General features: G+C 46.0%; 2 protein-coding genes and 1 long non-coding RNA gene across 8 annotated transcripts; 2 read left to right on the forward strand and 1 right to left on the reverse strand.

The window, feature by feature from the left end:
- The first annotated feature begins 21,320 nt into the window (after positions 1-21,320).
- LOC140421024 (centrin-2) lies at positions 21,321-63,951 on the forward strand. Of its 2 annotated transcripts, none has more exons than XM_072505316.1 (5): positions 21,321-21,452; positions 35,237-35,395; positions 36,012-36,140; positions 49,212-49,349; positions 59,095-63,951. In XM_072505316.1, exons 1-5 carry the CDS (start codon positions 21,360-21,362, stop codon positions 59,182-59,184), a joined length of 609 nt encoding a protein of 202 aa, XP_072361417.1. In that variant the 5' UTR covers positions 21,321-21,359; the 3' UTR covers positions 59,185-63,951. The 2 variants fall into 2 exon arrangements, with proteins under 2 accessions (XP_072361417.1, XP_072361418.1); XM_072505317.1 differs by lacking the exon at positions 21,321-21,452 and adding an exon at positions 22,584-22,603.
- A 19,545-nt stretch (positions 63,952-83,496) lies between these two features.
- Positions 83,497-431,270, reverse strand: LOC140421025 (ecto-NOX disulfide-thiol exchanger 2-like). Of its 3 annotated transcripts, XM_072505318.1 has the most exons (17): positions 431,137-431,270; positions 391,965-392,043; positions 307,037-307,124; positions 236,232-236,375; positions 197,093-197,224; positions 186,703-186,858; positions 164,988-165,194; positions 163,598-163,831; positions 152,891-153,103; positions 146,827-146,933; positions 143,521-143,635; positions 115,704-115,879; positions 113,981-114,088; positions 104,366-104,416; positions 100,891-100,996; positions 92,833-92,918; positions 83,497-87,211 (listed from the first exon to the last, which is right to left on the reverse strand). In XM_072505318.1, the coding sequence occupies exons 3-17, from the start codon at positions 307,074-307,076 to the stop codon at positions 87,074-87,076; spliced, it is 2,013 nt and encodes a 670-aa protein (XP_072361419.1). In that variant the 5' UTR covers positions 307,077-307,124; positions 391,965-392,043; positions 431,137-431,270; the 3' UTR covers positions 83,497-87,073. The 3 variants fall into 3 exon arrangements, with proteins under 3 accessions (XP_072361419.1, XP_072361421.1, XP_072361420.1); XM_072505320.1 differs by lacking the exon at positions 236,232-236,375; XM_072505319.1 differs by lacking the exons at positions 307,037-307,124; positions 391,965-392,043; positions 431,137-431,270 and adding an exon at positions 289,750-289,885.
- Positions 431,271-431,295: 25 nt separating this feature from the next.
- On the forward strand, positions 431,296-452,620 carry LOC140421026 (uncharacterized). Of its 3 annotated transcripts, XR_011946653.1 has the most exons (6): positions 431,296-431,629; positions 433,999-434,143; positions 445,934-446,082; positions 446,228-446,338; positions 448,913-448,962; positions 451,963-452,620. It is a non-coding gene; the product is annotated as an uncharacterized lncRNA (long non-coding RNA). The 3 variants fall into 3 exon arrangements; XR_011946652.1 differs by lacking the exon at positions 445,934-446,082; XR_011946654.1 differs by lacking the exons at positions 433,999-434,143; positions 445,934-446,082.
- Positions 452,621-457,562: the final 4,942 nt, after the last annotated feature.

Below are 457,562 nucleotides of genomic sequence, written 5' to 3' on the forward strand. Positions count from 1 at the left end.
TTCGAAGTTGGTACAGATTGGTAGCTAGGAGTGCCTATCTCGTAGCGAGCATTGAAGTAAGACTTACTAGATATCAGCGATGGCTGGATCGGTCACTGTCAAGGGTTGGTTCGCGTTGCTGAGTGACCCGGTCCAGAAGAGAAGCAGAGGGCCGATTTGAACTTGGGCTTGATTCTTATAGTCCCCAGGGGCCTCCCACCTTTCGGGGCGGACCCTGTACCTGGTTCCAAGTGATTGGATTTTCTCAATGCTGGAGCGGTTCCCTGGTCGATGGGCGTTCTTGAGGTGGTCGTTCACCTCCCATTGTGTAGGCTTCCGCTGGTGCCACGGAGTCTGGTTTGGCTTTATGGGTCTAAATGTTGCCTCGTTGTTCCCGGGGATTGCTCATTAATGCAGATGGCTGGTGTTTTGTTATGCTGATGGTTGCTGGTATCGATCTTGTCTGGCCTTTCCAGAGGTAAATACACACACAACCTGCAGCTGCCCGTTTGTGTCCTGTTGGCTGACTTTCCATCAGCCTTTTGCCGTTCGCCATTTTAAATCGGGAGTTAGCCATTCTAAATCGGGAGTTCGCCATTTTACCTGGCTACACTCCCACATTATCAGACTTTTAATTCTGTTTCTCCCCAAGAGAAGTTACTCCTGTTTCTCCACATCATGAGCATTTTAGTTCTGTTTCTCATCAGGAACAAAGAACAGTACAGCACAGGAACAGGCCCTTTCGCACACCAAGCCTGCGCTGATCCAGATTCCTTATTAAGACCGATTACTAATTGCCCAACCATTCTGTATCCCACCATTCCCCACCCGATCGTGTGTCTATCAAGATACATCGTAACGGACTTCCGGTTGCGGTTATGCGGAGCTAAGTTGCACGTTCGGCAGCTCCCGCCAGAAACTGACTTTTGGCTCTTTTGAGGGGCCCCGCGGCATTTGTTCGACGGTTCCCAGTGTGGGAAGATGACAGTACGATTTCTCCGGCACTGTATGGATTGGACAGGAGTGGAGCGGTGAAAAAAAGTAATTCTGGTGCAGCGAAAAGTGCGAGGGAGGAAAGCCAAGATGGCGGCGGGTGGAGACCAGGCAGCGTGGGCACAGTGGGCGCAAGAGCAGCAGGAGTTTCTTCAAGCGCTGCTTCACGGTATTGAAAGCAGAGCTGCTGGAGTCCGATGAAGAAGCTTCGATCAACAAGCTGGTCGAGACCCAGAAGGCCCAAGGGCGGCGATCCGGGAGGTGCGACAGAAGGCCTCGGAGAATGAGGACGAGATATTGGGCCTGGCGGTGAAGGTGGAGGCGCACGAGGCGCTGCATAAGAAATGGCAGGAGAAGTTTGAGGACATGGAGAATCGGTCGAGGAGGAAGAATCTGCCGATTCTGGGTCTCCCGGAGGGAGTGGAGGGGTCGGATGCTGAACACGTTGATGGGCGTGGGTGCCTTCCCGAGGCCCCTGGAGCTGGATGGGGCCCCACCGAGTCCTGGCGAGGAGGCCCAAGTCTAACGAGCCGCCGCGGGCGGTATTGGTGCGGTTCCACCGCTTGGTGGACAGGGTGTGTGTCCTAAGATGGGCAAAAAGGAGCGGAGCAGCAGGGTGGGAGAATGCAGAGGTCCGTGTATATCAGGACTGGAGGGCGGAGACGGCCAAGAAGAGAGCCGGGTACGATCAGGCTAAGGCGGTTCTGCATCGGAAGGGGGTGAAATTCGGGATGTTGCAGCCGGCGCGACTGTGGGTCACGTTTAAGGACGGCACCATTACTTTGAGACGCCGGAGGAGGCGTGGACCTTTATTCAGGCCGAAAAGTTTGGACACGGACTGAGGGTCAGTTGTGAGGGGAGGTCACAGGGGGCTACTGTGGTTACTGTGCTTTGGGGATGTTCTATTCTGTTCTGTATTGTTTCCTGGGTGATGGGTGGGGTAGGGTGAATTGGTTCGAAGTGGGGGTTTTGTGAGAGTGTGGGCGGCGGTGGTTGGAAGGGCGGGCCTCCGTTGGGGGGGGGGGAGGAGATGGGAAGCCCGAGGTGGGGGAGCTGGATTAGGGTGCAAAAGGGAGATGCGCCAGAGAGGCGGGGCCGGTCTGATGCAAAGCGCGGCTTTTTCCCGCACTAGGGAAGGAAGGGGGCAGGGCCGGGTGGGGAAGGGCGGTGCGGAGAGGAGCGCCCGCCTGATGGACAGTGGGGGGGGGGGGGGGGGGGGGGGGAGAGAGAGAGAGATACTACCACACTGGTGGGTCGATGGAGTGGCGGGAGTGGCCGGGGTCAAGCTGGAGTCAGCTGACTTACGGGAGTGCTATGGGGGGAGCAACGAAGCTAGGGGGTGTCCCTAGCTGGGGGGGTGCTGGGTTGCTGCTGCATTGGCCAAGGGTGAGTTGGAGCTCGGAGAGTCGGGGCGGGGGTCTGCCGCTGGGGGGGGCACGTGGCTGGCCTAGAAAAGGGGATGGCTAATTGGCGGGGGGGGGGGGGGCCTGATCCGGCTGATAACTTGGAATGTGAGAGGCCTGAACGGGCCGGTCAAGAGGGCCCGTGTGTTCGCGCACCTGAAGGAACTGAAGGCAGATGTGGTTATGCTCCAGGAGATGCATTTGAGGATGGCAGATCAGGTAAGGCTGAGAAAGGGGTGGTAGGGCAGGTTTTCCACTCGGGGTTGGACGCAAAGAATCGAGGGGTGGCAATTTTGGTGGGGAAGCGGGTGTCGTTTGAGGCGCTGAACATCGTGGCAGACAATGGAGGTAGGTATGTGATGGTGAGTGGTAAGCTGCAGGGGGTGCGGGTGGTATTAGTGAATGTATATGCCCGAATTGGACAATGCCGGATTTATGCGGCGCATGTTGGGCCGGAAAGCCTACTCCCAGATAGACTTCTTCGTTATGAGCAAGGCACTAATTCCGAGGGTGGAGGGCACGGAGAATTCGGCCATAGCCATCTCAGACCATGCCCCGCATTGGGTGGAGCTGGAGCTAGGGGAGGAGAGGGACCAGCGCCCACTGTGGCGCTGGATGTGGGCTTGCTGGCGGATGAGGAGGTGAAGCGGGTGGATCCGGGGCTGGGGAGTATGCAGACAGGGAAGGCACCTGGGCCAGATGGGTTCCCGGTGGAATTTTACCGGAAGTACATGGACCTGCTGGGCCCTCTATTAGTGAGGACTTTCAATGAGGCGAGGGAGGGGGGGAGCTGACGATGTCCAGGGCAATGGTCTTGAAGCGGGACAAGGACCCATTACAGTGTGGGTCGTATTGGCCTATCTCTCTCCTCAACATGGACGTGAAGCTGTTTGCGAAGGTGTTGGCTACCAGAATTGAGGACTGTGTCCTAGGGTGATTCACGAGGACCAGACGAGTTTTGTTAAGGGAAGGCAGCTGAATACCAATGTGCGGAGGCTCCCTTAACGTAATCATGATGCTTACAGTGGAGGGGAAGGCGGAGATAGTGGCGGCAATGGACGCGGAGAAGGCCTTCGATAGGGTGGAGTGGGGGTACCTCTGGAAGTGTTGAGGAGGTTTGGGTTCGGGGTGGGGTTCATTAGTTGGGTTAGGCTACTTTACGAAGCCCCGGCGGCGAGTGTGGCCACGAATCGGAGGAGGTCCGGATACTTTCGGCTGTACCGGGGACGAGGCATGGGTGCCCCCTATCCCCTTTGCTATTTGCATTGGCAATTGAGCCTTTGGCTATGGCTCTAAGGAGTCCAGGAACTGGAGGGGGCTGGTCCGGGGGGAGGGGGGGGGGGGGGAGAAACACCAGGTATCGTCGTATGCCGATGACCTGTTACTGTATGTGGCGGACCTAGTGGGGGGTATGCCGGAGGTGATGCGGATCCTCAGGGAGTTTGGGGACTTTTTCCGGGTATAAGCTCAACGTGGGGAAGAGTGAGCTCTTCGTGGTACACCCAGGGGATCAGGGAAGGGGGATAGACGAGCTTCCACTGAAGAGGGGCGGAAAGGAGTTTTCGGTATCTGGGGAATCAGGTGGCCAGGTGCTGGGGGGCCCTACACAAGCTCAACTTGATGAGGCTGGTGGAGCAGATGGAGGAGGAGTTTAACAGGTGGGATATGCTGCCACTCTCCTTGGCGGGTAGGGTACAGTCGGTGAAGATGACGGTGCTCCTGAGGTTCCTTTTTATATTCCAGTGCCTCCCCATCCTGATCCTGAGGCTTTTTTAAGCGGGTCAGTAGAAGCATCATGGGATTCGTGTGGGCGAAAAAGACCCCGAGGGTGAGAAGGGTGTTTCTGGAGCGGAGTAGGGACAGAGGAGGCTTAGCGTTACCTAATTTGTGTGGGTATTACTGGGCTGCCAATGTGGTGATGATATGCAAGTGGGGTAATGGAGGGGGAGGGGGCGGCGTGGAAGAGGCTGGAGATGGCATCCTGCGTGGGCACGAGTCTGGGAGCACTTGTGACAGCACATCTGCCGCTCCTGCCGACTAGGTACACACGAGTCCGGTGTGGCGGCGACTTTGAAAATTTGGGGGCAGTGGAGGCGCCACAGGGGTGAGGTAGAGGCTTCGGTTTGGTCCCCGAATCCGGGAGAACCATCGGTTTGTCCCGGGGAGAATGGATGGCGGGGTTCCTGAGCTGGCACAGGGCAGGAATTAGAAGGATGGGGGACCTGTGTTTAGATGGGACGTTTGCGAGCTTTGGGGCGCTGGAGGAAAAATACGGCTTCCCCCGGAAATGCCTTCAGGTACATGCAGGTAAGGGTGTTTTCAAGACGGCAGATGAGGGAGTTTCCGCTGCTTCCAGCACTCAGGATCTAGGATAGGGTGCTCTCGGGGGTGTGGGTTGGAGAGGACAGGATCTCGGCGATCTACCAGGAGATGCAGGAGGAGGAGGAGACCTCGGTGGAGCAGCTAAAGGGTAAATGGGAGGAGGAGCTTGGGGAGGAGATAGACGAGAGTACGTGGGCGGACGCTCTGGGTTGGGTTAATTCTTCCTCCTCTTGCGCCAGGCTTAGCCTGATACAATTTAAGGTTCTTCACAGAGCGCATATGACAGGGGCGAGGCTGAGCTGGTTCTTTGGGGTGGAAGACAGGTGTGGGAGGTGCTCGGGGAGCCCAGCAAATCATACCCATATGTTCTGGACGTGCCTGGCGCTGGATGGGTTCTGGAGGGGTATTGCGAGGACGATGTCTAAGGTGGTGAACACCCAGGTTAAGCAGAGCTGGGGTTTAGCACTATTTGGGGTATCGGACGAGCCGGGAGTGCAGGAGGCGAAAGAGGCCGGTATTCTGGCCTTTGGGTCCCTGGTAGCCCGGCGGAGGATTCTGCTACAATGGAAGGATGCGAGGCCCCAGAGCGTGGAAGCCTGCATCAGCAACATGGCAGGGTTCATTATATCGGAGAGGGTAAAATTTGCCTTGAGAGGGTCTGTGCAAGGGTTCTTCAGGCGGTGGCAACCGTTCCCAGACTTTCTAGCATGGCGTTAGGAGGTGGTCAGCAGCAGCAACCCGGGGGGGGGGGGGGGTACTTTGTGTTTTCTACTGTGTTTATTATTGGTTAATGGGGGGTTTGTATATTGGGGGAATTCGTGATGTAGTTGTAAGATGTTAATTTATGTGTTCTTTTTTTTCTGCAAGGGGGGGGGTTTGTTGAAAATATGTAAAAATTTGAATATAACATTTTTCTTTAAAAAAAAGATACATCGTAAACGTGCTACAACAGACACACCTAAAGGTTACAGACCAGACGAGATTGAGGAAGGGGTGGGTCGGCCAAGTGTTCCACTCAGGACTGGACTCAAAGACCAGGGGGTTAGAGATCTTGATCAGCAAACGAGTGGCATTTGAGGCAGGGAGAATCGTGTCAGACAAGGGGGATAGGTACATAATGGTGAGTGGGAAGCTGGAGTGGGTGCGGGTGGTACTTGTGAACATATATGCCCCGAATTGGGATGACATGGAATTTATGAGGCGGGTTCCAGGTAAGGGGCGAAATTCTCACCCAACGGCGCGAAGTCCGCCGACTGGCGCCAAAAACGGCGCCAATCAGACGGGCATCGCGCCGGCCCAAAGGTGCGGAATGCTCCGCATCTTTGGGGGCCGAGCCCCAACATTGAAGGGCTAGGCCGATGCCGGAGGAATTTCCGCCCCGCCAGCTGGCGGAAATGGCGTTTGGTGCCCCGCCAGCTGGCGCGGAAATGCGGCACATGCGCGGGAGCGTCAGCGGCCGCCGACAGTTTCCCGCGCATGCGCAGTGGGGAGAGTCTCTTCTGCCTCCGCCATGGTGGAGGCCGTTGCGGAGGCGGAAGGGAAAGAGTGCCCCCACGGCACAGGCCCGCCCGCGGATCGGTGGGCCCCGATCGCGGGCCAGGCCACCGTGGGGGCACCCCCCGGGGTCAGATCGCCCCGCGCCCCCCCAGGACCCCGGAGCCCGCCCACGCCGCCTGGTCCCACCGGTAAATACCAGCTTTGATTTACGCCGGCGGGACAGGAAATTTCTGGGCGGGACTTCAGCCCATCCGGGCCGGAGAATTGAGCGGGGGGTCCCGCCAACCGGCGGGGCCCCGATTCCCCCCCCCGCCGAATATCCGGTACCGGAGACTTCGGCGGGGGCGGGATTCACCCGCTGGGGGGTCGGAGAATGACGCCCAAGATCCCAGACTTAGGGCGAGATTCTCCGACCCCCCGCCAGGTGGGAGAATCGCCGGGGGCCTGGCGTGAATCCCGCCCTCGCCGGTTGCCGAATTCTCCATGACCGGATATTCGGCGGGGGTGGGAATCGCGCCGCGCCAGTTGGCGGGCCACCCCCCCGCGATTCTCCGGCCTGTATGGGCCGAAGTCCCGCCGCTAAAATGCTTGTCCCGCCGGCGTAAATTAAACCACCTACCTTACCGGCGGGACAAGGCGGCGCGGGGTCCCAGGAGGTGCTCCCACGGTGGCCTGGCCCGCGATCGGGGCCCACCGATCTGCGGGCGGGCCTGTGCCGTGGGGGCACTCTTTCCCTTTCGCCTCCGCCACGGTCTCCACCGTGGCGGAGGCGGAAGAGACTCTCTCCACTGCGCATGCGCGGGAATGCCGTCAGCGGCCGCTAACGCTCCCGCGCATGCACCCCCCGGAGATGTCATTTACGCGACAGCTGGCGGGGCACCAAAGGCCTTTTCCGCCAGCTGGCGGGGCAGAAATTCGTCTGGCGCCGACCTAGCCCCTTAAGGTTGGGGCTAGGCCCCCAAAGATGCGGAGCATTCCGCATCTTTGGGGCGGCGCGATGCCCGACTGATTTGCGCCGTTTTGGGCGCCAGTCGGCGGACATCGTGCCGTTTCCGGTGAATTTCGCCCTTAGAGTCACATGACCTGATCATGGGCGGAGACTTCAATACAGTCATTAATCTGGAATTGGACCGGTCAAAATCCAGGACAGGGAGGAGGCCGGCTGCAGCAAAGGAATTGAAGGGTTTTGTGGAACAGATGGGTAGACCCATGGAGGTTTGCACGGCCGAGGACAAAGGACCAGCTCAGGAAAAGAGAGGCGGCTAGGGAGATAGGTAAAGTAAAGAGTAGAGATGGTAATAATGTCCTGGATCCAGCGGGGGTAAACGAGGTGTTTAAGGACTTCTATAGTAAATTATATGAGTCGGAACCCCTGGCTGGGGTGGAGGGGATGAGGCAGTTTTTGGATCAGTTGAGGTTCTCGAGGGTAGATGAGGACCTGGTGGAAGGGTTGGGAGCCCCAATTGAGATTGAGGAAATAATCAAGGGGTGGAGGGCATGCAGTCGGGCAAGGCCCCTGACGGCTACCCGGTGGAATTCTATGAGAAGTTTTCAGAGATATTGAGCCCACTGCTGGTGAGGACATTTAACGAAGCAAGAGAGAAGGGAGTCCTCCCCCCAACAATGTCGCAGGCCTCGATTTCATTGATCCTGAAACGGGAGAAGGATCCAGAGCAATACGGGTCATACAGACAGATTTCTCGACTGAATGTAGATGCCAAACTGCTGTCTAAGATACTGGCCACGAGGGAAAAGGACTGTGTCCCGGGGGTGATAGGGGAAGACCAGACGGGATTTGTTAAATGCAGGCAACTCAAGGCCAATGTTCGAAGGCTTCTAAATGTTATTATGATGCCCTCAGAAGGAGAGAAGGCGGAGGTGGTAGTGATGGATGTGGAGAAGGCTTTTGATCGGGTGGAGTGGAATTACCTGTGGGAGGCGCTGGGAAGGTTTTGGTTTGGTGAGGGATTATTGACTGGGTGCGGTTGCTCTATGAGGCACCAGCAGCCAGTGTGCGTACGAACCGGCTGAGGTCGGGATATTTTAAACTACTACGAGGGTCGAGGCATGGGTGCCCCCTCTCCCCGTTACTGTTTGCTCTGGCCATAGAGCCATTGGCCATGGCGTTAAGAGCCTCTAGGAACTGGAAAGGGCTGGTTCGGGGAGGGGGGGGGGGGTGGAGCACCGTGTCTCGCTCTACACAGATGACGTGCTCTTGTACATTTCGGACCAGTTGGAGAGGATGGGGGAAGTAATGCAAATCTTGGGGGAATTTGTCAAATTTTCGGTCTATAAATTGAACATGGGGAAAAGCGAGATGTTTGCGATCCAGGCAAGAGGACAGGAGAAGAGACTGGGAGAGCTGCCGCTTGGAATGGCAGGGAAGAGCTTTCGATATCTTGGAATCCAGGTGGCCCGGGAATGGGAGGTACTGCACAAGTTAAACCTATCCCAGTTGGTAGAACAAACGGAAGGGGATTTTAAGAGATGGGACATGCTCCTGCTATCACTGGCTGGGAGGGTACAGACCGTGAAAATGACACCACATTCCGGCGCCTGTTCGGGGAGGCTGTTACGGGAATTGAACCGTGCTGCTAGCCTGCCTTGGACTGCATTCAAAGCTAGCGATTTAGCCCTGTGCTAAACAACCCCTGTTAAATGTTAGTCAATACAATTAGATGGGGGGATAATTGACCAAAAGATATAGTTATGTTTCAAATGTCAAGATGGGGTGTTATTGAAAATATGGAAAGATGTGTCATTTGAAACATGGAAGTCTGGCAATATCTGGTCTGAGAGAAACATGAGAGAATACAGGGCGAGATCCCACAAAGGGTTAACAGCAGCTGCCAGGAAAGGATTGTAAAATGCAGATATCCTTGGTCAAACAGGCTTAGCAAACAAGACAAATAGGATTTTGAATGAAGCCAAAAACAATGGTTCACACCTTAATTGAAAGTAACTATCTTAGTAAACATCTGGAAAAGCATGGATGAGGTTCAGTTGAATTTGGTGAGAATTCTAGGTGTGAAAATTTGCTAATACCAGGTAAATTAAAGAAAACTGGAGACTATCAGTCTACGAGAAACATAATTTAAAGCCAAAATCAAAGTCACAATTATGAGCTGAAGACACAATTGGAAAATAAAACTATAGCAATTACAAGAATTAAAAGTAACACCTCCTGAAGTCAAAGCATTTTGAACATCACAAAGGACACAATGTAATCAGATCTATGAGATGAGGTTATGTCAAAATGAATACTCAGTTGGATTAGAATGTTTAGATTAAAGATACTTTTTACAATCAAAGAGAATCAAGAGTTACTTTTGTAGCCACCTAAAATGGCTGATTCCCGATTAATTTGGCCAAAACCCGATATAAAATGGCTAACCGAAAAGGCTGATGGGAAAAGCAGCCAACAGGGCACAAACGGACAGTGCAGACAGAATAGCGTATTCGGCTCTGGGGAAGTCGGCCCAGATCGATACCTGCGACCATTAACAGCACATCAACCCAGACATCTGCAGTTTAATCGGCTATCCCCAGGAACAATTGCAACATATTAGCAATTGAATGCCGGGCCAGACCTCTCGGCGCCAGCAGTGGCCGAGACAAAGACAGGTGAACGACCACCCCCCGATCAAGGAATCGCCCCATTATTGGAGCATATCGAACCCAGTGATTGGGAACAAGTCCAATCACTTGGGACTCAGATTCAAGGTCCGCCCCGAGAAACGGGAAACCCCTGGGCCCTATAAAAATAGGGGCCAAGTTCAGATCAACCCTTCTCTCCCTTCTTCTCCTGCTCGCAACCTTCGCAAGAACCATCGACCAGCAACCGTAAGTTTGACTCCAGCGATCGCTACCCGATAGAGACTCCTAGCCATCGATCCGTATCAGCCTTTTGAATCTTGCAGGCCAGACCCAATTCGATAAGCCATTCGTTTCCCTGACTTGGTGGGCCATTCCCAAAAGTTAAGTATTGGCCAGTAGTGGTAGGTAGTGATATAGAAAGTAGGATTATTGTGTAAGTATTTATTGCTGTACTTAATAAATGACCGTTGATTCAATCTTACTAAGTGGTGTGCTGTCTTATTAATCATAACTCGAGCTTGAACCACATGGCGGTATCAGAAAGATACCTGGCGACTCGTGAGCAAAGGACATAATTAGAGCTAATAAAACTAAGGCTAATAAGAGCAACAAATTGGCGACTCCGCCGGGACCCGATATAGAAGTGGAAAACCACTCCGGGAGAACCCCAGAAATTTGAATAGAATCCAATTGGAAACAAAAACAAAAAAAAACCACAAGTGTTCAAGCGGTTCTGGTTAATAATTCACAATTCGGAAGTGTGTGTATGCATGCGTAACTAACAGGGTTATAAGGTAAAACTCATAAGATTTTGTTGCGTCAAAACTGTCGGAAGTCGGTATTTTCGGAAATTAGCGCAAGCCGTACTCGCATCTACAACATCACCTTAGCCCCCTGTTCCAAATTCGATCAAAGCAAGCAGATAAGAGAGATGGCCATGCAGGCAATGCAACGCCTCATGAATCCAGAAGAATTTGCGGTTGCAGCGACCAGCAGCAGTAGAGTGGGACAGTGTCCCATTTGGGAGGAGGAGATTCGGAAATATCTCAAGGACAAAGGATGGCCCATGTGGGATGATTTCTGCAATAATGACGACTCAGGTCCCGGAAGTATAGGGCATACTTGGTGGGAGAACATGAGTGAAATCCATAAGAAGAGCTTAGCAAAAGCGCGCAAGCCGATGGCAATTGTGTCCTGTCTGGCACAATTGCGAGGCACAGAGGAGGTTGTCAGGATGCTCCGGAAAGAAATAGAAGGCATACATCGTATGAGTAAAATCGATGTATGCGAGGTTGAGAAAGAGTTCCTGGAATTGGAAAAGGAAGTTAGCGGCAAAGGACGAAGAGGTGGCTGACGCCAAACGGGGTCACCAGTCTTGTCTGGCGCATTTGAGTAGCTTCCAGTCCCAGTATGAGAAGGCTTATCAGGACACGCAGTGTGCAGTCCTGGTAAAGAAAGAGACAGAGAAGCAGGTGGAGACACTACAGAAGCAATGTAGTGATCTCAAGGCAGCCTTGAGAGCGCTCCACGCTGCAACCACGGAACAAAGGCAGAGTACCATAGAAACCTTTGGGGAAAGTTTAGAACAGGAAGACGGCCCTGAGTGGGAAGAATTGCAGGAGACAGCGCAGAGATATGTTCAGGGAACATGTGCGCAGGGAAAGCCCAAAGGAAGAACGCACCCCCACACAGCAGGTAGTTCAGGCTCCCATGAACCCTGTAACAACCCACCGCACAGCCACAGCAGACGAGGCGGAATTCCTATATTCCACCCCCCTCACAGTGGCCCAATTACGGGACGCGTGTGCGAAAATCACACCGTTCCTCCCCGCTTCAGACCCACACCATTTCTTTGCCACCGTCAAACACCAGGCGACCTTGTACGGCCTGGATGAGAAAGAGCAGGTAAAGCTCATGGTCTTAAGCCTAGACCCATCGGTAGCAGCAGCCCTTCCCGACCCACAGAACGTAGGAGGAGGCACCCTTGCAGAAATGCATACCGCGATCCTGGATGCGATCGGGTATAACCGGGGTGACCCCATAGATGGCCTAAATAAGTGCAGACAGAAGAAGTCTGAACACCCCACAGCGTTCACAGGACGCTTGTGGATTCACTTTGAAGCCGTTTTCGGAAACGTAGACTGTGCCCATTTGTCCGCAGACAATATGGCCAAATGGACCCGCACCCGTATCTCCCATGCCACGGAAGCAGGACAGAATGCCTGTAGTAATTATGACCCCTCGGAGGAGGCTCATAATGAGAAGTGGGTGGTAAAAAGATTGTCCCGCGTTTGGGAACAGTCTGCTCACAATAAACCCGCCTCTAAAACCCCCGAGGAAAAACAAGCCGCCGCAGACGTGCAGGCAGTAAGAACCACTCTCCACAACCCCGCCTGGGTAAACGAGGGAAAGAGCAGCCCCCCAGCAAAACCGCAAGAATGCTACAACTGCGGACAGTTGGGACATTTTGCCAAAGAATGCAATGCCCCTAAAAAACCACAGCGAGCCCAACAGACAGACACTCTCACTAAGAAAAAGGCAGAGCCCATTCATAGCGTTAGCGCCCGGTCGGATCAGCCAGACTTGACCGGACCGGACTGACGGTGTACAGGCTCCCCCAGTTGGGTCTGCGATACCCTTTGGGATAGGTCAGGACGACCCGTAGTCGCAGCGAAAATTCGAGGACAGCCGATCGAGCTTCTCTGGGACACAGGAGGGTCCCGCACCACCTGAAATTCCTCCACCCTTGGGAAGGACACGTGGCCCACTACAGCCACTATCACCCTCAGCGGCTTCACAGGTCACTCACAACAGGGACACATCACAGCCCCTGTGCCCATCCAAATCGGAACCGTTAACACAAAACACCCCGTAGTCTTAGTCGACCTGCCCCAAACAGCAGAACACATTTTGGGAATCGACTTCATGAATTCCCACCACCTCTCTTTCGATCCAGTCAACCAGTATGGCTGGAAGATGGCGAAATCCGATAGAGCCCCCGCAACGCTCAACATTGGGGACTATATGAACAAAATTAGCGCAGTAGGCGAATTTTGGTTCAACCCCACCACACTCAGCACGGACCGACAGGTTAGGGCAGTCCTGCAAAAAAACAGGGCAGCATTCGCGACCCACAAGCACGACTGTGGACGGATGACTGGCTCCGTACAAATAACAGGACCGGACCCTAGATCCCAAAAGCAGTACGGATTCCCCCAAGAAGCAGAGTGAGAAATCCTAAAGGTTATAGAAAGCTTATTAGAGCAGGGCGTCCTAAGATCGGTAGCCTCAACTAATAATGCCCCGATTTGGCCAGTAAGAAAGCCCGACGGATCATGGCGCTTGATTATCGGGAACTCAATAAAGTCACCCCCGCAGCAGCCCCCGCCATTGCAACAAGTCCTGAGACCATGCTCAAACAGGGACTCCATGCCCGATATTTCACAGTTTAGGACGTCAGTAATGGATTCTGGTCCATTCCATTGGCAAAGGCGTGCCAGTATAAATTTGCCTTCACTTTCCGAGTGCAGCAATACACGTGGACATGCCTGCCACAAGGTTTCCCCAACTCCCCCTCCATTTTCCACCGACAGCTGGCAAATGGACTCGCAAAGTTTTCTCGCCCCGAATGTCTGGTACAGTATGTAGATGATCTACTACTGCAGACAGACACAAAGGAAGAGCACATTGAGCTTCTGTCCGAACTCCTGGAATTATTACATTCCATTGGATGTAAAGTAAACCCCAAAAAGGCCCAGATATTGGAAGACAAAGTGGTATATTTGGGTACTATTATCACACACGGCAAACGCGAGATCGAGCACAAAAGAATTGACTCGATCGCTAAATTGCCCCTTCCCCAAAACGTTTCAGCCCTCCGGTCGTTTTTAGGACTGGTTGGCTACTGCCGAAACCACATTGACGGTTTCGCCAGCAAGGCAGCGCCCCTCTCAGACCTCTTAAAGAAAGGAGCCCCCTGGGAGTGGCTTCCGCAGCATACGGATGCTGTGGAATCATTAAAACAGGCACTCATAGCCGCCCCCGCACTACAAGTTCCAGACCCGCTTTCCCCTTACGCAATAGAGGTAGCGACCACAGACCGCACCCTTTCAGCCGTGCTCCTGCAGGAACGGCATGACCAGCTAAGACCCGTGGCTTATGCCTCCCGAATTTTAGATGCTGTGGAGCAGGGATTCTCAGCCTGTGAGAGGCACCTGCTCGCAGTTTTCTGGGCAGTCCAGTACTTTTCATACATTACCGGACTGAACCCCATCACCATTTTGACCGAGCACACCCCCACCCAACTTTTACTAGACGGACGACTTAAAGACGGTACCGTCAGCCAAATCCGCGCTGCTAGGTGGACCCTTCTCTTACAAGGACGGGACATCACAGTCAAACGGACAAAGACTCACACATACTTAGCGGACAATTTACAGTACCCTGGATCCCCCCATGAGTGTGAAATCATCTCACCCCACCATAATACAGGCCCCTTCATAGCCAAAACACCACCCAGAAAACTAGCCGCTCCATCTCAGAGCCCCCCTCACCCGGACACGTGTGATCCCATTAGGATCTATGTGGATGGATCTTCCACAGTCCTGGATGGGCAACGCATAACAGGTTGTGGGATTTATGTGGAGGACGCGCAGGGACGCGCCCTCGAGGAAATCGCATTAAAATTACCCGGACACTTAGGCGCGCAGGCAGCAGAGCTTGCGGCCATCGCCTACATTGTAGAGCACCTAGATTCCTTCCAGCACAGCAGACATATATTCAGACAGCCTATACGTCTGCAACAGCCTCACCGAATTTCTGCCCCTCTGGGAAACAAGAGGATTTGTTTCCGCGGATGGGAAACCCCTCCCCTCAGCCCCATTACTCCGCCATATTTTGCAAAAAGCCAAGGACAGGACTTTTGGCATTATAAAAGTCCGCAGCCACCATCGTTCCTCCCCCCCATAAAATGTAAAAGCCGACGCACTGGCTAAGGCAGGATCCAGACATGGGTACTTTTGGAAGCCCCCCGAAAGCGCCCCAGTGAGTGCGCCAGTGAGTGCAGTTCAGGTCACGCAGACTAGGATCGAAGATCTAGTAGAGGCCCAGAAGCAGGATAGCGCTCTCACTGAGATCGTGAAAGGGAAGTTTCCAGCCTCATACGAGAGGTACAGAAATACGATGACCACACATGACGGTGTGGTGTTAAAGGACACCCTTTATGTAGTTCCTGAGCAGGATAGGAACCAATTAATCTGTTTATTCCATGATGGTCATGGACACCAGGGAATCGATCCCACCACAGCCCACCTCAAACAGCTTTGTTGGTGGCCAAGTCTCAAGGAAGATGTATCCCATTACATTGAGAATTGCCTCATCTGCGCACAGAACAACCCAGATAGATATGCCAAAAAGGCACAACTCAGCCACACCCGACCCGTTAACGGCCCCTGGACTAACCTCCAGATCGATTTTATAGGTCCATTGTCCCCTTGCAGGAATGGCTATAAATATGTTCTGGTGGTCATAGACACTTTTACAAAGTGGGTGGAAGCATTTCCAGCCCGCACCAACACCGCGAAAATCACAGCCAAAATCCTAACCCACCACATCTTTACAAGATGGGGACTCCCCCGCAGTATTGAATCGGACCAAGGTTCTCACTTTAGGGGACGGGTCATGCAGAACGTCCTCACAATATTTGGCATAACCCAAAAATTTCACATTGCGTACCACCCACACTCGAGTGGTATAGTGGAGTGCATGAATCGGACCCTAAAAACCACCCTCCGATAAATGGTCCAGCAAAACAACACCACTTGGGATTCTGTCCTCCCCTTTGCGCTGATGTTTTTGCGTAACACTGTTTCCACCTCCACAGGTTACACCCCACACACCCTCATGACCGGACGCCCCATGAAAGGGACAGAGTACTCGTTAGGTTTAGACCTGACCAGCCCTGAAGTTACGGCCCTCACCCACGAGAAAGCCGTTGAGCAATTAGTTGCGAATGTAAAAACGGCTGAGTTAGCAGCCGCTGTTAAACTGGGCACCAAAAGAAAACAGAGCAAGGCCTGTTTTGATAAGGCAGTACATGCAACGGAGTATGATATAGGACAACAAGTGATGTTGTCTGTGTATAACCCCAGCACACTTCTGTCTCCAAAATACTCAGGTCCGTACTCCATTACGGATAAAGTAAGCCCATCGGTATATAAAATCAAATACCCAAATGGTAAAACTGCGTGGTTTCACATAAACCAGTTAAAGGCTTATGGAGCCCAGTCAAACCACGCCCACCACATCATGCTGGATGCAGCAGACCACACCCCGCCCACAGCCAACGTAACCAGACCAGCCCCCACCACGTCCAGCCCAGACACGGACTCGCCCCCGACTCCACCCCCAAAATCTACACTCCGCCCCGGAACGCCAACAGACTGCAGCAGCAGAGACAGCGACTGTGACTCTGACGATAGCCACAGCACGCCTCCCTACTATTCCCATACAACCGGACCCACACCCAGCGACTCCGATTTCGACTCCAGTGATCCCTTCATGATCACTTTACTAAACAAACCACACCACCAACCACCGAACCACACGGACGACCCCGACTTTGTCCCCACACAACTCGACGAAACTCATTGGCACCGCGACAACTCCTACAGACTCGTCCGCAACGACGAAAGCAACCCCAACTCACACCACACAGCCCTCTCAACATTAATTCACTCCAGAGTTTGGCACCCGGGAGAAGGGGACGACTTCGAGTCGGACCCCCAATCCGCCAACCCCTTTTCGACCCTGTTCGCAACAGAGAACTGAGGTGTCCACATGATGATTTAAAGGAGACACTTGGGAAAAGTGTTGTCCTTCCTGATGGAACCTGCAGGATGTTCTATGTTGTTCGTATGTTTTGTTTAAGTGTTGTTCGTCCCACAGGAGAATGTTTCTCACTGTCACACACCCATTCACCTGAAACGTTTGAGCTCTTTCCCACAGACACCCGCCGCGGCCAGACGCTTGTTCAGCGGTACCAACTTGTCCACAGATACCTGGTCAACAGACCAGACGCTCGTTCAATGGAACTAACTTGTCCACAGATACCCGGTCAACAGACCAGACGCTTGTTCAGCGGAACTAGCTTATCTGCAGATACCTGGTCAGCAGACCACACGCCCGTTCAGAGAAACTAGCTTCTCGTCAGACGCCCGTTCTGATTTGAGGGTAGAATCACAGCAGCAACCACACCATGATGACTACATTTTTGCCCATTCTTGTCGGTTGCTCAGGCAGTGGAGAAAAGGCGTGAGACCCGCCCTGCCTGGGGACCCCTCCCCCCCCCCCCCCCCCCCCCCCCCCCGTTGGTCAAACACGCTCGGGTAGGGGAGATACGGCATTGGTAGCCGTCCTATCCGGGGACTCCGTCCAACTCTTACCCGTCTCGGCCCATACACACCTCATTTGACATTTTCATTTCAAAAAGTTTTTTTTTTTGGCGACCTTTAGGTTGCTGCCATATGCTATTTACATCCTAGAACATTGGGATGGTAAAACAGCACTGGTCCCTCACTGGGAAGTGTGCCGTGTCCTAAAATTTGTTTTGAAAAAAAAATGAGGGAGTCACGCATAGTGACCAATTATAAGGGTATAATTGGCCCCAGAAAGGACAGACACACTAACATACCGGATATTATACCAAGGTAGTTACAGATACTATGCTTGCTTTACAGAACTCCAGAAGCTCCAGGACCGGAGAAAACAGAGAACACAAAGAAAGACAAAGAAAGAGGACAGCCATGAGGACTTTGTTCATCGTGCTCAACATCTTCTTTATGGACCTCTGATTGCGCGGGAACGCGGACCCCATTACTCCAAACCCCCCTGCCGTTAATGTTTCACTGCCTCTCAGTACCCAAAGCCCAGTCACCAGCGACACTGCATCTTCCTGGTGTGATAGGTTCATAACCTGGTACTCCATGTCTTATGTAATCGAAGCACTATTAGCGTTGGCGATACTCTGCTGTGCAGTGCAGACTATGCGCCTCCGCAAATGGAGAAGGAGAGCGTACCGCGCTCGAACCCCGGTATATCGGATCCGATCCCCTATATTTGGGTATGACCAGACCCCCGACCCCCGCGACCTATAATACAATAATAAAGAACACGCACTTGCGTTTTTCTGTAAATAAAAAAATGTACAAAACACCCATAAACAAAAAAATGTATGATCCTGAGCTTGACTGCCAAGCCAGGAAAGAGTATATTGAATGTTATGATTGTTGTTGTATGTTTTAGGAAGTTGGATAATGCAATGTTTGGTGAGTATAGTGTATTTAGGTAAAATTAGAGGTTCCAAGTTTTTATTTTGTAGATGCATGCCCCTGCCTGACCTAGCGCCCTTAGAATTGTTTAGGTAAAATGTTTGTGCATAGCTAGGGTCAGAGTAGTGGCCATGTAGGAGGTGTCCCCCCCGGTCAGGGAACGGAAAGGACAAAATTTAGGTGATCCTTCACGCTTCGCGTTAGGATCACAAGTAGGGAATGTAGCCACCTAAAATGGCTGATTCCCGATTAATTTGGCCAAAACCCGAGATAAAATGGCTAACCGAAAAGGCTGATGGGAAAAGCAGCCAACAGGCACAAACGGACAGCTGCAGACAGAATAGCGTATTCGGCTCTGGGGAAGTCGGCCCAGATCGATACCTGCGACCATTAGCAGCACATCAACCCAGACATCTGCAGTTTAATCGGCTATCCCCGGGAACAATTGCAACAATTGCCGGGCCAGACCTCTCGGCGGCAGCAGTGGCCGAGACAAAGACAGGTGAACGACCACCCCCCAATCAAGGAATCGCCCCATTATTGGAGCATATCGAACCCAGTGATTGGGAACGAGTCCCATCACTTGGGACTCAGGGTCAAGGTCCGCCCCGAGAGGCGGGAAGCCCATGGGCCCTACAAAAATAGGGGCCAAGTTCAGATCGACCCTTCTCTCCCTTCGTCTCCTGCTCGCAACCTTCGCAAGAACCATCGACCAGCAACCATAAGTTTGACTCCAACGATCGCTACCCGATAGAGACTCCTAGCCATCGACCCGTATCAGCCTTTTGAATCCCGCAGGCCAGACCCAATTCGATAAGCCATTCGTTTCCCTGACCTGGTGGGCCATTCCCAAAAGTTAAGTATTGGCCAGTAGTGGTAGGTAGTGATATAGAAAGTAGGATTCTTGTGTAAGTATTTATTGCTGTACATAATAAATGATCGTTGATTCAATCTTACTAAGTGGTGTCCTGTCTTATTAATCATAACTCGAGCTTGAACCACGTGGTGGTATCAGAAAGATACCTGGCGACTCGTGAGCAAAGGTGACATAATTAGAGCTAATAAAACTAAGGCTAATAAGAGCAACACTTTACAATAAAGTCATAAAAACTAGATAACTGTTAGAAAAATATATAAACCCGAAGAAAGGGGACGGCCAGCAGAGCCAGCTCTCATAGCTCGGTACATGGGAAAGATAGGACACAGCAACCGAGCTCATCAGCAAATACATCTAAAGAAGACCAGATTTTAAAAAGATTGATTGTCAAGTTGGGCCTGAAGGTCCCTTCAACCAACCAGAAGGATCCAGAAGCAAGATCTTTTTACTTTTCTGTAAAGACAGTGATTGCATCTTTTAAAAAGAAAAAAATATATATATAATAATAAAATAACTTAAAAGTTTTAACCTGAAACAGTGGTTATTAGCCTACTTTACTTAGCAACGCAGGACCCAGGATATCAATGCTACTGAGGGGTAAGTAGGTAAAATTCTTCGATGAAGGTATGGGTTATACCGGGGGATAACTTGAAAATATAGTTTGACCTGAATAGCACCCACTGAAGCCTGTATCGGAGTCGGGGAGTGAGAATTCCTGTTCACCATTTAGAATATCGACCATTTTTTGGGTGTGGGGGAATTCTAAGAATAGTGTTGAGTTTTTAACTTCAACTATCAACATTCTATTTCAAAAAACCCTCTTGGACACACATCCCCAAGCTCTATCATGCTTTGCCCCCCCCCCCCCCCCCCCCTCCCCCTCTGTACAGCAGGGCCAGGCATGGTGCCATCGCCCTCATCACTATCTAAAAGGGCATTCTTATTAGAGAGGAGCACAACCACAGGGGACTCCTCTCTGCCTGTCTCGTCTAGCGGTCACCTATCTATCTTCCTGTACCTTGGTTGTGACCACCTCTATCTATGATGCTTTCCGCCATTTGGTTGCTTCTTAGTATCTCCAGCTGCTGTTCAAACCGATCAGTCAGCAAGTGCAGCTGAATTCACTTCCCGCAGATGTAATTCTCAGGGATGTTGTCAGCATTCATGACTGACCACATGTTGTAGGCCGAACACCAAGCCCCACCAACTGTCATGACTAACCCTGTTAAATATTAAAGTACTTTAATAAAATAAAAACACTCACGATGTGTACTCACCAATCAGCTGCCTTCTTAAATCCAGGTTAAAGTCCAACAGGTTTGTTTCGATGTCACTAGCTTTCGGAGCGCTGCTCCTTCCTCAGGTGAATGAAGAGGTCTGTGTCCAAGAATGAAGAGGGACAGACCTCTTCATTCACCTGAGGAAGGAGCAGCGCTCCGAAAGCTAGTGACATCGAAACAAACCTGTTGGACTTTAACCTGGTGTTGTAAGACTTCGTACTGTGCTCACCCCAGTCCAGCGCCGGCATCTCCACATCATTCTTAAATCCACACTTAGAAGAGTGTCCCTTGCAGGTCTGGTGCTCTCCTAAAGTACCGTCTCTCTCCCTCTTGTTTGAGGAGGAAGGGGGGGGGATGGAAATACTACAGCAATGTAATGTTTGGGGCTGTTCTGTTCTTTGGCAGAGATCCTCAGTCCCCTTCCAAGTTGTGGTGATTTCTCCCAGGATGCTTTCAGTACCACCCTCTAGTGAATGTTGTTGCTCTTGTTGAATGAAAATTGTCCTGATGTTGAGAAATAGTGAAAATTATCCTGATGTGGAGAAACAGGGTTAAAATTATCCTGATGGTGTGGTTTCCCCACAGCATCAGGAGAGTTTTTAACCCCATTTCTCCACATCAGGAGAGTTTTAATCCTGTTTCCCAACAGCATCAGGAGAGTTTTAACCTTGTTTCTCCACAGCATCAGGCGAGTTTTAACCTTGTTTCTCCACAGCATCAGGAGAGTTTTAACCTTGTTTCTCCACAGCATCAGGAGAGTTTTAACCTTGTTTCTCCACAGCATCAGGAGAGTTTTAACTCTTCCCCCAAAATCTCAACCCTGGCTTTTCCAGCACTTTCTCTCCAATTTGACTTTCCACCACGAGCTCGACGTTAAGTATTCATGTCGCGTCACAGCCCGGACCAATCGGGTGGCGTGTGGAGCTGCTCGCCAATCCACGCCGTCTGCAGGCGGGAGCTGCGACCTGATTGGCGGGAAGGCTGTTAGAGCCCGCCCACAGGTGAGGGTGATGGACGGCTGACCGCCCACGTGGGGTAGGCGGGGGGGATATGCCGGGTTGTGATTGGCGGAAGGGCGGTTGTTATGGTGCGGAGCGCCTTGGCAATGCGGCAGCTCGGGTACGCCAAAGCTGCGCTCTCTCACACACCGTCCGGAGCCTGCGAAATGGCCGCCAAGGTGAGTGGGAGGCGTTTTCTGATCCTACGCTCGGGCCAGCAAGGCACAGTATTGCCGGAAAGGCCGGAGAGCCCCTGATAACGGCAGGTGAATAGCGAGAGAAAGGGGGGGAAGAATTGGATGGGGGATGCGGCGGCCCGGGCCCGGGCGGGGGCGGGGGCGGGGGCGGGGGCGGGGGGTAATTTTTGGCCTGCACATCATTAAGAAAAGACAAGATAGGGTGATGAATGTCGATAGTTAGATTCTGTTTAATATTCTAACTAAAGGGGGTTGGGCGTGCTGTTGATCCTCGCCAGCCACCAAACATGTTCTGCTTGAATGGACAGGATTTATGTATAGTCATAATTTAGTTTCCTTTTGAATCATCCCACATAACCTGATGAAGGTTAGAACCACTATTAATTATGTTGCCATTAGAAGCACGGTTTACCGACGGAAGCATAGTCACTGCTGTCTCGCTGCGCTATCTGAACTTGAAATGGTAACTAGTCCATCCACTCCCTGACATTGCTTGAAGGAAGAGCGACGACACCGTACCTGAGAATGCTCTACCTTGAATCATCACCCATCTGAAAGAGCAAACGGTAATGCATCTCATCCGAAAGCTTGCGACGTCTCGAAAAATCCCATTAGTCGCATTGACCTTTTTGCAACAGGTGGCTGGGAATCGGACTAGACTAGACTGTTCCAAAATCTAATATTAATATTGGTCATTTGGAATTAATCATAAGCACAATAGTATATTTGTTCTCTACATTAATGAGACAAAATATTATACCATTGAATGTCCAGGATTCAATTATGCAACAAGAATCGTTATTTTTTTCATGTTGCAACCTGACACTGATGGTCCTTCACAATTAATGCTGTTACTTAGGCGATGTGAGTACACAAACATAACATCTACTCAGTTGAAGTTCCGGATGGCTGCTAATAATTCCATCTGCATTTGCAGTAACCTGATATAAATTTTTTGTCTGACTAGAGTATGCAAAAAAAATATTAAAAATTAGTAATATAAAAACAATATAATAAGAGTTTCTATCTGTATTTTAAATAGGAAAAGAATAACTAAAACTAGTTTTGACCCTACTGACGGAGTCTGAGGAATTAATAATGGAAAACAGGGAAATGGCAGAGGTGTTGAACAGGTATTTTGTGTCTGTATTTACTGTCAAAGACTTGGAAAACTTCCCAAAGATATGTGAAAATCAAGAGGTGAAAGGGAGGAACAAACTTAAAACATTTCTCACCACCAGGTAAAGGTGCTGGGAAAACTATTAGATTTAAAGGCTAACCAGTCCCCAGGACCAGATGGCTTGCATACAAGATCTTAGAGGCATTGGTTATAATCTTTCAACATTTCTTAGAAGGATCCTGGAAGGGGCCTAGCAGGTTGGAAAATAGCAAATAGAGAACCTTTATTCAAAACGGAGACAGAAAGCAGAAAACTGTAGGTCAGTTAGGAAATTTGCTAGAATCTGTAATTAAGGAAGTTATAGCTGGATACTTTGAAAATCATAATGGACAGAGTCAACATGGGTTTGTGAAACAGAAATTGCATTTAACTAATTTATTAGTTTTTCTGAGGAACTAACAAGCAGGGTGGATAAAACAGCAACTCTGGATATGGTGTACTTGGATTTCCTAAAAACATTTGGTAGGGTGCCACAAGGTATTTCACAAGGTAAGGTCTCATGATGTATGGATTTGCATATTAACATAGATAAAGGATTGCTGATAGGAAGCAGACATGGGTCTCTTTCAGGTTGGTAGGCTGTAATTAGCGGGTATCAGCACTGATGCCTCAACTATTTTAAGTCTATATCAATGAAAGGAACTTATGTATGATGGTGACAATGTGAATTTGTTTCCCTTCAGTCCGGATGAAATAATCAATCGAACACCAAGTTTATTTTCGTACGTTTATTCTCGGCCGGAGCTACACCACTGTATCTCGGAGAGCTACAACAGCAAGCCGAAGTTAATACATCCAACAGCAGTTTATATACATTTTATGACACTGTTTCATTTCTGAGAACAGCCCCCTGGCATTCTGTTGCTTTCAGTCTTAGCTAGAGTTATCTTTCAAGTTAATACATCCCCAAGGCCGTTACTGCAATTTGTCTGGTTCAAAAGCAGAAGTGATTACACAGCTTGCTACAAAAGCCTGTCTTGACATTGCAGCACACAAAGCTCTATCTAACGTTTTATTTTCCCATAAAGTTTTATTCCATCTTGAGCCAAACTCTCAACATTAACCAGTGATACCAAGATAGGTAGAAAAGTAAGTTGCCAAGAAGCGATAGAAAATCTGCAAAGATATATAGATAGGTTAAGTGAGTGGGCAAAAGATTGACGTATGGAGTATTATGAGGGAAAATGTGAACTTTCACTTGGGCAAGAAGAATAGAAAAGCAGTATACTATTTAAATGGTGAAAGACTGCAGAACCTGGTGGTACAGAGGGATCTGGGTGTCCTAGTCTGTGAATCACAAAAAGATAGTATGCAGGTACAGCATATGATTAGGAAGGCAAATAGAATGTTGGTGTTTATTGTAACGGAAATGTAATACAATAGTAGTGAAATTTTACCGCGGCTGTACACGTCTGGAGTACTGTGCACAGTTTTGGTCTCTTTATAGGAAACTAACATAACTGCTTTAGAAGTAGTTCAGTGAAGCTTCATGTGACTCATTCCTGGGGTGAAGACCTTTTTATGAAGAAAATTTGAACAAGCTGGGCCTATACCCATTGGAGTTTAGAACAATGAGAGGTGATCTTATTGAAACAAACAAGATCCTAAGGGAACTTGATAGGGTAGATACTGAGCAGATGTTTTCTCTTGTGGGGTGACTAGACCTAGAGGACACTGTTTAAACCAAAAGTATCTCCCTTTTAAGACCGAGTTGAGGAGAAATATTTTCTCTCGAGGTTAATGGCAGAGCAGGCTAAAAGGCGTACAACTGATCCTAAATCCTATCTTCACCTGAAGCCTATGCCAATAAAGATCTTGGTCTGAGCCAATGCACCTCACCTGCTTTTGCATTCATCCAGCTAAAAGTGAGGAAGAAATGCCTGATAAGGAAACAGATTTGGGGTAATCCTCAAGAAATGGTTAGAGAATCTGCATTCTTCTCTCTAGGTTCTAGAATAACCATTAAATAGGGAAAGGTTTTAACCAGCAGATTCTCCCATACTCCATACTTACCAAAAGTCATTTGGTAGTTCAGAACTTAGGGTATTGCTGAAAAGAGGCACTTTCTCTTGCGCTGACCAGGACAATCGCAGAATACCAATGTCAGAGGAAACAGCAACTTTATACTGTATGAGAAGAAAGTGCTATATGGTTGGCAGGTGGAAACTGATTGGTAGAGGTGTTGCTGTGGAAAATGCACCAGTTAATGGTGACTGATAGTTAAATGCCAAGCATAATTTGAAAATATAAACCAGGTAGCTTGATTGATTGGTCCAATCATTGCCCTGAGGAATGATCCAGCATGGAAACATAGGAATCAGCCAAGTGAAGCTTCTCTGAACTGCTTCTAATGCATTTGTATCCTTTCTTAAATAAGGAGACCAAAACTGTACACAGTGCTAATGTCCTGTTCAAATGGCACCACCGCTACCTCAAGTTCCCTTCCTCGCTGCACACCATCCTGACTTGGAAATATATCGACGTTCCTTCACTGTCGCTGGGTCAGAACCCTGGAACTCCCTGTCTAATAGCATTGTGGATGCACCTACACCATATGGAATGCAGCAGTTCAAGAAAGCAGCCCTTCACCGCCTTCTTAAGGCACTTGGGGGTGGACAATATAAACTCTGGCCCAGCCAACGATGTCCACATTCCTTGAAATAATTTTTTAAAGCATAATTTCCATTTCCCTTGCAATAAACAACATTCCATTTGCCTTCCTAATCACGTTCTGTACCTGCATGCTAACATTTTGTGATTCATGCACCTTTTGAAGTAACCATACCTACAGAACAAACTCTTAGCAAATTATTTAAAAGTTTCATATCACCCTGTCATCAACAGACAGCTGTCCAAATTGAGAATCTCAAAACATGCAGCAATAATCCGAGTAATTGCATTGCAACGTGCCGTACAGCACAGGAAAATAGAGTTTGTTTGAGTTTCCCTATATTAACTGGGGATCAGTGGGCTTAAGTTCTTTTCTTTTTTTCATTCATGAAATTTGGGAGCTGCTGGCAAGATCAGCATTTGTTACCCTATTCCTTGAGACGGTGGTAGACCTTTTTGAAATGCTGCAGTTTGCAATGAAGGTACTGTCCTAATTGTTCAGGATTCTGACTCCGTGACCAAGCAGGAGCAGCAATATATTTCTGAGTTGGGTCAGTATGTGATTTGTTTGGAACTTGCAGGTGGTCATGTTTCCATGCACTTATTCTTCTATTTGGTAGAGTTTGTGATGCTGGAAGGTGCAGTTGAAGAAGCCTTGATTTTGTTTTTTATTCATATGGCTGGACAAGTAGTTATAGTTTGATGTCAAAATTATTAATTCATTCCAGGAGATGCCTTCATGAGTTGCTAGAGTGAATCTTGTAGATCAGGGTTTTTCATACTGTAGGTTGCGACCCCTGGGTGGGTGTCAGGAGGGTCGCAGAGTGATCGGTTGCCCCGTTCCCGCGGTGGTGCCGATTGCGAGAAAAGTACCCAACAGCCGCTACTGGCTTTTACATCAAGGATGGCGGCTGCTGTCGCCTTTTTAAATGGAAATGTGTGAAGTCTTCTGGCCAGAAGCGGCAGCAGAGAGCAGGTCACGTGCCCTGCGCACACACTTGACGTCAAGCGCCATCCACATACGTGCTTTTGGTACAAAATCACGGAGCAGAGTTACTTCCATTTTTCAGCTGCTGGCAAGCAAGGTAAGTAAACTGTGGAGGTAAATGGTGTTCTTGACAGTAAGAGATGGCCAGAGACTCAATTAGACTGTTTATCTATTTGACATGATCTCACAACAGAATCTTCTGGAGAAAGCCGCTCTGGAGAGTCCAGGGCAGGACAGAGCAGTGCTTGTGTTAACTTTGTACAGAGCTCCAGGGACTGAGAGGGTGTTTCTGGAGCATGGGAGGGCTGGCGCTGCCGAATCTGTGCGGCTACTATTGGGCAGCCAACGTGCCGATGATCCGTAAGTGGGTAATAGAGGGAGAGGGGGCGGCATGGAAGAAGTTGGAGATGGCGTCCTGCAGGGGCACGAGCCTGAGTGCGCTGGTGACGGCACCGCTGCCGCTCTCGCTGACCAGGTACACCATGAGTCTGGTGGTGGTGGCAATGTTGAAGATCTGAGGGCAGTGGAGACGGCATAGGGGCGAGGTGGGAGCCTCGGTTTGGTCCCCGATTCGGGAGAACCATCGGTTCGTCCCGGGAACGATGGATGGGGGGTTTCGGAGCTGGCATCGGGCAGGGATCAGAAGAATGGGGGACCTGTTTATAGATGGGGGGTTTGTGAGCCTAGGGGCGCTGGAGGAGAAGTTTGGGCTACCCCCGGGAAATGCGTTCAGGTATATGCAAGTGAGGGCGTTTGTGAGGCGGCAGGTGAGGAAATTCCCGTTGCTCCTGGCACAGGGGACCCAGGACAGGGTGATTTCGGGTGTATGGGTCGGAGAAGGCAAGGTTTCGGCGATCTATCAAGAGATGAAAGTAGAGGAGGAGGTTTTCGGTAGAGGAGCTAAAGGGCAAGTGGGAGGAGGAGCTTGGGGAGGAGATTGATGAGGGTCTGTGGGCTGATGCCCTGAGTAGGGTTAACTCCTCTTCCTCGTGCGCCAGGCTCAGCCTAATACAATTCAAGGTTACTCTCAGAGCGCATATGACACGGGCGAGGTTGAGTAGGTTCTTTGGGGTAGAGGACAGATGTGGGAGGTGCTCGGGAAGCCCGGCGAATTACGTCCACATGTTCTGGTCGTGCCCGGCACTGGAGGGGTTTCGCGAGGACTATGCCCAAGGTGGTGAAAGTCCAGGACAAGCCGAGTTCGGGGTTGGCACAATTTGGGATAACGGACGAGCCGGGAGTGCAGGAGGCGAAAGAGGCCGGTATCCTGGCCTTTGCGTCCCTGGTAGCCCGGGCGGAGGATCTTGCTATTATGGAAGGACGCGAAGCCCCCCAGTGTGGAAGCCTGGATAATTGACATGGCAGGGTTCATTAAGTTGGAGAGGATAAAGTTTGCCTTGAGAGGGTCTGTGCAGGGGTTCTTCAGGCGGTGGCAACCGTTCCTAGACTATCTCGCGGAGCGCTAGGAGGAGGTCAGCAGCAGCAGCAACCCAGGGGGGGGATTCCCCAAGGGTACTTTTGAATGTTATATGGGGGGGTTAATACATGTGGGAGAAACCCAATGTATCAGTAGTTTATTATTTTTGATTGTGATGTTTGTGTTCTTTTTGTTATGGGGGGGGGGGGTGTTTGTTATAAAAATGTTGTTGGAAAAATTTGAATAAACATATTTTTTTTTAAAAAGAGCTCCAGGGACTCTAAATAACAGCCTACAAAGCAGTATAAAGATGATTTCTTGAGGTGTGGTTTTGTCAATTGTGCCAAATCCAAATGCCCATCTGTGTTACATGCAGGGAAATACTGGAAAATGAGATTTTGAAAGCGAGGTGGTGGGTGCAAAATCCATTTTGAGGTTGAGACTTCAGATTCAGTTATTAACTTAGAGCTGACTCCAAATTAGAAGACTATGCTGTTGTAGCTGACCTGCATGACCACATTAAAAACATGCAAAAAGCCCATGAGGCATCAGCATTCTGGTATAGCATCTCCCATGCTGAGTATAAAACACATTTTGTTGCTATTGCCCTGCACGACGACCTCCGTATGCAAGATTGGATATTCCGTTTTACATAAAGATAAAGACAGCACAAAGGATCTGGCTGAAGTCTGCACCTGATTTGCGTATTGCCCTCTCCTCCTTTGAACCTGATTCAAGTGTGGTCGTGAGGACCAAGCTGGCTCCACTTTCACATTAAAGATCAGCGAACGTGCCATGGGTCACAAAGGTTGGCTGGAGTGGGTCCCTGGAGAAAAAGTTTTTATAACTCATCTGCAGGATAGTACAGCTTTGATCTAATCAATAGTTGATGGATTGTTCAGCTCTGGTTATAGCACATTGCTTCCACTGCTTTACCTGCATGTTACTCTTGTCATGCTGAACCCAGGTTTGTTCCTTGCTTGCTGGTAATAGTAGAGTGAAGAGTTTGCTGGGTCATAATGGGTTTAATTACAATTCTGCTGTTGCTGGCTCACCGTACCTACTGGAAGCCCAGTTTTGAGCTGCCATATAGTTCTGAATTTTTCCCATTTAGCACGGTGGAAGTGCCAAACAACACTATGGAGAGGGTCGTCAGTGTGAAGATGGAACTTCACTTCCGCAAGCCCTGTGTGGTGTTCACAGCTATCAGTGCTGTCATGGACAGATGCATCTGCGACAGACAGAAGCCAAGTAGCTCTTTCTTCCCTCTTGTTGGTCCTCTCCCCTCCCAATCTGGCAGCTGTGTTGCTACCTGGGACAGTAGTCGTGCTATTGAGTCACCTTGGTAACAGATATTGAAGACCCCCAGAGCACCCATGCTGCTATCAGTGGTTTTCCCAAGTTCAACATGGAGCAACAATCCAAGTGGATATACTACATCCTATAGATGTAGTATATCTGGACTTCCAGGAAGCATTTGATAAGGTGCCGCACCTTGAGATCACATGGCATTTTTGATCATTTATTAGCTTAGGGAGAAGACTGACTAACCGCCAGAAGGCAGAGAGTCGGGCTAAATTAGTCTTTTTCTGGTTCTGGTAGGCAAAATGTAACTAATGGGGTGCTACATTGCTCGGTCCCCCGGGTCCCAACTATTTACAATATACATTAATGATGTGGGGATAGAAGGTACTATAGCTACATTTGCAGATTACACTAAAATACGTGGGATAGATGCGGAAATACAAAATTTACAGATGGATTAGGTGAGTGGTCCAAAATTTGGCAGATGGAGTTTAACACAGATAAGTGAGAGGTTATCCATTTTGGTCAGGGAAAATGGAATGGCAAATTAAATGGAGAGAAACTTCACGGAGTGCTTCCGTGCAGAGGGATCTGGGCATCCTCGTACATGAAACTCAGAAAACTAGTATGCAGGTACAGCAGGTAATAAGGAAGGCAAATGGAATTTTGGCCTTTCTAGCTATAGGAATCATGTATAAAAGTAGGGAAGTGTTACTGCAACTGTACAAGGCATTGGTGAGACCGCACCTGGAGTACTGTGTACAGTTTTGGGTCCCCTTATTTGAAGAGGGATATAATTGCGTTAGAGGCAGTTCAGCGGAAGTTAATTAGATTGATTCCAGAGTTGAGGGGTTTTGTCTTATGAAGGGAGATTGAGCAGCTTAGGCCTATACTCACTCAAGTTTAGGAGAATGTGAGGAGATCTAATTAAGGTATATAAGATGATAAAAGGTATTGACAAAGTAGACGTAGAGCTTCTTGTGGGGCAGTCTAGAGTGAGAGATCATAATTTTGGGATGAGGGGTAGCAGATTTAAAACTGAGATGAGGAGAAATTACTTCTCTCAAAAGGTTGTGAATCTATGGAATTCGCTACCCCAGAGTGCAGTGGATGCCAGGATTTTGAGTAAATTTAAGGAGGAGATAGACAGATTTTAAATTCGTAATGGGTTGAAGGGTTATGGAGAACGGGCAGGAAAGTGGAGTTGAGAACCGAGAGGAGATCAGCCATGATCATACTGAATTGCGGACTGGGCCTGAGTGGCTGAATTGCCTACTTCCAGTTCTTATGAAGGAGTACTAATTAATTAGCTGAGGCAGGGAAGTAGGTAGTAATACAGAGGCTTCCATGCCCAGGATGCCATGAGATTTCCTGCGGTCCAGAGTCGATGGTGAGCATTTTTGGAGCCATTCCCTCCTGATTGTATATCACTATTCTACCACCCTATCGGTTGGGGAGGATATATCCAAGGATGAGGGTGGAGTCTGGAATGTTGACTAAAATTGGGGATTCTGAGAGTGTTACTATTTGATACCAGTTAGCACTGAGGACTATGAAACGTTGACTGAGCTGCCTTTGTCATGTCCTGCCTAGGTCAGTGTTGGGTGGACATTCCTTCTGATGAGCGGCAAGGAAGCACAGTGGTTAGCACTGTTGCTTCAGATCGCCATAATTCCAGGTTCGATTCCTGGCTTGGGTCACTCTCTGTGTGGAGTCTGCACGTTCTCCCCGTGTCTGCGTGGGTCCGAGTGCTCTGGCTTCCTCCCACAAGTCCCAAAAGACTTGTTGTTAGGTAATCTGGACATTCTGAATTCTCCCTCCGTGTACCCGAACAGGCGCCGGAATGTGGCGACAAGGGGCTTTTCACAGTAACTTCAATGCAGTGTTAATATAAGCCTACTTATGACGATAAAGATTATTATTATAGCAGTTTCACACAACTGTGTGTCTGCTAGCCATTTCAGAGGACATTTGAGTCAACCACATGACTGTAGGCCTGGAGTCCTACACAGGTCAGACTGGGTAAGGATGCCAGATTTCCTTTCCTAAAGGGAATTAGTGAAACAAATGATTTTTTTAATAACAATCCAATAGTTTCACGGTGCCCATTACTTATACCAGCTTTTTATTCCAGATTTAATTTAATTTAATTTCCCTACCTGCTGTGGTATGATTTGAACTTGCGTCTCTAGATTGTCTCAGGATTACGAACATAAGCACTATGCTACAATATCCTTAATATCCTCTAGTTTAGGAAATAATATCTACCTCATTCCCTCTACTTCCCCTCATCCACGCCTCCCAACTCCCTTTCCTGTTACTAGCCAGAATTATCCTTATGGCAAAAGGGGTAGATTTGGCCGTATGGCTGAAGAGTGTTAATATCCTATAGCATTCAGTCAACAGCAAGTTACGGGACGGTAACTGCTGTAAGTGGAGCAGCACTCCTCCATGAGTCACTGCCTGTGGGCGAAGCAATTCGTGTTGACTGTGACGTCTCCATGGGAAAACAACTAAAAACACACGAAGTGTGAAGTGAATTATTTTGGTAGGAAAAATTAGGAGAGGCAATATGAATTAATGGGACAATTTGAAAGGGATTGCAAGAACAGGGACAGCTGGACATTTATGTACACAAATCTTTGAAAGCGAGGGATAAATTGAGAAAGTTGTTAAAATATACAGGATCGTTGACTTTATAAATAGAGACGTATGGTACAAAAACAAGGAAACTAGACCTTGGAGCAGAGCAGGTTAAGATATGTGATAGAGGTATTCAAAATCATAAATGATTTTGATAAGAGTAAATGGGAAAATCTTTCCAATCACAGAAGAAGCAGTAATTAGGTCATGAATGTCAGAATAACCCGAGGTGACATGAGGGGAAAAAATTACACATTGTGTTGTCATGAGCTGGAATATACGGTCTGAAAGAGTGGGGGAAGCAGATTTAATAACTATTTTCAAAAAGGGAACTGGTAAATAATTAAAAGGGAAATAAATTACAAGGCGATGGGGAAAGAGCAGGGGAGTGGTACCAATCGGATAGTTTTACCATTGAGTTGAATGGTCTGTGCTGTATCATTCGATAGCTACATCAGCAAGGTACGAGGGACTGTCTAGCGCTCATGAAACGACACCCTAGCAAAGAGACACAACTTAATGAGAACTGGGGTAGGGTGTGGAATTGGCCGAGACAGTTAACAAGGTGTAGAGAGGTTGGGGAATGCTTCCAGGCCCATCCAGCTGATCCCTTCCAGAGGGGAAACAGAAAAACAATTGTATATTCTGTCTGCTTCCTCTGTGAACTGAGGAGTATATGGGGTAAGTGCTTCATCATATTACCTTTTCCAGGTATGTTTATGCATGTTCTATATTTTGAGAAGCATTGTTCTGTACCTGAATAATTGGACTGGATGTCACATTGAATTTTTGTTTTGAAAATGCCGAAAAGAACATAACCCCTTGCCCAAGCCACTGACTGCATCCCTTTTTTTTTTATAAATGTTTTATTGAAATTTTTTTCCCAAACAACAATTTTTCCCCTCTTACAAAGCAAACACAACAATAACAATACAGAAATTTTAAACAATACACAAGTAACAAAACCCCTTTATCTTTGACCTAAACTAACCCCCCCCCCCCCCCCCCCGGGTTGCTGCTGCTGGTCATCTGTCTTCCCTCTAACGTTCCCCTAGGTAGTCGAGAAATGGCTGCCACCGCCTGGTGAACCCTTGAGCCGATCCTCTCAGGGCAAACTTTATCTGCTCCAGTTTAATGAACCCCGCCATATCATTTACCCAGGCCTCCAGTCTGGGGGGTTTCGCCTCCTTCCACATGAGTAGGATCCTGCGCCGGGCTACTAGGGACGCAAAGGCCACAACGTCGGCCTCTTTCGCCTCCTGCACTCCCGGCTCTTCCGCAACTCCAAATAGAGCTAACCCCCAGCCTGGTTTGACCCGGGCCTTCACCACCCGCAAAATCACTCCCGTCACTCCCTTCCAATACCCTTCCAGTGCCGGGCATGCCCAAAACATATGTGCGTGGTTTGCCGGGCTCCCGCCACACCTCCCACATTTGTCCTCCACTCCAAAGAACCTGCTCAATCTTGCTCCTGTTATGTGTGCTCTATGTAGCACCTTAAATTGAATCCGGCTAAGCCTGGCGCATGAGGAAGAGGAATTTACCCTGCTTAGGGCATCAGCCCACATACCCTCCTCTATCTCCTCCCCTAGTTCTTCTTCCCACTTTCCTTTTAGTTCGCCCACCGACTCCTCCCCCTCTTCCCTCATCTCTCGGTAAATCTCTGACACCTTGCCCTCTCCGACCCACACCCCTGAAAGCACCCTGTCCTGTATCCCCTGTGTCGGGAGCAACGGAAATTCCCTCACCTGTTGTCTAGTAAATGCCCTCACCTGCATATATCTCGAGAAATTTCCCCGGGGCAACTTATACTTTTCCTCCAATGCTCCCAAGCTCGCAAAAGTCCCATCTATAAATAAATCTCCCACCCTCCTAATTCCCAACTGGAACCAGCTCTGAAATCCTCCATCCATTCTTCCTGGGGCGAACCTATGGTTGTTCCTGATTGGGGACCCCACCAGGGCTCCCCGCACCCCTCTCTGTCGCCTCCACTGTCCCCAGATATTCAATGTTGCCGCCACCACCGGGTTTGTGGTAAACTTTTTAGGTGAGATCGGTAGCGGCGCCGTCACCAGCGCCTCTAAACTCGTCCCTTTACAGGACTTTCTCTCCAGTCTTTCCCACGCCGCTCCCTCACCCTCCATCATCCATTTACGTATCATTGCCACATTGGCGGCCCAATAGTAATCACCCAAGTTCGGTAGTGCCAATCCTCCTCTGTCCCTACTACGCTGAAGGAACCCCCTCCTTACTCTCGGAACTTTCCCTGCCCACACGAAGCTCGTGATGCTCCTGTCTATTTTATTAAAAAAGGTCTTAGTGATTAGTATAGGGAGACATTGAAATACAAATAAGAACCTCGGGAGGACCATCATCTTAATTGCTTGCACCCTGCCCGCCAGCGATAGAGGCTGCATGTCCCACCTCTTGAAGTCCTCCTCCATTTGTTCTACCAACCGTGTCAGATTAAGTCTGTGCAAGGTTCCCCAGCTCCTAGCGATCTGAATCCCCAGGTATCGGAAGTTTCTTTCCACTTTCCTTAGAGGCAAGCCTTCTATCTCTCTACTCTGGTCCCCTGGATGTATCACAAATAATTCACTCTTCCCCATGTTCAGCCTATACCCCGAGAAATCCCCGAACCCCCTCAAAATTCGCATAACCTCTATCATTCCCCCCGCTGGGTCCGACACGTATAACAATAGGTCATCCGCATATAACGAGACTCGGTGTTCTTCTCCCCCTCTAATCACCCCTCTCCATTTCCTGGAGTCTCTCAACGCCATGGCCAGAGGTTCAATTGCCAACGCGAACAACAATGGAGACAGCGGGCATCCCTGTCTTGTTCCCCTATATAGTCGGAAATACTCCGATCTATGTCGACCTGTAACTACGCTTGCCGTTGGAGCCCCATAAAGAAGTCTAACCCAGCTAATAAACCCGTTCCCAAACCCAAACCTCCTTAACACTTCCCATAAATACTCCCACTCCACCCTATCAAATGCCTTCTCTGCGTCCATTGCCGCCACTATCTCTGCCTCCCCCTCCACTGGGGGCATCATTATCACCCCTAATAGTCGTCGCACGTTAACATTCAGCCCTAATAGTCGTCGCACGTTAACATTCAGTGCATCCCTTTTCTTAACCACTGTCTGAGATTGAATCACACTGTACACCCCCTTCATGTCCTGTTCAACCCCGAGTTAAGATTCTGACTCCATGTTCTCTCCACAATGACCATCTACTTTTACTAATCTCAGCCCATCAGCGACTAAAATTCTCATTCCTGCACTTGCCATCTCCAGATTTAGCTATTCTGATCTATTCCTGGTCAGCCTGCCCATTTTCCACCCTCGCATTTGAGTTCATCCAAAACTTTGTTTCTGGATTCCTAGCCCAGACCCCTCCCCACTTCTTTTTTAAGACCTTTCTTACTTAAACTTTTAGTTTTTACTGTGTTTTTGGTCACCCCTGTATCTTTCTGTAGCTCGACACCCATTTTTCCATTCTTTGTCATTGCTACCTTGGATGTTGCATGTAAAGGAACATGCTTCTATTCAAAAGTATTGATGAGATATTCAGTATATTTTTAATTAAAACAAAACTATTGTTTCCCAATGTTGCAGACCTCTGCCTATAAAAAGACATCTTTGAGTGCAACAGCACAGAGGAAGAAACCTGGACCAAAACCAGAAATTACCGAAGAACAAAAGCAGGAAATCCGAGAAGCATTTGACCTGTTTGACACAGATGGGGCTGGATCTATTGATGTCAAAGAATTAAAGGTATTGGCTGCTCTAGTGGTTAAACTGTATTTAATCTTTTTTTAGGATATTGATGTTTCTTGAAAGATAATCTCAATGCAACTAGACATCCCAGTGCTCGTACCTATAGGCAGGTCATTTTTGTGTACTGCTGAACTGAATGTCTCACATAACATCAGCCGTGTAACTGTAATAACCCCAGCAGAGGTCAGGCTAGACAATAAAGGTTATTTCTTAACAGAATTAAAGCCACAGCCATGGTGTACAACGCTCTAGTCCCAGCCCGGGACCGTAGGGAACTTCCAGTCCGGATCTGGGTCACAGTACTTAAGGTCCCATGAGCGAGCCTCCGCCCGCTCAATTATGGGAACTCGTACTCCACGAACCCCATGGCGAGGTCAGTCGACGATTCCCCTGTGGTCTTTGTGGGGGTAATAATAGTAACATTACCAGCTCTCCTACTCTTGGTTGACACAAATGAATCATGTGGCTTCCAGGTTCCTGATAAGTAAGAGATGTTTTAAATTTCAATTTGTTAATTGAATGCACTTGGCTAGAGAAGCCCTATCAGTCATTGATCTCAACAATCAATTGACCATGACCAGTATATTGATTTTCAATTTAATTCCTTTTTCAGGTGGCAATGAGAGCTTTGGGATTTGAACCCAAGAAAGAAGAAATAAAGAAGATGATTGGAGAAATTGATAAGGAAGGCACTGGGAAGATCGACTTTAATGAATTTTTGGTTGTGATTACGCAAAAGATGGTAAAATCTTTTTAGTTTCCTGTAAATTTCAATGTTTCAATTTAATTTTTTTTTAAGAAAGTATTTTATTGAGGCAGTTATTATTGTAACAACTTTTAAACATCAAATTTCAATAAAAACAAAACCACAATAATATACCCAACAAACCCCCCCCCGCCCCCTGCAGCCCACCCCCCATGTCGCTAACCCACACCCCTGACTGGGGGCTCTGAGTCCCTCCGCCCTAGTAAGATCCGTCTCTGGGCCACCAGGGACAAAGGCCAGGACATCTGCCTCTCTCGCCCCCTGGGCTCCTGGATTTTCCGACATACCGAAGATCGCCACCTCTGGACTTGGCACCGCCCTCATTTGTAATACCTCTGACATGACGTCAGCGAACCCCTGCCAGAAACTCCTCCGCCTTGGACATGCCCATAATATATGGACATGGTTCGCAGGACTCGCTTGCACAGCGCCCACACCTATCCTCCAACTCGTCAAAGAACCTGCTCAAACAGGCCACAGTCATGTGTGCTCTGTGGACCACCTTAAACCGTATCAGGCTGCACCTGGAGCACGACGGGGACGCATTAACTCTCCTCAGGGCCTCCTCCCATAACCCAGCCTCCAACTCCCCACCCAGCTCTTCTTCCCACTTTCTCTTCACCTCCCCTATCGAGGCCCTCTCCCTCTCCATCAGCTACCTTCCCCTCTCCTACTCCTGTTCTCGACACCACCTTCTCCTGTAGCCCCTGGGCGGCAGGTACGGGAAGGTCGAAACCTGCCTCCGCACAAAATTCCTCACCTGCAGGTACCGGAACCCATTCCCCCTGGCAACTCAAACTGTTCCTCCAGCCTCTGGGGAAACCCTCATCAATAAAGAGATCCCCAAAACTCTAGCATCCCCCCGCCCCCCCGGAGAGAACTGGTGATTTTCACATATCGGCGCCCACACCGATGCCCCCTCTAGATCCCATGTGCTGCCTCCACTGTCCCCGTACCCTCAGGGCTACCACTACTACCGGGCTTGTGGAGTACCGAGCCGGCGAGAATGGCAGAGGTGTTGTCAATAAAATAATGTCCCCAAACTACTTCCGGTTGCGGCGATGACCAGCTAAGCCGCATGTTTCGGCGGCTCCAGCTCGAATGGACCTTCGGGCTCTTTTAAGAGCCCCAATGGGGAATTTTTTCGGGACAAATCCCGGTGTGGGGTGAGACAACAGGGAGGTCCCCCCCCCCCCCCCCCCAACGAAAAAGAAAAATATCGGCGGCGGCGGCCAGATCGCGAAGAATCCTCGAGGACAGGGGCAGAAGAAAAAAGGAGCAAGATGGCGGCGGAGAGAGCCCAGGTGACATGGGGGCCGGGCCAAGACGAATTTTTGAGACGGTGTGTGGAGCTGCTTAAGAAGGAGGTGCTGGCCCCGATGCTACAGGCAATTGAGGGGCTTAAGGAGGCACAAAAGCCCCAGGAGATGGAGCTCCGCGTGGTGGAGCAGAAGGTGACGGACAACGAAGACGAGATCCTGGGCCTGGCGGTCAAAACGCAGACGCACGAGGCGCTCCACAAAAAGTGCATTTAAAGGATTGAAGCCCTAGAAAATAGAGCACGGAGAAAGAACCTTCGGATCCTGGGTCTCCCCGAGGGAGTGGAAGGAGCGGACGGTGGGGCTTACGTGAGCATGATGCTACGCTCGCTAATGGGAGCTGAGGCCCCCTCGGTCCCCTTGGAAGTGGAAGGGGCTCATCAGGTCCCTGCGAGGAGACCAAAGGCGGGAGAACCACCTAGGGCGACGATCGTGCGATTTCATCGCTTCAATGACAGAGAGGTGGTTCTGAGATGGGCCAAAAAGGTACGAAGTAGTAGATGGGAGAATGCGGTGGTACCGGTGTACCAGGATTGGAGTGCGGAGGTGGCGAGAAGGAGGGCGAGTTTTAATCGAGCCAAGGAGGTGCTACACAAGAAGAAGGTAAAGTTCGGGATGCTGCAGCAGGCGCGACTGTGGGTCACTCACCAGGAGAGGCATCACTACTTCGAAACGGCAGAAGCATGGACCTTCATTAAAAACGAGAAACTGGATCAGAACTGAGGGACTGATGTTAGAGGGGAAATGACAATGCCGATGTATTTGGGGAGGGGGGGACACTAAGAAATGTGGGCGCCGGTGGGGGGGGGAAGAAGAGACATAGGCGGGGGATGGGGAATGGGAGTGGGGCGGCAGAGGGAGCTGCGCCACAAGGGGCGGGACAACTATAGAGAACACTGGGTTTACTGGTCTTGTTCCCGCGCCAGAAAGATGATGGCGGGAAGATAGGCGCAAGGTAGATGGGAGTTCCCCACACGGGGGTGGGGGGGGGTGTCAAGGAGAGAGCGGGAGAAGCCGGGGTCAGTTGAAGTCGGCTGACTTTCGGAAGCAATATGGGGGAGCAATCATGCTAGATGGGGATCTAGTGGAGGGGGGGAGGATAACTGGGTTGCTGCTGCAGAAATCAAAGAGGAACTGGTAAAAGAAAGGGTGGTCGGGGCGGGAATGCGCCGCCTGGGGAACGGGTGGGTGCGCGGAACCGGGACGTGGGACTGGCCTAGAGAGGGTGATGGCTAGTCGACACGGGAGGGGGGCAGACAGCCCCCCAGTTCGGCTGATCACGTGGAGCGTGAGAGGCCTAAATGGGCCGATTAAGAGGGCCCGAGTGTTCGCGCACTTGAAAGGACTGCGGGCAGACGTGGCTATGCTTTAGGAGACGCACCTGAAGGTGGCGGACCAAGTTAGGTTAAGGAAAGGATGGGTGGGACAGGTTTACCACTCAGGGCTGGATGCAAAGAACAGAGGGGTGGCCATACTGGTGGGGAAACGGGTGTCATTCGAAGCTAGGAACATTGTAGCAGACAGCGGAGGCAGATATGTGATGGTGAGTGGCAGACTGGAGGGAATGGAGGTCGTGTTGGTTAACGTATATGCCCCGAATTGGGATGATGCGGGATTTATGAAGCGGATGCTGGGACGTATCCCGGACCTGGAGGTAGGAAACCTGATAATTGGGGGGACTTCAACACCGTGTTGGACCCAGGGTTAGATAGATCTAGATCTAGGACCGGAAGAAGGCCGGCAGCGGCCAAGGTGCTTAGGGGGTTTATGGACCAAATGGGGGGAGTGGATCCGTGGCGATTTGTTAGGCCGAAGGCCAAAGAGTTCTCCTTCTCCCATGTTCACAAGGTGTATTCCCGGATAGATTTCTTTGTTTTGGGAAGGTCACTGATCTCGAGGGTGGAAGGAACTGAGTACTCGGCCATAGCTGTTTCAGATCATGCCCCACACTGGGTGGACCTGGAACTAGGGGAGGAGAGGGAGCAGCGTTCACTCTGGCGACTGGATGTGGGATTACTGGCGGATGAGGGAGTCTGCGGAAGGGTGCGGGGATGTATCAAAGAACAAAGAACAAAGAAATGTACAGCACAGGAACCGGCCCTTCGGCCCTCCAAGCCCGTGCCGACCATGCTGCCCGACTAAACTACAATCTTCTACACTTCCTGGGTCCGTATCCCTCTATTCCCATCCTATTCATGTATTTGTCAAGATGCCCCTTAAATGTCACTATCGTCCCTGCTTCCACCACCTCCTCCGGTAGCGAGTTCCAGGCACCCACTACCCTCTGCATAAAAAACTTGCCTCGTACATCTACTCTAAACCTTGCCCCTCTCACCTTAAACCTATGCCCCCTAGTAATTGACCCCTCTACCCTGGGGAAAAGCCTCTGACTATCCACTCTGTCTATGCCCCTCATAATTTTGTATACCTCTATCAGGTCTCCCCTCAACCTCCTTCGTTCCAGTGAGAACAAACCGAGTTTATTCAACCGCTTCTCATAGCTAATGCCCTCCGTGCCAGGCAACATTCTGGTAAATCTCTTCTGCACCCTCTCTAAAGCCTCCACATCCTTCTGGTAGTGTGGCGACCAGAATTGAACACTATACTCCAAGTGTGGCCTAACTAAGGTTCTATACAGCTGCAACATGACTTGCCAATTCTTATAATCAATGCCCCGGCCAATGAAGGCAAGCATGCCGTATGCCTTCTTGACTACCTTCTCCACCTGTGTTGCCCCTTTCAATGACCTGTGGACCTGTACTCCTAGATCTCTTTGACTTTCAATACTCTTGAGGGTTCTACCATTCACTGTATATTCCCTACCTGCATTAGACCTTCCAAAATGCATTACCTCACATTTGTCCAGATTAAACTCCATCTGCCATCTCTCCGCCCAAGTCTCCAAACAATCTAAATCCTGCTGTATCCTCCGACAGTCCTCATCGCTATCCGCAATTCCACCAACCTTTGTGTCGTCTGCAAACTTACTAATCAGACCAGTTACATTTTCCTCCCAAATCATTTATATATACTACAAAGAGCAAAGGTCCCAGCACTGATCACTGTGGAACACCACTGGTCACAGCCCTCCAATTAGAAAAGCATCCTTCCATTGCTACTCTCTGCCTTCTATGGCCTAGCCAGTTCTGTATCCACCTTGCCAGCTCACCCCTGATCCCGTGTGACTTCACCTTTTGTACTAGTCTACCATGAGGGACCTTGTCAAAGGCCTTACTGAAGTCCATATAGACAACATCCACTGCCCTACCTGCATCAATCATCTTAGTGACCTCCTCGAAAAACTCTATCAAGTTAGTGAGACACGACCTCCCCTTCACAAAACCGTGCTGCCTCTCACTAATACGTCCATTTGCTTCCAAATGGGAGTAGATCCTGTCTCGAAGAATTCTCTCCAGTAATTTCCCTACCACTGAAGTAAGGCTCACCGGCCTGTAGTTCCCTGGATTATCCTTGCTTCCCTTCTTAAACAGAGGAACAACATTGGCTATTCTCCAGTCCTCCCGGGACATCCCCTGAAGACAGCGAGGATCCAAAGATTTCTGTCAAGGCCTCAGCAATTTCCTCTCCAGCCTCCTTCAGTATTCTGGGGTAGATCCCATCAGGCCCTGGGGACTTATCTACCTTAATATTTTTTAAGACACCCAACACCTCGTCTTTTTGGATCTCAATGTGACCCAGGCTATCTACACACCCTTCTCCAGACTCAACATCTACCAATTTCTTCTCTTTGGTGAATACTGATGCAAAGTATTCATTTAGTACCTCGCCCATTTCCTCTGGCTCCACACATAGATTCCCTTGCCTATCCTTCAGTGGGCCAACCCTTTCCCTGGCTACCCTCTTGCTTTTTATGTACGTGTAAAAAGCCTTGGGATTTTCCTTAACCCTATTTGCCAATGACTTTTCGTGACCCCTTCTAGCCCTCCTGACTCCTTGCTTAAGTTCCTTCCTACTTTCCTTATATTCCACGCAGGCTTCGTCTGTTCCCAGCCTTTTAGCCCTGACAAATGCCTCCTTTTTCTTTTTGACGAGGCCTACAATATCTCTTGTCATCCAAGGTTCCCAAAAATTGCCGTATTTATCCTTCCTCACAGGAACATGCCGGTCCTGAATTCCTTTCAATTGCCACTTGAAAGCCTCCCACATGTCAGATGTTGATTTGCCCTCAAACATCCGCCCCCAATCTATGTTCTTCAGTTCCCGCCTAATATTGTTATAATTAGCCTTCCCCCCAATTTAGCACATTCATCCTAGGACCACTCTTATCCTTGTCCACCAGTACTTTAAAACTTACTGAATTGTGGTCACTGTTACCGAAATGCTCCCCTACTGAAACATCTACCACCTGGCCGGGCTCATTCCCCAATACCAGGTCCAGTACCGCCCCTTCCCTAGTTGGACTGTCTACATATTGTTTTAAGAAGCCCTCCTGGATGCTCCTTACAAACTCCGCCTCGTCTAAACTCCTCTATGGATACCTGGAGGCCAATGACGACGGGGAGGTCCGAGTGGGAGTAGTATGGGAAGCACTAAAGGCGGTGGTCAGAGGAGAGCTGATCTCCATCAGGGCCCACAAGGGGAAAATAGAGGCCAAGGAAAGGGAAAGACTACTGGGGGAGATTTTGAGGGTAGATAAAGAATACGCGGAGGCCCCGGAGGAAGGACTATACAGGGAGAGGCGACGACTCCAGACGGAGTTCGACCTGTTGACCACAAGGAGGGCGGAGGCACAGTGGAGGAAGGCACAGGGATGAGATATGAATATGGGGAAAAGGCAAGTCGCCTGTTGGCCCATCAGCTGCGAAAGAGGACAGCGGCGAGGGAGATCGGGGGAATTAGGGATGAAAAGGGAGCTACGGTGCGGAGAGCAGGGAAGATAAACGAGGTGTTTAAGACCTTTTACGAGAGACTCTTTAGGTCCCAACCCCCGGAGGGAAAAGAGGAGATGCGGCAGTTTTTGGACCAATTAAGGTTCCCGAGGGTGGAGGAGCAGGAGGTGGAAGGCCTGGGGGCGTCGATTGGGGTGGACGAGGTTACCAAGGGGCTGGGGAACATGCAGGCAGGGAAGGCCCCGGGACCAGATGGGTTCCCGGTGGAATTTTATAGAAAATATGTGGACTTGTTGGCCCCACTGCTGGTAAGGACCTTTAACGAGGCCAGAGAAGGGGGGATCCTACCCCCGACAATGTCGGAGGTGACGATATCGCTAATCTTGAAGCGGGATAAAGATCCGCTGCAGTGCGGGTCCTATAGGCCTATCTCACTGCTAAATGTGGACGCCAAGTTGCTAGCAAAGGTGCTAGCAACGAGGATAGAGGATTGTGTCCCGGGGGTGGTGCACGAAGACCAGACAGGGTTCGTAAAGGGGAGACAACTAAATGTCAACGTGCGACGGCTATTAGGGGTGATAATGATGCCCCCAGTAGAGGGGGAGGCAGAGATAGTGGCGGCAATGGATGCAGAGAAGGCATTTGATAGGGTGGAGTGGGAGTATCTATGGGAGGTGCTGAGGAGGTTCGGGTTCGGGGACGGGTTTGTCAGCTGGATTAAACTCCTCTATGGGGCCCCAACGGCAAGTGTGGTCACAGGTCGGCAAAGGTCGGAGTATTTTCGACTATACAGGGGAACAAGACAGGGATGCCCGTTGTCCCCATTACTGTTCGCGTTGGCAATTGAACCACTGGCCATAGCGCTGAGAGACTCCAGAAAATGGAGAGGGGTTATTAGAGGGGGAGAGGAACACCGAGTGTCACTCTACGCGGATGACCTACTGCTGTATGTGACGGACCCAGTGGGGGGATGACAGAGGTCATGCAGATATTGAGGGAGTTTGGAGATTTCTCGGGATATAGGCTTAACATGGGAAAGAGTGAGCTTTTTGTGATACACCCTGGGGACCAGAGTAGAGGGATAGATGGCCTACCGCTAAGGAGAGTGGAAAGAAACTTCCGATACCTGGGGATTCAGATAGCCAGGAGCTGGGGAACCTTACACAGACTTAATCTGACACGACTGGTGGAACAAATGGAAGAGGATTTCAAAAGGTGGGACATGCAGCCGCTGTCACTGGCGGGCAGAGTGCAGGCAATTAAGATGATGGTCCTCCCGAGGTTCCTATTTGTGTTCCAATGTCTCCCTATACTGATCACCAAGGCCTTTAAAAAATTTTTTTTAAAAAATAGATCGGAGCATCACGAGCTTCATGTGGGCAGGGAAGGTCCCGAGAGTAAGGAGGGGGTTCCTACAACTTAGTAGAGACAGAGGGGGACTGGCGTTGCCGAATTTGGGTGACTACTACTGGGCCGCCAATGTGGCGATGATTCGTAAATGGATGATAGAGGGAGAGGGAGCGGCATGGAAAAGATTGGAGATGAAGTCCTGTAAAGGGACGAGTTTAAAAGCGCTGGTGACGGCACCACTACCGCTCTCTCCAAAAATATTTACCACGAACCCAGTGGTGGCAGCAACATTAAGTATCTGGGGGCAATGGAGGCGACAGAGCGGTGTGCTGGGAGCCTCGGTGTGGTCCCCGATCAGGAACAACCATAGGTTTGCCCCAGGGAGGCTGGTTGGAGGATTCCAGAGCTGGCACTGGGTAGGAATCAGGAGAGTGGGAGATTTATTTATAGACTGGACGTTTGCGAGCTTGGGAGCGCTTGAGGAAAAGTATAAGCTGCCCCGGGGAAATTTCTTTAGATATATGCAGGTGAGAGCGTTCACGAAACAACTGGTGAGGGAATTTCCGCTGCTCCCGACACGAGGGATCCAGGACAGGGTGCTTTCGGGGGTGTGGGTCGGGGAGGGCAAAGTGTCAGAGATATACCGGGAGATGAGAGAAGAGGGGGAGGAGTTGGTGGGCGAACTAAAAGGAAAGTGGGAAGAAGAGCTCGGGGAGGAGATTGAGGAGGGTTTGTGGGCTGATGCCCTAAGCAGGGTAAATTCCTCTTCCTCGTGTGCCAGGCTTAGCCTGATCCAATTTAAGGTGCTGCATAGAGCACACCTAACGGGAGCGAGGTTGAGCAGGTTCTTCGGAGTGGAGGACAAGTGTGGGAGGTGCGGGGGAAGCCCGGCGAACCACACACATGTTTTGGTTGTGTCCGGCAGTGGAGGGGTATTGGAGGGGAGTGACGGGACTGATCTCGAAGGTGGTGAAGGTCCGGGTCAAGCCAGGCTGGGGGTTAGCTTTATTTGGAGTTGCGGATGAGCCGGGAGTGCAGGAGGCGAAAGAGGCCGATGTCGTGGCTTTTGCGTCCCTAGTAGCCCGGCGTAGGATTTTACTCATGTGGAAGGAAGCGAAACCCCCCGGACTGGAGGCCTGGATAAACGATATGGCGGGGTTCATAAAACTGGAGCAGATGAAGTTTGCGCTGAGAGGATCGGCTCAAGGGTTCACCAGGCGGTGGCAACCGTTCCTCGACTACCTAGCGGAACGTTAGAGGGAAGATAGATGACCAGCAGCAGGAACCCAGGGGGAGAGGGGGCGGGGGGAGTATTACTTTGTGTCATTTGGTTAGTTTACCATGTTAGTTACACAATGTTAGATTGCAGTTATCATGTTACTTGTATTTTTATTTCTTTGATTTGTAAGGGAAAAAATTGTGTTTGAAAACTTTAATAAAATATATTAAAAAAAAAAAATAATGGCCCCAAACTCGTGACGCCCCCGCTCCAACTGCACCTTTTTCACCCGCGGGGCTTTTACGTGCCCTGCCGAATACCAAGGGCATTGTGGATAGCATAATTGCTTCACAGCTCCAGGGTCCCAGGTTCGATTCCGGCTTGGGTCACTGTCTGTGTGGAGTCTGCACATCCTCCCCGTGTGTGCGTGGGTTTCCTCCGGGTGCTCCGGTTTCCTCCCACAGTCCAAAGATGTGCAGGTTAGGTGGATTGGCCATGCTAAATTGCCCTTGGTGTCCAAAATTGCCCTTTGTGTTGGGTGGGGTTACTGGGTTGTGGGGATAGGGTGGAGTTGTTGACCTTGGGTAGGGTGCTCTTTCCAAGAGTCGGTGCAGACTCGATGGGCCGAATGGCCTCCTTCTGCACTGTAAATTCTATGATCTCTTTATTCACCTTTTTGAAGCATGCTTTGCAAGTAAAGATTTGAGAGACTCTGGAAAACAAACAACAACCTCAGGAGAACCGTTATTTTAACCTACTGTACCCTCCCCACCATGACAACGGGAGCGCATCCCACTTCCAAAAATCCCCCTCAGCTGCTCTACCAGCTGCCCCAAATTCAGTTTATGCAGCTGCGCCCACTCCCGCGCCACCTGGATACCCAAATATCAAAAGCTCCCTCCCACCACCTTGAACGGCATCTCACCCAGTCTCTTCTGCCTCACCGGCCGAATTCCAGATGGCGCCGGAGCGAGGCGACTTCTTGCAAGCTGTGCCCAGCATACCCTCTAATTCTATCTTTTACTCTCGTTCTATGCTTCTAAAACATCATTAATGGACCTACCTCGTATTAAGTTGATCTTTGTCTGCACCTTGCTATAACTGTAACATTATATTCTGCAATCTTCCCTTCCCTATGTACGGTATGCATTGTTTGTACAGCATGCAAGAAACAATACTTTTCACTGTATACTAATACATGTGACAATAATACATCAAATCAAAATCAAAAAATTCACCCAGCGGATCCGATATGTACAGCAGCAGATTGCCTGCGTAGAGCGAGAACCTGTGTTCCACCCCCCTGCCAGACCCTCAACGCTCTCCATGCCAATGCCAACGGATCTATAGCCAAGGCAAACAACTGTGGCGAAAGTGGGCATCCCTGTCTTGTCTCCCGGTGTAACCTGAAGTAGTCCGATCTCGCCCGATTCGTCCGCACACTCGCCACCAGTGCTTGGTATAGCAACCCGGACCCAATCCACAAACCCCTGCCCAAACTGTCCCAGGACCTCCTACAAGTATTCCCACTCCACCCGATCACAGGCCTTCACTGCGTCCATCACCACCTCGTGCCCCTCTGGAGGCGTCATGATTACATTAAGCAACCTCCTAATATTGGTCGCCAAATACCACCCCTTAACGAATCCTGTCTGGTCCTCCCCAATTACCCCTGGGACGCAATCCTCGATTCTTGTGTCCAGGATCTTTGCCAACAGTTTGGCATCCAGATTTAACAGGGAGATCAGCATATATGACCCACATTTTTCCGGGTCTTATCCCGTTTTGAAATGAGGGGAGCAGTGACTGTGACAACATCGGGGGGAGCACTCCCAGATCCTTGGCTTCATTGACTGCCCTTGCCAGCAGCCGTCCCAACACCCCCGAGAACTTTTTGTAGAATTCCACCGGGTACCCGTCCTGTCCCGGGGTCTTAGCCGATTGCATCGCCTCCAACCCCTCCACTACTTCTACAAGCCCGATTGGGGCCCCCAAACCCTTCATCAACTCCTCGTCCACCTTCGAAAACTCCAACCCTCACAGAAACCTCCTCATCCCCTCCTCCCTGGCTGGGGGTTCCGAATTATACAATTTATTATAAAACACTCCATTCACTCCCGCCGGGTCCAAGACTGTGTTCCCTCCCTTGCCTTCACTTTCCCAATTTCTCTCGCCGCCTCCTACTTCCTCAACTGATGCGCGAACATCTTGCTCGCTTTCTCCCCATACTCGTATACTGCCCCTTTCCCCCTTTGCAGCTGCCCTACGGCCTTACCAGTGGTTACCAACCCAAATTCCATTTGCATTCTCTGGCGTTCCTTTAGCAGCCCGTCCTGCGGGGTCTCTGCATATCTCCGGTCCACCCGCAGAATTTCCTCCACTAGACTTTCTATTTCCACCTGCTCCGCCTTTTCCTAATGCACCCAAATCGAAATGAATTCCCCCTGACCACTGGTTTCAGTGCCTTCTAAACTGTTCCTGCCGAAACCTCCCCCCGAGTCATTAATCTACACATACCCCCGTATGGCCCTCCTCACCCGCTCGCACACCGCCTCTGCTAACAATTCCACATCCAGCCTCCATTGCGGGCGCTGCCCCCCCCCCCCCCCCCCCCCCCCCCCTTACTCACTTGTAAATCTACCCAGTGCGGGGCATAGTCCGACACCGCTACTGCCGAATACTCAAAATCCACCACTCCTGCCAACAACGTCATATCTAGCACAAAAATCTATTCGGGAGTACACCTTGTGTACATGGGAGTAAAATGTTTGTACAGGGCTGCCTTGACCTTGTTGAAACTCACCATCCTCTTGGCCAACTCTGCACCCAGGTCCTGGTATATTTGAATTTCATTGCCCTCCCAGGTGTAGCACCTCATCTGCCTGGCCCACCTCACAATCTGCTCCTTGTCCAGGAACCGATATAGCCGCACCACCATTGCCCTCAGTGGCTCTCTCCCCTGGGGCTTCCTCATTAGCGCCCTGTGCGCTCGATCCACCTCCACACCCTCTCCAGCACCCTCCCCGCATACGTACCAGTATCAGCTCCTTCACTCCCCTCTGGCAGGCCAATGATGCTAATACTCTGCCTGCGTAACCAGTTCTCTAGGTCCTAGACCTTCTCCTGGAGCTGCTTCTGCTGATCGCGCATCAGCACCATCTCCGCTGCCATCGAGGCAAACTGCTCCTCGTGTTCCCCACCACCTCCTCCTCCATCTTCTGGATCGCCTGACCCTGGACCGCCAGCCTCTTCTCAATGCGGTCGACCACCGCCTTAATCAATTCCATCGCCCAAGCCAGGTCCTCCAAACTCTCCTTCCGTTGATGGGTGAACTTCTCATTCAAGAAGCTCACCAGCTGCTCCGTCAACCACTGAGCCGGCAGGTGGCTCCTTGCCCCTCCACCATCTCCACGTGCATCGCAGGTGCCGCACCAGTTCCAAACGACTGATTTCCCTTTCCCCTCCGCTCCATACACCAGAGGGTAAATCTTTTCCTCTCACTCTCCTGCACCTTTATTCAGCCTCACATCCACTTGTTAGCCGGGGAAAAGATCCGAAAAAACTGCCACGAGTGGGAGCCACCAAATGTGCAACCACTCACTCCACCATGGAAGTGAAAACCACTGAAGTCAAAAGATGGTAATTTTTAAAGCAAAAATGACTTGTATTATTTTCTTTACGAAATTAAGCTGAACATCTGGGGGTAAGTTCTCCGTTTGGGAGACTATGGGCAGGATTCTCCGGCGACGTTGAAACCGTGTTCGGCGATCAGCCGGAGAATCCCCGTTTGCGCCGAAATTGGGGGCGGCGCTGATTTTGCAACGCTCCGCCCCCTCAAACGGCGTACTCTCACGCCGTCGGGACCGCCTCACCCGATGCTCCGCCCCCGATGGGCTGAGTTCCTGACGGTGTGCAATACTTGTCCTTTTTATTTTTGTGAACCTGACGTGGTGGCTCTGGACTGAGTCCGCAGCCACTACAGACAAAAGATTTGTGGAAAGAAGTTTGCATATGCAATGGCCGATTAACCCTACTCCACTGCAGCCTTCACCAAGTAATTAACCATTTTATATCATAGAGCAGAAATGTCAAGTTGCTGTAATTGTGCAGGGTTTGGTATGATGTTAACCTTCATTTATTAGAAAGCAACATTTTGAAGTGCAGTTGAGCTTTGTTTTATCTGCTGCTAATCCCATTTTGACCAGGTTCTTGGTTGTGTGGCGATGCATGGAAAGCTTATCTGATGTTTGGAAATTATTTTAATAACAAACTTGTAAATGGAATCTTTGCATTTGGCTGCTTTATTCAGGCTGAGAAAGATACAAAGGAGGAAATTCTGAAAGCCTTTAGGCTGTTTGATGATGACGAAACTGGACGAATCTCATTCAAAAATCTGAAGCGTGTTGCAAAGGAACTTGGAGAAAATCTCACAGATGAAGAGTTGCAGGTGAGCTTGTTGCATATTTTATAGAAGAAAGGACTTCATTTATATAGCACTTTTCACAACCTCCAAGTAACTTTTACTTAATGTAATGAATTGATTGTATATACAGTCACTTTTTTATTTGGGCAAAAGCAGCAGCCAATTTGCACACTGCAAAAAACATGAGATTAACAACTTGTTGATCTGTTTCAGAGATGTTGGGATGAATGATGACCAGTACATATGGAGACGTGTTCAGGCACAGGGGGTTCTTGGTTTAATGTCTCATCCAAAAGATTGATTTAAACATTTAAATTTATCTTTAGGGGTTTGAAGCATTTCAGTTTCTGAAATGTTGATGCAGAATGGTCACCCACCAGAAACATTGGGCGCGATCTAACCGAATTGCAACAGAGTTCCATGTTGAGCACGTTTAGCCGGGTGTTTCCCGGCGCTTGCAGCATCGAGAGAGACTTTGTTGCAATCCGGGGCCTCAGCGGGGAATGCCCACACGAGGCTGCATTTAGTCCCGTGCAGGAGGAGGCCGAGATGCCGATCTCTCGATCTGCGCCCTTCCCGCAGGTCAGTTGGAGACACTTGTTGGCTTATCCCAGAAGGAGAAATCCAGGTTCTGCAGGGTACTGAACGGACTGTGCTATTTCCTTTTTAGTTGCTATTTCTGCTAACCCATGCTTCCAGTAACAGTGAGAGAGAGAGATAAAAAATTTGAATGCCTCAGCAGGGGTCACTGGCTCTTCTTGCGATTCAATTGAAAAGAATTCAGAGTCTAGTTTTGGGCACCTTTGGCAGGGTGTTTCATGATGGCCGCTGGGCGAGATTGCGGCCTGTATTGAATTACACTTCGTGCCAAAATTGAGCCCCCACGAGTTTCTCATCATTACTGGCTCCCTCTCCATCTGATTCACCCGACTCGTGCCTCAGCAGCTCGCTGCTAACAAGGGGGAGCTGTTTTTAAATGCTCCCTCACCACTCATTCCCTGTCAACACAAGCATGGCAGTGCACAGACCTGCCATTCTGTCCTATGGAGACCCCCAGGGCCCTACATGCACTGTCGGGGAGGTGGGACTGCTGGTGGTCAACTGGAGCCTGCCACCAAGGAGACAACAGCGGTTTCCATTGCTTCTGAGTTACCCCTCCTGACAGCAGTGCATTTCGAGTTGAACATTCGGGGAGTGGAACACCTTCCTGCAATGAAGGGCATTCCCTGATGTCCCAGTGCACACAAAGTAACATACCATCAATTGCTTCCTGGAAGAGGAGCATTCTGTGATGGCGGAGAATCCTACAGCCCAGGCATCTTGGTGGACTGGTCCAGCTCAAATTTAATAAAGTCTGATGCCCGGGCAGACAGGTCATCCATGACCCTCACAGATGCACTTGGAAACATAGGAATTAGGAGCAGAAGTAGGCAATTCAGCCCATCCAGCCTGCTTCGCCATTCAATCAGATCATGGCTGATTTTGTCCTGATTTGCACTCCCATGTTAGCTATGCAACTTTATGCATGGTGAGGACTGTGAGCGGCGACCCGATAGTGGTGTCCCTGAGCTGGGCCCGCCAAAGTGCAATTCAGCAACTCTCTCTCGCTCGCGCACTCTCTCTCTTTTCTCTTTTCTCTTTTCTCTTTTCTCTTTTCTCTTTTCCTCTTTTCTCTTTTCTCTTTTCTCTTTTCTCTTTTCTCTTTTCTCTTTTCTCTTTTCTCTTTTCTCTTTTTCCCTCTTTTCTCTTCTCTCTTTTCTCTTCTCTCTTTTCTCTTTTCTCTTTTCTCTTCTCTCTCCTTCTCTCACTCTCTCTCTCTTTTCTCTTCTCTCTCTCTCTCTCTCTCTTTTCTCTTCTCTCTCTCTCTCTCTCTCTCTCTTTTCTCTTCTCTCTCTCTCTCTCTCTCTCTTTTCCTCTTCTCTCTCTCTCTTCTCTTCTCCTCTCTCTCTCTCTCTCTCTCTCTCTTTTCTCTTCTCTCTCTCTCTCCTTTCACCTCTCTCTCTTTTCTCTTCTCTCTCTCTCTCTCTCTCTTTTCTCTTCTCTCTCTCTCTCCTTTCACCTCTCTCTCTTTTCTCTTCTCTCTCTTTTTTCTCTCTCTCTCTCTCTCTCTCTCTCTCTCTCTCTCTCTCTCTCTCTCTCTCTCTCTCTCTCTCTCTCTCTCTCTCTCTCTCTCTCTCTCTCTCTCTCTCTCTCTCTCTCTCTCTCTCTCTCTCTCTCTCTCTCTCTCTCTCTCCTCCCCCCCCCACACACACACACACACACACACACACACACACACAGAACCCCTAAATAAGGAGACTGGAAGCTAGGGAGCAGTCTAGATAGGCAGCGGGGGGGAAAAAAATCACTGCTTTAACACTCACCTGGGTAACACACCTGCTTGCTCTTGATTTTACTAGGCTGTGATTGACAGCTTGAACACAGCTCCGCTGTCAGCACTGTTCCATACATTTTCCTTTACAGTGGAGTAACTCTGAAGTGGTCTAACCGCAATGTTTATAAACACCAAGCTTTGAATGACCACTTCAAACAGAGCTTCAAAATCACTCAACGGTGAGGGCAGGTGAATTTTTAATTCTGTATGAATTGGGGTCTCTTTGGGGTGGGGGGGCTCGGGGAATATGGTGCCTGTCCCGCTATGATGATGCAAATGGGTCTCAACGACCCATTTGCATCCTCCCGCTGGCATGGAGCGATAATCTCGACCCCGATGCCAGCGGGGGCTGGAGCATTGAAACGGTACCTTTTCTTCACGACGCAGAATTCTCTGCCTCATCGGTAACTCTGCTACCAGCAGCGCGAGGTGGATAATTCAGGCCTTGGTCTGTAGAACTAGATTTTGCTTGGCACTTTATGTTGAAAACTTCCAATCTATTTTTTTTTTTTAATGTATTTTATTACAAACCTGTATCAAAACAGGTTACAGTGAATAAGCACCCCCGGGGAAAAATACTTCCCAACAATCAACTATACAGTTGATACAGATTTTTCCCCTTTTTCATTCCCCCCCCCCCCGGAGCGACGAACAGCCCCTCAAACACGGTCACAAAGCCCCCTGAAGAGCCCTTAACTCGTACTTTAACTCGCACAGGTCACCCAACCAAGCCACTACCCCCAGTGGCGATGCCAACCGCCAGTCCAGCACAATTTGCCACCGTGCAATCAGAGATGTGAAGGCCATGATATCGGCCTTCCTCCTCTCCATGAGCCATGGCTTCCCTGAAACCCCAAATATCCCCACCAAAGGGTCCGGGTCCACCTCCTCCACTATCTTTGCTAAGACCGTGAACACCACCGCCCAGAATCTTCCCAATTTCTTCGCATCCCCAAAACATGTTTGCGGATTCGCTCACCCACACCCCTCACACTTATCTGCTACCCCATGAAAGAACCCACTCATTCTTGCCCGAGTCATATGCACCCTGTGCACCACCTTAAACTATATCAGGCTCATCCTTGCACAAGAGGAGATCCCGTTTACTCTACGCAGTGCCTCACTCCATACTCCCCAATTGATCTCCGCTCCCAACTCCGCTTCCCATTTCTCCTTGATCTTCACCACCCACTCGTCTCATTGCTCCCCCAGCCCCTTATATATATCCCCAATTCTTCCCTCCCCTTCCACATCCAGAAGCAGCAGTTGCTCCAGCAGGGTGTATCCCGGAAACCTAGGGAACCCCCTCCAGACCTTTCGCGCAAAGTCCCTAACCTGCAGATACCTGAACTCACTCCCCCTCGACAGCTCCAACCTCTCTCCCTTAGCTCCTCCAGACTGGCGAACCCTTCCTCCAAATACAGTCTAAAATGCCTCCTCAACTGATTCCATATCTTCACCGTGGACTGCACCAACCGGGCTCCCTGAATACCTACTAGGAGTCATTGGCAACGCTGCCGTCACTATAGCCCTCAAACTGGACCCCTTACAAATTCCTCCTCCACCCTAACCCACTCTACGCCTTCTCCTTCCCACCACCTCCGCACCTTGTCCACATTCGCCGCCCAATAATAATGAAGCAAGTTTGCAATGCCAACCCCCCCCCTTTTACCTCTGTAGCAGGGTGCTCCCCACCCTCAGCACCTTCCCCGCCCATACAAAGTCAGAAAAAGGGCCTTTGGTATAAAGATCAGAAGAGCTTGAAAGATAAACAAGAACCTTGGTAGAATATTCATTTTCACCACTTGGGACCCAACGTTAAGTGCAGTGCATCCCATCTCTTAAGATCCTTCCTAGCCTCTTCCACCAGCTTCGTTAAGCATAATTTCTGGAGCCCCATCCATTCCCTCGCTACCTGAATCCCCCCAAATACCTAAACCTATCCCTTACTACCGTAAATGGCATCCCCCTAAATTAGCCCGCTGTGCCAGCTCATTCACTGGGAATACCTCTCTTTTCCCTACATCAGCTTGAACCCCGAGAACCCTCCAAACCTCCCCAGCAGGCCCATAATCCTACCGATATACTCCAACGGATCCGAAACATACAGGAAGAGGTCATCGGCATAGAGTGACACCCGGTGCTCCCTCTGTCCCCTCATATCCCCTGCCAACTCTGCTGACCCCCTGAGAGCCATGAGCAATGAATCTATGGCCAACGCAAACATCAGAGGTGACAGCGGGGCATCCCTGCCTCGTACCCCTGTGTAAATCAAAGCTTTGTGAGTTCATATCATTCGTCCTCGCCCTCGCCCTTGATGCCACATACAGCAACCGCACCCATGCCACAAATCTCAGCCCAAACCGAAACATTACCAAAACCTCGAACAAGTACCGCCACTACACCTGATCAAATGCCTTCTCCGTGTCCAAGGACATCACCAACTCCGGCACCAGAGCCCCCGACAGATTCATCACCACATTCAACAGCCGTCTTATGTTACTCGCGTACTGCCTGCCCTTCACGAAGCCTGTTTGATCTTCTGCAACCACCCCCAGGGACACACTCCTCCACCCTCCCTGCCAACAACCTAGCCAATGCTTTCACATCCGTTTCAATAGTGATATGGGCCTGTATGATCCATATTTCACCGGGTCCTTCCCCTTTTTTGGGATTAGTGTGATTACTGCGTGAGTCATCGTCTCTGGCAACTCCCCCTTCTCCAGTGCTTCATTAAACGTCCCCAACAGATGTGGTGCCAGGTCCATCGCAAATTCCTTATAAAATTCTGCCGGGTACCCATCCGGTCCAGGGGCCTTCCCGACTTCATACCCCTGATACTATCCAGCACCTCCCTCAGCCCCAGGGGCTCCTCCAGCGCCTGTCCCGTTGCTTCTTCCACCTGAGGAAATTCCAGCTCATCCAGAAACCGCACCCCATTGCCCCCCTCCTCTCTCCCGGGTCTGCCTCATAAAGTCTCTGGTAGTACTCCCTAAATACCTCATTTTATCTTCCCTGGCTCTGAAACCACATCTCCAGCCCCAGTCTGTATCTTCAATATTTCCCTGGATGCAGCCTGCCTCTGCAGCTGGTGTGCCAGCATGCGGCTCATATTGCACACCCCTTGCCCTACGCAGTTGCCTGACTGGCCTCCCTTTTGTCAGCCTGTCATGCTGCCCCTGCATCTTTTTCCTCCTCTCCAATCCCTCCAGGGTGGGCACCCTTGAATATTCCCTGTCCACCTCCATTATCTTGCTCACGAGACAGTCATGTTCCTCCCTCCTTTCCCTATCCGCATGAGCCTTAAACAAAATAATTTCCCTCCCGGACCACTGCCTTCAGTGCTTCCCAAAAAATGGCCGCCGACACATCCCATTCTGATTTGGACTCCACATACTCCTTAATCGCCGCCCGCACCTTACCACAAAACCTCATTCCGCCAACAACCCCTAGTCAAACCTCCACCCCGCCTCTGCTCTCGTCTCGATCTAAACTGAATCTCCCAACCAGTGGGGCGCTTGGTCCGAGATAACTATCCCAGCATACTCTGCCCCCTCCACCCCAACCAAAATCTCCCGACTCACTACAAAGTAATCAATCCTCGAATACACCTTAGACGTGTGAAAAGAAGGAATACTCCCTTCCCCCTGGGTTCTGAAAGCGCCATGGATGCACCATACCCATAAACCCTGTTGCTAACTTTTGCCTTCGTTTAATTTCTCTGTTTTATCACATTTGCTCTTGAGTCGCCAGGTATCTTTATGATACCGCCACGTGGTTCAAGTCCGAGTAATGATCAATAATCCAATACGCCGATTAGTAAGATTTAAATCCAAGCATATTTATTATACACAGTAATCACTACTCGTGTATAAATTCTATGTCTAAGCTACTTCTACGACTAACAGGCCAATACTTAACTTGGAACTGGCCCACCAGGTCAGGGAAACGAATGGCCTTTCGTTCGGGTTCTGAGCCTGCGGATTCGAAGTTGGTACAGATTGGTAGCTAGGAGCGCCTATCTCGTAGCGAGCGTTGAAGTAAGACTTACTGGCGGCTGGACCGGTCACTGTCAAGGGTTGGTTCGCGTGCTGAGTGACCTGGTCAAGAAGAACTATTTGAACTTGGGCTTGATTCTTATAGTCCCCAGGGCTTCCCGCCTTTCGGGGCGGACCCTGTACCTGGTTCCAAGTGATTGAACTTTGTCCCAATCACTTGGTTCGATTTTCCTCCAATGCTGGAGCAGTTCCCTGATCGATGGGTGGTCCTGAGGTGGTCGTTCACCTCTCCCATTGTGTAGGCTTCTGCTGGCGCCAAAGAGTCTGGTTTTGCTTTATGTGTCTAAATGTTGCTCATTGTTCCCGGGGATTGCTCATTAATATGCAAATGGATGGTGTTTTGTTATGCTGATGGTTGCTGGTATCGAACTTGTCTGGCCTTTCCAGAGGTAAATACACACTCTACCTGCAGCTGCTCGTTTGTGTCCTGTTGGCTGACTTTCCCATCAGCCTTTGCCGTTCGCCATTTTAAATCGGGAGTTAGCCATTTAACTGGCTACAACCCCCACCAGCTCCCTTGCCATTCGTACCCTACCCATCGACCTGGGGCTCGACCTATCCTCTGCTCTAGGACACAGTTAAATCTCCTCCCATTATCAACTGATACGTGGCCAAATCCGGGATTGCTGCCAGCAACCCCCTTATAAAACCCACATCATCCCAATTTGGGGCGTACACATTTACCAACACCACCCTTCCAATTACATGTCTCCCTCCCAGATCCCTCACTTCCTTCCCACTCACGAATCCCATTTTTTTGCTCATTAAAATCGCCACCCCCCTCGATTTCAAATCAAACTCGGAGTGAAAAACCTGCCTGACTCACCCCTTCCTTAACCTAACCTGGTCCTTGAAAACTTCCAATCTAGAAGTAGTGCGATTTCCTTCTTGATATCTTTGATCTTTCACGACTATTGATTAATTAACTCCTGATTTCCAAGTCTGTCAACATCTACAAGGCACAAGTCAGGTGTGTGATGGGATACTCTCCACATTCCAAATCCATGCATCTCCAACACTCAGGAAGTTTGACATGATCCAGGATAAGCAACCTGTTTGATTGGTGTCCCATCCACCACCTGTGACATTTAGAAGCGCAGTTGAGCTTTGTTTTGTCCACTGCTAATCCCATTTTGACCTTGGAGTTATCTGGCTCTGCCAGTCCTGGCGGCTCCCCCTTGCCTGCACCATGGTGGCGACGTCTTCAGCAATGGTACAGTGTATCTGGGCATGCTCTGCAGTGCCTCAGCAATGTGCACCTGTGCCTGGGACATGTCCCTCAGCGACTAGGCCATAATGTCAAGGCTCTCAGCCATGGGCATCACAGACTGAGCCATGCCTCTGGTACCACCACTCCAGACACTGACGGCGTGCTCCGGGTTTTACATTGCGATCACCACCCGAGTAGTGATGGTCTCGGTGACACTGGCTTCACAATCTCCGGCGCCTGCATATTTTGGGACACCTCCACTCGGCCTCGCAGTCACTGAGTGTTGCTGACGCCCCCTCCTGAATGTTACAGCTGTGTCCAGTTATCTGCCTCCGCTCTGTCCAGAGGCTTGGCATCTGGCTGGGACCCAGCTGAGTGCTGGGATCCAGCAGACCTCTGACTGCTGTCCCCCATGCATGTTCCCACCTCCACCTAAGGGGAAAGAGTGGGTGAACTGACGGACAAAGCCTCAACCTATGGGAATCTGGTGAGGTTGAAGGCCTCCCTGATCCTCCGGGCATGCCAGATACTTGCCGCCACATGACCCCCATCCTCCTGAGAGTCCTCCCGGGGCTCTCCTTCCACCAGCTCCTTTTCAGACGAGGCCTATGTCCCTCATCCTCCAGCATGTCACCCTGCTGCTGTGCCAGGTTATGGAGGACTCGGCTGACTACCACAAAGTGAGAGACCCTCTTGAGGGGTGTACTGCAGGGCACCAACAAAGCGGTCCAGGTATCGGAACTGCATTTTGAGCAGTCCAATGCACCGCTCAATGACCGCACGGGTGGAAGCATAGGTATTGTTATATCGGGTCAACGCCTCGGCCTCCGGCATCCACACTGGCGCCACCAATCAGAACCTCCAGAATCAACCAGTCATCCTGGGGTGGTCGTGCAAGATGAGGATCGCAGTGCCCCAGGATGCAGCTGTCATGCACACTCTCTGAGAAGCGTGCACACACGTGCATGATCCGGAGGTGCTGGTCACACACTCTGAGTGGGACTCCTTCCTGTTAATGAAGGGCACTCCCTGATGTCCCAGTGCATGCAAAGTGACAGACCATCAATTGCTTCCTGGAAGTGGGGCATCCCATCAATGGCGGAGAATCCTACAGCCCAGGCATCTTGATGGACTGGTCCAGCTCAAATTTGATGTCTGATGCCCGGGCAGACAGGTCATCCATGACCTCATGGATACATTTGAGAACATAGGAATTAGAAGCAGGCAATTCAGCCCCTCCAGCCTGCTTTGCCATTCAATCAGATTATGGCTGATCTCTTCCTGGTCTCGGATCCACCTTCATACCTGGTCCCCATATCCCTTTAACCCTCAGCTTGCCAGTGCAGGAAGATTGCCTGGGGATCAGGGCTCCAGTTTTAAAGGCAGACCTGACCTTTTGACCCTTCCAGTGACCCACTGCAGCCTCTGGACCCTTCTACTTCACCCACCTTACCTCTTCCAGGGCCCTCGAGTTCCCCCTCACTCCACCTCTTAAGGGCACGGCATTCTGGGCCCGACCCCTGGCATGGGCAACTTGGCACCCTGGCAGTGCCAGGCTGTGCTCTGGTGGCAGTCAAGGTAGCATGCTGGCAGTGCCAAGGTCTCGGGTGCCAGTGGAGTGCCAGGATACCAACCTGCTCGGAGCCTAAACACTCTAGGGATCCAATGGCTTGCGTGACGAGAACCCCCCTCCCCCAGATGCCGTTACGATTGACCCAATTGTTTGTGTGGAACAATACTAAACTACGCATAGTCGAGGCATTGCTAGGGAGGTCGTTGTTTCCCGGACGCTGGGAGATCCGGCGCAGACTATTTAAATGAGTTACTGATCTGGATCTCGATCAGCAAGGGTGTGATGCAGATTGCAACGTCTCGTGAGACATCTCAAGCATCACAAATCTCGTGAAGAGGCTTCGCGTGAGATTCAACGGCCTCCTGTTGACACCAAGTCGGGCGTGACGTGGCAGGTAAATGCCGCTCAGTGGTTTAATTTAGTTTTCCAACTTCTTTCTTTCTATCCTGACACCAACAATCTTTGCTTTCAATTTTATATTTAAATTGCAACGAAGCAAATTGCAACAAAGAATTTGTTTAAATATTGTTTTTGATCTCCCTGTCCATATTCAGGAAATGATTGATGAAGCAGATCGAGATGGAGATGGGGAAGTGAATGAACAAGAGTTCCTCCGAATCATGAAAAAGACAAGTTTATATTAATTTACAGTTTTACACAATCACTGGTGTTTCATTCTTTTGCTCTGCACATGCTTACTGAACAACGAGTGGATAAAGGCAGCTGTAACCTGATGATGAATGTGCAAGAGAATACTTAATGGCTTTCCATTGCATACAAGAGGAGACAGGTTAATTAAGTAAATTGTGTTTTTACCTCTTGAGGAAAATACATCATTGACAATTACATTTATAGGACTGAGATGTAAAAGTGATATTAAAAAGATGTATTTTGTTTTTATTTGTATCGGTTATAAATATGGCGCCTTAATACCATTCATTGCCTTTTTGTGAAGCAGCTTTGACTAATCCAAGACTTCAGTTGCCATGAAGAACCCTGTTGGTATTGTTCAAATTTCTAAGCGTGTTTAGTATACTTTAACTTTTCAATGAGCTGGTTTAGATTTCTAGCTCTGGAGTCCATTTATACTCTACCTATTTGAGGAAGTTGGATAAAGATGTAGGAACACTTACTCATTTGGAAGCTGCACAGGGGCCTATAAGGGAAAACATTTAGAATATATGCGTTTTACAACTCCAGTTGGATGAAATCATTATGTCAAAGAACCTTCTGCAAGCGAGTTGAAATTAAATGAAATGAAATAAAAATCACTTATTGTCTGTCACAAGTAGGCTTCAAATTAAGTTACTGTGAAAAGCCCCTAGTCACCACATTCCGGCACCTATTCAGGGAGGCTGGAACGGGAATTGCCAGTAACAAAACTGAAAACGGCTAAGCAAGTGATATAACTAAAGAGCATCATTTTAATCCCCAAAACAAGTGCATTTGGGTCAGGTGAGAACTGAAAATGTGAAAATTTTCAAGCATAGCAGCCCAATTCACTGAGAATCTGCACACTTCTGGCTTTAATGGAGGCAGTGACCAAACCGCTGGCAGAATGTGGGTCAGTCAGGAGAAGCTTTTCAGGTGGCTGTATGCCTCTAATTTTACAAGCTTTTTATTTTTAACCCTTGTTGGTGCCTCAGGAAATCCAGCAGGTATAAGGTAGGCAGGGCAGATCCATCAGGTAAATGCATTATGCATTTACAGCACTTTTGTTTTCTGACTGGAGAAGGAGGAATGTTTCCACCAGACCCAACAAGCTTACCTGCTTCCAGCTCCACATTATTAATTCACCCCAATCTGTGCACATACCCCTGCCCAACTCTTCCCCAACATTGATCTTTCCACCCCCCCCCCCCCCCCCCCCCCCCCCCCCATCCCAACCTGATCACGGTTTCTCCCTCGCCCCCCAACTCCTAGGTAGGGGCTCGTGCTACACGTTTTCCAACCCATCAGCCAGTCAACCTGTCAATTCTGAGGAGCCAGATGGGCATTTCTTAAAGGGTTGAAAATGGATGTGACATCCTGAGTAAGGGCTGTCCTTGCCTTGCATGTTCCGCCATCCTCTCTTTCCAGGAACAAGGAGATGCAAGTCCTAATTGCCTCAAAATGGAGATGATCAGTGACCCCCTCCCCCGTAACCGCTGAATCTTCAACTTTTTTAGTCTGCAACAGCCACTTATGCCCATGGTCTACTCAGCTGCCTTGTGAGCTTACAGGCAAGCCACAACAACCGGTAGCATCTTCTCCTGTGAGTACCCATTTCCAGTTTAGATGTTCCAAGGTGCATTGCAGACATTACTCCACATATGGTTGAATTAGACTCCTTGTGAACAATGTACCTGGGACTGCCGATTCCTCAGACAATTGATGCTGTGCCTCACACAATATTATTTTCATTATTAGCATCAAGTTCTGATCTCTGTTCTGTGGAGGAAAGCTCAGAGGGAAGTTACTCTTTTCAACTGTCCTGAACATCACTGGTTGTTCCTGCTCACTTGCATTATGAGAGTCATCAGGTTTGCATATCCATGTAACTGGTCTGATATGCTGGGATCTGCGCTGGTATTCTTGATTTGCTTTTGCTCTCTTCCTGGCATTTTGCACTCCCTGCCAGGGGTGTGTACAGTGATGAGTGGCTTTCAGGAATACAAAGAACCAATGGATACAGTGCATATGGTGAGGGTGAAAATTAAGCATAAGAAGCGAGAATGATCTGGTGTTATTTCACATTGTGTAATAAGAGTGGGTAGACTGAATATCGTCAGATGAAAAGAGGCTTGGGGTTACTGGCAGTAATGGAAAGGGCCAAGAAAGTGGGGTTGTGAGGGGAGGTTCATCGGCTAGCGCTGATGGAAGTGATGTGAATGTGTTGAATGCTCTGAATAGAACAGGATTGCAAGCTTTGGTGAAATATTGCTGCCAGCTGACCTAATAGGGTTCAGTGAAGCATTTACAGCACTGTAACCATGGCTTCAACGTCACACTCCTGCTACTGACTTTGGGTGGACCATCCCTCTCTCTCTGACATTCTTTTCCACTGTCAAGATTCTTCTAAACTTCTGCCTTGATTGTGTTGCACTGAGCCTTTCGGTATTACAAATGCTTCATGTGCCCCATTGTCACCACTCACCGTGGTGAAGGCATGAAACCCTCTCTTCCTCATTATCCATTTCATACTCCTAACATGCTCCAATACCATCTCTGGGTTAATAGGAGGGCCAGGAGTGCTGTTTTATCCAAAGCTAACATGGGCAGCATCAATGACCATATTAAAATGGTGGGAACTACAGTAATTTTAATAACCTCCTTAGTCATGAAAACTAGCTTCTACAGTCATTTTACTTGAGACATGAATCTGGGCAAACTCCATTTAATCAGGATGCATTAACACAGTACAAATGAGATAACATTCCTAAATAACAATCTCCAATTTACAGGCCAGGTTTACAAAAAGTATCTTTAATTCAATTGAATGCTTTCCAGCATTATAGAAGGCTTGAAACTGAGGGTTTGTAATGGTGTGAAAAATGATTTGTCCAGTGTACTAAGAACACACAGAAATAACTTGCATTTAAGTAGTGCCTTTCACAACTCTCAATGTCCCAAAGTCCTTTATTGCCAATAGAGTACATCTGAAGTGTGGTCACTGTTGTAATGCAGAAATCTAATCCTACATTAAAAAAGATCATCCTAACTAGGCTAATAAGATGCATCATTCCAACTTGTGTATCTCAATGTTATTAATGTCTCACCCAAGCCCTCCAGGTTTATCAAATATCTTTCAGAAATTTTAGTTGGAAATATCCAATCATGTTGTGGTTCATAATGAGCACTGTAAACTCTCTACCCATGGTTTGAATCTTGTTCTGAGCAAATCGAGGTTGAATTGTTCAAATCTATGTTTTGTCACAGGCTTACTTTTAATACTTAAAGAAGATTACTGCCCTATCATGAGATTGTAAGATTTGTGAATGTCTTCCCTTGTTAGCAAGCTTACCTTATTTAATTCCGTATTCAGATCAGTCAATTATAAGATAAAGTCCATTGTTCTAACCAAAAATCATGTGATTTTGATTTATCTTGAGAAATCAGTGCCAAAATGCTATATGCCATTTTGTCAACTATCTATTGAAATGAAGCATCAGCTTGTTGATGATCAGTGCTTCAGCTTTTTATAAAGATTAATACTGAAGACAATTTACACAGCACTACTGTATTGGTAACCATTGAAATGAAAAGTATTTTGGAATTGTTTTGTTTCAAGCTGGTAGCCTTGATATTTAGCCTCTGCCCCACACTTTTTTATTTTAACATAATTATTGGTGTTTAGAGGTTGAGTTCATGATGGAGGATGCTACATTATGTACAGCTGGTATAGTCTTCCTGCTGCTTTGGATACGCATAATTCAACAAAGCTCCTCTCTATTAGCCCCTTGGTGATCTCATCTAGTTTCTCTTGCTTTGCATGCATTTACATTCCATGTACCTACTTAGGTTTGTTGGTTGCCTTATCTTAAAGAACCACATGCATAGTCAAAATGGAGTGAATGGGGCAGCATGGTGGCGCAGTGATTAACACTGCTACCTCACGGCGCCAAGGACCGGGTTCGATCCCGGCCCTGGGTCACTGTGGAGTTTGCACATTCTCCCCATGTCTGCATGGGCCTCACTGCCACAACCAAAGATGTGCAGGGTTAGTGGATTGGCCACGCTAAATTGCCCCTTAATTGGAAAAATAAAAACATTTACAAAAAAAAATTGACTGAATGAAAGCAAGGTTATTATGCAATGACGCAAATATATTAAAGGGTCATTATCTGAGGTCTTGTTCTGTTATTGGATGATGGCAATTTTACTGAAGGCTGAAATTACATTCAAAGAATGAAGATGATACCATTGATAGGAAATTTCCTACTACACCATGATGTTAGAGAAAGAGAAAATCTGTATTGCATTCAGCTAAGAACAGTGCACTTATTCATCCTAAGTTGGGTGTACACTTTGTATTAAATGTCATTATTTAATTTGTTAAGGATCGAGAACATTTATAGCTTTCCAATTATGCTTTTTGTTCTCCTTACAATATTTTGATGCAAGAAGGTTGTTAAAATTATAAGCTAAATTATTATTACAAAACTATTGTATAATAATGTCCGGCAATTTAGAATTTTCACTTCAACATCTATTTTTCATCTTTTAACTTGCATGTTTAAGCACCTTTTTTTAAAAGGCAAGTACTGTACTTGTAAAAGTCATTTGTGTGTTCTGTAGCCAGAAGCATTAAATTAGTACAACCATCATTGGTTTAATTTTGGAGAATTCCCTATAGTGGTTGCTTTATTCTTTTGTAGATGTATTGTGATAGTACAGAAAACTCCACAATAAACTCCAAATAATCTTACAAAGATAGTGCTTAGAGTCATGAATAAAAGTATTGCAACACCCAGCTTAAAAAAAAATTAAAAAGACAACTGAAAAGAACTGTTAAATCACAAAAGTAAATGGATGATGCAAATGATTGCAGTTCAGATGATCCCATTACGAGGAGATATCCATGAACGATTGGTATTCTGAGTTCCCCAACAGTGGCGTAGTGGCACATTTTGAGGAGCAGGAGCTCTTAAGAAAACGGTTGACCATCTCTTTTCTACTACTACTTTGTTCTCCGATGTCTTTATTTGGCACCAAAAATCACTAAACTATGCTTTTTCAGTGAAAAAATATTAGTGCTGGTAGGAGGTAGGAATTTTATTTTGGATAGTTTGGTATTTCAATTCACTAGTCTTTAGCATAGCTACATTTTCATTATGAAACAGTTTAATTATATAATTCAAATATAATAAAAACACGAATTACAGAAAACTTAATTTACTCCTGACTGAGAAGTAGTATATAGAAGGCACACTGTTTTTCTTGATTTATATTTCTAACCTAGACCTGGATGTGCCAGGCACAATATCAAAATTTGCAAATGATGCAAGACTTGGAAGTATTATGAACTATGAGGAGGATGGTGATAGACTTCAAGAGGATATAGACAGGCTGGTGGAGTTTAATGTGCAGAAGTATGAGATGATACATTTTAGTCAGAAGAACAAGGAGAGAGGCAGAATGGTGGCACAGTGGTTAGCACTGCTGCCTCACACCGGCAGAGCCCCGGGTTCGATCCTGGCCCCATGTCATTGTGTGTGGAGTTTGCACATTCTCCTCATGTCTGCGTGGGTCCCACCCCCACAACCCAAAGATGTGCAGGGTACGTGGATTGGCTGTGCTAAATTGCCCCTTAATTGGAAAAAAATTAATTTGGCACTCTAAATTTATTTTAAAAAAAAGAAAGGTGACATAAAATAAAACGTACAATTCTAAAGACATGCAGGAGTAAAGAGACCTGGGTGGCTATGTGAATAAATCATTGAAGGTGGCAAGGCAGGTTGGAAAGCAGTGAATAAATTATACTGAATCCTGGGTTTTATAAATAGGGTCAGAAGTAAGTTCTGGACCTTCATAAAACACTGATTGAGCCTCAACGGGAAGAATGTGAAGGTTTTAGAAAGGATGCAGGAAAGATTTACGAGATGGTTCCGAGGATGACTTCAGCAATGTGGATAGATTGGTGAAGCGGAGGCTGTTCTCCTTGGAGAAGAGAAGGTTGAGGGGAGATTTCTTTGATGTAAACAAAATCAAGAAGGGTCTGTCTAAAATAAATGGAGAGGAACTGTTCCCATCGGCAGAAGGTCGATAATCCTAAAATGATTAACAAAAGAGCCAGAAGCGACATGAGGAAAAAGACCTCTTTATGCAACAAGTGGTTTGGACCTGGAATGCAGTGAGAGCGTGTGGCAGAGATGGATTCAATTGTGATTTTTAAAAAGGGAACCAGGCAATTATCTCGAATATTTTACAGGGCTTCGTTGGAAATTGGAGAAGTGAAACAACCTGAGTTGCTGTTGCAGAGAGCTGCCACAGACAATGGGCTGAATGGATTCCTATGATTCTAGTATAGATACATTCAAAGAACTTGATAAACACATGAGGAAGAATGAAAGTTACCTGGATAGTGTGATCAAGAAGGGTGCAAGGAGTCTTGTTTGGAACATAAACACTAACATAGATAAGGTGGGCCAAATGGCCTGTTTCTGTGCTCTAAGTTCCATGTGAAATGAAAATCGCTTATTGTCACAAGTAGGCTTCAAATTAAGTTACTGTGAAAAGCCCCTAGTCACCACATTCCGGCACCTGTTCAGGGAGGCTGGTACAGGAATTGAACCGTGCTGCTGGCCTACCTTGTCTGCTTTCAAAGCCAGCGATTTAGCCCTGTGCTAATAAAGCTGCCAGCAGGAATACAAACACCACGTACTTTTGCAAAACAGGTAAATTTAAAGGTCTGATTGAAATTGACAAGCCTAAGAGATGGTAAATGGATATCATTGGGGGGGGGGGGGGGGGGGGTCAGATTTGTTTTTGGCATGGAGCTGTCGTTGGAGGGTGTCAGTCTGGGCTGTCTAGTAGAGGGGGGTCAGGAGTGTGGTCAGACCTTGGGGTTGGTGGGTGGGGCTTGGGTTGGACCTCGGACGGGGGGGGGGGTGGGGGGGGGGGGGGGGAGGTTGTGCCTGCTGGGTGAAGTGTCCAGTCATGAGACACAGGCTGGGGGTTGCTGAGGAGTCTCATGTGGGTTGAGGAGGTGGGGAATATTGTGGTAGGAGGAGTTCCGTCAGGGCCGGGAGGTGTGGGGAGTCGGTCTGGATCTTTACAATTGTTAACCAGAATTTACAAGAGGTTTCTCTGGGAGCTCTGGTTTCCTCCCACAATCCAAAGATAGGCAAGTTAGGTAGATTTGCCAGACTAAATTGCCCCTTAGTGTTTGGTGATATGCATCACTGTAAATACACAAAGGGTTAATGCAAATACACTAAGACTATGTAAACACTAGAGGGAGCACCAGAGACGTCATGACATGCAGACATACAGCTAATGAACACATAGAATAGGACACGACCAAAGGGCAGTCAAGACACCCAGAGGTGACACTACCATAAGGGGGCAACCCATATAAAAGGACAGGGCTTACATGCTCTTTCTCTTTCCACAGGTGACACTCAGAGAGAAGGACAGAGGCAGATCAGAAGCATCATACCCACCCCATGGCTGAGAGCAGACTGGTTAGTTAGACTGAGTTACTATAGCAAGATTAACAGGGGAGTTGAACTCAAGTAGGAGAATTGTTAACTGTTCAATAAATGTGTTAAACCTATCTCCAAATCTGAACCTACCTTTGTCAGAGCATACATCAAGGAAGCAGCCTGTGCTACATGAAGAAGCATAATACAAGTGTCCAAAGGTTAGGAAGGGTTACAGAGATAGCGTGGGGGAGTGGGCCTGGGTTGAGGTGCTCTTTTGGAGAGTCGATGCAGACCCTAAGGGCCAAATGGCTTCTTTCTGCACTGTAGGGATTCTATGATTCTAACTTTTTCTGAGTTAAGTATTGATAGAACCATCCAAAGTTTGCGATTGGCATCACATTTTCTGATGGCTCACACTGCAGGGCAATTGTCCACAGGAAGTTTGCACTTCTGGCTATCTGTGACATTCCGAGATCGATTCCTTAGTGCATCTTTGGGTTACAGCCCCAATCTGATGCTGGGGAGCTTGGAAGTTATGGTCCATTGTGCTTGCATACTTAACTAAAGTTATTAAACATTTTTCAATAAAGTCATTTTAAGGTAACAATTAGGTCTGAATCTAATGACTTGTATCGGTCTTCTGAGATCTTGGAAAAAAATAGCTCACTAGGGGGAAAGGGCTGGGAGTGGGACTAATTGGATAGTTCTTTCAAAGAGCTGACTCGGGTCTGATGGGCTGACTGATTTCCTTCTGAGTTGCATGATCCTGGGCTATGAAGGCAACAACGAAGAACGCATGGATTGGATGTCTGTAGATCTACAACTGTCTTTAATCCCAAACAGATAGCAACTTTTCACTCAACTGAATCGCAATGACCCTATTTGCAAATTATATTAAGAACTTGGATGAAGTGATCCAAGGGCTGGAATTCTCAGTTTGGGGGGGGGGGGGGGGGGATGAAGTTCTCCCACCAGAGATGAATTGTCACTGATCAGCATAAATCCAGAGGCAATTCCCTGTCCCTTGCCATTCAAATTCATGCACATTTATGCATGACAGTGTGGTGGGAAGGCAAATGATTAGGATTTACTAACAACAATCTATTAGGCCATTTAGCAATTATTCTTGGGAATTTTTGAATTTGTATTGTGTAGTACAGTAAAGGACAATTTTATAAAGATATCAGCTAAAAGCTGACGTGGCACCATTTGCAGTAAGGATAAGGGTCAGGCAACATATTCCAGTTCAACTGGTTCTCAATGACCTTAACAGCTTGTTCTTAAGACACAATCTACAAGTAGTCAGCATAAAGGTTAACAACATCTATCAGGTCTGGCACCAAGTTGGGAGGAATCCATTGAAAAGTGAAGGTTGGATAAAAGTAGGTAACACTCTGCCTGGGTGTACATATGTAACTTACTTACTGTAAAGTGTAAAACATATGATCAAATGTAAATAATATTCTTGCTTACGTGACCAGCAGTGTACAAATGTCACTTGATTTCTTGCATTGGGCAGAATAGCTCTGGAGGTCTTTCTCTTAAGTTGTGCCCCCAATATGTTGGTCAATAAATGATTGTTTTGTGCCTGAGACTCCTCCGATTATTTCGTGGAAAAGAGAAAAACCACAACAACTAGGATTGTGAGGGAATCCCTCGCGAATCCTGCTATTGGGCCGCAATTTAGAGCTGGCAGCTCGGCAGTGGGGTCCAGCAGCTGGGTCCCTAACCCCCAGCACAGGATTTTCTGGGTCCACCCCACAGTACAAGGGTGATGACCCACCAGAGGCCCCCATTACTGGAAATCGCCCAGAAGAGAACCCCCCTCCCCCCTCCCATTAAGTGAGACCCCTATAAGAGAGACTCCTGCCAGGAGGCTCCCATTACCGAGACCCCTGCATGGAAGCTGGAGAGCAGTCTATAGAGAGACAGTGGAAAAAAGATCACTGCTTTAAAACTCACCTGTGCAACAAACCTACTGGCACAAGCAGAGGAAGCAACACCCGTCAATTCCTGGAAAGAGAAAATTACATCAGCTGGGCTTAACCTCCCCTCAGATTTTTGATTTGCAAGGCTTTCATTCATATCAATGGGAAATTGATTTACTTGCCTGTGATTGACAGCTCCCACGCACAGCCAGCTGTCTGGATTGTTTAATCGTATTTCCTTTCTTACTTCAGTGGATTTTAAGTCGTCAGCTGTGAAATAAACATCTAGCTATGATTGACAGAACTTGGACCACATTTGTCTTTGGCCTAGCCCCAAAACAAATATCGCAAGGAGGCCTCCTGATTTTTTAGACCTTTTGGAAATGTGACTGTTCCTTGAGGATTGGGCGGCGGGTGGGGGGCGCAAGAGGCCTGTAGCGAGTGATCACTAATGTATTAAAATGAGCTTCCCGGGCACCCTCTACTGGAGAGGGGGGTGGAAATTCAAAAACCCAGTCACACCAGACAGAATTGCGTGGTTCAATTCTCTCCGGATTTTGAGCTTGCTGAGTTTTTCACGAGCGGGGAGTGCGGGCTCATAATCACCCCATACTTTTCTCTTTTATCAGTGTGTTCTCCCAGTCTGCGGCTTTCTCACTAGAACCAGCCAAAGGAACAGATGCATTGTCAATAACTCTTTGGTCTTTAAAACCATTGGAGCCGAAGGTCACCTTCTGGTCGACTTTAAGGTGTCTTATTCACTACATTGCAAAGTGAGCAGTTTGTTTAATTGAAATGTAGTGAGCATTCCATTCTATACACTGAGCTCGCTTTAAACTTCCCAGATACCTCGCTGTCAAGTTTTTTTCTTTAACTTCCTGGATGCGTTGCTGCTGCTTATTTTATCCTGTTCAACAATAAAGCCTTAAGTAATCTTCCCACACAAGATGTTATCTACTTCTATTCATAAATGGAGGGGGAACAAATGAGTTGGAAATTATTGAGTGCCGTATTTTGTCTTCGATTAAATTGCAAGCAGCAGGAGCTTCCAATTCTTTGCAAGTAATTATATAAGTAGGAAATGTTGGCAGATTATTTTTCTGCACCACAGGCATCTGGATGATAATTCAATTAAAAACCTAAATGATAAACTGTGATCGTCAGGTTGTCTAATGTGACTGAATAGCTGTGGACCGTCATGAAGACCACCAGAGGGCACTCTTGCTGTTACACTGCACTCTTCATGGTGTATGTATATAGTATTATGGCTAATATTTATTTTCATGGGGTTAAGGTGCCATCCTATCTACACTCACATGCTGTGCAGTCATGATAAATTGAATACGCATTCAAAGGAATTTTGTTCTTAAACTTGGCGTAGTTACCAAAAGAATTAGCCAGTAGAAATGTTGGAAATGGTAACCTCGGGAGAGCGAGGTTTAGGTGAATGCAGAGCCTTGTGGGTATGGTTACTACTACCAGTTTCTGAGCATGTTATTAGACACTTCAAACATGAAAAGCAAGAATCGAAAGTCTGATTTTAAAAATAGAAGTTTTTCCCCCCATTCACCCTTACAGCTCTCAAAACATTAAATAATTAAAAATGTTTCAATTGATGTTAGCCACCAGTAAAGCTTAAAGCCCTGATGCCACACCCAACCGTTTCTCCGCTGTTTCACGGTAATGAAAGCTGGAAACTCGACATGTGGGGTTACAATGAAGAAAACCAGCTGTGCAATAAATTGCAGTCTGCAGCATCAACTGGGCCATGTACCAGAAGGACCCCCCCCCCCCCCCCCCTCACACACACACACTCACACACACAGCTTTGAGGTGATGGCACTGAAAACAGAGCAAAGTATTTTGAGATAAAATTTCAATCAGGCACTGTTTTGCCTCACTGTTTAATAATATTATTTCACCCGCTGGATTAACAATGAATGGGTCGCGCACAATTGAGTCTCACATGACTCAATTTGTACTGGTCGTCATGGTTGGTCCATTGCAGAAATTGAAGTTGGTGACTGCCTTTTAAGACTGCCTTTTTGGTTTAGGGAGGAAAATATATTCAGAGCAAGGAGATAAACATGAAGCAAGTCAGATTAAAACTTAAATCTTCACATCCTAACTATACTTTATTGAAGAACTTGTGACCAAAGAACATAGTAAAATTATTCACTTGCTGTGTCAAATTCTAAATCTTGTTTCTTTACCTCTCCCATCAGATAATGGGAGAAATTCTCCGTTCAGGAGACTAAGGGCTGGATTCTCCGTTTCAGAGACTAAGAGCTGACACCGGGACTGAATCGTGGGAATTCTACGATGACGATGGGGGTGCGACTGCCTGAGCAATTTGGACATGCAAATGGGCCAGCCCATGCGCCACGTGGAAGTAGTGCGATCCCAACAGACTCCGGCATCGAATTCACTGCAGTCGGCATTGGCACTGGAGAGCCTGACAAGCTGGAGCTGCATATAAGCTCCAATCCCACACACACTCATTCCAGCAAAGAGGATGCTACCCCAGAGAGCAGCCCTGAGATTCATCGATGCAGAGCTGGAGATATTGCTGGATGTTGAGGAGGAAAGGTGGGACACCCTGTTCCCAAGGGTGCGATGTAGGCTGCCACCCGCCATCATTAACCGGGCCTGGGCGCAGGTGGCAGAGGCCTTAAGCGCTGTGGACCCCACTGCCAGGACAGGGCAGCCGTGCTGGAAGAAGCCGCAAGACCCCCTCAGTTTGGCCAGGGTCATCACCACCGTGTCCACAGCACCATCCCTGTCACACGTCACCCCACCCTTGCACCACCAACACCCACACTGCCCACCATGGCTGGGTGCCCTGCACACACAGGCCATCAGCCGCACACCCTCCTCATCATGGCAGAGCAGAGGGCATTGGACCTGGTCGACAGGGTGGGAAAGCGGCAGTTGCCGAGGCTAAGATCACAACCAAGTGAGCCTCCAATGCGTTGTGACGACCCTATGGCAAGTGAGTCACCCCTCCTCCCACAACATGCCCACCATTATCTAACCATGCGTCTTGTCTTTGATTTTGTAGGATCACCTCCCAACGAGGCAGGACCGGCTGGTAACCACCACCTCCAGCTGCAATCCTGCGACCTACCGGCGACGGGGCGGGACTGTTCGGGGTTCGAACCCCCACTCCCCCATGGAGCACACGGCTGGAGATGACACCGTTTTCTCGTCACTGGTTTCACCTACATCCTCTACCATCCCAGATACATTCTCTCGGTTGGGCACGATAGTGAAGAAGTTCCTGCGACACTATCTGGTGCGCACCACACACATGCAACGGTACATGTGAAAGATAGGATTTTTGATTATTTAGAAAAACATAGTTTGATTAAAGATAGTCAGCATGGCTTTGTGAGGGGCAGGTCAAGCCTCACAAGCCTCATTGAATTCTTTGAGGATGTGACGAGACACATTGATGAAGGTCAGGCAGTGGATGTGGTGTATATGGATTTCAGTAAGGCATTTGATAAGGTTCCCCATGGTAGGCTCATTTGAAAGTTAGGGGGCATGGGATACAGGGACATTTGGCTGTCTGGATACAGAATGGATACAGGCACATTTGGCTGTCTGGATACAGAATTGGCTGGCTGAAAGAAGACAGCGAGTGTTGTGGATGGAAAGTATTCCGCCTGGAGGTCGGTGACCAGTGGTGTCCCGCAAGGATCTGTTCTGGGACCTCTGTTCTTTGTGGTTTTTATAAATGACTTGAATGAAAATGAAATGAAAATCGCTTATTGTCACGAGTAGGCTTCAATTAAGTTACTGTGAAAAGCCCCTAGTCGCCACATTCAGGCACCTGTTCGGGGAGGCTTATACAGGAATTGAACCGTGCTGCTGGCCTGCCTTGGTCTGCTTTAAAAGCCAGCGATTTAGCCCAGTGAGCTAAATTAGCCCCTGAGGAAGTGGGTTAATAAGTTTGCCGATGCCACAAAGGTTGGGGGAGTTGTAGATAGTGTTGAGGGTTGTTGCAGGTTACAACAGGACATTGACAGGATGCAGAGCTGGGCTGAGAAGTGGCAGATGGAGTTCAACCTTGATAAATGTGAAGTGATTCATTTTGGAAGGTCGAATTTGAATGCTGAATACAGGGCTAAAGGCAGGATTCTTGAAAGTGTGGAGGAACAGAGAGATCTTGGGGTCCATGTACATAGATCCCTCAAAGTTGCCACCCAGGTTGATAGGGCTATTAAGAAAGCGTATGGTGTGTTGGCTTTCATGAACAGGAGGATTGAGTTTAAGAGCCGCGAGGTTTTGCTGCAGCTTTATAAAACTCTAGTTAGAACACACTTGGAATATTGTGTCCAGTTCTGGTCGCCTCATTATAGGAAGGATGTGGATGCTTTGGAGAGGGTGCAGAGGAGATTTACCAGGATGTTGCCTGGACTGGAGGGCACGTCTTATGAAGAAAGGTTGAGGGAGCTAGGGTTTTTTGTACTGGAGCGAAGAAGGCAGAGAGGTGACTTGACAGAGGTGTACAAGGTGATGAGAGGCATGGATAGAGCGGCTAGCCAGGGTGGAAATGGCTGTCACGAGGGGACATAATTTTAAGGTGATTGGAGGAAGGTAAAGGGGAGATGTCAGAGGTAGGTTCTTTACACAGAGAGTGGTGGGTGCGTGGAATGCACTGCCAGCAGAGGTGGTGGAGTCAAAGTCATTCGGGACAGTTAAGCGACTCTTAGACAGGCACATGGACAGCAGTAAATTGAAGGGGTGTAGGTTAGGTTGAGAATGGAGGGTGGGAGAGAGAATGGAGGGAGCGAGAGAGAGAAAGAATGGGAGGGAAAGAGAGAATGGCGGGAGGGAGAGAGAAAGAATGGAGGAGGGAGAGAGAATGGAAGCAGGGAGAGAAAGAATGGAGGGAGGGAGAGAGAATGGAGTGAGGGAAAGAGAGAATGGAGGGAGCGAGAGAGAGAAAGAATGGGGGGAAGAGAGAGAGGATGAAGGGAGGGGAAAAAAAAAAGATCTTAAGGGATACAGGAGCAAGTCATTATTTAATGGTGAGAGATAAGGAGATATGTAGTTTGAAAGGGGTATTGCCAGAAAAGGTGGTAATATGTGGAATTAGTGGTGAAAGCAGTAGTGTGCCACTATGTAAGGTAAGGTTAGACAGTCCGGTGAGAAGTGGTGGTAGGGGTAATAGAAAAATTACCTTTTTCATGGGTACAATTTATCCTAGGTTATGATATAGCTGGATCACAGGTGAGAGTGCAGCCTACTGTTGAAAAATCAGTGGAAAGTCAAACCATTGAGATGTTGCAAGACGTATGTCCTGAAGTGTTTCCTGATTGTGTGGTAACAAGATCACAAAGGCAGAAGTTGAAACAGGATGAAGAGAACTTGAGGTGTACCGATAGGGAGGCTGAGGTTCAGTTGTCAGAAACCATGTTTGATCAGATCATAGAATTTACAGTGCAGAAGGGGGCCATTCAGCCCATCGAGTCTGCAAAGGCCCTTGGAAAGAGCACCCTACCGAAGCCCAAACCTCCACCCGCGTAACCCAATCCAACCTTTTAGGACACTAAAGGCAATTTAGCATGGCCAAGCCACCTAACCTGCACACCTTTGGACTGTGGAAGGGAACCGGACACCCGGAGGAAACCCACGCAGACACGGGGAGAAAGTGCGAACTCCGCACAGACAGTGACCAAATCCGGGAACCGAACTTGGGACCCTGGAACTGTGAAGCAACTGTGCTAACCACTATGCTGCCATCCCCCCCTTATGGCTGGCAAAGAACAAGGTGGAGAGGAAACCCACGCAGACACGGGGAGAAAGTGCGAACTCCGCACAGACAGTGACCAAATCCGGGAATCGAACTTGGGACCCTGGAACTGTGAAGCAACTGTGCTAACCACTATGCTGCCATGCCCCCCCCTTATGGCTGGCAAAGAACAAGGTGGATATCTTTAGTTCCAGCAAGTTGGTTCAATTACAGCAGAAAGATTCAGAGATAAAGATGTTGTAGCAGAAAGCATATACGGAATTAGAACCAGAGTGTATACCAGAGCGTTATTCCATTAATTTTTTTCTTTCTTATAAATTTAGTGTACCCAATTCATTTTTTCCAATTAAGGGGCAATTTAGCGTGGCCAATCCATCTAGCCTGCACATCTTTGGGTTGTGGGGGCGAAACCCACGCAAACACCGGGAGAATGTGCAAACTCCACACAGACACTGACCCAGAGCCGGGATCGAACATGGGACCTCGGCGCCGTGAGGCTGCAGGGCTAACCCACTAAGCCACCATGCTATGTTATTCCATTAATAGGCAAAACAGTGCAATCAGGATCAATTGTTTGCTCTGGAAAATGAGCTTTTATTATTTCATAGACAACACAAGCTGCTGAAAATCATACACAACTCTTGAGCAAGTGAAAATGGATACAAAGTAAAACATGTTGTAATCTATCAATGTCCATCATTGAGAATATATTTTAATGTTCTGCTGTCTGGCACTGTCTTGCTTATTATTTAATGCCACAACATTGTATTTCAAGCAACTGGTTTACCTGTCACATCTTGACCTTAAAGTTTCCCACAGTATCTTCATGTACTCTCAGGCATCTTTGGGTTATTGCTATCTTCATAAAGTGAAGAGAGTTTAACTTGCAAACCTATTTAAATTTCTCTGAATTTGTTCTATTTCAAAGTTGTTGCATTGATTTCTTGCATGACAAACTTGGAATTGATAGTTTTTAAGATATATATTTTGAAAGCTAATTTATGAGCACTCCTTCAACCGTAAGTTTGTGGGAAAGAATTCTGTATTCTAATCATGTGGACATTTGTTTTATAACTCAGCCCTCTTTAACTTTATAAATGACTTTCCACCTTTTCTATCTGAACATGAAATATAACTTTAATTTCCTACTCCTCGACAATATGTGGATTGATTTAATTGGTTTGTGATGTGGAGCGACGCCAACAGTGCAGGTTGAGTTCCTGTACCGGGTGAGGTTATTATGAAGTCCCCATCTTCTCAACCTTCACACTCGTCTGAGGTGTAGTGACCCTCAGGTTAAATCACCTGCTGTCAGCTCTCACAGGGGAGAGCAGCCTATGGTCCTCGGGGACTGGAGCAACATTTGCATTTATTTATCCAAGGAAGAGTAAACTGTCTGTGCAGGGATCCACCCAGTAGAATGGCACAGTGCTTAGCACAGCTGTCTCACAGTGCCAGGGATCTGGGTTCGATTCTGATCTCGGATAAGTGTCTGTGGAGTTTACACATTCTCCCAGTTTCTGTGTGGGTTTCCAACGGATGCTCCAGTTTCCTCCCGCAGCCCAAAGATGTGCAGGTTAGGTGAATTCACCATGATAAATTGCCCCTTAGTGTCCAAAGGTTAGGTGGGATTCCGGGGATGGGGCGGAGAAATGGGCCTTGGAGAGGTGCTCATTCAGAGATGAAGATTCGATGGGCCGAATGGCCCCCTTCTGCACTGTAGGAATTATATCATTGAGAATGATGTTTGCAGCATACCTGACTATAATTCCGTAAGTTGTAAGGTACTCGTGGATAAGGAGAAGAGTAGTCCTCAGGTGAAGGTGCTAAATTGGGGTATGGCTATTTACAACAATATTAGGCAAGAACTAAAGAATTTAGATTGAGGGCGGCTGTTTGAGGGTAAATCAACATCAGTCATGGGGGACTCTTTCAAATGTCAGTTGATTAGAATTCACTGTGAAGATGAAGGATAAGTATGGCAAGTTTCAGGAACCTTGGATAACAAGGGATATTGTGAGCCTAGTCAAAACGGAAAAGGAAGCATTCATGAGGGCTGGAAGGCTGAGAACAGACAAAGCCCTTGAAGGTAGGAAGGAACTTAAGCAAGGTCATGAAAAGTCCTTCGCAAACAGGATTAAAGAGAATCCTAAGGCTTTTTATAGGTACATTAAGAGCAAGAGGGTAGCCAGAGAAAGTGTTGGCCCACTCAAGTAGAGAGGATGGAATCTATGCATGGAGTCAGAGGAAATGGGCAAGGTATCAAATGATTTCTTTGCACTAGTATTCATCAAAGAGAAGGACTTGGTGAATGATGAATCTAGGGAAGGGTGCGTAGGTCATGTAGATATCAAAAACGCAGAGGTCAGTGGTAGGGAAATTATTGGAAAAGATTCTTAGGGACAGGATTTACTCACATTTGGAAACAAATGGATTTATTAGCGATAAGCAGCATGGTTTTGTGAAGGAGAGGTCGTGTCTCACTAACTCAAGTTTTTTGAGGAAGTGACGAAGATGATTGATGAAGGAAGGGCAGTGTATGTTGTCTACATGGACTTCAGTAAGGCCTTTGACAAGGTCCCTCATGGCAGACTGGTACAAAAGGTGAAGTCACATGGGATCAGAGGTGATCTGGCAAGAAGGATAAAAAACTGCCTCGGTCTTAGTAGACAGAGGATAGCAGTCAAAGAGTGCTTTTCTGAATGGAAGATTGTGACCAGTGGTGTTCCGCAGGGATCAGTGCTGGGACTTTTGCTGTTCGCAGTTTATATAAATGATTTGGAAGAAAATGTAGCTGGTCTGATTAGTACGTTTGCAGGCGACAGAAAGATTGGTGGAGTTGCCGATAGTGAAGAGGATTGTCAGAGGCTTCAGCAGGATGTAAATCATTTGGAGACTTTGGTGGAGAGATGGCAGATGGAATTTAATCTGGACAAATGTGAGGTAATGCATTTTGCAAGGTCTAATACCAGTGGGAATTATACAGTAAATGGCAGAACCCTCAGGAGTATTGACAGGCAGAGAGACCTGACATACAGGTCCACAGATCACTGAAAGTGGCAACACAGGTGGAGAAGGTGGTCAAGAAGGCATACGGCATGCTTGACCTCATCAGTCGGGGCATTGAGTATAAAAATTGGCAAGTCATGCTGCAGCTGTACAGAACCTGGATTAGGCCACATCTGGAATATTGCATACAATTCTGGTCGTCACACTACCAGAAGGATGTGGAGGCTTTGGAGAGGGAACAGAACAGGTATACCAGGATGTTGCCTGGTATGGAGGGCATTAGCTATGAGGAGAGGTTGGATAAACTCAGATTATTTTCATTGGAACAACAGAGGTTGAAGGGTGACTTGCAAGAATGCAAGGTGATCTTATTAAAACATAAGATTCTGAAGGCACTTGACAGGGTAGATGCTGAGAGGAAGTTTCCCCTTGTGCGGGAATCTAGAACAAGGGGGCACAGTTTTAATGCAGTCTCCCATTTAAGACAGGGATAAGGAGGAATTTCTTTTCTCCGAGGTAGTTTTTGGAATTTTCTCCCCCAGCAATGAGTGGAGGCTAGACCATTGAATTCTGAAATGTTCAAGGCGGAAGATAGATTTCTGATTGACAAAGGAATCAAGGGTTATGGGGACAGGCAGCTAAGTGAAGTTAAGGTCACAATCAGATGACATGCTTTAAAAAATTTTTTTTTTAATACATGAATAAAACAGTAAAACAAAACAATAAACAAACCACCGGGGACTTCTGCCCCTTGCAACACGACCCTTCCCCCCCCCCCCCCATACCCAACAACTAACGGTGGCCAACTCTTTAAAGTACAGGATAAACGGCTGCCATTTCCCGTAGAAACCCTCCAAAAGTTCCTCATCTCTTCCACCCTCTTTTCCTCCCTTCCCCGAAACTTAGCATCCAGCCTCGCCGGCTCAAACAAGTGGTTCGCACAGATCGGCACCAGCTTCGATACCGCCTAATTTAAAGTGCTGCCGAAATTGTCTCCATATCAATATGGAGACCACCACCGGGTTCACTGAATACTTACCTGGAGAAAACGGCAGCGAGGCTGTCTGGACACTGGCCTTTAGGTGCCTTGTATAACAAGTGAACCCACGGTACAAATTTAGACCCTATCCCAAATTGTTCCAACACCTCAAACAAATACCCCCATTCTACCCTATCAAAGACCTTCTCTGTATCCAATGCCACAATAACCTCCTGCTCTCTTCCTTCTGCTAGGGACATAACCACCTGTAAAAGCCACCTCACATTCGACAACCATCGCCCCTTCATTTTTAAAATTAAAAAAAATAAAAATTTAGTGTACCTAATTCATTTTTTTTCCAATTAAGGGGCAATTTAGCATGTTCAATCCACCTACCCTGCACATCTTTGGGTTGTGGGGACGAAACCCACGCAAACACGGGGAGAATGTGCAAACTCCACACGGACAGTGAGCTAGAGCCGGGATCGAACCTCGGCGCTGTGAGGCAGCAGGGCTAACCCACTGTGCCACCGTGCTGCCCCGCCGCCCCTTCATAAGCCCCATCTGATCTTCCCCAATAACCTGAGGGAGACACTCCTCCAGCCTCAGTGCTAAAACCTTAGCCATTTCCATCGTGAGGGAATCTCCCCTCCATCCCCCATATTTCTAAAATCAGAACCCACCCAAGATGGCAACCAGCTCCACCCTCCTGATAGGACAAAGACCATCCGTCACTGTCAGCACTCTTACCCCCCAACCCCCCCCAACCCATACGTCCACCAGCCACTTCCACTCCCCTCCATCATCCCCCCCCCCACCACCACCACCATTCACACCTTCAGGCTCATCCCCCTCAGCGGCCCCAATGCGGACTAAACGGCGCCCTGGTGAGGTCTCCCGGGTGTGGCCGGTGAATCTGGGGCTCCGGGAGAATCCGGTGAATGCATATTTAAATGAGCCTAATGATTCATTTAAATATGCCTACCTGGATCTCGCCAAGCGAGAGCGAAATCCAGATCATGATGTCTCGCGAGATTCAACTGCTTCGTCCCAACACCAAGTTGGGCACGACGGGGCCATTGAATCGCGGCCATTGTTTTTGGCCCCATCAAGAAGTCTGTGTCCTTTGCACCTCTCTCCCAGATTACTTGCTTAAGCGATACCGAATAGCTCACAAGATGCGATATGGCGACTTTAATTGCTGCCTCCTCCAAAACCTTCCTTGGAATGCGGCTGCCTCCTCCAAAACCTGCCTTGGAATGCCACTATCGGCATTTATGGACTTCCCACCTGCATTTCGGCCTGACAGCAGGAAGGAGATCCAGGAATGGAAATCTCTTATCTTTTGTATTCTCATGAAATTACTTATGAAATATAGTCATTGTTGTAGTGCAGGCAAATGAAGCAGCCAAAATTCACAAAGTTTCTATTGGTAGCTCAAGTGACCAGAGTAATTGATTTTTTTGGTGCTATTGGTTGTTGCAACATCCTAGAGATTTATTAGTCCCATCAGCATGTGCATTGAAGATTGTTGCTCTTACCCCAATCTGCTTTGTTATTGTAGGCTCACAACCAGACACTTCCTCTTCCCATTTCCCCCTCCAAGAAACTAATTTATTGGAAAATTTCCATACATGTTCCCAAATTATCAAATAGTACTTTATATCCACACAGATGCAGGACCAATGTGCCAGAAATTAGTCCACATGATTAGGAACCTAGCCATGCATATGCACTTGGTCTATCTTTTACAAGTTAAATTTATTGTTTAACAGCAATGCATCACGAACAGTTGATGACTTAGTTGTTTTGCATTTAATTAGCTCTGCAGTTTTATATTTTAACCAATTTAACTGACAAAACCAAATTTTGAGACCGCAATCTGCTCAACTGAAGTAAGCCATTAGGGAAGCTTTTATCACATTGAGACAATTTACAGGTTTAAGATAATCATTCAACCATCTGATTAATCTATGCTATGTCTGCTCATTTTATTTAAAATTACTTTATGGTGTCCCAAATTAAAACAAATACCCTTTTAGATCAATTATTTGAATTAACCCCATCATTGAAAGGGCCACTGCAGGTTTAACAATTGCAAGGCCCCTGTCACATCTATTGAAAATCAGTGCGTCTTGGAAATGACTATAGTTGAGTTCTGTGCTAGCTTGACAGCACTCATCAGTAGTTCAGTGTTTTGAGCATATACTATAAGTTCTAGTACAGAGAGTGATGAATTCTCAGAAGCATCAATCTACCGAAGGGACACTAAACTAATAACCCATCTGCCTGTTTAAGTGACTATTAAAAATATGGCTCGCAGGAGGAGAAGTACGGGCTCCCCCCGGGGAACACCTTCAGGTACTTACAGGAAGATCTCGGAAACTTACCAGGTGATGCAGGAGGAAGAGGCCTCGGTGGAGGAGTTGAAAGGTAAGTGGGAGGAGGAGTTGGGAGAGGAGATTGAGGAAGGGACGTGGGCAGATGCCCTGGGGAGGGTGAATTCTTCCTCTTCGTGCGCGAGGCTCAGCCTTATACAGTTTAAGGTGCTGCACAGGGCACACATGACCGGGACAAGGATGAGCCGGTTCTTTGGGGGTGAGGACAGGTGTGTTAGGTGTTCAGGGAGCCCAGCAAATCACACCCATATGTTCTGGGCATGCCCAGCGCTGGAGGAATTTTGGAAGGGCATAGCGAGGACGGTGTCGAGGGTGATATGATCCAGGGTCAGACCGGGCTGGGGGATCGCAATATTTGGGGTGGCAGAGGAGCCGGGAGTGCAGGAGGCGAAAGAGGCTGTAATTCTGGCCTTTGCGTCCCTGGTAGCCCGGCGAAGGATTCTCCTTCAGTGGAAAGATGAGAGGCCCCCCAAGCATGGAATCCTGGATCAGCAATATGGCAGGGTTCATTAAATTGGAGGGTGAAATTCGCCTTGAGAGGGTCGGTACAAGGGTTCTTTTGGCAGTAGCAACCGTTCTTAGACTTTCTGGCAGAACGATAGACATTGGTCAATGGCAGCAGCAGCTCGGGGGGGGGGGGGGGGGGGTTACTTTATATTTGTTTATGTTATTTACACTGGAGGGTCTGAGGGGGTGTATACACCTGTTGTGTTAAGTCGGGGTGTTAATGTTAATTTATTATTTATGTACAGGGGGGAGGGGTTTGGGGGATTGCTTTTTTAGATTGTGTTTTGTGCTTAACTCTGTTGGGTTCTTTTTTCTTTCTCATTTTGTTATTGATATTTTATGAAAACCTTTAATAAACATTATTTAAAATTTTTTAAAAATGCCTCGCAAACTAGCAGGGTTGATTTTCAGAAAGGCAAGACCAGATGGATCCTAAGGTCTTTTCATCTGAACTAATCTTGTCAGTGAATCACTGGAGGAGGAAATTTTCTCTGTGCACCATGAATGCCTATTATCAATACAGTTTAGAACCATCCCAGCTCTACTGCGAGGTTTGTGGTAAGCTTGATACCAGAGAGTTAAACAGGAACTAAAATAAAATCAGAAATGTTGGAAATACTTAATCCTTCCCTTTTGTCCTTCCCAACTCCCTTTCGTTGTTTAAAACCTTCCACTTTTCTAGCTTTTCCCAGTTCTGATTAACGATCATTGACCTGAAATACTTAACTGTCTTGCTGCCTGGCTGGATAAGTATTTCTAGTATTTTCTGTTCTTATTTGACATTTTGAGCATCTGGACTCTTTTGCTTTTGTATTAGTTAAATAGAGGTCTTGTGGCGCAGCAGGTAACGCCCCTGCCTCTGGCTTCAAGTCTAAATTGATGGTCAAGGAAGGTGCGTTCATAATATGGCCGAACAGGCCGAGTATCAACTTATCAATCCTTCCAACATACGCCAATAGCAGGCGGCAAGAGCAGGAGAGATACAATATAGGTGTATTTTTAAAATTTGTTCACAGGATGTGGGTGTGTAATTGCCATTGAGAATGTGGTGGTGAGATGCCTTCTTGAACCGCTGCAGTTCATGTGATGCACTTACAGTGCTGTTAGGAACGTTGCAGGATTTTGATCCAGCAACAGTGAAAAAACAGCAATATAGTTCCAAGTTAGGATGGTTTGTGGCTTGGAGGGAAACTTGCAGATGGTGATGTTTTCATGCACCTGCTGCCCTTGTCCTTCTAGGTAGTAGAAGTCGTGGGTTTGTAACGTGCCATCATAGGTGCCATAGCAAGTTGCTGTAGTGCATCGTGTGGATGGTACACACTCCCGCGACTGTGTGTTGGTGGTGGAGCAAGTGAATGCTAAGGTGGTACCTGGGGTGTCAATTAAGTGGGCTGGTTTGTCCTGGATGGTGTCGGAGTGTGTTATTGGAGCTACACTCATCAAGGCACGTGGAGAGTATTCCATCATTCTCCTGACTTGTGCCTTGTAGGTGGTGGATAAGCTTTAGCTAGTCAAGGGGGGGGGGGGGGGGGAAAGAGAAGAGTTACTTGCTGCAGGATTCCTAGTGTCTGACCTGCTCTTGTAGTCACGGTATTTATATGCCTGATCCAGTCCGTTTCTGGTCAATGGTAATTCTAGGATGTTGACTGGGGGAGATTCAGTGATGCTAATGCCATTGAATACCAAGGGGAGATGGTTACATTTGTTTTTATTGGACATGGACAACACCTGGCACCTGCGTGGCCACTTATCAGCTAAAGCCTGAATGTTGTCAGGTCTTGCTGCATATATGGACATGGACTGCTTCATGGATGCTGTCACAGCAACTCTGGCTCCTTTGGGTAGCAGTTGGTTGGATGACCGGTGTTGATGAGATTGACAGCAACAGCACGGGTTCAATGTTCCTTGCCCTAACCATTTTGGGGGTCATGGCACTATGGGTTGGATCTGCCTTCAGGCAGAGAACTCAGAAAAAGGAGTATTGATTGGATTTCTGAAAGCAAAAATCAGTTTTTAGTAAGGAACCCACTTTTCAATCAAATGCAAAACAAATATCAGCCATTTAAATAATTTCTTTATAAAACATTTTAGAAATCTATTCTAATAAATCACAAAACAAGACTGAAGTACAACTTGCTAATCCTTAGAACATATTGCAAAATGATAGAGCACTCAGATATACAATCCCTCTCCCTGCTTAAAACTTTGTAGAACTGTCTAGGAACAAAGCATATCCAGTCAGCCAAGTTAGGTTTTATTCCATGGGCATTAATGATAATTTTATTTTCTTCTCACATACAAGGTGTTCCAAAAATGAACAGGAGTTCTCCAAAATATTAGTAATCATTTTCTGTTGTACAATTTTTGCAGTTGTAAAAGATCTGTAAATTGATGTTATTTAGGACACTTTAGAAACAGCAATCGATGAATAACATCAGTTCTCAACTGTAAACTTTAGATAAATCTCAGTTGTGGAATTTCATCAAAAAGAGGTTCATTAACAGATATAAATTGTGAAACGATTTGGTTCAGAAAAGTGAATACAATAGGCATTAAGAAAATTGTTTTATTCAGCTCACTTGTTAATTAAAAAAGCTTCCCTATAATTTTCTCCCCTTTCTTGAAGGCGAAGAGCCCTGCTAATGGGTTTTCAAATCGGTGGTGTCATCAAAGTGGCCACTTTTCAAAAATAGAATCATTAGCATTTCATGGTCTCAAAATGTCTGAAGCGCTTTCGGCCAATTAACTTTTGAACTGTATTATCCAAGAGGTGTTGTGAGAATGTAGGTAATTCCAGGAACTGAATTGCACACTGAAAAGTTCCATGACAGCAAGGTAATCTGTTTTTGCTAGTGAACTTAAAAAAAAAAAAAAATTTCATAATAAAACATTTCAATCCACCTACCCTACACATCTTTGCGTTGTGGGGGTGAGACCCATGCAGACAAGGGGAGAATGTGCAAACTCCATATGGACAGTGACCTGGGGCTGGGATCGATTCCAGGTCCTTGGCATTGTGAGGCAGCAGTGCTAACCACTGCACCACCGTGCTGCCCCTTTGCTAGTGACCTTTTTGAGGAATAAATATGGTCCTGAAACATGAAGCTGGAGAACAAATGGTGGCAAACCATTTAATGCCTGGCACACAAAAGCAAAGCGCACTTCCATTTTTTTATGTTTAAAAAGATGGCCGACACATTTGAGAGGAATCATGATGTGAGAGAGAAGCAAATTAAGGGGCAGGTTGGGACCAGGTAATTAGAGTGAGAGGAGGCTTGTGGGAGGAGGAATGTGAACACCGACATAAACCACTTGGGACAGTCAATCAGTCTTCTCCTGTGTTCTAATTTTTATGTAATTCTTTGTAATTCCATACACGTTTCAGTGAAAGCAACTAGGCAGCAATCAGGATCAGGCCAAATAGGCTTCTCTATGATATGGGCTGAGATCAACCAATACATCAGACACCAGGATTGAAGCTGAAACCTCATTAGCCTGTATAGTTCAGTATCAGACCATATCTGAATATCAAAGAACTTCAAGCTGTTCATTTACCAGATATTTTCAATTCTCTTTTCTTAATTTTCACTTTGCACAGCTAAGTAATGCATATGCAGATAATCATTGCATGGGTTACTAGTCCCTCAGGTAGTTCACAGTGGTCAAGATGTTACAAATCTAGGGATCATTTGTGCCCACAGAATAAATAGAGCTTCTTACTGGAAGTTATAAGCTCCAGATATTATTGTGTGCTAAACCTCAGCACTCATTAATTATGAGCTTACAGCACAAACAATATTGGCAACTCACCATCACCATATGGTAACAGGCCATGTAAACTAGCACTTTGTTAATTCTGACCTAAATAATATAGCTTGGGCCAATTAAAAAAGACACATTAAAACTTTAACAAGCATCAGTGAGCATATCAGGCTTATTTGAACCCATAGAACAGCAGCAACAGAATGCTGTCCATCACATCACACAGGTGGTCTAAACCATAAAACAGCACAAATAATTCTCAGCTTTTTTTCATTGTGACTAACAGTAGGTGTTACTGTTCATGTTCTTCGCCATGGTGACACAAAAACAAGTAAATTATCAAGTATTAAAGCTTTGTAAAAAATAATTTCTCTAAAAATACAACTTTTATCAATGCAGTGTAGCTTAACCTGTACAAACTAGATATATTGTCTGAAATGTACTGCTAGATTGATTCCAGAGATATAAAGGAATTAAAGGGATATTTCCTTTTTTACCCAGATTTTGATGTAAATCATTTTTTTCACAAAACCGAATCAGTTTAAACATATAGCACTTCTGACCTGAATATATGTTAACAATCTTGACATTTCTTCTTTTCAAACTCAAGTACTAGCACATTATGCCCCAATTTTGATTTATAAACACTGAGAATGAATCATCCTTCCCATGCTACATTTTGTCTCTTCAGTAAGGTGCATGTTGCTAACATTAATCCCTAGAAATAGCAGAGCATGCAAACTGGTGCTCCCCACTTGCCACAGATGATCAGGTAATAGAAAAATCCAGTTGTTTTTCTTTTTGCAGCCTTTTATGTAATAAAACTTCAACTTATCTGAAACCCTGCTACTTCTGGACGAAAGAATGGTTTGAAATGAGGTTATCTCTGCTACATGCTGCTCGAACATATTTACTCAGCTGTAGACAAAGATGGATTTGCAGATTTCCCAAATTGCTTTATAGGCATTCTTTCCCATGTGATATGGAACTAAGCTGCATAAACCAAGAATATGCCAAGCTCCATCGAATTAGCGGATTTCAGCTCAGTCAGTTATGGGTGCATTGACCTTCGTCTCTAAACTAAGAAATGGAAAAACCGGCAAGGTTCCCACTCAGCATTCAGTGAGTCCTATTCAAAGTGCACTTGTGTGGATGTTACAAAGGAACAAAAATCAAGCTCAGTTCCGATACACAGACCACATTCAAATAGCCTGTCGTAACTCACTATCCAAATTTACACAAAGAATTGCCACTTAAGTGAGGGCACTGTGGAACTGCTAACATCCATGGAACAACTACCTACTTTGCATGACCACTTTTAGGAAAGCGAGATGAGAAAATGGGAATGAATAAACAATCTGCATGCATGTCCTTCAGACACTGGAACTGAGCCATTGCACAAAATAAATAAAATCAGTAGTTTCTCAGCAAATGTTTTTTTTGTGAAGGGTATGTATATGTATGCGGTGGGGGGGGGGGGGGGGGGCACGGGAATGGGGGGGAAAAGAGTGTGCATAGGTACTATAATTGTTACTGCTTTTTGATTCCCACTTGCATTTCATTAAGGTAGGAGAAATTGGACCATTTAAAGCTTTTACAGATGTGTTAGGAATTTGAAAAACAAACTCTGTTATGATCAAAAAATGAAAACAAATGTTTTGGTACATGTACTGTATTTATAATATTAAGCTGGATTGGAGGAGGAATACAGTGGTCTCACGTTAAGTATGGGATAAAGGATGCTTCATATATAAATTGTTGCTTTTTTATTTGGCCCTCAGTAATAACTTGTCTCATACTACTTCTTCAGCCGTGGAAGTACATCAACTATAATTGAATGGCACAATTTATTACCCAAGATTTGGGGGTTTGATAAACACAAAGTTGTTCTTTAAGCCCGTTTCCAGGGCAGCCCATATTCAACAAGCCTGAGGATTTCTAAATGTTTAATGGGTAATTGAAATCAATCTTTCAAAAACAAATCTGGCATCTACTTCAGTACAAAAAGGTACTGTGGGGTACGGAGTAGTCCCGTGATCTTGTGCCAATTGTCACTAAGTTACTAGTTCGGGAGGGCCTTGATTCCATCGAAGCCATTAAATTTCCACCGTTTTTCCAAACTTGCGCCAACTCCAGTTATCTCCTGTTGGAACACATGTTGTAGCCTTGTCAGGAGGCCTTCTATTTCACTGGGAGAGATCTGCACAGAGAACAGACAGTAACAATAATTGTTTGTTTCCAGGGTCATGAATGGGTGATCATATTCTCTCAATAAAAATGACAAAGCATAAAGCATACAGTGTGATGTAGAGGCTCCACAAATTTGAGACTCTAAGAATTCATGAATTAAATAAAATAATGGTTTGAGATCTTCACCGACTAATTTTATATTGAATCTTTATATATACAGTCTGAGGAGACTTTCATCCCATCAGACTAACAGTGCCTTGCACTCCACAACTCACATACCACCTTGTGCTGGCACCTTCCTTCACATATCTGTTCTAAGGTGCTCCAATGCTACTTTCTCTTTTGTAGGCTTATCCCAAATGTTCTAGCTAAGTTCTTTATTTGTCACACCCAATTTTTAAAAAAAGTATCCCTGATGATCTACATGAAAAGTAGTCATAAAATTCTCCAGAGTTCATGAGCAACATCATTGAGATCTATTAGTGCTAAGAAATAATTGAATTTGTGACATCTTACAGACAGGGCAGTAAGCATTAATACATATTGAAAGACAACATTAGTAAAACAAGTCCAATGTAATGCAATACCAACAGGGTAATTAGCAGAAACAAATGTCTTGAATTTTCAGAAATATTTCTAAAGCTACACATGTTTTCGGCCCATTCAATGGGGCGGCATGGTGGCGCAGTGGTTAGCACTGCTGCCTCACAGCACCAGGGACCTAGGTTCAATTCCGACCTTATCTGACGGGGGTATGCGGCTTCCTTCCCGACAGGGAATCAGGTACCGGGTTCAACTAGAAATACGGTGCAACCGACTCGCAGCGTCGAAGTGGTAGAGGTATTGAGCCTCACTGACCGTGTGGAGTCTGCACGTTCTCCCAGTGTCTGTGTGCATTTCCTCTGGGTGCTCCGGTTTACCCCCACAGTCAAAAGATGTGCAAGTTAGGTGGATTGGCCATGCTAAATTGCCCCTCAGTGTTCAGGGATGTGCAGGTTAGATGGGGTTACAGGGATGGGACGATGGGGGCTAAGTAGGGTTATCTTTCAGAGGGTCGTTGCAGACTCGATGGGCCTAATGGCTTCCTTCTGAACTGTTTTGATTCTAAGATGAAGGAGATGCTGGAGAAAACTCCTCTGCTTTGAGTACCCTGTTTCTGCATGAAGCACTCCCATATCAAGTACTGCTTGAACCACAAGGCGATTCAATCTTTAATTGAACCTGCCCCATAGACTCAGAAAATTATCAGTGTGATATTTCCCAAATCAACCATATATTTTTTTAAATTTAGAGTACCCAATTCTTTTTTTTTCCAATTAAGGGGCAATTTAGCATGGCCAATCCACCTAACCTGCACATCTTTGGGTTGTGGGGGTGAAACCCACGCAGACATGGGGAGGATGCGCAAACTCCACACGGACAGTGACCCAGGGCCGGGATTCAATCCCGGGTCGTCAATCCCGGGTCGTCAGCGCAGCAGTCCCAGAGCTAACCACTGTGCCACATGCCGCTCCAAATCAGCCATCTTTCAAGATGCCTTTTGTTATAACCCCCATGAGAGCCATGGGGATGATCCAATTAATCTCCCTGTGAGCCTCGTGGAGTATGAGCTCCCCCGCAAGGGGATAGAGGCCCCATAGCGGGATTGTTAATTCATAACCATAAAAGCTGTCCCAGGTAGGAGCACAGTTGCATGGCTGTCCCGACAGAGATTGGGACTTTTACTTGTAAATACTTTTCTTTTGAAATAAACCTTATTTTGGCGATTTTTTCCAGACTCCTCCATGGCTACTAAATTGGCGACGAGGATACAGCTGAACTACAGTCGGCGCTGCTAACCATTTGGAGCACAGCCAGCTCTCTTCACAAAGGAATAAGGTTTGCACCATTTTGAAAATGTCGCTCTTTGGCAGACTCTATGCATTCGATATGGGTATAGAGGACTTGGCTCAGTACGCCGAGCTTGTATGCTATTTCTTTTAAGGCAAACACTATCGTTGGGGGTGATCGGCAGATGGTAATTCTTCTGACTGCCTCTGGGACACCCACTTTCAGCATTATAAAGAGCCTGGCGTACCCCCCGCTCCCAGACATACAAAGAGCTAGTGGCACTCATGACAAACCACTATGACCTCAAGCTTTTGGGTTATCGGACAGAGGCACAGATTTAATATGGCCGAGAGGACTCCAGAGGAGTCTGTTATCAAGTTTTTGGCGCGATTGAACAAATTGGCGTAAGTAATATGGTGACCCAGTGAAAATTTCTGGTCAAGCCTTTGCTGGATCTAAAGGCCGTCGCGATTTCCCTCTCATGGGCGAGTGCAAAGAAGGGAGTCCAGGAACTGCAGGGGATGTCAGGGATAGAGGTCCAGTATAGGACATCCTCGTGAACAGCCCCTAGGACTGGGACACCCCCGCAATCCCATCCTGGCCCGAGAACCGTCGGGACCAGGCCTACAGGTCAAGGCCAAGGCCAACTAGAGCCACGCAGGACACCTCCCTCCGGCGGAATCAACGGAGGAGGATCCAAGGCGGTGGGACATTTGTGGCTGCCAAAACCACTGGGAAAAGAAACAACAGGTCAGCCAGCAAACTCGCTGCCCAACCCAAGGGAGGTGCCAGCCCAGGCCCACCACTGATGATGAGGAGTTGATGATGCATTATATTGCTACACCACAAGTTGCCCCCCTCAGGATTACTGTCCATGTGAGCAGCCACCCGAGAGAGATGGGGTTGGACACGAGGGCAGCAGTTTCGGTAATAGGGAGGTAGACCTTTGAGAAAATCAGGGTTGGAGTTCAACAGCTGGGTTTGTGGGACACCGAGGCAAAGCTTGTGACTAGCGACGAGGGACCCCCTGGTCATTGCTTATGACTATGACCCTGGTTACTTACGCGGAGCAGCCCGTAAGGCTGCCTTTTATAATAGTGAGGGGCCCCGGGTACAGTCTACTGGCTGTGACTGGTTACAACACCTCCAGCTGAACAGGTAAAGGTCTTCTGGATGGGCACCAGGGGTTTTTAAGAAGTCTTGGGGAAGTGCCCAGAAGTCTTGCAGGAGGTCCTGGGCAAAATTAAGGGGACCTTAGTCAAGATATATGTGGAGCCTCAGGCCCAGTCAAAGTACTTCCAGGCCCACCTAGTTCCTTATGCGCTGCTGGCAAAAATCGAGGATGATATCAGCTGGTTGGAAGTCCTCGGTATCATCCGGACGGGACATTTTGCAGATTGGGCGGTGCCGGTAGTCCCGGTACGATAACTTGACAAAACTGCACGCCTGTGTGGAGATTATAAGTTGGCTGTAAACAAGGCCGCCTGTCTGGACAGGTACCCAATGCCGTGGATAGAAGACCTATACGCGATGCTAGATGGGGGTCATTCCTTTCCCAAGCTTGACATGAGCCACGCCTACTTCCAGCTGGAGCTGAAAGCCGATTCCAGGCATTATGTAACCATTAATACTCACAGGGGCCTCGATGAATACACGAGGCTACCATTTGGACCGTCGTCGGTGTGCACAATAGTTCAGCACATTATGGAGAACATCCTGAGAGGCTACCGCATGTGGTGGTCTACTTGGATGACGTTCTGATCACTGGAGCCACGGAAAGGGAGCATCTGAGCAACCTGGAGGAAGTACTCCACCAGATTTCCAAGATGGGGTCCGCCTCAAAAGGTGAAAGTGCGTTTTCTACGCCAAGGAAGTTACACACTTGAGGTATCCTGTGGATTGGGATGGACTACACCCGGTTGAGGAGAAGTTGCGGGAGATAAAGCAATCCCGGAAAACGCAATAGTGTTACGGTCTTAGATTTCGTAAACTACTATGGGAAATTGATTCCTGGCTAGTGACCATCGTCGACGCACTACATGCATTGCTGCAGAAGCACCAACAATAGGCCTGGCTAGAGTAAAGCAGCAGTTAACATCGTCAGGATTATTGATACATTACAACCCCTCCAAGCCCCTCGCCCTACGGCATCGAAGCTGCATTCTCCCAACCCATTGCCGATGGGAAGGAAAGGCCGTAGCATTCGCATCAAGGACTTTGGCCGCTGCGGCGCGCAATTATGCCCACATCGAAAAAGGGTTGGCCATTGTATTCATGGTGAAGAGGTTTCATCAGTATGTGTATGGGCATTGGTTCACCATTGTGATGGACCACAAGCCGTTGCTAGGGCTTTTAAAGAGGACAAGGAAATCCCGCCAATAGTATCCATCCAAATACAACGGCGGGCCCTGTTGCTAACAGCGTAAGAGTACACCTTTGATAATTGCTCAGGCACACAAACTGTGAATGCACACACACAGAGCAGGCCCCCGCTGCCAACACGCACCTCCTCCCCCGCGCCCCCCATCTCCACCGAGAGCTGAAGACATTTCGACACTTAGCTTTATTGACACCTTTCTGGTTACAACCACTGATACACGACTGGATGCAAAAGGATTCGGTATTGGTGAAAGTGTGCCATAGCCATATTTCCTTACACAGGGGGCCAGCAAGGGAAGCTGCATGAGAAACTACAGGCCTTTGACGCAGGTGAAGAAGATGCAGGAGCTCAGCATGGAAGATGGCATCCTCCTGTGCGGAGCTTGCGTCATGGTCCCAAGCAGGCCATTCTCCAGGATCTGCACAACAGGGGTGTTGAAAATGAAGATGCTGGCCCCCAGCTGTGTGTGGTGGCCTGGATGGCGCGACTGAGCGACCGGCCCAAAAATACACTAGTAGCAGCAGAAGCTCTCGCCAGCCGCCCAGCGACATCCATGGAAATGGCCAGGATTGTTTGGGTGCACCTACATGCCTATTTTGCCAGGCCTTTTCAACGGTCCATGTTTTTACCAGTTGTAGACACCCATTCTAAGTTACTGCAGGTGCATCAGATGTCGTCCACACGTTGCAGACTATGGTTAATTTCTGCATGTTGATAGAAAAATGCAATCAAAAACCACCAGAGACATTTGAAGTACACGGTGTACAAAACCTCATATTTTAATTGTAATTGTATTTTAGTTGAGGCAGCAGAGATCATTAATCTCCATGCATGCCATCTACTGAATAGCATCGACATTCATTGTGACATACGGTAGCTGTAAATTATAAAGAAAAGCTGCTCCACAGTAAGAAATTTTATATACAAGAGGTCACCTGACTTATTAAGCCAATATTACTGGTAACTGTCTCACTGGAGCTATTTGCTATAATCCACTTTCCCTCAAACTGTGCAGATCACTGAGTACTAAAATACATGACAGCAGGTAAGTCCCCAAAGTGCGTCTTAATTCATTCAATATAAGGCATTTTTGATAAATGCATTATATTGTGATTTCAACCGTATGTCACACCTTTGTTGTAATAATTATTTATTTCTAAAAATGGTTTTCTGATTGTCATCAGTATAAATTAGGCTGCTTATGGTGTTAGGAGAGAATTTCATAGTTTTGCAGAATAATGACAAAGCAGAAACTTGCTTTACATGAAGCCAACTAATGACCTTTGGTATATAATCTGACCAAAAATGTTTAGTGCATTGAGAATGAATGTAACATTCACAGAAAATAGCAGGAATAACGGTTCTGGGTTTCTAGGAGGTTCATGCAAATAATGTACATCAAGGCAGCATTTCAAATTTACCTTGGCATCCATTCGCTGTAGGTAAGAACATATGTAATCTATGCTGGCTCCAAATGGGTGGACGTGGAGAAAAGTCGAAATTATACCTGCAATTAAAAAAAAAAAATCACACTTTTTTTTAGGGCGAAAGGTTAAAAGATGTAAACAACCACTGTTTCCATAAAATTCTGGTACAGACAAGGAAAGGTGCACCACGATTCAATGCTGTCACTTAGAAAGACCGTGGGCATGATTTAACGGAAATTAAGAGAACTAAAGAAATTTGGCATGTCCACACTGACTCTTACCAACTTTTTCAGATGCACCATAGAAAGAATCCTATCTGGCTGCATCACAGCCTGGTATGGCAACTGCTCGGCCCAAGACCGCAAAAAACTTCAGAGTTGTGGTCACAGCCCAGTACATCACACAAACCTGTGTCCCATCCATTGAGTCTATCTACACCTCCTGCTGCCTGGGGAAAGCAGGCAGCATAATCAAAGACCCCTCACACCCAGGTATTCACTCTTCCAACCCGCTGGCCAGACTGGTTCCTCAGTAATCGGGTTGCCATATCTCATGGGCAGTGTCAACCCCCTGCACACATGGGCACTATTCCACAACCCTCAAGTGAGGGGTTGCTGAGATCCTCCCCTTTTCAGGCCCACTCACGCTCCCTTTTGGGGCCCCTACATTTCACCCCCCCAAACTTCCAGAGGCCCCTTCATACCTGTCCTTCACCCCCCACTCCCTCCTTTCATTGGCCTGTCCCCCTTTGGACCGGACACTCGGAAGGAAGTGCCACCCTATCAATTGGGCACCCTGGCACTGTCAGGGTGGCAATGCCAAGGTTCCAGCCTGGCAATTTCACCTTGGTACTGCCAAAGTGCTCAGGGGAGGGCCAGGGTGCCATCCTGCCCTATGCCTGACCACCCAGGAGCCTCCAATGGCCTGGAAGACATCCTAGGTCCGCCTGGTCCACATTTATGTGGCTGAACGGTGCCCAGCTGGGGTTTCCTCAGCAAGGCCGATACATGCCCGGTGGCCGTCTGATTCAGCGAAGGCAGAGCTATGTCAGATTCTAAGCCAACTTAACTCAGATCGTGGATCTCGCGAGGCGTAACGGCCGTCGGGAATCCCGGGGGAGGCCTTCTCTGAATTTACCGGCCATGACCCTCTCCAATTCTAGCAGGACGTGGCTGGTAATCACGCCTCACGTATCTAAGTTAGCGCTGCTTGAAATCAGAATACTATTGGTTATTTTATAAGGGTTTGGGCAGCCAAGTGGTTTTGGTTGAGTTCAAATTGAAGTCATGATGACCTGTTACATTGAATTCAGTAAATCTATTAACATGCGGAAAACCACCAGAAGATTGTGAAAAGCAGCTGAATCATTGTAAAAAAACTCAACTGGTTCAGTGATGTCTTTCAATGAAGGGACACTGCCAACCTACCCTGGCCAACGTGCAACCTCCAGCCCCACATTATGAGCTTGACTCAACATGCCTCAAGGGCAGCTAGAGATGGACAATATTGTCATGCTCATGAATATTATGTTCATGTAACCTACATCCAACAGTAAATATATTAAAACAAATTACATTGTCCAGCATATATAATACAGGGAAAATCAACAAATTGAATAAATGACACAAAGAATACTCAATCTGATGGAAAGACTGGTCAATATTAACTCTAGTAAACATTCTTACTGTCACACAATCAAACAGGCATCATCTTGAAACTAACTCAGGTGTCATAAAACTGGTCGAGGTTAGGCATTTACATTTGGTGTCAGAAGACAGTTTGTTAAAGTCAGATCCAGTTCCATTTCCAGTATCAATGGGATAATAAACAGATTACAGAATCTGCTGGCTCTTCTATTTATTCACTTTTTAAAAGTAGATTTATCCCAGCCCTCTAACGATTCAGTGGATTAATGCCTCCCAAACCCCTGACTTCTACCACATAGAAGGATAAGGGCATTAAGTTCATGGAACATCACTACCACTTCTAAGCTCACCATCCTGGCTTTGAAATATATTGCTGTTCCTTTTGTTTTCATTGGTTAAGAATCCTGGTATTCCTTCAACAGCACTGTGGGGGTTTTCCTCACGTGGATTAGGAACAGAGGAATAGGAGTACCCATTCAACCCATCAATCCTGCTCTGCCAATCATTACCATCATGGTCGATCATACACACCAATGCCATTTTCCCCACACTATACCCACATCTCTATGCTGTGGCGGATCTACTACGAAACTAATGAAGCTTAAGCTTCAGGGCCCCTAATCCCGGAGGAGCGCCAGGAGCGACTTTAGTCCACATTGCTTAAAAATTTTGAGTCTACTGTATGAGAAGGGGTTTTAAAATAATAATATTAATAATATAGTGTAATTCAATACAAAATAATAGTTAAAATAAAAATTTAAAGGTTATTAAAGTATCATGTAGGCAAGCCGTAAACAAAAAAAAAAACGTTCAAATTAAGGATGTTTCATTCCAAATATATTTAATATAAAATAATTATAAATAATTTAAAACACTATTAACATTTATGCCAGAAATACAAACAGTAGATGACGTGTCGTAACAAAAAAGGGGAGCCGTTGAAAAGGCAATCACAATGCTAACGTGAATTTTTAACGTGATAGCACTCGTGATAGTGATCTAGACAAGAATATTTTTCAATAAAGTGTTCATAAGGATACAATATTTTAATTACCCCTACTCAAAAATAAATGTTATATTTAGAAAAGTAAGGTAAGTAATAATGGTGAAATAGTGTTAGATTAGCCTAAGCCTATTGTTTTTATGAAGAGGTGAACAAAGGTAGGCTACGACTGCATAGCCTAGGCTATTACTATATTACAAGTATTTATGAAAAAGCAATAAAAGGGTGAATTTGTGTTAAATTACAGATGTTTATTATGAAACGTGTTCAAATAATGGTAAAATTGTGTTACATTACCTTAGCCTATGAGTTTTGGTGGCCTAGTCTTGCCTAACAGTCTAGCCTAGCGTAGGCAACCTTGATCATAGCCTAGTTTTGCCTATTTAGCTTATTTATTATAAATCTTTAAAAATGGCGCTTTACTTTCTGAGAAGGGTTTTTTTTAAAAAAACTTTCTCAGAAAGTAGACGCAATTTTTTTTGTTTCAAAGCATGCAACAATAGTCGCACGACTCAAATTGATTAATTTTTTGTTGTATATATTTCAACAATCCCAAAGTTTGAGAGTCAGTAGCACAGATGTTGTAAAGGTGGAGTGTCGCGGTAAGTTGGCTGTTCTGCTGTGATTCGGAGAAAGTGCTGCAAGCACTCTTTAAAAACATTAACAGGTACGCAGACTATGTACCATGTGCAGCCCATTCACTTAACAGTGTCTACTGTACCTGAAGTTGTTGACTATTTTGGCATTTTGCAGGAGCTGTATGTTTTCTTTTCTGGATCTCCACGAAGATGGGGGATTTTAAACACACAGGGCAATCTACATTTTTCTCTAAAGAGCTTAAGTGTAACTAGATGGTCTGCACATTATGAAGCAGTCCGGGCAATTAAAAATGGATATATGGGCATTTTACAAACTCTGAAACATATTTTTGAAGACTCAGAAGAGAAGCCTGAATGTAAACGAGATGCAAAGAATTTATACCACAAGTTGGTAAAGCTGGAATATGCTATTTTAACAGTCGTTTGGGAATAAGTGCTGGAGCGTTTCAACAAAACAAGTAAGAAACTCCAAACCCCTGGTTTTGATGTATTTGAAGGTCATCTTCGGCTATCAGCTTTACTTTCATTTGTTAAAGAACTCAGAGAAAGTTCAGCTGATAGGATTGCACACTATGAATCAGAAGCAAAAGGTTTGTGTGAAGATATCACCTCAAGTTAATCTGATGCTTCCAAACGCATTGCTGCAAGGAAATTTTCAGATGGAAGAAGTGGTATTGCTTCGTTGAGAGGAGCTCACAAATTTAGGATAGAAGTTCTGTATCAACTCTATCACTGCTTGACAATCCAGTTACGCAAGAGGATTGACCCATATGAGCAGACTACGAAAAGGTTCAAGTTCCTCTCAGAATTGTTCACCAATTCTGAAATTGATGAGGACAGTATTAAACTTATATCGTATTACAAAGATGATATTGACCACAAATTCGGAAACGAGTGTTATCAGTTCAAAGAATATTTGCACCTTAGGAAATCCCAGAACACAAAAGAAAACACGCCATCTAAAATGCAATGCGCAGAAGTTCTTCAGCTTATTTGTGAGCAACACCTAATTGAAGTGTTCCCCAATATTACTACTGCGCTTAAGCTGTATTTGGCAATGCCTATCACGAGCTGTGAAGCAGAAAGGAATTTTTCAAAGCTATCCTTTATAAAGAACAAATTTCAGTCTACCATGACTGAAGAGCGCTTAAATTCTTTCTGCATATTGTCTCTAGAAAATGACATTGCAAGGAAGCTCTCATATGACAAAACTGTACGTGAATATGTTGCTAGAAAAAACAGAAAAAGAGTATTTTGTAAAATGTGCTTCATGTAGTATGCATTCTCATAGGTGTTTAAGATAAAAGATTAGGGGCGTGGTCTCTTGAGAGTGGGCAGGGCTTAGGGGCATGGTCTGAGGAGTAGGCGTGGTCTCTTGAAAGGGGTGGGGTCTCTATAGGGGCGTGGCAAAGTAGAGGTGGATTGGCCATGATATATTGCCCTTACTGTCCAAAATTGCCCTTAGTGTTGGGTGGGGTTACTGGGTTATGGGGATAGGGTGGAGGTGTTGACCTTGGGTAGGGTGCTCGTTCCAAGAGCTGGTGCAGACTCGATGGGCCGAATGGACTCCTTCTGCCCTGTAAATTCTATGACTGTGGTCTTTTCTATGTTTTATTTCATCATTCTATGATGCATCATGCATGTATATAACATTTCCCTAATTTTCATCCCCCCTTAACTCGAAAACTATAAGGCATAGGAATTTTTTATTCACTCCAGTGACTTTGACATGTGAGATAATCCAGTACAGCAATTTGAATCAAAATCTGAGATGTAGTGGTTATATTTTTAAAGAATTTGTGGTGATCTGTCGTGGAACAACCCCATTGAAGAAGATAACAGTGGTTACCCAGACCTCATTGCTGGTTGCGAAGGGACCCCCATAACAGTTCAAGCTTCAGGGCCCCAAAAATGTAGATCCGCCACTGTCTCTATGTCAGCGGCATTTAGAAAGCTGTCAATTGCAGTTCACGAAGGTCCACACCATGTTTTCTCAAAGACAATAGGGATAGAGAATAAATGTTGGCCTTGCCAGAGATGTCCACACCCATGAATAAATTAAGCCAAAGAGTGAAGATATGGATTTCAGCTCTGGGTTGGTATTGGGCTGGATTCTCCGCCACCCGCTGCCGGTTGCGGGGTTTCCGATGCGGTGGAGAATTGGGCGTTGTGAAGAAAACAGGATCGGCATCTGCACACGGACAGTGACCCGGGGCCGGGATCGTACCTGGGACCTCGGCGCCATGAGGCAGCAAGACTAACCCACTGTGCCACTGCCCTCAATTTAAAGAAAATCTCATGTCAGTTACTCTGTTTACTCACCGGTCTCTGGAACTCCTCTCTCCCTGAAGACTCATCAGTCAGTTCTCTCCCTTGTAGCCTCAGCTGCCAGTTTCACCTTCTCCCAGTTCCACCTAACTCCCTATTTCCACCTACTCCAAATGCACTCTCACTCAGCTAAAGCAGCACTCACATGGATGCACCATCTGTAGTTAACTAAGGAAGTCAAGGATGGTACCAAATTGAAAGAGAATGTATACAATGCTGCAAAAATTAGCTCCACGATTGGGAAAAAAATAGAAACCAGTAAAGGATGACTAAAAAATAAATAAAGATTGGAGTATTAAGGAAAACTGGGAAAAAAAATAGAAAAACAGACAGTAAAAAGTTTCTACCTAAAAAGAAAAATACCAGCAGTGGTATAGGTTGCTTAGTGGGTGAGACTGGGTATTAATCATGGGAAACAAGGAAATGGCAGATTTTCAACATTTATTTTGGATCTATCTTCCTAGCTAAATACATAATAAATACAAAAAATAATAGGAAAGCAGGGGGCAAAGGGAGATGGAAACTTCAAACCATCATGATTACTTGAGAAAAAGTACCAAGAAAACTAATGGGACTAAAAGCTGACATGTCTTCTGGGTCTGATGACCTTCATTCTGCATCCAATTAAGGGGCAATTCAGCGTGGCCAATTCACCTACCCTGCAAATCTTTGGGTTGTGAGGGCAAAACCCATGCAAACACGGGGAGAATGGCAAACTACACATGGACAGTGACCCAGAGCCGGGGTCGAACCTGGGACCTCGGCGCTGTGAGGCAGCAGTGCTAACCACGCATCCTAGGATCTTAAAGAAAGTTGCTGGAGAGATGGTGGACACAATTCTCCCAAAAAAATAACTAAGTGTCATTTTGGGCAGATTTGGCGGGCTGATTCCTGCTGGGCGTTTGGGTGCAATCCAGACAGGTATTCACCCATACTTAAGTCATCTTTTTGGAGTTTGAGGAGTTTCCACTGGAATTTTTAAAAAAATCATTTACGGGCTGTGGGTGTGGCTGGTTAGGCCAGCAGTTATTGCCCATCCCTAGTTGCCCTTCAGAAGGTGGTGGTGAGCTGCCTCTTGAACCGCTGCAGCCCTAACACTGCTGTTAGGGAGGAAATTCCAGAATGTTGCCCCAGCGACAGCGAAGGAGCGGCGGTATATTTCCAAGTCAGGGTGGCAACTGTTCCCGTACCAGCCTCCCCAAACAGGCGCCGGAATATGGTGACTAGGGGCTTTTCACAGTAACTTCATTTGAAGCCTACTTGTGACAATAAGCGATTTTCATTTCAAGTGATTTGGGAAGGGAACCTCCAGGTGGTGGGGTTCCCAGGTATCTGCTGCACTTGTCCTTCTAGATGATAATGGTTGTGGGTTTGGAAGGTGTTGTCTAAGGAACGTTGGTGAGATACTGCAGTGCATCTTGTAGATGGTACACATGGCTGCAACTGTTCGTCGGCGGTGGAAGGTTTGAATATTTGTGCAAGGGGGAGCAATCAGTATTCCTCCATGTTGAATACCACTTGGGAGGAAGCATGGAGGGTGACAAGGGTGCAGAATATGCTCTGGGTGGGGGACTTCAATGCAATCACCAAGAGTGGCTCGGTAGTACCACCACAGACCAAGCTGACCGGGTCCTAAAGGACATTGTTGCTAGACTGGGACTGCAGCAGGTGGTGAGGGAACCAACAAGACGGAAAAACATACTTGATCTCATCCTCACCAATCTGCCTTCTGCAACCTATATCTTTAACTCAAGCAAAAGCAATGGCCTGTATCTTTAAATCAAGCAGGAAGAATCCAGAAGGCATCGGTGTGACTCAGTTTGAATGACTTGGCTGGAGGCCAATGAATTGGCCAAATGTCTACGTCCCTGCCTGGTGGCCAGTGGTGATGTTTCTCAGTGACACAACACTGGAGTTTGTTTCACTTTCAACTCTGCAAGCTGGATGAAAGAATCTGACCAACTCATTGCTGGAATATCCAGTTCATTCTCACCAAAAGGCCACTGTGAAAATCTGATAATACTCTCTCTCCAAAAAGAAGGCTGATGTCAAGCAGAATCCAGAATTTGATAACTCTCTCTCTCTCTGCAAAAGAGAGGCTGATGTGTAAGCATAGTCCAGAATCTGATAATACTCTCTAAGAACAAGCTGATGTGAAGCCAGCGGCCTCTTCTGGAAAAGCTCCGAGTGAGATATACTGCTGAGCTGCAAAGATCGTTATATGCTGTTTTCCAGAGACGGTTGCAATCTTCCAAAATTCCCTAGATTCTGGAAGATCCAAATATATTGGAAAACCACAAATGTAACACCACCATTCCAGAAAGAATGCAAGAAACTATTGACCAGTTAGTCTAATATCTGTCACTGGGAAAACTGCTAGAATCCACTTTCAAGAAGGTAGTAACAGGACATCTAGAAAAACACAAACACTTATAAATGGATAAAATTCTTGTGCTGCACTGGTACTGTCTCTTACCCACAAGTAGTACTTCCCGCTCTGATCGGACAGGCCCTGTGATGACCTTGTCCAACTCTCCATCCTTCTCTTGACTGGAACTCAGTATTATACAATCTCTGTTGTTCTGTGGTAGAGCGAAACAGAAGTCATTAAACATTACTTAGCTGACATTAAAACAGTTTGTAGTTCTACATGAATCTATAAAAACAAAGTCCAATTGCCTATTAATCAGTCTACCATTGGTAAGTATTATCAGCTTCTGTCATTTATGTCATGAACTAACTATGGCCTTAACAGATCCAAAGTTGTAGATCATACTGCAACTAACCTGTCAAACCAGTCATCCAGTACAATTGTGATCCCGATAATTTTGGAAACTTGGAAAGTGTGCCATTAGAAGATAAAGCAACTGGAATAACAGCCTATACTTCACAGGCCATCAGTAAAGGCTAGTCGAAACCTAGAAGCTCCCAATAATAGCACCAAAATGAGGTAACAGATTGAAACCTGTCCTGTCTTTCCACAATCAAATGCACATTGAAACTCGTGCATTTCCAGCACTTTCTACAGTCTATTTTTGTCAAAGAATTAGATTGAGAGTCAACATGGTTTGTTTCTTGCTTCCGGTTCATAGTTTGGAATATCATGGTTGAAATAGTGGATACTTATGGACTTTAGCAAAGGATTTAGCTTACAGTAATTAATGACCCCAGTATGAGGCTTATAACAATGCAAGTCACTTCAAAATGAAGGTGACTGTGACACATAAGCATGAGTTATAGGGTCACACCGGCTGTTCACACCGGCGGACAGGTTTCCCGGCGACAAGGAAAAATGAAAATCACTTATTGTCACAAGTAGGCTTCAAATGAAGTTACTGGGAAAAGCCCCTAGTCGCCACATTCCGGCGCCTGTTCGGGGAGGCTGGTACGGGGATTGAACCGTACTGCTGGCCTGCCTTGGTCTGCTTTAAAAGCCAGCGATTTAGCCCACTGTGCTAAACCAGCCCCTAGGGTTGCAGTCTGCACTGTCAGTGGGACTGACTTCACTGAATAACGTGTTATGGAACATAATAACATAGAATCACAGAATTTACAGAGCAGGAGGCCATTCGGCCCATCGTGTCTGCACCGGCTCTTTGAAAGAGCACTCTACCTAAGCCCACACCTCCACCCTATCCCCATAACCCAGTAACCCCACCCAACACTAAGGGCAATTTTGGACACTAAGCGCAATTTAGCATGGCCAATCCACCTAACCTGCACATCTTTGGACTGTGGGAGGAAACCGGAGCACCCGGAGGAAACCCACGCACACACGTGCAGACTCCACACAGACAGTGACCCAAGCCGGGAATTGAACCTGGGACCCTGGAGCTGTGAAGCAATTGTGCTAACCACCATGCTACCGTGCTGCCCATGTATTGTGCATCTGTTGCTTCCATTCATAGATTCGTTAGTTCTTTTGGGATAATACTTTGGTTTGTTGTTCACAATCTGTTGATGAAAGAGAGCAGTGTAACACTTCCTGGAGGATTTTCAACCTGACAACCTTTAGTTAAATTTGATCAGATTCCAAACGGATGTCACAATTCATTAGTCTGTTTCAGGATATTTCAAAATCTTTCTTCAAACCCCCTTGCTGTCCTTTTTCCTGACTAGCCCTTTTTCCTGACTAGCCCATGAATTTGATGGGTTGCAGCATTTTTGTGACTGTTAATTAACTTTAATAAAAGATTGTATACATATTTGATGGTGTTATTCCAGTTGTTCTATCTTCTAATGGCACACTTACCAAGTTTTCAAAATTATCGCAATCACAAATGTACTGGATGACTGGTTTGACAGGTTAGTTGCAGCATGACCTACAACTTTGGATCTGTTAAGGCCATGGTTAGTTCATGACAGAAATACTACCAAGCAAAATTGGTCAATACCTTGTAGCTTCAAAATAAGTGAGTACCGCATTCATCAATAAAAATAAAAGCACACCAACATTTTGCCTTAGTGTAGTTTTAAATTCCTTTCTTCTATGGTTCAAAATTGTACACCAATAATTGTGCTGGAACTTTTTGTTACATTATCCTCAATAGCTTTGAAAATAACCAATAAAAGCTAGTGGGCTTGTCTTAAGTTGCAACGAACAATGTGCTGGATGAAATTATTAGTCCATCATACATTCATGGAGATGTCTGATTATGTTAATTATCTTATTTAATTAACTGGACTTGCCCAGGAGTAACATTGCCTACTAGTAACAATGAAGATCTTGGTGATACCAATAAATTGTAGATACAAGTTATTGTTCTACGTCTTCTTTCTGACCTTCCATGAAGGTCATGTTGATTCTGCTGTAATTTGCTTCAAAACTTCTGCAAGGTTTGTCAAAAGATTATTTATCATTTGATTGAGCATCTTCCCTGCTCAGGAGAATGTGGTAATTACCATAGTCAAATGCTTTTTTCTTTTTCCACTTATTACTGGTAATAACTAAAACTTTGTGAATCACCATTGTGCTTGCACACTGTTGCAGTCATCTTATTGAGCCCTGGTACTCTATTGCTTTTTTGTTTGATACATGATTTTTCACACATTCTCAACTGTAGGTGGTTCATCAATTTTCTTTTCCTTATTGGCAGCACGGTGGCACAGAGGTTAACACTGCTACAACACAGCTCCAAGGATTTGGATTCAATTCCGACCTTGCGTGACTGTGTGGACTTTGCACATTCTCCCAGTGTATGCTCCGGTTTCCTCCCACAGTCCAAAGATGTGCAGGTTAGGTGGATTAGCCAAGCTAAATTGCCCCTTAGTGTGCAAAGAAAAGTTAGGTGGGCATAGGGCCTGGGGTTCTCCTTTGAAGGGTTGGTGCAAACTCAATGGGTTGAATGGCCTCCTTCTGCACTGTAGGGATTCTATGATTTGTCAAGCCAGGCCCATTGGGGGAGGGGAAAAAAAATCTCAAAACAATTAGGGAAGAAAAATTTCTCTATGCCCTCTTTTGATGATGAAGACTAGTCTATGAGGCTACTGGATTTCACAACTCTGGTTGGAAAACCACTGCATGTATTAATAATAGTTGTGAAACGTACTTCATTCCTCGTTGTAACATGTGCTTATGCATTCTTGTGCTGAACGCCTGGTTTAATTTTAATCTTTTCTATTCAATTGGATATGTTACGTTATCTATTTTGTCCCATATAAAAACTGAAACTGTGCTCTTCAATTTTGCTCATAACTGACTTCTGATTAACATCAGGCCCCTTTGATAGTGTTTTCAAGGTAATTAGAATTGAACTTAGTATTCAAAGTACAACTTTCAGATTGTTATGTATTTTCAAACTATTTTGTGGAACTTGGGACCGTTCGTCAACAGCTGCAAATTAATTTGCATCGAGAAAGTTAACATCCAGTGGATTGCTTCCGAAATGAATAAATGTGAATTGTAACATTTAGCAAACTAAAGGATCTTTTTAAATAAAAAAGGCACTCACATTTCCCTGGTTATCGCTCTCCTCCATATCTTGTCTACCTGCACTCTCCTCCTAAATTGAAATAGCACAATTCATTTGACAGACTGAGAAAATAACACGGTCATGTTTTGCAATTTACTCCCATGTAATATTACAAATTTCTGATTGTTTCCATGTGGCTAGCCAACATGTGGCTGATATGCTTTTATGTATAGTCTGGCAAAATTACTTGCTACTCAGAGAGTGGTTGGGGTGTGGAACGCACTCCCAGCTATGGTACTGGAGTCGGACACTTTAGGAACTTTCAAGCGGTTATTGGATAGGCATATTGAGTTCACTAGAATGATTGGGAGTAGGTTGATTTGATCTTAGTTTCAGACTAGTTCGGCACAACATCGTGGGCCGAAGGGCCTGTACTGTGCTGTACAGTTCTATGTTCTATGTTTCCGACAGGGGGAATTTCCACAAACAAGCTCATTTCCAAGCCGCCTGGGTAGGAAACAATGAATTTCCAGACAAATAAACCACACTTTACAGCAGACTCAATTGTATGACAGCAGGAACATTGGAAGTAAAATTCAATATTAACTGCTGTTAAGGTAGTCTGCTGTTAAACAGAGTTGCATCTTCATGACAAATATTGTAATTTTAATTTAAGACAAAAATCCAGAGAAATAAGATATTGATAATTTGGCCGTGGACATAGCAAAACAAATTGTATTTACACCAGTACTGGAGAAAGTGGGAGTTTTACCATTGGGATGGTCTTCACCTGAAGTGCTGGGACCATTGTTCTGGTGAGTCACATAACTAGAGTGGGAGAGAGATGTTAAACTAGGGGGCACGGTGGTTTGCACTCCTGCCTCACAACGCTGAGGGCCCGGGTTCGAACCTGGCCCCGGGTAACCGTCCCTGTGGAGTGTGCACATTCTTCCCGTGTCTGAGTGGGTCTCACCCCCCCTACACAAGAAGATGTGCAGGCTAGGTGGATTGGCCACGCTAAATTGCTCCTTAATTGGATTTTAAAAAAACTTGAGCACTGAAAATTTGAAAAAATGTTTTTTTTAAAAAAAGTGGTGTTAAACTAAATAGTGGGGGGATTAAGCGATTAAGTGATAGGAGATGTGATAAACTAAAGGGAGAGGAGAAGATAAGCGAGTAAGGCAGCAATATAGGTAATGAGACAGGGTACTGAGAAAATGATTCAAGTCCCAGGTCCACTTTATCCTGGGGTCTTAAAAGAAGTGGCTGTTGAGATGCATCGATTCTAATTTTCCAAAGTTCTTTAGATTCAGGAAAGGTTGCATTAGATTGGAAAATAGTGAATGCAACTTCCCTAATCAATAAAGGAGGGAGACACTAAGCAGGAAACTATAGGCCAGTTAGTACAACTTCTCTCATAGGGAGAATGCTGGAACCTATTATTAAGGAGGTTATGTCAGAATTTAGCACAACTTAATGCAATCAGGCAGAGTCAACATGGTTATATGAAATGGAAATCGGGTTTGGCTAATTTACTAGAGTTCTTTGAGCAAGTAACTGCTGTCTATGCTTAAAGTAAAAAAATTGCACCAAGCACACTCCTGCACATTATTATGCAAAACTTTCCTCCACTAAAGAGCATTAATAGAGCAGGTGGGTTTTACAAAAATCTGGTACACTTGTGGTCACCAGTTCCAGAATTTTAAACGAGTTTAATTCATTGAATTTAAATTCTCTAGCTGAGTGATGGGATTTAAAATCTTATCTTCCAGATCATTAATCCAGGTCTCTGGATTACAAATCCTGTAACAGAGCATATACTTCTATACCCTATGTAGCAAAGGTTTAATGTTGGGCAATATTCAGTTGCCAACCCAGTTAACAGGTACAATTATTCTCAATATGTGCTCACTGCATTCTGCTTTCAACATACAGGATTTTTGTAGCTGTCTTCACTTAAAACAGTCAACAGTATTACTTAGTTTCTATTGCATCATCATATGACGTTTACGCACCTTTTGCATGGAGAAAGCAGGTACAGAAAGTGTACACCACGCATGCGCAGTGCAGAGAAAAGCACACCTCGCACGTGCCGAGTGTGTGGTGTGCAAAAAGTCGCAGTCGACTGAAAACTGGTTCCAGATCAACAGCTGAACACAATCAACATTTTGGGCACTTCTGCAGCATGCAATTATTAGGAAGGTAAATGGAATGTTGTAATTTATTGCAAGGGGAATGGAATATAAAAGTGGGGAAGTTTTGCTACAGATGCACAGGGCATTGCTGAGACCACATCAGGAGTGCTGTGTACAGTTTTTGTCTCCTTATTTAAGAGGAGACATGTTTGCATTAAAAGCGGTGCACAGAAGCTTGACTAAACTAATTTCTGGGAGTAAGGGGTTATCTTAAGGGGATAGATTGGACAGGTGGGCCTGTATCCATTTGAATTTAGAAGAATGAGATGTAATCTTATTGAAACAAAATATCCTGAGGGAATTTGACAAGAACAATGCTGGAAGGATGTCTCCCTTTATGGGACAGATTAAACTAGGGGATCTCAGTTTGAAAATGAAGGGCTTTCCATTTAAAACAGGGATGAGGGGAATATTGTTTTTCCTCACGGGTGCCAGTCTGTGGAATTCTCCTCTCCAGGGAAGTGTTGAAGTGGAGTATTTGAATATTTTAAAGGTCGAGTTAAAGGGAGTCAAAGGGTGTTTGTGGCAGACAACACCGGCCACAATCAGTTCAGCCACAATCTTTTTAAATGATAGCATGCTTGAGGGGCTGAATGACCTACTCCTGCTCCTAATTTGCATGTTTGTATGAATGCAATATTAAAATTTGTTGATGATACTAAAGTAAGGAGTTTGGCAAACAGCAAGGACTATAAATGACTTCAGAAGGACACAGAGTGAATAGGCAGATGGTAAATCTAACTGAATGTGGGTTAGCCAGAGATAATGAGCTCGACTCAGCCAAATGGGAAAAAAGTACCATAGCGAGCATTTTTAGCCATGTGTTTCCCGGTGCTCGCAGCGGCGAGACCCACATGGATATTCAACCCCACACACGTTGTGTGTCAGGGGCTGGTTTATCGCTGGCTTTTAAAGTAGACCAAGGCAGGCCAGCAGGACAGTTCAATTCCCGTACGAGCCTCCCCGAACAGGCACCGGAATGTGGCGACTAGGGGCTTTTCACAGTAACTTCATTTGAAGCCTACTTGTGACAATAAGCGATTTTCATTTCATTTCATTGTACAAGAGCCTCAGCTGGGAACGGCCGGCCGAGGGGACACAGCCCCATTTTGTACACTGGAGATCTCCACTCTCTGAAACCCCCGAGTGTAGCGAGAGATCGAGTCGCCATTTTAAAATGGTACCCCGATCTGAGGCCCCCGAAGCGATCGTTGACCTACCCTGCCCCCCCCTAACTGCCCCAGTCCGATCGCGCATGCAAAAAATGTCAGTTTGACACCTTGGCAGTCAACCTGACACCCTGGCAGATCCCATGCCAACTGGCAATGCCACCTGGACACCTTAGCAGTGGCAGGTTGGCACCCAGCTGGCACTGCCAGGGTGCCAGGCTGGCACCAGTAGTGCCAGGGCACCACCCTGCACAAGGGGAATGCAGCTGGGGACCTCCGATCCCCAGGGAGACCCCCACGATTGTTGTTCCGTCTAGTCCCCGTTTGTGGGGACCAGCGCTGAACGGCGTTTGCTAATTTCTCCGAATCAAAGGGGATGAATCCGAAAGCCTCAGGTACCTCAGGAGTCTGCACATTAGAGTGAGAAGAACTGTCTCGCTCCAATATACAGATTTGCCAAAGGTGATCTCACCCATTGTGGACAGGATTTACATTGCAGTCGTGTTGGATCTCGCAAGGCGTTGCGACCTGGGTAGATCCCGGAAACAGAGTCTCCCGGCTTTTGCCCATGCTGCACTGCGGTGAGCTTCTTTTTGGGCGGATCCAATACAGTTTGGAAGGAAAGCAAAGGTTTGGAGTATGGAACAATACTGAAAAACAAATGATCCAGGGATTCAAATATATAAATTTTTCAAAGTGCAGTTTTTAGAACCCGAGCAAATGCACCAACAGCATTTTAGATTTTATATGTAGGAACATAAAATATAAGTCCAGAAGTAATTATAAATTTGTGCAGGGCAATCTTAGGGAACAGTTCAGTTAGAACAAGTCATATTTTGGGGCACTTTATTATAGAAAGGACATGAGCACAAGAGGATAGACTAGGGATTTGAAACTATAATTAAAAGGACAGGCACAAGGTACTGGTGCTACTTTGAGTGGGAGAGAATTACGTGCAGATTTAATAAAGGAAACTATCTGTAACATTCCATTTGTCTACATTCTCAGTTCAAAAGCTGATGGCCACATACAATTATTGTAGGTGATATATGACAAAATCATTCTCATCGAAATAAAAACTCTTCTGTCCTTTTTATTTTATTTCTGCAGCTATACTTCATCTTGCAGGATGACCTATACAATTGCTATAAACTAACTTTATTACTGACACATTTTCAGCATACGAACACACAACAGCAAGGTATTTGCAGCTTTGTTACAATTTTCTCTTACATGTGCTATCTGACCGTCGAACCCCAGGTCAGGTGATCACATGTAGTACAGAGTATACCGTACCGTATTTAATACTGGAGTCCATTACCACAATCACCGTATTATCATGACAAACTTAAGGTGGACTTTATCTTCATTTAGAAATCATTTGATTCTGTACGTGGTGGTGAAAGCTAGGCTTAGCAATCTTTAAACTTTAGTTATTTGTTGAGTCAAACTATAAGTAATTACCAATAGCCCATGAGATTGAATGCTTAACTTACCTGTAAAGTCTTATGACTTAGATTAGGATTACCTGTTATTTGCTTACAGCCATTACAAGACTGGGGTGCAATTCACCCAAAAAATGACTAAAGGTGCGATCGGGTATATTTGGGACTTCAGCGGGGGCTGCTGCTGTGGCTGGGGGTGTGTGTGCAGTGAGTGTTGGACGGCACCCTGAGAGATGGCATGGAATGTGAGGGGGGGGGGGGGAAGCCATGGGGGACTGGAGGGTGCTGGGTTGAAGGTCATTGCTGATTGACTGTCCCTCAACCTTGTCAATTACTTACAGATGTTACACAGGATGGATGATATCATGGGCCCCACAGAGGCTGCCCTCACAGTGCTGCTGGCAGGCCAAATGGCCAGAACCTGGAGAAGGCAGAGGCAGCAGCATCGACAGGCTAGAGGTGGCAGCCCATGTACAGGGCCCTGCCCACACACTGAGGACCCGGCAGCTCAGCAGGCCAGGAAGGGACCCAGAGTGGAGACCGGCGACAGCCCAAGGTGTACAGGCGTCGCTGTTCAGTCAAACAGATGATGGACAGTATGTGGCGTAGGAGATGATGCGGCACCTGTGCTATGTCCTTGTGGACTTGGCACCACATGGAGGAGGATATCCACTCCCGGTAGCCATCAAGGTCATCGCAGCCCTGAACATTCATGCCTCATGTTCATTCCAGGGCTCGAGCGGGGACTTGTGTGGCATCTCCCAACCAACAACCCACAAGTGCATCTGTGAAGTCACGGATGCCCTGTTTGCCCGAGCAGCCAACTATATAAACTTTGACATGGATCTAGCCCAACAGATGCTCGGGTAGCAAGATTCTCCGCCATCACCAGGATGCCCCAAGTCCATTGGGTAATAGATGGCATGCATGTTGCCTTGTACGCACGTGGGTGCCAGGGAGCACCCTACATCAACATGAAAGGAGTTCCACTCCCTGAATGTCCAACTTGTGTCCGCCCACATGAAGATTATGGATGGTGCTCACGCTTCCCAGGGAGTATGCATGACAGATACATCCTGGGACACTCAGAAATCCTTGGCATCTTCGAGGGACACCTCAGGATGGTCGGTTGGCTCTTGGCTGCTTAGGACCTGGCTAATGATGCCAGTACAGAGGCCGGTGGCCGATGTGGGGACCCGATATAATGAGGCCGGGCTGTCATTGAGCGGTGCATTGGACTGCTCAGCAATGCAGTTCCGATGTCTTGTCCACTCTGGTGGTGCACTGCAGTGCATCCCGCCTGCTTTGTGGTGGTCTGCTGTGCCCTCCACAACCTGGCACAGGTTGCTTGCCTTGTGGTGGTCAGCTGTGTTCTCCTCAATCTGGCACAGCAGCTGTGTGACGTGCTGGAGGTGGAGGAACATATGCCCACCAAGGAGTAGGAACCAGACCAGGAGGACTGGAGGACGAGCCCAGAGAGGACCCGCAAGACCAGTTGGCAAATGGAGGACAGGCAGCACCAGTAAGGGTTCGGCATGCCCAGAGGGCCAGGGAGGCCTTCATTCTCACTCGCTTCACATAGGACGTGGATAAGTCTGTCATCTAAACCAGTACCCCACCTCATCTGTTCCTCCATCCCCCACCCGGCTTTACTTAACCCCAATCGCCCTGGTCCACCCACCCAGGGTCTGTGTTACATCACTCCAGGGTGTTGGGCTTGTGTTGGCACCGTCAGCGGGTCCATATCAACGGAAGGAAGATGATGATAGTCCACTGTGAGCTGGGCACTGGTGCTCCTCACTATGTCACAGTCTGTCTCTCAAGTGCACGATCGCACCTATCACCTGCACGTGGTATGCCTTGGGTAGGGGGGGGGGGGGGGGGGGGGTTGCAGATCAAGGACCACTGTGCCCAGGGAGGCTAAGGCAGGGAGTTTGAGGCTTCACATGCCTCAGGTGCAACGTGCTTTATTGTTGTACAACAGTGATCCTACTCCAAACCACCGATGGTGCTGCTCCCTTCCACCCCCTTTCCCGTGCTGCTCCCACACTCTTCCCACCTCCCTCCCCACCCCAGTGCCCTTTCAGTGATCCTCTATCTACTTGGCCCTTCGTTCTCTGCACTATGCCCAGGTCTTTCCCGAGGATGCACATCAGCGGTGGAGGCAGCCAGCTGCTTACCGTGTCTCTTGATGCCCCTAGTGGGTATCCTCTGGGGGCCCTGGAGCCAGAGGGCTCTAGCCCACTCGCTGGCGGAACATTCCCTGCCGTGCCATCTCGTTCCGGATGCTGAATCCATGACATGCCAGCGCCTCGGCAATGCCCTCCCGAGACTGAGACATGCTCCGCAGTGCCTCAGAAAGGTCCACCTGCGACAGGGACACATCCCCAAGTGACTGGGACATGCTGCCGAGGCACTCAACCATGGCCATCACTGACTGGAAAACTCCTTGGACACCACCGCTCATGGTGTTGACGTCGTGCTCCAGGCTCTTCACTGCGGTTGCCGCCTTAGCTAGGTTGGCCTCGGTGCCACGCATTGTCGGCTCCATCTCTTGAGCTCTCCACCTTTGGGAGCCCTCCAATTGGCTGTGGACTGCTGGAGTGTCGCTAACATGTCCAAAGATGTGCAGGTTAGGTGGATTGGCCATGATAAATTGCCCCTTAGTGCAAAATTGCCCTTATTGTTGGGTGGGGTTACTGGGTTACGGGGATAGGGTGGAGGTGTTGACCTTGGGTAGGGTGCTCTTTCCAAGAGCCGGTGCAGACTCGATGGACCGAATGGCCTCCTTCTGCACTGTAGCGTCTATGATTCATCAACATCGCCCTCTGAAACTCACGGCCACACCCTATTGACTGCATCAGCTCTGGGTAAACCTGGTCCAGACTCAGTATTTGACTGGGAACCAGCTGTGTCTTGGGATCCAGCACAGCTGAAACTGCTGTCTCGCCTGGATGCTCCATGTTTCCAACGGATGTGCATCAGCAACTGTGTGGAGTTGACCAGAGTGTGGCCCCAGAATCCTGTCCACTGTATTTGCCCACCGAGGTGCCGCGACTATTACAGTGACATCCTCGGTGTTCTCCTCCTTAGTGTTCTCTTGGGAGGTATACATTGGGAAGTGGGGGGGGGGGGGGGGGGGGGGGGGAAGAGGAGACAGAGAGAGACAGAGAGAGAGAGAGCGCGAGAGAGAGAGAGAGAGAGAGAGAGAGAGAGAGAGAGAGAGAGAAAAAGAGAGAGGGAGAGAGAAAACCACCCTGAATGGGCTGGCACCATTAAATGGAGGTCGTGTGGGAGAATGGACATGTGGTCAGTGAGGAGGGGATCAACATGCTGACATGTACAACTCACATGTGACTGGTCCTCTGGCTGGGGCCGATAGTTATCCACCTCTGCACGCAGGCCAATCTCAATGAAGGTGACCGATCTGTCCCCGGCCATCCCTGCAACCTCCAGGGCCCGTCCCTTGAATGGAGTAAGGACTCGGATGTACGGCACTCCTGTCTGGGCCCTCTCCCGTCTGTTATGGGCCAGCTTCTCATGCAGGGAGACATAGGACATTGTGAGCTGCACGCATCGTGCATTGGGATGCTGTGTGAGATTACCTCTGTGGCATTGGTTTAAGTGCTGCTCTCCTTCATTAGCAGGGGGGCTGTTGAGCATGGTCCCGGCGAATCAGCCAGCGGGACAATCATTTGCAACATGAAGCCCCTGGGGCATCATCAAGTGAACCAATTAACATTTGATACCAGTGACGACCTTGCCAGGTCGTCCATCGGGAAGCTCGAGGCTTTTCGAAACTTTTCCGTTAAGTCGTCCACATAGTCATATTGTTCAGGCATGGGGTGTTACGCACCGGTAAATCCCACACACAGAATTTCCCTTTAATGAGAATGGCCCACTCAGGTCCTGTCCCTTGGCAGTGCCAACCTGGTACCAAGTCAATGCCAACCTGGCAGTACCAGGTTATTGCCAACCTGGCAGTACCAGGTTAGCACCACCAGTGTGCCTGGATGCCAGATCATCCGGGAGCTCCAATGGCATCTGAGCCCCCTCCCCAGAGTGGCCATCATACCGGACCTCGGCTAATGGAGACCAGTATTATTCGGCGCCTGGGTGAATCCTCATTGGTGTGGCTGGTGACTCCCGGGAGCCAGGGGACTCATTTAAATGTTATTTTCTGGATCACAAGGGCATGATCCAAATCGAGCCTCTGTCTGGCGTGAAGCTCGTTTTGGGCCTCTTCTGGGATGCCCGTGGCGGCATGGGATCAGCACTGGACGCAACGCAGTGAAAAAACTGTGCCCTCGTTTCCTTTTTGGGGTTGTGGGAAAGGGTCAAATGCAGAAAGCCTGAGATAAATAAAGAATAAAAGAGTCATTCTATTTCGGAGCGAATTGGTCCACAGCACACAGCCTCCACTAGCTCAGAGAAGTGAAATGCTCCATATTTATGAGCTGGTTAGGGGGAAGAAAGTGAGAATGAAAAAAGATCAACCTATTTCCATTAAAGCCTTTGCTGGTGAGGGAAGTCAACAACCAAGATTCATGTAAATGTATTGAAATTTGACTTCTAACAGTTATAAGATTCTATCACATGCACATTAATTGTTTATCTAAGAACCACAAAGTCAAAGATGATAAAAATACTCATTATAGCTGTCTAGATGGACTGCAGTGTGGGTTCGAAGGTTTTAACTAAACAATAAAAACAGATTCTTCTTTGGTTATCAGAGTCCTACTTAAATAAGGCCAAGGAGCAAAAACTGAAAGAATTAATTTTGATCGATATGCTCAAAAACAGGAACCACTTGGAAGTTTGCTGATGCAGTTCCCATGCTCTCACCTTTCCTTTAAGAGTCTCCAATAATAGCTCCGCTTTCTGTTTATCTTCCTTTGCCTTCTGGAATTCAGATTCTTTCTTCTTGCAATCTTCTCGCAAATTCAGAAGTTGCTGTTAATAATGAGGGAACAACAGAGCAAATTCACCAAAGTAAACCACATTCTGTTCTTCACCAATACATATCTTTTTTTTTAATAATCTCTTCTTTTACGTAGCCAGAGGATGATACTTATAAAATTGTTGATTATAATGCCTATTGCACAAGTAAAGGTTGCATTAGTGATGGGCAAGTAAGGTACCACCTTTAATGCCAGCAAGTTTTTATTTGCATCACAGTACTGCAGAATCCTTAGGTTACCCAACTAATATTGGTGGTATTCTGTGCTTTAGGCCCTGTTCCTTCAAGATAAATCAGTTGCTATAACTGGCTCTGAATGGTGATTCACAGTTAAGATATTCAGGTCAGGCTGCAATCTTGCATGCATTCCCAAAGTAACAGGCCAGATCAATGCAGCAAGTATAAAGTGGTGTGATAATCATGGTTAATTCAGATGACAGTCGCAAACAGGGATTTCCATTTCCACTGTGGAGCAAGTGCCAGTTCTTGAACAGCAGAAATGAAATCATGTGCCAAGGTGAAGCCAGTCAAACAAGTAGCTGCTTGTTTGCAAAACTGCATCGTCACAATGTGTTGCATGCAGATCAGAATCTTTACAGGGCAGAAGGAAGCTATTAAGCCCATTGCATCTGTGCTGGCTCGCTGAATGAACATTCTACCTTATCCCACTCCCCTTCCTTATCCTGGTAATCTTGCACATTCTCTCTTTTCAGATAGCAATCCAATTACCCAGTGGAAATCTTGATTGACCCAAACCTGCCTCCACCACCCTTTCAGGAAGTTTGTTCCAGATTCCAGCCACCCTCTGGGTTAAAAGTCGTTCTTCACATCACTTCTATTCCTTTTGCCCATTATTTTGAATTTGTGTCTCTAGTTCTTGATGTAAAGGTTTCACACTACCCTGCCTATACCCCTCAGAATCTTCTATCAGCCTTCTTTTCTCCAAGGAAAACAGCCCCAATCTCTCCTATCTATCCTCATAGCTACAGTTCTCTAACCCTGGAATCATTCTTGTGAATCACCTCTGTACTCTCTGCAATGCCTTCACATCCTTCCTCAAGTATGTCACCCAAAGCTGGACGCAGGCCTAACTAGTATCTTATACAATTTCAACATGACCTTCTTCCTCTTGTACTCAATGCCCCTATTAATAAAACCTAGGATACCATATGTTTTATTAACTGCTCTCTCAACCTGATCTGCCACCTTTAATGACTTGCGTACATATACACTGAGGTCCCTTTGTTCCTGCATCTCCTTTAGAGAGTTTCCCCCTTTATTTTATATGGAATAAATTGAAATCAGTTAAATATAAAATTTTAATGTCTTGGAATATAACAGTCTTCTGCAGGATATATTCAATTTTTATAGGCTGCTAGGAAAGTGAGATGACGATATTAGCTGGAATAATTAGACAACCACTCTACATGAACACCCTGGTGACAGCTTTGTTTACTTCGAATGCTTTCACAGGCTACATTACATCACAGGCTATGTGTCCCTGCATGAGAAGCTGGCCCATAACAGACGGGGGAGGGCCCAGACAGGAGTGCCGTACATCAGAGTGTACCTGCACTTCTACAATAATTATAAAAGAGACATCAGTACCTGCTGCATCCCCTGCAATGCCTGTTGCAGTAGTTTTAGCTGTTCTTCCTTTGTGGTCTCTTCTTCTGTTTGGTAGAGCTTACCCTGCTCTTGTTTTAGTAAATCTACCTCGTTTCTGTAGGCATCCAACTGCCAACGGAGGCTGTCATTCTCTTGTTTAAGTGCTTCAGCCTGAGCTATAATGGTGGTAAAAGAAAAATATTTAAAACCAAATTCTTAAATACAGTGGTATGGGGATTTCACATATTTTCCACCCAAATATCAGTGAAATCTGGACAAATTGATTGAAAGAGCATAAAACATTGTGGAATTTAAAACATAAAATGTCGATAACCATTTATACTCTGATGTTTTCATAGGGAATCAAAGGTCAATTTTAAAGCCGTCACCGTTGAGAATCTGGCCAGGTCTTCAGCTCACTTCACAGCGCCGAGGAACGGGGTTTGATCCCAGCCCCAGGTCACGTTTGTGTGGAGTTTGCACATTCTCCCAATGCTTGCATGGGTCTCACCCCACAACTCAAAGATGTGCAGGCTAGGTGGATTGACCATGTATTTTTATTAAAACAGTAAACAAATATATACAAGGCCAAACGGTACTCTTTTATTACGCTCCTGTATTATCTTTGATTACACTTGTGTGTGTGTTTTGGTATACATACGGAGTGTAATATGTATTACTCAAACCTTGGTTACGGATGAGGTCTTCTGAATCTCGATGAAGAAGACTCGAACACGTCCAGTAGTATCAAAAGGTTTATTGAGTAACTATAATAATAATTGTGTGAGTTCTTTACTTTAACATTGATACTAGTGATAAGGTTAACAAGATCTGACTACAGTAACTATGTGCAACTACACTAACCATCTGAGCTAATCTGATACACCTGTCCTGGTCACAGTACATCCAAAAGAGAGAGACCCAATGTGGTGTCTTTTATACCCCTGTTGGTCCAGCCCTCTAGTGATCATCTAGTGCTACTGATTACACATTAACTCCTTATGTACATGCACTACATCCCCTTTTTTTCTTGTGTTACATATTTTCTGTATGTTGTAAAGAAAATCGAACAAACATAATGGATGCAGTTTGCAAATGCACTACATAAAATCAATGAAGTAATCAGTCAAATGTTAATACATCTTGTCTTTTAGGTTTTTTTTTTCGTTTGCTTGAAACAGGTAGATAAATGATGATATGTACAAGTTGTGATGATATTGATGATTATACAAAGCCAATTAATATTTAGGAGTCCAATCTTAATTAAATAATTTATGAGTGCAAACTTTATGAATTTATTCGGTTGAGTTGCTTTCTTCTTCTGTTGTTGAAGTGGTGATGTTAATGTTGTCATTTATTTGTGAACGTCGTCAGTGTTCTTGTTTTTAAGTCACTAACAAGTCATCATGAGGTGTTCGAATGGTTGAATCACTTTGTTGCCTGATTTTGACCTTTTTTTTCTATGTTTGTGGTAGCGATTCTGTTTTACATCTTTCTTCTCTGACCTGGACTTTTTCCTGTGATTGCGGTATTGATTCTGTATGTCATCTGCCTTGAAAACTGGTTTGCTTGTTTGTTGTGGGGCAGATATGAATTCGCGAGATTCGTTGTCATGCTATGGTATGTTTGTACTCGTCATTGTTTTGAACTGTGCTGTTACATTGTCCTTCATGTGCAAAGTTGTACCATGTCGTACAAGTTGTTGTTTCATTGCTGTTTGTCGTTTCTGTCTTTGTTGTTTCCATTGTTGTTCTTGTTGTTTTTGTCGTGCTTGTTATTTCTGTTTTTGTTGTTTTCGTCATGTTTGTTGTTTCTGTTGTTGTCTTTGTTGTGCTTCTTGTTGTTTTTGTTGTTGCTGCTGTTGTTCTTGTTTCTGTTGTGCTTCTTGTGGTTTTTGTTGTTCTTGTTGCAGTCAATGACTGTTCCGTGTGGATAATTTGAGTAATTCTCAAAGTTATTGGTGTCAATGCCCTTTGTGGTATCTGATGTTTCATTGAGCGTTTCTTCTTGAGGATTGTGAGAATGGTCTCATGTTGCATTGATCTTGGTGACATCAGTCATCTGTGTTTGATTTAATTCCTCTTTGCTTCTTTGGTGCTCCTCTTCTGGAGTCATTTCTAGTTCACTTGAATCATCATTGATTTCTTGGTGCTCCTCTTTTGGAGTCATTTCAGGTTCATTTGAATCATCTTTGGTTGCTTCGTTCTCCTCTTCTGGAGTCAAAATCTTCAAGATTTCATTTTCTGGTGGGTAGCTTAGAGTAGATGAGGTTTTAATTGATGTGGTCTCACTGAACTCGAGTAGTTTTACTTGGATCGTTGAGTGTTTCTGTACAGACGAGCGGAGATCTGTCAGTCTCGTTGTGATCTCGCACATTTTGTATGTCGATTGTGATCACATTGTCACTATTCTCACATACAATGGGTAGACATTCATTGTCTTCTTGTTGATTAAATGAGCTGGTGGACTTGCATTGTCTTTTTGTTGTTCACGTGAGCTTGGTAGACTTTCATAGTCTGCTTCTGGTTGCTCAGATAAGGTGGATAGACCTTCATAGTCTTCTTCATGCACGGTTGGCGCTCTGGAGTCTTAATTGCTTCCATTCTGGAGTCTGTCAACGAGTTCTCTGTGGAGGTTTGTGTCGCTCTTTCTGTGGAGTCTTTCATCGCTCTCTGTGTGGAGTAGTGCAGTGTTCTCTCTTTGGAGTCAATCTGTGCTCTCACAACAGAGTCATTCTGTGGTCTGTGTGGCGTTGTTTTCTTCTTGGCTGATTGACAGGTTACATAGATGATTTGGAGTTGGGGACCAAGTGCAATGTGGCAAAGTTTGCAGACAACACTAAGATTAGTGGTAAAGCAAAAATTGCAGAGGATACCGGAAGTCTGCAGAAGGATTTGGATAGGTTAGGTGAATGGGCTAGGGTCTGGCAGATGGAATTCAATGTTGCCAAGTGTGAGGCTATCCATTTTGGGAGGAATAACAGCAGAATGGATTATTATTTAAACGGTAAGATGTTAAAACATGCTGCTGTGCAGAGGGACCTGGGTGTGCTGGTGCACGAGTCGCAAAAAGTTGGTGTGCAGGTGCAACAGGTGATTAAGAAGGCTAATCGAGTTTTGTCTTTCATTGCTAGAGGGATGGAGTTCAAGACTAGGGAGGTTATGCTGCAATTGTATAAGGTGTTGGTGAGGCCACATCTGGAGTATTGTGTTCAGTTTTGTCTCCTTACCTGAGAAAGGACATATTGGCACTGGAGGGAGTGCAGAGGAGATTCACTAGGTTGATCCCAGAGTTGAGGGGATTAGATTATGACGAGAGGTTGAGTAGACTTGGGACTGTACTCATTGGAGTTTAGAAGGATGCGGGGGGATCTTATTGAAACATATAAAATTATGAAGGGAATAGATAGGATAGATGTGGGCAGGTTGTTTCCACTGGTCGGGGAAAGCAGAACTAGGGGGCATAGCCTCAAAATAAGGGGAAGTAGATTTAGGACCGAGTTTAGGAGGAACTTCTTCACCCAAAGGGTTGTGAATCTCTGGAATTCCTTGCCCAGAGAAGCAGTTGAGGCTCCTTCTTTAAACGTTTTTAAGAAAAAGATAGATACCTTTCTAAAGAATAAAGGGATTCGGGGATATGGTGTACGGGCCGGAGAGTGGAGCTGAGTCCACAAAGATCAGCCATGATCTCATTAAATGGCGGAGCAGGCTCGAGGGGCCAGATGGCCTACTCCTGTTCCTAGTTCTTATGTTCTTATGTCATCCAATGTTTCAACGATCTGCCATTCCATCATGGTATTTCTACCATGAGTAGAGTCGTCTTGAGCTTTTCAACCGTGTTGCTGATGCTATGATCATCGTATCCGAACAACTCAGCCATGTCTGAGTAGTATTCTTCAATATACAAATCATCTCTTTTTGTTTCGGATTTGTTATTGTGCTCTTCATGTTCAACAAGCAAATCATGTTCTTTGGTTTCGGATTTGTCATTGTGCTCTTCACTTTGGGTGGTGCAAACTGCTTGTTCCAGGGTGCTGCGGAGGTTATTTTCAACTGCTGGTAGAAGTTCAGGCATTGTTCTGTCTTTCGAGGTAAAACAATTGGGTTCTGTACTGTTGAAACTCTGTTAAAAAAATTTCGGGCATTTCCCCTTCAAGTGGGCATGGTCCGGGTCTTCTGACGTCATGACGCTCGTGATGTCATGATGCTCGTGACGTCATGGTAGAAACTGATTGCGCTGCCGCTCAGAACTTCCATCTTCTTAAGTTTCAACCCTGCCTCTGCGTGAGGATTTGCGCCATTTTTACGGATTTTGTTTTCTAGATACTGATTCTTTGTTTGTAAAGACTCAAAGGATTGATTTTGTGTTTGTTCATAAGCAAGGCATTTTTGTATAGCGATTTCTAGAGTTAGATACTTTTTTTGTGAAAGTTCTTCCCTCAAATTTTTATCAGGTAGTCCTGAAATTAATTGCAACATTACCATTGAGTCTCTGAAATCAAACTACCACTGTGTTAATATGTTTCTGTTCTTATCGTTACAGGAATTTGTTTTGTCGTTCAACATTTCCCCGTTCCTTGTTATGGTAAAACCTTGTTGTTATGTCGCACCCGACATCGCCCCTTGTATATAGTTTAGCCCCATGTACATGCTGTAAATATTGCACACACACACATTTAGCTACACTCAGGACACATCTCTATTTATTTATTTTTAAAAATATATTTTATTCAAGATTTTTTGGCCAAACATAACAGTATAGTTTTTCTTTTAAACAACAATAAAGCAATATAAATAACAGTGGCCAGTTTTAAACAAGTAAATAAATAATATATAAACAAAAACAAAAACTAAATGGCAACTGCCTTATCAAAAATAGTTACTCTCCAAAGATACAATCCAACAGTCCAATATACATTACCTATAACAAATGCCTATACATATACAATGACATCCCGGAGAGCCCACCCGGATCCTCCCCGCCCCCCCCCCCCCCCCTCCCCCCTGGGTTGCTGCTGTTGTCTTCTTTCTTTTCCCTTCCCTCTATCGTTCTGTGAGGTAGTTGACGAACGGTTGCCACCGCCTGGTGAACCCTTGAGCCGAACCCCTTAATACGAATTTGATCCGTTCTAACTTTATAAACCCTGCCATGTCGTTTATCCAGGTCTCCACGCCCGGGGGCTTGGCTTCCTTCCACATGAGCAATATCCTGCGCCGGGCTACTCGGGACGCAAAGGCCAAAACATCAGCCTCTCTCGCCTTCTGTACTCCCGGCTCTTCTGCAACCCCGAATATAGCTAACCCCCAGCTCGGCTCGACCCGGACCCCCGCCACCTTCGAAAGCACCTTCGCCACCCCCACCCAAAGCCCATGTAGTGCCGGACATGACCAAAACATGTGGGTGTGGTTCGCTGGGCTTCTCGAGCATCTCCCACACCTACCCTCTACCCCGAAAAATTTACTGAGCCGCCCTCCAGTCATATGCGCCCTGTGTAGAACCTTGAATTGTTTATCAGGCTTAGCCTGGCACACGAGGACGATGAGTTTACCCTACGTAGGGCATCAGCACATAGCCCCTCTTCGATCTCTTCCCCCAACTCTTCCTCCCATTTCCCTTTCAGCTCCTCTGTCATGATCTCCCCCTCGTCCCTCATTTCCCTATATATATCCAACACCCTACCATCCCCCACCCATGTCTCTGAGATCACTCTATCTTGCACCTCCTGCGTCGGAAGCTGCGGGAATTCCCTCACCTGTTGCCTCACAAACGCCCTCAGTTGCATATACCTAAACGCATTCCCTTGGGGCAACCCATACTTTTCCGTCAGCGCTCCCATACTTGCAAACGTCCCATCCAAGAACAGATCTCTCAGTTGTGTTACCCCAGCTCTTTGCCATACTCCAAATCCCCCATCCATTCTCCCCGGAACAAACCTATGGTTATTTCTTATCGGGGACCGCACCGAGGCTCCTGTTCCTCCCCTATGCCGTCTCCACTGCCCCCAAATTTTAGTGTCACAACCACCACCGGGCTTGTGGTGTATTTCTTCGGTGAGAACGGCAATGGTGCCGTCACCATTGCTTGTAGGCTGGTCCCCTTGCAGGACGCCCTCTCCAATCTCTTCCACGCCGCTCCCTCCCCTTCTCCCATCCACTTACACACCATTGAAATATTGGCGGCCCAGTAGTAATCGTTTAGGCTCGGTAGTGCCAGCCCCCCCCCCCTATCTCTACTACGCTGCAAGAACCCCCTCGTCACTCTCGGGGTCTTCCCGGCCCACACAAAACTCATAATACTTTTCTCGATTCTCTTAAAAAAAGCCTTCGTGACCATCACCGGGAGGCACTGAAACACAACGAGGAATCTCGGGAGAACCACCATTTTAACCACCTGCAGGGTACCCTCCCTGCCAGTGACAGGGACACCATGTCCCATCTCTTGAAATCCTCCTCCATCTGTTCCACCAATCGTGTTAAATTAAGCCGGTGTAAGGTTCCCCAATTCTTGGCTATCTGAATCCCCAAGTACCGGAAGTCTCTTGTTACCTTCCTCAGCGGTAAATCCTCTATTTCCCTGCTCTGCTCCCCCGGATGCACCACAGACAACTCACTTTTCCCCATGTTCAATTTATACCCCGAAAAATCCCCAAACTCCCCAAGTATCCGCATTATCTCTGGCATCCCCTCCACCGGGTCCGCAACATACAACAACAAATCATCCACATACAAAGATACCCGGTGTTCTTCTCCTCCCCTGAACACTCCCCTCCACTTCCTGGAACCCCTCAGTGCTACGGCCAGGGGCTCAATCACCAGTGCAAACAATAACGGAGACAGGGGACACCCCTGCCTCGTCCCTCTATAAAGCCGGAAATAATCAGACCCCCGTCCTTTCGTAACCACACTCGCCATCGGTGCCCTATACAGCAACTGTACCCATCCAATATACCCATCTCCAAAGCCAAATCTCCTCAGCACCTCCCACAGATAATCCCACTCCACTCTATCAAATGCTTTCTCGGCATCCATTGCCACCACTATCTCCGCTTCCCCCTCTGGTGGGGGCATCATCATTACCCCTAGCAACCTCCGTATGTTCGTGTTCAGCTGTCTCCCCTTCACAAACCCAGTTTGTTCCGCATGAACCACCCCCGGAACACAGTCCTCTATCCTCGTCGCCATCACCTTGGCCAGAATCTTAGCATCCACGTTTAAGAGGGAAATGGGCCTATAGGACCCGCATTGCAGCGGGTCTTTTTCCTTCTTTAGGAGGAGCGATATCATTGCTTCTGACATAGTCGGGGGCAGCTGCCCCCTTTCCCTAGCCTCATTAAAGGTTCCCGTCAGAAGCGGGGCCAGCAAGTGCATATACTTCCTATAAAATTCCACCGGGAATCAGTCTGGTCCCGGGGCCTTCCCCGCCTGCATGCTCCCAATCCCTTTCATTACCTCCTCCATCTCAATCTGTGCTCCCAGTCCCGCCCTCTCCTGCTCCTCCACCTTAGGGAATTCCAGCTGATCCAGAAAGCACATCATTCTCTCCTTCCCTTCCGGGGGCTGAGCTTTATATAATCTTTCGTAGAATGCCTTGTACACCCCATTCACTCTCTCCGCTCCCCGCTCCATCTCTCCCTCCTCATCTCTCACCCCACCTATCTCCCTCGCTGCTCCCCTCTTCCTCAGTTGGTGGGCCAGCAACCGGCTCGCCTTCTCTCCATATTCGTACTGTACACCCTGTGCCCTCCTCCATTGTGCCTCTGCATTATCCGTAGTCAACAAGTCAAATTCTACATGTAGCCTTTGCCTTGCCCTGTACAGTCCCTCCTCCAGTGCCTCCGCATATTGTCTGTCCACCCTCAAAAGTTCTTTCAGCAACCGCTCCCTTTCCCTACCCTCCTGCTTTCCTTTATGTGCCCTGATAGATATCAGCTCCCCTCTAACCACCGCCTTCAACGCCTCCCAGACCACTCCCACCTGAACCTCCCCATTATCATTGAATTCCAAGTACCTTTCAATACACCCCCTCACCCTTAAACACACCCCCTCATCTGCCAATAATCCCATGTCCATTCTCCAGGGTGGGTGCTGTTCTTTTTCCTCCCCTATCTCCAGGTCCACCCAATGTGGAGCGTGGTAAGAGATAGCTATAGCCGTATACTCCGTCCCTGTCACCTTCGGAATCAATGCCCTTCCCAAAACAAAAAAGTCTATCCGTGAATATACTTTATGGACATAGGAGAAAAACGAGAACTCCTTACTCCTAGGCCTGCTAAATCTCCAGGGGTCTACTCCTCCCAACAGCTCCATAAAGTCCTTAAGCACCCTAGCTGCAGCCGGCCTCCTCCCGGTCCTGGACCTCTATCTGTCCAGCCCTGGGTCGAGCACCGTATTAAAGTCTCCCCCCATTACCAACTTTCCCGCCTCTAGGTCCGGGATACGTCCCAAACATACGCCTCATAAAATTGGCATCATCCCAGTTCGGGGCATATACGTTCACTAGAACCACCACCTCCCCTTGCAATCTGCCACTCACCATCACGTATCTACCCCCACTATCCGCCACTATGGTCTTTGCCTCAAACAGTACCCGTTTCCCCACTAATATAGCCACCCCCCTGTTCTTTGCATCTAACCCCGAATGAAACAACTGCCCCACCCATCCTTTGTGTAGTCTGACCTGGTCTATCAGTTTCAAATGCGTCTCCTGCAACATAACCACATCTGCCTTTAGTTTCTTTAGGTGTGCGAGTACCCGTGCCCTTTTAATCAGTCCGTTCAGCCCTCTCACATTCCACGTGATCAGCCAGGTTGGGGGGCTCTTTACCCCCCCCCCCCTTGTCGACTAGCCATCCCCTTTTTTAATCCAGCTCCTCACCCGGTTCCCACGTAGCCGTATCTCCCCCCGACGGCGCCCTCCCGCCTCGACCACCCCACCCCGTACCAGCTCCCCCTTCTCCCCAGCAGCAGCAACCCAGTTAACCCCCCCCCCCCCTGCTCGATCCCTTTCTAGCATAATTGCACCCCCCATGTTGCTCCCAGAAGTCAGCAAACTCTGGCTGACCTCGGCTTCCCCCCGTGACCTCGGCCCCCACTGTGAGAGGCCCCCTCCTTCCTGCTTCCCTGTTCCTACCATGATTACCATAACACGGGAACAAAGCCCGCGTTTCCCACTTGGCCCCGCCCCTAATGGCCGGCACCCACAGTTCTTCATCCTCCCTCCCCCCCCTCCCCCACAACGTGGGGAAGAGAGAAAAGTTACAGGGTCGCAAGATTAACAACTTAAAAGATCATCCCTTCACCCTTTTTCACCCCCATTCACCCCACGTAATCACCCCACCACTTTGTCCCAAACGTTCTTTTTCTTTTTCTGGCCCGCCTATTCCAGCTTCTCCTCCACAATAAATGTCCACGCCTCTTCTGCCGTCTCAAAGTAGTGGTGCTTCCCTTGGTGTGTGACCCACAGTCTTGCCGGCTGCAACATTCCAAATTTGACCTTCCTTTTGTGAAGCACCGCCTTAGCCAGATTAAAACTAGCCCTCCTTCTCGCCACCTCCGCACTCCAATCTTGATATACACGGATCACCGCGTTCTCCCACCTACTGCTCCGAGTTTTCTTCGCCCATCTAAGGACCATCTCTCTGTCATTACAGCGGAGAAATCTCACCACTATGGCTCGAGGTATTTCTCCAGCCCTCGGTCTTCGCGCCATAACTCGATAAGCTCCCTCCACCTCCAACGGGCCCGTCGGGGCCTCCGATCCCATTAACGAGTGAAGCATCGTGCTCACACATGCCCCGACGTCCGCCCCTTCTGCGCCTTCGGGAAGACCAAGAATCCTTAAATTCTTCCTCCTCGCATTATTCTCCAGCACCTCCAGCCTTTCCACACACCTTTTGTGTTGTGCCTCGTGCATCTCTGTCTTCACCACCAGGCCCTGTATTTCATCTTCATTTTCAGCGGCCTTTGCCTTAACGACCCGAAGCTCCTGCTCCTGGGTCTTTTGCTCCTCCTTTAGCCCTTCAATCGCCTGTAATATCGGGGCCAGCAGCTCCTTCTTCATCTCCTTTTTTAGTTCTTCCACACAGCGCCGCAGGAACTCTTGTTGGTCAGGGCCCCATACTAAACGGCCACCTTCCGACGCCATCTTGCTTTGTGCTTGCCTTTGTGCTTGCCTTCCTTGCCGCTGCTCTAGAGGATCCTCCGCCATCCGGCCGCTTTCCTCTCCTTTTTCCATCCGTGTCCAGGGGGGATTCCCTTCTGGTTTACCGCACAGTGTTTTTAGCCGTTAAAATTGCCGTTGGGGCTCCTATTAAGAGCCCAAAAGTCCGTTCCACCGGGAGCTGCCGAAACGTGCGACTTAGCTGGTCATCGCCGCACCCGGAAGTCCCCACATCTCTATTTATGACCACGTAGGCACATGTTCTTGTAAAAAAGGGGGGGGGGATGTCATGATATTCAGGTAATCATCATAGCACTTCACATACATACATACTGATGGACAGATCAACGGACCAATCAACACACACAACACGACAGCCAATCACAGGCAAGAGCATACACAGTACAAAACAGGGAACACGACACTTCCTGGGCACTCGAGCAGGAGATGGCTCAGGGCACAGAGCTCATTACAAGCCACTCAGGCATCCACCATGTGCTGAGTGCCACTACAAGATAGAATTAGGAATAGGTCCACAGAATCAAGGGTCATGATCGAACCTCAGTAAACAGTTTACCAGTGTAAATAGATGTTTGAAATAAAACTGCATTGTACCATTCGCAACCGTTTTGGTTCGTCTGTGTAGCAGAGTACCCAACACTTCACTCCCCACTTGCCTGGATGAGTGCAGCTCCAACAACACTCAAGAAGCTCGACACCATCCAGGACAAACCAGTCCACTTTATTGCTCCTCCTTCCACAAACATTCAAACCCTCCACCACCAGCGAACAGTGGCAGCCTTATATACGATCTACAAGACGCACTGCAGTAACTCACCAAGGTTCCTTAGACAGCACCTACCAAACCCACAACCACAACCATCTAGGAGGACAAGAGCAGCAGATACTTGGAACCCCACCACCTGGAGGTTCCCCTCCAAGTCACTCACCATCCTGACTTGGAAATAGATCATAGTTCCTTCGCTGTCACTGGGACAAAATCCTGGAACTCCCTCTCTAACAGCACAGTGGGTGTACCTACACCTGAAGGATTGCTGCGGTTCAAGAATGGCACCTTCTAAAGTGCAACTAAGGATGGGCAATAAATGCTGGCCTAACTAGCAACACCCACATCCCGCAAATTAATTTAACATTAGCCTTGCCAAAATCTAGAATCTAGTAACTATGCGAAGTTGTTAAAATTTGATTTAATCATATTATGATTGTGATATAAATGTCCTCCTCCTATTAGATTGAGTAACTCTGCCTGCCTTATTATTCATTACTAAATCTAGTATGACCCGTCTTCTCGCTGGTTCTGGAACATCTTGATCCAGAAAGTATCTTGAATGCATTCAAGAAATTCATCACCTCTGTGACTCGAGATACTCTGCTCTTTTCGTATGAAAATTGAAGTCTCTTATTGAAACTTCGCTTTTGTTACAAGCTTCTCCAATCTCTGAATTAATACATTCTGCCACTTCATTACTGTTATTAGCAGGCTTGGAGACACTCGCATTTCTTTGAAGTGCTTTCCTATTCTCAGCCTAAGAATCTCCATTGATTGCTTTCTATATCTTCTCTTTCTAATGCTGTAATAATGTTTCTCAAATTTCCTGTTTTTGTTTCAGAATTCCAGTGTCTGCTATTCAATTTGCTAACTGATTTTTGGTAATAAAGTTTCCCAGCCCCCAAAAATCATGGCAAATGGTGGCTGCAAGTTTTAGACTTAGAGAACCAAGTTCATCTGTGATGGAAATTTACACTTTGATGCAAACGTTTGGCTCATTCCAACAAAAATAACCGAGTATTCAAAGTTCTCAGTTTAAGATCCCGTTGATAAACATGGTAAGGTGCTGCAACTCAGAGAGGTTAAAAGTCTAAAACTTGGGAAAACCTGTGTGTGTGTGGGGGGGGGGGGGGGGGGGGGGGGGAAGGCATAACTGTATTCATATAATTAGAGGGCTTTGCAAATAGCATTCCAAGATTACTGATTACTGCTCATTTTGCTGGTAAATGGTTACCATAGTAACACAAGCTACAATTATCTGTGCGTAATGATGATTTGTTATAAGTCGGTCAGAGTGGATTGAAGAAATCAGTGTGTAAGCTGACAGTGTAGAATAAATTGAAACCTTCTGGGAGAAAAGCTATTTTGCAGGCTCCATTAAGCCGATTGTCGATAGGTTTATTCATCAACAAGATGTCCTTGTATGTGAAACACTTAAGAATAACTGCAAGAATATCTGTCAGGGCATTTCCAGATGCTGAAAAGATGAACTGCTGAGCATTAGCCAAGGCATCATTCAGCTGAGGAGAAATGCCAGATGGGAAACAATTAAACTGTTTCAGGATGCAAATGAAATCAAAGCAGTGACATACATGCCCAACACTTTATGTTGTAGTGATCTGTAATTCATCGCATTGCTTCCAGTCAATATACATCTTCACATTTATTTAACCCACTCAAATATCAATTCATTGACTGTCACAAAATTATTTTTCCATGTTGCAAAACAATATTTTCGCTGTTTCAAAATTTATATATTCTCCCGAAGTAAAATAGACTCAGGGAACTAATTCCTTTTCTCAGTCCAATGTTTCCCTTCCTTTTCTTTTCTGAAAACGCTATTTGGCTCTGGGGACTGTTCCATGACTACAGTTAAACCTCAAATCTCATCCATAGAATCCTTATAGTCAGAAGGAGGCTATTCGTCACATCAAGTTTGCACCGACGCTCCGATAGAGCATCTTATTCCCTTGCCCTATCCCTGCACATTGATCGTGGCCAATCCACTGCACGTCTTTGGACTGTGGGAGGAAACTGGAGCAGCCAGAGTAAACACGGGGAAAACGTGAAAACTCCACCCAGTCACATGAGGCCAGAATTGAAACCGGGTCCCTGGCTTGGTGAGGCAGCAGTGCTAACCATTGTGGTGCACAAACTGGGCATTCTTCAAATGTGAGCCAGACAGCAAAGGAAAGAATTTCTGCTCATGTTCAATTGGTGAAAATTGTGCCCCTTTTCCATCCAAACTACTTTTGTATATTCATCACAAAAGAGGGTGATTCTCCGGCCACATTGCACCCAGCTCAAATCCTGCAATGTCGGGAGAGCCCTGAAACGGGATTTGCGTCAGGTGCCAAACAGTTTCCGATGTTATTGGCCGGCTCCAGCTGGCATGATCAGGAAAGGATGAGATATCATCACAGGTAATCTGCATTTATTGTAATCTTATTAGTGAGATTAAAGTCAAATGCAGCACCCCTCCACCTCTCTCCCCAAGCGGGAAACCATCCAGGCACAAATCACTACGACTCCTTAAACCCAGGGACCATGTGCCATGGGCTTAGAGGGGGAGCAAGAAGTTGAATGCCTCTCTCCACTTACCTCCAGGCAGCACAGGGGCACAGCAGCCACTAGCCAGATGCCATGGGGGAAAGGAGGTCCTTCAAGGGAGCCGAGGGCTCGGATTGGGCTGGAGGGGCCAGGTCATGGGTCTCACCTGGGATGGGGGGTGTAGCCACCTAAAATGGCTGATTCCCGATTAGAGTGGTCAAACCCCGATCTAAAATGGCAAACGAAAGAGGCTGATGGGAAAGTCAGCCAACAGGACTCAAACGGACAGCTGCAGGTAAAACAGTGTATTCGGCTCTGGGGAAGTCAGCCCAGACCGATACCTGCAGCCATCAACATCACAACAACCCAGCCATCTGCATATTAAGCAGCCATCCCCGTGAACAATTGCTACACATTAGCAACATAAAGCCGGTCCAGACCTTTCGGCGCCAGCAGGGGCTGACACAAAGGAAGGTAGACGATCACCCCCGATCAAGGAATCGCCCCATTATTGGAGCATATCGAACCAAGTGATTGGGTCCACCCCGAGGCCCCTGGGAACTATAAGAATAGGGGCCAAGTTCAGATCGACCCGTCTCTTCCTGCTCGCAACCTTTGAGACCCTTCGACAAAGAAAACAGTAAGTCTTACTCCAGCGATCGCTACCAGATAGGCGCTCCTGACTATCGACTTGTACCAGCTTTGAATCCCGCAGGCCCAGACCCAATTCGATAGACCATTTGTTTCCCTGACCTGATGGGCCATCTCCAAAGTTAAGTATTGGCCTTTAGTGGTAGGTAGTAGTCTAGAAGTAGGATTATTGTATAAGTATTTATTGCTGTATATAATAAATGATCGTTGATTTAACCTTTACAAAGACGTGTGCTGCATTATTAATCATTACTTGGGCTTGAACCACGTGGCGGTATCAGAAAGATACCTGGCGACTCGTGAGCAAAGGTGACAGAATTAGAGCTAATAAAATTAAGGCTAATAAGAGCAACAGGGTCGCTTTGGGTCTGTGAAACCTTGAAATCGGCTTTCTTTTTTTTTAATAAACAATTTTATTGAGGTATTTTTGGCATAGAAAACAATGACATTGTATAGCACCATACAAAAGGAAAAGCAACTAACACATAGTGCAATCCACAACTCCAATTGCGCAAGGACCTGCCTAAACCACCCCCTCCTCTACACTACCCTAACCTCGCCCTCCCCTCGCCTCGCCCCCCACCCCCCCTCCGGGTGAACCCCGATAGTGAACCTCTCAAGGCGAACTTAACCTTTCCTAGACCGAGAAAGCTCGCCATGTCCGATAGCCATGCTTCGGTCTTCGGGGGGGCTTTGAGTCCCTCCATGCCAACAGTATTCTTCGCCGGGCTACCAGGGAAGCAAAGACCAAGACATCGGCCTCCTTCTCCTCCTGGACTCCCGGGTCCTCCGACACCCCAAAGATTGCCACCTCAGGACTCATTTCCACCCCAATTTTCAAAACCCGGGACATGATGTCCGCGAATCCCTGCCAGTACCCAGAGTCTAGGGCACGACCAGAACATGTGCACGTGATTAGCCGGCCCACCGGCGCATCTGGCTCACTTGTCCTCCAGCCCGAAGAATTTACTCATCCGGGCCACCATCATGTGGGCTCGGTGCACAACCTTAAACTGGATCAGGCTGAGCCTGGCACATGCTGTGGTCATGTTTACTCTGCCCAAATACCGTCCTCCATCTCCCCCCGAGCTCCTCTTCCCACTTAAGCTTCAGGTCATCAGTCTGTGTATCCTCTGCTCCCATTAGCTCTTTGTAAATATCTGAGACTCTACCCTCACCTACCTCTCCCCTAGAAACTACCCTGTCCTGCCTCCCCTTTGGCGGGAGGCGTGGGAAGGACGGCACCAGTCTGCGCACAAAATCCTGCACCTGTAAGTATCTAAAGTCATTCCCTCCCGCCAGCCCAAACTTCTCCTACAACGCCCTCATGCTCGGAAAGCTCCCTTCCAGGAACAGATCACCCATCCTCACAATCCCCAGCCTCTGCCACAGTCGATACCCACCGTCCATGGTCCCCGGGGCAAATCGGTGATTGCCGCAGATTGGGGTCCCCACCGATGCTCTCACTTCTCCTATGAAATCGGCTTTCTTTCATGTTGAACACCCCATAACAGGGCAAAGAACTGAAATCCGCTCAGGACAGATCCATTTTGCAGCTTATTTCTTGCAGAAGCATTTCACTGCCCTTGAGGTTTCAACAGGCACTGTGGTTTCAATGTTGCAGTGTGCCTTCTTTTATCCCTTTGTTGTTTACATTGAATTTCACACACTATTGCCTTTTCATTGACAGCTGAAGGCGACATCAAAGGAGGGATTAGCTTTGTTTGTTATTATAGCACTGCATGGTCCATCGATTCCGAAGTACTTCCCAGCAAGACCAGGTGTTCTCTCCATGGTCCATAATGGATTTTTTTTCTACTCTGAAGTGCTACCTAGAAAGGGCAGGTACTCTGTTTGACAGCAATTTTTTAGACTGGATCTTTTTCAACCTTTAACGTCTGAAAAGCATGCCTGCAATGAAGGTATTTTCCACAATAGAAACAGCTGGCATCACTCAGACATCAAAGGCAAGGGTTCCTCAACAAGGGCCTTCTCACAGCCATTGTTGAATTCTCGAGATAGGCATGATATTCATGCTGGAGCGTTCGGAGGCCTTGGTAACTTGGGTGGTCAGGAACATGGCTCGACAGTGCCCTGGCAAAACCAAAAAGGGAGTCAGGGGCAGTGCCAGGTGAGAAGGGACAGGGAGTCTTTGCCAGCAAGAAAGGGAGGGGCTGTAGGTTCATTCTGAGATTGGGACGCACTTTTAAAACAGTGCCCCGATCTTGGAGGACCCAGCCTTGCCTGTGTCTTCGGATCCCACACATCACATTTTCAACGTGATCATCCCTTGCTCCAAAAAGTGACTTAGGAGTGGTAAAATCGCGTGGGGATATGTGCCGGAACAGCCGATGTGATTCACACTGATTTTCTCATCTGAATTGACAAGTAATTTTGGGTGAGAATTCTGCCCACAATCTCCTATGAACCAGCATCACTGGCTGGTGTTTTAAATTGTGATTAAAAATAAAATTCACGGAGTGTGGACATCGTTGGCATTTATTGCCCATCTCCAATTTCACGGAAGGTGTTGGTGCGCCGCCTTCTTTAACTGGTGCAGTCCATGTGGTATAGTTGCACCCACAGTGTTGTTTGGAAGGGAGTTCAGGATTTTGACCCAGTGACAGTGAAGGAACAGCGATATATTTACAAGTTTTGATGGTGTGGCTTGGAGGGAATTTGCAGGTGGTGGAATTCCCATGCATCTGCTGTCCTTGTCCTTCTAGGTGTTAGAGATTGCAGGTTTGGAAGATGTTGTTGAAGGAGCCTTGGGGAGTTGCTGCAGTATATCTTGGAGATGGTACACACTGCTGCCGCTGTACACTGTGATGCAGGGAGTGAATGTTGAAGGAGGTGAATGGAGCACCAATCAGGTCAGCTGCTTTGTCCTGGATGCTGTCAAGTTTCTCCAGTGTTGTTGGAGCTGCACTTATCCAAGCAAGTGGAGAGTGTTCCATCACACTCCTGACTTGTGGGCCAGGCTTCGGGGTGTCAGGAGGTCAGTTACTTGATGCAGAATTTCCAGCCTCTTGTAGCAAACAATTATATGGTTGATCCAGTTCAGTTCCTGGTCAACAATAACCACCAGGCTGTTGATAGTGGGGGGGGGAATTCAGTGATGGCAATGCCATTGAATATCAAAGGAAGATGGTTAGCTTCTCTTTTGTTGGAGTTGGCCAATGCCTGGTACTTGTGTTGTTACTTGCCACTTATCAGCCAAACCCTGAATGTTGCCCAGGTCCTGCTGCATATGTATAGCCATCTTAGATGGCCACCTGCAAAGGACCATGGGAATTATGGACAACCCAGGACTCAGACACACTCAGAGCTTGCGTGTATATTTGCAACCCAGATAGCTAGACGCGATCAAAACCCCCACTCGTTTGCATTCTAATAGCCCGTTTCCCCAGAACAGGACTGTACTCGGGTAACTGATACAGATGCAGACTAACTGGCGCCACTCCCTTTGCTAAGAAAGCCCAAACAACCAATGACCGCTCAGGACACGCACAGCCATCAAGGCACCCGACCCTTTATTGGCCAAAATCGAAGGCAGTGATCGAAGACTGTTGAATTATTGGGTCCAAAGCTAAGGACCGCCCCAAAGAGCGCGAAATCCCAGAGGGATAAAAAGAGACACAGCCATGTGTTCGGTCTCTCTTGGCTCCGGCCTACGCCTAAAACCAAGTGTAGCATTACGACCAGAAGACAGGTTCAAGACCAACGATCGCTACCAGACAGATGAGCCCAGCAGAAACGAAGCCACTTCTTCTGCCCAGCCACGCAAGATCCAAACAAAGGCCTTGTTCATCTGCAAAGAGCCAGTTGTCCTGAAGTTAAGTATAGGTTATTGTAGTTGTTAGGTGTAGTTTAACTTGTAGTGTTTTATGTTGCATGTCAAAGTAATCCTTGTGTGTAAATAAACTATCTTTGAACTTGAACTGACTAACTGGTTGTTTGGTTTTTTGATCGATATCCGGTAAAGCCTTGTGGTGGTATCATTTGATACATGGCGACTCCGAAAAGCAATATCATTAATAACTGCCATATCTAGTTAATTTGGCAACATTATTGGTGCCGATTGGTGGGATAGTATTCCATTCATTAAAAAGAGCAACATTATTGGTGACTCCGGTGCCGATTCGCAACATATGGACACAGACTACTTTAGTATCTGAGGAATCACGAATGGTGCTGAACATGGTGCAATCATCAGTGAACATCCCCACTTGTGACCTTTTGATGGTGAAGCAGCTGACGATGGTTGGGACCTAGGACACTACCCTGAGGAACTCCTGCAGCAATGTCCCAGACTGAGATGATTGATCTCGAACAACCACACCCATCCTCTTTTGTGCTATGTATGACTCCAACCAGTGGAGATAGATAGGTGGGCGGGGGGGAACCTAATTCCTATTGACTCTAGAATTCCATGATGCCACCTTGATGTCAGGGACATTCACTCTCGCCTCATGTGTTCAGCACTTTAGTCCATGTTTAGACCAAACTGCAATGAAGTCAGGGGCGGAGTCGTCCTGGCAGAACCCAAATTGAGAGTCAAATGAGCAAGTTTTGCTATGTGCCACTTGACAGCACAATTTTTTTTAAATGTTGCTTTTGAAATCTTCTTTTGACACATTTAAGAGTAGTAACTTGGTGCAGTTTGATTAATAATAGGTTTGATTAAAACACTTTGCATTTCAATCAGTCTTAATCCACCACCATAGTCGCCATAGTCGCAGATGACATAAGCTGCTTTCCTCTTTGGGAGGGAGAGCTGACTTAACTTGATTTAACTTGAGTATCACCACACCTTAGGCGAGAGGCAAGGTTGAGAAGGCAGGGCCTTCATGAATAAACTCAGCGGGTACAGGGATTGAACCCGCGCTGTTGGCCTTGCTTTGCATCACAAACTAGCTGTCCAGTTAACTGAGCTAAACTGGCTCTGGGTATACCCAACATGAACAAAGAAACGTACAGCACAGGAACAGGCCCTACGACTCCCCAAGCTAGCGCTGACCATGCTGCCCGTCTAACCTAAAAGCTTCTACACTTCTGGTCCGTATCCCTTTATTTCCATCCTATTTATGTATTTGCCGACGCCCCTTGAATATCATCATCGTACCCGCTTCCACCACCTCCTCTGGCAATGTGTTCCTGGCACCCAGTACCCTCTGTGTAAAAAGTCTTGCCTCGCACATCTCCTTTAAACTTTGCCCCTCGGCACCTTAAACCTATGTCCCCTAGTAATTAACTCTCCCACCCTGGGAAAAAGTTGATGATCTACTTTGTTCATGACCCTCATAGTTGTGTGGACTTCTATCAAGTCACCCCTCAGTCGTTCCAGTGAGAACAAACAGAGTTTATCCAACCTCTCCTCATAGCTAATGCTCTCCATCTTGGAAAACCTCTTCCCTAACATCTCCAAAGCCTCCACATCCTTCTGGGACTGTGACAACCAGAATTAATTAATAATAATAATAGCTTATTGTCACAAGTAAGCTTCAATGAAGTTACTGTGAAAAGCCCCTAATTGCCATATTCCGGCACCTGTTGACCCTTTGTCAAAGCTAAAAGACATAGAAAGCGGGAAATATTTATACTGTGGGGTGAGAGAATGAAAGGTGAGTCATAGCCACAGAAACCAAGGGAACAGAGTGCTAATAGCCACAGAAACCAAGGGAACAGAGTGCTAATAACCACAGAAACGAGGGGAAAGAGTGCTAATAACCACAGAAACCAAGGGAACAGAGTGCTAATGGCAGTGCCAGAGAGAACAAAAGGGGTGAAAGGCCAAACAGCACAGAAAGTAAAATCAGAGGGTAAATTGTGACAGAGTAGATGTGGGGGGAGGGGAAGGGGAAGTAAAGGGGAGAAAAGGTAAGGACAGGTGGATAAGATAGGGGGGTATATATAAAGTAAGACAGGAAAGAAAGAAATGGGAAAAGACAGTTAAAATGAAATGGGATGAAAACAAAGGGGTTGAGGTGGGTTAGAGCTAATCATCTGAAGTTGTTGACGTCGATGCTGAGACTGAAAGGCTGTAGCGTGCCTAACGGAAGATGAGATGTTCCTCCTCCAGTCTGCATTGAGCTCACTGGAACTTTGCAGCACGCCAAGGACAGACATATGGGCATGGGAGGAGGGTCTTGTGATAAAATGGCAAGCAACAGGAAGGTCAGGATCCTGAATGAGCACAGACCGAAGGTGCTCAGCAAAGCGATCACCCAGTCTGCGTTTGGTCTCTCTGAAAGAGGAGACCACATTGGGAGCAGCGAATGCAATAGACCAAATTGGAAGAGGTGCAAGTGAAACGCTGCTTAACCTGGAATGAGTGTTTTGGGCCTGGGATGTTAAGCATGGAAGAGGTAAAGGGGCAGGTGTTACACCTTCTGTGATTGCATGGGTGATGGGAAAGGTATTGGGTATGGTGGAGGATTGGACTAGATTATCTCGGAGGATACGGTCTCTGCAGAATGCTGGCAGAGGGAGTGAAAAGATGTATTTGGTGGTGGCATCACCATGGAGTTGGCAAAAATGGCAGAGGATTATGATTTGCATACGGAGGCTGGTGGGGTGAGATGTGAGGAGGGAGACTCTATCCTTGTTCTGGGAGGGAGCGAGGGTAGTGCTGCGGGAGATGGACCGCACACTGTTGAGGGCCCTGTCAACAACTGTTGGTGGGAAATCATGGTTGAGGAAGAAGGAACACATTTTCAAAGAACCATTTTGGAAACAATGGAACAAATGCGACGGAGGTAAAGGAGCTGAGAGAAAGTGATGGAGTCCTTACGGGGTGTAGGGTGCAAAGAGCTGTAGTCCAGATGGCAGGTTCTATACAGCTGCAGCATGAGTTGCCAATTTATATACTCAATGCCCCGCCAATGAAGGTAAGCATGCCGTATGCCTTATTGACTACCTTCTCCACCTGCGTTGCCACTTTCAGTATTCTGTGGACCTGTACATCCAGGTCCCTCTGCCTGTCAATACTCTTAAGGGTTCTGCCATTTAGTGTATATTTCCCACTTATTAGACCTTCCAAAATGCATTACCTCACATTTGTCCAGATTAAATTCCAACCGATCTATATCCTGCTGTATCCTCTGACAATACTCATCACTATCTACAATTCCACCAACCTTTGTGTCATCCGCAAGCTTACTAATCAGACCATTTACATTTTCCTCCAAATCATTTATCTATATGACAAACAGCAAAGGTGCAGCACTGATCCCTGCGGAACACCATTAGTCACAGCCTTCTATTCAGATAAGCACCCTTCCACTGCTACCCTCTGTCTTCTATGACCGAGCCGGTTCTGTATCCATCTTGCTAGCTCACCTAGGATTCCATGTGACTTCACCTTCTGTATCAGTCTGCCATGAGAGACCTTGTCAAAGGCCTTACTGAAGTCCATGTAGATAACATCCACTGCCCTACCATCATCAAACATCTTTGTCACTTCCTCAAAAAACTCGATGAAGTTAGAGAGACATGACCTCCTCTTCACAAAACCATGCTGCCTCTCGTGAATATGTCCACTTGCTTCCAAATGGGAGTAAATCCTGCCTCGAAGAATCCTCTTCAATAATTTCCCTACCACTGACAAGGCACACCAGCCTGTAATTTCCTGGATTATCCTTGCTCCCCTTCTTAAACAAAGGAACAGCATTAGCTATTCGGCAGTCGTCTGGGACATCACTATAGCAGTGAGGTTACAAAGATTTCTGTCAAGACTCCAGCAATTTCCTCCTTTATCTTCCTCAGTATTCTGGGGTAGATCTGATCAGGCCCTGGGGACGTATCTACCTTAATGTGTTTCAAGACGCCCAACACCTCCTCCTTTTTGATCTCAATGTGACCCAGACTATCTACACACCCTTACCCAGACTCATCATCCACCAAGTCCTTGAAACAAATGCACTTCAGTCCTACTGTGTTCAGCATCATCATTGAGCCAAATACCATCTTTACCTAAAATCCGCATGTGACTTTCTGGCAGGAATCCGTGAACAGCAATAAGATAGGACCATGGTCAATTTCCCTCCATTGTTTTTTGCAACCAGGGCTTCTGATACCATTACCTATAACTGAGATCACCTAACTCAGCACAGAGTAGAGATTCAACTAGGCCCAACACACACTGAACAACACAACCATAAATTGAGCCATGAGAATCTCATAACTAATTATCTATTGTTTTGTTAATTATACCTGTTCATTCTTATATTTGCTTTCGAAAATCAGAACACTACCAGTATTACTTCACTAATTGAATACAAAGACACATTTGTAAATTTGTCAGGGTAATATAGGTCAGGGTTGTATCTGGAAAAGGTGGCCTGGTCCGGTGACCAGAAAGACAGGTGCAACCCCATCACGGTGGGTCACGGGTTCTGACTGGATTTTATGATCTTTGTGCAATGAATTGCCAGTAGGCAGGGCTTGTGGTCTTTTAAGGGATGAGGTTCCCCATCAGCGACAGCTACAAGATGCCCATACGGCCCTTAAAGGACAGTGGGCAGGTTATTCGCCACCTTCTCCAGCATTGGTTAAATGCCAGCAGCAGCAGGGTGACTGGCATGCCGTCCCCTGCCGTCGACCCAATTTTAAATCCATCACGCCTGGGGCCCTGTAAAATCCAGGCCAGTATTACAAATGGATCCAAAAAAAATTAAATGTGTGGGCAGAAGCCCCAGATCTCCATATCAATATCATCTTTAACGCACACTGAGGGACAATCAATTTGTCTTGACTTTTTATTCGCAAAGGCCACAGGGGATATGCTATAAAAAGTTTCACAACTGCATTTATGAGTATATTTTTTCCATTATAAATTTCTACGTCCATATTTATAATAGGAACAGCGTGTATAAGCTCATCATGCTATAATTATTTTCAATCCCAGCGATGGCACTACAGCACCACTATGAGTGGAAGGCATAAATGCCTTGCTCGAATTATTGTAATAGCCTCCTTGTCAGTGAAGGCATAATTTTGTTTAAATGCAACATTTGATTTTGATTCCCTTTTACAGGAAACTGACTAGTATTTTATCGATGGAAAATCTATCATATACCCTTCAACTAATTTTGGATATACTGGAATTTTGATAGAATATGATTTACATATTGTAAAGATACTTTGCAGGATTTAGTGCTAATGTTTTCTCTTACAGAAGACAGGAGAATTTGATCTGTGTGGTCCAGCTCTTTACTGCATATATCTAGGAAACTTGGCAATGCATTGAAGGAAATGGATAAAGAGGTAGGGTGAAGGGATGAAAGGGGCAAGAAGAGTTTTCTGGCACATGCCATAATCTGTAGCATTGCCATGGAGTTAGCTCTGTATCTGTAGTTCAGTGCCTAGGAACGGAAGAACACCTTCCTAATCCAGCAGGCTATTTTTCATTCACTGATGGCATTTGATTTTTTTTTAATGCAACTTGATTTTTTTATGCAACTGCCATCTTAATCCACTGAAATATATTTTTGAAGTTGTCCAAACAATTTGATTTTCTTTCAGTATTTTGCAAATGGATCTGGTTATTTTTAAATAATATTTAAAAAAATATACATGCTCCACATTGAAGGCAATAAACAAATGTATGCAGTAGGTCTTCCATCATATTAGGAAGTAAAGCCAACCATATCAACCACAATGTGAAAGCACTCAGATCAAAAGAAAAATAGCGAATGCCAGAAATCTGAACTAAGATAGAACATTCTTGAAAGACATCAAAGATAGCTTTTTTATAATTCATGTGATTTGGGTTCTTACTTTGTTGTAAATAAAATGGAGTTGGATATCGGAGGTCAGGTTTCTCTTTGATAAGCTAACTGGGTGAAACAAATTGAAGTATTTGAAGGTGCTGCACACATTTGCATGGACAATGTAATCATAGCACAATATATCCAAGAAGGGAGCCATTTGGCCAATCGTACTTGTGCTATCTTAATATCCATCAAATAAATCCTGCTCCCTGCTCTTTCCCTTAGCGTAGTAAATTTTTCATTTCCAGGTATTTATTCAATTCCCTTTGAAAGTTATTATTCAATCTACTCCCACCACCATTACAGGCAGCGCAATCCAGATCATAAATTATGTAAAACTGCTTCCTGATGTTGCCTTTGGTTCTTCTACCAACTACCTTAAATGTGGGTCTTTGGGCTGACCCTTCTGCCACTGGCAAAAAAGTTCAACTTTTTAAAACTTTATTCAACCAAAACAGCTCCAAGATTTTGAGCACATATCAAAGCTACCTTCTGTGCTCCATGATGTGGAGATGCCGGCTTTGGACTGGGGTGGGCACACTAAGAAGTCTTACAACATCAGTTTGAAGTCCAACAGGTTTATTTGGAATCACTAGCTTTCGGAACATCAGGTGAATAAAGAGGTGGGTTCCACAAACACATATATAGACAAAGTCAATGATGTAAGATGATGCTTTGAATGCGAGTCTTTGCAGGTAATTAAGTCTTTACAGATCCAGACAGTGCGACTGGAGAGACGGATAATCACAGGTTAAAGAGGTGTGAATTGTCCTGGCTTGAGACAATTCCGTTGGATAGCGGGATGGTTCTCGGTGCCTGCTACCCCGCTAAACATGCCATTCAGCGGACTGAAAGGTGCCCAGTACTGCAACAACAATAGGTGCATCTCCCTGCTGAGCACTGTGGGAGAAGTGGGCCATGTTGCCCACTTCAGAACTGGAAGATCCACAACTGATATGATCTCAGCCCAGCAGCTTCAAGAGAAATGCCATGTTCAGACCACCATATAGCACCTTCATCAATATCACCAAAGCATTCGACGGAGCGGAAGTGGTCCATTGAAGCTGTTCGGAAAAACTGGTTGCCCTCCCAAGTTGTGTGATCTTCTCTTTCCAAGACAACATGATGGATAAGATCAGCTATGATAAATTATCAGAATATTTTGAGATCAGCAGTGGGGTCAAACAGGGTTGCATTCTGCCATGCCATTCTTTGACATATTTTCTTTGTTGTCTTCATATGCCTTTGGTCATCTACAGAGGGTGTCTACTTAGTTATCAGAAGCAATGGAATGCTTGGTTATAATTTTCCTTCCGTGATCCTGGGGTACAAAAGTTAACACTGGAGACTAAATAACGTAGCGCCAATCAGAGATTAAATTGGGATCTCCCTGATCTCTATGGCTTAATGCAGCCATAGGTGTTGTTTTTAACAACTGTGCATTCAGGCAAATTAGCGAATGGATTTTAGTGTGGATAATTATAGAGTAATGCTTGCAGGTAATTTTACAGTAAGTAATTTTATCGAATGTTCTTACCTGTGGTTCGTCAGATCTTTCAGGAGTTGGTATGGACAGAATCCATGATGGAGCATATGTATATGAAACAAACCAGCTCAATGGATCAAAAGACCCTTCTTATTCCATTTGTTGCACAAATAATGGTCAAGAACTTTAGCCATGTAGCAGCACTGGTAAAGGCCCAAAAAAGGTGTTGTGCAGTGCCCCTGCAATTGGTGAATCTTTCACTGTGCTTTACTGGTGTGCTGCTTGCTGCTCTCTCGCAAATTACTGACTCAATTCAAATGAGGCCCATGATGCAATATTGGGGATTGCTCAGACCTCGCCATTCAGACAGAGAGAATATTCTCTGTGGCTGAATTTTCAAGCTAAAAATCTTTAACTTAATATATCGTAGGCAAGCTATAGAGATACACACTATTAAAACACTGCATGCTATATTCCCCCAAAAAAGAAATCATGCTTAAAAGCTTGCAACAAAGGAATATTTTTTTTTCCAATTTTGGGAGCTACAACTTAAAAAAAAAAAACTGGTAATGTGAAAAGCAGGACTGGATATCAACAGAAGAAACAACAAAACAAATGACGTGGTAACATCATATCTTCTAGAAAATCTTACTTTATATACAAGACATTGTTTTGAAATGCGGTTGCTAAGTAGACAAACAAGGACAATCATTTTGCATTAGAGCAAGGAGATGACTGACCATTTAATCTGCTTTTGGTCACTTGAAGGGAAATAATGCTTATGAGGACACATATTAGTGCGCCGAGTCTTTAACCACCATCTAGACCATTGGACTGGGACTGGACCCACAATCTTGTAACTCAACTGTGGAAGTGCTATCATTGTTCCAATCTGACATCAGTTATCTCTTCCAAGTGCAATGGTCCAAGGCTTCATAATAAACTTATTTTCATGGAAATTAAAGTTGACGAATAGTGCAATTATCATAGACTTAGGATCATTTTGATTGGATATGCATGCAACCATAGAATGGTATATTACAGAAAGAAGTTATTCAGCTTAGAGTCTGTGCCACTCTTTAAAAGAATAGTCCAGTTAACCTCACTCCCCCATTCACTAAATATTGTTCTTCTTGAATTTATCCAATCTTCTTCTGAAGGCTATTTTCCATATGCATCATTCTGTCAGGCAGTGCATTTCAAATCATAACGTAAAAAAGCTTTTCTTAATGTCACGCCTTGAGAGGTATTTTGCCAATCACTTTAATCTGTGCCTTTTTATCGACTCTTCAGCCATTGGAAACAGTTTCTCTTTATCAAAATGTTTCAATGATTTTAAATGCCTCATCAAATCTCCTCCTTGCATTCTCTGTTCTAATGAGAAGCAACTTCACCTTCTCCAGTCTATCCAAGTAACTGTATTCCTTAGCACTGGAATCACGGCAGTAAATTTCTTTTGTATCCATTCTGTAAAGAGTGGTGCTTGGAATTGGACACACATCTATAGCTAGAGTTAAACTAGTATTTTATATAGGTTTAGCATACCTTCCTGCCTATAGTACTGAACTCCTCTTTTTATAAACCTCAGGATCCCATATTCTTCATTTACCGCTTTGTTACCTTGTCTTGTCACGTTCAATGATTTGTGCACAAATGTACCCAGGACTCTTTTTCGTACCCGCTTTAAAAGTGTACCATTTGTCTTGTACTGTCTCTCCTCAGTCTTCCTACCAAAATGCATCACTTCAAACGTCTCTGCACTGAATTGCCTCTGTCACTCGTCCAGCTATTCCACCAACCTATGCTCTCGATGTCTGTTCCCATCTTTCTTACTATTTACAAAAATTCCAGGATTTGTCACATCTGCAAATTCGAAATTGTGCCCTGTACGAAGTCCAAGGTATCAAGGAATATTGAAAGCGCTGGTCTTAGTACTGAATAAAGGAAAAATTCACTGTAATTTCCCTCTACTCTGAAATCCAGCCATTGCCATAATTTTGTTTTCTTTGCTCAATTTTATAACCAGGCTGCAACTGCTCCCAATATGGGGACTTAGCTCTGGAATTTGATCCCTAAACCCCTGCGCCCAACTCTCCTTCTTTAAGATCCTCCTAAAAACCTCCCCTTTCACCAAGCTTGAGACCATCCATCCTAATATCATCTTTTTTTGGCTCAGTGTCATTTTTTGTCTGCTTACAGTCCCTGAAGTGTTTTGAAGATGAAATATAAATACAATTTGTTGCTAAATGTACTCTTCACGATCTTTAATACTGAGGTATGACTGCACTGTTCGCGTAATGAACACAAGAACACAATGATTAGGAGGACTAGGCCTTTCAGCATCTGCCTGAATTTTAAAAACTGAGCTACAATTATGTTAGAATTTTACATTATTTCTGCAGCTCATACCTGCTTCATCTGTTATTTTGTTCTCTGGCATTTCTTCCATATCATCATCAGACATCTCCATTTCTTCTTCACGTCGAATGCCCATGAGTTCATCATTATGGATGTTACGAATTTCCTGAGAATGTGGATAGAAGCTTTTGGTTGATTTCACAAGGAGTACTTCACAAGCAAAACTGGTTGGTATACCACTGACCTATACCTGCCACTTTGTGTGTTTTCTGTAAATTTACAGAGAACTAAGGGTCCAATTTTCAAAATGTTTGCTACTTTGGAAAACAATACCCAGATTATATATTTCAAACCTGAAAAATGTAGATCAAAATTTGTGACGATTAAAGAAAAACGATTAAAGAAAGTGACAGTGTTAACACAGACCACAAACATTCATATGATCAGGTTGTAATGTAAAACATTTTAAAATGTAGATGTGTATGATGATTGTTAACAGCTAAATGATTATGTAAAAATCATTTAGGTTACTCAAAATTCTGTGTGTTTAACAGCACAGTGATTTCATAATACTTCTCGCCAAGATATTTTAAGGTTGGTAAACTTCAGTCTCTTTAAAGAAACAGGTGTCAGATTCTTAGAATCTTTTATATAATTAATACAGTTTTGTTAATCAGCAAAGCATAATAAAAGAACAAACCATTAAGAAACTGTTCTTTGTTCCGCCTTTTGAATGAGATATATGATATACCATAATGAGCAGCTACTTAAACTCACTTGACTTTTTTGCCCCTAAAGGGTACAAATTCAGCTGTTCTTCATTACTCTAATTTTACATATAAATTTAGTTTGTGTGCAGTCCTTCGGCAGTTGTGCTTTACTCCTTAGGGATAGGCGGACAATCTGCTTACCACACACTCCTTTGGTCAAGAAACCTGGTACACCCTACATCTTCCTAAAGATGCCTCTGAACTTCTGCAGATTACACATGTTATTGAAAATAAGCTTACCTTTGATGTACAGGTCATTTTAGAGGAACACAGGTTGATAGCCCCAGAATTAAATGGAACAAAGCAAACCTTACTTTAAAACAATATGGCCACTTTTATGCATTGTAAATTATGCATTTGAGAAATTCCACAATTTGTACTCACCAATTTTCTAGTGCGGATGGGAAGAGCTGTCTACGATGGCATTAATTAATTAATTTTCATAGATGAAGATGTGTCTACTTTACTGAGACAGTTTATGGAGATAATATTGACAAGTAAAGACAGATACAGTAAGTCCTCGCTTTAGGTTTTCCCTGCTTTAACTCTTATTTTAAAGTTCTGAGGACTGAAATTCCCGATTTATGTCTTCACTTAAGATCTTGCATCGCTTTGCGTTGTTGTCGCATGGCATTGCTCTGTGCTGTTTTGTTTAATTTCACATCGCCATTTTGTGCTGTTTCGCAAAAGGATCCTGTGACCTTATTAACACGATTCTGAATTGAGTGCAAGGAGAGACATTGATTGCACTCGAAGGGCGTAGGATTTCCTTCCCCAAAAACTCTGAAACAAACTTTTCCAAGAATACCTAAATGAATAAAGCTTTTTTGTAAATAAGACATTGAAGCCTGGGCTACTCATTTCTGTAAAGAAAAGGCCAATCGCTTGATTCTGAAAACTAATTTTAATTTGGAGTCCCAGGTGTGCCTGCTGTGGAGCTGTACATCAGATGAGGCAGTGAGGCCATTGTATTTTATTGTCTTTGAGAGTGAGGCACAGCATTTGTTACTGTACAGTAAAATTGCTTTCCTTGCCACAGGATTTGTTTGGATGATAAATACAGCGTGTAATACTTATATTCAAGGAGCCTGGCTCTGCAATTTTCTGATTAATTTTGGAGCCCCAAGTCTGGCCTTTCTTGATCCCTGCAGCATGTGAGGCAGAGAGGCCATTTTAAAGCGAGTAAGAGAGGCAGCATTAAGGTCTAATCCCTCAAAGCCACTGCCACAGAAACACTTTAAGAATGCCCTCAAAGCATCCCTGAAGGGATCAAACATCTGCACCGACTTATGGTGACCGACCAAAATGGGAGAAGGTTCATTTCGAAAGGAACCAAATGCACAGACTTCTTCAGGAACATGCAAAGCAGGCAAAGTCAAGGTGTGGAAAAGGTGCAAAATTCTCCAAACAGTAATAATTGAACCCATTGAACTGTAGTGGAAGCAAGTCATCCCCAAACACAAGGTGCTGCCGAAGGAGAGACTGATACGAGTTATCTCATTTGAATTTATACAGTACTTCTTTTATAGTTAGTGAATTATTTTAGTTTTCAAGTTATTACAGATAGGAATGCACTGTATTACACAATCCAGTATTTCAACTTGTGCAGAGGTTCTTTTGGACATTTCTCACCGGAAAAAACAAATTTCTGTTTTAATATAATTTTGTATGGGAACCTACAATTCACTTAACATTATTGCACCACCTACAATTCACTTAAGGTTATTTCACTTAAAGTTGCAATGTTTAGGAATGCTACTACAACTAAGTGAGAACTTACTGTATTGCTTAATGTGAAGTATGACAAAGAATGTTTGTGAACATATACCATACCATCTCCAACCACTTAACTGTGGATCTGTCATTATGACATCTGGTAAATAGTCTGAAGAAACTTACCTTAATTGTTATAATCCCCCTGAACATAAGTGTGCTTTTAATTCAATGTGACTGTATTTAAAATGATGCAAATTAATCTTGGGGTTCTTTACTCTCTCTCTCTCTCTCTCTCTCTCTCGAGTCTTGTATTACTCCAAATGAAAACACTAATTTTAAAAGAACAGCATTTTGGAGGCATGGTGGCACAGTGAGTTAGGACCTTTAGAACATGGGATTGTCTGTACTACTGAGGCACAAGTCTCCTCTCTTTACTAGTTGTAAGGGTTGCTTGTGCAATATAACTAGGCAGTTTAAATGCTGTTTCTCGAGGTCTCAAACCAACATAAACTGAATATTAAATATTATACTGACAATTTCACTGAGAAAGTAGGGACAGGAAAAAGGGAATTCACAATGGACAATGTTGATCCAAGGTAGATGAAATTGTTGAAGTAAAAGTAGAAGATATTTTATACTGCATTGGTTATGCTACAATTGATCTTGGGAGTACATGATGTTAGAAAAGGCTAACAAAAGTGGAAAAGATTTTCCATTCCCTAGTAGACATTTGTGAGTTGGACAAGTAAAAAAATTACTAAACACCTCCCAACAATAATGCCAGATTCACTTCTAACTGCAAGCATTTTTATTGACACTTTTATTGAAACTGTATATTCACAAAAGTTAAGTGAATAAAAAATACACCAACCTCTGCTTGTTTTCGCCACATATGTAGATTCTTGCGCTGAGCTTTTGAGAAATGGTCCCACGCCTTTTGCTTGGAGGAAGAGTGGAAAACGGAGACAATCTGCTCAACTTTGATGAACAAGGAAGTCAAACAACCCAGTTTATGGTCCAACCAGGCATTTATTGAGGAGTAGAGAAGTAAAAGAGGAAGGGAGTCAGGCAGGCAAGCAGGCTACCGTTCTGTGCAGTTCTGTGATCAGTGTAAAGTGACCCCCAACTAGTACTTACTTCGAATGATTTTGTAGTGTGTACCTTCCTCAGGTTCATTGCCCATTTCTTATAACTATGAATATATTATATAATATATATATATATATATATAAAATATATATATATATATAATATATATATACTTATTTCCATTCCTAAATAAATTAGATATCATTAAAAAGATTCAAACCTATATATATTTCCTCTTTCAAGAGTCCCGTCTTTGGAGTTGTTCGAATTAATCCACAGGAGACAGACATGGGTCTTTCTGAGACTGCGGGCTCATGTACATTTTTAAAACACAGACTGGATAGTCTGACAAAAGGCAAAAATTACTATTTAAATAGAAGAATATCAGTTGGAATCATTGATCGTAATCACATTGTAGATTATCACAACATTCTTATAACTTTAGTTAAACAAAGTTTAATTGGTCTTTTTGTTGTATATATTATTCTACTTAATTTGCAAAAACATTTGTGCTTAGATCCCACAATTTGAGTTTGAGGATTTTTTTGCGAAAATCATAAGGAATTTCCCCAAAGGTGAACACACATTTATTGCTGGTAAAAACAGAGACAAGATAACTAAACGCATGGGAGAAATTATGGATTTTTAAGGAGACTTGAAAAGCAGCAGAGAAGTAGGATGTGAAAGAGGTTTATGGGGAGTTTCAGGGAGAAGAGCCAAGATAGCTGAACCCTCACCATTGATGAATCAGAAGGGAAGCAGTGAAGTGTACAGGAGGCCAAAGTTGGAAAACTGAAGAGCACAGGTTGGCATAGCATTGCAATGGTATGAGGAGTGGTGAGGACATGGAGAAATCTGTGAACAGAGGTTTGAGATCCGACTGGAAACATCTGATTTAAGCTAGGTGTATATATTGTGCTTGCCAAATTACAAATTTATAATAAGACGTACAAGATAAATGTATGATATGATTTGTCAAAGAGGAAGGAAGTGGAAATGGACGGTACAAAATACAAACATCAAGGAAGAATTGGACAGATCTTTCCGTGAGCAAGCAATTGACAGGTGTTTAATTTAGGGAACAGTCAGATGGATCTCTTAATCTTTTCTGGTCATATACTTCCTATGTTGTGAGATCAAATGGCCTTTCACAAGGATCAAACGCCTAATTCCACCATAACTTTAACCAAACTTAGATATCACTTCAGTACAGATAAACAACTTCAAATTGCCTGTGATTAGTGCAATCAGAATTATTAGTTGTAGGTCAATATGAACACACATCAAGAAATTAATAAACATTTCATGTAATGACAAACCTTGGGCGAGAGGGTGGAAGAATCGCTGGGGGCTGGCGTGAATCCCGCCCCCGCCGGTTGCTGAATTCTCCGGCACCGGATATTCGGCGGGGGGCAGGAATCGCGCCGCGCCGGTTGGCGGGCCACCCCCCGGCGATTCTCCGGCCCAGATGGGCCGACGTTACGCTGCTGGAATGCCTGTCCCGCCGGCGTGGATTGAACCACCTCTCTTACCGGCGGGACAAGGCGATGCGGGCGGGCTCCGGGATCCTGGGGGGGGCGCGGGGCGATCTGGCCCCGGGAGGTGCCCCCCACGGTGGCCTGGTCCGCGATCGGGGCCCACCGATCCACGGGCGGGCCTGTGCCGTGGGGGCACTCTTTTCCTTCCGCCTTCGCCATGGTCTCCACCATGGCGGAGGCGGAAGAGACCCCCTCCACTGCGCATGCGCGGGGATGCCGTGAGCGGCCGCTGACGCTCCCGCGCATGCGCTGCCCGGCAAGGTCAGTTTCGCGGCAGCTGGCAGGGCACCAAAGGCCTTTCCCGCCAGCTGGCGGGGCGGAAATCAGTCCGGCGCGGGCCTAGCCCCTCAAGGTTAGGGCTCGGCCGCTCAAGATGCGGAGGATTCCGCACCTTTGGGGCGGCGCGATGCAGGACTGATTCGCGCCGTTTGGCGGACATCGCGCCGATTGTGGAGAATTCCGTCCCTTATGTCTAATGGTGAAAATTTCATCTTTGCGGAATTCCTATGTTTTCAGATTGTCTGCATTTTCAGTGTTTCAGAATTCACACGGAGTTGCACATTTTTTTATTTTACAAGTAGATTGGTATTCAGAGAAGTATGGGAGATGTGGGGGACAGCTATTCTCTTGGGTGAGAAATTACATATATAAAAGAGGAACCTTAAAGGTACAGGGTGAGGAGAGGGGATTACCATTCTTACATGCAGAAACATCAAAATTTGTGTAGAATTATGACATAAAAATTTGAATGCACTGAAGTTTAAATCTGGAACTAAGCTAATCTTGCATTTAAAACCAAATGAAGCTGTGAAAGAGAAATCAGTGGTATGGAAAACCACTTAACAGTTTTGACAGCACTTTTGCAGCCTGTTCAATATTTGATTGCACTTTGCAAACTCTATCATTGTTCTATGGCCAAAACAACATTTGGAACGTTTTCTCCTCACGAAGTATTGCACTTACAACTATTTATTTCTGTTTCCTGTTTGCAACACATTGTTGCTCCCTTCTGTATTGTGCTATTACCTGACTAAAACATAGGATGTTATATAGATGCACTTACTACATTTAGAACATCTCTGAATTGTTCCAGAATGTTTGTGTAACAAGTTTAATTTGTCTCGATGGTAACAGTTATTTATAGTACTTCAATATAGCTTTGGCTAACAATGAACTATTCAGCTGATTTGTCTAGAAAAAGGAGGCTAACAATTAAGGTTATTTTATTCCAAGTTTCTTGTAACTTAAGTTTACCACTAAGTAGCCATTACGGATGGATTCCTGCACAATAAACTATTTACATTTTTCCTCTTAACATGTTCACCCTAAATTGCCTGATCTATCCACAAATTACCCTCAGGGTGCAATGGTACATATATTTATTAGATTTAATTCCTGTCATTTTTAATTTCCCACTATTCTTATGCATCAACAACTGGAAGGCACAAAAACAAACTGCACCCTTCACTGTATTAAAGTTGCAATTAGATAACTTTATTATTTTTGCCCTCATGTCTGCAGCCAACAGGGATTTCTAAATATGCTTGTTCAAGAGTTTAAGCAGTTATTTGAGCTACAGAAAGTGTGGCAGTCTTTAAGAGCCTTGGCAGTCTATTCATCCTACTAAGTAAACGAGTGCTTGACTCAACTTGTGCTATTCTATTTGTTAGAAATATCTAAACTTGCAGCACACGTTGCTCCTATCCTTCCTTTTTCCTAAGGAATCTAGAATTTACTTCTTTGCTGATTTTGATATCACATGCATTCAGGGTTGACTGGTGTGTATGAAGTCAACATTATAGCAACTCAATTCAAGGATGTTCGATGCTATCAACTTTTGGGCAAGCCTCCAGGATTGAGGATTATGTTCTGGACGTTATTGGGGAGGACCAGACGGGGTTTGTTAGGGGCAGGCAGTTGGTGGTCAATGCAAGAAGGCTGTTAAATGTGATCATGATGCCTCCGGAAGGTAGGGAGGTGGAGGTAGTGATTGCAATGGATGCAGAAAAGGCTTTTGATCGGGTAGAATGGGACTATCTGTGGGAGGTACTGGGATGGTTCGGATTTGGGCGGGGCTTTATTGACTGGGTCAGGTTGCTGTATCAGGCTCCTGTGGCAGGTGTACAGACGAATAGGACTACATCGGACTATTTTAGACTGCACTGGGGGACGAGACAGGGATGCCCCCTCTCCCCACTGTTGTTTGCGCTGGCTATAGAGTCGTTGGCAATTGCTCTGGAGAGCATCGAGGGGCTGGAGCGGAGCACAGAGTCTCGCTCTATGCAGATGACCTGCTTCTGTACGTTTCAGACCCAATAGAGGGGATGGAAGAAATCATGAAGACTCTAGAGGAATTTGGCCTGTTTTTGGGGTCTAAGCTTAATACGGGAAAGAGTAAGATGTTTGTGGTCCAGGCGAGGGGACAGGAGAGGCGCCTGGGAGAGCTGCAGTAGGTTAGTAAAGGGAAGCTTTAGGTACCTAGGTATCCAAATGGCGCGGGAATGGGACCGGCTGCAGAGATTGAATCTGGCCCGGCTGGTGGACAAAATGAAGGACGATTTTCGGAGATGGGACGCGCTTCCGTTGTCTCTAGCTGGGAAGGTGCAAAAGGTAAAGATGACGGTCCTCCTGAGATTCCTATTTGTATTTCGGTTTCCCCATTCTTATTCCGCAGTCCTTTTTTAAGCAGGTCAACAGAGTGATCATGGGCTTTGTCTGGACGGGCAAGACCCGCGAGTAAGGAAGGTAATGCTTTTCGGAGTCGGGGAGAGGGCGGGCTGGCGCTGCCAAATTTTAGCAATTATTACTGGGCAGCTAATATAGCCATGATCAGGAAGTGGGTGGTGGGGGAGGGGTCAGCATGGGTGCGCATGGAGGCGGCTTCATGTAAGAGCACCAGTTTGGGGCCGTTGGTAACTGCGCCTCTACCATTCCGGCCGGCACAGTACTCCACCAGTCCACTGGTGGGGCCAGTGGAGGCGTCATGTGGGACCAGTGGGAGCATCGGTTTGGGCCCCAATCTGTGATAATCACCGGTTTGCCATGGGAAATATGGATGGGGGGTGCCGGATATGGCGGAGAGCAGGGATTGAGAGGATGGGGGATATGTTTATAGCATATGTTTTATGGAGCTTTCTGAGTTTGAGGGCGTTGGAGGAGAAGTTTGGGTTGGCGAGGAGAAACAAATTCAGGTATCTGCAGGTGCGGGACTTCCTACGTAAACAGTTGTCAACCTTCCCACTCCTACCGCTAAGGGGGGATTCAGGACAGGGTAATTTCCAAAGGGTGGGTAGGAGCAGGGAGCATCTCTGACATTTACAAGGAACTTACGGGGTCAGAGGAGACGCAGACCGAGGAGCTGAAGCGCAAGTGGGAGGAGGAGCCGGGAGGTGAGATAGAGGATGGTCTATGGGCGGACGCGTTGAGTAGAGTCAACGTGTCCGCAACATGTGCCAGGCTCAGCCTGATACAATTTAAGGTTGTTCACCGGGCTCACATGACAGTGGCCCAGATGAGCAGATTCTTTGGGGTGGAGGACATGTGCGCAAAATGTGTGGGAGCACCGGCGGACCATGTCCACATGTTTTGGACATGTCCAAAGCTTAGGGGATTTTGGCTGGAGTTTGCAGACGTCATGCCCACAGTGTTAAAAACAAGGGTGGCGCTGAGTCCAGAGGTGGCGATTTTCGGGGTGTCAGAAGACCCGGGAGTCCAGGAGGAGAAAGAGGCAGACGTTCTGGCCTTTGCTTTCCTGGTAGCCCAGAGACGGATACTATTAGCATGGAGTGACTCAAAGCCCCCGAAGTCGGAGACCTGGCTATCGGACATGGCTAGCTTTCTCCGTTTGGAGAAAATCAAGTTCGCCTTGAGAGGATCACTGTTAGGGTTCATCCGGAGGTGGCAATCGTTCGTTGACTTCTTTGCGGAAAATTAATCGTCAGCAGACAGGGGGGGGGGGGATTAGTTTTGATTAGAGTAGGGGGTTAATAAGCGTGGGACCTGTACGAAAGCTTTTGCACTATGTTTATGGTTTCATATATATTGTTTATTTTGGTGTTGTTACTATACCGAAAATACCTCAATAAAATGTTTATTAAAAAAAAAACTTTTGGTCAAACATTAATTTCCATTTCATGTATTAGCACATTTTTTGATGTGCACCATATGTTTTAGCCACACTTGCCTTGTTCTAGAAACAATTCTGCATATTTAATTAAATTGAACAAAAAGAAAATGCATGAATGATAAAAGATGGAAAGTGCTCATGCTTTCTATGATGAAATTTTAAAGAATGAAGTTGTTACTCACACTGAACCAGAATCCCTGAGAGAGCATTCTTAAACTTCTCTTTGGCTTCCTCCACTTCTTTTTGATGTAGAATCTTTTCATTCATAAGTCTTCGAATATGGCTGTTAGCTGACTGGATCATGGAGTAGAAGATGTTTGCTGATCGACGGTTCACTTCACCTCGTTCTAGCCAGGTATAAAGGGTCTGAACAGCTTCAGTGAATTTTGAATCATCTACAAGAGATTGATAAAATAAATCAAATAAAAGGCAAGAATATGAAGAAACTATGATTAATTTTTCAAAAGCAATCTGAACAGAATACTTGCTGCAAAGTGCTCGCCATCCTTTATTTGAATTGGTATTGGATTATTTCAAAACAAATCTTTTCTAAACATTTGCTCTCAGGATATGGGCAACACTGGCAAGGGTTCATTCATAAAGTCTCCGAGGTGTTGATGGGTTATATTTTGCTTAGTAGTTGCGATTATCAAATGGCTTGATATGACACAGTCAACTTCGCTGTGTGGAACTGAAGTCATGTGTAGGCCAGAGTGGGGTTGTCATGTGCTGTTTCTATGGAATACGTTATTCTCATATTAGCACTCAAATAGAGAGATTTATTGAATTTTATGTCACAACTTGTCACACATAGTTACAAACTAGTCACACTGCGGTATCTCTTTGGTCTGGGAGTGCATTGGCTAGTCAGTTTTGAAGACATTGTCACCCTTCATACTGATGCCTTTCTTGTATTGATGTCTATCAGAATTGTAAATGCACAAAGGTTGCTGCGTTCTTACTTGCTATCTAGGTCATTTCCCTTAATTAAGGTTAAATAACTGTTTCATCTCTTATTCCATAATCCATGGGCGGAATCTTACCAGAATTTGGCAAAGTGTCAGGCTGACTGAAAACTGGCGTGCAACTCCCCAGTTGCACAGATCAATTTTTTCTCCAAATATTGAGATTATGAGAGAAAACAAAAATGAATGGGTGTGGTTTATGCCAACACTCTGGCGGGGCCTCACCCCCATCTCGAATTCTTTTAGCGATTGAGATTGAAGCTTCTGCTACTTCCAGTGATGTTTAATCTGCTCTTGTTGTGGACTCGATCATAATTAATGCCTGCTTTAAATTTTTTTAAATTCATTTTACGGGATGTGGGTGTCGCTGGCTGGACCTGCATTTATTATCCATCCTTAACTGCCCTCCATTTCAGAGGGCATTTGAGAATCAACTACATTTCTGTGGATCTGGAATCACATATAGCCTAATAGTGTTGTTACTATTGCAATGACCCATTTATAATCAGTAGGGTAAAACTACCCTGTTTCACGATGGTCTAAACCCAGCTTACGCTCCCTACTAGTGGGTGAACAATCGAACGCTTGGTGAAGTCTGCTTCACAATGAAAGGAAGGCCATCCTTAGACCAGATAAGGATGGCAGATCTCCTTCCCTAAAGGACATTAGTGAACCAGATGGGTTTTTACAATAATCGGTAATGACTTCTTGGTCAACATTAGACTTTGAATTCCAGATATTTATTTAATTCAAATTTCGGCATCTGCACTGGTGGGACTTGAACCCGGGTGCTGATCTTGCCCTGGGTCTCTGGATTACTAGTCCAGTGACAATACCACAACCAACGCCATTAAATTCTTTAACGTGACAAATTGCCAAATGAAAGCCAGCATTAATTATGTGGGTTAGCTGGGCAGCATGGTGGCGGTGAGTAGCACTGCTGCCTTACGGTGCCGAGGTCCCAGGTTCGATCCTGGCTCTGGGTCACTGTTGATGTGGAGTTTGCACATTCTCCCAGTGTTTGCGTGGGTTTCACCCCCACAACCCAAAGATGTGCACGCTAGGTGGATTGACCACGCTAAATTGCTCCTTAATTGGAAAAAATGAATTGGGTACTCTAAATTTTTTATTTTTTAAAAATTATGTGGGTTAGACTATTCATTATTTTTCTCTGATCGCCCATTACCAGTGGACCTAAAGGTACTGGGTTTCTGCTCCAGAGATTTTTTGTTGCTTAGAACATTGTTACAATGTGAAGTCATCGTAGACATCCAATCTCTCTGGGGAATATCACCATTCCCCAGTCTCTCTCACCATATCTCTCCTGCTGGGGAATATCACCATTCCCCAGTCTCTCTCACCATATCTCTCCTGCTGGGGAATATCACCATTCCCCAGCAGGACAACCTGAGAGCCCTTTGTTTCTTTTTTGAACAGCAGTTCAATCAATCCCCATCCACCACCACTAACAGCCTCACATTGAGCAACTTTACTTTGACTTCAATACAAAATCAATCTTACTGATTGGTGTCAGAAGTGGGAACCAAAGTGGTTGGGGTGTTACTGGCTTGAAATTTGAAAAGCAACAGTTTTAGGTTATAGTTAAACACATGTGGACAAGTTAAGTGAAGCTGGAGTCACAAATGGAAATGGTAACAGACAACTGATACAGTCTGACTGAGAAAACAGGTGCACCTTGAGCAAGAGATATCTTGGGAGTCATAGAAAAGTAGTGTGATGGGGATAACCTCTGGGTGCTCCGGTTTCCTCCTACAGTCCAAAGATGTGCAGGATAGGTGGATTGGCCATGCTAAATTGCCCTTAGTGTCCAAACAGGTGGGGTTACTGGGATAGGGTGGAGGTGTGGGCTTAAGTAGGGTACTCTTTCCAAGGACCAGTGCAGTCTTGTTGGACCGAATGGCCTCCTTCTGCACTGTAAATTCTGTGATTCTATGATTCAAAATACCGCAGATGCTGGAAGTCTGAATTTTTTTATAAAGGGAAATATTGTAAAAAGGTGAGCAAGTCAGACAGCATCGGGGAGAGACAAATGGAATTAACGTTTCAGGTGGATGATCTTTCATGAAAATTGTTTCTCTTTCCGCAGATGATGGCTGACCTGCTGAGTATCTTCAACATTTTCTGTTTTTATTTCTTATTGGCTCTACTCATTTCCTACAAATAAAAGATGTTGGTATGGAAACCCATGTGGTCCTGTCTTTTATTAGTTCAGTTCCAAATGCCGCCCTGCACCATTTTTTCCCTGGTGTATTGATGACTTATAGTGCAGTTTCTTGATTCCACCCTGAACTGGAAAATGTAATCAATTTTTTTTTCAATTTCATTCCCAATTTCCACCCTTTCCTCATCTTCACATTTCTGACTCTTCTTTTCCCTTTCCCAACCTCTCGGTTTCCAACTCTGGCTGTTGACCAGTATCCACTAAATGTCTACAGGTGCCCACAGTGACCTTGACTACACTTCCCATAACGATTGTTTCTTGTATCCATTGTATTCATTCTAAAAATGCTACCATTCCCATAGCAGTTGTTTTCCGTTCTCCTGAACCAAGACTGCCCTCCACCATGGCTGACAGGACTATTGTATCTGAACTATTTTCCACAATTCTGCTTTCACTTTTTCTCTTCCTTCCCAAAACCATTAGGTTCCCCCCTTGACTTTACCTTCCTTCCCACCAACCTCCACATTGAATAGATCATCCTCGATCATTTCTGCTGTTTCCCTTAACCGACAGGTGTAGGAGGGTGGGGTGCCTTGTCTCGCAGGGCAATATTTCTTCTACTGACTTGTGCACCCAGGTGCGAGGAATACCCTGATGCTGGAGAAGAGCCCGCAGCACTTCATACAAAAGAAGCTAGATAAGCATGGCATCCTCACATTGAGCCCATCAATCTGACCTCTGGAATCTTGTGATACAGCAGAGAATTATTATTAGAAGGGAGAAGCCCGGGACTTCCGGGTGCGGCTATGCAGAGCTAGGTCGCATATTCGGTAGCTCCCGCTTGGAACGGACCTTTGGGCTCTTTTACAGGGCCCCCACGGCATTTGTTTGACATTTCCCGGTGTGGCAAGAAGACTGCAGCATTCCCCTGACAGTGTCCCCCAGGAGTGTTATGTCTTTTGGCTGCCAGACCCGGCAGAAACAGTAAAGGATTTGGCTTTGGCTGCAGGTTTAGACAAGGGCCTCTTCCAGCATGCAGGCGGGGGAAGGGCAAGCTTAAAGCTGCAATCTGACTTGACTCTATCAAAGGTGAATTCTAGCAGCAGAGGGAACAACTGTGAAAGGATCTACCAGGGCCATTGAAGAAGCAGGGACGAGGCTTCCGGTGGCGGCCATGGAGGAGTAGGTCGCGCATTCGGCAGCTCCCGTCTGGAACTGGCTTTTTCAGGAGTTTCCATAGACTTTTTAAACGGACCAGAAGTGTAACGGCCAAAGGAGCAGCACTGGAGCAACGGGTGAAGCAAGGGAAAGAAAACAAAATGGCGGCAGCCAGGGACAAAGGGGAGCTGCAGGAGTTCATCAAGCGCCGCTTCGAGGAGCAGCGCGAGGAGATGCGCAAGGAGATGTTGGCGCCTATCCTTTCGGCAATTGAAGGACTCGGGATCACCCAGAAGGTCCACGAAGCTAAGATCCAGGAGGTACAGAAAAGAGTCAGTCAGAACGAGGACGAGCTCGTGGGCCTGGCGGTGAGAGTGGAGCAGAACGAGGCGCTACACAAGAGGTGGGCGGGAAGACTCGAAGACCTGGAGAACAGGTCGAGGAGAAAGAATCTGCGAATCCTGGGTCTCCCTGAGGGAGTGGAGGGGGCTGATGCAGGGGCATACGCGAGCACGATGCTCGAGGCGATGATGGGCACGAAGGCTCCTTCGAGGCCGCTGGAGTTGGACGGGGCACATTGGGTGCTGGAGCCCCAGGCAACTGAGCCGCCAAGGGCGATGGTGGTGAGGTTCCACTGGTTCACGGACAGAGAGTGGGTCCTGAGATGGGCCAAGAAGGAGCGGAGCAGTAAGTGGGACAATGCAGAGATCCGAATATACCCGGACTGGAGCATGGAGGTTGCAAAGCGGAGAGCGGGTTTCAACCGGGCCAAAGCGGCGTTGGACCGGAAAGAAGTGAAATTCGGAATGCTGCAGCCAGTGCAACTGTGGGTCACATACAAGGGCCAACACTATTACTTCGAAACGCCTGAAGAGGCGTGGACCTTTGTACAAGCCGAAAAGTTGGACTCTAACTGAGGGTTTGTGAGGGTAGGGGGGATGTGTGAGGGTAGGGGGGATGTTTGAGGTTTGATGTGTGATGGTTGTTGTATATAGGGGGTCAATCACGTGCAGGAAATGTTACATGGGCTGGGGGAGAGAGACAAGGCCGCGACAGGAGCTGCGCCAGAGGGGGCGGAGCGGGCTTTGGAAAGGCGGGAATGGGAACAAAGGAATGCATATGGATTGGGAGACTCCCACGCGGGGAGGTCAATGGGACAGCTGACTTACGGGAGTGACATGTGGGGAGCAAAAAAGCTAGACAGGGGTCTAGCGGGGGGGAGGGGGGAAAGGGTTGCTGCTGCACTGGCCGAAAGGGAATGGGACACAGACGAGGTGGTCGGGACGGGGATCCCCCCTCTGGGGGACTGGAGGGTGAGGGAGGCGTGGACACGGGACTGGCCCAGAAAAGGAGATGGCTAGTCGGTGGGGCGTGGGGGGGGAGTGAGAGCCCCTCCAATCCGGCTGATAACGTGGAATGAGGGGCCTGAATGGGCCGGTGAAGAGGGCTCGAGTGTTCGCGCACTTAAAGGGACTGAAGGCGGACGTGGCCATGCTCCAAGAGACACACCTGAAGGTGGCGGACCCGGTCAGGCGAAGAAAGGGATGGGTAGGACAGGTATTCCACTCGGGACTGGACGCGAAGAATAGAGGGGTGGCAATATTGGTGGGAAAGCGGGTGTCATTTGAGGCTAAGACTATTGTAGCGGACAATGGAGGGCGATATGTAATGGTGAGCGGTAGGCTGCAAGGGATGTGGGTGGTGTTGGCAAACGTATACGCCCCGAACTGGGATGATGCAGGATTCATGAAGCGCATGTTGGGGCGCATTCCGGACCTGGAGATAGGAGGCCTGATAATGGGAGGGGACTTCAATACAGTGTTAGATCCAGCACTAGACCGCTCCAAATCAAGGACTGGAAAGAGGCCAGCGGCGGCCAAGGTACTTAGGGGGTTTATGGATCAGATGGGGGGAGTGGACCCATGGCGGTCTGCAAGGCCGCAGACCAGGGAATTTTCTTACTTCTCCCATGTACACAAAGCCTACTCCCGGATAGATTTCTTTGTTCTGGGTAGGGCGCTCATTCCGAGGGTGGAGGGGACAGAGTATTCGGCTATAGCCATTTCGGACCATGCCCCACACGGTGGAACTGGAGCTGGGAGAGGAGAGGGACCAACGCCCGTTGTGGCGGCTGGATGGGGGACTGCTGGCGGACGAGGTGGTGTGTGGGAAGGTGAAGGGGTGTATTGAAAGGTACTTGGAGGCCAATGACAACGGGGAGGTGCGGGTGGGGGTGGTATGGGAGGCGTTGAAGGCGGTGATCAGGGGAGAGCTAATTTCCATTAGGGCTCATAGGGAGAAGACAGAGGGTATGGAAAGGGAAAGGTTAGTGGTGGAGATTTTGAGGGTGGACAGGAGATATGCAGAGGCCCCGGAGGAAAGATTACTTGGGGAAAGACGACGGCTCCAGACGGAGTTTGACCTGTTGACCACAGGGAAGGCGGAGGCACAGTGGAGGAAAGCGCAGGGGGCGACCTACGAGTATGGGGAAAAGGCTAGTCGGATGCTGGCACACCAGCTCCGTAAGAGGATGGCAGCGAGGGAAATAGGGGGAGTCAAAGCTGGAAGGGGAGCCACGGTTCAGAGTGCGACGAAAATAAACGAGGTATTCAAGGCCTTTTATGAAGAGCTGTACAGATCCCAGCCCCCAGCGGGGGAAGAGGGGATGAGACGATTCCTAGATCAGCTGAGATTCCCGAGGGTGGAGGAGCAAGAGGTGGCTGGTTTGGGGGCACCAATTGGGTTGGAGGAGCTGAGCAAGGGTTTGGGGAGCATGCAGGCGGGGAAGGCCTCGGGACCGGACGGATTCCCGGTGGAGTTCTACAGGAAGTACGCAGACCTGTTGGCCCCGCTACTGGTGAGGACCTTTAATGAGGCAAGAGAGGAGGGGACCCTGCCACCGACAATGTCGGAAGCGACAATTTCTTTGATCCTAAAGCGGGACAAGGACCCACTGCAATGTGGATCGTACAGGCCGATTTCGCTCCTCAATGTGGATGCAAAGTTGCTGGCAAAAGTGCTGGCCACGAGGATCGAGGACTGTGTCCCGGGGGTAATCCACGAGGACCAGGCGGGATTTGTAAAGGGCAGGCAACTAAACACCAATGTGCGGAGGCTCTTAAACGTGATAATGATGCCATCGGAGGAGGGAGAGGCGGAGATAGTGGCAGCTATGGACGCGGAGAAGGCCTTTGACCGAGTAGAGTGGGAGTACCTCTGGGAGGTGCTGCGCAGGTTTGGGTTCGGGGTAGGGTTTATCAATTGGGTTAAGCTCCTTTATAGAGCCCCGATGGCAAGTGTAGTGATGAACCGGCGGCGGTCGGAATACTTTCGACTGTACCGAGGGATGAGGCAGGGGTGCCCCCTGTCCCCCGTTGTCCGCATTGGCGATCGAACCATTGGCCATGTCATTGAGGGAGTCTAATAAATGGAAGGGGGTGGTCCGAGGGGGGAGAAGAGCATCGGGTGTCGCTATATGCGGATGAACTGTTGCTGTACGTGGCGGATCCAATGGAGGGGATGGTGGAGGTCATGCAGACTCTAAGGGAGTTTGGGGAGTTTTCGGGCTATAAGCTCAATGTAGGGAAGAGTGAGCTCTTTGTATTACAGGTGGGGGACCAAGAAAGAGGGATAGGGGACCTACCGCTGAGGAGGGCGGAGGGGAGCTTTCGGTATCTGGGGATCCAGATAGCCAGGAGTTGGGGGACCCTACATAAACTGAATCTGACGAGGTTGGTGGAGCAAATGGAGGAGGATTTCAAAAGATGGGACATGTTACTGCTCTCGCTGGCGGGTAGAGTGCAGTCGGTCAAAATGGTGGTCCTTCCGAGGTTTCTGTTTGTGTTTCAGTGCCTTCCCATCGTGATCACTAAGGCCTTTTTTAAGAGAGTAGGCAGGAGTATTATGGGGTTTGTGTGGGCGAATAAGATCCCGAGAGTGAGGAGAGGGTTCCTGGAACGCAGTAGGGACCGAGGAGGGTTGGCGCTGCCAAACCTGGGGAACTACTACTGGGCAGCAAATGTGGCGATGATCCGCAAGTGGGTTATGGGGGGAGAGGGGGCAGCATGGAAGAGGATGGAGATGGCGTCCTGCAAAGGAACGAGCCTGGGTCGTTGGTGACGGCACCGCTGCCGCTCTCGCCGACAAAGTATACCAGGAGCCCGGTGGTGGCGGCAACGCTAAGGATCTGGGGCCAGTGGAGACGGCACTGGGTTGCAATGGGAGCATCGGTGTGGTCCCCGATGCTCCCACTGCATCAGGGGTAACCACCGGTTTGTCCCGGGGAAGATGGACAGGGGGTTCCAGAGCTGGCATCGGGCGGGGATTGGAAGAATGGGGGACCTGTTCATCGACGGGACATTTGCAAGCCTAGGGGCACTGGAGGAGAAGTTCGAGTTACCCCCGGGAAATGCCTTTAGATATATGCAGGTGAGGGCTTTTGTGAGGAGACAGGTGAGGGAATTCCCGTTGCTCCCGGCACAAGAAATTCAAGATAGGGTGATCTCGGGTGTACGGGTCGGGGAGGGCAAGGTGTCGGAAATACACCAGGAGTTGAAAGAAGAGGGGGAAGCGCTGGTAGAAGAGTTGAAGGGTAAATGGGAGGAGGAGCTGGGGGAGGAGATCGAGGAATGTCTGTGGGCTGATGCCCTAGGTAGGGTTAATTCCTCCTCCTCGTGTGCCAGGCTCAGCCTGATGCAATTTAAGGTGGTCCACAGAGCGCACTTGACGGGGGCGAGGTTGAGTAGGTTCTTTGGGGTAGAGGACAGATGTGGAAGGTGCTCAGGGAGCCCGGCAAACCATGTCCATATGTTTTGGTCATGCCCGGCACTGGAGGGGTTCTGGAGAGGAGTGGCGGGAGCACTATCTCAGGTGGTGAAAGTCCGGGTCAAGCCAAGCTGGGGGCTAGCAATATTTGGAGTAGTGGACGAACCGGGAGTGCAGGAGGCGAAAGAGGCCGGCATTCTGGTCTTTGCGTCCCTAGTAGCCCGGCGAAGGATCTTGCTAATGTGGAAGGAGGCGAAGCCCCCCAGCCTGGAGGCCTGGATAAATGATATGGCTGGGTTCATAAAGTTGGAGAGGATTAAGTTCGCCTTGAGAGGGTCTATGCAGGGTTTTACTGCCTGGGAGGGTGGATGAGCAAGAGATAACATGAAGGGTTGGGGAAACTGGCACGTACGGGTGAGGGCCAGTGTACAAAGCTGTGTAAATATATCATTTTGCCATGTATATATCTTGCTCTGCGTGATTTCTCGTTTTCTTTTGTTACGCGGGGGGGTGGTTGTTGTTTGTAAGGGAGAAAAATTGTGTTAAAAAACTTTAATAAATATTTTTTTTTTAAAAAGGGAGAAGCCCTTTGAAAGCATTACAAATCAGGGGCGGGATTCTCCGACCCCCCCCGGACTGGAATCGTGTTGCGCCAGTCGGGGACCGTTGGCAGCGCCCCCCCCCCGGCGATTCTCCGTGATGGGGCCGAGTGGGCGCTAGTTTTCGGCCAGTCCCGCCGGCTTATATTACACCAGCTCCGTACCGGCAGGACCTGGCTCTGCGGGCGGCCTGCAGAGTCCTCGGAGGGGTGGGGGGATCTGGCCCCGGGGGGGGGGGGCAGGGGGGGGGGGGGGCAGGGTGGCCTGGCCTGCGATATGGGCCCACCGATCCACGGGCGGGCCTGTGCTGTGGGGGCACTCTTTCTCTCAGCGCCGACCGGTGTAGCGGTCCGCCATGGCCAGCATGGTTAAGAACCCCCCTGCGCATGTGCTGGAATGACGCCAGTACACGCTGGCGCTCCTGTGCATGCACCAACTCGCGCTGGTTGGCGCGGTGCCAAGCCCTTCGCCGCCAGCTGGTGAGGCGCCAACTCCGCCGACTCCGGCCGAGCCCTTGACGGTCGGGGGATTCCGCACCTTCCGGGCGGCCTCACACCGGAGTGGTTCACGCCACTTCTCGGCGCCGGTACAGCCCACCCCGCCGGTTAGGGGAGAATCCCGTCCCAGGTGACAACCTTGATCTTGTCGACAGCACATTTGACATGCTCCTGTAATATGATGCTGTGGTCATTTTGCACATCCTCCCTGCATTCCCTGTTTTCATCTACACAGGCTGCAAGAACTTTGTACCTGCTGGACAAATGCGAGGACTGAGACTCCTATCTTTTCAATCCCTATACTTGTCTCACTTGTAGTGCCTGCGCTTTGAAAACTGCGCTTTGAAAACTGCTGTTTCGGTACCCTCTCACAGGGAAATAGATGAAACAGGCACATCCAAAAGGCGATTATCAAAGGAAGTTTCTGTGGATCTGTTTCTCGATATCTGCCCTGTGTTTGCGAAGAAAGGTTAGGTCATCAGTGGAACAATCAGTAAAAATACTGATTTTTTCCCCCCCCTTTTTCTAGCACTTTACTTATAATTTATTATTGTTGGTAGACATGTGCAAAAAGAAAAAAAGTGTGACTGGCATTTGTTAGGTACAAAACTTTTACATATAGCTAGATGTGAGAATGTTCCTATTTTGAAAACCCTAATAAAATGGTGCTCTCAGAAGCTTTAAGCTAAGGGCAAAAACTAATTGTGCGGGACTTTAAAATTACCTTTCAGCTTTTCTGACAGCATAGCACTTTCATGTTCTGAATAATGCACTATTGGTGGAGGTGAAGGTAGTCGAAATCTTTCTTCTGCTACTCTTCGACGATGGCGTTCCTCTCTTGCCATCATACGTTGAGTACATTCCCAATCATATAGATCATCTCTAGCTTGAGCAAAGTCAACGTGAAGGCGGCCTGAATCCTTCTTATCTGTACTAGAGCCTATTCTTATTCGATAACCTGTTAAGGCACAAAAGCATACAAAATACCATGACATGGAAATGCAAATGGATTGAAAGACTACAGAACATGCCACCTTCAGCAACTAGAAATTATAGCAACTTGCTAGAAAAATTCTTAGAAAGTTTTCTTTTTTTCAACCCGAATCCCTCTTTCTGGAAATTTTCCTTGGACCAAATTCAATAGTATTTGATAACAGTGTTGAAATTAGGAAGACTATGAACCTGATTGACTGCTTCAACAGAAATGAAAATTCAGGGCTGCGATTCTCTGGTCCGGCGCCAGAATGCCGGCGCCAAAACGGGAGTACTTTACTCCGGCGCCGGTTCAGAGACCCGATTCTCGGGTCCTGGGGGGGCCAGCATGCTGCTCCAGTTGCCGGTCCCGGTGTTGACCTGGCATCGCATGTGCAGTTGGGCTGGCGCCAACTAGCGAATGCGCAGTGGCCTTCTTCCCCGCGCCTGCCCCGACGCCAAATGGCGCAGGGATCCAGGAGCCGGCGCGGAGGAAAGGAGGCCTTCCGACAGAGAGGCTGGCGCGCCGATTGGTGGGCCCCGATCGCGGACCAGGCCACTACAGAGGCCCTCCCAGGGGTTGGACCCCCACAGACCGCCCCCGGACCCTTCAACCCCGAGGTCCCGCCGGCCCAGAGCATGTTAGAACGGCGGCGGCGGGACTTGGATTTTTTCGGACGGCCGCTCGGCGCATCTGGGCCAGAGAATAGCGGCGCTGACGGAGAATCGCCGCTACGGCCGTTTGCGCGATTCTCCGTGCGGCCCAGCGCCATGCCCGTCCGCCCGTTTTATCACGGGCGGGAGAATGGTGTCCCGGCGTCGGGGCACGATTCGCGTGGCCCCCCGCCGATTCTCCGGCCCGGCGGGGGGGGCGGAGAATCGTGCCCCAGATTCTACAAGTGACAATTAGATGCCAGGTCTAACCACTTGTTCATCAGTATTAGGGAAAGAAAGATTTTAGTTAATCAGAATAATATTTTGACTTTTAAAATCTATGCTCCTCGTTTAAACTCCATTATGAAATAATAGGTTCATAGTCTTCAGCACTTATGATTATATAAGGCAAAATTAAGTGAATATATGAAAAAACAGCATTTTAGAACCTAACAAAAAAAATTGTTTAAGATAGAATAAAATATTACCTGACAAAAAGAGAGCTTTGTCTATCATGTATTCATCCGAAAACCGAATATGACAAAAGTTTTTCTTGCTTTTACGAATGGCTGTGATTTCACCACACTGTCCAAAAATGTCAGTGATCAAGTCTTCTGAACCATTCTCTGGTAAACCACTAACAAAGACAGTTTTGCATCCCGGAGGCCTTTCTCGCATAGCAGGAGGTGGAAGATCTAAAGAAAAATAGGATCAAGAGTTAAAACTATTGGAAATAAACACAATCATATAAAGCCAAAACAATTTCACACATCAAAATTGCTCTCTTCATTGATTGCAGTCTTCAATGCTTTACCAAGAAGATTGCTGGTTTTAAAATATTTCAGTTGCATGACACTATTTCTTTGTCCCTAACTAGTTTTACACCGATGCTCGCTGGTCATGATTGTATTGTTGTACTGAATAAAAGTTTAATTGTATGTTTCAATCTTAGCTTTGAGTCTACAATTCCACGGGTCAATGTAAACAGTTATATGCTGATGCGCTCAGTGGTACAGAGTTCTAATAAATGGAGGGCACCTAAAGAGTGTAAAGTTGTGAATGATCAGGAAGTGGAGTGAGCACTTGTAACTTGGATGTGGTTCAAAAACATGCATAAAAATAAAGTCTCCTCTGACACTTGCCAAGGTCTTGTTATAAATGGAATGTATTGAAAAGGGAATGTAAAGTTAGGGATTTGGTTAGGGAATGTATTGCTACTTTTTGCTTCCAATACTTGTGCTTCATTTCAGATTGTGACAGTTAAATATTAAAATTCTGTTCAGTGTTTCAGTGCAAGTTGTAAAAATAAGTTAACAGTAGATATAAGTAGCATACACTAAAATATGACAGGGCAGTGTGTTGGGACTGCAGTATAGGAGTTTGTGGATAGCATGAATGTTAAGAAGCAGAATGTGGGATAATTCAACAATTATGATCTTTTTCTTTTATTGAGAAAGCACCCTATAAAATCGCTCCATAAAGCACAGGGCAGAACCTGGTGAGGTTTACACTCACGCACAATAAGTGGTCCGGCAATAAGCAGGATACTGATGACTAAGATCTGGGACTGCTCCACTATAATCGACTTCCAAGGACTCAGTATCCCTAGAGTGCAGGAGGAGGCCATTCGGCCCATCGGGCCTGCACCTACCCTTCGAAAGAGCACTCTACCAATGTCCACTCACCCATCCACCCTATCCCGGTAACCCCATAATCTAACCCGCACATCCCTGGACACTCAGGGGCAATTTATCTTGGCCAATCCACCTAACTCATAAATGTTTGGACTGTGGGAGGAAACCGGAGCACCCGGAGGAAACCCCGCCGACACGGGGAAAACAAATTCCCACAGTAACCCAAGGCCAGAATTGAACCTGGGTAACTGGCGCGGTGAGGCAGCAGAGCTATCCACTGTGCCACCGTGCCGACCACTGGCACTAGGTATAGGATTGAACCTTAGTTTCCTAGTGGGGAGGGTGTGGGATGGAAGAGTAAGAATCCAGTTTCCAGTTATTATAGTCTATGTGGTGACCAACAACACAAGAAAGAGTAAGCAAGAGATCCTGTTTGGAGAATGCAAAGAGTCAAATTAAAGGACCTCAAGAGTTATTATTTCCTGAGCCACAGGCAAATTGGCGTGCAATAAACTGATTGGGAAGTAAGCAAAGAGTTCAAGGAGCTTTATGAAAAGTTGGGTTCCATTTCATGGGACACTGGCACTCTTAATTGGACGAGAAGCAACTACATTATTGGGATAGGTCCCACCTGAACTGTGCTGGGCCGAGGATTCCATTACAAAGGATAAATATGGAAGTTATGAGAACTTTAAACCAAACGTGAGTATATAAAAGATAGTAGAAATAATATTTCTAAAACAAAGGTAGGAGAGTAGTGTAATCATCAGAAATTGTGTGTTACAGATAAAGGGAAAACCAGAAGATGCCAACTAATTAAATAACGAGTGAAAGACGAATGTGCCAGCAGTGTCATAGGCACAACCATCTTCAGATGCTTCGTCAATGAACATCCGTCCTGATAAGATGGTTGCTGCTGCTTGCTCAATGTTCAGCACAATTCATGATTCCTCAGGTACTGAAGCAGTCCATATCCATAAGCAGCAAGACCTGGACAATATCCAGGCTTCGGTTTACAAGTGGCAGGTAACATTCACATCACACAAGTGCCAGGCAATGACCATCTCCAACAAGAGAGAATAAAACTATCATCCTTGACATTGAATGACATTTCCATTGCTGAATCCCCATTACCAACACCCTGGGGGTTACCATTTACCAGAAACTGAAGTGGACTAAATATTGTGGCTACAAGAGCAGGGTAGGTGGGGTTCCCGGGATAGGGTGGAGGTGTGGGGATATGGTGGAGGCATTGGCTTAGGTAGAGTGCTCTTTCAAAGGGCCGGTGCAGAGTCGATGGGCTGAATGGCCTCCTTCTGCACTGTAAATTCTATGATTCTATGAAGAGCAGGTCAGAGGCTAAGAATCCTGTGCAAAGTAACTCATCTCCTGACTCCCCAAAGCCTGGCCACCATCTACAAGGCACAAGTCAGGAGTGTGATGGAATACTCTCCACTTGCCTGGACGAGTACAGTTCCAACAATACTCAACAAGTTTGACACCATCCAGGACACAGCAGCCCACATGATTGGCACAACATCCACAAGGGGAGGCAGTGGTGCAGCAGTATTGTTACTGGACTAATAATCCAGAGACCCAGAGTAATTGCTCTGGGGACCTGGGTTGGAATCCCACCATGGCAGATGGTGAAATTGGAATTCAACAAAATATATGTATATTGAAAAGTCTAATGATGACCATGAAACCATTGTCGATTGCTGTAAAAAACCATCTGATTCACTAATGTATTTTCGGGAAGGAAATCTGTTCACCTTAGCTGTCTGGCTTCCATGAGACTCCAGATCCGTCACAATGTAATTGACTCTTAATTACCCTCAGGGATGGGCGATAAATGCTGGCCTAACCACCGCCACTCACATCTCATAAACACATTTTTAAAAAACACAGGTGTGAGGTTTGTCTTAGCATTACCTACACAAAGTCAGAGGGTGAAATTCAGCAGACTGAAGTTAAAGCCTGCTGTCGGGCGTGTTTAGCGGGGTGTTTCTCGGCAGCTGCAGTACTGAAAAACATCCTGCTATCCAACGGCACGGTGCCATTTTTATTTGACCTCGAGGGGAGATTTCCAGATCGGGGCAGTATTTTGTCCCGCAACGTTGATCTTCTGCTCCCCCCGACAGCTTTATTTACCTCTCCAGCACCCCCCCCTCCCCCTCCCAACCTTGGGGATGCCCCTGGAAAACCCTCCCGGGGGGGGGGGGGGGGGGGGGGGGGGGGGAAAGAGAGAGAGGAAAGAGAAGATCCCTGCCATTTTCTAAACCCAAATGACAAGGATTTCCCCTTTTTTCCCTCATGTTCACCAAGTGTACTCAGCATTGACTTTTTCATTTTAGGTGGGGCTCTCCTCGCATTGGCGGCTGAATACTCAGCAATTGTAATCTGACCATGCCCCACACTGTGTTCATCTGCTGCTGGAGTCTGGCCCCTCCCAATGCCCACCGTGGAGATGTGATACTACTTTGCTGAGTAACTTCATTTGAAGCCTACTTGTGACAATAAGCGATTTCCTCTTCTTCTTCCACCTCTATAGACGACTAAATCAAATTATTAGGTCCGACTCAATCTCCCCTCCCACGTAATGGGAGGCTCTTAAGGCCATCCTTAGTGGGGTAATTATTTCTGATAGCACACATGTGCTAAAGGTAAAGAAGTTGGAACAGAAGAAGCTGGTGGACTTCATTTTAGAGGTAGGTCACCAGTTCTCACTCGATCCCACTCCAGTACTATATACAAGCAGACAAAATTTGCAGACTCAGTTTGAATTAAGGCTGTACGTCAACTACATTGCTCCATGGGTACTGACAGGCGATCACTGAATAGCCATTAGGTGTGGTAACCTTGTCCCAATTTTACCCTCTCCAGCTGGGGAACTGGACTAACTGTAGCAACCAATTATTGGCAGTCTGAAATCAACTAAGCATTATGGGAACTTCCAAGTCAGGACCTTATGGCTTAGCATGATCATGTTTAATTTGCTCACTAAATCAGGCAGTTTCACAAGTATTTATTCCAACATTTTTCTAACATGAAGCCTAATAATTCTCAAACTAATTGCATTTAAGCAATCGCTTTCATTTAATTAATGGAACATTTTTCAATCTTTTCACAAAATGTATTTTATATTTTGGAACAGGTTCCATTTACTGAATTAGTAAGACATTCTTAAGTGATCCTTAGAACTTATTTTATTTCTCAGAATGATCAAAATATTAAAATTAAAACTCTACATTTTTCTTAAGAAACTGCAATTTGAACCAACATCTGGCCCAAACTGGAGTCTGACCAATTGAGCCATATAGATATATAATAACCAATGAAGAATAAAATCATATGGTTGGGAAGCCAAACACCAATGCAAGTTGGTCAAAAATGTCCAAATACAATAAAAAGGTACGTCTGCTTCAGATTCCTCAGGACAGATAGGGTATAGGTTAGTTGAAATGAACAATAATGTATTTCTTCAGCTGGTAACACATCCCAATCTCATCAGAAAATATCTAATTCCATTTTCTATAGTCTTGATTAGAGTAACTTCTGAGGAGTGAAATTGCCAAATTAGTGCCATGTTTGATGAAAATAATTTTTATTAGTGTCACAAGTAGGCTTACATTACACTGCAATGAAGTTACTGTGTGATGCACGATCAATGACCACTAAAGCAAGGTTGTAGTCCAACTGAAGGCTTTAATAAGCTAGATGTTTCCCCCAGCAGCTCAGGTACAGAATGAAGGCTGCTGGGGCGGCACAGGTTCTTATACCCCGCCTAGCAGGGCGGAGCTACCATACATCCTAACCAATAGAAAGCATACAGTTTCCACCAATGGTGCTCTAGCCTATCAGGTACCATAATACCTATAATACCACATTCAGCCCGTTAAAAAAAAAAAAAGAGTCCGGCGGGGGTGGTGGCCTGATACTACAAACATGGCAACATGGTAGAATTAGTTATGGAGGTACCGTAATACCTCCGTACAGTGTTTTGTAACTATTTACAATTCTGATAGGTATGTACATTTGATGGTTTACATTTACAGTTTACAATTTAAAATGGAGCAATCAGTTTACAGTTTACAGTCTACAATTTAAAATGAAGCAATCAGTCGATCGGGGGCCCTGGTCGTCCTCTGTGACAGATCACAGTTTCTCACATATACCAATTTCCATGAAATTATAATGCTAAAGATTTCCTTCATGTACTTGCTGACAAGGAACAGTGTTACCATACCGTTGTTATGGGTCTGGGTTTACAGAACCCCAAAGTGTTTCATGGAGTTCAACCGACCCACAACTTTTAATAGATTGTGGTGTGGGAAGCACACGGCGTACTTTCCAGGTGTGATACAGCAATTATGGACAAATGAATTTTAAAACAAAACAATGTTTATTCTATGAACTCAATTTAACCTTTAAAAAACAAACATTGAATATCTTAACACCCTCTTCACCCATCTTCAAAGATAACCCCAAAAGACTACAACACTAAATAATCCTTCAAACGTCCTTTAAACATCCAAAAGACTTCAACCTTCAAAAACAGACATGAGGTTACATTCAATATATTTATAGTCTTTGGATTTGCAGACATCAACAGACCAGCTCTGTTTCTTCCTGCAGCTCTCAGCAAAACACACAGACACTCCCAGCATTCTCCTCAAACTGAAACCAAAAGCAGAAGTGAGCTCAGCTCCCCCACCCTCTGACATCATTTCAGTAATATGATCAGCTCCATTTCTTAAAGGTACATTGCTTAAATATCCATTTCCTAAAGGTACTCTCATATGACACCAGTATGGAACCCTGGCTCAAAAGACTGTGGGCTGAATTCAACCAAATAATTTCTTAAGTGCCATTTTGGGCGAGTTTGGTGGGGTTTCCTCTGTATTTTTGGGTGAGATCCACACTGGTATTTATCCAGAGAGTCATTTTTTTGGCCTTGGGGAGTTTTCCCCCGGTCCAGCCCACACTTTTCAGCATTGGGGAATCATATAATCACGACAGTGCAGGAGACCATTTGGCCCATCGAGTCTGCACCAACCCTCTGAAAGAGCACCCCACCCATGGGCATGTTGCTTGGCACTGGTATAATGGTTCTTCTTTTGGTTCTCCAGCTTCTTCTTTGGCACCGGTATAATGGTGGTCTTCTTGAAGCAGGTGGGGACCTCAGAACAGAGTAGGATGTCTGGGAACACATTTGCCAGCTGGTCTGCGCTGGATTGGAGTGCACAACCAGGGACCCTGTCAGGAACCATTGCCTTCTGAGGATTCAACTTTGGAACCTGTGACGGTGGGTATGGGTGTGGCCAGGACTGCTGGGGCAGTTGACAACTGTTTGATGGTTTCCTGCTCGAACCGAGCATAGAATACATTGAGTTCATCGGGGAGGGATGCGCATCTGCCAGAGGTTCTGCTCTGCTTCGCTTTGTAGCCCATTATGTTGTTTAAGCCTTGCCACAACTGACGAGAGTCCGTGACATTAGTCTGTGACACTAGTTTGGTCTTATACTGTCTCTTGGCATCCCTGATGACTTTGCGGAGGAGGTCGTACCTGGATTTCTTGTATAGGTCAGGGTCGCCTGACTTGAACGCCTCAGACCTGGCCTTCAGTAGGGAGTCAATCTCCCGATTAAGCCATGCTTTCCAGCTGGGAAACGTATGCACTACTTTCTACACATTCCACACAGTCTTCTACACATTTGCCGATAAAGTCTGTGATGGTGGTGGCATACTGGTTTAGGTTGGTCGCTGAATTCTTGAATATGGACCAGTCCACTGACTCCAGGCAGTCACGTGGGAGCATTTCTGTTGCCTCGGACCAGCACTGCACGACCTTCTCAACCAAATTCTCCCACTTAAGTTTCTGCTTGTATGCCAGGAGAAGGAGCACCGTCTTATGGTCCGATTTTCCGAAGTGCGGTCGGGCGAATGGATCGATAGGCGCTCTTGATTTTTGTGTAGCAGTGGTCAAGAGTGTTGGTGCCCCGAGTGGGACAGGAGATGTGTTGATGGAATTTTGGCAGTATACTCTTGAGGTTGGCCTGGTTGAAGTCTCTGACCATGATGAACAAGGCCTCTGGTGCCACACTGCCCTGCCCCTGACAAGCCAGGAGCCTCCCAGGTGCCATTAAGCCTGGGCCATGTTTGTGTGGAGCAGTACTCGGTCAAGGCCTCGTTGGGGAGGCTGTTAGTACCCAGGAGCTCAGAGAATCAAAGGAACACATATTCAAATTAACCTAATGGCTCATTTAAATATGCTCATCTGGATCTCACCCAGCACGGGCGTGATCCAGCTTGTGATGTCTCACAAGGTACGTTGAATCTTGCGGGACATTTTGAGCGTCGCGGCGACATCAAGTCAGGTTCGATGAAGCTAGTAAATCACGAGCTGTAATGTTTAGACAGAGTCACAGGACTGCTAATTAGTTTCAAGAAAAAATGTTTTTATTAAATATGAAGAAATTGGATGATACAATAACCCTTTACTCCCCCGTTAGTTTAACAATTACACACAGTTTCAGGATTAACATGGATTACAAAGTACATCTTAATATACAATGGTCTCATTAACACAAGCCCCTTTTAAGCACACAAGTTGACTGTGGGAAAATATACTTTCCACTCTGAACCCTGGGTGACTGTGGATGTCTCATCAGAATCGCCCCAAATGATTGTCACGTGAGAGTTACCAAACAAAATCCAGACCAGGTTTTCCAAATGACAGTTTTAAACAAAGCTTCTGCTCCATTTTTAACAGAAATCCAGTTCCTGGGTTTTACACCAATCCTTCCAAATTTCTTTGTCTTGACTGCTGTGCAAACGGCTCATAATTGCTTTAACTCGCAATTCCCAGACTATATTAAAGTGGCATCAGATGTTTAATTTACCTTTGAAGGCTGCTGCCCCACTTTAAATCTGGTGACTGCAATTGTCACTTTAACTTGGAACACTTTGTTTACTCTTCCTTGAATTCTTCTGAACAATACCTTGGCTTCTGTTCACTTAACTCTAATTGTCTTAAACATTCTTTCTGTCCCATGTTTCTGGTTATCTGGATTGTAACTTGTACTTTAGGAAGTCTGCCTCTTTGCAGCTCCTGTACTGTCCAGTCTTTCTTCTGCAAAGTTGAGAGATGTTCACTCCCCGATGTCCTGTCTCCAAACGTCAACAAATTCAGCTAAAACTAAAACTTAAACTTAAAAGCTTCTTTTATCCTTACAAAAACCTCCAGTTGCTGCTAGTTCTATTTATTATTCACGCTGCAACCCCCTCTAAACACAATAGAATCACAGTTGGAATTAAAATCAACCCCCACACATATAAACAAACACCCTTGTCCAGCATGAATCTAACTCTAGATTTTACCCTTCCAGGCACAGAAACATTAAATTAAAACACTTAATTCCTAATTTTTACCAATACAAATATAAATCTCAACACAACCTTTGTTTTCGAAACAATAGTAATTTTCACTACGCAGTTTTGGAAGAAATTTTTAAATCTTATATTCATTGCATCAGCAATCACTTCCTCAAACCTGCTCAACCTTTTCTCATAAGATAATCTCTTCTTCCCAGGAATCAGCTGAGTGGATCTTCTTTGAACTGATTCTAAAGCAATTATATCTGGTTTTAAGTAAGGAGAACAAAATCGTATGCCAAAAGGCCCTGTGCAGCTGCAGAAACACTTCTCTACTATTGCAATAAATGGCAGCATTCCATTTGCCTTCCTAATCACTTGTTGCATCTACATATCAACTCGCTTGAGCTTTCCTGTAATTCAGGAGAGTCATAATTGGTTTATTCTGCTGTGCTTCCATCCTGCTGTTTAAGGCAGTTTTCATTTCTTCATGCAGCTGAATGGTTACAGATTGCTTTTGCGTTCGATCTTGAAGGAAAATCAAATTGATCTTTCAACTGCTTAGTCTCTCGCTGCTTCCCTCAGATTGAGAAACAGCGTGGAGATAGGCAGACCCAGCGAGTTAAAACAGCAGGGAAAGTGAGAGCAGCTTCAGTGTGAGGAACAGCGTGGAGAGAGGCGGAACCAGCGAGTTAGAACAGCAGGGGAAGGCAGAGCAGCTTCAGAGTGAGGAACAGCGTGGAGAGAGGCAGAACCAGCGAGTTAGAACAGCAGGGGAAGGCAGAGCAGCTTCAGAGTGAGGAACAGTGTGGAGAGAGGCGGAGCCAGCGAGTTAGAACAGCAGGGGAAGGGGTTCCAGGAAGTGGAGGGGAGTACTTGGGGGGGGGGGGGGGGGGGGAAGAGAAGAACACCGGGCGGGTATCTCTGTATGCGGATGATTTGTTGCTATATGTGGCGGACCCGGCGTAGGGGATGCCAGAGATAATGCGGATACTTGGGGAGTTTGGGGATTTTTCAGGGTATAAACTGAACATGGGGAAAAGTGAGTTATTTGTGGTGCATCCGGGGGAGCAGAGCAGAGAGATAGAGGATTTACTGTTGAGGAAGGTAACAAGGGACTTCCGGTACCTGGGGATCCAGATAGCCAAGAATTGGGGTACATTACATAGGCTCAATTTAACACGGTTGGTGGAACAGATGGAGGAGGATTTCAAGAGATGGGACATGGTGTCCCTGTCATTGGCAGGTAGGGTGCAGGCGGTTAAAATGGTGGTCCTCCCGAGATTCCTTTTTGTGTTCCAGTGCCTCCCGGTGGTGATCACGAAGGCTTTTTTCAAAAGAATTGAGAAGAGCATTATGAGTTTTGTGTGGGCTGGGAAGACACCGAGAGTGAGGCGGGGATTCTTGCAGCGTAGTAGGGACAGGGGGGGGCTGGCACTACCGAGCCTAAGTGAGTACTACTGGGCCGCCAATGTTTCAATGGTGTGTAAGTGGATGGGAGAAGGGGAGGGAGCGGCGTGGAAGAGATTGGAGAGGGCGTCCTGCAGGGGGACTAGCCTGCAAGCAATGGTGACGGCACCGTTGCCGTTCTCACCAAAGAAATACTCCACAAGCCCGGTGGTGGTGGCTACATTGAAAATTTGGGGGCAGTGGAGACGGCATAGGGGAGGGACGGGAGCTTCGGTGCGGTCCCCGATAAGAAACAATCATAGGTTCGTTCCGGGGAGAATGGATGGGGGATTTGGAGCATGGCAAAGAGCTGGGGTAGTACAACTAAGAGATCTATTTGTAGATGGGATGTTTGCGAGTCTGACGGAGAAATATGGGTTGCCCCAAGGGAATGCATTTCGGTATATGCAAGTGAGGGCTTTTGCGAGGCAACAGGTGAGGGAATTCCCGCAGCTCCCGACGCAGGAAGTGCAGGATAGAGTGATCTCAGAGACATGGGTGGGGGACGGTAAGGTGGCGGACATATACAGGGAGATGAGGGAAGAGGGGGAGATCATGGTAGATGAGCTGAAAGGGAAATGGGAAGAAGAACTGGGGGAGGAGATTGAGGAGGGGCTGTGGGCTGATGCCCTACGTAGGGTAAACTCATCGTCCTGGTGTGCCAGGCTAAGCCTGATACAATTTAAGGTGTTACACAGGGCGCATATGACTGGAGCACGGCTTCGTAAATTTTTTGGGGTAGAGGATAGGTGTGCGAGATGCTTGAGAGGCCCAGTGAATCACATCCACATGTTTTGGTCATGCCCGGCACTACAGGGGTTCTGGGTGGGGGTGGCAAAGGTGCTTTCGAAGGCGGTGGGGGTCCAGGTCGAACCAAGCTGGGGGTTGGCTATATTTGGGGTTGCAGAAGAGCCGGGAGAGCAGGAGGCGAGAGAGGCTGACGTGTTGGCCTTTGCGTCCCTTGTAGCCCGGCGCAGGATATTGTTAATGTGGAAGGAAGCCAAACCCCTGGGTGTAGAGACCCGGATAAACGATATGGCAGGGTTTATAAAGTTAGAACGGATTAAGTTTGTGTTAAGGGGTTCGGGCTCAGGATTCACCAGGCGGTGGCAACCGTTCGTCGACTACCTCACAGAAAGGTAGAGGGAATGGAAAAGAAGTAGACAACAGCAGCAACCCGGGGGGGGGGGGGGGGGGGAAGGAATCGGACGGACTCTCAGGGATGTTATTGTATATGTATAGGTATTTGGTATATGTAATTGTATATTGGAATGTTGGATTGTATTTTTGGAGAGTATTTATCTTGGACAAGGCAGTTGCCATTTAGTTTTGTTTTTTTTGTTTTTGTTTATATATTACTTATTTGTTTAAAACTGGCCACGGTTATTTATATTGCTTTATTGTTGTGTAAAAGAAACACTACGTATTGTTATGTTTGGCCAAAAAACTTGAATAAAATATATATATTTTTTAAAAACAGCAGGGGAAGGCAGAGCAGCTTCAGAGTGAGGAACAGCGTGGAGAGAGGCGGAACCAGCGAGTTAAAACAGCAGGGGAAGGCAGAGCAGCTTCAGAGTGAGGAACAGCGTGGAGAGAGGTGGAAGCAGCGAGTTAGAACAGCAGGGGAAGGGAGAGCAGCATCAGAGTGAGGAACAGCGTGGAGAGAGGCGGAAGCAGCGAGTTAGAACAGCAGGGAAAGGGAGAGCAGCATCAGAGTGAGGAACAGCGTGGAGAGAGGCGGAAGCAGTGAGTTAGAACCGCAGGGGAAGGGAGAGCAGCATCAGAGTGAGGAACAGAGTGGACAGAGGCGGAGCCAGCGAGTTAGAACAGCGGGGGAAGGGAGAGCCGCTTCAGAGTGAGGAACAGCGTGGAGAGAGGCGGAACCAGCGAGTTAAAACAGCAGGGGCTGGGGGCAGCACGGTGGTACAGTGGCTAGCATTGCTGCCTATGGCGCTGAGGACCTGGGTTCGAATTCCGGCTCTGGGTCACTGTCTGTGTGGAGTTTGCACATTCTCCCAGTGTCTGCATGGGTTTTGTTCCCACAACTCAAAAGGATGTGCAGGACAGGTGGATCGGCCACGCTAAATTGCCCCTTAATTGATAAAAAATATTGGGTACTCTGAATTTAAAAAAAAAAACTGTTGGGGAAGGCAGAGCAGCTTCAGAGTGAGGAACAGCGTGGAGAGAGGCGGAACCAGCGAGTTAGAACAGCAGGGGAAGGAGAGAGCAGCTTCAGAGTGAGGAACAGCGTGGAGAGAGGCGGAACCAGCGAGTTAGAACAGCAGGGGAAGGAGAGCAGCTTCAGAGTGAGGAACAGCGTGGAGAGAGGTTGAACCAGCAAGTTAAAAAATCAGGGGAAGGAGAGAGCAGCTTCAGAGTGAGGAACAGCGTGGAGAGAGGCGGAACCAGCGAGTTAGAACAGCAGGGGAAGGAGAGAGCAGCTTCAGAGTGAGGAAAAGCGTGGAGAGAGGCGGAAGCAGCCAGTCAAAACAGCAGGGGAAGGCAGAGCAGCTGCAGAGTGAGGAACAGCGTGGAGAGAGGCGGAAGCAGCGAGTTAGAACAGCAGGGGAAGGCAGAGCAGCTGCAGAGTAAGGAACAGCGTGGAGAGAGGCGGAACCAGCGAGTTAGAACAGCAGGGGAAGGCAGAGCAGCTTCAGAGTGAGGAACAGCATAGAGAGAGGCAAAACCAGCCAGATAAAACAGCAGGGAAAGGAGAGAGCAGCTTCAAGGTGAGAAACAGCGTGGAGCGAGACGGAACCAGCCAGTTAAAACAGCGGTGGAAGGAGAGAGCAGCTTCAGAGTGAGGAACTGCGTGGAGAGAGGCGGAAGCAGCGAATTAGAACAGCAGGGGAAGGAGAGAGCAGCTTCAGAGTGAGGAACAGCGTGGAGAGAGGCGGAAGCAGCGAGTTAGAACGGCAGCGGAAGGAGAGCAGCTTCAGAGTGAGAAACAGCGTGGAGAGAGGCGGAACCAGCGAGTTAGAACAGCAGGGGAAGGCAGAGCAACTGCAGAGTGAGGAACAGCGTGGAGAGAGGCAGAACCAGCGAGTTAGAACAGCAGGGGAAGGAGAGCAGCTTCAGAGTGAGAAACAGCGTGGAGAGAGGCGGAACCAGCGAGTTAGAACAGCAGGGGAAGGCAGAGCAGCTGCAGAGTGAGGAACAGTGTGGAGAGAGGCGGAACCAGCGAGTTAGAACAGCAGGGGAAGGGAGAGCAGCTGCAGAGTGAGGAACAGCGTGGAGAGAGGCAGAACCAGCGAGTTAGAACAGCAGGGGAAGGAGAGAGCAGCTTCAGAGTGAGGAACAGCGTGGAGCGAGGCGGAACCAGCGAGTTAGAACAGCAGGGGAAGGAGAGAGCAGCTTCAGAGTGAGGAAAAGCGTGGAAAGAGGCGGAAGCAGCGAGTTAGAACAGCAGGGGAAGGCAGAGCAGCTGCAGAGTGAGGAACAGCATAGAGAGAGGCAGAACCAGCGAGTTAGAACAGCAGGGGAAGGCAGAGCAGCTTCAGAGTGACAAACAGCGTGGAGAGAGGCGGAAGCAGCCAGTCATAACAGCAGGGAAAGGGAGAGCAGCTTCAGAGTGAGGAACTGCGTGGAGAGAGGCGGAAGCAGCGAGTTAGAACAGCAGGGGAAGGAGAGCGCAGCTTCAGAGTGAGGAACAGCATAGAGAGAGGCAGAACCAGTGAGTTAGAACAGCAGGGGAAGGAGAGAGCAGCTTCAGAGTGAGGAACAGCGTGGAGAGAGGCAGAACCAGCCAGATAAAACAGCAGGGAAAGGGAGAGCAGCTTCAGGGTGAGAAACAGCGTGGAGAGAAGCGGAACTAGCGAGTTAGAACAGCAGGGGAAGGCAGAGCAGCTTCAGAGTGACAAACAGCGTGGAGAGAGGCGGAACCAGCCAGATAAAACAGCAGGGAAAGGGAGAGCAGCTTCAGAGTGAGGAACTGCGTGGAGAGAGGCAGAACCAGCGAGTTAGAACAGCAGGGGAAGGATAGAGCAGCTTGAGAGTGAGGAACAGCGTGGAGAGAGGCGGAAGCAGCCAGTCAAAACAGCAGGGGAAGGCAGAGCAGCTGCAGAGTGAGGAACAGCGTGGAGAGGCGGAAGCAGCGAGTTAGAACAGCAGGGGAAGGCAGAGCAGCTTCAGAGTGAGAAACAGCGTGGAGAGAGGCAGAACCAGCTAGATAAAACAGCAGGGAAAGGGAGAGCAGCTTCAGAGTGAGGAACTGCGTGGAGAGAGGCAGAACCAGCGAGTTAGAACAATGGGGAAGGGAGAGCAGCTGCAGAGTGAGGAACAGCGTGGAGAGAGGCGGAAGCAGCGAGTTAGAACAGCAGGGGAAGGAGAGAGCAGCTTCAGAGTGAGGGACAGCATAGAGAGAGGCAGAACCAGCGAGTTAGAACAGCAGGGGAAGGAGAGAGCAGCTTCAGAGTGAGGAACAGCGTGGAGAGAGGCGGAGCCAGCGAGTTAGAACAGCAGTGGAAGGCAGAGCAGCTGCAGAGTGAGAAACAGCATAGAGAGAGGCAGAACCAGCGGGTTAGAACAGCAGGGGAAGGAGAGAGCAGCTTCAGAGTGAGGAACAGCGTGGAGAGAGGCAGAACCAGCGAGTTAGAACAGCAGGAGAAGGAGAGAGCAGCTTCAGAGTGAGGAACAGCGTAGAGAGAGGCGGAACCAGCCAGATAAAACAGCAGGGAAAGGGAGAGCAGCTTCAGAGTGAGGAACTGCGTGGAGAGAGGCAGAACCAGCGAGTTAGAACAGCAGGGGAAGGGAGAGCAGCTGCAGAGTGAGGAACAGCGTGGAGAGAGGCGGAAGCAGCGAGTTAGAACAGCAGGGGAAGGAGAGAGCAGCTTCAGAGTGAGGGACAGCATAGAGAGAGGCAGAACCAGCGAGTTAGAACAGCAGGGGAAGGAGAGAGCAGCTTCAGAGTGAGGAACAGCGTGGAGAGAGGCGGAGCCAGCGAGTTAGAACAGCAGTGGAAGGCAGAGCAGCTGCAGAGTGAGAAACAGCATAGAGAGAGGCAGAACCAGCGAGTTAGAACAGCAGGGGAAGGAGAGAGCAGCTTCAGAGTGAGGAACAGCGTGGAGAGAGGCAGAACCAGCGAGTTAGAACAGCAGGGGAAGGAGAGAGCAGCTTCAGAGTGAGGAACAGCGTAGAGAGAGGCGGAACCAGCCAGATAAAACAGCAGGGAAAGGGAGAGCAGCTTCAGAGTGAGGAACTGCGTGGAGAGAGGCAGAACCAGCGAGTTAGAACAGCAGGGGAAGGGAGAGCAGCTGCAGAGTGAGGAACAGCGTGGAGAGAGGCGGAACCAGCGAGTTAGAACAGCAGGGGAAGGAGAGAGCAGCTTCAGAGTGAGGAACAACGTGGAGAGAGGCAGAACCAGCGAGTTAGAACAGCAGGGGAAGGAGAGAGCAGCTTCAGAGTGAGGAACAGCATAGAGAGAGGCGGAACCAGCCAGATAAAACAGCAGGGAAAGGGAGAGCAGCTTCAGAGTGAGGAACTGCGTGGAGAGAGGCAGAACCAGCGAGTTAGAACAGCAGGGAAAGGGAGAGCAGCTTCAGAGTGAGGAACTGCGTGGAGAGAGGCAGAACCAGCGAGTTAGAACAGCAGGGGAAGGATAGAGCAGCTTGAGAGTGAGGAACAGCGTGGAGAGAGGCGGAAGCAGCCAGTCAAAACAGCAGGGGAAGGCAGAGCAGCTGCAGAGTGAGGAACAGCGTGGAGAGAGGCGGAAGCAGCGAGTTAGAACAGCAGGGGAAGGAGAGAGCAGCTTCAGAGTGAGGGACAGCATAGAGAGAGGCAGAACCAGCGAGTTAGAACAGCAGGGGAAGGGAGAGCAGCTGCAGAGTGAGGAACAGCGTGGAGAGAGGCGGAACCAGCGAGTTAGAACAGCAGGGGAAGGCAGAGCAGCTGCAGAGTGAGGAACAGCGTGGAGAGAGGCGGAACCAGCGAGTTAGAACAGCAGGGGAAGGCAGAGCAGCTTCAGGGTGAGGAACAACTGGATAAGGTAGGGCTGGGGGGAGGAGCTCACCATAAACAGAGTGGGAAAAGCAATGAGTGACATCGCAGGAAAACGGTAGGTTCATTGGCTGGTTAGTAACTGCTAATTTGCAATATCTATTCTAAGTTGCTTTCTGATTAACGGTTAAAATGGAGAAATATATGAGAGGCTGTATAAGGCTCAACCCCCGGAAGGGAAGGAGGGAATGATGCACTTCCTGGATCAGCTGGAATTCCCGAATGTGGAGGAGCAGGAGAGGACAGGATTGGGGGCACAGATTGAGGTGGAGGAGGTGGTAAAAGGGATTGGGAGCATGCAGGCAGGGAAGGCCCCGGGACCAGATGGGTTCCCGGTGGAATTTTATAGGAAATACATGGACCTACTAGCCCCGCTTCTGACGAGAACCTTTAACGAGGCCAGGGAAAGGGGGACGTTGCCCCCGACGACATCGTTGCTCCTGAAGAGGGACAAAGACCCGCTGCAGTGCGGGTCTTACAGGCCTATCTCCCTTCTGAATGTAGATGCCAAGCTCTTGGCCAAGGTGATGGCGACGAGGATCGAGGATTATGTTCCAGGGGTGGTTCACGAGGATCAAACTGGGTTTGTTAAGGGGAGACAGTTGAACACTAATATACGGAGGCTGCTAGGTGTGATGATGATGTCCCCGCCGGAGGGAGAGGCGGAGATAGTGGTGGCGATGGACGCTGAGAAAGCATTTGATAGAGTGGAGTGGGATTACCTGTGGGAACTGTTGAGGAGATTTGGATTTGGAGAGGGGTTTATTGGGTGGGTTCAGCTTTTATATAGGGTCCCGGTGGCAAGTGTGATCACAAACAGGCAGAGATCTGACTACTTCCGTCTATATAGAGGGACAGGACAGGGGTGTCCCCTGTCCCCGATACTGTTTGCGTTGGCAATTGAGCCACTGGCCATAGCGCTGAGGGGCTCTAGGAAGTGGAGGGGAGTACTTAGGGGAGGAGAAGAGCACCGGGTGTCATTATACGCGGATGATTTGTTGTTCTATGTCGCGGACCCAGTGGAGGGGATGCCCGAGATAATGCAGACACTCAGGGAGTTTGGGGAATTTTCGGGATATCAACTGAATATGGGGAAGAGTGAGCTGTTTGTGATGCACCCTGGGGAACAGAGCAGGGGAATAGATGATTTGCCGCTGAGGAGAGTAACAAGGGATTTTCGGTACCTAGGGATCCAGATAGCCAGGACCTGGGGAACCTTGCATAAGCTTAATTTAGGAAGATTGGTGGAGCAGATGGAAGAGGATTTTAGGAGATGGGACATGGTGCCCCTGTCACTGGCGGGCAGGGTGCAGGCGGTCAAAATGGTGGTCCTTCCGCGATTTCTTTTTGTGTTCCAGTGCCTACCTGTGATGATTACCAAGGCTTTTTTCAAAAAAGTGGATAAGAGCGTTATGAGCTTTGTGTGGGCTGGGAAGACCCCAAGAGTGAAGAGGGGGTTTCTGCAGCGTAGCAGGGATAGGGGGGGACTGGCACTGCCGAGCTTAAGTGACTATTATTGGGCCGCCAATATATCAATGGTATGCAAGTGGATGGTGGAAGGGGAGGGAGCGGCGTGGAAAAGACTAGAGATGGCGTCCTGTGGGGGAACCTGCCTGCAAGCATTAGCGACGGCGCCTTTACCGTTCTCCCCGAAAAAGTACACCACAAGTCCAGTGGTGGTGGCAACACTGAAAATTTGGGGGCAGTGGAGATGGCATAAGGGAGTGACGGGTGCCTCGGGGAGGTCCCCGATAAGGAACAACCATAGGTTTGTCCCGGGGAAGATTTAAAGTCTGGCAGAGAGCAGGGATTGTGCAATTGAGGGATTTGTTCCTAGACGGGACGTTTGCGAGTCTGGGAGCACTGACGGAAAAATATGGGTTGCCACCGGGGAATGCATTTCGGTATATGCAACTGAGGGCTTTTGCGAGGCAACAGGTGAGGGAATTTCTGCAGCTCCCGGCGCAAGAGATTCAGGACAGGGTGATTTTGGGGGCATGGGTGGGGGATGGTAGGGTGTCAGATGTATACAGGGAAATGAGAGACGAGGGGGAGATCATGGTGGATGAGCTGAAGGGAAAATGTGAAGAGGAGCTGGGGGAAGATATCGAAGAGGGGCTGTGGGCAGATGCCCTAAGTAGGGTAAACTCTTCGTCCTCATGCGCCAGGCTCAGCCTGATACAATTCAAGGTTCTACACAGGGCGCATATGACTGGAGAAAGGTTAAGTAGATTTTTTGGAGTGGAAGACAGGTGCGGGAGATGCGCGGGAAGCCCAGCGAACCACACCCACATGTTTTGGTCACGCCCGGCACTACAGGGGTTCTGGGTGGGGGTGGCAAATGTGCTTTCGAAGGTGGTGGGGGTCCGGGTTGAGCCAGGCTGGGGGTTGGCTATATTCGGGGTTGCAGAAGAGCCGGGAGTGCAGGAGGCGAGAGAGGCTGATGTTTTGGCCTTTGCGTCCCTAGTAGCCCGGCGAAGGATATTGCTTATGTGGAAGGAAGCTAAGCCCCCGGGCGTGGAGGCCTGGATAAACGACATGGCAGGGTTTATAAAATTGGAGCGGATAAAGTACGCACTAAGAGGTTCGGCTCAAGGGTTCACCAGGCGGTGGCAACCGTTCCTTGACTATCTCGCAGAATAAGGGAAACGGAGAAGGTAGCAGCAGCAACCCGGGGGGGGGAGGGGAGGGCCCACGCGGGCCCTCAGGGGTTTCCTATAGTTGTTTGTATATTAGTTATTTATACTGGCGTGTGGGACTTTATTGTCTTGGAGAGTTATTTTGTTGTTGGCAGGTGCCGTTTAGTTAATATATAATTTATTTGTTAAAAAAAAAGGTCATTATTATTTATATTGTTTTAAAGTTGTAAAAAGGGGAAAATCCTGTACTGTTCTTGTTTGACCGAAAAAAAATTTGAATAAAATATATTTAAACTTTAAAAAATTTTTTTATTTTTTTATAAATGGAGAAATATTTCACAGATTAAAAACAAGACCAGTCAGAAATTAAAAAAACAAATAGAAACTAATTAAATAAAACAGAGATGCAGGCTAGGCGATGTGATGAGCCTGCACATTGTTGGAGCTGGTGGACCCCATTGTGGTTCCTAGCAAACTCATCTGTAGCAGCTGTTGGCTCAGGGAGGGGGAAGAATTACCTGGACACTGTTTCAGGAGTCAGTCACACCCTTGGAATAACTACCTTGAAATTGGCTAGTGGTCAGGGACAGAAGGGTGTGACCTGAAGCAGGAAGAGGGATTCAAGAGGTAGCAGGGTGCAGGAGTCTCAGCCCTTGTCCTTCAGGTTTGAGATTCTTCGTCGTTGATCACCATGGTACTATCGTTGATGGTCCTCACCATCGATCCCACCGCTGCCAACCATGTTATGATACGAGTTCTTTAGACGTCTCAATAATGGGGTCTTGAGATGACCGTTTATGAACATGAACCGTTTATTGGTAATCCTCAACTATTTACAGATCCCAGGTTACTGTCTTGCCTGATTCTGAACCCTGCAAGCAGGCTGCTTCTAGAGTGTTCTCTCCAGACTGTTCTCCCAGAGTTAATGAATTTAATCCTCTTTATTGTCACAAGTAGGCATTCATTAACATTGCAATGAAGCTACTGTGAAAAGCCCCTAGTAGCCACATTTCGACGCCTGTTCGGGTACACAGAGGGAGAATTCAGAATGTCCAATTCACCTAACAGCACCTCTTTTGGGACTTGTGGGAGGAAACCTATGGGGACAACGTACAGATTCCACACAGACAGTGACCCAAGCCGGGAATCGAACCTGGGACCCTGGAGCTGTGAAGCAACAGTGCTACTATTACCATGTGAGTTTATACATCATCCAACGGGAGGTGCTATTTTGCAATCTCACGCTAACACTTGCTCTGCTGAGCATCTTTACATTACAATAGCATGCAGGCACATACAACATCATATAACACACACCACCCTTATTTTTCTAGCTTGTTATCTTTCTGAAATATCAAATACACTTGAATATTTAGGTCCCATCCTTGGTCACCTTGCAACCACATCTTGGAAATACCTTTTGGGTCATAAATATTTATTTTTATTTGAGTTACTGTTATTAAATCTACCCTTACCTCATTTAGAGTGGAAGTCAAAACTTCAACTCCTTAAGGGTCTCAGAGCTTTTGCACAATGCACAGTGAGAGTGGGCAGTACATGCATTTTTTAAAAAGCTATTTGGGCTGAGAAGCGGCCCAGTGTGCCTGAGCATGAACAAATGCATAAAAACCCAAGACAGGTCTGGGAGCAGACCACCATTGAGGAGTGGATGGGGAGAGGATCCAACAGATGATTCACAGGGAGGGGACAGGATCAGAAAAAGATCCCAGTTCACCAAGAGAGAGAAGCAGGCTCCAAGCAGGAAAAAGGCAGTGGGGAGCAGACTTTGAATGAAGAAGGCAGCCAAAGATTGATGACTCCGTCCTGGGGGCTGCTGGGGAAAAGCAGTACTGTTCGGCTTACTGTGGTCCAAGAGCTGAAGCTGTGCCTGTGAGTTGGTGCTCGAGTACAGATTCTGGAATCCAGCGGAATGGAATGTCAAGAGATGAGACTGAAATCCTGCATGGTGGGCATCTGCTGTCTGAGCTGGGGCAACTTCTGAAGAGAATTTCCAGCTTAGATCTTCAAAAGATGAGCCAGAGTTTCAATGAGATTGGTTGACTCTGTTACCGATGTCTGGGGAAGATGTTGAGAAATCCATGGACTCTGTCTTGGTTTATCTGCCAATTATTGCACAGGGTGGTTTGTTCAACCATAGTTGGCTTGTTAATTCGCATACACTCAATCAAGGCATGTATTAGGTTTAAGATAGATATTGTAAATTGTTTCATCTTTCTGACCCTGTATAGTACAATTTATTTTTGTTTATTCAAAAGCCATGTTGTCTTGTGGCTTTATTCACTGAGCAAGTGTCTTAAATCTCAAACTTTAAACAAAATGTTATTTGTCTCTAACTGTTCTCTGTTCAAGGATCATATGAACAACCAATTGAGCCATTTTGCTACAAACGCTGCTTATATTCAGATCCAGAGCTTTCTTTCTGCCTTTTCGCCATTTACTGCGCACTTACATTTATAGTCTGTTCCTCTTGCCGCACTTTGGTTACCATTACCCATGTTGCTACTGTGATCTTGCCTTGTCCTTTCTCGTGAAATGACCACATCTCCCCTCACATTATCTATCCTCGGCCCACTGTTTGGATTAAAATCCTTTTTAACCGCTCTTGCCACACGATAAGAGAAAAGTATTGGAACACTGGTCCCATTACAGTTAAAATGAAGGCCATTCCAGTGATTTGGCTCTTATTTTCCCCAGTACTGATGCCAATGGCACATGAATCAAAACCCAGGTTGCTCAAAACATACCAGAATGTTTCCAATATGTGTCAACATCAACTGAAGTTTTGATGACCTTAAGTAACTGGATTACCAAATGTCAGAAATGTCCCCAATTCAAAGCTCTAGACAAATGTCACTTGGTAGTCTCAGCTCATTTCTTTAACATTTTTCAGAAAATATATTTGTACAAGGGAAGAAGGAAAGTTCTAACTGGCTGAATTAGCCTAGGAGATGAAAAAGTGGACATTCCTATTAGCAATGCACTGAAGCCTTTTGCTGCTCCATCCTTTAGCTGTGATTGGCTAAATGTTCTTACAAAATAACTAAACATTTCCAATAAACAATTTGTTACTCTCTTGTTTTTTATGTACTTACTTGGATTTGGAGGAAAAAGTGTGCAGCTTTTACAATGGATGATCTCCTTGATGACAAGCATGTCTGGATGAATTCCAGGTGGGACAATGCCCAGTCCAGGCATAATTGGGTTCATTGGTGCCATTCCAGTCATCATGCGAAGGCTTCGGTCAAACTCTGCAAAGAAAGATACAGAAATGAAAACCATAGAACCCGACAGTGCAGAAGGAGGCCAGTCGGCCCATCAATCTGCACCAACCCTCTGAAAGAGCATCCTATTTAGGACCAATCCCACACCCTATCCCTGTAACCCCACCTAGGGGCAATTTCGCGTATTCAATGCACCTAACCTGCACATTTTTGTACTGTGGGAGGAAACTGGAGCACCGGAGGAAATCCACACAGAGACAAGGAGAAAGTTCAAACTCCACACAGACAGTCATCTAAGGCCGGAATTGAACCCAGGTCCCTGGCGCTGTGAAGCAGCAGTGCTAACCACTTTGCCACTGTGCCATTCCTTTGATAGAAAGTTACAGTACAGAAGGAGGCCATTCTGCCCAACTTGACCACACCAACCCACAGAGACCCAGGTGTCCCTTCTAATCCCACCTTCCTACACCCAGTCCTTAGCCTTGTATCTTACAGCCCTTAAGGTCTAGATCAAGGTACTTTTAAAAAGAGATTCGGGTCTCTGCCTCCACCACAAAATTGGGCAGTGAATTCCAGACTCCCACTACCCTCTGCGTAAAAAAGTTCTTCCTCATGACCTCTCTACACCTTCTGCCACTTATCTTGAATCTATGCCCCCGGTTCAAGAATTCTTCAGCAAGGGAAACAATTTTATCTTGTCCACTCCATCTCTTCCCCTCATAATTTTGTACACTTCAATTAAGTCACCCCTCAGCTTTCTTTGTTCCAAGGCGAATAACCCCAACCTATCCAATCTCTCCTCATAGCTACACTTTTCAAGTCCTGGCAACATTCTTGTAAACCTCCTCTGCACTCTCTCCAGAACAATGACGTCCTTCCTGTAATGTGGTGACCAGAACGGCACACAATACTCCAGTTGCGGCTTCATGTTTAATAACCATCACTTGCACTTTGATAGGTCAAATTTCTATTGGTCTTTCTTCAGCATTCATTTGTATGTTTAAAGTCAAAATCTTTGTCCTCAAGTACAAACTAATACTCATCCTTTTTTTTCCTACAGTCCTATCTTCTTCACTTCTGATGCTGACCTAATTGATTCTCTTTCTGCTCTGCCTGCAATCCTAATTCCTAATGATGTGGGCATTTATCCAATAGTGAGCATAATATGAATGGGTTCACCATTGTGTTTGAAAAGAAAAAGAGCTAAACAGCTTAAATGCTACATTTATGTTAAATTGACTTCAATATTGAGATTAGCCACAGTAAACTGGAAAAATCTCTGAATGGGCAAAACAACAGATGTTGAGTGGAAGAAATTCAAAAAAATAAGTGGTTATACAGAAGAGATTTATGCCTTAAGGGGCAAGAGCTCGACTTGTCAAAAAGCCATGGCCAATTAAAAAGGTAACATAACATGAAAGTTTTTAAAAAGCATGTTAGAAAAAGCATAACACACGTAATTGAGCACAGTAACAAGTCTGACAACACCAGGTTAACAGGTTTGTTTGGAGTCACTGGGCGCTATTCTCCGATGCCGCGCCGGTTGGGAGAATCGGCAGGCGCGCCATTTTTCCACGCGACGCCGGTCCGACGCCCTCCCGCAATTCACCCAAGCAGCGAGATCAGCCCCGTCGAGTTCTGCGCGGCGCAGGCCGGAGAATCGCCCGAGACACCCAAAATGGCGATTCTCCGCTTCCCCCGTTATTCTCTGGCCCGGATGGGCTGAAGTCCCGACGTCGTGACCCCAGTTCACGCCTTCACCGTTCACACCTGGGACATAAACTCGTCAGCCAGTCGTTCTGGCTGACGCTGAGCAGTGAGGAGGTGAACGGACAGTTCCGGAGCTCCTGCAGACCGGGTCGGCTTACCAGAGAATGCTGCGGCCAACGGAGGGGTGGGGTGAGGGAGTGTGTGGAGGTGGGAGGGGGGTGAGCGAGGGAGTGAAGGTGGGAGGGGGGGGGGGTGAGTGAGGGAGTGGAGGTGGGAAGGGGGTGAGGGAGGGAGTGGAGGTGGGGGGGGGGGGGGGTGAGGGAGGGAGTGGAGGTGGGAGGGGTGGTGAGGGAGAGTGTGGAGGGTGTCGTCCATTCGCTGATGCCACATGCGGGCCACCTTGATATGGCAGGACGGTGACAAGGATACGGCCGCAGGTTGTCGTGTGGCTGATGGGCACAGGCGACTGGCTCACTGGTGAGGAGGACGGTGTGAACTGACCGTTGGACGCAGACAGTGACCAGGTGTTAGGCTGGCTGCATATCTGCAGCGCGACCAGGCCACCGGGGCACACAGGTATCCCATGCAACCGGGCTGGCGAGGTGTGGAAGAACCTCCGTGTAACATGTCGTTTCTCTGCCCCCCACCACCCTCCTGCAGGTCACCATATATGCCAACCACACAGCGATGTTCACTGCCGTGGTTGGAGTCACAGCTCTGCAGGTGGCCATCCAGCAGCATAGACTCAGATGGGCCACAGTGGCTGCAGATGCAGCGGTTGCTGCTGCAGCAGAGGGGATGGCCGCGGAGTGGCCCGTCGTCGACACGCAGGTCGCAGGCGCTCCGACCCGGAATGTCCAGGGGGACGCCGAGGGGAACATTGACCCCCCGACGGCGAGGAATGCACAGGAAGCGGGTACTGATATCGAAGTGCTTGGGGGGGGGGGGGGGGGGGGGGGGGGAGGAGGGAGGGGAGGAGGAGGAGCAGGAGCCACTGCTGGTGGTGCCAGGGCGCCACAGGTTCTGGAACAAGTTGGCGAATGGCCTTCACTTTGTGGAAGCCCTCCTTTGACCCTCGGATGGCGAATTTGATTTTCTCCAGGTGGATAAATTCTGACAGGTTTGCCAGCCAGTCTGCAGCTGTGGGCGGTGCTGCTGATCGCCAGCCGAGCAGGGTTCTTCAATGGTCTATTAGGGAAGCAAAGGCAAGCCCTCTGGCTGGTTCAATAGCCCAAAGACTGCCACTTTCAGGCTTGGCTTGAACCTCACCCTCTGAATCTGCATGGGCAGGGATGCAACTACTTGCTCCATACAAGTAGATGATGAGGGATCAGTGCAATTGTGGCACAACTCTGGACTATGGAACCCTTCATATCAACCAGGCTAAGATCTGCTGCAGGAGGTACCTCGTTTCCCCACTCAGCATCTCAAGAGGCCGTTGAATGGATAGCCAAATTAGATATCCCATTATAAGACTTAGCCATTATATGAAAGGAATAAGTTCAGGAACTTGGTGAGAGTATTGAAGCTGCCTTAACTATAATCTGCCAAATTACTCTCAATTCTGGAACTGCTCTTTTAGACGGGAAAATTACAGATGTCACTCTACTAAAGGTGACAGAGGGAAACAAGGAATTATAGACCAGTTATCTTAAAATATGCTGTCAGGAAATTACTCAAATCCACAGTTAAGGACGATGTGACTGAACACGTTGAAAATTTCAGTTGATCAAAGAGCCAGCATTGATTTGTGAAGGATGGGGCATGTCTGGAAACTTGACTGAATTTTTTGAAGAAGTGACTGAAGTCCTGGACAGCAGAATGTCTATGGATGTTCTGTATATGAATTTGCAGAGATAACTGATGTCTCATGCAAGGGAATCTTAGCTAAAGTTGCAGCTCAAGGAATTAAAGATAAGTTACTGATCTGCTTAGGAAACTGGATGAACAGCAAGAGGATAGTTAATGAACAGGTACTCTAATTAGCAGGATGTGGCTAAGGTCATCGAATTGGCAGGATGTGACTAAGGTCATCCCAAAAGAATCTGTGCAGAAGCCTCAATTATTCACATTTACTAACTTAGATGATGGAGTAGAAAGACACAGATCCAAATTTGCCAATGACACAAAAGGTGGCATTATTAGCAGTGGTAGTGAAAGTACAATATTACCAAGAAATATTAACAAATTAAGTGAATGGGCAAAAATGTGTCAAATGGATGTTCAGGTGCACAGATGTAATCCACTTTGAGCTTAAGAAGAATAAATGCAAGATGCAGCAAACAGTGGAGGTCCCGAGACACTTTGGCATCCATATACATAGAAGAACATGTAATGTTTTGTTTCTCTTTAAGGGACCCATTTTAAGCCAGCCTAGTTTCTTGCAATGCAGCAATGTCCACACTGAGGCATGTAACGTTTCTGTTGAGTTATCTTGCGTGTTTCAACCACCCGCAGAAGGTCGTCAATAAGGCCATGATGCATGGTCCTTATGTTCCAGCTTATGATGAAAAATCTAGTATCTTTTTTGTTGAGTTTGTTTTGCTTGGTGCATAGATTATCGACCCTCCTATCGAGAGATGACTGGCTCTTTAACGTCCAAGCACTCATTGAAGCAAGTAAGGTAAGGTGGAACAACAGCAAACTGACTGGATTGCTCAACTTTGGGCAGGCGGTAGCTATCCAATGAGACACTGTGATCTCTCCCACCATTGGAAGTAACTCCAGGCACTCTTATGCCAATCGAACACAATAACCAATAATTATGGTTTCCTCAATTGTGCCAACTTTAAACCATGAAAATATATATTTAAATAAAGCATACCAGTATATTTATTAACACCTTTAGGAATCTACTTCTTCAGTTCTCCTTTTCCAAGAATATTGATCAATAATCTAGTACCCTTGGAAATTTCTTGTCTCCATATTCTGTGAACATTTATTAATCTGACCTCAGACTATCACAAACAATTTGATGTATTTTGGTTTCTTTTAGAATCAGAAAGGAGAGTTACAATTTTGGCAGTTAATTCTTCACTTCAAGGCTTCCATGTTTACAATATAAAAAACAAACAAAAGTACATTGGCAAATTTAGCAAAGAAAGATGAAATTAAGAGTTGATTTAAATGGAAAATGTGACTGTAATCAAGCAACTTGATTCCAAATGGGTGACTTGTGTTCCAATCTGAGCCGGTTGAATCAGAGTCTGTACAATTGCCAATTTTATCAGTAATCGTAAAATGGAAAACTGTTCAGAGGATTCATCTCTTTTTGTTGCTTGTGCTTACTGTTGACTAGTAAGGAAACAATGGGCTGGATTCTTCTGTCCCACCTGTTGCAAGAATGCCACGGTGCGGGACGCGGACAATGGAGAAGCCCATTGACCTCAGGCGGGATTCTCCAGTCGCTGGGCGGGCAAGGTTGGAGAATCCCGCCCAATATTGATATTGTCTGTGTATATAGGTTTTTCAACTGAGCACTACATTAAACATTGTTCATGGCAGGAGAAGGTCTTTGCTCTATTTTGTCATCCGCATGATTCACTTGTTGCATTTTTAAAAACCCGGAATCCCATTTGTCGATGAGAACTTGTTCTGTTCCTTCTTGAGACTGACTGAGCTTTCTTTTTCATAGTAAACATGTCAAAGATTACAAAAGGGTTGTTTTTCTATAAAGGGAGAGACAGAGCTCTGGGTTTCTTTTTGCATTTTATCCAGATTTTACTTTTCTTCCTCAACATGATGCCGCCACTCCTTCCCCCAACATCTCATGATAGAAACAATGCTCGATTCAGGATGAACCTTTTAGTGTTTAATTTTTCCCTTTGTGAAAATGAGAATTCAATTTCAGTGATGTCATAATCAGCATTGTTAACTCTTGAATACTTTGTTTTGTTCAAATCAAATCAGTCACAATAGTATGGGAAATATCTGCAGAGAATAACTGAGATAACTGAGATAGCAATGCCTTTTAAACATTGGATAAAAGCAAATTACTGTGGATGCTGGAATCTGAAACCAAAGAGAAAATGCTGGAAAATCTCAGCAGGTCTGGCAGCATCTGTCGGGAGAGAAAAGAGCTAACGTTTCGAGTCCAGATGACCCTTTGTAAAAGCTATGGCCTCTTTTAAACATGTCTCTTTTACAAGGGTGTGCATTTATTATGATTAGAAATCCACTTAGAGTCAGCACAAAGGTTTTCTACAAAGATTCACTACAAGACACTTTGCGTATTTATGCCAATTGGAGGAGTTGTTACGTTGAAATAAATAAGATATTCTTGATAAAAGTCACCAAGATAAAAGAACCACAATCTGATACAAGATCAAAAGCATAATTTGAATACTGAAGTTAAGGAGGGAAACAATTCAGACCCTACCTCGCCATACCGTATTAAGTTTACAGGTGGGAGTATGGCAATGACACTGCAAACACTACCATATTGAAGCTGGCAAGATAGTATTGATAAAGATGTCAGCCTTGATTCAGTGGCAGCATACCGACTTCCAAGTCAGAAGGCATATGTTCAAACTCTGTTCCAGAGACTTGAGCATATAACCCAAGATGAGATTTCAGTGCAACACTAAGGGAGGTGTTGCCTTTTTAATGAGGTGTTGAGCCATCTTTGTATGTTCTCTCAGGTGTGCACTAAGTACCCCATGGTATCTTCCTAAAATGAGAAGGGGAGCTCTCTTGGTTCTCTGGCCAACATTTATTCCTCAATTAACATCACTAAAACAGATCATCTGTTCATTACAGCTTTTGGAACCTTGCTGTGTGCAAAATTGGCTGCAGCATTTCTCCACATTTCAAGTGATTAGTTTTAGTAGCCAGCATGTGAAACCAAGGAATGCATTTTTCAGCCTGGGCTATTTGCTAGTGGTTTGCCCGGGGAAGTCCCTAGGAAGTTAATGTGCTTTTGCAGCCTGTAGAGATAATGGGCGTGATCCACCCAAATGGGAAGAGAGTCCCATAGCGCAATTAGCCAGGTGTTTCCCACACACCCCGCTATCTAACGCCTGTCCGAGTAGTTCAGAGGCTTCAGCTGGGAATGCGCAGCCAAGGCTGCACTTTGCCTCTTTCCTTGCACAGAGCAGCTCCACTCGCTTGAACTCTTCAGTGCAGGGGGAAATCGGGATGCCATTTAAAAGTGCCGTGCTGATCTTGAGCTCCCAACATGACCCCCGAAACCCCCAAGCCCCAACTCACGTATAAGGGTATCCTTGGCCACCCCCCACCCCCCGCGCAGGGCACCTCCCAGCCCGATTACCACTGCATGCAAAGTGCCAGCTTGGCACCATGGCATAGCCAGGGTGCTACCCTGTCCAGAGGGCAAAATCCTAGGCGACCCCCAAAAGTGCAGTTCCGTCTGGTCCCCATTTGTGGAGACCAGTGCAGGAGGTCTCCAAGGCTAGGTCCCAGGCCTTGGTTAGATCTTGGGAACGCATATTAGAATGAGACCAATATGCTGATTTGCCAGAAAGTGATCGGGTCCACAATGGGCAGGATTCTCATCTCGAGATCGCATCAGATCTCACGAGGTGAGCCGGGTAGATCCCGGAAGCGGAAACTCCCGGCGTCCATGAGCCACACTGCACTGCTTTTCGAGAGCAGCACAAATGGTAGATGTCGCCCAATTTGTTTTCAGCTGGACGAGATGAGGTAATTTCTGGGTGGAGGTCAGAAAGGCAGTGAGTTTGGAGAGTTTTTGACAGAGAGATGAGCAACGTTCTGATCTGCCTGACTCTAGCCCATAATTCTTTCCAAGGCGGATAATTAAAATAAAGGGTAATAATATTTTAAAGTAGAGCAATCTTGTCTGAAGACAAGGAAGAGGCTGAAATAACCTAGTTGAAGCAGTTATTTGAAGACATGCAGCCAACGTCTGAAGGTGTTCCAACCGGAGCCAAATCTGTTTTATAAAGCAAGTATTTTTCTATGCCCTGCTACTTGTAAACTGGATTAAGAGCGGTATGTTTCTTTTCTTGTTGTTCAATGGGAAATTGTATAGTTGTGTTAAGGAGTAATTGTACACTGTTCTTTTCAGGTGCAAAGTTAAAAGTTTAATATTACATTCATAATAAAGTTTTAACTTAGAAATACCAAAGCCCTATTTTTTCATGCAATCACTTCTGGAGCAAATAATTATTTCCGTACAGTCTTAAAATGAACTAAAATGTTGTTGTTTCAGTCCAGTATCCTAGTCAGTATTGGGGTCTGGTCTGGGATCATAATAAATGCATATAAAAAAGGAGAAAATGCTGGAAATACTCATGCTTGGCAGTATTTGTGGAGAGAGAAACAGAATTAACATTTCAGGTTGATGACTTTCATGTTAGTGATGTTGAGAAAGCCATTCAGGAAAGTGGAAAAATTTAATTTGTGGGACCAATAGGAGTATTCGAATGGACCTTACAAGGGAAGCGGTCTTCCTGTTGATTCCCTTTATTTTTTGACGTAATCATTTTGATCCATGAATGCTTTTTTAAAAAAAAATTTAAAGTACCCAATACATTTTGTTTTCCAATTAAGGGGCAATTTAGCATGGCCAATCCACCTACTCTGCACATCTTTGGGTTGTGGGGGTGAGACCCACACAGACACGTAGAGGATGTGCATACACCACACGCACGGTGACCCAGGGTCGGGACCGAACATGGGTTTTCGCCGCCGTGAGGCAACAGTGGTAACCACTGCACCACCTTGCCGCCCTTATCCATGGATGCTTAATGGACATGTATCTTTATCAAGCAGCAGAGAGAATGAGAAATTCAAAAAGTTGCAGCATTGTATATGGCGCTAGTTTTCGAGCAGCAGAACTCTGACATTGTGGCTCCCTGGATCAATTGGTTAGCTGGTGGCCAATGAATTGCCCAAAAGGCCAGGGGCGGGATTCTCTAACCCCATGGCAGAGTGTCCACTGCGTCGTAAACGCCTTCGCGGTTTAAGACGGCGTGAACGGACCGAGCCGAGGACTAATTCTGGCCCCTACAGGGGACCAGCACGGCACTGGAGTGGTTCACGCCGCTTCAGCTGCCGATTCCGGCGCAAACTGTGCGCCGCGGGATCCGCGCATGCGCAGCGGCGCCGACGCGCACATGCGCAGTGGCCTCCTACAACGCGCCAGCTCCGACGCAACATGAAGCCCAGGGGCCGGCGTAGGAAAGGAGGCCCCCACCCAGAGAGGCCGGCCCGTCGGCCAGGCCACATCGGAGGCCCCTCCGGGGTCGGACCCCCCAATAGGCCGCCCCCCCGACCCTTCAACGCCGAGTTCCCGGCGGCTGAGAGCATCTGTGGAAGGCGCCGGCAGGACTCGCCGTTTTTACGACGGCCGCTCGGCCCAACCCGGGCGGAGAATCAGCGGGCCGGATGCGTAGAGCGGCCCCTGACAGGCGCCGCGTCAACCACGTCGGCGTGGTTGAATCGCGTGCTGGCATCGGGGCGGCGTGGCGCGATTCGCGCCGGTCGCGGGGATTCTCCGGCCCTGTCCCGTGCTGAGAGAATCCCGCCCCATATTCTGCCCAATAGCATTTGAGTGACTGGGACCTACTCGAGTGGGATGATTTGCAGAGAGCCAAGGAAAGCAGAGTTAGGTCCTGGATACTCAAGGAAGAAAGGGTTGCGAGTGCCTGCTCTCTCCCTCTCCAGAAATGTTGTGAGCTGCTGAATTTCTGAAACTGCAGAGACCTGAATGAATCTACAGTGAAAACCATTACAGTCTGAAGACAGAGACCTTGGCCTGAAAGTCAAATTTGAAGGAAGGTGTTTAAAGACAAACATCTGAAACAAAGACTCTTTATCCTTTTACTTATTATTTTCACCCCTCTTCCCCACTGTGTTTGTATGGCTTGTGTTTGTGTGTGGAGGGTGGTGAGAAGTTAAAGTGGGGGGTTAGGAAATAGTCAACCAGTTGTATTTGCTGCATATTTCATTATAGTTCTTGTGATAAATAAAAAGTAATTGTGATAAAATTTACAAACCTGGTGACTGCAATTGTTGGGCCGCCAAGGGCCATAGACTTTGGGTAATTTTCTAAGAATTATTGGCTAATTCAATTGTGTTGCGACTCCGGGTCAAGTGGGCCTGCAACTAACTGCACCCTAGCCCAAGGTGTCATTGCACCACCTAGACACCTACTTACACCTTCTGCTAGGCAGTCCTGACGCCTGAAAGGTGATAGAAAGTGGACCAGTGCAATTTAATGAAAGCTGCCAGTAAATACACCAGGGCCTGAAAAAGTGCTACTGTTTTGCATTTAGCTCACCCAGTCCACCCATAAACCACTTTATTAAACCTGACCACCAGGTGTTTCTGAAATGAATCAATGGTCAACTGAAACAGATTTATTACTATTATCAATAACAAAAAATATTTATCCCTCAAAGGTTGCTTCCAACTGATGGATGGTCAAAGTTCAGAATTAAACTCATAGCATCTAAATTTGAAAACTGGACAACTTCCTCAGGGCAACAGTATCCAGCATTGATCAACATATTTGGGAGAGGCAGGAGAAGGGTTCTGTAAGATGACAGAATCAAAGAAGCAAGTATACCTGACATAAGCGGCTGTCCAGTCATTCCCATTGGTCCCATTCCCAGGTTGTTCATGGCTGTTCCCCAGGCTGTAGAGTCCGATAATGGCATTCCTAGTGGGCTGTGGTCTAAGGCTAGGTTTTTGAAACCATCTGTTACAAATGAAGAATAGAAACAATGTTACAAATTCATAAAGTGTAATTGTTCATAAACTAATTTAGATTTCTGCCCAAACAAAAACTAACAAGGGTCTTTATCTTAATTTTTCAACTATTTGAATAAACAATACTGTTTTATTAAAATTATCCCAATTGTAGTACCTCAGCTGCCACCCCAGCTGAGATTTGTGAACGCAACACAGGCCAGAGACAAAGTGTGGGACCTTCCAAACCTGCATAACTAAGGTGCACATCGTCATATGCATTTGAGCTCAGCCACCAGAGAAGCAATTGACACTTTCTTCCAAGCTCCAGATGGGAAATAAATTTGCAAATGAATCTCAGACCATTTAGGACTATAAAAAAGGCAGAATTGGTCCATGAAATTAAATAAAACACAATATTTTGGATTAAATGTGGAGGTTACAAAGGGGCATAACTATAAGGTTCAGTCGGACACTTTAGGAACTTTCAAGTGGTTATTGGATAGGCACATGGGGTACACTAGAATGACAGGGAGTGGGATAGCTTGATCTTGGTTTCGGACAAGGCTCAGCACAACATCGAGGGCTGAAGGGCCTGTTCTGTGCTGTACTGTTCTATGTCTCTGTGGTGTAAAGACTGATGAATTCCAACTGTCAAATTCATGTGAATGTGCTACAAAAAAAACTTGTCAGTGATACCAGACTTGGTGGTATGTCAAACATTCAGGATGATATCAACAAACTGGAACAGGACATAGTTAGACTATGGGCAGACTTGAAGGAGAAAGAATTTAATACAGAAAAGTGCGAAAGTGATGCAGGTATTCCAGATCATCACAGATTTAGACAAATACAAACTGTTCCCATTAGTTGATGATGAAAAGATTAGGGGACACAGATTTAAGGTGTTGGGCAAGACATGCATGAGAAAGAACTTCGCAATGCAGCAAGTAGTTATGACATGGAACTCGCTGCCAATTGAGGGTGGTGGAAGCCGAGGCTATCAATAATTATTTCAAAAGAAAATTGGATAGGTCCTGGAGGGAAATAAACCTGCAGGGCTACTGGGATTGATGGGGGAAATGCAACTAATGAGTTGCTCTGCAGCAAGCCAGGGATGGACTCAATGGGCCCAATTGTCTCCTTTGGTGCTATAATGACTATACGTGCAACAAATAACCATTCATTCCAAGGAAGTAGCTGGCCTTCTTGTATCAGCTTCCTTCAGCCATGCATCTGATTTTGAAAACTCAGTTAATAATAATAATCGGTTATTGTCGTAAGTAGGCTACAATGAAGTTCTGTGAAAAGCCCTAGTCGCCACATTCCGGCACCTGTTCAAGGAGGCTGGTATGGGAGTTGAACCCGCACTTCTGCCTTGTTCTGCATTACAAGCCAACTGTTCAGCCCACTGTGCTAAACCAGGCCTTCAAGTAGTCAAAGTTGTGTTCTGCTGGTATGTGGTATCAGTCAATAACATGAAGCAACACCAATGCATTGTCTTCTACATTTCTATTTTAAATAAAGTAGAATGAAACATCAATATTTAAAATAAAAGTTGGTTGCGAGTCTGAGAAAGTTTCAAAGAAGATGGTCCTCAGAGGTGTAGTAAACCATCAGGGTAAAGCTCATTCAATGGCAAGTGATTAGAGGACATTCAGTTTTCTTGCAATCTGAGTGGGGAGCTTGATGACCGCACTTTAACCCTAATTTCTAAAACTTGCATTTCCTGTGGGCACAGCTTTCCACTAGGATCAGCAAGATTTGGTATTTATGTCACATGTTCAAAAATACTATGCCAATGTAGCCTAATCAACAGGGTATAAGGAGCCAATTTGCAACAAATGGAGGGGCTGCAATTAAAATAATGCTTCACCAACTGCCCCGCATCAGCCATTATGAAACAAGAGATAACAACACACCACTAAGTCCATAGGAATCTATGTTACAGCATTTAGAGCAAATGACTTTGAAGATAAAGACAACAATTCAACAACCTATATGCAATAGGTATTTAGATTTTCAAATGAACATTTTCTCAAATTTTTGCCATTGACGACAATGGTTAGTATTTATAACCTTGACAAAATTTTACACTTACACATACCAATAGATTCCTTAACACGAATAAGGGCCCAATTCCAGGTTACTGAGAATTTGATTCTCTCTCAACAAAGTCTGGAAACCTATGTTCCAGACAATGACATTTTAATTATTGCTGTAAAAGGCTTTGAAGTCGAAGCTTTTTAACTTGCACTCATCAGGACAAATGCAAGAGTGCCAAATTTCACAGAAAGCAACAGTTTAAGCTGCATTAGAAAAGGTGCCGATTAGTTGGCAAGTTGACTCTGGTTGGCCGAGGCATTGACATGGACAATGCATCAGTGAACTATTATTCCTTCATACTTTTCCTTTGCACATTTGATTGCAAGGATAAGCAGCTTTGTTTTGTACAGCTCTTTCAGCAGTGTAAATGGTGCCTCAAATGCATTATTACACTAGCTAACTGTTTTCATTGAATGTGTAACTCTTATAACACATGCACACACCTCCTTCCTCTTGAAATTCTAATGGAACAACGCGCTACCTTTAAAGAGAAGTGATTCAGGTATAATCGAGGAACATTATTATAAGGGGGAAAAGATGATCCCAGAATGATAAAGAAGATAGAAAGTGTTATGACCACAGCTGATAGTAATGCTGAGCAGGCCAGACAAAATCACAACTGAGTGCATTAAATAATAGATTGTTCCACATAATTCCGCTGGATATCCTGAGTAATTCCTGCCAACCCACAAACCCCCTCCCTGTTCTCTGTCCTGCACCACATGCCACTACCATCCCTTCCTCACCTAATTGACAGCAGGAAGTGGACTTTTTTTTTAAGTGACTGAGGATATTAATATTAAACAACTGCCTAGTACTTAATTGGGTTTTACCACCACACAATAACAAATCCCTCTTGTATTTGAATTCAGGGCTTGTATTTTTAACAAAGGTTTTCCAAGGATACCATAGGCTGAATTTTCCGTTGATGGGATGCTCGGTTTTGCCAGCAGCCTGGTGGTTTCCCGAAGGTGTGGGGCTGCCCCACAATGGGAAACCCCATGCGCGGCGGGACGGAGAACCCAGCCCCATGTTTGCTGCTCACACATCTGTATCTATTCAAGCATAGTGACACCAGTTTTGTGGTTAGCTGTTGGGTTCTACGCAAATCTAGCTTCTAGATAGAATCTAACTATTCTTTATATAGTGTTGTGTAGCCACCCGAGTTGGCCAAGGCCCGATTTAAAATGGCGAACGGCAAAGGCTGAAGGGAAATTCGGCCAACACAGGCAGAAACCAGCAGGTGCAAGTTTGCTGTGTATTAAACTCTGCAAAAGGCCCAGACAGCATCGATACTAGCAGCCATCTGCATAATAATGTAGCAACTATCTACATACTAATAAGCAATCCCCGGGAACAATAGCAGCATTTGGGACAAACAAAACTAAGCCAGACTCCCCGGCGCCAGCAGGAGCCAACACAAAATACGTTAACGGACACCTCAAGACCGCCCATCGATCAGGGAACTGCTCCAGTATTGGAGAAATCGAACCAAGCGATTGGAACAAAGTCCAATCACCTAGAACCAGGTACAGGGTCCGCCCCGAAAGGCGGGAAGCCCCTGGGGACTATAAAGTTAAGCCCCCAAGTTCAAATCGTTCTTCTTGACCGGGTCACTCAGCAACGCGAACCAACATTGACCGTGACCGGTTCAACTGCCGCCGAGAGATCGTAAGTCTTAAGTCAACGCTCGCTATGAGATAGGCGCTCCTAGCTAGCAATCCGTACCAACTTCGAATCCCGCAGACTCAGAATCCGAACGAAAGGCCATTTGTTCCCCTGACCTGGTGGGCCAGTCCGAAGCTAAGTACAGGCCTGTTAGTTGTAGAAGTAGCTTAGACGTAGAATTTGTGCATGAGTAGCGATTACTGTGTATAATAAATGTGCTTTGATTTACATCTTACTAATCGGTGTATTGAGTTATTGGTCATTACTCGAACTTGAACCTCGTGGCGGTATCATAAAGATACCTGGCAACTCAAAAGCAAAGGTTATAAAACAGAGCCAAGTGAACCAACCAAAAGTTAGCAACAGTTGCAAAAATAATTGTTTACTACTGATTTGCCTTTTGGCCTGTAGCTGAGCATTTTGCTACTGATACACATTTATTTCTTCAGTACACTACTGCTTTCATTTTCAACTATTGTTCCTCTTTTGGTTCCTTGTTTACATGCTAATATTTTTTTAAGTGCAGTGAATTGCATCTCCTCCATCGATTAACCCAGTTATTGGAAAGATCTAAATCCTTTTCAATGTGAAAACGTTATTCATTATGTGCCTTTCTTCCAATTTTGATAACATTTCTTTTCATTGCTCTCTTATCCCAGCCAGTAATCTATTAAAGTTTTGTTGTTTGTATACATCATGTGAATTATTACACCTTTCAAAGGTGTCTGACTTGACAGCATTGCATAGCTATCCATATGGCGGAAGATTGGTTTTAAAGGCATTCCTTAATATTGATGTCTTTAATGATCTATATATTTGCAATCTGTCTCCTTGAACTTGCTTGTGTCAACTGTAATGAATATTATAATAGGAGTGACGGTTAAGATTTGAGAGGTTGACAGGTGTGTTCCATTTATCCATTGGGTGAAAAAAGTATGTTCTATTTTCAACTGAGTTTGTAAAACAATGCTATAATAATAAAAATCTTTATTAGTGTCACAAGTAGGCTTACATTAACACTGCCATGAAGCTACTGTGAAAATCCCCTGGTCGCCACATTCCAATGCCTGTTCGGGTACACAGAGGGAGAATTCAGAATGTCCAATTCACCTAACAAGCACGTCTTCTGGGACTTGTGGGAGGAAACCGGACCACCCGCAGGAAACCCACGCAGACACAGGGAGAACGTGCAGACTCCACATAGGCAGTGCCCTAAACCGGCAGTGACAGGAACCGGAGACCCTGGCGTTGTGAAGCAACAGTGCTAACCACTGTGCTACCATGCGAATAAAATATAAGTAAAGTAATTAGATTTCCACCATGACAAAGTGGACTGAATAATTCTCAGTGAAAGAGTCTGTCCTGTGACTGCACTGATAGCTACCTTTGGCCTCTGAGACAGGCAGTACTCACATCTATGTCATTCATCCATGATGTGATCTCAATGAGAAACTAGTGCTCTCCATACCTTAGACATTGTTGAATCTTGACCAATGTTAAATCCATGTTAGAACAAATCAACTGTAGATGATCAGAATCCATGCCATAGGTTTACCTGTCAAAATTACTTAACTCTAAGCCTCTGCAGAATTTCAAACATTATTCAGTTTAATAAGACTTACTTCAACCAATGCTCGTCAATCGTGCAGAATTCAACAACTTCCCTCTTGCTTTCAACTGCAGTAAATCACAGGGGCACCTGAAATTGTCCTGTGCCAGAAGACCCTTTTAAATTAGTGATTTTAATCTCTTTCCGGGTCACTGCCTGCGATTTTGTGCATCAGACATCCCACCCTCTACCTCGGAAAATGAGTATTTTAAATTTTGCATTCCAGTGTGAAGTATTTTTGAAAATCCATGCTCTGCAGTAAATGTCATCATTGTCTGTTGTAACAATTGAAACATGAAAGGATTCTATTTATTTCAATTATTGGATACATTTCTACATGCACTTTAAAAAAAATCCTGTCTGAACTGACAATAATAATCTCTTATTGTCACAAGTACGCTTCAGTGAAGTTACTGTGAAAAGCCCCTAGAAATAAGTAAGTACGATTTGATAGCCATAATGAAATCATGGCTGTAGGAGGACATTGATTGGGACCTCAATATTGAAGGGGACAGGAACTTCCAAAAGGACAGGAAGTGAGGAAAAGGTGAAGGGGTGCCTCTGTTAGTTAGACGGTATTAGCACAATACAGAACAGAGGGAGGACCGAAGTTCACGGTACCAGGATGAGAAACAGTTTGGATAGTGATGAGAAGCGGTAAAAGCAAGAAATAAATCGCTTGTGGGTGTTGGGTACACTTCCCCTAACAGCAGCTACATAGAAGGGTAGAGCAAGGAATAATTGGAGCTTGTCAGAAAGGTCCAGTGATAGTCACGGGAGATTTTAAACATAGGCTGGAAAGGTCAGATAGTCAAAGATGCCGAGATGAGGAGTTAATTGAATGTTCTTGGGATAGTTTCTTAAAACGGCATGTTCTGGAGCCAACCAGGGAGCAAGCTTTAATCGACCTGGTATTGTGCAACCAAATGGAGTAATCAATGATCTCATAGTGAAGGTGCTGCTAGGTAGCAATAACCATAACGAGTGAATTTTACATTCCGTTTGAGGGAGAGGGGAGTAGGTTTGGGATCTTTTATTTTAAAAATGCAAAAGCATTTCATTGTGCAAAGTCAGGTGGCAGGTCAGAAGATTGGACATAATATAAGGAAAGGCAAAGGATGACTAAAAGATTAATAAGGAGGGAAAATTTGAAGTAAAATAGAAACCAATCAGGAATATAAAAACAGATAGTAAGAGCTCTTATAAATATATAAAGAAGAAAACAGTTGACAAAGTGAGCATTGGTCCGATAGAAAGCGAGTCTAGAGAATTGATAATGAAAAACAAGGCGATGCCAGATGAATTGAACAGGTATTTTGTATCAGCCATCTAACACAACTAACTTCCACAGCCCACTACCCCAAATCACCTGCCTCGACCCCTTAGCTAAGTCCCTGACCAAACCTCCATCCCCAACCACGGAACTACCCCCCCACCCCAATCAACCGACTACCCTCCCGATCCCCCCCATACCACCTACCCTCCCACCCCTCTTGATCCTCCCTACATTCTGACTTCCCCCAACCCTCCCACCATCACGCCCTGACGACCCAACTCACCACCTATGATCCTATCAACGCCAGCCATTAACCACCATAACCCTCACCACCCACTTACCTTCTCTCCTGTCAAGTGGCTGGGACCTTTAAACTTAACGCAGCTACTGCCATTAAAAGGGGCATGGCTTCACTCGTCCCATTGTGCTGCACTGCACAGAAGGGTACCGTGGAGGAACAATGTTGAACATTTCTCAACAGCTCCTGGTCAGAATTCCATGCAAGAAATGTGCAGCTCCAGAATAAGGCAAGTAAAACAAAGCGGAGTTGCAATCCAATGATAATTGCTAGTCAATGGGAGATTCAGACCAATGACCTGATTGTAAATGACAGAAATTCAAAATTTGCAGAAGAGACACGAAACCTGGGAACTCTATGAATTGTGAGAGGGATAATGATAGATGTTAAGAAGATATGAACATGAGCCCTATCTTTTTTTTGTTTCTTTCAATTTGAATTATGTTTTCTCTTTTATTGCTGAAAAAGAGGCAAGCTGTTGAAACTTTTGCCTTGAACCTAGTGGAGTGGTGCAGCGACAACAATCTCTCCCTCAATGCCAGCAAAACTAAAGAGCTGGTCATTGATTTCAGGAAGCAAAGTACTGTACACAGTCCTGTCAATGGGGTTCAATTCCCCACTGGGTCACTGTCTGTGCAGAGTCTGCACATTCTTCCCGTGTCTGCATGGATTTTCTCCGGGTGCTCTGGTTTCCTCCCACAGTCCAAAGACGTGCAGGTTAGGTGGATTGGCCATAATAAATTGCCCTTAGTGTCCAAAAAGGTTAGGAGGGGTTATTGAGTTACGGGGATAGGGTGGAAGTGAGGGCTTAAATGGGCCGGTGCAGACGCGATGGGCCGAATGGCCTCCTTCTGCACTATAAGCGATTTTCATTTCCATTTTCAAGTTCTATGTTCTATCAATGTGTAATACAAACAAAAAGTGCTGAATTGTAAGATTATTAGGTTACTAACCCGAATACTAATAGTTATAATCTAACTATTAGAAACTAATATCTAACTTTATTCGGAAATGGTCTTGGTAGTATTGTAGTTAAAAACCTTAGAAATAAGGTAAAGTATAATCAAAATAGCAGGACCATACAGAAGTTGTCAAGTTTTTAAAATCTTATTTGCAGCAAAAGCTGAGACCTGAAGCTGCCCAAGAACGGTTTGTGTGAGATAAATACAAGAATGTAATGTAGATGTCTTTCCTCGAAGCAATGTGGCCATGGGATGTAAAGGCCTTAAGAAACAATGTTAAATACAAAGGGCATTGTGTAATTATACAAGGTTAGCAACAGACACATGAACTATTGATTGGTCAAGAACAACATGTTCAACCATGGGGCTGAACATGATTGGGGAGAGGGAGGAGTAGGACAAGAGCCAGGCTTAAAGAGGGTCTCCCACTCATTCATTTGATGGAGAAAGTGGAGAAAACTACAGACAAGAGAACAAAATAAGAACAAGAGAAAGAACAAAAAAAAAAAGTATGAAGATCAAAATCTGCAAGAAGAGAACTCATTGTGTACACCCCATTCAATCAGAATACGGGAAGTATATAGCTTGCAATAGACTATAAATCATTGCGCATATTGCTCGGTTAACCTGAAAATGTAATAAATTTGTTCTGACTTCCTCATTAAAGTAGTCTACGTCTGAACTTTGTGAATTTGTCCCATAACAAATACCCCAAAAACAAACATGATTAAATACAATTTTAAGTAAAGACTCAAGCTAGCAAAATATCAGGCTGCTATTGGAATACGTAGGTATCCGTTTGATGATGGTCCAATACCTGGCTGTTACCATCTTTTAATTCATTCATGAGATGTGGACATCATGGTCTGGCTCAGCATTTACTGCCCATTCCCAATTGCCCTCAAACTGAGTAGCGTGCTAGTCCATTTCAGAGGGCAACTAAGAGTCAACCATTGTTGTGGCTCTGAAGTCACATGTAGGCCAACCCAAATAAGGATGACAGATTTCCTTCCCTAAAGGACATTAAGCGAACCAGATGGTGGGTTTTTATGACAATCAACAATAGACCCTTAACTCCAGATTTTTTTAAATTTAATTCAAATTTCACTATCTGCCATGGTGGGATTTAAACACAAGTTCCTGAAGCATTACACTGGATTATTGGTCCAGTGACAATAGCTGTACGCTGCCACCATTCTAGCATCAAAGCAAATGTCAACAACAGACACTCTATCCAGCTTCATTTTAAAAAAAATCAATGCAACTAGGTTCACATGAAGGACTCTTTAGATAAAATAGCGAATATACTCAGGAGTTTAGCAGTTTAACGTAATTTATTGTGTGCAGCACCAGAAGAATAATTGAATTTCTGCATTGTAACCTTGATCAACTGATTTGATAATGTCATAAACAACATGCAAAGTTTAAGTCAGTTTATAAATATGGAGTCAGATAAAGAATAAAACATTTGAAAGTACTGTATGTGGTATAAATTACAATGCATAAAAGTGAATTCTATAATTTCGAAGGCACACTATGAAAATGATAGTCCCATCAATGTGAAGGGACAAAGCAGAAAGGTTCTGAAGGTTTGTATCCATGTATTTCCCTAACAGAAGTGGGAAGCTAAGGACTACATCAATTATTTTGTCTCATTTATTCTGCACAACCCTGTTTTTAAATTCAGCTCAGGTGGAGGTTAATCCCATTTACACATCTGCCATCTGTCTCTTGCTGGAGTTTACAATTTGACTGCGCCATTTTCTACATTCCTTTGAGACATTTATCAGGTAACCATGTTATTGTGACAATATGTGTTTCTGATAACTGTGGCAAGGTTGTCAGGTCAACACTTTAGCTGGTCTATTTCTACTGCGGAATCTGCGAGTTTCCAGTTTTATTACCAATATCAAAATCTCAATGTGCGATCATCTTTCTGTGCAAAATCTACTGCAGAGCAGAGACTGTCGGAGTGTGAAGAACAGACCATATAACAGACCACTGACAGCTCGGTATTAGTTAAAACAAATTTTTCTCTTCCAGCATGCTTCCTTATTTTCAGAATTAAAAACACAGATCCTAAAAATACAAAAAAGTCTTGCTGGGAGGCTTCACAGTATAGATGTCTTAAGCAGAGAATCAAAATGTTTTAACAGGGGCCAGCAGTTGCTGGTTCAGGCTCTGCGCTCCTCAGTTGGGGAATGGTAGAATTGTGGAAATGTCACTGGACCAGTAATCCAGAGACCAGACTCATGCACTGGACAAGTTCCCACAACAGCAGCTGGGGAATTCAAGTTTAATTAATAAACCTGGAATAAAATTGGTAGCTTCATGAATAACATTGACTTGGGTACCGGAAATGACAACCGCAAACTCAGCCCTGTCGACCCCGCAAGTCCTTCTTACTAACATCTGGGGGTTTGTGCTAAAATTGGGAGAGCTGTCCGACAGACTAGTCTGCCAGTCATACTCACAGAATCATACCTTATAGATAATGTCCCAGACCCCACCATATCCAATCCTAGGCATGTTCTGTCCTGCCAGCAACACAGACCCAGCAGGAGAATTTTACTCAACCACAATCTGTAATCTCATGTCAAAACACATCTTCCACTTCAACATTACCACCAAGCCAGGAGATCAACCTTAGTTTGATGAAGAATGCAGAAGAGAATGCCACGGGGTTGGGGTGTCCCGAGAGTTCTCAACATACATTTGAACCCCACAATGTCTCATGGCATCAGGCCAATGTTGGGCAAGGAACCCACCTAAACTGACGAATCAGCACTCCTCCATGTTGAACTTCACTTGCAAGAAGCACGGGGGGGGGGGGCAGCTAGGGCACAGAATGGACTCTGGAGAGGAGACTTCAATGTCCCAAGAGTGACAATTAGCACAACTAATGTAAGTCTACTTGTGACAATAATAAAGATTATTATTATTATTATTACAGACCAAGCAGGCAGAGTCCTAAAGGACATAGATGCTACATTGGGTCTGTGGCAGGTAGTGAGTGAACCACCAAGAGGGAAGATCATACTTGACTTCATTCTCACCAACCACCCTGCCGTAAATGCATCTGTCCATGACAGTATCAGTAGGAGTGACCACTGCACAGTCCTTGTGGAGACGAAGTCCCGTCTTCACACTGAAGATATCATTACGATCCCAGTTGATGCTATAACTGGAAGGAAAGATTCCAGAATGGAACCCTAGCTCAAAAGACCGTAATTTTATTTTTAGGAAATGCAGAGGAACACAGTCACAGGACTGCTAATTAGTTTTAATAAGAAAAAAATGATTAATCATGAAAAAATGGGTTATGACACAATACTCCTTTATTCCCCTCTTATCTTAAAAGATACACACTGCTTTTAAGATTAACATGGATTATAAAATACATTTTAAGCTCCAATGACCTTACTAACACTCAGTAATGTCCCTTTAAGCACACATATTGGCTGTGGTCAAATACACATTTTGCTCTGAACTCGATAGTGTCTGTGGATTTCCCCTCCAAATTCCTCCAGATGATTGTCACATGAGACTTTCCAAATTCCACTCCCAGAAATATGCTTTAAAATATTTTCTCACAATGCTAATTAAAATTAGCAGTTGGCATTCCAAAATCCAGTTCAGGTTTTTCGAATGACATTTTAAACAAGGCTTCTACTTCACTTTTAACAGCAAATCCCATCCAGGAGTTCATCTTTAGGATGTATTTGTCTTGACTGCTGTACAAATTGTTCACAATTGCTTTAATGCTCGATTCCCAGACTGTATTAGAATGGCATCATACTTTTGATTTACCTCTGAAGTTTGCTTTCCCCCTCTAAATCTGGTAACTGCAATTGTCTCTTTTACTCAGAACACTTTTTAAAAAGTTTTGCGCGAATTCTTCTGAATGATACCTTGGTCTCTGTTCTCTTAACTTCGGTCGTCTCAAGACATTTGTCCTGTCCCAATTCCCTGGTTATCTGGACTGTAACTGGTTCCTGAGGAAGCTTGCACCTTTGCAACTCCCTTGTCCTGTCCAGCTTCTCCTGGTAGAGTTGAGAGATATTCACTGCTGGTATCCTGTCTCCAACTACAATATATTAAATGTTTTCCTACCTTACAAGAGCCTGCAGTTTTCTAAGCAACCACTGCTAATACTATTTAATCTTCATACTGTAGCCTTGAAGCACAATAGAATCCCATTGGAATTTAAACACCTCCCCTCATATACATGCGTCAACATTCCAGGCACAGAAACTTTAAATTAAACACACTTAAACACCTTATTTTTAATGTCTAACAATACAAATATAACACAGCTAAAATGTAATATTTGTGCATTAACATTTCATTTCTTCGCTTGTCAAAATCTCTTTTAGCTGTTTCAAGATGTTGTTAAGATATTTCTTATGTTCATATAAAATAGTATAGTACACTTGCTTCATTTGTTCTTTTAACTTTGTGATCTTGTTGTTCCTCCCAGTCCCATTTCAAATGAGTTATTTCAGTTCTGTTTGAGCCATGTTGATCACTTCCTCTCCCTGAAGTTTAATAGTAAGAAGTCTTACAACACCTAGTGATTCCAAATAAACCTGTTGGACTTTAACCTGGTGTTGTAAGACTTCTTACTGTGCCCACCCCAGTCCAACGCCGGCATCTCCACGTCATGAAGTTCATACCAACCTTTCAACTTTTTTGCACAATTTCTGAGCTATGTCAGCCCAGTTCTCAGCAGAGTTTGAATGGTATCGGCAAACTGTTCACCTGTTTTTCTTTCAACTGCTACATCTGTGTCGTATCACTGACAAGCATTTTTAAACCAGGGCCTCTGGTCATTGACTCAAAGATCACTTTGCAATTTCAGTACTTCTGGTTGATGATTTGTAAATTCCAATTTTGCAGGTACTTCAGTTGTTTTCTTATTGCCCAATACTGATTTTGACACATCAGTTATATTACTTGGATCAATTCTTTGCTAAACTGGATTACTGCTCAACAATCAATTTTTATTCATAACAACAACTTTTGAATTGCAACACTCCATACCAACCATCTTAATTCCTCCATTTTGCTCTTAAGTTCAAAAATCTCACTGTTATTTTCATGACAAAGTTCTTTTTTCTTTTTTTTTTTTAAAGACAATTTTATTGAGGTATTTTTGGCATATAAAACAATGACATTGTATAGTACTGTACAAAAGAAAAAGCAAGTAAAGCATAGTACGAACCACAACTCCGTTCTCGCAAGGACCTGCCTAAACCACTCCCTACTTTACACTACCCTAGCCCCCCCCCCACCACCCGCTGACGATTAATTCTCCGCGAAGAAGTCAATCAATGGCTGCCATCTCCGGGCGAACCCCGATAGTGAACCTCTCAAGGCGACCGTAACCTTTTCTAGACCGAGAAAGCTCGCCATGCCCGATAGCCATGCTTCGGTCTTCGGGGGCTTTGAGTCCCTCCATGCCAACAGTATTCGTAGCCGGGCTACCAGGGAAGCAAAGGCCAAGATGTCGGCCTCCTTATCCTCCTGGACTCCCGGGTCCTCCGACACCCCAAAGATTGCCACCTCAGGACTCATTACTACCCCAATTGTCAAAACACGGGACATGATGTCCGCGAATCCCTGCCAGTACCCCGAGTCTAGGGCACGACCAGAACATGTGCACGTGATTAGCCGGCCCACCGGCGCATCTGGCTCACTTGTCCTCCAGCCCGAAGAATTTACTCATCCGGGCCACCGTCAGGTGGGCCCGATGCACGACCTTAAACTGGATCAGACTGAGCCTGGCGCATGTTGCCGTCGTGTTTACTCTACCCAGAGCTTCTGCCCAAATACCGTCCTCCATCTCCCCCCCCCCCCCCCCCCACCCCCCCAAGCTCCTCCTCCCACTTAAGCTTCAGGTCCTCAGTCTGTGTATCCTCTGCTCCCATTAGCTCTTTGTAAATATCTGAGACTCTATCCTCACCTACCTCTCCCCTAGAAACTACCCTGTCCTGCCTCCCCTTTGGCGGGAGGCGTGGGAAGTACGGCACCAGTCTGCGCACGAAATCCCGCACCTGTAAATATCTAAAGTCATTCCCTCCCGCCAGCCCAAATTTCTCCTCCCTTCCAGGAACAGATCACCCACCCTCGCAAACCCCGCCCTCCGCCAGTCGATAGCCACTGTCCATGTTCCCCGGGGAAAATTGGTGATTGCCGCAGATTGGGGTCCACACCAATGCTCTCACGTCCCCTATATGCCTCCTTCACTGGCCCCAGATCCGCAGAGCCGCCACCGCTATAGGACTGGTGGAGTACCGCGCCGGCGGGACCGGCAGGGGCGCCGTAACCAGGGCTGCCAAACTGGTGCCCCTGCACGAAGCAACCTCCACCCGCTCCCAAACCAACCCCGTGCCCACCGTCCATTTCCTCATCATTGCTATGTTGGCCGCCCAGTAGTAGTTGCTAAAGTTCGGCAACGCCAGACCCCCCTCCTCTCTGTTCCTTGCGAGCATCACCTTCCTCACCCGCGGGGACTTCCCCACCCAGATAATTCCCAGGATAATTTTATGCAGCCTCTTAAAGAAGGACCTCGGGATGAAAATGGGGAGACACTGAAATATGAACAAGAATCTCGGGAGAATCATCATCTTAACAGTCTGCACCCTCCCCGCTAGTGACAGCGGGAGCGCATCCCAACTCCGAACCTCGTCCCGCACTCATTCCACCAATCGGGACAGGTTGAGCTTATGCAACCTGTTCCAGTCCCGTGGCACCTGTATCCCCAAGTATCTAAAGCTTTCTCCTACCAGCCTGAACAGCAATCCCTTCAGCCTACTCTCCTGTCCCATCACCTGAATTACGAACATCTCGCTCTTAGCCATGTTCAATTTATATCCTGAGAACCGGCCAAATTCCCTCAGGATTTCCATACCGTCCATCCCCGCCATTGGGTCTGACACGTATAACAGCAGGTCATCCGCGTATAACGAGACTTTGTGTTCCACTCCCCCCCCGGACCAGCCCTTTCCAGTCCCTTGATGCTCTCAGAGCAATTGCCAGTGGCTCTATAGCCAGCGCGAACAGCAGTGGGGAGAGGGGGCAACCCTGTCTTGTCCCGCGGTGCAGTCTGAAGTAATCTGATGTTGTCCTATTCGTCCTTACACTAGCCTCTGGGGCCTAATATAACAGCCTAACCCAGTCAATGAACCCCTCCCCGAACCCAAACCGTCCCAGCACCTCCACAGATAGTCCCACTTGACCCGGTCAAAAGCCTTTGCCGCATCCATAGCTACCACTATCTCTGCCTTCCTGCTCTCCGGGGGCATCATGATCACATTAGGCAGCCTTCTTAGATTGGCCGCCAGTTGCCTATCCTTTACAAACCCGATTTGGTCCTCCGCAATTACGTCCGGTACACAGTCCTCAATTCTAGTCGCCAAGATCTTGGCCAGTAACTTAGCGCCTGCGTTGATCAAGGAGATCGGCCTGTAAGATCCACAAACCTCCGGGTCTTTATCCCGTTTCAGAATAAGCGAAATAGTGGCCTGCAACATCGTCGGGGGTAGAACCCCTCTGTCTCTTGCCTCGTTGAAAACCCTGACCAGCACCGGCCCCACTATCTCGGCAAACGCTTTATAAAACTCCACCGGATACCCACCCGGCCCCGGGGCTTTATCCGACTGCATGACCTTCAGGCCCCTCAATACCTCTTCGTTCCTAACCAAGGCCCCCAGTCCATCTACCAACCCCCTACCTACTCTTGGGAAGGTCAGTCCGTCCAGATATCGCCTCATCCCCTCTGGTCCCCTGGGGGGTTCCGAAGTGTACAGCTTATTATAAAAGTCCCAAAACACCTTGTTCAGCCCTGCTGGGTCCCCCACCAAATTTCCCTCCTCATCAGCTATCCTTCCTATCTCCTTAGCCGCTTCTCTCTTCCTTAGTTGTTGCATGAGCATTCTGCTGGCCTTCTCTCCATGCTCATATATCGCTCCTTTTGCCTTTCTAAGCTGCTCTACAGCCTTGCCTGTGGTCAGCGCCCCAAACTTGGCCTACAGCCTCTGTTGTTTCCTGAGTAACTGGCCTCGGGGACTCAGCGTATCTCCTGTCCGTCCGTAAAATTTCCTGAACCAGTCGTTCCGTTTCTGCCCTATCTGTCCTGTCCCTATGAGCCCGGATTGACATCAGCTCCCCTCCCACCACTGCCTTAAGTGCCTTCCAGTGCACTGCTGCTGAGACTTCTCCGGTATCATTTACCTGCAGGTAATTCTGCATGCATTTCCTGAGTCTCTCACACACCGCCTCGTCCGCAAGCAATCCAACTTCCAACCTCCATTGTGGGCGCTGAAAGCTATCCTTACAAATCCGTAGGTCTACCCAGTGCAGAGCATGGTCCGATATGGTAATTGCCGAATATTCTGCCCCCACCATCCCAGCAAGCAAGTCCCTACTCATGACAAAGAAATCAATTCGGGAATACACTTTATGGACGTGGGAGTAATACGAAAACTCCCTCGCCGACGGCCGGCTAAATGTCCACGGGTCAGCTCCCCCCATTTGCTCCATGACCCCCTCAGTTCCTTTGCCATCGCTGGCAACCTGCCCGTTTTTGAAGGCGACTGATCCAGGCTCAGGTCCAGGACTGTGTTAAAATCCCCACTCATAATCAGTTTGCGTGAGTCCAAGTCAGGGATCTCCCCTAGCAACGTCCTGATAAAATCCACATCGTCCCAATTAGGGGCATACACACTGACCAAGACTACTCTCACCCTTTCGAGCTTACCCTTAACCATAATAAATCTGCCGCCCCCATCTGCAACTGTACCCTCCGCCTCAAATTGAACCCTTTTATTAATCAGGATCGCAACACCACTAGCCTTAGTGTCGAGCTCCGAATGAAAGACCTGACTAACCCAGCCCTTCCTTAACCTAACCTGGTCTGCCACTTTCAGGTGCGACTCCTGCAGCATGACTATGTCCGCATTCAGAACCCACAAATGCGCGAACACATTCACTGGCCCGTTTAGCCCTCAAACATTCCAGGTGATCAGCCTGGTTGGGGGGCACTTCGCCTCCCCCCTTTGCCGATCAGCCATCCCCTTTCCTTGGCCAGCCCTCCAGCCATGTGTCGCGCTTCATCTGGCCCGCCTCCTGGCCGGCTCCACCCATGACCTCCCCACTGTTGCCATGTCCAGTTTCCATCTTCATCAGCAAATCAACTTCCTCCCCCTAATAACACCACCCTACCACCTAACCCCTGCTCTAGTCTAACTAAATGATCCCCCCCCACCCCCCCCCCCCCCCAAACCTGGCTTCCGTTGACTAGCCCACCCAGCTGCCTGGTGGCTCCCAGCTTCGGCGCCAGCGCGTCCATACGACATCCCCAAACCAGCCCTGCTTAAGCACATACTCTATACAAGTCAAAGACATCTCCAACAATAGTGCAATTTAAATCAAACAGATAAAGATAAGTAGTACCAGGCACTCTCAGCCCGTCTCCTCCACACACAGAAGATGGCAAAAAAAATTCCCCTGAAACCCCCATCATAAACACACCTTTTTAACTATTTTCTTTTTTATTCTCCCCCTACCAAACCGCCAACCAAACAAGAAACCCAAAAAGGAAACATTCAAGGAAAACCACGAAAAAGAACAAGAAAAACACATCGCAACAGAATACATCAACCTAGAAAGGGCGAAAAAACAAAAAGAACGGACCCACGCATGCAGGCATCTCTCAAAGCAAGAGAGAGACAAAATAGACTTAAAAGTTCTACCATTAGTCCAAGAGTCCTCAGCTCACAGCCACCTCTTGCTTATTAACAAAGTCCATCGCCTCCTCGGGTTCCTCGAAATAGTGGTGTTGGCTCTCATATGTAACCCACAGTCGTGCCGGAAAAAGCAGCCCAAATTTCACCTTGTTCTTATACAGAAACTCCTTCACCTGCCTGTAGCCTCCTCTCCTCCTGGCCACCTCAGTGCTCAGGTCTTGGTAAACACGCAGGGTGCTATTGTCCCAGGTACAGCTTTGTGTGCCCATTGCAGAACCCGCTCCTTGTCCAGGTACCTGTGGAACCGGACCACCATCACTCGTGCGGGGCCCCCTCATCTGCACTCTGTGTGCCCTGTCCACCTCCGGCGGGCGAGGGAACACCTTGTTCCCCAGCAGCTTCTGGAGCATATCTGCCACATACGCGGCAGCATCCAGCCCCTCAGCCCCCTCCGGGAGGCCAACAATTCTTACATTCTACCATCGAGATCTGTTGTCCAGGTCCTCCAGCCTTTCCAGGAGCATTTTTTGCTGATCCCTAAACGTCCAATCTCCACGTCCGCCACCGTTTGAAAGTCGGCCTGCTCCTCCACCATCTTCTCCAGCTTCTGGAGCTTCTCAGCCTGATCATCCAGCTTTTTTTCCAAACGATCCATCGACTTCTGGAGCGACTCCAAATTATCGTGCTTCAGAGCTAAGAAACCCTCCTGCATGGCATGTAGCAGCTGTTCCATTGTAGGCTGGGCAGTCAGTGTCTTGCTCTGGACACCGGCCATATTGGTCCCTCTCACAGCCTCCACCGTGACCTTGTCTGACCACTTCTTCTGCTGTTTTCGGTCCCTCCCGCTTCTTAACTCCATACAACTCTGTATGGGTTCAGTGCCTGAGTACTATTGCTTTCCAGTTCCGCACTCAAAAGCGCAAAGAAGTCGGGGAAACGGTCCAAAAGTCTGACTGAAACGGGAGCCACCAAATGTGCGACCTACTCCCTCATAGTTACCACCGGAAGTCTTCATGACAAAAGTTCTAACAGTTTGTTAGTTTGGCTTTGTTATTCTGCATTCAACCAATTATTCTGATTTACCAGAACCTCAGGCTGGATTCTCCGCTGTCGGGATGCTCCGTTATGTCGGCAGCCCGGGGGCTTCCTGACGGCGTGGGACTGCCCCACAATGGGGAACCCCATTGACCAGCCGACGAAACGGAGAATCCCGCCGGAGTGCTGAACCAGAAATCTGGAGCGGTGGGATGGAGAATCCAGCCCCTCGTTGTCTTGTCCAAGGTATTCTTCAAAATATTTCATAAATATGCTTGAAGTTCAACATATTTTCACTGAAGATTAACCTCTGCTAAATTTGTTTTTTCAAGTTCATCCTTTAGACAGTTTAAATCCTCAGCCAAATCTTCCATTTTTCCTGACTGATTCTCAATTGTTCTCATCAGTTCTTTTTTTCATTTGCAAATCCTTCTTTTGTACATGGAAGTTGATTTTCTGTGTTAATCAGGTTTCTTTCAATTGCTTTTCATCTGCAATGCATTTCTATTTCTCCACACGGTAGTTTCCAAAGGTATGTTAAGAGCACCACGATCACCAACCTGTTGCAATATAGTTGTTATCACATTGCAGTCTCCACAAGGCAAACATTATCTCGGGTGAAATTTTGATAATCCAATAGATAATGTAGGAATAATTCCCACACAACAATTCCATTTATAAAATTACTTCTGAAATTAACTTTACGCAAAGAAACAGGTTGATTCATTCCATTAATTTCCCTTTCTAATATATTGTCCTTTATAAAACATCCTGGAATAGGAATTGTATCAACACCTACATCAATACTAGATCTGCTCCTGTGCCTCTTCTGCATACAATGATACCCGGTGTTCTTCTCCTCCCCTGAGTACTCCCCTCCACTTCCTGGAGCCCCTCAGTGCTATGGCCAGGGGCTCAATTACCAATGCAAACAGTAACGGAGAAAGGGGACACCCCTGTCTCGTCCCTCTATAAAGACGAAGAGTTTACCCTATGGAGGGCATCTGCCCACAGCCCCTCTTCGATCTCTTCCCCCAGCTCTTCCTCCCATTTTCCCTTCAGCTCATCCACCATGTTCTCCCCCTCGTCTCTCATTTCCCTGTACATAATTGACACCGTACCATCCCCCACCCATGTCCCCGAGATCACTCTATCCTGAATCTCCTGCTTCGGGAGCTGCGGGAACTCCCTCACCTGTTGCCTCGCAAAAGCCCACAGTTGCATGTATCGAAATCATTCCCTTGGGGCAACCCATATTTTTCCGTCTGCGTTCCCAGACTCGCAAACGTCCCGTCCAAGAACAGATCCCTCAGTTGCACAATCCCTGCTCTCTGCCATGCTCCAAATCCCCCAGCTATTCTCCCCAGGACAAACCTATGATTATTTCTTATCGGGGACCGCACCGAGGCTCCCATCGTTCCCCGATGCCGTCTCCACTGCCCCCAAATTTTCAGTGTGCTACCACCACTGGACTTGTGGTGTATTTCTTCGGGGAGAACGGCAGCGGTGCCGTCACCAATGCTTGTAGGCTGGTTCCTTTGCAGGACGCCATCTCCAATCTCTTCCACGTCGCTCCCTCCCCTTCTCCCATCCACTTACACACCATTGAAATATTGGCGGCCCAATACTACTCACTTAAGCTCGGTAGTGCCAGTCCCCCCCTCTCCCTGCTACGCTGCAAGAACCCCCTCCTCACTCTCGGGGTCTTCCCAGCCCACACAAAACTCATAACGCTTTTCTCGATCTTCTTGAAAAAAGCCTTCGTGACCATCACCGGGAGGCACTGAAACACAAAAAGGAATCTCGGGAGGACTACCATTTTGACCGCCTGCACCCTCCCCACCAGTGACAGGGGCACCAGGTCCCATCTCTTAAAATCCTCCTCCATCTGTTCCACCAATCGTTTTAAATAAAGCCTATGTAAAGTTCCCCAACTCCTGGCTATCTGGATCCCCAAGTACCGGAAATCCCTTGTTACCCTCCTCAGTGGTAAATCCTCTATTCCCCTGCTCTGCTCCCCCGAATGTACCACAAACAACTCACTCTTCCCCATGTTCAATTTGTACCCCGAGAATTCCCCAAACTCCCCGAGCGTCTGCATTATCTCAGGCATCCCCTCCACCGGGTCCATACAGCAGTAAATCATCTGCATACAATGATACCCGGTGTTCTTCTCCTCCCCTGAGTACTCCCCTCCACTTCCTGGAGCCCCTCAGTGCTATGGCCAGGGGCTCAATTACCAATGCAAACAATAACGGAGACAGGGGACACCCCTGACTCGTCCCTCTATAAAGACGGAAGTAGTCAGACCTCTGCCTGTTCGTGATCACACTTGCCACCGGGGCCCTATATAGCAGCTGTACCCATCCAATGAACCCTTCACAAAAACCAAATCTCCTCAACACTTCCCACAGGTCGTCCCACTTGACCCTGTCAAATGCTTTCTTGGCATCCATCGCCACCACTATCTCCGCCTCCCCCTCTGGTGGGGGCATCATCATCACCCCTAGCAGCCTCCGTATGTTCGTATTCAGCTGTCTCCCCTTAACGAACCCAGTTTGATCCTCATGGACCACTCCCGGGACACAATCCTCTATCCTTGTCGCCATTACCTTGGCCAGGAGCTTAGCATCTACATTCAAAAGGGAAATGGGCCTGTAGGACCCACACTGCAGCGGGTCTTTATACTTCTTCAAAAGTAACGATATTGTCGCCTCCGACATAGTCGGGGGCAACTTCCCCCTTTCCCTGGCCTCATTAAAGGTTCTCGTCAAAAGCGGGGCCAGTAGGTCCATATATTTCCTATAAAATTCCACCGGGAACCCATCCGGTCCCGGGGCCTTCCCTGCCTGCATGCTCCCAATCCCCTTTACCACCTCCTCCACATCAATCTGTGCTCCCAGTCCCGCCCTCTCCTGCTCCTCCACCTTCGGGAATTCCAGCTGATCCAGGAAATGCATCATTCCCCCCTTCTCTTCCGGGGGCTGAGCCTTATACAACCTCTCATAGAATGTCTTAAACACCCCATTCACTCTCTCCGCTCCTCATTCCATCTCTCCCTCCTCAACCCTCACCCCACCTATCTCCCTCGCCGCTCCCCTCTTCCTCAGTTGTTGGGCCAGTAACCGGCTCGCCTTCTCTCCATACTCATACTGTACTCCCTGTGCCCTCCTCCACTGTGCTTCTGCCTTGCCCGTGGTCAGCAGGTCAAATTCCATATGTATCCTTTGTCTTTCCCTGTACAGTCCCTCCTCCGGTGCCTCTGCATATTGCCTGTCCACCCTCAGAAGTTCTCTCAGCAATCGCTCCCTTTCTTTACTCTCTTGCTTCCCTTTATGTGCCCTTATGGATATCAGTTCCCCTCTGACCACCGCCTTCAACGCCTCCCAGACCACTCCCACCTGAACCTCTCCATTGTCATTAAGCTCCAAGTACCTTTCGATACACCCCCTCACCCTTAGACATATCCCCTCATCCGCCAACAGGCCCATATCCATTCTCCAGAGTGGGTGCTGTTCCTTTTCCTCTCCCACCTCCAGATCTACCCAGTGTGGAGCGTGGTCCGAGATGGCTATGGCCGTGTACTCCGTCCCTGTCACCTTCGGAATCAGTGCCCTTCCCAGGACAAAAAAGTCTATCCGTGAATATACCTTGTGAGCATGGGAGAAGAATGAGAACTCCTTACTCCTAGGTCTGATAAATCTCCAAGGGTCTACTCCTCCCATCTGCTCCCTGAAGTCCTTAAGCACCTTGGCCGCTGCCGGCCTCCTCCCGGTCCTGGACCTCGACCGGTCCAGCCCTGGATCAAGCACTGAAATCTCCCTCCATTACTAACTTTCCCGCCTCCAGGTCCGGGATACGCCCCAACATACGCCTCATGAAGTTTGCATCATCCCAGTTCGGGGCGTACACGTTCACCAGAACCACCGCCTCCCCTTGCAGTCTGCCACTCACCATCACGTATCTACCCCCACTGTCCGCCACTATGGTCTTTGCCTCAAACAGTACCCGTTTCCCCACTAAAATAGCCACCCCCCTATTCTTTGCATCCAAACCCGAATGAACCACCTGTCCCACCCATCCTTTACGTAGTCTGACCTGATCTGTCAATTTCAGGTGCGTCTCCTGCAACATAACCACATCTGCCTTTAATTTCTTTAGGTGTGCGAGCACCCGTGCCCTTTTAATTGGCCCATTCAGCCCTCTCACGTTCCACGTGATCAGCCGGGTTGGGGGGCTCTTTACCTTACACCCCCCGCCCCCTTGTCGACTAGTCATTCCCTTTTTTTTCCCAGCTCCTCACCCGGTTCCCACGTACCCGTATATCCCACCGACGGTGCCCTCCCGCCTCGGCCACCCCGCCCCATAACAGCTCCCCCTTCCCCTTAGCAGCAGCAACCCAGTTAGCTCCCTCCCTCCCCCCTCCGCCAGATCCCCCTCTAGCGTAATTACACCCCCCATGTTGCTCCCAGAAGTCAGCGAACTCTGGCTGAACTCGGCTTCCCCGTTTGCCCTCGGCCTCTCACTGTGCGAGGCCCCCACCTTCCTGCGTCCCTGTTCCCGCCATAATTACCATATATCCTGCCGCTATCCTCTCCTTTTCCCATCAATATCCGGGGGGATTCCCTTCTATTTCACCGCAGAGTGATTTTGGCCGTTTAAAATTGCCGTTGGGGCTCTTATCAAGAGCCCAAAAGTCCCTTCCAACGGGAGCTGCCGAAACGTGCGACTTAGCTGGTCATCGCCGCACCCGGAAGTCTCCCCTTCATCATTTTGAAGACATCGATTAAATCATCCCTCAATCTTCGAAGCACAAGGAAACACAGAACATATTTATGCCCATATAACCCTTTATAACCCTGGTATCAGTCTTCCCGGTATCCCTTCGAAGACCAATATATTGTTCTTTAGGTTCAATGCCCAAAACTGAACAGAGTACTTTTATCAAAATGCTGAAAATCTTGGCCGGGATTCTCCTTTCCGGGGACTAAGTCCCCACGCCGGCGGGAAAACCGGCACCAACGACACCGGCGTCAACGGACCCGAAGGTGAGGAATTCTCACCTGTCTCAGGGGCTCGGTGGACGGCGGAGGGGTTGGCGCCGGCCGTTCCAGCTGGCGCCGAAGGGACTGCGCGAGTTTGCGCATGTGCCAAAGGGCCGGCATGATCTCGTGTATGCGCAGACCGGCCGGCGTATTTTGGCGCATGCGCAGGGGGGTTCTCTTCTCTGCATTGGCCATGGCGGAGCCCATGCGGATCGGGGCCAGAGCAGAAGGAAGGAGTGCCCCCATGGCACAGGCCCACCCGCAGATGGGTGGGCCCCGATCGCGGGCCAGGCCACTGTGGGGGCCCCCCCCTGGGATCGGATCGCCCCCGCCCGAAAAATGGCTCCAGAGAACACGGCAGCCTGTGTCGGGGCGGGATTTGTGCCTCCCCCCGGGGATTCTCCGACCCGGCGGGGATCGGAGAATCCCGCCCCCAGTAATGTATATAGTTCAACCATCAATAGATAAGGAGTAACATTCTAAGAGTCTTTTTGATTATTCTTTCACACATATTCACTAACGTTTAGTGATTCGTGCACATGCACACTCAAATCTCTTTGCTCATCCATGCACGTTTCTCATCAAGTGCCTTCCTTGAATTCAGAGTGATTCTTTCACATTGAACTTTATTTGCAACAGTTTTCCGACTCACGCATTCTGTCTATGTCCCTTTGTCACTTGCTTGAGACACTTGCATACACAAACCATTATTCCTACATTCAAGTCATTGATAAATTGATGAAAAACCAATGCCCCTGGGGAACACACTTGTCACATCCCACCACTGATCCAGTCTCCCACCTAATTTCCAATCCATGCGACATGGTTATCTTTAAAACCACTACTGTCTCTCACCCTGGCTGTACTCCCAAAAAAACTATTTAGCCATTCACCGGCAAATCTGGGATGAACCACAGAAAGAACATTGAACTCTCATCTGCTAAAACGATTATTTCAGGATCACCCTGTAATGTAAACACTACAAATTGTCTTCAATTCTTCTCCCCAGCGCCTCCGCCCTCAGCTCCAACACAAAACATTAAACTGCTGACCATCCAACTTTTCCTACTGACAGCTGATATAGCTAATGGTTCCCTCTGCTTTATGTCTGTTATCATCACACCTCTCCTCCAAAAATCAACTCTTTACCTCACCATTCTTGTAAACTACTGCTCCAGCTCCAATTTCACTTTCCTCGCCAAGGTTATCTGAGGAAAGTTTGCAAAACCTCACAAATCCATGCCTATTTCCCCTGAACTCCCATGTTTGAACCTGTCCAATCAGATTACCAACCCTGCTATAGTACAAAAAAGGCTCTTATCAAAATCTCAAATAACATTCTGTGAGATTAGGCAAAGGTAAACTATCCTTCCTCATTCTTTTCTCCTGATCTGCAGCCTTTGATGCAACTGACCACATCATTCTTCTCCAACACCTAGCCACCATTGTCCAGCTGGGTGGGAATGTTCTCACCTACTTCCATAACTGGTTATTTAATAGTAGTCAAAATATCACTTTTCATGGTTTTCTTTCTTCTCCCTCACCATTCTCTTTGGTGTCCCCCAGGGACCTATCCGTAAAACCCCCCTCGGATTTCTCTGATAATATTCACAATAATTATAGCCTTAGCATCCTTTGCAAGTTTCTTTTTGTATTTCTTATTGCAGGTCTTTCTCCTTCCTTGAATGTTTTTCTTCATAGCTCTTCCATTCTGCTAGGTTTTCACTTTTCTTTGCAACTGTTGATTTTAATTTGAAAGGATACAGTCCTCTGGATTTCCATGATTTACAAAAATATTGCAAACTATCAGATTTTTCTTTAAAAGATACAAACCCGAAGTGTGTTGAGGGAATACAAATTATTTCACTGCACTGCGGCATATGCAGTTTAAAATATCAAATGTGCCATGTTACATTTGTTAATTGTATCCTTGTTTGACAATTGTCCCGCTGGTACTTAATACTCCAGCAGTGTAACCTATCAATGCTGCTTATTGGCCACAGTGGAAAATGCTAACTACTTGAATATGGCAAAGCAACCTTAACACTAACATTGTCATTTTCCACTTGGTACAGAAATTAGAGATATCCTCTTTACATCATGGTTATCATTCATCTAATGCAAAAACAAAAAGGTTGACCTTGTGGGGTATTACCGGAAAGGACTGGGGAAAAAAATAAATAAATAAAAACAAAGCCTATAGCTGCCTTTTCTAAAACTGTTCTAATATATTCAAACTACTTTAGTCCACTGGAATACATGTTCTTAGCTTCTTGAATGATCCAGTTAATTAGGAACAGCAGTATATTACATATTCATAAAGATTTTAAAAATGTTAGCAGCTCAGCACCTACAGATTGTCATTTCAACCGTAGACACCCCTGCAGTGAATACTGTTCTACTCCTGGTCGCTTTAGTGAGATCTGGGATTGTACTCTCTGATGAGATAAAGCTGCACTTTTGCACAGAGGGATTATTATTGCATCAGCTGAATTTTCAGAAATGGAGCGAATAAATGCCGAAGGTTAGATAGAAAAGAAAAGATTAAAAATCTGACAACTTGCATTGATAAAATGCTGTTAAATGCAGGAAGAAATCCAGAGTTGACTTTTACCTACCAGCAGATCTCCTGTGCAAACAAAGAACAAAGAAATGTACAGCACAGGAACAGGCCTTGCGGCCCTCCAAGCCCGTGCCGTCCATGCTGCCCGATTAAACTACAATCTTCTACACTTCCTGGGTCCGTATCCCTCTATTACCATCCTATTCATGTATTTGTTAAGATGCCTCTTAAATGTCACTATTGTCCCTGCTTCCACCACCTCCTCCAGTAGCGAGTTCCAGGCACCCACTACCCTCTGCATAAAATATTTGCCTCGTACATCTACTCTAAACCTTGCCCCTCTCACCTTAAACCTATGCCCCCGAGTAATTGACCCCTCTACTCCGGGGAAAAGCCTCTGACTATCCACTCTGTCTATGCCCCTCATAATTTTGTAGACCTCAATCAGGTCTCCGCTCAACCTCCTTCGTTCCCGTGAGAACAAACCGAGTTTATTCAACCGCTCCTCATAGCTAATGCCCTCCATACCAGGCGACATTCTGGTAAATCTCTTCTGCACCCTCTCTAAAGCCTCCACATCCTTCTGGTAGTGTGGCGACCAGAATTGAACACTATACTCTAAGTGTGGCCTAACTAAGGTTCTATACAGCTGCAACATGACTTGCCAATTCTTATACTCAATGCCCAGGCCAATGAAGGCAAGCATGCCGTATGCCTTCTTGACTACCTTCTCCACCTGTGTTGCCCCTTTCAGTGACCTGTGGACCTGTACTCCTAGATCTCTTTGACTTTCAATACTCTTGAGGGTTCTACCATTCACTGTATATTCCCTACCTGCATTAGACCTTCCAAACTGCATTACCTCACATTTGTCCAGATTAAACTCCATCTGCCATCTCTCCGCCCAAGTCTCCAAACAATCTAAATCCTGCTGTATCCTCTGACAGTCCTCATCGCTATCCGCACTTCCACCAATCTTTGTGTCGTCTGCAAACTTACTAATCAGACCAGTTACATTTTCCTCCAAATCATTTATATATACTACAAACAGCAAAGGTCCCAGCACTGATCCCTGTGGAACACCACTGGTCACAGCCCTCCAATTAGGAAAGCATCCTTCCATTGCTACTCTCTGCCTTCTATGACCTAGCCAGTTCTGTATCCACCTTGCCAGCTCACCCCTGATCCCGTGTGACTTCACCTTTTGTACTAGTCTACCATGAGGGACCTTGTCAAAGGCCTTACTAAAGTCCATATAGACAACATCCACTGCCCTACCTGCATCAATCATCTTAGTGACCTCCTCGAAAAACTCTATCAAGTTAGTGAGACACGACCTCCCCTTCACAAAACCATGCTGCCCCTCACTAATACGTCCATTTGCTTCCAAATGGGAGCACATCCTGTCTCGAAGAATTCTCTCCAGTAATTTCCCTACCACTGAAGTAAGGCTCACCGGCCTGTAGTTCCCTGGATTATCCTTGCTACCCTTCTTAAACAGAGGAACAACATTGGCTATTCTCCAGTCCTCCGGGACATCCCCTGAAGACAGTGAGGATCCAAAGATTTCTGTCAAGGCCTCAGCAATTTCCTCTCCAGCCTCCTTCAGTATTCTGGGGTAGATCCCATCAGGCCCTGGGGACTTATCTACCTTAATATTTTTTAAGACACCCAACACCTCGTCTTTTTGGATCTCAATGTGACCCAGGCTATCTACACACCCTTCTCCAGACTCAACATCTACCAATTTCTTCTCTTTGGTGAATACTGATGCAAAGTATTCATTTAGTACCTCGACCATTTCCTCTGGCTCCACACATAGATTCCCTTGCCTATCCTTCAGTGGGTCAACCCTTTCCCTGGCTACCCTCTTGCTTTTTATGTACGTGTAAAAAGCCTTGGGATTTTCCTTAACCCTATTTGCCAATGACCTTTCGTGACCCCTTCTAGCCCTCCTGACTCCTTGCTTAAGTTCCTTCCTACTTTCCTTATATTCCACACAGGCTTCGTCTGTTCCCAGCCTTTTAGCCCTGACAAATGCCTCCTTTTTCTTTTTGACGAGGCCTACAATATCTCTCGTCATCCAAGGTTCCCAAAAATTGCCGTATTTATCCTTCTTCCTCACAGGAACATGCCGGTCCTGAATTCCTTTCAACTGACACTTGAAAGCCTCCCACATGTCAGATGTTGATTTGCCCGCAAACATCCGCCCCCAATCTATGTTCTTCAGTTCCTGCCTAATATTGTTATAATTAGCCTTCCCCCAATTTAGCACATTCATCCTAGGACCACTCTTATCCTTGTCCACCAGCACATTAAAACTTATTGAATTGTGGTCACTGTTCCCGAAATGCTCCCCTACTGAAACATCCCACCACCTGGCCGGGCTCATTCCCCTATACCAGGTCCAGTACCGCCCCTTGCCTAGTTGGACTGTCTACATATTGTTTTAGAAGCCCTCCTGGATGCTCCTTACAAACTCCGCCCCGTCTAAGCCCCTGGCACTAAGTGAGTCCCAGTCAATATTGGGGAAGTTGAAGTCTCCCATCACCACAACCCTGTTGTTTTTACTCTTTTCCAAAATCTGTCTACCTATCTGCTCCTCTATCTCCCGCTGGCTGTTAGGAGGCCTGTAGTAAACCCCCAACATTGTGACTGCACCCTTCTTATTCCTGATCTCTACCCATATAGCCTCACTGCCCTCTGAGGTGTCCTCCCGCAGTACAGCTGTGATATTCTCCCTAACCAGTAGTGCAACTCCGCCACCCCTTTTACATCCCCCTCTATCCCGCCTGAAACATCTAAATCCTGGAACATTTAGCTGCCAATTCTGCCCTTCCCTCAACCAGGTCTCTGTAATGGCAACAACATCATAGTTCCAAGTACTAATCCAAGCTCTAAGTTCATCTGCCTTACCCGTAATACTTCTTGCATTAAAACATATGCACTTCAGGCCATCAGACCCGCTGTGTTAAGCAACTTCTCCCTGTCTGCTCTGCCTCAGAGCCCCACTGACCCTATTCCCTAGTTCTCCCTCAATGCTCTCACCTTCTGACCTATTGCTCCCGTGCCCACCCCCCTGCCATACTCGTTTAAACCCTCCCGTGTGACACTAGCAAACCTCGCAGCCAGGATATTTATGCCTCTCCAGTTTAGATGCAACCCGTCCTTCTTATATAGGTCACACCTGCCCCGGAAGAGCTCCCAGTGGTCCAGATAACGGAAACCCTCCCTCTTACACCAGCTGTTTAGCCACATGTTTAGCTGCTCTATCTTCCTATTTCTAGCCTCACTGGCACATGGCACAGGGAGCAATTATTCACATTGAGTTGGAACGGTGTTGGTCAAGTAATCATTCCAGGTATACTGATTTATCAGAACGGAGATGGCACTGAGATCTTGGAACTCTTTGCAGAACTGCTTTCTGTGGTTGGCAACATTTTGAAGCGATCCCATGATCTAAAGAGAAAGACTTGAGGGTAGCTGGGGCTGGGCTGGCCCTTGGGGTGAGGTTTGACAGCACTGCAGATTTAAGTCTCAGACTCTTAATGATTCCTTTAATTCTTTTAAATTGGAATCAGTTGGTCTAAGAGTAAGCTGCAGTGTGGGATTACACTGGGCCACAACCTCCTGGGAGTGGCAATCAGAATCAGATTGCCTCTCCGACTCAACCCACTTAGCTGCACCAAATTTCTTCTGGGCCTCACTCGGCCAGCCTTGTGACTCAGGCTAGGCGATATTGAGCAGTGCACCCCTGGGATCCAGCATCGAATCTGAGAGAGTTGGAGTGAAGGAAAACATTCTCACTTTTTTACTGCACTAGCTACCATAAAGCAGGTAGGTTTAAAGTTTCGACTGAAAATGACAGGCCAGGGAGAAGGCAAGTGTCTAAGCCAAGTGGGTAGGATTTGGGAGGGGACCCGTGCAGGGATTGGTCTGGGTGTTTAAATAGTTACCCAGAACCACAGAATCTCTAAAGTTCAGGAGGCCACTCAGCCCCATCAAGTCTGCAATGGCACTCTGAAAGAGCATCCTACCTAATCCCCACCCCTATTCCTGTAACCCCACCTAACCTACGTATCCCTGGACACTAAGGGACAATTTTATCATGGGCAATCCACCTAACCTGCACATCTTTGGACTGTGGGAGGAAACCTGAGCACCCAGAGGAAACCCATGTAGACACTTGTAGAAAGTGCAAACTCCACACAAACAGGCACCTCAGGCTGGAATCGAACCCTGGTCCCTTGCGTTGTGAGGCAGCAGTGCTAACCATTGCGCCACCGTGTCGCACAATTTAGAAGAGGTTTTATTTGTGGCGGAACTGACGTAATTTGCGATTTAATTGCATTTTCAGATGGTTCCCAGCACAACTGCCCAAGGGAGGTTTACGCTTATGGACAAGTGCCATTCAAATGCTTACTCCCAAATCTGACACTCGGGAGCCCAGAGGTTACGGCCACCAGTCGGTTTATGGAGCTAAACACCAGTGCCAAATGATCAATTTCTGTGCTGCAAAATTGAGTAAATCAAGCTAAGTCTGAGCAGAGGACACAGACTAATCGAATAGTTGAGGGTTATTCACCCTCCCATAGCCATGCGGTCGGCATGCAATCATTGCTTTAAATGACAGCCTTACTTTAAAAAAAAATAGTAATCCATAATTTCCCCAACTTGAACATAAATGAGAAGGAAGCAACTTTCATAATCTGCAATAATTTTATTTCTACCTAGTCTACCTGGGAGCAGCCCATATGGAAGTGAGCAAGCGAATCTCATTAGAGTAGAATAAGCTTCACGTGCATGCTTTGTGGTACAGAACTAGTCCAGGTTCAGTGCTATTGAAGAGCTAATGAAATGTTGCAATTTTTATTATTTTTGTATTTTATATGGGTTTATTAAATTAAATTTAACATTTAAATGGCAATATTTAATTTAATAAACTAGATTCATAGATTATACCAAAGCCATATGCTTTGACAAAGCAATCATTCGTCAACCATTCAGAAATCCGCAAGGAAGGTGTTTCAACCATGGCTAACAAGAGAAATCAAGTATTGGATCAGATCAAAGGAAGAAGCGTATAAAGTTGCCAAAAAAATGGTAAACCCGAGGATTCAAAGCATTTTAGACTCTGCTCACAAGTATCAAGAAAAAGATTAAAGAGAAAATTGAATACGAGTGTAAACTAGAAAGAAACAAAAAGGACTGTAAAGGCTTCTATAATAATGTAAAAATGAAAAGATTAGCATGTTACGGCACGGTAGCTCAGTGGTTAGCAATCATGCTTCACAGCTCCAGGGTCCCTGGTTCGATTCCCGGCTTGGGTCACTGTCTGCGCGGCGTCTGTACATTTTCCCCGTGTCCGCGTGGGTTTCCTCCGGGTGCTCCGGTTTCCTCCCACAGTCCAATGATGTGCAGGCAACTTAAATTGCCCTTCGTGTCCAAAAAGGTTAAGTGGGGTTACTGGGTTACAGGAATAGGGTGGAGGTGTGGGCTTAAATAGGGTGCTCTTTCCAAGGGTTGGTGCAGACTCGATGGACCAAATGACCTCCTTCTGCACTGTAAATTCTATGATTCTATGAAATGTGGGCCCATTACAAGCAGTCAGGAGAATTTATAATGGGGAATAAGGAAATGGCAGAGAAACTAAACAAATATTTGTGGCCGTCTTTACAGAAAAACTACTTGAAAACCTCCCAGAAATAATGATGAATCAAGGGACGAATATAAATGAGGTACTGCAAGATATCAAGATTAGTAAAAAAGAGTACTCGAGAAATAATTGGATCTTAAGATAGATAATTCACCTGGACGTGATCATCTACATCCTAGCGTGTTGAAAGGGGTGGCTGTAGAGGTCGTGGATGATTTGGAGGTCATCTTTCAGATTTTTATAGACTCTGAAATGGTTTCTGTAGATTGGAAGGGCAAATGGAACCCCACTACTTAAGAATGGAGGGACAGAGGAAATGGGGAACTACAGATCTGTTAGCCTGACATTAGTAGGGAAAATGATAGAATCATTATATAATAAAGGGTGTGAGAACAGGACACTTATAAAATAATGGTAGGATTGGAAAGAATCAACGTGGATCCATGAAAGGGAAATCATGTTTGACAAACATGTTGGGAGTTTTTTTTTGTTGAGGATGTAACTAGCAGAATATATAAGGGGGAACTGGGAGATGTGGTATATTTAGATTTTCAGAACGATCCCATACCAGAGCTTAGTAAACAAAATTAGAGCATATGGAATTGGGGTGGGGGCAGTGAAATATACTGACATGGATTGAGAACTAGTTGATGGATGGAAAACAGGGTAAGAATAATTGGGTTCTTTGCAGGTTGGCAGGCTGTGGTTAGTAGAGTACCACAAGGATCAGTGCTTGGGCCCCAGCTATTCACAATCTATATCAAAGATTAAGCTATAATAAGAAAAATACTGCAGATGCTGGAATCTGAAACAAGAACGGATAATGCTGAAAAAACTCAGCATGACTGGCAGCATCTGTTGGGAGAGAAAACGGAGTTAACCTTTCAAGTCATGGCTGGGTCTTTGAGAGATTGTGTAAAAGCACAAAAACATTCCAGACAAAGGAACCCTGGAGCGGATCGGAGAGAAATTCTTGTTTGAAAGGAAAGTTGGAAAACCTGGAGATGGATCATTGCCTTTGAGAGTGAAGTTTGGAAACATTCGTTTGACAATGCTTTGGGGAGAATTGGAGGAGAAATCAATGGAAGATCAATTGAGTGGCATCTGCCACTTGGTTTCAAAGTGGGGTATTGTCTGACGACAGTCAGCCTGTTGGGCTACAGGAATCTGTGTTTAGTGAAAAAATTATAGTGTAAGATATATTGTATAACCTGTGTTATCTTCCAAAACAATGTATATTTGTGAAGATAAGGGAGAGTGAAGGAGTATTGTATTATAGTCAAACCTTTCATGTTTAATTATTTTTCTTTTGTTGTTAGAAGCTGATTGGAATCGTGTGATTTTGATCTTCCACTTTTTCTAAAGAAAAACAAAAGTTACGATCACAGTATTCCATTCTGTGATCTTCCGGGCCAATTATATCAACTGGCATCACAACATCTGAATGTTAAAAGAACAAGAGAACCACATCATTTCCATGAGCATATGACAGCTACAAGGATGATTGGTGGCTAAGCATAATTGCATAATATTGTGAGTATAAAAGGTTCCATCAGAGGCAGCGAGGGATTGCTTCATGAACCTCAAGTTCTGATTATGATAAGTCCCTAAAAACTTCATGGTGAGTTTATACCCAACATTTCTCGCTCAACAAGCTCCCAAACTCACTAGATCACCAGCAAAGAAATTCCTCTGCAGGAGAAATGGTGGGAACATTTTCATCCAGCCAACTCGAGAGAGATACTGGCAGAGACCGGGAAAGAAGTTGCCTGTTCAAATATTTGCTTATAGCACATACATGGAGTGGGGATTCCTCATGTAAAACAGAAAAGCTAAACACAGAATGATATTCTTTTCCGCAGCATTATCTATGATTGACGAGCAGGATGTCCAACTTCCAGCACAGAACTGAAATTTTACTTGTTACAAAGCTCCATGCTTAATTAAGCCCTTCATTGACAAAAACATTGATCTGCTGGTAGCAGAGTGGGCATTTCTCTTCATAAAAAGGCAGCGCTATGAGCTTTCTCAACAGGGGTGACTAGGCTGACACTTGCTTAACCTTCCAGCAGCATTCTTCCATTTGCTCTATTGAGACTTGCACAAGTTGATTGAATAAGGATAGTAGGAGGAGCAGTTGTATGTCAGCAAGGTATATCTCTGCTGTCAGCAATACACTTTATCGTGTTTTTTAATCCGCCAGCCAGTTTTTTGAGAAATGAACACTTGCCAATAATATTGTTCAATTGATCTCACTTAACGGACTCTGTGCTGATACTAGTCAACAGGAAGGAGAGACATCAATGCTTGGTCAGCCTATCTCAGATTAAATGGCTGTTGCAGGCTACAAAGGCTCAGCCTCAAGATGAAGCACCTGCTTCTACATGTCTCCCTAATTAAATTATGCTCATGGCAGAGGTCCAATAAGCAGGAAATTCTTAAACACCCTCAGCAAAAGGGAAAGGGAGTGGGAGGGAGGAATGGGGGTCATGCCAGAGGAAGAGCAGGTAGGGGTGGTGGGCATGAAGAGGGTGGGGACTTGTGGATGTGGAGGAAGAGCATGAGGGAAAGTTTCCATACCATGTATCATCTGACTTACATGATTATTCACATTTATGCAAAAGTCTGTGATGCTAGAATAGTTTCCCAGTTTTGTGTGTTAGCTAGAGGTCATGTGGAGCAGCAGGAAATCCTTTTCTCTGCTCTAAATTTGCCACTACTATATACTTCACTGTGCAGCAGAGTAATTTGGTGGCATTTTATCCATTCTTAAAATTGGATATTTAAACTACATTTGAAGACCCATCTCCTTCACCATATTTATTCTTTTTCCATCTCCATGGGGCTTTGAAAGTAACTTTCAAGTTGATTTAATTTTGCATTGGAAGTTTAACTCCAGTATTTTCTATGCAACTTCATCTATATTTTCTATTTTGACATTTATTTTTCTCTCTATGACTTGTTCTTGGCCAAACAGATCTTTTCACACCCAGCCCACAGGCTGGAATCTTGCCAGTCTGCTCTTCTTCCAATCCGGCTCTATAGTAAAACTGGCAGGTTTGTCACAAGCACGTCACCTTTTGCTCAGGCTGGGCCGATCACAAACTATCTGAAGCATTATTGCCCCCATAGTGAAGTATGTTTCTGCACTGCTCTGCCACTGAAAGTTGGCCCATAAAACATTTCTCCCCATTCTAAATAATGTTTGAGATCAATTTTTAAGGTGGCCTTTTGCTCTTTTGGCATTTCGCATTTTGAAAGCTCCATTAACTTTGTGGAGATCAACCTCAGTGCCTCAAGGGAAGGCCTCAAATGTTAATTGGCCTATACATTGCACTTTGTGTTGACTCCCTTAAGTTAAACACCCCAGGTCATCAACTAGAGATATATAAAGGCTTCTCCAATTACAATACTTAGTTTTGGGTATTTATATTATTTTCTGCACAATTGTCTTCTCACAAAAGTAACATAACATCAAACTGTGAGCAGATTTACTGGTGACAGAAATTTGCTGCAATCAGAATGTAACGTGAAGTTGGTATTAGATGATCCAATGCACTTTCAAATTCTCCATCATGAAATCAATGAAAATTTTTGTCCCGGATCACATGGCATTTATAGCTTAATTTTCAAGGATCAGAAACCTCTGCAAACAGTCAGACCAAATAGTAAAAAGAAGCAAAGCTTTCAGCCCAAATAATATTTAGGTATTAATGAAGAACAGATCCTCCTTCTCCTGTAGCGTGTTGGCAACCATGGACTTCCATTGGTTGGTCCGTGATAGTTTAAAAAAAAAATCTTTTTATTCTCCACATTTTCAAATAAACAAGAAAAAAAACAAAAATAAGCACGATGACAATCCCCCAGAAACAACAAGCTCCTTAATATACAATCCAAAACATCCATTTGTGCATTCCAGGTATCCATTTGTGCATTCCAGGTAAAGTTAACAAAACAGTAAATGCAATCCCGCCCCATCCCCCCCACAATATTCAATGGCAACCTATTCCTGAAAGTGTATAATAAACAGTCCCCATGAACTGGAGAGCCCCTCCTTCATCCCCCTCAGCTCAAATTTCACCTTCTCAAGGGTCAGAAATTCAAGTAGGTTCCCCCTGCCAAACCGAGGCACAGGGTAGAGAGAAGCTGACCTCCACCCCAACAGGACCCACCTCTGGACAATCAGTGAGGCGAAGGCTAAAACATCTGACCCCGCACCCGCCTGCAGCTCGGGCCGGTCCGCACCCTGAAAATGGCCGCTAAGGGTCCCGGTTCCAAGTCCACAAGATGTTGCTAAAGACCTCCCTCCAATACCTCTCCAGCTTCGGACAGGACCAAAACATATGCACATGGTTTGCGGGCCCCCTCCCACACTGCTCACAGACATCCTCCGCTCCCTCGAAGATTCGGCTCATCCTCGTGCGCCCTATATACGGCCTTTATAAACGGTTTGCAACAGAGTTGGCCCAGTATCTCCTGGAGAGGGTCTCTGACTCCTTGGCATGGGAGAGTTACCTGCCATGCTGACTCAGGCATTTATTCTGTTAATCCCCAAGAAAGAAAAGGACCCGGTTGAGTGTGGGTAATGTCATGATATTCAGATGAACATCACAGCACATACATACACACACACATAATGATGGACAGATCAACGGACCAATCAACACACAAAACACGACAGCCAATCACGGACAAGAGCATACACAGTACAAAGCAGGGAACACGACACTTCCTGAGGACTCGAGCAGGAAAGGGCTCAGGGCACAGACCTCATTGCCAGCCACTCAGAGGTTCACCATGTGCTTAATACCAGAGTTTAATATGTTAATAGTTCATTGAAATAAAACTGCGTTGTACCATTCGCAACCGTGTTGGTAGGTCTGTGTATCAGAGTACCCAACACATCAGGTCATAGAGGCCCAGCCTCACTTCCGGTGGCGGCTATGAAGGAGTAGGTCGCACATTTGGTGGCTCCCGCTCGGGTCGGACCTTTGTCCTCGATTTTCCGTCGGATCTGATTCGGAAAATTGATGGTGGATGCAATTGTGAAGAGGAATCCTACATCAGTGCATGGAGAGGCGGACCAGGAGTGATCGTAAAGGAGGAAATAGGCGAATAGAGAAGGTTTGGGCTGAGGCTGCAGCGGGAGAAAGCATGGCGGACGACCGGAGTCCTGGCTCGACGACCCAGCGGTCGACGGAGCAGCTGAGGCAGTTCATACAGGAGGACTTCGCCAAGCAGAAACAGGAATGCTCGGACCCGATTAAGGAATCGATTGCGCGGCTGGAACTCAGACTGGATGCTCAAGATCGGGCGATCCAGAAAGTGGAGAAGGCACTGATTGAGCAGGAGGAACACCAAGCTGCAGTGGAGTTGGAGATGGGGATGTTGAGAGACCAACAGAAAAGGCTCCAGGTGAAGGTGGAGCTCTAGAGAACACGTAGTCAGGAGAAGAGCAGGGTTCAACCAAATAAAGTCAACCCTTTTCAAGAAGAAGGTCAAGTTTGGGCTGCTGTATCCGGCCCGTCTTTGGGTCACTCATGAGGAGCAACAATTCTACTTTGAGTCGCCCGAGGAAGCGATGGACTTCTCAAAAGGAAAGGGCTGGTAGCGGACTGAGGTGTTTGAACTGAACATTGCTACAGCGTTCATGTTAAAAAAGTTTTTTGTTTTTGGATGTTATCTGTAATGCTTTCTATATTGATTTGGGGCCTGCGGCTGAGCTATGTGAGTTAAAGTTTACATTTGCACTGATGGGGGATGGAGGTGTGAATTTTAGATGTTGGATCTTCTTATTGATTTTCTTTGTGTTTCTTTCGGGCAATTGGTTTGGAATTGCTTTTGTTTGCATATGTGTGTCCGAGCCCGGGGGGGGGGGGGGGGGGGCAATAGGTGGGAAAATGTCTGGCGCCATTGGTGAGGGCCACCAACCTAGATGGGCGGGCTAGCTCGGAAGCGTAGTGGGGGGTGAGCAGATGTTATGCTTGTTGAAGGGGATGGTTTGCAGAGTGCTGTTACTGGGGGGGGGGAAATGTTCTGCTGACGGGGGAGGGACTTTTTCTGTGGGACAATAGTGAGGTCGGGGATGGAGGCTGCTTGGGGCGGGCCTGCGGATGCGTGGGGGCGGGCCTGCGGATGCGTGGGGCGCAGGCTGGAGACTGGCCCAAGAATGGTGATGGCTGATCGGCAGGGGGAGGGGTACGAGAAGCCTCCCAACCAGGCTGATCACATGGAACGTGAGGGCTAAATGAGCCGGTTAAGAGGGCACACGTGTTCGCGCATTTGAGGGGACTGAAGGCATACGTAGCAATGTTGCAGGAGACGCACCTTAAGAGTAACTGACCAGGTCAGATTAAGGAAGGGATGGATGGGTCGGACAGGTTTTCCACTCGGGCCTGGACTCTAAGACTAGAGGGGTCGCGATCCTGATCAACAAGCAAGTGTCATTGGAGGCGGGAAGAATAGTTGCAGATGTGGGAGGTCGGCACATCATGGTTGGTGGGAAGCTGGAAGGACTGGCGGTGGTGCTCGTGAATGTTTATGTGCCAAACTGGGATGATGTGGAGTTCATAAGGCGGATGTTGGGGAAGATCCAGGACCTGGATTTGCATAAGTTGGTCATACTGGGGGGGAGGGGGGTGCTTCAACACAGTCATTGACTCAGGGCTAGACCGGTCTAGCTCAAGGACAGGCAGGGTGTCAGCAATGGCAAAGGAGCTAAAGGGCTTTATGGAGCAGATGGGGGGGGGGGGGGAGCAGGATGGAGAATTTTGTTCCTTGTTTATGGCACCATGCTGTGCACAAATTAGCTGCTGCACTCAGCTGCTTAATATAAGCTTAGTTCAAAAATAATAAATAAGCTGTGAAGCCTATTCACAAATTCTGAAGACCTGATAAAGTATAGAAATTAGAGTTATTTTCTTCCCTCTTGCATAATCTTTACTACAGGTTTAAAGCAATAACAAACAGTACATAAAGATAATTTGATGATCTATACATTTTCTGCATAACTTGACGTGAAGCAGGAATTGAAAGAATAGCTTTCCTTACCTGCAGCTATATTATTCCGCCTCCTTTTCTTGATTGGATCGTTAAAACGATCAATGGAACAGTCTGACATCAATGGACCATTCGAACTATCGAATTGAATTGGTTCATCGTTGTTTGCAGGGTCGTAGGGCATCTGGCCAAGCCCTGTTGAAGTCAAAGAATAAGGGCAGAACATTAGCCTCGGTTTCCAGAGAACTAATTAACGAGCGGTCAATTGGTACAATTGAGTCAATGGCCATGATTCTACGTTTGGGAGACCACTTCAAACAGAGTTAAGTGCTGTCAGTTTCTAGCTGACCACTTCAAAAGTCACTGAACTGTGAAGGAAGATGGACTTCCGGTGGCGTTTGCGAGTGGGTCGGCCGCATCGAGTGGAGCTCCCGCCGGTGGCCACTATTTGCAGTGCTTTCGGGGGTTTCCCCGATTCTTCGCCCCCCCCCCCCGATTCTTCGCTCTCTTCCCCCCCCCCCCCGATTATTATCGGCCTTTGGGGTCGTCCCAGGCATCAAGCGGGGCCGGTTTGAAAACCGGCAAGGAACCCCGCGCGGGTGTCGGGCGGCTGGTGCTGAGGCGCGGGCCCAGAGGTTGGAGCAGCGGGGGCGGAGCCAAACGGAGATCGAGGCTGTAGGCCCGAAACCAGGGCGCAATGTAGGTGAGATGTCCCACATCTGGTGCCTCCCGCCTAGAATGTTATAAGACTGAAGTCCGGTCCCAGGGAAATCCTGGAGGAATACAAAAAAAGAAGAGAAAGAAGTTTTCAAGAAACTTGGTGAAAGTTTTTTTTCCCTCTTTTTTTGAAGGAAGAATTTTTTGTTTTTCTATAATAAAAAAAAAGATTGAAGAAGGAAAGAAGGGTGAAAAAAAAGAGGATGCGAAAAGCAGCATCAAGGAAGTGGGAAACGTGGGCTCGCCATTGAAAGAGAGGACGAGCAAAAGTGCTGACAAGATGGCGGATGCCGGACCGCATGGTGGGACCGCACTACTTACGGTGGAGAAGATGACCGAGGTGATGGCGGTGGAGCTGGAAAAACAGTTTGCGAGGCACGTGGAGGCTTTGAGGAGGGAGATAGTGGTCCCATTGAAGTCATTGGTGGAGGAGGCAATCGCCCCGGTGAGGGTAGCTGTGGCAAAGACATCGGCCGAGGTGAGAGAGCAGGGCGAGAAGATGAAGGAAGTTGAGGAGGCCATGTCGCAGCACAGTGACCACTTCACCTCGATGGGGGAACGAGCTGCGGAGGGTGGTGGAAGTCAACAGAGGCCTCCAAGCAAAGCTCGAGGACTTGGAGAATCGCTCGAGGCGGCACAATCTGAGAATTGTGGGCATGTCCGAAGGGACAGAGGGCCCAAGGCCAACAGAGTACTTCGCTAAGTAGTTGGCGGATTGATGGGGGAGGGTGAGAACCCCTCCCGGTACAAGCTGGATCAAGCTCACCGGTCATTAAGGCCGAAGCCCAAAGTGAATGCGCCGCCTAGAGCAGTAATTATCTGCTTCCATAAGTACTGCATGAATGAGAAGGTGTGAAGCTGGGCGAAGCAGAAGCGCGAGTGCAGTGGGATGGTGCTGGAGTTCGGACCTACCAGGACTTGACGGTGGAGTTGGCAAAAAGACGAGCGGCGTTCGGGCGAGTGAAGGCGGCATTGTACAAAAAGGTGGTGCGATTTGGTATGGTATACCTGGCGAAGCTGAGGGTGACGTATGATGCCAAAACTTTTATTTCGAGACAGCGGAGGCGGCTGAGGCGTTCGTGAGGGCAGAAGGCTTGGGACAGGCGTGAGGAGCGGAGCTGGAAGAGAGACTGTCGATTGTGATTGGGGAGCTGGAAAATGTATAAATGCTATAACTTTCTTTTTTACTGACGTGTATCGTAATTTACTTCTCTTCACATTGTTACAGAGTTCAAGTTACTGTTGGGTTGATTGGGATTTTGTGTTGCGACGGTTATATCTTATTTTAGTGAATTGTATGGGTTGGATTGTTGTTTTCGTTTTTTCTTTCTCTGGGACTGGGTGGGAGGGGATGATAAACCTTGGTGGGGGGAGCCACCCGTGCTAGCTAACTAAAGTCGGCTAGTGAACGGAGGTGCGGTGAGGGGAGGGCTGTGGACATTGCAGCCTGGTTAGCAGGTTTTGATGGGCCTATGAGGGGGGGGGGTTGATTGATGCTGGGAGATGATTTATGGAGAGGAAATGTAGGGGGGTTTTTGTGAGGGGGGGGGGTTTGATGCAATAATGGATAGGGGCGGGTCAGGCTCATGGGGCAGGGCCTGGTGGTATGATGATGGTGGATAAGAAGGGTGGGGAGGGTGAGAGACCCCCAGTTAGGATAGTCACGTGGAACGTGAGGTGGTTAGGAGGTCCGCTCAAGAGGTCAAGGGTGCTTGCGCATCTTAAAAGTTTGAAAGCCGATGGAGTAATGCTGCTAGTATGGCACGGGAGCAATAGGTCAGAAGGTGAGAGCATTGAGGAAGAACGAGGGAATAGGGCCAGTGTGGCTCTGAGGCAGAGCAGACAGGGAGACGTTGCTGAACACAGCGGGTCTGGTGGCCTGAAGTGCATATGTTTTCATGCAAAAAGTATGACGGGTAAGGCAGATGAACTTAGAGCTTGGATTAGTACTTGGAACTATGATGTTGTTGCCATTACAGAGACCTGATTGAGGGAAGGGCAGGATTGGCAGCTAAACGTTCCAGGATTTAGATGTTTCAGGCGGGATAGAGGGGGATGTAAAAGGGGTGGCGGAGTTGCGCTACTGGTTAGGAAGAATATCACAGCTGTACTACGGGAGGACCCTCAGAGGGCAGTGAGGCTATATAGTTCATAGTATTTACAGTGCAGAATACAGGCCTCCCAACAGCCAGCGGGAGATAGAGGAGCAGATAGGTAGACAGATTTTGGAAATGAGTAAAAACAACAGGGTTGTGGTGATGGGAGACTTCAACTTCCCCAATATTGACTGGGACTCACTTAGTGCCAGGGGCTTAGATGGGGCGGAGTTTGTAAGGAGCATCCAGGAGGGCTTCTTAAAACAATATGTAGACGAGTGGGACTTCCGGGTGCGGCGATGACCAGCTGAGTCGCACGTTTCGGCAGCTCCCTGTGAAACGGACTTTTGGGCTCTTGATAGGAGCCCCAACGGCAATTTTGACGGCTAAAAACACTGTGCGGTAAACCAGAAGGGAATCCCCCCTGGATACGGATGGAAAAAGGAGGAGAGAGTGGCCAGATTGCAGTGGATCCTTTAGAACAGCGGCAAGGAAGGCAAGCAAAAACCAAGATGGCGTCGGAAGGTGGCAGTTTAACATGGGGCCCTGAACAACAAGAGTTCTTGAAATGCTGTGTGGAAGAGATAAAAAAGGAAATGAAGAAAGAGCTGTTGGCCCCGATACTACAGGCGATCGAAGGGCTAAAGGAGGAACAAAAGACCCAGGAGCGGGAGCTTCGGGTCGTGAAGGCAAAGGCAGCCGAGAATGAGGACGATATACAGGGCCTGGTGGTGAAGACGGAGACGCAGGAGGCACATCAGAAACGATGTGTGGAAAGGTTGGAGGCACTGGAAAACAACGCAAGGAGGAACAACCTGAGGATTCTTGGTCTTCCTGAAGGTGTGGAGGGAGCGGACGTCGGGGCATATGTGAGCACGATGCTGCACTCGTTAATGGGAGCGGAGGCCCCGGCGGGTCCGTTGGAGGTGGAGGGAGCATACCGAGTGATGGCGCGAGGACCGAGAGCAGGAGAAATTCCCAGAGCCATAGTGGTGAGATTCCTCCGTTTTAAGGATAGAGAAATGGTCCTTAGATGGGCAAAGAAAACTCGGAGCAGTAAATGGGAGAAAGCGGTGATCCGCGTTTATCAAGACTGGAGTGCGGAGGTGGCGAGAAGGAGGGCGAGCTTTAATCGGGCCAAGGCGGTGCTTCATAAAAAGAAGATAAAATTTGGAATGCTGCAACCGGCAAGACTGTGGGTCACATATCGAGGGAGGCACCACTACTTTGAGACGGCGGATGAAGCGTGGACTTTTATTGTGGAAGAAAAACTGGAATGAGCGGGTTATTAAAAAGAACGTTCGAACAAAGTGGTGGGGCGCATGTGGGGGGCAAAGAGGGTTTTTATGTACTAATCCTGCGATGTGGTAACTTTTCTCTCTCCCACAGGTGGTGATGGGGGGAGGAGGGGAGGTGGAGGAGATGGGGCGTTGGCCATTGGGGGCAGGGCCAAGGGAGAAGCGCGGGCTTGGTTCCCGCGCTATGATAATCATGGCGGGAATAGAGAAGCAGGAAGGAGGGGGCGTTGCACGGTGCGAGCCGAGGTCACGGGGGGAAGCCGAGGTCAGCCAGAGTTTGCTGACTTCTGGGAGCAACACGGGGGGAGTAATTTCGCTAGCGGGGGATCTAGCGGGGGGTGGGGGGGGGGGGGGGGGGGGGAGGGGGGAATTACTGGGTTGCTGCTGCTGGGGAGAGGGGGGAGCTGGTATGGGAGAGGATGGGCGGGGGGGGGGGGGGCACCGCCTGGGGGAGATACAGCTGCGTGGGAACTGGGTGAGGAGCTGGAAAAAGGTGATGGCTAATCGACAAGGGGGGGGGGGTAGGAAGCCCCCCAACTCGGCTGATCACGTGGAACGTGAGAGGGCTGAACGGGCCGATAAAGAGGGCACGGGTACTCGCACACCTTAAGAAACTTATGGCAGATGTGGTTATGTTACAGGAAACGCACCTGAAACTGATAGACCAGGTTAGGCTACACAAAGGATGGGTGGGGCAGGTGTTCCATTCGGGGCTAGATGCGAAAAACAGGGGGGTGGCTATATTAGTGGGGAAGCGGGTAATGTTCGAGGCAAAGACTATAGTGGCGGATAACGGGGGCAGATACGTGATGGTGAGTGGCAAACTACAGGGGGAGACGGTGGTTTTGGTAAACGTATATGCCCCGAACTGGGATGATGCCAATTTTATGAGGTGGCTGCTAGGACGCATTCCGGACCTAGAGATGGGAAAGCTGATAATGGGGGGAGATTTTAATACGGTGTTGGAACCAGGGCTGGATAGGTCGAAGTCCAGGACTGGAAGGAGGCCGGCAGCAGCCAAGGTGCTTAAAGATTTTATGGAGCAGATGGGAGGTGTAGACCCGTGGAGATTTAGCAGACCTAGGAGTAAGGAGTTCTCGTTTTTCTCCTATGTCCATAAAGTCTACTCGCGAATAGACTTTTTTGTGCTGGGTAGGGCATTGATCCCGAAGGTGAGGGGAATGGAGTATACGGCTATAGCCATTTCGGATCACGCTCCACACTGGGTGGACTTGGAGATAGGGGAGGAAACAGGAGGGCGCCCACCCTGGAGAATGGACATGGGACTAATGGCAGATGAGGGGGTGTGTCTAAGGGTGAGGGGGTGCATTGAAAAGTACTTGGAACTCAATGATAATGGGGAGGTCCAGGTGGGAGTGGTCTGGGAGGCGTTGAAGGCGGTGGTTAGAGGGGAGCTGATATCAATAAGGGCACATAAAGGGAAGCAGGAGAGTAAGGAACGGGAGCGGTTGCTGCAAGAACTTTTGAGGGTGGACAGACAATATGCGGAAGCACCGGAGGAGGGACTGTACAGGGAAAGGCAAAGGCTACATGTAGAATTTGACTTGCTGACTACAGGCACTGCAGAGGCACAATGGAGGAAGGCACAGGGTGTACAGTACAAATATGGGGAGAAGGCGAGCAGGTTGCTGGCACACCAATTGAGGAAAAGGGGAGCAGCGAGGGAAATAGGGGGAGTGAGGGATGAGGAAGGAGAGATGGAGCGGGGAGCGGAGAGAGTGAATGGAGTGTTCAAGACATTTTATAAAAAATTATATGAAGCTCAACCCCCGGATGGGAGGGAGAGAATGATGGGCTTCTTGGATCGGCTGGAATTTCCCAAGGTGGAAGAGCAGGAAAGGGTGGGACTGGGAGCACAGATCGAGGTAGAAGAAGTGGTGAAAGGAATTAGGAGCATGCAGGCGGGAAAGGCCCCGGGACCGGATGGATTCCCAGTCGAATTCTATAGAAAATATGTGGACTTGCTCGCCCCGGTACTGACGAGGACCTTTAATGAGGCAAAGGAAAGGGGACAACTGCCCCCGACTATGTCTGAAGCAACGATATCGCTTCTCTTAAAGAAGGAAAAGGACCCGCTACAATGCGGGTCCTATAGACCTATTTCCCTCCTAAATGTAGATGCCAAGGTCCTGGCCAAGGTAATGGCAATGAGAATAGAGGAATGTGTCCCGGGGGTGGGTTTGTGAAGGGGAGACAGCTGAACACGAATATACGGAGGTTGTTAGGGGTAATGATGATGGCCCCACCAGAGGGAGAAACGGAGATAGTAGTGGCGATGGATGCCGAGAAAGCATTTGATAGAGTGGAGTGGGATTATTTGTGGGAGGTGTTGAGGAGATTTGGTTTTGGAGAGGGGTATGTTAGATGGGTGCAGCTGTTGTATAGGGCCCCAGTGGCGAGCGTGGTCACGAATGGACGGGGATCTGCATATTTTCTGCTCCATAGAGGAACAAGGCAGGGATGCCCTCTGTCCCCATTATTGTTTGCACTGGCGATTGAGCCCCTGGCGATAGCGTTGAGGGGTTCCAAGAAGTGGAGGGGAGTACTTAGGGGAGGAGAAGAGCACCGGGTATCTTTGTATGTGGACGATTTGCTACTATACGTGGCGGACCCGGCGGAGGGGATGCCAGAAATAATGCGGATACTTGGGGAGATTGGGGATTTTTCAGGGTATAAATTGAACATGGGGAAAAGTGAGTTGTTTGTGGTGCATCCAGGGGAGCAGAGTAGAGAAATAGAGGACCTACCGCTGAGGAAGGTAACAAGGGACTTTCGTTACCTGGGGATCCAGATAGCTAAGAATTGGGGCACATTGCATAGGTTAAATTTAACGCGGTTGGTGGAACAGATGGAGGAGGATTTCAAGAGATGGGATATGGTATCCCTGTCAATGGCAGGGAGGGTGCAGGCGGTTAAGATGGTGGTCCTCCCGAGATTCCTCTTTGTGTTTCAGTGCCTCCCGGTGGTGATCACGAAGGCTTTTTTTTTTTAAAAAAGGATTGAAAAGAGCATCATGGGTTTTGTGTGGGCCGGGAAGACCCCGAGAGTGAGGAAGGGATTCTTACAGCGTAGCAGGGATAGGGGGGGGCTGGCACTACCGAGCCCAAGTGAGTATTATTGGGCCGCTAATATTTCAATGGTGAGTAAGTGGATGGGAGAGGAGGAGGGAGCGGCGTGGAAGAGATTAGAGAGGGCGTCCTGTAGGGGGACTAGCCTACAGGCTATGGTGACAGCCCCATTGCCGTTCTCACCGAGGAACTACACCACAAGCCCGGTGGTGGTGGCTACACTGAAGATTTGGGGACAGTGGAGACGGCATAGGGGAAAGACTGGAGCCTTGGGGGGGTCCCCGATAAGAAACAACCATAGGTTTGCCCCGGGGGGAATGGATGGGGGATATGGAATGTGGCAAAGAGCAGGAATAACGCAACTGAAAGATCTGTTTGTGGATGGGAAGTTCGCGAGTCTGGGAGCGCTGACCGAGAAATATGGGTTGCCCCAAGGGAATGCATTCAGGTATATGCAACTGAGGGCTTTTGCGAGGCAACAGGTGAGGGAATTCCCGCAGCTCCCGACACAAGAGGTGCAGGACAGAGTGATCTCAAAGACATGGGTGGGGGATGGTAAGGTGTCATATATATATATATAGGGAAATGAGGGACGAAGGGGAGACTATGGTAGATGAACTAAAAGGGAAATGGGAAGAAGAGCTGGGGGAGGAGATCGAGGAGGGGCTGTGGGCAGATGCCCTAAGCAGGGTAAACTCGTCGTCCTCGTGTGCCAGGCTAAGCCTGATTCAGTTTAAGGTATTACACAGGGCACATATGACTGGAGCACGGCTCAGTAAATTTTTTGGGGTGGAGGATAGGTGTGCGAGGTGCTCGAGAAGCCCAGCGAATCATACCCATATGTTTTGGTCATGCCCGGCACTACAGAGGTTTTGGATGGGGGTGACAAAGGTGCTTTCAAAAGTAGTAGGAGTCCAGGTCGAACCAAGCTGGGGGTTGGCTATATTTGGGGTTGCACAAGAGCCGGGAGTGCAGGAGGCGAGAGAGGCCGATGTTTTGGCCTTTGCGTCCCTAGTAGCCCGGCGAAGGATATTGCTAATGTGGAAAGAAGCCAAGCCCCCGGGGGTGGAGACCTGGATAAATGACATGGCGGGGTTTATAAAGCTAGAGCGGATTAAGTTCGTCCTAAGGGGGTCGGCTCAAGGGTTCACCAGGCGGTGGCAACCGTTCGTCGAATACCTCGCAGAAAGATAGACGGAATGGGAAAAAGAAGGCAGCAGCAGCAGCCCAGGATCGGGGGTGGGGTGGGGGGGGGGGGGGGAAGGAACCAGAAGGACTCTCAGGGTTGTTAATATATACTGTATAGTATGTATAGGTCGTTGCTACAGATAATTATATATTGGACTGTTAAATTATATTTTTGGAGAGTGTTACTTGTGACAAGGCAGTTGCCAATTAGGGCTAGTTTTCATTTTTGTTATTTATTATTTATTCATTTTTTGTTTATAAAATAGGTCATTGTTATTTGTGTTGTTATAATATTGTGTAAAGGATGCACAATGTACTGTGTTGGTTGACCAAAAATTTTCAATAAAATATTTAATAAAAAAAAACAATATGTAGACAGTCCAACTAAGGAAGGGGTTGTACTGGACCTGGTTATGGGAAAATAGCCCGGCCAGGTGGTAGAAGTTCAGTAGGGGAGCATTTCGGGAACAGTGACCACAATTCAGTAAGTTTTAAAGTGCTGGTGGACAAGGATAAGAGTGGTCCTAGGATGAATGTGCTAAATTGGGGGAAGGCTAATTATAACAATATTAGGCGGGAACTGAAGAACCTAGATTGGAGGCGGATGTTTGAGGGTAAATCAACATCTGACATGTGGGAGGCTTTCAAGTGTCAGTTGAAAAGAATTCAGGACCGGCATGTTCCTGTGAGGAAGAAGGATAAATACAGCAATCTTCGGGTACCTTGGATAACAAGAGATATTGTCGGCCTCGTCAAAAAGAAAAAGGAGGCATTTGTCAGGGCTAAAAGGCTGGGAACAGACGAAGCCTGTGTGGAATACAAGGAAAGTAGGAAGGAACTTAGCAAGGAATCAGGAGGGCTAGAAGGGGTCACGAAAAGTCATTGGCAAATAGGGTTAAGGAAAATCCCAAGGCTTTTTACACGTACATAAAAAGCAAGAGGGTAGCCAGGGAAAGGGTTGGCCCACTGAAGGACAGGGGAGGGAATCTATGTGTGGAGTCAGAAGAAATGGGCGAGGTACTAAATGAATACTTTGCATCAGTATTCACCAAAGAGAAGGAATTGGTGGATGTTGAGTCTGGAGAAGGGTGTGTAGATAGCCTGGGTCACATTGAGATCCAAAAAGACGAGGTGTTGGGCATCTTGAAAAATATTACAGTAGATTATGTCCCCAGGGCTTGATGGGATCTACCCCAGAATACTGAAGGAGGCTAGAGAGGAGATTGCTGAGGCCTTGACAGAAATCTTTGGATCCTCACTGTCTTCAGGTGATGTCCCGGAGGAATGGAGAATAGCCAATGTTGTTCCTTTGTTTAAGAAGGGTAGGAAGGATAATCGAGGTAACTACAGGCTGGTGAGCCTTATGTCAGTGGTAGGGAAATTACTGGAGAGAATTCTGCGAGACAGGATCTACTCCCATTTGGAAGCAAATGGACGTATTAGTGAGAGGCAGCATGGTTTTGTGAAGGGGAGGTCGTGTCTCACTAACTTGATAGAGTTTTTCGAAGAGGTCACAAAGATGATTGATGCAGGTAGGGCAGAGGATGTTGTCCGTATGGACTTCAGTAAGGCCTTTGACAAGGTCCCTCATGGTAGACTAGAGCAAAAGGTGAAGTCACACAGGATCAGGGGTGAGCTGGCAAAGGTGGATACAGAACTGGCTAGGTCATAGAAGGCAGAGAGTAGCAATGGAAGGATGCTTTTCTAATTGGAGGGCTGTGACTAGTGGTGTTCCGCAGGGATCAGTGCTGGGACCTTTGCTGCTTGTAGTATATATAAATGATTTGGAGGAAAATGTAACTGGTCTGATTAGTAAGTTTGCAGACACACAAAGGTTGGTGGAATTGTGGATAGCGATGAGGACTGTCAGAGGAAACAGCAGGATTTAGATTGTTTGGAGACTTGGGCGGAGAGATGGCAGATGGAGTTTAATCTGGACAAATGTGAGGTAATGCATTTTGGAAGGTCGAATGCAGGTAGGGAATATACAGTGAATGGTAGAACCCTCAAGAGTATTGAAAGTCAGAGAGATCTAGGTGTACAGGTCCACAGGTCACTGAAAGGGGCAACACAGGTGGAGAAGGTAGTCAAGAAGGCATACGGCATGCTTGCCTTCATTGGCCGGGGCATTGAGTATAAGAATTGGCAAGTCATGTTGCAGCTGTATAGAACCTTAGTTAGGCCACACTTGGAGTATAGTGTTCAATTCTGGTCGCCACACTACCAGAAGGATGTGGAGGCTTTAGAGAGGGTGCAGAGATTTACCAGAATGTTGCCTGGTATGGAGGGTATTAGCTATGAGGAGCGGTTGAATAAACTCGGTTTGTTCTCACTGGAATGACGGAGGCTGAGGGGCGACCTGATAGAGGTCTACAAAATTATGAGGGGCATAGACAGAGTGGATAGTCAGAGGCTTTTCCCCAGGGTAGAGGGGTCAATTACTAGGGGGCATAGGTTTAAGGTGCGAGGGGCAAGGTTTAGAGTAGATGTACGAGGCAAGTTATTTTTACACAGAGGGTAGTGGGTGCCTGGAACTCGCTGCCGGAGGAGGTGGTGGAAGCAGGGACGATAGTGACATTTAAGGAGCATCTTGACAAATACATGAATAGGATGGGAATAGAGGGATACAGACCCAGGAAGTGTAGATGATTGTAGTTTAGTCGGGCAGCATGGTCGGCACGGGCCTGAGGGCCGTAGGGCCTGTTTCTGTGCTGTACTTTTCTTTGTTCTTTGCAGGAGACTCACTTCAGGGTGAAGTACAAGGTGAGACTTAAAAAGGGCTGGGTTAGTCAGGTGTTTCATCTGGATTTGACGGAAGGGCTCGCGGGGTAGCGGTAATGGTCAGCAAAAGAGTACGCTTCCAGATGGAGAAGGTGGTGGCAGATCAGGTGGGTAGATATGTGATTGTGACAGGGGAGCTGGAGGGGAGGTTAGTGGCGCTGTTAAATGTATACGGTCCCAATTGGGACAATGTGGGATTCACAAAGAAGGTGTTTGGGGCCATCCCCGACTTGGACACACACAAGCTGATAGTGGAGGGGGACTGGAACTTGGTGCAGGAGCCAAGGTTGGACAGATCACGGCCGCGCTCGCTGGTCCCATCAGGGGGGGGCACAGGCGTTGGCTGGGCTAATGGTGGAAATGGGAGAGGTGGACCCTTGGAGGTTTCTGCACCCGAGGGAACAGGAGTACTCGTTTTTCTCAGCAGTCCATAAGGTATACTCGCGGATCGACTTTTTCGTGGTGGGGAAGGCTTTGCTGGCTGGGGTTAAGGGGTCGGAATACTCGGCAATTGCAGTGTCAGATCATGCTCCGCATTGGGTGGATATGGTACTGAAGAAGGGGGTAGCGCAGAGGCCAGGGTGGAAATTAGATGTGGGGGACCAAGTGTTCTGTGACAAAATTGAAAAGCTAATTGAGGAACATGTAGGTTTCAACTGTACGGATGAGGTGTCGAAGGCAGTTGTCTGGGAGGCTCTAAAGGCGGTGGTGAGGGGCGAGGTGATTTTGTTTAAGGCCAGGGTGGACAAAGAGGAGAGGTTGGAGCGGCAGAGGGTAATAGAGGAGATGTTGGAGGTAGATAGGAGTTATGCAGACGATGGGGACCCAGTGAAGCTGGAAAAGAGGAAGGAGCTACAGGCGAGCTTCGACCAACTGTCCACCAGGAAGGCGGTGCGCCACCTGAGACGAGCAAGGGGTGCAGTTTACGAACATAGAGATAAGGCGGGGCATGTTAGCAGGTCAGCTTCGGAGGGAGGCAGCGGTAAGGGAAATTGTTCAGGTGAGGGATAGGGCAGGGAAGTAGGTGGTGGCTCCGGATCTGATTAACAAGGTTTTTGAGGAATTTTATGAGAGGTTGTACAGGTCAGAGCCACCTGGGGGAGACCGTGAGATGCCGGAATTTCTAGATGGGTTGGAGTACCCAAGGTTAGGGAGGGGGACAGGGCTACATTAGAAGGAGCGATAGTGGAGCAGGAAATAAAGGATGCGATTGGGAGGATGCAGTCGGGAAAGGTGGCAGTGCCGGTTGGGTTTCCAGTGGAATATTATAAAAAATTCAAGGAAAAGCTGGCACCCCTGATGGTGGGGATGTTTGAGGAGGCGATAGGGAAGGGGATGTTGCCACAAACTTTGGGGGAGGTATTGATTTCCCTGTTGCTAAAAAAAGATAAGGATCCGACAGAGTGTGGTTCGTATAGGCCCATATCACTTCTGAATGTGGACGCAAAAGTATTGGCGAAGGTACTGGCGGGTAGGCTGGAGGAGAGCCTCCCGAAGATGATAGGTGAAGATCAGACGGCGTTCGTGAGAGGGAGGCAGCTCTTTTCAAACGTTAGAAGGGTATTGGACGTCGTTATGGCACCGGCAGAGGGGAAGGAAACAGAGGTGGTTGTGGCATCAGACGCTGAGAAGGCAGTTGACCGGGTAGAATGGGCAGTTCTGGAGCGGTTGGGATTGGACCAAGATTTGTGAACTGGGTAAAGCTACTATATAAGGAGCCGAGGGCGAGTGTTCGCACAAACAACATCAGCTCGAGATACCATTCTCTCCACCGTGCGTCTAGGCAGGGATGCCCTATGTCCCCACCTGCTGTTTGCCATCGCATTAAGAGGTTAGGTGGTAAGGAAAGGAATAGTGGGGGGGGGGGGGAAGAGAGAGATAGAGAATAGGATGTCCGTATATGCCGATGACTTGCTGTTATACGTATCGGAACCGAGTGTGTCGATAGGGGGAAATATTGGAGCTGCTTCGAGTGTTTGGGTCTTTCTCGGGGTACAAACTAAGAGTGAGTATTTTGTGGTGTCTCGGTCGGGGGTAGGGGCAGGGCTGGGGGGCTGCCATTCCGTAGGGCAGGGATTCACTTTAGGTACCTGGGGGTGCAGGTTGCCCGGGAGTTGGGGGGGGGGGGGGGGGGGGGGGGGGCTCTGCTTGTACAACATTTCTAGTTTGGTGGGGAGAGTGAAAGACAATCTGGCAAGGTGGGATGTTCTCCCTCTGTCACTGGCGGGTCAGGTACAGGCGGTTAAAATGAACGTGTTGCCGCGATTTCTGTTTATTTTTCAATGCCTGATGATTTTCCTGCCAAAGGCTTTTTTCAGAGAGATTGAGGGAAGGATTACCTCGTTCATATGGGGAGGGAAGGTGGCCAGAGTTAGAAAAGTGCTGCTACAGAGGGGAAGGCAGGCAGGGGTTTTGGGTCTTCCGAACCTGATGTATTACTACTGGGCGGCGAATGTGGAGAAGGTGCGGAGCTGGGTCAGAGGGGTTGATTCCCAGTGGGTCAGAATGGAGGAGAGTTTGTGCAGGGGGTCGAGATTGAAAGCACTAACAACTGCGCCGCTCCAGATAGCCCCGGGGAAATACTCAGGGAGTCTGGTAATAATAGCTTCATTGACACTTTGGAGGCAGTTTCGCCAATACTTCGGGTTGGGGGCAGGGTCAAAGGAAATGCCAATTCGGGGGAACCACAGATTGGAGCCAGGGAGGTCGGATGGAAATTTTCAGAAATGGGAGGAAAAGGGGATTAAGACACAAAGATTTGTTTCTTAGGTGTCGGTTTGCAGGATTGAAGGAGCTGGAAGCGAAGTATGGGCTGGAGCAGGGGGAAATGTTTAGATGCGTACAGGTTCGAGATTTTGCCAGAAAGGAGATACAGAGCTTCCCGGTGGAGCCGGCCCCCACATTGCTGGAGGAGGTGCTGACGACAGGGGGACTGGAGAAGGGGGTAGTGTCAGCGGTTTACGGAACTATTTTGGAAGAGGAGAAGGCACCACTGGAAGCAAAGTGGGAGGAAGAATTGGGAGAGGATATGGAGATGGGGTTCTGGTGTGAGGTGTGCCGGAGAGTGAATGCCTCCATCTCGTACGCGAGGTTGGGGCTGATGCAGCTGAAGCTAGTATACAGAGCAGACTTCACGAGGATGAGGATGAGCCGATTCTTTGAAGGAGCAGAAGATGTGTGTGAACGCCAGGCCCCCGGGAGGCCATATTCGGGGTGTCGGACCAGCCAGGGTTGGAAACGGGTGCGGAGGCAGATGTTGTAGCCTTCGCCTCGTTGATCGCCCGAAGGCAGATCCTGATAGGTTGGCGAGCAACCTCTCCACCCTGTGCCCTGGCGTGGCGGGGGGACCTGTTGGAATTCTTGACTCTTGAGAAGGTTAAGTTTGAACTGAGGGGAAGGATAGAGTGCTTCTACAATTCATGGGCATTATTCATTATGCACCTTCAAGAACTAGATAACATCGAACATTAGTTGGGGCGTGTGGGTGGGCGGTTTGGAGGGCTGTGTGTGTTAATGGCAACTATGGGTGATCCCTAATTCCTTTTTGTCATTTGTTTGTGTGAACATGTGGGTTAATGTTTGGGGTTTGGTGGGAGGATGGGATTGTTGTTATCGATATGGGGATTGACATATTTGTTATTGATTATTGTTTATTGTTGGTGGGTGTAAATTTAGGAGAAAATGTGAGAAAGTAGGAGAATAAAAATATTTTTTTTTAAACTGTGAAGGAAGATGATTGGAAAACACTTAATTCAGTTTGAAGTGGTCCAGGACCAGCACGGTAGCACAGTGGGTAGCACTGTTGCTTTTCAGCACCAGGGTCCCAGGTTCGATTCCCGGTTTGGGTTGCTGTCTGTGCGGAATCTGCATGTTCTCCCTGTGTGTGCGTGGGTTTCCTCCGGGTGCTCCTGTTTCCCCACACAAGTCCTGAAAGACTTGCTGTTAGGTAATTTGGACATTCTAAATTCTCCCTCCGTGTACTCGAACAGGTGCCGGAATGTGGCGACTAGGGGCTTTTCACAGTAACTTCACTGTCGTGTTAATGTAATCCTACTTGTGACAATAAAGATGCTTGATGTTTATAAACATTATAGTTACTCAACCATGGAGGGTGATGAATGGAACAATGCTGACAGCTAGGGGTGTGTGGAAGCTGTCAATCAATATCAATGAGAAATGAATGAGTGGCTTGCAGATCAAAGATCTGAAGGGGTATAAACACAGCTGACTGGGTTTCTCTTTCCAGAAATTGACAGGTGCTACCTCCTGTGCCTGAGCCAGCAGGTGTGTTGCATGGGTGAGTGTTAAAGCAGTCATGTTTTTTCACTGCCTCCTTCTGGACTGCTCTCCAGCTTTCAGGCAGGGGTCTCTATTCTGGGGGACTTCCTGACAGGGATCTCTTCTGGAGGGTCTCATTATTTAATGGAGGTTTCCTTATTTAAGGGGTCTCTGTGGGAGGGGTCTCATTATTTAAGCATCCTTGTGGGAGGGGGGTCTCCTTATTTAAGGGGACTCTGTGGGAGGGGTCTCATTATTTAAGGGGTCCTTGTGGGAGAGGTCTCCTTATTTAGGGGGTCTCTGTGGGGGTGGTCAGGTCTTGCATTGTGGGGGATTGGGAGGGTGGACCTCCGATGGACTTTGTGGGCAAGTCCCTTAGAGAGTTACCCCCTTGGCCCACTGCACGGTCCACTATGTCAGGACCAGTAGTAATTCTCAACCAAGTGGTTCCCGGTCCAGAGGACCGAAGAATCACGCGGGCTCGGAGAATATGGTGCCCGGCCCCGTAGGTGGATGCAAATGAGTCTTAATGAACCTCGATCTTCACACCAGTGGGAGGCCGGAGCATCGAAAACGGATTGGCGTCGTTTTCTCCCCGAAGCTGGATTCTCGGCCCCATTGGTAACTCTGCTACCAGTGGCGCAAGGTGGATAATCCAGCCCAACATGTATCGGGCCATCAGGAAGAATGCTTATGGGCACAGAAGGAAATAATTAAGTCCACTATGTTTGTGCTCTTTGAAAAGTTGTCCTTAGTTTGACAATTCAAATGGGAAAGACTGGACAGATTCAGCTTTTCTATGTTATTCTGCTTAGTTAGAATATTGAAACCTTATTTATTTTCCACAAAGAAAACAGCATAATTGAAACTTTAGAGGACACCCCTATTTTATCAATGTTTTTTTTCATAGGATACAATCTTGTTAAAATGAACATTTAATAAATTATTTGCAATTTTCTCATGTCACCTGTTACGTTAGAATCCAAGAAAGCTTCAGTAGCAATATTAACCATACTTATGAACAATATTTTTATATGGCACTCCAAGAGTCAAATCATTATAAGGAACTGAGGGGAGTTTTTATTTTGCATTTTTATTATTAATGCATCATCTTTAAAAACACTCTTGGATAGTGTCTAAGCTAATGAATCAAATTTTGTTCACAGCAAACAATTTGATTGGGTAGCTTTGAAAAATTTAACAAGAGGTAAATCTAGCACACATGTCTGTGCTTGGTTCTTACTGATAACCACACAATTACAATCCCATAATAAATGTGTTACAAAACATCAAGTACATTATATAATAATTGAAGTGAACATTTTACTTAATTTCTATACTTGACAACTCTATTTGGTGTGCTGTAGTCAAACTCATGTTGCTTCCAACCACAGCAGGGCAAGTAAAACCTTAGATAGTCCAAAAGGATAGCTGGATCCTGTGATTCAGTCCTGTAGATTTTTTCCTCAAGGGATGACTACAATGAACTTCTTCATTGATCTCGTATCCTGGAACACCATTCTCTTAACTCAAGATTTCAGGTTTCCCTACCCCTGCTGCATTATGGATCAGTGTAAGGCAGGGTTTCAGTTCCCTTTCCCATATCTGTAACAGACATGTTCTGTTATCTCTCAGGGCGGTACGGTGGTGCGGTGGTTAGCACTGCTGTCTCACAGCGCCTACAACCCGGGTTTGATCCCGACCCCGGGTCACTGTCCATGTGGAGTTTGCACATTCTCCGAGTGTCTGCGTGGGCCTCACCCCCGCAACCCAAAGATGTGCAGGGTAGGTGGATTGGCCATGCTAAAATTGCCCCTTAATTGGAAAAGAAAAATTTGGTCCATTAAATTGAAAAAAACAAGAGAGAAAGTTTGCACCATTTGTTTTGCTTTCACTTCGTTTTAAAATTGAAGACCTTTCAGGTGCGGTATCGGAAACTTTTTCCTCCAATTATTTGCCTCATGAATGAGAAAGGTTTACAAATTCCAATATCACACAAAATGGCTAAAAATAATTAGCTTCCATATTTGGCTTTGTTATCCCTGTTAACAGGAAAGAAATGAAGGTAAGTCAATTAAGTTGACAATCAATATGTACATAATATAAATAGGAAGGCCATAAGCTACCCATTGAAGTCAGCTCAACATTCAGCATTGATCTCTAAAAAATAGCATATGGAGACTTTATTATACAAATAAAAACAATGATATTGTCAGCAGTAGTTGCAAACAGTCCCTCTGGAGACTGGAGAGTTCCTAAGCATGATGAAAATTCTGGTCTAAAAAGCTTCAGGACAATCCACTACAGTCAAGTTGCTGTGAGAACCTGGCTGAGGCACCAGGAAAGACTCCAGACCTTACAAGAAACCTTACCAGATAGGTAGTGAGAGAGAAGGCAGCTCTCAGTTCTGCTCGCAGTAGTTGGTTTTAGAAGGCTAAAGGGAAAACATCTCTCAGCCTTGCAAAAAGTAGTCATACCATGGAGTAATGGTTAAGAAAACAGACGAAACCTAAAGAACAGTTAATTAAAATGGGTTATGGTTCATAAGCCAAGTTTCTCTCTGAGATTTGGTTTTCTCAGCAATTAACATCTACCATGGCTATAACAGAGGTTACAATCTAACAGCAAGGTTATTTATAGAAGTGAAGCCACAAATTTATATTGGGACAAAGTATTTAGTTAAACAAATTGAGAAATGAAGAGAAGTTTTCAATGGAACAGAGGAAACTGGGAACTAGAACAGATTCCTGTTCTGTAAAATCCCAAGAGTTGAAAAGGCATTGGATCGTGATAGGCCAGAAAGATATCTGCAGTCACGGTAAGGTTTGACTACAGTTTGGGAAACATTATTTAAAATAATTGTGGAAATTGGAGTTTGTGTAAAAGCCTTTAAAACAAAGGAAATCTGAAGGGAGAGATGTGAAACCTGAAAGTGAAACCTTGATGGAAGCAGCAGAGGGAAAGCATAATTTAAAAAGAAAATTTGAGAGAGTGACTTTTGAAATCACTCGTGTGGAAGTCGGAGTTCAGTGAGACAAGGTGGCTCATGGTATTAGAATCATCTGGGGGGATCTTTGAGGAGGAATCTACAGACATTTACTCGGGTTCAGAGAGGTCTATGTCTTACCAGTCATTCTTACGTACTGGAAAGGGACTTGTGTTGAGGAGACAATTATAATTTAAGATGTACTCCGTGATCCACGTTAATCTTAAAATCTGTGCAATTGTTAAGATAAGGGGAAAGCAAAGGAGTATTGCACCATAATCCATTTTTTAAATGTTTAATAACTGTTCTTTTTCTTGTTGTTAAAACTAATTAGTGGTCTTTTGAGCCAGGGTTGCATTCTGGGATCTTCCCATCAGTTATAACACCAACTGAGATTGTAATAAACCAAATACATTAAACTGATCAACATTATGAAACAATTAGCAATGATCCATATCAGCTGCACCAAGATCCATTAGCTCCTCAAAGCTATTTTGTTGAACTTTTTTTTCTAATTTATGAATTTACGGTTTAATGATAATAAATGAAAAAGACTATTGTGTATTAAACATCAAGATAAAGTAACGAAGGGTTATAATAAATTATAATGAACATACATGATTAGGTTGCAAGTTAAAAAAGACAGATCAATAGCAGTTTTGCAGTTCAATTAAGCTGCCTCTGATTAACAACATCCTGTCATCTGATAATAAATGTTATTGCTGCAAGATAACAAGTGTTAAGTGGCAAATTGGAGTTAATGACAGAAGAACAAAATACAATTGACCTGTCAATTCTCACTTACAACCTGGTCATGTATGCTCTCACCACTTAATTATAGGCTTTTACATTTCTTTTGTCTTGAATTCCAGTAATGTATGACACTCGTTTTTCACTTTTTAAAATCATTAAACTCCAAACTCATAACTAAAAAAATTCTAAAGATTTAATAAGGCTTTTCTTTTACTCCTTTGTGAATCATTTTTAAAAAATGTTATTCAAAAATTCTTGTTTATACCAGACAAAATATTCAAACTATTCAAACAAACTTTTCATTATTACAAAGATATCCCCGACACTGGTGAGATTACTGGGTTATGGTGATAGGGTGGAGATGTGGGCTTAAGGGTGCTCTTTCCAAGGGCCGGTGCAGACTCGATGGAAATGGCCTCGTTCTGCACTGTAAATTCTATGACAACCCCACCCATCCTCACCCAATTTTGTACCCAGATTAACCCTACAACCCCTCTGGAGTTCGCCCTCCACCCCTCCCCACCACAAAGTAAACCTGACTATATTGACCAAACCCCTGCTCCCCCCCAACAGCTGACGGTTACCAGCTCCTTAAAAGAGATAATGAAAGGCTGCCACCTTGACTAAAGCCCATCCAACAACCCCCTCATGGCATATACGATCCTCTCCAGGTGCAAAAATTCCACAAGGTCCCCTAACCAAGCAGAAGCCAAGGTGCCGGAGACCTCCACCCGAGCATTACTTAGCCTCTGGGTATTAGAAAGGAGAAGGCCAAGACATCTGACTTCTTCCACTCCTACAGCCACAAAAGTGGCCACCATACAGTTGATAAGTCAGCTGGGCTAGAGGGCAGCTAGGGAGTGTGGCTAGGGGGTGAACTTAGTGATCCTAAGTTTACAGCGGGCTGTCAGCGGCATGCGCAGCTGCCTTTCCGGCTGTGGCAATGGTATTCCGTGTCCGACCGTCCACCCCAAACCCATAGCGCACCTCGCCCGGCTGTGGCAGAAGCCCCCAGCAGCACAACTGTCAGCAATCTATGGCAATGTTGGACACTTTCCACACCCCCTGTCTCCCTAAGCAGCCACAACGCCAATTTCACGATTTTTAAAAGCACAAGTGAACCGCGCCGTCAGGAACTCGGCCCATCTGAGGCAGAGCATCGCGGTCAGGCCCGCTAACGATATGCAAACTTTGTCTACTGTACGTGCTTTCCGGACCACATTGACACCGCTGATTCTTAACTTCCTCTGGAGTGTCGAAACAATGATCTCAGTCTCTGAAGGTAACACAAAGATGAGCCGGGTGCACCATCCCAAAATGCACATTGTTCTTGTAGAGGGCCACCTTAGCCTTATTAAATGCCACGCACCTTTATTTGAACTCTGCCTAGATATGCTGATATATTCTGATGGAGTGCCCTCCCATCTACACTCTTGATTGTCTTTTGCCCATCTCAGGAACCGCTCCTTACCGAAGTATATCTATGGAACAGGACAATAATCGCCCATGGTGGCTCCCCCAATCTCGGCTTCTGTTTCAGCAATCATGGGCCCCGTCCAACTCAGGAGAGGTCGAAAAGACCCCACCAACTTCCCAAACATCTTTAGACACATAATCAGTGGCGTTTGTATCTCGCAAGCCATCCGGCAGCCCAACAATGCTTAAATGTTGTCATCAACCTGCTCTGGTCTTCTGCTCCTCCACCAACAACACCATCTCTGCCTCCAAAGAAACAATCTGATCGCTGAGATCACTGAACACATACTTACATCACCTGCTTAACTGTCGTCCCCATATATCCATTCGGCAATCCAACCTGTCCAAGGTCGCAAGAATTGGCGCCACGGCCCTCTCAATCGCCTCCGCAACAACTTGTCACTGTTCCCGAAATCAACTGACAAGAAGTCCACCAACTTTTCAGTCATCCACTGAGGGAGCAATCATGCCACAAAGACCTTGCCATTCCGAATCAGGCGAAGATCCCTTACCCGACTTATGCCTTGCAGTACACCCCCCTCCCCCACCCCCAGGCATCATTTAACAGGAGGGATCTAATTCTGTCCAACAGTACCAACTGTGTACCAATTTCTTCCCAAAAATCAGGCCGAAAGGGCCAAAAAACCAAATCCTCAGGTGGGAGCCACCTCATGTGCGACTGCCATGCCCGACTCGGTATGCGAGGAAAGCCGGTAAATCCCGCGTGAGGCCTCCCGAACAAGATTTCGCAACGGCATCTTGATACGGATTCCACCCATTGAGGTCGGGACACAGATTTGCATATTTAAGTGAGCAATTAGTCTCATTAGTCTCACTTGAATATGCCTACGTTGAATCTACTCAGCGCCCGGGACCTAACAGCCTCGCCTCGGAGACCCCGAGCAGGCACCGTTTAGCACTGGTTTTCATAAACGTAGACCAAGCGTACCAGCACTTGGAGGGTCTCCAAGACGATTGAGGGTCCCTGAGCGGTCGTGCTCTGGGCAGGGTAGTACTCTAGCACCCTCAATGCTTTGCAGGCACCATGGCACTTCCAGAGCAGCCTGGAACTCACATGTGGCATCATGGACTCGGCCTGGGGGTGCCCTGCTCTTATGAGGTGGAGTGCAGACGGATTTGGATTTGGAATTTGTTTATTGCTATGTGTACCGAGGTACAGCGAAAAGTATTTGTCTGCGAGCAGCTCAACAGATCATTAAGTATATGAAAAGAAAAGAAAAGAAAATACATAATAGGGCAACACACGGTACACAATGTAACTACATAACACCGGCATCGGGTGAAGCATACAGGGGTGTAGTGTTAATCAGGTCAGTCCATAAGATGGTCGTTCAGTGTTCGTGTGTGTTCTCAGACTTTTGTACCTCCTGCCCGATGGAAGAAGTTGGAAGAGTGAGTAAGCCGGGTGGGAGGGGTCTTTGATTATGCTGCCCACTTTCCCCAGACAGCGGGAGGTGTAGATGGAGTCAATGGCTCGATGACCTCCTTATTGTTGTGTTGGGGCACTGGGGGGCGGGATCCCCGGAGGCCACAGTGGTGGGTCGAGGAATCCAATGGTGAGTAGATCCCATTAGTGCAGGAAAAGGCTCTAAGTGTGTCCTTGTGTGGCGTTCCTCAGAGGCCCAGAAATGAAGCAGCGTTTTGTTTAATAGCAGGGTAGTTCTCAGCTCTGCCAGTACCAGGAAACACCTGGCTAAATACGCTTGAGATGCTTCATTTCTATTAAATCGCATCCTTAAGAGACAATTTTCACTTCCACCTCAGTGCTTTTCTTGAAATATAATTTTGTTTCCATGCAAGTATCTTGCCTACATTATGGAATTAAGCTTAACAAGTCTTCTGCTATCAAATATTGAAATTCTGGAAATACACTAAATCTTAATTTATGGCATATTCTATTTTCTTGTATTTTGGTAGGAGATATGCCTGCTACCTGGAATGGAATTTAAAATCAGTACATTGTGATACAATTCAGTAACTGTTGCTTTTAAACTGTAGAGCCCTCATTTCCTCAGGTCAACTTTCTTCCTTGCTCTCCAAGCGGCAGTCTTATAGGATAAATTCCATATTTCCCTATAAGCAAACTACAAATGTTGTCATTTCATAGTCAGAGTAGAAGGTGTAACACATCACAGAAGCAGAATTTGAGTGAGGGCATTAACAAGTGGAAACAGTAAGGAATAGTCCTAATAAACCAAACCGTGCCCTTACAATTACTTTAAAAAGAGTTTCTAATCCATAATAGATCTTTCTTTTGTTGTGGTTGAATTTCTGTGGTGTGTTACTTGCATCTTTATAGTGAAACAAACAAACTACTGCTGAAATTTGGATATTTCCAGATGATCATTATTTGTTTCCAACATTCGTAAGAGAAACTGCAACAAATGAAAACAGAAAAATAAAATACAAATTCACTGATAGAACACAAAATGCTCCGACTGATGATCCAACACCCAGTGTTTGCTTTCGGGAATGATTTATACACTATTTGCATCAGGCAAAATGCTACAATTTGATAACAGCATGCACTTTCGCAGGATTTCTCAAAGTGCGGATCACGACCCGCAGGTGGGTATCGGGAGGGTCACAGAGTGGTCGTGGAGGCCTCGATTGTGGAAGAAGGGCCCAACAGCTGGTACTGGCTTTTACATCGACAATGGTGGCTGCAAACGCCTTTTAAATGAAAATAAATGAGGCTAAGTGGAGTCTTCTGGCCAGAAGTGGCAGCAGAGAGCAGGTCACGCGCCCTGCACGCACTTGAGTGACCTCCAGGTATGTGTTTTTGGTCCCAAATCATGAAGCAGCGTTGCTTCCATTTTGGGGCTATTGGCAAGCAAGGCAACTGAACTGTGAAGATGATGGTTTTCTAAAAAGTAAGAGATGGCTAGAGACTCAAATAGGCTGTTTACCTATTGGGCAGGATCTCACACAGAATCTCTCGCAGAGGCGCTCTTGACAATCCAGGGAAAGCAGAACAGTGCTAGTGTTTGCTCTGTACAGATCTCCAGGGCCATGGGTAAACAGCCTACGAAAAAGAAACTTAACTTGGGGGAAAAATCAGTATAACGATGTTTTCTTGAGGTATGGTTTTGCCAATTGTGCCAATGAAAATAAGGATGCAAAGCCCCTTATTATATTCGGGGAAGTACTGGCAAATGAGTAGAGAAATGTCAGATTTTGAAAGAAGTAGTGGGTGAAAAATTCCTTTTGAGGTTGAGACCCCAGGGTCAGTTATTAACTGAGAGCTGACTCCAAATGAAAAGATGACGCCGCTGTAGCTGACCTGCAATACCACATTAAAAACATGCCAAAAGCCTATGAGGCTGTCAGCATTCTGGTGTAGCATTTCCCAGGAATATTGCGGAGTACAACACGCATTTTGTTGCTCATGTCCTTCAGGACGACCTACACGTGTGAGGTTGGATTTTATGTCTTCATAAAGATGAAGCCGGCATAAAGGAACTGGCTGAAGTCTGCACCTGATATGCGCATTGCCCTCTCCTTTGAACATGTTTCTAGTGAGACCCTAAGACCAAGCAGGCTCCCCTTTCAAATTAAAGCTGGCGAATGCCTGTGTGTCGTGAAGGTTGGACGCATGTGTCACGAAGGACAGATGGCGTGTGTCAGGAAGGTGAGTCAGTTGGCAAAAGTGGATCCCGGGAAAAAAAAAGTTTTTAAAATACTGCACTATTGTACTGTTAAAATACCAACAAGCAGTTAACTATATATTTCTTGACTTGCGGGTACGGCGATGACCAGCTAAGTCGCACGTTTCGGCAGCTCCCGGTGGAATGGACTTTTGGGCTCTTAATAGGAGCCCCAACGGCAATTTTAACGGCTAAAAACACTGTGCGGTAAACCAGAAGGGAATCCCCCCTGGACACGGATGGAAAAAGGAGAGGAAAGTGGCCAGATTGCGGTGGATCCTCTAGAGCAGCGGCCAGGAAGGCAGGCACAAAGCAAGATGGCGTCAGAAGGAGGCAGTTTAATATGGGGCCCTGACCAACAAGAGTTCCTGCGGCGCTGCGTGGAAGAACTTAAAAAAGAGATGAAGAAGGAGCTGTTGGCCCCGATATTACAGGCGATTGAAGGGCTAAAGGAGGAGCAAAAGACCCAGGAGCTTCGGGTTGTGAAGGCAAAGGCTGCTGAGAATGAGGACGAAATACAGGGCCTGGTGGTGAAGACAGAGATGCACGAGGCACAACACAAAAGGTGTGTGGAAAGGCTGGAGGTGCTGGAGAATAATGCGAGGAGGAAGAATTTAAGGATTCCCGAAGGTGCAGAAGGGGCGGACGTGGGGGCATATGTGAGCACGATGCTGCACTCGTTAATGGGATCGGAGACCCCAACGAGCCCGTTGGAGGTGGAGGGAGCTTATCGAGTTATGGCGCGAAGACAGAGGGCTGGAGAAATTCCTCGAGCCATAGTGGTGAGATTTCTCCGACATAAAGACAGAGAGATGGTCCTCAGATGGGCAAAGAAAACTCGGAGCAGTAGGTGGGAGAACGCGGTGATCCACGTATATCAAGATTGGAGTGCGGGGGGGGGGGGGGGGGTTTAGTTTAGGTCAAAGATAAAGGGGTTTTGTTACTTGTGTATTGTTTAAAATTTCTGTATTGTTATTGTTGCGTTTGCTTTGTAAGAGGGGAAAAATTGTTGTTTGGGAAAAAATTTTCAATAAAACATTTATAAAAAAAAGATTGGAGTGCGGAGGTGGCGAGAAGGAGGGCAAGCTTTAATCGGGCCAAGGCAGTGCAGCACAAAAGGAAGGTTAAATTTGGAATGCTGCAGCCGGCAAGACTGTGGGTCACACATCAAGGGAAACACCACTACTTTGAAACGGCAGAAGAGGAGTGGACATTTATTGTCGAGGAGAAACTGGAATTAGCGGACTAGAAAAAGAACGTTTGGGACAAAGTGGTGGGGTGATTACATGGGGTGAAGGGGGGAGAAAAGGGGGAAGAGATGATTTCCCAAGTTGTTAATCCTGCGATCCTGTAACTTTTCTCTCTTCCCCATGTCGTGGGGGAGGGGGGGGAGGGAGGATGAGGAGCTGGGGGCGCCGGCCATTGGGGGCGGGGCCAAATGGGAAGTGTGGGCTTTGTTCCCGCGCTATGGTAATTATGGCGGGAACAGGGAAACAGGAAGGAGGGGGCCTCGCACAGTGGTAGCCGAGGTCACGGGGGGAAGCCGAGGTCGGCCAGAGTTTGCTGACTTCTGGGAGCAACATGGGGGGTGCAATCACGCTAGTGAGGGATCTATCGGGGGGGTGGGGGCGGGGGTGTTAACTGGGTTGCTGCTGCTGGGGAGAAGGGGGAGCTGGTATGGGGTGGGGTGGTCGGGGCAGGAGGGCGCCGTCGGGGGGAGATACAGCTACGTGGGAACCGGGTGAGGAGCTGGATTGAAAAAGGGGATGGCTAGTCGACAAGGGGGGGGGGGGGTAAAGAGCCCCCCAACCCAGTTGATCACGTGGAATGTGAGAGGGCTGAACGGGCCGATTAAGAGGGCACGGGTACTCGCACACCTAAAGAAACTTAAGGCAGATGTGGTCATGCTGCAGGAGACGCACCTGAAACTGATAGACCAGGTCAGACTGCGCAAAGGATGGGTGGCACAGGTGTTTCATTCGGGGCTAGACGCAAAAAAGAGGGGGGTGGCTATACTAGTGGGGAAGCGGGTAATGTTTGAGGCAAAGACCATAGTGGCGGATAGTGGGGGCAGATACGTGATGGTGAGTGGCAGATTGCAAGGGGAGGCGGTGGTCTTAGTGAACGTATATGCCCCGAACTGGGACGATGCCAATTTTATGAGGCGTATGTTAGGACGCATCCCGGACCTAGAGGCGGGAAAGTTGGTAATGGGGGGAGATTTTAATACGGTGCTGGACTCAGGGCTGGACAGATCGAGGTCTAGGACCGGAAGGAGGCCTGCTGCAGCTAGGGTGCTCAAGGACTTTGTGGAACAGATGGGAGGAGTAGACCCCTGGAGAGTAGACCTAGGAGTAAGGAGTTTTCGTTTTTCTCCTATGTCCACAAAGTTTATTCACGGATAGACTTTTTTGTTTTGGGAAGGGCACTGATCCCGAAGGTGACGGGGACGGAGTACACGGCTACAGCTATTTCGGATCACGCTCCACATTGGGTGGACCTGGAGATAGGGGAGGAAAAAGAACAGCACCCACCCTGGAGAATGGACATGGGATTATTGGCAGATGAGGGGGTGTGTTTAAGGGTGAGGGGATGTATTGAAAGGTACTTGGAATTCAATGATAATGGGGAGGTTCAGGTGGGAGTGGTCTGGGAGGCGCTGAAGGCAGTGGTTAGAGGGGAGCTGATATCTATCAGGGCACATAAAGGAAAGCAGGAGGGTAGGGAAAGGGAGCGGTTGTTGAAAGAACTTTTGAGGGTGGACAGACAATATGCGGAGGCACCGGAGGAGGGACTGTACAGGGAAAGGCAAAGGCTACATGTAGAATTTGACTTGTTGACTACGGGTAATGCAGAGGCACAATGGAGGAAGGCACAGGGTGTACAGTACGAATATGGGGAGAAGGCGAGCAGGTTGCTGGCCCACCAACTGAGGAAAAGGGGAGCAGCGAGGGAGATAGGGGGGTGAGAGATGAGGAGGGAGAGATGGAGCGGGGAGCGGAGAGAGTGAATGGAGTGTTCAAGGCATTTTATGAAAGATTATATGAAGCTCAGCCCCCGGAAGGGAAGGAGAGAATGATGTGCTTTCTGGATCAGCTGGAATTTCCTAAGGTGGAGGAGCAGGAGAGGGCGGGACTGGGAGCACAGATTGAGACGGAGGAAGTAGTGAAAGGGATTGGGAGCATGCAGGCGGGGAAGGCCCCGGGACCAGACGGATTCCCGGTGGAATTTTATAGGAAGTATATGGACTTGCTGGCCCCGCTACTGACGAGAACCTTTAATGAGGCTAGGGAAAGGGGGTAGCTGCCCCCGACTATGTCAGAGGTAACGATATCGTTCCTCCTAAAGAAGGAAAAAGACCCGCTGCAATGCGGGTCCTATAGGCCCATTTCCCTCCTGAATGTGGATGCTAAGATTCTGGCCAAGGTAATGGCAACGAGGATAGAGGATTGTGTCCCGGGGGTGGTTCATGTGGACTAAACTGGGTTTGTGAAGGGGAGACAGCTGAACACAAATATACGGAGGCTGCTAGGGGTAATGATGATGCCCCCAACCAGAGGGGGAAGCGGAGATAGTGGTGGCGATGGATGCCGAGAAAGCATTTGATAGAGTGGAGTGGGATTATTTGTGGGAGGTGCTGCGGAGATTTGGTTTTGGAGATGGGTATATCAGATGGGTACAGTTGCTGTATAGGGCCCCGGTGGCGAGCGTGGTCACGAATGGACGGGGGTCTGAGTATTTTCGGCTCCATAGAGGGACGAGGCAGGGATGTCCTCTGTCCCCGTTATTGTTTGCACTGGCGATTGAGCCCCTGGCCATAGCATTGAGGGGTTCCAGGAAGTGGAGGGGAGTACACAGGGGAGGAGAAGAACACCGGGTATCTCTGTATGCGGATGATTTGTTGTAATATGTGGCGGACCCGGCGGAGGGGATGCCAGAGATAATGCGGATACTTGGGGAGTTTGGGGACTTTTCAGGGCATAAATTGAACATGGGGAAAAGTGAGTTGTTCGTGGTGCATCCAGGGGAGAAGAGCAGAGAAATAGAGGATTTACCGTTGAGGAAGGTAACAAGGGACTTCCGGTACTTGGGGATCCAGATAGCCAAGAATTGGGGTACATTACACAGGCTTAATTTAACGCGGTTGGTGGAACAGATGGAGGAGGACTTTAAGAGATGGGACATGGTGTCCCTGTCACTGGCAGGTAGGGTGCAGGCGGTTAAAATGGTGGTCCTCCCGAGATTCCTTTTTGTGTTTCAGTGCCACCCGGTGGTGGTCACGAAGGCTTTTTTCAAAAGAATCGAGAAGAGTATGATGAGTTTTGTGTGGGCCGGGAAGACCCCGAGAGTGAGGAGCGGATTTTTGCAGCGTAGTAGGGACAGGGGGGGCTGGCACTACCGAGCCTAAGTGAGTACTACTGGGATGCCAATATTTCTATGGTGTGTAAGTGGATGGGAGAAGGGGAGGGAGCGGCGTGGAAGAGATTGGAGGGCGTCCTGCAGGGGGACTAGCCTACAAGCAATGGTGACGGCACCGTTGCCGTTCTCACCGAAGAAATACACCACAAGCCCGGTGGTGGTGGTGGAGACGGCAATGAAAGACGGGAGCCTCGGTGCGGTCCCCGATAAGAAATAACCATAGGTTTGTTCCGGGGAGAATGGATGGGGGATTTGGAGCATGGCAAAGAGCAGGGGTAGCACAATTGAGAGATCTGTTCGTAGATGGGACGTTTGCGAGTCTGGGAGCGCTGACGGAAAAATATGGGTTGCCCCAAGGGAATGCATTTCGGTATATGCAACTGAAGGCTTTTGCGAGGCAACAGGTGAGGGAATTCCCGCAGCTCCCGACGCAGGAGGTGCAGGATAGAGTGATCTCAGAGATATGGGTGGGGGATGGTAAGGTGTCACACATATATAGGAAAATGAGGGACGAGGGGGAGATCATGGTAGATGAGCTGAAAGGGAAATGGGAAGAAGAGCTGGGGGAGGAGATTGAGGAGGGGCTGTGGGCTAATGCCCTACGTAGGGTAAACTCATAGTCCTCGTGTGCCAGGCTAAGCCTGATACAATTTAAGGTGTTACACAGGGCGCATATGACTGGAGCACGGCTCAGTAAATTTTTGGGGGTAGAGGATAGGTGTGTGAGATGCTCGAGAAAGCCCAGCAAATCACACCCACATGTTCTGGTCATGCCCGGCACTACAGGGGTTCTGGGTGGGGGTGGCAAAGGTGCTTTCGAAGGTGGTGGGGGTCCGGGTCGAACCAAGCTGGGGGTTGGCTATATTCGGGGTTGCAGAAGAGCCGGGAGTACAGGAGGCGAGAGAGGCTGATGTTTTGGCCTTTGCGTCCCTAGTAGCCCGGTGCAGGATATTGCTTATGTGGAAGGAAGCCAAGCCCCCGGGTGTGGAGACCTGGATAAACGACATGGCAGGGTTTATAAAGTTAGAACGGATTTGTATTAAGGGGTTCGCTCAAGGGTTCACCAGGCGGTGGCAACCGTTCGTCGACTACCTCACAGAAAGATAGAGGGAATGGAAAAGAAGAAGACAACAGCAGCAACCCAGGGGGGAGGGGGGGGGGGGGGGGGGGGGGGAAGAGGAACCGGATGGACTCTCAGGGATGTCATTGTATATGTATAGACATTTGTTATAGGTAATGTATATTGGACTGTTGGATTGTATCTTTGAAGAGTATCTATTTTTGACAAGGCAGTTGCCATTTAGTTTTGTTTTTGTTTATATATTATTTATTTATTTAAAACTGGCCACTGTTATTTATATTGCTTTATTGGTGTTTAAAAGAAACACTATGTACTGTTATGTTTGGCCAAAAAAATCTTGAATAAAATATATTTTTAAAAAAACTATATATTTCTTTAAATCATATGAGAAATTCATTTCTGTAAAACCAAGAGCGATGCAATGTTCTGGGACCAAGTCTGCGCCAGATTTCAGAGCTTGCTAGTTTACGGATGTGGGCGGGGAGGTGGAATACATAATTATGAAGAAATAACATTTGTAAAGGCAGATCGGGCCAAGTATATTCAAGTGGGGTCAAGGAATGCTCAGGTCACTTGGAGCTCAGGAAAAGATCAGTGCGTGAAGCTGATATCTAGTCTGGCGTGCCACCACAGCAACGCAACACCTTGTTGAATTATCCCAGTAAGTTATTTGATTCCTGAATAACAATTAAAATTCATCATGGCAGCTTATCAAAATGCCCAGTTTTCGACAACTCTGGTTTTCAGATAGCTGGATTTGAGACACAGTGCCTGCAGGAGTAATTTTCAATTTCTAACTTTCAAGCTTTAGCCTTGATATAGTGATAGCACACTTGCCAGAGTCAGAAGGTTGTTAGTTTAACCCTGCTTCAGGAACCCATATATCTAATCTAGGCTGACACTTCTGTATGGTATTGGAGAATGTTGCATTGTCAGAGATGCTGCTTTTGGATAAGGTGTTAAACAAAATACCCCACAGCTAGATTCCAAAAATAAAAGTAATTCTCCTCGTGTCCTGGACAATATTTATCCCTTAACACAAACCCCATCAGAATAGATTATCTGGTTATTTAACTCTGCTCTTCATAAGACATTGCTCTGAACAAATGGGCTGCCACATGCACTGACAGTGATGATTACAATTCAAAAGCAATTTGGGAGGTTGAGGATATGAAAGGTGCCTTAAATGCAAATTCGCTCCTAATACTGCAACATGTGCCATGCTCTTGATGTAATGTTATTGTTTATCTAAATTGCACTGCACAAATTGCAACTTTAAGTGCTTCCATGATTAATCCAGATGTCATGTTAGTATAAACCATTTGTGCCCAGTGTACATACATATATTCGGAATTGTGTTCCACTGTAATTTGACACAACTATCTTATGCACCACCAAACAAACACTACTGAATGAGGCGAGTGAAGGTCAGTAGCAAAACCCTCCAGCTGTTCCAAGGATTGAGTAGCACTGAATAAAAAACTATACATGGTTGAGTGGATACAAGGAACACATTTGAAAGCACTGGACACAAAGAGAATTGAAGGGTCATAGTCAGCTCACATTAACAATCACAAAGTTCAAGCTATTGAGTTGAAGGAAAGTACTTCATTGTGCTTTAAAGTATAAACTTTACTCACATTCTTCTGCAACTACTTTCTTCTTTCATTCGAAGAAATATACTATTGAAATTTGACAAATAAGGCGCCATCATTCCTCCTCCCCCAGATTACCTGGTGGAGATAACAAAAAAATAATTGGGGGGTGGGGAGGGGGAAAAGAGATTTTCCACACCCTCCACAGCGTGTTTCCTGCTGGCAGGATGTGGTCCGCCATTGGCCAGTGGTGGGACCTTCTGGTCCTCTTGCTGTCAATGGATTTCCTATTGAACCCACTTGTAGGCACAGGAAAACCCAGGTGGGAGTTCGCTGTCGGGGGAACCAGAAGATTGCACTGGTGAGAATGGCCAGAAAATCCCAATATTTTTAAATTTCACTGTGGTATACTGTGAAACAGGCATGTGTGTATGTGTATATGGGTGTGACTAATTTAATTAAACTGAAGATTCTCAGAATTCAAGTTTACAAACATCAAAAAGAGATTTTATGTGAAAGCAGGTATTTTGAAGTGAGATGAGCAGGACTAAGATGCCCAGCGAGCAACATGAATGGACATTTGCATTTGGAAGATGAGGACGGTGGCTTGTATTAACAATTTGTATTTCAAAAGAAAAATGTACAATTGGCCAAAATCGTAACTCGATAAAGCAAAGTATTACCAAAATGATCTGTATATTCTGGGAAAAGGAAAGTCCAAAGGAATGTAAAAATAGATTTAAACATTAAAGAGGAATAACATATTTACAGAAAGATTAAATACTTTATAGGTAGGTGTGGCCATGAGATCCTGAAGAGCGTATGTGCTGAAGATGAGCATTTGGGGCCGCTTTAGCTTAGTGGACTAGACAGTTGGTTTGTGATGCAGAGCAAGGCCAACAGAATGGGTTAAATTCCCGTCACCACTGAGGTTATTCATTAAGGCCCTGCCTTCTCAACCATGCCCTTCGCCTGAGGTGTGGTGATCCTCCGGTAAAGTCACCACCAGTCAGCTCTCCCCCTCAAAGCAGCCGATGGTCATCTGGGACTATGGTGATTTTACGTTACATGTGCTGAAACAGACCTGTGAAGAAAGCAGCTTGCAGCCAGCCTCAGAGAAGACAAGTGTTGTGTCTGCAAGGTTTTGATACAAGTTTTGGTTTTCCAATATAGAATGAAAGACCTACAGTAAAATGCACAATAATATCTGATTGAAGGTTTCCTTCTTACCTCACTTAGACAGCTGCAAATATCTCGTTTACTTCAAGCTACCTTGCAGAAAGGCAGAAGTCAAACCAACTATTGATGGTTCTACCTAAACTGGTATCATACGAGACATTTTGATCCTCCACTATCTCTAAATTGTCTGAGTGCTGAAATAGCCTCCAAAAAAATATCGAGAAGACAGAAGCCATCGTCTTTGGTCCCAGACACACATTTTGTTCCCTTACCACTGACTCCAATCCTCGCCCTGGCAACAATCTGAGTTTGAACCAGACTGAATAAAGTTCACAACCTTGGCATTATAGTTGAACCCAAGATGAGCTTCCTACCAATCTATCTGCACCATTACTAAGACCCCCCTAATTGCATATCTATATCATGGTCTGACTACATACCCTTGCCTCAGTTTACCTGCTCATCCATGCCTTTGTTACCTCTTGACTTGACTGTGCCATTGCACTCCTGGCTGGCCACCTTAGTCCTACCCTCAGCAAACCTGAGGGCATTTAAACTATGCTGCCTGTGACCTAATCTGCACCAAGTCCCACTCACTCACTAACCTGGTGCTGGTTCATCTGCAGTGGTGGCAGGACAAACAACAACTCGATTTTAAAATTCTCATCCGTTTTCAAATGCCTGCATGGCCTCACCCTTCCCTGCTGGTAACCTCCCACCACCTTCAAAATTTCTGCATTCTGCTAATTCTGATTTCTCTATTTTAATACCTCTGCCATTGGCAGCAATGGTTCTCAGCTTTGGAATTCCTTCTCTTTGACTTTGGTTCGGATCATTTGGAATACTGCGTACAGTTCTGGTCGCCACATTACCAAAAGGATGTAGATGCTTTGGAGAAGGTGCAGAGGAGGTTGTTGGCTGGATATTGCTTGGTATGGAGGGCGCTAGCTATGAAGAGAGAACAAAAAACAAAGAAATGTACTGCACAGGAACAGGCCCTTCGACCATGCTGCCCGACTAAACTACAATCTTCTACACTTCCTGGGTCCGTATCCCTCTATTCCATCCTTTTCATGTATTTGTCAAGATGCCCCTTAAATGTCACTATCATCCCTGCTTCCACCACCTCCTCCGGTAGCGAGTTCCAGGCACCCACTACCCTCTGCGTAAAAAACTTGCCTCGTACATCTACTCTAAACCTTGCCCCTCTCACCTTAAACCTATGCCCTCTAGTAATTGACCCCTCTAGCCCGGGGAAAAGCCTCTGACTATCCACTCTGTCTATGCCCCTCATAATTTTGTAGACCTCTATCAGGTCGCCCCTCAACCTCCTTCATGCCAGTGAGAACAAACCGAGTTTATTCAACCGCTCCTCATAGCTAGTGCCCTCCATACCAGGCAACATTCTGGTAAATCTCTTCTGCACCCTCTCTAAAGCCTCCACATCCTTCTGGTAGTGTGGCAACCAGAATTGAACACTATACTCCAAGTGTGGCCTAACTAAGGTTCTATACAGCTGCAACATGACTTGCCAATTCTTATACTCAATGCCCCGGCCAATGAAGGCAAGCATGCCGTATGCCTTCTTGGCTACCTTCTCCACCTGTGTTGCCCCTTTCAGTGACCTGTGGACCTGTACTCCTAGATCTCTTTGACTTTCAATACTCTTGACCATTCACTTTGTATTCCCTACCTGCATTCGACCTTCCAAAATGCATTACCTCACATTTGTCCGGATTAAACTCCATCTGCCACCTCTCCGCCCAAGTCTCCAAACAATCTAAATCCTGCTGTATCCTCTGACAGTCCTCATCGCTATCGGCACTTCTACCAATCTTTGTGTCGTCTGCAAACTTACTAATCAGACCAGTTACATTTTCCCCCAAATCATTTATATATACTACAAACAGCAAAGGTCCCAGCACTGATCCCTGCGGAACACCACTGGTCACAGCCCTCCAATTAGAAAAGCATCCTTCCATTGCTACTCTCTGCCTTCTATGACCTAGCCAGTTCTGTATCCACCTTGCCAGTTCAACCCTGATCCCGTGTGACTTCACCTTTTGTACTAGTCTACCATGAGGGACCTTGTCAAAGGCCTTACTGAAGTCCATGTAGACAACATGCAGTGCCCTACCTGCATCAATCATCTTAGTGACCTCCTCGAAAAACTCTATCAAGTTAGTGAGACACGACCTCCCCTTCACAAAACCATGCTGCCTCTCACTAATACATCCATTTGCTTCCAAATGGGAGTAGATCCTGTCTCGAAGAATTCTCTCCAGTAATTTCCCTACCACTGAAGTAAGGCTCACCGGTCTGTAGTTCCCTGGATTATCCTTGCTACCCTTCTTAAACAGAGGAACAACATTGGCTATTCCCCAGTCCTCCGGGACATCACCTGAAGACAGTGAGGATCCAAAGATTTCTGTCAAGGCCTCAGCAATTTCCTCTCCAGCCTCCTTCAGTATTCTGGGGTAGATCCCATCAGGCCCTGGGGACTTATCTGCCTTAATATTTTTTAAGACACCCAACACCTCGTCTTTTTGGATCTCAATGTGACCCAGGCTATCTACACACCCTTCTCCAGACTCAACATCTACCAATTTCTTCTCTTTGGTGAATACTGATGCAAAGTATTCATTTAGTACCTCGCCCATTTCCTCTGGCTCCACACAAAGATTCCCTTGCCTATCCTTCGGTGGGCCAACCCTTTCCCTGGCTACCCTCTTGCTTTTTATGTACGTGTAAAAAGCCTTGGGATTTTCCTTAACCCTATTTGCCAATGACTTTTCGTGACCCCTTCTAGCCCTCCTGACTTGAGGATGAGTAGATTAGGATTATTTTCATTAGAAAGACGGAGGTTGAGGGGGGACCTCATTGAGGTCTACATAATCATGAGAGGTATAGACAGGGTGGATAGCAAGAAGCTTTTTCCCCCAGAGTGGGGGACTCAATTACTAGGGGTCACGAGTTCAAGGTGAGAGGGGAAAAGTTTTAGGGAGATATACGTGGAAAGTTCTTTACGCAGAGGGTGGTGGGTGCCTGGAACGCATTGCCGGCAAAGGTGGTAGAGGCGGGCACGATAGCGTCATTTAAGATGTATCTAGACAGATGCATGAATGGGCAGGGAGCAGAGGGATACAGATCCTTAGAAAATAGGCCACAGTTTTAGATAGAGGATCTGGATCGGCACAGGCTTGGAGGGCCGAAGGGCCTGTTCCTGTGCTGTAATTTTTCTTTGTTCTTTGTTCTTCTTTGTTCTCTCAATCTCTATACCTCTCTTTCCTCAAACTACTTCTTAAAACCTATCTTTTTGATGAAGAATTTGGTCTTCTGGCCTAATATCTCCTGATATGGCACAGCGGCAAATTTGGTTCTATTCACATTTGTAAAACACCTTTGGACAATATGTTACATTAAAGGCATGATACATAAAGACAATTTTTTTTAGTTGTTTCTTGTGAACATCTGATGCATTTAATTCTGGCTGTTCATGACATGAGCTCTATGCCAAAGAGATCAAATGTGGTTCAGATCATTTCATTGCTGATCAACTGTGGTCTGCCCTGAACTTCGCGCCATTTACTAATACTTTAGGTCATTATGCCACTCCTGCTTTGACCTTTTGGCCCTTGACTTTCTACACTGTTCCAACGAAGCTGAGCACAAGCTCTAGGAATAACACCTTATCTTTGCGTTAGTTAGCAGCGCTCTGGCCTTAATAATGTCGACCCTAACCTCAGACCTGAATTACAGATCCCATTTCCACTCTGTAGAATGGGTGTACCAGCATTTCATGGAATGGGGTAGATGTGGCTGATGGGGATCCTGCATCAATAAACTAGCAAAGAGGTTTGCATTCTTGGTGTTGGCCTGCCTTTTTCATCCACCAGACTGAAACCTGCTCCTGAAACCTTCCCTCTACACTTAGCTATCTTGGTTTCATAACGTACACATTGAATCTCATATACATTTTTTATTTCTCTAATTTGTCTGACCTCACCTCCTTTTGTGTTGTGCTTCCATCATGTCTGTCAATTAACCATCACCTGTTCGCCAACTAATTGAAGGCCATTTTTTTGTGTGCGTGTTCTCTTTTCCTCACAACCCTCACTCCACTCATCTTTTCTTTCCTCTGATAATTTCATGCTAGCTGTAATATCTTCTAGTTAATAACAGTTGTATCTAAAATGTTTCCCTTTCTCCACAGGTGCTGCCATTTCTGCTGAGTATTTGAGTTTTTTTTGTGTAGAATTGGTACTCAGCCGATTTTAGTTAAGTGAACCTTCAGCAAGCTCATGCGCCTTAACCTAGGGTGCTGAGGCCATCTGTACTATACTGCCAGTATCATAGCAAAGATCGGCCTTCCCAGCGTTAAGTCTATGACCTTTACTCAATGGACAGAAGGCAGAGAATGGGGATAAAGGGGTCTTTTTCAGGATGGCAGCCGGTGACTAGTGGTGTATCTCAGGGGTCGGTGCTGGGACCACAATGTTTCACAATATACATTAACGATCTGGAAGGAGGAACTGAAGGCACTGTTGCCAAGTTTGCAGATGATACAGAGATCTGTAGAGAGACAGATAGTCTTGAGGAAGCAGGGGGGCTACGGAAAGATTTGTACAGACTAGGAGAGTGGGTAAAGAAGTGGCAGATGGAATACAATGTGGAAAAGTGTAAGGTTATGCACTTTGGAAGGATGAATGGAGGCACAGACTATTTTCTAAAAGGGGAAATGCTTAGGAAATCAGAAGCACAAAGGGACTTGGGAGTCCGTGTTTATCATTCTCTTAAGGTTAACGTGCAGGTTCAGTCGGCAGTTAGGAAGGCAAATGCAATGTTAGCATTCATGTCGAGAGGGCTAGAATACAAGACCAGGGATGTACTTCGGAGGCTGTACAAGGCTCTGGTCAGACCCTATTTGGAGTAGTGTGAGCAGTTTTGGGTCCCGAATCGAAGGATGTGCTGGCCTAGGAAAGAGTCCAGAGGAGGTTCACACCAATGATCCCTGGAATGAAGAGCTTGTCGTATGAGGAACGGTTGAGGACTCTGGGTCTGTACTCGTTGGAGTTTAGAAGGATGGGGGGGGGGGGGGGGTGTTCTTATTGAAACTTGCAGGATACTGCGAGCCCTGGATAGAGTGGACAAGAAGAGGATGTTTCCACTAGTAGGAAAATCTAGAACAAGAGGGCACAATCTCAGGCTAAAGGGACAATCCTTTAAAACTGAGATGAGGAGGAATTTCTTCAGCCAGAGGGTGGTGAATCTCTGGAACTCTTTGACGTAGAAGGTTGTGGAGGCCAAGTCACTGAGTATCTTTAAGACAGAGATAGATAGGTTCTTGATTAATAAGGGAATCAGGGGTTATGGGGATAAGGCAGGAGAATGGGGATGAGAAAAATACCAGCTATGATTGAATGGCGGAGCAGACTCAATGGGATGAGTGGCCCAATTCTGCTCCTATGTCTTCCGGTCTTATGACACACTTGTTGAGTTTTTCGGCAGACTACTGAGACTTTCCTTGACTGTCAACACCAGAAGTTAATCCATTATCCTAATGTTGAGAATAGCAGAAGGTCCCTAAATTTCAGCCAATGTAATTTTAGGACATATTTCAGCAACCCCTTATCCTAGGTAATCAGATTTATTAAAAGGGTCAGCAATAATATTTCCGATGCTCGAGATGCTATTAAGAATCTGCCTGAAAATATCTTGAGCAGCGGGTTCTACGACTGAACCAAATTCTTGGCTACAACACCATAGCCAATATGCTTCTGTTGGTCATAAGAACTGAAGAGTTATTACCAAAATATTGCTACACCTAGACATGAGAAGTGCAACCCTACTGCAGCCCACCCATCCTAAAATGCCCACCCTTCACAATGATCTGTTGCTTTTTAATAATTATTTAAGCAAGGAATTAAAAACGCTTGAGGTTGTGAAATGTCTTTTAAATAACTGGATTAATGTGTGAAATTGTATCCTGAATGCCTTGGATTTAGCAACACATAGGTCAGGGTACAGCTGTTTAATTAAATAGTTACCAGGAACAACATGGTAATGAAATATGCTACTCAGATCCATAGCAAAAGCTTGCCAAAGCTCAGTACGGACTCAAAATAGCTTCAAGTACATCAACTACTCTTATGGTATGACAACTTACTTTGTAGATAGTATGGGCACAATAGTTTAACGGCTGTAGTACTGGCTTGGCAATCCAGAAGTTGGGAGTTCCCAAGTTGCACAACTTGATTCAATAAATTTGGTTATTTTTGCTTCCAACCTTCAAATTGCAGTCATGAAAATTGCTGTATTGTTATAAAATCAATCAATTCACTCATGCATCAAACTGCAAAAACACTCATCAGGTTAGGCAGCAGCTATGGAGAAATAAAGGTCAGTCTTTCAACACTTCAGGCAAGTATTTCTAGCTATTTCGGTTTATGGTTTCAAATTTCAAGCATCTGGAGCAGTTTGATTTTAGCTCACTAATGTCCTTCAGGGAAAAAAACCTACCACTCTGGCCCAACCTACGTGTGACTCCAATTCCACATTACAAGGCTGATTCTTAATGACCTTTAAATTGACTTAGCAAGTCACATGATTGTGAAAGCGTTTGTTATCACCATTTTCTCAGGGCAACTACGAATGCGAACCCCAAGAAGAATTAAAGAAAGGTGAATAATTAGGCAGGCTTTGATCAGCCTGTAGCAGCTGTGGTTGACAGTATTGACATTGGTCATGTTAAAATTTATTTAACTTGAAAGTTTATTTTTCCAAAATATTTGTTTCCGATCAAGGACTCTTGTTCAAATTGCTGGAACCATGATCCAGTAGTAGCACAGTGAGAAGATAACAATCCGATTTTATCACAATTTTTCCAGGGATAAGGATTTGCAAATGGGAGGCTTGGCGAAGGAATTTAATTTGGTGGCATGCCAGGGTATCGGGAAACAAGACTTGGATAGTCAAAAGGCAAAAGTCTTGAGACTGGCTCTGAACGCAGCAAGTCCAGTGTCTTACTGATGGAGGCGAGAAACTCTGATTGAAGTCTTAAGGGAAAAGGAAAACAAAGGATACATGAACAATGGAAAATCTGAAAGATAAAATGAGATGGAATCCTGGAAGAAGCAAGCCACGAAAGGAGAACACGCCACAAACTATGAAAAGAGAACAAACTGAAATTACCTAAAAAATGAAAGAGCATTTAGAGTTTGAATGACAAGGAATTAAGAGAAAGTATATAGTTAAATTTTATAAAAAGCAAGAAAACAAAAGACAGGGTAGAGTCTTACCTTAAGAGAAACGTTCAGAAGCAACAAAATTAAAAGCAAAATTACTGAATAATAAATAATAAACAAGATCAAAAAGAAAACATGAGCTCTAATCAAAGTGCTAGTAAGTGGTCTTCAAGATGGAGGTAATGGGGCTGGAAGCTGAGGTTAAATAGGGTACATAGAATTTCATAGAATTTACAGTGCAGAAGGAGGCCATTCGGCCCATCGAGTCTGCACCGGCTCTTGGAAAGAGCACCCTACCAAAGGTCAACACCTCCGCCCTATCCCCATAACCCAGTAACCCCACCCAACACTAAGGGCAATTTATCATGGCCAATCCACCTAACCCGCACATCTTTGGACTGTGGGAGGAAACCGGAGCACCCGGAGGAAACCCACGCACACACGGGGAGGATGTGCAGACTCCGCACAGACAGTGACCCAAGCCGGAATCAAACCTGGGACCCTGGAGCTGTGAAGCAATTGTGCTATCCACAAGGCTACCGTGCTGCCCATAGATTTCAAAGGTCAGTTCAGCCCTTGATCATGGTTAGAAAGGAATCAATGAAAAAGTATAGACTTTGTAATGGGGCCAAAGACAATCGGCAGGATTCTCCCCCCCCGCCGCACCACATTTCTGCCCAGACCGGCTGGCGGGATTCTCCGTTACGCCGGCCAGTCAATGGTGTTTCCCATTGTGGGGCAGCCCCACGCCGTCAGGAAACCCCTGGGCGCCGGCATAACGGAGAATCATGCCGGCGGAGAATCCCGCCCAATAGCTTTGGTCTTCCCAAAGAAGTCATAGCACAGGGAAGGATTAAAGGTTGGTGGTGAAGAGGTACAGCTACTATGACCATACATGATGCAAAAGCTCTGGATGATGCCATCAAGGAAAAGCACAGGAGACACCCACTTACAGAACTTTGAAGTTCTCCAGAGCTAACAATGCAAAAGCAGTTGCAAAGTCATTGCTGGAGATATTCTGGCTATGGTTGAATATGGAAGAGTAAAACCATGTAAAGACAGTTCTACTGGATAATGAAAGGGCGTTATCAGATTACAAAAACTCAGGAGGCCCGAGAAGGTAAATCCAAAAGAAGTTTATTTTGACAACAAAAGTAAAGGCCGCAACGCAGCTGAGAGTCCGAAGGTTCCAATCGAGACTACCACTCTTGCCGGTCGCAGTGCGCTTTTAGGAGGTGATTTTTTAAATCAGCCCCAGCTGATGGGCCTAGCGGGGCAGCTCGTACTCCACAAGGCCCATGGGGAAAATCAATTGGCATGCGCCAGTAGGTCTCGTGGAGGGTGAGTACACAGATGATCATGTGACTGACTGCATCAACTGCTGCAGAAGTCATAGAGGGATAATTTGTTGAATTAAGATAGTAAATGACCGGCCATCTGGAAGAGGCCAGAAGTGAAGCAGTCTTTGGGGTGTGGGCCACTCTCAAATCACTATTTAGCTGTGGAGATTGCTTAGTGCAGTGTTTTTACAACTTGTTTTCCTGGGAACCCTTTTTATCAACCGTCCAACCTTCCGGACCCATGTCGCCGCCGACCGTTGTGACCCATGCCGGCCGACCGTCGCGATCCACCATTTTCGCTGACCTTTAATGCGACAGGTGAGCTGGCTTGGTCCTCACGATCTCACTTGCTTTGTCAGTCAATTTTACATTTCTGTATGGGTAGTTCATGAGGGGTCCTGGAGCTCAGACCACCACTGCTTTGTCCTGTTACGGACTCTCCTGAAGAGCTCACACCACCACTGCTTTGTCCTGCTGTGGATTTTCCTGAGCCAGTCTCTGCAGCAGGTTTAGTTGAGAGATCCTGGCCTGCTTACATCTCTGGCCCTCTCTTACTTAGTACAAAACAATCCATTTGTTTCAGTCCTTTTGCTTGTTTGCTGCTGACAAAATGGAGGAATCACAATCGCGCCCAGAGCACGTGACATCAGTGTTCGGGGCACGTGACCTGTTCTCTGCCGTCGCTTCAGGCAGAAAGACTGCATTGAATTTGAAAAAAGAGGTAGTGTTTCTTGCTGGACTCCGGGCATGCGCACTAATGAGCGTGAACGCATGCGCAGCGTGCCCGCATTCTGAAACCTGCTCACGGACCTCATTTTTAAAGCCGATTGCAACTGGGATTTTTAAAAGCCGCTAACATGGCTGTTGCACATTAATTCCTGCGATTGGGAACAGTGCGATGGATGGCTCCACAACCCTCCCGCGACACACCTGTGGGTCGCGACCCCGACTTAGAAAATGTTTGGCTTAGAATCAACAGCAAAAAAAGTCCAGGCCTTGACACCAATGGGTAAGGGACTACACAAGAGGGAGAATAGAATAGAAATGCAGTTGGTGGTTAGAGGTACCTTAGACTGGCATTTCTGTAACTTCCATTAAATCCTGGATATAGTGTTGCCTCCCCGGTAATTGGGTAAAGGATCACCCGATTTACTCACTCTTCCAAGTTTTTCCATCAGGCAGGAGATGCAAAAGTCTGAGAACACGCAGGAACAGATTCACAACCAGCTTCTTCCCCGCTGTTACCAGACTCCTAAACGACCCTCTTATGGAATAACCTGATCAATATTACACCCTGTATGCTTCACCCAATGCCGGTGTCTATGTATTTACATTGTGGAGCTTGTGTTGCCCTATTATGTATTTTCTTTTTTTTTTTTTAAAGTAAATTTAGTGTACCCAATTAATTTTTTCCAGCTAAGGGGCAATTTAACGTGGCCAATTCACCTAGCCTGCACATCTTTGGATTGTGGGGGTGAAACCCACGCAAACACGGGGAGAATGTGCAAACTCCACACGGACAGTGACCCAGAGCCGGGATCGAACCTGGGACCTTGGCGCCGTGAGGCTGCAGGGCTAACCCACTGCGCCACCATGCTGCCCCCATTTTCTTTTCTTTTAATGTAATAAATGATCTGGTTGAGCTGCTCACAGCAAAATACTTTTCACTGTACCTCGGTACACCTGACAATAAACAAATCCAATCCAAGATATCATGTAGTGGATGAAGAATGGGGAAAATAGTGAGCTAGAAATTGTGATTCACGTCAGTACCAATGACATGCCGACGGCAGGATTGAAGATTGCAGTCCAACTGTCTCAAGTATTATGGAAGTTTAAAAAGTAGGACTTCAAAGGTTGTAAACTCAGGATGAGGTCCAGTACACCTAGATTCTTGGGCATGAGTCACCTGGTCAAAGGGACAGGTTACACCTCAAAAGGACTGGGATCAACATCATGGGTAAGTTGACTAGTGTGATTGGGAAAGGTTTAAACATAATTAGCAGAGTCTTTGATAGCATTGGAGAAAATAGTACCATGTAATATAGGAGCAGACTAAGAAGGAAGGCATGAAACACAATGATAGGTTTAGAATGCAGATAAGACTTCCGGTTGCGGCTATGCCTAGGTAGGTCGCACGTTCGGCAGCTCCCGCCGGGAACGGACTTTTGGGCTATCTAGAGGGGGCTCCAACGGCAATTGTTCGACGCCTTCTAGTGTGGGAAGGTGACAGCAAGGTCCCCCCGACATTATATGGACTGGACCAGGAGTGGAGCGGTGAAAAAAGTGATCTTGGAGCAGCGAAAAGTGAGAGGGAGAAAAAGCAAGATGGCGGCGGGTGGAGACCAAGCAGCATGGGCGCAGTGGTCGCAGGAGCAGCAGGGGTTTCTTAGACGCTACTTTGAGGCATATAGGGCGCACTTAATGAGGGCAAGGATGAACCGATTGTTTGAGGGGGTGGAGGATAGTTGGGAGCGGTGTTGGAGGGGCCCAGCCAATTACGTCCATATGTTTAACCCAATGTTTAAAAACATCCTTGTTCTGATTGACAGCTGCTGGCCATTTCAAAATACGAAATGCTTTCTGTAGTTAGAAAAGAGGAAGTGAAAACACTTTGCATTTTTATACCACCAGAAATACCAACCAACTCTTTCCCTTCTGACCATCTCTGGAATCCTATTAATAAAATCATCTGTACATAACATCTGGTAGCACACTAAGAATTCAATCAATTTGTGTACTCCATGAAGTCTGATGATCAGTAGATTCAGCTGGATAAATAATACACATTAAAGAGGAAGGAATATTACGTGAAGGACAAGGCTCAAGTCTGGTTGTTCTTTAAAAAGGTCAATTTTTTGATGGCATGAAAATCCTCAAGTAAGGTGTCTAACGATTTTATTTTTTGAGTAAATAATTAGCACAAAAGTGAGTAAGCAAATTAAATCAAATAGAAAATGTGTGAAATTGCATGAAAACTATTAGCCATTTTACAAAACCTGAGAACCTTCCAGCACAGGAAGACGACAATTGGCCCATTTTGCAAATACATAATGCTTATATAAAATATAATGGGCAATATGGTTTGCAGTATTCATATATTTATGTCAACTCACTTGCTGATATAAAATGACAACTGAAATGTGATTTAAAATGAGATCAGCAAAATTTGTAACTCTATTCTGTTAGGAACAAATGTCTTTAACCTTAATATTAGCCAATTGTAAACCCAACCTCCCCATAATACTTTGTTGATCAATTTCACTTGGTATTTATTTGGAATATTAAAAAAAGCAATTCAACAAAACATAACATCCTTATGTTAAGCTCAATGTTCAAATAGGCAAGCTTCCAGATTTCGCATCTAAAGAACGGTTGAAATTTAATGTCAACATTATCTGCAATATATTATTCTATTGTTGCACTTCACTTTGGTGGCCAGTAAGTGAGAATTCAACATTTATTAATGCTCAAATTTCAGGGGAGGCATGGTGGTGCTGTGGTTAGCACTGCTGCATCATGGCGCCAAGGACCTGGGTTCGACTTTAAGTTTAAGATTTAAGATCTCAAAAATTGCCGAACACATTTTAGGTGCAGAAGGACCTAATAACTTTGTTTCCTAATAATAATTTTGAAATTCGTAAAGGGCTACAAAAATGGTCATGTGATAGGAGCCCCCTGAGTGTGGGCAGAGCACAAGCATGGAGTAGCTGCCCAGTTGGTAAATAATTATTGGTCACAAGTGCGTTTGTCAGTGTTTATGAACCCAGCATGTCTACATGGTGTCAGGAATTGGCAATATGGCATAAGGTCTTCATGCACTGACTGGCCTGACTTCGACAAAAACATTGCAGACAGTTGGGGAAAGTTTTAAGTGGTGTATTTACTGTGGTGCTGCATTACCTGACAAATCAAAAAAGGGGCCAAGCTTATACCTTACTAAATTAGCGAGCCCGGAGCCTGACGAGAAGTTTGAGTCATTTGTTTTCCAAACAGAGAGGGAGAAAGAGGACCCAGAAATAATTATAAAAGTTTCAGTATATTTGTCACCTGGTAAAAAATACTCGACACGTACTTGTTTAATTCAACACACCAGCAGGCAGCACAGTGGCTCAGTGGTTGGCACTATTGCCTCACGGCACCGGGGACCCAGGTTCGATCCTAGCCCCGTGTCACTGCCGTGGACATAGAACATACAGTGCAGAAGGAGGCCATTCAACCCATCGAGTCTGCACCGCCCCACTTAAGCCCTCACATCCACCCTATCCTCATAACCCAATAACCCCTCATAACCTTTTTGGTCTCTAAGGGCAATTTTATCATGGCCAATGCACCTAACCTGCACGTCTTTGGACTGTGGGAGGAAACCCACGCAGACACGGGGAGAACGTGCAGACTCCACACAGACAGCGACCCAGTGGGGAATTGAACCTGGGACCCTGGCACTGTGAAGCGACAGTGCTATCCACTTGTGCTACCGTGTTGTCCATAAGTCCATGGAGTTGGCACATTCGCCCCGTCTGCGTGGGTCTCACCCGCACAACCCAAAGATGTGCAGGGTTATGTGGAATGGCCATGCTAAATTGCCCCTTAATTGGAAAAATTAAAAAATAATAATTCAGCACACCAAATGCAGATAAATCAATAAATTTTATATGGTAACGTTGAAAATATTTGTGAATAAATGTGCATTTGCCACCTTTACTGATGCGTTAGTGAGGTACCGAATAGTCTGCAGGGACCACACCATCCAAGACTTCATCGACAAGAGGAGGCAAGCTCTCCGCACCTGACGAAAATGACATGACCAGCAAGGCAAAGAGGAGGGATCATCAATCAGCAAAGGTGGAGGTACAAAGAAGAACTAGGTAAATCAAGAACTAATGGTGAACTGAGAAAGCTAGAGAGCTGCAACTTCTTGCTGACAAGCACAGCACCCAGCTTCTTCAGTGCAATATGTGGACCAACACCCTGCGGAATAAGTATGTAACCCCCTTGAGAGACCGAGGAAACATCAGCCTCAGATCGAGAGAAGGAACTTCTAAACCAAGATACAATCATAGATGAGACGCTGTTTGAGGAAATGCCTCAATACCCATAGAAACGATCTTAGACTTCTGCCATTAAACACTTGGAGTGGAAAATATGCAGGAGTGGATGGGGTTCCAGCACAAATGTGGGAGAAGGTTTACCCCTGAACTCCATCAGCTGTTCCTTACAATCTGGGACAAAGAAGAAATTCCTGCTGAACTCAGGGATGCTGTCATCGTCACCATCTTCAAGAAAGGCGACAAAGCAGAATTTGAGGAAATCCCCCAATTCCCCATTAAAAATTACCTTGGACTCCCACCAAGCGTGGACGTGGTCGAAGCCACTGTTTAGTCGAAGCCACTTGGAAACGCCGCAGCAGCACTTAAAGTGCAAAAATCAGCTTCCATATGCTTCTCACCATTACTGGCTGTCTCAACGTCTAATTCGTCAGAGTGGCCCCTCAGCTTCCCTCTGCTAACAAGAGGGAGCTGCTTATAAACGCTCCCTCACAGTCACTTCAAGTCAACATACAAGCATGGCAGCACGCAAACCTGCTCCTCGCTTTGGGGATGCCGACCTGGCAGGCTTCTCTACCACTGTGAATGAGAGGCAGAGGCAGGGCATCCTGTTCCCCCGAGAGTTGGAGAGCCAGCAGCTGGGTCAGCAATGCCACTTGGGAGGCAGTGGCAGTCAGTGTGGGCAGCATGATCAGGAGTTCTGCCATCCAAAGTTGGAAGGAGACCAACAACTTCCACCGAGCTGCAAGGTAGGTTACCACCTCTCACCTAGCATCACTTCTGCCTGTTAGCTCAAATTCCCAAATCACCCTCCCCCCTCACAAATCACTGGCTGACACCTTGCTCTCCCCATATCTGATTTTCCTACTATTTCCTCAGCAACCCTTGGCATCAAGCAACACAACCCCTTCATATCCAGGTGGGTTCCCACACATGGTATATGGTATACTTGCCTTTCTTAGCCATGACATAGAGTTTAAAGGAAGGAAGCTATGCTGGAACTGTATAAAACCTTGCTATAGATCTCTCTGACCCATTACACGTTCGGCTCACAATGCCCTCTCTTTGTTCCTACAGGAGAAGATAGCGGGAAAGGGCCAAGATGGGGGTGGAATGCGAGAGATCTCAGCCCTTACCCTGCCCGATTAGGAACGGGCCATGGAACTAGCGGGGTTGCCCTAGGGGAGAGCAATCAACGACAGCGAAGTTGGCTAGCGCCACAGAGGTGAGGATCCACTGCCCTTCACCCAGATGAGCTGTCTCAAGTGAGTTGTTCACGTCAGACAAAACTACCCTTCCCTCTCACTGACCACATGTCCATTGTCTCACAGGGTCACCATCTGATGAGGCCAGGATATCCGGAGCAGTTTCCCTTCACCTGGTATCAGTGTCAGCCAGTGATTTGTGGGGGTGGGGGGGGGTTGGGAATTTGAATATGAGGTAACAGGAAGAGATGCTCGGTGAGAGGTGGTAACTTATCTTGCAGCTCGGTGGAAGTGGTTGGTCTCCTTTCAACATTGGATGGCGGTACTCCTGACTATGCTGCCCACATTAGTGCCAAAAATGAGCACTTAAGGCAGCAGAGCAGGTAGATACAATGGTTGAGAAGGTATATGGTATACTTGCCTTTCTTAGCCATGACATAGAGTTTAAAGGAAGGAAGCTATGCTGGAACTGTATAAAACCTTGGTTAGGCCACTTGCGTGCAGTTCTGGAATCCACATTTTAGGGGGATGTGATAGCACTGGAAAGAGCGCAGAAGAGATTTACCGAGATGTTGCCTGGGCTGGAGAGTTTTAGTTATGAAAAGAGAGATTGGACAGCCTGGAGTTGTTTTCCTTGGAACAGGACCACAGGTGGCATGATTGAGATGTATAAAATTGAGGGGCATTGATAGACAGGAAGAATCTTTTCCCCTTATTAATAATAATAATAATAGCTTATTGTCACAAGTAGGGTTCAATGAAGTTACTGCGAAATGCCCCTAGTCGCCACATTCTGGCGCCTGTTCGGGGAGGCTGGTATGGGAATTGAACCAACGCTGCTGCCTTGTTCTGCATTACAAGCCAGCTATTTAGCCCAGTGTGCTAAACCAACCCCTTGGTGGAGGGATTAATGACCAGGGGGCATAGATTTAAACTAAGGGCCAGGAGGTTTAGACGGGATGTGAGGAAATACTTTTTTAACCGAGGGTGGTGAGAGTTTGGAACTCTCTGCCTGCAAGGGTGGTGGAGGCAGAGGTCCTCATAACATTGGGCGGCACGGTAACACAGTGGTTAGCACTGTCGCTTCACAGCTCCAGGGTCCCAGATTCGATTCCCGACTTGGGTCACTGTCTGTGCGGAGTCTGCACATTCTCCCAGTGTCTGCGTGGGTTTCCTCCGGGTGCTCTGGTTTCCTCCCAAAAACCTGTCCAAAGATGTGCAGGTTAGGTGGATTGGCCATGCTAAATTGCCCTTAGTGTTCAAAAAGGTTAGGTGGGACTACGGGGATAGGGTGGAAGTGTGGGCTTAATGCTCTTTCCAAGGGGCAATGGTGCAGGCTCGACGGGCCTAATGGCCTGCTTACTGCACTGTAAATTCTATGATTCAAAGTATTTAGATATGCACTTGCAATCGCAAGGCATACAAAGCTATAGGCCTATTGCTGGAAAATGAGATTAGAATAGTTAGGTGGTTGTTTTTTTTTTTTAAAAAACTTATTTTATTCCAAAAATTCAACTCAAATCACTAATATTTTTAACCCCCCCCCCCCCACCCCCTTTGCACAAATTTTGTCCCTATCATGACTGGTACAGGCTTGGATGGCTAAAAGGCCTGTTCCTGTGCTGTATTGTTCTTTGTTGCGTGCCTATGTCCAGGATCAGTCCCAGCAACCCCTTCACAATCCCCACATCGTCACTTGCTCCATGTAAACTTATAGCCCCTTGAAAAAAGACAAAAGCACACAATCCAAAAAAAAAAAAACCACACTTTGGTCCCCCACATTACGTCAGCAGACCTCTGCTGATCCAGCTCCCCCATATCCCGTCGACATTCAGTTCTCCACCAATTTATGGTCTCGTATGAAGTCATTGCCCTCTTCTGGCATTTCAAAATAGTACTCCCGACCGACGGAAATTACCCACAGTGTTGCGTGTACAGTACCCCGAACTGAATCGGTCTGTGATGTAACACCGTCTTGGGCATGTTAAATCCAGCTCTGCACCAATATCTTAGTAAATTCGGACCAGATTCCCCTCCGAATCGGAGTTCTGCTTCTCCCTGGCCCACCGCAGGATCTTTTCCTTCTCCACAAATTTGTGGAGCCTCACAATCACCGCTGCAGTGGCTCCTCTGCTCTTGGCTTTTCCCTTCGGGGCCTGTGCGCCCTGTCCACCTCTGGGGCCTTGTCAAGCACCCCCTCCACCACAAGCCCCTCCAGCATCCACAAAACATATTTTGTGGCACTTATACCTTCCTCACCCTCCAGCAGGCCGACGATACATAGATGAAATGAAAAATGAAATGAAATGAAAATCACTTGTCACAAGTAGACTTCAAATGAAGTTACTGTGAAAAGTCCCTAGTCGCCACATTCCTGCGCCTGTTCGGGGAGGCTGGTATGGGAATTGAACCCGCGCTGCTAGCCTGCTTTAAAAGCCAGCTAGTTAGCCCTGTGCTAAACCAGCCCCTGCCACCTGGACCTGTTCTCCTAGTCCTCTACCTTTGCCCTCAGCGACTTGCAATGGTTCCCCAGGATCTCCACCTCCGTCTCCAATGACACCACCTGATCACGATGATCGGACACTATCTTCTCCATCTCCCGTATCTGCGATCCCTGTGCCTCGAGCCATTTCTCCATCGATCTTTTTACGGGTGCTACTGCTCCCTCAATAACCTTCGACCAGTCCTTGTGCATCTCCTTTCTTTGCTGGCGGAATTCTTCTCTGATAAGCACCATCAACTGCTCCATCTGGGGCTTCCTATTTGTGGCGACCATTCCCCCTCCTCCATTTTCACAATTGTTGCGGCGTCACAGGTCTCCGCCAGTTCCTCGGCCAGGTCTTTAACTGTTTTTGCCAGTCACCAGTAGACATGCAACTGGAGGGGGGGGGGGGGGGGGGGGGGGGGGGGGAGGGGGGGGGAGAAGTACCTTCTCCTCACACCTTCTGCTGCTCGTACCTGCTGAAACTACCCTCCTTGCGGGTAAAAAGAGCTCAAACCAACGCCTTTGAGCTGGAGCTGCTCTTTGTGTGACCACTCACTCCATGGTCGCCACCGGAAATAGGTGGTTGTTTTTGACTGGTGCTGAATGTTAATTTTGAGTTTTAGTTTCCCAACAACCAAATTACAAACGATAAATATTGTATTTATGCAACAAAGGTGCCAATGGTAAACATTTAGAAAAATTAAGCAATGCATTTGAAACAGGTGGTGAAAATGAATTTGACCGACAATCAAGTTGAGGTCAACTATAGCAACTCTGGTCTTTTCAGGCTCTCAAACAATCCAACATTTCTGGTATTCTTCAAAGCTCAGCAAATATTAGTTGGATTTCCACGATGATTTGTAATGGGCGCAGCATGATGTATCTTCAGCAAGTAGAGTTATGCTAATAATAAAAAATAAACTGTCTTATTATGTGCATGGATTGGGGGAAAAGGACTATTTTGCCTGAAAAGTTACTCCTTCTGATTCATAACCCCTTTAAACAGATTCTAACTCTTGGTAACGATTATTCTTTGCAAATACAGAACTTACTTTCCATACACATTAGCTTTTACAAGCTTCATACAAGTTAATTAGATAAAGTAACTCCGCTGAAATGCAACTCTGCTGAAATGCCAAGAAACACATTAATCTAATGGAAATACAATACCAGCATACCCAAGTCACTCTAAACATTAACAGACAAATTTCATGCTTTGTGAAAACAATTATGCTTTTCTATTAACCAAAGTGAATAACCTTACACTTCCCCACATTATACTGAATCTGCCAAACTGTTGCCCACTCATTTATCATCTGTCACTTGTGTTCTCCTCGCATCTTAGATTTCTATCTAGCTTTGTATTGTCAGCAAACCTAAATACTTTGTTCTCAGTCTCTTCATCCAAATCATTAATATAGCTTGCAAATAGATGAGGCCCCAGCACTGATTCTTGCGGCACTCCATTAGTCACAGCCTACCATCTTGAAAATGCCCATTTATGTCTACTCTTTGCTTTCTGTCCATTAACCAATCCTCTATTTATGCTGACATATTAACCCCTAACTCCATTATCTCATATTTTGTGTTAAACTTTGGCATGACACCCTATCTAGTGCCCTTTGGAAATCCAGGTATACTACATTTGCTGGTTCCCCTTTATTTACCTTACAAGTTATATCCTCAAAAAGCTTCAATAAATTTGTCAAACACAATTTATTTCCAGAAAACCATGGTGATCTTGTCTAATCATACTATGATTTTCTAAGTGCATTGTTGAAACTTCCTGAATAGATTCCAGCACTTGCCCAAAACTGATGTCAGGCTAACTGATCAATAGTTTCCTGTTTTCTCTCTCTCTCCTTTCTTGAATAGTGGTATTACATTTTAGTAGAATATGGTGTGAAACAATCAGGTGCATAATTAATGAGGCCGGGACTGGAAGATTTGACAGGTTTGCCCGCCAGTCGCCGCAGTGAGAAACATTCCATGTTCCTGTATCCACCACGGCACTTAGTCTCAAAGTAGGAGAATTCTGCCCAATATTTTTCATGTCTCTGCAATTCCTCTTTCCCCAGAATAATTTCTCTTGTCTCTGCTCCTAAGGGACAAAATGCCACTGAACTGGTAATCCAGAAACCAAGGCCAATGTGGGACATGGGTTCAAATCCCACCATGGCAGCTGGTGGATTTGGAAATCAGTTAAATCTGGAATATAAAGCTAGTCTCAGTAATAGTGACCATAAAAACCCATCTGGTTCACTAATGTCCTTTGGGGAAGCAAGTCTGCTGACTTTACTTGGTCTGGCCTACACGTAGTTGACTCTTAACTGCCCTTTGAAATTGCCCATCAAGTCACTCTGTTCAAGGGCCATGAGGGTTGGGCAACAAATGCTGGCCTTCCTGGTGATACCCACATCCCATGAAATAATAAATAAAGCTACTCTTTTCTTTAATATTTTGTAAAAGCTTTTTATGTTTAATTTCTACCAATTGCAGAAAATTGTAGAACCAGAATCACAAGCTGTCTGAATGGTTTCAAAGATTTTATTTGCATGAAGCCTCAACATTCCTCAACATCATGGTGTTGAGGATTATCACAAAATACCAAGCACAATATATATTACATTACAATTCTGGCAAAGAATCAAACATTTTCAGTCAGAAAAATCTACAACCTCAAAAAGAAAGGGTGTCGAAAACCATGTTTATATTAAGAGGTTTGAGCACATTACACGATGTATACATTTGTACAATAGTCTTTTCTGGATACCTTCATTTCCTACCTATTAATAACAATACTGTGGTCGATGGGCAACTCTGTACAATTCACAGCCTGATAAAACGACAGGAGGATTCAAGTGACTAAATGCTGGCCAGGAATACAAGACATCTCTGTGGCCCTTTCAAATACAGCATTCAAAAATGACACATAATTAACCCTCATACTTTAAAATACATGTGTTCTGCATTAGTTCAAACTACGCTGCAACCTCCCTGCAGTGTATTCTATCCTTCAAAAGGCTATGGTAATGACAATCCATTCCTGCACAGTACGGGCATCTTGACAAATAAAAATCCAATCTAGAAGTCCGCGAACAGCGTAATTAATAAAGATTCTCTGCAATGCATAATGAAGTGCAGTCCTTTTTCAAAATCAGCATGCAATGATAAAGTTCAATCATTCCTCGTCATTTAATTACACATAATATTCAGTAGCTACTCTAACAAAAATCTATTAGTCATGAATCCCCGTTAACCTTCAGAGCAAAGCTGGGGGCTAAAAATAACAACCGGCAAACAATGTTACATCATCTTGTAATTATTCTGTAAAAACACTAGATTGAGTAAAGCCAAAACAAAAGATAATGGATCAAGAAGCATGGAGACTGAAATTCTTAGACTGTAGAATTATCAATTGCTTCTACCAGGTCTCAAAAATATTGATAGTTTCAAGCAAAGGTTTAAAATAAAAAGCACAAAGGTTCTTCAAATCAACAAATCTGCCTATTTGTCTCTCTGCATCTTTAGCTTGGAATCCTTTCGACATTCAGACAGCGTTCCACTGGAATATCATCGGCAAACTAGAAAGCATACATATTGAAACAGTATCTGAAGCATAAATCAAAAGGGTTTAAATTACCTGCATATTGTACAAGGAACATTCCCAACCTCTTCTTAATGTCTAGAATGTGTTATCTGTTCCATAGGCTGGGAAAAGGAGCTGCCACAGCGAAGCTCTGTTTTTATGCTCTTAAATTTCTCAACACCACGCAAGCAACAGAACGAACTGCAATCACAGGCAAGGAAGAGATCCTACTAATAAAACCACACAAAAGGGAAGCAATGGAAATTACAGGAACCTTCAGGACACAGGCTAGAATTGGCTCTTCTGATCCAGTGCTGCATGTGTCATCATCTGTCTTTAGTGAGTGACAGTTAAGAGCTGACTTGTTCAGGGGAAGGGAAGGGCAGGTGGGAAAGCAATTAGCACTATGCTCATCTGTGAATTCATAAGGGATTTCATACATCAATGCCTTGAGAAGCAGTACACAGACTGCAAATCAGGAGCTCATGATGTGTGCCTGCAAAGAGCTTCTCCAAACGGAACACAGCCTGCTGAGCTGCTATCCAACGAGAGAGTGGTAAAGCAAAACAAGTTGGATAAACACAGTCTGCATTTCATTGCTCAAGGATGATTGATACCGCCTTTGGAATCCACACCAACCAAGAACCCACAACAACCTTAACATTGAATCAAAGTGCTTTCAGTCAAGGAAGACATATTGCAGAATTACTTTGGGTTCTATATCCAAAGATAGATTTTTTTTAAAAACTGATACGGTAATTGGTAAATCGCAACTTTAAAATATTGCATCAGCTAATGGATTTCAGCTATACAACAGCTTATTTGTCTTCTTAAGGATACAGTATGAGCCTTTGTTTTTACTTTACAGGAATAATTTCAAATACTGTGACTGAATAATTGTTCACGCTTCTTGGGATTCTAACAAAATAATAATCTAAGGAAACAAGATTCTTGAAATGAGAATGGAAGTACAAATAAAAACAAGTAAAGACTAGTTGTGTAACTGCGAAGCGTATTACACATTCAGGTTGTAATACAGCAATACCAAAAAGCACTATAAATGTTTTTATTAACCACATCCTGAAAGTGATGGCATCTAAACTATTTCAGAACACACTGAAGCAGTTGACGGGTAACTTTTAATTTGAAGGTTGCAGGCTTGAGTACCATGACATAATTATTACTCAAACTTCATTGCCTACATCAGTTATGTCATACCAGTCATCAATATGGATTACAGATGGAATTGCCGATATTATTGTGAGGAAAAATACAAACTCGTTATACTTAAACTGTAGCATCTGCTGGCTAATCATGAAGCTGAATTGGCAGCTGTTATACTCAATTCAGCAGCCTTGGCTTAATGGATTGGAGAAGGGGTGGGAAATTACTCTAAATAAAAATGCATTATAAAAAATGACAATTGATCGTTCCAAGAAATATATTCGAAGATATTTCCATATTATCATTAAAATTTATTGTGCAAAAATTAGGAATAAATATGGGGTTTCACCCAAATTTAAAAATGTCAGTTTGGGGATAACTTTTGCTAAAATTCAAATCTTCAGTTTACCAAGTACCCTTTAAATGACTGGAACTCAACGTCTGTAAGAATAGCTGTTGTTCTAAAGTAGAATGTGACAACTATTATATTTCAACAGATCGGAGGACAAAAAAACCCAAAAGAAAACACGAGGCAGGTTTGCTTAAAAGTTACTAGCCACCTTACTAAGAAATTATTTCTTGATTTACAACCATTTTCAGAAGTATTTCAGAAATCAAATGCAATCTAAAAAAAATCATGAGCATTACCAATAAATACATTTTATTAATACTGGAGAGATACTTCAATGCACCAGCACCACCAGCAGTGCAATTTGGCTTCAACAGTCTCGCTGGATATTTATTGTGCTACAACAGGGCAGAGCTAGTAGAAATGCATCATTAAAGGCTCCTCCAACAGCATAATTAATGATTTTAAAACATGTGCCATGCTTCATTTCATGCTGCAACTTCTGAGGCTACTCAGTCGTACTAGCTCCCCGTCTTTCTTGAAGACAGGAAAATAAAAGAGCATGGTCCAGAGATTATTCACAACACTGTCATCCAAAATTATTTTTGTAGCTTCAGCAACAAATCCAAAATACACAATTTGGTCAAACATAGGAAGCAATTACAGACACAAGAAATTTGGTCTCTTCATTGGCAGCCTTCCAACTATGTGAGATGCAATTAATCTCTTGGTGACAGGATAGTGACATGGTGGTGATGGCTGAGGAGACTAATCCATGAGAGGCAGTTTCTGCCATAAGTGCTGCATTTGAGTGGCTATTAAATATCATTGCGGGGCACAGTTATCAAGCTGAATAATTAAATTCCTTCACCTAATTTTTCACCTGCCTAACACGGCTTCATTTATTACTCCATTTAAAGAGGAACAACAACAGAAGAAGCCAGTTAGCTCACTGAACTTGTTCCACCATTTTTGCCTTTTGTTTAAATTTCAATTCCCAATTTGGATAACTCAGTATGGATCGGTCTTCAAATCAATACAATTTTCAGAGATACAAAATATCAGCTCCATCAGATTCCCCTCCCTTTTATTTTCCCCCTTGGGACATTTCAATATTAGTGCATCCAGATCAGAATGGAAGCAAAGGGAAGGAGAAATAAATCCAACCTTTAGTATTCAAGATAGTGCTCCAATATGCTGTGACCATCTTTTCCATAACTGCAGAAATCAACATCGCCCAACGCTCATGCAACCAGGTACAGATAAACAGGTGACACCCTTTTTAAGGGTCTTAGGAACAATGGGGTTTCGGGGTGGTCATCCCAGCCCATGATCAGGGTTAGGATCCATGGCCGACAGTAGAATCAATTAACTTTTGTTCTAACCTGCACATCTTTGGACTGTGGGAGGAAACCGGAGCACCGGGAGGAAACCCACACAGACCCGGGGAGAAAGTACAAACTACACAAAGACAGTCACCCAAGGCTGGAATTAAACTTGGGATCCTGGAGCTGTGAGGCAGCAGTGCTAACCACTGTGCCACCCATGATCTGGTGATGCAGAAGATCCAAAATTTCAAAGGGCAATAGTTGTTTACAAGGAGAGGATCCTTCGAAAAATGGACTTGACTCTCCAGTTTTAAGCACACATAAGAAGGCAATGAGAAACAATGGGAAATGTATTCTATTCTCTAGTCATATCTTTCTTTGAATTTGAAAATGGCAGGCTCTTAAAAGCATAAGAGGATAGTCCAAGACTTTGAGGAATGGAGAAATAAGCATAGAATAATTGCCCTGGCATGTTAACTACTATGCTCTTTAACTCTCCGATTAAAATATTGGTTTTGATCCAACGTCACAAAATACTTTTGAGGAAAGTAAATTTAGAGTAAAACCTGCCATTGCACCATTCAGAAAGGTTGAATATTGTGGAATTTCATATAAACATACTTGAGTTAAGAGGGTGTTTTTACATGCCATTTCTCCATCTTCAATTTACCAAACAAGTGGTACTCTAATCATTATACATGTCAAAATGCTCAGATCTAACTCAAATTACAAAGCCACTTCAATCACTTTTCACTATGTACTTGCTTCATTTGCTGCCAGAAACACGTTAACACCAGTTATAATGCAGTTGTGAATGTTGCTAACAATACAAAGGCAACTCTCCCAGGTTTAACATGATAAATTTTACATTACTAAGTGACGGAGAGTGTCATACTGCACATTAAACATCAGTTGAGAAAACACAAGGATGTGTTCCAAATACTGATGTCATACCCAGCACCGGCATGTCATATTCTGAACTTCAAGCTAATTTTATTATTTTTTTAAAAACTGGACAAATTGGGAATTGAAATTTAAGCAAAAGGCAAAAATGGTGGAGCAAGTTCAGTGCAGTAAGCTAAATGGCTTCTTCTGTTGTTGTTCCTCTTTAGGTGGAGTATAGATGGCCACCCAGGGTCACCTGACCCTGACCTTCCAATTGCTTGCCATGTTAACACAAGCCGCTACCTACATGTCAAAGGGGGCACAAGTTCAAGATGAGGTGAGGATAGGCTCAGTGGAGATGTGCGGGGGATGTTTTTTTTTTTTTTTTTTTTACACAGAGGGTGGTGGTGAGGAATTGAACAAACAAATATGATATAAAATAGTTAGTTCAAATATTAGTTACAGTAATGTGGATGTGATCAGTCTAATAGTAGTGAGTTCACAGACAAAGGATCTCAGAAAGCATGGCAAGGAAGGGGGAGGGGTGTCTGGTGGATGATGGGAAAAGGATGCTGGGTAACAAGAGGCCCAGAGTTAAGGAATGCGAAGTGAGCCAACCAGGATGTATGGCCAGGTCAGGAGGTGTATAGGATGACGTATGGGAATCTTGTATGTGAAACTTGATGCCATTTGAATGTATTTGCAGAGATCTCTTTGTATCCAACCTCACTCGGTTCCTAGGGTTTCAGAAGACACAACTTGTGTGTTCTCAGGCTCATTATGAAGCGAGTCAGACTTGCAAGTTGGTTAAAAATAAATAATACTATACCTACAAACCCATCTCGGGTTTTATTGAGGCCAGACTGACAGGTAAAGAAATTAATGTTTTGTCAGTGGTGGCCTGGAATGCACTGCCAAGTGAGGTGGTTGAGGCAGATACGTTAGCGACCTTTAAGACTTATCTGGATAGGTACATGAACAGATGGGGTATAGAGGATTTAGGATTTAGGCGTTGGTCTGGATAAGACTCGTGATCGGCGCAGACTTGGAGGGCCGAAGAGCCTGTTCCTGTGCTGTTTTGTTCTTTGTTTGTTCTTTATCTGTCCTTGGCCTGCTGCAATGTTCCAGCAAAGTTCAACGCAAACTTGAGGAACAGCATCTCATCTTCCGGTTAGGTACGTTACAGCCTTCCGGTCTCAACATCAAATTCAACAACTTCAGATTATTAGCTCTACCCCACCTCGACCCCTTTGTTTTCATTCCATTTCATTTCAACTGTCTTTTACATTTTGCTTCCTTCTAGTCTTTCTTTATTTATATATTCCCCCCCCCTATCTTATCCCCCTCTCTTTACCTTTTCTCCCCTTCACTTTGCCCCCTACATCTGTCACAGCTTATCCTCTGATTTTAGTTTCTCTGCTGTTTGGTCTTTCACACCTCTGGGGACTGCCATTAGCGCTCTTTTCCCTTGGTTTCTGTGACTATGACTCACCTTTCATTCCCTCACACCACAGTATGAATATTTCCCACTTTCTAGGTCTTTTAGCTTCGACAAAGGGTGACGTGGACTCAAAACGTTAGCTCTTTTCTCTCCCTACAGATGCTGCCAGACCTGCTGAGATTTTCCACCATTTTTTCTTTTGGTTTCAAATTCCAGCATCCGCAGTAATTTGCTTTTTATCACCCGACTTCTTTTGCGGTTTAGAACTAATTCCTTGTCTTAAGAGGTGGAGATACCGGCGTTGGATTGGGGTGGGCACAGTAAGAAGTCTTACAACACCAGGTTAAAGTCCAACAGATTTGTTTGGAAGCACTAGCTTTTGGAGCACAACTCCTTCAGGTGAGTGAAGAGGTGGGTTCCACAAACTTATACATAGACTAAGTCAATGATGCAAGATGATACTTTGAATGCGAGTCTTTGAAGGTAATTAAGTCTTTACAGATCCAGCTGGAGAGAGGGATAATCACAGGTTAAAGATGTGTGAATTGTCTCAAGGCAGGACAGTTGGTAGGATTTTGTAAGCCCAGGCCAGATGGTAAGGGGTGAATGTAATGAGACATGAATCCAAGGTCCCGGTTGAGACCATACTCATCAGAGAGATTAGATTAACAGAGAATTAACACTGCAGAAGGAGGCCATTTGGCCCATCGGGTCTGCACCGGCTCTTGGAAAGAGCACCCGACCCAAGGTCAACACCTTCACCCGAGCCCCATAACCCAGTAACCCCACCCAACACTAAGGGCAATTTTGGACACTAAGTATTCAGCTACAAGAACCCCACAATCTGTTGTGAGCTCTGTGCTTTCAAAGACCCTCACTTCAACATTAAATCATCAAATCCATTCAAAAGACCAAAAACCTGCCATGAGGGAGACCAGGGATCATAAATCAGAGACTGTGCAACTCTAATCTGTAAAAGTGGATGCGTGCGGAACTTTTGCTATCAGTTTCTGCTCGGCGATTCTGCTTTGTCGCACATCCTGAAGGCCACCTTGTGTATATGGAGGGTTTGTCCATAGGGGATGGTTTCTTTACTGTGTTTAGGGTGAAGCTGGAGAAATGGAGCATCGTGAGGTTATCCGTGGGCTTGCGGTAAAGCAAAGTGCTGAGGTGACCATCCTTGATGGAGATGCAACCGATTCTGGAGAGTAGTCCATGGTGAGTCTGATGGTGGGATGGCACATACTGATGTCATTGTGTAGTCATGTCAGTGATTTTTTGCCGTGGGTCCAAAGGAAAAAAATGTCAACCATGTATCTGGTGTACAGCGCCAGTTGAAGGTCCTGTGCGGTGAGCAGGTCTTGATCGAACTTGTGCACGAAGATGTTGGCGTATTGAGGTGAGAATTTGGTCCCCATGGTTGTTCCGTGTGTCTGGATGAAGAACTTGTTGTCGAAGGTGAAGACGTTGTGATCCAGGATGAAGTGGATGAGTTGTAGAATTACGTCTGGAGATTGGAAGTTGTTGGCGTTGAATACTGAGGCTGCTGCAGCAATGCCGTCATCATGGGGGATGCTGGTGTAGAGCTCAGAGACGTCCATTGTGATGAGAAATGTTCCTGGTTCAACTGGTGTATGGGTGTCGAGTTTCTATAAGAAGTGCGTTGTGTTGTGACAGAAGATGGAGGTTCCTTGTACAATGGATTTCAAGATGCCCTCGATGTCGCCAGAGAGGTTCTCACGTAGGGTCCCATTGCCTGATGTGTGGACCTTGTGTATTTTCGGGAGGCAGTAGAGATCACCAACGCAGTGAGTACGTGGGATGAGAGCACGTAGCGTGCTTTGAAGGTCTGGATCCAAGGTCTTGATTAGTCTGTTGAGTTGGCAGGTGTGTTCTTTGGTCGGATCTGCGGGTAACTGTCTGTAGTGTTCCTGGTTGTTGAGTTGTCAGTGCACTTGTTTGCAGTAGTCCGTTCTGTTCTGTTCAGTAACCCACCTCTTCACTCACCTGATGAAGGAGCTGCGCTCTGAAAGCTAGTGACGCCAAACAAATCTGTTGGACTCTAACCTAGTGTTGTAACACTTCTTCTTGTCTCAAGAGGGAATCAAAGAACATTCCAGACTGATGAGTCACACCCTTTCCTGAAGCCAATCCAATGGGTTTTACTTGATTTGAATGGGTTTTTGTAAAATAAAGATACTGATTGCCTTAAACGCTCAGGTGTTAACCCACAACACAGGATGTGGAAACTTTTGAAAAGCCACGTGGAGACGGCCATGTTTTCTTTGTTTTAAAAAATCAGCTGAGAGAGGAGTGTAGGCAGTTCCACAAAAGCCATCAGAAGCATCAATTTGGTCGGTCTGTGAACCAGATTTGGAAGCATGCTGCGAGACATCAGACTGCTAGAAAAAGTAACCTGACCCAGTTTAAAGTTCACAGAGAACTAACCTCGTACTCAGAGAGAGATTATTAGAGAATTTACAGTGCAGGAGGCCATTCGGCCCATCGAGTCTGCACCGGCTCTTGGAAAGAGCACCCTACCCAAGGTCAACACCTTCACTCTATCCCCATAGCCCAGTAACCCCACCCAACACTAAGGGCAATTTTGGACACTAAGTATTCAGCTACAAGAACCCAACAATCTGCTGTGAGCTCTGTGCTTTCAAAGACCCTCACTTCAACATTAAATCATCAAATCCATTCAAAAGACCAAAAATCTGCCATGAGGGAGACCAGGAATCATAAATCAGAGACTGTGCAACTCTAATCTGTAAAAGTGGATGACCTTTATCTGTACCCATTCTTTTAAATGTGTGGGTGCATTGAATGAGACATTGAATGTGACGTCACATTTAATTTGTAATAAGTGTGAGAGAATAAATTAGCCTTATAAATTGGAATAGATACTCCAAGGGCAAGAAAACTCGAACCTCTCTCCATTCATACTGATCACAGGCAGTAAGAGAATACAAAATCTGTCTGTGACACTAAAACACTTCGCACTATTGTGGCAAAAGCATGCTCATATCAATAATGTTTCTCTGTAAACTGGCAGCAGATACAGGGAAGGAAACAATAAAGCAAACTTATCCTGCAACCGATTTGAATGAGAAAATACAGCTGCTTTGCTACAATATTCTCCTTTCATCGACTTCTTTGGGAAAAATTGCGTTTTTCTTGCATAGATTCAAACATGACTCTCGGCACAACTAAAGACTCCAAAGCATTCTCCCTGGTTTCCTGCCTAATATCTATCTTTCAACTTTCATCATGTAACACAACATTGTTTCTGGGATCTTGCTCTGCAAAAATTGGCCACTGTGTTTTCTGCATTACAGCACTAACTGCACTTCAAAAGAACTTCATTAAGCATAAAACTTTGGGACATGCTTATGTTATTCTCCAAGTCTGAATGAAGACTGAAGATTTACAGTTAACACAAGCTCTTTATTCAAAGGGTTTGTTCTACTTCCAGAGCTCAACTAGATGTAAAACAGTCAAGAGGTATGACCAGTGAAACTAAGGTAAACTGCCTATGCTGAGCTGTGTCTGTGTGCTGCTGCTCCCTAGCTCTGTGCTTCTCAAAGAGGTGGATCCTACCTTGGGCTCAACCCTTTATACCCGTCTCTGATGCTGCCCTCTAGTGGTGCTGTGACTGTTACATCTGTGCTGCAGTCCCTGGTGTATGTGCAGATGTATGTAGAGATGTACAGATCACTACAATGCTATCTTTCTAAAGTTTGAAAACCAGCTTTTATGGCACCAGATGGGCATTTTCCATGAAGAACATAAGTAATAGGAGCAAAAGTAGGCTGTTCAGCCATTTATGCCCGTTCAGGCATTCAATACGATCCTGGCCTCCACTTTGTTCCCATTGCTCTAGATTCCTTTGGATATCAAAAATGTATGTTATTGTCTCACTATACTCAGGTAGAGAACAACCCTCAAAGAAATTTCTACTCAACTGTCTTAAATGGGAGACCATTTATTTTGAAATGATGTCCCTTAGTTCTAAATTCACCAAGAGGAGAACCTTCTCTAAACTCCTTCCAATGCAAGGATATCCCTCCTTTAAATACAACCAAAACTGGACAAAACACTCGAGGTGTGGTCTCACCAATGCCCTGTACATTTGTAGCAAGACTTGCCAGCTTGTACACCATCCTCCTTGCAATAAAGGTCAACATTATTTTGCCTTCCTAATTAAATGCTCTACCTGAATGCTAATTTTTTTCTGTTTTGTGTACGAGGACACACAGATTCCCCTGCAGTGCAGAATTCTGTAATCTCTCTCCATTTAAATAATATTCTGCTTCATTATTCTTCTTGCCAAAGTGGCCGACCTCATATTTTTCCGCATGATGCTCCATCTGCCAATTCTTTGCCCACTCACTTAACCGATCTGTATCGCTTTTCAGATTTTATCCCCTCTAGAAAACAAGCCAAGAGTTGGTTTGCTTTTTTATATGGTTTTGCTAACATATGGCACAAATTTTAGTTATTGATAAGTTTATGCACCTTACTACCTGCGCCAAACTCATGCGCAAACCTACTCATTGATACACATTCTGTATAGTATAGCGCACCACTGAAGGTAGCTATTCAGCTCCTCATGTTTGTGCACATTAACATATAGACAAAAGCACATTTTGTTCTCTTTGCGCTATTTTGGGTGGAATTTTGTTCCTCTACCCCATCATACTTACACCTTCCAAATAAGTGACCTCATTACACTTAACACTAAAATGTACTACCTCACATTTATTTGTGTTGAAGTTCACTGTAAATTATTTGTCCATTTTGTAAATTTATTAATGTTCTGTAATTTGCTGCAGTCCTCTTCCATATTGACTGCTCCCCCAAATTTAGCATTATCCGCAAATTTATAAATTGTGCTTGCGCTTTGATTCCAGAGTATTAATACAAATTATGATCTGCAATGGTTTCCGCACTATTCGCGTGTAACACCACATCCCATCTTCTTCCATTTTGAGTACCAAGCCTTTTTTCCCCACTCGATGTGTTCTGTCTCAAAGACAGCCTGAAGTCAATTTTGCCACTTGTCCTGGATTTCATATTCACTGACCTTATTCCATAGACCATAGAACTTAGTGCAGAAGGAGGCCATTTGGCCCATCGAGTCTGCACCAGCTCTTGGAAAGAGCACCCTACCAAAGGTCCGCACCTCCACCCTATCCCCATAACCCAGTAACCCCACCCAACACTAAGGACAATTTTAGACACTAACGGCAATTTATCATGGCCAATTCACCTAACCTGCATATCTTTGGACTGTGGGAGGAAACCGTCGCACCCGGAGGAAACCCATGCACACACGGGGAGGATGTACAGACTCCGCACAGACAGTGACCCAAGCCGGAATCGAACTGGGACCCTGGAGCTGTGAAACAATTGTGCTATCCACAATGCTACCGTTCTGCCCCACGGCAACCTATTCATCAGCCTATTATGGGGCATCTTATCGAAAGCCCTTTCAAAATCCAGATAAGTTACATTGACTACATTACCATTAATGCCTCAAAATTCAACAAGGTCGGTCAAGCAACATTTTGAAATCCATGCTGACTTGGCTGGCTTCACAAAGCAACCTGATCAGCAGAATTGAACAGTGCATGCTGATCCCACAATGCGGTCCATGTGAACACACATTCTCAAAGAGTAAGCAATATTTTATATAATCAAAATGTGATTTAATTATAACAAGGAATTATAAGTTCAGATAAAACAATCCCATATCGAACTGAGGAATCACAATCTTTTTGAAAGGCAGTGGGACCATTTTTAACATTAGGTATGAACAACTTGCAAAAGAAAGATGACTCTGCAAAGTAAACAAGTGGCCCGAGTTAACTTGTGACATAAGTGATGATAGAAAGTTGAGAGCATGAAAAAAAATTAAAAGCTAGTCCATAGCTTTGCACAGAGGAGTGATAATTGTGAGCCTGATTTCGCCAGCGAGAACGGCGACACAGACAGAAAGTCCGTAGAGAATAGAGACATGCAATTCTCTCCGGAGAGAAATCGGGATACGCGATTCTCTCTGGAAAGATTGCTTTTCCCTGTTTTTCTCCTCACCAGAAATATCATGAGGTTCATGCCCACAAATAGCGAGAACCTCATTCTAATGCATTTGAATACATTTTAATATGACTATGTAGCCCCAACCCCCACATGATCCCTCTCACTGAATTATCAAACATTCCATCATGTTGGCGAGATTCACAACAGCATTTAAAAATCAGGTTTGGCAAGGAGATCACTCTGGGGTTGCAAAGTTAAATATAGCCTGAGGGGAGAGGGACATACATGTCCGGCAGTGCCACAGGTTTGCACTGCCAACACAAAATAAAAAATAAAAAGTTACGATCCATCAAGCCGGATTCTACTCTGGGACCCAACTGTCCAGTAGTAACATGAGTTGGGTTCATAATAGCACACAATAAATTAGAAAACATTGTTTATTTTATCACTCTGCTGTCCTCCGTTATGAATGCAGGGCTTTATAAGAATTCTTTATCTGAAAATGAAACAGAACGTTTGGGTTGGGGTGGGGTAGGGGGGTGGGGTGACCGTACTGAACCTCTGCCTGAAGGCAGGCCACGTGATTTGGTTGTCAAGGAAATTAAACCCAAACCTACTACTGAAAATCAAGTGAACATTTTCAGACTTTGACAGAAAAGAGACAGTAGCTTCCTGGAGACATAGAGAGAGAGAGAGAGGGAGAGAGAAAATGCCACTTCTGTGAAAGGCACGGAAAGACGGTGTTTGGGTTAGCAGCCATGCAAGGTGGTGGTGAGAGCTGGTTTTCTGCTCGAAAACACGATGTCAGAGCAGAGAGGACTTTGAAAATAAGGATAAAGGAGTGGCTAAAGTGGACCTGGCAGTTGGTTCTGAAGTGCTCAGGCTGAATGGGATGATTATCAAAGGGCACTGAAAATTTAACATGATGTGACAGGTGATCCTGTAGGAAAACTGGCAGTATCTTGGGACTGGGTCTTGCAATATTGTATAGCTGCCATTTTGGCCAGAAGTGTAATGCACAGCAAAAGGAGTTCCAAGACCTATTTTGATTGTGCTAGTTAATTTTCTTTAGTTCAGCGTATTAATTGCCTGTTAAGTAATGTTCGATTTATGTTGGCTTTAGTTAATTTGTTACAGTAAAAGTCATAAAATGTGAAATCTTGTCAATGAATATATCTATCTGTAACTGGGAAGTTCATCTTTTCTTTAAAGTTATTGGTATGTACGGCAATTGTGACACTGCATAGTGCTTCTTTTCTTAGGTGCCACTTTGTGTCTGTCTCACCTGCTTCTCACTCACTAGAGATTTAACTTTTTCATCGATGCTTGTAAATCTTTTTCTTCTCTCCTGTTGGATAGGTAGATGGTGGGAAAGGTATTTGCCACTGCTATTTTTAAGAAAGCATATAGGGGATAATAGCTTTTAGTGCCAACCTTGCCATCTCCTCTCCCACTCTTCCTTTGCCCTTCTGGCAACCATTGTATCAGAGGTAGGAAAGACTCATAAGACCTGTCTTTTTGTTTTTCTTCTCCTCCCTTCCCCTCCTCTGGATTTCCCTAAAACTGGTTAACTTTTCCAGTCTGATGAAAGGCCATTACTGGAAATGATCCATTTCCCTCTCCACAGATATTGCCCGACTATCTGAGCATTTCCAGCTTTTCAGAATTCAAACTTCCAGGGCATTTTGCTTTATATTAGTGTTTAATTCGCTACCATCTTTCCTTCAGGAATGCTTTCTGTTCTCACTCCATCCCAGGGCCATAATAAGGGTTTCCCTGTCCTCAACTTCCAAATTTCAATGGGTCAGCCTCTGCCAAGTCCATCAACTGCAGCGTGATGCCATCACTAAATGCATTATCTCTCCGCTCTCAGGGGTCTGAAGTGATTGTCCCTCCAGCATCCCAACTTTTCACCCCATGGCATCTCCCCGTGTAAGCGTATGAGATGCAATGTCTGCTTTCACTTCCTCCCTTCCCACAATCCAGGATCTCAACAATGATTTACTTGTGCTTATTAAAATTTAGTATACTATACCCGTTGCCCACGATTTGATCTTCTGTATGTCGGGGAGACACACGAACAAAGGAACAAGTGGCAGGTGTAGGCCATTTGGTCCATCGAGCTTGCTCTGCCATTCAATAAAATGATGGTTGTCCTGATTGTAGCTCCACATTCAGTATAACCGTGCTATCGGTTGACTCCCTTGTTATTCAAAAATCTATCTACCTATGCTTAAAAAATATTCAACAACCATGCCTCTGTAGAAGCCAGCTATTTTCTAACACACCTGATAGGTAAAATAGATAGAAATGATAGGTAAAAGATAGCTATTTAGCATTAAGCCCCATGTCTATTAAATACCCATTTTAAAACTCACTCATAACCTCAGGTCATTTCAAAACACATATTCAGCATAATTCATTTCAAAACATAGCTTCAAAAGAACACAGAAACAGCATAATTCATTATAGATTAAAACAGCATTCTTATTCAGCTAACAAATACATTTGTAAGATATATGACACTAACCAGACCAAGGACAAGGCAGCTCCATGACAACAACACAGCAATGGTACAGTAACCTAAAGGAGCCACTGTCCTAACAGTCAAGTCAGCAAGAATCCAGTTCAAGCCGTTTGCGATAACGGCACCAAATTGCATTCCATAACACATATAAGAATTCATTTATGAAACATTTCAAGTTAATGTTGCACATTAAAGACACACAGCTAACCGTCAAATCAAACTTATTTGATTCTAACCCAAACCAATTAGGTTTACATAGGGGTGTAGATAGATGGCTAAAGACTATACTATGATTTAGTATAACCATGTTAGATCGTACGGCCATTTTTCATTCATGAATCATCTATACTTTGATCTAACTTACTCGCTGTCTCTCCATCTTTCATACTTTCACTTTCCAACTCTGACTCTTGAAGTAAATGCAAGCTGTTTTGCCATAAGCAAGAAAATAATTTCTGTATTATTCAAAAGTTATATTGTCTACAAATTGCTTCTCTTTGAGTCCTTTTGCTAGCTGGACTTATTAGAGAATAAGATTTAAGTGATTCTCAATGGAGTCAATAAAACAATTCTTATTTGCACCCGAGAAGTGTTAACTCAAATTTCTACTGAGTTTCAGTGTTCGCAAGTGCCACTAGATCCGCATGGTAGATCTCTACAACCTCCAACCACTCTCTGGTGAAAAGAGTTCCAAAGATTCATGTACCTCATAGAAATAAATCTTCTCCTCTCAGTCTTAAATGGAGGACATTTTGGATGGATGTGATTTCACCAAAATACTTCGAAGTGTGGTAACGAGCGAGAAATGCTGCGAACTTCCCAACACTTGACCTGCGAGGCCATCATCGCTATAAAACGTTAATTGGTTCATTTAACGAGGTCCCACAGGATTCGATGCAAATCATGGTTCGCCTGCTGATTAAAGGGACTGCATTCGCCAGCCTCCTGCTAACAAGTGACAGCAACACTTAAAACTTTCCTGCACAACCAAATCCATTCAGCTCGCAGCCATGCCTCCAAGGAGACCAACCCCACAGTTTGGTGACACTGACATGGAAAGACTGCTGGATGCAGTGGAGGCGAGAAGTGAGGTCCTGTTCCCCGAGGGCCCAGAAGGGTCAGCCACAGGGCAGCCAGAGCCACCTGGGACTAAGTGTCAGCGGTCGAAAACTTGGGGAGCATGACGAGGAGGATTGGTACCCAGTGCTGCAAGACGGCCAATGACCTCCACTGGGCCTCATGGGTGGTTTAGCACTGGACCCCCTCCCCACCTTCCCAAGAATGCACCTGGTACAGCCCCCACCCAGCTCCGTTCTGTGACCCGGTCCATCCATGACGAGCAGTGCTACCCATGCCACCCCATCCCCCTCATACTAAACACCCCCGTAAGCCTCAGTCCCCATCCCACCCCATTACTCCATATTCCCCCATTCCTCCCCATCCTCCCCCATACGGCCCATCGCCCCCCTCCACCGAAAACCACCCCCGCGATGAAAGATGCGTGCAGCTCACGATGCCTCCTCTGTAGCCCCACAGGAGAAGCTGGCCCACAACAGGCGAGAGGGGGCCCAGACGGGCAGCGGGGTGCTGGACATATGAGTCTTCACCCCCTATGAAGAATGGGCCCTGGACGTTACTGGGGTGGCCGAGGCTAGATCGTGAACCAACATAACCAGCGCAGCGCAGAGATGAGGATTCACCAGCCCCCACCTAGATGACCTGTCACACGTGAGTTGTTATTGCCTTACAGACTGACCTATCCCTCCCACTGACCATGTCCATTCTCTCGCAGGATCCTCATCAAACGCTGCCCGGCCGCCCGGGGTGGTCTCTCCCCTCTTCCCCCCCCCCCCCCCCCCCCCCCCCGCATCCCATGAGAACACATCGGAGAGCTCCGAGGACACCACCTTGTCCCCATCCCAGCTGTCACCGCCACCCTTCCCCTGCGCAGAGACTCATACCTCGGTAGGTGAATATAGTAGACAGGCACTTTCCGATGAGCACCACACAGCTGGATCACAGGACCCAGTTGGGTCCCTGGCATATGCTGAGCCTCTGGACCATGCTATCTTGAAGCTGATGCTAGGATGCAGCCATGAAATTCAAATGGGGATGTCACCGACACGCCAGCCGGTCCACAGCTGCATGGAGGAATCCCAGAGGCTACTGACGCAGGAGATGCTGGCAATGCGCAGCACTGAGGCAAACACTGCTATGGTAGCGAACGCAGTGGAGACACTGGTGCACAATGTCAGCAGCATGATTGGAGGTGTCCAAGGCTCAGTCGGTGACGGACATGGTTGATCTCCTCAACAGCATGATCCAGTAGCTGAGGAATATGACCTAGTACCAGGCGGTCCTTGATGAGGCGCAGTGAAGCATGTCCCAGTCTCAAGTTGGCATAGCCAAGGTGCACCAGAGCATGTCCCGGTCACTGGAGGACGTCTCCCAGTCACGGAGGAGTATCGCCAAGGGTGTCAGCACCATGCTGCAGACATTAGGGAGCAGCCAGTGCTGACAGAGCCAGATGATGCAGGGCAGCCGGGGCGTATTACAACTGCCCTCTGTCACAAGGTGAACCCCAGAGCACTATGTGGCCCCTCCGTCCCAAGGTGAACCCCAGACCTCTATGCAGCACCGACCAAGATGGGGCGCTGGGTGCCAACACGGAGCCACCCTACAGAGTGGGGCCATCAGCCCCCCACCCCCCTGAAAATGGTGCAGCTCGAAGTGAGCATCTGAACAGGGTGGCATGACAGCGCATGTGCTGCAGTAAATCACACCCATCAACTCCCTTGGCTGAAAACACATCAACTTCCCAGGGACTCCCCCCTCGTCAAACATCTTTGCATTCGTCCAGACTTTTGCAATGGTCAATTTCAACTCTGGCTTCTAAAAGCTTTCTGGTCTTGCAAAACAAGATTATTTTAAAAACATGACTACTGCAGTCAAGCACACCGAGGCTTTTAACCCTTAAATGTCTATAATCCAATATATCTAATATCCTGCATTTGTCACATTACTCAGATCTTTCTGTTGTTTCTTTCTTTGTCTTATTACCTTTTTCCTTGCAAAATCACCCTTTTTGCCATTTGACCACTCTTACCTTCCACCCGATCATAGATCTTCCCTTTTGATTTTCGACTTCTGTCCCTTCCCCCATCTTTCCCTGACTTTGTTTACTTCAAACCTGTCATCTCACTAACATCTTCCAGTTCTATTGAAAGGTCATCGATCCGAAGCATCAACTGCTTCTTTTTTCAGAGGGATACTATCCACCGAGTATTTCCAGCATTTTGAGTTTTTATTTCAGACTTCCAGCAAACAGGGAACTTTTACAGTAACTTCATTGCAGTGTTAATGTAAGCCTATTTGTGACACTATTGAAGATTATATTATTATCTGCATATTGTGCTTATAACATACAGCATTGTGTTAAACAGAGCGCTTCCATGTTAAAGTCCATTTTCAATGTTAAATGTTAATTTATAAAAGCATCACTTAATCATAATACATGAAATAAAGATTGATTGGGAAGTGCATGTTATTTGCAAAGTTTTCTGTGCAGCCTAATCTGCATGTACTGAGCAATGAAAGATATTTACCAGGTATTCGGCGGCACCTATCGTCAAAAAATTGTTCCATTGATAATTCAAGTGGTCTCCTCTTTTCAGACAATTATCAATGAGTTTCCTGTTTAAAAGAAAAACAAATCAATCAATAAAATTCATAGTTTGAAGATACATGTTGGAATGCATCTTTTCTAATTCTCAAAGTTGCATTTTGTAAATTATCAATTTACCTATTTTACACAAATTTTGAAATTTCCTCTCATATACTATTATTTTGGCAATAGATTATGGGCCACTATGTTCCCGATTAATAATAATAATCATACACTTTTTAACCTACCAAAAACCATTCATAATCCTGAACAGCTCAGTTAGGTTACCCTTCAGCTGTGGTTAATAAAACAATCCCCAAACTCATTTGTCGAGGTTTGTAGAAGAGTGTATTGTAAAGCAATGGTAAATGGTGAGCAGAGCTATGGTGAGAGTTTCAATTTCAGAAATACAGAAGCTCAAAATCAGCTGCATGGATTTTAAAAATTCCATCACCTTCAATATTGTTAATATTTGATGCATAGTATATATCTTCAGCAATACGAAGGGTCTTTACAGTGTATTGATCAGTTGTTTAAATTGCTGGTCAGAGCAGCTCACCTGCAGTTTAAACAGCTTTGTCACATCTCTTTCTTCCTGGAGGAATAATTTTGATTGTCCAAATTGCGAATAGAAAAATTCATTTTCAACTGAGAGTTAGGCAGACATACAAAAGATAACGAGTTCAGATTATAACGTTAGAATCTGAACATTTGTGAACGGGTTACATTAAAACAAATTAATTTCAAATATTAAGGCACAAGAGCTGCTGTGATGTTTATGATTTTTTTGGTTCTGGTACCTGGTTTAATAAAGTTTTTTTAATTAAAAATGTTTGTTCAATTCTTCAATTTTGATGATAAGAATGCATACCTGAAACAATTATATATTGGTTATCTTCACAAATTATGTTTCTTCATTTTCAGTATTTCCTTCTTTGTGCTGAAGTGGTTCAAGAAGATTGTGCAACTCAGCCGTGGAATCAGCTGACAATGGGCAAAATAATAATGGGAATATTTGAGGAAGACACCAGGTCCGCAGAAGGTTTGGGAATGCCAGGCAAAGATGCTGGGCGGAATTCTCCCTTCTGGGGACTAAGTCCCCGCGCCCGCTGGAAAACAGGCGGGAATCACTCCGGACTTTTTCCTAGAAAGTCCGGGGTGATTCTCCGTTTTCAAGGGAGCTAGCAGGACCCCGGCGTACGTCTCGCAGCTCCGGCTGCCGGTGGGGCCCTGCAGTTATGCCCGCATAAGCGCGCACGGCCCCCGCGCAACATGGCGGTGCCCTACAGGGATCTGGCGCAGAGGAACATAGCAGCCACACACCCCCCCCCCCCCCCCAACCGATCGCGGGCCTGGCCACCGTGGAGGCCACCCCCCCGATCCCCCAACCAGGATGGTTCCAGCAGCCAGAACGCCGAGGCCCCGCCGGGTGTGACCACATGTGAACCACGCCGGCGGGACTTGGCGGAACTCAGCGGGTATTCGGCCTGCCGAGCGCTGAGAATCGCCCCCAACCTGCACCTCGTTGATCACGCACGTGCGACTGGCGGCGATTCTCCGGTCGGCGGTGAATCACGTGCCAGTATGGGAGCCTATTTTGGGTAATTCTCCGCCCCAGCACCGAGCACAATTTCGGCGGTGGGTCGGAGAATCCCGTCCGCTGTGTAGGTTGAGAACTGATGGTTCTAATGGGATCAATGGCAATTTGAGTCCCTTTTTTTAAGGATCTCATTTTCACAAAGGTGCACGGCAGAATGCTTCCAGCATTCCCAAACCCAAAAATGATCCTTTCAGGATGTAATTAACTTGGACGATTTCCCTTTGAAGTCAAAATATGAAATGACAGTTTTCCATCCTTGCATTAGTTTTTTTTAGTCCAGCAAAGGCCCCTCCACACTTATTAGTCCTCAAAGACATGGGAAGGTAGTGGGCATGTTACTCGATTAACAATCCAGAGATGAGAGATCAAATATTGGCACAATGCATTGCGAAACCGAATTTAATAAACTTACATTTTTTTTGGTGCTAGATCACAATGTCAAAGTTAATAAAATCGTCACCGGAAAAGAAAATTGTTGGTTTAAATATTTTACCATATAATCCAGGCTTATACTCCAGCACAGCACTTCGGGAACACTGCAGAGTATTGAAGTGTCAGCTTTCCAGTGAGACATTAAACTGAGGCCCCATTTCAAATAAGAGCAGGGGCATTCTCCCAGGTTCCCTGGCCAATACTTTATTATTAATAATAATAATAGTAACAACTTATTGTCACAAGTAGGCTTCAATTAAGTTACTGTGAAAAGCCCCGAGTCGCTACATTCCGGCACCTGTTCGGGGAGGCTGGTTTGGGAATTGAACCCGTGTTGCTGGCATTGTTCTGCATTACAAGCCAGCTGTTTAGCCCATTGTGCTAACCAGCACAAACAACGTTTTTCAATGCATCATGCACAAGTGTCCACCACTGCCCCGCTCTCCCGATGATGGCGCCCCACTCTCCCAACCCCTTCACCCCCCCCGATACACTTCCCTTCCACCCCCTCATACCCCCTAACTTTCTTTAAAAAAAAATTTTATTCTCCTCCATTTTCACATTTTCTCCCACATTTACATCCATCAACGATAAACAATAATCAGCAAGATATGTCAGTCCCCATAATAACAACAACGATCCCATCTACCCACCAACCCCCAAACCACAACCCGCATATTTACATAAACAAATGACAAAAATAAATCAGGGATTACCCGTAGTCACCCTTAATCTTACACAGCTCCCACCCCCCCACCCCAGGTCTCCAGCTCCTCCCGTCCACTGCCTCTTGTAAAGCTCCTCCCCCTACGCTAGGTTCCTTCCCCCTCAACGTTCCACCCCGGCTAGACCACTCGGACCCTGTTCTGCCAGGCTCCGATGGCCGCAGCCCCTCCCCCACCTCACTCCCGTTCACTGGCCAGCACACACCGGCCAGCGTGGAGGCCACCTTCCCACTTGCCCGGCCCCAGGAAAGCCCAAAGATCCCCTTTTAGCACACAAACCCCACCTATCCACCTACACCCCAAAGAACTCTCATTTCGAGTGAAAGTCCCGTCCCTTCCCTCGTCCAAATGTATACCACCTTGGCTCCTTTAATCTCTACACCCGCGCGCAGTGATACAAAAAAGAAGAAAATAGTCATGAGGTTACATCGGCACATGGCCATTCCTCAGTTTGTCAGTTCTGCCACAGTCCTTCTGCTTTCGCAAACTCTTCCACTGCTTCCGCCGTTCCAAAATAAAAGTCCCTGAGCTTGTAAGTCACCCTCAGCTTCGCTGGATATACAATGCCACACCGCACCTTGCTAATGTACAGTGCCCTCTTCACCCAGTTGAAGGCAGCCCGCCTCCTTGCCAGCTCCACCGTAAAGTCCTGGTATACACGTATACCAGCTCCAGCCCACTGCACCACCTGCTTCTGCTTGGCCCAGCTCAGGACCTTCTCCTTCACCCTGTACCTACGGAAGCACAGAGTCACTGCCCTTGGCGGCTCACTCGCCTTTGGTACAGGCCTCCACGACCGATGAGCTCGATCCAGTTCATATCGGGAGGGGTCCTCCCCCTCCCCCAGTAGTTTTGCCTCGCATCGCGGCAAAATACTCAGTCGGCTTTGGTACTTCAACTCCTTCGGGCAGCCCCACAATCCTCAAGTTCTGTCGCCTGGATCTATTTTCCAGGTCTTCCATTTTTCCTCGCAGATCCTTGTTAGTATCCATCACCTTCCGCATCTCTTTCCCCATCGAGGCAAGTTGATCACCGTGCTGCAATAACGTCTTCTCCACTTCCTTCAGTGCCTCCCCTTGCTCTCGCACCTCCGCCACTGCGCTCGTCACTTCCGTCCTCACCGGGGAAACCGCCTCCTCCACCAGCACACTCAAAGCCTCCCTCATCTCCTTCCTCACCGTCTCCATGCATTTTGCAATCTGCGCCAACTGCTTTTCAAATTCCGCAGCCATCACCTTGGTTATTTCTTCAGCCATAAGCAGTGCGGCCTTCCCTGGTGCTCCAGCCTCCATTTTTCCTGGTGACCCCGTGATGACCTTTCCACTCCCCGACGGACCTCCAGCTGGTTTTTTTTCGGCCGTTTTTCTGCTCACCCTCGACATTTTTCTTTGGGGTTTTTTTCCCTCCTGTGTCTTCTCAGTGCCTCCTCCGTGCCTTCTCCCTTCTTCTGCCGCCTCCGCGGTCCCTGGGACCGGGCTTAAAGCCCCAAAATTGCCGTTCCCGAGAGGGGGCTCTCCATTGTGCGGCCGCCTCCCACCCGCCGTCACCGGAAGTCCCCCCATACACCCTAACTAAACCACTCTCTCTTTCCCCACCCCCCCCGCTCCAGTGCTCTCGCAGTGATCCTCGAGTTGCTTAGCGTTCCTTGGTCTACTGCTGCGGCTAGGTGTTTCCCCAGGATGCACATCTGAGGTGGTGGCAGCCTGCTGCTTAACACGTCCAGGCGCCTTTGATGCCCCTGGCGGGCATACTATGGGGACTCTGGGGCCAGAGGGCCCCGGCGTACTTGCCAGCACCACATGCATAGCCGTGTCACCCTGTTGCGGGTGCTGAATGCGAGACCCGGCGTCGTCAGTGGGGTAGAACTTAGGGGAGCTGGTGGCCACCGTCGCCAATCCATAGGGTGGGGCCAGGTTGGCACCCAGCACCCCATCTTGGTCAGTGCCCATAGGGCCCTGGGGTTCACCTCAGGATGGAGGGACAGCTGGACTGGGCCCCAGCTGCCCTGCATCATCTGCCCCTGCCAGCCCTGACGGCTCCCCAATGTCTTCACCATGGTGTCGACGCCCTCGGCGATGCTCTTCAGTGACTGGGACATACTCTGCAGAGCCTCAGCAATGCCCACCAGCAACTGGGACAAGCTCTGCAGCACCTCCGCAATTTCCATCTGAGACTGGGACATGTCCTGCGGTGCTTCATCAAGGTCCACTGGTGCTGGTTCACGTCCCCCAGTGAGACGGACATTTTGCCAAGGCTCTCAGCCATGGCTGTCGCTGACTGAGCCACGCCATGTACACCTCCACTAATGCTGATGTCATGTGCACCAGGCTCTCCACTGCAGTTGCCACCCCAGAAATGTTGGCCTCGGTGCCACGCATTGCCGGCCCCATCTCCAGCGTCCATAGCCTCTGGGACTCCTCCAATCAGTTTTGGATCTGCTGGAGTGTTGCTGACATCCCTCTCTGAATATCATGGCCGCACCCCAATGTCTGCATCAGCTCCGGGTTAACCTGGCCCAGAGGCTCAGCATCTGACTGGGACCCAGCAGGCAAGGTATGGAGGGGTCGCGTGGACAGCCCAGGGCACGGAGCTGGGCAGTGCCAAACACATTCCCATAATAATAATAATCTTTATTGTCACAAGGCGGCTTAGATTAACACTGCAATGAAGTTATTGCGGAAAGCCCCTAGTTGGCACATTCCGGTGCCTGTTCAGGTACACGGAGGGAGAATTCAAATGTCCAAATTACTTAACAGCACTTCTTTCGGGGCTTGAGGGAGGAAGCCAGAGCGCCCGGTGGAAACGCAAGCAGACACGGGGAGAACGTGAAGACTCCGCCCAGACAGTGCCCAAAGGTGGGAATCGAAGCTGGGACCCTGGCGCTGTGAAGCAACAGTGCTAACCACTGTGCTTACATGCCGCTGGAGGGGGGGGGGTTCTGGGGTCAACTCACCCGTGTGGCCACTCGTGTAGGTCATTGACCTTCTTGCGGCTCTTGGTGCTGGTCCTCCTGGTGACCCTGCCTGAACTGATGGCCACTGCCACCAAGGCTGCACTGGCTGTCCTATGGCTTACCCTCCAGGACCCTCGGGGGAACAGCACATTCCTCTTGGCCTCGAGGAGCCTCCGCAGGTCTACATCCCCGAATCGTGGGGCTGGTCGTCTCGGCGCCATGGCTGCGAGCTTCGTGGAGTTGGCTGTGCAGGAGCAGTTTATGGGCTGCCCTACCTTGTTAGCGGGGGGCTGGCAAGTGCGATCCTGGCGAATCTGCTGCCGAGCCATGATTTGCAGCGTGAAGCTTCCTTAAGTGCACCAATTAATGTTGGATTGTGGTGACGGTTTTGCCAGGCCAAGTGTCAGGAAGCTCACAGCAGTTCCCGCTCGCTACCGCAGTTAGAAATATTTTCACTAAATCGCACCCTATGTTTTTGAAATTAGAGAATTAGAATTCAAAAACTGTTAATTACTACATATGAAAGACAAAACCAGTTTAGTTTTGGTGATAACAAATTTAATTCGAAAATCTTTATCAACACTGTCTGCACCACAAACATTCTTATGTTTAGTCTGTCCAAAGAAACACTGCCGTTTTTGCTTCACCATTTCTGTCATTTGTAAGCAGTAAACCACAAATAGTCCAATAAGCCTCTTGTTTTAAATACTCAACTTGTACAGGACCAGGTCAATAACCACTAGTGCCAAGAAAATGCACAGCTTGAAAAAAAAGCTTTTACAAGCTCCACTTATATTTTACAGATTGAAGGACTTTGTGAAACAAATGCATTTTATTGCTTGAATTTACTCATTTTCATGATGCACATTGCATGGAAAAGAAATAGATTAAGTTTCTTTAATCATTCATTACTTAATGACAAGCAACAGCTTTGAGCGTTCTTTGCTTCAATGGCAGAATGAAAATCAATGAGAAGTTTATGCGAATGGTTCTAGCTGGAATTCCTGCTGCTTTCAATATCTTACGATACAGGGTGAAGCTTCATTTTCTATTCATTTAAAAGGGAATGGCTACAATCTTATTCTCCATTTGTTAAAGCTTTTTAAAACGAGAGAACCAAAACATGGAATATTTTAGCCAAATTTCATATCATGCAACAAAAGAGAATGAAATCCGACGGATTGTGGAAAAAAAAGACAAGCACATTGTAACATTGATCCCTGGTTAGTATCCAATATCCCAGCAACATTACTCCTGCAGTTAACATAAACAAGGAGGAGCAGAAGTAATGACTAAATACAAAAACAAAATAACAAAACTAGAACTAGCGTAAGTATCACTGAAATTTCTAAACGCGAGCCTCACCTGCACTATTCTAAAGGTGAGATCTGATTTGAAATTGATAATTCACCTGCATTCAAGTTTAAAATAAGAGATTTTCAATGAATAAATCTGTACCGTGAAGGAATTTTATAGTTTCATTACTTTTATTAATGATGTCTCTAATAATTAGAAACTACATAGGGCTATTCAAGTAAATAATTGTCAAAGATATAATGAAACAACGGGTCCTGATGGAGTCCCCGGTCGCGCACTCAGATCCTGCATGGACTAACTGGAGGGTGTGTTTGCAGACATCTTTAACCTTTGCCTACTCTGTTCCGAGGTTCCCACCTGCTTTAAGATGACCACTATCATACCGCACCAGGCTGCATGCCTCAATGACTACTGACCGGTGGCCCTGACACAGGGGCTGTTTAGCATAGGGCTACAGGGGCTGTTTAGCACAGGGCTAAGTTGCTGGCTTTGAAAGCAGACCAAGGCAGGCCAGCAGCACGGTTCAATTCCCGTACCAGCCTCTCCGAACAGGCGCCGGAATCTGGCGACTAGGGGCTTTTCACAGTGACTTCATTTGAAACATACTTGTGACAATAAGCATTTCATTTTCATTTCATTTCATCTATTATTATGAAATGCTTCGAGAGGTTAGACATGAGACACATCAACTCCAACCTTTCTGATTGCCTTTATCCACTACAATTTGCCTACCACCACAACCAGTCCATAGCAGATGCCATCTCCCTGGACCTATACTCAGCTCTGGAGCATCTCGACAGCAAGAACACATACATCAGACTCCTGTTCATTGACTACAGCTCTGCCTTCAACACCATAACCCCAGTCACGTTCATATCCAAACTCCAAAATGTGGATCCTCGACCTCCTGACCCATAGACCACAATAAGCAAGGATAAACAACAAACAGCTCCTTCATGTTAGTCCTCAATACCGGGGCCCCGCAAGGTTGTGTACTTAGCCCCCTACTGTACACTCTATACACACACGACATGTGGCGGAATTCAGCTCCAACTCCATCTAAGTTTGCTGATGATACAACCATAGGGAGTCTGAACTCAAACAACGATGAGTCAGAATACAGGAAGGAGATGACGAACCTAGTGGAGTGGTGCAATGACAACATTTTCTCCCTCAATGTTTGCAAAACTAAGGAGCTGGACATCAACTTCAGGAAGCGAAGTATCGTACATGCTCCTGTCTGAATCAATGGTGCCGAGGTGGAGATAATAATAATATAATAATAACCTTTTATTGTCACAAGTATGAAGTTGCTGTGATAAGCCCCTAGTCGCCACATTCTGGCCCCTGTTCGGGTAAGCTGGTACGGGAATTGAACCGGACTGCTGGCCTTGTTCTGCATCACAAACCAGGTGTCTAGCCCACTGAGCTAAACCAGTCAAGGATGGTTGGCAGCTTCAAATTCTGAAGTGTAAACATCAAAAACAACCGGTCCTGGTTCCCCCACGTCAATACTATGACCAAACGCCTTTACTTCCTCAGAAAATTAAGGAAATTCGGCATGTCCATAATTTTCATAGATGCATCATAGGAAGCATCCTATCTGGCTGCATCACAGTTTGGTATGGTAACTACTTGGCCCCAAACCGTAAGAAACTACAGAGAGTCATGAACACAGCAGTCCATCACGTGAGCCCGCCTCCCATTCATTGACTCTGCCTACACCTCCCGCTGCCTTAGGAAAGCGGGTAGCATAATCTAAGACCTCTCCCACCTGGGTTATTCATTCTTCCAACTTCTTCCATCGGGCAGAAGATAGAAAAGTTTGAGAACACTTACTAACAGGTTCAAAAACTTCTTCCCAGCTGTTACCAGACTCCTGAGTGGCCCATTATGGACTGAACTGATCTTTCTACGCATCTTCTTTACAGTTGTAGCACTGTATTCTGTATGCTGCACCCGATGTCTAGGTTTATGTATTTGTGCTGTGTATTTATAGTATGTTCTATGTATTCATGTATGGAGCGATCCGACTGTACTGTACTCAGAACAATACTTTTCACTGCACCTCGGTACACGTGACAATAAATTTAAATCTATTGCGTTGTTGTCCTGTCACACAGCATAGCAAGGATAACGATAATTCTAAGCAAGTAAATGCTGTCAGCTCTAGTCCAACCAAAATCCTCTAAAAGTCTTTTCTGATTAATAAAACTATCTTATTTTGATGTACTGTTGGTATATCATTACACTGCCATTGCATTTTGCAAGTTTTTAGTCTTCTTCAGCGCTCTTACAGGTCTTTCAAGAAGGCAACAAGTGAGCTAATAAATGACCCATTTTACTATTTCATAGAGCTTGCTTATTTCATGGGCTCTTAGAATCATGGAATCACTACAGTGCAGAAGGAAGTCATTCGGCCAATCAAGTCTGCACCACGCCTCTGAAAGAGCCCCCATGCCCCCACCCATCCCCATAACCCCACAGTTATATTTGTTAGCCAAGTTGCATTTTATTATTAAAATTAAAGAAAAAGATATAAAAGTTTAGTTTTGAATTATGGTGCTTCACACAAGAAATAAGTTGATGCATGATGAATGAACGGCAATTATTGCAATTATACTTGAATACTGAAATATACAGACGTAGAACAGTGGTTAGCACTGTTGCATCACAGCGCCAGGATCCCAGATTCGATTCCCGGCTTGGGTCACTCTCTGTGCGGAGTCTGCACGTTCTCCCTGTGGCTGCGTGGGTTTCCTCAGGGTGCTCCAGTTTCCTTCCACAAGTCTGAAAGACGTGCGGTTAGGTGAGAATTGGACATTTTGAATTCTCCCTCTGTGTACCCGAACAGGCGCCGGAATGTGGTGACTAGGGGCTTTTCACAGTAATTTCATTGCAGTGTTAATGTAAGCCTACTTGTGACAATAAAGATTATTAATAACTTTTTGGACATTAGGGGAAATTTAGCATGGACAATCCAGCTAACCTGCACATCTTTGGACTGTGAGAGGAAACGAGAGCACCCGAAGGAAACCCACGTGGACAGGTGGAGAACGTGCAGACTCCGTACAGTGACCCAAGACTGGAATTGAACCCGGGTCCTTGGCGGTGTGAGGCAGCAGTGCTAACCACTGAGGGCTTCATTAGCAAGCTGCCTATTCCATATCCAGATAATTTTTAGTTTCTGATAAAGGTGGGATTAGCATTCGACAATACAAAATGATAAGAAAAATCAAAATCGACAGTCCTAGAAATTCCCTTCCTTTCGGAGTACATTGTAACTTCTCCAATCTGGAACTTGAGTTTTGGAATTCTCTAGATTGTAGAATGACTAACCACAAGTGCGAGAACAGGAAAATATCATAAATGTATTATTTATCCAGAGGAAATTAGCACCTCTGGGCAATTGTTGTGCAAACCCTTTCCTGGAAATCTCATTACATTTCACTCCCAAAAGTACTGGTCTAAAATTATGTTGATGATGAAGCGGGTACAGATGATTCCATATACTGCTTTATTTCCCCAATAGTTGGAAAGAGTGAAGAAAAAAGTGACTGATCATCAACAGAAAGAGCAGACATTGTGAGTCCTGTGTTCTCCTAGTATGCTCGTTGATGAGATTGAGCTTGGTGGTACTAATGATGTGTGCACAGCTTTTATGAACTTCATCAAACATTTGCTGCATTGTCATTTGCTTCATGTATTTTGACTGCTCCTTATTAATTTCTCTTGGATTTTGAGCACAAGCAGTATATCTTGCTGGTTTATAAAACTTTGTCGCTTTAGAAAACAAATGATGTGGAAGACCAAATTTATCCCTTTTTCCATGACAATCCTTTTGTCAGGAATATTGGGTCATAACTTCCGGGCTTCCCAGCATCGGATTTGGGAGTACCCCAAAGGTGTGCTGAGGAAGTTCTCTCCGAGGTTTCAAGGTAAAGGTTTGCACAACAATTGCCTAGATGTGTTATCTTCCTCTGGTCAATTGCCCTGCACTGGGAACCATCCCAAAATGCTATTTAAATTGCTAAATTTGGACGTTTCTGCTAGGTTACTCAGAAAAAGTTTAAAAAATTAAAACCTCTTCGAACTTCTGGGTAACTATGCTAAAGACCCAGACCAACGTCCACAGGACTATCCCCCCTCCCCCCCCATCTCTCTCCCACACAGATCCCCAACACTCCAAACTCCCCCAACCTGATTCCGATCACCCCCATGGGCCCAAACTGAGCTGACCCCTCAACCTCTGAGACACTTTTCCCACATCTCCCCCGATTACTCCCTGCCACGATAATCTCCAACACCCTGACCCCTTCCAAATTTCAGCGCAAAGCAGATCACAGGAAGCGGATTCATCTATAGCAGTCAATTCTTCAGCACTTGCTACTATTGAGAACTACTACTATTGTTCCAATGGGCGGCATGGGCCAGCTAGGCTGATGGGCCTGATTCCATGCTGTAAACATCTATGACTCTATGAGAAAGGAAAATCTGGGCTAATGCCTGGCTTATTTGTTCTTCATTACAAATCGCCTTCTTAAATCCCTCTCCCTGCCAAACATCTAACGTTTCTCTGCTGTCTTGAATTTTTCTTTGGCAAGTCTGCTATCTTCCCTCATGCCCCCCTCATTTCACCCTCGCGATGCACCATCTGCTCTCACCAAACTGCTGACCCCACCCAACTTCCTTTCTTCGCCCATATTAGCTGATTTAGTTAAAAGCTTCTCAGCTACTGTCCCCCTCCTCTTTAATACTGCCACCATACCACGCTTAAAAACCCAATCTTGACCAACCCACTGCCATCGCTACCATCCCATATCCAGTGTTGTTAAAGACATCACTTTTCAAATCCACATTACCTTTCCCCACAACTCTTTCCACCTCTGTCACAGTACAGAAACAACCTTCAAAGTCACATATATTCTGCACAACTTGGCCCAGGTTAAATTATCCCCAACTCATCCTTCTCAATCAGTCTTCAGATTTTGACCATATCATCCTCTTCCAACAGCCAGCCTCCTTTGTTACCAGGTTCCTTTGACCTATCCAGAGAATAACCAGCAATGGCTTCTCTTCCTACTCTCATTTCCTCTGGAGTCTCCCAACGGTCAATCCATGGCCCCCACCTGCTTATTGGTATTTATCTGCTGCTCCTTAGCAACACCATCCAAAAATATGTCAAATTTTACATAAACGTGGACAACACCCAGCTCAACTTACCATCCCCTCTCTTGATCCCTCCTTGATCAGAATTATCAACATTGCTCGTCTGACATCTTGTGCTGAATGTCCTCCAACTAAATATTGTGAAGACTATTCCCTAACCAGTGACTCTTATTTATTTCCCGAGGAACACAGGAAATAGAAGGAGTAAGCCATTTGGCTCATTGAGCCTGCTCCGTCATTCAGCTAGATCCTGGCTGATTTTCGACCTCAATGCCATTTTCCCACACAATCCCCACATCACTTGATATCTTTAATATTCAGAAATCTATTAAACATCTGAGCCAGTACAGCCCTCTTGGGTAGAGAATTCAATAGATTTACCACCATCTTAATGGAGAAATTTCTCTTCATATCAGATCAAAATGGCTCACCTCTAATTCTGGTTCTACAGCCCTCAGCCAGTGGAAACATTGTCATGCACCTGTCAAGCCCTGAAGAATTTTGTCTGCTTCAATAAGATAATCACTTTCTTCTAAACTCTGGAGAAAATAGGCCCAGCCCCCTCAGTCTCTCATAGGGCCACCCTGCCGTTCCAGGAATCTGACTCGTGAACCTCCCTCTATTGCAAGCCTTTCTTTCCTTAGGCAAGGGGACTAAAACTGTATTCAACACTTCATTTTAAAAAAATAATTTAGAGTGCCCAATTATTTTTTCTCCAATAAGGGGCAATTTAGCGTGGACAATCCACACCTTTGGGTTGTGGGGTTGAAAGTATTCAACACTTCAAGCGCGGTCTCACCAAGGTGCTACACAATTGCAGCAAGACTTTCTTACTCCTGTATTCAAATCCACTTGCAATAAGGCCAATGAAGCATTTGCCTTCCTAATTGCTTTCTGCACCTGCAGGCTAGCTTTCAATGACTCATGAACAAGGACACCTAGGTCCCCTTGGACATCAAAACCTTCCAATCTCTCACTATTTAAAAAATATTCTGCATTTCTGTGTTTCCTATCGAAGTGGGCAACTTCACATTTTTCCACATTATATTCCATCCACCATGTTCTTGTCCACTCGCTTAGCTGGTCTAAATCTCCTTGAAGTCTATTTGCATCTCACAACTAATATTCCCACTGAGTTTTGTGTTATTCACAAAGATGTAAATAACACATTTGGTCCTACATCCAATCAGTATATAGTTTGTAAATTTCTATGGCCCTAGTACTCATCCTTGCGGCACCCCACTAGTCACAGCCTGAACACCTGAGAATGATCTGTTCTTTGTTACATTGTTTTCTGTCCGTTAACCAATTCTCAATCCATACCAGTCTAGTACATCCAATACCATGTGCTTTAATTTTGCTTACTAACCGCCTGTGTGGGACTTTATTGAAAGCCCTCTGAAAATTCAAATACACATCCGCGACCCATTTCCCCCTCATCTATTCTTCCAGTTACATCCTCAAAAAACATACGCAGTAGCAACACGTGTGGTATTCACCACGAACAGGATGCTGCCATCAAACAAAAAATACATTTTGCCTGGGGCAGCACAAGTGGATAGCACTGTGGCTTCACAGCACCAGGGTCCCAGGTTCGATTCCCCGCTGGGTCACTGTCTGTGCGGAGTCTGCACGTTCTCCCTGTGTCTGCATGGGTTTTCTCCCACAGTCAAAAGACGTGCAGGTTAGGTGGATTGGCCATGATAAATTGCCCTTAATGACCAAAAGCTTAGATGGGGTTATTGGGTTACAGGGATAGAGTGGAAGTGAGGGCTTAAATGGGTCGGTGCAGACTCGATGTTCTATGTTCTATCACCCAAGTAAGTAATTAATTTTATTGTGATGTTCAGTATGCAGACCATACACCCGGAGACCGGCTGTTCATATCAACCAGCATGTCATTTTCACTGTTCTGATCATATCAACCAGCATGTCCCTTTCACTGTTCACAATAGATAAGGTATAAACTGTATTCTTCCAGTCCCAGCTTGCAAAATTCAAAGCACAATGTCTAACATTAGATGTGGCGCAATTGAACAACATTTTATAAATAATACCCAGTGTGCTAAGAATTACGCTGAGGATCATCAGTTGGGCTTGTAGTGTGGCATATATTAATGCACAGAGCCCTGTTCTTTGCAAACAGAAAGAACATGTACACACATTGCGCCTGCTTTAGCTAAGTGACAGCTACTTATTAGTTCATTACTTAGGATAATGCCTTAACCAATCGGAGTCAAGCTGCCTGGTTTAAATTTCAAACAACGTTGGCAGTTAACTGGCAGTCACCATCAACTGATGCATTCTCCATGGTAGCGCCTCCACCAATCGGAGTCCACTGGTCAACCAACCAGCACCCTTTTGTCATACGGTATAAATTTGATTACCCTTACATTGTATTCTTGCAAATGTCCTGCAAATGTCCATATCTGTACAAAACAACACTTTGACAAATGTCCCGTTTTGTCAGCGACACTCAAGTTCGTTACGACCAAACGACTAATTATCACATCTTTTATAATAGATTCTAGCATTTTCCCTACTTCTGATGTCAGGCTAGCAGGTCTACAGTGCCCCATTTTCTCCCTTCCTTCTTTTTTAAACAGTGGAGTTACTTTTGCTAACTTCCAATCTGCAGAATGTATAGAATTTAGAAGATGGCCACCAATGCATCTACTGTCTCTACAACATTTGTTTCAACACTCTAGAATCAAGTTCATCAGATCCAGGGGGTTTATCAACTTTCAGTCCCATTAATTTCTCCAGTGCTACTTTCTTTGTAAACTAATTTCTTTCAGTTCCTCATTCTCACTAGTCCCCTGGTTCCTTAGTAATTTTGAGAGGTTCTTTGTACCTTCCTCCATTAAGGCAGACACAAAGTATTTGCTTAGTTTCTCTGCCAATATCCTTATTCACTATTATAAACTGTCCTGTCTCCGCCTATCGTGGGCCAAAATTCGTCTTTGCTAATCCTTTCCTTTTTACATATCTAAAGAAGTTTTTATAATCTGTTTTAATGTTTCTCTCTTGTTTTCTTTCATATTCTATTTTCCCTTTCTTTATCAGTTTCTCAGCCCTTCTGTGTTAAATTTTAAAATGCTCCGAATGTTTGAGGGTAAATCAACATCTGGCATGTGGGAGGCTTTCAAATGTCAGTTGAAAGGAATTCGGGACCGGCATGTTCCTGTGAGGAAGAAGAATAAATACGGCAAATTTCAGGAACCTTGGATAACGAGCGATATTGTAGGCCTCGACAAAAAGAAATAGGATGCATTTGTCAGGTCGCGAAGGCTGGGAACGAAGAGGCCTACATGGAATATAAGGAAAGTAGGAAGGAACTTAAGCAAGGAATCAGGAGGGCTAAAAAGAGTCACGAAAGTCATTGGCAAATAGGGTTAAGGAAAATCCCAAGGCTTTTTACACGTACATAAAAAGCAAGAGGGTAGCCAGGGAAAGGGTTGGCCCACTGAAGGACAGGGGAGGGAATCTATGTGTGGAGTCAGAAGAAATGGGCGAGGTACTAAATGGATACTTTGCATCAGTATTCACCAAAGAGAAGGAATTGGTGGATGTTGAGTCTGGAGAAGGGTGTATAGATAGCCTGGGTCACATTGAGATCCAAAAAGAAGACGTGTTGGGCGTCTTGACAAATATTAAGGTAGATAAGTCCCCAGGGCCTGATGGGATCTACCCCAGAATACTGAAGGAGGCAACAGAGGAAATTGCTGAGGCTTGTACAGAAATCTTTGGATCCTCACTGTCTTCTGGTAATGTCCTGATGGACTGGAGAATAGCCAATGTTGTTCCTTTGTTTAAGAAGGGTAGCAAAGATAATCCAGGCTACAGGCCAGTGTGCCTTTCGTCAGTGTCAGGGAATTTACTGGAGAGAATTCTTTGAGACAGGATCTACTCCCATTTAGAAGCAAGTGGACATATTAGCGAGAGGCAGCACGGTTTTGTGAAGGGGAGGTTGTGTCTCACTAACTTGATAAGAGTTTTTCGAGGAGGTCACAAAAATGATTGATGTAGGTAAGGCAGTGGATGTTGTCTATATGGACTTCAGTAAGGCCTTTGACAAGGTCCCTCATGGCAGACTGGTACAAAAGGTGAAGTTACATGGGATCAGAGGTGAGCTGGCAATATGGATACAGAACTGGCTAGGTCATAGAAGGCAGAGAGTAGCAATGGAAGGGTGCTTTTCTGATTGGAGGGCTGTGACTAGTGGTGTTCCGCAGGGATCAGTGCTGGGACCTTTGCTGTTCGTAGTACATATAAATGATGCTGCCATGGGGGGGGGGGGGGGGGGGGGGGGGGGGGGGCGCAGAGCTATATGGGTGCAGTTGACGACACCCTGCATCTGGCCCATCTAATCCTGATCCAAGAGGTCATACATGTAGGCCCTCGCCAATAGTGCATTTGTGACCTTCCTTATGCACTTGTGCACAGTATGTCTGGGAGATACCATATTGGTTACTGGTGCAGCCTTGAAATGAGCTGTTGGCATAAACGTTCAGAGTGCCAGTAACTTTGATGGGCACAGGCAATGTGTGACCTCCCATGACCGATGGGGGGGGGGGGCTCACTAATGACATCTTGATGTATTTAAATGAGGTTCCTTCCGCAAGGATTCTCATTGCGTCACTGACGAGAGACCAGGAAAATCAGGAAACATGATAATAATTTAATAATCTTTATCGTCACAAGTAGGCATACATTAATACTGCAATGAAGTTACTGTGAAAAGCCCCTAGGCAGCACATTCCTCTGCCTGTTAGGGAGAATTCAGAATGTCCAATTCACCTAACAGCAAGTCTTTCAGGACTTGTGGGAGGAAACCGGAGCACCAATAACTGATTCTCGCAGTATTTTCAATTGCCGTTCTCACTGACGGATAACATGGGCAGAAAATCACCCCTAGGTGATGTTATTAAAGAGTTTGACCTGGATTTGCATCCAAAAGAGCAGGCGAACACCCAGTCCAGAGGTCTGCTCCCATATCTGGCAGAAACTATTTTCGCAAGTGGGATTGGGGGGGGGGGGGGGGGGGGGGGGGGGGGGGAGATGAAAGGGAAGTGACTTGATTTGAGCGGTTTCAATAGCTGTGTGTTGACATAACTAAGTGTTATCATTGTAGTATTATTAATGCTTGACTGCTTTCCACAAGTTATCATTACAATGAAGGACCATAAGTTTACTATTTTACAACTCAGACATTATTAAAGAATTAGCTGACTTTGATGCGAGGTTATGACAGAAACATAGAATCCCTACAGAGAGGTACAGTTTGATTAGGAATAGTCAGCATGGTTTTGTCAGAGGGAGGTCATGCGTAACAAATTTGATAGAATCTTTTGAGCACGTGACCAAGTGCGTACATGAGAACAGTGTAGTTCATAGAATCCTAGAATTTACAGTGCAAAACGAGGCCATTCGGCCCATCGGGTCTGCATTGACCCCTGGAAAGAGCACCCTACTTAAGCCCACACCTCCACCCTATCCCCGTAACCCCACTTAACCATTTTTGGACACGAAGGGCAATTTAGCATGACTAATCCACTTAACCTGCACATCTTTGAACTGTGGGAGGAAACTGGAGCACCCGGAGGAAACCCATGCAGACATGAGGAGTACGTGCAGACTCCGCAGACAGTGACCCTAGTCGGGAATCGAAGCTGGGACCCTGGAGCGGTGAAGCAACTGTGCTAACCACTGTGCTACCCGCAGTTGATGTAGTTTACATGGATTTCAGCCAAGCATTTGGCAAGGTCCCACATGGGAGACTTATAAAGAAGCCAAATGCACATGGGATACAGGGGAACCTGATGTGGTGGATTCAAAGCTGGATGAGCTGTAGGAGACAGAGGGTGATGACAGATGGCTGCTTTAGTGATTGGAATTCAGTGTCCAGTGGGGTACCACAGGGACCTGTGCTGGGTTCCCTATTATTCGTCATTTATATAAATGACTTAGATGACTATGTGGGAGGTAGGATCAGTAAGCTTGCAAATGACAAAGATAGGCTGGGTAGTTAACAGTGAGGTTGAGAGTCTTGGGTTCCTGGAAGATAGACTGGATGGTCAAATGGGCAGAAAAGTGGTAGATGGAATTTAATCTTGAAAATGTGAGGTGTTGCACTTTGGAAGGAGCAATTTGACAAGTAAATATTCAATAAATGGCACCACACTGGGAGGTCCTGAGGAACAAAGAGATGGTTTAGATTATTCGCATTAGCCAAAAAGTTGAAAATTGAGTTAAAAGCACAGAGAAAGCAGACAGAATTGAGGTAATAGGGATTGGAAGAAGCAAAATTAAATCTCGATAGCAATTCATCGGAGTTGGCTAGGATTCAGTTGCTTGAAATAGAAAAAGAAATGAGAGAGCTCACTTTGAAAAAAAGAAAATAAATTGAAATGTGAAAGATTGGGTTGGAGTTCCAAATAAAGAAATAACCTGGGCATCATGAACTGGCTCGAGAACAGCTGAGGGTATGGGTGAAAAAAAGTCCAGTAGTTTGGATGAGGAAACTATTTCCATTTCAAGCTGTGATATAACAAAGTGTTTGTCTATTTTCTAAATTTACTGAAGATAGAGTTGAAAGAAATTGAATCTAATTTGAAAAGGTGGCTACAAAGCTGAAGTGGCCAAAGGCCTCATTGTCTCTAATATTGCAAAGTACTTTGGCCTGTAACACTATGGATGTTTACTTTAGCCTTTCAGAATAAAGATTTACAGACCTGGTGCGGACACACCATTGGAAATCCTTCTGCACCGTAACAATGGTGTGATTTTTTTTTTTTGTGGTCACGAGGAAGTTAAAACTGCAGCTCTTCATGTTTATGAGCTTCACTGAAGCACATCAGTTGACATTGCAGGCTTTAAAGAAAAGCCCAAGTGAAACATTTGTAGAATTTGTAGAATGGGGATAGGGGACTTCCGGGTGCGGCGATGACCAGCTAAGTCGCACGTTTCGGCAGCTCCCGGTGGAACGGACTTTTGGGCTCTTGATAGGAGTCCCAACGGCAATTTTAACGGCTAAAAACACCGTGCGGTAAACCAGAAGGGTGTTCCCCCTGGACACGGATGGAAAAAGGAGAGGAAAGTGGCCGGATTGCAGCGGATCCTTTGGAACAACGGCAAGGAAGGCAAGCAGAAACTAAGATGGCGTCGGAAGGTGGCAGTTTCATATGGGGCCCTGAACAACAAGAGTTCTTGAAACGCTGCGTGGAGGAGATAAAAAAGGAAATGAAGAAAGAGTTGTTGGCCCCGATATTACAGGCGATTGAAGGGCTGAAAGAGGAACAAAAGACCCAGGAGCAGGAGCTTCGGGTCGTGAAGGCGAAAGCAGCAGAGAATGAGAACGATATACAGGGCCTGGTGGTGAAGTCGGAGATACAGGAGGCACACCAGAAACGATGTGTGGAGAGGTTGGAGGCACTGGAAAACAACGCAAGGAGGAACAACTTGAGGATTCTTGGCCTTCCTGAAGGTGTGGAGGGGGCGGACGTCGGGGCATATGTGAGCACGATGCTGCACTCGTTAATGGGAGCGGAGGCCCCGACGGGTCCGTTGGAGGTGGAGGGAGCATACCGAGTTATGGTGCGAGGATCGAGAGCAGGAGAAACTCCCAGAGCCATAGTGGTGAGATTCCTCCGTTTTAAGGATAGAGAAATGGTCCTTAGATGGGCGAAGAAAACTCGGTGCAGTAAATGGGAGAACGCGGTGATCCGCGTTTATCAAGATTGGAGTGCGGAGGTGGCGAGAAGGAGGGCGAGCTTTAATCGGGCCAAAGCGGTACTTCACAAAAGGAAGATAAAATTTGGAATGCTGCAACCGGCAAGACTGTGGGTCACATATCAAGGGAGGCACCACTACTTTGAGACGGCGGATGAAGCGTGGACTTTTATTGTAGAAGAAAAATTGGAATGAGTGGATTATGAAAATGAACGTTTGGACAAAGTGGTGGGGCGAATGGGGGGGGGGGCGAAGAGGGGTTTTATGTTTTAATCCTGCGGTATGGTAACTTTTCTTTCTCCCACAGGGGGTGATGGGGGGAGGTGGGGAGGGAGAGGAGATGGGGCGTTGGCCATGGGAGGCGGGGCCGAGGGAGAGGCGCGGGCTTGGTTCCCGCGCTATGATAATTATGGCGGGAATAGAGAAGCAGGAAGGAGGGGGCGTCGCACGGTGCGAGCCGTGATCACGGGGGGAAGCCGAGGTCAGCCAGAGTTTGCTGACTTCTGGGAGCAACATGGGGGGAGTAATTACGCTAGCGGGGGGTCTAGCGGGGGGGGTGGGAGGGGGGAATTACTGGGTTGCTGCTGCTGGGGAAAGGGGGGAGTGGGTACGGGAAAGGATGGGCGGGGGGGCACCGCCTGGGAGAGATACAGCTGCGTGGGAACTGGGTGAGAAGCTGGAAAAAGATGATGGCTAACCGGCAAGGGGGGTGGGGGGGGGGGGGGGGGGGGGGGGGGGGGGGGGGGTGGGAAGCCCCCCAACTCGGCTGATCACGTGGAACGTGAGAGGGCTTAACGGGCCGATAAAGAGGGCACGAGTACTCGCACACCTTAAGAAACTTAAAGCAGATGTGGTTATGTTACAGGAAACGCACCTGAAACTGATAGACCAGGTTAGGCTGCGCAAAGGATGGGTGGGGCAGGTGTTCCATTCGGGGCTGGATGCGAAAAACAGGGGGGTGGCTATATTAGTGGGGAAGCGGGTAATGTTCGAGGCAAAGACTATAGTGGCGGATAACGGGGGCAGATACGTGATGGTGAGTGGCAAATTACAGGGAGAGATGGTGGTTTTGGTAAACGTGTATGCCCCGAACTGGGACGATGCCAACTTTATGAGGCGAATGCTAGGACGCATCCCGGACCTAGAGACGGGAAAGCTGATAATAGGGGGAGACTTTAACACGGTGTTGGAACCAAGGCTGGATAGGTCGAAGTCCAGGACTGGTAGGAGGCCGGCAGCAGCCAAGGTGCTTAAGGATTTTATGGAGCAGATGGGAGGGGTGGACCCGTGGAGATTCAGTAGACCTAGGAGTAAGGAGTTCTCGTTTTTCTCCTATGTCCATAAAGTCTATTCACGCATAGACTTTTTTGTGTTGGGTAGGGCATTGATCCCGAGGGTGAGGGGAACGGAATATACGGCTATAGCTATTTCGGATCATGCCCCACACTGGGTTGACTTGGAGATAGGGGAGGAAACAAGAGGGCGCCCACCCTGGAGAATGGACATGGGACTAATGGCAGATGAGGGGGTGTGCCTAAGGGTGAGGGGATGCATTGAAAAGTACTTGGAACTCAATGACAATGGGGAGGTTCAGGTGGGAGTGGTCTGGGAGGCGTTGAAGGCGGTGGTGAGGGGGGAGCTGATATCAATAAGGACACATAAAGGGAAGCAGGAGAGTAAGGAATGGGAGCGGTTGCTGCAAGAACTTTTGAGGGTGGACAGACAATATGCAGAAGCACCGGAGGAGGGACTGTACAGGGAAAGGCAAAGGCTGCATGTGGAATTTGACTTGCTGACTACAGGCACTGCAGAGGCACAATGGAGGAAGGCGCAGGGTGTACAGTATGAATATGGAGAGAAGGCGAGCAGATTGCTGGCACACCAATTGAGGAAAAGGGGAGCAGCGAGGGAAATAGGGGGAGTGAGGGACGAGGAAGGAGAGACGGAGCGGGGAGCGGAGAGAGTGAATGAAGTGTTCAAGACATTTTATAAAAAATTGTATGAAGCTCAACCCCCGGATGGGAGGGAGAGAATGATGGATTTTTTGGATCGGCTGGAAATTCCCAAGGTGGAAGAGCAGGAAAGGGTGGGACTGGGAGCACAGATCACGGTAGAAGAAGTGGTGAAAGGAATTAGGAACATGCAGACGGGAAAGGCCCCGGGACCGGACGGATTCCCAGTTGAATTTTACAGAAAATATTTGGACTTGCTCGCCCCGCTACTGACGAGGACCTTTAACGAGGCAAAGGAAAGGGGACAACTGCCCCCGACTATGTCAGAAGCAACGATATCGCTTCTCTTAAAGAAGGAAAAGGATCCGCTACAATGCGGGTCCTACAGACCAATTTCCCTCCTAAATGTGGATGCCAAGGTCCTGGCCAAGGTAATGGCAATGAGAATAGAGGAATGTGTCCCGGGGGTGGTTCATGAGGACCAAACTGGGTTTGTGAAGGGGAGACAGCTGAACACGAATATACGGAGGCTGTTAGGGGTAATGATGATGGCCCCACCAGAGGGTGAAACGGAGATAGTAGTGGCGATGGATGCCGAGAAAGCATTTGATAGAGTGGAATGGGATTATCTGTGGGAGGTGATGAGGAGATTTGGTTTTGGAGAGGGGTATGTTAGATGGGTGCAGCTGTTATATAGGGCCCCAGTGGCGAGTGTGGTCACGAATGGACGGGGATCGGCATATTTTCGGCTCCATAGAGGGACAAGGCAGGGATGTCCTCTGTCCCCATTACTGTTTGCACTGGCGATTGAGCCCCTGGCGATAGCGCTGAGAGGTTCCAAGGGATGGAGGGGAATACTTAGGGGAGGAGAAGAACACCGGGTATCTTTATATGCGGATGATCTGCTACTATATGTGGCGGATCCAGCGGAGGGGATGCCAGAAATAATGCGGATACTTGGGGAGTTTGGGGATTTTTCAGGGTATAAATTGAACATGGGAAAGAGTGAGCTGTTTGTGGTGCATCCAGGGGAGCAGAGTAGAGAAATAGAAGACCTACCGTTGAGGAAGGTAACAAGAGACTTTCGTTACCTGGGGATCCAGATAGCTACGAATTGGGGCTCATTGCACAGGCTAAATTTGACGCGGTTGGTGGAACAGATGGAGGAAGATTTCAAGAGATGGGATATGGTAGCATTGTCAATGGCAGGGAGGGTGCAGGCGGTTAAGATGGTGGTCCTCCCGAGATTCCTCTTTGTGTTTCAGTGCCTCCCGGTGGTGATCACGAAGGCTTTTTTCAAAAGGATAGAAAAGAGTATCATGGGTTTTGTTTGGGCCGGGAAGACTCCGAGAGTGAGGAAGGGATTCTTACAGCGTAGTAGGGATAGGGGGGGGCTGGCACTACCGAGCCTAAGTGAGTATTATTGGGCCGCTAATATTTCAATGGTGAGTAAGTGGATGGGAGAGGAGGGAGGAGCGGCGTGGAAGAGATTAGAGAGGGTGTCCTGTAGGGGGACCAGCCTGCAGGCTATGGTGACAGCCCCATTGCCGTTCTCACCAAGGAACTATACCACGAGTCCGGTGGTGGTAGCTACACTGAAGATTTGGGGACAGTGGAGACGACATAGGGGAAAGACCGGAGCATTGGGGGGGTCACCGATAAGAAACAACCATAGGTTTGCCCCGGGGGGAATGGATGGGGGATATGGAATGTGGCAAAGAGCAGGAATAACGCAATTGAAAGATCTATTTGTGGATGGGAAGTTTGCGAGTCTGGGAGCGCTGACCGAGAAGTATGGGTTGCCCCAAGGGAATGCATTCAGGTACATGCAATTGAGGGCTTTTGCAAGGCAACAGGTGGGGGAATTCCCGCAGCTCCCGACACAAGAGGTGCAGGACAGAGTCATCTCAAAGAAATGGGTGGGGGATGGTAAGGTGTCGGATATATATAGGGAAATGAGGGACGAAGGGGAGACTATGGTGGACGAACTAAAAGGGAAATGGGAAGAAGAGCTAGGGGAGGAGATCGAGGAGGGGCTGTGGGCAGATGCCCTAAACAGGGTAAACTCGTCGTCCTCGTGCGCCAGGCTAAGCCTGATTCAGTTTAAGGTATTACACAGGGCACATATGACTGGAACACGACTCAGTAAATTTTTTGGGGTGGAGGATAGGTGTGTGAGGTGCTCGAGAAGCCCAGCGAATCATACCCATATGTTTTGGTCATGCCCGGCACTACAGGGGTTTTGGATGGGGGTGACAAAGGTGCTTTCGAAAGTAGTAGGAGTCCGGGTCGAACCAGGCTGGGGGTTGGCTATATTTGGGGTTGCACAGGGGCCGGGAGTGCGGGAGGCGAGAGAGGCCGATGTTTTGGCCTTTGCGTCCCTGGTAGCCCGGCGCGGGATATTGCTAATGTGGAAAGAAGCCAAGCCCCCGGGGGTGGAGACCTGGATAAATGATATGGCGGGGTTCATAAAGTTAGAGCGGATTAAGTTCGTCCTAAGGGGGTCGGGTCAAGGGTTCACCAGGCGGTGGCAACCGTTCGTCGAATATCTTGCGGAAAGATAGATGGGGGAAAAAGAAGGCAGCAGCAGCAGTCCAGGACTTGGGGGGGGTGGGGGGGGGGGTGGCCTGAGACAAGGCAGTTGCCAATTAGGGCTAGTTTTTATTTTTGTTATTTAATATTTATTTATTTGTTTGTTGTTGTTTTTTTTTTCTTGTTTAAATAAAAAAGGTCATTATTATCTGTATTGTTATAATGTTGTGTAAAGGATGCACAATGTACTGTGTTTGTTGACCAAAAATTTTCAATAAAATATTTATTAAAAAAAAAAGAATGGGGATAGGGTGGAGGTGTTGAACTTGGGTAGGGTGCTCTTTCCAAGAGCCGGTGCAGACTCGACGGGCCGAATGGCCTCCTTCTGCACTGTAAATTCTATGAATTCTATGAGAATTTGGTAGAGAGAAAGAAATGTTTGAGACTGCTGGTTTTCACAACACCAACACCAAACCTATTCGAGTATTGCCAACTGTAACTGTTTCTCCGGCACCCAAATGTATATCTACCTCCCCAGTCTCCAACCCCCCTCTCCCCAACCCCCCACAAACAGTTGCCTACTTATGTGTTGTAAATAATTTTGCCAGTTGTACAGAGTTGCTGCTGTTGAACTGGTGCACAATACCCTACCAGTTATTCTATTTTATTTTTAATTTCTTTTTTATTATTACTTTTTTTTTGGTATGTTTGAGTGTGCCCTTCTCTTCTATATATGTATATATTATATATAGATTATATATTTCTTATTCTGTGTACATAACGGTAAATATACTGTTCAAAAACCCAATAAAAAACATTTATTTAAAAAAAGAGACTGCTGGTTTTGATCACTGAAGTTGGAACAAAATCCTGAGAGTGTTACGGAGTTAGTGACACTGGAAAAAATTCAATACAGCATCCCAAACGTTTAGGTCACATGTGGAAGACCATAAGATTTCTAAGGTACAGGAAGCCAAGGTTCTGGCAGATGGGTATGAACTATCCCTTAGGCAGCTAGCGGACAATGTATCTCCATTTGTAAACCTACAGGGAAGCTGGAGGAACAAAATAAGGTCAAGTTGTAGGTAGAAGTTGTTCTCGTCAACAGAAATGAGAGCATAGAGGATAAAAGTGATGTGAAGAAACCAATATGCTTTAATTACCATAAGATATGGTATTTTGAAGCTCACTGTTGGAAGCGGAATGCTAAACAGGTGGCAGTAATAGGAATGCTTCAGGAGTCTTCAGAAAAGACAGTACAAGAAAAGGGAACAGATATTAAAACAGTGACACTGGCACAAGAATTTCCACAGAGAAAGCTGCACCAGAAAGTAAAACCTGTGAGAAACCCATTGCATCAATATGTATTTACAGTAGGAATAGATGGAACTGAAAGGAATATATAAAGGGATTTATGTTGGAAGGGAAAGTCACTCTAGTTTTGTCGAAGAAAGAGCCCAGAGAGGTACTGGTTCAACTCAGAGTTTTTTTATTGGCAATGCAATGGAACTTTCTTCAGAGAGTTTGCTGTTTGAGAATATTTTCCTATGGAGTGTTGATGCGAAAGACTATGCCGTACCCATTGACCAAAACAAATTTAAATTCTGTTCTGATGAAGGGGCCTTGTGATGAAGGGGCCCAAAATTACCAATTATAAATGTGGACTTGATATTGGAAAATGTTTTGGTGGGCAGTATGGTTTTTTCACAGCCTGGGATGGAGAGTCATAGTTCCAAAGTTGTTCCTGTGAATAAAACTCCTTCCATAAGTGAAATCCAGTTATCAAAAGAACTGATCCAAGTAACAATACTGATGTGAGTAATGGACATTCCAGGAGCAACAGAAGTGCCGACAGAATTATCAAGTAATTTTCATCAGAAAGGATAGAGGCTGCAAAGAAAGGTCAGTGACAGTGGACATCGAATTACAGGTGCTTTCCAGTGATGAGACACAGGGCCAGAAAGCAGCCAGAATCCAGACAATTCGCAAAAGACCACTCAAAATTCAGAGGATTGGGTGATATGGTTCGAGAATTGTGTGGAAGTATTGGAATGAAAAGTAGAAGTCTAGAATGAGGAAGCAGTTGATGTTGTTGGGAAAGAATTAATGGGATCGTTAGAATGGGATCAGGAGAAACTGCAGGATCTTTAAGATGTTCAAACCAAACAGGAATAATAATAATAATACCAAACCCTTTTGTGTGAACATAAATAAATCTCAATAGCATCCCTGAAGCAGCTGAGAGATTTTGATCAGAGGAGAAATGAGTTATTGGCACACAATGAGGTCATTGTGACCTCATATCTCAAAATGAGATTTTAAGAGTTCGTAAAATGAGTTAAAACACAGAATCACACGTACAGCTAACAAAAAGGATGACAATTGGGATGTGGACTAACCATATTTCGCCAAGTTAAATAACAGGCACAGGGGAAAATGCAGATTTGGAGTTATGATTATATGATGTTTATCCTTTTTGTTACTTGCACTGACATTTGTTTTAGTTAAATCTTTGAAATTTTATAATACAATATGGGCAGCACGGTAGCATTGTGGATAGCACAATTGCTTCACAGCTCCAGGGTCCCAGGTTCGATTCCCTGCTTGGGTCACTGTCTGTGCGGAGTCTGAACATCCTCCCCGTGTGTGCGTGGGTTTCCTCCGGGTGCTCCGGTTTCCTCCCACAGTCCAAAGATGTGCAGGTTAGGTGGATTGGCCATGATAAATTGTCCTTAGTGTCCAAAATTGCCCTTAGTGTTGGGTGGGGTTACTGGGTTATGGGAATAGGGTGGAGGTGTTGACCTTGGGTGGGGTGCTCTTTCTAAGAGCCGGTGCAGACTCGATGGGCCGAATGGCCTCCTTCTGCACTGTAAATTCTATGATAATGGGTGATAACTTTGGTTCCCCAGCTTCGGATTTCGGGGGTACTCCAATGATTTGCTGGGGAATTCTTCTTGGAGGTTCCATCTAAGAGTTTATTCGGCAATTGCCCAGAAGGGCAAAATTCCCCTGGACATTTTCCTGGGCTGGGAATCATCCAACAACACATTTTAATGGGTGATGTTGCATGGTTCTGCCAGTTTTACATCAATAGTTTATCTGAAAGAGTTAGAAGGAAAAAAAGCACTCCTTGTTCACGCATTGGGGGAGCTCCCCTTGTGCACATATTTGGGTGGGTTCCTTGGTTTTGTATCGGAGATCGGGGTGCCCTTTACAAAGTGAGCCCGATCTCCAGATTCCCGGCTGTCGGCTTTTTCCCGCTCCGCCGGCATGATGGCATGGGCCACACCTCCACACCTTGTTCTATACAGGGTGCCGGATGATCTGGAGGGAAAACCCGGCTGTACACGCTGGTTTTCTTGCCTCAATCAACACAGAATATAAAATTACGCCCGGGGAGCTGTATTTAAGTCTTAATCCAAAAGGATTGTCTTAACTCAAAAGGAACACTATGATTTAAATTCTAATGTGGTGAATTTACAGTACTATATCTGTACAGTTAGGAAAGGTAGCTTAAAGGGATTTATATTTGTATTGGTAAACATGAGAAATAATTAGGAATAAACGTTAACTCTAACGCTACTCATCTTTTAATCCTTTTTTTAAACTCCCAATGTACAACCCATAATTATTTGATCCTGATGTGTATAATCTGTGCTGTTCCTGGAAGATCCTGGCTAACGTTTGGTCATGGGGGGCCGAGTGAAGTCAAGAAAATCCTTGTTTGATTGAGGTGGTTGGAGGTGACCGGGTGGGGCCCAGTTCGCATGGCAGTTTCGCTTGTGAGTGGATCTTTGCATCGGTGATGGCTTTGGCGTCAAGGTAATTACTGCCACTGTGAGTGAACTTGTGGACACCGGTCTTGACTCCCCTGCCCAGATTACTGGTGTTCACACTGAATATCCTGAAGAAAATAGAAGCAAAGAAGTGAATCTGGTCAGTCGATAGGGCAGTTTCCTGAGTGAGGGTTCACCTTCAGTCCTTGGAAATTCTGCTGCATGGTATGTCAAACATCCTGGTTGATTTGGGGAGGTAGGGCTGGAGAAGGAATGTGCTTGCGCCTGGTCTCCCGAGGGAAGCTGGGGATGGATTCCCGGCCAAATGGTTGCCAGGCTTTTGCAATCTTGGTTGGAAGGCTCAGCGTTTCGAGTTTGATAGGGCACATTGTATCCAGTCTCCTGAGGCCCGGGATCAGTCACAGATTCCCACCATTGGTTTTACGTTGTTTTGTCCTCGGTGTTTGTAGAGAAGAGCTGGAGTTGGCCAGATGCGACTGGTCTGCACCGTCCGCCGGGGCTTCGGTGAAACTCTGGATGGATCCTGGATGATGCTCAACGATCCTGTCATAGCTTTGGCCTTTCCAAGCTCCATGGATGGTTATATTATCCTGCAGTTCATCATTAATCCTGAACTTTATTCCCTTATGATTATGCTTCTGATTTTATCTTATGGGCTTTTATCCTGGCAAGGGTATCCTGACAAGGGTGTATGATATATGAGCACTGAGACATGTGTCGCCTGTTGGCTGTGAAAACCATGCTGAATTGGTTGCATGACATGAGGGCTATGAAGTATCAACCTTTTTTTTAAAAACTGTGCTGCAATCCTTGCTTTTACACGGAGTACATTTTTTGGTGCCGTTCACTTTATAGATAAAATGAGTAGCGCCATAGCAGAGAAGCAGATAGGTGGTTTGGTATAGAGGCGATTGTATGGCCTAAAACACCTGGTGGTGTCGTGTTTTGCTTTTGTAATTTTAGGATGAAGGAATCCTTGCTCGTCTCCTATGAATGTACAGACGGATCATATATCCTGTTAGCACCTCTGGTGCTGTTGGAGTAGGGGTAAATATGTACCGGTGCACACCCAGGCGTGGTCAGTTAATCCTTGGACATTTAATCTTTGGGTTGGTCCATAGTTACTTGGCTTGGTCCATATTTACTTGGCTGCATGGGTAATGACAGTGGTTACTTAATTACTTAGCTCATGGAAGGTACAGTGGGTATATCATCCTGTTGTTAGGGTTTCTTTGGTGAGGGGAAATAAATGACTTTCTGTGGTAGTGAATTCCACAGATTCACTCATTCTCCTGGGTGAAGAAATATCTCCTCACCTCAGTCCCAAAAGGTTTACCTCTGATCCTCAAACTATGGCCCCTATTTCTGGACTCCCCCACCATCGGGAGCATTGTTTCTGAATTTACCCAGTCTAATCCTGTTAGAATTTTATAAGTTTCTAGGAGAACCTCACTCTCTTCTAAACACCAATGAATATAATCCTAACCGACTTAGTCTCTCCTCATATGACAGTCCCTCCATCCCAGAAATCAGCCTGTTAAACCTTTAAACCTTCACTGCACTCCCTCCATAGCAAGAACATCCTTCCGCAGATAAGGATATCAAAACTGCACACAATATTCCAGGTGTGGCCTCATAATGGTCTGCACAATTGCAATAAAACATCCCTATTCCTTTACTCAAATCCTCTTGCGCTGAAGGCCAATACCATTGACCTACTTTACTACCTGCACGGTTCCTTTCAGCGACTGATGCACAAGGACATCAACGACCTCACTATCTACCTGGATAATGAATTCTATCATATCATAGTCACTCATCCCCAAGGATTCTTTCACAACTAGACTGCCAACTAATCCTTTCTCATTGCACAACATCCAGTCCAAGATGGCCTGATCCATTGTTGGTTCTTCAACATACTGGTCCAGAAAACCGTATACATTCCAGAAATTGCGCCTCTATTGTACTGTGACTAATTTGACTCACCCAATCTATATGCTGGATAAAGTCACCCATGATCACAGAAGTTCCTTTATCACGTACATCTCCGATTTCCCAACATTACCACTGCAGTTTGGTAGCTTGTATACCATCCCTATGAATATTTTTTTGCCCCTTGGTGTTTCTTAACTCTACCCATACAGATTCCGCATCACCTGTGCTAATATTTTTCCTCAATATTGTATCAATATTTTCTTTAACCAACAATGCAATTCCTCCACTTTTTTCTTTCTGTCTGGTCTTCCTAAGAACTGAATAGCCCTCAATGTATAGTGCCCATCCTTGGACACCTTGGAGCCATGTCTCCATAATCCCAATCATATCATACCCTTTTTATGTCCATCTGCGCAACTAATTCATCCATTTTATTTCAAAGCATTATCCTGTTTCTTATAAGTTATGCTGTTCTGTTCCTGGTATCCTTTTTGCAAAAGTGTACATTGTTGGACGGTGTCTGACGTCTATTAGCTGATCCCGGTGTTCCTCTCTTTCTCTGGAGTTTCCGTTCTGTGCCTGGGTAGGAGAGGTACACCTGATATTTAATTCTGGAGGATTTCCCTTATCTTGTCGAGAGAAGAGTTGTATCCCTTCCCAAGGTGCCCTGTTAATGGGGGTCTGGATCGATTTTCTTCTCCTCGTCGGTGGGGTTTCCTTGGTGGAAAGTGGTTTCAGTTTTATGGTGATGGCAGGGCCTGAATGGCACCTCTGATTTGGCTGGAGAGGAGTGATGTCTGTTGTATAGCGAGTCATGGCATGGTGCATGAATCCTTGGCTAACTGGCTCCTGTACGCGAGAGTGCACACAGACAAGCCACATCTTGTACCAATGGTGGTATCCTGTTGTTCCCCTTTTTCTGAGGTATCCTTTCACTGTTTGGAGGTCTTGGGAGGCTGTGTTAGGGTCCAATTGGCTGTATTTCACCCCATAAGGGATATTGTGTAGCTTTCTCTTTGTTGCCCTGTGGAGGAGAGCATGCACCATAGTGGGATGTACTTGTGGCTTAATCCTGTTATCCTGAGATCCCCCACTTTTTTGGGGGTATTCTTTCATTATCCATTTGAAAGGAGACGCCGCCTACAACAATTACAATGGTTGATAATCATAGAATTTTACAGTGCAGAAGGAGGCCATTCGGCCCATCGAGTCTGCACCAGCTCTTGGAAAGAGCACCCTACCCAAGGTTAACACCTCCACCCTATCCCCATAACCCAGTAACCCCACCCAACACTAAGGGCAATTTTGGACACTAAAGGCAATTTATCATGGCCAATCCACCTAACATGCACATCTTTGGACTGTGGGAGGAAACCGGAGAACCCGGAGGAAACCCACGCACACACGGGGAGGATGTGCAGACTCCGCACAGTGACCCAAGCCGGAATCGAACCTGGGACCCTGGAGCTGTGAAGCAATTGTGCTATCCACAATGCTACCGTGCTGCCCGTAATCTGAACCAATCGTATGAATGTTTGCTGGTCTTTATGTATATGTGGAATAATGATTACCCTGTACTGTACTAGATTTGGGGGATTTGTTGCATCTTGTGGTTAAATGTAAAATACCCCTTTCGAACTAACGTCTTCGCTAATTTTTATTTTGGGTTCAAGAATTATTAACTGTCTCCTGCAAAGGTAAGGCAGGTCTTGTTTCTGAGAAAAAGCATTATAATGTGTCATTGGTGCATGCCCAAACAGGGCACGAAAATCTCATCACAGATTTTCTTTGGCTGTATGAGCAATCACTATACATGAAGCTGTGCACCATTTTACCACATTTTCACGGCTTTATCCTCTTCTCCCCATCCTCTAGCGTATCCATTCACTGTTTTTCCTTATATAAACGGAGGCACCAAGTGCAATGATTAAGCTGAAGCAACTATGCTGTTTAGCAACTGGGCTCTTATAAGCTACAGAAGCTTTTAAGTTTTAGTTTAGCTAATTTGATTGCAGTTGGGGACAGAACACTGAGAAGTGAACAGCTCTCAACTCTGCCAGGAGAAGCTGGACAGGTCAAGGAACTTGGAAAGATGCAAGCTTACAAGGAATAAGATATAATCCAGATAACCAGGGAATGCGGACATAAAAAATGTCTTAAGACGACTGATGTTAAGAGAACAGAAACCAAGGTATTATTCAGAAGAATTCAAGGAAGACTAAACAAAGTGTTCTGAGTTAGAGACAATTGCAGTAAATAGATTTAAAGTGGGACAGCAGAGATATATGGCATGTTTGATGTCATTTTAATACAATTTAAGAATTGAGAGTTAAAGCAATTGTGAACAGTATGTACATAAGTCAAGACATAGAAATCCTAAAGGGATTGGTGTAAAATCCTGGACTGTATCCACTGTTAAAAGTGGAGTGAAAGCTCGGTTTAAAAGTAATTTGTAAAACTTGACTGAATTTCAGCAAGCAAACCACTAAGGAACAGCATTATTGTGAGAGAAGACTTTAATGAGTGTTTATGGGAGTGGAGTTTGGAAACCCTCATGTGACAATCATCTGGGGGAATTCTGAAGAGAAGACCACAGACACCAACTTGGGTTCAGAGTGGATAGTGTGTATTTGACCACAGCTAATCTGTGATCTTAAAGGGATCTTGTGTTAATAGGACCACTGTAGTTTAAGATTTACTTTATAATACATGTTAATCTTAAACTCGGAGTGTATTCATTGAACTAAGCGGGGAGAAAAAGGAATATTGTATGATAATCCAACTTTTCACGTTTAATTAATGTTTTTTCCTTGTTAAAACTAGTTAGTGGTTCTGTGACTCTGTTCCTCCACGTTTTATTTTTAAAAAGTAAAATTTACAGTCTTTTGAGCCAAGGTTCCATTTTGTGATCTGCACATCCAGTTGAAACATCAACTGGGATCGTAATAGCACAAACACCCAAATCAATTGAACATTAAAACATTCAGTCCCACTAAATTGAAAAGCTGGCTGTATGACAAGTTACTGTGATAGCTATTGATGTCTGATTACAATTCAAGTCCGGCCAAGATAAATCTCTGAACATGGAAGTGAAACTGTCAGAATAAAGGCATGCCAATGACCATTAATTTATCAAACTTGCCCAAGTTTGGCAAATCCTTGCGTTGAGATTATGTGAATTATTCATCATTCCTGCGGTTTGAGACCAGAATTGCACTTCGAAAATTTTAGCAGCAACTATATTTTGTTCAGCAAAACAGAAATATCAGAGCTGGGTCATACGCATATGATGCTATTGTGATATTCACCTAAAGAAATTTATGAATGAGGAATGCTAAAATAGCAGTCTAAGTTTGAGAAATTTTAAAATCAACTCAAAAAACATACTTATGAAACTCATTTCTATCACTTCCTTGCCTCCTAATGACAAAAAAAAAGACATTCAAAGATTGATAGTATAAAAAAAAGTTTTATAGGGCAGCACGGTGGCACAGTGGGTTAGCCCTGTTGCCTCACGGCACCGAGGTCCCAGGTTCGCTCCCGGCTCTGGGCCACTGTCTGTGTGGCGTTTGCACATTTTCCCCGTGTTTGCATGGATTTTGCCGTAACAACCCAAAAGATGGGCAGGCTAGGTGGATTGGCTACGCTAAATTGCCCCTTAATTGGAAAAAAATGAATTGGATACTCTTTTAAAAAAAGAAATCTACCTCTCAGAAGTTATATTCTTCATTTTTAAATCTTAACCAATTACTATTTACAGACAACATTCTCATGATCCTCATGAATGGATTAACATTTAGTCATTTAACAACAACCTCAAAGCAGTTGCCAAAATACTTCACCTGTAAAAACTTTCAACAAGATCAAGAAAGTGTTTTTATGATTTCAAATCCACCAATGACTTTATCAAAAAGTACCGGTGTTGTTACTCCATTTTTGAAACTAAGTGTGATGGTGGGTCGCTCCAGTAGCTCCTTACCTGTTGGCCAGAATGGCGGAATACCGTGCCAGATTCTACACTTGGATCCTCTTTAATTATGCACAGGTGAGTTCCCCTCCGAATCACCTGGTAGGCGGGCAGCTAGTTTCCCTGCCAGTCAGCTGGTGGATTCGTAGGTTCTGCCACCATATTTAAATACCAGTCCAGCACACTCCATTCTCTCCAGCTCGTCTTTACCAGGCCATGCAGGATGTGGGAAAAGGCTAGCAGCCTCCAACCACCCCCCTCTCCCCCGAGCCCATCAACTGTAAGGCACCCATGCCCCACTTAAACTTCTACCCACCCCATCTAGAGTCTCTTTGACCCCCTTGTTTTGTGGTCTTTTCATGCAGTCCTGTTGGGGTTCAGCTTCCTTCCCTTGGGTCTTCCCTCTGTCTTCTTCATGCACCTATTTGCCTCTGTACAACATAGTGAACCCTCGCAAACCCCTCACCACCACCACAGTCCTTCTACATTGCCCTCCCTTGGCTTTGTCCCTCCCTTGGCTTTGTCCCAGTCAAACTTGACCTTTCTAGTGGTGGCTGCATGTGTTCTGCAGTATATTGCTATCCAGATATACACTGTTGCGTGGCACCAGGGGGAAGGAGACCCCTGCACTTCCCAACCCCAGGAGTTGAACTGATCTGACAGAAGGGTTCATGGGTCCAGCAACACAGTGCTCTCCATGAAGAGCAATTTGGCAAGGTGATGGAGGGTCTGCCCCAGCAGAATGGTGTACAGCACATCAGAAGCAGTGCAGTACTAACCTTAAGTCTCTTGCAAACTGAGGATTGCCTTGTGCACGCCACTCTTTAGCAATTGGGTTTTAGATCAATGTAATTTTGCGTTGGCGTGACGCAAGATTGGAAGGCCTGATGGGACACTGACAGATAGCATTTTTAACGAGCATTTGAGATTTAAATGACATTCATGCCGCCAGCCAGCAGGAAGGCTGACCAGCCACTGTTCAAATTGCAACATGATTTTCTGCCAGCGGGTTTCCGAATATTCGGCGAGATTTCCTGCTCTCACCCCACCAAACCATGGGCGGGTCTAGACAATTACGCCGAGTGTGTGTGCCATGTGTGGAATTACCCTCTGTTGCAAAACAATCATCTACAGTGGTTTACATTATAAACAATGCTTCGTGATTTTTTTATAAGATATAAAATCACATTGGTAACTGGATGTACTAAATCAAAAGACTAATGTGTTAAAGTGCACTTCCTGGGCAGAGGCACCAGCATAATTAATGTTATAAATACCAAATGTGTTTTAATATCTGCAGCAAGTATCAATAAGCAAATATACGTTCTCAAGTTAAAAAACATACAAACCTTTCATAACCTTTGAAACATACTCAAAGCATGGTGGAACGTGGCCAACTGACTTGACCACATTTCTTGGGGAAGGCAGATCCATACTGAATCAGACAGAAACCGCCTGTTTAGTAGAAATATCCTGTATCAGCAGCCCCCAGACTATCGGCATGAATACAAACAATGGAACCAACTAACAAAATTAAGAAATGATGTGGAGATGCCGGCGTTGGACTGGGGTGAGCACAGTAAGACGTCTTACAACACCAGGTTAAAGTCCAACAGGTTTGTTTCGATGTCACTAGCTTTCGGAGCGCTGCTCCTTCCTCAGGTGAATGAAGAGGTATGTTCCAGAAACATATATATAGACAAATTCAAAGATGCCAGACAATGCTTGGAATGCGAGCATTAGCAGGTGATTAAATCTTTACAGATCCAGAGATGGGGTAACCCCAGGTTAAAGAGGTGTGAATTGTGTCAAGCCAGGACAGTTGGTAGGATTTTGCAGGTCAGATGGTGGGGGATGAATGTAATGCGACATGAATCCCAGGTCCCGGTTGAGGCTATAACTTGGCTATAAGCTTCTGCTCGGCGATTCTGCGTTGTCGCGCGTCCTGAAGGCCGCCTTGGAGAACGCTTACCCGGAGATCAGAGGCTGAATGCCCTTGACTGCTGAAGTGTTCCCCGACTGGAAGGGAACATTCCTGCCTGGTGATTGTCGCGCGATGTCCGTTCATTCGTTGTCGCAGCGTCTGCATGGTCTCGCCAATGTACCACCCTTCGGGACATCCTTTCCTGCAGCGTATGAGGTAGACAACGTTGGCCGAGTCGCACGAGTATGTACCGCGTACCTGGTGGGTGGTGTTCTCACGTGTAATGGTGGCATCCATGTCGATGATCTGGCACGTCTTGCAGAGATTGCCATGGCAGGGTTGTGTGGTGTCGTGGTCACTGTTGTGAAGGCTGGGTAGTTTGCTGCAAACAATGGTTTGTTTGAGGTTGCGCGGTTGTTTGAAGGCAAGTAGTGGGGGTGTGGGGATGACCGTGGCAAGATGTTCATCTTCATCGATGACGTGTTGAAGGCTGTGAAGAAAATGGCGTAGTTTCTCCGCTCCGGGAAAGTACTGGACGACGAAGGGTATTCTGTCGGTTGTGTCCCATGTTTGTCTTCTGAGGAGGTCGGTGCGGTTTTTTGCTGTGGCGCGTTGGAACTGTCGATCGATGAGTCGAGCTCCATATCCCGTTCGTACGAGGGCATCGTTCAATGTCTGTTACGCCCCTCCTCGTCTGAGCAGATCCTGTGTATACGGAGAGCTTGTCCATAGGGGATGGCTTCTTTAATGTGTTTAGGGTGGAAGCTGGAGAAGTGAAGCATCGTGAGGTTATCCGTGGGTTTGCGGTAAAGCGAAGTGCTGAGGTGACCGTCCTTGATGGAAAAGAGTGTGTCCAAGAATGCAACTGATTTTGGCGAGTAGTCCATGGTGAGTCTGATGGTTGGATGGAACATATTGATGTCATCGTGTAGTCGTTTCAGTGATTCTTCGCCGTGGGTCCAAAGGAAAGAAATGTCATCGATGTATCTGGTGTATAACATTGGTTGAAGGTTCTGTGCGGTGAGTAGGTCTTGTTCAAACTTGTGCATGAAGATGTTGGCGTATTGGGGTGCGAATTTGGTCCCCATGACTGTTCCGTGCGTCTGGATGAAGAACTTGTTGTCGAAGGTGAAGACGTTGTGATCCAGAATGAAGCGGATGAGTTGCAGAATTGCATCTGGAGATTGGCAGTTGTCGGTGTTGAGTACTGAGGCGGTTGCAGCAATGCCGTCGTCATGGGGGGTGCTGGTGTAGAGTGCCGAGACGTCCATTGTGACGAGGAATGTTCCTGGTTCAACTGGTCCATGGGTGCTGAGTTTCTGTAGGAAATCCGTCGTGCCGCGACAGAAGCTGGGCGTACCTTGTACGATGGGTTTCAAGATGCCCTCGATGTAGCCAGAGAGGTTCTCACACAGGGTCCCATTGCCTGAAACGATAGGACGGCCTGGTGTGTTGGCCTTGTGTATTTTCGGGAGGCAGTAGAGATCTCCAATGCGGGGAGTACGTGGGATGAGACTACGTAGGGTGCTCTGAAGATCTGGATCCAAGGTCTTGATCAGTCTGTTAAGTTGGCGAATGTGTTCCTTGGTCAGATCTGCGGGTAACTGTCTGTAGTGTTCTTGGTTGTTCAGTTGTCGGTATACTTCTTTGCAGTAGTCCGTTCTGTTCAGTATGACAGTGGCCCCTCCTTTGTCTGCTGGTTTGATGACGATGCTGCGGTTGGTCTTGAGAGTGCGGATGGCATTGCGTTGTGCTTGGGTGACGTTCGGGGCTGTCTTGTGAATGCGACTGATGAATCTGGCATTGACGTGACTCCTGACGGCTTGAGCATACATGCAGAGTCTAGGGCAGTGGCCTTCCGGAGGGGTCCAATTCAACTCTTTCCTCTTCGGTTGCCGCACCGCCGATCTCTCGGTCTGCTGTTCCGGTTCATTGGTAGTCTGCTTGGGTTCGCTGTTGGCCTCTTGGGGTCTGTGGAAGAATTCCCATGGCAATCTCTGTAAGATGTGCCAGATCATCGACATGGATACCACCATTATACGTGAGAACACCACCCACCAGGTACGCGGTACATACTCGTGCGACTCGGCCAACGTTGTCTACCGCATACGCTGCAGGAAAGGATGTCCCGAAGCGTGGTACATTGGCGAGACCATGCAGACGCTGCGACAACGAATGAACGGACATCTCGCGACAATCACCAGGCAGGAATGTTCCCTTCCAGTCGGGGAACACTTCAGCAGTCAAGGGCATTCAGCCCCTGATCTCCGGTAAGCGTTCTCCAAGGCGGCCTTCAGGACGCGCGACAACGCAGAATCGCCGAGCAGAAGCTTATAGCCAAGTTCCGCACACATGAGTGCGGCCTCAACCGGGACCTGGGATTCATGTCGCATTACATTCATCCCCCACCACCTGGCCTGCAAAATCCTACCAACTGTCCTGGCTTGACACAATTCACACCTCTTTAACCTGGGGTTACCCCATCTCTGGATCTGTAAAGATTTAATCACCTGCTAATGCTCGCATTCCAAGCATTGTCTGGCATCTTTGAATCTGTCTATATATATGTTTCTGGAACATACCTCTTCATTCACCTGAGGAAGGAGCAGCGCTCCGAAAGCTAGTGACATCGAAACAAACCTGTTGGACTTTAACCTGGTGTTGTAAGACTTCTTAAAGTTAAGAAAGGAAGTCTCCAGCTTGTGAGGTATTGTAAAGACCCAGGACGGTTGCTAAGGCATCTGGATAACATCATTAAGAAACTTCTGCCTGTCCACGAGCTGATCTGCAGCCCCAGCATGTTTAACAAGTAATTTCATTGGATCTGTACAAATCTATAATCTGTACCATTGGATCGTGCCCAGCCAAGGTGGGCTGAGTAACTGTTTGAAAATGTATACATGTTTATGATTTGCCCTTGTTCAGTGAAGGAGCGCATGTTGTACCCAGCTTTTTGCTTCCCACCAGCGTAATTAATAAACTGATTGACTTTTGGAGCAAACCCGGAGCAGACCCGAGTGTCGAATGATTCTTTCAGATTGTCACAAAATTCACTCTCAAATTAAGACATTAAGTAGCAAAGCGATACAGACCAGGAAGGTTGTGAGCTTCAATTTCCTTACTGAGCAAAGTCAGTTGAGCTCAATTAAAAGAAATGCAGTAGGGCAGCTACAATTGCTCTTACGTAAAGCCAACAATGGGAAAATCAATCACTATCCAGCAGCAACCTCCGAGATCATGCCTGTTTGAATGCCTGGTGAGAGAAAATTCTCCCTGGCAGTGATGCTTTCTATAAATGCTGACACAGTCTCAAAGCTAAAAAAAAAATACTGCAAGATACCAGTGATTGTTTATTGGCAAAACAGAACTGCTTGCTATAAAAATCAGATTTTATTTCAATTATCAAGGTCAAATTCACTTGTGAAAATATGTCAGCAAGTGCTAAAATGTTGCCTGTGTGTCATGTGTGTAATTGTTAATATTTTAACTCTCTCATGGGATGTGGACGCCAAGGACTAGGTCAGCAGTTATGGCTCATCCCTAGTTGCCCGCACAAAAACTGCCTTTTTGAACTACTGCAGTCCACATGCTGTAGGTACACCCACAGTGGTGTGAGGAAAGGAGTTCCAGGATTGTAATGCAGCGACAAGAGAAGGAACAGTGATGCCGGTCCAAGTCAGGATGGTATGTGACTTGAAAGGGAACTTGCAGAATATTAATTTGTTTTCATGTAAACAAAAATGATGAAAATCTCAAACATTATTTAAGGACTTACATGAACTAGGAGTAGTAGCTGAATAAATCAAATGCTATAAACCAGAGGCTCCGATTTTCACTTCTCTTGTAATAGACTATTCTTATATCTAAATTGTCAGACTCTGTACCAGAGATGTGCTGGGAAATAACTGAGTTTAGAAAAAAACCCTATCAGCCTCGCCGCACCCGGCTCAGGAGGCGACGAGGCCGGTAAGTCTCACGAAGAGACCTTTCGTATTTACCAGCCTTGTCACACCTAGTGAGATCTCGATCTGAATCACGTCTCCCAGGTGATTGGGGGACCCTGGGTGGTTGGACTCTGGGCAGGGTGGTACGCTGGCACCCCCTGTTGCCACATAGGCACCATGACACTGACATCCTGGCACTCTGGAAGTGCCATCCAGCACTATCCAACCTCCTCCCCCCAAACAAAATCATTAAAGTCCGCATGAGCCCCCCCCCCCCGCCCCACGGCCAAGGGATGAGGGGGGGGGGGGGAGGAAGAATTGTAAAGCGGGAGCCCTAAAGGTGGGGGGGGGGGGCCCTCTGCGACCCATTGCAGGGTCTCCGAGGGGAGGTTGTTAGATCCCAGCGTGGATAACTGCTCACTTGAATATCCAAATCTGGGTCCTGCCCTCAATGGGCGGGATCCAGATCAAAATCTCGCAAGGCATGACAAGGCCGGTAAACGCGAGAGGCTGCTCATGGATTTACCGACCTCATCATGTCCCGAGTCGGGCGCGGCAAGGCCAATAGATCGCACCCAAGGTTTCTTCTAAACCAATTATTTCCCAGCACATCTCTGTGGTACAGAGTCTGACATCCATCCTCGAGAGGCATCACCCCGCTCACCCCCCAATGAGCATACCCCATTATGGTCTCGCCGAGGTTAGAGCTCCCACTTTTCAATCCCCTTTTTCAGGCTTCCGCAACATTCATGATGCCCCTTCATACCGCCCACCCTTCATACATCCCCCTTTCATGGGCATAGCCTCCGGGCCCCGCCCATTGCCACTGCCAACCTGGCCCAGTCCTTGACCATCCGGGGGACTAGAATGGCCTCTGAGACCACCGAAGTGGACACCATGCTTAACCGCTGTCCAGGTGAGGCCTCGCCGGTGACTCCCGGGAGACAGAAGACTGTGGCTTCAAACTGGCCGTGCATATTTAAATGAGCCATCTGGAACACGCCTGGTGAGGGTATGATCCAGATCGCACCACTTGAAGCAGGTCAGGTGACTCACGCACAGTTCGCCGCCAGCGCGAAGCCCATTTTGGGCCTGTCTTGCGATACTCTCGCCGCAACGGGATCAGTGCTGGGTGCAACATGGTGGAAATATCACGTCCATTGTGTTGGATTGGGAGTAATGAAAGATCAAAATAAAGACAGAAAATGCTGCAAAGCATTCAGCAGGTCAAACTGCAAGTATGCAGAGGAGAAAGTCTGAATAACTTTGCAGGGCTCGAACAAAAGATTATGAAGTTCATTTGTTTTCCAACATGGAGACCAAGATAAAAATTCCAAGTGGGGTTCAACTGAGGTTTGATACAAGTTTAAAATAATTTCTTTGCTCTTCAGTTCTATCTCTCTGGAAATTAAGTGTAGCGCTTTACGGTCTTACCCTGCGCCGCTACTGTTGGTGGTTTATTGATATGTACTCGGAGGTCAATGTGCATCTCTGCCCCATTCAGATTCCACCAAGCAGTATGTGGCCTCTTTATTCTTCCTACCGAAATGCACCACTTTATTTTGAAATTAACTCAACAATTATATGCACATTCTACAAACTTAAAGTCCAATAAAACAGCAGGCAAACAAGAGTTATTCCATTTGAATAAATCAAACAAATTTATGCAACTGATTCACATGAGCAGAAAGTTTGCAACACTTTCCGTCTGATCAGTACTGAGTAGACAAAGCTAATCAGCGAAGCATAGAAGCCCTTGCACTTCAATTAATAACTGAATTAGCATTGGAAACAAACAAACAACAATCAGCCTGAGAGAATCCCATCCCTCAGCTGAGTAAAATGACAAGTTGTGCAAGAGGAAAGTATACAAGAGACACTCCAAGCCAACTTTGACACTAAAGGGAAAGGACTACACAGCAATTAGAATCCCACAAATCCCAGATGTTCAAAGTGGTGTGCTCATCTGAAGATGCCAGAAAAGCAGATCAGTCTGCTTTCGTGATTGCTCACAGCAGCACCAGGCACCTAACAGTGATAGATAGTCTGTGGAGGAAATTGCTTAGAGTAGGAAACTGCTTATGAATTAGAAAGTCTATAACTGTTGGGGGACTAGTAAAAAGGGAAAACATTTAGCTAAATATTTACAGAGGTCATATTGTACCCAATTTGGGTACAATCAGGAACTTTTTTTTCTCTAAACACAGTTATGTTTGACCTGCTCAATACTTCCAGCACTTCGCTTCTATTTCATATTTCTGGCATCTGCAGTATCTCCACTTTTGTGTTGCATCTCTGGCTAATCATACAAATCTTTCTCCGAACCAACAAAATCACAGTAGTGATCCAGTAACTCGAGCGATAGCTTCATAAAAGGAGAACATAATCTTGTAAAGAAAAAGGGCCTGTATATTTTGCAAACTATGTGCAATATGGATAGATTACGATCATGAGATCACCCCCTTTATTTGACTGCTTGCGGTAAAGTTCTGTATCTTAACCAACTTCCAAAGCTGTTCAAAAAAATTCTTCCTGTGCATTACCGGTATTCTTCCCTGTTTGAGGAAAACACAATCTAATGTGCTTTTCAAGTTTCATAAGTCTATTTTCAATTATGTACACAGAAACCTACCGGTCAAACAACTAAGCTTAAAACAAAACTGGAATACATAAGTTATGAGTGGTCGACTAGTTCTTCTTGCAGGTTTTTGAAGTGGGAAATCGCAGAAAATAGTGCTTTATCTCCTGGAAAGAAATCAACTTTAGACTGATCTCAGAGATCTGTAAATACCCGCCCTAAAACAGAGCCATGCTATTTATATCAATGCGATCTAGTACACCAAGCTACATTTTGGATTTCATTGCGCTCATTGGTTAAGGAGGATAGCTACTGAGGTTCCTGTTTCTACAAGGCAGATTGTGGTGTTGATTACAATAACATTTTTAAAAATCATCAACATACTGGGAGAACAAAGTGTCACATCTGGCTAAATTGCAATAAAGAATGTTCACAAACATTTAATTCGAGCTCTGCTTATCCATGTGTAAATTTCCATAATGAACCTTTAAAAAGACAACAATTTTCTTCTTATTTACATAAGCCTTTTCAGTTCACATACCCAAAATGGGCAGACAAAACATTTCATTTTTCATTTCATTTCCCGAATCTCCACGGATCAACCCCTCCCCCATGTGCTCCATGAACCAACAGAGGTCCTCAACCGTAGCTGATACCTTCCCAGACCTAGAACTCAACCGGTCCAGTCTTGGATCAAGAACCATGTTGAAATCTCCCCCCATAATCAGTCGATGCGAATCTAGGCTCGGAATCTTCTCCAGTACCAGTCTCAAATTCCACGTCATCCCAGTTCGGGGCATATATATTCACCATCACCACAGCCATTCCCTCCAGTTTCCCACTAACCATAACATATCTACCCCCCTGGGGTCCACCTCAAGATTCCTCACCTCGAATACCACCGATTAACCAAAATTGGCACACCCCTATTTTGACGTCTAACCCCGAATGGAACACGTCCAACCCACCCCTTCCTTAGCTTAATCTGATCCCCCACCTTCAAATGTGTCTCCTGCAACATGGCCACATCTGCCTTCAGTTGCCTCAAGTGCGCGAACGGTCCCTTTTGACTGGCCCATTCAGTCCACGTAACCAGTCTAGTCGGGGGCACCCCACCACCTCCCCTGCCGTTTAGCCATACCCTCTCCGAGACTAGTCTTCAGCCCATGCCCGGGGGGGGGGGGGGGGGGGGGAGGAGGAGGGGGGGGGGGGAGGAGGAGGAGTGGGGGGGAGGGGGGAGGGGGGGGGAGGAGGGAGGGAGGGAGGAGGAGGAGGGGGAGGAGGGGGAGGAGGAGGGGGGAGGAGGAGGGGGAGGGAGAGGGGGGGTAGGGGTATAGAGGGGGGGAGGGGTATGGAGGGGGGAGGGAAGGGGAGCGGGAGGAGGGGGTGAGGGAGGGGGTGGCTGCGATGGACGCGGAGGAGGCCTTTTGACAGGGTGGAGTGGGAGTATCTGTGGGAGGCGCTAGGCAGGTTTGGATTTGGGAAGGGATTTATAGGCTGGGTCAAACTGCTGTATCAGGCCCCTGTAGCGAGTGGGGTCAGCGCCCTCTCTGGCGACTGGATGTGGGGCTACTGGCGGACGAAGAGGTGTGCGGGCGGATAAGGAGGAGTATTGAGAATTATGTGGGAGCGAATGACACAGGAGGTGACGGCGGCAGTGCTTTGGGAGCTCTGAAGGCGGTCATTAGGGGAGACCGGCTACGGTTAGAATATTTCAGGCTGCATCGGGGGACGAGACAGGGGTGTCCCCTGTCCCCGTTGCTGTTTGCCCTGGCAATTGAGCCGTTGGCCATTGCGCTCAGGACTTCGGGGATTGGAGGGGACCGTTGCCGGAGGGGAGGAGCACCGGATCTCCCTCTATGCGGATGACCTGCTGTTGTATATTTCGGACCCTTTAGAGGGGATGGGGAGGTCATGCGGATCCTGGGGGACTTCGGGAGGTTTTTGGGGTATAAGTTGAACGTGGGGAAGAGTGAGCTGTTCATGGTCCACGGAACGGGCCAGGAGGAGAGACTGAGGGAGCTCCCGCTCAGGATAGTGGAGAGGAGCTTTCGGTACTTGGCGATAGAAGTGGCCAGGAACTGGGATGCCCTGCACAGGCTCAACTTAACCCGGCTAGTGGAGCAGATGGAGGGAGAGTTTAAAAGGTGGGATATGCTCCCACTTTCCTTGACAGGACGGGTGCAGACTGTGAAGATGACGGTTCTCCCCAGGTTCCTCTTCGTATTTCAGTGCCTCCCCATTTTCATCCCCAAGTCCTTCTTTAAGCGAGTGAATAGGATTGTGACGGGATTTGTGGGCGAATAAAACCCCGTAAAGTCAAAAGGGTATTCTTGGAGCATAGCCGGGGGGGGGGGGGGGGGGGGGGCAATTATTACTGGGCGGCCAATGTGGCCATGATCAGGAAATGGATGATGGAGGGGGCGGTGGCTTGGGGGCAGTTGGAGGCGGCGTTGTGTAGAGCCACCAGTTTAGGGGCACTTGTTACAGCTCCGCTGCCATTCTTGACGGCGCAATACACCACTAGTCCAGTGGTGACGGCGGCACTGAGGGCAGTGGAGGAGACACAGGGAAGAGGAGGGGGCCTCGGTGTGGACCCCGATACGGAATAACCACAGATTTGCTCTGGGTAAGTTGGATGGGGGATACCAAGGCTGGTATAGGGCAGGTATTAGGAGGATGGGGGACCTGTTTATAGACGGGACTTTCCCTAGCATGCAGGCGCTGGAAGAGAAGTTCGGCCTACCCCCGGGGAATGCGTTCAGGTACCTCCAGGTTCGGGACTTTCTTAGAAAACAGGTAGGGATATTTCCGCTGCTGCCCCTGCGTAGGATCCAGGACAGGGTGGTTTCTGGCATCTGGGTAGGGGAGGGGAAGGTGTCGGACATATATCAGGAGCTGCAGGAGGTGGAGGAAGCCTCAGTGGAGGAGTTGAAGGGCAAGTGGGAGGAGGAGCTGGATGAGGGCCTGTGGGCCGACGCCATGGGCAGGGTGAACTCCTCCTCATCATGTGCCAGGCTCAGTTTAATTCAGTTTAAGGTGGTGCATCGGGTGCATATAACGGCGGCTAGAATGAGTACGTTTTTTGGGGAGGAGGACAGGTGCCCGAGATGTGCAGGGAGTCCGGCGAACCATGCCCATATGTTTTGGGCATGCCCGGCGCTTAAAGAATTCTGGCAGGGGTTTGCGAGGGTGATGTCTAGGATTTTGGACACTCGGGTGAAGGCGAGTCCAACAGTAGCGATATCTGGGGTGTCGGGAGGATCCGGGAGTGCAGGACGCGAAAGAGGCCGAGGTACTGGCCTTTGCCTCCCTGTTAGCCCGAAGACGGATCTTGCTAATGTGGAGGGACTCAAAACCCCCGGGTGTGGCGACCTGGGTTAGCGATATGGCGGGGTTCCTCGGCCTGGAGCGAATAAAGTTCGCCTTGAGAGGGTTCTTGATGGGGTTCTCCCAGCGGTGGCAACCGTTCCTTGACTTTCTAGGGGAGCAGTAAGTGTCAGCAGCATCCTGGGGGGGGGGGGGGGGGGGGGGGGGGGTTCAGGTGGGGGTACTGTTGATATAATGTGAGTTGGGCATGGAGACAAAACCCACCTTGTTCTGTTTTTTAAAAAAAAATTCTGTTGTGCAAGTAGTTTCACTGTAAGCTTTGGGATATGTTTATTGTTATTTTTTATTACTATCTGTATTTCTATTTTTGTTATGTAAAAACGCTCATTGGAAAACTTTAATAAAACATTTACTAAAAAAAGAAATGGGTGTTTATAAATGGGTGTGTATCTAAATATCTGTAGTGAGAGTAACTTTAAGAAATGGGTGTTTTATTACTGCAGTGATGTCAGAGTGTGGGTGGAGCTGGGCTGTCTGTTAGCTTTTTACTTTCGTTTTAGGCTGTTTGCTGCAAGGTGTGTTTTAGTTTCGTTTTCAGAGCTGGATAGCTGCAGTCACAGCCAGAAGGTGTATTAAGAGTCTCCCTCTGTAATCTGAAGAATGTAAATCGATCCTTTGGGGATTTAAAAATAATAACTGCTCGCAGTAGTGACTTTAACCTGATGTGCTTCTGTTTAAAGGTTTTTTTTTTAAAAAAGTATTCTGGATGTTAAAAGGACAGCTTACGGATTACTTAGTGTTGTATTCTTTGGGGGTTGTATTTGAATTAATGGTTGCTAAGATGTTCACTGTTTGTTTTGAAAAGGTTAACTTGAATTCATAGAATAAACATTGTTTTGCTTAAAAAAATACTTTTCCATTTCTGCTGTACCACACCTGTAGAGTGGGCCATGTGCTCCCCATACCACAATCTATTAAAAGTTGTGGGTCAGGTGAACTGCATGATACACTTTGGGGTTCTCTAAACCCTGGCCCATAACACAGGGCTGAAAATCTTGAATGTGATCCACTCCGCTCCGTCTCCAGCATGATGCTTTTACGGTTTGGCATGCTTGTGACTACTGTGTTTTATCTTCAACAGGTGGGCAATAATTTTCAGGAGCACCCAATCATGTTGCTGACTCCTCTACAATCGTCATTAAGCCAAGTTTGTTCATATGACTAGATGGTGATGGAAGAGTGAGGGATATGCCAGGTTACAGGGATTACAGACTGGATGGAGTGGAATCCAAGGAACTTCTAGTTCCCTTATGGAAGTACACATCCTTTAGGCCAACAACAAAGCGAATGCTTGGGCAATTTGAAAATCTGACCATCTTGAACTTATCTGCTTTTAGGAATTGATTTAGGAATAAATGTTACTCATACAATCTCTTTTGTCGATATCCTCCAAATTTGCGTTATAAGTAAAAGGAGAATATCCAATAATTTAGTGATGCAAGACCAGAGGTGGCATGGATTAATGGAGAAGGCCCAATACCAGCTTTTCCACCTGTTCCCCGAAAATTGAATTTCAAAATTTGATCCTAATAATTGCTGTTTTAGCTTCCATGGCTGTGGTAATAAATTCAATCTTCTGATCTGTGCAATATGATGAATTCATTGGATTATGCTAACTTGCCCTAGTAGGAGTTACCTCTTTCTGCAGAACAGCAGCCTGAAGTCATATTTGAATAGGGGCTGGTTTAGCACAGGGCTAAAGAGCTGGCTTTTAAAGCAGACCAAGGCAGGCCAGCAGCACGGTTCAATTCCCGTACAAGCCTCCCCGAACAGGTGCCGGAATGTGGTGACTAAGGGTTTTTCACAGTAACTTCATTTGAAGCCTACTTGTGACAATGAGCGATTTTCATTTCATTTCATCGAAAGCTGCAACTAACTTTGAGATACACCCCAATGTGCGACAGCTACATGGAGTATCCTTGGATATTATAGCCTCAACTGAACACAAATTCCAAATACACCAATGTTGGTTGATTCAAAATTAATAGTTTCAAAATCCTTACATCACAGGTGCACCACCGTCTCCTTGAGCAACAGTACAGCCGCTCTACATTCAATACTGACCTCCTAGGCATAACTGAGCTTAATCTCATCTGAACAACTTCTTAATTCCTCCAGGTAAGAGATGCCAATCAATATAGGAACCACGCTTAAGTCCTCTGCTTCTCAGGCCCCTTCCCAGCCTCATGCCTTTGTTTCATAAGTAACTACATTGGTAGCACTTTCTGCCTTCACTCTTCTGGGAATTTAAAAGTGAACTAAGTTTCCAATTTTCACCCACACCTCATTTATACTTGTGTATCTATTCCCTTCTCTCTCCATTTCTAACACAGGGTTTTGCAAAGATTATTCTTGAAAAAAATAAGGTACTAACACCCAGAATTATGCACATTCCTATGCCACCTCCTCAAAGACCATCATCATTATCTGTGGTAAACTCTGGTGTTGAAAGTGGAGTTTAAATTTTATTTTCGTCTTCTGGATTCCCTGCATTAAAAAAAAGATTAACTTTTCAAGGCTGTGATCCAAGCAAAGTTCTGTGATTTAAAATGGGATGGCCAAATAAATAGAGCACGTGTTGTTAATTAGTTTGATTCACTACCTCTTCTGAAAATATCCATTTAAAATCAACCCACAGGAGGAAGAGAAGAGAGAGAGAAAAGAAATATTCAAGCGCTCATAAATATGCTCAAATTGAACAAAGCCCAAATTTATAAATGTACAGGATCCATTTTATACCACACATATCCTAAGTGAATTGCTCAGACTCCAGGATATCCAAATGAAAACTAAAATACAATTGCAATATTTCTTGAAGTATTTTGTTGCCTGCATTTTAAAGACCCACAATATTTGATACATGCCTGGTCTCATGAGCAGACCTATGCTAAATAGTAATTTCCTGGCAGTAGCTATGAACACAGTCTCAGACAGCAGGTGCAACAGTTTTTCTTCCAAGTTTTTCTTATTATAGCTGATGTCCATTTCATTCTGGGTTGAACCCAACTGTACCCAAAACTAATACAAATTGTCTGAAATTAAAATGAAAGATGATCGAGCAGCATTGCCATTCTTCATTCCAATGACTTGCCTGATTTCACCCATTCTCATGGGGTACGTGTCTGCAATTTGACACCGAGCCAACCATGATTTCAATTTCTCCACCCTACAGCTACAAATAAGGTTTGGAAGTTTCAAACCCCAAAATTCCAGATCATGACAGCTACAGCCATTGAGCAAATATGCAGAATAAAATCATGTAATGTAAATCATATTCTGGAATTTGGCCACGGTACTGATATTTAGGGCAAACTCATACAAAATGAGTTCCTACCCCAGAGATACCAAACATTTCAGAGATTTTGAACGAGAGATAAATTATTATAATTTCAAGGACTGTGAATATAGCTCATAACAGAATTTAAACTATTGCGGTTTCATAGTACATTGAAAGGGTAGATTGTTTTTATTAATATGAATGGGACAGATATATTTTTGGGCATCCTTTACAAAATATTATTCAAAAAAGAGAAAATGTTCAACATTACATTCTCTTCATTCAATTGCTGAACCAAAAGATGGCAACAAGTCACAGGATTCTCAAGTTGGCCATAGTTCCTGGAAATTTCCAACAGCAGTTACAGGACAAAAGCTCAACCCTCATCCTTGTAGAACCTCGCACTTCTCAATATATGGACACATTACAATCAACAAAACGAGGGTCCAACAGATGGTTCATCCCCCCTAGCCTGGTCCTACAAAAATGGGAAAACTATCATTCAACCTACAGACACACTAAAATCCGCCATTTATACATTAGATTCATAGAATTTACAGTGCAGGCCATTTGGCCCATCGAGTCTACACCGGCCCTTAAAAAGAACACCCTACTGAAGCCCACGTATCTATCCAATCCCCGTAACCCATAACCCCCACGTATCATTTTTTGGATACCAAGGGCAACTTAGCATGGCCAATCCACCTAACCCGCACATCTTTGGGCTGTGGGAGGAAACCGGAGCATCCGGAGGAAACCCAAGTAGACAAGGATAGAACTTGCAGACTCCGCACAGTGACCCAGCCGGGAATTGAACCTGGGACCCTGGAGCTGTGAAGCAACTGTGCTAACCTCTATGCTACCTTTATCTCCTACATTAAGCAATGGATTTTGACCAAAGGCACAGAAACTGCTCATCAGCCTGCAACTGACTCATTAGTGGGCAACATCACATGACCTAACTTTCTGGCCATTGGAAATTTTTAATATTACATTTCCAAACTTACAACTCAATCTGTTTTTTAAATTCAAGGCTGCAAACCAGCCGACATCAAGTCTGAATCGCCTCAGAGTCTGTTTCTCGGACGATTTGTGCCATCGCATACAAAGTCTCTGTACATCAATCCCATTTCGCTGCATCACAACAACTTGGAATTCGGCAAAATCCTGCTTGAGCTAGCTGAACTATATCTTCTGTGAAGGAAATCTCCCTGGACTCTGACTTTCTCATCTTCAAGTTATTCACCTTAAAAAAAAGAGGGCAGCAGCAGCAGCCCAGGATCGGGGGGGGGGGGAGGAACCAGAAGGACTCTCAGGGTTGTTAATATATACTGTATAATATGTATAGGTCGTTGCGACAGATAATTATATATTGGACTGTTAAATTATATTTTTGGAGAGTGTTACTTGTGATAAGGTAGTTGCCAATTAGGGTTAGTTTTCATTTTTGTTATTTATTATTTATTCATTTTTTGTTTATAAAATAGGTCATTGTTATTTGTGTTGTTATAATATTGTGTAAAGGATGCACAATGTACTGTGTTGGTTGATCAAAAATTTTCAATAAAATATTTATAAAAAAAAAAGTTATTCACCTTGTGAAATGTCCTCTTTCCTATCTTCTTATATGCTTGTGTGCATATCAAGTTGCAACCATTCTCCAGGTTTTAATGAGTGAATAAACTATATTTCTGATTTAACCTGAAGAGTTTGCTGCGAGTCACTTTAAAAATTGACCTCACAATCATGGTGGCAGTGTTTAGCACTGCTGCGTCACAGCTCCAGGGTCCCAGGTTTAATTCCGGCCTCGGGTGACTGTCTGTGTGGAGTTTTACTTTCTCCGGGTGCTCCGGTTTCCTCCCACAGTCCAAAGATGTGCAGGTTAGATGGATTGGTCATGCTAAATTGCATCCAAAAGGTTAGGCGGAGTTAGAGTGAAGGCATGGGCTTGAGTAGGGTGCTCTTTCCAAGGCCGGTGCAGACCCGATGGACCGAATGGCCTCCTTCTGCACTGTAAATTCTATGAGTATAATCAGAAGGTTTGGGGAGACACCACAGCCTATTTCAAAAATTAAAAACACTTCTAGTTACAGACAGCACAAAAATAAAGGAGGTCAGTTTTGTCTCCCTCCCGTGTCTATAACACAGCCAAGATTTATAAAGATGACTGAAACATTTCCTCATCCTGCAAAGTTAAGTATAACCAAATACTGTGATTTTCCCTCAAAATATGGCATTTCATGAAATAAATAAGTTAGCTTGGGCTGAATTCTCCGCTGCCCAACACTGACAGCGAGAATCGCGATCAGGCGGAGAATATCAGGTGTAGCAAAACTGGGAATTTGCTCCCAGTGCTGATTCCGATGCGATGCTCCGGTTCCCCACTGGCGGTGGCAGTGAGGTTCGTACCTCATGCTAGCAGCCCAATACAATCTGGTATTTGTATGGATTTGAATAAGATTACACGGTCAGATACCACATGTTCCACCCTCCACGGGTGTGAATTGGTGCCAGTATTTACAAGCGGGGCTTGGGTGCCATGGCAGTTGAGGGGGAGTGAGAAGGTAAGAAAACTCTTGAAACGTGTCATACTGCTGGACGGTGGCTGACTGGACTAAAGACAGTAGTGGAGAACAACTTGGTGCCAAGTCCGTGCACTTGGGGTGATCCCTTGGGATCGGGGTGGCCTGGCTCAGGCCACCATTGCAGCAATGTGTTATTTAAATGCATCCCTTTGGTGCAATGTACAGGCCCTTAGTTGTGTAAAATCAGCAGGATGGCAAACAGAAAAAGTGTGTCACAAATAATTGCTTTTGTGAGGGGAGATACGAGAGATTACTTTTAAGTTTAAGGGCTATTAAACCTACATTTCTGTAGCCTTTCCTCAGTGGGTTAAGTGCTTGCATCTACATCAGACTGATGGGTATGGGTTTACCTCCACATCTAGGCTAACACCCCAGTGGAATGGGAATGTGTGGTGAGTGGAGCATTTATAAGCAGCTCTAACTCATCAGTCTCTTCAACACAAATTCTGGCCCCAGTTTAATCTAATATGATATATAATGTTTATTAGTGTCACAAGCAGGCTTACATTAACGCTACAATTAAGTTACTGTGAAAATTCCCTCGTTGCCACATTACAGTGCCAGTTCGGGTACACTGAGGGAGAATTGAGAATGTCCAACTCAACTAACAAACACGTCTTTCAGGACTTGTGGGAGGAAACCGGAGTACCCAGAGGAAACCCGCGCAAACACAGGGAGAACGTGCAGACTCCGCCTGTGACCAAGCCGGGAATCGAACACAGATCCATGGTGCTGTGAAACAACAGTGCTAGCCACTGTGCAACAATGAATTTGACGCCAGCAGGGCTGGGAATTGCTTGCAATTCATGTTGGCAGAGTTCCAGCCCATTTGTATCAACTGAATTTTGTTCACAGTGCCTCCAGCAGAAACCCAAATTGCACGCGATTCAATTCCGACAGGAACACTTAGTAACCCTAACAGAGAATCTAGCCTATTTTGTTTCTTTTTACAAGTTCACAGGCCATGAAGTGGGCTTTGAGTCACAAGTTTATTAACAACACCTTTATTAACAACTCCTAACAATGTACATATATATATATATATATATATATATATATATAATGGAGGATACAGGTATGAACCCATCCTAGATCTTTACACATCTCACGACTGATTCTGGATCTGGGTCATGTGCCTTCTTACATCACTGTGTGGGTGGTCCTGCACTCAGTGCCATATTCATATAGACTGGACAAACCACATTAGCAATAATATTGTGATGGATGAATTCCTGGAGCGTTCAGGACTTTTTTGAACCAGTATGCTGAGGAACCAATTAGGGAACAGGCTTTCTGAGATTTAATATTGTGCAATGAGAAGGGACTTATTAATAATCTTGTTTTGTGGGGTCCTTTAGAGAAGAGCGACCATAACATGATGGAATACCTCATTAGGATAGAAAGCAAAGTAGTCGAATCTGAAACTAGGGTCCCAAATCAAAACAAAGGAAACTACAAAGGTTGTTTGTACTAGGGGTGAGTTGGCTGCGATGAGTAATTTCATTGAAAGACACGGCGGTGGACAGGCAATAGCTGATATTTAGGAACAAATACATGCAACAGTTAAGTCCACTTCTGGTGCAAAAACAACAGCCAAATTGCACAACCATGGCTAACAAAATAAATTAAGGCTAGTATTAGATCCAAATGGGAATTATATAAAGATGTTGAAAAACTAGCAAGGATTGGGAGCAGTTTTAGAAGTCAGCGAAGGCAAACCAAGAGATTGATTAGAAGAGGAAAAAGAGAGTAGGACAGTAAACTTGCAAAGAACATAAAAAGGGCTGTAAAAGCTTCTACAAGCATGTAGAAAGAAAAAGATTAGTGAAGACAAATGTAGGTCTCATATAGTCTGAAACGGGAGAGTCGATAATGGAAAACAAGGAAGAGGCAGAGCAATTAAGCAACTACTTTAGTCCCGTCTTCATGGAAGTTGACACAAATAACTTCCCAAAAATGCTAGCGAAACAAGGGTCTAGTGAAGAGAAACTGAAGAAAATTAGTACTAGTAAAAAAAAAAAGTCCTGAAAAATTAACAGGACTAAAAGCTGATTCCCCAGGAGGTGGCCATGAAAATAGTGGATGCGTTGGTTGTCTTCTCCAAAATTCTGTAGATTCTGGAACATTCCCAGCAGATTGGAGAATGGCAAATGTAACTCCACCATTTAAGAAAACAGAGAATGCAGACCAGTTAGTCTACCATCAGTGGTAGGGAAAATGCTAGAGCCTATTAAAAAGGATGTGACACCAGGAAACTTAGAAAATATCAATTGGATTAGATAATGTCAACATGACTTATGAAAGAGAAATCATAATTGACAAACCTACTGGAGATTTAGCAGACATACCCAGTAGAATATGTAAGGGAGAACCTGTGGATGTGATATATTTGTAGTTTTAGAAAGCTTTTGAGAAAGTTCGATGCAAGAAGTCAGTGCAAAATTAAACCCCATGAGGTTGCAAAATGGTTAGCAGGCAGGAAACAGAATAGGAACAAATAATAATAATAATAATAATAATAGCTTATTGTCCCAAGTAGGCTTCAATGAAGTTACTGTGAAAAGCCCCTAGTTGCCACATTCCGGCGCCTGTTCGGGGAGGCTGGTACGGGAAGAGTCTTTTTCAGAGTGCCGAGCGGTGATGAGTGGCGTACCGCAGGGATCAATGCTTGGGCCCCAACTATCCACAATACGCATCAACAATTTGGTTGAGGGAACCAAATGGAATATTTCCAAGTTTGCTGACAACAAAAAAACTAGGTTGAATTGAGTGGCAAGGAGGAAGTAAAGAGGCTTCAAGGTGATTTAACCAAAATGAGTGTGTGGGCAAATACATGGCAGATGCAGTATAACACAGTTAAGCTTGAAGTTATCCACTTAGATACGAAAAACAGAATAGCAGAGTATTAGTTAAATGGTGATAGATTAAAAGGGACCTGGGTGTCCTTGTACCAGTCATTAAAAGCAAACATGCAGATACAGCAAGAAGTTAGGAATGCAAATGGTATATTGGGCTTTGTTGCAAAAGGATTTGAGTACAGGAACAAGGATGTCTCGCGATAGAAGTATAGGATCTTGGTGAGCCCACATCTTGAATAGTGTGTGCAAATTTGGTCTCCTTACCCAAGAAAAGATATACTTGACATAGAGGGAGTGCAGCGAAGGTTCACCAGACTGATGCCTGGGATGATAGAATTGTCATACGAGGAGAAATTGGGTCGGCAAGGCCTGTATTCACTGGAGTATAGCAAAATGAAAGTGGATCTCATTGAAACAAGGGATCTCATTGAAACATAAAATTCAGACAGGGCTGGACAAACTGGACGCAGGGATGATGTTTCCCCTGGCTGGGGGATCTAGAACAAGGGGGTCATAGCCTCAGGATACTGGGTAGGCCATTTAGGGCTGAGGTGAAGAGAAATTTCTTCACTCAAAATTCTCTACCACACAAGGCTCTGACGGTCAAGTCATGTATTTAAGAAAGAAATAGATTTCTAGACACTAATGACATTAAGGTATGGGGAGAGAGCTGGTGCTTGGTGCTAAAATAGAGGATCAGCCATGATCATATTGAATGGTGTAGCAGGTTTAATCTGCCCCATGACCTAGTCCTGCTCCTATTTTCTATGTCTCTCAGTTTCACCATGTGTCAGGCCTTACTATTACACAGGTCACAATATCAACCCGGTAATTTTCATGTTAGCAGAAACTGAAATGCATTTTCATTACTCAAAAGTACTGTTCTGTACTATACTATGGCTCATAGTTCATTCCATGGCCATATTTATTCAAGAATATGACAAACTATTATATTGGACGGGATTCTCCAGTCTAGTCTGTTGCAGGCGAGAACGGAAAATTTGGTGGTCTAGCTAAAACTCCATTCACTTTCAGCGATACCAGAAAGTCCGAGCTGCGAACGAGGACAGAAGATTTTGGCCAATGTGTATTGTTGGTAAAAACTCATCTCAAAGGGAACAGTTTCCCCAAACATTTGCATACAGGATTGGCCATCCATTACCAGAAGGTAGACAATTTAAATGTTGGCTATGCAATTATTTTTGCACAGATTACAAAGACTCATCAGCAATGTGTAGCCATTTGAGAGATATCCAACACCTTAAGTGTGGATACATCTCTTTGATTGTTGGTGTTTGGTGGGAGGCATTTTCAAGGATTACCCGGGGTACAAGATATCACAGGCAGTAATTAAGCATGGAGTCACTAGTCTGGTCAAGTTGTTTGTATTTCAATGTTCAGGGCCACCATAGCCTGACCAATTAGCTAGCATGTATGTTTTGTTAATTTTGTACTAATGGCTGAATTTTACAAAAGGGGCAATGGCCTTGTTCACTTCAACTCAGTAAAAGTAAAGGTGAGCACACCTCACCATTGCCAACTCACCCCACAGCCATTTTGTTAATTAGCTTGAAGCGAGTCTTCCAATCCCAGTGAGTAAGTTCCGCCACTAAGAACTGCAGGTCAATCAAATGGCTGGCAGCTCTGTCTCAGTAGTGGGACCAGGAGCAGTGGCCACTGGTGGTGTAGCAGCCAGCCCCAAAAGAAGAAAAGCCATGGAGCATGGACTTGCAGATAAGTACAAGGTCTAACTGGAGCCAGGCTGCCATGTCTTGGTGGGCTGGGAAGACCCTGGATTGACTGAGCTGAAGGGAAAATGTGGGAGAGATGAGCTTCGAGGGGGCCTCTGATGGGTCCAAAGATGAGGGCACAGCCTCTACACACTCCCTCCCACAATGATTCACCTCAACTGGCCTATAGGTGCACAGACCATCTGACACCTATGCAACTTCCATGGCACCCAGTTTTACATCCTCTCCCCTCACCTGTCTTCCCAGTCATCAATTGAGAAGCTGCTGCAGACAGAACACAGATAACGAGACCACTTAAGGAAACGACCTCCACCACTAAAACACAATAGATACTATCAGCAATTCTTAACTCGGTTAATAAAAATGAACACATCATTAAAATCCAGTTAGCAATATATGTCTCGAATAGCCCACGGCCCATTTCACCAACACTGGGCAGAGAAACTATTCATCAATTGCACTTACTGTTAGTAAAAACCTCCCAGCGTGATTACATGGGTTACATGTAAGTCATCTGATATTTAGTAAGGTGTATGGCCTGATTCACTTTTCTCTCCCAAGTATAAAATCAATCTCATGGTCGCTTCTGGGCTGACAAAAAACGTGACCCAGCTAAAACTTGTATTTCTTTCATCAATGCCTGAAGGCTTGTGTAGTTATTTCATTTCTCATCCTGAAATTAGGCTTTAGTTTACCTTAAGGAACTTCGTAGACCTTTGCTTTTTAAGCAGAAATGGCAATTAAAACAAAAATGGGCGGCACAGTGGTTAGCATTGTTACTTCACAACACCAGGGACCCAGGTTCGATTCCCGGTGTGGGCCACTGTCTGCGCAGAGTCTGCACATTCTCCCTGAGTTTGCGTGGGTTTGCTCTGGGTGCTCAGGTTTCCTCCCACATGTCCCGAAAGATGTGCTGTTAGGTGAATTGGACATTTTGAATTCTCCCTCAGTGTACCTGAACAGGCGCCGTTCTGTGGCGACTAGGGGATTTACACAGTAATTGCATTTCAGTATTAATGTAAGCCTACTTGCGACACAAATAAAGATTATTATTGTAAAAATTGCATGCATTAAAGAGCATTCTTCTCTCAAATGTAACTTTCAAACTCAATTTAGCTGCAATTTCTTTTGTCGTTCTCTATTTTTAATGGTCAATTTCAACTGTAGCATATATTCCATAATACACCCTAGTCAAACCAAGTATGCAGTCCTTCAGTACAAAATGAGATACAAATTTCTTTTAGTCCTTTGTTATGAATTACTTATGGTCTCATGGGGATTCTGTTTATACACAAGTTTCCTAGCTTCTTTGTCGGAATTATCCAAATAGTCCAACTCCTTCGGTTTCCTGACATTATTGATTCAAGTTGGAGAAATGCCAAAAGCACACAAGAGAAGCACAAAGAGAGGTTGACTAAGAAGGACTCGCAAAAAGGACTGATAGCTAACGTAAAAGCAACAGGAAATATATTTTAAGTGCATTTGTAAGTAGTGAAAATCGCAGAACAATGAACGGACAAAAAAAAGCTATTTTATAGTGCAGTATAAAAGAATGGCAAAAATACTTACCGTGAATATTTAGAGGGAAAACTGAATGAAAGAATTCCAGATTACTGGAAAGGAAGGTGCACTAAGTGCTAATTGGTAATTATAACAAGGAGAGTAATTAACCACGTCGTGGCAAAATTGGCAAATCACTTGGTTTCCACTTCAGAGTATTGAGGCATGCAAGTAATTAAACAACAGACACAAACTCATTTCTTTCAAAATATTTTTGAACCAAAGAACTAGAGGGTGGCAAATGCTGCACTTCTACTAAAAAAACACAAAGAAATAGGCTGTATAATTATAGACCAGTTAGCTTCACATCTTCATCAAGAAAAAATCAACTCCATTATGATGAAGAAATGTTTCTATTTTTTGATATGTGCAGGTGTGACTTCAGTGGTTTTAAGTCAAGGAAAATTGAGAGAACCAAACCCTATTGAAGAGATCTGGATTCCATGGGGACAGGAAATTTATATCATATCATCGATGTTCAACATTGCATCATGAACATCATGCTCCAGTTAGTTATCAAACTAAAAAAGAAACACATTCTAAAGTGCTATTTCATCCCTTACCGTTCGTCCTTTCAAACAACTTAGTGCGTCTCGCTGTGTGTGTTTTTTACATTTGAAGAATGTAGAAATTGTCATACATATCTATTGCAGTAATGTTATTAAAAACCCTAGCTTAAAATACATACAGGCAGTCGGTCTGCTAAAGCTGTAATTAAGGAGCCATAAAATGGGAGGTCATGATTGATTGCAACCACTTTCTTGGTTACAGATAAAGGGCTAATTGAATAGTGTTTTGATTGCTGGATATTTCTTGGAGAGATCATTTATGGGAGGGGGGGGGGGGGTTGGGACGTGATGCTTAGTCCCAGCTAAGCAAGTCATGGAAGTTAATGGGATACAGATGATGTAATTAATGGGAGGAGCTAGGCATGCCTGTAGTTTTTCCAGTCTGTTATAGGATTTTAATGGAACAGCAGTTTTGCCAAATGCTGTTAGGTTTGAGTTGAAGTGTACTGGATCTTGAAAGGAACTCTCTCCAAAAGTCTCCACGAAGCTAAGTAAATCTGTTGCGTTAACTTTCTTTTTAAATGGCATTGGCATTTGAACTGTATTGGTCTGCTCAATTGAAGTTAGTAACAGGTTATCAATAACAAGTTTCGATAGTAACTTCCTTTTGTTTCAGACCTGTTCGACTGATCATTGTAAAGCTATTTCTTTGATGTTTTAGGTGACTAATTCTGTGTGCAATTTAAAGTTTGTTTGAACATAAAAGATACCTATTGATCAGAGGCATCACTCCTGGGGTGAAGTATCCTTTCCTCACAAATTAAAACAAATTGTTTGGGGTTTTCATCCAGTATCTGAACAAATGTTGGGGGCTGGTCCAGTATCCTAATGACCGGCAAATCGATTAGATTTAGCAGGCAAGCATAGATCAGTGTGGAAATTTTTGCCTCACAAAGGAGCCAGAACATGACGTATGAACTCCAGTATTAGATGCCACAGTTAACAGTGGAACTTTTAATAAAAGGGTCTGGCACATGTAGGGGTAATGTGGGACTGGGTACATTACCGCCCCCACAGTGATGTTAGAGGTCACAAGATCCAGACCCAGGGTCAGTGTGCTGCTGAGCAGGGATGAGTATAGACCTAAACATGGAAACAGCTCCAAGCTTGTCCCCTTTACTGTACATGTGTAAATAGTTCCAGTAGTTAATAAAGACTTACAGTTAACCCACAGGAGACTATGGAGACTGATTTAAAACATACTGATCTGTAACCAAAACTCTCCCAATATTATGGTAGCAATGAAATAAAAACCCAGATCAGTACAACGCGCTGACAAACCCAAATGCTGGAAGGCTGAGAAAAAATAAACAAAGCATTCTGAACTAAAAAGAAGCTACTAAAATAGCAGAGGAAAAGAATGTCAGAAAATGCTCCAGAGAAAGGCTTGAAAGCTGAAGGCAGAAATTTATAATTCCTTATTGCCGCAGAAGAGTCCATTGAATCTCCTTTGGAAATCCAGCTTTAGAGTGCAGAGTCGACAGACCTGCAGGGGTGAGTTAAATCTTTTAAAACTTCAGGCTGCAACACTCCTCGAAAGTAATTCAGTGTCAGAAATGGCATTTGAAAGAAACTCATTGCTAAAACCTAATCCCCGAGTCCGAGCACATGGCATCTGAGCTCGTCCAAAGGAAAATCAAACAAATTACTTAAATGTTTTGGGAACATTGCAAGAGCCCAGCTCAGTAAAATAAAAACACAATCAGCTCCAACTCAACTGACTGAACAGTTTACAAAGTAAACCGCTGAACAATAGAAGTCGGCAGGTAGCCAATCCAGGCAGACATTGTTCACTTTTTTCAAAAAAGGTGCCATCATCATTTTGTGGAGACTGCCAAAACTGGCAATCGTGGGAATCCCCCCGAATGAATGGCGATGCTATCTTTAAATTCTGACAGCTCTTAACTGCACGCGCACAATTCTAAAGATCTTTTAAAAATTTTAACATGGATCACAATTCCACACTTCCAAGTCAATTCGGACTGATCCAAGGCCAAAACCAATCACAAAATTAGAGACTTTGGAAAAAGGATTTGTAAGACACAGCCTTGCTTCAGATTTGTATAAAATGTCAGGTGACGAGCAGGTGAACATGATGCTTTGCTTTAAATGCCCGATTGCAAACTACATAATTATATGACAAGGAATTACTGAACACCTGCAAAATTCATAGTGGTACTAAAATCAATCAACATTTTTTCAATCAAAGGAACAATAAAATACACAAAAGAGCCAAATTCATTTAGAATGTCCAATTGTCAGGGGAATCATTTAATTCATTCATCCATAATCAGTACAGAATGATAGACGGTTGTGAATTCAGAGATTTAATATCTGAACTCGGAGACGGAATAGTGGTAGGGATAACAGACAATGCTCTTTCTGAACTTCTACAAGCAAGGAAGGTCCAACACTGGAAAAGACAACCCAGGCAGTCAGAACTCGGTGAGCACCACAGGACATCTTAAGGGGGGAGAATAAAATACAGTACAGAGGCTAACTCCAGCTTGTCAGGCAAAAGACACAGGGACAATCCAAGACAGGGAAAGCAATTCCCTAACAGGCCAAAGTGACAATGACTGCATTGTGGAACGAAGCACACTCATTAGGTAAGATCAATGTCCTGCAAGTGCAGCTCAATGCTTCAATGCAACAGGATTGGACACTATGGGAAACTGTGCAAGGCAAAACTCTAAAACACATGTACGGCCCAATGATAATCCACAAGGTCGAGACTGCAAACCCAGAAGAGACACAACCATGTTTCCTGGCTAAAGTAAAATATCTTGCTTTCACATTTTGCAATGCGGATATTTCGGTCAATAGTGCGATGAATGTATGAAATGTTTATATATATTGTATTATATGTCTGTTGCAGTAATGTTATTAAAAGAACTTGATGTGAAAGTATTCAGATTATATGTCTACTAAAGTTGTGATTAAGGGGTTAACAGCTAGGCAAGCTGTGATATCACTCATGGGAGGGGCTAGGTCTGTTTTCAGCTCTGCCCTGTGTCCGTTGTTTCTAGTTTCATTTTTTGAGTTCTACTCTGGTTTCTGAGGAAAGATGGTGTGTTTCTCAGACTGACTTCTGAAAGCTGCTCTCCCAAGGACTTTGTGAATAAATATGTAAGCCATCGAGTGTTAACTTTATTAATAAGTTGCTTTTGACCAGCGTGTGCATTTTGCTTAATTGAAAGTTCAGAAGTAGATGGGTTCAATACCAGCCCGGGCCCGGGTCACTATCCGTGTGGAGTTTGCACATTCTCCCAGTGTCTTCGTGGGTCTCACCCCTACAAAGCAAAGATGTACAGGCTAGGTGGAGTGGCCACACTAAATTGCCTTTAATTGAAAAAAAAGAGAATTGGATACTCTAAATCTTTTTGATAAGTAGATGGGAAAGTAAGCTCAAAGATCTTACATCATATTTTTTTTAGAACTGTTTACCTGTTAAAGGAAAAGCGCGTTTTCCTTGGCGTTACTCCTGTGTTAGTAATAAAGTTTGTTTTAATATTAAAGATCCCTAGTTGTCTGTGGAATCACTCCTGGAACGAAGTATCCTTTCTTCATAGTTAACAAATTGAAAAATTGTTGGGGTCTCGTCCGGTTTCCTCATATGAACTGTGGTCTGGTCCGGTTATCATCATAATAGCAAACATCTATAAATTTTTATTTTAAACTTGATGATCAGTCATGATCATAATGAATGGCAGAGCAATTTTAAAAGGCCGAATGGCCTCTTCCTGCTCTATATTATCTATGTAACTCCAAAAATGACCACCAATGGGCACGGCTCCAGCTTAACACCCAGAATCCCTGACATGGTTTCAAAAAAGGAGACCCCAAATTTAACAAGCTTGGGGCAGGACTAGAACATATGCATGTGGTTCGCTGGCCCACCCGAGAGGACCGCTCACACCTGTCCTCTGCCGAGAAGAACCCATCTGATACGCGCTCTGTTCAGGCGCTCTTGGCACCACCTTGAACTGTATGAGATTTAACCTTGCACAAGGAGGTGAAGTTAACCCTATGAATTGCTTCACTCCACACCCCTCCCTCAAAAAACAAACACAGCTCCTCCTCCCATTTTCCCTTGACTTCATAGAATTTACAGTGCAGGAGGCCATTCGGCCCATCCGGTCTGCACCAGCCCTGGGAAAGAGCACGTTCCACCCTATCCCAATAACTCAGTAACCCCACCCAATCTTTTTGGACACCAAGGGCAATTTAGCCAGTCCACCTAACCTGCACATCTTTGGACTGTGGGAGGAAACCGGAGCACCCAGAGGAAACCCACGCAGACACGGGGAGAACATGCAGACTTCGCACAGACAGTGACCCAAGCCGGGAATCGAACCTGGGACCCTGGAGCTGTGAAGCAACTGTGCTACCGTTCCAGCAATGCCTGCTCAGTCGCCAACAACTGCCCATAAAAGTCTGTCTGAGATCCGTCCCTCCCCGAGCTCGTCCAAGGACAGGACCCTATCCATGAACAAGGGTGCCGGTACCAGGGGAAAACAAAGGAAACAACTTATGTAGAAAATTAAGCACGTGAAAGTATCTGAATGCATTTCCTCTCAAGAGTCGAAACCTCTATACAATCTCTCCAGCCCAGCAAACCTACCTTCCAAAAACATATCCTTAAACCTCCCCAACCCCTCACTCTCCTGTGCTCTGAACACTGAATCTAAACGAGAAGGCACACACATATGTATGGTTCCTTCAAATTGGTGCCAACAGCGACAACGAGCCTAATTTAAAATGCTGCCTAAATTGATTCCAAATCCTCAAAGAGGCTATTACCACTGAGCTTAATGAATATTTTACCAGAGTGAACGAGCAGTAACATGGGCCCTCAGACTCAATCCTATGCATGAAGCCTCCATACAGAGTCCAGATCCTTAAACCCACCCCCCCCCCTCTCAATGGTTGCTGCCCAGTAATAACACAGCAGATTTGGTAGTGCCAACCCAATCCAATAATCTATCCCTTTCCAGAATTGCCCTACAAACCCAAAGGGTCTTACTTACACTTAAATTAAAATCTCCCTCGACTATCTCCGGACCTTTCTGACAAGCTCCAATTATTTCTTCCTTTATGCTCTACACTACTTGGTAGCTGCTGTCAGGAGAGTGCACTCAACTCCCACAAGTTACTTATTTCTTGCCTTTACCACTTCTCATCACCACCCAAACTGCTTCTAAATCCTAATGCCCTGACCTAGGTCCTCATTTGGGATTGTGCTAATACCATCTTTACCTAACAGAGGCACCCCGTCACCTTTTCTCGCTTCCTGTCCTTTTGTAACATCCTGTCCCCTTCAATATTCAGGTCCCAATCAATGTACTCCTCCAGCCATGTCTCCATAATGGCTATCAAATCGTTATTACGTATTTCTATGTGCGCTGTCAGTTCAGACAGAATTTATTTTCTTTTTATATAAAGTGCATGTACAAATGTAACCAATAATTGAAATAAATGGAATACTTTCCTGTTTCAATTGTTACAACAGATAATGGTGACATTTACTGCAAGAGTATGAAGAGTCAAAACGACTTCACACTGGAATGCTAAATTTAAAATGCTCATTTTGAAATCAAAAATAGTACATGAATGGGGTAGCACGGTGGCGCAGTGGCTTAGCACTGTGGCCTCACGGCGCTGAGGTCCCAGGTTCAATCCCGGCTCTGGATCACTGTCCGTGTGGAGTTTGCACATTCTCCCAGTGTTTGCGTGGGTTTCACCCCCACAACCCAAAAATGTGCAGGGTAGGTGGATTGGCCATGCTAAATTGCCCCTTAATTGGAAAAAAAATGTTTGGGTACTCTAAATTTTAAAAAAATAGTACATGAATGGGCTGAATATTCTAGCGTGTTTCAGTGGCCGCTCCCCCCTCACCCCCAATTCAGGATAGAGGGAGTTCAGCTCTTCTGTCCAAGTTTGGACGAAGGCCGGAGTGAAGTCAGCAGTAGAGTGGCCCTGGCGGAACCCAAATTGAGCATCAGTAAGCTGATTATTAATGTGCAGTGCTGTTTGTAGCACTCTCAATGATCCCTCCCATCACACTTCGCTGATGATAAAGTGTAAGCTAATGGGGTGGTAATTGACTGGGTTGGATTTATCCTGCTTTTTGTGGACTGGACACCTGGGCAATTTTCCATATTGCTGGGTAGATGTCAGTGTTGCGGCTTGATTGGCAGAGGTTGGTTAGGAAAGCGGCTAGTTTTAGAACACAAGCCTTCACTACAATGTTGCTTGGGCCTGAAACCTTCGCAGTATCCTGTGCCTTGAGCCGTTTTTAGTATTATGTAGAGTCGCAGATGCTATTGACCTCCTCAAGATATCAGCTTCCAATTTGAAGTGCAAAAGAGGGCAAGAGAAAATCTTATAGAGTTGGCTGCAGGATGACTGGCTCCAGCAAATTCATACCGTCAGAATGCTTCTCCATTCTTTTTCATATAAATGGTTTTGAAAAACCTAGCAAGCAACCTGGAAAGCACAGAACCAAAACCTAAGCATTCTCAGCTCACCAAACATTTACAAGCCATGTATTTTATTAAAGGACAGTTGCTGCAAGCAACTCGTAAATAACTTTGATTAATGCCGAGCAGAAGAAAGCTTTGAAACTGAGTAATAAACTTCAGCATTAAGATACAAAGGTACACTATTTCACCTCAATTCACATGCAGATTCATACATTAAAACCTACAGTTGCTTGAAGATATTTGCTCATCAAAACCATAGATTACAATAATTATAGAAAACTGCTGCTTCATTCAGGAATTGAACATAAATAAAGCCATTTTGGAAATATATGTATGTCTTCCCTTGGATACAGGAAACTATGCAAGAGATTCAATTATTTTCAATAGGAGGCAGTACTGCAATAAACCATACCAACAGATAATTTAACTTATGGTAAAACGTAGGGCAGCGCAAACTTTAATCTCAATCATTAGTCATCAAATAAGTTTCAAAATGGCAGGTGGCAATTGCCACGCCGCCTAAAGGGCAACTTGAATAAGCTATCACAATTCCTAATTTGTTTTTTGTAACAAGGAGGTATGTATTCTAAAGATAGGAGCAAGAATTGCAAAACCACTTTTGGAGATTTTAAATATTAAATAAACCATTAACAAAAAGGAAACCGAAACACACATTATCACATTCACACAGTTGAACGTTGTTCTGCCAAACATTTCCCAAAAGATTTCTGGCTAGTTAAACTCAGAGCTGAACAATCGCTATGGATTTTTAATCTCTAAAATTCCCAGTAAGATTACCACAGGATATCTTCTGTTGCTATAAAGGGAAGTATTTCACAGGGCTTCTCTCACACTCACTTGATAATAGAAATTCTAGACGTATCAAAACTTTGAAGACAGAGAAAAAATGTGTTTTGTGAGGGTGGGTAGGATTCAATCTGCTTCCTTTACAGCTTTCTCCAAGCACAGCACATCCTTCAGGATATTATGGCCACTCGTACCCACACAGCTTCCAATCTCTCTTCAAATATGTTTTTTCTCTTTCAGGCCTAAATGTACTGTTCTTGAATTTCTTTGGAAGTCCCCTTCACAGAATATAAAAATAATTCATCTTGTTTTTATGGCTTTTGGGTAAAAATAAGTGTAATGCTTTGCTTTACACCTACTCATGTACGATCTTTGCCAGTTGCAAACTTTCCTTCTGAAATACAATAGCTAAAGTTCAATTCACCCCCATATCGTCCAATCCAAATTTTTATTCATGCTGCTTACTGGTATCATATCTTAGCTTTGCTCACCTCCTCTTCAACATGCTTGTTTTCCATTTCTCACACACACACACACACACACACATGTACACACTAGAATGACAGATAAATTCATGAATACATAAGACATGGCATTAATTCTCTCAAAGCTCTTGTACCATTTCTGATGTTGAAATTGTCAACATCAACTAATTTAAAATGTACAATAATCTCACAATGCCAGACTTGTGGAATGTGCTTACTCTACATGGTTCTGGTCTTTGATGAGAAAGCAGTGCCAAGCACAAGCATGTTATTTATCAATTTGGGAAAGTGGACAAAGGGGGAAGGGGGTGTGGGACATGTGTGTGCACATGCATCGGGGGTGGGGGGAAAAAGAGGTGTGGGCAATGGTGAGAAGTTTTATCTAGAGTACCACAGGCCACTCACAATTAATTCTAAACAGATGTGTCATCAGTATTAACAGCAATCTTAATGTTGCTGATGTACGTGGTGTCTTGCAATACTTATGACAAATTGCTGCTCTATTCAGTTCGCAAATTGAACATTAAGGCATTTTAGAAATGTCTGTAATTTACCTCGGTATTGTCATGTGAGGGTACCTTTAAGACATGGATGTTTAAGCAATGTACCTTAAAGAAAACAGTGATGTCAGAGAGTGGGGGAGCTGGGCTTTAAGTCAGCCATTTTGGCAGGTTTTTAGTTTCAGTTTAAAAACAGCTTGTGTGTGTCTGTGTGTTTCCAGAGAGCTGCAAGTTTGAAAAGAGCTTGAGAGTGTCTGTGTTTGCAGGGAGCTGGATCTCTGACATAAAAGACCATCTCTGGATCGTTTGGGTGATTTAAACTTATAATAGTGAAGCCTTTAACCTGATGTGATTTTGTTTAAAGGTGTTAAGTCTTTTGGAAGTTTGAAGGAACATTTTAAGGAATTATTTATTGTTGCTTTGAAGTTATCTTTGAAGTAAGGGGTGTTAAGAGATCCAATGTTTATTTAAGATGCTAATTGAGTTCATGGAATAAACAGCGTTTTGTGTTTAAAAACCCACGTGTCCATAATTGTAATCCCACACCTAGGGAAAAAGCCGTGTGCTAGGAAAAGCAACAAATCCATTAAAGGGAGAGGTTGGTTGAACTCCATGATACATTTTGGGGTTCTGAACACCCCTCACCCATAACAATTGGGGGCTCGGGGGGGATAAAAGTCTATCTATTGGATTGGCTTTTGTGAACTTAAAGTCAGTGAAGGATTGTTGCTTTTCCGGTGTGGTATTTTAATTTAAGTGGGAAGAGTGTTGTGAACAATGGCTCTTTCAGAGGCTCAGAAGTTTTTGGGGGTGGAGAATGTCACACGTAGTACTTTACGGACAGAAACAAAAAGCAGACTGTTAGATTTGGCAAGAACAATGCAGTTAACATTACCTGACAAAATGCGAAAAGATGAGGTAATTATGGCGGTGGTTAAGCATTTAAAGTTGCCTGAGATAGAGTTTGACTCATTGGAAATGGTAAAAAATTCAGTTGCAAATTAAACAAATGGAACATGAGAAAGAATTAAAGCGGCTGGAATAAAAGAGTGAGAGAGAGGAAAGAGAAAGCGTGAGAGAGGAAAAAGAAAGAGAAAGAGAGAGAGAGGAAAAAGAAAGAGAAAGAGAGAGAGAGAGGAAAAAGAAAGAGAAAGAGAGAGAGAGAGAGGAAAAAGAAAAGGAGAGAGAAGAAAGGAGAAAAGACAGAATAGCCAGAGCAGAACAAAAAGAAAAAGAAAGGGAGATACAGATCAGGGAAAAAGATAAAGAGAGGGAGTTTAACTTCAGAAAATGGCCATGAAACATGACAATCAGTTAAAATTGGCAGACGTAAAGGGAAACGTACAGTTGGATGATAGTGATGAGGATAGTGAGAAAGAGCGTCATAGTCGAAGGCTTGGTGAGAATCTATTTAAGTATGTCCAAGCAATGCCGAGGTTTGACGAGAAGGAAGTGGAAGCCTTTTTCATTTCATTTGAGAAGGTAGCTAAACAAATGAAATGGCCACAGGACATGTGGGTGTTACTGATTCAAACAAAGCTGGTAGGTAGAGCGAGTGAAGTGTGTGCATCACTACCGGAGAAGGTATCTGGAACGTATGAGGAGATGAAGAAATCCATCATAAGTGTATATGAGCTAGTGCCTGAAGCTTACAGACAAAGGTTTAGAAATTTAAGGAAAGAATTTGGTCAAACATACATGGAGTTTGAAAGGCTCAAACAGAGTAATTTTGATAGGTGGATAAGGGCTTTGAAAATAGACCAAACGTATGAAGCTCTCAGAGAAATTATACTTTTGGAGGAGTTTAAAAATTCAATTCCTGATGTAGTGAGAACTCATGTGCAAGAACAGAGGGTTAAAACTGCGAGATTAGCAGCGGAAATGGCAGATGATTATGAATTAGTTCATAAATCAAAGATTGGTTTCCAATGTCAGTTTCAGCCGGTGAGGGATAGAAACTGGGGACATGAGAAATACTCAAGTGGTAAAGGTAAAGGTGATCTGATGGGAGACAATAAAGAGAGTGTACCTCAGATTAAAAAAGAAATCCAGGAGGGTGGAAAAGAAATGAAAAGTTTCAGATGTTTTCACTGTAATAAACTAGGCCATGTAAAGTCACAGTGTTGGTGGTTGAAGAAAAGCACTGGGAAGGCTGATGTGGTAAAACCGGATAAGACAGTGGGGTTTGTTAGAGTGGTAAAGGACAGCCCAAGGGAAGCGAAGGACATGCAAACGATTGTTCAGCCTGTTCAAGAAGTAATTGTTAAGAAGGTGCCAGATGTCTTTCAAGAATTTACTTGTGTGGGTAAAGTTTACTCCTGTGTATCAGGAGGAGCAGGTAAAGAAGTCACAATTTTAAGAGATACAGGGGTTAGTCAATCTTTAATGGTAAGAGATGAGGAATTACATAGTTTGGGAAGAATGTTGCCAGAAAAGGTGGTGATATGTGGAATTCAGGGTGAGAGGAGTAGCGTTCCATTATATAAGGTAAGGTTGGAAAGTCCAGTGAAGAGTGGTGAAGTGGTAGTAGGAGTAATAGATAAACTATCTTGTCCAGGAATACAGTTTATCTTGGGTAATGATATAGCTGGATCGCAGGTGGCAGTGATGCCTACTATAGTTGATAAGCCAGTGGAAAATCAGCCAATTGAAGTGTTGAAGGATGAATATCCTGGGATTTTTCCGGATTGTGTAGTAACAAGATCGCAAAGTCACAGGTTAGGACAAGAGGAGAAATCAAAGAGTGAAGATGAAGTTGAAGTTGAAGTGCAATTATCAGAAACGATATTTGATCAGATGGTTGAAAAAGAACAAGAAAGGTGGAGGATGAGGCGGTATTTTTAGCTCAGGAAAATTGGCTGAGTTACAACAGAAAGATGTAGAAATAAAACGGATATATCAGAAAGCATATACGGAAGCGGAATCTGAGAGTATATGGAAGAGGAATTTGAGAGTATACCAGAGTGTTATTACCGTAAAAATGTCTTGATGAGAAAATGGAGACCTATACATATGCAGGCGGATGAAAAGTGGGCAAATCATCAAGTAGTATTGCCGGCAGGGTATAGAAAGGAGGTGTTGCGAGTTGCACATGAGGTACCAGTGGGAGGTCATTTGGGAATAAGGAAAGCTCGAGCTAAAATCCAGAAACATTTTTATTGGCCTGGACTACATAAAGATGTAGTTAAATTTTGTCAATCATGTCACACATGTCAAGTGATAGGGAAACCTCAAGCAGTAATAAAACCAGCGCCCTTAATATCCATCCCAGCATTTGAGGAACCTTTTACAAGGGTCCTAATTGATTGCGTAGGACCGCTTCCTAAAACAAAAAATGGGAATCCATATCTTTTGACTATAATGGATGTGTTTACTAGGTTTCCAGAGGCCATTCCAGTATGCAATATTACAGCTAAAAGGACTGTGGAGGAGTTACTTAAATTCTTTACTAGATCTAGACTACCCACAGAAACTAAATCGGATCAAGGAACAAATTTTACTTCAAAGTTATTAAAAGAAGTTATGGATAGCTTAGGAATAAAACAATTTAAATCAACTGCGTACCATCCAGAATCGCAGGGGGCGTTAGTAAGGTGACATCAGAGATTAAAGACAATGTTGAGGGCGTATTGTCAAGATTATCCAGAGAATTGGGATAAAGGAATCCCATTCGTATTGTTTGCAATTAGGGATGCACCTAATGAGTCTACCAAATTTAGTCCTTTTGAACTAATTTTTGGTCAGGAGGTAAGAGGATCACTTAAATTGATTAAGGAAAAATTGGTGGGTAAGAAATCGGAAATTACACTATTGGATTACGTGCCAAATTTTAGGGAACGATTAAATAGAGCAGGTGAATTGGCTAGACAACATTTGAAAGTTGCACAAAATGATATGAAACGGGTAGCGGACAAAAAATCCAAAGTTCGTAGTTTTGCCAGTGGGGATAAAGTTTTAGTGTTGTTACCAGTGGTAGGGGAGCCTTTAAAAGCTAGGTTTTGTGGACCGTATCAGATTGAAAGGAAATTAAGGGAGGTGAATTATGTGGTAAAAACACAGATAGAAGGAAGACTCACCGAGTATATCATGTGAACATGCTTAAAAGGTACTTTGAAAGGGAAGGAGAGAAATTCACAGATGACTGTGAATTTGACATACCTCCATTTAAATTGGAAAATGAGGATGTTCTTAAAAATTGGGATGAATTGTTAAGTTACCTTCCAGAGGAAAAACGAACTGACCTGAAAGAGTTATTGATATCACATGGGCAAGTTTGTAGAGATAAATTGGGAAGTACTAAAATGGCTATACATGATGTCGATGTGGGAAATGCTGTTCCTATCAAACAACATCCATATAGACTTAATCCTTTGAAATTGGCACAGGTTAACAGAGAGATTGAGAGTACGCTGACAAATGGCATAATTGAAGTGGGTTGCAGCCAATGGAGCTCACCCATAGTGATGGTACCTAAACCAGACGGTACCCAACGGTTGTGTGTGGACTGTCGAAAGGTGAATGCAGTTACAAGAACGGACTCTTATCCTATCCCACGTTTGCAGGATTGCATTGAGAAAGTGGGACAATCTGCTTTTATTTCCAACTTCCAGACATGGAAAGAACATTTAAAACATCGTATGGAGTTCTTCGATCGACTTCAGGTGGCGGGTTTGGTGATGAACCTAGCCGAAAGTGAATTTGGAGAAGCCCGAATCACTTTCCTTGAGGAGTTTCCGATACCCTCAAGACGAAGGGAGGCAATGCGATCTCTTAACATGAATGAATTTGATCAAACCTTTGTGCAAAAGTTTTGTGGCGTGATTACTCCACTGATGGACTTGCTAAAGAAACCTAAAAACTTTCAATGGACAGCGGACTTTCAACAGGCATTTGACTGCCTGAAAGCTGTGATCACCAATGTTCCTGTATTGGAGCATTGCAAGGGTCTCTGTGGTCAGATTGAACTAGAGTATCTGATTCTAAAGAGAATTGCCGAGGAGTGGAGGAATGGATGGATCGTGCAGAGACTTTGTTCAAAGAGACTGTCAAGCGAGAAGGATTTCGGTTGGAGGAAGAAGAGCAAAGAAAAATGGACTATATTATTATGCCCGTTTGCGTGTGTTGTTTTGTTTGTGAAACAAAAGTATTTTCACTGTGTGCATTTCTTAGTCGATGGTGCAAAAGTGAAAAATGAAACCATCTTGAAGTTGATGGGTTTTTTTCTTGGGGAGAGGTGTCATGCGAGAGTGCCTTTGAGAACTGGATGTTTAAGCAATGTACCTTTAAGAAAACAGTGATGTCATAGAATGGGTGAAGCTCAGCTCAGGTCAGCCATTTTGCAGGTTTTTAGTTTCAGTTTTGAAAAGTGCCTGGCTGGTTTTGCTGAGAGCAGTTTAAAAGTGCCTGGCTGTTTTGCTGTGAGCTGATTAAAAGGAGAAAGCCAGTTTGAAACAGCAGCTTGGGTGTGTCTGTGTGTTTCCAGAGAGTTTGCAGGAAGAAAGCAAGGTGCTGGAGCTGAAGTCACCCAAGCTAATATATCTCTGCCATTCTACAGAAAATATATATATCCTTTAACCTGATGTGATACTGTTTAAAGGTGTTAAGTCTCTTGGAAGTTTGAAGGAACATTTTAAGGAGTTATTTACTGTTGCAATATTTTCTGAGTTATCTTTGAAGTAAGGGGTGTTAAGAGATCCAATGTTTATTTAAGATGTTAAGTTGAGTTCATGGAATAAACAGTGTTTTGTGTTTAAAAACCCACGTGTCCATAATTGTAATATCACACCGAGGGAGCAAGCCGCGTGCTCGGAAAAGCAACAAATCTATTAAAGGGAGAGGTTGGTTGAACTCCATGATACATTTTGGGGTTCTGAAAATGCCTCGCCCATAACAGTGTTAAGATATTCAATGTTTCTTTTTAAAAGATTAACTCGAGTTCATAGAATAAACATTGTTTTGTTTTAAAAACCACTTGTCCATTTCTGCTGTATCACACCTGGAGAGTACGCAGTGTGCTTCCCACATCACAATCTATTAAAAGTTGTGGGTCGGTTGACTCCATGAAACACTTTGGGGTTCTGTAAACCCGGACCCATAACATAAGCAACACTAGAATGCCTCGGGCATAAGCAACACTAGAATGCCAACTATTTTCAACAGGAAGCAATAATCTAGCAAACCATATTGGAGTATGAGAGAATGAGCCTTTTCTCGGTCTGGGAAGAATGCATAAAATGTTTTTTCACAAGAGCATAAAGAATCATTATTCGTAGAAAATGGCAGCAATAATGAGCTTAACAATTGAATTAACACCTATGACTTCCATTTTCCTAACATCAATGCCTCTCCTTATACCTCTCCACTCCTGGTACCTCGTTTCAATTTTTAAAATCTTGAATACTTACAAAATTACATGCCTTGTTTCCATCCTTCACTTCCACTACTTCATTATTCTTCTTCCAAAATTCAGCAAACTTTATCAGGAGTTTGTGTAACAGAATAAAATGATTCAATTCTCTGCTCAAGGGATTACAAATCATTAAAATGTCATCAGACTCCAACAACTATCCATCCTACACCAGATTCACAAACTGTATATAAAAAGTTGTTTATTTTTTAAATCTATATTAGTAGAACTTACTGTTGTCTCGATTTTTTCAATGTGTAGATACTGAGAGACAGCTTTTAACATACATAGAAAATAGAAGCAGGAGGAGCCCATTTGGCCCTTCGAGCCTGCTCCGCGATTCATTATCATGGCTGGTCATCAAGTTTAATACCCTGAACTAGCCTCCCCATATCCCTTAATTCATGAAGCCCCAAGAGCTTCTTGAAATTACACAACGTTTTGGCCTCAACGACTTTCTGTGGTAGTGATATACACAGATTCACCACCTGCTGAGTCAAGAAATTTCTCCTTTCCTCAGTCCTAAAACGTTCACCCCTTATCCTCAAACTATGACACCCCCCAGTTCTGGACTCCCCCACCGTCGGGAACATAGTTTCTGAATCTATCCTCAGGATCCAGAACGCGCAAAATTCCGGACATAGGCTGTGTCGCCCACTGAGGGCCTGGGTCGCCTCACGTCAGCGTGCTCCTGCGGATCATAGACCTTTCCCCCAATATTGGGCAGGATGAGGCTCCATAGCATGCACAGGTGACTGCCCATTAACAGCTCCGAGGGTTCTATTCTGGTAGTGGCGTGCAGCATAGTGCAGTAGAATAAGAATCGGGCTAGACGGGTCTCCGGAGAACCAGAGGTCTGCTTCTGCATCCCTAACTTAAAAGTGCACCGCCCCCACTCGGCCAACCCATTGGCATACAGGAGGTAAGGAGCAGTCCTCACATGGCAGACACCGTTCATTTTCAAGAAACCCCCGGATTCCGCACCAGTGAAAGCTATGCGGCTGTCTGACTCCAAAACCTCGGGAAGTCTGTTGGTACTGAAAGTTTGGCGGAGCTTCTGAATTATGGCTCGCGACGTAGTCGTGGACATGCAGTGGACGTCCCTCCACTTCGAATGGGCATCCACGACGAGTAAAAACATTGCTTCTCCAAAAGGTCCCGCAAACTCCATGTGCAGACATGACCACAATCAGCCCGGCCAATCCCATCCTCGTCATCAGTGTAAAGTCCCAGGCAAGCAACCACTCAGAAGCAATGACGGTTTAGAAAATCACACTATTTATTTACCTATTCGAATACACTCCTCCTCCATGAAGTGTCTCCTGCGCCCAGACCACACTTGGGCTGGGGTATTTATGCCCCAGTGTCCCCTAGGTTAAGGGTGAGGCTACTGGGCAACTGATGGTGCAGACCCCATGACCTTGGATCGAGTTGCAATAAATACTAACATATCAAAAATCAGATATGTATATATTAATTTTAAAGGCATTTTGCTGATCCACTGGGTGCATTGTAATATTCATGAGAAATGACTGCTTTATTTAGCTAGCAAATTGAACATAAAAAAGGCATTTTAGAAATGTCTGTCATTTGCATTGGTATAAATTCCCCAGCGCAATTGTCGGGGGAGAGGGTAGGAAACCATCTTGCTTTGAGTATAAACAACACTAAAATGTCAAGTGTTTTCAACAGGAGGCAACATTCCATCCAAAATCCATCACTTAAACTATTTAGAAAGAATTTCTTTTTTAAAAGTAGGATGAAACTGCATCGACCAGTAATATGAGACGTCAGTGCCACGAATGAAATTCATTTCTACACTTTCACTATATATCAGCATCAAGAAATCCTAAGTCATGTGTTCGGAGCACAAGAAGCAGAATAAAACTGCTTGGGTCAGCAATAAGAATTGTCTCTGATCCTTTCACTACACTAGTCTCACTTAGTATTTTCTGGCCCAGTTTCTTTGCACTATACAAATTGTGAGTATTAAAAGCCATTATAATTAGGGTGTAGGAAAACAACTTGCGCAAGGAAAATATTCCCAGTTTTATCCTTTCATTTTAATATCAGCAGAAGTAGTTTTGATTTTGAAATGCCAGTTAATGTCAGCAGTTCTATCATTTACCAAGGTGCAAAATAAAGTCTTCAAATATTCACATCTCCTGCTGTTCAAAAGTTACGAAGAAACAAGTCAAAGTATTCTGTACGTTCATTATTGGAGCCAATATAGTTGCTTTTCATTCTTTTTCCTCCCTGTATCTATTTTACATAATTATCTAACTCCAGTTCATTGTTTGTACATTATTAAGATAGGGCATAATTTCAGAGAGCATTTGCTCATACACACGCCCTCTTACATTATCTTGGTTGAACTCTCAAAAACCATAAATTCACTGACTGGAAGATCGGATTTTCAATCCCCATCATCAGTCAGCAACTGTGGTGTATCCAAACTATTAGATCTAAACACAGCTGTCAGATTCCATCACCCTGATTCAGCAGATCATCAAGTTATGCTTTATATCAAAGCAGCCAGCAATTTTTCCTCCCTTTGGCATTTTCTTTTCATTTCAAAACTACAATCTAAATTAATACGGTTTGGTTGCAAAAACTGCTAGCGGCAGATCTATGATCTCAATTCATTTTCTGTTACACTTTGTAAAAGTCTCAAAGTTGACTGACAGTGAATGATCAGCAAAAATGCAAAGGGTGCAAATGAAAGAGGCTTAATGGTATGAATGGCAAGACAATAATTATCCTATTCATTCAGCTTTGCCGTGCCTTTACTGTTTTTGTCAGTTATTTTGATGTGAATCAAGGTACATTATATTTTTAGCATGCCTCGTTAATTGCAATGCAGCCATTTTGAGAAAAAACTGAAAAAGCAGGAACAGTGTTAAATATCTACGTTGCAATGGATTGACACGTTTGCAGAAAAGCAGCAATGAATATAAAGGGTTGGTTTACAGGAATTTCCAATGCTTGATACAAGAAAACACATATTTGTAAAGAATTATTTTAAAAAAATATATATTTATTAAAGTTTTTTAACACAATTTTTCTCCCTTACAAACAATAAACCCCCCAGTAACAAAATAACAAGAAATCGCACTGAGCAAGATACATACATGGCAAAATGATATATTTACATAGCTTTGTACACTGACTCTCTCCCGCAAGTGCCAGTTTCCCCAACCCTCCCAAGCAATCCCCGTTCCTCCCCCCCCCCTTCCCAGGACGTGTGTGTGTGTGTGTGTGTGTGTGTGTGTGTGTGTGTCCCGGGTTGCTGCTGCTGACCGACCTTCCTCTAACGCTCCGCGAGATAGTCTAGGAACGGTTGCCACCGCCTGTAGAACCCCTGCGCAGACCCTCTCAAGGCAAACTTAATCCTTTCCAGCTTTATGAACCCAGCCATGTCGTTTATCCAGGCCTCCACGTTGGGGGGCTTCGCCTCCTTCCACATTAACAAGATCCGTCGCCGGGCTACTAGGGACGCAAAGGCCAGAATGCCAGCCTCTTTCGTCTCCTGCACTCCCGGCTCGTCCACTACTCCAAATATTGCTAGCCCCCAGCTTGGCTTGAACCGGACTTTCACCACCTGAGACATTGCTCCCGCCAATCCTCTCCAGAACCCCTCCAGTGCCGGACATGACCAAAACATATGGACATGGTCCTGAGCACCTTCCACATCTGTCCTCTACCCCAAAGAACCTACTCAACCTCGCCCCCGTCAAGTGCGCTCTGTGAACCACCTTAAATTGTATCAGGCTGAGCCTGGCACACGAGGAGGAGGAATTAACCCTACCTAGGGCATCAGCCCACAGACCTTCCTCAATCTCCACCCCCAGCTCCTCCTCCCATTTACCCTTCAGCTCCTCTTCCCATTTACCCTTCAGCTCCTCTACCAGCGCTTCCCCCTCTTTTTTCATCTCCTGGTATATTGCCGACACCTTGCCCTCCCCGACCCATACACCCGAGATCACCCTGTCTTGAATTTCTTGTGCCGGGAGCAACGGGAATTCCCTCACCTGTCGCCTCACAAAAAGCCCTCACCTGCATATATCTAAAAGCATTTCCCGGGGGTATCACAAACTTCTCCTCCAGTGCCCCTAGGCTCGCAAACATCCCGTCAATGACCAGGTCCCCCATTCTTCAAATCCCCGCCCGATGCCAGCTCCGAAACCCCCCGTCCATCCTCCCCGGGACAAACCGGTGGTTACCCCTGATCGGGGACCACACCGAGGCTCCCATTGCATCCCTGTGCCGTCTCCACTGGCCCCAGATCCTTAGCGTTGCCGCCACCACCGGGCTAATGGTGTACCTTGTCGGCGAGAGCGGCAGCGATGCAGTCACCAACGCCCCCAGGCTCGTTCCTTTACAGGACGCCATCTCCATCCTCTTCCATGGCACCCCCTCTCCCTCCATTACCCACTTGCGGATCATCGCCGCATTTGCTGCCCAGTAGTAGCTCCCTAGGTTTGGCAGCGCCAACCCTCCTCGGTCCGTACTTCGTTCCAGGAACCCTCTCCTTACCCTCGGGGTCCTAGTCGCCAACACAAACCCCATTATACTCCTACCTACTCTCTTGAAAAAGGCCTTGGTGATCACAACGGGGAGGCACTGAAACACAAAAAGAAACCTCGGAAGGACCACCATTTTGACCGACTGCACTCTACCCACCAGCGAGAGCGGTAACATGTCTCATCTTTTGAAGTCCTCCTCCATTTGCTCCACCAACCTCGTCAGATTCAGTTTATGTAGGGCCCTGGCTATCTGGATCCCCAGATACCGAAAGCTCCCATCCGCCCTCCCCAGCGGTAGGTCCCTTATCCCTCTTTCTTGGTCCCCCGCCTGTAATACAAAGAGCTCACTCTTCCCTACATTGAGCTTATAGCCCGAAAACTCCTCAAACTCCCTTAGAGTCTGCATGACCTCCACCATCCCCTCCATTGGATCCGCCACGTACAGCAACAGATCATCCGCATATAGCGACACCCGATGCTCTTCTCCCCTTCGGACCACCCCCCTCCATTTATTAGACTCCCTCAATGACATGGCCAAGGGTTCGATCGCCAATGCAAACAACAGGGGGGACAGGGGGCATCCCTGCCTCGTTCCTCGGTATAGCCGAAAGTACTCCGACCTCCGCTGGTTCGTCACCACACTCGCCACCGGGGCGCTGTAAAGGAGCTTAACCCAACTGATAAACCCTCCCCCGAACCAAAACCTATGCAGCACCTCCTAGAGGTACTCCCACTCTACTCGGTCAAAGGCCTTCTCCACGTCCATAGCTGTCTCTATCTCCGCCTCTCCCTCCTCCGATGGCATCATTATCACGTTTAAGAGCCGCTGCACATTAGTGTTTAATTGCCTGCCCTTTACGAATCCTGGCTGGTCCTCGTGGCTCACCCCCAGGACACAGTCCTCGATCCTCGTGGCCAGCACTTTTGCCAACAACTTAGCATCCACATTGAGGAGCGAGATCGGCCTGTACGATCCACATTGCAGTGGGTCCTTGTCCCGCTTTAGGATCAAAGAAATTGTCGCTTTCGACATTGTCGGGGGCAGGGTCCCCCTCCTCTCTTGCCTCATTAAAGGTCCTAACTAGTAGCGGGGCCAACAGGTCTACGTACTTCCTGTAGAACTACATCGGGAACCCGTCCGGTCCCGGGGCCTTCCCCGCCTGCATACTCCCCATACCCTTGCTCAGCTCCTCCAACCCAATTGGTGCCCCCAAACCAGCCACCTCTTGCTCCTCCACCCTCGGGAATCTCAGTTGGTCTAGGAATCGTCTCATCCCCTCTTCCCCCGCTGGGGGCTGGGATCTGTATAGCTCTTCATAGAAGGCCTTAAATACCTCGTTTATTTTCGTCCGTGGCTCCCCTTCCATCTTTGACTCCCCCTATTTCCCTCGCTGCCATCCTCTTACGGAGCTGGTGTGCCAGCATCCGACTAGCCTTTGCCCCATACTCATAGGTCGCCCCCTGCGCCTTCCTCCACTGTGCCTCCACCTTCCCTGTGGTCAACAGGTCAAACTCCGTCTGGAGCCGTCGTCTTTCCCCAAGTAATCTTTCTTCCGGGGCCTCTGCGTATCTCCTGTCCACTCTCAAAATCTCCCCCACTAGCCTCTCCCTTTCCATACCCTCCGTCTTCTCCCTATGAGCCCTGATGGAGATTAACTCTCCCCTAACTACAGCCTTCAACGCCTCCCATACCATCCCCACCCGCACCTCCCCGTTGTCGTTGGCCTCCAAGTACCTTTCGATACACCCCCTCACCTTCCCTCACACCACCTCATCTGCCAGCAGTCCAACGTCCAGCCGCCACAGCGGGCGTTGGTCCCTCTCCTCTCCCAGCTCCAGTTCCACCCAGTGTGGGGCATGGTCCTAAACAGCTATGGCCGAATACTCCGTCCCCTCCACCCTCGGGATGAGCGCCCTGCCCAGAACAACAAAATCTATCCGGGAGTAGGCTTTGTGCACATGGGAGAAAAAAGAAAATTCCCTGGCCTGCGGCCTTGCAAACCGCCATGGGTCCACTTCCCCCCATCTGATCCATAAACCCCCTAAGCACCTTGGCCGCCGCCAGCCTCTTTCCAGTCCTTGATCTGGAGCGGTCCAGTGCTGGGTCCAATACTGTATTGAAGACCTCCCATTATCAGGCCTCCTATCTCCAGGTCCGGAATGCGCCCCAACATGCGCTTCATGAATCCAGCATCATCCCAGTTCGGGGCGTATACATTTACCAACACCACCCACGTCCCTTGCAACCTACCGCTCACCGTCACATATCTCCCTCCATTATCCACTACAATAGTCTTGGCCTCAAATGACACACGCTTTCCCACCAATATTGCCAGCCCTCTATTCTTCGTGTCCAGTCCTGAGTGGAATACCTGTCCTACCCATCCCTTTCTTAACCTGACCTGGTCTGCCACCTTCAGGTGTGTGTCTCTTGGAGCATGACCACGTCTGGCCAGTCCCGTGTCCACGCCTCCCTCACCCTCCAGTCCCCCAGCCGGGGGACCCCCGTCCCGACCACCTCTTCTGTGTCCCATTCCGTTTTGGCCAGTGCAGCAGCAACCCCTTTCCCCCCACCCTAGACACCGGTCTAGCTTTTTTGCTCCCCCCATATCACTCCCGTAAGTCAGCTGACACCTGCTGACCCCGGCTTCCCCCGCCGTCCCTTTGACCTCCCCATGTGGGAGTCTCCCAATCAATATGCGTTCCTTCGTTCCCCTTCCCGCCTTTCTTCCCGCACGTGGGAAAAAACCCCGCCCTTTCCAAAGCCCCCCGCCCCCCGGCGCAGCTCCTGTAGCGGCCTTGTCTCTCTCTCTCCCCCAGCCCATGTAACATTTCCTGCGTGATTGACCCCCTATGTACAACAACCATCACACATCAAACCTCAAACACCCCCCCCCCCCCCCCCTCACAAACCCTCAGTTAGAATCCAACATTTCGGTTTGTATGAAGGTCCACGCCTCTTCAGGCGTTTCGAAGTACGAGTGTTGGTCCTTGTATGTGACCCACAGTCGCGCTGGCTGCAGCATTCCGAATTTCACTCCTTTCCGGTGCAACACCGCTTTGGCCCGGTTGAAACCCGCTCTCCGCTTTGCAACCTCCGTGCTCCAGTCCGGTTATATTCGGATCTCTGCATTGTCCCACTTACTGCTCCGCTCCTTCTTGGCCCATTTCAGGACCCTCTCTCTGTCCGTGAACTGGTGAAATCTCACCACCATCGCCCTTGGCGGCTCATTTGTCTTGGGCTTCCTCGCCAGCACCTGGTGTGCCCCGTCCAGCTCCAGCGACCTCGAAGGGGCCTCCATCATCGCCCCGAGCATCGTGCTCGCGTATGCCACGGCATCGGCCCCCTCCACTCCTTCAGGGAGACCCAGGATCCGCAGATTCTTTCTCCTCGACCTGTTCTCCAGGTCTTCGAGTCTTCCCGCCCATCTCTTGTGTAGCGCCTCGTGCTGCTCCACTCTCACCGCCAGGCCCAAGAGCTCGTCCTCATTCTCACTGACTCTTCTCTGTACTTCCTGGATCGTCACCTCGTGGGCCTTCTGGGTCATCCATAGTCCTTCAATTGCCGCCAGCATAGGCGCCAGCATCTCCTTGCGCAGCTCCTCGAAGCAGCGCTTGATGAACTCCTGCAGCTCCGGCCCACACTCCGCTTTGTCTCCGGCCGCCGCCATTTTGTTTTTTTCCCTCGCTTCTCCCGCTGCTCCAATGCCGCTTTTTTGGCCGTTGCACTTCTGGTCCGGTCCATAAAAGCTGGAGCGGGGACCTCTCTCTTCCCTTCCCCACAGGTTGTCTTCGAAAAAATTCCGTTGGGGCTCCTCCAACGAGCCCGAAAGTCCGTAATAGCAGGAGCTGCTGAATCGTGCAGCTTAGCTCCGCGTAGCCGCAGCCGGAAGTCTCCTTCACAATTTTGTTGAAGCTAATACAAACATGATGGGCATGATTTTAAGGCTCGTCATGCTTGAGCGTTAGCACGACGCGGCCATTAGATTGCAGGGGAGACCAAAATCGGGAACTGCGGCAGGTCCCGATCGGTCTGCGATCTAACCGCTTGCTCCCACTGGCGAAATCTGGACCTCGCCGTGATGTGGCGAGAAACCAGTAATCACCAATTAAAGCTGATCTCCATACAACTAACGGGAACATCCTATCTAATAGCATCCCGCGATCTAACTGTCTCCCCAGCAAGTGGTCACATGGACACCGATTAGTACACCTTTTTAAAAGTGAAGCTGGCGGATTGGCTGCTGTGGAAGTCCGAGCAAGTGAGTAGCCCATCTTTGCTCCTGGGCAATGAGCCCAGGGACACTGGGGTTGCTGCCCCTGTGCTCGGGGAGGATGGTGGAGGCAGTCATCCATTGGGGGGGGGATTAAGTGCCCATGGTCATGCCACCCCCTGGATCGTGTGTACCCATGACAGGGGCAACCTCAGCCTGTCTGTCCCACCGACCACCCACTGACTGTGGAGGCCTCTGGCCACACAGCTGAAGGCTATTGCTAATAGGAATTTAAAAATCGTAGTTAAGTGAACATTTCACACCTCCCAATGTGGCAGTTTTTGCCTAGCATCCCAATCAGACCATGATGCCTGGAGACTGTGCCGGAGCGCTGCAGGTAGCAACACCACAGACGCAGCGGCCAACATCCGAAAACCAGAACCAGCATGCCGGGGGGGGGGGGGCAAGAGATTGGGGGGTCAGCTGGCACAGCACCCCCCAACCCCCCCTTAGTGACGGACACATACTCTGCAGTGCCTCAGAAAGGTCCACCTGTGACTGGGACATGTCCTCCAGCGAATCGGACATGCTACCGAGGCCCTCAGTCATGGCCATCACTGACTGAACCACGCCTTGGACTCCCATCACTCATGCTGCTGACTTTGTGCACCAGGGTATCCCCTGCGCGCGTGGCCTCTGAGACTCCTGGACTGCCGCTGACGTCCCCCTCTGAATATTATGGCCAAACCCAATCAACTGCATCAGCTCCGGGTAAACCTGGTCCAGAGGCTCAGCATCTGACTGGGACCCAGCAGACCTCCAACTGCTGTCTTGTTTGGGCATTCCTGCCTTTCACCTGATGTGCATCAGCTCCCCTCCAAGGTGCTCTCTTGGGAGGCGGGGGGTACCCACCCGCATGGGCCAGCACCATTGGGTAGAGATCCTGCGGAATAATGGACAAGTGGTCAGTGGGAGGGGTGGATCAATCTGTATGGCATTAACAACTCCCGTGTGACAGGTCATCTGGGTGGCGGCCGGTGGATCCTCACCTCTGCGCCATACGCCAACCTCTACGTCGGTGACCGACCGATCTGCCCTCAATCACCCTCACGAACTTCAGGGCCCATTCCTCCTCGGGGGTGAAGTCTCTGATGCCCGGCACTCAGTCACCCGTCTGGGCCCTTTCCCGTCTGTTGCGGGCCAACTTCCCCTGCAGGGACACGAGAGAGCATCCTGAACCGCATGCTTCTTTCATGGCGGAGGGAGGGGGTGGGAGGCAGGCACAGGCAGTGCTGCCAGGCGCATAGTCATTTGGGGGATGGGGGTGGGTGGTGCTGGTGCCAACCCACCTGTGTGGCCCGGTGGTCGTTAATCTTCTTATGCCACTGGGTGCCAGTCCTTCTGATGATGCAGCATGAGCTGACGGCTGCTGTCATTTCCTTCCAGGAAAGATTGGCTGCCCTGCGGCTGACCCTCCGAACCCCGGAAATGAAAATGAAAATGAAAATCGCTTATTGTCACATGTAGGCTTCAAATGAAGTTACTGTGAAAAGCCCCTGTGGGGATCAGGGCATCCCATCTGATTTTGACCACATCCAACAATCTGGCCAGGCCGACATCCCGAATTGTGGGGCTGGTCTCCTCGGTGACATGGCTACACACTGTGTGGGGGTTGCTCTGTGGGATCGGTTTATTCAAGTGTTGTTCCCCCTTGTTGGCAGGCATGGTCCCAGCGAATCAGCCAGCGGTGGGACCCCACAGGCCAACACCATTCCTTCACAGCTGACCACAAAATGTGGTCTCATGGATTTTGCACTGGACCCGCTTGTGACTAGAAAGCCATTCTGGTGCAGTGCCCTCTGCAGGGGATTTAATATGGCACCCTTCGATAAGAGTTAAAGTGTTCTTGCATAACTAAAGGAAATCTTACCAAAGAATATATAGAAAATGCAAAACAAAAAAAGGCCTTACGACCCAGCCAGTCCATACCAGGAATACAAGTTTGGGAGGCTGTTACACATTATATTTTTCATAAATTCTTTCTTTTAGCTGGAGTTAAACAATGTTGCTAACTACACAGCCATGGACAAAACCTAATGGTGTGAGAGTTCATACCAAAAGGAACTAATGCAAACATCAAATCAGTGATGCTGAACCCTGCATCAACTGGATCTTTAACTGGACAGGAAAACATGCCATATCTTCTGACAGTTTGAAATCTATCTGTTGTAAAAAGAATATTTGATGCAGATTTTAAAACACCAGCCTATTTTGCTGAAGTTAACCTGAGGAATAACTGGCAGTAAATATGCAAAAGGACTGCAATATTGCAACTTGAGCAATCATAAACAATCCACGAGCTACATACACTATTTCCACATTCCTGCCACTGCCAAAGTAAAACCCGAAATACACATCCAAGATAATATCTAACTTATGAATACATGAACTAGAAATCAGAATATTAAAAGATCAAAATGGTGAGCAATCATCCAATAAAAGTGATGACGACAAGATGCCAAGCTGCAGCATCCAAAGATGGATATTAATTGTTGTCAAAATAACATTTCCTTTGATGTTTTCCATGGTTTTGAAAACAAATTTAGGCTAGATTTTCACACACTTACTTTCAACAGATAGAAAACCCAGCTTAACATGCTTGAAAACCAGAGTGGCAAGCCCCAAGGCTGCAGTGATAGTGATAAAACTTCTCACTGTTACCAACATACTATGCAAGACTGAGAATAGAGGTTTTTTTGCCAACTATGCATGATCTGAATGAACTTTTTAAAAATATTATTTGTATAGAATCCTTGAAGAGTGGTTTCCCCAGCTAGAGTATCTAGAACACAGGATGCAGTTTCAGGATCAATTAAGCTGGCATTCAATAGAGCACATACCTCAGTCACGCAGTGTTAACTCAACGTTATAACAATTACGCAGCTCCTCCTTGAGGCTTTTCCCTGCCTGTATTGTGATCTGTACAAAATTGGGGGGGAAAAAAATCATTTTATTAAGAGCTTCCATCTTACGGAGAAGGTTTCAGGCTTATCTACATCCAACAACCTGCTCTAAAAACCCTGCTCACATTCTGACAGCTATGACAAATTGCGCCACAGCAGTTGAGACAGTCAATCACATTTTAAATCAAACAACCCACAAATTTTAAAAACATGTCAAATTTTCCTATCCTTCAAAGTCTTTTAATAAATTTCAGGATCTGGACCATCGCTAACAATAAATCCGTTCTTCGGTGGGCCATTTCCTGTGTACCAAATTTGATTGAATTACATGCATTAGCTTTGGAGATAATCTTTTCTGTTGCAAACAACAGACTAGCAAACAGCAACAAAAACATTGCCTCCGCCCAATTTCAGCAGCAGTGGCAATAAAGGGCTGATCATTTAGGACTGAGATGGAGAAATTTCTTCACTCAAAAAAAATGTGAATCTTTGGAATTGTCTGCCCAGGGGGTTCTGAATGCTCTGTCATTAAGCATATTTAAAGGTGAAATGGACATTTTTTGATATCTCAGGGAATCAAAGGATATGGGGAGAAGGCAGAAAAATGCAGTTGAAGCTGAAGATCAGCCATGATTATCTTGAATGATCGAAGCTTGATGTGCAGCATGGACATCAGCTTAATTTATGTATTTCCCAATAATGTTGTAATAACGGTGAATAAAAACCAATTGCCCCTGTGGCAATAGGGAAATGCTTCAAAGGAAAGAAAGACTTGAAAAGAAAATAATAGTCTATCAGGTTCAGCAAGGGCTGGGATATCCACAATAGCATCTTCCCGTGGTTGGGAAGTACAGTGGGCAGCCAAGTGAATAAGTGGGTGTTAGTTTAAAATAATGAAACTTTTTAAAACATAACTGAACAAAAACAGAAAGTCTTATCTGGAAGGCTTAAAATACTTGAAGCTGTTCCCCAAGGTTGCACCTAAATTTAAAACTGACCTGGAGATCTCAAAAAGAAATATTAGTACTACTTATCTTGATCAAATATGCAGAAACACATGCAAGTAAAATTTCAGGCCATGCAACTTGGATAACCAACTTTTAATGACGTTTTTTGCAAGTAAAAATTAAACAGCATCAAAAAATACAAACTGCATTTTTTTACATTGTTGCACATACAAACGGTAGAGGCTCATTGAGCTAACTCTCCTAATCACACCAAATCTGAATGCTACATTTCCTTACTATAATTCTGGATATAATTATGTTGCAAGCATTGCCCTAATAGGAATTCATGATGTCCTTTTTTTGTTGCCTGGATGCCGTGCTGCATGCTCACTATTAAGTGATGAGAACAGCTCTTAGATCTCGAGGCTCTCAAAATTCACATGGGACAAACTAACAAGCAAAACGTACAAATGCAGATAGAATTGCCAGGGATTAGCTACATTACTTGGATTTGTGGTCCATTATCAGACAGTTATAAAGGACAAAATTTAGGCCTTTTGACTCGGTGATACATTATCATTACCACTAATTATGTATTCTTCTTTCAGGTTTGTAGATAATGAGGTGTCCAATGGTACCCGAATAAATATATTATTTCAGTCTTGCCTCTTGTACAAAATGCGTTTCTACCTGCATTTTTCCATTACTGCACAAATACAGCAAAATTGGATATCAGTGATTAGGTATGTCTTTCTTAGCTGTTGTTTTTCTTAGCTGCATCATTCTGAATTTAACACTTTTCGAGCACATCAGAATGATACATTGGAAACATCATACTCCCGGATCCACACTGGCCAAAGTTTTCCGTCCTCATTTGTGGCTAAAATTTTCCGGTGCTGCCACGGATGAGAACGGAGATTCCTTCCTTTTAAAAGAGCTACCCAATTAGTGCCACTGCCCTCTGCTCTTCTCCCACGATTCTGCAAAACTTTCCTCTTCTAGTATTCATCCAAGTTTCTTGGAAAGTAATTGGTAATCTGTTTCTACTTCCCCTTCAGGCAATGCATTCCATCATCATAATTTGGTATTAAAATGTTTATTCTTGCAATCACCCTAAATTTGTCTCCGATTACTGATCCTTCTGCCACTGAAAACAGTTTCTCCTTAATTACTCTATCAAAAACGTTCATGATTTTGAATATCCTTTAAACCTCCCTCTAACCTTCTCTGATCTGAAGAACCAAAACCTTTAATCTCTAGCACCATTCTAGGAAATTTATTTTGCACCCTCTCGAAGACCTTAAGCGAAATTCTCTGCCTCACGATGCCACAACACGAACCGAGATCGGGCGTCTCGCAAAATAGAGGTCCATGCCCACCGCCGATTTGGGGCCATGGTCCAGTGCACAGGTGGTGGCAATAAAGAGGTCTGCATCCCGTGCCAGCAGCAGCATGCAAAACCGGTATTTGCATTCATTTAAGTATGATTAGTGCATTTGACCCACTATGCTCCGGGCCTCCATGATGCTGCGCTCCGCTCAGGTAGAAGTCATACGGGTACAAATTCCTACAGGTATTTACAAATAGGGACTGGGCGCCTGGTGAAATCTACCCTGCAGTTAAGTGTAGTCTTGTATACACTTTAACTCAGTAGACATTTGCACTACACGTCTCGGATGCGAAATGTAATCTTTATTGGGTGTCTATTGATTATAATTGAGAGTTTGAAATCTTCGTGAGGTTACAAATTAAATATTCCCAATGAAGCCCCTGCCAGCAGAAGACTTGAAGATATATGATTAAGCTACGTAGCGTACAAACTTTCAAAATACAGTAATGATTTTTTGCTCAAAGCCAAACAGCTGGCACAGACTTAGAGTTAGAGTGGAAATATGAAAATTCGAAATAAAGATAGTAGACAGCTAGGCAACTAGTATAAAGTGATTCTGGAATGGAAAATGGCTACCTCGGACCACTATCTTTAAGGAAAATGTTATCAATCTGAGTCCATCTGTTCCTATCCTTGTAACATGCTGATTGATTTGGGTGAGTTCCCAATACATTTGATTGGATGATTAGTTGTCAATCATCAATATGCAACATAGGTAGGAGTATGCTGCACCTTTGGGTGTCTTCGGTGTGTTGGAATGTAAACTTACACTTATTATCAGATCTGGTATTTGCTGACAGCTATACTATTCACATTTTGAACAATGGTCGATTCATGTTAACTATGGTGCTCATTTTGACCTTCAGTAGAAATGTTGCATTTGCTTCTAGTTAGACTGCAAATGTTTCAAATGAATTCTGTATGCTTTGCAGATTTCTCTGTAAGCTATGTGTTTTTTTAAATTGTAATGAAACTGATTCAATTCTGTGGTTTAGGACAGAAACCATTTGAAAATGGTTTTTAAACTGGGTAGTATTTAAAACAAAACAGCTAAATTAATGACCCTTTTACCTATCAGAAATAGCTGGTTTCCTTCAGCGCCATGGCTGCTGAGGGGGAGAGAAAGAGAGAGAAGGTAAACAAAGGTAAGGTAAGTTTGAAAAACGGTTGAGGATTGTAGCGCTTCCTGGGGGGGAGGGGGGGGAAAGAATAGCGGGATAGCGGGGAGCGACTTGGCGACAGCTCCATGGATTTGGGGTGTCCCCCTCAGGATCAGGATGGCCTGGCTCGGGACGCCATTGCTCCAGTATTTGTTTTAAATGCATCCATTTGGTACGCCTTTACAGGCTCCTGGCTGCGCACTCTGCTGACTTCTCAGTGCCCTGTAAGTGCACAGAGCCTCTGGTCATTTGGGAGCCCACCTAGCCACCCCTCTGTAAACTCTCATACCCCTGCTGACCCATCAATCAGATGGATGTGGACAAGCACAATCAGTGGTTCTCCAGGTGCTGGCACTCTTCAGTGCAATCAGAAGCACTATCCCACTGCAAGGGAACAGCAGAGCTCACCCCTAGCAAAGGTCACATGCACCGTGGCCTTTGGCACCGTCCATGGCACACTGCCCCTCTCAGGGCAGAGGCCTCACAAATGACCCCATCAGTTAGCCCACTCCATAGGACCACCAGCTGTCTCAAAGCCCTGCCTGTTCACTGCATCCTTGCTCCCGTCCAACCTTCATCCGGACGGATTGTGACAACCTGTGTGTCACACACAGGACCCACATCACACTGCAGCTACGCTCCCAGTACTGAGGAGTGCCAGCCCCTGGAGAACCACAGATTGAGCTCGGCCACATCCATCCCATTGATGGGTCATACATCATGTTGACAGGGACAGATGGTGAGGATAGGGGCTCCTCGGTGCAACTCACTAATGGGGACAAGGGTGCAGCGTGGAAGGCAATGTATCGGGGGAATGGCTGAAATACAACACAGGCTCACCATGTACCCTGTTGGGTTTGGATGGGCAAGGGAATACTCATCTTGCTAACAGATCTCTTTTCCACCTCTGCAGCAAATGACTTTCAGAGTACAACCAAGAATACCAGGGCCTCCGTGGGGAAGACCCTGCACAAGAAAAACATGCCCAGAACAGGGGCCCGCCGGTAAGGTTCGTCGACCGTCCAACATAGAATTTACAGTGCAGAAGGAGGCCATTCGACCCATCGAGTCTGCACCGGCTCTTGGAAAGAGCACCCTACCCAAGGTCAACACCTCCACCCTATCCCCATAACCCAGCAACCCCACCCAACACGAAGGGCAATTTTGGACACTAAGGGAAATTTATCATGGCCAATCCACCTAACCTGCACATCTTTGGACTGTGGGAGGAAACCGGAGCACCCGGAGGAAACCCACGCACACACGGGGAGGATGTGCAGACTCCGCACAGACAGTGACCCAAGCCGGAATCGAACCTGGGACCCTGGCCAGACCGCCTGTGCCGCCAAAGATTTCAGCTAACCAAGGAGACCGTGCACCACTTATGGCAGATGCTGGCACACATGGCACTGCAGGGGTTTGGAGGAGGATACCGGTGGCTGTCTAGATGAAGGTCGCCCTGAACTGGTATACCTCTGGGTCTTTCTCGGGATCTGTCTGGGATCTCGTAGACATCTGTGGTGCATCCGGGGGGGCTATAGAAACTTCAGTCTGCCCAGGCACACCAGAATGCTCAGGCAGCAGGATTTGCCACCATCGCTGGCACGCCCCAGGTCCGGGGTGATCAATGGCACATATATCTCCTTATGAGCACCAACTCATCAGGGGATGTCCTTCATCAATCGGAAGCAGTCCCACTCCATGAATGTAACCACCAGGTGCACATGTACATCATGCGTGTCAGTGCCAGATACCCAGGCAGTGCGCAGGATGCATACATCCTGGCCCACTCATCAGTTCTCGGCACCTTCGTGGCGCTACCTCGGTGAGGAGTCGGCTCTTGGGTGACAAAAGGTTACCCGCTGTGGATGTGGTTAATGACACCTGTCCTGAGGCCACAGACCAATAAGGAAAAATGCTACAAAAACACCCATGCAGCAATCTGGAGCGTCACTGAGTGTCCCCAAGATACGCTTCCAATGCCTGGACCGCTCCAGTGGGGTGCTCCAATATAGCCCCCCAAGGAGGGCCTCAAACATCATGTTGGCCTGCTGCATCCTGGACAACATAGCGCAGCAGAGATGGGACATAATGGAAAAGGAGGAAGAAAGCCAGGCCTGAACTGATGAAGATCAGAAACAAACGGGCATGGAGCACGGGCTGGCTCAGCAATTCACCCAACGTGTGCTCCAGGGCCGCTGCACAAGGGACAACCTCATCACCAGATTGGCCGCCACCAGCAGCACTGCCACGCTGGTCCACCATTCCATACTCTTTTCCCCAAACCACTCTGCAAGTGGTGCCCCCTACCCCATAGCAGCTCACATTCCCCCCTGTTCCTCCTCCCTTTACTCCATCCCACCTCCCCACCTCCTCTCCAAGGGTCCTACCAGTGTCACTACAGAGTGCTGGCCCCGGGCAGGCAGCATCAGATGATCTTGTCCATGGGACAGAGAATGATGACTTGCTGGGAGATGAGCTCAAGTACTCCTCGCCTTTGTCTGACTCCTGCCTTTAGGATCACATTCCACTGTCCGACCATCTCATGGGCCCATATATTCTTTTGGCCAGTGTTGGTAGGGGGTTATGGAGATGGTGAGTGGTGATGGGTCACTCACTGGGTAAGTGTCCTAAAAGGTGGCCTCACACCTCTGGTTTCGTTCTTTGCCACCTCTGAGGGGGACCCCAGGTGGAATGTTTAATTGTCCTGGGGGCCCTGCCCGGTACCATTCTCCTACACCCACATCACCAAACTCCTACACCCTCCACCCAGTACACGCTCTACATCCAGCCCAGTCCATCCTTCAGACAAAGGATTGAGGCAGGTCGGGATGTTGGTGTGAAAGTGTTTAATCGTGACTATATACAATTGTCGTGCCCTGACCCATACCTCTAACGTATGTACTGCACACCTGCCACCTTAACTGGTGTCTAACTTTATTTTGCGTGGTTACTACTCTTTCTAGATGCGACCCTAGACAGCACATCAGACATGGAGGCAGCCTGCGTGGGTTTCCTCCGGGTGCTCCGGTTTCCTCCCACAGTCCAAAGATGTGCAGGTTAGGTGCTCGATGTCCCCGGGCTACTCCAGGTGACGGAGGTGAGACCAGAGAGAGCTCCGGAGGCTCCACCATCACCTGGCGTTGCCAGTCCTGGAGGTTTGCTCTTGTTTCAACTAGAGTCTCAATGCCCTGAACCATGGAACTGTCATGGCAGCGTCCCTTTAAGAAAGGTTTTTGTCTTATCACATGGCTTCAGTGATGTCATTTCTGTGGGTGGAGCTGAGCTGTGGGCTGAGAGTTTTACTTTCGCAGTTTTTGGCTGCTGTGGATGAACTCAGACAGAGAACAGAAGCGTTTGGCCTGTTTCTCTCTATTTTCAATTTAAATATCTGTTCCAGTAAAAATCACCTTGGTGGTGGCTTTCGATATAGTTTGGCTTCTAGAAGTGTTTACACCTGCTGGTAAGACGGGGTCAGAATCTCAGGGAAAGACAGTCTTATTCAAGTGAGAATGCAGAGTGCTAGGCTACACCATTGAAAAGGGGTTTTTGATTTATGGGATTTTATTTTTGAATTGGAAGGGGGAATTCATTAAGTGTTATACATAGATTACTGTGGCTGGGTGGTATCTTTATGTTTGTAATTGATAAAAAATATTGCTGTGTATATATATATCTTATTTTGATTGAAGTGCCTTGGAAGACTGTTCAATCACACCTAAATGGAAGGCTCTTGTGCTCATCCTAGCCAAATTCAACATAAACGTGTAGGTCAGGAAGACTTCAGAATACACTTTGGTGTTTCTAAACTCTGGCCCATAACAGAACAGAGAGACTGGGTCACTTCCCTGTGAGTGAGTCATGTCCCCGTGTGACTGGCCCAAGTCAGTCAGCGCTCAGCCAATGCTCTCAACACCCTCAGCCATGACTCTTTGTGACTAAGCCAAATTCTGGAGCGCCACAGCAATGTCCATGTGGGCCCAATACATGGTTGCCTGTGATTGGGCTCCCCTGTCCTGAGCCTCGTACAGTGTGTCCGAAGCTTTGGACATCTTGACCCATGACGTTTTGACCAAAGGTTTCCACTCCGGACACCACCCCTTCAGTGTTGGCCTGGGTACCACTCATTGTCGGCACAATCTCCTGCAGGTGCTGGAAAGTTGTTGACAGCTCCCCCTGTAGATCCTGGCTCTGTATCTGCATCCCCACCAGAGATGGAATCACATTTTCCAAAGCACGATACCTATCTGGACGACAGCTGTTTCCTGGAATGAGGCTCCCTTGGGAGTCCCTATCTCCATCTGATGTGCTGCAGCATGTGTGAAGTGGGGACCAAAAGGTGACCCAGGACCCTCTTTACTTTCCTCGCCATGGCGATAGCCTCTGCAATGGTGGAGGATGCAAATGAATGCAGTGTCGAATGCCGGTGCCGTCCCCAGACGAGTTCTCCAGAGTGTGCTGGGGTTGTGGCTTGGGGCGAGGTACCCAGAGGGTGTCCTGCCTCTCCACCATCGCATCCAATATGCTATTGAGGTTCATGTCTATGAAGCGTGGTGCTGTTCTTCTCTGGGCCATCTTCTTTGCTGGAATGAGTGGGTGGGGGGAGTGGAGTGCTTATAAGCAGTTCCAGCTTGTCAAGCTCTCCAGTGCCAATTCCAACTCCAGCGAATCCGACACCGGCGGGAATGAAAATTGTTCTAGATTCACATGGGCAGATTGTTGGCCCATTAGAATGTCCTGAATTGCTCCAGAAATAGTGCTCCCAATGGGAACCGCGTGCAATTCAGTCCCAATGTCAACACTTTAGTCTGCCAAACGGAGAATTTCGCCCATAACATTCTTTCAATAGTGCTGTATCTAGAACTGGCAACATCTATACTGATCAGTCAGATTGCTTGCATCAACATGCTTGAAAATGTTTCATTTTGCAAGCCCGAGTGCTAAAATTAAAAGACTAAGAAATAGGAATGGTAGATGCAAAGGAAGAGGGCTGGTAACACAAAACAATTTATAACAAGAGCAACTTGTTAGATACAATCTCTGAACAACAAGCAATGCCACAAGTACTGTCCTTGTGACAAATCGCTTTCTGCAGGAAGTCTTGTTGCCCTAACCTAGATCTAACAGAGAACCTTAAAATGCAAAGCACTATCCCAGACTTCAAAGCACCGCCCTAGTATTTTGAAACATTCAGATTTAATTAAATAAAATGCAAGTTCACTATCCGTACCCTTTTTCCTTTCAGTTTAATGTCGGGAAAACATCACATGTATTACTGGCTGGGCTTGTGTCAAGTCATTCAAAGTCAACATTAAATGCACATTAAAAATGGTCACAGCATTTCCAATTTTCATTCATCCTACTTAAGACTGATGTTCCACATGGGGTCTCCCTTTTCAATAACTCTATCTGCCTTCCTCCCAGTGACTAGAACTCCCTCCTCCCTGTTCCCCCTCAACCAACTACCCCTTCCCCCTTGTGCCCTCAACCACCCCACTTTCCATCCTCAACTGCCCCCTCCCACATGCCCTAAACCACACCTCTGCACCCAAAACCATCGTCCCCTCCTCCCCTCAATGACCCGCCAGGTGCCCTCAACCACACAACCTTCCTCCCCTTAACCACCACCACCTCTCCTAACCACCCCTTCTCCCTCGTGCCCTCAACCCCCCCCCCCCCCGCACCATATGGCCTCAAACACCCCCATATGGCCTCAACCACACCCCGCCACAACCACCCCTTCCCTCAACCACACCCGTCAACTAGCCCCTCCCACACATGCCCTCATCCACATCCCTTCCTCCCATTCAACCAACCCCCCCCCCCCTCAACCACCAGCCCCTTCCCCCGGACTGCAGCGGTTCAAGGCAGCAGCTCATCACCACCTCCTTTGGGGTACTTAGTAATGGACAAGATACACAGGCCTCGTCAGCGAATCCCACAATCAATAGAAATTAATTTTGGCAACTCCCCCCTCCGTAACCCCTTTGGACCAATCCTCCCACAACCCTTTTGTGCCCCCCCCCCCCTGCCTGACAACCCATTCGCACCCACACCACCCCGCATGTAAAATCAAACTGCCATGTATTTTATAAACCATGTCTGGCCAGCAACTAAGTGAAAGGAAGGAACAGGATATACTTTGCAATTGATACACTTAGCAGTCAGAGAAGCAGGCTAGTCACAGATGAGGTGTTGAAGAAGCTAGAGCGAGAGAGGGGCAGCCAATGTCAAGAAACAGCTCAGCTCGAGATGAAATGCAGAAAAGCCAGTTTGTGCAAATTTAGCTTTCTTTGCTGAACCAAACACTATTTCCAATTCCTGGTTACTTCAGCCGTACGGTGTGATAGCCACTGGCTGGTCTTGACCAATAGATTGATGGTGTTGTTTGGGCAATGGAGGGGTCTCAGTGGAGTTTAGGATTACAGGGTAATTGCTGCATTTGGGTTTCCAGTCTTTGAAGGACTAAGTGCTTACTGTTAATGTTCTTTGTAGTGTTTCATTACCTTCCTTCTACTTTAATAAATACTTTTATTGTTGTTTAATTAAAGAGAGGTTTGAGCTCTCACCATTTCCACAGACATTTCTCACTAATATTCCCCCCCCAACAACCATCGGTTTGTCCCAGGAAGGATGGACGGGGGATTTCAGAGCTGGCATCGGCTAGGGATTAGAAGAATGGGGGCCCTGTTCATTGACGGGACGTTTGCGAGCTTAGGGGTGCTGGAGAAGAAGTTTGGGCTACCCCCGGGAAACGCTCTCAGGTACATGCAAGTGAGGGCATTTGTGAGGCGGCAGGTGAGGGAATTTCCGCTACTCACGGCACAGGGGATTCAAGATAGGGTGATCTCGGGCGTATAGGTCGGGGAGGGCAAGGTGTCGGTGATATACCAGGAGATGAAAGAGGGGGAGGCTTTGGTAGAGGAGCTGAAGGGTAAATGGGAGGAGGAGTTGGGGGAAGAGATTGAGGAGGGGCTATGGGCTGATGCCCTAAGTAGGGTTAATTCCTCTTCCTCGTGTGCCAGGCTTAGCCTGATGCAATTTAAGGTGGTTCATAGAGCGCATATGACGGGGGCAAGGCTGAGTAGGTTCTTTGGGGTGGAGGACAGATGTGGGAGGTGCTGAGGAAGTCCGGCGAACCATGTCCATATGTTTTGGTCATGCCCGGCACTGGAGGGGAGTTGCGGGAACAGTATCTAAGGTGGTGAAAGTCCAGGTCAAGCCAAGCTGGGGGCTAGCACTATTTGGAGTAGTGGACGAGCCGGGAGTGCAGGAGGCGAGAGAGGCCGGCATTCTGGCCTTTGCGTCCCTAGTAGCCCGGCGAAAGATCTTGCTAATGTGGAAGGAGGCGAAGCCTCCCAGCGTGGAGGCCTGGATAAATGATATGGCTGGGTTTATCAAGTTGGAAAGGATAAAGTTTGCCTTGAGAGGGTCTGCGCTGGGGTTCTACAGGCGGTGGCAACCGTTCCTAGACCATCTCACGGAGCGTTAGATGAAGGTCGGACAGCAGCAGCAGCAACCCAGGGGGGCTGGGGGGTTCCTGTGGGGGGCTTGTGAGCAAGAAAGCACATGAATGATCCGGAAACTGACATGTACGGGAAGAATCCAATGTACAAAGTTCTGTATTTTATTGACATGCCATGTTCATGTCTTGCCACGCGAGTTCTTTTTCTTTTCTTTGTTACGGGGGGGGGGCTTGTTTGTAAGGTGGAAAATATTGTTATTGAAAAAATTCTTAATAAAAATATATATATTTTTTAAAATATTCCCCCCCAAAAATACATGCAAAACCAGTGGTTCACGTCGGAACACTCCTGCACATAACAGCAGTGGGGTTTCATAACACTCTTGTGCTTTGTCACTAGTGGTCAAGCTTTGAGGAGTCGAGAGGCAAGTTATGCACAAAAAGTTGTCAGCCTCTGACCTGCTCTTGTAGCATTTAACATTTATATGGCTTGTAGTTTGGTTCCTGGTTAACGGGAACCCCAGGATGTTGATAGTGCAGGATTCAATGTTGGTAATGCCACGGAAAGTTGTATTTACTTCGATACCCTCTTACAGGAAGAATTCATTCATTACTGATACTTGTGCGGTGCAAATGTTACTTACCACTTGTCAGTCCAAGCCTGGATATTGTTAAGATCTTGTTGCATTTGGACATTGACTGCGGGTGGCATGGTGGCACAGTGGTTAGCACTGCTGCCAACGGTGCTGAGGACCCGGACCTGGGTCACTGTCTGTGTGGAGTTTGCACATTCTCCCAGTGGCTGCGTGGGTTTCGCCCCCACAACCCAAAGATGTGCACGTTTGGTGGATTGGCCACACTAAAGCCCCTTAATTGGAAAAAAATAATTGGGTACTCTAAATTCCCCAAAAAAGGACATGGACTGCTTCAGCATCTGAGGAGTCATGAATGGTACTAAAAATAGAGCAATCATCCGCAAAGACCTCACTTCTGACTTTAGGATAGTGATGAATCACCTGAAGACAAGCTTATGTCAAAACCCTGAGGAACTCCTGCAGCAATACTCCAGGACTGAGATAGTTTAACCACCAACAACCAAAACCATCTTCCTTTGTGGCAGATATGACTCCAACCAGTGGAGTGCTTTCTCCCTCATTCCCATTTCCTTCAATTTTGCCAGGGCTCCTTGATGCCACATTTGGTTAAATGCTGCCTTGACGACTAGGGCAGTCACTCACGCTCACCTCTCGAGTTTTCCTCTTTTGTTTGCACCAAGGCTGTCAGGCGGTCTGAAGCGGAGAGGCTCTGGCAGTACCCAAACTGAACATCAGTCAGCAGGTTACTGTTGAGTTAAGTGCCACTTGATACCACTGCTGATCACACTTTTCATCACTTTGCTGATGATCGCAGGCACGCTGATGGGGTGGTAATGGGCCAGGGTGGATTTGCTCTCATTTTTGCTGCCAGGACATACCTATGCAAGTTTTCACATTTCCAGGTAAATGCCAGTGTTGTAATTATACTGGACAGATTGGCTAGGGGCGCAGCTAGTTATGGAGCCCAAGTATTCCGTACTATTGCCTGAATAATGTCAGGGCCCATAGCCTTTGCAGTATCGAATGCCTTCCCCCATTTCTTGATATTACATGCAGTGAATTGAATAGGCTGAAGGCTGGCTTCTGTGATGTTGGGGGCCTGAGTCAGAGATTGATTATCCACCACTCGGTACTTCTGGCTGAAGTAGGCTGAAAATGCTTTAGCCTCGTCTTTTGTACTGATGTTCTGGCTTCCCCCATCATTGAAGATGGGGATATTTGTGGAGCCTCCTCCTCCAGTGAGAATTGTTTAATTGCCCGCCACCATTCGTGATTGGATGTGGCAGGATTGCAGAACATGGATCAGATCCTTTGGTTGTGGGATTGCTTAGCTCTGTCCATTGCATTCTGATTCTGCAGTTTGGCATGCAAATAGTACTCTGTGTTGTATCTTCACCAGGTTGACACCTCAATTTTGGGTACGACTGGTGATGCTCCTGACATGACCTCTGAATTCTTCGTTGAACCAGGATTGATTCCAGATTTGATGGTAATGGTAGAGTGGGGGATATGTTGAGCCATGAGGTTTCAGAATGTGTTGGTATACAATTCTGCCGTTTTTGATGGCTCACCTCACGGCTGCCCAGTATGGAGTTGCTAGGTGTGTTCAAAATCTATCCATTTAGTACGATCGTAGTGCCACACAACACAATGAAAGGTATCCTCAATGTGCAGATGGGATTTGGTCTCCTCAAGAACTGTGCAGTGGTCACTCCTACCAATACGGTCATGGAAAGATGTATCTGCAGCAAGCAGGTTGGTAAGGACAAGTAGGTTTTTCGCTCTTAGTAGTTCCCTCGCCACCGGTCTAGCAAAGGTGTCCTTTAGGAATCGGCCAGTTCTGCCAGTAGTGTTACTTCCAAGACACTCCAGGTGATGGATCCCACCCAAGGTACATTCTCTGCCATTGCCACTCTCAGTGTTTCCTCCAAATGGTTTTCAACATGGAGTAGTACTGATTCATAATGGCAAATCCCTCCCGACTGTATACCACAATGCCACTACTTTCCAGCCAGGGTTAGCGATGGTGATGTGTGGGACATTATCTGCAAGGTATGATTCTGTGAGTATGACTTTATCAGGTTGTTGCTTGGCTAGTCTGTGGGACAGCTTTCCCAATTTTGGCACAAGTCCCAAGATGATAGCATGGATGACTTCTGAAGGAGGGCTGAGTTTGCAATTGTTATTTCCGATGCCTCAGTCAACGGAGGCCAATCCCTTTTAGACTTTGTGCAACTTGATACAACTGAGTGGATTGCTTGACTATTTCAGAGATTATTTAAGAGTCAACATTACTGTGGGTCTGGAGTCGCATACGTGCGAGACCAGGTAAAGATTTCCTTCCCTAAACAACATTAGTGAACCAGATGGTTTTTTATGACATGCTCGACGTGCCCCATGGCTTCAGGGAGTCCTGTTTAACAGGAAGCTGTTCCACTCCCTTAATGTCCAGATGGTCTGTGACCACCAGATGAGGATCGTGCACGTGTTTGCACGTTTTTCAGGGAGCGTGCATGATAAGCTTCCACCCTTGGGCAATCTCAAATTCCTGGGATATTGGAGAGTCACCCCAAGCTGTAGGGTTGGCTCGTTGTGGACAGCGAATACCTGCTGAGGCTTTTGTTGATGATGCCAGTGCGGAGGCCTGAGACTGATGGAGACCGACCGGTTACAATGGGGCTCACGGTGCCACCCAGTATGTGATTGAGTCGTGCACCAGGCTGCTTTAAGATGAGCATCCGCTGCCTCGACAGATCCGGTGAGGCCCTGCAGTACAGTTTCAAGAGGGTCTCCCACATTGTTGTGGTCTTCTGTGCCTTTCATAATTTGATACAGCAGCAGAGCAACATCCTTGATGATGACGACCTTGAAGAGCAGAACGTCTCCTCTGATGAGAAGTCCTGGAGGTAGTGGTCAAAGAGGAGCCAAGGATGGAGGCCAGGCAGAGGAAGAGGGTTCACATGGGCAGGAATGGATGTCCATAACCGATTCCTCCTTTGCACAATAGAACCATTACGAGACTCCCCGGCTCATGTGCTTGTGAGGTTCGGGACAAAATCCCTTTGTCCCGTAGCACTCGAGTGGAATTAACGGCGAGGGTCTAGGGTTCACTGATTAAAGCCAGAGTCCTTACAGGGTGAATGCTACTCGGTTTGAATGGGCCTAACTGTTTCCCTTACATTAAGGCCCGTCAGATAAGCGATGTCCAGTTGGGGTGAAGATCTATTCTCGTGGGAGGATGGTCAAAGTGAGTGAGGCTTTAAGGTTGTGAACAAGAGGCTTTTATAAGGTGACAAGTACAATTGTGACATATCATTATGACCCCCAACTATCTGTGCGTAACTTCACCCATGCCCACTCTGTGCCGCTATAACTGTCTTGCGAACCCTCCCACTATGTTTTGATGCATTCCCAGGAAACACGGAGCTGGAGGCAGCCTGCTGCTTTTCTTACAATTTCTCCGAGATACCCTTGATGGGCATCCTCTGGAGGGCTGGGACCTGGAGGTCTCCAGCCTGCAAATGGCACTGGTGTGTCGCATCACCAAGCTCATCCCGCTGCACACCGGTATCAGGAAGGGATATTCAGATGGGCTGGTCACTCCCAGGCTCTCGTGGGTAGAAGGCAATGGGAGGTGTTCAAGCACTTCCAACTCCTTCCAGGTGCTTGTGGGCACCTGGGTTACTCCATGGGATGGAGGGGCAGCTGGAGTGAGCTCCAGAAACCTCAACATCATCTGATGCTGCCAGTCCCAGAGGCCCGCCAGGGTCTGCATTTTGGTGTCAAATCCCTCAGCCATGGTCTTCATGAGCCATGCTTCAGAGTTCTCCCTTCATGGCTCTGACAACTTTCCCTAGACTTTCCACTGCGGATGCCACCCTTGCAGTTTGGCCTGGGTGCCACACAATGCCGGAAACATCTCCTGTAACAGAAGACTTTGGGACTCCTCCATTCAGCCTTGCTGTCACAGGAATGCCGCTGACAACCCCTCCTGGAATTCTTGGCTCTGCCATTGCATCTCAAGCAGCTGTTGGGCAAACATTCCCAAAGGCACAGCACCGAGCTGGGGCATAGTTGAGTCCTAGGATCCAGCAGATCAACTGTCCAATCGCTAGAACGCTCCTGACTCCACCTGATGTGCACCAGAAGCAGTGTGATGTTCATCAAAAACTCAGAAGCCTATCTGCTAAGTTCACCCACCGAGGTGCTCATCTCTGTGAGGGTGGGTGTTGCGGGCGATAGTTGGGACACGTGATTAGTGTCCTCCGAGATACTGTCAAGAGTAGTCAGAGTTTGGACAACAGAAAACTCACTTCAGACTGGTCGTCTGGATGTAGGTGCGGTGGCTCCTCACTTTTCTATTGCAGGTCAACCTCGTTCTCTGTGTAGGCCAGTTCCTGGTTCTCCATTGTTTTTTTCCATAAATTTAGAGCACCCAATTTTTTTTTCCAATTAAGGGGCAATTTAGCATGGCCAATTCACCTTCCCTGCACAATGTTTTGTATTGTGGGGGGTGAGATCCATGCAGACACGGGTAGAATGTGCAAACTCCACAGGGACAGTAACCAGAGGCCAGAATCAAATCCGGTTCCTCGGTGTCGTGAGGCAGCAGTGCTAACCACTGTGCCGCCCCTCTGATTCTCCATTGTGAACTTAACGGTTCTATCCATAGTTCAGGCATTTCACTACTCGTCTTCTTTCTCTGCGGTTGTGAGCAATCTACTCCCACATAGACACAAGAGGATAATGTGAGCCAGATGCCTAGCAGATCAGTGGGCAAGCACAACTGGCATTTGTGAGCACTGTGATTAAGCAGGGAGGAGTTTGGATGAGGAGTGTCAGTTTAGGGCGTGGTTTGAGGATGATGTTGGGAGGTCAGGTGCTGGGAACCTGCGAGGTGGCGGCATGTGGTTTCATGACATTCCAGTGATTAACGGAATGGTGGAGTATCAAGGGGAGACAGGGGGAAATTTACACTTTCAGATCGTAGTAGGTCATTCCGTTATTTCCTACATTGAACCCTGTTGTCTTGCTCAGGCTGCTAGCACTAACCAGTGTTGCCACCGTCTCCCAGGCAGGATTGCTGTCATTGCTGGAAAGTCTCCTGCCAAACAATGAGTAAACTGTGATTGGCCTCTCCTCCACGGCATCCAACAATGGAGTGAGAGCTGGTCTTCTAGCTGCCAACTGGATCGCGCAGCTGGGGCTGGCGTGATTTGCAATGATTTTTGAGCCGAAATGACACTGTCATTTTTTTTGTGAAAATACTGCCGAGAGAGAGAGAGAAAGGTGTGAGAGAGGGGGCGGGAGGTGAGAGTGCATGTGTGTGAGAAATGAGAGTGTGACTGTGGTTTAGTTTTAGAAATATATTTTCAATTTCAGAGTCTATTAAGTTAATATTTGAAACTCTGATTGTTTAAACTTATGACACTTAGCTTCATGATCTCCAGTATCGGTCACTGATCATTTCAAGTGACAGATACTAAATACAGTGTCCAACTCTTGTCATGGCTAAAAAAGTAAAGGATGTACTAAATTCAAGACAAGAATGCTGAGCGACCATAGGCGTACCTTGCTGGTTTGAAAGGCTATAAACTGCAGCCTAAAAGAATCCTACATCCAGTCTAATATTAATAGAGTTAAGTTACCATAAAACAAGACAAAATAGTTAAATGTGTCAACAATCTGGAAGTTGCAAAGAGCAAGGTGTATGAACAAGCTTTCTTTGAGGACCTGAGTCACTGAAAGAAAAGAGAATGTCAGGTATGTGAACACTGGTATCCCCCAGGGGTCATTGGGAAGAATGAAGAAAACGTAGTTATATTAAATATTTTTAAGAAGGAAGGAAGATGTGATTAATCTTTTTCTGAAAGAAATCCTGGATTTTACACAAGTGCAAATCAAGAGGCAACATTAAACATCTTAAAAATTGTTTAAGCAGCAGCCAGGGGATGCAAGGGTGCTTGCTGCTGACCATGAAGTAAATTTCACCAGTGAGAATTTCACGTCTATTGTCATGCAGTGGAACTGTAACTGATTGCAGAATTTTTTTGCTGGACATTCACCGTGTGGAACAGTGATATCATCAAGCTGGCCAAGAAGCAGCCAATCATATCAAAGAATTTTCACAGGCCTGCAAACAGGAAACAAAAATATCCATTTAATTTGCTTAAAGTTAAAAAAAAGTTAAGTTTGCGACATACACGTGGGGTGAAGGCAGACAGTAAAACATTTTGAAATACTGAAATTCGTTTAAACATCTAATTCATCACTTAGCAGCACTCCATGAACATAAAATTATATTTTCAGGACATGTTCGATTGTTAAAATCTGATTGATTCCATCGTTGTTAAAACACAGTTAATCATAGAATCTACAGTGCAGAAGGAGGCCATTCGGCCCATCGTGTCTGCACCGGCCCTGGAAAAGAGTACCCTACTTAAGCCCACGCCTCCACCCTATCCCCGTAACCCCACCCAATATGTTTTGACACTAAGGGCAATTTATCATGGGCATCCACCTAACCTGCACATCTTTCGACTGTGGGAGGAATCCAGAGCACTCGGAGGAAACCCACGCAGACACGGGGAGAACGTGCAGACTCCACACAGACAGTGACCCATGCCGGGAATCGAACCCGAGATCCTGGAGCTGTGAAGCAACTGTGCTACCGTGCTGCCTTTAACACCTGATTGAACAAGGTGCACCTTTCTATGGGGTTTCTAACAGCAAAGTGGGAGGAGGAAAATTGAAGTTCTTGCTGATTTTATGATTGATGATTGTGGGTAGAGCATCACTTTCCATCAGGGCCAAGTGGTAAACTGCAACAAAGGATTTTTGCCGTGTAGGATGCTCTCTATCGCACATTTGTAGAAGTTTGTGAGAGTCGGTGCAGACATATCAAATTTCTTTAGCTTCCGAGGGAAGTAGAGACGCTGTTGGGCTTTCTTGACGGTTGCATCAACGTGACTGGACCAGGACAGACTGTTGGTGATTGTGACCCCCAGGAACTTAAAGCTATCGACCATCTCCACTTCGGCGCCATTGATGCAGATGGGAGTGTGTGTCATGATACGCTTCCTGAAGTCGATGATCAGTTCCTTGGTGTTTCCGACATTTACAGAGAGGTTGTTTTCGGTACACCATGCAACCAAATGATTTATCTCCCTCCTGTAGTCTGATTCGTCGTTGTTTGAGATACGGCCCACCACAGTCGTATCATCCGCCAACTTATAGATTGAGTTGGAGTTAAATCTTGCCACAGTCATGTGTGTATAGGTAATACAGTAGAGTACACATCCTTGCGGTATTTAGGACTAATTCAAAGAATACAGTAACATTTCCCAGCAATATTACCATGTTCTGAAGACAATCCACACACAAACACTCTGAAAAGTCAGTTATCCAAATATTTCCCTGAAAGGTATCCTCTCTACAAAAGGATTCACTTCCATCTTCAACCAATAAAATTACTTTAAAGCTGCCTTATCTGCTCCTGTGCCATCCCTGGTGATGTGGTTGAGATGACAGACTTGCTTTGTGGGGAATTCAAACTATAAATGGGAGTTCTACACACAGGTCAGAGTCGAAATGCGATGGAAAATATATATATATATTCACCAACTGGACTATTTTATAAAGTAATTTTTTTCTGGGCTAAAAATGGAGAATTGCTGAGCTGCAAATGGTCCAACCAGTCACCTAATGCCTTGGGGCTGGTTTAGCACAGTGGGCTAATTAGCTGACTTGTAATGCAGAACAAGGCAGCAGCGTGGGTTTAATTCCCGTATGGCCTCCCCGAACCGGCGCTGGAATGTGGCGACTAGGGGCTTTTCACAATAACTTCATTGAAGCCTACTTGTGACAATAAGTGATTAAAAAATTATTATTATTATTAACAGTTTCAAGGTAACAATGGTCACGCGGATGAACAGTCTGGTCCAGCTAACACCAAACAAAGGAAAATCTTTGCAAGTTGTAATCTCCCATAATGGTACTAATGGCCAAGGTATTGGCAATCCTAACCCCACAGTTTTGACAAAGACAGCGGCAATTAAGTTACCGACACCCGTGATTCTAAAAAGAAAATTAAACACTTGGATTCCAGACTTGGCAATATATACCGCATGTCCAACATTGACGATGTATGTCACATGACCTCCCTCAGGCAGCATTGTGTTCTCGTCTATTTGAACTTAATTCCAGCAGTTCAAGATAAAAGCACATTACTGCGGATGCTGGAATCTGAACAAAAACAGAAAATGCTGGATAATTTCAGCAGGTCTGACAGCATCTGTGGAGAGAGAATGGAGCTAACGTTTCAAATCTGGATGACTGTCAAAGCTGAATAGAACTGGAAATAGGGTCAGATTTATACTGTGGGTTGAGGGGAGCACCTGCAGCAGTGGTGCTGGATAGAGGGCCAGCAATAGGTGGAGATTGACAAAGATGTGTTTTTTTTTTAATAAACGTTTTATTGAGGTATTTCTTTGGCATTTTAACGGCAACAAAATCAACAATATAAATAACAAGAGAAATACATACATAATGCAAATTCCACCACCCTTTCCGTCGGTCTTGCCATTATTTACCCCCCCTAACCCAACGCCCCCCCCCCTTCCCCCCTTTTCTGCTGACGATTAGTTCTCTGCGAGGAAGTCGACGAATGGTTGCCACCTCCGGGCAAACCCCAGCAGAGATCCTCTCATGGCGAACTTTAATTTTCTCCAGGCAGAGGAAGCCTGCCATGTCTGAAAGCCAGATCTCCGATTTCGGGGGCTTGGAGTCCCCTCCATGCCAGCAATATACGCCTCCAGGCTCCCAGGGAAGCAAAGGCCAGAACGTCTGCCTCTTTCTCCTCCTGGGTTCCCGGGCCCTGCGATACCCCAAAAATCGCCACCTCCGGACTCATTACCACCCTCATATTCAATACCATGGACATGGTGTCGGCAAACCCCTGCCAAAATCCCCTCAGTTTTGGACATGCCCAGAACATGTGGACATGGTTCGCTGACCCCCCCCCCCCCCCCGCACACTTATCCTCCACCCCAAAAAACCTGCTCATCCGGGCCACTGTCATGTGAGCCTTGGATCAGGCTGAGCCTGGAACAATTGCGGTAGCATTGACCGTCCGCCCAGAGGCCCTCCTCTATCTCCCCCCATCTCTCCCAGCTCCTCATCCCACTTTCGCTTCAACTCCTCGGTTTGCATCTCCTCCGAACCCATAAGCTCTCTATATATGTCCCCTCCCCTATCCATTCTCTAGAGACCACCCTATCCTGAATCCCCCTTAGCGGCAGGAGTGGGAAGGTTGGTACCCGCTTCTGCAAAAAGTCCCATACCTGTAAATATCGGAGTTCATTTCCTCCAGCCAATGCAAACTTTTCCACCAGCGCCCTCGTACTCGTAAAGATACCTTCCAAGAACAAGTCCCCCATCCTCTCAATCCCCACTCTCCGCCAAATTCAGAACCCCCGTCCATCCTCCCCAGGGTAAACCTATGATTGTTGCAGATTGGGGACCATACCGATGCCTCTCTGCTCCCACATACCTCCTCCACTGTCCCCAGGCTCTCAGGGCCGCCACCACCACTGGACTGGTGGAGTACCGCGCCGGCGGGAACGGCAGGGGCGCCATCACCAGTGCCCCTAAACTTGTGCCCTTACACGAAACCGCCTCCATACGCACCCACGCCGGCTCCCCCCCCCCCCCCACCAGCCACCTCCTCATCATGGCTATGTAGAAATTACTGAAATTCGGCAGCGCCAGCCCACCATCTCCCCGATTCCACTGAAACATTGCCCTCTTCACCCGCAGGGGCTTCCCCCCCCCCCCCCCAACCCCCCACCCACACACAAAGCCCACAATAATCTTATTAATCTGCTTAAAAAAGGATCGCTGGATGAAGATGGGGAGGCACTGGAAAACAAAAAGGAACCTCAGGAAGACCGTCATTTTTACCAACTGCACCCTACCCGCCAGAGACAACGGGAGCGCATCCCATCTCCGGAAATTCTCCTTCATCTGGTCCACCAACCGGGCCAGGTTCAATTTGTGTAGCCTGGCCCAATCCCTCGCCACCTGAATACCCAAGTACCTAAAACTGTCCCCTACCACTCTAAAACGGCAGTTCCCCTCGTCGCCTCTCCTGATCTCTCGCCTGAACCACAAACAACTCGCTCTTCCCCATATTAAGCTTGTACCTCAAAAACCGGCTGAATTCCCCTAGGATTGCCATAATTTCCCCCATCCCCTCCATTGGGTCTGAGACATACAGCAGCAAGTCATCCGCATACAACGAGACTCTGTGGTCCACGTCCCCCCCCCATCCCCCCCCTTCCAGCACCTTGAGGCCCGCAGAGCAATTGCCAGCGGCTCTTATCGCCAGCACAAACAGCAGTGAGGAGAGGGGACATTCCTGTCGTCCCATGGTGTAGTCTGAAATATTCCGAAGTCGCCCTATTTGTCCGTACACTAGCTACCGGAGCCCGGTACAGCAACCTAACCCAGTCAACAAAGCCCCTCCCAAACCCAAACCGCTCCAGCACCTCCCATAAATAATCCCACTCGACCCGGTCGAAGGCTTTTTCCGCGTCCATCGCTACCACCACTTCAACTTCCCTACCTTCCGGGGGCATCATGGTCACATTGAGCAACCTTCTTACATTGGTCCCCAGCTGCCTACCCTTAACAAACCCTGTCTGGTCCTCCCCTATAACATTGGCACACAGTCCTCAATCCTAGAGGCCAGAATTTTGGCATCTACATTCAACAAGGATATCGGTCTATAAGAAGCGCACAGCTCCGGGTCCTTGTCCCTTTTCAAAATGAGCGAGATCATGGCCTGTGACATAGTCTGGGGTAAAAACCCTCTTTCCTTGGCCTCGTTAAAAACCTTCAACAGTACCGGCCCCAATATTTCGGAGAACCTTTTATAGAACTCGACTGGGTACCCATCCGTCCCCGGGGCCTTCCCCGACTGCATGGCCTTCAAGCCCTCCACTATCTCCTCCAGCCCGACCGGGGGCCCCAGCCCTTCTACCAGCTCCCCATCCACCTTCGGGAAAGTCAGCCCATCCAAAAAGTGCCTCATCCCCTCCGGCCCCCAAGGGGGTTCCGATCTGTACAACCTACTATAAAAGTCCCGAAAGGTCTTGTTCACTCCCGCCAAGTCCCCAACTAAGTTCCCATCCCCATCAACAACTTTCCCTATTTCCCTAGCTGCCTACCTCTTTCTGAGCTGCTGTGCAAGCATCCTACTGGCCTTCTCCCTGTGCTCATAGATCAACCTCTTCATCTTCCAGAGCTGCTCCACTGCCCTTCCTGTAGTTAACAAACCAAATTCCGCCTGCAGCTCCGGCCTTCACTTAATAGCCCTGCCTCTGGCTTCTCCACATATCTCCTGTCCACTCGTAGAATCTCTCGTACCAGTCGGTCCATTTCTGCCCTATCCGCCCTGTCCCTGTGAGCCCGGATCGAGATCAGCTATCCTCTCACCACTGCCTTCAGCGCTTCCCAGGCCACCGCTGCTGAGACCTCACCCATGCCGTTTACCTGCAGGTAGTTCAGCATGCACTTCCTCGACCTCTCGCAGACTGTTTCGTCCGCCAACATTCTCACAGCCAACCTCCATTGCGGGCGCTGCTTACTATCCATACTGACCTGCAGTAGTGCGGAGCATGGTCCGAGATCGTAATCGCCGAATAACCCGTGTCCACCACCCCCGCTAACAGGGCCCTGCCCACAACAAAAAAATCTATCCGGGAATACACCCTGTGAACGTGGGAGAAGAAAGATAACATTTCTTGGCCCTCGGCTGCCTAAATCTCCACGGATCCACCCCACCCATCTGCTCCATGAACCCCTTCAGCTCCTTTGCCATTGCTGGCACCTTGCCCGTTTTCGAGCATGACCGGTCCAGGCCTGGATCAATAACCGTGTTGAAATCCCCACCCATAATGAGCCTGTGCGAATCCAGGTCCTGAATCTTCCCCAGCACCCTCTTTATAAAATCCCATACTCCCAATTTGGCGTGTATAAGTTGACCAGCACTACCTTCATCATCCCCTGCAGCCTGCCACTAACCATGATATATCGACCTCCCACATCCGAGACTATCCTCCCTACCTCAAACGCCACCCGCTTATTGATCAAAATCGCAGCAGCCCCAGTCTTTCAATCCAGCCCCGAGTGGAAAACCTGACTAACCCAACCTTTCCTCAACTTGACCTGATCCACTACTTCAAAATGTGTCTCCTGCAGCATCACCACGTCCGCCTTCAGTCTCCTCAGGGCACCTCCTCAGGTGCGCAAACACACGTGCCCTCTTCACCGGCCCATAGTTGGGAGGCAAAGTGCCCCCCCCCCCCCTCGGTCAGCCATCTCCTTTCTTGGGCCCACCTCTAGGTCATGCGCCGCACCTACGCCGGCCCACCCTGGGCAGTCCCCCATCCCCCTCAGTGTCCCTCCAACGAAGTCCCTCCCTCGTCAGCAGAACCCATCCCCCCTCCCCTAGCAACACTACTCTAAATCCCAAACCAGCTAATAAACAAAGCATATACACCCCCCCCCCCACTGTGCTTCCGTGAGCTAGCTCACCCAGCTAGCTTGCTGACCCCCGCCTCTGGCGCCAAGCAGTCTCCCACCCATTGTTCCCTCGCTCCCCTCCCCCCCGCCCCCCCCCCCTCTTCCTGTAAACAAGTTCCCTCATCCAACAATCCCCAAACAAACAGCCTGCAGAAGAAAACACAAAGAACAAAAGCACAACCCAACGAAACCCAGACAGGTACGTCTCCATCCCACCAAAGTGCACAACAGTATAAACACACAAGATAAAACACAAAAGGAACATTACCAACATCTACCCCGAAAAAGAACCAAAAACGAAACAGAAAATCGACTCTTTACCCCCCCCCCCCCCACTTTCCTTCTCCCCTAAACAGAGCTCCAAAAAAAAAAGGACTGATACAAAGCAATACCAGAAGGCATAGCCAATTTTAACAACAGAAAGAAAAAACCCAACCGAAACCCCCCCAACATTCCAAGGGGGAGAGAAGAAAAACAACAACAAAAAAAAAAAAAACCCCAGAGAAAAAGAGAAAAGGAAAATGGGCCCAATATAGGCCAACATATTGTCACCGAGTCCAAAAGTTCTCAAACTCCCACCAGTCCTTTTCTTTTTGCATAGTCCAGTGCCTCATCGGGCGACTCAAAATGATGTTAGGCTTCATGTGTAACCCACAGGCACGCCGGGTACAGCAGACCGAACTTCACCTGCTTCTTAAAGAAAATCGCCTTGACTTGATTGAAGTCTGCCCTCTTCCTCGCCACCTCCATGCTCAGGTCCTGGTACACCCGCAGGATGCTATTATCTCACTTGCAACTCCATTTGCGTTTGGCCCACCGTAGAATACATTCCTTGTCCAGGAACCTGTGCAATCTCACCAGCATCGCCCTCGGAGGGTCCCCCACCCGCGGCTTCCTCGCAAGCGTCTGGTACGCCCTGTCCACCTCCAGCGGTCGGGGGAATGCCCCCTCCCCCAGCAGCTTTTCGAACATACCCACCACGTATGCTCCAGCATCTGCTCCCTCCGGAAGCCCGACAATTCTTAGGTTCTGCCGGCGGCACCGGTTCTCAAGGTCCTCCACCTTCTCCAAGAGCCTTTTCTGTTGTTCCCGAAGCATCCCCACCTCCAGCTCACTGCTGTTTGGTGCTCCTCTTGTTCCAGCAGTGCCTTCTCCATCTTCTGAATCGACCAGTCCTGGACATCCCGTCTGCTCTCTAGGCGATCAATTGATTCTTTGATCGGGTACAGGCATTCCCACTTCTGTCTGGCGAAGCCATCCTGAATGGCCTACATCACTGGGTCCGTTGAACGCTGCGCTGCACCCCAGGGGTCAGTCCCTCGGCCATACTGTCTCCCGTTACAGCTTCAACACAGCTCTCTACTGGCTTCTTGTTTCTGCCCTTTCGCACACTTCTGATCCTTTTTTCCCCATAAACCAATGCGAGGAAACAGTGCCCAGCTGCCTCAACCTACAAATTTTCCGTTTAAAACCGGAAAAAAGTCCGGGGGGGAAGGTCCAAAAGTCCAACCAGAGCGGGAGCCACCAAATGTGCGACTTACTCCTCCATAGCCACCACCGGAAGTCTCCATTGACAAAGGTGTTGTGGACAGAAAGACAAAGGGGGTGTCAATGCGCTGATCAAGGCTGAAGAGGGTGCTAATAGTGGCACATTAAGAGATTAGAATGTGTTAATGGCAGAACAAAAGGTAAGCAGTGTGTCAAAGGACAACTATGATGTGGAGATGCCAGCATTGGACTGGGGTGGACACAGTCATAAGTCTTACAACACCAGGTCCAACAGGTTTGATTCGAATCAGTAGCTTTCCTGATGAAGGACCTGCGCTCTGAAAGCTAGTGGTTCAAAACAAACCCGTTGGGCTTTAACCTGATGCTGTAAGACTTCTTACTGTAAAGGACAACTAGGAACAGATGGCTCAAATGGTGGGGGGTTGGGGACAATGGTAAGGGAAAAATGGATCGATGGAAGAAGTGAAAGTAAATGATAGAAATAAAAATAGGGTAAAGGTGGAAGAGAGTTCACCGTCTGAACTCAATGTTACGTCCGGAAGGCTGTAACGTATCTAAATCAGAAGATGAGGTACTGTTCTTACAGTTTGTGCTGGGCTCCACTAGAACTTTGCAGCAGACCAAGGACGGTCATGAGAGCAGGATGGGAAATTGAAATTGGAAGCAATAGGAAGGTCTGCTTCTGATTGCGGACAGATCAGAGGTGTTCTGTAAAGTAGTCACCCAGTCTGTGTTTAGTCTTTCCAATGTAGAGTAGGTCACATTGGGGTCAGCAAATGCAACAGACCAGATTGAAGAGGTGCACGTGAAGCGCTGCCTCCTCTGAAAACAGTGTTTACACCTTTGGATGGTGAACAGGGAGGAGGTAAAGGGGCAGATTCTGTGTTTGCATGTAAGGTGCCTTGGGAAGGCAGCAAGATGTTGGGAGTGTGGATCAGGGTACCCTGAGGGATTGGTCCTTGAAAAATGCTGTGTTTGGTGGGGGCATCATGCTAGAGTTGGCAGAGGATTTTTTGAATGCAGAGGCTGGTGGGGTGAAAAGTGAGGACAAGGGGGACCCTATCCTAGTCCTGGGAGGGACAGGGTGAGAGCCAAGGTGCGGAAGATAGGTCAGATATGGTTGAGAGCCCCGTCGACCACAGTGGGTGAGAAATCACAATTAAAGGAAGAATGAAGACATGTCAGCAGCAACGTTTTGGAAAGTGGCAAAATCGGAACAGATGCAATGGAGGCAAAGGAACTGGGAGAATGGGATGGAGTCCTTACAGGATGTGGAGTGTGAAGAGCTGTAGTCGAGGTAGCTGTGGGAGTCAGCTCCTGTTTGACTTCAAAGTGAACAGAACTCCAGGCAACAGCTTGTGCTCGTCTACCTTTCAGCCAGTAGCAGCAGCAGAAAGACCTCGGCCCCTCATCAAACCTGCCAATTGCTGGAACCATGGAACTGGAGCCTCCAGATTAACTCATTCTATGTGCCGTTGCCTGTTGAGCAAGTCTCACTCTCGGAAGACAATCAGCCGACCTCCCCTCGGAAAGAACATTCCAGTTAATTTCTGATTCTGGACACATATAAAACTAATACTTGTATTTTTATTGCAGTCATGCCCTGAACCTTCTTCCTTATTCTCCATTTATTGTGGGAGTATATAAATTATTGTGGGGGTGGATGTTGCAAAACCCTTCTTGTGTGTGTAAAAATAATACAATCCTTTTATTTTCACCTTACCTCGGGTTTCCTGTGCAAGTTATTAAGAGAGGATTGGGGCAGGGCAGCACGGTGGCACAGTAATTAGCACTGCTGCCTCATGGTTCGATCCCAGCTCTGAGTCACTGTCCGTGCAGAGTTTGCACATTCTCCCTGTGTTTGCGTTCCCACAACCCAAAAGATGAGCAGGGTAGGTGGATTGGCCACGCTAAATTGCCTCTCAATTGGAAAAAATTAATCGGGTACTGTTAATTTATTTTTAAGAAAGAGAGGATTGGGGCATTTCCAAACTGAAGGGCTGGGGAAAATACACCACCATTTATAAAAGGGGGAATTCAGAATTAAAAACACCTTTCTTCTATTTACGGATGAGTAGAGAGTGGGGAAATCAAGAGAGATTAAATTGACACCCCTCCTGCCCGTGACAAATGACACACTCCATAGGTGCTGGTTTAGCGCAGGGCTAAATAGCTGGCTTTTAAAGCAGACCAAGGCAGGCCAGAAGCACGGTTCAATTCCCGTACCAGCCTCCCCGAACAGGGGCCGGAATGTGGCAATTAGGGGCTTTTAACTTAATTTGAAGCCTACTTGTGACAAAAAACGATTTTCATTTCATAGGATATTATGTTGGAACGTGGTCTAACTTCTATTTTTCTCCTTTCCTTGTTTGCAATTACTCCATTTGCCTTTCTTCTTGTCAACATCAATTCCTTTTCATTATTTCTCCTTTTCTTTCTCATTGAAAATCAATTTTCACACTCGTCTCATTCATTTTTAAGTTTAACAACTTTCTTATTTTTTGAAAAATACTTTTATTGAAAACGAACAGTACCCGATGCGCCCGCACCCCCCTCACACCCGAGGCATTGCCCCTTTACAGCATTTCGCACCATAATCCTTCGGCCAGCCCCATGCCCAGCTCTTGGATTGGATTTGTTTATTGTCACGTGTACCGAGGTAGCATTCTGCAAGCAGCTCGAACAGATCATTTAGTACATGAAAATAAAAGAAAAGAAAAAGAAAATATATAATAGGGCAGCACAAGGTCCACAATGTAAATACATGGACACCGGCATCAGGTGAAGCATACAGGGTGTAGTATTGATCAGGTCAGTCCAAAAGCGGGCAGCATAATCAAAGACCCCTCCCACCCAGCTCTTCCAACTTCTTCCATCGGGCAGGAGATACAGAAGTCTGAGAACACGCACGAACAGACTCAAAAACAGCTTCTTCCCCGCTGTTAGCAGACTCCTAAATGACCCATTTATGGACTGACCTCATTAACACTACACCCTGTATGCTTCATCCGATGCCGGTGTTTATGTAGTTATATGGTATACCTTGTGTTGCCCTATTATGTATTTTCTTTTATTCCCTTTTCTTCCCACGTACTTAATGATGTGTTGAACTACTCACAGAAAAATACTTTTCACTGTACCTCGTGACGATAAACAAATCCAAATCCAATCCAATCCAGAATGCAAAGTAGCCAACCGCTTGGTGGTTTTGATTCTGCTCCATGAGCTTGTTGCACTTCGTATTTGATCCAAGGGTGGCGAGCATAGAGGACAGGAGTTCATAATCATCTGTCTAGAGTGTAATGTTATCAGTGAACTGCCAAAAAAAACTCTACCACACCTTCTAGTTTTATGCAAAACGCACTTTTAAAAGAACAAAATCTTTATCTATTGTATATTAAGGACAGTGAGTGGTATCAGAATACCAACATTCCATCTCCCCCAGCATTCAATGTCATTACCACCCCTGAATCCCCCACCATCAACATCCTCGGGGCTAGCATTGGCCAGAAACTGACTGGACTTCCATTTAAATACTGTGGGTATAAGAGCAGGTGAGTTCAGTGGTGAGTAACTTAGTTCCTGACTTCCAAAAGCATGTCCACCATTTAGAAGGTACAAGTCAGGCGTATGATGGAATACCCTACATTTACCTTGACAAGTGCAGCTCCAATAATGTTCAAGAAGCAGGACATCATCCATGACAAAGCAGCTTGATTGGCACACCATCCAGCCTTGAACATTCACTCCCTCCATCACTGACACACAATGGCAACAGTACCATCTACACAATGCACAACACTCAAGGCTACTTTGATAGCACCTTTCAAACCCGCAAGCTCTGCCACCTAGAAGGACAAAGGCACCTTCTCAAGGGAAATTATGTATGGGCAATAAATGCTGGCCTAGCCAGCGATGAACACTCCCATGAAATAATATTTTTGTAAAACGGTAAGCGGTGCTTTGTACATAATGTTATTTGGCAAGTTGAAAACAGTGGCGCATTGTTCACCCTAGTCAGAACCCTAAATTATGATAAAAGCTTTTAAAAATCATGGGGGGGTTGTGGTCTCCCCTGAACATTAAACAGAGCACCAAGTATTAAAAAACAATATTTGTGCTCAAGACATATTTATATATCTTTTTAAAACTGATTTCCAAGTACAAGCAGTTCCTTAATGGAATTAATGCCACGCACTAGGCTGTCAGTTCAAAATGTGGTCTAGAAACCAAAAATTAAAATGGAGAACATGCCAAACTAGAAAGCAGCCAAGGAATTATGAAGGAAAACTGTAAGCTTTTGACTTTACAGCAGATAACCTGTGAATGAGCATACAGAACTGGAAAATGAGTAATTAAAAGCCACTCTTATCCACTGAGCAAGAAACAACGGCATCAATGCTTCAGAAAGCAGGAATCACACATCCACATTGCCCAAGGCGGAATTGCAATTCCAACCCATCGAGCAAAAACATTTTACACCTAAATCTGCAATGAAGATGGAAAGATGGGAATGAAACTTAAAATTCAACTGAAGAAAAATGGAAACTCTGTCAGAAGTATTTTTATCATGGATGTTATATCATTAAATACACACAAGTAAATCTAGTGGTAAAGGGACACCAAATGAAGTCAACACCCTCTCTCGCGTAGTAAGAATTACCACCCTATTCCACTCGGTTGCTCAGTAAGAAACATCCATCGCACCGCCTAGCAAGATTCAAAGATATGAAGCAAAGTATAACAGCCAACAAGTAACCTTCTTGCTGAATCACAAGAAAAACTGAGATTTACAGTTCAATGATACTTGAGCAACAGAGGTGCTGCACAGCAGTGCAGCCTTTCCAAAAATGCAATGGAAATTACACAAGGTCCTCCTTAACGAGCAGAAAGTAAGTTCGCCCCCTTCCACAGCTGAGAGAAGACCTCCACCCAACGCAGAAAGGAAATCCACTGAAAGAAACCTGGCTGGAAACTCACCATTGAGGGGCCATGATCAGTCCAAAGACTAGAACTATTCACAAATAGAGTCACTGCCAACATCTCAGGGCAATTGGAAGCTTGAAAAACATGCTACGAATATAATAAATAGGAGCAGCATTAGACCTGCCAATAATACAATCATGGTTGATCTTCTGTCTCAACTCCATTTTCCCACCAATTCCCATATCGTTTGAATCCCTGGAGACAAAAGTTATCAATTTCAGCCTTGAATATACTCACATATGGAGAATCCACAATCCCTGGGGTAGAGAATTCCAAGATTCCCAACCTCCCAAGTGAAGAAATTTCGTCCGAGGTCCATCATCATCACAAAATACTCGGGTTTAACATACACCCTGTCCTGCATTTGCATTCCTTCTCTGAAAGAGCTGTCACCTTCGTCCCATTCCCTTACCCTTTCCCAATATCCAGTTACATTATTTAAAAGCTGGTTTATGGGTTCTGCCACCACGTTCCCAGTCTTCGGTCATGCATTGTATGTCCTTTCAGTCCTCTGAATAAAACAAACTTCTTTAAAACCTTTCCTCCATTCTTTGATGATTTGTTCCCTCTGGTTACCAGTCCACTGACACTGGCAATGGTTTTCCCATCTAGCTTTATCCAAACCTTTCAAAACTGGTAATGCCACTATCCCTGCACATTTGGAACACATGACCCAGATTTGCAATAGGAATGGTGGTAAAACCGTCAGCATTACTCCTCTGGCGACCGCACATGAGTAGAATAACACAGAAATCCAGAAGTTAATGTCAGTGATTTTATGATCCTCGAGAGGTCAACAGTTAATCTCACTGTAAAAGCCCTTGAAAAAGTACACCTTGTTGATTGAGAAGTAATTGTGTTTTTAACAGTAAACTAACTCTTTGGGCATGGAACAATAATTTTACAATTGTGAATGCCAAATTTTTCCATCAGGTTAAACAAAATTTCACAATTCTTAAATACTTTCTTCTTAGAAGTTTATGATACTTCAGCTTATACCTTATTCATGTATGTTTGTCCCAATTGTTTTTCAGTGCCTTTCACGTCCTGGTTTGCTATGACAATTCGTCCATGTCTGCTTACTCTACTTTATGACATCACTGCAACTGGGTGCCTGGAGATCCTCTTAAGTTGACGCCAGATTCAAACTGGCATTGGGAAGTGGACACCTATACTATAGAAATCTCAAAATCTTTGTAAGCAGTTTTCTTCAAGGTCACCAGCTAGCGTTATTTTTTCACCTTTGACCCCAGAATCTGGTTCTGGGGTCAAAGGTGAAAAAATAACGCTGCGTATTCTAAGACTATAAGAAATGGAAGAAATCGAGCATACGCCACCATTAAGAACATTGCTATTCTGATTGTGGCCTTAAATCCACTTATCTGCCCGTCACCCCCATAATCCTCGACTCCAGTGTGCATCATCTAACTTTGCTCGGAATATATTCAATGACCCATCCTCTACTAGTCTCTAGGAAGAGAAAGAATAAAGGTGCTCTGAGCAATGAATTTCATCCTCATCTCGATTTTAATGGAAGATCACCTTAGTTTGAAACTCTGCCACTAATTCTAGATTCACCTGCAAGGGGAAACATCTTCTCAGTGTCAACCCTGTAAAGGCCCCTCTGAAGCACATAAGCTTCAATAAGATCACCTCTGTTCTTTTAAACTCCAATGAATATAGGTGCAACCAGCTTAACCGTTCCTCATAAGGCAACTCCATCATTCCAGATATCAGCCTCGTATAGCTTCTCCGAACTGCTTCCAATGCAAGTCTATCCTTCATTGTGCAGGGAGACCAAAATTTGTATAGATTTTTTTTAATTTAGAGAGTACCCAATTGCAAGGGGGTTGCAACTTGGTGAGGACATTCGTGAAACTGCGGTGGGAGCATTGGTGAGACCGCACCAAGCGTACTGTGTACAATTTTGGTCTTCTTAATACGGCATGGCGGCACAGTGGTTAGCACTGCTGCCTCACGGCGCCGAGGACCCGGGTTCGATCTCGGCCCCAGGTCACCGTGTGGAAGTTGCACATTCTCCCAGTCTCTGCGTGGGTTGGGTCTCACCCCCACAACCCAAAAAGATGTGTAGGGTAGGTGGACTGGTCACGCTAAATTGCCCCTTAATTGGGGGGAAAAAATTGGGTACTCTAAATTTTTTTTAAAATAAGCATGACTGAATTTTAAAATTTTCATCCTTGTTTTCAAATCTCCTCCAGCCCCCCACAATCCTGCAAAATATCTGCATTCCTCCAATTTTGATCTTCTTGCACATCCCCAATTTTATAATAGCTTCACCACTGGCAGCCATGCCTTCAACAGTTCAATGCCCCAAACACTGGAATTCTCTCCATAAACCTCTGTCACCTTTGAATCTTTCCTCCTTTAATATGCTCCTTAAAACCTTCCTTATTGACCAAGCTTTTGGCCCTCTGCACAAATATCTGATGCATTTAGGGGCGATTGGTGTTTAATAAATGCAGCCTTGCAACATTTTACTATATTAAATGGGTGTAAGAGCATTACAAGTTGTTGTCGTTGGACAAATTGGATTTGGAAGTGGCACCAAACAGCGATATAATAATTCCAAAATGCTCCAAGCCATATCTGAATATTTGAGAGTTCAGATCAATTTAGAATCATGCTTTGCAGAGAACACTTAGTACCACAAAAAGAACAAATGTTCAGCCAAATTACAATGAGAATTTGACATGTTTCAAATACCAAACAAGGTGAAAGTTTAAACTGCTAAATCAAGAAGCAGTAAAATGCCTTTATAAAAGCAAATTACTGTGGATGCTGGAATCTGAAACGAAAGAGAGAATGCTGGATAATCTCAGCACGTCTGGCAGCATCTGTAGGGAGAGAAAAGAGCTAACGTTTCGAGTCTGATGCTCCGTCAAAGCTTTGACAAAGAGTCATCAGACTCGAAACGTTAGCTCTTTTCTCTCCCTACAGATGCTGCCAGACCTGCTAAGATTTTCCAGCATTTTCTCTTTCGTTCGAGTAATATGCTTTTGCCTAATGTCTATTATAGAAGCAATGTTTCTTCTGCTTAACCACTGGCACTCACCAAAATTTAATTAAAAGTTCATGTATTGAAGTCAATTTGCAGCAATCACTTCACAATTTATCTGGATTCACAATCTAGTTTACAGATAACAGTGCTGTTAAACTCCAATCTGGGGAAAGAAGTCAAAACAATTTTACTATCACAATAGGTTAAGTAACAACCAGACAGTGGCACCCCAATAAACTAAGCCATGATGTAGGAGGATGCGTACGAAAGTTGTCACATCACACAGCAAGTAACCACATTTTTGGAATCATTGGGTAAATAAACTAAGTGGAGGTTATGCCCTTTTTAAAATTAACCATCCAGACAACGCCAAGGTTTTCCAGTGTCACTAAACAGATACGTAACTGAAGCAGATTAGCCAGGAATGGGTCCAGGCACATGGCCACAGAAAGACTAAATTTTAAAATGGCAATGGTCAAACTCCCAGAAAGTAGATCGAAACCCGGAACAGGCTGTTTGCCATTTGATGCAAGGCAAGATATTTTAAACACACTTCAAGAATGCAAATGAAAACATATTATAGCAAGCTCAAAGATTTTTTTCCCACTGTCAAGAAAACAAAGGTTGTTTTATGGGATTTATATTTATATCGGTAAACTTTAGAAATAAGGTAAACTTTGAAGTGGATTTAATTTAATTTTTCTGTGTAATGATGAAGGAAGAGTAAACCTAGAGTTAGATTCATGCTGGACAAAGGTGTTTGTATGTGTGGGGGGTTTTGGTTATAGATGCTTAGTGTATTATGGCATGAAGAATAAATAAAATCTAACAGAATCATGTGGTTGTTACTGAGCAACTGGGGAACCTTTTAAAGTAGAAAGGCTTTTTAAATTTAGTTTTAGCTGAATGCAGTTGGAGATAGGACCATATCTCAATTCTGCAAAAAAGATTGGGCAGGCAAAAGTCAGACTTCCCAAAGAATCAGATAAAATCCAGAAAACTGGGACAGAAAGAATGTCTTAGAAAGACTGAAGTTATAGGAACAGTTACAAAGAAGTTGAACAAGGTACTGTTCAGAGGGACTTCCGGTGGTGGTGGTAGGAGGAGGTCGCATTTGGAGGTCTCCTGCTCGAGGCTTGATTTTTTTTTAGAATTTAATACCCGGTGCCAGGGGAAATTTTTGGTTAAATAAGTGCAGGAAGACGAAGGAAGAAAGATGTCCAAAACCCTAAGGAAAACGGCCGTGAAGAAGAGAGCTAATGACGGTTTGCCGTTGAATGGAAGGGTCGGCTCAGGAACTGGAAGGAAAGCGGAGGCTGGGTCGCTGGGTGAGGCCGCACTGCTCACGGCAGAAAAGATGACAGAGGCGATGGTTGTGGAACTTGTTCACAAAGCACATAGAGGTGATGAGGATGGCGTTGGTGGCTATGATGAAGGTGCTGGTGGAGGAGGTGATTGTCCCGGTGAGGGTGGCGGTACCGAGAGCATAGGCCGAGGTGCGGGAGCAGGGTGAGACACTGAAGGAAGTGGAAGAGGCATTGTCGTAACACAGTGATCAACTCACCTCGATGGGTAAGGAGCTGCAGAGGGTGGTGGAGGCCAACAAGGGTCTGTGAGTCAAAATGGAGGACTTGGAAAACAGATCTAGGCGGCAAAATCGGAGGATCGTGGGTCTGCCAAAGGGGTGGAGGGCCCCGAGGCCCTCGCAGTATTTTGCCAAGATGTTGGTGGAGCTGTTGGGGAAGGGGAAAGATCCCTCTCGGTACGAACTGGATCGGGCTCATAGGATGTGGAGGCCTATACCAAAGGCGAATGAGCCGCCAAGAGCACTGACTGTTTGTTTCCGTAGGTACCACGTGAAGGAGAAGGTCCTGTGTTGGGCAAAGCAGAAGTGGGAGGTGCAGTGGGCTGGAGCTGGCGTACATATATACCAGGACTTTACTGTGGAGTTGGCGAGGAGGCGGGCGGCCTTCGGCCAAGTGAAGACGGCACTGTATAACAGCAGGGTGCGGTGCAGCATAGTGTACCCAGCTAAGTTGAGGGTGACCTACAAATCCAAAGACTTTTATTTTGAGACGGTGGAAGTGTTGGAGGTATTTGTGAAGGCAGACGGACTGGGGCAGAATTGAGAAATGGGACTGAGGATTGGTCTTGTACTGAGGGTAGGGAGTTTGTAGGAGTGTATGTAGCTTTATTTTTTCACTGCATGTTGGTATATGTGCTAAATGTGTCGGCGTTGTCTATTTGGACAAGAGATGCCGGCGTTGACTGGGGTGAGCACAGTAAGAAGTCTTACAACACCAGGTTAAAGTCCAACAGGTTTGTTTTGAATCACTAGCTTTCGGAGCACTGCTCCTTCCTCGGAGGACAAGTTAAGAGTGGGGATTTTCTTTTGCAATGATGGTTCTTTGGGGTTTGTGTGTTTACACTGGGGTTGTGTGTTAAAGGGGATTTCTTTCTTTTCCTGGGACCGGGGAGGGGGAGACGATTGAGACTGGGGCAGGGGCCTCCACACTGGCTGATTTAAGCTGGCCAGTGAACGGGAGTGTAGTGGGGGGAGGGACTGCGGCCATCAGAGTCTGGTAGAACAGGCTTCGATGAGCCGAGGAGGGGTGAAAAGTTGTGGGAGGGGACCAATACTGAGTGAGGTGTTATTCAGAGGAAATGGAGGAAGAGCCTGGGAGGTGGGTGGGTTCTACAATTCATGGGTGTCATTCATTGTACACTTTCAGGGATTGGATGGCCTTGAATAGAAATGGGGGGGGTGGGGTGGACAATATATATTAATGGTAACTATGGACGATTCCTGATTCCTTTTTGTTTTTTATTTGATGTTTATGTTGTCCTGCAAGCTGTTGTTTGGGGGTTGGTGGGAGGATGGGATCGTTGTTGTTAATAAGGGGATTCACGTTGAATTTGTTACCGTTTACTGTTTGTTGGTGAGTGTAAATTTTGAAGAAAATCTGAAATGGAGAATAAAAAATATTTTTTAATAAAGGTACTGTTCAGAGGAGAATTTAAAGGAAAAGCAGATAAAGTGTTCTGAGTTAAAGAGACAGCTGCAGTAGCAAGATTTAAAGTGAGAAAGCAGACTTCAAAATAAATCAAAAGTTTGGTGCCATCATAATAGAACTTGGGAATTGATAGTTAAAAGCAATTGTGAACAGTTTTCACAACAGTCGGGACAAAGAATTCCTTAAGAGGGAGTTGTAAAACCTGGATTCTGGATTTTTGTTAAAAGTGGAATGGAAGCTTTGTTTGAAAGAGTAACTTGAAAACCCTGGACTGGATTCATAATGCAAACCGCTAATGGAAAGCATTGTTGTGAAAGAAGATGTTAAAGCATGTTTTTTGGGAGTGGAGTTTGGAAACTCATTTGACAATCATCTGTGGGGATTTTGTGGAGAAAACCAGTCATTCACCTGGGTTCAGAGAGGATTGCGTCTCATCACAGCCAGTCTGTGTTTTAAGGCAACTTGTGTTACTGAGACCATTGTAGCTTAAGATATACCTTGTAATCCATGTTAACCTTAAAATCTGTGTATATTTGTGAAGCTAAGGGGGAGCAAAAGAGTACTGTATCATAATCCAACTTTTCATGTTTAATGAATGTTTTTTCTTGTTGTTAAACCAATCAGGTCCTGTGACTCTGTTGTTTCACCTGGAAGGAGTATTTGGACCTTGGATGGTGAGCAGAGAGGAGATCAAAGGACAGGTGTTACACCTCCTGCAATTGTATGGGAATACTTTGTAGGAAAGAGACGAGGATTTATGGTGATTGAGGGATGGACAAGGGTGTTCTCATCGTTGTTCGATATCCGACCCACTACGGTCGTGTCGTCAGCAAACTTGCAGATGGAGTTGGAGCCAAATTTTGCCATGCAGTCGTATGCATAGAGGGAGGATAGTAGGGTGCTAAGGATGCAGCCTTACAGGGCCCCGGTATTGAGCACTATCATGGAGGGGGTGTTGTTGTTTATCCTTACTGACTGTGGTCTACGGGTCATAAAGTCAAGGATCCAGTTACAGAGTGAGGAGCCAAATCCTAGGTTTCCACCCTTAGAAAAAGCCTCTGCCTATCCCCTAGGAGGGATTACTGGGATAGGGTGAAATTGAGGGCTTAAGTGGGTCGGTGCAGACTCGATGGGCTGAATGGCCTCCTTCTGCACTGTATGCTCTATCTACCCTGCCATTGTCTCGCATAATTTTGTCCACCTCTATCAGGTCTCCCCTCAGCCTCCATCTTAGTTTATTCAACCTCTCCTGATAGCCAACACCCTCGAGACCTGACAATATCCTGGTGAACCTTCTTTATGCTCTCTCCAAAGCTTTCACGTCCTTCTGATAATGTGGTGACCAGAACTGCAAGCAATGGCCAGATCTGTTTGGTGATAGCATTAGGATAGAGGTAATGAATGAATGAAACTCGTGAGGTGGAAAATGAGGATAAGGGGAACCCTATTGCAGTTCTGGAAGGGAGAGGAAGGTGTGGGAGCAAAAGTCAAGAAAATGGGTCAGACATAGTGTCCTGACAACCACAGTGGCGGAAATCCTCCAAACAAGGAGGTTGTGCTGTTCTTGTAGAAGATACTGCTGGAATACTACATACAGTTCTGGATGCTGCATTTTGGGAAGAGGTTCGAGAATGATTCCTTAAGATAACTGGTAAAAGGAGCAAAAGCAATGTGAAACCTTTCCTCACCGCAAATGTTAGGGTCTGAAATGCACTCACTGCATTAGGGTGGTGGTACAATGGAGACTTTCAAGAGGAAATTAGGTGATTAATTAATTAGTATGGTTACAGGAAGAAGGCACAAGGTGAAATGTTCAGAGTAGGTGCATACACGACAGGCCAAATGGCCTCCTCTTGCGCTGCAACAATTGCGATTCAAATGTCAACAGTTTCTCTCTCCAGATGCTGCCAGACCTGCGGGAGAGATTAGGGTCCGAAGATGCGAACGTCACTATAAACCTTTCCCCAGCCCGAAAAGAACGCCCATTTCGAGTCAGATTTACAGCATCCGCAGCTTTTTGCTTTTATTTACGTGAACTCTACTACTCTCTGCCCGCATACCGCCAGCCTTGCGGAAGCACATCCTCTTGCCGCTTCGGCCTGTGTAATGACCGAAAACTGAAGTAGTTCGTCGATTATGGTGCAGGTGACCAGCCGCTTCCGGTTAACAGCCAACTTTCCGACAGGAGGCGCTTTGTGCTGCATCCAAGCTCGATGTGTGGGATCAAAACAATTAAATACCAGCTAGTCAAGTTTCAGATTTTGAAAAAAAAAAATGAGTAGTCAGGAGGATGGGTTGTAAAATACCGTCTGTCATTAAAAATAACCGTCAAATGCGGGAACTTCGTCATTTGCGGCAGTAAGAAAAATAAGGCATCAAAAGTGAATGGATCGCAATGCAACAAAACATGTCCATTATAATTACAACCCATAGTTTACCTGATGAAGCCGATCACTGAGCACAGGCAGCCGACCTTACCGACTGTTCCGCGTTTCCATGCAGCTGAACGACAAGACGCTGTGGAAGCACAAGATGGCCCGCACGCCAAACTGGGGGGTCACGTGACTGGCGGGACGCAGCAGCTCCGCCCCTCAGCTGGAGCGACCCGCGCAGACGCAGAGGCTCCGGCCCGCAGCAGCACCGGGGCGACCTGGGAGAGTGTCTGGTTGCCTTGGTGACGGTTGGGGCGGGGAGAAGCAGCAGCAGGAAGGCCACTCGCCCGCCCCGCCCGGACATGTTTTCGGTGGACGCAGAGCTCGAGCGAATGGTTCCTGTTTTATTAATTTTCATCATATTGATTTTGTTCGTGCTCAGTAACTTTTTCGTGCTGTATATGATTCCGGTGAATATACACAGCCGCTCGCCTCTGACTGTGCGAAGGGGGACGTGAGGAAGCAGTAAAGCGGATTTCACCTCGTATTTTTTTCTTAGGTGAGAATTTGTAAACGTTTTTGCGACACCACAAAAGGGTAATACACCTTAATGCCCGTTTTACGTTTCGTTCCGTATTGTACCACCTATTTAAACAAACATTTCAATTTGGATTCTTCTCCAGACGTTTGGCAAGAGTTTTTTTTTAAGGAAAGGTTTAGTTTTATTCACATAAGGTGATTAATTCAACTACACTTTTAAGGGCGGCACGGTAGCACAGTGGTTAGCACTGTTGCTTCACAGCGCCAGGGTCCCGGGTTCAATTCCCGGCTTGGGTCACTGTCTGTGCAGAGCCTGCACGTTCTCCCTGTGTCTGCGTGTGTTTCCTCCAGGTGCTCCGGTTTCCTCCCACAAGTCCCGAAAGACGTGTTTGGTGAATTGGACATTCTGAATTCTCCCTCCGTGTACCCGAACCGGTGCCGGAATGTGGCGACAAGGGGCTTTTCACAGTAACTTCATTGCAGTGTTAATGTAAGCCTACTTGTGACAATAAAGGTTATTATTAAAAGATGCGCTACAAGCAGCAGAATCAATAAGTAACCTTCATTTTTCATGTGTTTTGGGATTATTTGTGCAATAACAACAGGAATATAGTAAGAAGTCTTACAACACCAGGTTAAAGTCCAACAGGTTTGTTTCGATGTCACTAGCTTTCGGAGCGCTGCTCCTTCCTCAGGTGAATGAAGAGGTATGTTCCAGAAACATATATATAGACAGATTCAAAGATGCCAGACAATGCTTGGAATATGAGCATTAGCAGGTGATTAAATCTTTACAGATCCAGAGACTGGGTAACCCCAGATTAAAGAGGTGTGAATTGTGTCAAGCCAGGACAGTTGGTAGGATTTCGCAGGCCAGATGGTGGGGGATGAATGTAATGCGACATGAATCCCAGGTCCCGGTTGAGGCCGCACTCGTGTGCGGAACTTGCCGAGCAGAAACTTATAGCCAAGTTAACAAGTCAGCAGGTTTTAAGCAGAGGTGACAGTTTACCATTTATGTCAGTGTTTTTGTGACATTAATCAGATCTCCCAAAATGACTTATTAATGGATGACATATATAGTAATAACATTAGAGATTTAGAATGGGAAGAACTTGTGCAGGGTCAAATATCCATTGCAAACAGAAATACAGCTTTCAGTTTTTGAAAGTGATATAGATACACATTATATGGAAAGTCTACAGTCACTGGTGGTGTTGTTTATCTACACCAGTGATTGCACATATTCATTATTTAACATCACTTGTTGCGTTTGGTCTTTTATACCTTACGAAGGAATTCAGCAAAGACATGGACTTGTCCAAACCAGATTCTTTATTGTGTCTCATGTGGTAAGATAGCAATCTGTTACAGAGCACGTAATCTGCACCTAGCACCGACCATTCACTTGTATGTCTTATTACTCTCTCAATCTTCTTCTGAAGATGGCCGGATGTGTTCTTCTCTCCACCCCCTCCCCCCCTTTATAGGGAAGTCGCTGGTCACATGACCTTGGTCTTGAAATCGCATGGTGTGTCTGCACCTCCACCTGCTGGTTGGAGGTCTTACACCATCCATCTATGATATAGCCCCTAGGCATATCACCACACTTGTGCGAGGCTTGGGATGATAATGAAACCATCCTCCCACAGTCCCCTTGTGTGAGGATTAGGATGGTAATGAAACCAGCCTCCCACGGTACAAAGATGCACAGGTTAAGTGGATTGGCTATGTTAAATTGTCCCTTCATGTCCAAATGTTGGGGCCATGAGGATGGGCAGGGGTGTGGGCCTCGGTAGGGTGCTTTTTCTGAGGATCGGTGCAGACTCAATGGGCCAAAAACCCGCCTCCTTCGCTGTAGGAATTATATGAATTCTATTCACTGCTGTGGCAATATTGCAGGTTGGTTTGTTTATCATTAATTTCAAGAATATCTGAAGTTCATATCTCTGTATTTATTGATCAGCATGCAGTTTCATAACATACTAAAGTATTAGGGTTGCTTCATTTTGCTAAGTCCAAAATCAAAATGTTAAAGGTGGGTGGTGGGATTGTGGTTGGAATGCTACTTTTATTTTGCTGCTAATCAAGAATTATTATAAACCTTAATGGCCCAGAATTTGGGGCCAGTGGCGAGCATGATTGTTCAACACTCACCTTGAAGAAAAATAGCTGTGTAGGTCTAATAATCCCTGGGCATGGACTCTTCATTTTCGCAACATAAGTTTGCTTCTGGCATCAAATCAAGAGGCTTTCCAGGGATGCCCTAACAGTGATGTCATCAAGCTAGTTGAACAGCCAATCGGATTGAAGTATTTTCACAGATAGCAAATCAGTTTGGAATTATAAACACTAAATGTCTTCATACTTTACTTTTATATTTTTAAGGACAGTGACATAAATGAAGTCATAGTTTCAAATCATTCTCAAAAGATCCAAGGGGGAATGAGGAGAAATCTTTTCATTGCATTGTCAGGATCCGGAATATGCTACCTTAATGATGGTGGAAGCTGATTCCGTATACCATTTTGAAGTAAGTTGGATATTTACTTGAGAATGAGGAATTTACATGGTTATGGATAAAAAGCAGGGCTTAGTAGAACTTCTCTTTCAAAATGCCAGTACAGACAGATTAGATAGAATGGCTTGCTTCTGTGTTTAAGTTTCTATGATTCTATATAATAATATCCCAGTATACAAGATTTTTTTTAACACATTTTAGATGTGTTTTATGCAAAGGAATAAAAATGTTTCAAAGTGAACTCAATCTTACATCATGCAAGATGCATCAAATTCCCAAATATTATTTAACCAAGATATCTGTGAGAGGGAATAAGAGAGTAGAGTGCACCTCAGTAGTCCAATTGTCAGATCCCCTGTACAAAAAAAGGTCCTATTCTGTGTTTAGCTTTATGTTTCCTTTTAATTAAAACAAAAAATACAAGTAGTGTCTCTCATAAAGTCAGGACATTTCAAAATGTTTCATCGCAAATTCATTTACTCTTTTTGAAGTAACCTAGACAGATGTGACAGTTAGTTTATGTGTACAACAAGGTAAATCGCACAAATGGCAAATTTGGATGCAAAGATTCTGGCAAAGGTGCTGACGCTCAATTTAGACGTGTCCCACAGGTGGTCAGGGAGGATCAAACAGATTTTCTGAATGCTATGCGATTATCTTCCAATGTGTGGCACCTACTGAATGTGGTCCTCTCTCAGGCAGGGGGAGGGGAAACAAGAGGTGATAGTGGCGTTCGTTGCTGAGAAAGCTTTTGACAGGGCAGAGTGGGGGTACTCGTTTGCGGTGTTGGAGTGGTTCAGGATAGGGCCTAAGTTTGTGTTATAGGTCAAACTGTTGTGCAATGAACCAAGGGCCAATATTTGGACGAATAATGTTAGCTCGGGTTATTTTTGATTGGGGGAATGAGACAAGGGTGCCCTCTGTCCCTTCTCCTATTTGCGCTGGTAATTGAACTGTTGAAGTTCGGATAAGTGATGGGGGATAATGGTTGGGGAGGTGGAGTAGGAGCATAGGGTTTTGTTTTATGCTGATGACTTTTGTTGTAAATTGCGGGCCCTGTTCCTACGATCGGGGATATAATGGGACTGTTAAGGCGGTTTGGGGCGTTCTCCAGGTACAAATCGAATTTGGGAAAAAAGCGAATGTTTTCCGGTCACTCCGCCAGGAAAGGGGGTTAACTTGGGGTACTGCCGTTCATCAGTAACAGCACCAATCGTCCTGCAATCTTTTTAAAAATTCCACTGGAAACTCATCTGGTCCCGGTGCCTTCCCCGACTGAATACTCCGTATCTCACCTTCCTAACTTCACACAGTCTGTTTATTTTCTCCGGCGCCAACACTGCACCCCCCCCCCCCCCCTCTCCTCCCCAAACCTTGATAATTTCCCGGGAAGTCGTCTGCCGCCACAACTGGCCGCCTTCCCGTACTCATAAACTACCCACTTCACCCGTCTCAACTACTGCCTTATCAAACCAGATCAAACTGTCTGCAACAGCTTCCTACTGGCCAAACGCTCTGGAGTAGGGATCTCCAAATACTTCCCATCCACCTCCAATATCTCATTCATCCACCGCTCACTTCCTCCCTTGTTTCCCTATCTACCTGGCCTTGTATGCAATGCAAATGCTTCCCCCCTCACCACTGCCTTCAGAGCTTCCTATGGAGGACAAAACCTCCCCTTTCTTGGTAAACCATACGTACTCATCCACCATCTTGGCCATCCATATACAAAAACCCAGATCCGCTAACAGCCCCACATCCAAACTCCACGCTGGCTGTTGGGCCGGTCCCCTCTCCACAAACAGATCTAACAGGTGCAGAGCATGGTCGGAGATCACAATCACTGAATACTCCGCTTTCCTCCCTCCGGCAACAGTGACCTCCCCATTTTTAAAAAATAGATCCGAGAATAGACCGTGTGCATCGGTAAGAAAAAGAACGATTCCCCCCTCACCCCTCATGCAAAAATCACCATGGGTCCGCTCTCATCTCCTAAATGCCACCAATACTCTCACCTCCACCCCCACCGCCCTCCGTAATGGCCAGCAACTTTGGATTGGAACAGTCCACATTCAGGTTCAAGGCTGATGCAGCATCGCCCAAAGAGCAACCGATGAGTGTTCATGCTCGAGATAGCCACCAGCCTCTTCTTCATAAAATCTACATCATCCCAGTTAGGGGCATAAATGCTCGCCAAAACAACTGATTTACCCTTCAACACCTGCTTAACCATAACACACCTCACACCCCCCCTCCCCCATTCAAATTTCGCCACCAGTGTCTCTACCATTATAAAGGCAAACTTTCCTTCGCCATCTTCCCTGCCAACGTAGTCAGCGGTCTGGCTCCACCTTTGAATATGATCATGACTGATCGTCAAACTCTGTAATCTGTTCCTCCTTTTCCCTTTTCCTCTCTATCCTTTGATCTCTTTAGCCCCAAGAGCTATATCTAACTCCCTCTTGAAAACATACAATGTTTTGGCCTCAACTTCTTCCTGTGGTAGCGAATTCCACAAACTTACCACTCTCTGAGTGAAGAAATTTCTCCTCCTCCTCAATCCTACAAGGTTTACCCCATATCCTTAGACTATGACCTGGTTCTGGACATCCCCAGCCATCGGGAACATCCTTCATGCATCTACCCTGTCTAATCTTGTTAGAATTTTACAGGGCTCTATAAGATTCCCCTCATTCTTCTGAACTCCAGTGAATATATTCCTAACCGACTCAATCTCTCTTCATATGTCAGTCCTGCCGTCCCAGGAATCAGTCTGGTAAACCTCTCCACTCCTGCTATAACCTCAGATAAGGACACCAAAACTGCACACAATATTCCAGGTACAGCCTCACCAAAGCCCTCCTCCTGCACTGTGGGGATTCCATGAATATCAAATAAATATGGACTTCTTATCCCAAGGCCATTTTTTCTTCCCCTCCATGTTCACCCATTGGTCCCTCTCTTTAACTTTTATGTCACAAAGCAGCATATGTCACTATTATTCATCTCTCCAACACAGCCTTTTAGGTCTGCCCTGATCCCTCACTGGATCAATAACTTGGATATGAATGGATCAATGTCTCACAGACCAAGATTTGATCCCCAGTCTATGTTCAGTTTATTGATTTCAGTGAGTAATGATGGACACTATGGGCTGGAGTTTCCACTGTCTGGATTCTCCGTTGCGCTAGCTGCCCGGAGCGTGGGGCTGCCCACAATGGGAAACCCCATTGGCCGGCTGGCGAGACAGAGAATCCCGGTAGCGTGCCGCACCAGAAATCTGGTACGTTGGGATGGAGAATCCCGCCCAATGTCTTACAATATATATTTTTGAGACATACAATTTATGAAAGGTTACTTGAGTCATGTTTCGAATGTGAATAATGCCATGAAACTATGTTGCAGCATCAGATGGCACTTTGATAGAAAGAGCAGATTGAATAATATCTTTGAATCTGTTGAGTCAATTCTGACCTTCAATCTAAGAATAGCATGTGAGAAAACAAATCAAAACATCTTCCATGCAATCTGAAGATGTGGGATGAAGTTTAATTCCAAGCAAGTATGTGTTGGGGATCTACATAGGTGAGTAAATTCCTGTCTGCACAGCACAGATCCACAGGGATTTTAACTGCCAGGTCTCATTACCATGCCCCCTGCAACAGGTGGAAGCAGCCAGCAGCTTGCAAAAATCTGTGACCTATCGCAGCATCCAAGTGAATATGGGAAAAATTATTCTTGGGTGGGCTGAGCAGGAGGTGTAGCTGTTGGGAAGTCTAGTTGGGAAGCATTCCACCTCCTGTCACCCCAAAACAACAAAATAATTACCTCCCTGTCATGATCCTCTTTTAAAAAATATATATATATAATTCCTCAAAGGTGGGTTTCCGTGGCAAGGCTCACATTTATTAGGCACCCTTGGTTGTTCTTCATCTACAACTCCTCAGATAATGAAGCATGCTCATATGCAGCAAGACCTAGACTACACAGTAGCTTGGGCCGATAAGTGGCAAGTAACATTTGCGTCTCGCAATGCTAGGCAATGGCCATTTCTAACAAGACAGAATCTAATTACCACCATTCTGGGCGGGTGTACATCATTATTCACCAGAAACTTAACCAACCACATTAATACTGTGCTAGAAGAGAAGGTCAACGGTTGGGTATTCTGTGGTGAGCAAGTCACCTCCTGAACCCTCAGACTTTCGACTATATAAAGCACAAATCATGAGTCTGACAGCATATTCTCCACTTGCCTGTGTGATTGCAGCTGTAAAACACTCAAGAAGCTCGATAGCATCCAGAACAAAGCAAACTGCTTAATGGGTACTCCATTCACCATGTTAACTTTTTAAAAAAATATATTTCTATTTAGAAACTTTTCTGTTAAAACAATAAAACCACAACACATAACAAATACACCTCCAAACATAACCACTGTCCCTACCCCACCCCCAAAAAGCAAACAAAATCTAACCAGAAACCCCTCTTTTCCCCCCCCCCCCCCCCCCCCCCCCGAACATCTGATGGTGACCAGCTCCCTGAAACAGGGAATGAAAGGCTGCCATGATTCCGTCTGCCGATCCCCTCATGCTGCACTTGGCTTTCTCAAAGTACAAAAACTCCATAAGGTCACTCAACCAACACAAAGCACTGGGCACATCTGGAGTCCTCCACCCAAACAGAACTTTCCTCCGGGCTATCAACAAGGCAAAGGCGAGATCATCCGCCTTCAACCCCATCTGGAGCTCCAGCGAGTCTGAGACCCCAAAGATGTCCACCAGCGGGCCAGGCTCCAACTCAATCCCAAGAAGCCCTGACATGGTGTTGAAGAAGGAGACCCAAAAGTTTACAAGTTTCGGACATGACCGAATATGTGTGTATGATTCGCCAACCCCCGAGAATAACACTCGCACTTATCCTCCGCTCACGGGAAGAAAAACCCGCAATCCCTACCATCTAAGCGAGACGGAATCAGGTGGGAACATCGCCATCTCCAAGCTCCCCTCGAATACTGAGGAGGACTACAACAAATTACAGGATGACATTAATAAATTTGAGGAAAGGGAAAATAATTGACAAAGAAAATTCAACATAAATAAATTGAGGATCACATTTTGGTAGGAAGATGAGCTAATTCACTTATTAGTTGAAAAGTGTTAGTCTAGGTAGGGTAGAGCAATAAGGAATCACAATAATACAAGTACACCAGTCATTAGAAGTTTCAACACAAATGAGCACAGTCATAAAAAGCAAATTGGGTTTTATTTCTAGAAAGATAAAATAGAAAAGTAGGTACCATCTGTTTAACATCTCTTGAACTTCAGTTAGACCATACTTGAGAGCACAATGCAAAGTTTTGGTCTCCATATAAAAATGTTACATAGGCACTGGAGGGAGATGCAGGGAAGATTTACAAGGATGATAGCAGAAATGTATTGGTATGCTATCAAGAAAGAACTGATGGGCTGGATCTTCTCTCTCATAAAAAGGTTGAGGGGTGACATAATGGAAGTCTTTACAATTATTATTAGATGTGATAGAGTGGATAAAGAGAGAATGTTGCCTCTTGTGAGGAAGCATATAACTAGAGAATATTAGTATAAGATGGTCACCAAGAAATAGAGTGGAGTTTTCAGAATAAGCTTCTTTATCCAGGGTGGTAAGAATGTGAAACTCACTATCACAGAGTGTGGTCAAAATGAATAGTATAGGTGCATTTAAGGAGAAGCTAGACAAGTGAGGGAGTAGGGAACAAATTGTTATAATGGGAGATTTAGATGAAAAAAGATGGAAGGTGGCTTGAGTGGAGCATAAACACCAGCATAGACTTGTTGGGCTGAATGGCCTGTTACTGTGCTACATATCCTGTGTAATCCAATGCAAAGTTACACACCACCCTAATTTGGAAATATATTACCATTCCTTCATCATTGCTGAGATGAAATCCTTGAACTCTCTAACAGCACAATAGTAATACCTTCACCTCCTGGTATAAAGCAGTTGAAGAACTCATCACCAACTTCCCAAGGGCAATTAGGGATGTCAACAAATATTGTCCCTGCCAATGATGCCATATACCATGAATGATTTAAAAAATGTGTTGGAAAGCTGCCACCTTGACTTCTGTGGTGAAGGTGCTCCACAATAAGGTTATTCTTTGTAGTGTTTAAAACAACTGAGCGGTTTTCAGAGAGGAATCAACTATATTTATGTGGGATTAGAATTATATGTAGACTTGACAGGGAAAATATGGCAGGATTTCTTCCCAAAAAGACATTAGTGAATTAGCTATGCCAAAACAACAACTTTTTTATTTCCAGTTTTTAAAACTGAATTCATATTCTCAAACGGCCATGGTAGAATTTGAACAGACCTTTTCTGGCATTACGGTTACAGTACCCTCAGGCCAGGCAGCACCTGTAGATATGGGCTGTCATCCTGAAACATTAACTCTGTTTCTGCCAGGCTGCACGGTGGCGCAGTGGTTAGCACTGCTGCCTCACGGCGCCAAGGTCCCAGGTTCGATCCCGGCTCTGGGTCACTGCCCGTGTGGAGTTTGCACATTCTCCCCGTGTTAGCGTGGGTTTCGCCCCCACAACCCAAAGATGTGCAGGTGGATTGGCCACGCTAAATTGCCCCTTAATTGGAGAAAAAAAAATGAATTGGGTACTCTTTTAAAAAAAAAAAAAAAAAAAAAAAAAATGTTATTAACTCTTTTCTGCCTCTCATGGCGTCAAGTACCCTGGTTCGATCCCGGCTCTCGGTCACTGTCCCTGTGGAGTTTGCACATTGTCCCGTATCTGCGAGGGCCTCACTCCCACAACCCAAAGATGTGCAGGGTAGGTGGACTGGCCATGCTAAAACTGCCCCTTAATTGGAAAAAAAAAAAGAATTGGGTACTTTAAATGTAAAAACACTGTTTCTCCCTCCACAGATGTTGACTGACGTGAGTATTTCCAGCATTTTCTATTATTTTGGATTTCCAGCATCCTTGCTTTTGCACTACACTACCATACTGGCTTCAGACTGGAGGGAGCACCACAGTGCCTTTCCTGCTCAGCCCCAAATTAAAATTGCAGTTTGAACACAGTGACAACATCTGCTTAATAAAGAAGAATCGTGTTGGGTTAAGACAAGTACCTTTGTTGCCTGCTAAAAAGATCAAGTTAAAATCAGAACCAGCCCTTCCAACAATTACTGCCACCCAGATGTACTGAACTAAATTGAAATTTTTCAATATGTGTATCTGAGAGTATCATAAATCTGTAATCTAGCAATCACTGTGTTCTGGGCAAACATGTAAATTTTGTATATTTAAAAACTATATAAGATCTATCATTGAGGAGTATGCTCGTACATTCAGAGTGGTATGGAAACAGGAACTCTTCGCATGAACTATTCTGGATGCTCTCCCAGGTCAGTAGACATCCTATATTAACAGCAATGCTATTGTTCTGGACAAATAAAACACTGATTCTGCTGCACACCTATGTCTCCAATATTTCTTTTTGCATTTGTTTCTGGCAATACTCCTGTAATCACAATTTACTGCATTTTGGATTTTCAGTAAAATATTAATGCAGTAGTGATCCTGAATTAATGTTGTATTCAAAAAGCTGCATCAGATTGCAACAGCCCTTGTTAATGCTAATTTTGTGATTAGCAGATTGATGTATTTAGGATGCAAGAACTGAAGGCTTATAATTTACATGATGGATTAGTGAAATTGCAGAAGTGCTGTTGTTGAAATAACAATTATTAAAGTTAAGGAATACTAAGGTAGAATTATAGAATTACTACAGTGCAGAAGGAGGCCATTCGGCCCATCAAGTTTACATCGGCCCTCTGAATGAGCACCCTAGGCCCATGCCCCCTCCCTATCCCCATAAACCAATAACCCCACCTAACCTTTTTGGATACTCGGGCAATTTAGCTTGGCCAATCCACCTAACCTGCGTATCCTTGCATGAGTGGTATTAAAATTAAGGAAGGTTTTAAACTGCTTGCATATATACACAAATTAAGCAGTGAAAATGGTTCTTGGGTAATTTTCAAATTTAAGTCCTAGGCTTTTTCAACACATTGCTTCTTGGTTTGAGCAGATACATTTACTTATTCTTTTTCCATGTTTGCGTTACAATTCTCCAACCTCTTCCCTGATAATCATGTGTCCCTAATTTGTTCTTGGTCAAATATCTTGGGGAGAATTTACCATATTTTCTCTCAAAGGAAAAAATGCCCATATCTATTCACCACTGGGAACAGGCTCCTCAACCTTCGCTGCACAGAAAGAATGAAATGACAGTCAGCAATGGCATGGGGTCTTGGGTGCTATTTTGCCACTTTTCTGAACAATTATGTTCATGGCTTAAATAGCGATTTAAAATTTACAACAAAGGTTTGCAATGTTGATTTGGAACTGGTTCAGTGAAGACTCATATGTGAAAACTCATTACCTACCAGTATGTTTGAGCTGCTCATTCTGTAAAACAGAAGAAAGTCACTTAAATATTTTATTAGGCGGATCCTGTTAGGGTGGAGATCAACCTCTCCACCCTGTGCCCTGGTGTGGCGGGGGGACCTGCTGGAATTCTTGACGCTTCAAAAGGTCATATTTGAACTGAGGGGAAGGATGGGGGGATTCTACAATTCATGGGCGTTATTCATTATGCACTTTTGAGAATTGGATCACATTGAACATCAGGGGGGTTGGGGGCTGGGAGGGTTGTGGGGAGGGGGACTATATGTGTTAATTGTGACTATAGGTGATTCCTGATTCTTCGTTGTCATTTGTTTATGTTAACATGCGGGTTAATGTTTGGGGGGTTTGGTGGGAGGATGGGATCGTTGTTATTGACATTTGTTACCGATTATTGTTTATTATTGGGTGTAAATTTGGGAGAAAATGTGAAAAGGAGGAGAATAAAAAAATATTTTTAAAAATATATATTTTATTAGGGGGCAGCGCGGTGGTTAGCATTGCTGCCTCACGGCGCCGAGGTCCCAGGTTCGATCCCGGCACTGTCCGTGTGGAGTTTGCACATCCTCCCCGTGTTTGTGTGGGTTTCGCCCCCACAACCCAAAGATGTGCAGTGTAAGTGGATTGGCATGCTGAATTGCCCCTTAAAATTATACAAAAAAATTATATTTTATTAGGCTGGCCTAATTAAACTGGTGACTGGGACCACAATAGAGAAATATTTGCCATAAATGAAACATTAATAAGATCATAAATCAGAAAATGGTTAAAGAGAGGTCATTCAGCCTGTTGTGTCTATGCTAGCCCTCTGTAGGATTGATCAAATAGTGCCACACCTCTGCCTGTTCCCTGTAGCCCTGCAATTTTTTCCCCTTGTTGATGATATCCAATTCTATTTTGAAATCCTCAACCCTGCCTCTGCCACACTTGAAAGCAGTACATTCCAGATCCAAACCGATTGCTGTTTGAAATTTCACCCCCTATGTCACCATTGCTTCTTTTGTGCCAATTTTCTTAAATCTGTGCCACCTGGTTCTCTATTCTTCCATCAACAGTGTTTCTCCCCATCTACTCTTTGCAGACCCCTCATAATTTAGAATACCTCTATCCAATCGTCTCTCAACCTACTCTTCTCCAAAGGGGCAGCACGGTGGTGCAGTGATTAGCGCTGAGGACCCGGGTTCGATCCCGGACCCAGGTCACTGACCGTGTGGAGTTTGCACATTCTCCCTGGGTCTGCGTGGGTCTTGCCCCCACAACTCAAAAAGATGGGCAGGATAGGTGAATTGGCCATGCTAAATTGCCCTTTAATTGGAAAAAATTTACTCTAAATTTGATTTTTTTAAACTCTTCTCCATGGAAAACAGTCCCAACTTGACCAATCTTTCTAGGTAACTGAAGTCCCTCATCCCTGGAGCCCTGCACGTTCTCAAAATGCCTTCACATCTCTTCTAAAATGCTCCCTTTATTTTGTCTTTCTGCATTTTCCTACTATAATGAAGAACTTCATACTTCTCTGCATTCAATTTAATCTGCCACTTTCCATGCCTTCCACCATCCTGTCTCTGTGCTTTTGAAGTTCAACATTATCCTCCTCATGATTCACTATACTACCATGTTTTGTATCATCCACAAAGTTTGAAAGTGTGCCTGTACACACAGATCTAGGTCATTAATATATATCAGGCAAGTAGTGGTCCTAACAGCCAATCATAGGGAGCTCCACTATAAACCTGCCTCCAGTCTGAAAAAACACCACTACTCTTGATTTCCTGTCACTCAGCCAATTTAATATCCATGTCACTACTGTCATGGGTTGTAACTTCACTCAAGTCAGTTTTGGGAGCATTTTATCAAATGCATTGAGGAAGTCCATGTACATCATATCAACAGCATTATATCAACAGCCCTCTCTGTTACCTCATCAACAAACTCAGGCCAGACAATAAAACACAATTTGCCATTCAACAAATACACGCTGATTTTCCTCAATTAACCCATATGTGCACAAATGACTATTAACTTTGTTCCAAATTATAATTTCTAAAAGCTTACCTACCACCAAAGTCAAACTGACTGGCCTGTAGTTGCTGTTTCTCTTATCAGACTTTTTTGAGCAAGGTTGCAACAATTACAATTCTCCAGTCTTCTGGTATCACCCCTGAGTTGATGCAAGATTGGAAAATTATGGCCAAATTATGCCTCCACGATTTCCACTGTTGTTTTCTTCTGTACACTTCGATATATCTGATCTGGTTCTGATATCTTATCAACTGTAATTACAAACAACCTATCCAATTCTCATCAATCTGAAAGCCTTCAAATGTCTGAACTACCTGCTCTTTCACTGTTACCTGGGCACAATCTTCTTCCTTGGCAAAGACAGATGCCAAGTATTCATTTAACGCTGCAATCTTCCAATTGATCTTCTTCTTCCCACCCTTTTATTATTGAACTTCTGTAAAAAAAAAAAAACTTTTGGATTCCCTTTCATGTTCGCTGCCAGTCTCTTCTCTTTGTTTCTCTTTATTTGGTTTTTAATTTCTCCTCTGAACCGTCTCTATTTGACCTAATTCTTAACTGTCTTATCCACCTGATATCTATCATCAGCCCACTTTTTCTGCTTCACCTTAATCTCAATCTATTTAGTCATCCGGGGCCCCTGGTCAGAATTTTACGCTCATCTCCTGACAGATTCTGAGGCGGGGTGGAGTGTAAAAATGCATGGAAGGGATTCGCCCTGACCAAGATGCAATTTTACGGTGGAGCGGGCAGGGCCTCCGATGGGAAAGGTCACCTTTACCCCTATTAAGGCCCACAAGTGGCTATTTAAGGGCCTTTTCCCACCCAGCTTCAATTTTTAGGCTAGCGGGTGCTGGTGAATTGGGGTGCCAAATAGAAACGGTCTTAACCCTCTGTCTTGGGTGGGGTGGAGGGGTGGGGCCCCATCTGAAGACCCCCTTCAGATTTGAGGCGCCCTCCTCCCAGGGAGTTCAGGCCCTCTGTACCCCCAGGCCTACCCACTGGCACCGGGAACGTCTGCCTCCCGCTCCCACGTACCCTGGTATTTGCCTCAAGTGCAGTCCAATAACCTAGGCTCAGGAACAACGCTTCATGACCACTGCACCGCTGTGCCTGGAGGGGCTGGAGAACTGTCAACAAATCTGATTAGCCTACAGCTCTCGGAGACCTCCAACCAAGAGTGTATAATAAATAGCAGCATGCCTGTCAGAGTTGACGAGGACGCATTCCCTGCTGATTATCTGGCTGGCAGGCACTGAGCACTCGCCATCTCTTTCCCCCCCCCATTCTTACCTTAGTTCTCAGGGTTTGCTGCTCTGCTTCTGGCTTTGCTCCTGGTTCTGCTGCTGAATTGGCACTGAATTTCTGGACTCCAATTGGGACTTCAGCTGCTGCACGTAATGACCAATGTCTGCCACTAGATGGAGTCTGGTCAAGGTATCGAGAGGTATGCTGTAATTCCTTTGAACGTTTTACATTGTACAATATTGTACATTGTCTTTTTATATTTAGTGATTTGTGTTGAAAGTTATTTCAGTTAGAAATGCACATTTATGGTACAATATTTGAAATTATATATTGTTTTTCTCCAGGTGAGAAATGTCCAAAGGAAGCTACAGCTGGCAATGACATTAATACCCATGGGACCCTATGATTCGTTCCATTTAAGTAGCAATTTTCAAGAATGCAGCCACGACTTTTAAGTGAGGAATTACTGTAATCAATTCTTTCACGGCATCCCATTGTTCAGTTACCATTTTGCCTGCTAATGTTTGACTCGAATTTATCTGTGCCAGATCCAATCTTACCCCATTGAAGTTAGTTTTCCCTGAGTTAATTTTTCTTATTTTGGATTGCTCTTTGGCCTTTTCCATAGCCAACCTAAACCTTGTACAATAATCACTGTTCCCTGAATGTTCTCAGGCTAATGCTTGATCCACCTCATTCCCAAATCCAGGCCTGGCGATGCCTCCTTTCTCATTAGACTGGAAACAAACTGGTGCAATACAATTCTCCTAAACACACTTTACAAACTCTTGCTACTCTCTGCCCTTTGCACTACTACCTTCCCAGAATATATTCAGGTAATCCCCATTATAACTACTCTGTAATTCATCCATTTATGTTATTTCCTTTTAAATTTGTTTTTCTACATCTTTCCCACTAATGTAACTGCACATATCCCCCACGGAAAGAAATCTGCAATCGTTACTTAGTCTGGCCTGAATGTGACTCCAGATCCACAGCAATGTGGTTGACTCTAAAAAGAAAATGCCCTCAAGAGATGGACAATAAATGCCGGCCCAGCCAGCGACACTCTCATCCCATGAACAAACAATAAATATAAGGAAAACATTTCTCCTTATTTCAAGCCATAGTCCCTTTGGAACTTCCTCTGTCTCCAGCACTGTAATATTCTCCATAATCAGAACTGCCACCCCTCTCCTTCCTTTTCTCTCTTTCCTGAACACCTTGTATCCAGGAATATCTAATACCCACTCCACCTCTTTGAGCCATATTTCTGTTTTAGCCACAACATCCTATTTCCACATGCTATCTCAACTCACCAATCATGCTCACCCCACCCCACACATTCACACAAACCTGCACAGTAACCCTAATTTAGACGTGTTGCTATTGATTACTTTTCCTCTTCGGCTGAACTCACCTGATAACACGTTTTTATAAGACATAGGAGCAGAATTAGGCCACTCGGCCCATTGAGTCTGCTCCGCCATTCAATCATGGCTGATATTTTCTCATCCCCATTCTCCTGCCTTCTCCCCTGATCCCCTTATTAATCAAGAACCTATCTATCTCTGTCTTAAAGACATTCAGTGATTTGGCCTCCACAGCCTTCTGCAGCAAAGAGTTCCACACATTCACCACCCTCTGAAGAAATTCCTCCTCATCTCTATTTTAAAGGGTCGTCCCTTTAGTCTGTGATTGTGTCCTTTGGTTCTAGTTTTTCCTTCAAGTGGAAACATCCTCTCCACGACCACTCTATCCAGGCCTCGCAGAGCCTCACAGTATCCTGTAAGTTTCAATAAGATCCCCCCTCATCCTTCTAAACTCCAACGAGTACAGACCGTTCCTCATATGACAAGTTCTTCATTCCGGGGATCATTCTTGTGAACCTCCTCTGGAACCTTTCCAAGGCCAGCACATCCTTCCTTGGATGCGGGGCCCAAAACTGCTCACAATATATCCTGCTCTGACTTTCACAAAATTATTTGCACCTTGCTATCATTGTTGAGAATTACATCCTGGTTCCCACAGCTCTGCCAAGTTCGTGAAGCAAATTGCCCCTCAAGGAAATTGGTGCAATTTTCTTTGTTTGAAACCCATCTGTTCTTTTCAGATCCCATCTCCAGGGAACTGATCCCTGTATCTGAAGAATCTCAACTCCCACCTGCACTATCTCCCCATCCATGCAATTGTTCATCTGCTCTGTCCTTCTATTTCTACACTTGCACACTCATTCCACGGGTTGGAGCTGTCCTGCCAGTCTTCCATCTACCAGATAACAAAATATACTATTTAAGAAAAGACTCACCAGCTTTTCTTAATAAAAGCAAATTACTGCGGATGCTGGAATCTGACACCAAAGAGAAAATGCTGGAAAATCTCAGCAGATCTGGCAGCATCTGTAGGGAGAAAAAAGAGCAAACTCTTCTGTTATCACTTAAACATGGGGAAGTTAATTGAAATGCTTTACTTCATCATTATTTTCAAAATGAAATATTTAATTTTCCAGCTCTTTAAACTATCTAGCTAAGGGAACAGCAGTAGCCACCAACTCAGGCTTTCACATCACACGATTTCCCCCCCCCCCCCCCCCCCCTCGCTCCCTACCTGTTGTGCGCTTCTCCCAATCACGGTGATCCCCACTTTCTCCTGGTCCGATTTACAATGATCCCGACCAATTGATTTTGAACTCCTATTTGTTCCCGATTCTCCCCTTGACCTTGGGGGCGATCTATGTGTGGGTGTTGAGCAGCGAGCGGTATGACCCTGGGCGCTTTTTTAACGCAACAATCTCTCATCTCTGTTCGGTAGAGAGAGCAATGTGTCCTTTCTGTAGCCCCGCCGCCCCCAGGGCTGCTCCCTCGCCCTTCTCTCTTTCACACAACGGACTCTCCCCGCGCACAAGCCACCTTTCTACCAGGATGAAGCTCAAACTCCAGGCTCACACCAGTTGGCGAGCCCAAGCAATTCAGTTAAAATCAGCGGCATGGAATCTTGAAATTGCTTATGAGCCTCTATCTGTGTTGCAGGAAGCGAAGCTCACATTCGCCAGATAGATACACGGGAAATAAGTACACGGGTAAGATCGAAGCGATTCCAATATATATACGCTTTCAAAATTAATGTACAGCATCTGGAAATATTCGGGTAATATACTCCAGTGTTTATTTCCAAGGAGAGGTCGTCAACGCGTGCTGTATATTTCGTACTCTTAACACGCTGGTCGCCCTATAACTTCCTTCATTTGTAACTGAAACACCGTATTGTACTGGCGGCACCGAGATTCAGATGTAAACTACATTTCTGCATGTGAAATTGGAGAAGTTGTTGGGGAGGGGGGAATTGTTGGACGTGAAAGTTGATGACGGCTCATCGAGGAATCTGTTTTAAAATTAAATGGTAGGAAGGCAAAGACGTTAACATATCCACCGGCTATTCGAGAGCAACTTTCTCATCAATGATTAAATCAAGACGTAATGAAGGTAGCGGTCGGGGCTGCACGGGTCGTAAAATCCTCCTAGTCCCGATCAGCAAACACATTTAACAGGCGATTTGAACAGCAATCAGTGAAGGCATTAGGAAGTAAATAATGGCCCAGGAATTGCTGAATATATAACTGCAGATTTACAGTACATGTCATTATTAGTTGACAAACAAAAGTGCCATCAATTCCTATTCTCCACAAATTGCTGGATGATTGCGCCACTCCCCCGCCAGCCAGGAAAATGGGAAGCTCTCCATTGAGATTAATTGCATGTCGCGGCATTCTTCAAAACAAATTCATCTCGCTAATACCACTTGGGCTGCTAATTCATGTCAGAACGACCATGTAATGACGCGTGCCATGGTATTGACATGAAACTCAACATTGGTCAGAAAAGAAACAAAATAAGCTGTGAAGTTTCACTACAGTAAATTATTCCTCCAGGTTTTTTTTAATCTTTCTTCTATCAGAGAGTATTTTCTTGTGCCAGCTGGGACTCACTTGGCAGCACATTGGCCCCCGAATCACAAAATTCTGGGTTCAAGTGTCACTCCAGGGCTAACAGTCCAGTGCAATATTGAGGGAATTTTATCATCTTTCAGATGAGATATTAAAGCAAGGTCCGCCTGCTCGGGTTGTTGTTAAAGGTCCCATGGCACTGTCCCTGCTGTCCTGGACAAAAATTACCACTCAATCAACAGCACAAAAATAAATGGATTATCTGGTAATAAAAGCAAAATTACTGTGGATGCTGGAAATCTGAAACAAAAACATAAAATGCTGGATAAACTCAGCAGGTCTGACAGCATATATGGAGAGAGAAACGGTCAACATTTCGAGTCAATCTAGTCAGATTGCTGTTTGTGGGAGTGGAGAGAAAATTAGCTGCTGCATTTCCTGCATTACAACAGTAACTAAATTTTTTTAAAGTACTTAATTGGCTGTAAAGTGTTTTGAGACATCTCCAGGTGGTGAAAAAGCACTACAAAAATACAAGTCTTTCTTTTCTATCCACTTTCCTATTAATATCATGAGGCAATCAATTTCAGTTTGCAAAGCAGTTTTGACCACAAATGAATTAGATTCATTTAAAAATAGGAAGAAGTCTTACAACACCAGGTTAAAGTCCAACAGGTTTGTTTTGAATCACGAGCTTTCGGAGCACTGCTCCTTCCTCAGGTGAAGGACATCCTTCACCTGAGGAAGGAGCAGTGCTTCGAAAGTTCGACTTTAACCTGGTGTTGTAAGACTTCTTACTGTGCTCACCCCAGTCCAATGCCGGCATCATCACATCATTTAAAAATGGTTTTGGGATGGAAGTCAGAATGTTTGACCATTTTGTACACCGACCCTACTGTTCTATCACTCCTCAAAAAATAATACAATTCCACACACAACTAAATTACAAAGTACTCCTCTTCTGATTTGTTCATTTTACTTTTCCTTTCTGTCCCTTTCCATTTATGCATGAATATCTCTGTCTTCGGTCATGGGGGCGCAATGCACATTATGTGGGCTGAAACATTCGCAAACATTTTTGGCCAGAAATGTGGAGTGGATAATCCACCTTGGTCATCACCTGATCATCACCCAGCATCACAGATGCCAGTCTTCAGCCAATTCGATTCACCCCATGCAATGTCAAGAAACAGTTGAAGGCATTGGATACTCCAAACACTGAGGGCCCTGAAAATATTCCGGCAATAATAGTTGTGCCCCAGAACCTGCTGCGTCCCTCACCAAGCTGTTCCAGTACAGCTACGTCTACCTGGCAATGTGAAAAATCGCCCAGGTATGTCCTGTCCACAAAAAGCAGGACAAATCCAACCCATCCAATTACCGCCCCATCAATCTACTCTAGATCATCAGCAAAGTGATGGAAAGTATCATCAACAGTGCTATTGAGCTGCACTTGCGCGCCAAGAACCTGCTCTCCCCAGTTTGGGTTCCGCCACAGCCACAAGACTTTTGACCCTATCCTTGGTTCAAACCTGGACAAAAGAGTTGAACTCAAAGGTGAGATGAGAGTGACTGCCTGTGATATCATGGCAGCAGCTTCAAAGAGTCCTGATGTCAATGGAAATTGGGCGGAAACTGTCCACTAGTTTGAGTCATAGCACAAAGGATGTTGATTGTGGTTGCTGGAAGTCAGTCAGCTCCGTACCAGGACATAGCTGTAGAAGTTCCTCAAAGTAGTGTCCTGGGTCCAACCACCTTCAGCTGCTTCCTCAATAACCTTGCCGCAATCAGTAGTGGGGTTGTTTGCCAATGTTCGCAACATTTGCGATTCCACATATGCCAAAGCAGTTCATGTCCACATGCTTGGGCTAATAACATTCGGGCTTGGGCTAATAAGTTGCAAAATCCCAGTTTAAATGGGACAGAAAGAAATGCGTATCAATATCACTGATAATGTTTTAATTTTATTTAAATGTCAAGGCTTTTCTTGAGTAGCCATGACTCATACCAGAGGAACTTCTAACCATCAAAAAATGAGCAGGGAGCTCATTATTTTTAAAAGAGATGCTAATGCCTCTGTGACTGCCGACAATGGAATTCCAGAGAAATACACTAACCCTTTTTCCATTTCTACAGCAGAGCTCCAGCCTCAGAGATGGTATGTCTGTACCAGCCAGCTCTGGACAAAGGCAGCTATTTGTGACTCCTATTTCCCACGGTGATGTTAATGGCCAGTTGTTACCTGCTCTCAAGCACAATGGATTTCAACAAGGGGGCCTCCCAAAGCCAAGCTGTCACATGTGAGAATTCCTTTAATTAATAAGCCGTTGGAAGTTATCTTCAGTTACTGTTTGACCTACGAAGAGAACAGGACTCGAGGCAAAAGCCTGTGCTATCTGCCATCTTACCATCAAACCGGGAGCAACAGAAAGAATTCGGTCCAGGTACAATTACCTGGCCCTCATCTACACTGCAGACTACAGGAACATTGGAACTGGTGCCTTCAAGCCTAATTCAACACTATATGCCTTCTCCTGACGTGAAAGTCTTGCTTCTGGAAAGACAGATCACCCTGCAACAGTCACCCAACCTGCCCTTGGAAGAAACCCTTCATTAGACTTTTGATTCTGGACTCATATAAAATTAACTTCTATTTTATTGTGATCTGGTCCTGTACCCCATTCTTTCCATTGTCCCTCTTTTATTGTATGATTGCAAAAAGGGGCCAACATTGTGAACCCCCTTTCCACGTGCTGTGTGTGTGTGAAATAAACCAACCTCTTATTTTGTCTTATCTCTAGTTTGCTTTGCAAGTTATTCATAGAGGATTGGAACACTCCAAATTTAAGGGTTGGGGAAAATATACCACCTCTTATAAAAAGGGGAAATTGAAAATCAAATAAAACCTTTCTGTTTATGGGTAGTGAGAGGAGAAATCAGGGCTATTTGCATTCATCTCTCTCCTGTCTGTAAAGCCAGTAACATTTGCACCACACAAGTGACAGACAATGACCATCTCCAACAAGAGATAATCCAACCATCTCCCCTTGACACTCAATGACAGGCATTTTCATCACTGAATCCCACAATATCAACATTGTGAGATTGCCATTAACCAAAAACTGAACCGGAGCACTACAAGTACTTTGGCTACAAGAGCAGGTCAGTGTCTCGGAATGCAGTGGAGAGTAACTTGCCCCCTGACTCAAAGCCTGTCAACCATCTAGAAGATACAAGTCAGGAGTGTGATTAAATATGTTCCACTTTCCTGGATGAGTGTGGCCCAAATAACACTCAACACACAGCATCATCATGACCAGACCCATTGCTCTGGACTTTCATTTTCGTGCGCAGAGAGAAAAAGCCTACCATATCTTTCGTAAAGGAATGGTTCACTGAACTGAAAAAAATCAAACACTACCATCTCAAATGAACAACAACGCCACCACCCCAGCTCCATCCCATACCCATCCCTTTGGTGTGGAAGCCATGGCAACTGCATTGTCTGGTTAGCTAGGCTGACCGAAGAAAATTATTAAATATTATAGGTGCGCACCATTTGGGGAATGTGCTAACAACCACCCCCACCCCAACCATTGCCTCAAGTTAATCTGAACTGAGGAACAGAATTCTAATACAGCTGGTATTCCAACAAATTGCACAAAATAACATATCAAATAACTTGTTTCCTAATGTTAACACCCATTTAAACAAAATTAATTTCACACCAGCACAATATAAATGAACCCCACCTTTCCTCCAGACTAAACAGGTTATTAAAAAGGCACAACATGCGATAATGTTGTAAAGTGTGGCTGTGCAGAATAACATAACATCACTTGCAAAGAATATTTTGGGAATTCTATAAGCAATTAAAAACAGAATTACCCCAAGAGGAACAACCGATTCTACAAACTTCAGTTTCCATTTTTCTACCTGTTCTGGCAAACTGTGAGCCACATCATCCCTCTTGTCTGCATTTCCAAACCTAAACCACAGCAGGTTACATTTACATTATGGTTTGTGATCTGCAGTTTGGGTTCAAAACAATCGGGTATAGAGATTTTCACTTTTGATAAAGTTTAATAATTAATAATGCTACTGCATTCACTTCGCTGCAAAGCTTTGCGAGAGTGCAAATGCATCTTTGAACTTTCTGAATCTATATGTACTTAACACTATTAATTGTATCTATTCAATTCTATGTTTAAATTGAAACTGATCATCAGAGTACTTTACAGTCTAGAAGATGATTATTCAGTCCAACAAACTGCTGGCTCCATGAAACCGCTATCCATTTAATCCCATCTCTCTGCCATTTTCCCAAATCCTTTCCCCATGGTCATTTTTGTTCTTTTTCAAAACACTGTCTTATGAAAAGCTGTTCTAGATTTTGCCTCCAGCACTGTCCCTTAGGGAGCATTCCATTCCCAAATAACCCTTCTTGTAAAAAGTTCCCTAACTCTTGGTGATGATCATAAATCTCCAGTTACCAATTCACCGATATTTTTGATGAAATATCGCAGACCTGAAACGTGAACTCTGTTTCTCAAGTGACAGATGCTGCCCTACCTCTTTAGTAATGCCAGCATTTTCTGTTTTTAGCACCAGTAGTGGAAATTATTTTCCCTATTTACCTCAAAGGATTTTCACTTTTTTCAATATCGCTATCAAATATTCCTTTAATTTTTGTTTTAATTAAAACAGCCCCAATTTTTCAAAGTTTCTTATAATTAAAACCAGGTTTTGTAGGTGCCTTCTCAGTCAAAATAAAACTTGGGACCTTAGAATGTCACAAAGTACTTCAAAGCCAATTAATTAATTTTTGAACTGCTTGAATTTTGTTATTTGTTCAAGAGAGCACCTTGGGAAAGGCTGGCATTTTTTGCCCAATTAGAATTGTCCTTGAGAAGGAGGGGTTTTACCATCAGGGATGGGCAACAACTACTGGCCTTACCAGTGATGCTCATATCCCATGAAAGAATAGAAAACAAGTCACTATTACAATTTGTGCACATCACAATCTCACAAATAGCAATGATTTAAATGATTTCTCAAAATGTTTTAGTGGTATTTCTTGAGGAATAAATTTTGGTCAGTACGGAGAGAATTTTGTTGCTCTCCTTTGAATGGTGCCATTAAATACTTTATGGGCAGAATCTTCACAGTCCGATGATGGCTGCGTGAAGTGGTGTAAACCCACTGATGGCAATGGTGGCTTTTAACGTCACATTGTGTGGCATTAAGTTTGAAAAATTCAGAGGCACCGATTTCGCATTGGATCACTGGGAGGTGGCCTCTGATTGCCCACCCACCCCAAACAATCACCTCAACACTTCAATAATCCGGGCCCCATATTTATCATATATAATCTGGATAGCATGGTAGCACACTGGTTGGCACTGCTGCTTCACATTGCCAAGGCCCCAGGTTCAATTCCCAGAATGGGTCATTGTCTGTATGGAGTATGCACATTCTCCCCCTGTGTGCGTGTGTTTCCTCCGGGTCCTCCGGTTTTCTTCCACAAGTTCCAAAAGAGGTGCTGTTCGGTGAATTGGACATTCTGAATACTCCCTCAATGTACCCGAACATGCGCCGGAATGTGGCGACGAGGGGACTTTCACAGTAACTTCATTGTAATGTTAATGTAAGCCTACTTGTGACAATGATAAAAATTATTATTGATAAAAAGCTGCTCTTGCACCCAACTAGCACACTTCAAGTAAGAGTAAGCTACTGGGAAGTCATGCCTGCCAAAAATAAGTAGCCCAAAATTCACCAGTGCCTCCCTCAAGCACCTGCTGGATGCAGTGGAGGCCCACCGCGATGTATTCTACCCACCTCCTGGGCGAAAAGTTTAATTCAAGGTGACCAGTCCAACATGATAGGTGGTGGCAGCAGTGGTCAGTGCCTTCTAGAAGAGTACAGCCATCCAGTGCCGTTCAAGGATGAATGATCTCCGTTCAGCCAGGGTAAGCCACTCTTTTCATCACTCACATACTCACAGACCCATCACATATCTCCAAGGATCACACTTCGTGCCAGCTCAAGGGACACCACCATTAACTCTACTACAAACATTTACATCTGACCAGCGGGTCTTGTTTTGATCACATCCATCACTCCACTCACCATCCACACATGTCAGGCATCCTTAGCATCTGCCCTGGCACGTATCCAGCTTACATTCTCATCTGCTTCATGCAAGACAAGCTGGCACACAATAAAAGGGAGAGATCCCAGACTAGTGGAGGTTTTCCAAAGCACACGGTCCTCCGAGTTTGAGGAAAGAGTCATTCAGCTGGCCAGCGAGGCCATGGGCCGTTCGTGAGCTGGAGGTGAGGTGCTGCTGAATTAAGTGAGGATCCAGCATTGCAGTATTCATCGGAGAGGGGAAGGGAAGGAGGTGGACTTCCTCAGGAAACTGCTCCTGGGCCTGGCCAATCCTGGCCATAAACAGTTCCAGGCAGTGGATGACCGAGGGGGTCGTCCAACCCAACTGTCGGCTTTGTGTTTGGGTGGGGGGGACCTCCGACCTAATAAAGATCCAATCCTGGGCACTGTACTGTCTGCTCCTGGTGGCGACGGTTTGCAATCCGGGTGAGGTTCGCAAACAGGGAAGGCGGATCGACCTTGAGGGTCGCGAGGCCGCAGACATTGAGGGGGGGTATAGGGCCGCCGAAATTGAAAGTTAAGCTTTGGACGTTGCACTGAAAATCTAACCCTCGGAATGTGGCAGCGCAGAGGTGGGGAAGGACGTAGTGCCGGTAGTTTTTAAACTCCCTTCCCTGGACCGTGAGGTTCGCTACGCAAAACCCCTTGATTTCTACTGAATGAGACCCAGAGGCCAAGGAGATTTTTTGGTTAACGGGGTGAACGGGGAGAGAACAGCGCCTTATCGTGTCGGGGTGTATGAAGCTCTCCGTGCTCCCAGAGTCGATCAAACAGGACGTTTCATGCCCATTGATGAGCACCGTCGTCGTTGCAGGCGAGAGTGTTCGGGGCAGCAGTTGGATGTTCTCTTCGGGCGGTGTGTGGTCATCCGAATTGAGGTCCTGAGAGTCCAGCCAAGATGGCGGCGCCCACTGGTTGCACATGGCTGGGGGTGTACAAGATGGCGGCGCCCATCCATCGCACGTGGTGTCCGAGAGACAAGATGGCGGCACCCGGAGGCCACACATGGCCCTGGAGGAGGAAGATGGCTGCCGCCGCTGGCCGCACGGGGCCCATGGAGAGGGTTGTGGTGGCGGTCCGTATTCGCCCTCTTGAGACCGCAGCGACCGCCCGGGCCTGGCATACCGCCACGAAGTGGCCCTTTTTGCCGCATCCTTTGCAGGTGGATGCACGGGCCGGACAGCGCTGTCGGGGGTGCTTGGCTTCCCCGCAAAAATAGCAGCGGGGCCCCCGGGTTGCCAGGACGTCTCACAGCACAAGATTGTGGGGGGATGGGAGATGCATCGGGGTCGGCCGTTGGGGGGTTCCACGCTGCCCAGGGGGCTGCCCGAGCGGTCGGGGACGTAAGCATGGGCGTTTCGGGAGGCCACATCCAGGGTGCTGGGAGTGGGCCCGTGACTCCTTGAGGCCTAGTGTCTCTTTCTCCAGCAATCGCTGGCGGATTTGGGAGGACAGCATAACTGCAATGAAAGCGTCCCGGATCCAACGTTCTGTGTGGCTCGCTCGCCGAAACTTGCGGGCAGCTGCAGTTTCGCCCCAACCCAGTAGCGCACAGTAGAACT

Source organism: Scyliorhinus torazame, chromosome 5 (assembly GCF_047496885.1).
Source record: "Scyliorhinus torazame isolate Kashiwa2021f chromosome 5, sScyTor2.1, whole genome shotgun sequence".
Taxonomy (NCBI): domain Eukaryota; kingdom Metazoa; phylum Chordata; class Chondrichthyes; order Carcharhiniformes; family Scyliorhinidae; genus Scyliorhinus; species Scyliorhinus torazame.

Bases quoted from the DNA above. Each gene is read 5' to 3' on its own strand.
- LOC140421024 (XM_072505316.1), top strand. From the start codon at position 21,360: ATGGTGCGGAGCGCCTTGGCAATGCGGCAGCTCGGGTACGCCAAAGCT. The intron at 21,453-35,236 runs GTGAGTGGGAGG...CCAATGTTGCAG, and splicing joins CCTGCGAAATGGCCGCCAAG to ACCTCTGCCTATAAAAAGAC. The intron at 36,141-49,211 runs GTAAAATCTTTT...TGCTTTATTCAG, and splicing joins TTGTGATTACGCAAAAGATG to GCTGAGAAAGATACAAAGGA.
- LOC140421025 (XM_072505318.1), bottom strand. From the start codon at position 307,076: ATGGAACAATTTTTTGACGATAGGTGCCGCCGAATACCTG. The intron at 197,225-236,231 runs GTAAGGAAAGCT...CATTTGTAACAG, and splicing joins GCGGAATAATATAGCTGCAG to ATGGTTTCAAAAACCTAGCC. The intron at 165,195-186,702 runs GTAAGTACATAA...ATTTTTCTTTAG, and splicing joins ACTTTTTCCTCCAAATCCAA to ATCTTCCACCTCCTGCTATG.